Below are 576,716 nucleotides of genomic sequence, written 5' to 3' on the forward strand. Positions count from 1 at the left end.
AATTCTGAATCAATTTTCTGAGGTGCTTGGACCCGCTCTACAAATTTCCATGGGTGCTCTCAAGTACCCACAGCACCCCCCCCCCCGGCTCCAACGCCACTGCCAACATGTCTTCCATTCATCATGATCATCTGAATTTCACTTTTTCTTCCTCAATGTTACTTTCAGCCATTTCTCTGTCTCTCTCTCTATCAACAAAACACAGTTTCTTTGTCTCACTCCATTTTCATCTCTTGTGACATTGTTTTAAATATGGTGCTCATACTATTTATTTTTCAGTTTGATGCAGTTCCTTATGTGTCTATGTACAGTACCCTTTGACATACTTAGCCACAGATTATTTCTCACATTTTTTACTTTGCCCCAAGACATGTTTTGAGTTGCCATCATTCTCAGGATCAAGTTGTCTGTCCGAATACACATTGCATGTGGCCTTCCAGATCTTAGTTTTCCATGAAAAACGTTCTCTTTGGTAAAAACTTGACATATAAAATGATTTGATCAGTTAAGGACATTAGAAATTCATCTAACAGTGTTACCTATCGATTTGCACTTGAAGATTCTAAATGTCTTCTCCCTTGTGAACTGCAATGACTTCAGCATTTTGATTCACTAGTAAAAACGTGCACTCTGCTTCATTTCGCTCTAAAAACACACATCAATTCAGCTGACACAACATATCTTCTTATAAAGTGATTTCCCACCAAAGTGATTTTTGATTGAGACAGTGATTTCCCACCAAAAATATAAATATATATTATTCTAACTGATCAGTGTTATATTCAATAAAATATTTATTTTAATAGATTTGGGGATCACGCACTTCAATTATATACTTAATAGTATTATTTTGGCTTTGTGTTTGTGATTTTATTGGTATTTTCAACTTGTGCTTGGACTTTTGCGATGGACTATACATACATCATACATAGTCAGTTTCTCTCTTCTGATTCGAAAGATAAATTGCAGCACTTGAACATAAAATTCAGTCATTTGTAGAAAAATAGTTGATAGTCAATACGTTAAGACGGCACTGATATCCATTTCTCATCGCAATGCAGACATAACATCCTAATGCATTCTCCTTCTGATATTTTCGACTCATAAAAATGCCCAGTTGTCACCATTACTTCATGTTTCACATGCCAAAAGAAGAGAAAATGAATTAAAAATGGTGTTATTTCATCATTTATTTTCAGAAAACTCTCAATGCCATATGATTAAAAGAATTTTTGCAATCGTTAACTAATTCTTCTTTCTGATTCCAACCAAACTTATCAAATTATGGGACACAAATTTTAGATTTTTCAACTCGCTCTTGATTTCTGAAAATAAATTCATATAAAATGATGACCCATAACAATGAATTTTCCAATGTATGTGCTTCACACACTTACAAATAAACTTTAGTACATTTATTTCGGAACTAGTTTACATAAAAAATGCATTAAAAAAATTACCATGTCACAAATGTTATAAAACTTTTACAACTCTGTAGATTCAGTATGACATACTCATCGGATACATTAAAATAAGTGCAACAACATTCCAAAAGCTGTCACTTATCAAAATCTATCACTTACCTCAACAATGCTGTGCATAATCATTACCAGAATATCTGTACAGATAAATAGTGCAGAGCCCTCAAAACAGCCAGGGCTGTCTTAAAAGGCATCATGCCCCCCCCCCCCCCACCAGCAAAGTGATTTTTCTAAGAACCCTATCTGGCTAGAAATGCTTGTCCACCAATTTACAAGCTCATGCATGAAAATTTAAACCAGATCTCAATTTTAGGAGGCCCCTGGGCTACAACCGGAGGCTAGTGGTGATAAAAGTTCAAGCAAATGCATTAAGATGGCACTGTTAACAGCATCCATGGGCAAAGTGATATTCTTTAAACACCAACTTGGCTGGAATTACTAGCCTACCAATTAACTTACTGAAATTTTATAGTAAAGGATCACATTGTTATAGAGGGACCTGGGTAGGCCCCATATGTTATACAGCCCTGAATCATTGAGTCTAACAAGTAAATATTATTTATAATCGATTCTTGAAGCAGATCAAATTCTGTACCATATACACAGAGGTGCATTTATAGTTTTTTGCCACCCTTCTCCCATTCTAATCTAATTTTCCTGACTACTCTGTCTTTGAATTCCCTACCCTGTGCTATAGCCTACTTGCCCCCCCCCCCACTCCTGCAAGTACAGCTGCGTCTCTAAAGTCAATATTCATTGCCATGCTTGCACACTGTTTTAGTCACTCACATACCTGCACATGCTGTAGGTCACACAATTACCTGGTCCTTTGCTCTGTAGGTCACTCCTTTGGTCATCCACATGCTTGCTCAAGATCTAAGTCACTGTTTTGCTCACTCATGTGCTTGCAAATCCTCTAGGTCACTCTTTTCATCACACGCTGACCTTTTTGCATTGTTTTTTTTAATCATCTCTCCTCTTCCCCTATTTCAGCTTACCCCAAACAAGTTAAATTTTTTTCCTCATAACTTTTTTTAACTTTCTTGACATGCTGTATTCACCCAACCAGGGTTTAAGCTACGGTCGCATTTTTCACAAAATGTGAAAGAAATTCATAGAATGCGAAATTAGTAGTAGTCACTTTCTCAAAAATGTGTACAGGAGGTACGAAACGAGTAGACATCCATCTATCAATCATTATACTAGCATTGTAGCATTTTGCTAAAGCTTCCCCCCCCCCATTTTCGCTTTTTTGCGAAAAGAATGTTTTATCCAGCTTAAAACCCTGCACCCAACATGTGAGAAATTTGCTTGTAGAATGGAAACAATAGCCAGCCAGGGCAGAATGATAATTTGCATTGCACGATTTCATAATTCATGGACCCCTCACAAAAATGAAGTCATTAAACAAGCAACTACCACTTACACAACAAATGTTAAATATGCTGTCCCCTGTGTTCTGGCTTGAAGCAAGGTTAAGGTCAGATATCATGGCATCCTGTTATTGTCAAAATGGTTCTTCAGCAGCTACTTTGATGGTGTTGCAATGCACATCTTGATAAAAGTTGTGCTATCCAGACACTGATGCTGTTGAACTGTTGAAATGATGTGGTTGCACAAAATAGATTATACCACTGGCCAAGTACAGCATCATCTACTTGTACACTTTTAAGTATTCTTTCCTTTTGTCAAAGAAAATTATATCTCGTCAGAAGTATCCACGTAAATTTTCAAGTCATTCTGACCAGTGGTTCCTATTGTATTGTGTTTAGAATCAGACCTTTAATTATAACCACCCTGTACATAGCTGATTATTTTTTTCATAAATTCCTTACTACTTAGCTTACAGTAGAAGAAATAGGGGCAATGGTGAAAGTGTAAAAAACTATTGAATATTAAGCCTGATGATGATATACATTATACAGTATGAGGTGTGCTGCTTCTTATGGGAAAAAATTGAAATGTCTGTGAGGTCAGACATCACTACTTATACATTGGTCTTTGTTCTTTAAGAGCAGTTGGTGTCTTTATTGGATTAAGAACACCTGCCCTAGCATGATGATAAAATCACAACTACTGTTGCTTCCTTTGAAGGGAGAAAAAAAACCTGTGAGATAACACCACTACATTTAGATGTGTGATGCAATCCTCATTCATGAATTTGCTAAAGATAGAGAATTAGAAAGGAGTTAAAGTTTAGAAAATGAGGTAAGAATGAGAAACTTTGGTACTGTAAATATAACTAAGTACCGTACCTTATATGAAAAAATATACATATTGGGGCCACTTTTATGAGATTTTTTGAAGAAAAAAACCACTCATACCATTTAAAGATATACTCCAAGATTAGAGAATGAGGTAGGCCTAAGAATGAAAAATTTTGGCCAATAATAAACCATTATGAAATTTTTCAAGGGAAAAAAATTATATTTAGACCACTTCTAAGTGATTTTTTGAATAAAAATTCCCACTTGGTTAAAAACCAAGATTTAAACCAAACAGCCCTGTTGTGACAGTTGATCAGGGTTTTAAAATGTGTATCTTTAATCTGGTTTTTCTTCTGGAAGTTATTTTCTGGCCTAGAAGCAGGGATCCAAGATTCAAACCATACAGCCCTGTTGTAACCGTTGATCAGGGTTTCAAAATGTGCACCCTTTAGTACGGTTTTTCCTCCGGAAGTTATTTTCTGGCCTAAAAACAGGGGCGACTGTATCTGCAGGACAACGCTGTTTGAGGTGTTTCATGATATTTTTAACATTTTGTTTGATGGAACAAAAGATGAAATATTTTAGACACAAAAATTAAAAATCGAAAATATATTTTTTGACTTCTCCCTCCTCATACACAGCATTTTAAAATTTATAATACAATTCAGCCACTTACTCTGATACGTTATATAATTGGCACTAAAAAATAACCTAGGTTATTTGGAATGTATTCCCAAAACACGTGGGAGCTGACATATCAAATAGCTGGTTCACAGTTACCATTAAAAAGTATGTACAAACTGCACATTTGAATTACTGTACAAGATTTTTGGTTCCACTTTTTTTCTGCTTTTTCAGGAGGATATAAGGTAAGGACATGATCAGCATTAAGCCTTTCCTAATATGTATATTAAAATACATAAAAAATATCACACATACAAATAATACCCATATCCAGTGTGAAGTTGCTCTAAGTAAAATATAGTTTCACACAAAAAAATTCTATACTTGTACTTGATCTATCATAAGTTTGTCCAATCACATCACAAATAAGAGTATGACTAATCTGGGTGAGTTATTTCACAGAGACTGATTCATAGTGTGGCTTTTTTTCTGATGGGTATATCACAAACAAACAAAGCTGGCAACCAGAAGCAACAGCCCCAAGGAAATTTGGCACCTGGAAATTGTAAAAAACAGAAATACATTTTTCAATCAATTTATCAACTTTCCCTTACTGCATCAAGATATATCAAACGTGCATCGGAAATTGTTTTATCTGTATTCAAGTTCCACTTTTTAATATAATTTAGCTAATTTAGTCTGGTTGGGCTACTAACAATAAAGCTGTGGATTTGCACAACATGGTGGCATCTGCTATTTTAAGCATAATTATAAATGTTAATAATTATTGAAGAATGATTGGAAAATGGAATTAATATGCTTGTCATAATAACAACACATAATTGTGATCATTTTCTTATTATGATTGGTATGAAAAATCCCAAATTTTTTTGTGATTCATTCCATGTTATTTTTCGTTCAATACAGAAACCCACAAAGAACATTCAATCTAATACAACATTCATACTCAGCTCTATCCCCCCCCCCCTCTTTTGCAAAGAAATGAACGATATCGGCATTTTTAATTTCAAATGAAATTGTGTTTGAACTTAACTCTCGATTTTGGAGAATTCGGTACGTAAGTGAGATGAATGTAATTACTTATCATTGATAATTTTCATCACACCACGGTAATTAGACCAGGACCAACAATTTATCGCTGATTCCATGCTCGAATGGCAGCCTTTTTTATACTCACAGAGTGGTTGGTGCGCTAACCCCTTGATGTGGGACTTCCTCCAGTAGCAATCTTTTTCTGTGAACATGTCACCGTTTCTATTGTAATCGTATCAGGAAGATTTCTGACAAGGACGAACCAGGTATCGAACTCGTGACACCTCTACACATCCTTTGGTATTTTAGGCTAGTATCTTATCGATCTGGGCTACAGAGCCCATATAATTAATTATAATTTTATCATTTGTTTTTACCCAGATGCATTTTCACCGCAACTGCTTACACATTATAACAAAATTAGTAATGCATATAGAAACGTCCTCTCCACTTGTCAATACAAGATTCATCGAAAGACTGGTTATTTGTGGAGATGAAGATTACAAGGAAGAAAGTTCATCACTGCCCCCACGGGGACTCGAACCCCGGTCTCTCGCTTGCCGGACGAGTGCTCTACCATCTAAGCTATGTTCTATCTGCTTCCATAGCTTAGATGGTAGAGCACTCGTCCGGCAAGCGAGAGACCGGGGTTCGAGTCCCCATGGTGGCAGTGATGAATTTTCTTCCTTGTAATCTTCATCTCCACAAATAACCAGTCTTTCGATGAATCTTGTATTAAAATTAGTAATATATTATTTTTTTATTTTTTCAAATATGAATTCTCTTAGGAAGCTTTATTTTTCAAGTATTTAATATAACAACCTCCCAATGTAACATCTGTTTTCAGTGGAACGAGGGGATGAAGAGGGGGGTAAGGTCATTATAACAACTGTTGACTGTAATTACAATAGTTTCCTAAATAGTGATAAAGTTTATCCCATTTTTCAAAATGTTGCTAAACTATAAAGATGCAATATGATGGTGCATGATTAGAATTAATATTTATCATTTACTTGATTAGCTGATGGTTCCCACACGAATTATTTTTTATATGAAAATGCTGAAGCACCAAAGGATGATGCCGTGTACATACATTAAAGGCAAAACAAAATTAGTTAATAATACAGAATAATTAGCAAAGTATTTGGCTAAAAAAATATTTGTTTCGCAAAAAAATAAAAAAGAATAAAGCCACAATTGAAATGGGAAAATCAGCACCAGATATTAAATACTAATAGCTCTTTATTTGCATATGGGGACAGACCCAATTTGCAAGGATAGGATACACCAGAAACTAAATGGAATGTATCATTTTCATATATGAAATTAAAATTCTTTGAAACTAGCATAATGAAATTTCTACACAATTACAACAGAACTCTTGAAAAAGACATTAAAAATACAGATTCATTTTCAATGCTAACTTGATTACCTGGATGTATATGTCATCCACCAATGCACCATACCAAACCCATAACGATGCCATAATGAAAGAAAAGAAAATCATATAAAAAGGAAGACACTCTACACTTTTTGTCCTGAGAACTCGTGCCTGTGAAAAAAATAATAATCTGGAATAAATTAAATCAATGTCATGAATGTTAAATGTACATAATTTTTGTTTTTCTAATAAATATGAAATACTCTATCAAAAAAGCATTTCATGATTATATACTGGAAGAATAAAACCATACCACAGATGCCAGAGGAGATGCAATATATATAACACTAGCTGTACATGCAGCCATTCCAGCTATTTGCATAGCAGTTTGCTCATCAGACAACCAGACTGATGTGTAAAAGAATAGTGTGGCCAGCACAGAAATAGTACCCAGTAATTGCTTGGCATAGAGCTCCTGCATATGTGGGAGAAAAATGTATCACATTTATCAAAGAAGAAATAACATCTTGCAAGTGAAATACCTTTTTTATGCATTTTTACCTCTTTTATTTCAGGATGTATGCAAGAAAATGATGGAAGTGTTTCAATATCTGATGGGTATGAATAGGGCGGCCAGATCAAACGACTGAGAAATGGACAAATCTCAATAAAAAAACTGGGACATAATGTAAATTCCTTGATAAAAACTGAGACATCTTCAAATACAAATACAATGCCACAACAGGCAAAATGGCAAACGAGGTGGCTGAGAAAAAGATGCCCATAAAAGTATGGATGTCATATATTTCAAAAATACAGCAAACCAATTAAAAATACAATTAACAAAAATTATAAACAATATATACACATGATAAAATATTATACAATGCCCACAAAGAATACTTATGGTTGTCTTATTCTAAGAATGGATAGCTTCTCGATTTACCCCAACATGTTTATCGTATTTCTCTTTGAACGTGTCAATTGTGTTACACTTTACTACCTCCGGGGGTAAGCTATTCCATTTGTTAACAACCCTATTAGAGAAAAATTCCCTGCGACACCATAACCTTGCATTGTCCCTCATCAATCGATACTGGTGTCCCCTTGTAAAAGCAGTCGATTGGCGGTGTACTAAAAGTTCATGGTCCATCCTATCCATCCCACTGAAAATTTTGAACACTTCGATATCTCCTCGACACCTGCGTTCATCCAATGTGAACATATTCAAAAAATGAAGTCTCTCTTCATAACTCAATCCCCATGTGCCAATAAGGACACGCATAGCTCTTCTCTGCACCCCTTCAACCAAGTCTATGTCCCTCTGTAGGTATGGTCTCCAAAACCTTACAGCATGCTCCAGTCCAGGACGAACTAAGTCTCAAAAAAGTCGAAGAATGACTTTAGGAGAACGTGAAGAGACTTTTTTGAAAATGAGACTAAGCATTCTATTCGATTTTTTGACCACCGCCGAACAATGTTCAGAAAACCTAAGCCGCTCGTCAATGAGAATTCCCAAATTGGTGACCCTAGTTGCATCTGGGATAGTGACACCATTCAACTCGTAAGAGACCGTGGGTTGTTCGAACCAAAATGAGCAACCATGCACTTATCAACGTTAAAAGTCATGCTCCATTCATTTGCCCATGCTGCAATCCTGTTTAGAAAATCTGCAATCCTGTTATCTTCAAAAATATTTCCGAGAGCATTACAGTAAATTACACAGCAATGGCTAAAATTACCAGTTGGTAACAAAGTCTGGGCCTTGTCAACACCTACCATAAATAATACCTAACCCTTATTAGAGGTCTTATGTCTTGTTTAGTTGAGTGTGGGATAGCTAACTTATAATCCAATAGAAATATTATGCAATTACTTTACATAATGTTGTTGGAATATGGGCTATACTGTATATTATTGAGTTAAATCCAAAGACAGACTATTGTTAATATGTGGCAGAATTCAGGCAGATCAAATTGTAGAAATGTGCGACAGGTGCAGCTGCACTAACTACAATAGTAATTGAAAAATAACACTGTACAGCAAAATAAGATGGGCTGCTCTGAAACCATGAAAACTTTCAAGACTATTCTGAAGAATATAAATTATCAAAAATAATTTGTTCCACAAAAGAATCAGAGATAATTTTCATACTGGGCACTGCATCCAGCAAGGGCAGCCCTGAGTTTTAGTACTTAGTTGTCTATTCTGTACCTTTACATATGCATTCTGGTCGAACTTATGGGTGTGTTGATGGCATTCCACTGGATTCAAAGCTGAAAACCATCTGGGTAGTTTGAAGTTTTATAATAAAAGTTTCTACCTACTAAATATTAGAAAACAATTTTATTTCATTAATCTTTGATGACACAAATTTAAAATTGGGACAAACAAGGGTGACCCTCATTAGTGCATTTATTAGACGAAAAACTGGGACACCTGGCCAACCTTTGAAACTGTTTACTGGCTTTTACTGGCATGAACAACAAAACTGAGGTTAAAAGCAAATTAATGCTAATTCAATTCGGAGAGATACAGAATTTTAATACGACCACAAAAGACAGATGGTCATGTCTATGTATTTTCTTGGGTATTGTTGTGCTAATCATAACATTAACTCCAAAACAATTAAAGGTAAAGACTTTTTGCATTTTCACCTTGTTAGAAAGGAATGCTCCATAACACATCAGGTACAGAAGCTGAAGAATGAGTCCTACACCATTCACAGATATTAGCACAGAATCTTTTGTGAAGAGACCATATCTCAACCACAGGGAACAACTACATAAAAAAAGTTTGATAATGGTATTTGTTTTAAATAAAGCTATATAATAAAGTTTTCAGACTTTTTACAAAACTTTCATTAAAGAAATGCCGTAATCAACAAATTTTTTTTTTGATAATCAGATCTTTTTTAGTTTATTTTTTTTTACGAAACACTGTAAAAAGTCACAATAGCAGTTTCACAGCCTATCAAATTATTATGGAAGCAGTGTTAGCAAAAAAAAGAAGAAGGCATTAAATTATTTTTCGAGTGTGCTGTGTATGAGAAAAGTGTGATATGTGGGAAAGAACCTACACATATGTTGCGATGACTTCATTAGCAGAACTATCTCTAGAACTTGGAATTCAATTTTTTGGGTTTTTTGGCCGTGATGTATAGTTTTTGTCTTTCGATTTTTTGTTTGCATGGGTGGGGAACATTTTTAAGAATTATGCAACAGCGGGCAAACTACTACTACTTACGCCTCCTCCCTGTTTGAGTCGAACTGCTTCATTGGGATTGGTCCGTTGAGCCAGATTTTCCCCATTCGCTGAAGTTGTTCCAAAGGGCTCTGAATAAAGCTTGGGTTCCAATCTCAATCATTTTTAAGATGGGAAACCAAGCACTGTTGTGATTTTCACCCTATCTTCTTTTCTGTTGAAGCAGTTCTTGTGCTTTTGAATCTCGATTACATCTCTAAAAATGCGTGGAAAATATCTTGTGTCATTGGATAGCACCTGGGTATTCATAAAGAGAATTTTGTAATCCTTGGTCAGGGCATGCTTCACTACAGCTGACTTGCCAACTGTCGAAAGACAAAACTATACATCACGTCGGCCAAAAAACCAGAAAACTTTAAAATTGAATTCTAATTTACATGGTAACCATGAAAGTCTTTTTTTGTTTCATTATCTCAACATTTTTTATCTAAAGTTCATTTAACTTTCACCTTAAATAATATGATGTGATTGTTGAGATATTTGAATGTTATGAATATGTGTAATTTCTGTAAATTTAAAAATAGAAGAATATGATAATCAACGACCATTAATTTTCTTCAGCGGTAAAAAAAATGTCATTACAACAGAACTCTTGTTATAGGTAATAGAGGTAATAGGTTGTTATAGGTAATATATCTACTATCTTGTTATAGGTAATAGGTAATTTCAGCTTCTAGAGTTTTCTATCAGTAGTATTATTAGTAGTATTCTCTCCACAAACGAGGTGCTACATACAGTGATTTTAATTTTGACTTTATATTTGAGCACATTATCAACTTTTTTGATTGATTCAGGGGATGGCAGTATAGGGTGCCAAATTCAGAGTAACGGAAAAAGTATCGACAGAAAAATTTGTTTTGCCTGTAAAACTCAACTTAGAAATTTATTGGATATACAGTAAAACCTTGTTAAGTCGCACTTACGTTATTGTGACTATTTATGACTGCTTAAACAGAGTGACGACTTAAGTGAAGTGCCATCAGTTTCAATGTGCAATATTGTGAAAATTGTATAATTTTAAAGTAACATAAAATTTATTAAAATAGGAATTGAAATTATATTCACAAAACTTATAGATTACAAAAGAAAAAAACAAAATTTTTACTTTTTTTAGCTTTTGGTTAATTATTAATTATGGTAAAATATACTGGTACACTTATCAGTAATCAATGATATAAATACAAATTAAACTTGAACATGGGCCCAATTTTCACTTGGGGGTTTCTAAGTAGGGCAAAGCCGACACTAGAGGGTCTGAACAGGAAAAAAATGCCTGGTTTTTCAACAAAGATATTTTTGCTTAAATTTGAAGTCCTAAATTATTGGGGGCCCATGCAGAAATCAGGTGCAGCTTGAACAGTTTCCAAAGTTCATAGAACTTTTGTTTTTTAATCTGCATATGGAATTTTACTAGAGCTGTGCCGTTTTGGTACATAAAGCTTCTATGGTCACTTTTGAACATATGGCAATGCTGTTATCAAACTGTTTCTTAAAAGAGAGCCATAGAAATTCTCTATTTCCTCTCTCAAAATTTTCCATAGCAACAAGTCAACCGAAATCAGCGATGAGTAAAAGAGGGTTTAATAAAATTGTTATCTATGAAAGTTAGACAGTACTGAAGAAAATCAATGACTTAACCAGAGTGATGACTCATTAAAGTCATGACTTAACCAGAGTGACGACTAATTAAAGTCATGACTTAACAAGGTTTTATTGTAGATCCAAAAAAAAAAATTTTTCCCTGCATATTAATAAATTATAATGCTCAGAGAAACTAATTTTGATGCATTACATATTACTATGAATGTGTACAAGACAGAAAAACAGATATAAATACAGTAAAAGTATGTTATAACAACAGTTCACAATAAGAGGGAAAAATCTTGTTATGACAGACTTCGCGTTATAAACAAATTTTAGTTTTTTGCCTTGCGCTGTAGAAACATATGAATGAGGGAAAAACAAATTACAGTGGATCAAACAGCAAACAGAAAACAAACTACAAACAACACATATAACGTTTCACTTAGAAACTTTTCCAGTTTAGTATGTAATTATTATTTCCGTAGTCTTGCTAATATTCATCAAGATTTCCCGTTTAAAGAGTTCACCAGCTTACAGCATTTTTCATAATTGTTTTTTGAAAAATGTTATGGGATCAACTGTAAATAAATTTACTTTTCTTTTTCATTTTATTTTGAACAACTTTCTATGAAATATGCATTTTGAATCGGCTTCTTGGGTTGATTGTATAACAAAATTTTGAATTTTGTGGAATGAAGCAGTTTCTGCAATTGGACTATTCATTGAACATTGAAGGGCCGAACACAGCGTACTTCCAATCTCAAGGAGGTATCGAAGCGTTCCTGAAAGATGGGTGCATCTGGAATTTTATTGAATGAGTATATGTATATATATCTATATAAATTTGTATAACAGAATAACAAGTCCAATTACAGGAGTATAAATCAAAGAAATAATTATGAGGAATCGTGGTCTAAGAATCGAAATCTAAATTGATATTTAGCGTTCTTGGCACATCTGGACTCAATAACAGACCCGTCATTTAAGGGGGGCAATGCCCCCCCCCCCCCAGCTTTTGAAAATACACTAAAAATGGTATATATATATATATATATATTACAAATACAGGGTGATTATAAAAAAACTATCTCGACATATGGGCCCCTAACTATCATACCATTCACAGAAACTGAATGAAATTTTGGCGTAAGGTATTTTGATGTATGCGCTCAAGAATGATATGGAAAACAACAGTGTCACTCTAACAGTTACGGTTACAGTGAGAAAATTTTGAAAATATCAAATGGCAACACCAAGTTTTTTTGTATTGGAATGTGATCTCCATTGTGAAAAACCCTAAATAGCGTTCGAATGGCAAATGTAGCATGAAAATCACCGGCGGTAGATAGGCTAAAAGTGAGGACAACCAATAAGGACAGAGAAGCAGCATAAAATAAAGCATTTTATTGTGTTTCACAAATTTTCCACATGACCTTGTGGAGGACTAATCAGGCTGGGATCTCAGCCGAAGAAACGGTGTGACCAATGAAATGAACATTAATGCTCTGGTGCACGGCAAAGTCCTTTTTACTTTTTCCTTGCCTAGCTCTGGGGATTTTCGTGCTACAGGTGCCATTCCAACGCTATTTAGTGTTTTTCAGTATGGAGATCACATTCCAATACAAAAACTTGGTGTTGCCATTTGATTTTTTCGAAATTTTCTCACTGTAACCGTAACTGTTAGAGTGACACTGTTGTTTTCCATATCATTCTTGAGCGCATACCTCAAAATACCTTATGCCAAAATTTCATTCATTTTCTGTGAATGGTATGATAGTTAGGGGCCCATATGTCGGGATAGTTCTTTTTATAATCACCCCGTATATATACATACATTGAGTACATGTGCTTTGCTTCCCCCCCCCCCCCGAAAAAGTTGAAACGACGGCCCTGCTCAATAATCAAAGTTCTGTTGTTGGTGGCGGTCCGTCCGCGTTCGTTGGATGTCACAAGTTGTAGTCGTGTAAACCGTACAACGACAAATCGATGTCATGTTTGTGTCACATGGAGTCATGATCCAAGTCAGCCAGTGTTCGGTCACCCAGGTGTTTTAGCTCATTATGCACTGCACTGTGTCCAATAACATTTAAGTACAGAAAATGATTAAGACCTGTTTACCCTGTGTTGAGTTTTGGAACATTCCAAGAAAGGACAAAGAGGATTTTTCTTGAGCAATAACAACAATGTCAAAATCAAAGGTGATGCCCCAACCAACATACATACAGATATAATGTACTTTTTCACATCCTATTTCAATAAAAAAATAAGATACAGCAGGTGGCCTTCTTATCTATGAGATAGTTACTGACATGCCTCATTTATAAATACCTATGAATAGGGTGAAGATATTTTAAAAAATGCCACTCTTTCTGGTCCCTCTCTTTATGTATTACTCTTAAAGAAAGGGAAAGAAAAACATTCTTTTTGAAAATTTCCAATTGCTGTTATAATGAACGTGTTCTGATTTTCATTCATAAATAATGCTATAAGAGAATATTTTTTTGTAACTTTAACATTAGCTCTTTGATGATCACTTTTAAATTACTTGTAATAGTGAGATGCTCTTTATATAACAGTATACTTTTAGTTTACATGTCAGTATAGTATATAAAGTGGTGGGGAATATAAGGCCAGGTTAAGAGCGTCAATGATCAGAATTGTTTGTTATCCATCACAATGTTACACAGAGCATGATTTCAAATCTGTAGGTCTTCATCGGGTATTTTTAAAATTTTATTTGTGGTTTATATGCTAGAGGGTCACCAAAACGATGTCTCACACGGTCAAGAATTTTGTTTCGAGCTGTCTATGAACTGATTCCTTTCATCAAACTGATTGTTCATTGCACTTGATGAATAGACTGTCAAAGACTCGATGACTTGACTTTGATGATAAAACTAACCATGTTATTCATTAAATTTAGGAACATACGATTAATAAACATACATGTTTATTATTTCAAAACCGTGTTGTTCATATTAAGACATAAAAGTAAAATGATAAAGAGGAAAAGTAAACATTGTTTTTTTCATAATAATTACTTCAGAAATCCAAACATGAATGGTAGGGCAGATATTTCCGCAGTAGATTTCTTCATGAATATCTTACGGCATATTTGTCTACAAAACAAAACAATTTATATATTTCGAAATTATGGGCTACATTCACATAAAATACAGTGAAACCTGTACGAAACGGAACATCAATAATAATATTCTGCTGTATAAAAGTGCAAATAAAAGTACTAATCATTGAACAGTGTTTTTTTTTTCTAATTCTTTCTCATACAGTGCCACCTTAGTCAGGTTTTACTGTGTTATTAAATATTAATTTTTTGAATATCTGCTCGATCCATTTTTCAAACGTTTTTCTGAACAAAGAAAAACATTGCCAAAAGGTATAATAGCAGTCGCTGTTCGTTTTATGTGAAACGAAGAGGGTTGTTATAACGAACGTGAACTGTGGTTTCTAAGTAGGCATCAAAGATGCCACAACATAATAGAACATAATTAAAAGAATTTAAAAAAATAGGTGAAATTAAAAAAACATTCACTCCATTATCAATGGACTGGAATTTGTAATACATGGTTTAAATTACCTTTAGGTAGGATTTAGTTTGATCGAATCAATGCCAAGATCAAAAGAGCCATCATAATAGCATCATGAGGCTCCCTAGGCGGAGCAATGCACAGGGTTGAATTTACATATGACACAACAGATGTCAGTTGCTATGTGATGTCATCCAACATGGATCAGCTCATGGGTTAACACCAGGGTGTGACAAATAAACAACATATTTAGACGCCAACCCGGTTTCTTAGGAGCCATACTGGTATTTTGCTCAAGAAAAATTGTACTGTTTTCTTTTGCTTTTCCCATGTTACAGGGCATAGCGTAATGAAATCAGAAAATTCTGCCACCTTTAGACTCCAATTTAGCAGCCATATTTAAAAAACTTTTAGGCGCCAATACCAATTTTCTAGTCGTTAGAGCACCTGGGATTTGTCCAGCCCTGATTAAGACTGCCTGACTGTATAAACTCAGTTAGCGAGTTTTTCCTCCATGAAACACAGTGTAAGTATATAAGTAGAATCAACTCACATTCCCGATAGAAATACACCCACGGTGAATATCGTCGCCAAGTGTCCAACCATATCTTTCAAATCCATTGCGGCAAATGTCATTCGAAATAAAACGGATTCTGCCCCACTGATACAAGGTAACAAGCTGAAACAAAATAAAATTTTTAATTAATATATTTACAAATTATTAATAAATTCATTTATGAAAAATTGGAAAAACGAAATTACATTTCAACAAGAGCAGTACACCACGTTCAAACATTAAAATGTAAACAAATCCTGAATGACAGAGCTGGACGGCCCGAACTGTAATTTTGATCTATGAGTAGCGTTGTCATCTGGGTTGCTTTTGAAGAGAAAAAAACTTATGCTCAATAAATTGTGACTATATTTTGTCCAATCAAATATCGGAATCGTGAGGAGATAACTGTGCTGACCATATTTGCCCGAGAGAAATCACTATAGCTCAGTGAGAGAAATACAGGAAATCTGTATTCCCAATCATTTCCTCTATGATTCCAAATACGGAAAAATACGGGTGATTGCCAATTATCGCTAAAAATGATGTCAAAACCGAACATAGTTGTCAAATATTGCTGATATTACGGAAAAATCACAATGGCGGGAAATGAAGTATTACTTCAAATTGCAGTGGATTAAAATGCAATTACGAAAATGCAATTTAAAATGCTTCTACGAAAAAAAAACGTTCACCAAGACAATTGTGGGAGATTAACATTATTATTTATAGTTGTAATTATCATAATATAATTTATGAGTGTGAGTTGAAAAATAATTTCGATTTTTGACTTCAATAAAGAATAAAAATTCAAGTAGGCTTCATATAAAAAACGGGAAAAATCGGGACACATTTGCAAAAAAAGTCGGGAAGGCCAGAAAAACAAATTTACCGAGACTGTCCCGGGTAATGTAGGACGTATGGTCACCTTAAAGATACCGGAACAGTCTACCCTTCGTTTACGAACAAAGCTGCATTAAGAGTAAACTTACAAGCGGCTTTGTTTACGAACAAGAAAAAATGATTCGGTTCACGAACAAGAAAAAATTATTCTGTTCACGAACACGCAAAATGGTCTAAATCGCGGAGGAATCATATTTTATGTCTGAGATTTGAGAATTTTTTTCGACAGAATTTAGTTATTGGTCGATATAACATGAGCTCCTCCAGTGCTCTATTTGCTCCTACCCAGCCTTGTGTGAACCATGACGTTAATCGATGGCCTCATAGGTCATCGGTCAGCTATACACATATACAATGTAGTCGAAAAAAGTATACAATGCAATGAAGCATGTGGAGAAACAAATTTCCAGACGTGCCAACTTTTGAAATCCAGGCATCCCCCCCACCCCGTCACTCATAGACTCGATTAAAAAAAAGTTCATAAAAAAAAATTCGGAATTTTTTTTTTTTTTTTAATAAATTAAGAAAAAGTTACATTCTCTCCCCCCCCCCCCCAAGGCAGGTTCTGCATTGCCCCTGAGCAGAATATAATTCCATGTCAGTCTTTCCATGACTGAATAGAGAAATCACATCTACATACTGTTCATAATGTATAAGTGTTTCCTTTCATGGATGCTATCAGTGATTGATAATCTTGGGTATATGAATTTTTAAAAGCTTTATATTTTAGCTTTATTATAGCTTAAAGTTTTATATTTTCTTTCTGAAGATGTTTAATCGGAAGAAACGATTTAAAAAAATTCAAATTACAAAGCTGCGGACGAAAAAACGTGTTTACCGCACGGCTGTTAATGGAATACAATAACGATTATACAGGAATTTCGGCAACCAAGGTCATGCCCCTGATAAATGATTGCCGATAAACGCTACGAAAACGAAGTCTTTGCCAGTTGCTTAAATGCGGTCACAGAGACTTTTTTTACGGCTGCTCGATGGAAATGATTACGGCTGTCCCCTATGGGTGTTTTCCTTAACGACGACTGTAATCATTGACGCCACGACAATGTGAAAGCTCGCGTAAAATCTAACTTTCCGCCAAAATCCGGAGAAATTTTAACAAATCCGGAGAGCGGGATGAAGGGTGAAAAATCCGGAGTCTCCCGCCTAAATCGGGAGTTGGCAGGTCTGAATTTCTAATTTTCCTCTGCTTTTCTAACATGGGCTGCGTTCATCTGAAATGAAATCATTCACGTCTAACACCGTCCACCCAAAGCAAAGTTAATGCATGGCAACACCAAATACCTTATCTCAGATTACTTATTCGCATTTATGTGGGACTGAAAGATGATGGGGGCTTTCTAACACTCCGAGTTAGAAAATAAAAAAAAAAATATTTTGTTCCCATGCTCAAAATGGACCCTAGACCTTGATTAGTGACAGCCGGGGTTCCCCTGGGTAATAATAACTCAGCAAACCCCTTTCATGAAATAACTCTGCCGATTGCAGGAGCAGTAGTGCGTTTAAGCCACGATTGGAATAAGAGCGTGGGAGTGTGGCGAAACCTTATGTGCGCATTAGCCACCATCTGATGACGACAATTGGAAACTGATATGGTTTGGGGGAAAATCGTAATGTTTTCGAGGCGGTCACAGAGCGTTTCCTCTCCCATGAAGTATTTTTCGGTTCCAGTGATATTATATCTCTACTACGATGAGGGCACAATAGAGAAAGTGATAATGTATCTCCACCTACTTATTGTAACAATATGTTAAAAATTAATTCTACCGCAGCGAGTCCCCCATCGAGGGGTTAGTGCACCAACCTCGCGATGAGTATAAAAAAACAAGTCTGCCGTTCGGAAACGGCAATAAATTGTAGGTCCCGGTCTAATTAGCCCTCGTGTGCAGAAAATGACCGTGGTGCGACAAAAATGATCAATGATCAACAAATTTATTCAACTAATAATTTGGATTTTAACATCCGAAGTCATTCCCAGGGGTTCCTCTTTCTAGGAACCAAAAAGAAAGCATTTGTATTCTAAGCGGGATCTTATCAAGGCCAGTATCTAGCATCAAACTACATTAGAATTTTTTACATGTTAAAGTAACGATTTGGAAGGGAAAAATTATGTACAAGAAAATTTTATTTTCATTAAATTACAGTCCGGGACAAGCGCTGATCTATAGGGGGGGGGGGCGTGATCACCCCGTCAAGCGAAATGCGAATATGATAATATTGCATTCAATAAAGCCGTTGAAAATTACCAGTACCAACGTGAAACCAAAACTGAAAAAAACCAAGGCATTGTTTTCAGAAATATTTATTGGCATTTATGGCATTTTTCCTGAACGTCCGGGCTCTATTCATCAGAATATGATGTCCTCCCCCTCGCTCCCCCTTACTAAATACTACTCGTCTGATCCAGCCCATGGAACAGCAGGTCATTCCAAACTTTATGATGCTCAGAAGGAAATAACTTTTTTCAAAGTTGTTTTCCAATAATATCTAGTCAGATAACTATATAATAGTCAGTAAGTTCTAGAAACATTATTCTATCATCCTACATTGCATAACTCTTATTTACAAAGCTTGGCAGCAGTGACTCGGTTTAGAGAGAGAGAGAGAGAGAAAGAGAAACCAGACTTTATACCTTGGTACCGTTTTCATTACGTTTGCATTTCATCTCTAGAATTTATGGTAATTTTTCCAGTGTCGGTTTGATGGCAGTGTCGTCTTGATGCATAGGCTCATCCGGCCATGTCCGGGGAGAGCCTCACGCGGAGAGCCCCCTCCCCCCCCCCCCCCATGAAAATTAGATCTGGTAAACATTTTCGATATGCCAAATTGGTAGGCAGACATGCCTCATCAGGTGGGGGTGCCTGAGAAAAATCATTTTGCCCATGGACCCAGGATGCTCTTAAGAAGACTCTATTTGATGATAACCATTGGTCCTACACAGAAGCTGTTGTAAAAGTTCACACTAGAAATCCTCGGAGTCCCAGGATTTGAATAATTCATTTTACATTGTTGCCCATCGGAATCACTGTGAAATAAATTAATTCATTCCTGGGAACCCGAAGATGTCTAGTGTAAATTTTTACAACACTGCTTTACGCTCAAGTACAAAACATAAAACCAATTGAAATCATTTACTGATACTGACACACTTTCACCTAGAGAGAGGCAATTCCAACCTCGCAAGATAACGGAGCTTATATCTTATACCAAGGCAGAGCCGGGAGCAAGTCTAAGTTCGTTAATTTCATATGCTGTATTAATCTCAGGGTCAAAGTTCTTGAAATTTCTGCTTGCAAAGCAACCTGACCACAATACTTTCCAAACCGAATTCATCGTTCGGTACGTACATGGTTCATGACGGCTCACGTAGGGGGCGGTGGCGACGGCACGCTGATCCACCACCCCACTCAATAAGCGCATCAGAGCCCATATCCCTCCGGAGATGTCGGGACGCTAACTATCAGGTTTGAGTACAAGTGAACGTAAACTCAGCTACGTGCAAACATTAAATGTACCACATATATTTTGAATCGTATTTACGCAAGTTTGGCGGGATCGGGGTTTCAATCGGGGTTTTCAGAGCAAGGGTTTCTAATGTAGATTGTGTCACGGAACCCTTGATGATGATGAGGCTGTTCTATGGAGAACTCAAACACATTTTTGAATATTTATCAAAAAAACAAGTGTCCCTTCTGCTGTCTCAACACATCATAGCCCCAGCGCAAAATAAAAGAGGGCTTAGTCACCACCTCTTAATCAGGAGAAACGCACGCAGAATTGACTTTTGGAGAGGTACAAAAGGCTTGGGGGGGGGGGGGCACAAAATTGTCTCACCGTGAAATTTTTGAGTTATTACCCTTCAGAAATTATTAAAATTAATAGAAATTGTTTAAAATAGCATGTAAATAAATTTTCTTTCGATATTTTAATTTTTTTTTTAATTTTTGGTTGGCTTGTGAGCGTGTGGGGGGGGGGGGGGAATAAGGGCAAGTTTCCCTTATCCCCCCCCCCCGTCTCTGCCGTTAAAATATCCGACTACGTTGAAAACGCCATTTTGGAAGGAAAATATCGATTTTTTACTTATATTTTATGAATGCCTCATTCATTGTGATTCCAAAACAGGCCTTATTTTGTTCATATGGCGCTCGGAACCGAAGTTACGCCCACTTCAGTGTTGCGTTTTTACATACAAGTAATTCGCGAATAAAAATTGCAAGCGTGTTTTACGAAAAATGTTATGTTTGACATTTTACTTCAGTTTGAAACACGATTTTTAAAAATCTATTAATTGTATCATTGCGAAATTTTAATATGATATTTTGCTTTATATTGTCAAGGTTATGAACCAAAATCTAAGGTCTATGACATATATCTGTCTGATTACAGTGTTTCATGGACAAAATGTAGACTGAAATTCCAGAAAAATCACACGTACAATAACAGATTTGAGTGTAACTTGTGAGCATGCCATACAATCAGGGCTGGCGACAGGCATGAGGTGACGAGGTGGCCGCCCAGGGCGGCATTTTTTTATGGCAGATTTATTATGACGGTGTTTTCAATCTTATATAGAAATTTTTACTCATCGTTGTAATTTTGAAGGGAAACTATTTTTATTAAATTTTATATAGAATTCTTATACATTATTTATTTACTTGAAACACAAAGTATAACATGCCCCAATTATAGCTTACAGTAAAAATAAAAATTGGTACAGAATGCGATAAATTAATAAAATACATAAAATTCAAATAAATAATAATGTACACAAAATACAAGTAAATAAAGTACACGAAATACAAATAAAGCAACAAATATATATTACACAAAATACAAAACGCAATCACAACAAAAATCTTCTGAAGTCGTTAGCAGACGAATGAAAAATGTCCAGATGTCGAGGAAGCTCATTATAATATTCAGCAAATCTATTTACAGCGCAGTATTTACCAATATTAGTATTGAATGACAAAATGAGCTATGTCCTCTAAATAGCTCAATTAACCTTTTATAGTTGCTTTTTTATGCGGTGAATTAATCAAAAATCTGTCAACAAATCAATCATCACAGTTGTGACTTTTATTTGATAGATGGCAGAAGGTGTTACAGTTTAATAATTTTCTCGATAAAATACATACTGTACTGTGAAGTTATTTTCTAGATGGCGATGTTCTTGGCTGATAAAATTTTTACCCCCGTTTGTTGGTTATGGACAAAAGTTTCTAAGAAAGCACCATTTTTCATAGTGAATAAAATGACAAAACATGGACTTTAAAGTCCGAGAATAACTGAGAATCGATGGAAAAAGAGGGGTTTTCCCCTGAAAAACAGAGAAATAACTCTATTTAAAATAAATTACCTACAGTTTGATGGAGTATTTTCACTCCTGAACAAAATTTGGAGAAGTAAAATTGAATTTTGATGAATCACACACTCATCAACATACGTATTGGCGAACAAGCACTATTACTGTGAACCACACATGCACCTCGTCCACATTCCCTTGCGGAACCTCTAAGGAATTGATACATGTTGGAATGTGCATGTACGTGTTGTGGACCTAACGTGAAGTTTGTTTCTGTGTAATTCTTTCATATGTAGTGCTACCATCTGCCATCAATTTTTGTAACTATTAGTGAAGTTGTAGTGATTGAATATTGTTGTACCGTTGTAGGCCTGTTGCTTTCTGTGGCGAGAATTTTTAACGGAGAGATTGAATTTGCCTCTTGAAGTTGGGGACAACAGAAAACCAACTTCCACCGACCACCACTGTGGTGACGGTGGAGTCATTGGCAAACACTTCTGAGGATGCTTTCGTGTATACAGAGCTTTTGCTGCGCAGAAAGAAATTCCCCCATATTTCATAAGGTGGCATGATATTTTTCATTCCACACAGACATCGAAACTCTGTGAGCAGAGAAACAACAAGTCTGTACTGATGAAATCAAAGAGAATGCACGCACTATCCGGAAAATTAAAAGGATCCTTGGTAACACCAAAATAAAACTTTCAGTGGTATTCAGCTCAGCAGGATTTTTCAAGCAGGCTGATGTTTAGTATTTTTTATGTGCCATATAAAGATGACAGCAGGGTGTCCGATGTGTAACGATATTGTTTATTATTTACGTACTCAATATGCGAATGAAAGCGTTGAGGTGGGGTTACCAAAAATTCTCAAACTTCGATACGAAGACGCATGCTCACGCATTTTGGCTATGTTCGCTGTATATGTTTACAAGAGATGGCACCATATTACACCAACAATGAACAACAATTATTTTCTAAGCAAAAGAGAACCACACCTGCGGTGCTTTTGAACGGAGGGTTTTTATTAATTATCAAACACTGAGTGCTGTTTCACTCATGGACATGGTAGCCCAGATAGATAAGATACTCGCCTAAAGTTCTAAAGTATGTTTTATAGGTGTCGCGAGTTCGATATTCGGTTCGTATTGTTAGAAACTCTTCTGACGCGGGGGTATGACAGAAACGGTGGCATGACCCAGGGCCGGTTCTAAAAATCCTGCTTAATGAGGTGAATAATATTTTGCCGCTCTTAAGACACGACTATCTGAGAAGAGTTTTATTTCTTCACCTCTATTACCTGGATACAATTGTTCCCAAAGTGTTGGTTCCGACTTGCCTCTTTTTGGTTTGGGGGGGGGGGTAACGGTAATGGTTTAAGAAGTTGCGATAGATGTTCCCTATTGGAAGGACATCCTAGTCCCTTGGGGTCACAGAGTGAATGTTCCTAATCTATGTTATTTATACAGTATGTGTTTTGTTTCTATTTTTGTCTTTTGTTCCAGTTTGTACCTGTTGTGTTTTTGCAAAAAAAAAAAAAAAAAATAAATAAAGAATTTTCCTGAAGAAAATGAAAACGTCCTGAAGAGTGTAAATATATCAAATCAATATAATAAATGTAATGAGGAGGGAGTAGTCCCAAGTGGGCTCATCTGTTTAAATTTTTTCTTACAGGTTTTGGAAAAATGTCTGCCCTTCAAAAGGTTAATTGAGCTATTTAGCATATGTACAGGGCATCCATAATTAAAAGACCCTATTTTAAAGTAGCCTACAGGTGAAACCAGTCATCAGAAAAGTGTGAAATTTTGTGGAGGACTTCGTGAAGTGATGGGAATTTCTTTCATGGTAAAAAAATTAGTAGTACGTCACCACCGGAGGGCGTTTCACTCTGAATACCTACAGTAAACATGTAAATGTATGTGATGTCACGCAGCAGCTGTTATAAAACATAAACATTCGCGGAGATCTTGGTTCTCAATGTGTTTGCTGCTCACAACGATAAGTTTACGAGATCGGGCTTTCTTGGTCAAATTGTTTTACCAAAACAGCAATTCCGCAGTAACTGCTCTACGGAAATATCGGACTTGGAAGAGGATCCGAAGAGGTTCAATGAATGTTAAAAACCTTCGGAATATGATAACGAAATTAGAAACCACAGGATCTTTGGCTGTTCGTCGTCCTGGAAGAGGAAGAAAACCCGTATCTATAGACGCAGTATAGGTAGTTTCGCTTCAGGTGCATGGGCGGAGATACGAGGGGGGGGGGCATTACTTCCCAGCGTCAAAGGTGGAGCCGACTGATCTAATGTATATATGTATAATGAATTGACATCATCATCATCATCGTGCGCCCCCCAGCAATAATGACAGTGCCCCCCTAGACTTCCAAGTCTATCTCCGCCTATGGTCAGGTGGAAGAGGATAGAGCTTCAAATTCCCGTGGTAGCACTAGTGTCAGGCGTGTAGCACAGGCGTTGGACCAGCACCTCCTAGAGATAGAAGGCCTCCGCACTCTGCCTGTGACGTCAGTAAGTAGTCCGTTTTCCCTTTTAGAATATTCAGGGGAAAAAAATTTCTCTGCTCGTGCAAGTATCATCGTCGTCAGGAAAAGAAATGATCGGGCTCAGAATTGGCGATTTCTATGCCCCAAATCCAATCACTATGCGGTATTTGTGAGCCAATCAGGAAGTTTCTACTCCAAAATAAGAAGAAACGAAATAGGATGCTGTGTTTCAAAATGTGGCGAACTTGCTAGGTAGTCTGAATGACGTTTATGACAAACAGTGCAGAGGCCTTCTATCTCTAGGAGGTGTTGGTTGGACACGTTAAACTGTCCATAAGATCATGCGGAATATCCTCCGATATTATCCGTACAAACTTTCACTTGTGAAGCGATTGCTTCCACATGATTATGACGCCCGACTCCGGTTCTCACTGCAGTTTCTAGCTCACGTTGAGGTCGATTCAGAATGGCCTTGGAATATCCTCTGGACAGACGAAGCGCATTTTCTCTTGGATGGTGTATTCCAGCGGTTCTCAACCTTTTCAAACTCGCTTTTTGGCATATAATTGCTATGGCGGAGCCTTGTAGACCTATTTTTTACTTATTTAGCAAAATTGCTGATTTATTTTTATTATTCTAGAATAATTACAATTTTTTTCTTTCAAATAACTGCTTTTTTATATTTTCCTGGAGTGGCCGCGGAGCCCTTGAGGAGCGCACAAGGAGCTCCAACGGCTCCGCGGAGTACAGGTTGAGAACCGCTGCAGTAGGGTGTAAAAGTAATCCGTGGACAATTTTAAAGATGTCTGTTTGTTTGTGTTGATACTCACGCATTTTTTTTTTTTTAAACGATGACGGATAACAGAAACTGACGGTTGAGCGAGTGACGGTTAATGAGAAATAAGAATAAGTGAAGTAGTGCTGAGCAAGTGAGTGGAAAAATAAGTAGGTGAGTGAGTGAGAGTCAGTGGGTGGGTGAGCAAGTAAGTAAATAGATGAGCGTGTGAAAGAGCAGGTGAGCAAGTGAGTGGGCAGGTGAGCGAGTGAGTGAGCTGGTGAGCACATGAACACTTTAGTGACTTACAAGCTTGTTCACTGGCTGATTCACCAACTCATTCGGTCCCTCACATATTCACTCACTTGTTCAATCACTCGCTCACACACTTACTTGCTCGATCACTCGCTCACACATTCACTCACTTGCTCAATCACTCGCTCACACATTCATTCACTTGCTCACATATTCACTCACTTGCTCAATCACTCGCTCACACATTCATTCACTGGCTCACACATTCATTCACTGGCTCACATATTCATTCAATGGCTCAATCGCTCAATCACTCACTCACTCGTGACGAACTGTTTGTCCGTGAAATTTTCATATTGGTGAATTGCGTGGCGAGATGAATTGCTGTCGGCGAATTTTCCCACGAATCGAGGATATAAGAAATTCTTCAATAACGACTGATTTGCATAATTTTTCAATATTAATTCAATATTTTCGCTCAATAAAAATCAATGATGCGCTGATTGCTAATCTCTCACGTGATTAATTTTCGGCTTAGCAGTGTTGATAAGTTTCGGTTTTACTCCACGTTGGAGAGAATGTGGTTATGGTTAATATGTACAGGTCCTCTCCGTAAAATAAATGCGTAATTCTCTCCGTAAAAATTAGGTAATTAGCAGCGTTAGTGGTTAAATAGCAAGATGAATCGGATTAGCGGTCATAATGATTAGTTTTCGATGTTTTTCGTTAATGAACTGGATGAAAGAGTGATATCGTGTGCTATATATCGATACTTTAATGATGATGGTGATTGTGAGTCAACGTTTGATGAGTTGATGGTACTCTGATTCTTTTTGGTTTTTATTGTGAGCATTTGGAGCCAATGATCGATGCTTTCTCGTTAAGGTTTGGTTCCAGATTTTGTTATCCAAAGTCCGTGTTGATACGAAATTGGTATGTTTAGTGGTACCTCTGCTAACGAACGCTTCGACTTGGGAATTTTTCGGCTAACGAAGATTTTTTTCCGACATTTTTCCTACCTTGGCTAATACGCTGAAACCTCCCTTTCGAGGACGCCGATGGGACAAAAAAATTTGTCCGTAAAAGAAGGGTGATGAATCAGTGGTTTAAAAAGCATAGTTTTATTATACAAGGGGGAATTATTTGGTCGTAAAAGAGGGCTGTCCGTTATGAGGGGTTTTACTGCAAATACGGATTTGACTAACGAACATTCTATTGTAGGGGTGCACAACCTTGTATATATATGTTACTGACAAAGCCTGAACCCGACCAGTTCACGTGAAATGGCTAGAGATCCCTGGCCAAACTCCGAAAAGATAAGGTGATTCGGGGTCGTCACCGTTTAGCATATTTCTAGGTGATAATCATAGACTTAAGATATAAATAGACCGCGCACGCTATTCATGAAACTTGTCGAACGTGAAGAAAAGATGAGCAGTATTGTCGGGGAAAGAACAGGTTCTGCGCTATTACATTTGGCGCGTTTTCGCAGAAGCTAGGATGTTGCTGTAACGAAATTTGACTCAATTCGATCAAGTTGATGAAAACTTTCCTTCATTTTTTCAATGAATTTCACTCATTTTTATGTAAAAAAATAGGGAGTATCAGATTTGAAAAAATAAATTCTATAAAATAAACAAATATTGGAAAACGGAATTTATTTATTTTCCATTAAGGGATAAGTCTTAATAATTTCTTAACACATGGGTTTTTAAATTTTAATTGAATATATAATATTTGAAGGAAGTGAATATAAACAGTATAAATTTCATGAAATAAATTTTTTTGGCACAATTTTTAATAGCTTTCTAAATATCTATACACACACAGGAAACAAAATATTGTATACAACAAATATATAATGTTTATGTTACTGTAAATTTGATAAATCCGTAGTGCGCGTTATCTTCAGAAATTATGCATAATAGTTGGTAAATATATGCATAATTACCAATATTTTTAGTAAGTTTGATGAATTTCGTAGCATTTATCACTTTTTACGAATGAATCGAATAATTCTCAAAATGAAGTTAGTAAGTTTAATGAATATGGAAAAAATCCATGCTGAAATATCACTTTACTTCAACAACTTAGTTCTGTCCGTATGAGATGCGTGCACTACACATATTTCGCCATAAAAATTAAATTAATAATAAATGCGAAGATAGAGAGAGATTTTTTTTCATCGGCTTAGTTCATGTTGGCTTTTGCTGTATTTATCAGCATATGCAAACATAACCGTTACGAAGAGGGGTAAAAATACTATTATTTTTAGAGGTTGTTATGCATTTTTATGCAAAACAGCAATTGTCTAGAGGGGGGGGGGGAAGTTTTCCTCACATTCTATTTAAATAGAATATTTTTCATAAATTTCTCCTTCTGAAAAGCATATTTTCTTCCAAGTTGAGCAAAACTCGAATGAACTCACTAGCTCGCCAAATCTTGCGGAGACGTATATTTCAGTTAAAACTTCATAAAACTCACAATTTCAATCATTTATTGCCAAAAATTCTATTAAAACATTTAATAATGATTCATGACATTTGAATTTTACCAAAACTTGGAACTTTAATTGAATTAAATCCAAAATGGAGTCGTTAAAAACTGAGATTACGTCAGAAATCCATTGCATCGTCAATTTAATATTCCAATTTTTAATTTATAAGAAGGGGAATAAGCAAAAAAGTATTCCCTTGTGAAAGGATACTGGTCCCCCTTTCCTAAACCGCTCAGAACATCCGAAAGCTGCGCAAGTGTTGGCCATTCTAATCAAAAATAAGACAGCGCGTGTAGATCGTCATACGAGTAGCCATAAGGAAAGCATTGCCAGCGAGATTCCCTGACCAGCCTTTCGACTGGAGTCACGTGACTCCGGATCTTTGCTTCACATTGTAACCCCTCGCGCGCACTCTATAGTATTATTACTCTGTGGTGATAATCATGTCCACGTTCGCTAATAGCAATCCATCATATCACAGTCACAATGCGGTAATCTTTTTTTTTTCTTCAAAATTTTACAGTCAGATATGACCGCTGACAGATTACTGCTGTCAAAATTTGACAGGAACTATGTGTCTGCATAATTAAAAAAAAATAATTTTTTTCTCTCAAATTTCTTTTTTCTATCTCGTCACATGGAGCTAATCCAATACAGATACTATATACCGCCACGAATCACACGTTTGGCGTGAAAAAATATAGATTTGGCACCCGCCGGACCGTTTTTCATCAGCACATCGAGCTTTGGCCAAAACTCTCGTCCAATTCGCGAATTGGCTGCATTTCGGGCTTTGGCAGTAGCATACATAAAATTTGAACATGTGACTCATAGTTCACGGGACATTCCGTATTTTTGACCATCCGAACTTTTTGAAAAATGCCTCTTTTATTTTTCTCTATTTTCAACAAGGCTTAGTTGAAGCTTTGAAATCAATAATTAAGATTATTTGCATGACTTATAAATTATATCATTATAATTATGACTCAGTATGACTATAATTAATTATAATCACATAAATATGAAAATATATTCATCCCACATTATTGTCAATGAAAATACAACGACCCCGCGGTTATAGCGACTCGTTTTTATTTTTTCCTGTTAATCAGTGTTCTTTATAATAATTAGGATGATAATGTTTCGGTAAATGTGATAAATCCGTTTATTTTGCGTAATCACCTACCATTTTTGTAAGTTTGATAAACTTCCCTAAATTTATCACTTTTACCGTCGATTATGCATAATACCCAAGCGTCGTCCATGACATGATGAATCGCACTAAATTCATCACATTTGCCGGTTATTATGCATAATAGACATTCCGTATTGGTAAGTGGGATAAATCGGTCCCATTTCCGTGATAACATTTTATTATCCAGATGACTATCGGGATCAGATATAACGAACTCTGATTTAGCGAATTTTTCCGAACATCTTCGAAATAACACCTATAATTAGCTCATATTTGACGAATTCTGAAACCTGACCTTGATATAACAAACGCCTGTTTGACAAATTTTACGATTGTTACGATTTACATGCAATCAATCTTTTTCCCCAAGGTTAGGTATGAAAACAGACAAACATTCCCTGGATGTAATCAGCTCTGATCTCAACAATTTCTTGAGGAAACGTCATCAGCATGGAAACAAAAGTGACGCTTGCCACCTGGCAGTCGAGCAGTTAGGAAGCTAGCCTCTCACTGTGCAGGTCTGGGTTTGAATCCCGGTTCGGGCATGAATGTTTACTAACAAAGTCCCTGGACGGATCATGCTGATCCCTTGGGAATACGTGAGGATCACAAATTTAATTTAATTCGTCGTTGTATTCGAGGTGGTTGCATTTTATCGACGCTATAAGCAATGTTCATTAACATTATTCTTTATGGGAATGAGTACGAACAGTCAATAATTACAGCCGAGGTGTCGTTACAACCGAAGTCGTTATAACCGAGTTTGACTGTACGTTGGGAGTCACGCATATGCACACAACACGTTCTGCATGCACAAATTCCTTGGAAATTTCCCAGGGAAATGTTTACGAAATGCACGTGCGGTTAAGTAGTACGGTAAAACCCCTCTTAACGGGGACACTCCACTGATTGAGTCGCCCCTCTTTTACGGCCAAATAATATTTTCCCTTGGTGTAATAAAAGTATACCATTGAAATCCTTGATAAACGGTCACCCATTTTTTACGGGCGAATTTTATTTTCGTCCCACCAGTGACCGCAAAAGAGGGGTTTTACTGTACTTAATCATCTCATTAATTACACTAGTAAACACAAATGAATACTTTCTAAATCTCTTAAGCTAAGCAAATGGGTGGCTTTACTTAATGGACGGCTTTCCTTGGATCAGCGTGGAGTCACTTCGGTTATAACTGGAGAAACAGCGAAACACCCAGACTGACGCAAAAACCAACGTAAGCACTCCCCCCCCCCCCCCCCGGGGGAAACCGGGTAGTTCAGGTAAAACCAGAATTTATTGATATGTCAAAGATTAAATGTAGTGCCTCGTAATGAATATCATGTAAATCGAAGAATCAAATAAATCAAGTGAAAGTGCAACGGGCACCAATAATAAATTATAGAAAGTTGGGCAAAATCATATCACAGGAGCAATCAAAAGTTTGATCTATCAAGGATTACATGACAGAGGGGTGGAGCACCCCATTCCGCTCAGACAATTCAAACGGTACTAGTGTCCTCTTGTCGAAGCAGTCGATTGACGGTGTATTGATAACTCATGTGGTCAATCCTATCCATCCCGATGAAAATTTTACGGGAACCACAGAAAACCAACTTCAGATGAACCAACTTCACCCCCACTGTGGTGACGGTAGAGTCGAACCCGGGTTCTCGCATTCGACCACAGTGGTCTAGTGTACATACCTACGTTTGACTGCAGTAGTCTTGAATGAAACGGTTTCTGCTCAGCTCTGCGGACCCTTAGCCCACCACCTCAAAACCCGGCACCATTGGCACAGTGACTCGAAACAACGAGCCAGTGATACCATTGCCACGACGATGTTGAGTGTAAGTGGCTGAGCAACTGACCTCCAAATGCAGAGAGGACGAACGCAAAGGGTTCGCTCACTCAAACTGCCGGGGGTCACGATGCCCGGTACCTCTCTGGTCCACAGAGCTAAGCCAAACTAACAGGGGAGAAAGAACAACGAACCACAAAAACATCAAACGAAGACATTGGGAACCCTTCCCAGAGCTACCTAACCGTGTCAATGCCCACGACCAAAGCCCTAAAAACTGTGATTCTTACCTGAATCTAGATTAAGCCTCATACAGAGGCCTCTTCCTTCGAGGTTAGACGCAAGCACGTCTTACCGGAATGGAATCTTCAACACGAATGATTTTCAACAGAAGTTTCAACACGTCCAAAATGTATTTTTAAGAGATTCCGTTGCTCAATAATGAGCGAGAAAGTAATCCATTTGTTGAGACACATTGTTATTCAACTATGGTATGAGCGAATCACAGTGGTGCGCAAACCGTGGGTCGTGTCAATAAACTGAGGTGAGGTTGAGGGGGGGGGGGGTCATGAGAGATTCTCCAAAATATAAACTTACAAATAAAAAATTTATTCTTTTAATTGGACTTACCTTACTTTAAATTTACAGGTTTGGTAGTGCTCTGCAATTTGTAGGAATTGAAATGAACTATTTTTTCAAAGATGTTTTTCCCCCCTTGATTTTTGAAAATGGGGATTTTTAACATTTTGTAGTGAGATAGCCTAAGCAAGTTCTCTCGGTGCTTTTTTAACGCATGGGGGTGCCACCTGTCATTTCTTCGATGCATAGTAGAGTCTCATTATTATTTGAGATCCGGCTTTTGACATTATTCTCAAGAGAAAAATATATAAACTGGTAGGCCGCGAATTTCAACCCTGTTGGGGCACATGAACATCACTTGCCCGCATGCTCTTAAAACGGCTCTAAAGTCGATGCGTAGCCACGACGTTAGAGCCCTGTGAGCATATTGGGGAGCATACTCGCGAATTAAGAGCTTTGATTATAACCATCACCAGAAAAAGCACCCGTACAAGAACTCTGACATATGCTTTTATTTCCTCCTAACCAGCACATGTCCCGCCGCTCTGTCTCGACGGAGAGATATATGCAGAATATATATGCTTTCTACCGGCCAAATTAAGAATTGAGCTGATATCCTGTACGGAATAGTGCGAATAGTGTCACTATTCCGCAAATGTCCAATCAGGACGCTGCATTAATATCTCACGCAGGGTCACAGCTTCATTCTGACTACGACGTTTGAAGTGAACAGACGTACTTCTTCCGCTGAGCAACCGAGCGATAAGATTTGGTATTCAACCCAAGTGGGAAACTCGGTCAGCGAGACTAGTGGTTAAATTTTTCCTCTGAAGACGGCACCCATTGGTGTTGAAATGAATTAGGACTTTTATTATTTTTTGTGTATTTGCCTTTTTCGTTGGTGTCTTCTCAACAAATTGTACTAATTGATATTTTTTCAATTTCGAGGGACGGTATAAATAAATTAATTTTTTCTATTTCATTCAATTGTCATTTCAAGGAAGTGAAAAAATCAGAGCCCATTTGAATCACAACATAAATTATGGATTTTTATACCGTTTTCTTCTTTTTTTTGCTTTATTTCACAGACACTGTAAAACATATACATAATCAGTGAATACTAATTTTCCTCCATAACATTTTACTTTATTCATTGGTGTGCTTACATGATTGTTTCAGCACCTCATCTGTTCTCGTTTCAAATTGATAAAAATGCATATCGTTCGTGCTGATATGAAAGAAAAGACATTCTCTAACATCTAAAACATGTAAATTCGTAGATAAATTTTTGTTGCCCCTTGCAATAAATATGGTTTCAGTTTCTACTCATAGTTAATACATTCAAGAAACTATTCGTCATAGAAAAACACAATTATGCGACTATGTGATATTTATACTGCATAAAAAAATATATTACACGTCAAAAAGAAGAAGCATGATAAAATTTTATGAAGCATGTTTTCAACTTGGGTAGTGCTTTTTTTTTTGTGTGGATAAAATAATACGATATCATGGATATTCATACGACCAGAATATGATCACATGTACCATAAAAAATAGTTGGTCATCTGATAACTTAATAGAATAATTAACATCATTAAGAATTTAGTTGAATAATTAATATTAAGAACTTAGTTGAATAATTAACATTAGGAACTTAGTTGAACAATTAACATTAAGAACTTAGTTGAACAATTAATGCACGGAAATATTTTTAATTCATAAAATATTTAAAATGCAAGGATGTAATGTCAGCTGACGGTTTTTAGTTTAAGATTTTTGCAGTTGCTGTTTGCAATAGGATAGTCCCTTTCTTGAATGCAGTGATTCTATACTGTGTGGATCCACGAAACAAGATCATGCGCGGTTCCACAGTGATGTATCGGGAGAGCGACTTAGTAGGTTCGTTCGACTAGTAGGTTCGACTTAGTAGCGACTTGTGTAGGTTCGTAAGATCTACCCGTATTTTACGAGACAGCAGTGCCCCCTTAACGCATAGGCCCATGGCCCGGGGGCCTCCGGAAAACTAGAGAAACTGTTGAGAAACAATGTTTTATGAAATGCCGCACCTTTTTTCAAAAAAAGAACATTTTTTCTGATTTTTTGCAGGTGATAGTGCTTCTCTCCTACCCCCCCCCCTCCAACTTCGAAAAAAAATATTCGAGGAAGAGAAACACTCTATCTTTTTTCTATTATTTATGTTATAAGCACATGTTCCTATATTATCCCTTTGGGGTAAAATTCTTTTCAGCAAGTATATACATTGAAAATTATGTACTGAATTTATCTAATCAATGGGGTAATTAAGATTTTTATATTGATGGCGTATAGCGATGCAACTATTGCATTTTACAAATATTGGTTTGTGTTAATAATTATTTCTAAACAAAAATTCGATATACAACATTGAAACGCGTGTGGTGGAACAAAACAAAAACAATTATGGTTAATTAATTATTTTATAAATTCAGATGTGAAATTCTAAATGCTTAATAAATCTAATGCTAAAAGCTTAATTTGTCCTGGACTGGAGTATGTTGTAAGGTTTTGGAGACCATACCTAACAGAGGGACATAGACCTGGCTGAGTGTGTGCAGAGAATTACGCGTGCTCTTATTGGCACACAAGGCTTGAGTTATGAAGAAGACTCGATTTCTTGAATATGTTTACAATGGAGGAACGCAGGTGTCTGGGGATATCATCTAAAAATTTTCCCACAGTGTTTAAAACTTTCACCGGGATGGATAAAATGAACCGTGAGTTATCGATACATAGTCAATCGATTGCTTCGACAAGGGGACGCCAGTATCGATTGGTAAAGGGCAACTGCAGGTTGTGGTGTCGCAGGGAGTTTTTCTCTAATAGGGTTACAATAAATGGAATAGCTTACCCCCGGGGTAGTGGATTCTAACACAATTGACATGTTTAAAAAAAACCCATCATAAACATATTAGGGTAAATCTTAAAACCATCCATATTTAGATAAGACAGCCATACATATTTTTTATGGGCAGTGACAGGGCCGTAACTACGATTTTTGCCGCCCGGAACAAACATAATTCAGCCGTCCGGGGCAAACATTATTTTTCCACCCCCCACACGACTTTAAAATTCGTAATTTTGTAAAGGTGTTCTTTGTTTTCCCCTAAAACTGCCGCACCATAAATTTTGCCGTCCGGGGCAGTTGCCCCTGCCTTTCTCTATTTATGGCCCTGGGCAGTGTATTATATATTATTAAGTATTTTCGAGATATATGGTTTTATATTGTTGGTTGCTGTATGTTAGTTATATTTGTCATCCATATTTTTAATGGGTATATTTTTTCAGCCACTTCGCAATTCCCCGATTGTGGCCTTTGTATTTGTATAAATGCTTAATGTGTTTTAAGCATTATCATTTAAATGAGACTGCCCAAAATTTCGAGGAGTCCAAACTCAAATGCAGAATAAAATGGGGGGGGGGGGGTCAGGGAGCTCACTGGGAATAACTTCAGCAAAAAAATTGTTTGCATGATAAGAAATCTGATTTCATGATTTACATGAACATCAGTGGCGCAAAATAAAAATGAAAAAAAGCAAAGATTATGTGCACAATTTGTATGGTTAAAATTAAAAATCCCTTGATGCATTTAACACCTCGCTTATGAAAAATAAGTAACACTAGTGTATGAAAACTCTAGAAGCCGAGTGTCTCCGATTTTGATTAATTCATGTTGCTGATGAGCCCAAAGCCTTCAGAACGTTGAAAAATTCAAAGCATGATGTCCGAATACTTTTTCGAAAACGACGTCGACCTCTTCGCGGACGTAGCATCTCGGAACCTTAGTCTTCATCTGTAATCCGAGCTTGTCTGCTAGCAGCAGAGCATCGACGTTGCAGTCAATTATAGCCATGGTCAATCCATTCTCACGCGCCATCTCGAAAGAACTCACCAGTTTCACCATCAGAACCTCCGCCACTTCTACGTTATCCGCGTACAGCGGACCCACCATAGCAGTCCCTTGAATATTTTCCTTGATGCAGCCGTAACCGCAGACGTACCGGCCGTCGCTTTCGCTGTTCTGGTGGTACGCGATCAGATTCAGGCAATTTTTTTCCTTGAGAGTCAAAGAAACGATCTTGGACCTGTAGAAACCGTGGACGCCGCGGTCGTACTGTATGAGATCCGGTAAAGAATCGTCGTCGGCCGTTTCGACTTCCACGTCACTTATCGATTGAGTCAGGGAGCTCGTGTCGACGTTCGTGGACTCGCAAACAATGGTCTGCCATTTGGAAACGACCCGGAAACCGGCGAGATCTCTGTAAGTGCGCAAATGTTCCGGGACAGAATTGAGACCGGCGTTCCTGTTTCCAACGTGCTCGATGGCCATCTTCCAGATCCTGACGCCGATGCCCCTCTTGCGATATTTGCGGCGGACTGCGTAGAGTCCCAAGAAAGCCAAGTCGTCGTTGAGTATGACCGACGCGCAAATTCCATAAACGTCACCTAAAAAATAAGATGTAAAATATAAACATTATTTTGTACGAGTAAAGAGAGACAAAAGAAATTCAAAATTGCAAAGCTCATTTCTCTTGCAAAATATCACCTCTAATGAAAATTTACGTTAATTTGACATTGATGCATTTGATGAAATTTTTGGCAAATTTACAGGATTTCAAAAATAGTCATTAGCAGAGCCTGAAAGTTTAGGCACTAATAATGGTCAAAATATGCAGGTAAAAAGGAACTAAAAATTCCTTAAATAGGCACTAAAAAGGCATTTATAATTAATGGAAAAAATGAATAGCAACTAAAAGCTACGATATTAACGGTCCGAAAATTGGCTAACAAATTGACTACACTCACTGAATTTACTGTTTTAGTAATAACTGCATTAATAGCTAAGTTGATATTGTTAGGTCAAAAAAATGTTTGTGATCCTTCAAGGTTGGGTTGGAGTTTGATTTAATTGAATACTTAATCTTTAATTTTCTGATATGCAAAATATTGCTAGCTGAAATCGCATAGTAATTATATAAAAACTGAAACGTTTTCATATGGAATTATTTAAAAAACATTTTCATAATAATGCTATATGTTCCTCAAAATATATGAACGACACATGATTGAGCTTTGCATTCGGATTTGCATTGATTTAAAAAAAAAGATCTATCAAATTTTAGAGATGATTCTGCATTTCTAAAATAACTTGTGATTATCGTTTGCAATGCATTTATTTATGGTGTGAAAAAATCAAATCAAAACAACATGCGCTCTACAATCCTGTCAGCTCCCATCCCCTCCTTGTTGGAAATATGACGTTAACTGATGGGCTATTAGGACAGTCATCCGTCAGCTATTCATCTGCAATGTTATGCGATGTGTGAGTAAGACATGTTACGTGAAGCATATGGGGGAAACAAAATAACTGACTTATTCTCAACTTTTCTTATACGTGAGTTGCCTTCGTCTAAACAAACTTGAAGAGAACTCGCCGGTATGTTGATAGCTATCTGAAGGTTTTGTACAGCAGAAATGAAAAGTCATTGTCACATCAATTTTCCTGTCTCTCTGACACTTACGCCCATTTGTGGTTAAATGGGTGGGGGACATACTGATAAGAATTAATAATAAGAATTAAGAATTAATGCGCTCGTGCTCAATTGTTTTCCAGATAAAGTAATCGGTTGTCCTCACCTCAAGTTCACAAAGACAGGTCGTTCACCCTCACCTCCTGCTTTTTTTTAACATGGCAGGTATATAAACCCTTCTTCTAAATTATTATTAGACAAATTACCCTTACTCTGATAAAAAGCGAAAAATCTTTCTTTATGGGACCCTTTATTTTATGCGCATTGTATAGTATTTTATCATGTATATATATTATTTATAGTTTTCGTAATTGCATTTTTAATTCGGGGGGGGGGGGGGGTTTGCTGTATTTTAAACATATATGACTTCCATGTGGACATTTTGCCTGTTGTGGCCTTGTATTTGCATTTTTTAACATTATAATATGCGACTGTTGATAAAGGTGACCAAAACAAGTTACATCCGAGATATTTTTCAGTTATTCCTCAGAGTTCTACTTATACCATAGCACAGTGGTTCTCAAACTTTCGTCATCTGCGGTTCCCTTGCCAAATTAATGGTTCATCTGTGGCTTCGCAGAATTTTTTGACAGATATTTTCCCATAAGAAAAGAACCACTTCAAAGCATAAATAGGCACACAAATCAATATCTCCAGCTTGCTACGATGCCCCCAGGAGGTGCAATACACACTTTGAGAAACACTGCCAGAGAAAATACTGCGTTTTTATTAATCTTAATTTCTGTAGATATGGAGTTAGTTTCCAGTATGCCCAGGGAAAAAATTCAAAATCTGTATTAATTATAAATGTCTCAAAACGAACGAATGCATTAATTGGACCACGCCGATGAAAATGATGCGAGAAATTTCTAATACGGAATAAGTTCATAACCACGAGCCTGAAAATAATCTCAGGAGACAAGTAATCCACAATGACGCTAAAAGAAATGCCATGGAAAGTCTTTTTTCGGAAAATAATCCATGAAGAAGTCAGTGCTTCTCGTCATTCCGAATATATCATTGTTAAAGATTGAGAATATATAATAATATATGGGAAATTTCTGAACCGAAGGAAGAGAATATATATAGGCAGACCAGACCAGAATTGAACTTTGAGCCGATTCCCAGCCCGCGGGGGCCAACTGCCGGCATAAAAACTGGCCAAGAAGGCCTGTGAAGAAGAAAATGTGTACATGTTTGTAGATAGATATGTGTTTGCATGAATGTGTAGTGTATGTAAAAAGAACTGGTCAAATTGGTTAAAAGTCATGATCTGGCTATAAGCAGGCAAATGTCATCACAGTTCACAGAAGCAGGTCACACAATCTGCAGCTAGCAACATCTATTCCAAGTGGAATGGGGGAAAAAAGATCACATGGGAGTCGTGACGCAAAAAACCCCAGCAATAACATCAAAAATGCAATACAGGTAATAAAGTTCTGTTTCAACTCAGTGCATCAGAAATTAATGGGGATTTACTATTGACAAATTTTATGTAAGCAAAACAATCCAAAGTTCAAAAAGAATCTTCTCGCTCTTTTTTTTTTTACACCTTTTTCAAATGTACATCATATGCAGGTCAAGTTCAATATGCAAGTTCAATTGGGAAATATATATGTTTATACAAAATTCAATAATGAGAAGATACAAATCGAATAGATGCGAATAAATGTCAAAAGTGGATAGATACATAGTACGCAAGTAATGTGAGTATATACAATTGAATGAGAGAATTTATGTATTAAAATAGTATGTATACAATGAGATTTGTAGAAGAAAGCATCTTTACAAATTCTCCCATGTAAGGCGCCCAATTTGTTTGGGCCTCCTATATTTCCTTAAGCAGTCAGCATCATAGTCAACAATTTCCCTCAGATGTTCGAATTGGGAACTAAACATTCGCTCGAATTGATCATTGTTTAATTTCTTAATGTATGTGAATATGTGAGGTATGTCCAAGTCTTGTCTGATGTTTATTCCGCGAACAAACCAAGGGGCTCCAACAAATCTTCTGAGTATTTTGTTCTGCATAGTCTGTAGTTTTTTGATATTCGTTTTACAAGCATGCGCCCAAGCTGGCGAAGCATAGAGTAGAGTAGGTCTTATTATGGATTTAAAAAGAATAATTTTGTTCTTTAATGAAAGTTTTGCCTGTGGAAATGTGATGCGATTGAGCATACCCATAATTCTATTAGATTTGTTTATTACATGATCAATGTGTGAAGAGAAAGATAGATTTTTGTTGAGGATACAGCCCATGTATTTTATTTGTCTAACAGGGCTTAAAGATTGTGTACCAATTTGAAGTCGTCTGTCCGGTATTTTACGACGTCTAGTGAACCATAAAAATTTGCATTTGTCACTATTCAGTTGGATGGCAGATTCATCACACCAATATTCTATTTCATCCATGGTTTCTTGTAAATTGTTGAAGGCCTGATTTGCATCCCTGCTACTGCACAAAACTGCACAGTCGTCTGCAAATAAAGATATTATGCCATTTTGGGGACAAGGTATGTCATTAATGTATAGCAGGAACAGTTGTGGCCCCACCACACTGCCCTGAGGCAAGAATTTGTTTTATTGAAGAAAGTGTATTTTGAATTTTTACTTGAAAAGTTCGACCTAAAAGGTAGTGATGGAAGAATATGACCATATGCGGAGGCATATTTAAGTCAATGAATTTGGAAAGCAATGTAGCATAATCACAACGGTCAAATGCTTGTGCTATGTCTAAGAATGATGCAGCCACAAAATCAAAATTGTTAAAAGCTTCATTTATGAACTCTGAGACTCTAACCAGCTGTGTCACACAAGAGTGATCAGGCCGAAACCCGTGTTGTTCGGGTCTAATTAAATGATTTTCATTGATGAATTGTGTAAGTCTATTTACGACAATCTTTTCAAAGATTTTACTCCAGTTGCTCAGTAAACTTATTGGTCTGAAGTTTTGTGCCATAAGTGGGTCAGTCCCAGCTTTGTGAATTGTTTTTATTACAGAATATTTCCAAGGTGTTGGAAAATAATTTAATGTTAAAGCACTGTTGAAAATTTCTGTTATGTGAGTAATGATATTTTCTGGCAGGCACTTCAAGGCCTTATTGCTAATTTCATCAGCACCTGGTGCTTTCTTGACATCCAATGAGTTGATGATTGAGCTGATTTCATCATTAGTTGTTAGATCCATGTGACATGTAGAATTATTTGTGTGAAAGTGAATAAATTGTGCGACTTTTCTACGAAGCCGTAATTTAGTATTGTTAGGCTGATTCCTATTGGGTGAAAATTGCCCTTCATAAGTAGTTGCGAATGCTTCCGCAATTTCCTGATCTGTGTAAACAATTGTGTTGTCTGTCTTTTTAATTTTGTTAATTCGTGTAGTTTTGGGCTTACATATCCGCCAAGCTTTCCATAAATTGCCGTTTTCTGCTGTAGCATTACCCACAAAGTCAGAAAAACGGTCATTGATGTGAGATGCAACTTCTTTTTTGATCTCCTTTTGGAGTCTGTTTAAAATTATTCTGTCTAAGGCACCTCTGTACCTCTGCCACTTTTTCCTAACTTTGTTTTTATGCCTAATTTTATCCAAAATTTCTTTAGGCAAACCAAATTGATTCTCAGATTTGATTTTTTGAGTAGAAGAGGCTTTAATTGAGTCATTAATAAGATGGGTCAAATTATCAACAGCTTGGTCAATGTCATCACTGTTTGGGTTATTAACAGTGTTTAGTGCGGTTGAAGAAAGTCTGTCATTATAAGCATTCCAGTCAATGTGATTTACCAAAAGTCTTTTTCTGGGTATTAAAAAGTCAATGTTGAAGAACAGGGGATTCTGAGGAGAATACAAAATTGCCTTAGTATACATTTGTATATCGTACAAAAAATTTTTTGCCAGACCAAAATCAATGACATCAGGCGCTCCTCTGTTTTGGCCAGGGAAATGAGTTGGCTGAGGGGAAGAGATTACTTGAAGAAAATTGTCAATACAGAATTTCCTAAGAATTTTACCATTTCTATTTGTTGACTTCGAGAAAAACAGAGATGACTTGCAGTTCCAGTCACCTGCTACTAGAACAGGTGAGCTGGTGTTGAATATTTCTTTTAACAAATTTAAGTCCAAGCTGTTATTAGGCGGTTTATAAATTGCACAAAAGTCCATTGATACTCTATTTAAATGAATAGAGACCGCCACAGCTTCAATATCAGTAGACTCAGAAAGAATAATTTGTTGATAGGGAATACAATTTTTAATAAATATACAGACTCCTCCCCCCCCCCCCCGGTTATGTAGTCGATCCCGTCGGACGCATTGATAACCACCTATGTTGAAAACCGTGCTGGGAAGGAACCAAGTTTCATTGATAAGTGCAATATCTACTTGATAATCAAAAAGCATTTGAGTGAATAAGTGTTTAGAGCCTCTAAGGCTATTAGCATTCCAGGCCATTACAATGAGTGGCCTGGGAGGAGCATCAATTGTTTGAGCTATTGTTAGACGATACTAGAATAGTAATCAAAACTGAGAGTATTTGTTGAATCTTGTTTTTGTCAATGTTAGCCCCTTCCAACAATTTTCCAAAATTGTTGATTAAATTTTCGGTGTCCGTGCAATTTTTAGACAGGTTATCAGAGTTGGAATGATCACCATGTGTTTTTTTAGCCAGCGAGATAGCATTTTGATTAGAAAAGTCCACTTCCTCATTTGAGGTATGATAGCTATGATCATTGACCATGTCGATGTCACTCATGTCCAGCTCTTCTGTGTATATAATAAGCTGGTTCATCACATTTTTATACAACTTTTGATGCGATTCTCGGTAAATATCATCAATTGATTTAATCACTTTACCTCGTCCTAAGGGATGTTGCCCTTTCCTAACAGTATTATGCAAAAATTCTTGTTTTTTTCCTTAGTTCTGAAATTTCAGATTCCATGTTTCTGTCATGTGTTTTATCAGAATTAGGTGTAATGTTTGTGTTGTTAGTAGATCTTATGAATAATGAACTGTGCCCTATGTTAAAGTTGTCTTCATCTTGACAAGGGAGAGTTGGAAATTCTTCCATCGAAGGGCCCCTAAGTGATACAGGCAGTTTAGATTCAAAAATCCTGCCTTTTTTCCCTGGCACTTCAGGTGTAGCACTACATCCAGAATATGTAGCCGTGTGAGGCCACCACATAAAAGACACTTCAATTTAGATTTATCAGCTTTATGAGTACAATTCCGAGTCTCATGCGACCCTGAACAAAATGCACACGCAGGGAGGTCCCTAAAAAAATAACTGCTGTGCCCGTACTTCTGACAGTTCCTACACTGCAAGGGAGACTGTATTCCTCTGTATCTTTCGATACTAATGTTGATGTCCCCTATGCATGTTAGATTAGCAAAATGTTTATGTTCAATCAAAACTTCTACCAAAAAAAGTGGGAAAGGTCTCCTATTTGAATAATTTTTCATATTACAAACCTTGACCACTGGTATACCCTGCCTTTCAATGTCTGCTTTAATGTCAAGGGGGTTAACATTTGCAGGTAACCCTCTGATGACAAACTTTAAGGTTCTGTTGCTATTTGTTTGATAAGTATAATATCTGAATTTTTTGTCATCAAAAATTTTTGTTACCTTCCTATGATCAAGTTCTGAAAAAACTTGGAAGGTTATTTTGTTGTCCGTTGGCTTTGTTGTGGGGAACTCACATACAGCTTCATATAGGCACAGACAGACAGACAGACAGACAGAATTTAATTTTTCTCGTCGCTGCCCAGCCCAAAGGGGCTGCCTGGCGACTTACAGACTGCACATGCTAGCTATGAAGGGGGTTATAGACAAGTTTGTGTAGATGTGAAGTGCTTGTAAGTTAATAGAAAAAAAAAAAAACATACAGTCCGATAAATGCTACCATCAGAATAGTAAAAAAAAAAAAAAAAAAAAAAAAAAAAAAAAAAAAATATATATATATATACACACACACACACACACACACACACACACACACACACACACATATACACACATACATATACACATATACATATTATGCGATAAATGTATATTATAATGGACACAAAAATGAAATCACTTATGTACAGTTCACCAACATGTTACATAATGCATTAATGAGAGAAAAAAAAATCTGACATGCAAAAGAAGTAATAGAAAAACAAGTGTGTTAGCCGAAATTATACAAATTGGTGCAGTGCAAGATCAGTCATGTGCATCAAACCACAATGCCACTCTATGCAATAGAGTTGATCGATAATTTCGGTAGCAAATTAAAAGTACAAAAATATTATGATAGATAGACAAAGATTATACAGCTCAGTAGTTCAGACCCTAACGCACCGACCATGGCACGTGCAGCGCGTTTTTAGGCCTGAGAAATTTTAGTCTTTGACGTGGGTTGTAATCGACCAGCTCTCTCAGATGCTCGTATTCTGAGTTCCTCATCCTTTCAAAGTGATCCTCTGAGATTTGTTGGATGTAGCTGAGGATGGTTGGAATCTTCAGGTCTTTTCTAATTTCAGCCCCTCTGATGTACTTTGGGGCACGCACAAGAGTTCTCAGTATTTTATTCTGTTGACTTTGCAGACGCTGCATGTTGGTTTTTGAAACATGAGCCCATACTGGGGCGGCGTAGGTCATCATAGGTCTAATGATTGATTTAAACAATATGACTTTGTTTTTAAGAGTTAGTCTTGCACTTGGAAATGTAATGCGTGACATCATTCCCATGGTTTGGGTAGCCTTAGTTCTTACGTGATTTATTTCAGGAACGAAGGATAATGCTTGGTTTAGAATACATCCCAAATATTTCACTTCCTTCACAGGTCTTATGGCTTCTCTGCCCAGGTAGATTGGTGCTCTACTGAATTTGGTTCTTCTTGTTAGCCAGATGAACTGACACTTGGCATGATTAAGCTCAACAGCATTATCCTCACACCAGTCTTCAACCTCCTCCAGAGTTTCCTGAAGAGTTTCTCTGCATTTATCAGATTTTCTGTTATTGGTGATAATAATTGCATCATCTGCAAAGAGTCCTAGTATGCCCATTTGGGGCGGGAGGGGGGCAGGGAAGTCATTAATGTAGATAGAGAAGAGCTGAGGCCCAAGAACTGATCCTTGGGGAACCGAGGCTCTTACTGGACAAAGAGAAGAACAAGCATTTCCATTTTTCACCAGAAAATGCCTGTCTTTAAGATAGCTGTTGAAGAACAACACGTAGTGGTCAGGAAAACCGTATTCAACAAGCTTGGCCAACAGAGTTACGTGATTCGTCTTGTCAAACGCCTTGCTAATGTCAAAGCACATTGCGCAGGTGAATTCCTTGTGGTTGAAGGCTTGTATTGCGAATTCTACGACTCGATGCAGCTGTGTGACACAGGAGTGGTTCCTTCTGAATCCATGCTGCTCAGGACGAAGAAAATTAGAAGATTCGAGATAGTTATTGAATCGTACAAGAAGAATACGTTCAAACAGCTTAGATATAATGCTCAGAAGGCTGATCGGATCTTGAATCAATTCAGAAATTAGTGTCCCAAATCAACATCAGGGGACGCTAATGAAAACATTCATTCTCTGGCTATACGCATTAACAAATTTTTTTGATCTCTCTTCCAATTTCTTAACCGAATTGCGCATAACTTTTACATATGATTACTGAATAATTATATAAAATTTGATATAAAGTTGAAAATTCCCTATAGAGAGCAACATTATCACATATTATTAGAGAAATTTCGTCCTATTTTGAAATTGAAAAAGACGAAAAGCTTTAGTAAGTTTCGAGAAATCCCCCTCATCACCTACATTGACGAACATCAGACTGAGGGCAATCGACCTGTCGGTAAGACCACGAAAATTCAAACTAATTTTTTGATGGCAATCGACCGAGCATCCTGAATTCATACTAAAGGTTGAAGATTTTAAGCACAAAAATTCTTTTTTGTAGTTCCCAATACTAAAAGTATCTAAGTTCTACAGGACAAAGCCTCTAAAATTCACCCATAAATAAATATTAAAAAAAAACAATATCGAAATAGACATTTATGGCAGGTAAAATTCAAAAAAGGTACGTATTTTTGCAAAAAGAGTAAAAATGGGCTCTAGTCGTTAGTGTCTCGGTTATCTATGCTTCAAAGTTGTTCACAAATTGTGGTCATACGTGGCTTAATTTATCCCATATAATTTTGCAAAGATGACCATGAGCTCCCCCCTCCTCCCGATAAGGCTCTGGAACTGGGATCCGTAAATTTGCCTTTCTCTTTAAATTTTTATGTGCAGTCAGTAACCTTCTGATATATTTCCTGTGAGAGAAGAGAAGGGATCTATCAAAAGTTCGGGTGAGATCCCGTACCGGGATGTGGAGGATACGAAGGTGACCAAATTGAGGTGTCATAAATACCAAGGGGGAAAAAATAGGATCGATGAAACGAAATTTGAAGCATGAGAGCACAAACTCCGACAAAGCCACGAGCGAAGCATTTTCAAAAATGTATCATTAATTTCAAATACTCTTCAGGAACTGAGGTTGAATGTAATATATATTCATAAGAGATAATATTATTCAGGGTGCACTGTCCAAATACGGTGCACTGTCCAAGTCCAAATACGGCCTCTATCTCATCAACCGTTCGTCGTAGAGGTATGGTTTGGATTTAAAATAATGCTCAGAATGGTTTAAAAATCTCCCTGTTCCAGTTTTAAGAGTGAAAATACAGTGTGTCACAAAATAAAAAAAAAATCTAAATTTTTATATGATTTTCCTTTCCTCTCTAGCTTCCAATTAGAAAGGTTTTGTCCGGTCTTTCCTGGAAAAAAAATCCACGTTTCTAAGTACTATATTCACTGAGATATTAGAATTCAAAATCCGAGAAAAGTTGCGAAAGAACAGCATAAATGGGGGAAAAAAGCGTTAATCATTAGTTTATGCTGTTCTTTCCAATCTCCCCCCCCCCTCCACCGACTTTTAAATTAAAGTATCTCAGCAAATGTTCTACTTAGAAACGTGGAACTTTTTTGTTAGCCTTAAGGGCGACAGGGAAACAATTTTCTTTTTACTTGGGCGTTAGAGGAGAGGGAGCCATATAAAGATTTAAATTGTTTTTATTTTTAACACACTGTATTTTCACTCTCAAAACTGGTCGTGGGAGATTTTTGAACACATTTTGAGTGTTTTTTTTTAAACTTTGAAGTAACTACTAGAACTAACGGTTGATGAGATAACGGTCGAATTTGGACTTACAAGACACCCTGTATAATGCATTATTGGTTTTAGTTCAATTATAACCATGCAGCATCGATTGACAACCACTTCAGCACCAATCGATGATGATAAAATTAATTCTATCAGTGTTTTTCATTGATATTTAGTCTACGAAGAGAAGTAATTCAGCTCATATACTTCTCGCAAAAGTAATTCTCTACAAAAAATATGGCTCCCCGAGCCATAAAGTTTGTGCACAAATGAATTGGAGTCTCTCGGAGGCTAAACTTTTTTGTTCCCTATATAAATTGTGATACTTACTATACATAAAATTAATTAATTCAACACAACTAATCAATTCACAAATTAAATAATGTGAATAAAACAAATTTTAATTCCTCGAAATTCAAGTATAAATTTTTTCTCTTGGCCCATTTCTGACTGGCGTTGCATTTGCAAAACGCTTTGTTTAAAAAGATTTTTGAATCGATTTTCATGCAAATTTTTGTATGAAATTATTGGTTTTGGAAATTTAAAAGTCTAATGAGTGTTATAGTATTTTTTGAAAATTGTTTACAACGGGAGAGAAATTTAATTTTTTATGACTTTTCAAAAATAAAATTTTTGGAAATTTTATCCTAATTTTTAAATCTGAAATTCTTTTTCTTCCATGACCACAAACAGAAATAAATTTTTTAAAACCAAAAAAAAAATAGTTTTTTTCTTAAATTTTTTTTTATCACACGATACATGAGGTTCCCCAAAAAAAATCATGGTTACTAATTTACTTGATGATTACTTAATGATTGTAATACATATTTTGTAATGCATGTTTTTTTATAAATAAATTGCCAGAGGTATCCAGTCGTGAGGACAACGAGCCGATATTGCCATATGGCGATGTGGTCTGGGTATCTTCCGGTTTGACGGTCAATAAAAGTCTAATCTTTTTCATTCATATTATAGAATCAAACAGCGGAATAAATACTGGTGGCGTATTTTACGCACAAAATTAGCGAATTCTTCTTATTCACACACATGACCGCAGTGTTGTTTCTTCTTCTTAACCCTCCAGTGCATGGGTGAGAAAATGTTCTTTAGGTGTAAATACACAGGTTGGTGTCTCACAGACCCGTAATGAATTATATAGCATAAAATATTTCTATGCTCTCTTTTTTTAGTATTTTGATACATTTATTATTATACTATTTCAGCTATATTATGAAAATAAAATGAATGTAATTAACCATTGCTGTGCTATTTTATAGCAAATTTCAAACTATCAGTTCTGCTCATAGAATCATACTGAAGCAGAAACTCAATGGAATGAAACGAAAAATTTTTTCAACAGAACTCTAGTCGTGAAATTGATTTTCTCACAGCAAGTTGATTCTCCGAAATATTTTTGCGTAGAAATTTTGTATTATCAAATCGATTTAGTCGACCAACTGAACAATTAAAAGTCTCGAAATTCTTATATCACTGCTCACTTCCATGGCTCCATGAACTCGTCAACATTTCCCCACAAATCTGAGAGCTTTTTGGCATGACTTTTTCAGCCATTCAGAAATTACTTTGAACTGCAAGTTCTGGTCCTGTAGTAAGTTGTCACTGAGAGAGACAAAAGTCGAACAATATCATCATACAGTATGATGATTTGTGCATATTTTTAGTGGGGAAGCCCAAAAATAGGAAGAGAGAGGTGGTTAAATAAATTTGGCTTTTCTCAGTGTCTTTGTTAGAAGGACCTCAGAGAGGAGGAAAAACTATCATTTTTGAGAATCGGTTTGAAGTTGTAACGAATATTTCCTTATATTCAACTCTCTATAACCGAGTATTTTTACTGCCTTTAGCATTGGCTATTTGAAAATCACTTGCGTATCACTCGTTATAACGGACTTCTACTGTATTTAAACGTAATAATATGATTGGAAATATGTATTGTATAAAATTTAAAATTCATTTATTTTCAGTTGAAAAAATTAGAAAGGTTCATTAAAGTTGAATTTAAATTTATGCGAGATTTATATTGAATTATTTCACATGAAATCGTCAATTAAAATAGTTGAAAATCAAAGCATGTGTCTGTGCATGTTTGTTTACAATTCAATTTTTCTCACCATCGTCATTAGCAGCCACGAAGAAACCATCGGGGTCAATCTTATACCAAGTGTGCACAGTGTCCGTGCTCTCGGCGAGTCCCGTTTCTTTCCAGATATCGATCACCTGAGGGATATCCTCAGGTTTCATGAGCCGGACTTGGAATTCCAGGCTGTCGCTGCCGTCCATTATGTCGAGCGTGGTGGTGGGAACTGGATCTGCTTCTGGAAGTATTTTCCCCGCCGGTTTTCCTTACGCCTTATCTCTCTCCTTCCGTTGCATATTCTCTTCCAAAGGCAGCAAGAGAGAGAGACCTTGCCAATCTCTCTCCAAACCCTTCCCCGTCTCTTTCCTTCAGCCAGAGGTTTGCCTGTAAAAGTCCGGAAGAGGAGCTTTGGCGACGGAGTAGAAGTTGAGTTCCTCGCCAAGACAATAGACAATAATTTGAGCTTGAATAAAAAACAAAAATCAATCCAATAGAAAGTTTGCTAAACACAAAGCCATCAAAGACGTGAAAAACTGAAAATTTCAAAAAAAATACCGATTGCAAGTAGTCGTATAATAATCATGGGCGGAGATACGGGGGGGGGGGGGGCATGGAGGGCATCGTCAAAGGTGGAGTCGACTGATCTAATGTATATATATGAATTGACATCATCATCATCGTGCCCCCCCCCGCAGACTTCCAAGTCTATTTCCGCCTATGATAATAATCCCACGATCAGCCTAAGCGAAGAAATGCATAATCATCTGAATCTTTTCGTGAATGACGTGACTGTTTTTGAAATTCTTCTTCTACGCCATAAACCAGGGCTGCCTGAATAGTTGTGACAAAGGTGCCTATAAAGGGTATTTTTAGGTGGTTTCGAGGCTACGTCATATCTCTGACAGCACTGCTCTATCAGTGAAACACGTTCGCCTTGGGATAACCCTCCATACCTTCAACACGATACTTGCATGGTATGAAAAAATTCAAGCATTCACCATTTTCACTTCAAAATATGTAAGACAGGTGACAGCATCATAAAGAACACAAAACACGCACAACTCTGACAACATGAATACATTAGGGTCACACATTTACACTTACATAATAAGTTCCTGCATTTACCGATTCGTTAGAAATTCCGCAGAGTAATGTGTACAAAGTGCGTGTACGGTTAAATAGTACATGTAGAGGTGTCGGGGGCGATCAGGCTTATAAAATGTACATTGCATAACGATTTTTCATATTAAAGCTACAATTTCTAATGTAAATAAGATGGAAAAGCGTTAATAAGTGATTCAGCATTAGTTTATTCTCTTCTCACCATCTCCGACGTGTTTGTGATTTTGTATTACTGTTGTACACGTGTTTACCATTGGGGGTTGATTCAGCGTGTGGATTCACTGCACGTTCTTATATTTTTCGCAATCCCTCTGTCATTAACCTCTTTGCGATCACAGACGTAATATTGCATCCAAACGCTAGTGGAATAAATTCAAGCAACAGTTCACTTTGTGCATTTTTCTTTTCTCTCTCTTCACCCATCATGAATCGTTAACCCAGGGATTCTTAACTTATGGGGCTGGTTCTTAACCCATAACCCCTAACTTAGGGGTTCTTAAAAACTTGGGTGGCCGGGGCTCCCGTGATGGGTCGTTATCTAAATCTACTAACAACCAGGGACTCTGAGCTATGGGTTCCCTGCTCAAATGTGATTCGCAGGGGCTTCCGAGAAGCGTCGTACAAATACACTTGCACAGTCAGAGATTCTTGAGCAATGGATCACGAACCTACCTTTATTCGTTGGGGATTCCGAGTTGGGTCGTGAAAATCCATTAAGGCAGGGGCTCGAGCTATGGGTCACAATCCAGACATGATTGGCTGGGGCTTCCTACATGGAAATCCACTAACAGCCAAGGTATCCTGAGCTATGGGTCGCTAACCAGACTTGCTTACAGCAGGGGCTTCTGAAATGGGTCGTACAAATTCATTTACAGCCAGGGGCCCTTGAGATTGTGGCTCAAGACCTAGACATGATTCGCAGGGGATTTCGAGAGAAGTAGTAAAAATCCACTTACAGTCCTGTTATAAATGCACTTATTACATCGCTGAACTCACTATAATTTCGAGAAACAAAGTCATGTGGGTCGCGAAGCTGATCTTATTGCTGATTTTGGGTAGCGGCAGGAAAAGGTTAAGAACCCCTGTAGTAACCCAATCAACTGAAGTTCCTTTTTCTTTCCCTCCTTTATGGCTATACATTCCTGTTAATGATTTTTTCCCGCACATATGATGTGTCCTTCTACTGTATGCATGTAAGAGCGAAAGAGTGCACGTAGAGTGAGGGTGAAAAAAGATAAAAAAAACAACTCTTATCTATCTTACCTATTATACTCTTTTTTCTTTTATGTAATTAGGTTAGGACAGAGTTACCAGAATTATCGTCGATTCATCAAACAGAGCTAATCCAACTTTTCTGAAAAAAGCGTGTACGTGAAGTGAAACCTCCCAACAACGGCCACTAACGGAAAATGTGGCCATTATTGGGATTTTACCGTTGTTAGAGGTTCAGTATTTCTGAAGAAAAAAAAAAGATTGCACGTAAGTTTATAACAATCCATGCATAAAATGAGATGCTGTTTTGTAGCATTACGAGTATGACGTTTACTTTGCATCGAAGATGCATGAATTTTGCATGGAGGTCTTTAATTTGTGATTGGATACTTTATTTTTCCTTGTTAATTTCATCAAGATAATAAACTGTCAAGTTCTAGAGGAAAAATACAACAGTTTTTGGCAAAAATAGGAAATTTCTTGGACAGAAATGTGCATAGTACTACGACTACGCTGTAATCCTTGTATCCGCGAACATGCATTCTTCAGTAGATGGGCCCTTGTGGGAACCATGATCATCACTCACAGCAGTGGAATTAACGTGCATTTAACGAATTAAACGTGAAACATAATAAAGGGGGCGTTAATTTGGGGGTATCTTTTTTGGTTCGAACAACCCACGGTTCTCTTATGAGTTGAATGGTGTCATTATCCCGGACACTCCCGGTCACCGATTTGGAAATTCTCATTGACGAGCGACTTAAGTTTTCTGAACATTGTTCAGCGGTGGTCAAAAAAGCGAATAGAATGCTTGGTCTCATTTTCAAAAAGGTCTCTTCGCGTTCTCCTAAAGTCATTCTTCCGCTTTTTCGAGGCTTAGTTCGTCCTGGACTGAAGTATGCTGTGAGGTTTTGGAGACCATACCTACAGAGGGACATAGAATTGGTTGAAGGGGTTGCAGAGAAGAGCTACGCGTGTCCTTATTGGCACACGGGGATTGAGTTATGCAGAGAGACTTCATTTTTTGAATATGTTCACATTGGATGAACGCCGGTGTCGAGGAGATATGATCGAAGTGTTCAAAATTTTCAATGGGATGGATAGGATGGACCATGAACTTTTAGTACACCGTCAATTGACTGTTTTTACAAGGGGACACCAGTATCGATTGGTGAGGGACAATGCAAGGTTATGGTGTCGCAGGGAATTTTTCTCTAATAGGGTTGTTAATAAATGGAATAGCTTACCCCCGGAGGTAGTAAATTGTAACACAATTGACACGTTCAAAAAGAAATACGATAAACATGTTGGGGTAAATTGAGAAGCTATTCATACTTAGAATAAGACAACCATAAGTATTCTTTATTGGCATTGTATAATATTTTATCACATGTATATATTGTTTATAATTTGTGTTAATTGCATTTTTAATTGGGTTGCTGTATTTTTGAAATGTATGACATCCATATTTTTATGGGCATCTTTTTATCAGCCACCTCGTTGGGCATTTTGCCTGCTGTGGCGTTGTATTTGTATTGAAGCAGGGGTGGCTTGAGCTTACCGGCCGTCCGGGTGCTTAGGCTTTGCACCATTCATTATATAATTGTATACACTTGCACATCCTGTAAAGAACAATAGAGTATAACGATTCAACTTTTATTAAGAAATTTATTTGCCACCTCTTGAAGAACCTATTGCTTATGTTTTATGTTCGCAGGGTTCAAGGAAGAAAAAACTCCTTCAGAGTGAATTTTGAGGGATATTTTCTTATGACTTGCATCATTTTTCTTTCATTTTCATGTCCGAAATTTTTGTTTGGAGGATGACCTTAATGTTAATTCAAAGGGATGCGTTCTGTTCCAAGAAAATGTGACAGTTGTTCAGAGGTTATCGTTGTTCGAAAGTGATTATTCTTGGTATCAACATATATATTTGTACGCTCCAAGAGAGAAATATTCTACCTGTTTCCATAGCTTAGTTAGTAGAGCACTCGCTTGGAAAACTAGAAACCAGGGGTCCAGTCCCCGAGGGGGAGGGCGGGAGTTAGAGATGAATTTCTTCCTTGTAATCATCATCTCCAAAAACATAACCAGTCTTTCGAGGAATCTTGTATTAATAAGTGGAGAGGGCATTTCTAGACGCGTGTAACACTGCCTCAAATCATTACAAACGTCAATTTTGGGGCATCAAAAAGTGTCGGCATATGAACTGTACAACGGTCCGTACTTAATATGGACTTCCGGAGCCCAAGGCCCACTCGAGTGGACTTCGATGACTTCGGGGCACAAAAATATGCACCTCGCCTGGGTTCGCCAGCAGTGCCATTGACGACTGGAAACACGTTGCCTGGTCTGACGAGTATGCGTTTTCAGTGTGTCCTGATGGACGGGTATGGAGAAAACACACAAAACCCAAGGACCTCGCATGTCAACAGGAGACTGTTCAAGCTGGCAGAGGCTCTGTCATGGTATGGGACGTGTGTAGTTGGCATGATATGGGACTCCTCATAAGGCTACAGACGACTCTGCATGGTGACCAACCAATACGTAAATGCATGTCCTGTGTGCATTCCGACGGGCTTGGACAATGCCAACGGGACAATACGACACCACATACGTCGGAAGTTGATACTGAGTGGCTCCATTCCCCTGACTTCAGCATTTTACGTATAGGCCACCCAAATCCCCAGACATGAACATTATTGAGCGCATGTAGGGTACCCTGCAACGTGTTGTACAAAATCAGCTCGCACCGTTGTGGAACAGTGGACTGCCCTGAGAGAATCATGGCGTGAATTGCCTTCAGGATAACTTCACACATTAGCGGATATGCTGCAGCAGACGTGGGTGCTCGAGGGGAACCTAGTCGATGTATATTAGGTGGGTGTATCAGTTTTTCTGGCACTTCAGCATAGAACGAAATCAATGATGAAGATGGTGGTGAAGATAAACTTGAAGAACGTGATCAGCATTGTGTCACTAAGCAAGAAAGTTCTCAAAAGATCTACTACTGCAGAAGAAACACGCATCAATCTTGAAGTTCATTATCAGGAATGTTTTGGTGACACAGTGGTGGTGGTGGTTGGCTGAAGTTGGTTTTCTGCGGTTTTCCAACTTCGAGGCGCGAATGTGAGCCGGTTCCCCCATTTGAAAAAGTCTTGCCACAAAGAGCAGGCAGACTACTACGTGATTTTCTATACCATAAAAAATTGAAGCATTCGCCATCTTCACTTAAAAATATGAAAAACAGATGGCAGCACCAGCAAAATACGAAATGAAAACAAATAAAACTCCGACAACATAGATACGTTAGGGCCATATGCATACACACACACATACAACATATTCCTGCATACAAACAATTTGTTAGAATTTCCGCTGAGGAATATGTGTACGAGGAACATGTACGGTTAAATAGTTTCAGAAATATTTAGATTTTGCAGATATTTTGAAAAGAACAGGCAGAATGTTTGAATCCCATTAACACTTTAAACGACAATGACGAAATATCTCGTCTCCATAAAAGCCCCTTATTTTGGCACCGACAAGCCCAGATATTTTGTTAAAAACTATTTCTCAATGGAAAACTTTTCTTTATACCCCCCTCCGCCTCTAAAAATCGGAAGAAAGCCTACTTCCTTAAAAAAGATATGGCATTTTGAGGGAAGTGTTTAGTGACTTCTAATTGCCACTTACAGTATAAATCGTACGCTTCAACAAGATTAGGTGAATTTCTATTAGCTTGACGTTATTGTATGTATTGTGTCGAATTCGACTCAGTGTGAAAAGGTTATTAGTGGATTGATGGTGTAAAAGGAAGTAAAGGATATCCAGGATATATATCCACATACATAGTAAAGATATCGCCAAGACGGAATAAACTGCCAAGAAAAGAGTCGAGCTGCAAGAGCAGTGTGATGAACGTCTCGGCCATCTGTTGAATATGTGTGGAGCGGGCAATGGAAGTTTCTCCTCTTCCCACCCTGGAAATGCCAAGGTCACCGCGATAGTCCGTCCGTCTCTCTCTCTCTCTCTCTGCAGCAGTAAAAACAAAAATGTCCTGGAAATGAAAAATTATATCGACGGGAAAAAGAATTTCAGGAGGACTTACACAGAAATATTGAAAAAGAAGAAGAAGCATAATTAGTATTTTTCCCCTTAATTAATTATTATACCTCCTTCTATCTCCTTAATAAACACCCCCCACGATAAAAAAATAATCGCGCGAGAAATTTCCCTCAATTTTCTCCAGCTCTCACTTTCGACGGATAAATATAATTAAGATTTTCTCTATATATTTTTACGTACAAGTTGAGCTCGGTTATAACGGCAGTTATAGACCAAGAAACTCTGCCGTTAAAACCAAGGTTTTTTAGGATATTGGTATGAATATACAGAGTGAGCCAAAAGTGATGCGTTTTAAAAATTTTGTATTAAACCAACCAAGGATGCAAAGATGTTTACGAGGATCATATGCTATCTTATTTAAGTGGTGTATAATCCATCCTTTCAATCGAATTCTTGAAGGGAAACGAATTCAGAGGAGAATTTTGCTGACGTTACGGCGCAAGATTCATGATCTCCAACTAGCTCTTTACGTGTTTACGAATATTTACTAATATCTTTAACATTATTCCTTTGCTTTTACTGAATATAGCAGGGGTTCTTAACCTTTTTCAGCCGCGACCCTAATTCAACAAACAAATCAGCTTCACGACCCATGGGACTGTTTGATTTCAAAAAATTAATGAAACCAATGATGCAATAAGTACATTTATAACAGGGCTGTAAGTTGGATTCGTACGACCCATCTGAAAAACCTCCTGCGAATCAAGTTGGAGACGTGATCCATAGCTCAAGAATCACTGGCTATAAGTGGATTTTTAAGATCAATTTCGGAAGCCCCCGAGTATTAAACTTAAGTGGTGACCCGTACATCAAGAATCACTGGCTTTAAATGGATGCATACGACCCTTATCTGAAGATCCCACACATCAAGTTTGGGTCGTAACCCATAGTTCAAGAATCCCTGGCTGTAAATGGATTTCTACAGCTCATCTCGGAAGCCCCTGGGAATCGAACTTAAGTGTTGACTCATTGATCAAAAATCCCTGGCTGTAAATAGATTCATAAGACCAGGATCACAACTAGAGGCTTGGTCAGATGGGGGCAAGCACGCATTTTGGTACCCCCTTAATGTTGAAGTAGAGATAACAGGACTAAATTTGTGCCCTCTCACGTCCGGCGCACCACAGACCCGCTTGCGACCCTGCATACGACCCTTCTCGGAAGAACCTACGAATCAACTGTGGGTCGTAGTACAAGAGATTTTGATTGAAGATGTATTTGTACGACCTATCTCGGAAGCCTTTGAGAATCAAACTTGTGTAGCGACTCATGTATCAAGAATCCCCCGACTGTAAGTGGATTTGTACGACCCAGGCCGATAGCCCATGTGACCCAAGTTTGGGTCGTCACCCATAGATCAAGACTACCTGACTGTAAATGAATTCGTACTACCCTTCTCGGAAGACTGGCGAATCACGTTTTGGTCGTGACCAATCGCACACGAGACCCTAGTGTTAATGAATTTGAACGACCCATCTCTCTCTCTCTCTCTCTCGGAAGACATTCTTGCGACTCAAGTTGGGGTCGCGACCCATAGGTTAATAACCCCTGATATATTGCGTCCCCTCTCCAGAGGTGGATTTATTATTTTTACCGCCTGTGGGCTACACGGATTTTGCCGTCCTTCTCCCATTCTAGTCTGATTTTCTTGACCACTCATTCCTCGGATTCGCCTCCCTGTACTACAACCCACTTGTTCTCCGTCCTAGACACGTCTCTGTCTCTAAGTCACTCTTTTGGTCATTCACATGCCTGTAAGTTGTTTTTTGCCCTCACGTGCTTGTATGCGGTTTTGGGCACGCTCACATGTTTGTATATACAAGGTCACTCTGTTGGTCACTCACTGATCTGGTTCCTCACTGTCTAGGTGAATCTTTCCGCCATGCATATGTTCTAGGTCAGTGTTTCTTAACTTTTTTCAGCTCATGGCCCCCTATGGATCACATTTTTTTCTCATGCCCCCCCCCCCATGTCCTATCCAGGGCCCCTCTACCCTCATCCAAGAGTGAGATACTTTCTATTTTTTTTTATTATGATGGAATTTAAGTAAATCAGATCAATCTCTGAAATCCTGGCTAAGCACGAATTCAAATGGTGGATTATCATCTCTCCCAGGAGTCAAATTATACTGTAAAAAACGGTCTGTGTAAAATACGGGACGATCCAACCAACATGCACGATAAATCGACCCTCCCAACACATCAACCGTTGCTCTGGCAGCCCTCCATACTTAGCTGGAAGTAACAGCTTACATATGAAAATCATGGTACCAGATCCCATATATGGCAGTCCCCCCCCCTCCCTCCATTATAGATATGAAGACCCGGGTCATGCCCACATAGACCCAAGGGTTAAGATGCCCCTGGTTTCATGGACGGATCTGATGAATTCTGAAAGTAGAAATATTTTTTAACCATGTTTCACTTTCAATGCTTTTCTCTTCACAGCTCTCCGACTCCCTTCACCACTTGTCGTGAATAATCTTTCTTCTGATTTTCTCCTTGCCCCCCCCCCCAGAATATCCCCAGGACTGCAAGGGGGCCATATGGCCCCAGACTGAGAACCACTGTTCTAGATTATTTTTTTTTGTCGCCCACTGACCTGTTCCCTCCCTCTTCAGGACACTCTTTAAGTCATTCACATGCTCACGCACTCTTTTGGTCACTCACATCCTCACCCACTCTTTTGGTCACTCACATGCTTGCACATGTGAACTCTTCTGTTCCTTCATAAGCTTGCAAACTCTCTAGGTCACGGGTTTCCAACTGGATTTCCGTGGAAGTGTTTTTTGGGATCCTACGAACGAAAATACTACGCAACGAAAATTCCGGAACCAAAACAGCTCTCAAAGAAGAAAACTTTCTTGTTACTAACACTCGCAAAGCTGTTGTTCTTTTATTAACGAGATGCTTTAAAAAAAATCAGACCGCCCTTGGATGACTCAACAACTCAAGAAACAGTAAAATACATTTATAACAAAAATACCAACGTCGGTATATCAGGGATCCTTTTTTTCAGATAGGGGGACACATTGTCTTTTATTTCACCTATACTGACCTGTTGTTTCTCTGCGCACAGAATCTGTGCATATAATCACAAAGTAACACAATACTAAGATTTTTTTTTTCCCCGAGCAGCAAAAAAAAAAAAATAATAATAATAATAATAATAAATCTCTGTACACACCACAGAGTAATAATACTATAGAGTGCGCGCGAGGGGTTACAATGTGAAGCAAAGATCCGGAGTCACGTGATTCCGGTCGAAAGGCTGGTCAGGGAATCTCGCTGGCAATGCTTTCCTTATGGCTGTTCGTATGACGATCTCCAAGTGCTGTCTTATTTTTCATTAGAATGGTCACCACGTGTGCAGCTTTCGGATGTTCTGAACGGTTTAGGAAAGGAGGAACATTATCCTTTCACAAAGGAATACTTTTTTGCTTATTCCCCTTCTTATAAATTAAAAATTGGAATATTAAATTGACGATGCAATGGATTTCTGACGTAATCTCAGTTTCTAACGACTCCATTTTGGATTTAATTCAATTAAAGTTCCAAGTTTTGGTAAAATTCAAATGTCATGAATCATTATTAAATGTTTTAATAGAATTTTTGGCAATAAGTGATTGAAATTGTGAGTTTTATGAAGTTTTAACTGAAATATACGTCTCCGCAAGATTTGGCGAGATTTGGCGAGCTAGTGAGTTCATTCGAGTTTTGCTCAACTTGGAAGAAAATATGCTTTTCAGATGGAGAAATTTATGAAAAATATTCTATTTAAATAGAATGTGAGGAAAACTTCCCCCCCCCCTCTAGACAATTGCAGTTTTGCATAAAAATGCATAACAACCTCTAAAAATAATAGTATTTTTACCCCTCTTCGTAACGGTTATGTTTGCATATGCTGATAAATACAGCAAAAGCCAACATGAACTAAGCCGATGAAAAAAAATCTCTCTCTATCTTCGCATTTATTATTAATTTAATTTTTATGGCGAAATATGTGTAGTGCACGCATCTCATACGGACAGAACTAAGTTGTTGAAATAAAGTGATATTTCAGCATGGATTTTTTCCATATTCATTAAACTTACTAACTTCATTTTGAGAATTATTCGATTCATTCGTAAAAAGTGATAAATGCTACGAAATTCATCAAACTTACTAAAAATATTGGTAATTATGCATATATTTACCAACTATTATGCATAATTTCTGAAGATAACGCGCACTACGGATTTATCAAATTTACAGTAACATAAACATTATATATTTGTTGTATACAATATTTTGTTTCCTGTGTGTGTATAGATATTTAGAAAGCTATTAAAAACTGTGCCAAAAAAATTTATTTCATGAAATTTATACTGTTTATATTCACTTCCTTCAAATATTATATATTCAATTAAAATTTAAAAACCCATGTGTTAAGAAATTATTAAGAATTATCACTTAATGGAAAATAAATAAATTCCGTTTTCCAATATTTGTTTATTTTATAGAATTTATTTTTTCAAATCTGATACTCCCTAAATATTTCACATAAAAATGAGTGAAATTCATTGAAAAAATGAAGGAAAGTTTTCATCAACTTGATCGAATTGAGTCAAATTTCGTTACAGCAACATCCTAGCTTCTGCGAAAACGCGCCAAATGTAATAGCGCAGAACCTGTTCTTTCCCCGACAATACTGCTCATCTTTTCTTCACGTTCGACAAGTTTTATGAATAGCGTGCGCGGTCTATTTATATCTTAAGTCTATGGTACACACACACACAAGCATTATTCTTATTATCAGACCTCAAACGTTCATATTGAGAATCATCATGAAAAAACGGTGCCTTTGTTTGTTATTTTTGTCCGTAACCAATATACGGGTAAAAATAAAATTTTATCAGTAAGAATGTGACTTCTCTAGGAAATATTGCAAATAAGTGTACAGTACAGTATTATATTGCATGTGATAAACATCAATGAATTGGAACCCCTTCTGTCACTTGTCAAATAAAATTGTTACAATTCTTCAATTGAAATTGATGACCAGTTTCTAATAAATGCGTTGCATGTAAAAAATAAATACAATATACAAATACAACAGGCAAATTGCCCAACGAGGTGGCTGACTTAAGAACATCATGGATCCCCGAGCCATTTTTTGGATGCCATACCTACTACTGCTACACCACACATGCACCCCGCCCACACAACCCCCCCCCCCCGCGGAACCCCCAACGAATCGGTACATGCGGGAATGTGCGTGTACATATGATATTAATAAATATGTTGTAAGTAACAATATATTAATTGAATTGTCAAACTTGCTTCAAAACTTTAACAGTTGTTTTCCGTGCAAGGTATATTAACGTTAGTACAACACGTAAAACTCACCTAGTTGAAGTCAATATGGTTATTTTTTCCGCATTCTAGATTTTTATTGTTATAATTTCATTATTTTTTTTTCCTTATTATTATTTTTTTTTTTATATGAACAAGTAATGCATCAAATTTATGTGATATTGCAATTGATGTGATTACAATACAGAAATGGTGTGTATCATGTCTTCATTATAACTTTTTCTTTGACGTTCTTGATTATGGTTATATGACTGATGTCGGTTCTACAGTGCCTGTACTGCTGATTGAGCTTGTTTACACAAAAATCTTGGCATGAACTAATCTTTTATTGATTTGAACATCTCTGATTGGTGTCTCTCGATTATGTAAAATTTTATAATGGTTGGAGTTTTTGGGTAGCATATCATCAGCTACTTATGACATTTCTCCCTTGTTCTTCGATTGTGTTGCGTTTTATCTCGATGAGCATTAATTTCGCAAAGATTTGTGAATTATATATTCTCCTGGCTCTTTCATTCCCTACACACACATACCACCCCTGGTGATCTGTAAGTCGGCAGACAGCCTGCAAAGGCTGGGCAGCGACGGAAACGATCAATTCTAGTCTGACCTAGATGAAGTAATTAAGATTGAATGAAATTATGTGCGTTTTAGTCATTGTTATTTACCGGGTACAAAAATCAACCGTTAAAATTTTAAAGCAAACTCTTGAAAATTTAATTAATATTATTATTTATAAAGTATCTCTATCAATATACCATACCACATTGATTTTTTTATACACAGCACATAAATCAGAAACTGGTCATCAATTTCAATCGAAGCATTGTAATAGTTTTATTTGATAGATGTCAGAAGAAGTTCATTGACGTTTCACTCATGTAATATAATACTGAACTCTGTGTACTTGTTTTCAATATTTTCTATAAGGTACATTTTTACTGATAAAATTTCATTTCTACATGTTTGTTGGTTATGGACAGAAGTAACAGAGAAAGACAATTTTTTTTCATGGCGAATACGTTCACAAAGGATGGAAATTTGGGGGCCTGAGAAATCTTCCGTGAGATTTTTTTTTTTGCTACGCCGAAAAAATCCCATTAATGTAATAAGGTAGCGTGTGTGTTATTTTGTGATTATGCGCAGATTCTGTGAGCAGAGAAACAACAGGTCTGTGCAGGTTAAATAAAAGAGAATGTGCCCACTATATATGGGAAAAAAAAGTTAAACATATTTCATGTAGGAATAAAATTTTTCCTTTTTGCGAGCATCTCTGTGCTTACAATGAGTAGTAGTGAAATGTGTGTTTCTGGGCCGTAGAAGTTCTATGGGGGATGTCGCATTTCTCTCTACTATTGTCACAACTACTCTCCCTTAGAAGCTTCTACGGCCCAGAAACGCACATATCATACACCGCGAGGCAATTACTCGGTCTTCTAAAAGTGCGGGTAATCTAAACATTATTTACTTTTTTTCATAGCTTTCCAAAAGATGCCAACTTGTCTCCCTGCTTTTATAAGAATCATTCTATCGCACTAACTGGATTATGAAAAAGACCGAGAAAAGGAAACGTGATCGGAGAATATCAGACACACGCAGTTGTTCTATTCAAATAAAAAAAAGCAACCGGGAGTGTCACGCTTGTTGATTACACTAACGTAATGGGGAGTTGCCTCTCACTCTCGCGGTGTATATGTGCGTTTCTGGGCCGTAGAAGCGTCTATGGGAGAGTAGTAGTAAAATATGACAGTAGTAGAGAAATGAGACGTCTCCCATAGAAGCTTCAACGGCCCAGAAACGCACATTTCACTGCTACTACCATGGCCTCCACAACTTGGGTACTACTACCATGGCCTCCACAACTTGGGCCCAGACTCCCTAGACCAGCGTTTCTCAACTATATTATTCACTAGCTATAGTACCCGGCACTGCCCGGGTTTTCTTCAATGAGGCTTTTTGGATCACGTGATATCATCCTCTCTCTTTCTTTGAGGGACATACAAACCGTGTCCAAGTTAACCAATATGGCGACTTCCTGCGGAACTCATGAAAGAAACAAATCTAGATTAAAGAAACATATCAATGAATAGTTTTTTTTCTTTTTAAGGGGCACTGTAGGTATTTCGATCCCCCCCCCCCCCCGCTTGAACTTCAAGTTATCTATTTCTGCCTGTTTCTGCTTCCAAAAATGCTTGGTTAAAGTTGCGGAATTTCTTCGATGTACTTTACGGGCCCATAATTGATTTTATTATTTATTAGTTAATTATATGTATTTATGCAGTTGAATATTAAAAGACAATACGAAGACATTATTTTTCATGCTTGAGAAGATATGAATAAAAAGTTGAAATCAATATTATTGCCTGGATATCTCCAACTCAGAAGTAGGTCCAGCTAATTACTTCATATTTAATTTTCTGGGCTTCGTATATCTCTAAGCGAATTCAATGTTTCAGAAATCGAGAATTCAATGCATTTTTAAAATTATTGATGTGGCGGAAAACCCCACTGAATTTCCACATTTCAGCAGTAAAATCGGCAATTTTACCCCCAAAGTGATGCTGATGATGATTCTGACGTCTATTCAGAAAACTCTCATTACTTGGAAGATTGAAAAAGTGGCAAACCATTGTAACACGTCTGAAACGCATCGCTAGGGAACCACGGTAACCAAGTAAACGTTCCGAAAGTGATTGTAGAGGCCCAAAAAACATTGTCGCCCGACAGTTTTTTTGCCATTTGGGGCACTTGCCCTGCTCTGACGAATTTTTAAAGTAGCCTACGGTTCATTCCCGGTCTTGTTCGGTACATATGCAAAATCTGGCAACGATCGGCCTAAAACTGCAGATTGGTGTAAAAAGAACAGACATACATACTTTCACATTTATATATAAGATACTGGGCCGCGAGTGATTAGTCGTTTCATTAGTCCTCATTCCTTTTCCGTTGGTAGTGTGTTTGACGGGCCTTAGTTCGACTCACAAAAATGAATGAAACGGGGCCGCGGGCCTGAAAAGGTTGAGAACTACTGCCCTAGACTGATATCTTTGGCCTCCTCTATATAGTGAATTTTTAGCATAAATACTAACAGTAAGATTTTCCCCGAGGCCCCGTGCTAGAGCTCTCCCAGCCCTACCCTTGTGGGGGTCAAGGTGTTCACTTAAACCATTGAGGATGGATGCTTGATTTCGTACTCAGGATTTGTTCTACGACAACTGAGATGAATACACTATGATTCAATGATTTGAATTATAATTATTTCAGTTAAAGCCATGTGTCAGTTCTTGTAAGAGTGCTTTTCTTCTGGTGATGGTTACAATCAATGCTCTCGATTCGTGAATATACCTCCCAATAAGGTCACAATGCTCCAACGTCGTGGCTACGCATTAACTTAAAGCCGGTTTTTCCTAGGAGTAGAATTTCTGCGTCATGTGTGCAGCGTGAAAACGTTGATTGGTTTAAAAACCTGAAATTCAGGTTTTTTGACCAATCAGTGTTTTCACGCTGCACGCGCTGTAGAAACCTGCTCCTAGGAAAACCTGGCTTTAGGACCATCTTAAGTGCATCATGGGGTATCCCAGGCAAGTGATATTCAGGTGCCCCCCTATCTGGATGAAATTCACGCCTACAAATTTACATATTTTCTCCTGAAAATCATATGGCCGGATCTCAAATAATCACAAGACCCTCGTATGCATCCGAGGCGCCCGTGTGAGGCCCAAGCGTTAAAAAATCACCGAGTCTTCTCTTATCACTCTACAAAATATTGAAAATTCCCATTTGCAAAGACAAAAGGTGGAGGGAAGGAATCTTAGAAGTTCATTGAGTTCTGTAAAACAGCTCCATTATCAACAAGGGTTCTACGGAACAGCCTTATAACTATCAAGGGTTCTGCGAGAAGTTTTATGTTAGAAATCCCTGCTCTAGGTCGCTCACTGACCAAGGCCTTTGCTTTCTAGGCAGAGGTGGATTTAGGGTTTCACCGGTTATGTGCAAAACATGTATTGCCGTCATTCTAAAATTGTACTTATTAATGGTGAATATGAGTTTTTTGTCGGGTGGGGGTCTCCATCAGAAGGGAGGACTTGAAGTTGAACTTGCTGTTGTTTTTTTTTTTTTTGAGATGGCTTCCAGGAGAAGAAGGCCTCCGGAAAAAGATGTACAGTCGATTCCCGTTTTAACGAACACCGTTATAGAGAAATTCTCTTTTCAAATTTTGTAATCCCCCAGATAAATTTACATAGGCTCGTGTAAAAAAAACCAGTTTGGAATACACATAGTGATGTGTGGGCTGTATGAAATAAAATGGTACTTGCAGAAAAGGGGCCAATTTCAATTTTTGGCATTGGGTTCTTGTGGATGACCTCAAATTTGCAAGGGGTAGTACAAGGACAAGCTGTAAGAGGAAGGACAAGGACGAGGTCCTAAAAATGCACCATGTATCTCATTAACCGTTCGTCGTAGAGGTATGGTTTCAATTTAAAAAACTGTGTGCTCGAAATTCGTTCAGAAATCACCCTGTACCAGTTTTTTTTTTGGGGGGGGGGTGAATACAGTGTATCACAAAATAAAAATCTGAAGTTTTATATGTAGACCCTGTCCTTAAAAATCCAACTGCAAAGTTGCTGCCCTGTCTCTTCTGAAGCCAAAAAAAAAAAAAAATAATCACATTCCAAACGTAATATTCGTAGAGATATTTTAATTCAAAAAATCGGTGAAAAATTGGGAAAGAACAACACAAATGAGGGGAAAGGAGCGTTAGTTTTTGCTGTTATTTTCCACCTCCTAGCCGATTTTCGAACTAAAATATCTCAGCGAACACTTGGAAGCATCAAAGTTTTTTCTTGTTTTCAGGAGAGACAGAGCAGCAACTTTCCAATTGGGTTTTTTTAAAACAGGGTGTCCGTATAACAATTTAGATTTTCTTTTTACTTTGTACACTATATTTTCACTATATTTACACACTATATTTTCACTCTCAAAACTGGTACAGTGTGATTTCTGAACGCATTTTGAGTATTTTTCAGTTCAAAACGAATTCATCTACGACAAACGGCTGATGAAATAAAAAGGCCGCATTAAGACCTACAGGAAACCCTGTATATTTATGCCTAAGCAAAAGAATCAAACTACTTTTATCAATATCACATCATGTAACTTTTCACAAGTAGAAACCTATTCTACACATTAGTGCAAGTCCGGTGTTTTCGATAAAATTTTAAAAATAAAAATAATTAAAGATTTGCTTAAATTTATGTTTTCCTCATTGTATTTTTTTGAATATCAATAATGCAAAAACATATTAAAAATTCCAAAAAAAAAATTAATTTTTGGGTCCGAAATGGATAAAACCTTGGAAATTCTGTTCCACAAAACTTTCCCTGTTTCACCAATTGCATCGCCATTATCCAATATTGTAATCGTTTACTGCTGTGTTTTTTCTCCATTCGCGTGTTGCACACATTACACAAAGGAATGCAAAGAGCTTCGAGTTGAAGAGCGAATGAAATTAGCAGAGGAAAGATCCCAGAAGTTTGGCTCCTATTCCTGATCCAAACAGGAGTTTGGGATAGAGAGTCAATGGAGTGTGTATTCGGGAAGTGAAGTAAGATGACAGAGGACGGTGTTGGAGAGAGAGAGGGTGTAGGCAAGAATTCCTAGATTCTCGGCCGGAATTTTCATATCACCGCTGATAAGAGCCCCTTTCAAACAACCCGGCTCTCCTCTGAATGTTCTCCAGAATAAAACGCGAGAAGGGAAAGAGAGGAATTTAATATTTAGGGTTGCCGCAACTGGGCTTGTCCAAGATATTAAAAGCTATCGCACGAGGACTTTTCCCCTCTTCATAGCGGAAAACTTTCCGAGTTAAATTTTTTTTTAAATTGAAGAATTAATTAATCGGGATAAGCAGACAGTAAAAAGAAACTATGTGAAATTTATGATAAACATTTTTTTTATTATCGTAAATTAGGGGTCCACGGACCCCTTTGGGGTTCTTGGATAGGTTTAATTTGTTCCGTGGCCTTGGATGATGAAGAAATTTACTTGGTTTTGCATTATTTTATACTGAATATTATACCGTAAAGGAGGTCCATGGCATCGCCCCACAAGGGTGAGAGATCCAGATCGGGGGCACGAGATAATTCTAACCATTTCTTGTTGTTTTTTGTAATTATGCAAGTTCGTAACATGTTTCCTCCCGCATTTTTTGTATTTAAAAAGTTCGAAAAACATGTGTTTACTCTCCCATTTTTGTAATTACGCAAGCTAACAACATGTTTTCTCTCCCACATTTTTGTAATTATGCAATTTCGCAACATGATTTCTCTCCTATTTTTGTATCCGAGCAACACCGGGTATTTTTGTTCAAATTAAATAGTCATTAATTAGAAAAATATTAATTTTATTTTCATATTTAAATTATTTTTCGAAATTCGGATTCATATTGTACCTACATGTTTGATACCAAACCGAACAATGATAACTTAAAAATTGGTAAAATTCCACAGCGTTAAAAATTATAATTAAGATCACTTTTATCTGTGACTTTCGCAGTCCACAGGCCGAGTTTCCAGACTCCAAAAAGTGGGAAATGACTACTCGAAAGGTATGAAGTCGTATTTTTTCGACAAACAAACGAAAAAAAGAAGAAAAAAATGAAACGAAGAATTGTTGAAACATAAGAGAGAAATGGGAAAATTTATGAACCGGCCAATCCACACAGGCAATTTCAAAAAATTAGTTGTGATATCACAATGAGAATCGTAGTCAATTTTAGTGGGATTAGCTATCTTGTGTCGAGTTGAAGAGGTTTCTCCCCATTGAATTTAGTATTATGCCAACCATGTGAATAACAAATGTCGAGCTATCCACATATGTCGAGTTATCAAGACTCTACTGTATTATTATCCTTACTTGGACAGCGTAAGCGAAAAAAATGTCGTTCATTCATGGTTTTTATATTATAATATACGACAGTTGATAAAAAGGTACAAAGTCACCGGAACAAGTTTAATCAGAAATATATTTCAGTTTTTTCTTGGAGTACTACTTATACTACAGAAAATACTGAATGAATGAACGAACGCCAGGGTCTCTGCCACTGGACTTATCCCGTTGCCGAGATCTCTTCCAGCCCAGCTTCGTGGCAGAGTCTGGAACAAAGTGAGTGTGTACACCTAACAGTCTGAGTGTGTAGCTAGTGTTGTGTATGATATTTCAGTGCTGTCATCTATACTTCAAATTGTGAGTGAAGAGTAATGATTGAATATTTATAACGTTGTAGGCCTGTTGCTCTCTGTGGCGAGACTTTTTAACGGGGAGATCGGCTCGCATTCGCGCCTTGAAGTTGGGAACCACAGAAAACCAACTTCAGCCGACCACTACAGAAAATACTGCGTTTTTATTAATCTTTATTTCTGTGGATATGAAATTCATCTCCAATAAGCACGGGGAAAAAAACTGATGGTCTATATCAATTATAAATTTATAAATGTCTCAAAACGAACGAATGCATCATTTGGACCACGCCTATGAAAATGATGCAAGAAATTTCTAGTTCATTACCACTAGCCGGAAAATAATATCAGGAGACAAATAATCCACAATGACGCTAAGAGAAATGTGGTAGGAAGTCTTTTTTAGGAAAATCATATCCAAGAAGAAATCAGTGCTTCTCGTTCGTCATTCCGAAAATATCGTCGTTAAAGATTGGGAATATACAATATATGGAAAATTTATGTAGCGGACGAAAATAGACACAAAAAATATATTCCCGGTTTTACATAAACTTACAAAATTTTACAAGGTAGATGAAACATCGTGTTAACCGATATTTCACTGAATCTGAATATTTTATAATTGAGAGAATAACTTAACAAAATAATAAATTATTTTGTAAATTATTGAGAAATTCATTTCTCTGCTAAAAAAGTGACAAAAAGTGAAAAAATACGGCCGAAACTTATACAATATTTTCTTATATTTTCAAGACGATGTCGCTAAAACCAAAACGAATTTATTTTGACGCGCACAAAATCGAAACTTTCTCGAAATGTTATAAAATTTGTCCACCGCAATAAAAAAAAAATGAAGATGTATTAGCCGAGATATCTGATTGTTCCAAATTTCTCTATAATTGGGCTCAAGTACAATAAATTTCATCAAAATAATAACTTTCAGCATAAATTTCTCCAAAAAAATATTTCTATAATATGCACCAATTCAGAAATTAATGTTTTTACATCAACAGCAGAAGACGCTAGTAGAAACATTTATTATCTTTCCACATTCATCAACAAATTTTTTGATCACTCCTTCAATTTATTAACCGAATTGCACATAACTTTTACATACGATTACTGAATACTTAAACAAAATTTGAGAAGTATCGGAAGTTACCCCCCTTCCCGCCTCCATCACCTTTCTTTCTTTCTTTTAAACCGAGCACAACTCAGGCCTATCGGCATCTATGGGCAATTTACTACCTAGTGAATTGTGCCGGAAGTGTAAGTGTGTGTACCTAACAGTCTGAGTGAGTATCTAGTGTTGTATCTGATTTTTCAGTGCTGCCATCTATATTTCAGCAGTGAGTGAAGTGCAATGATTGAATCACATTTGTACCGTTTGTAGGTCTGTTCTCTCTCTGGACCGAGACTTTTTCAAAAGGGAGACCAGCTCGCATTCGCGCCTCACCCACCCACCTCCATCGCCCGCAATGACGAAATCGACTTGCTTAAGAACATGAAAATTCAAACCCTCCCTTTTTTTTTATGGCAATCGACCGAGCACCCTTAATTCGTACCAAGGTTGAAAATTTTAAGCATAAATATTCTGTAGTTCCCAATGCTAGAAGTTTCTAAGTTCTACAGGATAAGGCCCCTAAAATTTACGAGTAAACATAAAACTATATCGGAATAGACATTTACGGCAGGAAAAATTAAAAAAGGTATTTTTACAAAAAACAGTTTGAAAATAGGCAAAAAAAAAAAGGCATTTTTATGACATTTTTCCTGTACGTCCGGGCTCTTCTTATGATAATGGTATCTCGTGCAGTAACTATTCAAAAATTATTAATGTATGTAAATTGCTAGACTGGTGCTTCCATCCTGGAAGGGGGTCCTCAGAACATCATTGACTCCCGAGAAAAACGCCGTTCTGAGGTGACCCTTATTTCTAAAGCAATGGCTCTCAATGTTTGGAAGCCCGCGGCCCGACTTTATTTATTTTCGTAAGTGGAAGGTCGGTCTAACACAAGACTAACGGAAAATGGGGAAAAGGGAGACGACAAATCACTAGCGGCACGGTATGAACGAAGTTAAGGCCCAATACCGGGCCGCGGTTTTCTTCCGGCCCCAAACTGCCAGCTAGAGTTTTTTCGGCATGACCGCGCCTTCCAAAGGCACTGAGCTTATATTGCTGGTGCGACAGAGCCTGGTCGTGATTAGTTTGTTCAGTTTAGTTCAGTACCGATACTGGTTGAAAAACACTGGTCTGGAGCATAGATTCATAATTGGTGTTCCGCGGAACCCTTTCCACGAGAGCATGTCTAGGGTTTCCATGGAATGAACCCTTTGAAATCCCGGAACCCAGAGATCTTATGAAAAAAAATTCATGTTACTGATGTGTAACCGTTTTTTATTTTGAATTTTGATGAATAGTGTCATTTATGTGCATTAAAGTTTTCAACCAGAAGCTGGTCCCAACTCCATGTGACGGCAAGATGCCATGTATAGTATTTCCCTGTTTTTTTTATCTGTAACTCATTGGAGTGACCATATGACCCATACTTTACGGGACATTCAATTAAATTAAATTTATTGTTTCAATTTGTTACATAAATACAAAATGAGACATTTCCCGCCCTATCTCGTAAAAACAATTGTTTTCCTCTTTTTTTTTGGAAAATTTCTGTATTCGCTAGGAGTGAGGTTTTTTGAACCACAAAACATACGTGAACTTTTCAGGACACCCTGTACATTAGAGAAATATTCAAAATTTGTTTGGATGAGTGGAATAGCCTCATCACTATCAAGAGTTCTGCGAAAGCTTTTACATTGGAAACCTCTCGTCTAGAGCAGTGTTTCTTAACCCTTTTTCACCCGTGGCCCCCTTTGGAGCATTTTTTTTTTCTCATGGCACCATTTTCTTACTCAGACCATCCTTTCCCCATCAAGGCTCCAATCTGTGTCCCGAGCGAGTTAAGACTGCCCTGCCACTAATGGGCAGTTCTGCTACATTCTGAGTGTATATATAGTCACACTTTTTTCCTCCACCATATTTCAATCTTGAAGCTTCATTTCTTTACATCTGAATTTTTCTTTTACAGTGCTTTGCGGCCCCCTTAGAAGCCTGTCATGGCTTCCCTTCAACTTCATTTTCACCCATGGACCCCCTTTAAAGTATCTCAGCACCGCAAGGCACCGCCATATGGCTCCAGGTTGAGAAGAACTGGTCTAGACTCTAGAGCATATTCTTTTCCCCTTCACTTCAAATTCTGACTGAAAGCTAGAAATTACTAGTCATGTCAATTTAAATGCTAAAGACTTCGGTACCTGATGTCACGCAATATTTATGCATTAGTGCCACAGTTGAACTCATACTCATTTTATTTTACTAGGCATTATTCATCCTTTCAAAAATGCATCAAATATTTTCTTTATTTGCGTAACTTTTTCCACATGCTCGTAACTCTCTGGGATAAGACACACCTGTGAACAGTATAAACCCGTTCAAGGATCAAAAAGGAAGGACATATAAATACGAGGCTAATTAATGCTCATGAAACGAATTCGAGATTTTTCCCTGATGATGTGGGCACGTATATAAATCGAAACATTAGATAACAGCCATTGGTTGTTGTTGTTGTTTGCCAGAGTAGGGACGGGGTATTACTTCCAAAGAAAAATAAAATTCACTTTTTCCGCCAACAATTGTCCCACTTTCCCTTAATCGTTTACTTCCCTTATTATTATTATTATTATTTTAAATTATAGCCGTAAGGGCGATAACCCGAGAGAAATGGGTCACCTGAATCTCAAGGTTACTGCCACTTTTATAACAACTTTCCCGACTCTTTTTATTATTCAAATATCTATTCTCATCCAACAGGCGCCATTATTAACCGATACCTTAACACCTGTTGCACATGAGATATCGATATCACGGATGTAGATTAGGGCTAGGGCTTAGAGATTAAAGCAAAAATAATCTCAAATGTCAGCGTATTTTTTTTTTATGATAAGAAATTATTATTATTTTTTTTTAACTATTATTGTTTTTATTAATTCATCATGACCTTCCTGTTGTTTTCCCGAGAGTTTATTTGTAAAGAGAAAAGTTTACCGAGCTTTACAGGTGAGCCCATTCTGTATAATGATGAAGCGACCCTATATAACATTTGATCACGCGTTTGCAAGTTCAATGTTTTCATTTGTGTGACCCCCTTTTTTTCCTCTCTTTTCTATTTTCGTGATCGCCGAGTTTCGGTTATTATATAGTATTACGGAATGATATTGATATAATTTAGCTATAACATTTATTACTAATCTTAGAGGGTCATCGACTGAGAATGTACAATTAACGATCGGGTCGCATCAAGGCTCGTGTTTGTGCATATCTTTACTTTTTCTTTCGGTGGAAAACTATCAAGTTGTTGGAGCGAATATGAAAATACGAATTGAATTTCTATCAATAGGTGAGAAATGCACAGAGTGTGCATAATTGAAGCTCCTCCGTTATGAGTAGAAGGTATTTACCGGGGATTGGGAGGGGTGGGGCTTAGCGGACTATAGCCAAGGGCGGAAAATTTGAGGAATGAGTGGTCAAGAAAAATTGGTGAAATGGGAGGCAAAATTTTTATAGCTCACAGGTGGTAAAAACCAAAAATCCGCCTTTACCGAGAGAGCGACGGACTAGGCCAGTTAGTGACCAAACGAGTGACCTAAAGAGGGGGTTTCCCATGTAAAACGTCTCGCGGAACCCTAGACAGTTATAAGGCTGTTTGGTGGAACTCAAACAAATTTTGTATATTTATCCAAAAAAAGTGTGTCCCTTCCGCCGTCTCAAAAGCATCATGGTCCTAAGGCAAAATGAAAGAGGGCTTAGACAACACCTCTTAATTTATATATTAATTTTCATAAATCATTGTGCCAGATCCTATCGTGGATTCCCGTATGCAAGTGAGATTCGCATGCCGTGCCTGGGGTGGGACTAATCTGTTAAGATATGGCCCTCGGTGTCCCGTAAAGTACACGTAAATTCTGCAATTTAAGAATTCTCCCTCCCAGTGGATACGAAATTTCCAAAAAAAAAACCATCGTTTTTGCAACTTTTAATTTCCTTGATGGAACGAAAAATGACATTCATAATCTAGCTTCTGGTTTGAAAATTTGAATGTTATATAGAATCGAGTGTTTTTTGTAATTGAACGTTTGCCTATATTCACGTTCTTACGTGAATATAGGTAAAGACCGTTAAAAATTTTTTTTTAATAAATGAAAAGTATTTTCACATCTGGTCTTTATTTTCATCAGATCAAGCCTGACGAGTGAGAATTTTTTATATACTTATTGTACTAAATAATGATGGAAAAGAAATTTATGGGTTTTTGCTAGTGTTCAGCAAGTTGTAGAAATTCATATAACTATTCTATATAAGAGTGTTTTCCCCCTTGATCTTTGAAAACGGTGATTTTCAACATAATATAAAGTCTTTAGCCAGGACTCTCGATTCTTTTTAATGCATGGGTCCCACTCGGGATCCTCGGAGGCATTGGAGGGTCTCATGATTGTTTGAGATCCGGCTGCATGATCCTCAAGAGAAAGTATGTAAACTGGTAGACGGTGAATTTCAACTATACAGGGACCTCTGAACATCACTTTGCCCGGGATGTCTATGATGCTCTTCAGACGGCCCTAAAGTCGATGCGTTGGCACAATGTTGGACTCCTGTCAGCCTATTAAGACGCATATTCATGAATCAAGGAACACTGTTTATAACCATTACCAGAAGTACTAAAACACTCTGACATATGCTTTAACTAAAAAAAAAGCATGATGTGAATCATTGAATCATAGGGTGTCAAACTGAGTTGTCGGTGAATATCTCTTGAGTACGAAAGCAAGCATTCGTCCTCAATAGTGAGCAGCAGGATGTTCTCCACAATGGTAGAGCTAGCAGAGTGTTCTAAGCCCAGGGCAAATCTTATTAGTTTTTTTTACACGATAAATTAACTATAGATAACGGGCCCGGAGAATATCTTAGTCTAGGGGGCCTGGCTGCATAATGTGCGTGTCTTGGTAAGTACCGAGATGTTCGCGGGGAAAGGAAGATTTTTATTCCTACATGAAAAACATGCCTTCTAACTTTTTTCTCTGGATGGGTGGGGGGGGGGGGCACCTTCTCCTTCTTTTTTACCTGCAGAAAGCTGTTGTTTCTATGCCCACAGAAGTTTGATATCTGTGCACATTGACAAAATAAATATGCTACCTAACACAATATATTGAGGGATTTTTTTTTTCTCTGCTCAGATAAAACTCTACACAGAAGCACTCTCAATCATTCTCAGACTTTAAGCGTCCATATTTTGTAAACTTATTCACCATGAAAAAATGGTGCCTTTCTTGAATCAATAAAAGAGCAAAAATAAAATTTTATCTGCAAAAATATGCCTTCTAGAAAATATTGAAAATAAACATGCGGTGTGACACAGTATTATATTAACATATAAAAAAACATCATAGAATGAAATCTCTGCTGCCACCTATCAAATAAGACTGTCATAACCTTTCCATTGAAATCGGCGACCGGTTTATGATTAATATACCTAATGTTAAAAAGAAAATAGCGTAATATTAGTGAATATATTTTATAAAAAAACAATAATATTTAATCTTAAGTTTATTCCGAAATTTCAACAATTGTTTTTTGTGTAATGTAAAATAATATTAGTACCCTCACAAATTATAAGCATTCATGGTGACATTTTTTACTGATAAAATTTTCTTTCCGCCTGATTATTGGTTATGGGCAAAAGTAACTAAGACAAGCACCATTTTTTTTTAATTTAGAGAAAGTTGACAGGATATGGACCTTTAGAGAGAATGCGTCAACGTACACAAAACTTTTTACTGCTCAGAAAAAAAATTTCCCCCATTACATAAGGTAGCATGTCATTCCACGAAGATACTGAAATTCTATACGCAAATAAAATACAGGTCTGTGCAGGTGAAATAAAAGATTCTTCATACAACCGAAACAAAACATTTTATTCAGCTAAGTGGGGTTTTTTAAGCAGGCTTACATAGATGTGACAAGAGGGGTTTCCAATGTAACGGTATCATTTATTGTTTACGTGCGAGAGAAAGCGTTGAAGTAGGAGTGCCAGGAATTCTTAAACTTAGACACATGAGAACGCATGCGCGTGCATCTTTGGCTTTTTGGTTAAATATATTTACAATAGATGGCGCCACTACATCAACCGCGAATAACGATTGTTTTCCAACTAAAGCAGAACCGCTTTCAATATGTACACCTTTTCTAACGGTGTTTTGCAACTAACAACATTTATTTACTAACAGGCATTGAATGTTATTTCGGAAATTTTTTTTCCTTTTTTTTTGTTTTGTTTCTGAATTGAAAATGGAAGATATTGCATATATGATCCTCCAAATAAACTACCCCAGGGCCATCTTAACGCATGGTCTCACCAAACACAGCACGGGGGACTTTCCCGGATACGAAGGGCACCCCACGATAATGGGATCAGGTGCTATGATAAACAGATGGTTTCGCTTGGGCAAATGCCTCATTTTTCCAAGCCGAAATACGAACAATTGACAAGGATCACGTAATTTTAGGACCCTCCGATGAGGGATTTGCCTTGATTCCTCTCCTGAGGCGGATTTATAATTTTGTTGCCTATAGGCTGTACAAATTTTGCCGACCTTCAACAACTTCACACAATTTTTATAATGTGCAAAAATCACAGCCCCTGGGATGAATCATATTTGTTTTTTTACACATGAATGCCCTGTAGAGAGGCCAGTGAAAAACCCTGGCATGAAGCCCGCCAAAGTTCAGCCAAGGGGCCCAGCTCCAGGATGTGGGGAGGCATGGTATGCCTGCCCCCCCCCCCCACCAAGACGATAAAAAATATATTTGTAAAACCCTAAAAAATTTCGAAATAAAATACCTTTATATGCACGAATTTCTGTTAATTTACAATGCTTCTTGAAGGTCAGTAACTCAAAATTACTCTGGCAAAAAATTCCTTGTGCCTTTTTCACATCAATTCTGAAATAATTTCTTTCACTAATTCTGAATTTTCATGAATTCTGGGTTTCTTTCTTACAAAAATTCTGAATGTTCATTGGTGATAGAGAATGAATAACTCCTTGAATTATTTCTCATGTTTAATTCATCAAAATTCGAAATTTTCAGATCATTAAGCCCTAATTTTCATTATTTTTTTCATCAATTCAAAATTTTCTTCAGTTCTGAATTTTATCGACTTAAACTTCCCATTTATAAATTTTTGCCTTAATTTACATTTAATAGCTTCAATAATTTTTGAGAGGCTATTTTTCAGCATTCGTGTACATTCTGTGAGAAAATGCATGAATCGCAAGATTCGATTTCCTCTTCCCCCTTCCACAAAAAATGTACGTCAAATCGGGCCAAAAAATGTAGCCGCGAAATTATTTTCTCACCGGGCCCGGCGTCTGATAAGGGCGGCCCTGCTCTGGAAAGGCATACTTTTCTAGAAAAAATAAATAAATATATAAAAATTAGATTTTCATGTGATTTTTTTGAAAAATCAATTTGCTTACGAAAAAGTATCATAACATCAATATTTACCTCATTTAAGGTGGTAAATATTAATTTAACATGTTGAAAAACGATTTTATAGTAAAAATATATCATTAAAAATACTATTTAATCATTGACTTATTTCAATGTTTTACACATATTTTGGTTTGTTTATGCTATCCTATGTATGTATGTCATAAATAGGTTTACATATCTCTAATACTTACTGTTTTGCAAATTTTCAAATAATGTATTATTAACACTTTGCATGCATGATTGAAAAGTATGACATCCATGTAATTGAATAAAGATTGATTAAAAATAAAGGAAACTGTTCAGTTCATGAAATGAAGCAAAATATCGAGATTTCATTGGTTCAATCTTATTTAAATGTTGAATTTTAAATTTTGAAATTCAAAAATTATAAACTGTTTTTAATGCTTTTTTTTGGAAAATTTGCAATAACTTAAAAGTGTCAGAGATATGTAAAACTTTATGATGGCATAGGATAGCATATACTAGTGATAGAAGAACTACGTACCGCGGGCCAGATGGGGCCCGCTTAGAAGTTCTATCCGGCCCGCTGCATGTTCAAAATAATAATATAGAAATTTTCAATTTCAGTGTTAAAAAAATCATTTAAGATGTTCCTTTATTTGTATATTTAAAATATAGTTGGGGGAATTCAAATAAAAACTGATTTAAAAACTTCTACGTATGCAAAAAAAAATTGCAACTCGCAACCTCCCTCCGGGAACCATCCAGGGAATGAAAACAGCGTTGCTGAACGAGTGGGACCAATTGCCACAGGAAATGATAAACTGCCTTATTTCAAGTATGAAATCACGCTGCGAGACCTGTATATCTGTAAGAAGAGACCATACCCCCTATTAACCCATTTTTTTGTTTATTCTGCAACCGCTGTTTCATACCTTTCGACTCCAACGAGTGTTACGCACGATCATGCTTGTGTATTACAATTATTGAATGGTTATTTGTTTTTTATTGTATCAATGTATGTACATATCAAATTTCATTAAAATCGGTACAGTAGTTCTAGAGATAATCGACCAAGTCTGCAAATTCTCTTAATTTCTTACACCAGTGTATTTACAATGAAATATATGTGAAAAAAAATTGAAATAAACCAATCTTTTTTAAATAGCATTTTTAATGATATTTCTACTAGAACATAGTATTTACTATGTTAAAAGGTATAAGGCTCCCTTAAAATTTGTTTGCTGTTGAAAGTTTTTGTCTACGATCAACGGCCGGGTAAGGACTTCCTGGACACGCAGTATAAACCAGCTGGAGCATTTCTATTTATATAACAATGCCATTCATTTCTATAGCTGAGGCAAATTAGACGCGTCTCGAACAAATTAGGTACGATTCCGAGTCTTAGATCTCGAATCGTCAACTCCCGATGCACGTAATTGGATAGAAAATATTAGAAAATAATATTTTTCTTTTCGCACATACCACAATGTGCTCGACCTGGAAACAAATTAATAATATATAAAGAAAACATGATTCTACTGATAATGAAAATAGAAAAAATTGACACATGCACAAAATTTCTCTACGCAGCGATGATGATGATGATTACAGGTAATGGCAACAAGCGGCTTGATCTCGTGACCTCTAGTGCAGGCAGGCAGGCAGGCCTTGTCTGCACTGCCTTTGAAGAGAGTCGGTCAAATGTCCAAAATAAGGTTTGTAGTGGTTTGGAAAAACGAGGAAGAGAGAGCCTTTATATAATAACGGGAGGAATCGGTAACAAGTGCTTACTTAGGTCATTCACAGATTTTTTTTATATATATCGTAAACTTGTTACCTTACTTGCCCTGGGCAACCATCAGGCTTTTCTTTCTTTTTATTTATTTATTTACCTTGGCACAGGTCCGCGAAGATGAACTGAACAAGCATTAGCTTCGAACGGGAACGACCAGCAACAACAACACACACACACACTAATAATAAGCCATTCCTAAAAAAATGTAATCCGTAAACACAAAAGAGTGTTTGCTGGTCATTTTTTCGAAACAGAAATTAACAATTGTTTCTTCAAACTTTGTGATGCATTTCGAATATTGGGATTGCAATGGTAAATATACATTTTTTTGATTACTATAGTAATTATTAATAGTAAATATATATATACTTTATAATAATTTTATCATTATACCATAAGGTTTTCAAACTTTTCTTAAACTTAAGACTGGTCGTAACGATTGTTATGAGCGTTTTTTTAGCTGCTTGATTTGCTTCTTTTTTTTTTGTCATACTGAAATAAATATTTTATGGCTACATGATGAAATTGAAAGTTTATTAATAGAGCTCGGAAATTCAGTAAAAATACGTATTTTTTCCTATTTTCCATTTTTTTGGTTAAAAACACCTTTTCAGAATTCTTCCTGCTATAAATGCCTATTTTAACATTGTTTCAAGTTAATTCATGAATTTCAGAGGTCATATTCCGTACAACTCCGATATTTTGAGCACGAAGAGCTTCAAAAGACTTGCTCTTTTTAAAATCTCAAACTCTTAGTATCGATTATTATCAGAAAGAATTATTATCAGAGATTGAAAACTCGATGTTGTCCTGAATTAACCCTTCAAGCGGATATGACGAGATATCTCACCTTCATAAAAGTCTCTTATTTTAGCATTAACAAGCCCAGATACTTTGTAAAAAAAGTTGATTTTTCTCAATAGAAAATTTTTCCCTTTCTTCCATTAATTATAAATGCTTTTTTTAGTGCCTATTTTAATCATTTTTTTGCCTACCTATTTTGACTATTTTCAGTGCCTAAAATTCCGGGCTTTAATACGCTCATTCTTTTGCTGTTACCTTAATCAATCCATTTCGCATATTTTTTTTACAGGGTGGCCAGTAAAGATGATCAAAATTTTTGGCAATTGATGTCGTTACTTTTTTTATAATGAAATGAAATGAAGCTCAATCTTTCAGAAACGTTTGGGATACCTACGAGGATAACGCTTCACGTGAATTACAGTTTAACGAGGTCCTATATATATATATAAATCTGGGGATTTCAGTTTAAAGCAGGAGCGCTTAGCCTTATAATAAACTCGGGCCACTGGAGTAATTTTTTTTTCAACTGTAAATTAGATGGGAAAAATTTTCAAAATTGTGAAATTTACTGTGGAAATTTCAAATAATAATAAAGATCATTGGTGTCTTAATCTTTCAAGCGGCATTGACGAGATATCTCGCTTCCTCAAAAGCCTCTTATTTTAGCGTTGACAATTTTCCCAATACCCTTTAGTTTGCACCTGCTGAAAATCAGAAGAAAGACTTCTTAATTAAAAAAATTAATATAATTTATTCTGAAAGGACTCAATTTTTAAAATGCTCGGAAAATAAATTAAAATTGTAAGACAAATAAAAAATGAATGATCGAATTTTAGAGGCAAAAAGAACTTCTTAGGGGGGGGGGGGATGTTTATTTTTCACTCGAAAAATTTAAAATTCTCGGGAGTATTGAGAACATTCGATGTTTGACTAGTACTTATTTTAATAGTCGTGTCGTCAAGTCGTCGTATTCCAGCTGTATTAATATGTTCTTGGAAATATCTGGCCATTTTTCTTATATAAAAATCCCACCTATATAATCCTACCATTTCTACTATAGAGTTAGTTCATCGTAAGTTTTACTTACGGCAAAAATACTGCTGTAGTTACATTGTGGCTAGTATACCTAAGATGATTTTCAAGTCCCGCAAAAATAAATCAATTAATATAACCGAATAAATGGTTGAATTGACTGATAAATTTCCTAATTCACGGTATATCTAGGCCAACATCGAGTTTAAATGGATATTTATAACTCTAGTAGGGAGCTAGGCCTCTCGTCCTAGTACTTAAAGACGGCCAAGTATGTACTTATTCATGACACGGATTTCCAAAGAATCGACATGAAACCATTTTCTTCGTGACGAACTTTTCTTTTAATGGACTTTGTTTTGTGTTTGTATGGTTCATAATTTGTGCTTGTTGTTATTTTAATTTTTGTGTTGTGTGTGCTACAGATCGGGATCCGGCAGGATGAGTGTTATCCACTGGGTGTCCCGCGCAGTGGTCCTGAACCTCTTTTGTTTGATGATAATCGTCGAATGCCGCGTGACTCCTCAGAAATTCGGTAAGTGCTAGCTTTTCATTTACAATAGTGATAATATTTCCGTCTTTAATTCATGTTGAATATGTCAGTTATGTACTGAGAATTTTCAATATCACCAAAAAAGCAGTCGAACGTACGGTGTACTGACAAGTCTCCGGACACATGATGTTGAAATATTATTGCTTATTCTTCTGGAGCAGTGGTTCTCGACCTTTTCCAGCCCGCGGCTCGGTTTCATTCATTTTTGTGAGTTGAAGGCCTGGTCAAACACACGACCAAAGGAAAATGAATGAGGAAAAATGAAACGGCTAATCACTCGCGACCCGGTATAAATAATATCAGGGCCAGGTACCGGGCCGCGGCCTAGCGGTTGAGAAACACTGTTCTGGAGAGATCACAATCATACTTTTTCATCAAGTTTGTTCTGCCAGGCCTCTCACCATTCTCGACCAACTTTGTAGCGCGATATGATTGAAAGTGAAAGCTCTAGGCTTGTTTTCATACCGTTATCATCTACTACTACTACTTAACCGCACATGCACCACGTAAACATTCCTCTGCGGAATTACTAACGAATCAGTACATGCCAGAATGTGTGCTGTAAGTCTATGTGTGGCCCCTGGTGTATTTACGTTGTTAGAGGTGTTCTTGTTTCGTGTTCTGCTGGTGCTGGCATCCTTCTTTCATATTTTGAAAAAAAAACAACGTCAGATGCCTGAATTTTTGTGTTAAACATAACCACCCCTCCAATATATAGAGTGTTATAAAAGTATCGTGTTGAAGATCTGCCCGCTATCTGCGGAGGCCGAACAAAAAAAAAAAATAAAAAACACGCACACAGTTATAACAAACAGAATGGTGAAAGCCAGAAGTTCAAAAAACTAATCTTACAAGGGAGGGAAAAAAAATTCTTAGGCCGGAATTATACACTATAAAGAGGTTTTATAAAAGTTATTTTATAAAACTTGATAAACGCTACAAATAAGTTTATCGGTTACATTCGAGCGAACGCAACCGATAAGCTTATATCGGCTGCATTTTTCAAATTTTATGAAAGAACATTTATAAAAACTGAATTTGTGTATTACACGTTTGTATTTGTGAAGTAAATTTAAAAAAAAAACCTTTTATATTGTAATCCTCCTCGCACGCACACACACATATGAATGGAGCGAGCTCAATGAAAGCTATTTTGGTTGTAATCCTTGATATATTTAAGAAATACTAATATATGTATACTTTTTTGGCCTAATACGGTATGCTTCCTCAGGACCACAACTAAGAACAAAAATTTACTCCATTCGCCTGGGGCGAATATTCATTTTGGCACCCCAACTCGAAATTTCGAACAAACAAAGTGTAAACTTGGTGCCCTTCCTGGTCTAGCACCCGTTCACCAGACTCTCCTGCCTTCTCATAATTGCGGCATCGCTCTTCTTGACGTTGATAAAACACGCAAGTCTAAATTTCACGTGAAATACTGAAAAACGAAAAAATTCTTTTGGCTCTCAAATATAGAATTTAAGAGTTTCTTGTGGGGAAAAACTACGCTATCTGATCATAGGTAACCAGGCACCCATATCATCGACCCATACAGCAGAAATTAACCTTTTAAGCGGTATTGACAAGATATCTTGCCGAATTAAAAGCCTCTTGTTTCGGCATTGACAAGCCCATATATTTTTGTAAAGTGGGTTTCCCAACGGAGCTCTTTTCTCTATACCCCTTAGTTTGCATCTGCTGAAAATCGGAAGAAAGACTACTTAAAAAAAATAATGGAATTTTATAGGGGGGTTTTTTAGTGAGACTTATGCTATGCCGTTTAAAGGGTTAATAACAGGTAGGTGCACCTTTTATTGTGAGCACAGTTGATACTTTTCCAGGAAAGCTATCAACCGATTTCTGGAATGTTTGGATTGGAATAGCACGCCATTCTCGCAAAAGAGCTGACTAGTTCTGTGGCACAGATCTTGTCCGTTGTGGTCTGGCGCCAAGAATCAACTAACCTGTTCATCCGAAAGTGTTTCAATACAAGCTTTTGTCGGGGTTTTGAGCAAGCTAGTTCGATTCTTGAACACTTATTTCAAGAAACCAGTTAGGCACACACGAGCAGTATGGCTTGGTGCACGATCATGGTAATACAGAAACGCGCCTTCCCTCCGGGAGAGCAGCTCCAGCGCTGTGTGGCCCCGCGTGGCAACACACGTTTGATTAGAATGATTCGCGGAGAAAACTAATTTTATATAGATGCATTTAATCTAGCTGGGAACAAAGCTGCGAACTTCGGAGTAATTTTACTGGTGCCGTTTTTATACCACGAAGGCTGGGTGAGAATTTTATCTCGGGCCGCCCCTGGCTCCCACCAAACTACTTTCACAGTGCGAGCAGAGTAGAGTTATCTGTTACTACACAAAATGAAAGGGCAGAGCTCATACAAGAAGCAACAGCCGCATAGTCATGGATCACAGATCCACTAAATTTCGGATACTCTAGGCCAGGATGACAGAACGCAGAAAAGACGTTTCGAAAGTACGAACCCGAGTATGCTTCAATTAGACACCCCGTAAAAAATGCATTCAGAAATTACGATTATGTGGATCTCGGGCATAAGTATGTCAACGTCACCGTAAAGGTGCCCTTTTCATTTGATAATAAGCATAAGGCAGGGCTCGCAACTCGAGAAAAGTTGAACAACCCCCCTGCCCTAAGGCCGGAATTACACTATAAAAGTTTGATAATAGCTCTTGTATAAAACTTAAAAAATCCGGCCAATAAGCATATTTGTCACATTCGAGCAAATGCAACCAATGATCTTATTGGCTGCATTTTTCAAGTATTATAAAAGAACTTTTCTTAAACTTTTATAGTGTAATGCAGGCCTACGGTTTCATAATTTTCTGATGAATATTTACAACCGTGAACAGCCTTTGCTTACAATTTTTTTCCACGTGTTTTCAGATAATGAAGAGAAAGGCGACGGACCAAAAGTTCTGCTCACGGTGTCGTCGCTTGCGTCCCACACTTCCGACAGCGTCATAACAGAACGTCAACTAGAACTGAACTGGTTTGACGCGCCCAAGGGTATGAACGAAGATCCAACATCGTGGGTCGGCTTGTTCGATCACGACCCGAAAGACGGTATCGGCGACCCTCTCGAGATCGCCTCGACCAGGAGCAATCCGGACGGATATCACAGGACGAAAGTCTCTTTCCCCAGAATCAAGTTCACCGCGAACGACCTCAGCGACAAGTGCCTGGGGTTCTGGATAGGCTACGTCAACCTAAACAGGCTCGTGGCCAAATCCTGCATAAAGGCCAGACCGAACTGGATGTACGACATGAGGAACGTCATCGGCAATCGTACATTGCAGGATCTCATGATACCGGGCACACACAACGCGGGGAGTTACGAGCCGTACAAGCCAGAGAGGAACACTCCTAAAATCCGCTACCAGATATGCCACGACGAGAACATTTGGAACCAACTGGTTTACGGGAACAGGTTCCTGGACCTCCGAGTCATATACCAGCACGTGGCGGGAACTAAAGAAAAATTCTGGATAACTCACGGAGTGCTAAGAACGAACAACTCGCTGAAAGAGGTGCTCTTACAGGTGAAGCAGTTCATGGACCGCACCAACGAGATTGTCATCGTGGACTTTCACTTGTTCTACATGGGTTTCTTCGACATATGGGTCGAAGAACGTCATAAAGAACTCATGAACATGATCATCAGGATCCTCGGTAGTTACATGATGCCAAGATCGTTCGAATACTCGACGAACTTGAACCACATCTGGAAGATGAACAAGAGGCTACTTGTTGGATATGCTGCGAAACAGGGTCTCGAAAGCAACGTGTTGTTTCCCGGGGTATTTCACCTTTGGGGAAATAAAGAGACTAAGGACGAACTCGAGGAGTTTCTGGACAGGAACATGTGCCACTTCAGGCACTCGGGTTTGTGGTCATCCATGGCGGAACTCACCCCGACGACGACGGGAGTCATCATCGACAAGTACGGCAGCCTACGGGTCTTGGCACAGGATATAAACCGTCACATCACGCGATGGTTCAAGGACAGGTGGTGGAAATGTGCCAATATCGTGGCGACGGATTATTTCCTCGGCAATAACATCGTTGATGTCGCGATCGAAGCCAACAAAAAGAAATGGATGAGGAACTACATCTGGTGAACTGAACCCAAGTTGAAAGTTAAATTTAGAAAATTAAAAATTAATTTAGGGAAGGATCCACGAGTTCGTTTATTGTCAGTTTTTGAATATACGGGGGGTTATCCCCTTAATTCATGGCATGGCAAAATGTAAGGGGAGATGAGACACTGATATCATAGAATGATGGAACTACTTTAGCAGTTGGTAAGCATAATTACCAGATGAAGTTGGAAAGTTTGATAAATATGGGAAAAAATTATCACACTTCGCTTCCTGACCAGATTTGGCCATGATTACATATATTTAAGGTGCCTCGATAACCGGGCAGAGTCATCGTCCTCCATTTTACACACCTGCCAACCTTCAAAAGGTAAAAATCCGGCAAGCGTACTTTTGCATGTCACATATTTGTCATTTTATTACCATAAGAGCCCGCACTGTGTATTTTGAAATAAGAATCTAAGAGCAGCAAAATCAGTTTTTGTTCAAATGACGTCGAATCGTTAAAAAAAAAATAGGGAACAGCATTATAATACTGATGTCACAATTCGCCGCAAAAATGGCGGATAAATCATCCCGGGGTGCAAAGGAGCCCTAGGAAGAGCGATTTATAATACTGACGTCACACTTCACAAAAAAGACGGCGAATTAAGTCAGCCTAGGTTTCCAGGCGCCCTCAATGAGGCTTTTCGAATAGACGTCATAATCACCATCACTTCTGAAGGACATACAGTGGATGATCCCCATAGAGAGCAATGTTAAAATTGACGATTTTAGCGTAGAAATGCGGAAATTTAGTGGGGTTTTCCGCCACATCAATAATTTTAAAAATTGAATTGAATCTTTGGTTTTCGAAATATTGAGCTCGCTTAGAGATATACGAAGCCTAGAAAATTAAATATAAAATAACGAGCCAGACCCACTTTTCAGGTGGATATTCATGCCATAACACGTTTTTCAAATTTCTATTTATATCTTCTCAAGCGGGAAAATGAGAATGTCTCCGTGCTGTCTTATATTATCTTCAATTGCATCAATCCACATATAGTTTAGGATATTTTTAAATTAATTATAGGCCCATATAAATTACATCGAAGAACCGCAGCTTTAATCAAGCAATTTTTGAAGGAAAAACAGCCAGATTGATAACTTCAAGTTAAAAATAATTTAAAAATTTCTGTAGCTCCCATATATATATTATATATAAAAAGAAAAAACGATTTGTTTCTTTTAGATGTGTTTCATGAATCGCACAGGAAGTCGCCACATTTTGGTTATCTTGTATGTCCCTCAAAATATCACGTGATCCAAAAAGCCTCTTTAGAATTAAATGTGGAAAAGATAGAAACAAAAACTTGTATATCAGCCTTGTAATGTTGGTTTTTTTCACAACAACATGTGCAAAGATAACCCCCATTACTGATCAACACAGAATTAAAGTTTGGGCATTAAAACTATCTGGTAAATAGTTAAAACTTGGTTAATTTGAACATCCTTAATTCAAATTTTTAGATAATTTGAATTTTCACGAATACCCCTCCAGTTTTCTATTTAATTTTGTTTAAAAAAAAAAAATTGCTTCTGCAATTCAAACTTTTTGAACATTTTAGGTTAAAAAAAAATTTCTTTACGAGCACATGCAAACAGTTCAGGAAAAAATTCTACTAGCAGACTACTATTTAACAGCTTGGTTGAGAAAAGCAGACATAAAAGTTTGAAAAGTCTGTAATTTCAACATACAATAGATGTCATTAAAATGATAAAAGTGTTACTCCCGATAAATTAAATAAAAAGTGAAAGTTTGACAGTGGGTTAACAAATAGGTAAAAAAAACTTGTGGCTCAAGGTGAATCATTCGAAAATATTTTTATCACTAAAAGTATATTTCCACAATACTATAAGATAGCTAAGCAAATTTGTGAGAAGCGGTTTCAAAACCGATGATCATGTTTTTGTGTGCGAGCTGTTTCTGTAAATCAGGATGAAAAATTCCAGTGATATCGATTCCAGAACACTGGAATGTGTGTGTAGTAGCTGAAATCAATTAATAATCTTGTAAATATTGATTATTTATAACAATCCCAGAAGGCATGAAATGCACTTACACTGAGAAAGTAATAAATAGATTAAAAAAAAAGTCAGTAGGGAAAGCACTTCATATATAGGGTGAGGTTTACACCTTCGATGGCAGAAGCAAATCTTGTGTAGCAGGCGCATACAATTTCTGATGGCAGACTGCTCCATATTCTCGCAACACTACTTTTTACGTGTGTGCAGATGCCATCTTTTTTTCTGGGCGGTGGTATTCTTATTTGGGAAGTAATGCAAGTAGGTTAGCTCTTGTGTCTGTCCTGATCTCGAAGAAAGGTTCTCCCGATGGCAGATAAACCATTTGGTGGACTAGTTTGCAGTACATCTTCAAATCTGCAGTGATTTTAAGCCATTCCAGAAAGTGCAAACTATGAAATTCAAGCGTTGCAATAAGACTAGGCACTCATGCTAGCTATTTGTTTAATAAAGGAATTCCTGTGGCTTTTTGAGGAGCTTTGTGTCCTTAATTTTGTAAGGGCTTCATACTTGAGAACAGGACTCCAGAGTGAAGCAAACGTACACACAGAATGTATATGACAACATATAAGCATCACATTTACGGTATGCTATACATAAAATGTATGAAATTCTATTAGCTTTCCAAACTATATGATAATGTTCAGTAAAATTCATGATGCGGCTCATTGCAATATCCAAATCCAATTAAAGTTGTAATTGAATGTCATTTTATGGATCTGGTACAGACAAATTGAACAATTCAAATTTTTTGCACACTTTGGACTTCGAATTAACCAAGTGTTTCACTGTATAAGTAATTCATTGGAAATTTATCATATATCCCATACACCAATACGAGCTGAGGATTATATATAATAGCCAGTAAATGTGATAAATTCACAATATATGAACAAAATTTATTAAACTTACCAAAATGGTCTGTGATTGTGCATATATAATCACTGGATTTATCACTTTTACATAAATATATCTATACTAAGGACATATTTAAACATATATCTATACCTTGACAAGGTTTCAGGAATTTGTATCGTTACACAAAACATTGCATAACCCTAAACAGGTAAAATTGATTTACATCTGTCATTGGCCATTATCTAGTTTTTAATTCACAAATGGAAAATCAAAAATCGAGAGAAATTTAGAAATACGCAAGAACTTACAGAAAAAATCTTTATTAAAGACATTGTGCCGGACGATGACAAGTCTAAGAATATGCAGCATATTATCACGGATATTTCTTCTACGTAACAAAAATCATAATTAAATTTGAAACAGCTAGTCCCACTGCAGCAAGTTCCATCGGTAAATGAAAGATGAAAGTAACCTATAGTACTTATAATTTAAGCTTCCTCCGCTAATTTTTCTGCTTTCTGCTTAACTTCTTCGATTGGACCAACCATATAAAACGCTACTTCGGGTAAATGATCGAATTCACCTGAAAAACAAAGTAGAAACCCATGAGAATTTCATTGAAAAAGAAAACTTGTTTAGTTTTATATTCAGGATCCCGAGAGAACATTAACTCTGCTAAATATCTAATACATCTGCTCCGTGATAAAAAGTTACATAAGGGTGAATATCTAGGATTTTGAAAACATGGAACTGAAAATAGAATCCCCTGCAATAAAGTGGAAGTGAATATGAATTATACACAAGTTCACTAACTGAAGAATGTACCTAGATATATATTGAGCTATTTGAATGATACAAAGAACAGCTAAAGAAATATAAGTGATAAAAATTGATTGACACATTGCTAGTTAAGTAAATAATGGTTGGCGTTTTCTTAATTAGATGTAAAATTGGTAACAAGCATTGTGTGAAAAAAAAATTATTCTATAAGTAATATTAAAATACAATATACCATAGTTAAATTTTATATTGTCAGTATATAATAAAAATCTTTCAATTACCAGTTTTTTTAATATTTAAATAATAAATTGCATAATCAAAATTCAATATTACTCATTTGAAATTATCAATTATTTTATTTTCAATAAAAAACAATTTTATTTATAGTTGTGATTTGAGTTTTAAAATTGGTATTCGCCTAAAACATCAGCCAAATCACTATTTCTGGATTCCAAAAGTTGGCACGTCTGAGATTCTCCCGAGGGGGGTACCCCCTGCACTCATAGGCTCGATCAAAAAAAAATTCACAATTTTTTTTTTGAAATTTTGAAATTCTTTTTCAAAAAAATTCACAAAAAAAAATTGTTTTCAAAAAACAATTTTTTTTCAATCAATTAAGAAAAAGTTCCATTCCTCCCCCCCCCCCCAAAGCAGGTTCTGCATTGCCCCTGAGCAAAATATAATTCCATGTCAGTCTTTCCATGCAGAATAGAGAAATCACATCTACACACTGTTCATAAAACAAGTGTTTCCTTTCGTGGATGCTATCAGTGATAACCTTGGGTATATGAACTCTTAAAAGCTATATATAGCTTAAACGATTATACAGGAATTTCAGCAACCAAGGTCATGCCCCTGATAAATGATTGCAGATAAACGCTATGTAAACAAAGTCACGTCTTTGCCAGTTGCTTAAATGCGGTCACCAATACTTTTTTTTTACGGCTGCTCGATGGAAATAACCACGGCTGTCCTCTATGGGTGTTTCCCTAATGACGACGACAGTCATTGACGTCACGACAATGTGAAAGCTCGCGTAAAATGTAATTTTTCGCCAAACTGCGGAGAAATTTTAACAAATCCGGAGAGCAGGAGGAAGGATGAAAACTCCGGAGTCTCCCGCCTAAATCTGGAGAGTTGGCAGATCTGCCATTTGTTCAATCCCTAATGTATACTCAAGTAAAATGTATCATGGATTGGATCGATTTATATAGTCTGCAAGAGGATTATTTCGAACTCTGTGATACGAGACTTACCATTCACAGATTATCTCTCATTGATGTAAAGTGGTTAGCATTCAACAAAATTCACAAAATGTAAAATAGAGGGTGTTTTTTTTTTCTTTTGCTTCTTGTGATCACAACATTTCCAGAACTTTTAACAAAATATTTATAATGCATGGCAGAACATATCAAATACATACCATTGAGGATGCTTTTGAAACCACTGATGGTGTCTTCCAATGGTACAAATTTCCCTGCTTGACCTGTAAAGACCTCTGCCACTTGGAAAGGCTGTGACAAAAACCTCTGGATTTTACGAGCTCGTGAGACTGTCAACTTATCTTCCTCAGACAATTCATCCATACCCAAAATAGCGATAATATCTTGAAGGGATTTGTAGTCCTACAAACATATAGTGAAAAATAATTCAAAATACTTATTTCGTAACATTTTCTACAAATTGTGTTGCGAGGATCTGCAGTTTAACATATTAAACAATGCATCTTTTAACTACATACAATCAGCACCATCCTGATCATTTCCTTGATATAACAGTGACTTAATGCTGCTGCATCAAAGAATTAATCAGATGAATGCAACAGTGACTTAATACAGATACCTCCCAAATGCAGAATTTTTGTACAGAAACGATGTTATAACAGCTGCTGTGATGACTTGTATAGACACTATGTAATATCAAGCGCAGTCATCCCCAGACTTGTGAACATTCAATTTGAATACTTTACAAGTTAAAAATCAAAATATTTACAGCCTTGATTGCAGAATTTAAAGAATTCCTTGTATAATATAAACTTATTCATGAACCATGTATACTACAGCTTGACAAATCCCAAGAGCCAGGTTGCAATGGCACTGAAAAGTTAGAACTGACAGCTAAAATAATCTATATGTGATTATTAAACTGAAATTTGAGGACATCACAATTTTGCAGTAACATAAAAAATACTGAAAAGTAAAACAAATAAAAAATACAAAATTGGCTCCTAAGAAAATTCTACGGGATCTATTCCCCCCCCCCCCACCACATACTGAGGAGTACATAAGTATGTACTTGGGACTAAGTATTGCAATTTCCTGCGGCAGCCATGATATATACAATTTTAGAAATTAAGCCACAAAAAATTTTACTATTTTGTTAAATGGGGGTAACAAAATATATGCTTGGGGAGGGGGACAATACATTAAGTTCCTAGTTATGATACCGTTCAGTGTGTGAATTTTTCTTTCCTAAATTCACTAAAATGAACACAACTTGCATCATTTATCTGAATTTTTTTTCTTGTAACCATTTAGACTGTACCGACTGTTTAGACTGAAACCGCCTTAGACTGTTCATTCATTCAGTTTTGAATACACTGCACTATTGCTACTGATGCGAACAGTGATTAGAACGAAGATTTGCATTCCCCCCCCCCCCAAATTAATCAAATTGATGCAACTACGAAAACTGACAGCATACCATTTATATAAGAGTAGAGTGATACTCTGACATATCAGTAATTTGTGTCAAGACCAATAACGCAAGTTGTAAATTTTTCTAACTCACTCCCTTCCCCAGAAGAGGAAAAGGGAGGTGAATAAAGTAAATATAAAGATTTTCTTCATTTTATTATCTATTCATCTTTTCCAATGGAGTTCTCATGGGTAAGAACATTAAGAATGATATCAATTTGATATAATTTGTAATTAGAATGCATGCAAAATTATTTTTTATAAGGAATTTAAAGCTCATCTACATTAACTAATAATAATAAATTAACACAAAAGAATGACCCAATATACCTGCAGTATTTTCTGAACACCACGAGCCACATCATAATGTTCTTGACCCACAACATTAGGGTCCATGATACGAGATGTTGAATCGAGGGGATCCACAGCAGGATAGATGCCCAACTCGGCAATACCTCTAGACAACACAGTCGTGGCGTCCAAGTGAGCAAAAGTGGTGGCAGGTGCAGGATCAGTCAAGTCATCAGCTGGCACATAGATAGCCTGTGATAGAAAATAGTGGAAAAACATTTGAAAGCTACAATAAATGACTAAGTAAAACCTATCTAACTGATATATAATTAACCAGGAAAAAAAACAAAACTCTGAATTCAACGTCAAAAACTCAAATGCAATAAACCTGACACCATGTAATTCATAGAAGAAAATTTCAGCAGTTTTCACTTAGGTGGCTGTTACAGCTCAGAACAAAATAATTATACTTTTAAACTAATTAGTTATAACAAAAGCTGTGCAAAATACCTGTACTGATGTGATAGACCCTTTCCTAGTAGTGGTGATTCTCTCCTGCATGGTACCCATATCAGTTGCCAAAGTAGGTTGATAACCTACAGCTGACGGAATTCTTCCTAGCAAAGCAGACACCTGGAGGAAAAATTTAAATATGTCAGTGACAGCAACAAGATTGACCCGATAGATCTCAATTATGTGTAAAAAATAATTTTGCATATTCATTTGCTTGCTGACACGTCTGATCATAGTACAATAGTTTTTCTATAGCATAAATCAATACTGTATAGAAATACAGTATCAATACTGGGGGACAAAAGATACTAATTTGTGATATGTTACCGCCAAAGCCTGAAATAAGTCAGTACAGGCCCAGTTGAACCGGACAATGTCTGAATTTCTGGCTTTTAACCAGCCCCTAAATATTCGAATTCCGTTGATTGTTAGGAATGCCATAGCTAATTATAAATGGTCATAGTTATAACAAAAAAAACCTGCTAATGTGGCAATGACCACTATTCATAGGGACATATCTAGGGAGCTGGTGAAAGCCTGAAATTCAGACATCAACTGGGCTGGCCAGTTTGCGAAATGGTTGATTTCAGGCTTTGGCAGTAACACATACAACTACAAATGCCACAACAGGCAAAAAATACCACACGAGGTAGCTAAAAAGTGATGCCCATAAAAAATATGGATGTTGAATATATATCCTAACTATATCAAGAACACAACCACCCAAAAAAAAAACAAGAGCAATAAAAAAACCAATAATTATATAACCAATAATTATAAACCAATAATAAATATAATACACTCCCCATAGAAAAAAAATTATGGTTGCCTTATCTAAGTATAGATGGCTTCTTGATTTATGCCACTATGGAGGAAACATTTTATTTTCTGGATATTATGCTGAGGTGAACTCGGAAAGAAAAGTCATCTTGTCTCTGCCGGGACTCGAACCCAGGCCCTCTTGCATACTGGGCAAGCATGCTACCATCTACACCACTGGAGACACGGCACTGCCTTCCTTATTTCATGCACTGTGGCATGAGGCACTGAAGTAGAAACATTAGGAGCCTCTCTTAACATCAGGAATTGGCCCCCCCAGGTGGGACGGTTTGTGCCCAAGTGCAATGGTGGGAAGAGCTCGTCTACCATCGTGAAGGTCGTTGTCAGGGTCCCGGGTTCGAACCCAAGGGAGGATATAGATAAGATATTTTCCCTAACGAACTCGAGGCGACCACCGATGGACAGCGCCTTCACTTCCAACCCACCTCACTAATGGCAATAAATTGCAATATAGCGATATGGCCAGAGTTGGTGTTTGGTGAAGTAGTAGGTGGGACGGTTTGGAGAGATAGATGGCTTTTTTCTCAGCCCAATATATCCCGCTATGTTTATAAAGTGTAAATTTTTGAAACGAACCAATTCAGTTCAAATTCACTACCCCCGATTAACACAACTTGATGCATATTATCTAACAGATTTAATAATTTCACAGGAAAAATTTTTATTCAAAGTATTATATGTTAAGATTAGGAAAAAGAAAAAAATTCAATGAATCATTCAACCATCACCACCAGAATTAATACAGATAGATGCATACCTCTGAACCAGCTTGAGTGAATCTGAAAATGTTGTCAATGAAGAGCAGCACATCTTGACCTTCTTGATCTCGGAAATATTCAGCAACAGTCAACCCGGTAAGAGCAACCCTAGCCCTGGCACCAGGAGGCTCATTCATCTGACCATATACTAGAGATACCTACAGCACATGAGAAATTTTAATTTCTTTACAACTGTTTTAAATAGTTTTTAAAGACAGATGAAGTTGAAAGAATACATTTTTTTTTATAAAAATAAACTAAAGAAAAGAGACATAAATAACAGCAATACAAATACCAGAAAAAAATCTACATTCTCTGTATGCAAAATGTATACAAAGCTGCCAAGCAGAAAGTGCCAAAATCTGCGACGTACATTGTAGAACAATCAGTGCTGCTGCAAAACAATCTAGAAGAAAAGTGTAGGAATTTTTATCGCAGAACATTTCCAGTCAGTCGAGGTCTTGGAGAATATAAAACATTCTGCTTTCGAGAGTGAGTAGTAATACACACACAAAGAGCATATGACACATATTCCTACATTTTTCTTTTATTTACCATGCAACTACTATGTTCTCTTCCCCCCCCCCCCCCGGGATTACCCAAATTTTTCATCATGCAGGGAAACTGCAGGAGTCACAAATTCGGGACAATTCCGAAAAATCTGAACTCTAAAACCAGATTACATTGTGAAAGTTTGTAAAAAGATCTTTCACAAAACTTGAAAAAATACAACCAATAAACATATTGGTTACATTTGAGCAATTGAATTAGCTGAATTGAACATTGTATGTTCAGTGCCGTTTAAGACCCTTTTTTTTACAAACTATGTTCGAACATTTCAAGCTTCATGTTTGAACTATACAAAAACAGCAAACACTTCACTACAAATGAATTTAAAAAACCCACTGTATGAACAACACTGATGCTTATGTTTGCTTTGACTACAACCTACTACAACTACTTTGACAAAATGCCAGATACAAAACGTTTATTTGCATAGATCAGAGGAGTTGAATAGAAACATGAATGTAGACCGCAAAGTATTTTTGTAATTCTCGATTATGTATGCACCATCTGAATAATCGAAGTAAAAAAATTAAGGAATCAAACAGCAAAACAAGATGCTCTAATACCAAGGCAACAGCATATTTCTTTATTCTTTGAACATGAAAAACCTATAGAAGACACTACCTGTATTACTACTGTTAGTTTCGCAGAGAAATATGGACGAGATGCATGTGTGGTTTGCTTGTACCTGTATTGCATATTAAATTAAATTAGAGTAATAAGTGAATGCTTAATTCCCATAATCATAGGAGCCAATTCACAGACTTGGAAAAATCAAGTTTATCACATGATGGCACACTCCGCATCAAAGAAAACACATCACATAAATAAAAGGGAAAAACTCCAAGGGACTTTTACATTTCAACGGGTGAACCATATATAAATCCTGTTTTTCCGGGACGATTTTTTTGCTGTCGATTTTTTTAACAATAATTGGCCACTTTGCATGCTTTTGGCATTATATTTACCGATTTTTTGTACTTGAAATCCTCATTCCCCATATTTTTCCTGAGAAATCGGGGTCAGTCTGAAATTGTAAAGACTGGAAAAGTATTTTCTTTCGGGATTTTCTATTCAAACAAAGCAAAATTTGAGGACTTTTAGGGATTTTTCTATGAAGATATAAAAAATAAGAAGAATCTGATTTCTGACTGGAAGATTTTAATAAAGCTTAAAAATCGGAAGCATTGACACCTATGCATAATCCAGACTTTTGTAGGTCCTGTTTTGTGAAAAATTTGCTTATTTTTATGAAAAGAGTCATTAGTTTTGTGAAAAATAAGTAACATTGTGGGGAAACAAAATAATCTAGTTAATTAATGGCAAAAGAAATGAAATGCTAAATTTATGGTTTCTCTAATTTGTGTGTTCTGAGGAGTATTTTTCAGATCCAGAATTTTTTGAAAGGTCCGGAAAACAGATCAAATTTTGACCGGACAGATCTCTGTAATCGTTAAACTCCTGGTTAAAAACATGTTTGTTACAATGAAAAACTTATTTTACTTTTATTCCCTTATTTTTATTCTGTACTTAATATAAATTGATAACTAGTAGATGTGTTAGAAATGTATTCACTGATCTTTACTTAACCTCTCTCCAGAAACGGACTAGACTCCTACATTTAAAAAGCTTGAGTCCCTAATTTTTTTTCATGCCATGCTAGATAATAAAGTACTAAAAAAAAGTAACTCAAAGAAATAGCCAATGTTCTGGTGAGAAGAAAGAAAATCACTAACGTGTAAAATTTAGAGGCACATTTCTATTTGAAGACATGGAATATTAAAACACATCACAGAGCAAGCGATAACATACCTTTGATGTCTTATCCTTCAGGCTGATCACACCACCTTCAATCATTTCATGGTACAGATCATTACCCTCTCTGGTCCTTTCTCCAACTCCAGCGAACACTGAATACCCACCATGAGCTTTAGCTACATTGTTGATCAGCTCCATAATCAACACAGTTTTGCCTACTCCAGCTCCACCAAACAGACCTTTAAACAAACCATAATTATCATACAATTCTTTATTTTAAAAAAAACAGCCAAAAATCAAACTAGGTTTTTAACAACACTGCGTCCCTACTAACAAACACTCGATTTCAGCTTTACCTATTATGTGTGAAACTGATCTCCAGTAAATGCAAACCCTAATACTAAATTTTGAAATGCTTAGTTTTTAAACTAGGCCAGTGATTTTTAACACCTGAAGGTAAGTGGAAGGCTATCCAGAGCATCAAAAGTTTGACAAATCCCAGTCACCAAATCCTCATACTGACTAAAAAATTGGTATAGGCGTGAGAAATATTTTATGGATATAATTAGGGATAGTCCAATTAATCGGGTCAGTTAATTGATCAATTGTTAACCATAGTTAAAAATTTAAGTTGAATTAATTGAGTCAATCAATCCGATTAAAATTTGAGTGAAAAGTTAGTAATTTGACTTGATTTATTTAACGAAAAACATTAAATGTCCTTTATATTATTGTACCAATATATAACATTTTTGATAAGTGGTCATATTTAAGAACATCTGAATCAATATTTTCGGCATTGGGAAATACAAGTCCATTCAACGAAAAATTACAATCATTTCAGTTTCAAATTGAGTATTAGAAGGCAAGACAGAAATTTATTGTCTCCACTATGGAAAGCAGTTGTTTGTATTCTTGGAAGTATCAGTTCTCCCCACAAGCACCATTTGGGAAGGAAAACAAGCAACAGCATGATCAAAAGTAATTTCGAAATCAATGACTAAGCTAAAATAATTGATTTAAAACAAAAATAAAACTAGCTAGTAAAATTTTCTCAGTAAATCATACCATTCATTCAAAGTTTGAATTTTACAGAAAATAAGAAAGTTATTAGATTAACTTCATATAAAATGCACGAAGCAAACAAAAATTTACCAATTTTGCCTCCTTTGGAATACGGAGCTAATAAATCGACAACTTTGATTCCAGTTACCAAGATCTCTTGCTCAACACTCATTTCAACGAATTCTGGAGCTTCTGCATGAATGGCTGCATACTTGTCAGTCACAACGGGACCCCTTTCATCAATGGGTTCACCGATTACATTAATAATCCTTCCTAGTGTTTCGGGCCCCACGGGTATCTTGATAGGAGAGTTTGTGTCGAGCACTTCATTTCCTCTGACAAGACCTTCCGTACCATCCATAGCAATTGTCCTGACAGTACTTTCACCTGTACACAAAATAAATATTTTACATGCTATTCAAGACTTGAAACATTTCTATAATTGAATAATTGGGGAAAAACCCAAAGTAACAAACTTACCAAGATGTTGAGCTACCTCGAGGATAAGCCTAGGTTTGCGACCAACAACCTCCAATGCATTTAAAATAGGTGGAAGATCATCGTCAAACTGCACATCTACCACAGCACCAATCACAGCTACGATTCTTCCTTTCGCTTGAGTTTTTGCCTGTGCTGCTGCATACCTCCGCCCAGCTACGAAACAAGCATATATCAATTACCGCAGATTATTAGATAAAAGTAAAAATCAAAAGTAGGTTTAATAAAAGTTTAAAGTATGATTCAACAACAATTCAACCCCGCCCCCATATAACACTGTCAGCGTTATATTACACATTTTATTTCTCAAGGTGATTTTGTTAATGGCAGCCCTCGCTATTCACTTGCTTCAATTGCAATGTAACTGCATTTTCTTTCTAAACGCTATCTTTTCGAACAAGTCAACCCCTTATAATAAAATTTGCTTTTCTGGCGTTAACGGAAGACTTCACCTTTAAGTGAGATTTTCACCTCTTGCAGTGGGTGAAATACATATCAACACACACCCTGATCACATGGAAATAGAAAAAGGGGATTTAAAACCCACTTCAAGAATTTTTACCAGTGACTAATCTCAATTTCTTTCCTAATGAAGAAAAAAGTCATCAAGCAGTTGCTAGAACTCCCAACGCTACCGCAATATCTGCCCATGTGAATGGGACTAATTTACTAAACAATACTCTTTTCAGTGAATTTTTATTTACACCTGCTGAAAAAATATTTAAAAAAAAACCCAAGAAAATACCGCAAAAAATAACCCAACAAGCAATATTTGTTGTTCAATACAATAAAACAGCTATAAGAGTTGTGACATCAAAATTTTGCTGACAACCACTTCGGTTTAGGCTATTCTACTACTTCACACCAGTGCTATGGCAAAGTGCGACTAAAGCGTTCAATTATACTTTATGGACTACTACAAAGCTAGGTGAAAGATCAAGCTTATAATTTTTTTGGGAAGCCTGGCACTATTTGGACCATGACATGACGAATTGAAAAATTTAGGCACCAGCTAAACTTCTTAGGAGCAAAGCATGGTATTTTACTCAAAAAAAGCAGTCCTCAATGTTTTCTTTTACTTCTCCCATGTCAAAAACGTGGCAGTCCTAACGCCCCAGATGTCTCATGGGGGAACCTAATGAGATCTGGTACCACTATAGTAGAGGCGCCACAGAACATCACATGGACCTATGATGCTGTTAGGAGGACACTGGACTTAGCCTACTCATCCTATATGCTGGAGGGCGTGCCGTGCATTGTATATTCATAAATTACATGCCCCCCTAAATAGCCTCGCTACAGTCTTAATACATGAGACTACCCGGGCATGGCCCCATGGATCTCAAGGGACCTTATAGCCCTGTTTACATGCACACAATATTGCGGTAGCATTGGGAGTGCTAGCATCCGCTTGACGAATTTTTTTCTTCGAAGAAAAAAAAATGGAGGGCAGTCATTGGTGAATATTCTGGAAGCGGGTTTTAAACCCACTTTTTTTTATTTCCCATGTAAGCAGGGCTAGTCACAATTTTTGAGAATATGTATTCGAATCAGGTATTTCTAGCCTCGGGGAAATCACATTTCCCAGGGAAGACCTATGATGCTCCTATGACGCCCAGGATCCGGCACCTATAATTCTTGCTCCCCTTTTTCACATTCAATAACATCAACAAATTTTTGTTACCTGATGAAAACTCAAGATGTTTTAAAGGAGCGCTAAACATTTCCCCGCAATGATAGCGTAACCGAATCGAACTAGGGTTACCTCTGGTTTTCGAGCCATTGCAAGGCCCCCCCAATTGTTTGCACCCACTGGGAAACTGCTTTGAATCGTGCAATTTGCAATCCTAGAGAAACGACTAATCCGATACACAACAACCGATAACCACAGAAAACAAACTGAGAGGACTTACATAGGTTGGACCACAGACATGGTAAAAATTGCTGGTTGTTGAACTTTATTACAGACGTTGCGGGTTTGGCGCATTTAACCAGCGACGATGACGCTCTCGCAAATGTCCCCAACATTTTTGGAAACGATGGCTATTCAAACTATCACGGGGAAAAAGATGTAGGATTATGAATAATCGCTCTACGATGGTTATTAAAAGACGACCGGAACGACCTACAGTAGAGGAGGTTCGCCGATGGCCACGCTCTTGGGTGCCCGGATGACGACTCTTGTTGCCACACACACTTTATTCAATTCTATTTGGCTGATCGGAGATAAAAATGCTTGTAGGTGTCGCTAGTTGCAGTAAGTCGTAATTACTTGCGGAATTAAAACGAATAGTTTTGTTTCCGTTTGATAGGTAGCAGCAGGTGTATCATCTCAGTGATGCTTTTCAATAGAGTTACTATATTTGAATACTCAGAAAGGAGGATGCGTGCACGCGCTCGCTCAGTAATGTAACTTAACCCGATTTCCACAACAGATGGCACTACTATTCCAACCTAAAACAGAACTGCTAAAGAAACAGAAACGAAAAATTCTGGGAATTTCGATGGCGATTGGTGAATGCGTGTGAGAAAAAACACATATCAATGAAGAAATATATGTTTAAAGTGGAGGAAAAAAAATTTCCCCTGGGGAATACTTTAATGAAGTAAATCCCCATTTACTTCTCTCCATGAATGAAAACTTCTCTATGAATGAAATTTCTCTCACGTGAATGCACAATTGAAAGTTTTCTAAAATTTTAACAATTTTTAAAACTGTGAAGAAAGCACAAGAAATTAAGAACTTTGTGATGAGACAAATCGGTCATGTTTGGCTTTTCGAAATCTTTGTGTTGAAAACAGGACTATATTAAAATTGTCACAGCCCATGGGAGGAGATACGGGGAGAGTGGCAATTGTTCCCCCCCCCCTCGCTCCCCAGAGTCAAAGGTGGAGTCGACTGATCTAATGTATATATGAATTCACATCATCGTGCCCCCCCCCCCCAGACTTCCAAGTCTATCTCCGCCTCTGTCACAGACCAACAGGAAAAGTGATTCTCTGGACCCTCTCTCCTCCCTACCTAAATTAAATAACTATAACTACTTGCTATCCAGTTTACATACCCACTATGTCGATAATTTGACCAGATCTCATTTTCATGAGGTTCTTTCTACCCTTGAGGTCCCCTGGCGGTGCGTTAATACGGCACTGGTTGGAAGCCTTGAGCAATTCGTACCCTTTTAATTGCCCAAAATAATCACCTCTTCAGAAAAAAATTTTCATACTTTTCTGTAGATAAAAGTATATTCAAATCATGTGTATATGATAGTTGTTTGATCTCTTTTTTTGAGATGAGAAACAAAATTCAGTCGAACCCAAATGTAACAAAGTCGCAAGCAAAACGTGAAAAACATTAGCAATATCCGATTTTTGTAAAAACCGATACACGATAAATACTTGAGTTTAATCCATACGTGCCGAAACATAGGGCTGAGGCCATTGGAGCTCTCCCCCCCCCCCCCCAATAAATTTTGTAAGGAGCTGAGCCCTCCCAATAGTTTCTAAAAAAATAATGCAATGCACCTTCTTCATCCTGCGTGCACGCTTGAGTCCCGTATATACGGGACGATCGGCAATTTTCAGCCCCTCCAATGTTTTCCTCATGTCATCTCCTCTGGTTTAATTGTTTGAGCGGTTTTTAAAACTTCCCGATCCCCATTATGACTGCCGCAGTAGAAATCACTGAACCTTCTAGAAAGTGCCACCTAATTTCAAGAACAATATTTTTATTCTGGTTGCATGAGCTTATAAATGCTTCCCCTCCCCCAACACCGAAATTAATAATAATAATAAAAACAAAGAAGAGGAAAAACTCTCTATAGTTTTCTGTCATCTATGCTGTGTATGCACGTGATCCTATACTACCTCCAAGGGAAAGGAAAAACGCATTTTAAAACTGCAAGTCTCTTTCCTTCCGTTATCAGATTTTGAACAAAAGGTGGCTCCGCCCACAGACAGTAGATCGACAGGTTGGAGGGGGGGATGGAAAACATGTTTGACTGCGAAAGCAACTTCAACGCAGTAGCTGGATTCGTCACTGCCGAAATGTAAGGATATTAAGGAGGCGGGATATTTTGGGATCGCCGAAATGAGAGTAGTTACCGCTGAAAGAGTTAATGTGAGGAATCCACTTGAAGCAGCGTTTTTCAACCTACGGTCCGTGGACTAGAGGTTGTCCGCTAAAATGGGGGCATGTAGTCCCCTCAAACAGACTTTAAAATTTGATTACAGCCAAAACAAATCGTCCACGCATGTTACAAATATTAATTATATTCACAAAGGTTTCGAAGAAAATACCGTGAAACCCCTCTTAACGAATACACATCCGATGCGATCACCCCTCTTTTACGGCCAAATAATTACATCCGCGTATGAGAAAAGAATGCCTCTTAAACCCCTGACGAACGGTCAGCCCTCTTTTAATGACGAACTGTTTTGTCCCGCCGGTGTCCGCAAGAGAGGTTTTAGTGTATTAGACTTATGATCCTAAGTTCAGCGGTTCTTCAAGTCGTCGTCGCCGAGACAAGTCAGAGGCAAGCTGTCGATATTGATGCGTGCGCCTATTCAGTGCTTTGAAGTGGTGCTTTATTTTATTTTCTGGAAGCGTTGAATTAGGCAAGGAAGCCCGAGTGGGGTGCAAGTTTGTGAATCTCTGCTGTAAGTGCTCCATAGAACTGTTAGGCTAACCGCGAATGGAGACGCTTGCAACGTTCGTCACACGACGCAGGGCAGCAGTGCGTTTTGCGGCCAACGGAAATCAAAAGGACAGCGCAAACTGAGACACGAGGCGACACTACGCTATAATCGCGTGTACGCGCTCACTCGTTGGCGCTGCTGTTGAGCCGCTGATTTTCGTGTCCCGCGTGCACGATTCTTCGTATCCGGTAGGGGTTTGATAGAGTTCGCATTCTCTTATGAAAAATTTTGTTTAATATCAACGTTATTTGCATAAACACGGTATTTATCAATTATTTCTTTAATTAGTTCCTGAATTATTCTATTTCTTTCTGAATTTTTATTAAATATTATTGTTCTTTCCAAGGTTTTGACTTTTCATTAGCTCTAAATTTTCATTCATTATGGGATTCATTAATTTCGAGATTCTCATTGATACACCGAATTTTCACTAATTTTGTGATTGTTTCCAAATTTTAAATCGTAATTAATTCTGAATTTTCATTAATTTTTATGCATCCATAATTTTTTATTAATTTTTAGAGGAACAAAAAATCCAGTTTTATTTTTTTTAATAGCCTACGAAATAATTTCCATTCAATTTCTGAATTTGGCTTTAATTCCGAGTATTCATTAATTATGATATTTCATCGATCGATAGAGGAATAATTTTTCATTAAATCTGAAATTTAATTATTAATTTCACTAATTATGGTGTTTCATTAATATAGTTGTTTTTCATTAAATATGAATTTTCAACAGTTTTGGAATTATTTATTAATATTTTAAATTGTTATCAATCCTTTCATTTGTTTTAACTTTTCACAAGTTCCAAATTTTCATTCATTATGGGATTAATATCGGAAATTAATTTCGGAAAAATTCCATTAATTAAATTCCATTATTTTCGGAATTTTCATTCATTCCAATTTCTCTTAATTATATAATAATCTTTATTTAATTTTATTAATTTTGTGATTCATTCGAAAATTTTGAATTTTCTTAAATTCTATATTTACATTCATTTTCATAAATCCTGAATTTTTATTAATTTTCATCCATCCTAAATTTGCGTTAATTTTTATCCATTTTCAATTTTGATTAATTTATGTAAATAGTTTTCATTAATTTATGTATCTTTAGCGTTTTTTAAAGAATAATTCATCAGAAACATCTGAATTTTTCCAATAGTTTTTAATTATTCACTAATTTCGAATTGCCATTTTAATCCTGATATTTTATTATTTTTTAGTGTTGACGTTTTTATGTATTGCATTTTAAATTTTAATATATATTTTTCAGCATTCTCTCGTAGTTTATATTTTAATTAATGTTATGTCTTCATTAATGTCAACTTTAATAACCAATATATAACATACAGGGAGCCTGGATATTATGTATCCCAAATGCCAAGGTTCCCCCCCCCCCCCGGGCCTCCGAAAACGCTCGTGCACTGGGGAACGCGTTCCAATATGCGCATCCCCTCGGCTACGCTTAGGGAGTGTTAAACGTTATCGCACTTGGGTCCCGCCCACTCGCGAACGCTGCACGGGACTCAATTCGTGCTTTGCCTGAGAAATGCTGACATAAACGAACTTATGGTTATGCCGATCCCACTCTTTGATCCTTTAAGCGGCATTGACGAGATATCTCGCCCCCTTAAAAGTCTCTAGTTTTAGCATTGACTATAATTATAGTCGAGGTTCTTTGATTTCTCTATGAAACACCTATTACTCTATACCTGCTGAAAAATAGGGAGAAAAAGCCTACTTCAGTGATTTCCGCTGTATCGCTGGAAGGGTCAATAGAACGGTTCTGGTAAATGACAGAACCAGTGCTATATCCATAGCTAGAGATTACCATTTAGCTTTATATAGCGTTGACAGAATGCACCCAAAACTCTATTCGTTGTGTTTGATGTTTTTAACATTATTTTGGTATTGCGGATTCGCTGGGATGGGAAAGATATCTGTTATAACACATACGCCGTAGTATCAGACTTCGTTATAAGCGGGCTTGAATGTATGAAAAAAAAAATCTTTACCCTAGCTCTAAAATAATTTTGTTTTTTCTTCTCTCGGGGAAAAAAATACGATCGATTTTGACTTGAAAATAACGAATTGAATTGGAGCAAAAACCCCTTTCATCGAGATAAGATAACAATTGGGAACAAGGCCGCAATTAGGGGGCGGCAGTGCCGTCTTAACGCATGGGCACGGCCCGGGGGCCTCAGGAGAGGAGGGGCCTCACAAAAATGAGATCCGGTTGAAATTTTCTAGGATTTACCGGGTAGGGCCTCCGAAAAAGCACTTGGCCCGGGAGCCCATGGTACTCTTAAGACGGCCGTGGGTGGGGGCTGGCGGAATATTCCCGTATTGGAGTCATGCTCTGTGGAATGGTGAGAAAAACACCAGTGGCCGAATGAAGAATTTTAGATTTCCATTTTTAAATGTTTGAGGGGGAGGGGGGTGCTTAAACAGAAGTGACTACTCTTTAGTCCAGTTTAAAGGCGCATTATATCAGGAGTTTGATAACAGTAGAGGGACAATCGAATTTCTGAAAAAGTGACCCGCTAAGCGGAGTAGCGCATTATCCGGGAGACCCGTAACGAGGTTTGATTGTAAAAGTATTGACATCATCATAATCGTGCACCCCAGAACCATTAAATGCACAGGCGGCCGGAGAAGCCCGTATATCCCATTCTGCCTTCAAGTCTAGCTCAGCCTATGGGGTGGGGCGATATTGCCCTCTCGATGAAATACTGCGCTAAAGTCATCATTCAATGTGCGTTGGCGCGACAAAAACAGTAAAATGAGCGGCCCCCTCCCCGATGAATCCCAAAACCCGTAATTTTTTGTTTTCGCACATAGTGCGCAGATCGGCATTGAGCCCTGTGAGAGCTCGGCTAGAACGCGACAGAGAGAACCCAGGTTGCTGACGTAGCAACAGAAACCTCCCGCTGCAAAGGTTGACGAGTGTCGCTATTTGCGACGAATCTATGCAGGTGAAGGCTGATGGGCTCTAGCGTCGGGCGTCCTAGAGCGCCGCATGTTATCGTGGCCGTTTTGGAAATTGCCGCAGAGCTGGCGGACTACACATTTTGCCAATAGGATCGCTCAGACATCCACATGGCATAGTTCCGGGTTGTGCACATAGGAAACATCTAGGAAGGGGCGCTCGCAATCAATTTGACATAGTTGATTTATATACTATTCAGAAGTTACTTGAAACGTACATCAACCATTAATTTAGATCGCTCATAAGGTAATTATTTTTTTATAATCAGTTTAAAAAATTATTAAATGTCCGAAATTCAATCCAAAGCTGCGCTCGAGAATATTTTCTTTTCATGCATGTATGTGGTTTACTTAAATTTTCGTAGTTAGATTTTTCTGTTTCGCTTTGTATATACTAGATGGCAGCACTAAAACTTGTTTTTCATGTTTGTAAAAATTAAAATTTTAATAATTGATTTTATATATAACCAGGCCCGTAGAAAGAAATTTCATTCGGGGGGGGGGGGAGAAAGTAATAGAACAATAAATTTGGCCATCTTTTTCCCTTTTTTCGGTCATTTTCCTCACATTTCTGGGGGTAACGGACCCATAAGTCCGCTCGAGCCCCCGCTACTGCCCTGATTATAACACATGTGCATTTTGAGTCATTAGTTTCCAAAAGCAAAGAAAACAGAAGTTTATAGTTTCATTGTGAAATTTTATTAGAATATGGATAGGGTTACCAGATATCGTACTTCTTGATGGGTTCAAGCGTCCCATGGGCGGATATACGGGGGGGGCGTGGAGTCGACTGACATCATCACCGTCCCTCCCAGCAATAATGACCGTGCCCCCCCCCCCCAGATTTCCAAGTCTATCTCCGCCTATGAAGCGTCCTCTTACGATTATGAAATTTCTCCCTTAGGGTATGATCCCCCCAAGGGACCTATGTCCGTCCAGAGCAGATCCATCAAAATACACGGAAATGTTTTCTCGTGGCAACACATCGTTTTATATATACACGTATGTGTGTACACGTGCACACACATATATTGGTTTACTCCCACGGTTTTTGAAGTATGTGTGTTTATATTGGTTTCTCTTTATATAAACTTTATATATATGATGATATTCGTATTTTCCACATGTTTCAATCAGAGTTTTATATTTTTTCAGGCACTTATCATTTTTTTTATGTGTGAATCCAAGGTATTGCAAATTTTTGGTCCTAAATAGATAAATTGTTTTTTTATTATAGCTTTACGAGGAAGAAGTTGAAAATTGGGTTTCGTTATTTCTGATATTCTTTGAATTTGTCTTATTTTAAACCAATCTGTATTTCTTAATAAGAAAGAGTAGTAATCTGTAAACAGAAGTTTTACGGGCATTTGATCTGTAATCATTTATTTGGATATTTGATGGATGATGAGTATTAAGCCTGATTATATTTAACCTTTTTGTTATTGTTTTATTTAATAATTGGATATTACAGTCATAATCTCCCCCCATACACAAATGCCATAATAAATAGTGGACAGGATGTTTAATAACGTTGTAAATTTTCTGTTACAATATTTCGGAGTTACAATTCTGTTACAATTATTCATTCTTATATTATAATATTTTATTCCAATGTAGATAATTCCTATATGCGCGTTTTCCATTTCAAATCTCTACTTGAATGTTATTCCTAAATACTTGAAGGTTTCAGTCTTTTCTATTTGAGGGCAATCGCAGAGCTCATCCATACGATTTAGAGAGTGATATCTTATCTGAAATGAAATGTCAACGTCATTTCTTCGAAGCTGGAATTTCATGTATTTTGTTTTCGTGACGTTTAACTGGAGTTTATTTGTATGAGTGATATCAAAGTGTTGTCAACATGGGGTGGACCTTTGACCTCCAATGCTTATAGGCTAGTCGTCGCTAGCCTGCCCATATCACACTTTTGGCAGAACCATCTGGGCACCGGGAATTAGCGCAGCACACTATCAGATAGCTACGTGTCCCAAGCGGCCATCGAGTTTATTTCTATAGAGCCAATATTGAATTCGATTCGAGGCTTCTACTGTATACTGCTTTAATACTTGATCGTTTGAAGCTGATATGTTCAATGCAGCATCATCGGCAAATGTAACTAATTTCCCATGCAGTTGCAAAGAATGAATATCATTTATTTATACTAAAAATGCCAGTGGCCCTAAAATTGATCCCTGAGGGGAATTCCTTTTCGTATTATCTAATAATCACTTATTGTATTATTTATTTTAACAGCTTTGCTTTCTATTTTCAGGATAACTCGTTAGCCAGTTAAAAATTTTCTCCTTTAAATAAACCAACCTGCATTGTAGAATTTTTTCATTTAATATATCATGATCGATATTTTTTCAAACTCTTTATTTATATCTAAGAAAAGGGCTAGGTTTTTATCATTTATATTATTTTCGGTGTAGATATATTTAGAGAATTTCAAAATTTCTGATTATTATTATAATTATTCGTCTTTAAGGATAATTTTTTTTTTACTTTAAAACACTTTCCAAACTTTTTGTTTCATTGCCCCCTTCTTCAGAATTTTTTTTCTCTCATCGCCCCCAACTAAAGTAAACTCATAGGCTCCTATGTTATGACCGTAGCTTTCATCGCCCACCAGGGGAGGAATATCGCCCACTTTTGGAAACACTGTTTTAAACATCATTTCTTCGTTTTATAATGGGTTTGTGTTTTTTCTCTCACACATTTTCTACGCTTTGACTGATCACCGTCAAAATTCCCAGAATGCAAGAACGCCTCCAAGCTGGGCAGACGGTATTCTAAACACGGCCCAATTTACTCCAGTATAAAGTGAAACCAGCATAGGTAACAGCGCGCAAGGCATTTTACTGACTAACCGTTGATTCTAGAGGCATACTTCCAATTAGGAAAAGTATCCAAATAACCTGTAGAACTCAGATATATCATTCATGTTGCAAGGGGTTGTATGTATAGTTATTAAAATGGAAAAATTAACTTCTTATACGAACACCCTGGGCCCAAAAACCCAATTAAAAAGTTCTTGCCCTGTGTTTCCTGATGCTAAACATAAAAAAAAATAATAAATTCCACATTTCTCAATGCAATATTCGAATGAGAATATTCGGAGGAAAGCTCGGAAAAAACAGCAACAAAATGCGGGCGAAACGGTTTATCATAATTTAATGCTGTTTTTTCCTCCCAGCTTTCTTCCGATTTTCGAATTCGAATATCTCGGCGAATATTACACTTACAAACGTGGAATTGTTTTTTTTTTTTTTTTTTGTTGGCATCAGGGCAAACAGGGAACAACTTTCTAATTGTTATTTTTTTGGGTACAGGGTATCGTGTATAAAAAGTACTTTTTTATTTCAATTTTAGTAACTATACAATCACTTGAAAGATTGAATGACGTATCTGAGAGTACTACACGTTATTGACAGGGCTCCAGCCGATTCTTATTATTTTTCGTTTTTCAAATTTTACTGTAAAACAGCACCCCGTGAGAAATAGGGCCTTGGGGCTCACCAAAAATCACGGCCTAGAGGCCCTGCAGCAGCAGGATGTGGGGCCGTTGGGATCATGGGTGGAGATACAAGGGGGGAGCATGGGGGCAGTGCCCATGGCCCCCACATGGGAGGGGCTAACAGGGCTCTAGCCCTGGGGCCCGGGACAATTCTAATCATTTTTTGACTTTCTCACTCTATAAATTAACTATAGAAGGGCCAAGGACCCTTGAAAAGTCGGTCCGGGGGCTCCGCAAAAGGATCCCAGCCTAGGGGTCCTGCTCTAAGATGTGGGGGCCATGGCATTGTCCCACAGTGTCAAAGATGGAGTCCACCGATCTAACGTATATGTGAATTGACATCAGCATCATCATGCCCCCCCCAGACTTTCACGTCCATCACCGCCTATGATTGGGACTCGAGAGCATTGCTGCCCTCACCAGACTCGGGCCCGGTGCGAAAACAATAGCGGGGACAAGTGCGTCTTAACAATTTCGGGGTACCAAAAATCTTTTTTCCCTTTTGCCCGATTTTCCATATTTTGTGGGGAAGAGGAAAATCAGCATCCGCAATATTCAGGGGGGGGGGGGGATGCTGAGAAATATCCATACAAAAAATTTTAAGCTCACATGTAATTTAACACAAAAATTGATCGAAATTCGGCACTGGAAGTAATTTCAAAATAATGAGAGAAACAATTTCAGAAACTAATGGAAGTTTCCGAATAGATGATTTGAAAATAATTTCGAAAAGGATGAAAGAAATAATTTCGAAAAGGATGAAAGAATACAGTAGTTCCAAACATAAATTCAAAATTAACCGAAAAAGTGATTTCAGAATATATATTAATGGAAATTCAAAACCAATCAGCTGAAATAATTCCAGAATTGACGAAAATTTAGACTTAATGGAATTAATAACCATGCAATTGATGGAGGTTCACAATTAAGGAGAAATAATTCCAGAATTGATGAAAATTAATACAAATACAACACCACAACAGGCAAAATGCCCAGTGAGGTGGCTGAGAAAATTAACGAAGGATATTTAACGAAATTAATAATTCAGCAATCGAGAAAAATTAATAATTAATGAAATCAATGCAATTGATAAAAATTCAGAACTAACGGTATAAAAAATTCCAGAATTGATGAAAATTCAGAATGTAAGAAATAATTCAGACAGCTGAGTATAGTTGAATCATCCATAAATTTCACTATGAAAAAGCATCCGATGAAGAGAGTTTGTTGGAGCGAAATAATTCTACTAGATGGCAGTAGCAGTTCTTTTTGTGAAATCCTTCCGCCCACCCTTAACACATATATTCACGCACACACATGGCTTGGTAAATGGACCCACAAGCAAGTATATATTCTTCGGGTTTCAGTAACAAATAATAATCTTTTAATTATTATGTGTTATTAAAAAATTGGAGGAATTGCAAAGTTAATTTTCCTCCTTTTAAGAAATACCGCGATTAAATAGCAATAACAAAGAGGAGAGAAGATATTCCAAAAAAATCACAGCGAAGAGTAGAAAACTTTCAGCTGTTAATAGAGCGATGCCGCCGCAACGTGTGATCAAATCATTCTCTCGAAAAAAAATGGACTGACAAGAAAAGGTAATTCTTATAATTATAATAATTATAATTCATCTCATTCTGTAGTTGTTTTTCTTTCTTCTTTTTTCCAATCCATGTCGGTGGCGAATTACTTCATAGCATAGTTATTATGGATACGATACAACTCTGCACGTCATTTTATAAAACTTACTCTTCTTATTCTTGTGGTTTTTGTCAACAATATTATTTGTTGAATGTGTGACTTTTAAAAGAATTTTATTATTCATGCCTTAGCACTACATTACATTTGTCATCCGAATTTATGTTAAAAAATGTAAAAAAAAAAAAGACCGGTCCCGACAATCGTGTATGGAGGTATCAGTGAGAAATGAGGGTGCTCCAGTTTTATATTTACTGTATATCGATTTTAGGTTTATTTGGTGGATCTGGAATTTAGTTATATTCATGTTCACCAAAATTTATAACAATGGGAAATAATTATTTATTATTTTCAAGTGTTTATTTTGAGAGTTATTTGACGGAAATTATTATTTTTTTTAATTAAAACGTTTTTTCTACTTCCCTACAAACTTCCGCCTTTCAATGTTTTATTTTTGCTGTTAAAATTATAAATAAATGCGATTTATAATATTAACATAAGTTGCATCAGTAATGTACATAATCATAAATAATAAGAAGTGTAAATAATTTTTTAAAAATATTCAGGTGTCAGATATGCATATAAATATTATTGTACTTGGCATTCACATACATTTATTCTTAGTCAGCTGAATCAATTTCTTGTACTAAAACGATTTTGGAAGTGTAACAAAGGCTGTAGTTTATTCCTGGATTAGTTTCTATTTTCTATTCTTTTACCAGGTATTTATTTTATTTTGGGTGGGATCTAATTAGAATGCATACAAATATTTTTGACTCACGTTAAATATTTTTCCTTTGTATAACAATGTAGTTATTACAATTATTTTTTTAAAAAGAGCTTTATTATTTTTTTCAAAAATGCATATTTGTATTTGCATTTATGAAATTAATTGTCATTTTGAAAAATGTTTATTACATACCTGATGCATTCTATTACACAGTCACACTAAGTTACATCTTGAACTATGCTATATATGCACTGTGAAAAATGTTATAACCATGGATTTATATATTTCTATACCTATATAAATTTGTGTGTAGAAATACACACAAATCATACACAGCATTGGGTTACTGGTGGTTGATGTTAGTTATGCCAAACTTGAAACAAGTTTGTGTTTAGTCGAATCTGTCTATCTGTGAATTGACCACCCCAGACACTCTGCTTTACTGGTCACCTTACAGAAATGCATGCAGAACAAAAGTTTGACATTTGCCGGGAGTTGGGGGGGGGGGGCTGCAAATTTAAACAACATGTTGTATATTCATTGACTTACCAAACACCTCTGATCCAAGTTGCAGTGACCCCCCTTCCTCTAATTCTTGCTTTGCCCAAAGCCTCTTCATGCTAAAGTCCATTTCTGAATGAGTATTACATATACAAAAAAAGATATATCTTAAGATATTGCAGACCCTTTAGCTTATAGGTTGTCATATTGGTCATTTTACCAGGTTTTACCATATTTGTGTATGATTTATTGATATCAGATATTCCAAATTTTTTCTAAATTTCAACTATTCTTGTCTGATTTTGTTTCAACAATAAAAAAATAAAATAATTTTATACAAAATGTAAATTTTCAGAAATGTAAGTAATTATTGAAATTTTGATTAAGCTTCATGAGAAGCTTTTCAGGTATGTATTATATCAAAGTCAAACCTGGAACCCATTATGAATTAATATTGTGCATATGAATAATAAAGTGATATTCCAATTTTTCACACAGTTTTGTCATTATCCATCATTATGAGACTTTTATATGGAAATCAAGGTTCTCTCTCTCTCTCAGCAGAATGTAATAATGGTGTTATTCTTATGCAATAACCTAACATGCCACATCTGAAATTATAATTTCTCATCATCTTCACGTTTCTTAGCACATCTTTTTAATTTGAATCAGATAAACTGAGGACTAAATATAACAAATGTCTGACAGGGCTTGACAAATCAAAAAAAAAAGAAGAAAAGTTAGGCACCAGCCAAATCCCTGTAGGAGTCAAAAAATGTTTTTCTACAAAAAAGTTCCAAAATAATCACTCTCTCTTGTCTCCAATATTCCTGGATTTATGAGACCCTTTCCATGTTGGTAGATATGAATTCAAAAAAGTTTCTGCTATTCTTAGAGTCCAATTTAGTAATTATACATTTAACGTTTTTGATGTCAATAATGATTTCTAGTTGATATGACGATCTGAAATCTGAGATTTTCCATACCATGGTCGGCATACAGAATTTTTTATCAATGTGTTTTGATTTTCCCCCATGAAATAGAGCAATTGCATAGCTTACTTTACTTTTAAAAAAAAATTATTAAAATTATTTGATTCGCAGTCAAAAATATTAGAATTATGCAGTTCCTACTTCAACCCACAGCCTTTCGAGCTTTTTTGCTGTGGCTCACTGACAATTTTTAGAAAATAGCTACTTCACATGGAAAAACGATCAAATTCCCCAAAAAACAAAAAATTCATTAAAGAGCTCTGGCTACTGAAAGTCGTAGTGCTATACTTAGAGAACTGTGACATTCTTTCCAGATCCAATAGTAATGCTGTGCATTCGATACATTGAAAGGACCGTAATTGATGAAAAAGAAAAAATAGTTACAGAATTACTAAAAGAAATAATTGCAGAACTACCAATAGAAATACAGTGAAATTCCGTCATAACGAGTATGGCTTATAACGGCAGTCTGGATATAACGAGTGATTTGCAAGTGATTGTCAAAGAGTTAATGTTACAAAAAGCATTCGCTTTTAACGAGAGGTCCGTTATAGCGACAACTTTTATCCTGATTGCGAGCAGTCGTCATAACGGACTTCCACTGCAGTTTCAGAATTGTCAAGAGTAATTTCAGGATTCTTAAAAATAATAAGAATTTTTCAAAAAAATAATTTTATTTTTTCTGAAAATTTAAAATTAATGAAAAAATAGTTTCAGAATTATCGCGGTACATTTCAGATTTAATAAAACAAGTAATTAAAAACATAATTAAAAATAATTAAAAAAATCAATTAAAAAATGCAAAGGAAGGTATTTGAAAATAAGTAAAAATTCAAATTTATAAAAGGAATAATTTCAGAGAAATTATTTTCAAATTTAATAAAAGAGCTGAATAAATTTGGCTAACCCTGCTTAATAACAAGAATACGACGGTATGACTTGGTGGCCCGCGAACTTCGTGGGAAGTTTAATTTGGCCCGCTATATCAGAAAAGGTTGAAGACCTCTTTCTTAAACACTTATCTTTTTCCCTCACATATTTTCATGCAAGTTGTACTGAATAAAGATGAACTAAATATTCAAAATAAACACGTCCTTGTTTATATTCATCATATTCATTCTTCTTTGTTTTTCGAATTCAGTCGCAATTAATGACGATATAAGAAGAAACAAAGAGAGAGAGCGAGAAAGAATAAAATAATGCTTACATGAGTTGGAACTCATTCAAAAATTTTCATTCTTTTATTCTATGATTAATTTTTTTTTTAAAATAATTTCTCTGTGTAACTAATATATGAGAATAAGAAATTACTTTAAATTGAACTTTTTTCTTAATTGGAATTTTATTTATTGAGATAACTTCATTATTTTGCAGCATCGAATATAATTTACGAGGGTTCACATTTTTTTTTTGCTACATCTTAATGAGGCAGAGCGACGTTGTTCTATTATGATTTTCAAAATGTCTGAAATGATGGAGATTAAATTTCAGATATTCGTGCTTTCAACCCGATTGAAGATCGGGATCGATTGTTTTCTATAAATGAACTGCTATAAATAGTTTCTCTCCATAGTTTCTCGACCTTCGTTAATCAATCTTATTGATTTTTTTTTACATTATTTAAGTTCAGATTTCGATCATTCAAAATTAGATTCCCGAGTGATTTTAAATATTCATGAAAATAATGTATTAATAAAATCTCTACTCTTTTTTGGTTCTTCCATAGATTTTTTTTTAGGCAGATATCATGTAAAAGTATAAAATTGGATTTCAGGCATGCGCTTATAGGTAATGTCTTTCCTCAAGTAGAGAAAGTGTAAAAATATTTATACCGTCTTTAAGAAAACATTTTGTTTTCAACATTTTTTTTTTCACGTAATTAGAAGTATTCTTTTATAAGATATTTTTTTTTTGTAAGAACGAATGGGAATAATTCGGAATTTCCAAAGTCATTAACTATGATAAAAAGGAATTTGTTTTTTTAGTAAATTGAAAGGAAAATTGAGAGAGAGAGAGAGAGGAGGCTGTGTTAACCATTTGGGATTTTGTTATGTTTAATAAAGCAGCGTGAACAGGACGTACCTAATAATTTCATAGGCACGTTTTAACTGGAATTAGCAAGTAAATTTTTTTTTATTTATTTTGCTTATCTACGTGATGTGGGAGACATACGTTAATTCAATTCATAAAACTGGGCACAACACGAGTTTTCTTCAATTTAAATCATTCTTGCAAATATGAGAGAGATAAAATTAACGCGTGTAGAGGATTTATAGAAATTTCACCGAGGGAAATTCAACGCCACGAAATTCACCGATAGAAAAAAAAAATTCACCGAAAAATTCACCACATCTCTCACCAACAAGCAATTATCCGTCGACAGAAAATTCACGGACAAAAGTTCGTCAACAGTGAGTGACCGAGTGATTGAAAAAGTTTGTGACCTAGTGATTCAAAAAGTGAGTGACTGACTTGGTGAGTGAGTGCGTGCCCGACTGAGCATGTGAGTGAGCGAATGATTGAATAAGTAGCCGAATGAGTGAGTGACTGAGCCGGTGAATGGGTGACCGACTGAGTAAGTGGGTAGTGACCGGCCCTTCAATGTTCAATGAGTAAGCGCGTGAGCAAGGCATTGAATGAGTGAGTGAGTAAGCGAGGAAGTGATTTGGTGAATTAAATGAGCGAGGAAGTGACCAAGTGAGTGAGTAAGTGAGGAAGTGACCGAGCGAGCAAGTGCGCAATTAAGCGACCAAATGAGAGAGTAAATGACCAAGTGAGTGGGTGACCGACTGATAAATCGAATGAGTGGCCAACTGATCAAGTCAAGTGGGTGACTGACTGAATGAATGATCGAGTGAGTGATCGAATGGGTAAGTGAATAAGGGAGAGAATGAGTGAGTGGGAGCAACTACATCTGGCGGAAAAATTTAGGGGTAGCAGTTTTCGGTGTGAACAAATTTATAAAATTATCGAATTTTAAAGTTGTGGGGGGCGGGGGAGCGGCAAAATCGTTTCGGCAAAAATTCTAGTCGCGGCCCTGCGAATGAGTGTGTGTGAGTGCGCAAGTGAGAAAATGAATGTATGAATGAGCAAGTGAGCAAGCACGTGAATAAAGACTGAGTTGCTGCTCACTCACTCTGTTATTAACTTGCCGATGATTTTTCCTGTATGTGAACTGCCTGGCGGTGAGTTGTTGGTGAATTCGCCGGCGGTAAATTGTTGTTGGTGGATATTTCTCGGATACGCGTTTAGACACCCGGCTACAAGGTGTGTGTGTGTGTGCGTAACTGTCCCGGTCTGATAAACATTCGAAGAGAAATGGAAAAGAAAAAGAATTGTGAAAACACAAACGTCCTTCCCCTAAATAAAAAATTATGGTAATGATGATACTTATTGAAGGACATTTTCTCTGAGCGTTGAAAATATGTTAAGAAAATAAATCCGAATGCAGTTAAAGGAAACGTCCGACCTTCATCCGCTGTTTACTAGAACACACGTTCATTTTCTTAATATTTTATTTCGACCTTAGAGCAGATATTTTTTTTTTTCCTTTTCCCTCTCTTCACACTCAAACACAACATCTCTCTTCCCATTACTTTAGATTTTTATTACGAGCCCGTTTTATGCAGCGAATAAACGCTTTTTTAGTTGAAATGTGGCGCCGACGCCGAATGCCGTACAATACGCATAACGCCAAAAAAGACGTTATATAACAAATGGATTTTAAGCTTTTTTGAGTCTCGTCTCCTCATAAAAATGGGGTATTTTTCTGTTTTCCTCTCTGTTGTTGGTGTAATTATTTCTACAGCTCATAGCCATGACCTTCTCCACGAATATTTATTCAATATCCAGTTAGATTAAAATAGAGTTTTGTTTTTCTTCTGAGTGTGGATGTTGTTCGACGGATGGTGTGTGCTTTGAGCTTTTTGGGAAAATAATATTTACCCGCTGAGTGGTATTTTTCCTTCTTTCTTATGTATTGAATGTAATGGGAATTGAAAGGAAATCGAATGTACACATTGGGATTTTTTTCCCAGTCCTCTATGACAGTGGTATCTGAAGACTTCGCGACTTCGAAAATGGAAACGAACTCCGATATTATTGGACCGGATCTCGGTGAAGCCTGAAACACTTGTGGCGCTACTTGTCTTGTACAATTTTTATATTTTTATTATATTTTTTATGCCACTTACTAGCTAGGCATTATCTAGTGTGTTCTTGTATTGGAGTTCAGTCTGGCTCCAACTGTCGACCGAATTTGAAATGGTACCAACAATAAGGTTTACGTTTGGGTGTACCATCACCACTAGACCTCTCTCTAGACCGAGAATTTGAACGAACTCTTCCCTTTTTGTTAAAATTGTTCTCTCTATAGCGGGATAAGTGGTCAACAGCAACGGTCAAAGTCGAAATTTGACTTTGAAGTGATTGCAAGCTGATGATTATATTCAGGCATTTGTGACATTTTTCAATGTAGAGTTTACAAAGTGCCACAAGAGGACATGCTACTAATTCAAATTTGACTCGATAGGTGTTGAAATATTGCATGACCTTATAAAGTTAATTGCACGATGATTGCGCGCGTGTGTATAATTTTTGTTAGAGGGCGATATTGTTCCCACTTTGAAACAATGGTCTAAAATAATATTATTTCGAATCTTAACGGGACTTAAACAAACATGGATATTTCTAAAAGAAAAAACAGGGTGTAATATTGATTCTTTGTATATACACCCTTTTGTCTTTTGAGCTGTTGGTTATATTAAGTAAATATTTTCAATTTAGAAAAAGAACCCAAATAACGTGATTTTTTTTGATACCACAAGATATAATTTTATTTGACACAATATCTAAAATGGGCACGTTATTTGAATACTTTCTCTAATTAAAAATATGTTTCTCTGCCGAATGTGTGCGGAATGGAAAAGTTTCAAGTCCAGGACTTTTTCCACGGCTTCTAAACGGGCCCCTGGGGGAAGGGGAGGGGGGCTGTCTAACTTGAGAAAAATCTCGAAGTTGTGAATTTCGATGTCGGCTTCTGGAAAAACGGATCAAATATTATATGAATATGGAAAAATACCATCACAACCTCATGTGTTAGTACTGTTACTGATTTCATGTTTCTCTGTCATCAATCGTTCAAAAGATAAAGGGCGTATAAGGATTTGACTTACATCCGATACTATATTTCTATTTTAAGACCAATGTAATATTTGAGGGTCCTTTTGTTTGATGCCACTATACTGCTTGATATGCACCGATGCCCTTTTGTTTGATTCACTATACTCCTAAAAAGCTCTTACAGAACCCAGAGCCGCCTTTAGGGATGTGCAACAGGCGCTGTCGCACCGGGTAACGCACTTACAGTAATGATAATTTTTTGTAATATATTTTGAATTTTCATCCATTCTGGAATTCTGAATTTTCATGAGTGCTGGAATTATTTCTTTCATTTATTATAAATTTTCTGCGGTGCTGGAATTATCTTTATGAGTTACTTTTATAATTTTCAATGCATGAATTTTTGGGTGCTGACTCCCCTCTCCCACAGAATACATGAAATCGGGGCACCGAAATTACTGAGACGCCTCTGGGCTCCACAATTATTTTCGCATCGAGCCCCGCTTTTAGGGAGGACGGCCTGACAAAATCCCTAAAAAGCTCTTGCCGAACCCCGAGGTTCAGCAGAACATCAGTTGGAAACCTACGTGTTAGATATTTCAGTGCCACAAATATACAGGGTGTCCTGTAAGTGCTAATGTTGCCTTTATCTCATCAACCCTCCGTCGTAGAGGTATGATTTCAATTTAAAAATTGCTCAAAAGGTGTTCAAAAATTACCCTGTTGTAGTTTTGAGAGTGAAAATACAGTGTGTTACAAAATAAAAAAATCTAAATTTTTATACGTTCAAGGAGACAAAGACTTGCCCTGTCTTTCCTGATGTAGTAATAAATCATGTTTCTAAATGCAGTATTCACCGAGATAGTTGAATTCAGAAATTAGAGAAAAGTTATGAAAGAACAGCAAAGATTAACGGACGCTTCTTTCTCCTCCTTTATGTTGTCCTTTAACGACTTTTCTCTGGTTTTTGAATTGGAATATCTCAGCGAATATTGCACTTAGAAACTTGGAATTTTTCTGTTGGCCCCAGGAGAGACAGGGCAACAACTTTCTTATTGGAATTTAGAATACGGGGCGGGGGGGGGGACCAACTTAGATTTTTTATTTTGTTACACACTGCATTTTTACTCTCAAAACTGGTAAAGGGTAATTTTTGAACACTTTTTGAGCATTTTTTAAATTGAAACTATACTCTACAACGGACGGTTGATGAAATAAAGGCCGCATTAGCACTTACAGGACACCCTGTATAAACGTGTTTTAGAATTTTTTTCTCTATTGCCCCTAAAATACCGACTTTGTAAACAGGGCTATAACCTTAGTTTTCCGTAGAGATGTATCGGTGATAAAAGAGGTCCTTGGATTTAAAAAAGATTGAGAAACGTCGGTTATAATATACAAAGGATGGTTCGGATGCGCGAATAAAACGGAATGGCCTCTTCTGAGATGTCCAGCTTCTCTGTTATAAGCTTTATTTATGTAGTGAGAAGTGAGGAAATTGATATTCTTTATTCCCTCCCCTAGATTCGACATGGAAATTCTTCAAGTAAATCCAACAATGTATTTTTATGTGTTTGTTTGTCCGGATTTTCTTCGGGAATCCATTTACTTCGAAGGCGTTTTCCAGTGTGACTCCGCCTCACTTACCATAATGATAAAATAGAAGCGAAGTGTCGGCCCGATAATGCATGCTTAAGTGAAATAGATTGCTACTGCGCAACTCTCATCTCGCAAAAGCTAGCATTTTTTTTTTTTTGTTTCATTTCTGTGGGGAATTGTTGTTATTATTATTGTAGCAGCAGCTGTCTTAGCTCTTCTTCCGCTGCTGCTTCTGCTCACAAGGACAAGGTCATCCATCATCATCATCATCATAGGCATTTTTTTTTTCTTTTCTTATTCGGCTTATAATAAAATCGTGGCACGAATGCTATGCGTGATCTTCGGAACATAATTTATTCTTCCCTTCTCCGATGGAAGTTTTTTTGTTCGAATATCTTTTTATTGTTTATCTTCTTATTCCTGCTTTATCCCTCCTATTATTGTTTTATTATTATTGCCATTTCCGCAACGCCAAGAGTACGAGCCGGAAGCTGTACGTAGCTGTTTGTTGGGATAAAAGGAGGGAGATGTACGTACTTCATGTACGCGGAATACACTTCGAGATAGCTTATTACAATATATATATATATGATATTGTAAAAGTTCCATATTTTAAATCAAATATTGCAAACCAATTAATTACGTGAACTGGAAAGAGATAGCAAAAATATGAAAATTCAAATAGGAATTCAAAAATGAAAAAGTCATAGCCAATGTCTAGGTCTCTCATTGGGGGGAACACCCTGACATTGGCTTAACACAGAACGTATCGGAGAGCATTTCTTGGCCTCCACAGCCTAAATAGATGCCGCTGCCGCTGTGGTGGTCGAGTATTCATAGTGACGGACTCGCATCGCGAGGACCCGGGTTCGAGCCCCACCGTCGCCACAGTGGTGGTCGGCTGAAGTTGGTTTTCTGTGGTTCCCAACTTCGAGGCGCAAATGCGAGTCTATCTCCCCGTTAAAAAGTCTCGCCGCATAGAGCAACAGGCCTACAAACAGTACAAATATACAGTCACTACACATCACTCACTTCCCTTCTGAGATATAGATGGCAGCACTGAAAAATCATACACAACACTATAGTCTGTTTCAGGTTAACTTTGCAGTGAAGAGAAAGGTAGAGAGTGTATTCCTTCGCCGCAAAATATAGTTCTCATATATCGGAGGTTTAAGATGAACCTTTATACAGAATATTTCAATTTTTTCTATGATTTTGAAGAAAATACTGAAAAAAAATCGTTTTGAACCGATGTTTACTTGTTTAAAATTTTTAAATTGTAAAAAAATATTGGTTATTTATTAAAAATCCATAGCAACGGCAACGACACTCTGGCGCGATATCCTAGAAATTTTCCCCGCCAATATCACTGTCGTGTTTTTTTTCGTTACACAATTATATACTGTATATATACATTTTTTTTTTTTTTTCGTTATTTGGTTGAATTTTTCATAACGATACAATTTTTCATTCAGTTTTACATGCAGTTGTAGGCTTACATAAAAACGAATATTCAATCAGTTTTATTTTCGCCTAAAAATAGGCTTCAGTGAGTTCAGATATTCACTCATAGATTACAAGAAGTGTTTCTCTTCCACGAGAGTGCCGATACTATTGTGACTTGTGAGAGGCCCTCTATGGGTGCAGAAGTTTTGGTTATAGGTCCTCCTTTTTTTAATTATTTATTTTTTGCCATGTTTATGGGATAGTTTTAGTTTCCGATCACGGAGAGTGTTGACAGAGTCGCGACTTCCACTCACACGAACGGACGACATCTTCCACCCGCCTGTTTCTCCTCATGCCCCTTGCCTTCAGCGTCTCTTGAGATACAATAAATGAGTGTGGGGGGGGGGGGGTCCACAGTGGTTTGGGCTTTCATCTGTTATGTGACAGTTGTGTCTTAATTTTCCCCAGAGATAGCCACGCTAAAGTTCTCTGCTCTTCCATTCCTGAATACTGTATTTTTGGTTTTTGAATATTCGTTGTACACAAAACTCCATAAGAATAATCCGTAATAACCATGAGCACCGCATCAACCGTAACAAAAGACTAAAGCTGTCGGGAAAACAAGTGTCATCGACGTATACCGTTCGGGGAAGGGGGGAGGTCGAGTGACGGAAATTTCGGCAAGAAAAGTGAGTAAAAAATTCTAAACTTCTCCGTATCATTATTATTATTTGGTGCTATTCCTGCATTTACACGTGAAAACAGAGTTAATCTGCTTCTTCTTAATTTTATTTAACATTAATTTTTTCCATATAAATTGAAGAAAAAATTAAAAATCCCCAAGTTTTTGAGAGCCATGGTTAATATACAGTATTTTAAAATTACACGTTGCTTTCATAATATTGTTTTGATTTTTATTTTGTAAATAAATTTCAGCTGAGGGAAGGGAAATATTGCAGAAAAATATGACTTTTTTTGAAATTTTTAGTGTTACTTATGGCACATCAATGAAGAGTAAGTGACACGCTGATAGAAGATAATTATTTTTTTCTAAATTTTAAAACATTTTCTAATCAAAAAACAAAACAAATGATTTCAAAAACCTCACTTTAGTTTCTGAAAGTATCGGCAGTGATTTTCTTTTAATTCTATAATTATTACTAATTTAACTGTGCAATTACGTTACACGTAAAAAATATTTTTCTCAGTGAGATTGGCGAGAATCGTTCAAACCTTACCGAGGCCGCGCATCGATACATTGGTTAAGAGGCTTTCGTTCCCATAGCAACGAGTGATGCGGTTTCCTCGTAGCTTCCCCTTCACTGCAAAGTTAACCTGAAACGGACTATAGATACTCACTCAGACTGTTAGGTACACACACTTACAATTCCGGCTTCCGGCACAATTCGCTAGGTAGTAAATTGCCTATGGTGATAGACCTGAGTTGTACTCGGTATAAAAAAAAAAAGCCTAAATAGATGCTCGATCCCCCCGACGTTCTGCTGTAGTACCACTGAATTCAAAAATCAAAATAGAAGCCAAAACAAATGTTTTTTGGTCAAGTTGAAGGAAAAAAAAAGCAAAGTAGCAGTCAATATAAAAATATATAAAATAGATGCAGAAGGATCAAGTACATACCACACACACACACACACACACACACACACACACATACATGTGCTAGTCCTAGGTATGGCGGGTTGTGTTCAAAGTGAACAGTTATAGTTATTGGTGTAAGGAGGAAGTAAGTCCAATATATATATATATATATATATATATTATTATTACTCGCCGAGGTACGTGAGGGCTGCTCACAGGTCAGAGGAAAAAAAATATATATATATATAATCAGTAGTAGTAACTAAACCGCCCATGCGCATTGTGAACATTCCTCCTTATTGTCCCTGAAGGAAATTCGAACGATTTGGTGCATGCCATGTGTGACGTGTGTTGTGTACCCAAATATATACAGGGTGCATAGTAAACCGGGGGGGGGGGTATGGCATTCTAGAGGTATACCCCCAATTAGAAAAAGTTTCCGAATAACGTGTAGTACTCAGATATGTCATTCATGTTGCAAGGGGTTGTCTGGTTATTAAAATGGAAAAATTAACTTTTTATAGGTACCCTGTCCTATATATAAAAATTCCAATTAGAAAGTTGTTGCCCTGTCTTCTCTGAGGTAAAAAAAATATTCCATGTTTCTAAGTGAAATATTCACTAAGATATTGGAATTAGGAAAAACAGAATAAATTTGGGAAAAAAACAGCGTTAAATGCGGATAAACGGTTTTCCAGCATTTTTAGAGCCGTTTTTTCCCCATCTTTCCCCCGTTTTTTGATTTAGAATATCCCCGTGCACTTAGAAACATGGAATTTTTTTTTGTTGGCATCAGGAGAGACAGGGCAACAACTTCCTAATTGGGTTTTTGGCACATGGGGACTGTATGAAAAGTTAACTATTTTTTTTATTTTAATAACTATACAACCTCTTGAAACATGAATGACATATCTGAGTGAACATATCTATACACATACATATATATATATAGGCCTACAGTATATAATTCAGGGCTGGACAAAGCGAAAAGAAAAACCCTAGGCGCTAGAAAAAAGTCCTTAGGCCCCCAAAAAATTTTTTACCCGAAGAAAAAGGTCCCAAGTAACGCTTCTTTTGACATAAGGCATAGATGCGTTACTTTCTCAGGACATAGTGACTGTCTTTCACAGGGCCGCCCTTAGGGTGTGGCAACACTTCCGGTAATAAAAAAAAAAAAATAGAAAAAGATATTGTAATTTTTGTAAAAATTTCAATAATGAAACAAGGTTGCTGTATTTTGACGAAGAAAATGTTAGAAAAACCTAAATAATGTAATGAATAAGTGAAAATTATTCGTCACACACACACACTAATTATATGCAGTAATGATAAAATAAAAATAATCTTTATTTATGGTGGAGACAACCACTGAGACTGACGTGTAAGCACATTCTGTTTAGCACACGTTGCTTATATATATATAAGCCAACATAAACACATATTAACAAGTATAACATACAAACGGTCACGTCGGTCGAATATTATTAGCAAAAGGTTCCTCATATTGAAGCTCCTTCCAGGAAGAAAAATAGCTTGCTTATTAAGTGTGTGGGGAAGTTTATTTACTCTATACGGTGTTAACATCAGGGCTAAACGACAATTTTTTTTAATGTCCCAACTGCCTTCTTACGAAACGCAACACTGTGATACGGTAAAATTTCTGACTATTTTCGAGACGCATGGCATTTTGCGTGTGTATGCAGTGCGATATTTCAATAATCTAACGTACTTGCAGAGTTTCTGTGAGAGTTTTTGTTCTGCGTAAGTGTGATCGCGTAAGATTCAAGTTTTGAATGCGATTTCAAGTCGAACCGAATTGGACCATTTCGCGTCGGCAGAAACGTGCTACATAATCACGTTACGCGTTTTTTTCTTCCCTAGCTTGACGCATCAGCTCAGTTCGGCTATACAGTATAGGGCCCTGCCATCAACTATTCTGTCCTCTGCCTGCTCCTGTTTGAAGGGAAGGGAAAGAGAACGCAACAAAAAAAATCAAGTGAAGACCGGCGAAGCACGCGGCGCACGAAGCATTTGACTCTTCCAGAAGCAATCGGCCAATCACGCCCCGACCTAAAGCGCTGGCGTGAGGCTTGTTGCGCTCTGTAGGGAAACAGTCATACCTCTTTTCTTATTGGTGAGTGGACGGCGTGCCGCACTGGGCGATTCACGTTGCACGGCACAGAAAATCTGTTCCTAGGAAAACCCGGCGTAAGGGCTATCTTCGTAGTAATAATACCATCAAGAGAGCTTGACAAATTTCAGAAATATGAATCTTGTTGTGAAAAGGCTGAAAAAAAAAAAAAAATAGAAAAGCGAAATATCTTAACACACAACGTGGTGTGTTTGAAAAATTTTTGCAGCCGGAATTCAGCCTTCTGGTAAAGATAAAAGAGAAGTATGTAGGAGATATTTCACCAAGAAATGGAGCCTCAGCCATTTTGAATAGCCTAAGTGTTGCCGAAGAAGTGGCTTCCGAATTCGTAAGCAACATCATAGAAGATTATTTCGCTGATTATTCCTGATTGCTTGCTCTCTACAGGAGAGACTTTTTTTAATTGAGGTATTGACTCGCCCCCCTGAAATTTGACAACCAACTTCAGCCGACCACCATAGTGGCGCTTTTTAGGGTCAAACCCGGGTTCTTCGAGATGTCTGGCCATTACTTACGATGCCCACACGACTGCACCATAGAGTCACCTCTTCACTGCAAACATGGTAGATGGCACGCAGAACCTAATCTATATATATAAACATGCACAGTTATCTTTTTAAATGCACAGTTAGGTTGTGCAATAAAGAATTCCGACACACTCGACCTGACTGCTGCATGGAAAAGAGAGGCATTTGCCGCCCCCCCCCCCTAATCTGGAGGCTCAAATTCGCAAATTCGGGCAATTTATGTCTTACCCAATCCATAGTTAACTTAGTTGGGGGTGGGGGGGGGGTGCGTTCCTCTGTAACGCCTACTGAGATCCAGAAGTTTCACCTCCGACATTTCATTCCTGGTTAGTTTCGTCCCGTTACTTTCGTCGGAAATTTCGCCCCAGTCATTTCGTCTGTCCTAACCGTATGAGTGACCGAGTGAGTGACCAGGTTATTGGGTGAGTAACCGTATGAATGACCTTATAAGTGGCGAGTGACCGTATGAGTGACCAGGTTATTGGGTGAGTAACCGTATGAATGACCTTATAAGTGGCGAGTGACCGTATGAGTGACCAGGTTATTGGGTGAGTAACCGTATGAATGACCTTATAAGTGGCGAGTGACCGTATGAATGGGTGAGTGACCGTATGAGTGACCAAGTGAATGTACGATTGGCTGTATGAATGAGTGACCGTATGAATGGGTGAGTGACCGTATGAGTGACCAAGTGAATGTACGATTGGCTGTATGAATGAGTGACCGTATGAGTATGTGAATGTGCGATTGGCTGTATAAGTGAATGAGTGAGTGACCGTATGAGTATGTGAGTGACCGTATGAGTATGTGAGTGACCGTATGAGTATGTGAGTGACTGTATGGGTGAGTGAATGACAAAATGTGTGATCACGTGAGTGACCGTTTTCGTGATCAAGTTACTGACCGTATAAATGTATAAGTGACCAAGGGAGTGATCGTATGAGTGATCAAGTTACTGACCGTATAAATGTATAAGTGACCAAGGGAGTGATCGTATGAGTGATCAAGTTCATTACCGTTAGAGAGTGACCACACTTACTTGGTCGCACACGGTCACACACGCTGTCACTCACTCATACACTCACTCGGCCTTTCATATGGTCACTTGGCTACTCAGTTGGCCATTCATATGGTCACTTGGCTACTCAGTTGGCCATTCATGTGGTCACTTGGCTACTCAGTTGGCCATTCATATGGTCACTCAGCCACTCAGTTTGTTACTGACATTGTCAGGGCAGACGAAATGTCGGGGGATGAAACGTGCAGGGGTGAAATGCCGGAGGCGAAATTTCCGTAAACCTGCCCGCTTCGCCCCCATGGTCCCTTCAAGTTAAAGCCGGGTCCTGCCGACACAGCCGCCACTTCGAAAGTAAGAAGTTAATAATAGAATGCTTCTATGGCGACAGATCAGAGTTGTGCACGTTTCAGTAAAGATAACCGATTTAAGTTAGAAGATAACGAAAGAGATTTAACGCCACACCGGCCAGAAAATTCAATTATATAAGCACGGAATTCTTATTTCTTACATGAAAGAGCTTTTGTATGTAATGGACATTTTCTCTTTCGAATTCTCTTATAAATGGAGGTTTCTTCATATTTTATTTTGTCCCGTCTGTATCCACCAGCTTTCACTACGTATTCGGAGTATTGTCTCGTTCGACAGAAAAACAGTTTCCGGAACATCGAACCAAACAATGGGCTTCTTTCTAAATTTACTGTTATGACATTATTACACAACAAAAGCCTTCCCTCCTCATCGTAAAGGACGGAGAGTGAGAGAGAGGAAAATATTTCTTTGTGCGTTTTATACGAGTGGGCTAATCCCTTATCTCCTTTCGCTACATTGTTATAAAATTAGCGTCGGTAATGATAATTAGCGATACGCTGATTCATTATGCTCTTTTCAATCCCGGGTCTGAAATTTTTTTTTGGCCCGGGAGAAAATGATTCAGCGAGTTTATATATATTTTTTTTGTAAAAACAAAAACCTCGTTATATATTAAAAGCCTACGAATAGCCCGTCACTCTATTCAGCCACTTACAAGCTGGTATAATGTGCGTAGCGATAGAAAAGCGTTAGAGAAGCGGCCCACTTGTGTCCCGTATTACGGGACACTCCAGTATTTTCAGTTCTTCCGAATTTTTTTATACATTTGTCCAGTTTTTTCGACGGTGCTTATTTTAATTTGCAATGTTTACAAAAATCGCGACTAAACAGTGTTTTTATAATTATTATGGTAATTATGGCTACAAATACAAATCTTAATTTTACATATTTGTTAGGTTCAACGCTTTCTCTCCTGAATTTTTCAGCGATTTTAACCACAATTATGGATTTTGATGACTTATGACAACGTTTTTGATTACAACTGGAGGCGCTCCGTATTTTACCGCATTTAAGATCCCGACCCCTTATTTTTCTCAATTGAATATGATCATCCAGTCATTTGAATGCATTTTCGTCAAGAACATTTTTTTTTACTGCAATTTGTAGCAGCCCTTTATTTTCTCATTCTCCATCCATTTTTGCTGTAATCAACGAATTTGTCATAAATTACATTTCATGGCTACAATCAGTGATATCCCTTATTAAGGACCATAATTTTTCCCGCATTCTTCTTCAAGCGGTATGGTGAACCATTATGAAGTTACAATTTTTACTTGAACTTTTATGGATATCAGTAACATAAATTGCTACAACTGAATAATTTTTCATTCAGTAAGAATCGAATTATCACGTCTACCTGTGGAACACCTATGTCATTGTCGCGGACCGTAGGTTGAGAAACGCTGCATTAGAGGTCATCGTATGCACTGGCTGTTCAAGGGGGAAAGGGTTGGGGCTTATCCCGCTTGCTAACCGAGATATAGATTGGAGTAGTTCAGTAATTTTGGAATAATTTTTTTTTTTCTGCTGTGTGTGACTAAATTTTCATCTCAATTCTGATATTATTTCTTTCTTTATACTCTGTATATAATTCTTGAATTATTTTTCTCTAATATTTGAAATTATTTCTTTTAAAATTCCCTAAATTCTTTTCTTTTTCTAATTTTCGAAATTTTTTTCTTTCTCTAATCACGAAATTTTTAAAATTGATTCAGGATTTTTCTTTTCGTTGATTCTAAATTTATTTCTTTCATCGATTTTGAAATTATTGCTTCATTAATCTTGAAATTATTTTCTCATTAATTCTCAAATTATTTTTTCATTATTTCTCAAATTATTTTTTCATTATTTCTAAAATTATTTTTTCATTATTTCTAAAATTATTTTTTCGTTAATTCTGAAATAATTTCTTTCAGTAATTTTGTAATATTTGTTTCCGCTAATTATAAGTTTTCATCAATCATAAAATTACGAGTATTCCTTTCTCTAATTCTTGAAATAATTCCTTTCTCTAATTCTTGAAATAATTCTTTTCTCTAATTCTTGAAATAATTCCTTTCTCTAATTCTTGAAATAATTCCTTTCTCTAATTCTTGAAATAATTCCTTTCCCTAATTCTTGAAATAATTCCTTTCTCTAATTCTTGAAATAATTCTTTTCTCTAATTCTTGAAATAATTCCTTTCTCTAATTTTTGAAATAATTCCTTTCTCTAATTCTTGAAATAATTCCTTTCTCTAATTCTTGAAATAATTCCTTTCCATAATTCTTGAAATAATTCCTTTCTCTAATTGTTGAAATAATTTCTTTCTCTAATTCTTGAAATAATTCCTTTCTCTAATTCTTGAAATAATTTATTTTTCTAATTCTGTGTGTGTGTGTGTGTGTGTGTGTGTGTGGAAATGTTTTCATTTATTCTGAAATTATTTTCTTCATTAGTGTGTTTTCCAGGACGTAAATTCTGTAATTATGTTTGCCTTTAGAGACCGATCCTCTTGAAATACAAAATCAGGAACCCCCGAAAAGTTGAAGAACCCCCTGCTTAAAAAAAATCCCTTGAGAAGACTTCTATTATTGAAGTTGGAGAAACGTCGGAAAAACGTTCGTACGAATTACATTCTTTCTATTTGGAAAATATAAACACATATCTCTTCCGTTTATGATGAAAAGTAAACATTATGGTCTGATTTTTTTTTTTTTTTCAAATTTGTACCGACCTCATAATTCTTTCTATAACGATTCCCAATTATAGACTATTTTAATGGTATCTTATCAATCGTAAATGTCTCACAAAAGCAAACATTACATAAACATTTATGGTAATATAAGTCCGAAATTGATGACATACCAATCTCGGAAAGAGTTTCATGGAAAAAACGTCTCCAGAAAAGAATAAAGACCACACTGGGCTCTCTCTATGGTCCATTAACTAAGAGAGATCATGGTTTGTGAGACACTTGACATCCATATCTTATAGAGTATTTTAGTCACTGTACTGGATGTATATGTTGGTATTGGTTTAGTCGATATCGTATTTTTATGTATGTAGGCAGGGTATTAGTAACGTGAGGAACACTAGAGAAAGAGTAATAAAGTAAGCAGAAGAATAGTAAATAGAGTATATAAATGATTCCTGATTTAGAACAGTCAACCAGAGTTCCGAGGAACCTTTGGAGGTCCCTGTGACGTAGGCAGGGGTTAGAAAATTCGCGTATCAATCTTTCAGAAAAAATATTTCCATGAAGCTTGAAGTTGTATACTGCTGTATCTAGATTCACACAGTGTCATACTAACGAATGGCCCAACAGGGCCCAGGGCACCGAGTCAAACAAGGGGTATCTATATTTTTGGACAATTTTATTTATTGTGAAGTTATGTTCTTATTATAAATTTTGCCATTAATTCTGAAAATTCTGTCATTAATTCTGAGAAATAATTTTACCCATTGAATATGAATTTAATTGATTCTGAAATTATTTTTTCATTGAATATGAATTTCCCTGAACCCTGAAATATTTTTTTTAATATTAAATATGAATTTCCACACACACACATCAATTGCAAAATACTTTATTTCCCGAATTCTGAAATTCTTCCTTTCAATATTTAAGAAATTATTCCTTTCAATATTTAAGAAATTATTCCTTTCAATATATTCCTTTCAATACTTAAAAAATTATTTCATTAATTCTAAAATTTTCTCCATTTCTGAATGGAAGAGGCAACATCCCTCTGCCTCCCCATTTCAGTGAAAAGGCATTAGATGTTGGTAAGCACAGAATGGCATTCTTTTGAAATGTGTATGTTATGATTTTTTTCTTCCAAAGCGGTTTCTCGGACTGTCTTTTTCATATTATCCTAGATCAAACTGAGCCATGGTTAAAATAGCATCTGCCCTGCTTGGGAGCAACGTGGGTTCTTGTATTCTGGGAGTTTCGAGGGTTACCAATCATCGTCGAAAGCATGTAAAAATGGGTGGGGGAAAAAACAAGAGATATACTGTATGTTTCAGCGTGAAAAAAAATTCTTCAGAAAAAAAAAATAATAATTCCGGAAACCTGAAAAGGAGGAGAAAAGGGTGAATTTTCTAAAACATAAGGAAGACGCTTGAAATGACATAAAAAAAAAAAAGGAAGACGTTTGGTGACCCTATCCCTGGGGGTAATTTGTTAAAGAGTCAAGCAATCTCTTCCTTCTGCAATTTGGAAACAAACAAAATTATCAAAAAATTATCAAACAACATCGGTGCGCAGAATACAGAATTCAGATATCTGTGGAATGACAAACTAAAATGCTATCTTATACAATACAGGGAATTTTTTTGAGCGCAACAAAAAACTCTATGAAGGGCAGCTCCGGAAGCATTCTAATACTCTAGTCTAAAGTGTCCTTATTTTTTAAACTTATTCACCATGAAAAAATGGTGCCTTACTTTTGGCCATTACCAATAAACGGGTAAAATATAACTTTATCAGCAAAATTACGCTTTCTGGAAAATAGATACAGATCAGAAAATACAGTTTACATGCATATGAGAAACGTAATTTAAACTAAAATCTCTGCGGCCACCTATCAAATAAAAAAAAACACAACTGTTATAATTCTTCTCTTGAAATTGGTGACCGGTTTTTGATTAATGCGCCGAATTAAAGAAAAGCACTATGGTATGATATTAATAAATAATTTATAAGAAATAATATTTTTAAATTATTACGTTTTTACTACAAGAACTACTTAGACTTTGCAAATTTTTACTATTGTTATTTTATCTAAACAACAACTGTTAAAACTTCGAGACAGACATAATAATTTAACAAATATTATTTCTTAGGCCGGTATTACACTATAAAAGTTTGATAAAATATCTTTTATAAAATTTGAAAAATTCCACCAATAAGATGACCGGTTGCATTTGCTCGAATGTAACCGATGCGCTTATTGGTTGCATTTTCGAGTTTGATAAAAGAACTTTTATCAAAATTTTACAGCGTAATGCCAGCCTTATAAGCTATTTATTAATATCATACCACATTGCTTTTTTTATGCGGCACATTAATCAAAAACCGGCCACCAATTTCAAGAGAAGAATTAATAACAGCTGTGTTTGTGGAGAGATTTCTTGACTTCCTTCGGACTTTGCCTAGCTCTCCAACTTCCAATTTTTTCTATGATGAGTAAGCTCCAACTTATCAAATTTGTATTGTCTTAATTGATTTAATTTATCCTGACTCTCTGAGTACAGCTCGGGCTGCATATTTTAATCTTTTATTGACACATATCTTATACACGTACACTCACACACCCAACTATCACATACAAACTATTTCTAATCTTCATCCAGCTCGTACGGAGCAGGATCAAACAGGGTAGCTTATGAGAATCAATAGACTTGGTACGCCCTGAGATAATGCATCTACCTCATTCAGGCAGTAAGTCCTTCTTGGCTTTATAATCTTTTTAATTACACTTACTGGAAGCCGAGGGAGGACGCGGATTTAACAAATTTTTACAAATACTACTTTACGAAACGTAAAAAACAACTGTTTAAACGCAAACGAAATAATTTAAAAAATATTATTTTTTATCAACCATTTAACAAATCATGCCATATAGGTTTTGTAATGCGACAAATCGATCAAGAACCGGTCACCAATTTCAAGAGAATAATTATAACAGTTTTGTTTTTTATTCGATAGGTGGCAGCAGAGATTCTAGTTTAAATGACGTTTCTTATACGTATGTCAACTATGTGTATTTTCTGGTCTGTCTCTATTTTATAGAACGCATAATTTTGCTGATAAAATTTTATTTTATCCGTTTATTGGTTATAGACAAAAGTGAATAAGAAAGGTACCCTGTTTTCATGGTGAATAAGTTTAAAAAATATGGACATTCATAGGCTGAAAATGACAGAATGCTTCCGTGTACACAGAATTTTTTGCTGCTCAAAAAAAGGAAAAACTTCCCATATTGTATTAGATAGCATGTTACTTTGTCATTCCACACAGAGACTAAAATTCTGTGCGCAGAGAAACAACAGTTCTGTGCAGGTGAAAAAAAATAGAATGTGCCCATATTTTAGAAAAAAAATTAGACTCAAAAGAAAGGGCATGAAATACACAATTGACATGTATATTTCAATCTACGGGGTGTCTATAATAAAAGTTGATGCTTTTTTTTGAACTGTCAACAATCTTAACTATTAACCAGAAAGCTATGAAGAGATGAAAAAGAAATTGAGAGCAAAAATCATAATCTTGTCAGGCACCACTGGAGGGTGTTTCTATCCAAATTTAAGTGCATATGCAAATTTTTCTGCGAAAATGTGACCAAACTGCTCAAGTTTAACGACAGTGTATCTAACCATCTCCAACACTTAACTATTTCTACATTCTCTTTTCTTTTGTAAAGATTATGGCATTGAGTTTACAAGAACGTGCTTCGATTGTAGAACTCTTTTACGAACACTGTGATAAAGCACCAAAAGCTATGCGGAGCGTTTTCTGCTTTCACAGAGGCTTCAAAAATTCTCCCTTATTCCTTCATTAAGACATTCCTGAAGTTTTATATTTTTCTGATATGTTTTAAAGCTGCAGATAGCTCTAGATCAGAAAATTCCAACTTTAAGACAACCTGTGTAAAATCAGATTGAAACTCGATTGCGAAGAAAATTCTTACACACACACATATATATATATATTCGAATTATTTGTGTAATTCTTTCAGTAGGATTATAAATAATTTTCATTATATATGATAAGGTTCACATATTTCATAAATTTGTGGTGGGTAGTTAAGGCTGCATAGAGCCCAAAACACGTTATCTTTAATTAAAGATACTTTGCATTTTTATGGTGCATAATATTATCAGGCAACACCAAAAAATGCTACACCTTTTAAATTCTAGCTCTGGAAATATGCAACCAATAGCGTAGCGCTTTAACAGGTGGGTCTATGAGACATATGGTCAGAGTCCTACTTCAAACTGGAGCCTCTGAATTACTGATGACTTTCATTCATTGTGAATTTTGATTATTTCTGAAATTATTCCTTTCATTAATTTTGAATTTTCGTTGATCCTGTACATTCCGTAATTCTGTAAACACTTTTTGGATGCCGAATTCCATCTCTAAATATATTGTATAAAATCTCGGGCTGAAAGAGGGCTCCAAGAAAATGTTTAGTCCTCAGGTCCCCCGAACTCGGACAGCCCTAACTGCAATGCGTTTATCAACAATGCACACGAACATGGTTATCCCTTTACGATAATCTTTTAATGCTTCATCATGCTTTATGATGAAAGTTAGAAATATTAATTTCGGTGTAAAAGAGAAAGTATTTAATTCTTTAATATCATGAGAATGATCGAATTTTTTTGTTCAACAAAAAAAAAAAAAAATCATTAAACAGCGGAGCCAAATCTGGAATAACTCGCCGATCTGTTGCGAGGCATTCGCCAAACATTTGTCCTTGGCCTTGAATTATCCTCCCGTGGTGAGTGATCGTATGTATGAGTGTGCTCTGGAGGATACCAACATTGATCAAAGATGGGGTGGTCGAGAGTGCGACCCTCATTTATAATGGTACTACGTATGTATATGATACTCTTATATGCAATGGCGGAATAAGAGATGAGGGAAGTTGGTTTTGCAGGACGAGTTTGCAGGTGGTGGACGACGAAAAAACAAAACAAAATAATAATGAAAACGTGTGGCGTCTCTTTTTTTTCCCCGTTTACTAGAGGTCACGTGATTCCGTGAGCCAAACAGAAAACAAAAGTGGTGGCGTGATTTCCGGCCCCCCCCTCTTCTTATACTCATAAATTTGCATACTCGGCAGGGGGTCAGGGTTCCGTGTGTGAGCTGGAACGGAACGAAACCATCTCATTACACGAGAAACGATTTTTCGTCGTGGAAAAATCCGTTGATTTCCTGGCACCACAACAGGATATTCACTAGGAAAATTTTTCAATTTTAATGATGGTTATTCAAAGGCTGTTTCATGCCTTCTAACATGGTAAAAGAAAGCCTCAAAACCCTGCTCTAGTACAGGGGGGTCTTCAATCGATCCGTGGCCCTCCGACCTTTTTGCTGGGGCCCGCCGAGCATTTTTAGGGAAATAGCTTCTTTACATAGAAAAACAATTAAATTAAAAGAAAAATCGATAAAGAGCTCTGGCCACTGTGGAATCTGTACTACTGTATTTAGATACTGTGAGATACTTTCCAGATTCAATAGTAATGTGATGCGTTAAAAGGGCCGTCGTTACGAATTCGAGGGACGATGATTTGGCTCACCTATGATTTCTTATAGGCTACATATTTCGAGAGGCCAAATTCGGCCTCTAAAATATGGTATACATGACTACGGAATTTACAGAACTGTTAAAAATACCGTAATGAAAGAGATAATTTTTGGAATGATTGGAAAAAAAAAATCATAATTGACGAAAATTTATAATTAATGAAAAAAATAATTACAGAATTTACTGGAAGAAATAACTACGGAACTACTGATAGAAATAATTTCAGAATCGACAAGAGTAATTTCAGAATTGTTAAAAGTAATCATTTTCAGGAAAAGATTAACAATTTTTGAAGAAATAATTCCGTAATTAATGAAAATTCAAAATTAGGGAAAAATAATTCCAGAATCAGCGGGGACGGATTTCAGATTTAATAAAGAAATAATTGGTGAAAAAGAATTTATTTATTTATTAAAGAAATTTATTTGAAAATAAATAAAAATTTAAATTTAATGAAAAAAATAATTTCAGAGTAAATAAAAAAAAGTGTTCAATAAATCTGGGGAACCCGGTTTAATTACCGAGAATACCCGGTATGACCGGGTGGCCGCGGGCTTCGTGGATAATTTAATTTGGCCCGCAATTTTTTTCTGAAAGGTTGAAGACCACTGCTCTTGTAGAAATATTGAAAATAATATTCAAATCAATGATTTTTGTTTAGAATATTATATGTTTACTACAAAAATTTTCGATAAGCGTGTGCAAATGTAACATTCACCATGATCACATGACTCAATGAATTGAGCAAAGGTGTGACGTCAGTAACATCGCGATATCCAATCACATTGCCCTATCCTGTTCTTTTTCTCACCAATTAGACGTCACATGGAGCGGCAATCAGTTTTATGTCCAAAGATGGAGGACAATAAGTCCAATCTTTATTGGCGCCCTAACTGGAATTACCTTGACATTCGTGTATCAGTGTTTACTGTCCCAGAAAAACTGAGAATATATTAGATCATCGTTACACATATGATAAAAATAAAATAGAATATAAACATGTTTCTATACGAATATTTCTCTGAATGAAATAACAATAAGTTTCACAACATGTGTTTTTTTTCCCCTGCCTTGATACTTTTCTCAAGAGACTTTTCTCGTCACATTTCCAAATTGGCTCCCGTTCTCCCTGTGACCTCATCATTCTTGGCTTTACTCTCCAGTGAGTAGGCCTACTGATGGGCCACTACCGTGGCTAAATATGTATTTGCTCTAAGATTAGGTTTTATTTCTTTCGACATGCGAACGATAAGATTTCGATCCACGATGCGAGAAGGAAGAAGTTCATTTTTTTTTGTACGATTCATTCAGTTGCAATTGTTGCGGATCCGATTGAATACATATTGAACGAATATTTACTAGCTTCTTATTTGGAGTGAATTCATCGCAATTGAATTGTGCGGTATGAATTACGTACTAGTATGAATAACTATTGCACCGATATAGTGGAAGAATTTACATTATTTACCCCCTTCTCATAACTTCATTTAAACGATCTTAATTTGATGTATCGGTGTTAAAACTCAAAAACTGGTTTCTCTGTTCACATGCTAGAAATATTAGAGAAAAACAAGATGAGTGCAGTAGATTTCTCTTATGTGATCAACAGGTCTTGGCAAATCGAAAAAACATTTAGGCACCAGCCCAATTCTTTAAGAGCCAAGCATAGTACTCTGCTCAAGAAATAACGGTTCTAAATAATGTTCCCATTTACTTTTCCCATGTTAAAAGACTTAGCATAATGAAATTAGAAAATTTTGTCAGCTCAAAGTGGCAAAATTTAGTGACCACATTTAGAAAATTGTAGGCGCCAATACCGATTTTCTAGTCACCATGGTGACCTGGTGTTTGGGATTTGTTCATCCCAATGTTTTGGGATGAATGCTTGTTCATCATGATATGTGGTGATCAACCACATATCATTCACCCTCTCCTATGTGTTCTCTTTCTTATTCGTATGTATATACAGTATAATAGAAATATACATTATAAACAGACGGGGGAAGGGGGCGGCAGAATCACTAAACGGAGTATAGAATGATAGGGGGGAAATCTCCGTTCATAGGGATGCATAAAGCTTCGTGACAATGAGAAAAGAGATAAAAAAAACAAAAGAAAAACAGGGAGAGCTAGAATGTATTGCTTCCATTTGCATTGGGCCGAGATATTTCGTCTCTGATCGTCCAGGGCTTAATGATCTCACTAAAGCGGAGTAAAAATGAATTAACCGAACCTCAATACTTTGCTCTAGGCTCCAATTCAAAAGTTAACATAATTTTAGTCACGGATTTATAAACACCCTCTCTCTGACTTAAGAACTTTCAGAGTTTACGGACATAAATACTAAATTTTTTGTCGTACTTGACAATAATTGTTTAATCAATGAAAAATATTTCGGAATGAATAAATAAATTTATGGTAAATCAATTATGGTAATATCAATGGTAAAAATTATTTCAGAATCCATGAAAAAAATTATTTTAGAATCGATGAAAACTAAGAATCTATGAAGGAAATAATTTCAGAATTCAAAAGAAAAATATGAACACAAAAAACCAAAATAATTGAAAATTGAGAATCAATGAAACAAATAATTTTAAAATGAATGAAACTATTTTTCAGAATAAATAAATAAAATATTTTAAATAGCATCAATGAAAGAAACTATTGCAGAATCAATAAAAAAAAAATTACTTCGGAATCAATAAGAAATTAATTTATCATTTCATTAATAAATTCATCTCGTGAAATCATTTTTCTATTAATGAGTTCATTAATTATTTGCAAAATTATGTGATTAATGATTTCATTAATTCTATGTCAGTCTTAATGAAAGTAAAGCACCTATGGGGGAAATAATTTCAGAATTGATGAAAATGCAGAAAACAAGTGATGTTGGAGTCAATGTAAAAAAAAAGTATTTCAACCTCAATGGAAGAAGAAATATTTCAGAATTAATGAAAGTTTAGTTAGTTCTAATGAAAGTTAAAACCTATGAAACTATAGAGTTTGTGTTATACACACAGTATGTACATGGGGAATTAAAGTTATTACAGATTATAAACTGTTAAAATTATTTCCTTATCCAAGACGTTCATAAATACGTAACAACTTCTAGAGAATCAAATCTTAATTACGTAATTTAAAACAGCAAGATCTCTTTTATGCTATCTCACGAGATATTTCTACCATATATATATATTTTTTTTATTGCTGATGATCTGATCTCAGGTTTAGCTCTTCTATCTGCCACAAATTTTAATACCACGTCTGTCTGAGATGAGAAAAGAAAACCCGTTCACACCGGTTTGAACCGAATTTTTCGTCATGTTTGTTTGCTATCATATAACAATAAAACATAAAAGAGGAAGTATGTTTGAATGATGCGAAATAAGAGCGGTATATATCTGTGTTCAGCCTCGATGCTTCGTAGGGTAGTCAATCGCTCTTTACCCCTTTCAGAACCGAGTAGAACCTCTCGATAACTCCTCTGACTTCTAATTAAAAAGTTGTTGCCTTTCCTGATTTCTCCTGAGCCGAACAAAAGAATAAAAGTCTCGTGTTTCTTTGATATTTGAATTCAAAAATCACTGAAAATGGGGGAAGAACCGCATAAACTAGGGGTCTTTACCGTATGGCATACGGGCCACATTTGTCCCACAACAAAAAATTCCGAGGGACAAATGTGGCCCGCGGGCCATACGGTAAAGACCCCTATTTTATGCGGTTCATCTAAAATAAATGAAAGAAATAATTACAGAATCATTTAAAGTGATTTCAGATTGAAACTAATCTCAGAAATAAATTAATTTAATTAGTAATTAACCAAAAACTTTTTTTCAGAAGAAGTGAAAAAAGTTATTTTAGAACTAAACGAAATTAATAATTAGTAAAAAGAAAATAATTATTCATAAAAAATAAAAGTCTTTATTTGTATATTTGTATCGCTCTTTAATTTCTCCCATTGGTTCCCTTCTGTTAAGATATCACTAAATTACATTTGTTGGTGGCCCGCGGGCTTTGTGGGAAGTTTCAATTTAGCCCTCCGCGTCTGAAAGGTTGAAGACCCCTGGCATAGGCTAACGGACAAGCTCATTCGGCACTCAATGTGCTGTTCTTTCAGCTTCATTCTTCAAATATGTCAGTGAGAATATTGCATTTAAACACATTGTCTTCTTTTTATTGGGCTCAAGAGAGACAGGGCACCAACTTTTTAACCGGAATTGGAGGACAGAGGGAACTGGATAAGATATCGAATTCTGTATCTCGGTACACACATACGGCCCTTAGGTTACCCCGTAAATACAAATACAACGCCACAACAGACAAAATGCCCAACGAGGTGGCTGATAAAAAGATGCCCATAAAAATATGGTTGTCATATATTTCAAAAATACATGAAATATGCAAATGAAACATCTGACACGGACAAAATATTCAAGGACTATATCTAATTGAAAGTATGTTTCTATATCATTGGCGTACGCACCAAGATTATAGTGCCCTCGAGAAAATTCTGCCTACGCCTATGCTCTATATCATATTTATATCATACGATGCAAGAATTATTTGAGTTGAAACGGGGGGACTTGAGTTTTCACCCTGTATACACGGCGATTCAGAAAAGATGGGAAAAACTTTAACAGGTGGTAGTACACACCCATACAAACAATTGGCACCAAAGAATACGTGGTCGCGTTTCGAAACAGCCGCTCCGCAATCGTTAAAACGGCATTCCTGTTTAAATTTATGAGGAGAAAAAGAACACACACCATGCAAATGTGTCCTGAGGAAAAAGAAACCGTATGAAAATCTGTGTCACAGTGAATAAAAGGCGCGGGCGCCATCTCTGTGAAGTTATTCCATCGTGCAACCGTTCTAACAGTTATAACGTACGGGATAATAACGGACTTCAGTAATACTGTGAGACAAATAAAAGTATTAAAATTCTATTTTTCTCTACTCTTCTTTTTTAATGCCCATTTTAACAGTGTTCAGCGGGAGAGTATCGAGATTGCGTACCACTTAATGCTGATTATTTCGTTCTACCAATTGGACCAAGGTGTATCATTCAAAATCCGAATCTTTTATCGTCATTAAAAGTATAGAAAGTATGGGAAATTAGAAATTATAATACGTTTTTGAAAATATATTTCCTTGACATTGTTAGAATGAGAGGCAATATTTGGAAAACAGTTTCGTAGCGGATGATCATGAACTGTTTCCTTAAATCAGGTAATGAACCAAGAAATTCTGCAGTGATGCTAATTCCAGACCAGAGGAATCATTTAACAGCTAAGGTCAATTATTATAATTATAAATTATTAAAATTTTTTGGAATTTTCGTGACTGATGAAGTTTTAATAATTGATAATTATTATCCCAAGTGAATGTTGATGATTAAATTGCAATTTGTACTTCAGACTTCGAACTAACCATGTTCAATTGCATTTCAAATTTCACAATAAAAAACCTTTCTTGTTCAGTCCGAAATTCCGAACAATTCGGAGGATACCGTAGATGAAATTTTCGAACAAATATTTTGAATTTTAATCCAATGAAGGCAACCGCAATTTACTAGTAGGGAAACTGTACTGGAAACCCGTAGAACTTTTTCAGTTTGCTTAGCTGGATTTTGTCTTCCATTACAGATGATCTCCACGGCCTTGCAACTCGATGCTTTTTAGAACATCTGCGTAATAAAATTGTTTTTCCTCTGCTTAAAACCACTACTACGGATGTTATTGTTACGTATAATACGTAGAGTATTGCATAAGACTATTTATTACAACCGAATTTTTTTGTCACTAACTCCAGTTCGAGGCGTTACGATCTTTCCAGATGAATTATGGGAAGAAGCGTAAAAATGAATATACGTTTCACGTCGTTGGATATGACATAAAAAGACACTTTTTAGTTTTTTATAAATAAATGTCAGCGAATGTGGTGACAAGAAATCTTGGGAAGCTCAGTAAAATGCATAAAAAACGAATGAAAAATTCGTCTCGGGGGTAACCAGAGATTTTAATACAATTATCCGCGAATCTGTACAACAAAAAAATTGTATCACGTAATTGAAGCCTCATTGCTGAGAAATTGTGCCTTATAGCCTTATACTTTTTTTAAATACAAATAATTACAAAATTATACGAATTCAACAATTTAATTATTCATTATCGAAAATTTTCAATTCAAATTCGAAGTGAAAAATTTCCCCTTTCTTATGTTCAGACTAACGCGGGGCGTATACATCTTCACGACTTTTCCGTTGATTTTTCCCGCTAGTGAATATTCATAACATTGACATTTCTGAAATGTACATAATCAGGGATTTTATCAATCATTTGTTATGAAGAGAACCAAGTCAAAAATGTGCGAGGCCTTACATAAAAATCGAGATGCAAAGATTTTGTAATATTTGGAGTATTTCTTTGTTATAATGTAAATATTTTCTAAACCCATTTTTGCATTCTTCCTCTAAATTCTCTACCTATCTATCCCGTATCATCGCGTAAAACCGATAACGTCATCACCGATAAGGAAACGTTATTTTCACCTAAGCTATTGTACAAGCGGGTTATTCCGTCGGTCAGAAAAGGACACTTATCAGTGGATGCAAATTTACAATTACGGATGCAAATGGATTGAATAACAAATACTATTGAATATATGTACAGGTTGGAATTTTTCTAGAGACTCATCAGAAAAAATCAGTAACAAAATAAATAAAACGAAAACTGATCAGTTTTGATGTTTCTCTCTTTTATTTTTGCGTTGGTAATTAATATAAAATTTATGGTTATATATATATATACCATAAGAACAGCTGTGAAACGTTCTGTTTCTCATGTTTTACTCACGTATTTCCTATCGCCTTGCGCACATCTATAAATATACAGCATATGTGTATGTACTTCCTGTTTCTGATCTCAATGCTGTTAATGATTTACAACGAAATACTCTAAATGCAAAGGCAGCTGTAGGACGGAGAGAGCAACAACACCTGGCATGCGTGTAATTATGCAGACATTGAAGAAAGCTTATCAGTATTTTTAGATTGAGATGACTTCCTTATTTTGTGTGTGTGTGCGTATATATTAGAGAGATTATTGTATTTTTCTGTATTGTTGCTTCTGGGGAATTAGAAGGGTAGTGTATTGAGATGAGAAAAATTAAGTACTCGCACAGTACTCGGGGTTAATCCTGGGCTCCATGGGCAGAGAAAAATCATTTAACCCCGTTCTCTACAAGACTAAAATCTATATTGCTGATAAGTGTCTGTAATTTTATACAGGTATGTCATTTTTACTGCAGTCGAACTTGCTTATTAAGAAGCTCAAGGGCGACAGCAAAGAAGCTTGAATCATTCAAAGTTCCAGTTAACCAATCCATCAATTTGGGATAACCGTGGATACTATTACTTCAGGATAACTTCCACTAAAAAATCACAAAAATCTTGGTAACTTCTAAAATATACAAATATACTGAACACTATCACTTAGTATACTAGTTTCCTTCTCGTTACAACTAGTGTTGGCTTAAACGATCGCGAAAACTATTTCATTTGTGAATTTGCAATATTTTTTTTTTGAATGCTCTTAAACATTATAAAAAAGTCTCTGGTGAAAGATATTGCTAAGCTTTGACATTTAAAAATAAACGAATAATAATAATTAGAGAATCATGATTCCCAACACATAACTATCCCACACTAAACACGAATCCCAACCACATTCTAATAGGCAAGTGACTGAGCTCGGCTCTCCCGCTTTTGAACTGTGGATAGTTAATTACCAACAAATTAGTTACATACACACTTCCGTATTTCCTGATTAGCAGGATTTGCTATTGGCAGATGCTAATGGAGTCATTCAAGATATCGTAAAACACCAGCTTGACAAAAGCCAGTGAGTGAGTGTGACTGATAACGAAAGCATTGCTTTTTACTTACAGCCATTACAAAAAGTTCAGATTGTGTTGATTGCAATTTTTTTCCGTGATATATTTTAGAAAGACAATTTTTTGTAATATGTGATTTTTGTTTTGGTATAATTTTCAAAAAAAGTGTGAAGTTTTGGATTTGGCCGTTTCTCTCGAGGTGCGCCAGAAGGAATAAATACATACAACTTCAGTTAATCACGGAATAAAGAAAAAGGTGACCAAAAATTACCTATAAATTCAGAGAAAAGAGACATTTTGTAAATGACATACCCAAATGAAACTTTACCCAAAACTTTAGAGGGAAAATTGAATTAAACAGGTCATTCTAGCATTAAGTTGAATAAGAAACTAAAGGAGAATTCAAAACACGTATCTATTTGGATCCCTTCAAGTTGTTGGGACCCTTGAAAAAAATTCCTCACTCTACAACGTGGAAATCAGACCGAAAATATGGTAGATTCTCAAAAGTACGAGATTCCGGACAAGAGGAGTAGTGGCGAATCCAGGGCGTGGTTTCGTGGGAATGTCCTATATTTTACAGGAAAAAGACTAATGTTTATCACATTTTATCTCTCCATTGGGAGGAGTGATCACCCCCCTCCCCTGTATCCTCACCTGAATCAGGAGAGTGCTGAATTTTTTTTTTTAATCCTTATTAGACCGGGTCAACCATTATAAAAGGTTGATAAAAGATCTTTTACAAAACTTGAAAAAAAAGCAACCAATAAGCCTATTGGTTACATTTGCTCAAATGTAACCGATACGCTTATTGGTTGCATTTTTCAAGTTTCATAAAAGAACTTTCTAAAACTTTTATAGTGCGATTCCTGCCTCAAAGCCTTTATCTGTGTTTTCGCCAAGAGCTTGTTCGTCTACGGAAGCCGAACCAGGTCAAAATTTTTCTTTGGCCTTCATATGTTAAATTTATAGCATACAAATACTTTATGAATTAGATCAATTCCCGACCCCTGGGTTGGAGTTCAGGGAGCTTCACTCATGTAGGAGTTCTGTGCAATTCCGTGTCGCAAGATCCGCAAGATCATGGGCACCCAGGAAAAGTGATGTTTCGAAGTCCCGTGCTTTACTACTTAATTGCACATGCACCTCGTACACACATTCCTCTGTGGAATTCATAACGAATCGGTGAATGCAGGAACGTGTTGCGTATATATGCGTGGCCCTAGCATATTAATGTCGTCAGATTTGTGATTGTTTCCACGTTCTTGTATTGCCATCTGTTTTTTTTTTTCACATTTCGAAGTAAGGATGGCAAACACTTCAATTTTCATGTTATGTAAGTATCATATTGTGGATCCGCAGATTCTCGGTCGCGCCTCGCATTCGCGTCTAGAAGTTGGAAAACTGCAGAATACTAACTTCAGCAGAGAGACCACCACTGTGCCGCCAACGGGGTTTAAATCTGGGTCCTCACGGCGAGAGTTACAATACCTACATGACCGCATAGCGGCCAATGGCACCCGTACTTAGCTGGGCTTAGCTTATGTGTTTGCATACTCTCGAAAATCATTGTACCAGATTCAATCATGTAGGCTTCCCGACCGAACCGAGATTGGACGTCACGTTACGAAGACCAGGACTGCTGCATTCTGAAGGTAGTCACACTTTCTCCCACCATATCTCAATTAAAAGCTTTATTTCTTTACATATTAATTTTTTTTCACAGCTCAAACTCACCCGTATAGCCTCCTAAGAATATCCCAGAACTACTAGAGTGGGGGGGGGGGGGGGAAGGAACACAAGTCCAAGGTTGAGGACCACTTCCTCAATGTTTTATCGGGGGGGGGGGGGTCCTTGAATAGCTGTGCGTAAACTTCAGAAATTGGAGAATTCGTGACCTTCAAAATACACCCGGGTCGTACGAGCTCTTGATTTATGTCAAAATATTATTTTTAAGGATGTAACTAAATCGTGTTGTCTTATTTCGTTACTCGTCCCTATTTCTGTCTCCTAGAACAAGCTCTTTCTCTCTCGAAGATGGCGTTTATGATTGACCTTGAAAATAACAGAAAAATCCCGAAGATAACATAAATATTCTAAAACAAACTTCGTTCAAATATTTGAGAGTCGGAAAAAAGAATAAATCCCATCCTTTTCTACGCATCTGAAAAAAGCGTTTCTTGTTCTTCTTCTTCCCGAAAATGTCTTGTCCATCGCCCTTCCAAGCGCTCGTAGGGGACACACCAGAAGTTCACGGTGTCCTTGAAAAACTGGGTTTGCCTTTCGTTTCTTGAATATTAAAAAAAAAATAAAATGAAAGTCTCCCTCGTTGTGTGTTGATGTCTGTTCTCACGTTCACAACAAAAAAACCTCTTTCCTCTCATTTTTTTTCTCAGGCTCTGAAATAAAAACACAATAAAAGCTGCAAATCACGTTTCTACGATGCCTTGTTGTAGTTGAAGCGCAACCAAGCGTTTTGATAATAACAATAATAATGAAAGTTTGGCCGAGTTTTTTTCTTATATATTTGTAGTGAACCCACCCCTTTTCTAACTACGGGGGTATTTTGAAATTACTTGAAGTTTGAAAATGTCTATGAAGAACCGGTACTCCCTTCTCGTCGGCATCAACAAGTTGTCGGTATGTAACGAGACGACCTTGAAAATTGGAAAGTTTCTAAAAAAATTCACTTTTTGTTTTGGTTCTTAGCGTGACCGCATGCAACATATGTGTACGATTTTCTGCCATACTTCGGCTCATGTTGGCGACAGGACCCATGGAACGTATCAATGCGAACCCATAACGGACCCATGCACTATCGTAGCTTTTAACATTGATGAAATTCTTTACTAAATGTTATTCACGATGACGCGACTTTTTCGCAGTTTTTAACGAGTCCATCGAGATTAATGCGAGTTGTTAAAAAAGGCTTTTTTTTTTTCATAGTCATGGTGAGAGACATTCATTAGCAAACGAAGTCATTAGCATTTTCACTTGAGCTGCTTAATTAATCATCACTTAGTTGATGTGGGACTTTTAGTACATTAATTCTGGGAGAAATTTAAAATTTTTGTACAGTAAATGCATGAAGGATTTCCCAGCACCCTGGACGGTCAGGGAAAAACTATTCGGCAAAAGTCACAGCTTAATATGCATATATTTGATTCGAGTCAGAGGAAAAATTCTGTTGAAGGAAAAGAACTGAAACGTGAAAAACATTTGGAAAAAGTCAAGATTTTAAATTATATTTTGTTCCATCAACAGTTTTGCTGAGAGAAAGCAGGGAAATGATCAAGCAGATTTCGCCGGGAGCCCTGCAGAGAAATCATAAGCCTATTTGCCTGTTTGTCACGATACTTTGTGTCGTATAAAGAAATATAATTTCATGTATCTGTAGTGTAATGGTTAGTCACTTGCCCGGATTACTATAGGACTGTGATTCGATTCACGGCGGAAATCAGTGTCCGAGTTCGTCTGGGCATTGATATCTAGAAAGTTTTTTTTCCCCTCAACTGCTCGAAAAACTGCCCAGCATCAATGGTTTCTTGGCTTCAAAAAAGCAATTGGACCTTTTAAGGGGGTGGCTTCTTCTGAGAGGTTTCGCTGTAACATGGAAGAAAAACCGAAAACATTTCTGTTATAGATAATTTGAGGGAAAAAAAGAAATCTTTCTTTGTTCGTATCTTAAAGCAGGGCTGGACTAGTCGCAAAAATCTAGGCGCCAGAAAAAAAATATTTAGGCACCAAAAATTTTTTACCAGAAGAACGATGTCCAAAATAATGCTTCTTTTAACTTTTTAAGGACGTAGTGACCTTCTTTCATGTTAACAGATAAGTTACTATAAATACCAAACATTTTGTGCTGCTCTCAGCCTGCAATTTATTAGTTACACAAAAAAAAAATTTTAGGTTGCCAATGCCAATTTCTCAGTCACCATGGCGACTTGGTACCTGGGATTTGTCCAGTCCTGTCTTAAAGTAAGAGTTTCTCAATTTTATTTGTATTATTACCATTCTTCTCCGAATACTTTTTCTCAGTGCCCCACCTTGAACAAACATATAGGACCCTATATTGTATTATTGTATCTATAGCTTCTATCAACCCTCAGTCAGCTTCAGAACCTCTCGTGGGGCAGTATCATCCAATTTAGTAAAACACTGATTCAGAGCAAAGTATCCAAATTAATTCGACCCATCGCCTCATTTCTGGGGAGATAAAATTATCTTAGCGTTCTCCCGTAGAATATCTAATGCTGCGTCTTCTATCGTCTTTACGATCAATTTACGTACCCCATCAAGGGTGATAACACCAATTTTAGGGAACACTAACCTAGCGAACAGAGAGAGATGCACGCATTTATTAGCCCTATCGCCTCCCTTCTCGGAGACAATTTTCTCAGCGTGGCCTCTTTTCTTAAAAGAACCCGTAGTGTATCCAGCTCCAAGTACCCATAACTGCTCTCTACCGTCCCGCCACCTTTCTCCCGCAGTGTTCCTTCAGTGATTCAAGTGTTCCTTCGAGGGTGATACCACCCATTTTAGAAAACACTGATCTAGAACAGAGCCGTCCAAATTTGTAAGCAATATCGCCTGCCTGCTTGAAAATTAAATTTTCTCCTCCGCCCTTCTCATCGTTGATCATTTTTGTCACACCACGGTCATTTTCTGCGCACGAGGGCACCGGGACCTGTAATTTATTGCTGATTCCGAACGGCAGCCTTATTTTTATACTCACCGAGAGTTTGGTGCGCTAACCCCTCGGTGTTGGACTCCCTGCGGTAGCCGGTAGCAATCTTTTTCTGTGGTGATGTCGTCGTATCTGTTGTACCTCTGTGTCAGGAAAGTTTCTGACAAGGATGAACCGGGTATCGAACTCGCGCGCGACACCACTAAACATCCTTTGGTACTTCAGGAGAATATGTTATTGACCTGGGCTAACGCGCCTTACCCATTTAAAAAACCCATAAGGCATCCAATGTTGCACCTTCTATCGGTTCCTTTACAACCCATCAAGTGCTCGTTGGAGGGATATATGATCCACTTTAGGAAACACTGATCTATATAGAACAGGGCTATCCAAATCTATAATCCCTTTCGCCTCCCTCCTTGAAGATGAAATTTTCTCAGTGCTCCCCTTTTCTACCCATAATATCCAATGCTGTAACCAAAGAGATTCTATCCCCTCCCCATCTTCTTGGTCAGTTTAAATAACCCTTCGAGGGCTAGATTACCCATTTTCGGAAACACTGATCTAGAGCAGTGTTTCTTAACCTTTTTTTGCCCGTGGCCCCCTTTGAACCATATTTTTTTCTCGTGGTTCCCCTGTCTTACCCAGACTTTTCAACTCTCATCTAGAAGCAAGACACTTTATACGTATTGAAATGATTTTTTTCAGTGAATATATACTGAACGAAAATTTTGCAAAGACAATTGGCCTCCAGACCACTAGCCTAGAATTTATTGATCTCCCTGCTAGTCCGAGTTCTATCAGGACCATCTCAATATCATGGGCCCCCCCCCTCCTTAGGCAAAGTGATGCTATGGTAGTCCCATTCTTTATCTGGAAATAAACAGCCTACATATTTCCTACCTATTTTCAAAATTAATTGTACTATACAAAATATCATAAGGTGGGGTCATTTATGGGCATGAGGCCCCTCACAAGAGTGGGACTGACAGAGCTACAGCCCGGGGCTTAATATGGTTTTCATCTTTTTTTTTTGTTTTTCATACAATAATTTTCATATAGGGAAGGGGGTCTGAAAAATTTAGCCGGGGACTTGAGAAAAACCCCATCCTATGGAACTTGTTGCAAAATGTAGGCAGTGAGGCCTGGGTGGGCCCATGCCCTAAAGAAGGCCCTGGTTTTATGGGTGGTTTTGTCGGATTCTCTCTCTCTCACTGTAAGTGTTAGTCACTAATATAAAATCTTTATTTCTTCACACCTTAATTTTTCTTCTCAGCTCTCCAAACCACCTGTCATGGCCACTTTCTCCATTTTCTTCCGTGGCCCCCCTTGAAGTATCCCAGTACCACAAGGGGACCATACGGCCCCCGGTTGAGAACCACTGATCTAGAGCACAGTGGTTCTCAACCTTTTCAAGCCCGCGGCCCGGTTTCATTCATTTTTGTGAGTCGAAGGCCCGATCAAACACACGAGCAACAGAAAATGAATGGGCCGCTGCCCGGCGGTTGAGAAGCACCGTGATCTAGAGCGATAGCAAACATCTCACGTTCAGAGGGCGTGCTTTTCACAATCAAACCATCGGAAAAAGCTCTTTTATTCGTGTTTCTTATCAAACGCTTTCCATCGAACGTCCAAATGGCTAAACGTTTCAATACAATTAATCAAGGAACCTCACGTCCTGTGTTCTTCACATGTTAGAAAACACCTTTGAACTGTTTCTTAATCTCTTAATGCATTTTGTGTCTGAGACCGAGAAGTCAATCAAGTCGATGATATGAGTCTATTGTTCGCCGATGTGTAATCATAAAATTTCAATCACAGCGCAATACAATCTTTTCTCTCTTTTTTCATATCTTTCTCGGGGCTGCATATCATTTACCCCTTTTCAGTTTTGCCTGTCGAAAATATTATTCCCACTGGCAGATGCCATTCTCGCATCGTGAAGCTTTGACGTCATTGAAACACTGTTTAAGCATTTAAATTCAATCTGATTGTTTCCTATAACACAACGAAATAACGCGTGTCACAAAACTTGACTCTTTTTTACGGAGGAATTTCTTTTTATTTTGTACGTGATCAACGTCATTAGAAACCCACGAGGAAACTTCTATTTACGCTAAAATCAATGTTTTCGACTAAAAATTTTTTTTCCTTTCTGTTTCCTTTTAAAAATTTCATGAATTTCACCCGCGATGACATTTAAAGAAACTTCGATGCTAAATTTGGACTTATTTATTCACTGGAAATTCAATGTTGTGATTACAGACACGTAATGAAATTACGAAATTTCTCATCCAATGGGAAAGTAAAACGGGAAACAGAATATTACAGTGGTTTCTGCTTATAACTTTTTTTAAAAAAACGTTGTGAGCGAGAAAACGCTTTAAACGGGAAATCTTAATGAGAATTTGATAGAGTTAGGCCATTTGATCACACCACGGTCATTTTCTGCACACGAGGGCTAATTAGACCGGGACCTACAATTTATTGCCGATTCCGAACGGCAGGCTTGTTTTTTATACTCGTCGAGAGGTTGGTGCGCTAACCCCTCGATGGGGGACTCCCTGCGGTAGCAATTTTTTGCTGCGGTCAAGTCGCCGTTTTTTTTTTTTGTTGTACCCCTGTGTCAGGAAAGTTTTCTGACAAAGACGAACCGGGTATCGAACTCGCGACACCTCTAAACATCCTTTGGTACTTTAGGCGAATATCTTATCGACCGGGCTACCGCACCCGGATAGATAGGATAGAGTTAGGGCCAGGAAAATAAGTCGTACTAAGCGGGAAAACATTGCAAGTGGGAACATTATAAGCGGGACCGACTGTATAGCCACGTTATTAAAAAAATAAAATAAAAAGTTGGCCCACGGTGTGTCAACGGTTTGAAACCTCAGAATTTGTGAAACACTCCGTGATCGCCATGCCATACTCATGGCACCTACTAGACCGTGCTTCAGACATACCCTGAAGTTCCATGACTTCCCTGTTATCGCTGTGCTATTGATCATAATCGAAATAATGTTCCCAAAATATCGGCATCCCTAGTCGATCCTGTAGCAGTGCATCCTTGGATTTCGCGGCACACCATTCCGAAATCACTGCAATACACACTGTATTTGCCAGAGTGAATAAGTACGTATATTTCTCTCGTAAAGTCGACAAACGTTTTCCTAACCTCTATCGTAAAAATTAACACATTTCTCGTACGATAAACGGTTAATTGAAGGTTTTTCTTTTCTCGCATACGTTAATAAATGCCATTTCATCTGGACCGCGACTAATCTGACAAATTAGTCCGGGCAAGTGAGCTTAACGCGTTTCTCTGAGGAAAACCACTCACGCAACTTGTATCATTTCTCAAAATTACCGCTGATTGCTCATAATCTCGTTTACAAGCTATTTATTCATCGTATTATTTGAAATTTCATCACAACCTGACTAGAAATCCTCATCAAATTCACTTTATATTCGTAATTAAAAAGATGAAAATTTGTGATTAATCGGTTATTATGCATACTTGCCAATCGTTTCATAAATGTATCACTTTTACCGGCGAATATGCATGATGGGTTCAAATCTGCATTCGGTTCCCTAGTGATAATGAAATGAATGCTAATAGTAATAATTGATTTTTTTTCTGATCCGCCCGTTGGGCCTGTGTGTTGTGGCCTTGTATTTTTTTGTGTATATATACCCAACGTCGTTTGTAAATTTGATGAATACTAAAAAAAATTAACACTTTTACCGGTGATTATTCATAATAACCAAGTGTCGTTAATAAATTTGAACACTTGAAATTTATCGCTTTTATCTGTGATTCTGATTATGCATATTACCCTAGTGCAGGGGTTGCCAACGTAAAAGTTTTCGCTGAACCCTTGATGGTTATAAGGCTGTTCAGAGGAACCCTTGGTTATTGAGGCTATTTCACGGAACTTAAACAAATTTTTGAATATTTATCCAAAAAAGAATTAGTCTCTACTGCCGTCTCAACAGCATCATAGCCCTAGGGCAAAAGGAAAGAGGGCTTAGGAACCATCTCTTAATCAGGAGGGAGCATGGTATATCAACTATTAAAATTTTGGGGCAAACTTGATAATTAAATTCTTATTATTATTTAAAAAATAATTTCTATATCATGCTGCATTGATTTTTACGCGGCACATTATTTTTTTACTCATTTTAGTTGAAAGATGTTGAAACAGTTGTGTTTTTTATTTGATAGATGGCAGAAGGGATTCCAGTTTAATGATGTTTCTCAATATAATACATCCTGTGCTGTATAGTTGTTTTCTGAAAAAGAATATTTCGCGGCTGATAATTTTTCCCCCCGTTTGTGTCGGTTATGGACAAAAGTAACTAAGTAAGAAAGACATCATTTTTTCATGGTTAATACGTTTACAAAATATGGACATGTAGAGCCTGAGTAGGCATAGACATTAAGAGTCTAGAACACGAGTGAAATCATGGAAAGATCATGATGAGAATGACTGAGAATGAGAGTACGTTCGCGTATACTGAGTTTCTACACTGCGCAGGAAAAAGATCCCTTACATTCTTTGAGGTAGTGTGATATTTCTTTCATTGCGCACAGAAATCGAAACTCTGTGAGCAAGGGAAGCAACGGGCCTGTGCAAGTGAAATTAAAGAGAATGTGCCCACTGTCTGCAAAATAAAAAGGATCCTTGGTACCACCGAAATAAAAAAAAATGTATTCAACTAAGTAGCATTTTTTTTCCTCATTCACACCTGATTTTTCCACGAAATTCGAGGAATCGACAAGGAAAACATAATTTTAGGCCTCCATTGAGGGCTTCGCTCCCCTCTTCCGGATGCGGATTATTATTTTGTGGCTATACAAATTATTTTGCCGCAATTCATTCATCCATTCTAGTCTAGTTTGCTTGACTACTCATCCCCCCAAATTAGCCTCTCCCCCCCCCATACCGTAAGTATGTCTGTGTGTCACTATATTTCGTTCGTTCACATATTTTCACACGCTCTAGGTCACTGTTTTCGTCCTTGTCTCACCAGGTCACTCTTTTGGTCACTCACACGCTTCCGCATTCTCTAGGTTTGTCATCCAAGTGGTCTGGATTTTTTTTTTAAACTATCTCGTTAAAATTCAAAACAAATAACAGCTTTGCGAACAGCAGCAGCGACAAGAAAGTTTTCTTCTTTGAAATCTCTCCGGGATTTTTAAGGGCTTCGTGGCGTTTGATTATGCGGAAACCATAAAAAAACTGTTGCGGAACCCCAGGGTTTCGCAAAACACCAGTTAGAAATTCGTGCCCTAGTGTAATCAGTGACTTAATATGAAAAAAAAAATACAAATGTGTTATGAATATAGTCGGACCCCGATATAATGATAACAAATTTTACGATCATACCCCTATATAATGATACCATACATGTAGAATTGTCATGTATAATATCATATAATATGATTTATCATGTTTACTAACGACACTTGGGTACTATGCATAATCACCAGTAAAAGGGATAAATTTAGGATAATTTATCGAGTTTATCAAAATGCTTGGTTTGCAAGCATTATCAGGAACATATCAAGCATTTATCAAGCATGCATAATACAAATACAACGCCACAACAGGCAAATTGCCCAACGAGGTGGCTGACTTAAGAACATAATGGATCCCCGAGCCATTTTGTGGAGGCCCTACCTACTACACCACACGTGCACCCCGCCCACACCCCCCCCCCGCGGACCCCCCCCCCCCCCAACGAATCGGTACATGCGGCAATGTGCGTGTACGTGTAGTGAAACCTGACGTGAAGTTTTGTTGTTTCTCTGTAATGCTTGTTATGTGTAGTGCTGCCATCTGCCACTAGTTTTTCTAACTATGAGTGAAGTGTTATGATTGAATGATTTATCGTTGTAGGACTGTTGCTCTCTGTGGCGAGACTTTTTAACTGGGAGATCGGCTCGCATTTGCGCCCTAGTGCCTGTTATTATGTGACCTGTTATTATGCATAATAACTACATTTATCACATTTACCGTAACATACATATGATTTTTCTCAAGTCCCCCCCAAGCTTAGCCTTACAGTAAAATGTTTTCCCGCCATTCACAACTTGATGTCATCGTTACTTGTTATAACTTTGCGTTTACCCGCACCCCCCCCCCCCCGTTTGAAGTACTAATTTTTGGATCGATTTCCTGTTATATAAATAGGTTTCTGCGCATTTCTGTTCTTAGATGGCAGTGATGAATGATGTGGTGTAATTTCAGAAGCACGTGAAATGATGCAGAATTTCTGTTACGAAATTCAAACACGCGATATTAGCCTTTGATTGGCGGTAAGTGACTTGTGGCGGATAAGTGACATGGGGGCGGGGGGAAAGACAGAAAGTTTATTTCGATAAATTAAATCCTGTCGATTCCTCAACACATTCTAGAAACACGTGTGGAATAATCGAAAGATCATGATGCTTTTGAACGTGATAATAATAAACAGGGCACACATTGAACTTCATACAAATCTGTATGGATGTGTCACTATTTGTCACTAGGATGTGTCAAAACACTGTCTACAACAGTGCTTTCCAACCTTTCTGAAAACAAGGACCAGTAAAATGTCTGAAACAATTTGACGGACCACTTTTGTCCCGCATTACGGGACATTCCTGCAATTTTCTTTTGTGAGATTTTTTTTTATACATTTGTCCCGTTTTTTCAACGATAGTTATTTGAATTTGTAATAAGTATTTACTAAAGTCGTGAATACATAGTGTTTCCATAATACAGTCAACGCTCGTTATAACGACATCCCCCGTTTCGCAGAAAATAGACGTTATATTGGGAGGTCGTAATATCGAACTTTTTTTTTTTTTTAAAAGAAACTCATTACGTTTAGCTTTTCCGGAAAATTTTGTATTGTATTGATTGAATTTGAAAAAAAAAATTCTTTCATTCCCTTGCAATATTTTGCAAAATGTGACAATGAAACACAATTTAAATGCATTACAAGTATACATTACAGTATGTACATTACTCTTACGAAAAATATATTATGGCCAAAACCTACACTTATTTTTGTACAGCATGCACTCACCAAAATTAATTTACTTGCCTTTATATTCCCCCATGGGGAAATCGAGTAAAATCATGCAATGAAATTTAGAATGAGATGAAAAAAGAGAAATCAATCATGAGGGGAAGTGGAAGTGAACCACCATATGAGGGAAGAAAACAGAATGGAAAGAAAAGTTTCCAATGATGACTCCGGTTAACCATCGGGTTTTCCTTATCTTCATACCATTTACGCTGGATGTCATTTCTTCTCCAAAGCATGAAATGTCAATGTCAAACCCACATTTAACGACGTATTTTGTCCATTTCTTTAAAAAAAACGGGGAGGAGGAGGGCAAGCCGAGTTCGGTCGTTGTAATGGACTGAATGATTTTTCCGGTCGTTATATTGGATGAAATATAACATGGCGGAAATATGAAAATATTTGGTACCTGTTTCACCGGTCTTTATAATAGAATAGTCGTTATAACGAGCGTCGACTGTATAAATTATATTGCGAGGCACAATCAGCCGGGGGGCGGGCTTCCGAAGGTTGAGAGCCACTGCCCTAGAACATATATTCCTGCATCTACTATTTTCACTTCAAAATAGGAAAACAGACGGCAGCACCAGTAAAACACGAAACAAACACAACAGAGACGACATGAATACGTTAGGGTCACGTATATACACACACAACACGTTCCTGCATGTAACCAATTCATTAGAAACATAGGCGTCGGAACCTAAGGACTGAGGCTATTTGATCCCCCCGCCCCCAATAATTTTTGGAAAAAAAAAAAGAAACAATGCAATGCACCTTCCCTCTCCTGAGTTTTAATCCCGTATATATGAGACGACCAGCAGTTTTCAGCCCTATCCAATATTTTCTTCGTGTAGGTGCCTCTGGTTGTAAATTCTCCAGAGGATTGTGTATATCAAGTACATGTACGGTCAAGTAGTAGTGGTCTCCTAGAACATTGGTTCTCGTCCAAGGGCCCTATGGTACTGGGAAATTTTAAATTGCGAAGGGGGCATGGCATGTGGTAAGTGGGGGGGGGGGGCATAGAGAGCTGTGCAAAAAAATCAGATGTGACGAATGCAGCAGAACTGCCGAACTGCCCATAGAACTAAGGTTATCTAAACGCGTGACCAAATCTGCGTTCGGTTCGGCGACCCATAAGATGAGATTTCGCACTTTGATTTTCGAGAGTATGTAAATGCATGGAGAGAGAGAGAGAGAGAGAGAGAAAAACAGTTACTTCTCTCTTTCTCTCTCCAGCTAAGTAAACGGTCCCAAAACATCATTTTGGACGGCAGGGTACCATGATGTTGAGGCGGCCCTGCATATCAATCCCCCGCAAAAGGGAAATTCCCTGAATTCCAGCCGCGGGGTCTGACGATCCGCCTAATTAATAAAATTTTTGTTCATTATAAATTTACTATAGAAATTCTGGCCCCTCAGCTGGCCTGGAAGTTTGCCGACGACCTCAGCCTAGAGATCAAGAAGTTCCCGTCAATACCCTTTTCAAACTGAAGTTACGATGGGGAACGAACGAGCCCTCGAAGAAATTTCGAAAAATTCCAGTGCTTCAGATTCATTGCGAATCCAGAGGGCGGGGGAAGACGACGTGTATCAACTGCAGAAGTAAATTGAATATTTTAGGAGATAAATAAAGGAAAAGTTTTCGGAAAACACGAGTTTTATTTGTCCTTGGTACTATACAGTCTGAATTTTCGGATAATCTGAGCCATAACAGATGAGATAGCATGTGGCCCCCTCCATTTGCTTTTAAAATATACCTCCATCCTAATATGCGTACATTCATTCATCCATCTTAACGAAACCCCGAGATCCAGCGACGGGAGGTGCGTTGAGCCAATACCTTCTAGAGCTTGCTCGCTCTAGAACAGTGGTTCTCAACCTTTGAAGGACCGCGGCCCGGTAGGATTTTTTTTTTCTGAGTGGAAGTCCCCCGTTCATAAGCACGACCAATGGAAAACGAACAGGGATATATATGAAATGATGAATCACTGACGGCCCGGTTTGACTCTTGCCAGGGCCCGGTACCGGGTCGCGGCCCTGTGGTTGAGAAACACTGCTGTAGAAAGTATTGGTTGAGCGGACGCATTTTTTACACGCTCCGTTAGTTGCTTTTTTTTTCACTGAATTGTGTGTGAAATCGCCGAAAAATTTTTTTAATTGTGAAAATGTGCTTTTCGGGAATCTCTGTGTTTATGTGTACTGATTTTCATGTGAATGTTCAAACTGAAACATTGGGAAATAACCGATCTCCCGAACGTCGCCGTACTCATAGGATAATAAATAAAAACCAGGTATTGTGTCTCCACTTTTGTTGCGGTTTTGCGCGGAAATTTGTGAGATGATGTATCAGTTTCTCGTGTATATTTTGACGGCTAAACTTTGAACTTTAAAATAACATATCTTTTGTAAAAGTCCGACAAATATCGAATCGTTGATGGCATGTTAAAGCTTCGAAAAATGTTCCGATCTTTTAAGGTGGCTATGATAATCTAATGTAAATTCCAACATTATATAATTGCACTACCACTAATAGTATAAAAATTATAATTTTTGTGAAAAAGGGAAAAAGAGAAAACTAGTCTATGAGTGCGCTATATAATAAGGTATAGGTTTTTTAATGATTTTTTCATGAAAAGGAGTTGAAAAATTCCGAAACTTTTCTCCAACACCTAACCCCATCTCGTCTGTAAGTCTGTAATCACCACATTTGTTAATTCGACACGTACCCAATTTTCCTGATGCTGTAAAAATTTTGTATGTTTTTCTTTTGTTTTTTGTTTTTGTACGCCACGAAGCTGGGCTGGAAGAGATCTCGGCAACGGGAAAGTCCAGCGGCAAAGTTCTGGCGTTCATTCATTCAGTCTCGATCCCATACGTGTCTCGGATTATCGAGACTCCACTGATCGAAAATCGGAAAAAAAACCGTACTTCATAAAAAAAAAAAATTGATATTTTACAGGGAGTTTTTAGTGGTTTCTACACAGTGCAGGTTAAAAGGGTTAAAAACATTTTTTTTCTTCTTTACAAATTAACTCAAATTTCTTATTCATTATGCGTAAAGAGTAACGATTATGGGGGGCTACGGGCGAAAAATGTGAGAAACACTGCCCTAAAAAACAATTAAAATATTTTTTATTTTAAATTTTACAGTATTTATCAATATTTAAATCATTTCTATCTACTACGGAAATAATGAATAGGTAATTGAATACGCGATTGTCGGGGAATTTCGCAATTGCAAAAACCGTTTCTCGATCCAAATGCTGTTTGTTTCTTTGTTACGGGTTTATAACAAGTGTTTATTTTGCTTTTGAATATAAACAAGCTGGGGTTTTTTTTTTTTGGCGCGAAAAAATATCTCGAGCGAACATCAAGGCGGAAAATGAAATAAAAATAAAGCAGATAAAAAAAGAATAAAAAAAATTGTAGCAGCGCCTCCGAGAAAACATGTGGAAATGCGCATGCGTTGCCCGCGGTCCCGGGATTGTGGTAGGTGTGTCGCCCGCTTTGGCTTTGCTTTGCGAGTCCTTCTCTTTGAAAGAAACAGTCGTGTGTGCGCATGAAGCCGCACGTGCGTGCTTTATTACGTTCCTTTTGAATGTGTGCTGCTGCTGCTGCTGTTGTGCGTGTGTCCGCAAATATCTCTAGATACCCACTCGCGGCATAGGTTTCTTTTTCTCCCTGCCGTTTTGGTGGAAATTGATCATCGCTATCATCTATGTGTATACTGTTTTCATACACATTTTTTTCCCATAAGTAGGATTTTGGGGGAAATTTTTTTTTCTCCCTGTTTTACGTGTAAAAAAATGTGACTTTTCTTCGATTTTGATTCTCTTTTTTTCCTTTTCCCCCACATCACTGTTCCTAAATTTTGTATTTTCTTCTCTCTCGTGCCTACGTGGTACACGTCCATTCCGAGTGGATATTTAAAACAAGGGTTGCCCTGTTGGAATTAGAACATTATAGCAGCCCTTTTGTTTCTTTCTGTGTTCACCCCCCCCCCCTTTTCTTTTGCTTCCCGTTTCTATCTCTTTTCTGTGTAGTATTTTGGTGTTTGTTGTTGCACGTTGGGAAATTACCTTGGCGAACGTGGCGACTTTAGCGGAGCCGTCCAGCGCGAAGTTGCTCTGGGGCAGGAAGTGAGTTCAATTATTTCGTATTACGTACTAATATCAACGCCGATTGGTGTTAATATTCGTGTGGTATTAAAAGAACATTTTTTTAATGTTTTTTTTAAGGGGTTTTAAAACTGATTTTTTCAAAAATAACTGAAAAATTCTCCACTTTAATGCAAATCAGATGCGAAAAATATCGTGTTAATCCGTCAATTGTTTCACATAAAATGAAGGAAAAATAAATGAATGACTTTGTACATTGTAAAAGCATACAAGAGATGTATAAAAAAAATTGAACGTGATTTCTTCAGATAGCAGTTTTTGGAGATTGTCCGAAAAATTAACGGTTAATTTTATAGACGATCTCCATATGACAATATATGCCCGTTGAAGGGTGAATTAATCCTTTAACCGGCATAGAGAAATCACTAAACCGCCTGTAAAATGCCATAATCCGGTTTTCAGCAGGTACAAAGTAAGAAAATGTGTTCGATTGAAAAAACAACTATGCTTATCATTGGCTAATATAAAAAGTTTCCAAGAAGACGATATATCTCGTCGATGCAAGTGAAAGGGTTAAAAAAATGGAACTGCACGGAAATTGTTAAAAATTTCAGAAATATTCATAGGACACGTGTCGTTGAATGAACCTCGAATGTGGATATCTTATTATTTGTTAAAACTTTATGAATTTTAAAATTTGAAAAAAAAGTGTCAAAAATTTGAATATTCAACATAGAAAAAAAAGATACTTTTTATTGGTAAATTGCTAAATTTGAGATTCATTTTGTTTAAACATGTCAAATAAACATTCCTTCAAAATTTCAACATTTTTCGTTGAGAGAGAAAAGTGAGGATCGGGAAAAACGATGTCCAAACAGGAGAAATAATTTCTGGCAAAAATTCATAACTGAAATGACTGGCAAAAATTCATAAATGGGGGAAATAATTTGAGAACATGCTATGTAATAAGAAAATACATGTAAATAAGAAAAATAATTCGAATGATTTCGAGAGAATAGTTTTCTTTCTAATCTTATGCAAGAACTTCAAAAATTCTGTCCGAGAGGAAAGACGTCCAAATTTGTTTCTTAGGCCGGTATTACACTATAAAAATTTGATAAAATCCCTTGTATAAAACTCAAAAAATTCAACCAATAAAGTTCATAGGTTACATTCGAGCAAATGAAACTGATAATCTTATTGGTGGCATTTTTCAAGTTTTATAAAATTACTTTTATCAAACTTTTATAGTGTAATCCCGGCCTTAGATACTTTTTACGCTGTTTTCATTTATTTCTTTTTCTATTTTATTTTGAAATAAGAAATCTACCGATTGACGTGAAATTTTTTACATTTGATTTGTATTTAAGTGAAACTTTTTTTGTCTTCCAAAATTACGTTTCTGAATCTTGAGAGGTTGTCCCCACAATCATCAATGTATCACGGAAAGTGGATTTTCAAGAATGATTTTATAAAAAATACTTCTGTTATTGTAAGTCGAATGCAGAAATTTGCGTATCGATTGCTTGTAATTTTTTTTTTTTGTTTGAAATTAACCCTTTAAGTTGCAATACGAAATCATTAGACCCCATTTCAAAAATTCCATACCTTTTTTAATGAAGTAGGCTTTCCTCCGATTTTCAGCAGGTGCAAACAGGGTATAGGGAAACGTTTTCCATTGAGAAATATACTTTACAAAATATCCAAGCTAGTCAATGCTGAAATAAGAGGCTTTTATGGACGCTAATATCTCGTCATTGCCGCTTAAAGGCAGGGCCGTCATTTCAACTTTTTCCAGGGGGGGGGGGGGGGCAAAGCACATGAACTTGACGGGCCTGCTTAAAGGGTTAGAAAAATAATAAAAGAAATGAACGTGGCAGTGTAAAAAGCGTAAATTTGAAGGGGAAAAACCACGTTAAACATGCATTTCTCAGATCGAATATGAAAAAAAAAAACTCATAGAATTTCGTAGTAATGTTTGTACTGCACAATTTTTGAATAAAATGAATCAATTGACCAAAGCGAAATATATATATATGTATATGTTTAATGCTGAATCTAAATTTTTAAATTTCATCACTTTTTAAATTCGTTAAAATTCTATTAGTAATCCACAATTGAGGTTCATATTAATTAATGCGCGTTGCTTAGACATTCCTGCAAAATTTCAGCTATTTTATACAACTACTAATACAAGGCCACAATAGGCAAAATGCCCAACGAGGTGGCTGTGGCTGTATTTCGTAGTTTTTTTTTTTTTGTTACAATCTACGAAAACCGCATTCGAAGTTTTTTCTTCGACACGTCGTTTTTCACGCATTTTCTTTTACACCGACATCAAATATTATTTCTGTTTCTAACTTGATGATGATGATGATGATGTTTTTAACTTTAAGAAAAAAATATTGAGTGATTGACACACACGCTATTCTTTGCATTTTATTTTGAATAAAGGAAACTATTCAAAAAAAAAAAAAAAAATAAATTTCTTCAAGACCCCTTAAAGAAATTCAAATTATTTTTTGACACGATTCAATGAAAAATATTTTGATTTGAATTGATGGTTTATAGTTTTGTTTTTGATGTTTTCATCATAACTTCAAAAATCGCTGAAAATGAGGGAAAGAAGCCATAAATTAGGGAAAGGAGTGTTGTCCGTTAGTTTATGCTGTTCTTTCCTAATTTTTTTTTTTCCGAGAGAGTGAGGTATTTGAAAATTCAAATATCACATCTCATAAACATTGCATATAGAAACATGAACTTTTTTTTGTTGGCCTCAGGAGAGACGGGACAACAACTTTTCAATTAGAAGGTAGAGCACGAGAGACCACCTAGAAATTTAGATTTTTTTTTTATCTTATTACACACTGCATTTTCACTGTTGAAACTGGTACAGACCGATTCATGAACGTATTCTGAGCAATTTTTAAATTAGAACCATACCTATACGACAGTGGTCCTCAAACTTTTGCCACCCGCGGATCCCTTACCCAATCGCAATGACGCGCACTTTGAGAAACATTGCTTTACGACGAACAGAACACCCGGTAGAATTATGTATATAGAAAAGTTCTGTTATCTTCCTATAGAACTTTTTTAAATGACAAGGGCTGTCAAAAACGTGGATTATTTCAGGGTTCGGTGATTTGTAAAGTTAAGTTGTGAAACGCACGGCGGAAGAGTGCAGTTATATATATCAAAGTTGGTTTTCCGCGTATACGAATGTTCCATGAGTTCCTTTTCTTAGGTTTCGCAGTACCAAAATATTTAAAATTGCTTATTCTCCCGAATTCCTTGAAACAGTCTCGTAACCTTCAAGACTTCCATGTGAACTAAAATGAAATCTCTGTACCTAGTATAGTGTATCGACATAAACTCTTTTATTAAAAAAAACAACGCAGACTCTACTGTGTAAGTATTACGCGATTATCATAAAATATTTGACAGGTAAAGATGAATACCAAGATAAAAAAGAGAAAAAATTTGAAGAGAGAAGAATCCTTCTACTTCCGTAACTCAAATGAAAATGATGAATTTGTGATGTGTTTGAATGAATTACGATGAAATTCAGTCGAATTTAGTCAGCTGTCAAACGCAGTTAGTGAATTTATGGTCTGAAGTATGTAGCACTTGAACTTCCAGACTGCTTTCTAAAAACAGTCGAATTTGGAAACTATAGAATGCCAGGAAGAGTAGAAATTGCGTTATTTATTTGAAAACGTGACGTTATTCAAACTTCACGTGTTCTTGAATTGATTCGAGAAGCTGCAAAAATCAAAATTTCTAGATGAATATATTTTTTCCACTTAATATTTTGTTCTGCTTGTTGCTTCCGAAAGATAATACATACCCTTTTTTTTTTAGTTGTGAAATTTTTATTCTATTTCGAGATGGCGCCATAATACGTGAGGCAATAATTCATGAGAAAGGAATGCGTAATTTATCAAGATTTGTTGAGAAACGTCGAATGGAATTAAGTGTCGTGAGAAATATTTCGAGGGATCATGCTAGAAAAATTTAGGATTTCTTCCCTTTGTCGATATTTTCATTGCAGTTGAAGAATTTGCTACGAAAAAAGCACCATAAATCACCATTTCCATAAAGCACCATATCTATTTAAATTGGAAAATTTTCAAATTAATTTACTTCAATAATTTTTTTTCCATTTGATATTTTGAGCTAATTCAATATATCTATATATATTTTTTTCAGGCTACACCAGTGGCCCACTGGACAAATGTGGCCCTCCTAGTTTTTCTCTGTGGCCCGCCGACTATTTTTAGAAAATAGTTACTTCGCATGGAAAACGAATAAATTCGTAAAGAAAATTCGTTAGTAAGAGCTCTGGCTACTGAAATCTGTACTGCTATATTTATAACTGTGAGATACTCCCCAGATTATATCATAGGTGCAAGCAGAATTTTCTCCTTAGATAAAATATTTTCCCTTCTGGGGGAAGGGGGGCTTAATTTTTTTTTCTTCAAAATAACATTATTATCCCGACTTAAGGGGTTGGGAGGGTAAGAACCCCCCCCCCCCGAAGCTGAGATAATGATGTTAGAACCCCCCAACCCTTTTGCGTATGCCAATGGTTATATTAAAAGGACCGCCGTAACGAATTAGGGGGTGATCTGGAGCCAAAACAGTTTTGTAAAGCCCTATGTTTTGGCTACATATTTCGAGAGGCTAAATTCGGCGTCCAAAATGCCATATATAGTTACAGAATTTAAAAAAATGCTAAAAAACGCCTTAATGGGAGAAATAATTTCAGAATTATTGAGTGTAATTTCAGAATTGTTAAATTAATATCGTAATTGTTAATAAAGACTAATTGTTAACGATAATATTTCCTGGAAAAATTGGGAATTTTTTGAAGTAAAAATTTTATAATTAATAAAAAAATAATTTCAGATATAGTAAAAGAAATCAATTGAAAAGAATTAATTAAATAATAAAAGGAAATTATTTTAAAATAAATAAAAATTCATATTTAATGAAAGAAATAAAGTCGGAAAATAAGAGTGTGTTCTCTCACGCAATAGATTTGGGTATGAACCCTGTTAGAATAGCCGAGAATGACTTAGTGCAGTGTTTCTCAACCTTTCTGAATCCAAGGACCAGTAAAATGTCTGAAACAAATTGACAGACCACATGTGTCCCGTATTACGGGACATTCCTGTAATTTTGATTGTACATCGGTTTTTCTATACATTTGTCTCGTTTTCGCGTTTATTTGAATTTGGAATATTTATCAAAGTCATACACACACGTCGTTTTCATAATAATTATATTGTGATAATTATGTCAAAAAATATAAATATGCATCTCACATATTTGTCAGTCTCAACGTTTTTTCCGCAATTTTAATAACAATAAGTGATTGTGCCTACTTCTGGCAAAGTTTATGATGACAATTGGAAATATCCTGTATTTTACCCTATTTAAAATCCTAGCTTTTTTTCTCAATGAAATATGGTCATCTCATCATTTATGTGAATAGTTTTTTCGTGCAATACATTTTTTAACTGATTTTAGCACCGTTTATTTCCCCTCACTTCAGCAATTTTAGCAAATGGCATTTAAGGTAATGAACTGCATTTTTCGGCAAACATAAGTGATTTCCCGGATTTAAGATTGGATATTCCTCGATGATTGTGAACATGCATGCGTTACTACATGTTATTTTGTTACATATTATACGTTACTACATGTTTTTAACGTATGAAGATATAATTTTTGTACAACTCCATATCGTTATTACTAATAGGCTTGCCAGTCATAACGGTTGAATAATTTTTCCTTCAGTTAGAATTAAAACTATGAAGTCAACCTTCGGACCACCGGTACCATCGCCACGAACCACCAAGGTGAAGCTTTACAAATTTTTCGGACACAGATATTGAAGAAAGGTTCAAGTCCAATCACCAGAGATTTGCTTCTGTACAGCATCCTCTCTATCACCAAAAATATTTGAACCAATTTTTTTTTCTTTACAAAAAATATTCCCTTTCGTGAAAATAACGTTTTCTCGCAAACACCTCATTCAAATATCCAATTTCTTCCATTTTCATGAATTTTTGGACTGTTTACGAATTTATGGGGCACCCTGTGCATCTGAAGAGGCATGAAAACTGGATATACTTACTTTTTTTCGCGCAGCATTCGCTTTAATTGCTTTATCGAACAGAAAATGATAAATTTTGTCATTTCATGTTGTTTTAAAGCATTTACTGATACAGCGAAGAAAAGTAATAGCGACGAAACACTGAATTTAATTAATGATATCTGTGATCACACACACAGTTACACAATTACGCTGACATCATGGTAAAAATATCCATAATTCATTATGGATATAATATTATCTCTTACGTGCACGGCCATTTTTTTTCATCATTTCTTTCCACAATTTAGTATTCTATGCTGCAGTCTAATACGAGTCACTGTAATGAGTCTATTTTTCATGTTTTAGGAAAAAAAGAAAATATTTTTTATTGAAATGAATATAAATGCGTGTTTTAAATAAAATAAAGTTTTTTATACGTCTGTATTCTTCAAACAAAATACGACTGAAATTTGCGAATATTGATTTTGTACGGAATGAATTTTGTTTTTAAACTCGAAATCTGTTTTTTCTTGAAGGAATTTTGAAAAGTGTTGTTGCTTTGATCGTTATATGAAGTCATTCTTGTTCTGATAATTGTTTGAAAGGTCATTGCTGTCTGATCATTGTTCAAACATTCATTTTTGTTCTGATCATTGTTTGAAAGATTGATTGTTGCTCTATTAATTGTTTGGAATGCCATTGTCGCTCTCTGATCATTGTTTGGAATGCCATTGTCGCTCTCTGATCATTGTTTGAAAGATTGCTGCTCTGATGAATGTTTGAAAAGTCACCGATGCTCTAATCATTGTTTGATAGGTTTTTGTTGCTCTGATCATTGTTTGAAAGGTCGTTGTTGTCTGGTCATTGTTTGAAAAGTGATTGTTGCTCTGATCATTGTACAAACATTCATTTTCGTTCTGATCATTGTTCAAACATTCATTTTTGTTCTGATCATTGTTTGAAAGATTGATTATGCTCTGTTAATTGTTTGGAATGGCATTGTTGCACTCTGATCATTGTTTGATAGGTTTTTGTTGCTCTGATCATTGTTTGATAGGTTTTTGTTGCTCTGATCATTGTTTGATAGGTTTTTGTTGCTCTGATCATTGTTTGATAGGTTTTTGTTGCTCTGATCATTGTTTGATAGGTTTTTGTTGCTCTGATCATTGTTTTGAAAGATCGTTGTCTGATCATTGTTCGAAAACTAATTTTTGTTCGGATCAATGTTTTAAAGATTGGTTGTTGCTTTGATAATTGTCTGGAAAGTTATTGTTTGAAAGGTTACTGTGTTTTGCTCTGATGATTGTTTGAAAGGTCGTTGTTGTCTGATCATTGTTTGAAAGGTCGTTGTTGTCTGATCAGTGTTTGAAAAGTGATTGTTTCTGATCATTGTTTGAAAAGTGATTGTTTCTGATCATCGTTCGAAAGTTGTGGTTGCTCTGATCATTTTTTGAAAAATCGTTGTTCTGATCATCGTTTGGAAAATCGTTGTTGCTCTGATCATTGTTTGAAAAATCGTTGTTCTGATCATCGTTTAAAAAATCGTTGTTGCTCTGATCATTGTTTGAAAGGTCGTTGTTGTTTTTATAATATTTAGAGTCATTGCTCAATTTCGATTGATTTTTGAAAAGAAATTGCGTTCTATGGGCATTGCCTAAAAATTGATAAAGGTATAAAGGGTATTGAAATATCGCGTTGTTTGTGGGTGTAAAAACCATTGTTGATGTTATGACATTTACGGCCGTATTCACCAACACAGTTTCAACTGAAATCGCAGGTGGAAGGATTGAAGATCGAAACGGATTGGTTAAATTAAGGATTTTAACCAATCCGTGTCGATCGCTGATCGTTTAACCTGCGATTGCAGTTGAAACTGTGTTGGTGAATACGGCCCTTAGAGAATTTCAAGAACTCATTGTTGCTCTAAGCTAGAGGTTCGTAACCTTTTTTAGTCTCGACCCAAATCATCTACACGATGATCTTTGCGACCCATGGGTCCATTTTGAATTAAAAACTACTGATTAGAAATAAGTAAATCCAGTGACGTCTGAGCCGGGGGTGCTGTGGGTGCTCAAGCACTCACGGTAATTTGTGACAGGGATCCGAGCACTCCCAGAATTGATCCAGAAATTAAATTTCCGATATAAAACTAAAGACGAGCACCCACAGTTTCGAAATACTTCCGACGCCCTTGAATAAATCCGAACTTAGTGGAACCTTAAATGGATTTATAAGAGGATTGTGACTTGTATTGAGTGATTTGTATGACCCATCTCAGAAGTACCTGCTACCCAAGATTGGAACGCGACCCATAGGTTCAGAACCCCTGCTCTAAGCATTGCTTGAAAAACCATTGAGAGACCGATTCTCTTCTTACTGGGTGGAAGAGAAACATCAAATCACTTGAACCCGCCAGCCTATTTCACAAGACGGCACAGTAAGAAATATAAAACTTATTTACATTTATACTGAACGAACATCAAAACATAACCTTCGGGTTGAACTATATCCCAACTCTCGTGTAACTAAATATTCTTAACTATATTCGCAGAAACTTTATTCCAACTCTCTCTCTCTCTCACTCTTCTTTTGCTAAAGATTAGTTTTTACTCTTATCTTCTTTCATAAAAGAATAAATAATGTTATACCGCGTGTCAAGTGGCAACAGACCACAGACATTTATTTATATATCCATAAGATGATACATTGAATTAAAATATTTCTTTTATTTGGACAGCGTACCACACTTTAAATCAGCTGGATTTGATTTTTTACATATATCTAAATCTGGATTTAATTCTCTCTCACATGAGGTGTTTTAATCTCCGATATAAATAAGATGCATTGGATTTTTTTTCTCTCCAATACAAACATGTAACACACACACACACACACACACAGACCCATATATGATACAGACACTTTTTGTGATCTCGAAGGACTGTAAAGTCCTTCTACAACTTTGACGGACATGATTTTGTATTTAGACATGACGGACATGATTTTAATTATTTACACATTAATTAATAACGTTATGAAAGTATTTGTTTTTGGGTGAAGAGAGTCAGGTTGGTAGAATTCAGTTTTTCTCAGAAAATTGAGATTTTAGGGATAGAGGTTCTTCTAAAATCGACATAGTTTTCGTGTGCATATATATCAACCACTATGCATATAATATTTTTATTGGATGAAAATTTGAAATTAATATCTATTTATGTTGCCAAGTTAAGACTGAAAATACCTATAGACTTGAGAGTAGGTGTTAGTACTATGTATCTATGTTAGTACTATCCACGAAGTATCTGAGTTGTCTTCAGTATATATATTTAATTATTTTATTTTTGTTCTCAGAGTCCATAGAGGACGCTATAACTTTCGCAATTAAAATAAAAATCTTAGGTATCGTAATAGTTGTAATTCGATTAGGATTTTTATTTCATTTCGATGTCTGATTTATTCCAGAAGATTTATTAATATCGATCCTTCATCAATTTTCAGTATACAAACTAAACGGTGTTAAACAGCAATTGGGTTGTTTCCCGTATAATCGAATACCCCGCTTAATCGGATATTATGTGCTGGAAACGTTATTACCCGTTTGAGCGGGGCCGACTGCATCTTAAAAATTTTCAGGGCTTTCAATAAATACCAAAAATCAAGAATTTCAATCATCTAAGCCAGTGTTTCTCATTCTCTACCTATGGTCCGCAGACCAGAAGTGGTTCATGGCGATGGTACAGGTGGTCCGCAGGAAGACTCGATCATTTTATTTCTAATGAAGTGGAAAATTGTTTTTACTGATATTAGTAGTATTCTTATGGGTTCCAAATAAAAATTAGACACTCATACTTAGAGTAACCTTATCTAATCGAAGAAAATTCTGTAAATTACAATACAATGGGGCAAATTGTAACCAAAAAATTCAATTTACGGCAAATTTGTTGATTACTGCTGAAATTGTTGAAGAGTAGAGGAAATTAAGGACTGCGCGTGTGTGTGTGTGCAGCAAACGCAGTTAACTAAAATTTATTTCATGAAATTTCATGAAAAAACATTCATCACATGATTGGGGGACCATTTTCATTGAGAAAAATACGGGAAACTGATCTGAAGTACGGCAAAATATACGGGATATTGCCAATCGAATCCTTAAACATTGCCACAAGTCGGAAAAATCACCAATTGCTGCTGAAATGACGTAAAATTTATGAATGAGTGGAAAATGAAGGACTGCTGGAACTCGCAGTGAATTAAATGTAGTTCGTTGGTCATGGCAAATATGTGACATAAGTATTCATATACAGTCATAATTATATATCATAATGTAATTTATAAGTTGTGACAGTTATCTTCATTCACCATTTCAAGTAAAAGATTACAAATTCATATGAGCTTCGTTGAAAAAAAAAACCGAACAATTTTGTATATAAAGGTGGAACGAAAACAATACAGAAATGTTCCGTGAAATACGGGATACATGGACACGCAACTCATGCTGCAAGTTGGCGGTTTATCGAATATCTCAGATAATTTACTAGTCTTTGGATTTAGAAAGGTTGAGAAACGCTGATCAAAAGCAAATTTTCATTCAACGGGGGAAATTTTCATTAATTTGTTTATTTCTTAGGTGTGATAGAGTGAAGGCCAAAAAATTTTTAATTGCAAAATTTTTCGATTGAGAGGAGTGAGAGAGAACGAGTCATATGAAAAAAATTAATTTTTATATTTCCTTCAATAATGATTTTTCTGAGGCCCAACAACCATAAAAAAAAATTTCTTCTTTTTGCCGATAATTTTTCACATTTTACTCGAATTTTTAAATGTATCACTCCTTCCGGACACTTATGGTGAAACAGCCCGTATGTGTATATATACTGTATTCCCCTTTCGGGGGATGACCAGGTTTTTTTTCTTTCTTTCCACTGGATTACATCTCAATTGGAGTAATGCACGGCACGTAATAAAACGATCGTGACCGAAAGAGGCAACAGCCATTTTACTAATTCCCTGGCTGTTAGAGAACTCACGTACATACTCAACACGAGTTCTCTGTGCTGTTACTCTGTAAATACTCGAGCGGCATTGCATGGATCGAACGGGTTAATCAATTCATGTCATTTTTCTGTCTTTCATAACTCCTTTTGAATTTTAACACAAGTTATATCCTTTATATTAATTAACTAATGTTAACCGCCCCACGAACCTGTCTTACTGGTTACGGCTTTTTTTTTTCTCCTCCTCTTTGCTACTTTTAAATTTGCTTGCTTGAGCATTGCTTTCGCCCTTAAGTGACCTTAATTTGTTGCAAATTTGTTGCAGCATCGTAAACCGAGCACTTGGCTATATTCCTTAGCCTAGATTTGCTTCGGGTAAGAGAGAGAGAGAGAGAGAATTCATTAAGCGTTGTGTCCGCCTTACTACTTACCCATGTGTTATTAGCTCGTTTTGGGGCAGTGGCCCGCATTCCGGCGGGCGTCTCGGCTGTCTGTGTCTGGCCCTACTTTCTTCGGAAGTCTTGTTCCGAGTTGTGGCGTTTCATGTCTCGTTGGTGTCCGTTACTTCTTGGATAATATGTCTACGTTTTCTTTGTTTTTAATTCTGATTAATTTTTAGTGTTCGTGAGATAAACCTTACCGTTTGTGTATTAGACGTGAGCTATTGGTGGAGTGTTACAGAGAAATCACGCATGGGTTGTGTCTAGGGACACACCCGCAAGTTTTTTACGTTAATACGGCTGTTTCGAATTTGCTCAGTGTCTAAATGTTGTTAAGAAGAATTTTTTTAATGTTTAATCAGTATGTAGACATTCGATTCAGCTTATAAGCATTCTTTGAAATTTTTAGAAGCTTTCTAATATTTTCAATGTAGGATTTCGCAATCTGTGTGTGTGTGTGTGTGCGTGCGTGCGTGCGTGAGAGAGAGAGATTTTTCAATTTTTTCTAACAAGAGCTATATCCGTAGGTATACATTTTGCGTATTTTCACTTGCAACTTTTCCCAAAATACAGCACTTCAAAATTATTATTATTTATTTATGTTTCCTTAGAATAAATAGTTTTTTAACGAGTGGGCTAACAGGACTCTAGGACAGGGGCAAGGGTTGTTCGGGAAAAAATATTTAAACGTGCGGGACTTATTTTTGTCACCCCTTGACCAAGTTTTTTTTTTAAATCGCAAAGTTTTTTTTCTATTCTTTCAACTCGAATTTGGCGTCCCTCCTAGAGTTGCGTCCCGTGCGGCCACGTGATCCAAGAGCCGCCCCCGAACAGGAAGCCCAAAATGTCGGAAATTTTCATAATACATAAGATGTTTTCCATCAGTTGGTCTTAGGTGCCCCAAAGTATGGCTTAGTATTCAGACCCTGAACTTGTTAAGACGACCCAAGTTATCCATTTTACGACTATGTATAGTTAGAAGACCCTATACGCTATCTTTTAAAAACATGTTTAATTTTAATCTGACTCAGAGTTCACGAGCTACCTTGTTTCACACAATGTCGGCAGAAAATTCCTATTTCCTATTCTGATAATGCTTATTTGCTGTAATTATTCTAGGAAATATATTGGAAGGACAAAAGTCGCCTCCTTTTTACGTCACTCGAGGGCCCCCACGTGCTATTCTGGAGTTAAAGACGAATTCGCGTCAAATTTCTCTCTCATATCCTTGGATATTAATATTAGGTGCGTATTCCCAGCTATAAAGCATCATAATCTTTGATATGTAGGTAGAAATAAATAATCAAATACGCACCTGTTGTGATAAGATTGACCATCGTTGAACCTTACAAAAGAGAAAAAAAAACGCTCTACATGAGAGATAAACGATATCTACGTACCGTTATACGTTTGTATTCTGCAGGAAATAAAAAAAATTACTACAAGTTTTATTTTTCTTTTCTCAGTTTTTTTGGTGAAGGTCTCGAGCGTGATATCTCCTGATATGTTCTTTATACCCGTGTATCTTTATTACCGTTTTTCTGGACATTTCTCGCAACGCATTTGTGTTAGGCTACAATTAATGTTCTTTCGATCCTCATAAAACATTTTTCAAGCAGCCTAATGGAAAGAACCCGATATTTATATCAATGAACATTTGTAGTGTATAGTACAGCAAAGGCAGTGTTTCCTCAACCTTTCTTAGAAGGGCCAGTAAAATGTCTGAAACAATTTCAAGGACCACTTGTGTCCCGCATTACGGGACATAATACGTTAATTTTTTTGTACGTTTGTCCCGTTTTATTCAACGGTAGTTATTTGAATTGGTAATATTTACCGAAGTCGTGAATACACAGTGTATCAATGAAATCATGATAATTATGGCAAAACTCACATCTCACATATTTTTCAGGTTTAACGTTTTGTCCGCAATTTTTTTGGAATTTTAATTACAATTGATGATTGTGCCTGCTTCTGACAGTGTTTTTGATGATAATTGGCCATGTCCCGTATTTTACGGATCGCTGTTTAAGATCCCAGTTTACTGTATTTTTCACAATGAAATGTCATCAGATCATTTGAATATTTTTTTCGAGATATACATTTCTGCCACTGCGATTTGTAGCAACAATTTATTTCCACACTCTTCTGCAATTTTAGTAATGGTTAGCAAATTGCATTTAAAGCAATAAATTGAAATTTTTTGCAAAATTTAGTGATATCCCGTATTCAAGATCGCAATTTCCTGTATTCTTCCCGATGTTGTATGTTGCACATTATGAAGTTTTTATTTTATTTGAACCCATATGGATGTTGTAAATATCAATTGCAACGGATGGATAATTTATCAAGTCTGCCTGCGAACCACCTATGACATCGTCGTGGACCATATAGTCATACATCGTCATAGGTTGAGAAGCGCTGAGTTAAGGCATCATGCTCAACCAATGGCTCTGGAAGTCAACTGATGTGGCCCACGACAGATAAAAAAATCATTCAAGTGGCCCGCTGCACATTTCCAGGCTACTTCAGTGGCTCGCGATGCATGTTCAGATCACTTGAGGGGGAGGCTCCAGACACATTCCACTTAAGCGACTCCAAGCGCATGCCAAAATCACTTGAAAAATGCGCGCGGCGTACCTCCAATTCCCTCAAGTAGCACGTGGTGCTACATCTGATGCCACCACAGTGGTGCATTTTCAGATTATTTATTTGGCTCGCCGGTACATTTCCAGATCACTTCAGTGGCTAGCAGCAAACTTAGCGACTTGCGACTCGTTTTCAGTTCTTTTAAGTGGCCGCTGCATTTTTATAGATCAATTTAGTGGCTCTTGGCACATTTCTAGATCATTTAAGCGACTCGAAGCACATTACCAAATCCCTTAAATTGCCTGCGACACGGCACACTTTCAGATCAATTGAGTGAATCGTGGCACATTTCCAAATTACTCAAAAGTGACCCGCGCACTCTAAAATTTTGAGCACCTTTGAATAAAGGCAATTATAATACCGGCAGGCTCATCGTCCTCCATATTAGCGCAGCAAAACCATTTTTTCTTTAATGTGACGTCTAATCGTTAAAAATAAAGTGCCATATAGGGGCACAGCCTTTCTCTTTCAAACCGAACACAACTCAGGTCTATGGGTGATTTACTACCTAGTGAGTTGTGCCGGAGGTGTAACTGTGTGTGTGCCTAACAGTTTGGGTGCGTATGTAGTGTTGTGTTTGGTTTTTCAGTGCTGCCATCTATATTTCAGAAGCGAAGTGAGTGATGTGTCATGATTGAATTACATTTGTACTGTTTGTAAGTCTGTTGAGACTTTTAGAGACTTTTAACGGGGATATAGGGGACAGCCATTGGTTATAGTGATAACACAGATGTCGCACTTTGCATAAAGATGGCGAATAAATCAGCCTGGGTTTCCAGGAGCACTAATTACAGCCGCTGTGTGGTCATGCGGACACCGTACGAGGAGGATCCAAGTTCGAACCCTGTTGAACGGCACTGTGGTTATCGGCCAACTTTCAGGTGTGGATGATAGCCAAATTTCGAACATCTGCCATTTTAACTTCTAGATGTGGAAGACAGCTGGCAGCAAACATAAGTCCAAAAACATATACGTTAGGAGGATCAAACATATTAAGAACACACATTCCAGCGCGTTCACCAATTCCTTACAAAACTCTCCAGAGGAACGCTCACAAGCGTGTGTGCGGGTGAGTAGTAGTGGTGAAAGCAACGCTGAATAATGTTCAGATTCCAATCAGCGTGATGCTAATTCTTGAACGCAACTTGAATGAGTTCGGGACATTACCATCGCGAACTTTCACCCTTTTTTTACATGGGAAATAGAAAAAGAGGGTTTAAAACCCGCTTCAAGAGAGAATTTTCACATTTCTTCCCTTACGAAGGAAAAAAGTCGTCAAGCCGGGTGCTAGAACTCAACTACTGCTACCCCAATATTACACATGTGAACTGGACTTTCGAATGCTCTGATGAGTACCGTTGTACTCCTGAGCAGCAGAAAAGAGGTTTCTAGGTTAGTGTTTCTCAACGCAGGGGCATTAAGGTCCCTTTGCGGTCCTGGGATACTCCGGGGAGGGGGGGCACAGGTGAAAATCAAGTTGAAGGGGGGACCCGTGACAGGCTGCTAAGGAGGCTACAAAGTGCTGTTAAAAAAAAATTAGATGTAAAGAACTGAAGCTTGAAGTGAAATATGGTGGGGGAAGAGGTGCGAGACTACTTTCAGAATGAAGAGAACTGCCCATAGAGCCAGGGACGCTTAACACATGAGCCCACCTGAACACAGCCTGGGACCCAAGTTTTTCTTGAAAAAATGAAAACTTTTGAAGAAAAAGCAACTCCCCCCCCCCCCCTATTTTTCTTCTCTCTTTTGTAGTTTTCACCAGGAAAAATGAAAGATGAAAAATTTTACACAAGATTTTATTCTTTTTAATTTTTTTTTCTATGTTGTTTTCTATGTAATCGTTTTTATTCTATGTTGAGTTATTTTCCGTTTTGTTGATCGCATGCAATACTATTTTTGCCATTGACGGAAAGCATCGACAAATTCGAAAATTGCAGAATTTCGTGGATACGGAAAAAAGATATCGAAAACAATAACCCTCGGGATGATAATTTCATTAATTTTTCCTGTGTTTTTTACTGTAAGCTTATCTCTGAGTTTTATCTGTTGTAGCAAAAATTGTGTGATGACGATGTTCTTTTTTTTTAAACCTCTGAATTTTTCTCCTCGTAAACAAAAAACAGTTACAAAATACAGGGTTATTATAGTTAAAGCTCCAGTACTCTGAGTAGTTTTTCTCAAAAACTGCTTATCCGAATACAGTCAAATTTTTAGGGTATCTTAATGAGACCATGGGAGAGAGAAATTTGTGAAAAAATAGTTCAATTTTCTTCCACCAGGTGGAAAAATGGCACTTTTTATTGAATTTTTTTTTGTCCCATCGCCTCCTTCTTCAGAAATTTTTTTGTACCATCGCCCCCCAACTCAATCTAACCCATAGCATCCCATGTTATACCCGTAGCTTCCACCGCCCCCCTGGAACTTTCCAACGCCCACGTTGGGAATCACTGATATAGAGTATATGCCAAGTTTCAATGAAATACGTCTAACAGAACGACGCTATATAGGTTTGAGTAGTTTCGGTGTACTGACACTACTGTAGCGTCCGTTCTGGTAGACGTATTCTACTGAAACTTGTGCCATATACACTATATGGGTCATGGGAAAAGGTAAAACGCAATAAAAAGCACTACTTTTTCACCTGGTGGTCGAAATTTTAACTTCTTTTTTTTTTTAATTTGACAATTTTAACAATAATTGACGATGTCCCGTATGGATTCCGATTCCATATATTTTTATGAAGGAAATATGGCCAGCCTACTACTACTAAACTACACATGCACCACGTCCATATTCCATAATGGAATTTCTAACGAATAGGTACACGTTGGAATAGGCGTGTATGTGTTGCGAATCTAACGTGAGGTTTGTTTCTGTGTAATGCTTGTTATAATGCTGCCATCTGCTTATTAGTACCGATAACACAGTTTCAACTGTTTTAGAGTAAATATCAAAACTGGAGTTACTTTTTGCTGGATTGGCTCTAGTTTTTGGGAGAGAAATAATGCATATTCTTTACTATTTCAAGGTAGTTTGTGTTATTACATGTAATGAAATTTAATTTACATTTTATCTCAAAACTGGAGCCAATCTGACGAAACCAATGGTAGATTCGGAATCAGTGCCCTAAAATCACTGAATCACTGAAATATCTTTGAGAACCAAATCAGTGTTGAGCAGTGTAGTTTTTTTTTTACTTGAACAACCTTCGTGGGCTGGATGGAACCCCTTGGAGCGCCGCACCATCACAGCTTGCGTTGTATTTGTATTGATGCGATGATTTTGTATTTCTTGTGTTTCTGAATTGCGATCTCGTGAAATGTTTTGATTTTGAATTCAGTTAGAAATGTTGCAATGAAAAGGTGTTTCCTCTGAGATTTGATTTTTATTACTTGTTTGAAACTCTTGTTCAAGAGGTTTTTTTCCCCTTTTTTTCGAAAGGGACCCTGTCCATGTTGGGGCCGCCATAATGAAGGAGATTCAGATGTTTCCACAGATAACCGAGGAAACCGAAGAGAACCTCCTGACACTCGATGAAGCCGAGTGCGGTGGCCAACCGACTTCCAAGCAGCCATTGAAGGAAGTGGACAAGAGTCCGAACTCCTCTCCATTATCGTCCGAGTATTCATCGGCTGTCACTTCGTTTGTCGATGGTGTACTGCCCGAAGATGAGGTGAGTGAATACATTTTAATCCCAAGAATAGATGCTGTCGATAATTTCCATGATGTTTGAATGAGGAAGGAAAAAAGTTGACATTTTCTCCTACAGATGAACCCCGTTATCCACTTTGCGATCAAGGACGTAAAATTGCGTCCAAAACGCGAGTGGAGTATATTCAAACAAGTCTCTCTGTTTTCTTTCCTCTCTCCTCATCACAACGAAACTTTGTTGCAACCCTATGAAAAACAAAGTAGTTCTTTTCACCTCCATGATGAGGAAGTAAAAAGCTTCTACTATACAAGATTCCTCGAAAGACTAGTTATTTTTTATTCTACTCTAAGGTTAAATGACTTCTACTATATACATATACGTAAGAGGGGAAAGAGAACAGGTAGGTGAGGGTGAAATGAGAAATATACTTGTGATACTTACAGATGAGAGAGAGTAAACAAATATAACTGTTTTTCCTTTCATTTTTTTTCTCTTACTTTTCCACTTTTTTCCTTCCTTTTTCTACCATGTAATTACGTTAGAACAAGATTGTCATATTTATCGCCGATTCATCAAACAGACATCAACCGAATTTCTTACCAATCGCTTGTAAACGAAAATACTCCTCGAAGTACTAGTCCAAGTCATCCGCCATCTTTGAGCAAAATTGTAATGCCAGAATTATTGCTATATTCAATTGCTGTTCCTTATTCTGCTTTTTTAACGCTTTCTCAGACATCACTTAGAGCAGCAAACCTGTTTTTTTTTTAAAGATGGACGATGAGTCTGATCTCCTTTATAGGCTCCTCACCCAGGGTTTATCGTCACCGTTTTTTTAATATGCACCTATAACTAGGCGCCTTAGTTGAGGCTACCGACACACAATTCCGGTACGTACCAATGCGTTAGAAATTTCCTAGAGGAATGTCTACGAGGTGCATGTATAATTCAGTAGTAGTATCCCTTGAAGTTCTTTATAACCGGATTTCACTGCATTGGCAATATAGCGTTTTTTAAATCTACTCTATAATATAAAATCACAAACTCGAAAAGGGCCTGTTTCTAAGCAACCGAAATTAGTGACGATTTTATGTTACTGAAATGGGTGACGAAAATCTGTTACGTTTTTGTGTTACGGAAGTCGGTTACGATTTTGGGTCAAGTATTCATTTAAATCTAGCATATATCGGGACCCATTTGACCCATCGGGACCATGTTATGTGCATGTACCGAGGGGCTCTTACATTCTACGGCAGAGCCCTTAGGCTGGAATTTAGATGGCGAGCCCCCAAACCAGCTTTTCAGGGGTCCCTCTGTGGTTAATTTATAGTGTGAAAAATCAAAAAGTGACAAGAATCGTTCCGGCCCCTGTCAGCCCTGACCTTGTGGGGGAGTCATGCCGAGAGGTATGTATATGTATAATATACATATAACACTAGTGCTCCCAACACACAGGGTCCGGGTACCCGTGGGGGGATTGCACGTATACCTTCATGGGGAAGTTAAAAGTTTTCATTTCCAGGGGCCCTTGATATGGATCTCATTGTTTTCTTGCTGCTTTACGTCGAAAAATTTGCGATAGCGAGAGCCAAAGATATATCCAGCCTGTGGGACTCCCATCAAATTTGCGAATTTGGTCACGGGTAATTGGTTGGGGGGCCCTGGATTTTATTCGTTGGTAAAACGAATACAAATGAAAATTTTTCATGGCACTCGCAGTGGGGGATGACCGACCAACTTCCAAGTCGGGGGCCCCATGTTTACAGGTTTCATTTTGGGGCCCTGGATGAATATCATCCTTTTCTGTTGTAGAATTTACAACAGCGGTAGCCTGAGATAAATCCTGTCAGGGGTCCCACTAAAATTCAGCGAATTGAAGTCTGGGGACCCCATGGGCAAGTTTTCTGGGGGTACTTGATAAAGCGCATTTGTTTTTTGTTGCTTTGTTATTGCAAAATTCGCTTCTTCAGTATAAACTGGTGCTTTCACATGCCCCTTTCCATAGCGCGCTGATGAAGTGGGACGAAATAAACAAGATATGTTGTGAAGAGAAGTTGGGGGGGGGGGGGAGTTGGCCGCCAACGGCGGCGGGGGGGGGGCAGAGCCCCCCTAGTATTCTATAATTATCTGGTTGATTACTGAAAGACGCTAGAGTGTATGTTCATGTGCGATCGCGACCCAAAATTAAACGTAGAAATAATTTCCCAGTTAAAAAACTGTTTCTTCATAGTATGGGTATCAGGTCCAATACGGCTCATTCGGAAATTGTATTTGGCCCACAAAGAAATTCAAAAGAAAATTATTTCATTATTTAAAAAAAACCGAAATAGTGAAATTGAATGTAAAATTCAACCCCGCTATATAAACTCGGCTTAAGGCAATTTATTATAATTTTTTCACACGTATAAATACAATACAAAGACATTACACAAAAACAACACACAACTGAATACCAGGTTATGATTTCCCAAGGGAAGTCAATGTCCGTCCAGGGCAGATCCACGAAAATCATACCAATATTATAATGTTAATTTTGAATCGCTTTTCGTCCCGCCTCTTAGCAGATCGGATCTGAACCAGTTTCTGTCCTTAAAAGTTCGCAAAAACGGGGCCTGGCTGTAATATACGAATCTTATGATAAATTATGCAGAAAATATTTTTTTTCAATTTGAGTGGACGTAGGTTTAACTCCATTTAATCAGTTTTTTCATGTATAATTGACCTTCAAAGAAATACAATGAAAGTCCGTTATATCGAGTACGACTTATAGCGAGAATCTTGTTACAACGAATGATTTGCAAGTAATTGTCAAATACCTAATATTAAAGTATTATAAAGGTAAAGTATAAAGGTTATATAGAGAGTTGGAAATTAAGAAGCATTCGCTTTAAGGTAAAAAAAATCTTAAAAAATGGTAGTTTTTCCTTCTCTTTCTTCAAGAATTGACTCGTATCGTGGCACATGTTCTTCGTAAAAATTACTCCGAGGTATTTCGAACAAAGAATGGACACAGAAAATTCAAATTGCTTAACCCCTTCTTCCTATTGGGCTTCTCCCACTATACATCGGAAAACGGGAACAGAACTTGCTGTCATTTCCGAATGACGGGAAAAAATCGTGCCCAAAAACTTTCCGATTCACGGGAAAATTTTGACGAGTCCATACACCTATGAAAGTGAACAGTGATTTAATAATTGAAACTTTCAAATGTTCAGTTGGTTGATTAAATCGATTTGATGCTACGAAATTCTATGCAAAAAATATCTCAGAGAGAATTAACTGCTGGGGAGACCGAAAAAAAAAATCCGATGTCTTGACCAGCGCTCTGTTCGTAAGGTAATATTAAAACGAAACGATCTAAAAAGCGTTTTAACGCAGATAAAGTAGCAATTCTCTATAGTTTTATAACCTGAGAAAGCAAAAAATGGAAATTCGCTCGCAACGAGAAGTCCGTTATAACGACAATTTTCCTCGTGATAGCGAACTGTCATTATAATTGACTTTTACTACAATTGCTCTCTTATGCGACCAGCAAAAATAATCTCCGTGACGATGAATTTGCGCGCCCATTCTTTCAAGATCCAACTAAAAAAAAGTGATTTAAAGAATTTAGAAAACAATTGATAGTTACAAAACAATTAATAATATCATTCATATAAAGATGGAAAATGAATTGCATCACCACCGCTTTAAGCTCCTCTCGCCAAATAATTTGGCGACATTTATTCGCGGCTAATTACCCGTAATTATTCGAGTTTCGAAATTGATATGATTAGAAATCTTACGCAAGGAGTTAATTACACCAATGAAAAAAGAACACCACTTGAGTAATTTCGACGTATAAATAACTTTGCGATTTTTTTTTTTTAGTGTCTTTCTCACGGATCTCGTATTTTTACGAGAAATTAAAAATCATATCTTTGAATCAAAATGGTAATTAAGTAGCGAATCTTTTTCACTGCAAGACACACATGCTTTTAATCGTCAAGAACAATCAGGAAAGAATCAACCACACGTGTTCCATACGCCCACTGTGATCTTAATTATTATTACTCAAACTAAGATTGAGTATGTGTTACATTCATGGATGGAGAAAAGGAGAAAGAAAAAGAAAAAATAGTCACATGAGATGTATGCACAAGATTTATTCTTTTATTTTTAAACTGGAAAACAAAAAGAAGCCTTATATTTGCTAATTCAAAGGTTGGATGTGAACGACCTCCGAAGGAGTGTGAATTGCGTGTTGAAACTTTGCCAGTTTTTATCCTTTACTTTTTCTGTCTTTAGTGTCAGCCCTGACACCGTTTGATTCTTAAGCGCGACCGGCATTTTACCGGTGCTTAATTATTACTTAGCTGCTAGCTAGACATGACAAGTAAAGAAAAATAATAATTGTGAAAGGATCGTTATTGAATCAATCGGCTGTGGTTGAAAGTGAGATGAAGCCCAAAAATCCGTTAAAAAGAAAATGTCTTGTTTTTTGCGGTTTTTAAGTGGTTCTAGTGGTATAAGAAAGCACTTTTACATGGAAGAGTTTTCATTTTTAAGAATAAATATTTCCATTTTTTGTCTTGATCTTATTTTTTTTTCATAGCTGTTCTCAGGAAATTCGATATTACAGGTTGTAACGGCATCAAAGAATCCGTGCAATTTTGTTAAACTGAGGTGTTATTATGGCTAAGAGGCCCACGATCTTCACCCCCCCCCTCCTCCCCACCAGGGGTGATATCGTTCACTTTGGGAAACACTGGTCTAGGGTCTTTCATGCCCTGGGCTTCTTAGAATGAACACACTAGTGTTTCTTCTTTTCCGAAAATTTGATATTTTTCAAACTTTTGTATTTTATATCGTAACCAGTAAGTTAATGCTTAAGAATAAATCATAATTTATTAAATAATATTATATTTTTTTAATATTATATTATTTAATAAATTATGAATTTATGATTGAATAAATCATAATATTCTATTTTTACTAATATCTCATATACTGTACGTATACAAGTAAACCGATCCTTAAATGTTTGGATGTAGGTCGATTGCCCTCATGCTGAATCGTTTTTCAGAAAAAAAAATGCGTCGATTGCCCTTACTTTTCAATTTTAAAAAAGGCAGGTCGTTTGCAGCAAGTTTTTTAACGTTATTTTAATGGGTCAGGCTCATGAAGGCAGAAGAAACATTGTACTATAACCGGCATTTCACTGCATGCGATTATTTTATGTGTGCACAACTTATCAAAATAGCCTATTATTCTGTGAATTATTGAGAAATTGATTACTCGGATGGAAAAAAAAGTGAAAAATATTAAATCTATGTGTTTAAATAAGGGGGCCATTCAAGTATTACGTCAGCATCGATGGGGGTTTCCGATTTGCTGACTTTTAATGACCAGGGTTTAGATAATGCTTACGTCATCAACCACCCTTTATGAAAATATGAAATATTTTTGATGGCATCTTACCCGGTGCGCCAAAAACAAGAACAACCTTTCAATAGTTTGTGGGCACTTGAAGTAACACCCCCCCCCCCATTGATAAGTGCCCCACAGAGCCACTTTAGTGATCTCTAAATGTTTCACGGATCCAAGTGATCTGGAAATGTGTCTCCGGGCCGCTTAAGTGCTCTGGAACTGTGCCACGCATCACTCATGTGATCCGTAATTATATGCCGCGGATCACTTGAATAATCTGAGAATGTGCCGCGGGTAACTTGAGTGATGTAGAACCACACTGGGGGCAACTTAAGTGCTCATGTTAGAGAGACATGTCACTCAAGGGATCTCTAAATGCGTCACGGATCGCTTAAATGCTCTGGGATTGTACCACTGGACACTTAAGCGATCTGTAAATGTACCGCTTAGTTCATTTTTACAAAATTAGGTTTGAGGAGGGCAGGCCGCATCAGATAACCCCCAGGGCCATATTTGGTCCGCGAACCAAGGGCCTTTATGCGATTCATCATTATATGGCTTAGATCAGTGTTTCTCAACCGCCGGGCCGCGACCCGGTACCGGACCCTGACATCAGTCAAACCGGGCCGTGAGTGGTTCACCGTTTCATTTTCACCCATTTATTTCCCATTAGTGGTGTGTATGACAGGGCCTTCGACCAGCAAAAAATAAATCAACTGGGTCGTGGGCGTCCAAAGGTTGAGAACCACAGGCTTAGAGGGTGGGTCGCAATGAATTTATTAAAGATAAATTTTGAGTTCAAATAACATTAAAATTAACAGAAATTGATTATAATAAGATATAAAGGTATTTTCTTCCGAAATTTCAATTTAAAAAAAAATTATTTTTTTTGATCGTCGGGGGGGGGGGCATGAGCCCCACCTGTGTACGTCTCTGATCCCACCAATATGCGTTAGGATTCAGAGAGGCAGAGCTGATGACGAAATTTTGCTCACAAGGGGGGGGGGGGATGTCGGAGTTTTGCTGACCGGGAGGAGGGGGGTCAAAAATGGCGAAAAATGTGCTTACGTAATACTTGAACGGCCCCTAAGAAAGTAATATTCAAAGTCAAAGATAGATGACGCTACAAAACGAAACTAATTTATTTCGGTACGCGAAAAAAACTGAAACTGAAACTGACATAAAACGGAATAAAATTTGCACGTCACAAAAAAAACACTTACTAACCGATATTTCACTGGAACGCATTTCTCCATGATTGAGCTCGATTTCAATAAACTTTAATAAAATAGTAACTTAAAACATAAATTTGTCCAAAAAAAGCTATAAACTGTAATATGCATCAATTCGGAAATCAACGTCTCAAGTCAACAGCAGAGGGCGCCAACAAAAATGTTTTTCTGTCAATACACATTTTGATTGCTCTTTTCCAATTCCTTAATCAAAGTGAGCATAAATTTTTACATATGATAACTAGTTACTTTAATAAATGTTTTAAAGTTTGAAACCCTCCCCATCCTACAATGATGAATATCAGAATGAGGGTAATCGACTCGTTACGGGATCGCGTTGAAAAAATTCAAATCCTTCCATTATAACCCATTCAGACCCTGGTGATACAAATGTGTGAGTTGTTTTCTTTTTTTCACTGCAGAATTTTTTCTTTTGACCTCAGGAAGTTAAGCCCTGACTTGAAGGATTCCGTAAGTTTTGAGTTAGAAATATGATGATTATGAACTTTGGGGGCTTCGATCACATGGCAGCACTTGAAGTTGAATTTTCAGAAGGTTTTTATAAAATGGCTTCCAGGAGAAAGTGTCTCTGAAAAAACTGTGGTTTATTACATGAAATTCAGTTATAAAATTCTGAAGAAAATTGTATGTAAAGATGTATGTACCTTGTATCATCTTGGCTGAAAAAATTCGAATAAATTTAGTTATTTCTTCACAAAAAATAAAATTAATGAAGTAAAACACATTTTATGAAAAATAATAAAAATTTAAGCCATGTATGCAAAACCCATTTCCCGCGGATCAAGCGTGGCCCGCCACTTTGAACCTAATTTAGTAGAAATGAACTAAGCGGCACATTCACAGAACGTTCAAGTGACTGTGGCACAATTCCAGAGCTTTCAAGCGGCCTGTGGCTCATTTTAAGATCACTCAAGTAGGCCGGCCCATGGCACATTCACACATCACTTAAATGAGCCGCGATACAGTTCCAGAACACTTAAGCGGTCTGTGGCACATTCGGAGATTTCTTGAGTGGCATGTGGCACAGTTTTAGAGCACTTAAGCAGCCCCCAGTGCAGTTCTACATCACTCTTACCCGCGGTACATTCCCAGATTACTCAAGTAATCCGCGGCATAATCACGGATCACTTGTGTTACGCGCGGCACAGGTCCAGAGTACTTAAGTGGCCCGCGACACATTTCTAGAGTGCTTGAGCGGCACGGACACATTTACAGATCACTTGAAGTATCCGCGGAATATATATAGATCACTAAAGTAGCTCTGTAGAGGACTTAATCAATAGGGAGAATGTAAGTTCAGGTGCGCACAAACTAGTGAAAGGTTTTTCTCATTTTTAGAACACTGAGTAAGATGCCATTAAGAATATTTCATATTGTTAAAAAAAAGGTGGTTGATGACGTAAGCGTCATTCAAACCCCTCCTCCTTTATCATCAAAAGTCAGCAAACCCGAAACCCCACCATCGATGCCGACGTAATACTTGAATGACCCCTTAAGGGCAATCGACCGAGCCCCGTTATGCCGTCCTTCCTTTAATTTGTATCTTTTTTTCCTCTTAACGTAATAATTTCAAACGGTTTTTTTTTTTTTTAAACTTGTTTTCCTTGATCTTGAAAATTAGTTAATTGCATTTATAGTTGAGTTGTTATGTGTGTTATTTTCAGCTTATACGTCATCTTGGTGACGTCTTCACAAAGAAAAACAAATTTCTTCTCTTTCCTTGTTTTCTTTTTTCTCTCGAGAATCACGTGCATAGAGTTTTTTTCTTAAACATCTGAGATTTTTTCAGTTTTTGTGTTTGATAAGGTTTTTTTTTTTCATACACACATAGTGTTTATAAATTAAGAGACAGGTTTTTAAAGAGGAAGGAAAGTTTCTGGAAAGATATGCAGAGAGAAAATTTAGTATACATAGTCGGTCAAATAAAAATTAACATGCAAAAGATATAGGACTAAATGAGTAATACAGAGAATGACCATATGACCCGTATTTCACAATACATTTTGGCAAATTTTTCATACATTTTCACCGTGACTGAAAAATTTTCTCATTTATAGCAGCTATTTTTTTGTGACGATATATATCCCGTATCTTTCTTCATGAAATATGATCAGCTTTTTGGTCAGCAATCAAAGCATTCCGTTTTTGGGTCTTCGGCGAGATTAAAGGAAAACGTTCAGGGCATATTCGGAATTCTGTGCTTGTCAGATTTCTGCGGAATATACAGGGTGGTTCAAAAGTCAGGAAACATAAAAAAAATTTCTGTTTCAGCAAATAATTCACACATGACAAAGAAATGAGTATTGACATGTATGAAATGACACGTAGGTCTTTTTATAATTTGAAAAAAAAATTTCAATTTTATGTACCAGATGGTTCCACGCTTGCAATGGCGTTATAAGTGAGTGCAAGTTCACATCAGTTGGGCATTCGAGAATTCCGGCAGCTCTACATATGAGTACAGTGAAGCTATATGTCTTCAAGAGAAGTATGGTGATTGTTTACCTCAATACTGTAGATTGTTAAGGAATAAACATGATATTTTTGTCGTGAATACGAAAAAATGGGTCGTTGCCAATTATCACTACTACTAGGCCTACTTAACGCCAAAGTTATAACCGTTCATGCATCTCTTAAACATTCCACTGAGGAATATCTAACGATTCGGTTCATGCCGGAACAAGTTGTAGGTATGGATATATACGAGGCCCTAACGCACTCACTGTTTTCATAATTATTCTTGTTTCGTGTTGCACTGGTGCTTGCTACCAGCTATCTTTCGATATTTCTAAGGGAAAATATAAAATGCCGAAGTTTTCATGTTATATGAGTACTCTCCGAGACCGTCCATCCCTTTGGAAAAGAGCGCAAACCATCCCAAGATGGTCTCTCTGGGCGGTCAGCGGTCATGTCTGTCTGTCTGTTATATGAGTATTGTGTTGGAGGGCTGCCTGCTCTCTGTGGAGAGACTTTTTCCAAATGGAAGACCGGCTCACGTTCGCACCTCCAAAAGTTAGAAAACCTCAGAAAAGCTACAAGCTGCTGCAAGTCTATTATTTGGATGCGTATGAATAATATCTAGTAGCTACATTTTTTGCACACACACAACTTATATAAGTAGGGTAAGATCTTCAAAAGAAATACTCTGATAAGACTAACCAGATGATGAATATATCCTAAAAAAGCCCTATTTGCAAGTACGGTGACCATACACCCAGTTTGTTTGAACGAAACGTATGGTAAATAGGTATTGCTAAAACGGGACAACTCACTTTTTCTTTCCTACAAATTGATTACAAAATGCCCTAAATTCCAAAACGGGACTTCCTCCTACTTCATTTAAGCTTTTTATAGAGCCATTGTGAGGCATTAGAATAAAACTGTCCAATGTTTATCGCCAATTACAATATTTTTTAATGTACAAAATACGTTTCATAGATCTTTCGAGACAGTCTCTCGAAAAAAAAAAAGGAATTTGAATCTGGTCAACTGAAAGAAACTGATCAAGAACTGAAGGGAAGTGTTTTTTTTCCCCGTCATATTTTAACCTTTACTACAATAAGTCCATTGCAAAAACAGCTCCACACGTATATGGATCCCAGCGAATACGCTATGGACTGATTACGAATTACGACATTAAGTATGGAAATGTTTCTCAACAAGGGAGGGGGAGAGAACGCTTCTCTCTTCTAGCCTTCTACATAATCTTGGCCGGGAAGAGTTCATGAACATAACTTACGGGGCAAAAAATAAGTTTCGTTAAACCGTAGCTTCACAATGCGCAAAAAAAACTTTCCACTGAATAAAATTGATAACATTATCTGAGAGAAGTCACGATAACCAAAAACAAGTTTTTCACACGTTATGATATTGGCCGGTTCCTTGCAAAAGTGATAATAATAAGCAAAGATTACATTATCAATGATTCTAATAAGCAGCGTCGACTGTACATTAAACTCCCGGTAGATTGTTAACTTGAATACGGAAAGGTACGGGGACATGATATCGTCAATTACCACCAAAAGTTGCCAATCGTCTTCCAAATTACTAATTAAATTGCTAAAATTGCCAATTAGCAGGTAATGCATGGCTATTGCAGCTCTACAGTCACTTGAAATGTATTTTTCGAAAAACAACCTTTGAACACACAACTACTGTTTGTGAGATCAATATTTATAGCATAATTATGATAATAATTTATGAGTAAATACTATAATTTATAATTCATGAAAATCACCTTCCTCTTCGATTTCAGCCTCTATTATGAATTGAAATGGGCTTAATTGAGGAAAAATAAGACATTTTCATGAAAAAGTCGGAGTGCCAAAAAAAACCGGCTATGTGTGTGTGTACTGTACACGCAATGCCGTCTAAAGAGGACTATAAAACAACCCCCCCCCCGGGCAAAGTGATTTTTCTGAGGTCCCTAACTGGATAGAAATATACGCCTAACAATTTACATACTTACTCCCAAAAAATCGAAATCACAGATCTCATTACGAGCCGCTGTGGTGATCAAGTGGTCGTTGTGACAGACTCGCGTCGCGAGGTCCCGGGTTCGAATCCCACCGTCGTCACAGCGGTGATCGGCTGAAGTTTGTTTTCTGTGGTTCCCAACTTCAAGACGCGAATGCGAGCCTACCTCCCCCTTTAAAAAGTCTGGCCACAGAGAGCAACAGACCTACAAACAGTACAAATGTAATTCAATCATAACAAATCACTCACTTCACTTCTGAAATATAGATGGCGGCACTTAAAAATCAAACACAACACTACATACGCACTCAGACTGTTAGGTACAGTTACACTTCCGGCACAACTCACTAGGTGGTAAATCGCTCATAGATCGTGATAGACCTGAGTTGTGCTCGGTTTGAAAAAAAGAAATATCTGATTATGATCGATGCTCGCCCAATGTGCCCAAGAGACAAGGCAGCAATGAGTACACTTTACTCTATTCACGAGGAGCATTTCTCTGAAAATTCGGTTTTTATATACGGGAATAGTGCTATCTGGTGAGCTTGATTGCAACATTTTACTTCCAAGGGGGAAAAAAGGCTTTATATCAGGGCTTGACGAATTCCATGTGTTAGGTCGCAACCATTAATTCGATATTAGATCCTCAAATTTTCTGCATGTGATTACTTTACTGGAGTCCATGAATGTCACAAAATTTTCTGATTTTATTACAGTGTGTTTTTTTTAATATTAGAAAAGGATAAAAAATGTCCCGGAACAATAAAGAAAAACATTATTCAGAACTGTTTTTCTGTATATTGAAATCACCCTTGGCTTCTAAAAAAGTTGGCTGGTGCCTAAATTTTTTTCCGATTTGTCACGTTCTCCTTGGAATCATGCATGTCGGGTCCGTGATTATTTCGTTTCCACATCTGTCTATCACTTATTGAACTGTGGCTTGTTTAAAAATGTTTCCTCTGAATTTAGGATCACCCTGTATGTATCCCTTCATCCTAATCTAAATGGTATGGTACCATGCTTCTTAAATGATTATCCATCTGATCTTCAGTGAGCTGATTGATCCATTCTGTTTATTTTTCCGCTCTCCAGTGCATCATTAACACAGGCTACACATAATCTGATGTTGAAACATGCGGAACAAAGTTTATCTGATGTGTCCCCACACTCCCGGCATTTATCATCATTCCAGAAATCTCTCGATGCCATTCGATTCTAAATATTTACGTTAATTCCAACTAATTAGTTTTCATCTTTCTGATGGGTATGTCGCTGCTGTCAGTTGATTCGGACTTGTCTCGGTCAAATTACTCAGATTTTGAATGTGCCCCTTAATTAACTGATATCAATGTAGTGGTAGTTCCTATTCCAAGGCATATGCTTTTCAACTAAATACAGTCGAACTTGGTTAATTGGAAGTCTAAAGCCAGAAGAAAGTTCGAAATATCCAAAATTCAAATTCCCGGTTAATCTATCCTGGATCTATAAAATGACTACAAATCGTAACTTAATCATCAAAATTCACATAGGATGATAATTATTAATTATTAAAATTTCATCATCAGTTATGAAACTGTTTCCCGAATTTTAATAATTTATAATTACAATAATTGATGTTAGCTACTTACACCACTCCACTGTTCTGGAATCAGCATCACTGCAGAATTTCTTGACCGTGTTCAAAGCCGGATTTACGGAAATAGTGTCTTTGCATTTTTTTTTTTTTTTTTTGCATATTTTTACGTGATGAAGCATATTTTCAAAATTTCAAGGGTGCATGTGTGGTGTAGCAGTAGTAGGTAGGGCCTCCAACAAATGGCTCGGGGATCCATGATGTTCTTAAGTCAGCCACCTCGTTGGGCAATTTGCCTGTTGTGGCGTTGTATTTGTATTTGTATACTGCTAACTAATGACGATAAAAAAAAGATTCCGATTTTAAATGGTACACTTTGATCTATAGGTAGAAAAGCATAATCAGTATTAAGTGGTACACAGTCTCGATGCATTCCAGTTAAACAATGTTAAAATGGGCATTAAATTATCAACAAGAAAAAAAGAGTAGAGAGAAAAACAGACTTTTTTCAAACTTTTATTAGTCTGTAAAAACTTGTTTAACAACTCGATCGAGAAAGGCAAAGTCTGGCTTCTTGTGGAATTTTTCCAAACTAAATTTACTCACACACAAAAATCATGTTTTTTTTCCTCTCCAACTTAGAATTATCCAAAAGAATTCGAAGAAAGTTCGAGTTAAACAAGAAATTTTAACATTAAATTAGGTAGAAAACTCAAAGGGAGCTCGTAAAAGTTCAAATTATTCAAAATTCGAATTAACCAAGTTCCACTGCGTTTCTTCCTTGTTTTCGAATTGGCAATTGACATTGGCGTTCGCAAAGGGGGGGGGGGGGTTTCGGGGTTCTAACCCCCGCCCCCAAGCCAAGTGTTATTTTGCAGGAACAAAAAGTAAAACACCCCCTCAGAAGGAAAAATATATAAAAAACCTCGAGAAAATTCTGATTGCCAAAGAGTTGATGTTAAAGATACAAAAATACTCGCTTATAGCGAGTTATTTATGAATAAAAATCAGAACACATTCGCTATAACGGCAATGGAAATTCTCGAAAAAGCATGTTTTCATTTCGTTTACTTTAAGAATTATATATTAAATGGATACTGGAAAGAGAGTGGCATTTTTTTAAAGCTCATCACCCTATTTATCTAATCTATTCATAGGTGTTTATAAACGGGGAATATCAGTTCCGCCCCATAAGACCCCATGCTATATCTTGTTATCTATATAGGAGATGAAAAAAACATATTTTATTCGTAGGTGTTCGCACAGGTGATGCACGACTTCTGGTTTTGACATCGTTGTAATTTCCCTTGAAAAAATACTCCCTTCCTGCTTTTTTGGAATCTTCCACAAATGGACACTGGGCAAACAGGTCTCTCATTTTCTCGGCTTAAATGCTATTCGACATTTTTATTTTGCATTTTAATACTCCAGTTGCAGAAACTGTTGCATTCCACAAAGTGCAAAATTCTGTAATAAAATCAATATTGTGTATGCACGAACAGTTAATTATAGATGGATATTTCATCAAAAACAGTCCAAAATAAAAGGGGGAAAAAAATTTAAATTTATCTAGTTTGTTTCTTTCCCCTCCTCCTATATGTTTCTATTCTGCGAAAAACTGAAATTCTTTTACAATGAGAAGTCCGTTATAACGATAATTTTCTCTGATTGTGAAGTGTCGTTATAACGTACTTTCACTGTATTACGCCAATTAATAATGTAAAAATTTTGTCGAGATATTCTCAATCTCGGACAGAGATATTCTCTAACGGACATTCCCCGTTAGCGGAAACCTCCCGTTAACTGGCACTTTTCTGATCTCCGGTCCCGTAGAATAGGGCTTTAATGTATTACACTCCCCGTTAGCGGACAGTAAAATCAGGCAAATACTAATTTTTTTCCAAATTCTAATTTGTGAATTTTTGTTCATAAATCGGGAATTTATCATACTCAACGGTGATTATGTATAATCCCAAGCTCGTATTGGTAAATATGATAATCCGTCAATTAATTACTTGATTAAATGAACGTAATTATGATCCAGGATACCGATTACGAATGGTAAGGTTGGGTTTTGTTTGGCCATGTTGATACATGTGAAGAAAGCCAACATAACTAACTGATAATGCTGTTATGAACGTTTATTTCTTCTTCACACTTATGTCAATTTAATTTTCATTGCATAATACGTGTAGTGCACGCATCATGTACGGGAAAAAATAATTGATTGTTTTAATGAAGAGACAAGAGTAAGGTTATAAATTTTTCTATATTCATCACACTTTCCAACTTATTTGGGAATTATGCATAATCGCCGGTAAAAGTGATAAATGTAGTGAAATTCAGTGACACTTTCTTTATTGAGACAATTGATGATTAAGCATAACCACCGGTGTATCATTTTTACACAAAGTAACGTGTAGGAACCAATTGCGACCGAAGTCAGACGTCGTATAAATGTGAAAGTCGTATAAACGAGGTTCTACTTTGCATCGTACCTTTCCAATAGAGGACACGCTTCGTTAGCGAACGAAAGTTTTGGTCCCGTGGGTGTCCGTTATCGAGAGGTTCTACTGTATAAATGGGTTAAATATTTACATAGTACACGGTGTTTCAAAAAGAATCGTCCGATTTAAAAAAATCGTAACTATTCAGCATTTAATCCGTTTTGATCGAATAATGTATAAATAGAAAGAGGGAAATCTCGAGTTTCACGCAGTTGCCGACAGGTGGCACTAATGCTATTCCTTCGGCCGCCACTTCAGTGTTTGTCAAGATGGCGACTGCACAACAGAAATCGTTTTGTGTTCTATGCTTCGCGAAGTGTGAGTCCGTAACAATTGTTCATCGTGCTTTTCGTCAACAATACCCTGGTGTTGAACTTCCTACCGCTCAGAGCATTAGGCGGTGGTATATACAATTCCGAGACACGGGTTGTATGTATAAAGGGAAATCCCCTGGCTGTTCCCCCATGTCAGACGAAAATGTGGAGCGCATCCTACAGAGTTTCGCACGTAATCCACAGAAATCCACTCGCAGTGAATGCAAACATGCTCGCAAAAGATCGGGACAAATTTGACTACCGTATAGACATTTGCCGTGCATCCCAAGGTGGGGGCATATTGAGCACCTTTAATTTGATTTGTAAAAAAAACTTTATGATTAGCCATGTAATATACAATTAATCTTAAGTGTCTATGTGTGTTCAATATTTTTCGTAATATACGCATTTCAAATCGGGTGATTCTTTTTGATACACCCTGTATTTCAAGCTCCATTTCATTGAAAACACGCGACGAAACAATACATTTTTATTAAAATGGCAGGACGGTCAAAAAAAACAAAAAATTAGAAAGTGTATTCCAGATAAATATAGGACGTACATTACAAAACTTCAATTACGCGTGTGGCATTTACTAGTAATTATTATCCCCATACAAAAAACTTGTACAGAGCATGTCAAAGTACTCTTTGCTGGAACACTGTTGGTATTTATTACCTAATTTCCGAACGCGACAACAGTTTTTTTTTCCCCTTCTGAGGTATGTGCGTGTTCTTAACCCGATTCAATTATAAAAGGTCAAATCACCTCCTGGCGAGTGGCCAAATGTATTAGTGACCTCTTTTTATGGGTCTCATATGGCGTCCGAAGTAAACTCGAGTTAGCGGTCAAGAGCTAAAAAATGATAATCCTGCTTGAACTCAATCAATCTCTCTCTCTCTCTCTCTTTTTGCTAATCTCTTCCGATCTGATCATTTTAAACGATAACCTTCTGTACAATTTTTTTTAAAGTTGATAGAAAAATTCCTGAATCTGAATTTATTTATTTTTTTATTTTTATTTTTTTATAAATATCAAAAAATAGGACTATAAGTATATAAATATTCAGCAAATTGTGCTATTTCTTGCGAAGAATCACGAGCACGTTTGAACTTGCGCTGAAGGGAACTTTGCTCGTGTTGATTTCGATTGATTTTTTTTACAAATATATATTCTTTATCTCTTTATGGGAGTGGCGAGTTAAATCTTGAATGTTTCAAATACAGTCCACGCCGTTTAATGTGATTATGTCGGGACTTGGCATTTCTGATAACAATAACCAAATGATTTCTATATCCGAAAAAGTCCCGTTTGCAAGTACGGTGACCATACATGCCGTTTGGTTGAAGGGAACGTATGGTAAACAGGTATTTTAAAACGGGACTTCCCCCCCCCCCCCACATTGAGCTAGAATCCTGCAATTTTGCAATTTTTTTTCAGCCATTGTGAGAGTGAACGAAACTGTTTAATGTGCAGTGTGATTATAATGAAAGTTCCCATACTCTGAGTAGTTTTTTCTCAAAAACTGCTCACCTGAATACAACCAAATTTTCAGGATATCTTGATGAGAATACGATGGAGAGATTTTATGCAATAAATAAAATAGTTCAAATTTTTTTTCCACTAGGTGAAAAAGTGTCACTTGTTAAATGTATTTTCTTTTTTTCCATGGTCCATACAGCTCACAAACCAAGTTTCAATGGAATTCGTCCACCAAAACGGACTCTAGATAGTTCTGAGTAGTTTCAGTATACTGATGTGCCATGGGAAAAAGAAGCACACATTAAAGAAAGTGCCACGTTTTCACCTGGTGGAAAAAAATTTAACTGCTTTTTTATTGCATAAATCTCTTCCCGTGTTTTCATCAAGATATCCTGAAAATTTGGTTGTATTCGGATGAGTAGTTTTTGAGAAACACTACTCACACACACACAGAGTATGGGACCTTTAATTGTAATCACCCTGTACGTCACGAATTATAATATATATATATATTTTTTTAAATGTACAATGCGTTTCACGGGTCCCTTCAAAAAGTCTCTCGAAAAAAGAAATTTGAATTTGATCGAGAACTTGAAAAAAAGTTTTTTTTGTCATAAATTTGTTTCTTCACTATAGAAAGGCCATTACAAAAGCATCGCCGCAAAACATAGACCACAACGAATACTACGGACTGATAACGACATTAAGTACCGAAATATTTGTCAACAAGGTAAGGAGGAGAGAACACCCACAAACCTCCCACATACAGTAGTCTTGCAGCCTGATAACGATAACTTACAAAGAAAAAATTAAGTTTGATTAAACCTTAGCTTCACAATGCGCACAATATAAAAACTTTCAAAGAAAAAAAAATATCCGATGTGTCCGGATAACAAAAAACGAATTTTTTTCTCATGTTATGGCATTGGTCTGGTCCGTTCTTTGCAAAAGTGATAACAATGCCCGAATGGTAACATTATTCGTAATTCTATTAAGCGGCGTCGACTGTAGTTTTTTTTATATAACAAAATTAAAATTCAAGTTATCCCTTTTTACAGAAACTGAAAACACATATCATTAAGAATTATCCTAGTTTTTACATGATGATATAATTTTAAAGGAATCTCCAAATGTTTCCAAATAAATTCATTTAAATTTAAAAAAAAAATTTAACTCTTTTTTTTTTCTTCTTCTATTTCCTCCAAAAAATATTGGAAGCATACGAATGACTATTAGGCCAGGCTTGACACGAGTGAAGCCCTGGGCTTTAACCAATGGTTCTTGGAACGTTGACATAATTGTAACAAATCGTTCACAAAAAATTTCGTGTTGTTCTCAGACGTTCAAAATCTCACGCTTCGGTTTCTAAAGTTCCCACTGCTCCGGTAGCTGGGATTTGTCAAGCTCTGTCCTATACAGGGTGATTGAGAACTCATGGACAAAATTTTAAAGAGTTATAAAACACATCTAAGCAAGCAGTTTTCGTCGTACGATGCGTATTCGTAACGCAACCGGCGAATCGATAGACGGCGCTGTTGTTGGACGCAGAAGGCGTTGGTTTTGCCACTTATTTTGATTTATTTTCTATCGTGGATTGCAGAATAATAGAGAGACGTGCATGCATTTCCTATATGGTGCTGTAGACTGGAACTCTATGGAAGCCCAAAGGCTTTGGAGCCCAAATCTACTGAGAGCGTTTTCCGACAAGACGCATGCCAGACTGAAAACCTTTTGAGGGATTTCACCGGTTTCTGTGCGAAACGGGTCCTTCTGTCTGAGGCATGCAAGATAGAGAGAATGCCAGGAGTGTGAGGACGCCACAAGAAGCCATTTCACGCGGACACCATTGCAATCCCTCAAAGGTTTTTCGTTATGGCACCCATCTTGTCGGAAAACACTCCCAGTACAGTCTTTGGGTTCCCAGAAAGCTCCAGTGCACAGCACCATGCATGAAATGCATGTTCTCCTCAGGGCCGTCTTAAAAGCATAATGGGGCCCCTGGGCCAAGTGATTTTTCTGAGACCCTTCCTAGTAAATATACACGCGTACTCTCGAAAATGTCAACAAGATCTCATGTTTGTGTGGTCCTTTGCTTTTGAGGCTCCCGGGTCATGCCCGGGTGAGCCTATGCGTTAACACGGCGCAGGTCCGCCTTTCTATCCCTTCTTCAATCCACGACAGAGAAGAAGGTGAGTGGAAAAACCAACTCCTATTGTCCAATGACAGCACCGTCTAGTGGTTCGCCGCTTGCGTTACGGCCATGCATTGTGCGACAAAACGTATTTGTTTAGATGCGTTTTGTCACTCCTTAAACCTTTGCCCGTGAGTTCTGAACCACCCTGTATAACATAAAAATACATATTTTATTGTGTTTTAATTCAAAGCTCATGAACCCCTGGTATAGTGTGTAAGGCTTTTTGTGTTTGGGAATTTGATTAAATCCCTTTTTTTAATTTCATAGGATAGATGCGCTGTGTCTATCGGATTGATTTAAGCTACATTTTTTGGGGTATATATATGGCATTTTTTTATACACTGGTGTAAGAAATTAAGAGAATTTGCAGACTTGGTCGATTATCTATAGAACTACTGTACCGATTTTAATGAAATTTGATATGTACATACATTGATACAATACAAAACAAATAACCATTCAATAATTGTAATACACACGCATGATCGTGCGTAACACTCGTTGGAGTCGGAAGGTATGAAACAGCGGTTGCAGAATAAACAAAAAAATGGGTTAATAGATGGGTTAATAGGGGCTATGGTCCCCTCTTACAGATATACAGGTCTCGCAGCGTGATTTCATACTTGAAATAAGGCAGTTTATCATTTCCTGTGGCAATTGGTCCCACTCGTTCAGCAACGCTGTTTTCATTCCCTGGATGGTTCCCGGAGGGGGGGGGGGTTGCGAGTTGCAATTTCCCTCCCCAGAGCGCCCCAGACATGCTCTATAGGGTTAAGGTCTGCAGATCTAGCTGGCCAATCCATCCGGCGAATATCCTCACTCTCTAGAAAATCGTTGAGCAGAAGAGCTCTATGTGGCCTCGCGTTATCGTTCATTAAAATGAACTCAGGGCCAACTGCACCCCTGAAACGGCGAACATTGGGCTCCAAGACCTCGGAGAGGTGTGCGGCCATCCAACATGATGCCTGCCCAGACCATTAAACCTCCTCCGCCATAATGGTCGATTTCGGGGACATTGGAGGGTAGGTAGCGGGTCTCTGGTTCTCTCCATATGAACGTACGGCGAGAATCGGTGCTTAGGCTGAACCGGGACTCATCAGTGAAGAGAACGGTCGCCCATTGATCTTCCAATCTCTATGCTCTCTGCACCATGATAAATGGATTCTCCTGTCCCTGGAAGTGAGCGGGACGCAAACAGCAGGTCTTCTTGCAAACAACCCTCTCTCATGAAGTCTTTTGGAAACAGTCACCCTTGATACACGGGTTCCTGTGGCTTGAATGGCTGCATACAAGTCACGAGAGAGCTGAGAAGCTGTAGCACTCCTGTTACGCCTCGCTGTAATCGACAAATGGCGATCTTCTCTGGCCGTCGTGGCTCTTGGACGACCTTGCCCAGGCTTTCTCTCGATGGATCCGGTATCCTGGAACTGTTTCCATAAGTTACACACGACGCTGGCCGTTAAATTGAACTCTCTACAAATCTGGACTTGAGATTAGCCTGCTTCTAGCCTCCCAACAATTCGCCACCTCATTCCATCATCTAAACGTTGGTGGTTACTCATTTTTACTGTTACAATTTGAAATTAACCGATTGCTGCAAAATAACACCAAGAAATTCACCGAGGTGTGCTAGCGAACGAAATTCGTCTTAACCTACGCCAAAGCGCTTGCGCCTCTTCAAGCGCTTTGACCTACGCGCGCTTATAAAGCCGGTTTCTCTACTGGCTCCGCCTACACACACGTGTACGCTTACGTATTTGACGTACAAGATTTGCATTTTTGTCTAGAAGCAGTGGTTTTACATTCAGTTCAGTTCTTTTCATGAAATTCGATACAATATGCAAATTCTCTTAATTTATTTCACCATTGTATGTGGTTCAATGACTTTCAGAAGACTTTTGTCACCATCACCATGTTGACAGGGTTGGAATCTCATACTTGATTGGTTTTTGGGGATTTTTTCTTTCTTACAACCATTTCGAAAAGAAGAAAAGAAATTCTCAAGTGTGTTTCTAAAAATTATTAGAAGCACCAGGAGTATTATGATACCTTGTCTTTCATTTATGTTTTTCGAGAATTATATTGGAAACCCCTCTCTTCAAGCATGTGTTTCTTTTATGGTGATTCGGAGAAGGGTGTGTATTTCGGTCATGCACCAGTCGTAAAATTTTGTTTTCTTCTCATCCCCCCGATCACTGAATATATATATATATCCAGCTCAGCCAAGGGCAGCTTATGCTATAGCGTTAGTTGGAAAGCGTTTTTCGTGAACAAAATGAGCAAACATGACACCAACGAAAGTCGGCGCAGAAAATGATACTTTCTACCCTTAGGTCGTTATTGGGCAAGTTTGTGGTGATTCATTCGAGTCATTCGCTCAACCAACCGAGACCTCAACGACCCATTAAGGAAACATGTTTGCATGCTTCGCTAAATTGGCTATTTAATTTATCTAAGCCAAACTGATGCTCGTGCTTTTGTGTATTCGATGTTATTGACGCAGCTTTGACGATGAAACAGAAAACAAATAAATAATACATACGGGGGATGAAGACGCTTGAAACGTTTTGAATACAGTAATATCCTGAAATTACGCCATAGATGGGATTGACAATAACAGCGTTAGTCGGGGTATGATTTTTGTATGCAAATACATATAAATATTTGTTAATTGGGACCAAAATTTAGGAAAAGTACTTTTTAAGTGCCCTTTTTCCTTCTTACTATCGGTGTACCACTATGGTACTTTCCTATGACTTCATAAAATTCAACCCGCATTATGATTCAGTCCTCTCTAGTAAAAAAGATTGTATTCGCTATGATCTATACAAATGAAAGTCACGTGTTAAACGTTTTGAATGTTTTGACAATACGTACCTTGGTCCGTAGAAAGAAACGAGCTGCTCGTGTTGGGAGGCAAGAAAGCAACATTCATCCATGGGGTGAAATTGATTAAGAGTTGAATTTATCCATTAATGAGCATTAAAATCAACGAACTTTTTTTTTTTTAAGATTGGCAATACTGTTTGTTTTTCTGGTATGAAAGTGTAACCCCCCACCCCCCCTCCCCGTGTAAAAATTGAAGATATCAATATGAACCTTGGGATTCCATTTCTAAATAGAATTTTATTTTCATTGCAAAGTTTTCATCTTTACATACTTTAGCCTATCAAAAATCAGTACAATTTCATTACATATAATGTTCTCATCAAATAAAACAATTTGGAAATTATCAAATTGATTTGACTTCATAATTTCTATTATTAAGTGGTATTTTAAACTTATAATGTGAAGGAATAATTTATTAAATTAACATTTTTTTTACGGTAAACGTATTACTTCTGGACGGAATGAAATTTTTTTTTTTGGGGGGGGGGCAATGGTTTTAAAACAATGAAAAGCATATGAAAACACTAATGGCAAGTGACCAAACGGAAATGAGAATTCTGCCAGTGAGTATGAAATATGACCAGTTAGAGCGGGAAAATGAGTTGATACTTTCAGACCCTGAAAACTCATGAGTGGAAGAATTATAAAAATTTAAATTTTTATATGAAACCCCTAATGTTAAAAAAAAAATCCATTGTGAAAATCGGTATTCCCCTATTTCACTGAAAGAAATTTACCCCGTATCCATTTAAAGGACTTTCCACTTAGATATCGTAGACTGAAATTCTTGATTTTTGCCATTTCTTTCATTTGCTTGAACAACTAAGTTTGAAAAAATTTGTGTAGATTATCGTAAAAAAATGAACAAAAATCATGCATTTTGATCTTCGATGTCTCAAAGTATATCAACGAATTGTTCTTCAAATGACAAGTTAATTCTTTTTTCCGATATAATACAGAAAGGCTCAGATTTTAGTACATCAGTGAAGTCACTGACACAGTCAAACGCATTAAAAAAATGTAACTTATGCATACCTCGGTACAATTTTACTCGGTAAGAACCATTGTGTTTTAACAGCTTAGGATCCACGGACCCAGATGGGTTAACAGTAGAGTGGCCTAATTGACACAATTGTAACCCAATCTGACGAATCACATGTCTAATTTTTATGTCAGATTGAAGTTCTACTGTATTTGTTTTTGTGCCAGTAGCATGAGTAAATTGATTTGACTGGATAATGAAATCAAATCTGGATAGCATTCAAACCAAGTCTCAGTGTTGGCCTATCTTATAAAAATACAAATACAACGCCACAACAGGCAAAATGCCCAACGAGGTGGCTGAGAAAAAGATGCCCATAACAAATATGGATGCCATATATTTCAAAAATACAGCAACCCAATTAAAAACACAATCAAAAATTATAAACAATATATACACATGATAAAATATTATACAATGCCCATAAAGAATACTTATGGTTATCTTATTCTAAGTATCGATAGCTTTTCGATTTACCCCAACATGTTTATCATATTTCTTTTTAAACGTGTCAATTGTGTTACTATTAAAAAAAAAGTGTTACAATTAAAAAATGTTACAATTATAAATGCAATTGAAAAAAAGTCAAATTTCAGTTCAAATTTTTTTTAAGTGAATCGAAAGATTGTACTACCACTGCTTAACCATACATACATCTTGTATAAACATTGGGGAATTTCTAACGAATTAGTTACAAGCAGGAAAAAACGCGTGTTGTTTGTGTGCGCGTGCACTTGGCCCTAACGTATTTATGTTGTCTGAGATGAGATAATTTTATTTAATCAGTAAAAACACTGACAGAAAACATTTTGGGGCTAAGCCAGCTTGTCAGCCCCGGAAAATAATAATGGTTACACGTGTTTCTCAGTACAAATATCAACGAGAGGGGGGAAGAAAAGAGAAAAAAGAAATCCACGCGTATGTTATAATAAAGAATTGAGTGGCAACAGGTATGGAGTTGATAGATTTTAAAAAAAAAATCAGCATTTAGCGGCGACGTTGCGAGATGAAAGAACATTACAATATCAAATAAATAATTTATGAGTTATGCTTATTTTCTGTTATATTGGTGCTGCCATCTGCCTTCCGTATTTTGAAATGAAGAGGAAAATTACTTGAATTTTTCATTTTATGTAAGTACTGTTTTGAAAGTCTGTCTACTTTTTTAAATAGGAGATCGAGTTTGTAACATAAATTGCTTACATAAAGCTCGGTCCGGTCCGAATTGAAGAGATTGTCTGATTCTTTAATAAATTACCTCTGGGCCGTCTTAATACATGGGACCGCCAGGCACTGCCGTGTGGGCCTTCTCGGGTGCATAGGGTCACTTCACTATAATGAAATCGGGTGTTATATGATAATTAGCAGATACCGCTCAAGCAAATGCCTCATTTGTCCACGCGGAAATCTGAGCGATTGACAAGGGCCACGTAATTTTAGTGCCCCTCCGGAGGTTGATATATCGTTTCTGGGCTACAAAAAATTTTGCCGCCACATTCACCCATTCTAGTCAAGTTTTCTTGACTACTCATTTCTCAAATTAGTTCGTAAATATGCCGCTGTATCTGAGTCACTCTTTTGGTCGTTCACATGCTTTCACACCCTCTAGTCCCCACTATTTTCGTTCCTCGCTCACTTTTTATTCCCTCACAGACTTGCACACTGTTTTGTTCACTCACATGATTGCACACTATCTAGGTCGGGGGTTCCCAACGTAAAACTTCATGGAACTCTTGATAGTTATGAGACTATTCCGCGGAACCCTCGATGATAAAGTTTGTTAGGAACTCAGATAAATTTTTTAATATTTATCAAAAAAAGTGTGTTTTTACTGCCGTCTCAACAGCATCTCAACTGCAGGGCAAAATCAAAAAGAGGATTTATAGTCACCATCTCAATATCATCACCATTGTTATTAATCACATTGTACCAGATCTTTTCGTGGAAGCCGCTATGCAAATGAGATCTCCGTGCCGTGCCCGGGTGGGACTCACGTGTTAGGATGGCTGTGGGTGTCCCGCGTAAAATACTCGTAAATTCTGCAATTCAAAAATCCTCATTTCTAGCGGATGAAAAATTTCCAAAAAAAAAATCTTTTTTTACAACTTGCAATTTCCTGGTGAAACGAAAAATGACATATTCATGAACTTCTGGAGCTTCTGGTTCAAAAATTCGTTGTGAAAAAATGTAATGTTACTGTTTCTTAGTTGTTTAATTACCCAAGATGGTGGTCTGGATTTTTTTAAATCCGGCACACTCTATCTCGTTAATATTCAAAATAAAGAACAGCTTTGCCAGTATTAATAACAAGAAAGTTTTCTTCTTTGAAATCCATCTTCCGGAAAGGGTTCTGGGATTTTTAAGGGTTCCGCGGAGTTTGATCATGTGGAACCCCAAAAAAAATGCTGCCATGGAACCTCTGTTGGATTCGTCTAGAACCGACATTAAACGAAAACATTCCGTTAAATCTATTGCTTTGTTGATATTTTTATAAACATGTTTTTCCTTCGCCCTTCATATTCTTTCTTTCCCTCAGCACCGGAACCGGAAGCTACATTAATCGTTACTTTGTATTTTGCTTCATTGGTATGCATCACTGTTGAAGCTGATATAAATGACTGTCCGATGGCCCTTGAAAATCCTTGAATCAACTTCCAAAATGTTTAGACTTTCGGAAACACCAGATTTCTTTTATGTCTCATCTAGAGCCTCATGAGCCGTTGTTCCTACCAATTCGAGTAATCTGGAAATGTGCCGCGAGCCGCTTGAGTGATCTGGACTTGCACCGGGGATAACTTTGGAGATGTGGACCTACAGCCCGGTCCATTTAAGGGGGTTGGTGCACGCAAATTTTCCAAAAAAAAACCACATTTTCCAATTTTTCAATACTATGAAATTTCCTGCGTCTAACTGTGTTAAAGTTTTTGTTCTACCTGTACTAAAAACGTGTTTAAAATATTTTAATATAAACTGCTGGCAGGCATTATATATATGGTAATGTTTTTCTCTCACTGAAATGGTTTTTTCTCAAAACTAAGGTTTTTGTTAGATAAGGAACATTTTTTTGAACACCACTCATTCAAATGTCTTGAAACTTTGTGTATCTCTCAACATTTTAGTGTTACATACTTTAACGCGAGGATTTATTAATAAAATCATTTTAAAAAATTTTATGGCACAAAATATGGGTAAATTTTTTTAGTTTTTTTGAAAAAGTTGCATGTTGTTAAAGTTAAAATTCAAGAAAAAAATAACCAACAATTAAAATCATAAAAGCTCATGTTAAAGTATGTAACTCTATAGTGTCGAGACACACAAAGTTTCAAGACATTTGAATGAGTGGTGTTCGAAAAAATGTTCCTTATCTAACAAAAACCTTAGTTTTGAGAAAAAAGCATTTTAGTGAGAGAAAAACATTAACATATATATAATGCCTGCCAGCAGTTTATATTAAAATATTTTCAGTACAAGTAGAACAAAAAATTTAACTCAGCAGACGCAAAAAATTTCATAATATTGAAAAATTGGGAAATGTGTTTTTCGGAAAATTTGCGTGCACCAACCACCTTAAGTGATCTGTGAGTGTTTTGCGGGCCACTTAGGTTATCTGGGGCTGCGCTGCGGGTCACTTCAGTGGTTTATCAATGTGCCACTTGGATCATTTTTACAAATTTAGGTTTGAGGTCGCGGGTCACTCCTGATGACTCCGAGAGCCGCAGATGGACAGTTGCCGGAAATTGAGCATGTGTGACTTAAGTGATCCGTGGCACGTTATCAAATCTGATAAAGTGGTCCCTCAATCTCCAAAAGGTTGAGCATCCCTGTCCTACACACTTTTAGGGAAAGGCAAGTCTCCGACGTGTTTCTAACAGCACGCAAGCCACCTACGCTTTTTCTACTAGTTTTCTGACTCGGGGGGGGGGGGGGGATACTTGAAGCACGAAAGTTTTTGGTATAAAAGTACTTAGAGGTGATCAGTCGGTCGTTTAATGATTACATACGCCCTATAGTTTGACATGCCATTATATTCTGACACATTACGTCACTTCTCATGAAACCGGTGCCTCTAGATGATTTGTGCTTAATTTGAAGATCTCTAGTTATGGTGAAGCTTTCTTTGAAGAACTACTTCTCTTGAGGATGGGGAAGTACTTGTGCAGTGATTCATGTTTGTTATGGTCTGAAAGAAGCCGTGGATTGATGGGAAGTCAAGAAGGAAATAAATATAAAAATAAAGGCTTCTTTCTACTAAGTTAAAATGAAAAAAAAAAATGTCAGTCGATTTTATGGACACCATTAAACAGAACTTGAACTTGAGAAGGAAAGAGAAGAAACGGCCTTGACTATGAGCCAGGTTTAAGCTATTTGTTTTCTTACAGAAGTTTTTTTTGGGACGTGCCTCGCGTTTACGAGATGGTACAGAAGAAGTAGTGGCTCCATGAGTAGTTCGTCATTACTTTTTCCTTATCTTTATGTACTTGAAATTATTGCTACTGTCTATTTATTCGTCTTCGAGTAAATTGGGACTAAGGAAATTGATTTAAATCAATGGCAGCGCAGTCAATTAAGAGATCTTTATTGAGGTCCTTTTTTTCATTTCTTTCTTTCTTGATGACGCCTTTTTTTTAGAAGACACGGAAATCTATAATTGGGGAGACGATAAACAATTTTGGGAAAAGTCATTGGGAATTTGATGGGATTTGCTCATTTTGTGCTCTCGTGGAAATACGGTATTAAATATGTCATTAGGGCTGTGTCTCTTCCATCACATATTAGTAAATTTGCATCTTGTTCGGTTTTAACCCCCCTTAACTGTGGAATATGTTTTGGAAAAAGTGCATTAAAAAAAATTGAAGTCTTTTTTCACAGTTTAATTTATCGTGCGTTATATCAATTAAAAAAATCAATTTGGCCTCTGAGGTGAGAAGCAAAATCAATTCTTCTTATCATAAAAAAAGTTAAATAAATCGTCTAATGACAAATATTCTACTTATCAGTTAGTTACCCGAACCCAGTTCGAGTGACACGGGTAAGACTCAAAGAATGTGGAAAAAAAATTCAATTCAAGTAAAACCGCTCTAAATCCCAAATCATTAATTGCAATGAATACATAAAAGTATTTTCCTTCATAGGGCCCGTTGCGGGAAAAGGCTGAACTGAACAAACCGAGCACGACCAGGCTCTGTCGCATTAGCAATGTAAGCTCAGTGCCGCGGAGGGCGTGGTCGTGCCGGAAAAAAGTCTAGTCGGTAGTCCGGCCGGTTAATCAAGGGAACAAGAGAAGAGAAAAGTGAGAAAATTTTTTAAAAAAGTAACAGAAAATGATGACAATTAAATCACATTCACATAAACATCACAGAGCCCTGCAAGGCTTAGCCCAAAATGATATCATCAGTGGAGGCGGCCCCACCGGGCACACATTATGGGGGAAGAAGTTGCAGCAGAGTGAACATCACTTTTATATGGCGCCCCCTGCGATTGATCACATGTCGGGGTCAGTATCAATTGTATACTGGAATCCAGCCACATCGAGTTCACGAGTGTTCAGAGTCTGTTGTTTATAGAGACTTATATGACTAATTTCTTTCTTTCTTTCAAACCGAGCACAACTCAGGTCTATCACCATTTTATAGGTGATTTACTACATAGCGAGTTGTGCCGGAGGTGTAACTGTGTGTGTACCTAACATTCTGAATGCGTATGTAGTGTTGTTTGATTTTTCAGTGCCGCCATCTACATTTCAGAAGTGAAGTGAGTGATGTGTTATGATTGAATTACATTTGTGCTATTTGTAGGTCTGTTGCTCTCTGTGGCGAGACTTTTTAACGGGGAGATCGGCTCGCATTCGCGCCTTGAAGTTGGGAACCACAGAAAACCAACTTCAGCCGACCACCACTATGGCGACATATGGCTAAGCTCACAAGATACCGGCCGGCATCCCATATCGGTTCACATACAGGGCCCCTCGCTGGGGCTGCATGGGTGTTGTCTTTAATCGGCCTGGTCCCATCCTATCCTTCTGCTCACATGCAGGGCCTCCTGGCCCTTATTCCCATGATGAGTCTTAGTCTGTTTATAGAGCCCTTGGCCTCTTTTCTGTTAGGTGGGCCTTGTGTCTCTTTTTATTCCCACCAGGAGTTCTGTAGGCTCCATCGGAATATATGTGCATGATATTCATAGTTAAGTGTTGTATATGTTGCATCAAAATAGAAAATATTCAATGGGAACCAGTGACCAGTGGGTATTACAATACAATTGGAGGGAGGGAGAATGCCTTGCAGGCCACAAGAAGGCAAATAGACAGCACAAAATACAGAATATGGCATACATGTTGCGTCAAGTGTTCAAAATTCCAAAATACCCGCGGTTACTGCTGCATAAAGTAGGGACATGATGCGAAACGGCCGTAACTGGGGGGCGGGGGGGGGCAACTGCGCCGGGCGGCAGTTTTAGGTGGGAACAAAGAACGCCATTACAAAATTATCGAATTTTAAAGCTGTGGGCGTGGCAAAAATCCTAGTTACGGCCCTGGACGTGAAGCAGTACGGAGATTATTTGCGACACTCGTTAGCGTATGCGACAGTTGACTAAATGATGTAGAAAAAAAGAGATCTGTACAACGTGTAGGACTCAAACCCTAGGGCACTTTTGGAGCCTTTCTCTGTGAGTGACAGAACTTTTTACAAGAGCATATTCCGGCCAAGTACAATATATTCGAGGGTTTGTAGGAAAAGGCATCTGATAGGTTTCATCTCGAAATGAATCTCTTATATGATTTCATTTGTTGTTTTTCTTGCAACGTTTGCTGTCAATTTACCAGATAGCGAAAAATTCTGGTGTCACGGTCTACCAAATGTCCAGACCTAAATGCTCCCACTCCAGTATACAGAAGTCCTGGCTTTTTTACACGAGGGAAGATTTTTTATTTTCATTTTTTAGTGAATATCTTCACCGTGGTGCCCCCTAGTTTAATATAAAATCACAAATAAAATGTTCGAAACGAATATATTGCCACGCCGCTGTGGTGGTCGAGTGGTTATAGTGCCGGACTCGTGATGCGAGGATCCGGGTTCGAACCCCACAGTGGTGGTCGGCTGAAGTTGGTTTTCTGTGGTTCCCAACTTCAAGGCGCAAATGCGAGCCGATCTCCCCGTTAAAAAGTCTCGCCACAGAGAGCAACAGTCCTACAACGGTAACTCATTCAACCATAACACTTCACTCATAGTTAGTAAAACTGGGGGCAGATGACAGCACTACACATAACAAACATTACACAGAAACAAAACTTTACGTCAGGTTGCACTACACGTACACGCACATTCACGCATGTACCGATTCGTTGGGGGGTTCCGCGGGGGGCGGGGTGGATGTGTGGTGTAGCAGTAGTAGGTAGGGGCTCGGGGATCCATGATGTTCTTAAGTCAGCCACCTCGTTGGGCAATTTGCCTGTTGTGGCGTTGTATTTGTATTTGTATTTTCCGCTTCTAAATTTAGATGTCTATCTTTATTGTTTTTCGAAAATTACGTTTATGTGCAAATTAAATTTAAATAACCATGTTGTACATACATGTACTACATGACCGCACATGCACCTCGTAAAGTGATACAGCTTATAGCTCATAGTTACTCAAACTTTTTGTTCCATCGCTCCCTTCTTCAGAAATTTTTTTTTTCTCTCAACTCAAGCGAACCCATAGGATCCTATGTTATACCCGTAGCTTCTATCGCCCCCCACCCCCAGACAATTCCATCGCCCACCAGGGGGCGATATTTCCCACTTTGGGACACACTGTCATAGCTAATTGAATATAGTGATACGTCCAGCTGCTAATTTACCCGCATCTTAACAAACAATTATTGTAATTTAAGGTATCCGACTACTTTTCTTGCCACTTTTATATAAAATAGTACTGGAGTGAATTTTATTATTTTTACATAGAAAGTGTCCCTAAAATGGTGTAAACACTAATAAATTTTGGATAACCTGTATAATTTTATATGGAAATGCCATTTTTATGTCAAATTTTAAGCAATATTCATGCAATATTACAAACAGGATTGCAAAAAATTCTATGAATGGAAGGTTTTGTTCTTTTCACAATATATTCAACTAGTAATGGTACAGGTTATGAACCAAAATTTAAAGGACAGTATGCAGGATCAGTGCAAGAAATTTAGCCTCCTGAGGCGAATAATATTTTGCAGCCCTTAAGATACGACTATGTGCACATGTTTTCTTTCTTCACCTTTAATTATCTTGTTACAGTGATTTCCAAATTGTTGTTTACGGACCCCCCCCCCCCCTGTGGATGGGGGGGGGGTAATGTTGATGATTTAAGATATCGCGAGAGAATTTCATAAATAAAAACGTCCTGATGAGAGTAAATATATCAAATCAATTTAATAACTCTTCTTTGAAGCGAGAGGGTGGCACTCACAGTAGTAAATGCACGTGTTTTGGAAAAAAGCCCGGCACTTCAAAGGACTAGTTAAGCTCTAGCACGTATTTATCATATAACGCATTAAAACTCTACGTAATATTTACTAAAACCAATTTGAAAAAAAAAAATCTTATTCAATCAAGTATCGCAAATGCACTTTTGCGAGTGATGAATGCGAACATGAAAATTTTAAATGAATTAATATTTATTCTGAATCCAAAGACAAAATTTAATTTATTTATTAAAAATACAAGACACTACGAACATCAGAGTAAGAATAATATCATATCTTTAGTCTATGCCCAGGACTGAGATCTTTGGTGGGTCCTCTTCTATAGTGAATTTATACTGTAAAAAAACAATGAGGTTTGTCCCGGGGCCCTGCGCTAGAGCCAGCCCTACCCTTGTAGGGCTCATAGTGCTCCCTTAAACCATTGAGGATAGATGTTTGATTTCATACTCATATAATTATATATATTTATATGTAAATTAAAAGGTGCTGCCTAGGCCCTTTTATTTAGCCCTAGGGCTATATGGTGTTGTTGGGACGGAAGTAAGGACACAGTTTTTTTTGGATTAATCATGCAAAAATTTGTTTGAGTTCTGTAGAACAGCCTCATTATCATTAAGAGCTCCGCGGGTCAGCCTTATAACTATCAACGGTTTCGCGAGAAACTTTACCCTGGTATAGAGAAGAGATGTAGGTATACAGAAATGGGCAGTCATAGAACATTCTGGAGCCAAACAGTAGAGATTCTTGTATTATGGTGTCGGCTGAAATAGGCATTTGTCGGAAGATGAACAAGGAATCCAAACTGGGGCTATTCGAGACTATAAAAAGAAAGGAAACGCAATTAGAAAAATGTTGGTAAAGAGCGAAAAGATTCTTATAACAAAAAGAGAAGGAACCTGATTTTTTTTAGGAACCAGCTTCTCTAGAGATAGGTGACCCTTTATGGAAGTGCAAGCAAGGAAGTGTGTTGAGATTAATTAAGCATTGAATAGCATTTCAACACTGGAAGTATATTTACCTGAGCTTATCCATTCCCGCTTTATCTTTAAAATGATTTTGATGTGTAAAAAACTCTGAAAATTAAAACACAATCATAATAAATGCCACCCAAGATAGTCGCCTCGTTGCCTAATGCCTCCTGCCAGCCCTGGTTGATACAATCAGGGCTGGCAGGAGGCATTAATGTTAGATATGCTCATGAGTTACACTCAATTTTTGGAAATTTCTTCCTACATTATCGTCTATATAAAACCTGTAGTTAAACAAATACATACGACAGACCTTAGTTCATAACGTAGGCAATATAGAGTAGATTAGGCAATTAGTATTATTATATATTAACATTTCGTAATGATATAACGAATAGATTTTTATAAATCGTTTTTCAAACTCAAATAAAATGCCAAAAAAATAGCATTCTTCGTAAGACGCGGTTAAAGTTTTTATTCACTGCTTTACTTGTATGTAAAAACGCAACACTAGCTGTGCGTAACTTCATTTCTAAGCATTATATAAACAAAACAAGGCCTCAAGGAAACAGGTATTTTCTGGATATTATGCTGAGGTGAACTCGGAAAGAAAAGTCATCTTGTCTCCGCCGGGACCTTTTTTCAAGATGACTTGAAAAATATAGCTTTGATAAAAAAAATTGAAATCGATATTTTCTTCCAAAATGACATTTTCAACGTAATCGGGTACCTTAAGTTGGATTATTCGCAAATCAGTCGTAACTCGAATTGACCGTACTGTATATTGATGGATGAATCAAGGTGTCATTCATCATTTCAACAAATTTTGTAGAATAGAGACGGTTGATCTTTTTTTTAAAGAAAGAAAAATTTTGTGTAGTTTCTGTAAAAACATATTTCTTAATGCATTGCGATTCGAGCCAATTTAAAGCTGGCTGCATGCCTTGGGATAGCGGACGCCATGACTTGAAAGAATTCGTGATGAGTACATGTATTGCTAAACGTTATCTCATAAAAAGATCTTAACTACAACATCTTGTAACTTTAAGCATCTTGTAGATGTTTTCACCTACTCACGCCATCTCATATTTATATTTCATGATTCAAGTGCATTAAAATAGGAAATTTACACCAATTTTAGAAGAAAAAAATTGTAATTAAAAAAAAAATCCGCATTCTTTCTTAAATTGTGGTCTATTTAAAAGAACTGGGGTATTTTTCTCTTCACTAACTAACCGTTTGCTTTAACTTCCTGCTTGTATGTTAGAAATATATATATACAGTGATACCTCGGCTAACGAATGCATCGGCTTACGAAGTTTTCGGCTAACGAAGACTTTTTTCGTGTTTTTTTTGCCTCGGCTAACGAATACAGATGTGGCTAACGAAAATTTTCGTTAATATAGATGCACTCGCAAATATAAAACAGCTGCATTGTGAGCTGAAAGAGAGAGAAAAAATTGTAAAATGATAATGGGATGTATATGGCTTTGTTTGTGCATATAAGTGTAGATGGGTAGAGATACATGTATATGTATGGTTTGTAATGTACTAACTGATATGCGCAATAAGTAATTTAATTATATAACCGTGATTATGACTCTCACAATGAGTAATCTAACATATTAACATATATCGTAATCGTAAATATATAAATGAAAATACAATATAACATGTCTAATCATTATAATAAGGCTGTTTCTTCAACCTCTTTTTTTTCCTCATCGTGAAGCTTATTGTAATCCTATGAAGTTACGTGTGTGTTTCGCACCCCCCCCCCTTCTGTTCTCCTCAGCGTTTTTCCCCTCCTCGTTCTCCATGGCATTCAACCGCCTCCCACATATATATAATAGGTGTATCTTTCTCAGAACTAATCCTTCTATTATATACTGTACATGGAAGTGATAAAAAGAACACGTAAGTGAAGGCGAAAAGAAAGGTACTGTACATCTCTTATCTCTTTCTGTAAAGCTCTTATCTAATTATGTACTGTCTGTAGTGTTCCTCTCCACCCTTATTGCTTTTTTTTCTTTCTTTCCCTTTTTCTTTTTTTTTTAACGTGCGAATAAGGCTACCATATTTATCACCTATAAGCGTAATACAGATCAATCAAATTTATCGCCAACAGCTTGTACACGAAGGGGTTAATGTACTGCATTGTGGACACACTGTGATATAGGATTAATGGAACCGATTATGGTCGGTTCCATTCAAAACAGTCTAATGTAGAGAGACGTCCAGGATACAAAGGTGTCTAAACTAGCAGGTTTTACTGTTTCAAATACAGGGATGAGCCGACCAAATCACAAATAGATGAGGACGCCTACTTACTCGATTGGGTTGTATCAACACCAGCTTTAGTAGACTGAGTTAGCAGACTAAAGCGTTTAGTAGACTAAAGCTGGTGTTGGTTGTGTACATAGTGTAAAATAAAACGATCTTCCTGTCAATTTTTATTTATCCAATTTTGAATCTGTTCATTTCAGCCTTCGGTTAGTTTTTATCTTTTTGCAGCGTTCCTTCGCTTCGGGTTTTACAAATGTTATCTCTAAATTTTGGGCAGTACCTGGAACGAATTAAACGATTTTCCATAGAAATCTATGGGAAGTCGCGTTTCGGCTAGCGAAGATTTCGGCTTACGAACGCGATTCCGGAACGAATTATCTTCGTTAGCTGAGGTATCACTTTATTTTGTAAATGCTGGGTGTGTGTGTATATATACTTGTATGTATATAATTATATACTACATACAAATCTATTTCTCTGGAGTAAAACTTTATTTATAGAGGCAAAGTTTAGTTTTTGGCAGCATTCTCTGAATGAAGTTGAGAGAAATATTTGTATGTGTGCGAGTTTGTGTGTTATAACGGAAACGTAGTGTTGCTTCAAAGTTTTTCTCTCTGAAGAACTTTAAGGAAAGAAAATCTTAAATGAGGGATGGGTTTATTTTAGGGAGCCCGTGTGGCAACACACACTTACACACTGATGAGGTGTGATGCTCCAGAAACTGGCTGCAACCTTTGTATCTCCCGGTGGCCTCCAATGTTGTGAAAATTATGGTGAAAAATAACTCGAAAATTTGTGAATAGCAGCATTGAATGTTGATTTTTTTTTCCTATGAATCACTCACAGTGAATAGAAAAAGTGCTATTTTAAAATATATTTGTGTGTTTGGATCAGTCCAAACTGATTTACTGATTCTTAACTGGGACAATGCCCGTCGGAGCGAAGGTTAGTTTTGGTTCTTCTATTTGGTTCTTTCTGAATAAATTTCTATGATTTAGTCAAATTCCGGAATGAAAAATCTGGAAAATTCATGTTGTAGTTATTTTAAGGGGTCCGTTACCGTCTAACATGGTAAAAAAACTTTCTTATGTAGAAATATTATTAAAAATAATATTCGTCCATTGATTTATACATATCTGTATTTCGCATTTTTGCCACTTATATTTGATTGTGTATGTTATTCTATGTGACAGTACAAAATTTTACTTATATGCAATATTTAATTTTTTACAAATTTTCAATTAAAAAGAAACGCATTAAAAACAGCTTGCGCGCATGCGGAAGCATGAAATAAATGTAATTGAATAAAAAAATGAATCAAAATAAAGGAAACCATTCAGTTCATAAAATGACAAAAAAGATTTGAAATCCATTCATAAATACTTGCAAAACTTTTTGAACTTTTTTTAAATTTAAAGTTTAATTTTAAGTAAGATTGAGTGGATAAAATCTATCTTTTTCATCATTTTATGAACACTGAACAGTTTTCTTTATTTTGAATCATTTTTTATTCAATTGTATTGATTCCATGCATTTTATCATGCATGCAAGCTGTTTTTAATGTATTTTTTGAAAATTTGTAAACAATCAAGTATTGGAGGTATGTAAAATTTTGTACTGGCACATAGGATAGGATATACAATCAAATATAACTGGTAAAAATTTTAAATAAATCAATGGATAAATAATATTTTTAATAAAAAATATTTCCACATAAGAAAATTTTTTTACCATGTTGAAAAAAGGCAGGAGATTGCCTCTTAAACCTCTATAGTTCGCCCCCGTAAAGACGTATTGAATTTTTTCTTACAAAAACGGATGTAAATTGGTGCTGTTAACATGGCCCTTTTTTCGATGCCCCAGGCCAAACTTTTCAAGGGCCCTCTATAGTTAATTTATAGCGTGAAAAAACAAAAGATAATGGCAATCGTCTCGGGCCCTGTCAGTCCCACCCTTGTGAGGACCATGGCCAGAATCGTCTTAAGAGTATCATGGGGCCCCGGGCCAAGTGGTTTTGCAGAGGCCCTACCTGGTAAATCCTAGAAAATTTCAACCGGATCTCATTTTTGTGAGGCACCTCTTCTCTTGAGGCCCCCGGGCCGTGCCCGGGGGGGCACATGAGTTAAGACGGCACTGACCATGGCTGGTAGCATATTTTTAACTGAAACAATCCATCAACATCGCAATTTAATTAGTTAGAGTGGATTTTTTTTAATCAGCAAAAATAGTCAATTAAGGGTAAAATATACAGTTTGACTTGGTTGTCAAATTTTAGCAGTTCTCAAAAAATGACATGGAATCAATTCTTTCTAGATAAAAAATATTGTATTCATATATAGCCGCGTATTTTGTGTTGAAGTAACAGTAAAAGACACATTTTTAAAAATACCGAAAAAAATTAATACAAAAAATTGGCGTAATCGGTGTTTCTTTTGACCATGTATTTGCTGTATAGGCAATATTCAAATAATATACATGTGATCATGGAGGTTTAAATTTTTCTATGTATTTTGAGCACGATATATCCTTTTACATTTATTTTAATGTAAACTGTTCTAGGGTGTGCTCGACTGTATAAAATATACAATCGAGGTAAGAATAAAATTATGCACCGAGAATATCTATAATAAGTGTTTAGAGGAGATGTATATAATTGTGTAATTCTCATAATCGCATTATGAGAAGGATACGTACAATCGCATATAAATGAACCATGTAAAAATGATAATAAAAAGTTTTATCATGTTTGGAAAATTTCACGTGTGTTAATTTTTATATATCCTTTTCCGTTTGTGAAAAGAGTTTCTTTCTTCTTTTTATGTCCTTTGTGGGTTATTTGTTTTCTATAAATGACAGATAAACTTTTATTATATCCTTGTAGCTTTATGTGCGCGGCGTCTGATTAGTAATCTTTTTCGGGTTGCTGTGTGATAATAAAAAGAAAAAACCCTGTGAAATTAATTTACTTAAATGGTTGAATTCCAAACCATTTTTTAAATTGAGCTCTTGAGAATTTTTCTTTTCTTGGAAGGCTTTTTGCTTATCTCAGCATTTGTTTTTGATCGAATTCGGATGTAATAGAACATTTGAAAGTTTCACGAAATGTCCTGATTAATTCTGTAATTACGGTCAAACCCGGTTGTAACAATACCTTAGTTATAACGTCAATGATTGGCTGTCCGGACTGATTCCCTGCGAATGAACCTCGCTTTTAACGTCGATGAGAAGCAATCATCTCGGATATAAACAACAAATTTTTCTTTATTTTTGTTTTCATTTCAATGACGTATTCGAAATAAATTGCTGAGATTTATCCATTTTTGGCAGCTTTTCAAATAATTTAAGGAATTATTCTTGACCAAATAGCACAATTTTCATGTTTTTGATGACTGTTTACTTAAATAACATATTTGAGAAATTTCAAGAAACTGAGCAGCAATTCTACGTGTTTTCCTTTTTAATTAATGTATCTTTCCAATTAATTAAATTTTGATATAAATTAATTAACCCATTATTGACTGACGTTCCATTTGCGCAACGCTTTGTTTCAAAAAATTTCAATTAATTTTCATTTAGTTGTTTGTATAAAATGAACATTTTTGAAAACTAGAGGCTCTAATGAGTGTCAGAGTATTTTTTAAAATTTGTTTAATAAAAAATTTGGTTCTTCATGACTTTCCAAAAATGAAATTTTTCGAAATTTTATCCTGATTTTTTATCTGCAATTTTTTCCCCATGATTTCCTCAACAGAAATAAATTTTTTAAAAATAAATTTCTATATATAACTTACTTAACTAATATTTTACTTACTATACTTACTTACTTACCTTATACCTAATCTCTACTAAAATCAGAGAATGAATGTAATTAGCATTATTTATAAATTGTGTTATAATGAATATGGCTATAAATATTCATCTCACATATTTATGAAAAGCATTTTTTCCCCCTTAGATACATTTTAGCAAACTTGCTGTATCATTGTATTTCTCTCTCTTCAAGGATTTTTTATAAGCAATATTCGGCAGTTTCACCGCTGTTTGGTCACATATTTGACGAGAGTCGGCGATGTGTCCGGTATTAATTATCTTAATTTCCCGTATTTTTCTCGATCAAAATATGGTCATCCTAATCACAAAGAAATAACGAGTTCATATGCCCAGTATTCTCTGCTTATGTTTTTCATCAAACAAGTATTTAACAAACGTCAACGTCGATTGCAACGATGAAATTTCGTGGAATTTTCAATGCCGTTATAACCGAGTTTTACTGTATGGTGTACGTATTGTAACATACGCGCTCAACCTATGACCAGCGGGACAAATATGGCCCTCGGAGTCATCTGATGTGGCCTGTTACCTCAAACCTAATTTTACAGAAATGAACTAAACGGCTCATTACCAGATCACTCAAGTGACCCACGCCACAGTTCCAAATCATTCAAGCGGCCGCGGCACATTTATAGATCACTTAATGACTCAGGGCACATTTCCAGATCACACCTATGGCCCAGTTCGAGATCATTCAAGTGGCCCGTGGTGCATTTCCGCATCACATAAGTAACCAGCGGCACATTTCCAGATTACACCCGCGGCACAGTTCGAAATTGTTCAAGTGACCCGTGGCATAATTCCATGTCACTTAAGTTACCAGATCCCTGAAGTGACCGGTGATGTAGTGCCGTATCAATTTAGTGACCCGCGGCACATTTCTAGACATCTCAAGCAGACCGCGGCACGTTTTACTGAAGTGGCCAGTGGTGCAGTTCCACTTCACTTACGTGGTCCGCAGCACATTCCTAGATAACTTGAGTGACCCACCGCTCATTTACAAATCACTAAAGTGAGAACGGCGGAACATTTCCATATCATTTAAGTGACCCGGGATGGCGCTGTTTCAGATCGCTCAAATGGCCCCTGGCTCATTTTCGAACCAATGAAGTTCCCCCCCCCCCCCGTAGAAAGTGGGGGTACCCTTGTCTTATAATTTAAGTTCGTCTTTTTTTGTTTCTGTCAAAATCTGCTGTTATGCCTTGCAACTGCTTTTCCCGAATGATTGCGACAGCTAATTACTTCCGAAAGAGACCGAAATTGAGTCAAACATACTTGAAGAGAATGACGCGTATCAAATTATGTGAGCATTATTCATATACCCCTCCCCCCGTTTCATAATGACATGGCCACGGCTATTTCTCTTGTTGTAATTAAAGAAATAATGATCTGAAGCTTCCAGAGTATTTTTTCTGATAGAAGACAGATCAGGTCGCAAATAACGATGGCAAAAACTAATTTCAAAAAATTTCCGCAATTTTTCAAATTAAAAATATATTTAACCAGAAAAAAAACTTTTATACACTATTATGTAAAAGTTTATTTATGAGGTGAATTAAAGCGTAATTTCGATAGGGTGTGGGGTTTTTGAACACGCTCATTGGAATCAAGTAACTACTACTACTTAACGTACACGCACCTCGTAAAAATTCCTCTGGGGAATTTCGGACGAATCGATGCATGCTGGAATGTGTTGTGTGTGTGTTCATATGCGCGGCTCTTATTCATGATGTCAATGTTATGCTTGTTTTGTAATTTGCTTGTGCTGTCATCAACTTTCACATTTTGAAGTGAAAATGGCAAATGTCTGAATTTCCTTGCTGCTCCTGATCAACAAAACCACACACACACACACAATTAATAAATCGCGATGGAGTCTTTGGTGACCTCCGAAAAAAGGTGTCTTTTTCCGGGGCCTTTTCCTCAAGTTCAAGCCCTGGGAAAATATGACTTATTGTGCCCCCCCCCATATATATATAGAGTTCTTTAAAGCAGAGGCGTATACTGGAGAAGACGGGAGAATGGGCGCAGAGCACCCATGCTCCCCCCCCCCCCAAAAAAAAAACAAAGTGCTATTATTATGATATATTAACAATAATTAAAAATATTTTTAATATTTTTGTAAAAAACTAAAATATATATTGAAAGAAATGCCACTTTTGGGGCCCCGAAAACTACTTGTGGGGGCCCATTCGGCCACGCGAGAAACAGGCACGGGCCTTCTCAGCTTTTGTTACAGAGTGATATGCATCTTAAAATGAGTTTTAAAGATGTTTCAAGTGCCATCACACAGACTAATTTTGCCTGGTCTTGCATTGTTTTCAGAACCTTCTGGTTCCGAAGATCGTTGCCGAGTATGTGGAAACCAATGTCCAGCAACAACAAAAATCCAATAACATCAACAGCAATGGTGGAAGCAAATTCATCGCCTCTCAAGATCGGAACGGGATAGAAACAGTCAATGTCAACGAAGAGTTCAGTTCACCTCCCCCGAGGGTCCGCATGAGGTCCTTATCGGGTGGAACCTCTCGCCTGAGTCCAGCACCCTTGGTATCGGGTAGAATGCGCCGGCAGTCGGGCGACGACGTGTTGTCAAGTAAATACATAATTTTTTATGTTCAATTATTTTTGCGTATTCACCCCCCCCCCCCGTGTTCATCTATGCCTAATTTATACCATTCTGTATTTTAATTGTTCGCTCAGGCACTAGTTCTCCACGTCGAGCCGCGTTCTTGGATAATTTCCGTCCCCGATCTAAATCGGACAGCAAGGGTAAAAAGCCCACTTTACTGAGCACATTAAAGAACTCATTCTTCAACAGCAGCCACCACGATGTCACCTCGGACTCAAAGACCAGCTCCTCGTCCTCAGATAACTGGTCTCGCTCCAGATCCGGCTCCGAATCCAAAAGTGGTCCCATGTCCAAGATGATGGATATCTTCCGAAATAGGTCCAATTCCATTTCCATCGATCAGAGAACCAAGGTAAGTGCAAATATGAAGTATTTCTTCCCCATCTTAATATATTTTACGGTACTGAGCCCGTCACGTAACCGTGTATTTACATGTTTTTAATTCATATTTCATACACAGAATTTTGTACTTGCTCCCAAGTTGGAAAAAAATGGGAAATTTATGATTGGAATGGGTATGAAGTCACTTCTTAGACCTCTTAAGGGACTATTCTCTTCTATTCACACTTCTATTACACTACATTTCTATTTGCTAAATAGAAATAGGATTTTGTTGAGATTTTATTTGAGGATACATAATATTAGGTGTGGAACACCACCCTGTCAGAAATTTATTGTATAGAAGAAAGGATACAGGAAGAAAGAAGAACAATCAGGAATTATCTTTTCGGAAGAAAGTCATAGAAGATTATTACACAGTGATTACACCAGATAGACAATATGACCTTCTTGACCTCAGTGTGCGTCTGGCGAACTTTTTTGCCCTCGCAACTGGCAATTTCCTTCAGTTTCATTCAGTAAAAAATTATTTTACTGCTGGAAGAGTTGGTTATTATTTTTTTTTTTTTCTGAATTTCCTATCTTACCCGCGTTAGGCCGGGATTAGCCTATAAGAATTTGATAAAAGATGTTTTACAAAATTTGAAAACACAACCAATAAGCCTATTGGCTAAATTCGCTCGAATATAATCGATACGTTTATCGGTTGCATTTTTCAAGTTTTATAAAAGAACTTTCCAAAAACTTTTATAGTGCAATTACACTATAAAAGTTTGCCAATTTTTTTTTTAAACTTGAAACATGCAACCAATAAGCGTAAATATGCTTTCACGTTTTGTAGAAGATATTTTATTAATTTTTAAGTGTAATCCTGGCCTAAATAAACATAATTTATAGGAACCGTATGAAAATTAAAATTTCGTAAATTCGTCAGAAATTACCTTCTCCATTTAAATAGCGTCTGAGGTGATGTCTTGACATCATTAGAAACATATCTCTATAATTGCAAGCTTTGATATATATTATATTGATATATACTATATTGACTTATAAATGATTATTATTCACGGCAAATTGATTTAATCCCTTTTCTTCTTTTTCAGAAAACTAGTTCTACTCCAGGGAGTAAGTTTACCTTTTTTTGTCATCATTATCTATCTCTAATTGATTACTCGACCGTTCATGGTCTCATTTTTTCACACATAAATTTTAACTGTATTGAATCAATCCAATGATATCAGAAATTTCTATCAATTTTTTTATGACTAGCATCAACTAAAGAAAACGTGAATCGTGTAAACATACATGAAAATCATAGTCAGACGTTGATCGTTGATTCGAATGATGACACGACACATTGTTGCAAAAATAGTTCGGACCATTATTTCCAAGAAAATCGTTCAACAAACATGTAGCAGGAAAATTGTTTGAATACTATTGCTGCCTGCAAAATCGTTCACAGAAACATTGTTGCCTGAAAAATCTTTGAAACTACTATAATTGTCATGAGAATCATTCAAACAATCATTGTTGTGATAAAATTGTTCAAACAACCATTGTTGTGATGGAATTATTCTAACACCCATTGTTATGATAGAATTATTCTAACAACCATTGTTGTGGTAAAATTGTTCAAACAACCATTGTTGTGATGGAATTATTCTAACAACTATTGTTATGATAGAATTATTCTAACAACCATAGTTGTGATAGAATTATTCAAACAACCATTGTTGTGATAAAATTATTAAAACCATTGTTTGGATAAAATCCTTCGAACAACCAATGTTAGGAAAATCGTTTCAACAACCATTTTCGCCAGGGAAATCGTTAAAACAACTACGTATCATTGTTCGGCGAGATGAATGAATATGTACCTATGACTGATCTCAAACATTAATTTTTTTCAACTGAATTATGTTAACTTGCTTCATTAGTAGAAATTCAATATCGGATGCAACAAAATTAAGCTAAGAAAATTTAAATACATTTTGTAATGAATTTTTTGGTTTTCATTTCGACCTTGTGCCCATTGCAGCCTATGTAGGAATAATACAGTGTTACCCGAGAAAATAATTTTGAAGAGTAATTGCACTCCTCTCCAAAATTTTAAGGGAACATTTCTGTAAAAAGAGATGTACTTTTTTTTATGAAAAACAAAGAAATAACTGTTTAACCACTTAGCAGTTTTTTGTTTTTGGTTTTTATGCCACATATCGTGTCCAAAAAATAAACACATTTTTGATAAACAAATTTTGTATTCAAAAACAGCCCGAAACACTACGACTTACTTTTAACCGAACATATACCTCGTACGAATTCCTCTGGGGAATTTCTAGCGAATCGGTAGATGTAAAAACGTGTTGTGTGAGTGTATGTACAGTGAAATCTCGATAAGTCGAATGTGCAGCAGCCGACAAAAACTTCGAGAGAGTTATCGGAAATTATTCTTTCAGAGAGGAAAAAAGAAAAATTTATTAAAATAACAGCGCTTTTTATGAATATCGTATTAGTAAAACATGTCAAACCACTGGAGATGAAGAAATTGGGAAAGATAAGTTATTCTAATTTAATCATGTTTTATTGTTGAATGAAAATATTTTTAGAAATAAACTAGACGTACATATTGCATTATGGAAACGGACGCATACATGATATTCGTATTAATGAAACGAATCATAAATAAAGTGTACGCAAGATTATTTTTTGTCAAAATATGAACAGTGATTTTTGACTATTTTCCTCTTCTTTTGTGAGAAAATCATTCACATTTTGCAAGCAGACAAATGAATCTGCTAAATAAATTCTATTGCTAAATGCTACTTTTTAAATTTTTCTGATTCTCAAAAAAAGGAAGAAAATTTCGAGTTAAGGGGAAATTTCAACACTTGACTGAAATGCGGAAAAAGGTCCTGGAGCTGAGTGAAAACTTCGACTTAAAACAGATATTTGAGCTATCGGAGTTTGAATTACCGCGCGAATTGACTGTATATGCATGGCTCTAACGTATTTTGTTGTTAGAGTTATGCTTGTTTCGTGTTGCCATCCGTGCTCCATATTTTGAAGTGAAGATGGCAAATGCTTGAATTTTCATGCTATGTCAGTAGGTATCATAATATAGGTCTACTACTAAACCAGACATGCCCCTCGTTCATATTCCTCTGCGGAACTTCTAACGAATTGGTACATGCTGGAATGTATATGTGTGCGTGTAGTTAACCTATCGTGGAGTTTGTTTCTGTGTAATGTTTGTTATGTGTAGTGCTGCCATCTGCCACCAATTTTCCTAACTATGCACGAAGTGTAATGATTGAATAGTATACCATTGTATATATACATATGCCTGTTGCTCTCTGCGTCGAGACTTTTTAACAGGGAGATCGGCTCACATTTGTGCCTCGAAGTTGGGAACCACGGAAAACACAGATGGTGGGGTTCAAACCCGGGTCCGTCACAGTCACTATGAGCACTCGACCACCACAGAGGCTCATAATGTAGGTCTGCGTGCTCAGATCATTGATCATTTTCGTCGCACCACGGTCATTTTCTGCATACGGCGGCTAATTTTAGACCGGGACCTACAATTTAATGCCGATTCCGAACGGAAGGCTTGTTTTTTTTTATTCTCATCGAGCGGTTGGTGCGCTAACCCCTCGATGGGGGACTCCCTGCAGTAGCAATTTTTTGCTGCGGTCAAGTCGCCATTTCACCCCTGTGTCAGGAAAGTTTTTTGACACGGACGAACCGGGTATCGAACTCGCGACACCTCTAACCATCCTTTGGTACTTTAGGCGAGTATTTTATCGACCGGGCTACCGTGCCCTGCGTGTTCAGATACTTTATTCCAATGGGGGGGGGGGGGAGAGACAGCTCGAAACTGCAAACTAAAGCTTGAAAAAAAAATTGCCGGGAAATCAGTAGATTGGCGTAGAAAAACAGTCTAAATAAAAAATAATAAGGAAATCGGGGAATTCCCATTTCGTAGAACCCTAGCGGTGTTCGGGCAAAACTGTTAAGCGGTTAAATATTCTTTAAATTTACATAGGTGATTTTATAATTAAATTAATTACTTACAATTTGCAGGAGTATTTTCACTCCTCAACGAAATTTGGAGGAGTGTCAAATTCAATTGAAATTGAATTTTGACGCGTGAATCACGCATCTAGATAGCGTATGTGCGGACATTGGTGGAATAGTTAAATTGCGGAAAAAATCTGGCGCTACTGATTCATTGCTCGGGATGGATATAATTTTTGATTACGATATTACCGCCATCATCATAATGATTTAGTGGTTTGGGATGTTGTTTTCAAACCATCACTAAAGTGAATACATCGTCTTTTTATTTATTTATTTATTTTTATTGCTTGACCTTAAATGGTGTGTGTTGGAGAGAGAGATATTTGTTATCTATTTATTATCTGCGCATCACTTCCGTTAGTCGTTGTTATCATCAGCGAGATGCGCGCTTTACGGTCGTGTTTAGAGAAACACTTGGCGTTCTAAAAACTATCACTGATATTTTTTATAATAACCTTGATCATTTTTTTCAAGGGTATTATTAGGGTTTCGTTAGTGGCCTAAATAATAATTATTTTTTTCTGAATGATTTTTATAAATTAAATCATTTTGAATAATTTTTTTTTAATATTTCAGAATGAATCGAATAATTATGCATTTTTGCAGTGAAATAGAGTTGACAGGTTATCCTGGTAGAGTAGAAAGATTTGCATCCGGCCGTGTGAAACCTTTCATTCCTCAAAGTGGGCGATATCGCCCCTTAATGGATTGGGGGAAGAGGTCGATAAAATTGTTTTGATATAACACGGGATTCTGGAGTTGTTATTGGTTCAGGGGAGCAAATTTTTTTCTCAAAAAGATTGAGGGTGATGAGCCAGAAAAATTTGGAAGACTGCTGTGATATATACAGGATGACCTATACATTCGTAAATCATTTTTAAATTCATAAAAATTGAAGGAATTGGTATATTTGATTTAGTTTTATTCTCACGAAGAGAGGGATTTTTTTGGAACAAATAGATAATTTTTTTTGTTCAAATTTTTGTCGATAGGCAGGGGTTTACGAAAATAAATCTATGGGAATACGCAAATCAGAGTCCTATAAAATGCAGGTATACGACTAACAGCTCATTTCCGAATTTTCCTGTTACTGGCGCTTACACAAGGTTTTCATTGTGATGTCGACATTGGTGGATAAATCACTATTGGTGAAGTGGTTTTTACCTCAGTCACGAATTGCCGACTGAAGTTTTACCAACGTTTCGAAACACAGAATAGATTGGAGAAATGTTCAGGTCCGGTCACTAATTTTCTACGCCCACTATCGACAAAAATTTGAACTTTTTTTTCTGTACCAAAAAAAAACCTTCATGACGATAAAACCTTTTTACAAACCGCATTCAAATAAATATGGCAATTCCTTCAATTTTTATGAGGGGCGTGGTAGCCCAGGTCGATAAGATGCTCACCTAAAGTACCAAAGGATGTTTAGAGGTGTCGCGAGTTCGATACCCGGTTCGTCTTCCTGACATAGGCGTACAACAGAAACGGCGACATGACCACAGCAAAGATTGCTATACCGCAGGGAGTCCCACATCGAGGGGTTAGCGCATCAACCTCTCGGTGAATATAAAAACAAGCCTGCCGGTTCGGAATCGGCAATAAATTGTAGGTCCCGGTCTAAAATTAGCCCTCGTTTGCAGAAAATGACCGTGGTGCGACAATGATGTTCAAATTTTTATTATAATAGTATTTACGACTTTACGAGACACCCTGTATTTAATGTTACGTTTATCTATTATTTATCCGCTCCCGATTTCTTTTGCAGGTGCCTTCAAGCGCCGATATTCGGTAGACCCGTCCGATAGGCGCCGTCACCCGATGATTACGACCCATCGGTCCCTGGAATTGCCCCTTGACCATCTGCATCCGCTCCACCACAGCCTGAGGAAAAGGTCTGAGGTACGACACCGAAATTTTTGTTTGAAATAATATCAATTTTTTTTGAAAGCGTGTTAATTTTTAGAGAAAACTCACTATTATTATCTCAGCCTGGTGTTATTACCACTACTATGACCACACATACACGTCGTAAATATTCCCTGATGAAGCCTCATCATGGAGGGTTCTGAACCTTTTGTGTTCCATGAACCCTTTGTCCCAATACGCCAATAAGATGAGGGCCAGAGGTTTCACCTGTGCCAGTAAGATGAAAGTCACACGAACCTCTTTACACAATAATATTCAACATATAACAATGTAAAAACAACAAGCTAAGTAAACAACAAGCTTCTAACAAGGTTAAGAACCACTGCCCCAATGAGTTGTTTAATACGTGGAAGATTTATGTTGGCGATCTCTGACAGTATACGTGCACGTTTGAGACATGTGCATGTTGCGTGATCAGGAAGTGCTGCCATTTGTCCTCCAAACTGGAAGTGGGAAATTGAGAAAATTTTGATGCCTGAATGAGCATATATATCTCTGTTATTTGGTCTGATTGCTCCTGACAGCCTTCCACCATCTTAATTCGTCGCTTCCAAACTGATGTAGTTGCTGTTCGACCATTCGAACATCACATTTTAAAAATTATGAGGTGGCCGTGGCCCTTCGCAAGAGTGGGGTTGAGGGTTGACAGGGCTCTAGCGTATCTGGGAGGGGGCCTTCCACCAAAGATCTCAGCCTGGGGGGGGGGGAGTCTTGCTACAAGATGGGGGGAATCATGTTGGTGGTCACGCATTGAGCCAACTTTTCTGATGTAAGGTGTGTGTGTGCTAAAAAGCTTTTAGTTCTTCAAATCCTAAGTTATTGTTCTTTTAAAGCAAGAGGTTCTTAACCTTTTGTGTCCACGGACCGCTTCAGATACGTATAGCAAACTAAGAAAATGAGTTAACTGCCTTCTTATCCAAAGCTCACGTAACCACTGAAATCTCTCTGAGGACCCCAGGTCAAAAACCTCTATGCTAAGAAGGGCATTTATAGCTGTTTTTCGAAATATTCTTAAAATAGGAATCGGGGCTAATCCATATTTTGAAGGATAAGAAAATTATGTTGGTTAAATAATCGTATGCACATGCAAACCGTGGTTGATGTCTCGAGTATCTCGTCGTAATGATAGTAACGTTCCAGGAGGCCATCGACTCACCAATAGTTTTCTGTTGCGGGCTTAACTATCAACTTTGAAGCATTTTCAACGAATTATGATTTTGAAAAATCATCAGATATTTATTTTCCATAAAGGGAACCCCAGATTTGGTGTCGGTTTTGATTTCAAGAGATTTGTGTTTTTTTTATTATTATTATTTGCTTTGAACAAGCTCTTAATGTTACAAAAGCTGTAGTGACAAGATCTATCGTATATTATATCAAATGTAAACACTGAACTCTTGTAAACACAATTTTTTTTTATCAGTTTGTTTCTCGTACCTAAATTAGTGCAAATTTCTCCACCCTCCTCCTTGTCTTACTCGTAGATAGTGATAAGAGAAAACAGAAAAAAATTTCGCGATTTTTCGTCTTGCTCCAGAATTTGTCGCAATCCTCGATCTGAGGTGGAGAAGAGCTTCCAAATCGTAATTTCGATCGGATTCGTAAAGCGTGAAATTTAAAAATGGGGTGAAAAAAAAGTCACGTGTATGACGTAACATCGTGTGTGTATAGAGTCATTTGCATATCTGTGCGGATATTTCCGGCGATGTTCCTGTTTTATCAGATTATACGCTGCTGAAAAGCTGGGATAACGATAGCTGATGAGTGAATGTGGATGACTCGTGTGTCGTTATTACTTTACTAATCCACCTGGTGTGCTTGGACTACACGGAATCTTATTTGTGCGGGAATTTTTTATTTAGTCATTCACCATGAAGAAATTTATGCCTTGTGTTTCCGGTCAACATTCGGATAGTCCCGGTTCTGACGATTCGCACGAGACTCCCGAAGAAAAATCCGTTTCACCCAGAGCAGCAGCAGGCAGGTCAGTAAGCAGTCCACCACAACCATCATCGAATCGTTCGCCGGATGAGGCCGGTCCTTCGAATGAGGCTGGTCCTTCGAACGAACCTCCGCAGAGATCTCCATCTCGAGCCTCTTCGGCCGCCGCCGGACCATCCGTGAGACCCAAGACTCGTCACCGCAGCAATCCTCTTAGAGCTAGCATCGTGAATTTCGTGAATCGCTTCAAAACGAGCCCACCGTCAGGACAAGGTGCTTCGTCTCCTGAGGGAGAGGATGGCATGCGGAGATCCCCGGAACGTGTTGGTGGTGGTCATCGCAGTGCCCCAACGTCGCCGCCTTCGGCCATTCTCGTCCCTCACCAGAGGAAACACTCGTCTTCTGTTAGTATTCCGTACAATGCCAGTGCGAGGGCTCAATCTGCCACCGGAGGAGTACGCAAAGCCACGATCAGCGAAAGCTCCCCGACCTCCCCTGGTGCTTATAAGAATGTCAGCGGAGGATTGTCTCCGGGTGAGTCGGGAAAATCGCCCGATGCCTACGTGAAATGTCCGCAGTACAAGTACAACGAGAGTCCGTGCGGGGAGTTCCAAAGAGCCATGATCGATTTGCTTGTTAGTATGCTATTCTGTTTTTGTTTTTTCTTCTGTCCACACTAGTCTATGATCTCCATGGCACTCATCTAATCAAGCGAAGAGCGATCGCCGCCCCTGTAGCTAGGCTGGGGCAACCGGGGTCCACGAAATGTACTTATTTTTGCATAATACCAATAACTTTCGGGGGGGGGCGAGAAGACACGATACGGGCCCCCTCTTAAGAGCCAGATAATATGAAAAAACACCTAGTTTTCCCCAGATTCATGTGTGCATCCACTAGTCCACTGTTTTTCAATTAGAATTTTCCCCCGAGGAGTTTTTGGTCAAGCACCGAAGGAATCAAAGACTACTTCGCTCTGGAACTCGTCTCGCTGCCCCTTAGTATCATCTTGTAAACCCAGAGAGGTCCGAAGACCACCTTTTTTTTTGAAAAAGCCACAATATATTCCAACTAGGTTATACTGTTTACTATAATTATGTTCAGTCTAACTTCTGCTTTGTTCTGGAACGCGTTATGCGACCCCTTCATAAGAGGTAGCTGACCCTGTAAGGTCCGCGAACCACCTTTTTTTCATTAAACCATGGATCTTGCATCCTGCAGCGAAGCCCTCAAGGCTAAGATCATTGTTGAGACCTGAAATTTTTTCCCAACAACCTTCCCCCTTCTCTGGGGCCTTACACAGGATCGACCTTTGTTACATTTAAATTAACGAAAATTGGTTAAAATTACACATAAAAAGTATTTTCGATGTTTTCAGTTTTTTTGGAGAAATATAATTTTTTTTTTTTTACCTCCATTTTATTTGACATCCCTGCGTATGTCTCTGCCCCCCCTCCCCATTGTTAATTTACTGTGTAATGGCCAAAAAATAAGATTGCCCCACCCAACTAGAACAATGCCAGCCCCCACCCATGTTGGAAACCACTGACCTACATCTGAATGTGTGGTATTTCCTTACATCAAGTACTTGTGGCCGTGGTTCTCAAAGTGTGCATCATGGCTAATGGGAGCTAATAATATCCATATGGTTAAAAGTTGGGACCCTTGAGTTGAAGAATTTTCAATTTTATTTAAATGCAAAAACTAACTGAATAAAATAATTGCACATATATGAAATTGTTCTGGGCACTTTGTTTCTTTGATGTTTTAGCTTGTATAATTGTCAGTTGTCTCCAATGCATGTACCTTTTTAAGAATCTAACATAAGATGGACAGACTGATTTACAGGGTTACAGGCTATGGCCCAGGGCAGCAAGTTTGAAGAGGCACCAAATTTGTGGAATGAGTGTTTAGAAAAATTAGAATGGGAGAATGGCACAAAAATTTCTATAGTTGCATACGATAAAACCATAGATCTGCCTTGAGAGTAAGGGACCAGGTAAGGCGCAACCAAAAGACAGTCAATGTGTTTATAATTGTTTTTGTGCATAATATTCACGAGAAAAAATATCGCAAAGGGTGTCCTCCCCCCCCCCCCCCCCCATGGGTGGAAAAATATTAAATTGTTCTTTGTCAACTAAAACAATTTACCTTTTTTAGTCCCCACAAGGGTGGGGCTGATAGGGCGATTCTTACCATTTTTGTTTTTTCATCCAATAAATTCCCTACTTTGGGATGTTTGAAACATCTGACAGGGTGACCCACCAAAGATCCCAGCCTAGAGGCCATGCTGTAGGATGTGGGGGGCCATGTTGGTGGTAGCATAAATTTCTTTAATTTTGTGACATGTAATCAAGCTATTTTCAAAACCAAATTTTAATTCTATATTGATCTTGTTCCAGACTTTCCAAGAAGGAGAATTCGAAGGTGAGAGCATATTTTGAATCCATACTTTGTGAATTAGTTTTCTTAATTCATTTTCAACTTTTCATTTAACTTTGCCATGAAAGTTTATAAATTGATGTAAAGCTGTGTATGACTTTAAAGAAAATTATACATTCAATATACAGGGTGATTACTTAATTCCTCTTGTGGCATTTTGGGGCACGGTAGCCCAAGTTGATAAGATACTCAAATGAAATACCAAAGGATGTTTACAGGTGTCACAAGTTCGATAACTGGTTCATCCTTGTCTGTAACTTTCCTGACACGGGTACAACAGAAACGGCAACATAAAAAAATTTCCAGCATGGACTCCCATACTGATGGGTTAGCATACCAACGTCCGAGTATAAAAAAGGGTTTCCGTTGGGAATCGTAATAAATTGTAGGTCCCAGTTGAATTAATCCTCGTGTGCAGAAAATAGGTGTTGCAGCAAAAATGGTCAAATGAAATCGTACAATGAACTGATCAAAGTGATCAAATGACAATGTCATCGCTGGCGAACCTTTGATCCAAGAGGTGCACTCCCAATTAGAAAAATTATCCAAATAATGTGTAGAATACAGATACATCTCATTTATGTTACAAAAGGATGTGTAGTTATTAAAACAAAAATTAACTTTTTACAAGGTCATCTTTCCTTAAAAAATCGATTAGAAATTTGTCCCTGTTTCTCCTGACGCCAACAAAGAGGCATCCACATTATAAAGTGCAAATTTGCTGAGATATTTAAATTGAAAAAAGGGAGAAAAATTGTGGAACAGCAAAAAGTAACAGGCAATACTTTCTCTCATTTATGCTGTTTTCAAGTAAAATACCGCTGTAAATATTGTTCTCAGAAACCTGAAATTTTTTTTGGTTGTCTCAGGAGAGGCAGGGCAACACCTTTCTCTTTGGATTTTTGATCACCAGGTGTTTGCATAAAAGCTAATTTCTATATTTTGATAACTATAAAACCCTTTGTAACACATGAATGACTTATCTGAGTTCTAAACGTTATTTGGATGTATATTTTTTTTTTTATAATTGGAAGTATGCCTTTAATATTAACGGTTCACCAGTAAAAAATGTTCTGGGGAAATTAAGTAATCACTAAGTACGTCCAAGTTTTAAAGCTATGTTGAATTCTTTTCTGATATATTAATTATAGAATTTCTTTTTTAGAAAGTCCATTGATAGTTCCGTTGTTCTTTGATTCGGGTAGATGTGATCAAGTCATGCCTCTGAGTGGGAAAGTTGTCATACTGGAAACTAATCTCAAGGTAAGCATAATTCTTTTATTTGTGCAAATGTTTTGCTAATACATTATGTGCCAGATTAGCGAGTGTATCGGATTAGGGCATGCTGGATTACCAGAATCGTGTAATAGTGGAAGTTGATCGAAAAAGCCCATTTAAGTAATATAAACTTCTGCACACCGACATGCAGTGACATGTTTTTCTCTTCTATCTTTAAAGGAAACCCTTTAAAGGAAAATGCTGCATTACTGAATGGCTAGACTAGGGCACAGCTGGATTGAGTCTATTGTAATTTACATCCCCAAATAAAATTGTTTTTAAATTCCAAGTAATTGATACCATACAGAGGGAAGCATTTGCAAGGTGGGCATTCTTTAAAATTGTACAAAATCCCACCTGAGTCTAACATCTTGTGGACAGATGAAGCTCATTTTTCCTTTCGTGGCTCATTAATACCCATAACTGGCGCATCTGGGCGACATTTAATCCACATGAGTATATACAGAAACCATTGCATTCCCCAAAAGTGACAGTGTGGTGTGGGTTCACAGGTTTGTTTATCATGGGACCCTTTTTCTTTGAAACGGCGTGCCCAGTAAATGAGTAGAAAACGACTGCAGTGAATGCGCAGTGTTATTTAACACTTCTGAGCAAGAAGGTCATGCCATGTTTGCATGAAAGAGATGTGCTTTCTACCATCACGTTTATGCAAGATGAAGCAACTAGTCACATTGCTATTCCTGATACAGATATTCAGGGAAGAGAAAATCGTTAGCAGGCATTGCAGGTTCCTATGGCCTCCTGTCTCCAGATTTGACACCGGCAGACTTCTGGTTATGGGGATTTCAATATCTCTGGTATATCAATCCTGTCCATCCAATCTGTCGAAAATGAAAGATGCTATCTACCAAGAGGTGTCATGTATACATCTGGACCTGCTGCACTCTGCCCTTGCTGGATTTGCGACTCGCCTGCAATGTGTTATTCCCTGTGGTGATGGTCATGTGGAACACACTGGTGTAATAAACTATTTGAAGTCATTCTGTTCATTATTTGTATATCTTTTCTTTGACTTGTGTACGTCAGCTCCATCTACCGGCTGTTCTGTTCCCCCCATCTTGAAAAAATTCCTGTGACCTAGCAATGCTAACCCTGCAAACTGTGTTATTTTTCTGGTTTTTATGGATTTCTAAATTTTCTACAGACTTTTTAGCTACCCTGTATATTGTGGCATGGAACAAATTTATAAGAAACTTGATTAGTTTCATGGCCATTGTTGGTTTGGGGTTTTTCTTAGACTAAATAGGCAGTTGTAAGTCAAACTTATGTTTCTCCAATGTTATTGGTCAGCATGATTAGGAAGTTTTTAAGTTGCATTGCTGGATATTTAAGATTTGCTGCCCTATCATTGGTAAAGCAGTAGGCTGTATTTGTAACTTGTACAAAATCTAATATGGTATCCATGGTGATGTAATTTGTTTCCAGATGATACCATGTCGTGTATTATAGCTGGAATGGGCCATAATCCTATATTAAAGCATGTCTATGATACGCTATCTTGGATACCTGGGTTGACATTAGACACCTTCTGGGTTCTTTCCTTGGACAGGTATAGTTCGTTATCTGCTGATTATCAGTTTAAGTGGTGAATACTTGAAAGTATATGAAGTTGTTGGGAGAGTAGGTTTCCCAAGCTCTTGGGCAGTTTTAGAAAACCGGTGTATTGTTAACCTGTAAAATAGGATGTAACCGTAACAAATTGTATTTTTCTTACAACTGTGCATCCCTTTTTATTTAAAAAATATTTCTGCATTTCAAACTTTTATTCAATCTTCAATGACCTGAAAGGCTTCCAGTCTGAGAGGGGGGGAACCAATTCTTATAAATTTTTTTTGTTTTTTCACATTATAAAATCGCTATAGAAGGCAAAGATTTTCACAGCCCGTGAAAATCTGGAATGAAGGCCCACCAAAGATCCCAGCTCTATGGTCCTGCTGCAGTATGTAGATGCTCGTAAACAAAAGGTTGTAGAGTTAGTTGACCATCAAAAAAGAAAAATGAAGTTATTGACTGTGTGGTGACTAGGCAGAATAATGAAACTTTGTTTGAACTGTGACTTGAAATTCAAAGTGAATGGGCATTTTTAACCATAAATAGAATGGAGCAATGCCTTTTTAACAGATTTTTTCCATAAGCATTAATTTTATTTAAGTGAGAAAAAATGAAATGGTTATTACTTAAAAATACATATTCAATTAATGTGTTTTTCAATTTCTTCATTGTAAAATACTGTTAGTAATTAGATATCTTGTACACAATTATTTTCCAATACCTATTCAAAAGGTTAGTATAAGTGTGCGTACAGTAAAAACCAGTCTATAACGATACTGTAAAGGACCTAGAAAAAAATAGTTATAGACAGGTTATCGGAGTATACAGTACAAGCATTTATGCTATTTCTTGAATAGGAGCTCCGCTGGTCCAAAGAATCTTGTTACAGAGAGGTCTATCGTTATACACAGGTTTCATTATAGTTCTTTTTTTTTGTCATTATACAAGTTGAAGCTTTTTAATGGCACCGTAAAAATATTTCTTTGTACCTCTATATCTTAAACGTCTCTAACGGACAGATTTTAATGGAGCCATAGGTGTCTAACTTATGTTTTACTACATTTTTTTTATTCAAATACTTCTACACTACTAAAATAGTTTTTCAATGTTGACGTTTTGTAAAACATAATTTAAGATGTGCGTACAATTATTTTCTTTTATATATATTTCAGGTTGATAAAGCTTTCTTTTGTTTAGTAGAGAATGGTAAGTTTATTTCATTTGTGATAATTTCATCGTTTAGTTCAGCTGTTGAATTAAATAAGTAAAAGGCAGTACAAATACCTAAGGCTTCCATCCTTTCTAATCATCTATTTTTATTGCATTTTTGAATAACCAGTTTCCAATAATCTTGTCTTGGTCCTGTTCACCTTGGTTGCAAGATTATGTAAATTTGGATCCCTATATCTTTCAGCATTCTCTTTTGTATACAGTGTTTATCTTAAAAATGGCTATCGTAAAAAAGTGTGTATATCTTTTTATGACTTTTTTTTTTTTTTAATTTATGAAATTATGAAAGGAATATAGAAGACCAAAAAATGTGATAAGGACAAATTAGCCTTTTATAGTTCAGACGTCAGATAACCCCAGGGCCACGGGCCATCGTACATGGTGGGTCACAATGAATTTCTTAAAAAGAAATTTTGAATTCTTCAAATAGCATTGAAATTAACAAATTGATTATAATGACATATAAAGGTATTTTCTTCCGAAATTTTAATTTAAAATAATTTTGCATTAAAAGAATACATTTTGATGTTGGGGGGGGGGGGGGAGCGCAATATTTTCTCGGGTACATATCTTATCCCACCAATATGCGTTAGGAGGCAAGAGGTAGAGCTGATGAAATTTTGCTGGAGGGGGGGGGGGGAGGAAGATTAAAAATAGTTAAAAATTTGCTGATGTAATACTTTAGTGTAAAACACCTCTTTAGTGATGTCATATGACAAACTTGCCACCTTTTGAATATCATTCTAATGTATTTTTAAAATGAAAATGTAATAGGGCAATGGAATGGAGAACGTTGATTTAGTGTCGGTTACTGACTATTTATGAAAAGCCTTTATGTAAGTGCCCTCAAAGAAATCTAAAATAAATGGGGATCAAACTTTTTAAATCGCCTTAGCCTCTGAAAAATAAAATATTTTAATCTTAATAAAGTTTGATATTTTATGTTTGGAAAGAAATGTTTATCAACTGCTTCATTTATTTTATAGCAATGCGAGCAGCACCAGTTTGGGACAGTTCGAAAATGGAGTTTATTGGTGCGTATATACAGTTAATCACTAATCCTCACAAGTTGTTAGAACATATGAAATGAGTGAAATACAAATTGATTACATGCATGAAAGAAATTTTAACGGTGATAAAAATCAATAAGTTGATAAATTTTATTAAATAAAACACGGGAAATTCAGTATCTAATTGCTGCTCATTATTTTGCACCAACAGATATGATAGTTGGCTGGAATATGCAAGGTGATGTTGCCAGCTGCTGAAAAAGGTTTATAGAAATAAGTATGGGTGCAGTTCGTGGCTCTCATCTTGCCCCTGTGTATCTGTCCTAGGTCTGTAATAGTCATTCTGTGTAATTTGTAGATGAAAACACATTGGCCGTTGTGCACTGTTCTGTAATATGGGTTTCTTTTTAATTTTTGAGATAGATGAATTAAGGTCAAGATCTGTGTCAAACTAAACTTTCTTTTGGTAGTTCCATTATTTTGATTAGGGATTTTTGGCATAAAATACTTTGATCAAAGCAATCCCAGTGTGCAAAGATCTTTCATTTGGCACTTGACGTAGTGATGGATATTTGGAGTTGGTTACACATGCTTGGCACTTTGAACATCAGCTTATTGCAATGTTCTCTTTTATTTGCAGTTTCCTTTACGAACAGCTTTATTTTGATGTTCGATGTTTTTGGTTAATGTTATGCGAGTGGTTATTTCTGTTTTCAGGTATGCTTACTATAACAGATTTTATAGATGTGCTTCTATATTATAACTCACGGGTGAGTGGCTTTCCTTTATAATTCCTTTATTTATTCCTTACAAATCAAAGGTAACTTTATGCCTCCATTTATCTTTTTTTAAGGCAATTTCTAAAAGCTGTAAAATCTAGTAATGTAAAAAAAAGGTAAATACAGGGTGATTCAGAAAAAATGTTAAAAACTTTAAGGAGGTGATAGTACACCCAAATAAAAACAATTGTCATCAAAGAATGCATGGTCTAATATGAAATGTAAACAAGCTAGTGCGTTTCGAAACAACCACTCTGCAAATGTTAAAACAGCCTTCCTATTGAAGTTTATTGAGAGAAAAAAAAACACCATGTATGCAATTGTAACCTGGGGAAGGGAAAACTGTATGAAAATCTGCGTCACTGAATAAAAGGTGCAGACGCCAGCCATGTGAATTTATTCCAGTGTGTGCAACCATTCTAACAGTTGTAACATATGGGATACGTCAGTGCCTTTTTATTCACTGTGACACAGATTTGCATACGGTTTTTTCTTCCCCAGGTTACATTTGCATCCATGGTGTTCTTTTTCTCCCAATAAACTTCAATAGGAATGCTGTTTTAACATTTGGGGAGTGGCCATTTCGAAACATGCTAGCCTGTTTGCTTTTCATATGAGACCTGCATTCTTTGACGTTTGTATTGGTGTGTACTATCACCTCCTTAAAGTTTTCTCTATCTTTTCTGAATCACCCTGTGTAGTGATATAACTGTAACCGAATGTTTTAAAATCGTACAAAAATTCAGTATATCTAGTTATACAACTGACTTAGCTTCTGTGAAGTTTATTTTGGGTATCGTGATAGTTTGTACTTATAAAGCCTAGGTTCTATCGCACTGTGGTGTTAAGCTCACATATTAACCATATAGATATAGCTTTGGTCTATCACCACAGAGGCAGTTTACTACCACTTTATTTTCAAATAGGTGACTGTGTCAGAATTATTGTGGTACCTGTGTTTATGCAAGTTTCATGTGCGTGTTCAGGTGGTGTTCTGCTGAAGTCGTTATGTTGTCACAACTCCGACAGCATGAATACATTAGGGGCCACACATATAAGCACGCATGTACATATTCATTCATAGGCAGAGATAGACTTGAAAGGCTGAGGTATATTTATGATAATTCATATACATGCATATACCAGCTCCAACATTGGGGAGGGAGCAATCCAGTCTTTACATTTTAAGTCCCCACAGAGAGCAAAGGCCTAAAATGATACAATTATTCAATTGTCACACTTCTGTCATAATTAGAAAAATCAATGCTAAATTTCAGCACACTGCATAGCAAGCATTACACAGAAACAAACTTCATGTTAGGTTCACAACATGTACGCACACACTCCAACATGTATCAATTTATGGCAGGAAAAATTCAAAAAAGGCATTTTCACAATGTTTGAAAATGGGCAAATTTTGCCAGAGCTTCCAGGCTGTAGTCATATTTTTATTTGCACATATTATCATTTTCTTATTTTACTTTTCATAATGTGGGAGATGAGAGATTTTAAAATTTTGTTTATAATCCTTTATCTTTGTTTTAAGGGATTTTAAATTTTTTAATCCAAAATTTAGTTTGACAAAAATAATTGCTCAAAAAAAAAAATTGTATCAACAAAATTTTAATGGTTTTAGAGAATACAAGGGTTGCTGGTTTCAAAACTGGTGTTGGGTTTTTGTGCCAAATGGGCTCTACTTTTTGAGATGATGTATGATCTCAACATTTCAATGTAGTCTACAGCCACTAGTTTTGGCGTCAATTTTTACTTTAGTATTATCAGACATCAGTGGTCTGGTTTGTATTGACCTCAAGTTTATTTATTTACATTTTACATAGTTTGAATGCTGCTTATGTATTGCTATTGTCATTTAATTTTCACTTTATCTGAAAAACTAGTCAGTCTGACAAAACCAATGCCAGATTTGGTTTCGGCTGTCCAAAGTCACACATATTCAGCAATGAAATCAGTGTTAAGCAGTATAATTAGTTTTGCGAAATTGTGCATAAAAATAGAAACAAGGGCATAAAATCTTTTTAAATGGGAGCATGTGATTAAATACTAATTAATGAAATTATATTTATAATAAAATGGATTCTAGCTGGATTAATTCATTATATTAATTGATGAAAAACAAATTTCTGCTTCACAAAAATCTTAGAATTATATTTATCAGAAGTGATTCACACATAATAAAACAACTTATTTAATGCATTTTTTTATTTTTTTACAAGCTATAGAAAACACTAAATATTCATCTTTCAGCAAGAAGAAATTGATGATTTTGCAAGTCAGACGATCTCTAAATGGCGAAGTTAGTATAGTGTTTTTAATATATTTTCTAGAGAAAAGAGAAAAATGGTTTTATTTATAAAAATGTTCTCTGAAAGCTTTTGTAATTTTCTTTTGCATCAAAAAATATGTTAAGTTTTTCCTTCTGAAGATTGTATGTCGGCCTGTACAGGATCAAGTTAATACATACAAATAAAAGGCCACAACATGCAAAATGCCCATATATTACTTATATATTAAAATACAGCAACCCAATTAAAAATGCAATCACAAAAATTACAAACAATATATACATGATAAAATATGCAATGCCCATAAAATATATATTTTGTCTTATTTCCTCGGACAATGGATAGCTTCTCGATTTTACCCCAACGTGTTTATCATGTTACGTAGTTTATTGATTTGAATGTGTCTATCCCATCAACCCATTTCTTTCAGTTAGGAAACAGAGCAACGTAAAATGATAAAATAGGTATCTACACTTTGTAGCTTTTTTATAGCTCTTTTTGAGACAAATCTGGCTATGTAGTCAATAATTGTCCGATATTCATTATAGTAACAAAGCCTGCAGTAAGAATTGAAAAGCATTTGCTTATCTATTTGACTGTGTAAATGCATAGTTTAATTTATCTTTCCGCATGCGCAAAAAAAAATCCTTTTGTTTTCCTGGTATTGCCAATAATCCGAAGGGAATGAGCAGGCTATTAGGCTCAACCATATATAATGAGAGCAGGTTAAGTTAAAAATTTTGAATTTTGAGGTATTTCTTGAACAATGGCAGATTTCAGATGGAATAGATATCTATGGATATGTTTTTATTGATGAATATATCCGTTTTTCAATGATATATTGTTTATTGTTATAGAAAGACCCAGAGCAGTCTTAACAGCATTATAGATTCTCCCGGGCAAAGTGGGTTTTTCCCCCTTCTTAGGCCTCCCACTAAGCTAAAAGTACCTGCTTAATAATTCACGTGCTTACTCTTGAAAATTGTAACCAGATCTAAATGTCACGAGGCCCATCTCTTCATTTATGGGCTTGTCTGGGCATAGCTCAGAGCCCTCGCTTTAATACAGCATTGCTGTGAGTTTATGAACAAAGATACCCATAAGGGTAGACCAGTGGTTTCCAACCTTTATGTGTCTGAGGGACATATAATTGAAACAAACGTGCAATTTTTCACAAGGGGATGGCAGGTTAAAGCGTCCAAATGTATTGTGAAAAATGGCTATATTTCATTAACCCCAATGTTTATCATTATTGGTACATAGCAGCTTGTTAGTCATTCTCTTTTGCAACCATGCCCTGAGGGCAATGAGCTTACACTGCAGTGGCACCAGAGCCTGGTAGTATTTAATTTATACTGCACTGTTAGTTATTTCCAGGGAAGGCTTGTGGGTGCAGTGTTAGAGGGACCACTGGCTGGGGGTTCCTTGATTTCTTCTATGCTGATCCGAAGGGTTATCCTCAGATTTGTGTTAATTGAAAACACTTATTTTGGTGATTTGGCGATACTTGTGCTGGATGCTTCTGTAAAAGCCAAAGATGTAGTGAAATAATTTTGTTGCACGCCTGATTTTGTTTCATTGGGGCAGTTCCTAATAGTTTTTTGACATTTCTCAATATCTAAATTCAAATTTATCTACATCATAGAATCATGCAGACCATGTACGGAAAAAGGTAAAAACCAACATACACAAATGGTTATTGCAGAAAAAGTAATTACGAAATTTGAAAGCTGTATATTGGACGGGAGGAAAGAACATAATAATCGGATGAACTCCCCTGCACTAGGGAAAAAAAACACTGCCAATAGCATATAACCTGGAACAAATTTGTATATATAATGGTTTAGTAACACGTAATACATAAAAATAAGTCGGTGAAAAAACAAATTTTTTTGACAGGTTTTTTTTGTATGATTTGAGTATATACCAATATTTACAGTTAGTAACAAATGACATTTCAACTTTTTCTAACATAGGCAGACTATAAGTGTTAATCTTGGAAGTGTGGCAGAATATATTCCATAATCTATATATGCCCAGAGACTATTATTGTAAAAACATTTGGGTCTGGCGTATGGTGTAATGAGTATGAGATTTTGTATTATAAAAATAGTGTGATTGGTAACTTAAGGTTATAATATATTTTTTAGTATGGTAAGGGAATTAATTGGTTCAAACATAAAAACTGAGATGAAATAATTATATGAAAGTTGGAACAGGTAGTATTTTATGAAGAATGCGAGTTTGATCAATAGGAATATCAGATAATGTTATGTGCATAAATGTCCCCTTTAAAACAAAGTTATTTTTGGTAGTTCTACCCGAAATCAAATCACGATAAATGAGACTGAAGAATTGTGGTAATATATACAAGCCGTTTAATTTTTAAAGGAAGGGAGAAAAAGATTTTTGTAGTTATTCTGATTCTTTGGCTCATCACTCTCCTAACATGGTTTATGTGCTCATCCCCCTTGAGATGGCTTAGAATGTATGATCTAGTACTCTTAAAATGACTGTTAAAATTTAAAAAAAAAGCTTTACATCAGCTGTAATTAGGGAAATTTAAAGAATAAATGCGGCATTGGCAGGCTTGTCATTTAAACTTTTTTCCAGAGTGGGGCAAAGAACATTGAGTGTATGTATATACATTTCTATACAGCATTTTCTAAAGCCAGTCCCCTTCCCAAATGATGGGCCTGAGCATTGGCATGATTTTAATTCCAGACAAAGCCAGTAAATAGATTTTAAAATCATGAGTACAGAAATCATGATCTTGTTCATCAATCATTTTCAATGCACTGTTGGATGAAGGTCTCCTAAATTTTTCACATTTGGCTCTGTCTGATGTTTTAGCCTTCCAGTTCGTTGTATCGAACCACTGGCAGAATATGAATACACACTCTTATCTAGATTTAACCCAGGTTCCTAGTGGTCCAATAGACATTTAAAATAAAAAATGACTCGTGAAAGAAGGAATCGTGTTACTGTTAAATTTCAATAATATTTATAATCAAACAAAAATCGTAAAAACAGTCCCCATTTCAAACACAAATATCGAATTATTTAAATAATTATCAAGGTAAAAATTCAAGTGGCACAGGAAGAAACAATATATTGTATAAATTTAAAATTCGGGTATAATAAATCTGAATTTGATAAAATTTTTTGACATTAAAGAGGGGAGAAATCTCATTAAATGTTAAATTACCTTATTGGCCTAAATAGTTTCTTAATTTTGTTTCCCTTTATCTCTATATTACAATTTAAAATGTGGTATTAACTTCTTTCCTACCTTTTTCTCCATCCTCTTTTTCGCAGATGCTCCTAACGTCTGATGGAAATTACCATGTCTAAAACAAATTCTAAGTGTTGCATCTTTTTCCCCAATTTGATTCTTAGCTTCCACTTATCAATCTGCCTTAAATTTTTCAAAAATTCCGAAAAGTAAAGTTTTGAGTGGCAAAAACCCCCTTTTCCCATTAGTAGTCCGGTTTCAAAAAAGATCCTTCTATTGGGTGATGAGGATTATGTAGATACAAATTAGTATTAAAATTAACATCATTGGTCAGGTTCAGCCCCTACGATCTTCGATGCATAAAGGAGGAAACATTTTACACCATAGCAAGTTGACTCCAGCTACTTTTCTGATCTTTTTGATCCATCTTGTTAATAACTGTTAAGTTGTAATAAGATGGCTTTTCTCCAATACCATTGAAGATATGTGCAAATGTTAATTTTATTAATGCAGATGTTTATTGAGTTGCTAAATCGAATCTTCATATTTTAGGTATTACTGGGAAGGTTGACAAGTTTATTTGCATCGATCCTAATGCAAGGTAAGATTTTTACTTCTATCAGTGTGTGTGTGTGTGTGTGTGTGTGTGTGTGGTTTTTTTTTTTTTAGTTCCAAACAATTGTCATGTACTGATACTCATTGAAATACTTGCTCCTAGTCTCACTGATGCTGTAAGACTTCTTGTTCAAGAAAAAGTCCATAGGCTTCCGATATTTGATGAAAAAACTCAATCTGTGTTATACACATTGACCTACAAGCGGATATTACGGCATTTTCTAGTTTGGGTAAGTGTTAGAGAGATATTAAAGTTTTTTTTTTTTTATGGTATATTTCGGATATTTTTGTCTTTTTTTTTTAAAAATTTTAAATATACTATATAACAGAACATTGTATGTTTTTATTTTTTATGCTCTATGATAAATTTTGATTAATTACAATAAATTTTGATTTTAATTGTATATATTCAAATTTACTTGTAGAATATTATTAGAGCAATTTAGTAAAACTTTAGAAAGTAAGTCTGATATAATGAGTGGCTGAAAACAAGAATCTTGCTATAACGAGTGATTGGCAAGTTGTCAAATAGCTAATGTAAAAATATTTTAAAAAATATTCGGCTATATAGAGTTGAAAATTAGGAAGCATTTACTATACTATAACATCAAACAAGTTCTCAAATGCCAGTTTTTCTATCTTCAAAAACTAAACATGACTCACCGTAGCACATGCTCTTCATAAAAAAAATTTAATGAGCTACTTGCAAAGAATTGATGCTGAAAGGTAAAATTTTTCAACCCTCTTATTTATGGGCTCCCCCAATTCACACATGTGGGGGGGGGGGGTTATGTGATTTTGTTAGAATCTTATTTCTTGTGACTATCTAGTAGTGACTAAGAACTAGTTTAAAGTTTTTGAATGACAAACATTATGTTAAAAAATTTTCAGATTATCGGAAAGATGTTGACTAGTCCATACAACCATCAAAGTGGGCAATGATGCAATAATTGAAAACTTTTATTCTTCAGTTGGTCCACTAAATTACTTTAATTGATTTTTGCATCAAATTTTATATTAAAGTTCTATTCATTTATATTAGAATGAAATGATGTAAAGCAGTAATTTTCTACAATTTTGCAACCTGACAGACCAAAAATATAAGTTGGCTTATTGCAAGAATTCTGTTAAAGACAGTTTTCCTCATGATTGTAAACTGCCGTTATAACAGACTTTTACTGTATTGTACAGTTATACTCTAATTTCATCTACACTGATTATGTAAAGTTTAATTGTTCGAAGTGCATGCAATACTTGCTCTACTTATATAATTTACATTCAAGCCCTAAGGGCTTATCACTAAGGATTTTTTATGGTAAAGGCTAAATAAAAAGATTGTTGCTCATATGCATATTTAATTTTTGGCATATTCTATCTATTAAATCCTATTAGTGATGGTCTAAAACAGTTTCTTATGCTTCTGTATGTTGGACATGTTTCTGAGGCTGGGATTACACTACAAAAGTTTGATAAAGACCTTTTATAAAACTTGCATTCAATGATCTTATTGGATGCATTTTCTAGAATGTAACCAATAATCTTATTGGTGGCCCTTTTCAAGTTTTATAAAATTTTGATAAAAGTATTTTTATAGTGTAATCTCAGCATAAGACAAGTTTTAATGGAACCATAAGTTTCTAACTTGGGTTTCACTGTATATGATTTTTAGATTAGCTTGTACTATTAGAGCCTGTTCCTCAAGTTTGGACCCTCTGCAAACTCAATTTTTTTGGCACCTTTTTATAGTATAACATTATTTTGAGGCAGGCGTAGAGTGGCATGGAGGACTTGTGCCTCCGCTGTATGATCAAAAATTAAATATTTATTAGTATTTTTAGTTTAAAAAATTGAAATCAAAATATTTCAGTATGGCATCCAAATGGGGCTGAAAATTTATAGGCTTGGGCATATGTCCCATGTGAAAAACATTGTGTACTTTACTTTCCAGGTATATATCCAAAAGAATAATAGGGGTGGGGAGAAATTCATAGAAACGCTGTAGTTTTTTATACCCACAACTTCATGTAATTGATACATACTTTTAATAAAGAATTGAGAATCAAAATTAAGTTTTATTCTAATTTTTTATAAGTTTGTCAAATTCTCAAATGAAGTTAATTTTATGATTAAACATTGGCCAGGGTTCTGGAGTTAGTTTTATATTTAACTTGTGTATTTCTTTTTAATAAAAATTCATTGAAAGAATTTAAAGTCGGAATGTATGGAAAAAAATTCATTTAATAGGCTGCAGCTTTGAATTAGCTACAAGAGCTGACAATCACCTTTTTTTTAAATGCTGTATAAGCCATGACATCAATCATGATTTCCTGTGATAAATTATGAATGATGCATCTCTACATGGGCGGAGATATGGGGGGGGGGGTAGCATCAAAGGTAAAGCTGACTGATTTAATGTATTTGTGTATGTATGTATGAATTGATATCGTGTCCCCTTCCCCCAGACTTTCAAGTCTATCTCCGCCTATGCATCTCTAGTGTAATTAAGATTTCTGGGAAGTAACTCATTTTCTCTATTGATTTCTATTTTATTTTATAAATTCCTTTTGTGTCTAAAATTTTTAATTGTATATATTTATTCAAGGGTCTGGGTACAGAGCGTCAGATAGCATCCATATTTCCAAAACCTAGGTTCTTTGCAAGGTCCATTAGGGAACTTCAGCTCGGAACATTTGAAAACATAGCTGTGGTAAGATTCACTATTATTGTATTTTACGAAAACTTCATTCTATTGTGCCTAAAATTCCATTTACACTTATCAAGTACTTTAAAATGTATGCAGATGTTAAGGGCTGTTTACATTGGTTCACTTGTTAAGTTCGCAAATGATTCAGTGTGTCAAGTAGACAAGTAGAAAAGAATCTGGTTTATTTTTTGTTAGGTAGGTTCTATGGCCATGTGCCACTGTTCATGGCCTTGTATTATCCAAGGAGCATTCACTACTTGATTACTTATGTTGGAACAGATTTTAGTTTAGTACTTAATGACTACATCACTTGACCATATTAAATTGCTTGACACATGAAACAGGCTTTATCACAATAGTTGTCTATGTATGAGATAGAAAAATAATCCTTTGCCTGATACTTTTATAATCACCAATTGAGAAACAATGAAAGAAGAAAATACATAGAAATTATGAAATTCCCAATGTATTTTGGCTCGCTGTGGGTGTAGTCTTTTAAAGAGAAAGAATATCATACTGACCAAGGATCTGCCTTGGGTTGGTTACCAAATCTTTTTACTCTCATCAATCAGAGGAAAGAAAATGCACCTGTTCAAGTAAATGTTATGGCTTGGACAGACATATTTTCTTTCCACTGAGTTAAATTGAGTAACCAACCCAAGTGGGATCCTCAGTCAGTGATATTTCAAAACAAAGTGAACCCCTGCTCTGTATCATTCTAGAAATATTTGAACCTTCAATATCAAACAATAAAAATACAACAATTTGAAATAAATCAATCCGTACTTTTCCTTTTGAAGTGAATATAACATTAAATTTTGTAACATCGAAAGAAAGTGTGGCTAAATCAGGTTTTCGGTGACAAGCTATCTCTAATTTATTCAAGTGTAGGGCTTGACAAATCCTAGGTTGCCATGGTGACTGAAACAATAGAATTGGTGCCTAAAATTTCTTTTTTCATTAAATTTATACCTGAGGGCAACACAAGTTTCTGAATTTATGCATCTACTAACAGTGAAAAAAGATCACCAAAATCTTAAAAATTCTCCCAACTTTTAGAAATTTTGGGAAAAAAATTCTTTTGGCTCCTAAAAGAATCTGGTTGGTTGGCAGTTTTTTTTTGTCAAGCTTTGTTCACTTCCTTTAAAAATGCACTTTTGCCGATCCTTTTAAATAAAATGGGAGTAAAAAATACATACTTTAGAGTGTAAAAAGCAGAGTGAAAAGGATTTAGCTTATATAACAAAAAGTTGTCAAAAGCTGAATCTTAAGTTTTTGAATTTGTTTTATCAGCATTGATATTGGGTTCTTACATGTAAAGAAAGGATTATACTTGTTCATCCAAAGAACAATTTAGATAATTCTTTTGCTTGGTTCTGGAACTTTTACGTTAGCAGAAAAAAGTAGAAGGGGGGGGGGGGAAATGTCAATTTTTCTATTTTTGCACTAGGAGTGAAGTATTTTTAACAAATGAACTAACATTCACTATTTTTATCAAATTTCATAGCATGGAGATCATTACATATATAATCAAGATTTCACTTTATTTCAGGCTCATTATGACATGACTGTGATCGAAGCTCTGGAAATCTTCCATGCAAGGAGAGTTTCATCATTGCCGGTAGTTGAAAACAACCTCCTTGTTGATATATATGCCAAATTTGATGCATTTGTAAGTCAAATTATTTTTTTTAATCGTTCAGTTTGAGTTGAAGTTTTTTGAGTAAAATTCGGAGTGTGTGTGATTTTTAAATTATTAACTGAAAAATAAAAAAACAATTAAATCAAAATTTATATTGAAAATTATTTAAAATGAGGACCATTTCTTTGATCTGAATTGACAAATATTTGGAATAATTGAAATGTGTATAGTTTGTATGTCCAAATTATGTGTTTTCAGCTTCCATTTCTGAAAATTCCCTAAAGTATGCTGGGTATATTTCATTTTTGGTGAATAGGTTTTGTTACAAGAAATTCTTAATGAAAGGCAGCCTAATTCTGTCACTGTAATAGGGCTCTCTTATACATATATAGACTACTTATTGCGCATGTTTGTAATAACACATACATATAAATCAATTAATTGGGACCAAAATTTTGGGAAATTATTTGTGTAGCTATCGTAATAAAGAAAAGACTATTATATGCCCTCGTGTATGGCTTCATAAAATTTAATGTCTTACCACTTCAACCTGGTCCTTCAAAACATTCAAGTTTAACACTAGTCTCATTTGCAGATTTTTTGAACCAATCTTTTGAACACCTGCATTCTTCCAATGCGAGTAGAATTTCAATTTTAACATTTTAATTAAGATTTGCTCTTATCTTATAATTATATATATATATATATATATATATATATATATATATATATATATATATATATATATTACACACACACACAAAATTTCTCAAGTTTTGCATGAATGAATTGGTATTTCTTTGTTCTTATGAAGATTGAATTTTGGAATCTCTTTCTAGGCATTAGCAAAAGATAACGCATACAATAATCTGAACATAACTATAAGACAAGCTCTCAGGGAAAGGAATGATGTAAGTTTGTTAATAATTTTCTATTAGCTTTACTTGAAATGGTTAGAATTAAATGAGTTTGGTTAGTAACATCAAAATTTTGTTTTTATACCTACTCGCGATTGACACACTAGAAATAGTTGGGTTAACCACTTGGCTGTTTGATAGTGATTACTTAAACAGTAAATGATACCATGATTTTTTTTTTTACTGCTATTTAATTGACTGCAGTTTTTAAAAGTTTGAGGACGTGAATCTGAGTCTGTCTCGGTGCAGTATGCAGAAATATCAGCATTACAAAAATTGTTTCATTTCAACTTTATTTTTACATGCTACTACAACTTTACTGTACATGTACCTCGTACACATTCCTCTATGGAATTTCTAACAAATTGGTACATGGCGGAATGTGTGTACGTGTTGGGAACCTAACGTGAAGTTTTTTCTGTGTAATGCTCATTATGTTTAGTTCTGCCATCAATCTTTCTAATAAAGTAGTGTAATGATTGAAGATTTTACCATTCTAGGCCTGTTGCTCTCTGTGGCAAGACTTAACGGAGAGATCGGCTCGCATTCACATCTCAAAGTAGGGAACAACAGTAAATAAATTTCAGCTGACCCCACCACTGTTGGTTACATACTACTACAAACATTCTTTGCTTTACATGATTAATTGGTTTCACAAAATAATCACTTAGGAAGAAATCTATCGGAGTAAAATTTAACATGGGTAAGATAAAGGGATTTTTTCAGAAATATAAGAAAAAGTAAATGCAGCTTCTCTCTCTAGCAGCAAAGTTTTTTTATTGAATTAATTAGCCAAACCAGCTTAAATTTACAAGATTTATTTGTATATGAATAAATTTTATTAATACTTCTGTCTTCTCTACTGCATATTGACTCTAGTATGAATGTGGATGTTTTCTTTCCTGAAGAGCCTGATATGATAGGCCGATAACATTTTTAATGAAAGCAGTCTAGATTCAGCTGGCAAACAGCATTCTTCGTCTCTTTATAAAAACTTTAGAAACGAAGCGCCAGTGAATTGATTTCAATTAAAATCTTAATAGTATTGTCAATGTGTTACCAAAAACTATTCATTGGCGAGATTGATTTGACTGTTTCTTTTTTCATATTTGTCTCGTTTACATCAAGTCCAATTTTATTTTGTGTCATATTCCTACTTTGCAAGTCCATTTTCAGGATTGAAATCAAACTACAGACCAAATTTTATTTGTCACAATTTCAAAAATTAACTTTTCAAAATCATGTTATGGCAAAATCGTAAGCAAGATACACCTGTAATTTAGATTGTATTTATAAGCTATAGTCTTCTACTAACTGCACTCAGGGATGTATGCAAGATCTACCTTTTGGAATAAGGATGGGGTACCAGGTTAGGATGGGGTAGAAGGATCTCTACCAGAGAAATTTTTAGTGACTAACTTTCAAAACACATTTCAACACTTTGCAGTCCAGAAGTTTTTGGTGCAGTTCGTAATTTTTTGTTCTCCCCTCCCTGCAATAAGGAAGGTTCCCCCTGGATGATTTTGCATTTTTTGAATGACTTACAAGGTTTGCTAACAGTTCAAATTCACTAGGGCCACTTACTGTAATTGTAACACTTTTATAACAATGAAGCAGTGCCATCTTAAGGCATGGGCCTATCCGGGCACCTCAAGCGAATAGGAGCCTTACAATAATGAGATCTGGTTGAAATTTTCGAGAATTTATTTGGTTGGGCCTCAGAAAAATCAGTTGGCCAGGGGGGCCCATGATACTCTTAGGACGGTCATTCAATGAAGTACTGTTTTTTCCCAATTCCATCTCAACATGGGAACTCAAATTGTTAAATCAACAGAAATTGATCAAGTTAGCGTATAAAAGGTATTTTCTTTCAATGAATTGAAAAATATATATATTGGAATATTTTTCATTTTTGATAGGGCCCGTGTCCCCCAAGACTTGGGCCCTTTCCTGTGTATCCCTTTGACTGCACCTGCAATACTAGATAAGTACAATTTTATAATTTTGGTACATTTAGAGTGTTTTTCATCTATTTATTCCTTCATCTGATAGGAAATCTCTTTCCAATACTGGGCGTGTTAGATTCAGGAACCCTGTATTTGTGAACCAGGGTCATAGGCTGGGATGTTTGAATCTCCTATGCCATGATTTTTCTTGGATCCTGTAATAGTAAATTTGATTTAAAAAAATCTGGTCTCCAGGTAGCAAATCCTGTTAAATTCCCTTATGTGAAGGCCATGGTTATAGGTCTTTTGATTATAACAGTTTGATCAGTTGTTTCAGTATCATAAAATAGTAAAGATTACGGTGCCAAAGGACAAAATTCTCATTTTAATTGTTCTCAGCTGCTAGGAACTATATTTTCACTTGGTAAAATGCTCAGGTTATGCTCTAGTCATATTTTTTAATAGCTAAAATTTTGAATACTGATTTTTTTTATAAATTTAACATTTGTAAAAACGTTGAAATATTTTTCTTTAGTTTGTAACATCTATAGCAGTATCTTTAAAATTTAAGTGCAACAATCAAAACTAAATTCTGCTGCAAAATTAGAAATAAAAACAATTGTCCCAAGAAAGGGATAATGGTAAATAATTGGTTAAGTAAAGATTTTAATTATGAATAGAGGATCAATATATATTTATTTGTATGCAATTTCTTTTTCAGTACCAGGAACCTTTATTGACCTGTACACTTGATGATACTTTGCAGTGCATCCTAGACAGAATCGTGGAGTCTGAGGTAACTATTTTTTTAATGTACAGTTGATCGCTATTTTATAAAACAATAGTGATACCTCAGCTTATAAATTTTTTGGCCAACAGGGATTTTTCAGCCTCTTCTAAAGATGACAGATTTAGTTAACGTACATTTTAGTTGGTATGGTTTAGTGCACTGATGCGAAAGAGGTGCATCATGAGCTAAATTTTTGTGCCAATCAAAATGAATCCAATGATTAACTGTCACTTTAGCAAGATTAATTTTCCTCTACCTTAGAATTGCTTTCCAGATATTTTCTCTTGAAAGATTTTGATGCATTTCATATAAAATCAATTACAAGCGAAGAGGGGGAAAAAATAGATTTTATTCTATTTAAAAAAAAAAAATAGAAATTTCAATTCATGCGAAATGACATTAATCTAAACAGTCTTTACATTTTAGGAACTTTTTCATCTGCATGTTTGTGAGAAAGAAATGAGCTGACTATCCACATAGCACTGAGCACACCAACTTTTTTTTTTCACTATGGCTCATGAACCCAAATGCATAGCATATGAGGTATAAAATGAAAATGTTCCATCACATAGTGAAGTTGTTTGGCTCTCTTCCTTCAATCAGTTTATATTTTTTCATAATGTTTTATGGAACTTACTTTGTAATTTTGGATAGCACCTGGAGCAAATTAAGTGATTTTCCATAGAAATAATTCATCAAAACTAAGGGAAATCATGTTACGGCTAAAAAATTTAATAAAAGAATGAATTATTTTTAGCCAAGGTATCTCTGTATTACTTTTCTCAGAAAAATCTTAGTGGAAAATTTTTTTTAGCCTCTACCCATTTGAACATTTGTTTTAACTTCTGATGAAACCACAAAACTTATCAATGGCTTTAGAAACAAATCTGCTGTACCATCAAAGTTGCATTTCTTTGTATAAAAAAAAATAGCCTTAGATTACCATTTTATAATAGAAGTATGATATAACAACCAATTTTTCTTAATGATTTATGTATCATTTCCCCCAAGTGCTACAGTTGCTCAGTTATGTGAAACCATGTCCATACACTTTTGATCCAGCCACAAAGTCCCTTGGATTTTTGTCACAAAAGTTTTGATCAATAGTTCTGTCCTTTCAGACAATGGTGAAAGGAAGCTCCTCTATTCCATTATTTAATGCAGTTCTTCAACCACTGGTGCATGAGTGGGTGTTACTTGGAATTTCCTGCCAGTCCACAAAACATTCTGCCGATTTCAGGTAACTGTTATGGCAGTCAAGGAAACATTTTATTTTCTGGATATTATGCTGAGGTGAACTCAGAAAGAAAAGTCATCTTGTCTCTGCCGAGACTGTCGAACCCAGGCCCTCTTGCATACTGGGCAAGCATGCTACCATCTACACCACTGGAGACATTACCCTGCCTTCCTTATTTCACGCACTGTAGCGTGAGGCACTAAAGAGCGGCTACTAATGTCTCTACTTAACTTCAGGAATTGGCTTCCAGGTGGGATGGTTAAGAGAGATAGATGGCTTTGTTTTCTCAGCCCAAGATGTCAAGGAAACATTTTATTTTCTGGATATTATGCTGAGTTGAACTCGGAAAGAAAAGTCACCTTGTCTCTGCCGAGACTCGAACCCAGGCATTGTTTTTCAAAATGTGTCTTGGGGTATCGCCATGCTCTGTGGGGCGAGTTATCAGTATTAAGGCATCTATTTGAGTCTTGATTTATTCTTTTCTAGTTTTCTAGCCTATTCTGGGGAGTCAAGGATAAACGATGATTAAGGCGGGGGAACCGTGGGTATCAAAAGTGTGAGAACCACTGTGTCATGTCATTGGGAAGCTGCATTGTTATAGGGTGAAAGCATGGTGCTTTTCAACATTTTCTTTTTAAGACATTTTTAGCCCTGTTGGTGAGAGAAACCAATCAGAAATCAAATGGAAGCTTGTGCAGTGCTCTGTATCTCAAGCAATGTTGCAGCCACAAATGTATCATTTTTCACCAAAGACATAGGGGGGATGTCAAACAACTGGGAAATAAAATCTGAAATTAAAATTGCTGTTGTGTGTTGATCTGTGTTTTTCAATTTTGTCTATTTCTTTTTTAAATTTTATATTTAAAAAAATAAAATACTAGATTGTATTTTATAAAAAATCTTCTATATCAATTTTTATTTGTCTTGGCCATCAGCAGATCTGATAATTATTTCCACCATTTTCATTACTATATATATACAAAATTGTTTAACCAATCCACTATTTTCACTATTCCATAGATGTGTATTCCATTCTATAAACATGTTTTTGAGAATTTATAGCTTTTTTGTTTTTTTTAACGTGATCTTCACCCATCTGAGAAAAGCCAATACAATTTATTGAATTAGCTGTATTTCATTTCTGTTGAGCTTATCACGACCCCTCAACATCTTGTTACGATATTCAAATGAAGAAAAATGTGTGCTGTCCCACTAAAAACACTGTATTTAATCACGTATAGGATGAGGTGTTTAATTCCTTTCACAGCTTTAAAAATCTAAGCTGTGTGAGTGAAGGATTTAGTGATGAATGCGTTCAAGAGAAATCTCATATGACATGAAAAACGTTTCACAGGAAAACAAACACTTGTGTGATGATCTCTAGTGGAATGACATCACAATTATAGCCCTTGAACATCAATAAGTGGTTTACAGATCACTTTAGAAAACTGTACAGACTAGCTTACTGCGGAATACCAAGAAGTGAACCTAACCAGGCCATAAAACTGACTAATGCTTCATAGCTTGTTACTTGGGTGTCAGTTGAGCGGAAGAGTATATCGTGTTAGCCAGTATCAGTCATCAGGGAATGTTGTACTGTAAAACCACTTTTGCATTCACTCTAAAATCATACTTTGGTACATATGTGAATAATTACTGTATTTACTTGTATGTCTCTGGCTGAAAGGGGGAAAAATAAGAAATCTCAATGTGTCATAATTTTGTTGCTGATCAATTTTTCTACTTTTTGTTGACTTTGTTACAAATGCATGCATGTCTTGTCTTTTTGAATATACAGTGGAACTTCAATTAACTAGCAAAAATTTTGAATAAATTTTGGCTCGTTTAATGAGCAATTGTTCGCATTACGAGCAAAAACTTCACTTTTTTCATTTATTTTCACATTCACAACTGATTCGCTCATGCGTTATGAAATTTTTGGGTAATATTCCCCCCTACGTTCTCCGGTACGTGTGCCTATCAGAAAATTAACATACGTGTGATAGTGAATATTTACGATACGAAACTAGATGTAGCATAGCAGTGATATGTATGTGCACTTGAAGTTTTTTTTCCAAGCAGAATTTAGAAACAAACTGCAGACTGATCGCATTATTGAACGTGATTTTGAAGGGGCTAGCTCATGAACAAGAGTCACTACTTGTCAGATTTTGTGCTTGGGTAAGACCATGGATTGGAGGTGCACGAGGATGGCATTCAAGAACTAGTGATGAAAAATGTCTAGGAGTTGGCTGTAGATAAGGTGATGGATTTCTTTTGCACTCACCAGCAACAGTTTATGGACAATATCTTGTCTGAGGAAGAGAGAAGTAAGGAGGAGTCTCTCGCATATAAAATGAGGTTAGATGTGTAGAATGAGGGAATCTGTAAAACTCTGTAGAAAACCACTCAAAGTTGTATCAATGTGCAAGCAATGAATCTCTTCAATTAATACTGTAATTTCCCAGAAATTCTAAAAAAAGAGGCAAAAGCAAGTATCATTGGATAAGGTTCTTTTTGAAAGTCACGCAAAAAGAAAGTTTGCAAACAACCGTGAATCTGTAAATCTTTCTAAACGATAGTGTCTCTCTCTCTCTCTCTCTTCGTTTAGAGTAAGTTAATTTGTAAAAATTATCATATTGTATGTTTATATATATATTTATGGCATTATCTATATAGTTTATTGCATTGTGCATAATTGTTTAATTATTGATTGAATGCCATTTTTATTAGACATTTTTATGCTAATGAATAATTATGGAACAAATCATCAGTTTCCATTATTTCCTATTGGGAAGTTTGATTCGAACAACGAGCTATTCAGATAACAAGCATGTTGGCAGAACAAATTAAGCTTGTTAACTGAAGTTCCACTGTATATAAAAATATGAAGAAATATTTTTTGATTTAAATACAAAAGTATAAAATGAAAACTAGGATGCCTTTGAAATTTTACTGTATTTGATTTTAATGCACTATTGATGATAAATTTCTATATTCTTTGCAGGTGCACAGAGTTATCATTGTGAAACCAAAGCGAATTTTTGTCGGAATAATATCTTTGTCTGACATCATTAAATTCCTTGTATTAAGAAATGAAGGTAATCAATTCACTTTATCTTGTGTAATGAACTTTGTTTCCACTAAATTTTTTTTATCCAGTTTCCGCATTAATCAATGTAAATTCTTGTCAGCAAATACAGGAAAAGAAATTGGTTCTGCTAAATTTTACAAACTTCTCTTCTGATCCCAAAACAATATCCAGTGGTATCTTGTTACGATGATACTTGATACAGCAATAAATCCCTCTACAATGATATCTTTTCAAATCTCATTTGGAATCTCTCCTATAATCTAACGTTAAATCCTCCTATATACAACAATATCCTTCAGTACGATACCCCTTCCTTTCTATATCAATATTTTTTATATTGCTTTGGAAAAATATTCCTCCAATATATTTTTGAAAACACTTCACATAGTTCTTCTGAGGACATCTAATACTATTTGTGTTAGGCACATGTGATCACCCTTTTCAGTAATGGTACTTTTTATGTGATACACTAAAGTGCTTTGTGATGAATCTTGTCTTTACAGGGGCAATACACGCAACATAAATGAATTTTGTTTATCAACTGATCAATTAAACTTTTTTGCTCTACATAAATACTCGAAGCCTTTTTTTTTTTTTTTTGGTAATATTAACAAGACAGATTTAGAAAAGATGCCAACAGCATTATAAATTGGATTCCTCGTGATAATGCTGCCTCTTATTATGATAATCTCTACAAAAAAATTTTCCCTCTGAATATTGTTATATTGAGGTTTAATTGTGTCATTCCTTAAAATGTCTTTCCCATTTACTTTCCAAACTTTTGATATTACAAACTGCCAAAGAGAAGTGTTTAGCTTGTACAGTGTTGTCTGATTTTTCAATGCTACCATTTATATTTCAGAAGTGAAGTGTAATATGGAGAGGCAGTTGTATTGAAATGCCCATATAAACATGAGTTTTACCATTTGCTGTGAAAGCCGATTATACGAAGGGAGGGGGGAAGAGGAAAGCTGAAATTATTTCAGGAAATAAATTTTTTGTACGAGTAAATATATAGGTAGAAATAAAATTGTTAAAATAAGTATCTTTTTTGAAGGTTTAAAAGGACTGAAAATATAGATACTTGCTTTTGTGTGTTTTATAGAATTTTAATCATAATCATTTATTTGTGCATGCATTTTCCTCGTTGTAGTCTACTTGTATTATGTATTCAAAATTAAGACCTGATTCTGGAAAAATAATTGGTTCATATAAGGTGTTGTATATTGTAAGTACTGCGCCTCACGCTGACATAATTCAAATTGGCCATCTGGTCACAGAATGCATGAAAGTATGTCTTCATTTATTTGTTAGGAGTTATGTAATTAGCAAAAGATATAGGCTAGTGTAGACAAGGATGGTATGAATTTTTTTTTTTCAATTTAAAGGGGTTTTACTATGGTGTCATTTGCATGTATAGGATTATTGGTCTGGATTTTCCCTAGAAAGTTTAGTCAATAACTGTGGATGCCTGCAGCTAATATAAAATTCTGTAGAATTTTTCTCATTCCAGAATTGTAGTGTAATGTTTGATATCATTGGGATCCGATCAAGCAACCACTTTGATGTACTCATCTTAATCTCGTCTCCTGCAGACAATATTTTTTTTTATATTGAAACTGGAAGAAAATTTTTATAATTTTTTTTCTCTTGTAAACTTATAGCGAATGACTTTGCTTTGAAAGAAATGGTTAAATCACCCTTATTTCATTAGATTCTCGTCTCTCAGTAGGTGTTTTTCAAATTCTGCATTCTTCCTCGTACATACAAGGTGTATGTACATGTCAGTAACAGTAGGTATTTTCTCTCCAGTGAGATGTCTTACTGGAGAGAATTCATTCAACCATTTGGGCTATACACTGGAATTTACTGTAGCTATTCTGTTTTCCCAGAATTAAATCCTCGGACTACTTCCTGTAGTTTTACCTAGACAGAGGTGAGTGTTGTGGTACATGGTTGACAAATTTGATGCTGCTGTCGAAGCTTTAAATTGTGAGCTATTTTACAAGATATGCTGTGTCATGGGGATCTTTCTGCATCACCTCTAACAGGTCACCCTTTTCTTGTTAGGATGTAATTTGACACTTTCAAGGTGCACAGATATCTGTATTCACTACAGTGTGTCACAAAAGTTTAGGCACACAGTATATTCTTTAATAAAATTAAAACCAATGTATTTTGTTCCCAAAGCAGAATATGCCAAAATCTGTGATGTAGATCACAGAACAATCTGGAGAAATTTTAAGAAGTGTTGTGAAGAAACACTATTATAGGAGTTTTTACTACAGAAAATTTTCAGTCAGCTGAGGGCTCCTTGCAGAACAATGCAAAAAATTCTGCTTTGGGAGATTTTGTTAATAATTTTATTTAAGATCAGGAATCGAGTGTTCTAGAATATATGAGATAATGATTTCATAAAAGCTTTATCAACTTTATCCCAACTCTGCAATGTTGCGATTGCTAGTATGAGCAAGTGGGCTTCTTGGCTTTTTTTCCTTGTTTTTTGTATAATTGTTTTCTTAAAGAATAAAAAATACTTGGTTTTTCATCAAAACTACAAGGTTTATTCGATGTATAAAAAGCAATGGCACTCGCATTAATTACTGAAATTTTTTTCACGATTTCTAGAAAAAAGTACTGAAAATTTGCCTTAACTTTTGTGGCATGCATTTTCATTGTTTTTGCTATAATGTAGCAAATATTCAAGATTTCTGTATAGTTTAAGTGTTACACATTTTTTACAGAATTCATGACAAACGAATAACACCTCACAATTTACATTAAATAACTTAAGGCACAACACTAATTTTGAGTTTTAACTTTTGTGGCACACTGTATATACAATGAATTCTGGCTATAACCAAAACATCTATAGAAGGCCTCCGCACGAAGCTCGTGATGTCGCTTTCTTTTCTTTCAAACCTAGTAGAACTTTGGTCTATTATCTAGTGAGGCATACTAGAAGTGTAAAGGTGTGTACCTAAACAGGCAGAGTGCTTATCTAGTGTTGTCCGATTTTTCAGTGCTACCATCTATATTTCAGAAGTGAGTATAATGACTGAATTATATTTATACCATTTGTAGGTCTGTTGTGTGGAGACTTTTTAAAGGGGGAGATCGGCTCGTTCATGCCTCAAAGTTGGGAACCACAGAAAACCAACTTCAGCTGACCACCACTGGTGATGGTGGGGGTTTTTGGAACCCGGGACCTCCCGATTAATCTGTCACTAAAACACTGGACCATCAGTGGTTCATGACATTATTAAAGGAGGCTATTTCACCTATATTGCTATTGGCTATAGCAGACCGACACATGCGCTATCTTTACCCTTTTTTGTAATACAGTCGAAACCTGTTTTAGTGAATACCATTATACAAGGGCGTAGCAAGGGCTGGGGTCTGGTCCCCCCCCCCCCCCCAAAATGTGAGAAAATGACCAAAAAAAGGGAAAAAGAAGGCCAAATCACTTTGGTCCCCCCCCCCCCCAATGAAATCTCTGGCTACGCCCCTCCCATTGTAACAAAAAAAATCTCTTTTTAACGAACACTTTTCTAATTTCCAAGAGAATTTTACATAGGAACAATATACAAAAACCTGAAATTCCTTTTTTATAAAGAAATTTCATAAGAACAGTGATTTCTCTAGTCTCTTGGAGTTCATTCATTACAATGGGATTTGACTGTACATACAATAGCTATAGGAGAGAAAGCCTTCAGTGATGTCACAAGTTTCATGTGGAGACCTTCTGTTGCTATAACTCAAGAATGAATTGTTTCTTTTGGGAAAGAAAAGAATTCCAGACATTGCAATAGATTAAATGGTCTTTACGTGCCTTCATATTGGGGGAAAAATATCCCATCATAAATAAGAAAATATTTGGAGACTTATTGTACCAGTCCTTGTAATGAAAAGGTTGGTATAATGCAGAGTCATTGTAAACAGGTGTGACTGTATAATGCATATCATTAAATGCCTGTACATGTTAATTTTCATTATGTAGCAATACAAGATGTTACTAAGTTTTCACTAATAGTAAGTGAAATTTAACTTGCTATTGGCTCGTATTTAGTTTAAAGAAAAAAGTTTTTTTAGCAAGCAGTTAATTTTTATTTTTTTACTTGTACTTTCTGAATAATTGTTATTCAAAAGGGTCACATTGCAGTTATAAATTTCTGTGTGAACTAGTAATATACAGTATCTTCCAAAAACTGAAGAATTAAATACACAAACTAAAAAAATTTCAAAATTATAATTCAGAAATGGATGAACCACACTGCAGAAAATGTAAAGACAGTGTAATCAATGTGAACAAATTTTTCTTGTGGGTTGCTATATTTTAGAAATGACATCCATATTTGTTATGGGCAGTTTTTTCTCAGCCACCTCATTGGGCATTTTGCCTGTTGTGGCCTTGTATTTGTTATATTAAGCTTTTGCTGCTTTTCTGTACAAAGTTTGTATTATGTCTTTTAGTTCAGTCTTCATACTTGCTCCAGAATTCTTATGTATATTTTTCTCCCTTAGTTGACAATGGGGCTGCTGCAGACGGAGCTGTTGGTGGTGTAGCAGGGGCTGTTGGTGGTGCAGCTGAGGCTTTCCCATTAAGGGATGAAAGTCGAGAAACTTTACAGCAAGTGGATAAACCTTTCGGATTGGGTGAAAATTCATCAGCATGTGGCTCCAAATCACCATCAGATGTTCAGCAAAGTTCACAACAAGCTTTACAAGCTGAAATTGAAAGCATTCCCTTTGTTGAATCTGCAGACGAAGATGAAGTATTTAAGCCCCTTGATGCTTCCTCTAATAATCCGGTTACAGAAGGTACCAGCGAGAGTTCTGCAGCTGATGAAAAAACTCTTGAAGCTCTCGACAAACTTGTGATATCTTGAACTTTTAATTATTTTTTTAATTTTTAACAAACTTCAATTTGCAAAATGAAAAAATACATCAACATTGTGTACCTGAACTGATTATCTAGTCCTTATTATAAACAACTTTTATACAAAAATACTTAACATATAGTTTACAAAGTAATTAGCATTGGCGTTTGGAAAATACTTCAGTACTTTACTGTCCCTGCCAGTATCGGTTCTCTATATATACCGTGACTGCCTTTTTTACCCCTCTCCCTGATGTTCTTATGCAGGGTTTAGATGGAAATAATTGGCTAATTTGCAGATTTTTGTTTGCCTTTTGATGTCTGAACCTTATTAGTATTTAGATAATGATTGTATTTTTGTTTTTTACACATGAAAATTCGATTGTAAATTAAAGTACTTTGAACTTTTGGTATTGTGGGGAAAAATATTTTTTTAAACTCTGCTCTCATGGGTATTTTACGTTTTCATTTTTTAGTTTGGTGCCATTACTATAAATGTACGTTCTGTGAAATATTGTACAGCTTTAGATACAGAATTGTTGATAACAGTTGTGGAATTGATGTGATTGTTAATATATTCCATTAATCTGTTGGAAAAAATATTTCTTAAAAGAAAATTGCTTTTAAGCAGTTTTTTTTTTCTGATCCTGTGCACATTTCAATGTGTATAGGCAGCAATAATTTACTGTGTAAATACCTTTTTTCTCATAACTTTCGCGTTTTTTAAAAATTATTTTGGTTTGTAATCATCGCAAAGATATTAGTCCGTTTGATTATGTGATTAAATGTATTACTTTGTAATGTTTTTCTCCCAAAACTTTTTTATGGTATCTCTTGTAAAAAATGCAAACTGAAGTTTTTGAATGTCTTCATACACACGAGTGTTTCCATTAGCATAAGTAGTACCTTACCTTCTTAACTGTATAGCAGGGTACCTTTTTACTTTAATTTTGATTATCTTTTACATATCTTTTTCATATTTCAGTTTTTAAGACTAAAAGCATTGATTTATTTCTTTGAATACATAACTTAGTTCTTGGTTTATTATAGGTCAGTTAACAGTATGGGAAATGTTTCTCCATTTCGTAGGTCAATTCTTTTCTGTGTTCCCTCTTGAGTAAGAAAGAATAAATTGGATTAAAGCAGTTTCATTTACAATTAAATAGTACAGATTGAGGTGGCTATTTTTTTTTTTAACATTTTCGAGAAGCATCTATTACAATTATGGATTTTAATATGCAGACCATTATATATATCTCTGGGCATAACTAGATTGTGCAAAACTTGTATTTGATTACGGTTTTTTAAATAGGTCTATATTTGCTCATCTAAAGTTACCTCTTTGCATTTAAAATACTATAGTAACTATGGATAATAACCCTGTGATATCTGAAATGATGCTCATTGAAGAAAAAAATAGCTTAATTGTTCAGCACAATGCACCTGGTTTTTCATACATCAAAAGGAAAGCAAATGAAAATAGTTAACATGTTTAATCATCTACAATTGAGAATAATCTGATGCTAGAGTACTAATGCTTAATTTTTTACAAATTTAAAAAAAAAAACATTGAAAACAGCTTGTGCATGATAATTACATTAATTTTAATTAATTGAATGAAAAATATGAAAAAACTGCTTAATTTTCATAAAATGATGAAAAAAATAGATTTTTTTTAATATGGACTTTTTTTATTTCCAAATTTTTTTTATAACGAGTATATGAAATGAGTTCAGAACCCTTTTTTTTTTTGTCAATTTATGAACTGAATAAGTTTCTTTTATTTTGGATCAATTTTTATTCAATATTTTGTTATTTTATTGTGGGTACAAGCTGTTTTTAATGAGATTTTTTTTGTAAATTTTTTGGGTAAAAAGTATGAGAGATGTGTAATTTTTTTTTTCTCTGGCACACACACGTAGTGGTGGGATAGCATACACAATCAAATATATGCGGTAAAAATTTGAAGTAAATTAATGGATAAATAATACTCTTGCATATATATAATATTTTTCATAAAGTTTTTACCATAAGGTAGACCTCTCTTTGATGAGCTAAATTCTCTTCCCCCACTTGCTATACATACAGTCTTGTCAACATTAATTTTTGAGTTTCTCCTGAAATTTGTGGGTTTGTGACAGATTTCATCCCTCCAGATTTTCAGATCAATATATCACTGACTCTTGAATAACACTTGAATTAAAAAAATATTTCTCATATAAATGCATACCTACTTTTAAAAGAGTCGTTAAACTATTCATCTTGAATGTTATTGGATTTACACTAGCTGGCGCGTTTTTTTTAAACGATCGACAATTTCAATGTTAGTTGCACTTGAAAATGATTTTTCAGAATAACACTACTATAATCTTTCATTATGGTGAACTCGTCTCTAATTATCACATACTTTCAAAAGGTGTACGTTGATGTATTTTAATATGCATTGCCTCTCGACCTGGTGTTTAATACCAACTAATTTTTTTTTTTTTAAAGATGAGTGTGAAATATCGAAATTTTTCATACTTGTAAATCTATAGGATTGCATTAAACATTTACTTCCAAAGCTGAAAGCTCAATGTATGGGGTGTTCTAAAAACTTCATAAATAGTTTAAGTTCATAAAGATTGAAGGAATTGGTTTTTCTTAATATGGTTCTGAAAACATTCTTATGTGAAGAGGATTTCTTTCTTTTAGTACAGAAAAAAAAATCTCTAGTGTGTCAGAAACCTCCAGCTTTGTGGCTGAGGTAATCCACCAGTGTCAACATCGCAATAAAAACCTTACGAGTGCCAGTAACAGAAAAATTCAGAAATGAGCTGTTAGCCATATACCTTGCATTTTATAGAACTGATTTGCTTTCTTGTAGCGTCGTCTGTCGCCAAAAATTCAAGCTATTTTTTTTCTAACTTTCGTGAGAATAACTTTTTTGAAAACGCATTTAAATAATACTGATTCTTCCAATTTTTATGAATTGTTTTATTTACGAATTTATGGGACACCCTGTATTTTACATATTCCTAATTCAATTTTTACCCCCCCCCCCCACCACTTATTCTTGAAATAGCTCGTGTTTATTATTTGTAAAATATTTTGTATAGTGGTGCTTATATTCTACTTTTCTTAGGCTCCTTGAGGCACGATTGTAAATATTTCAAACGCTGCATATTTTTTGAGGATTGTAACTTTTTCTAGTAAAAGAAAAGAAAAAAACAAGGAGATATGGAGCCTTTTGTTAATTGTTTTTCTTCCTTCTTTTGTGAATACATTGTTATGAAGTTTTTTTTTGGCAGTTATGTGTTTTCGTTTTTTCCCCCCCACGGAGGATGTAATTTTTCTCTCAAAATATGAATTTGTACAATTGAGATACCATTTTTTCGGACTTGGTACTTGCCTTTTTTTCAAAGTTGAATGCGAATTAAAACTTGTTTTACTTGTTTTTTCTGGAGGTGGTATTTTTGTCACACTACAAACATATTGATCAGCGGATCCCAATTGGGGGGCGAGTGGATCCCTCAGGGGTTCGCTGCTCGAATTATAAAAAAAAAAATAATGCTAAGTTCAGACAAAATAATATGAATAATTTACTTAGAAATATTAATTATATATATAATTGAAAAACATTATAATCATATATATGTGTGTATAAATTAACGTGCAAAAAAAGCACCGCTGCAATGTTGGTATACTGCAGAAGTAATATTGTTATGCAGTGCTGGACTAATCCAATGCACCATGGCAACTAAAAAAATTGTATTGGTGCCTAAAATTTTATTTGTGTAGTTACTGAATGGGCTGAGGGCAGCCCAAAATGTTTGGAATTTTGGCACATCTGCCAACATGAAAAATGGTCCCCAGGGGCGTAGTCAGAAATTTCGTTCGGGGGGGGGGGGGACCAAAGTGACAGAACAATGGATTTGGCCATCTTTTTCCCTTTTTTCGGTCATTTTCTCACATTTCGGGGGGGGGGACCAGACCCCCCAAGTCCCCCCCCCCCCCCTCGCTACGCCCTTGCCATGGCCTGAAAAACTCAAAAAGAAGCATTATTTTGGACCTCTTTCTTTGAGTAAAGAAGTTTTTGGCTTCTAAAAATTTTTTCTGGTGCCTAGATTCGGGTAAAAAATTTCCTAGATTTTTTTTGCGATTTGTCCAGCCCTGTTGTTTTGATTTTGCAAAAACTGTACTTGTGGCGACAGCTGTCAATAGGAGTACGAAACGTTGTTTTTGTTCTTCTGCACTCCAGTAGATGGTATTGCTATCGGATCGCATTTACTAGCACTGGATAGAATGTCCTCTATTGTTCCGGTACATTCTCAGCGTTAGATTGCTGTAGTTACTGCTGCGATAAATGAGGGTCTGTGGCAGACACAAAGATTTCCAGGGATCCATAACTAAAAATATGAGTACATTTCAGACACGAAGATATCCGGGGGATCCACGACCAAAAAGTATTTGGGAGCCGCTGATGTTGATTGTTCAGATAGGTATAATGAATGTATACATGCTCAGTGCATGACCCGCAGCCAATTGTGCCCTCGGAGTCGTCTGATGCTCCCCGCGACTCCAGACCCTTATTTTGTAAAAATGAACTAAGCGACACATTCCCAATTCCACAGCACATAAGGAACTCTGCACATTTTCAGATAACTGATTGTTGTTCCCCGTCACATTGCTATACCACTTAATTGGCCTACGGCATATTTACAGATTCCTGCTGCACAGTTCCCAAACACTAAAGCGACCCCCGGCACATTTGCAGAAATTAAATAACCCGCGGATAGAGTTCCAAATCGTTCAAGCGGCTCACGACACTTTTCTTAGATACGCGTTCCGCGACACATGTCCAGATCCCTCAAATGATATTTACATATCACCAAGTGATCTGTGGCACAGTTCCAATTTTTTAAAGCAGCCCGCGAAAACTTAGATAACTTAAGTGACTCGCGGCACAGTTCCGGATCATTCAAAGGGAGCATGCCACATTCCCAGATCCGTTAAGTGACCGCGGCATGTTTACAAACCACTGAGTGAGTAATCCGCAGCACAGTTCCAGATCATTCCATCTACCCGCGGAACTTTACACGTCACTTTAAAGACCCACGGAACATTTGCAGATCACTTACTTGAGTTTCCCCGCGACACGTTTTCAAATCAGTGAAATGGCCCACACTCTCCTAAACGTTGAACACCCTTGATGCAGGGTAATAAGCTAGGTCCACATTCATGTCCAGCCTGGTCCAATAGTACATATATTTGCTCCCACCCCTGCTGCAATGAAGTATCAGCGGAATAGGCTGGCTGCACATTGGCTCAGCCCGGCCCAGTGGTGAATATTTGTTTCCAGAACACTCCAATACACCAACGCGTGTTGTGACAATTGGCATTCTTAGGTTCATGTCCAGCCTGGTCCAATAGTCATTCCATTCGCAAATACCGTAAAACCCCTCTTAAGGGACACCCCTCAGATGCGGTTGCCCCTCTTTTACGGCCAAATAATAATTTCCCCTTGTATAATAAAAGAATGTATTTCAAACCCCTGACCCGACGGATTGAAAGCTCGGGAAGGGAGGCGGCACCACTGACTTGGGTTGGAAACTGGAAGGTATTGGCAAAGCCTCCTAGAAGTATCTAGGAGGTCTGAAGTGACCCCCGTGGCAGATTTACAGATCACTCAAGTGACCTGTGGAGCTGTTCCAGATTACTAAAGTGTTCTACGTCACATTTACAGATTCCTTAATTGACCCACGGTGCAGTTCCAGATCACTCAAAAGGCCCGCTGCACATTTTTGGATAGCTCAAGTGACCCTCGGTGCAATTCCACATCACTTAAGTGGCCCCCGGCGCATTCCTCGATCACCAAACTGAGCGACATATTTACAGACAACGGCGGCGCTCGTGCCGTGCGCCCAATTGCGGCCAGGGGCGCCGCTCTAAGATGAGCCACCAAATCTCAATTGATAGGGCAAAAAAGGGAAGGGGTACCAAAAAGTAGGTCCTGCACGAGTATAAATTTCTTTTGAGCTGCTCCTGTTTACAGATCAGTTACCGATCGATACTATTGTCTTCTTGTCAAAGCAGTCGATTGGCGGCGTATTAATAATTCATGGTCCATCCCGTTGAAAATTTTGAACACTTCGATCATATCCCCCAGACACCCGCGTTCTTCCATTGTAAACATATTCAAGAAATCGGTTCTTTCTTCATCGCTCAAGCGTTGTGTGCCAACAAGAGCACACGTAGCTCTTCGTTGCACCCCCTCAACCAAGTCTTTGTTTTTCTGTAGGTATGGTCTTCAAAACCTTACAGCACATACTCAGAGGTGGATTTAACTGTGGGCGCACGGGGCCCCGACTTCTACAGTGCCCCATTAAACACAAACTTCACAATTTTCTCAAATTTAGGGGGCCCAATATTTTCTTTTGTGACTGAAGCCCCCGCAGGGCCGTCTTAAGACATCGTGGGCCCCAGGGCCAAGTGATTTTTCTGAGGCCCCACCTGGAGAATTCTAGAAGAATTCAACAACTTCTCATTTTTCCGCGGCCCCTCTTGTCTTGAGGTCACCGGGCCGTGCCCGGGTGAGCCCATGCGTTGAGAACTGGAACCCCAACCGACTTTAATCCGCCACTGAGCAATACTCTTGTCCAGGACGAACTAAGCCTCAGAAAAATGGAAGAATGACATTAGGGGAACGCGAAGAGACATTGCTGAAAGTGAAATATGGTGCTTCATTTCTCATAACACACTGACTATTTTTTCACAATTTTATCAACAATACAGTAATGAGCAACTTTGCTCACCCTTCGATAGGGTTACCAGCTTCGAAAACTTAGAAAAGAAAACTGCACACGCACCCTTAGTGAGACGTGGAAGAAAACAGCCAAAGTGTCTCCCCTAAAAAAGCAAAAATGTGACGCGTAAAGCCACTTAGCTATAAGTAAACCTTCCTTATAGATGAGTGCGTAAAGCATTGGTAATATGGTCAGCATCAAATTTCTTGCATTTTTTTTTTGTAAAAGATATGGTCATCTGATTTTTGATGAAGCTAATTCAACCGTGTGAGAGACGTATGCCGCCGCCATCATCATCACTATCAACGAGGATCGGTGAGGGATGGTCGCCCGCCTTGCCACTCAGCAGGTGCGAGTGTGTGTTGTCAACTTATTAAATGTCGACGTTACTCGAGTGTTTAGAGGTGGACGCCAATTAATCCGGTCCTTGTAATCGTAATTACACAGCGCTTCGCTGAAGGTATTTCGCATAATATTCATTTGCGTATAAATTCGTTTACAAACCAAGATTTCTCTCGCTGTCCCGTTGGTGTGAAAACGACTTGGATCTAAAAAGAAGTAGATGTTAAATAACTAGCTACTTACATTAACTCCCATTGCGACTATTAACTATAAATAGTCATGTAGTCACTATTAATTGTATCTGTGATAATTATATTAAATTATCGTGGTTTTAATGAGTAGAGCTTAATTTGAATATGAGAAATGATGTGTTTAATAATTTGTGTATTTTGATGGTTGGGTATGTAAGTCTATTTAATATAACCCATGGTTCCTGTAAAGTGAGATGGAGGGAAGCAAGAGTATTTACAGGGAATGGGGGGGGGGGGGCTAAGCGAGCCAGGGCAGCAAATTCGGCAAAATTTTTAGAAATAAGTATTCGAGAAAATTACAGTAGAATAGTGCAAAACCCATACTACTACTTCCTCTGCCTTGAGATCGAGAGACCAGGCCATTGGGCGAGCAAAAGAGTGTCACAGTGAATGTACAAGCATGTGAGTAACTAAACGAGTGACATAGTGAGTGAAAGACTAGGCCATTGAGTTTGCCCAAATGGTGCAGTGGTAAGATGCTCGTCTTTCACTATGAAGTTTACTGTCAAGATCTGTGGGTTCAAATTCTGGCAAGAACATAAGAAACAAGTTCTTTGCCTATTGAGCGTGGGGTTACCATTTATAGATGTCGCCTTCATTTCCCACCCAATTCCACTGGTAGGGAATTGCCACGTGGCGCTAAATGACCAGAGTTGGTGTGCAGTAAAGTAGATAATTTAGTCACCTAGAGAATGTGCAGATCAAAACGGTGTGTAATCTTGTGACTTAAAATGTGACCTAGAGAGCAGAGTATCAGGTGAGTGAGAAACTGAAAGAATGTGCAAGCATTTCAGTGGCCAAAAGCAATGTGTAAGCATGGGAGTGACCTAGAGAGAGAGAGAGGAACCTGGTCAGTCAACAACTAAAAGAGTGACCTAGACAGAGGTGTTGATATGATAAAACTTTAGGGGGAGCTGAAACTTGCCAGTTATCCTGTGTGTATAGGACTCAAGCCCCCAGTGCCTATGAACCTAAATAGAGTGTAAGAATGGGAGTGACATCTAGTGAACAAGGGATGAAAAGAATGACTTACTTTCTTTAAAACAAAGCACAACTCTAGTCTATCGCCACTGCAATTTACTATTACTACACCACATGCACCTCGCCCATATTCCTCTGTGGAACCTCTAACGAATTCGTAAATTCGGGAATGTGCGTGTACGTGTAGTGAAAACTTATGTGAAGTTTGTGTCTGTGTTCTGCCATCTACTACCAGTTTTTCTAACTGAGTGAAGTGTAATGAGCAATTTACTACTGAATGAGCTGTGCCAAAAGTGTGAATGTTTGTAATAGTCTGCTTGTGTATGCAAGGGGGCGTAGCGAGGGGGGGGGGGGCAGAAGGCGGTATGGTCCCCTTGAAACGTGAGAAAATAGTTAAAAAAAGGGAAAAAGATGGCGAAATCTATTGTTCTATCGCTTTGGTTCCCCCTCTGAACAAAATTTCTGGCTGTGCCCCTGTGTGTATGTATAGGCTTACCTCATCCAAAGACTGAGAAAGGGGGACGTCTGGGGACTCGCCCTTAGTCCCAATATCCCCGATAGGTGGCGCCACTATTCTGACCAACATAATTTATATAAACACGGGTGTTCCTCAAGGATCAGTTCTTTGCCTCGTATTGTTTTCAATTTTTGTTAATGATTTGAAGTATCTTCAACTAAATGGACGTTTAATCAGCTACCCAGATGACACCGCTATAACCATAGCAGCAGAAAATTGTTTTGAAAAACCATGTAGGGGAGCAGATCTGTATAAAATAAATATGGGGCTAACTAGTAATAAACTGGTTTTGAATCTAAATAAAACTACATATATCGATTTTCAACTGTACAAGGAAAACTGCCATTACAGTGTCACAATTTAATCTGCTCTTTTCATCATTTTATATTCCCACGATCTGTGAGGTTAGATGAAATGCCTGGGGAACTAGATTTTGCCATCTCCATACGGTTTTTTTTGCTTTTCAATATAGTATATACATCTGGGGTGGTGACAACAGATCTAATTTAGAGCTTATAACGAATAATTTAAGGAAAACCATCAATATAATATCTAGTCAATATTCTTATTCTTCAAATATTGATTATAATGTTGATTACAGATTTGGCATACATAAACCTCATTTATATCGAATTTTACTGTTTCTACATTAAAAAACCCTACGTGGTTCACTTTGTGACACACTTTCATAAGATAATATGGAATTCAATATGAGGTCATAAAACATAAAATGACCCTCATTCAGAAACAATTTTTATATTTATCACCAAGATCTTATAACACATTAAATAATGATATAAAATTCGAAAGAAACATAAACCGCTTTAAAAAACTGCTTATAGATTATATTAACTCCTTATAATTCTCAATTATAAAAAAAAATTTTTGACCTAAATTCAAAATTCTAAAGAACCGTCATTATATGCCTGTTTTGTCTTTTTTACACTTCTACTCTACACTTAGATGTGTGTGTGTAAAAAAAGTAAGAAACACCATTGGATAAAATGCTAACCATACCTTGTACTGTACCTATTGTTTGATCAACTTGTATCATTTATGTATATTTATAATGCTGAGTATAGTGTTTCAATAGCATGTGTTTGCCAACGTTTTAAATTATTTGTAGTTCGATCCTCAGATCATATATAGATACTATATATACTCTTGAGATTCTATATTGAGAGAGAGATATCTATGAGATATCTAAATAGTAGGTATATAATAGTATATCTAATAGGAAGTTCCCGGTAACAGGGATTTTCGCTACAACCTGTCATTTAGTTTATGCCTGTATTCCCCCCCCCCCCATTTTGGAAGTCATCACTGTTCACGTGTGTTGAACGGGTGGTTGGCTCAAGATAGCCGACGAAGGAGCTAACAGCAATTTTCGCAGCACAAAAATAATTATGGGGGAGTAGGTCGAAGTCATCCACCATTATTCTGCAACAAAGATGGGGACTCTTTTGATGGATCTCCGTCCCACCTTTTTTTCCCCCATGAGGAAAGAAAAGTTTAGCACAACGCTATCTTCAGCAGTGGTCTGATGGGGATCAGAAAATCGAATAAAGAATGATTGCTCTGGGTTTTTTTTAATGAATTTTGAGGGGATGCCAATTCATTGCCTCTGCTGAAAACAAATAAAATCGAATTCAGTTATAACGAACTCCAAGATACCAAATCATGCATGAGAAAAAATACCCACAAAATTTAATTTTTTGAAACTACATTGCTGTATAACTCAAGAAACTGTAATTGCATAAAATTACTGTTGTTTCAATCGCAAGTAATTTAATGAATTATCACATTTCGCTTGGGGGGGAGTAATTGCCCCTTCCCCCATAGATCTGTCCCTGCGGAGGAATAGTAAATAAATACCACACAAAGCAGTCGCTGTCACAGCTTTCCATCATACAAGAAAATTGTTTTCACAAGTAGTAGTTTCTTGGCTTGTCCAGCAGCTTGTTTTTTTGTCCACATCATACAGGAGCATAAACGGTATAGAGGTGCGGGGTAGAGGCAATCCAATCCACCATTCATGAAAAATTCTATCATTGGCATAGGTGGCAGGGTGAAAGTAGATATCCAACAAATTACTTAAGGACAAAGCATATGACAAGCAGAGTGGACATAAAACTGTTTAGCTGATTTCTTCCCTCTATAATAAGTGGGACAGACCGTGGGAGGGGTCTTTAGAGATCCGAAAGAGGTACTGGAGAAAGGTGTATAAAGGACTTATCAATGGGGGGGGGGGGGTGTTAGTTCATTTGTCGACAAAGTAGGGGAAGGTTTTTCCTTGTTTTTGGCATTACTAGTGGAGATGCAATTAAGAATATTTCATTTTTTTTCCATAAGGGTAGTTGATGATGTAAACATCACATTCAAATCCCTCTTGTCATGGAAAGTCAGCAAACTCAACCCAACTCCAACTCCCGCCCCCATTGATACTAGCGTAGTACTTGCATGGCCCATAGGCAGAGATAGACTTGGAAGTCTGGGGGGGGGGGGGGGCACGATGCACGATAATGATGTCAATTCACATATGCATATATACATTAGATCAGTCAATTTCACCTTTGACGCTGGGTTCCCCCCCCCCCCCACCTGTATCTCCGCCCATGGCATCCAGTGATACCGTGGCTAACGAACACCTCAGCTTACAATTTTTTTTATTAACAAAGGTTTTTTGCAATATTTCTACGTATGCGAACAAACATTTTGGTTGACATGGATGCACACACTCGAATAACCTAGCAGCATTGTGAGCTGAACTTTCACCCAATCATCATCAGAATTTTGGTCATTCATGCCTGGCTAATTTATGACTGTCTCAGAATCACTTTCCAGATAGCACCTCTATTTCTCTTCTAAAAATCTTTGGAGCTATGTTCTGCAAAATTGGTGATTAAGACAAGTGCAAAAAGCATTAAAAAAAAGAACTGATGTTTTTCAATTCTAGACTTATCAAACTCAACACCCGGACATTGTAAGAGATTATATTTTCCATCTACATGGATGAATCACAGAAATGAGCTGGCCGCACAACATAAGAAGGCAACTATGAATCCGAGTTGTGCCGATAGTCATGGCTTCCACCTCTTGGAACAGGGCCTGTGGGCTGGGATGTTTACCTTGCCTCCAGACTAGACTTTTCACAGCCCCTCTACATTGAATTTATAGCGTGAGAAAAAAATGATGAGGATTGCCCCAGGACTGAAGTTCTGTTAGTAGAAATGCAAACAATCAATAAAGACACTAAATGAATTGAATAACATACAATGACGAGTATCTTCAAAGGTGTACCTTTTGAATGGGTATAAAATGGGTACTTTTGCTAAAAGCAAACACCATGATAGAACATATATTCTCCCAATATTAATGTTCGTGTTTGAAGATTGTTCATTTCACTGTGTTTTGCAACCATATCAGTAAAAATACATCTATAGCAGTCATCGTGGCTGCTACCGTCGTTTTAGGTAGAGATGTGAGGTGAGAATATTTTCCTAGATGTAAAAATTGGAGAATAATCGAGAATATTCATTTTTCTTTTAAATAATTTAAATTTTTTTACTAATTTTGTTTATATTGTGAAATATAAATCAGTTTTCATTGCCTGAAACATTTACAACAAAACAATTTTTGATGTAATTACTCCCCAATTACAACTTTTAGTTCGAGAATATTCTTCAGGTCATGATGAGAGGTTTTAAAAGTTTGGTTATAAAGATTTTATAAACCTTTAGATTAAAACCTTAAAAAATTATTTTAAAATTAGGTAAATTTTCAGAAGTAAGTTCACTACAAAGTAAATTGATAATATATATATTTCCTTTATTTAAGATTTTTAAAACAGTTACAAAACATTTAGGGGCTAAGCAAGCTTGTGAGCCCACAAAACAATATCAGTACATATCTGTCGACATAATTAATAACGAGAGAAAAAAAAGGGAAAAAACCTATATATAACACCACCAAAAAATAAGTGGCAACAGGAATGGAGTTGGTAGACAGAAAAATTTGGCATTTAGCAGCAAGATAGATTACATTACAATATCAAACAGATAATTTAAATCTTCTTGAGTTAACAACCAAGATTTTAAATTGATAAAAAAAGATGTGCATGAAGATTGTTCACTTATTAACTGAGGAATAAATTAAATATTTTGGGAGCTAAAAATAAAGGAAAAAATTTTTAAGGAAGAATTTTTAATTTTAAAAAATAAAGGAAGCTATTCTTATATAATCAAGTTCATTCTAAGATACAGAACTGTTGTTTTCTTCAATTCACATACTTAAATTCTGTATCACTCACATTCTTTTAAAAGTTGTGCAATTCAACCCTTTTGGTTTAATTTTCTTGCTTTCAAACTTTAATATTGTAGTCTACAAACTTCAATATGCCCATCTTCTTAACGGGGACAGAGAATATTCTCTCAAAGGACTATGATTATAAATTACTTGAGAATATTCTTATCAAAAATAATTATTCTCAAGTTATTTATCAAGATTATTTATTATAATACATGTTATTACATATATTCTTGATAATATTCTCTGGAAAGATTTCGGTAACTGAAGAATATTCTCTGGAAGGACTATTATTAATAACTTCAGAATAATTATTTTCTATAAAAATATTCCCCTGTAATTTATGAAAGTAGTCTTCCAGAGAATATTTTCAAGGATATAATATGTAACTATATATTATAAATAACAAGAGAATATTCTCAAGTTATTTATAATAGTAGTCCTACCAAAGATTATTCTCAAGAATTTTACATCTCTAGTTCTAGGCAGAACTTCATTTTAACACTAAACTAGTGTTAACCTCTCCTTCAGCATTACAAGGAAGCCTCAAAATGCATGCTTGCTCCGGCTGACCAAGCATCTAGCTGCGGCCCTGTAATCTAAAGTCCCAGTCATTTTGGATTGACATAAGTGTTTTGATCTGAGTGGCATTGCTGTTACTTGCATAAAAATCAATTAGCATGTACTGTACACAGGGCCACAATTAGGGGGGAGAAGGCAAGTCTAGTGCCCACTGTTGCCACAGTGGGGATGATCGGCTGAAGTTGGGTTTCTGTGGTTCCCAACTTCAAGATGCATTGTAAGCTGATTTTCCCATTAAAAAGTCTCACCACAGACAGAAACAAGCATACAACAGTACAATTATTCAGTCATTGCACTTCACTCATAGTTGGAAAAATTGATGTCAGGTGGCACCACTACACATAATAAGCATTACACAGAAACAAACTTCACATTAGGTTCACAACACATACATGCACATTCCGGCATATACCAATTTGTTAGAAATTCCGTATAGGAGTGTGTACGAGGTACACGTATGGTCAAGTAGTAGTATGTCGAGTGCCCGTGGCACTGGACTAGATTAGGCCAGGTGACGAATTCACCCTTTCACTGCTGCTTCTACATTACAGCACCCAAGTGGTGTGATGGTAAGATGCTCATCTACCATCGTGAAAATTGCCATGAGGTCCCAGGTTTGAACTGGGGGAGGAATGTTGATAACAAATTTTGCCCTAGGAGCTTGAGGAACCACTTTCTTTCAAACCGAGCACAATTCAGGTCTATTACCATCTATGGACGATTTACTACCTAGTGAGTTGTGCCATTTCGCGATTGGTCAAGCCGTGGATTAGTGGTAGGTCTGTTGTGACTATTAAATTCTTTCACTGGTTATTAGTTTATTGTTCTCTGACTGACAGGAGAGGCTTCTATAGTCTCTCCTTCCGACTCGTAGTGTCCGTCTTAGACAGGTTTCACTGTAATACATATTGTGAAGTCTAATTTTTTCGATGCGGTGTTTGATCAGCGATCTACTGGTTCAACATCCGTCGCATTGCTTCATCATGGATTTATTTTTCCTCCCTGTACATCATTCTGATTTTACCCAAAGCTAATTTGCATTCATGTGCGATGACCTCTTCCGCTAATTCGGAGGAATTTTTCATTTCGATTATGATGAATTATCCGCGTAATTCTGTTCACGCTTCGTGATTCTTTTAATCGTTATTTTTTCCCCCGAGATGAATTTCTGGTCGATTTGTCGCTATGTGATATTTTTTTGGAGAGAGGAATTTCTCTCTCTCGGATGCTTTTTTTTTTTTTCTACCGGTGATGCCTGGTGATAACACGCTCTGTTTTTGTGAGGGCTCCTCCAAGCATTTGGAAATAAAAAAAAAAAGAGAAGGAAAGAGAAAAATATCTTGAGTTGTTTTATCTTTCCTCCTTTGATTATTCTGTAAGTAGTTTCACGGTTCAAAGAAGTTTCGGAATGTACGGTTTATTTCCTTTCAAGTTGGGGAAAATTCTCCCGTTTTTGTCAATCAGCTGATTTGACTCATCCTTATTATTTAAACATAGTCAAAGTTTTGCGGAGTTTTGGTCATTTACAAGGTGCGTGCGTTCCATGGGAACTTAAAATTGTAAAATATGCAGAAAGATAGTTACAGCAAAAATACATTTATTCTTTTCAGAGTTCAGTAGCCACCGTTTCTTACAAGAATCACTGATATAAATCACTGGTTATAAGAATTAACCGCTTATAAAAATCAAATCGGCGAAACGAAAACCAAACGTTATTTTAGTGTAGTCAGATTTTCGCTTAATTATGGTTTCAATTAGCATCAGGATCGTTGATTAATAAATGTCAAGTTTTAAAATTTATGAAAATTAGAAAATTCGTATTTTTACTAATTTTCATGAAAGTTCGTAAATGCGTAAATGTCAGAATTTATCGAAGTGCTTGAAGTCCGAAATGTATACGTTTACAATCGTTTTGCGGGCTTTTACCATTCTTCGGGTTTTACCGTAACATATATAAGAATCAAAAAAAGTTTTTCTCCCCAAAACTGCCACCGTCTAATCTCGTAGTGGGAACTTGTAAAATAATTCTCTTATTCGCAAGATTATTTTTGAGGGCCACTTATTGTCCTCTTATTTTTATAATAATCGTCCTATATTGACTGTTTCTCTCTTCCCCCCCCCCCCAGGGCCGTCTTAAGAGCATCGTGGGGTCCCCAGGCCAAGCGAGTTCCCTGAAACACTACCTGGCTAAAAATGTTTGCCTACAAATTTACATGCTTTCGAAAATTTCAATCAGATCTCATTTTTTTGGGATACCCCTTGAGGTTTCCGGTGGGCCCATGCGTTAAGACGGCACTGCCCCCCCCCCCCCCACACACACACACACAAATAGTAAGGATTACAGCTTTGCAATAAAATTATCTTCCATGAATGACAGGGTGTATAGCCAGTTCCGCACATGGGGAATTTAGGGACAAATCCGCACTTCCGAAAACAAAAGCCGTTGTCTTTTTTTTTTTCTTCCTGTCTCTCCCATCTTTTCTTCTCTACCATAAATGGACTGAAATTATAATGCGGCTGTATCCACATGAAATTGTGCCACTGAAATTATCTTTCATGCATTTCATAATGGGTAAACCGAATCCAAAGATCAGAATGCTTACCCTGGGTTTGAAAGAGGAATTTAAATGGTGACTTCCTCATTAGTAGAGCAGAGGTGGATTTAGAGGGAGAAAAAAAGAAATGCAAAAGTTACGCCAAACTGTACAAACGCATTTCAATCATTCTTAATTATGAGAGCACGGAAGAATATTAAAACATTTTCGGTATCCTTAGCTTATATTGAAAAATTGGAACTTTTCATCAGAATTTTACTATGTATTTGAGCATGTATAACCGGGAAATAAAAATATTCAACGAAAAAATTATGGCAATACTTCATAAACTGAAGAGCCAAAAAAAACTGGTTCGGGCATGTGTATGCAAATAAAGAGATATGGAACCAATCAGAGTACGGCGCTGCGGTCGGCAACACCTATATAACACAAGTGTCTGGCAAGTTGTTAGATCGGTTACTGCTGCTACAATGGCAGGTTATCGCAATTTAAGTCAGTTTGAACGGGGTGTTATAGTCGGCGCACGAGAGATGGGACATAGCATCTCCGAGGTAGCGATGAAATTTGGATTTTCACGTACGACCATTTCACGAGTGTACCGTGAATATCGGGAATCCGGTAAAAAATTAAATCTACGACATCGCTGCGGCCGGAAAAAGATCATGCAAGAACGGGACTGGCGAGAATCATTAAACGTGACAGACGTGCAACCCTTCCGCAAATTGCTGCAGATTTCAATGCTGGGCCATCAACAAGTGTCAGCGTGCGAACCATTCAACGAAACATCATCGATATGGGCTTTCGGAGCCGAAGGCCCATTCGTGTACCCTTGATGACTGCACGACACAAAGCTTTACGCCTCGCCTGTGCCTGACAACACCGACATTGGACTGTTGAGGACTGGAAACACGTTGGCTGGTCTGACGAGTCTCGGTTCCAATTGCTTCGAGCTGATGGATGTGTACGGGTATGGAGACCACCTCATGAATCCATGGACCCTACATGTCAACAGGGGACTGTTCAAGCTGGTGGAGGCTCTGTGATGGTATGGGGCGTGTGCAGTTGGCGTGATATGGGACCCCTGATACGTCTCTGACAGGTGACAGGTACGGAAGCATCCTGTCTGATCACCTGCACCCATTCATGTCCATTGTGCATTGCGACGGACTTGGACAATTTCAGCAGGACAATGCGACGCCCCACACGTCCAGAATTGCTACAAAGTGGCTCCAGGAACACTCTTCTGACTTTAGACACTTCCGCAGGCCACCAAAATCCCCAGACATGAAAATTATTGAACATATCTGGGATGCCTTGCAACGTGCTGTTCAGAAGAGATCTCCACCCCCTCTTACTCCTACGGATTTATGGATGGCCCTGCAGGATTCATGGTGTCAATTACCTCCAGCACTACTTCAGACATTAATCGAGTCCATGCCACGTCGTGTTGCGGCACTTCTGCGTGCTCGCGGGGCCCTTACACGATATTAGGCAGGTGTACCAGTTTTTTTGGCTCTTCAGTGTAATTAATTAGATTTTATTAACCATGTGTATCTTTTTCAACCGAAATATTCTTTATGCTTCTTCATTACAGCACCGAATTAATAAACTAAATATTTTACAGGCAAATTTTCGGTTAAAATTTAACCGCTATTTCTTATTTGAAGCTCTGGTCATTCCCCCCCCCCCCCCCCCTCCGTATCATATAATTGTGCTTTTGAAAATTTTAAAGCAGGTGTTTTTTTTTTTCAGACTGGAAAGTTACAATTTTGAACTTCATACTATTTTCAATTACAATATTTATGTTGAAGTTTCAAATTCACGTTACACGCTAATCAATAAGTGTGATAAATTTTAGGACGTAAACCTTCAAACGATTTATTCCAGAGAAAATCATAGGCGGAGTGACAAAAATGTTCATTTGAAGAAGAAAAAAAAATTTTTTTTTTAAATATTTTGTAAACAAGTGATGACTCTTTATCAGCATAAATATTCAGATTTCAAATCGGTAAATTATTGATTTATTTCATGAGTTAATTTTGATGCGCAAAAATGTGCATTCAACATGGCTGACACTTATTTTAAATTAATTTTTTAGCAAAATACGTGTCGTGGACGTATCGCAAACTAATAAATGTGAACAGGAGTGATAATTTTTTTATTACATTTATCAAATAGACTTCAATTAGGAATTATGTAATTTATGTAATCACCGATGCAAATGATAAAAACATTAAAATTCATCGAATTTACCGTGGCGAACATTGATTATACATAATCACAACTTTAGCAACTTCCCGTAACATTTAAGGGTAAAAAATAGTTTGGAGTGAAATATTCCAAAAAAAATACATTTTTTTTTTCTAATGATGAAAAATAGTTGAACTTTAACTATGTAATGTGGATACGCAACCCTATACAACTCCTATCCATTTCAGGAAGGGAATAAAAGAAAGCAGGGGTAGAGAAAGGAACAAAAAGAAGATATTTAAGAAGGGGGCTTGATTGTACAGAAATGTACCCAAATTCTCCCTATGCGGAAATGCACCGTGCGGATCTGTCGCCAAACCGTCGGAAGATAACTACATGCTATGGGTATTCAAACTGATTTAAAATTTTAAGAATCAAAATTTTATATTTAATAAGAAAATAATAAGGGTTTTGAATTTAACTCAAAAACATAATCTTAGCTTGACCCCCCCCCCCTCTTCCGCCCAGCTTACTCCAGCGGTAACCAGTGCCGTCTTAACGCATGGGCCCACCCGGACACCTCAAGAGAAGAGGGGCCTCACAAAAATGAGATGCGGTTGAAATTTTCTAGAATTTACCAGGTACGGCCTCAGAAAAACCATGGGCCCGGGGGGCCCATGATGCTCTCAAGAAGGCCCTGGCGGTAACTATATAAGAGCAACAGAAAAAAAAAATCTGGAAATAAGAACTCTTATACAAATCAGAATGATTGAACCAAATGTAATTCTTGTAAGTAGCGGTTACTGTATCTTTCTCGGATTATATCCAATGGTCCCATTGTTCAGTTCACTTTTCGAAACAAGTGGAAAAGCCTTTTTTATGGAAAAACTGCCTCAGTGAACACTGCACATCTGAATTTTTCTAGCTGATCACGACGCTTTCACGTTATGTGGTGTCGAACTTTTCAAACTGAGACAATTTGCAAATGCAATATTTAGATCATGCCACAATGGGAACAGTTACAGTCCGGATCTTGCACCATGTAATTTCTGGCTGCTTCCGACATTGAAGAAGAAACTCTGTGGGAGAAAGTTCAATGAAAATGTTAACGTTATGTTAGCTGGTGCAGGATTCACTGAGATAACTTCCAGAAAAAGCCTTTTCTATTTTATGCTTGCTATGTAAAGTAGATTAAACTATGAGACCATTGCATATCCTCTGAGGAAAGGTACTTTGAAAAAGAATAAACTACTTTCATCTGTACGGGCATCTTGCACTTTACGCAATTTTGAGAAATTGATTTTAGAAATCGCGACCTGTGAAAATTGGCCTGGAGTTTGATGTTAATCTTGAAAATGGGCTTGTAAATTAAAGATGTGACGTAATTAAAATGAGAAAATCCGTTTGATTTCATGATCTGGATGTGGGCCACAAATGTGGGCCATACATTCAAATCCAATTCACCAGAGCTCACTAATCAAGATCTTTTGATAACATTGATAACAACCAAAAAAAAAAAAAATCTTAATGAAACTAGAATTTTCGTTATTTTGCAAAGTAATATTTAGAATTCTCTGGCAATTCTCTTGGAACTGAAATTTTCATAGAGACAAAGAATGTTACTTGTCACTTGAATCTCGACTGTTTCATTAAAAAAATTTTATTAGCCAGTTATCATACCAGGCTCTTCCGGAAAGAAACCATCCGCACTCACGCACGTACACACACACCCTATAGAATCAATCAGAAGTAAAATATTATAATAATTAAATTCTTGATACGTAAATTCAAATATTGAGCGTAAATTTACGAAATTTATTTAGTAGTTCGAATAATCAATTTTATTCAGTGAAGAATTATTTCGCTGCTGGAAGTTGGTTATTTTTTGAATTTCTATTTTACCCGTGAAAAGTTTGATAAAAGATGTTTTACAAAAATTGAAAAAAAAACCCCAACCAATAAGCCTATTGGCTAAATTTGCTCGAATGTAATCGATACTCTTATCGGTTGCATTTTTCGTTTTATACATATAAGAGCTTTTACAAAACTTCTATAGTGCAATGCTGGCCTAAGTTATTATGGAATGCACCTTGTACTTCACTCGTATTCGTTGAGATGCCAAGCTCGCTCATTAATATCCGAATGCTAATATTCGGATCGACTCGAGGCCTCGGAATAAACTATGTGACCTTGTTTGATCGTTCTTGCTACCTGAGCAAAAGTTCTTCAAACTATTCCACACTTGCAGTTCCACTTTCTGCAAGACGCGTATTTCGGATTGCTTCTGCTGCGTTATGTCCCGATTCGACTTTTGGAAACACTTTCAAATCTGGATGGTGTTGCTCGTTCATCTTATCGCCTATCAGACCTCTCAATACGCTATTTATCAACGCGGCATCTACGAAAATATGCGCAGCATATCCTTTATAGGACATAAACGCCGCAAACTGTGCCCATAGGTTTGTACATCAAATCTTTTGACTTGCCTCAATAGATCTTAGATAGACGGTATGTATGAATAATTAAAAGCTATATATATTCAGTGTTTAATGCCGTAACTATTAGTCAGAAAGTGATGGAGAACACTTTGATGAAGGGATGAGCAAAAAAAAAAGTTTCGATATTCATCACTAGTATTTTCTGTGCAAATTGTAATACGCATACTAGTTTTTTATAAACACGGAACCAAAACAGCTCAAGTTTCATGGCAGAGGGTAGCTGAATATCTTCATCTCAGAACCATTTCTATTCTTATTTCTTCACGAAAGAGTTATGACGTCGAATTTACGAGAACGTTATGAAACTTTTTTACGAACACTGATTCCGCACCAAAAGCTATGTGGAGAGCTTTGCTTTTAAAGGGGCTTCATTCTTTTTATATTTTTTCTCATTAAGAAATTCCTTAAGTTTCATAATTTTCTAATGGGTAATTAAGACCATATTTCGGTATAATTACTAATTTAATATAAAAAAAATATCTATTTTTAGACAGCTCAGAGCACCAGGAGTTTGCCCAGCCGAAATTTTTTGGACCGTTTTCCGGATCCTTAACCAAAATTCCGAATCTGCAAAACAGACCTTCCACAAAATACAAACTAACGAAACCATAAATTTGTAATTCCATTTCCATATTGATTGAGGATTTCGTAAAAAATTAACTGGACTGTTTCACTTCTCACGAAATTTCATAAAATTATGGGTGATTTTCACAAAAATAGGACCCTATCAAAAAAATATCTGGACAGACCCGTGAACATGCTAACTTTAATGAAAGACACCTTGTACTTGAAATCGGTCGGTAAGAAAAAAACAAGAATTGCAGTGACTAGGAAATCAATTTTTTCTTTAAAAACTTAATTTTACTAAACTGATTTTCATAAAACTCAACTTTCAATCGAAATTTCGATTGACTGTAAAACTCGGACACAGATGATAACTAAAATAGAATAATTGATTCATTTGAATTTTGAAACTTTTTTTGATCCCTTGCAAAAAAAAAAAAATCTTTTTCGCTCTCACAAGATTCTGCAATAGGAAGAGTAACTGCTCGTTTGTGTCGCCTTGCTGTCCTTCGCCTTGGCTATCTTTTTGTGGCACTCCACCGTGAGGTCCGGAAACATCGTGCAGAAAGTCGGGTTTTGCAGATTGAACGCCCAGCTTTTCGTCGCGAGCTGCCGCTTCGTGTAGGTGGTGGTGAGGGTGCTGCCCGTCGTCGGTATGTTCTCCAGCATAAAGCTCAGCAGCCCTGCGAGAATCGTGGATACGGACCAGGACGGGTTCCACGTGTCCGGATGGTAATCGCTGATGCTCAGGCACAGCCTCTTGTTCACCGCGAACCGGCCGTTCGGCGTGATCATGAAGATGCTCGGCGGTTTGAAAGGATATTGTGCCGGAAAGACGAGCTTGCCGTGGTATATGCCTCCGTCGTACGGGCTGCTGGGAGGCCCCGTGACAGCGTAATGCCACTCCAGTATATTCGACTGCGAAGGGTGAGCTTTCACATATGGAACAGGATCCCTCAGCACTTGTTGATAGTCTTTCATCAACCTCGCCGCCGCCGTATTCGGGAACTTGCTCATCTCCTCACGCAATGAAAGAGCCTGAATTCGTGTTGAATTTAGGAACGTCGGCCTCCCACTATTGTACGACAACAGCCTTCATTCTGCCTGCGAATAATTTTTAGAACTTGTGACAGTGTTAGATTCCGAATTTTAATCTCGCAGAATTTCGTATCTCATCCAGGTCGTCTGATCAGGTATGCCTGTGTAAGGGCTTGACTAGGTATTTAACTGTCTTCCGCAATAATTGTGGGCCTCAAGATAATATCGTTCATGGGCTGCAATAGTGGCACAACTAAAAAAAAGTTGAGATAAATGAGCCAAGTTTTCCTGATGAAATGACAAACCAAAGAATGCAACTGTGATACTTCTGCCTGCTGACGGTAAAATATTGAACTATTTGACGTGCTAATTTTGCTGCCGGGACGAAGACTTTTTAAAATGTTGAAATGTGTGCAAATATGTTGAAATCTGTTGTGCCGCTATCGCAGCCAATGAGCGACATGATTGGAGCCCGGACGTTCAGTCAAAATTTCATTTTTTGCCTATTTGGAACTTTTTCTCGTAATTTTGCATTTTTTCTTTTTTTTGCATTTTTCCAATGTAAATGCTTATTTTAACGTCATTTAATGTTAATCCATGAATCTTAGAGGTCATATTCATTAGTAATGAGGACTTTAAATAAATCGTTTTTTTTTTTTAAATATTCAACTTTAAGTATGAATTCTCACCCGAAAGCCCATAGAAACTCTAATAAGCGTAAATGCCGGAAACATAAGGAACTTAGTGCTTTCAGGCATTGAAATGGCAAAGACTTTTAATGTTTGCTATGTATATTTTTCATATAGCAATCAACATACGGTTCAACACTCGCTTCTAGATTGTATGAGTTCTTTATTTAATCAAACACAACCACAATTTCTCAAATATTCATAAATTCAGGGGTTCTTGACGCTTTTCAACCGTGACCCAAAATCAAGGTGAGCTTCTCGACCCAAGAATTTTATTTTTTCGAAATTTGTGAAACCAGTGACGCAATAAGTGCATTTATAACAGGACTAAGTGGATTTGTACGACCCGTCCCTGTGAATCGAATTTTGGGTCGTGACACACAGCTCAAGAATCCGTTTTTCCCTTCTTTTCTACATTTTTTTTCTTTTTCAAATTGCCTGTTTTAAGCATTTTTAATGCCCTTTTACCTGCCTATTTTCATTATTTCTAGTGCCAAAATTTCCGGGCTAAGAATATTATACTAAAAAAATTTTTGTTTTTGCTATCTGAACTCATTTTCTTTATCAAAATATTTGAAGGGTTCCGAGATCCATTGGCACTAATGAAAACTTTGTGATGCTCGTAAAAAAACTTTTCCTCTCAGATTTTTCAATTAGTCTCGGAAAGAATTCACTGTTTTCCTATATCATAGCTATCTTCCTAATTTTTCTATTTTTGTTTTGTTTTTTTTCAACGAGAGTACAATGATCTTTTTGAAATAAACCAGTTTTTTTTTGTTTTTTTTGGTTTTTGGCGCCGTTGGCGGGAATTTTTATTTTTTGGTTGTGCAAGGAATCGAAACTTGTCCACCATGTCTTCATAGAAACAGCTGATATATACCTTGTGGGTGGACGGCGGCGTCACTCATGTCGAGGATTCAGTGTGTATTGGACGAAATCTCCCTTTTTCAAGCCGTGTGTGTGTGTGTATTTTCTCATCAGTGTTATCGCCTTCACCACTGGATTTCGTAACTGACAGGAATATGTGAAGGACGTTCCGGTATCTTGTGCCACCGCTTTTCATTTCGATTTGTGGAAATTCGCTTAAAATTATCGGTGTTGTCTCAGAACTTTGTTTTGGTCAGTTCTTGAGTCAAAATTTGGGAATTTTTCTTCTGAGAGAAAAGAGCATTCTTCTCCGTCATCCGTATATTTTTCTTCATTTTTTTTTGTTCTGTAACCACGCTGTGATGTCAGTCTTTTTGTTTTAGTCGCCGGAAGTCACCGTATCTTTCTTTGAGTATGACTCACTACGGAATTACTAAGCGCTATAAATTGGGGGAGTTTCACAAACACTCTTAGTTCCGTTTACGTAAAGAAAACAAAAACGAATAATAAAAGAGCTTCTCGGCAGTCATTCTATCTCTTGCGAATAACATCGCAGTCGATGGTCATTCTGGCAGTTCTATAATATCCTGCTTTCTTCCTGTTTGTGCCAAGGTATTTTATGTCTCCTTTTATTTTGGAAATTTCTTAATTTTATGGTTTATTTCCTCTTCCTTTAAATTACGTTTCCACTATCCAGCTTTTGGGTTTTATGGAATTCTATCCAAGATCCACGAGTTTTTCCCTCTCCTTTGGTGTATCACGTGCTGCCAACGTTGAAGACGCCGGTCTCCCGCCCATTTATTGATTTGTATGGGGAGTTGGTGAGTCATTCTGATGTCCGTGTGGGTTTTCCACGCGTGTCTCGGTCTGATCGTGATTATTCAAACATCGTAGCTTCGTTTCTTTAAAAGTTCCTCCAAGTTCCCAGTGTTTGGAATTTCAGTTATTTAGTGGCGGTGTAAATTTAAAATTGCTCGTTTCAAAAAAGTTCCACGTGTTTCGAGTCTAGAGCGAGAGAGAAACGCTGTATCATCTATCCCATTTCGTAATCGTTGTGACTTGCCATTGTTTCTTCGTGTATGTGTGTTTCCGTAGACAAGATTGCTTTTGAATGACTTAAAATAAAAAAATGCCCAACGAAATGACGGACCGTTTCCGATCTTTCCTGGACAGCTCTCGCCGCCTGTGCCTGCCTATTTGCGGTTGGGTTCGACCCGGAGGTTCTGGACCTGCTGCTGCGGCTACTACTGCCATGTCCAAGCCCAAGACTGCCCCACCCGCCTTGCACAAGGTGATCATGGTAGGAAGCGGCGGCGTCGGAAAGTCTGCCCTCACGCTGCAATTCATGTACGACGAGGTGAGTACCCGAATCTTTCTCTGATACCTATTAATATCATTGGAATAATTACTGTGATGATTCATTGAAATAACTTCATAGTTTTTGATGCTATTATTAATGTTTCACTTCTCATGACTTCATTGTGATTACTCGATATGAAAAATATTCATTTAGAAAGTTTTAAATAGCCTCTTTTTAACGAATTATTCTGTACAGGGGCGGCTCAAGACAATATTCTCACCCGTGCTGGACAGTGTTTTGGCGTACAAGCCATTACCTTTAAAACAACCCTGAAAACTCGCAGTTGTATTCTCAACTGGATGAAATGCAAAAGAATATATCAGTTTTCTCTGCGAAATCACTCGATCCAATTTCATGGTTTGGATTAAAAAATTCGAGATAAAACATTTTTTTTCTTCAATTTTTTACAATTATTTTTCCCTTTCCCCTGATTTGGTGCTCCTGAAGTGGCGGCCGCGGGAGTGGCACATCTCTAGAGCCTCCTGATTCCGTATAACGGTATAACTGCCATATGACGCTCACATTTTTCTCTAACCCTCTCAGCGGCATTCATGAGATATCTTGCCTCCTTAAAAGCCTTTTTTTAGCATCAACATGCCCAGATATTTTGTAAAGTCTCTATACCCCGTATTTTGCACCTACTGAAAATCGGGAGAAAGCTCACTTCATTAAAAAGATATGGCATTTTAAATTTCTACTATGCCGAGGAAGGTTAACGCTTAAAAGCGTGGATTTGCATTTGTGTCAAGGGTTCTTCAAAGTTAAGTCTTTTTCTCCAAACTGGCTTCAAAATGTTTTCACCTTCTAACTGGTTGCAGTAATGAACGTTTAAACTTTAAATGTTCATTACTGCAGCCAGTTTGATAACAATTCTGAATCGCTTTTGCAAGTAAAGTGAGGTCATATTCTTTTCATTTTGCTGGTAGATGTCCAACGACAACTCTTTGTTGCAGAGCATGTGTGGCTATGATTTCGCTAATTTGTTAAAATTTTTGTTTCTATTTGTTTGCATTTCGTATTCTTTTTTTATTTTGAAGTTTGCCATCCGATTTTTTTCTTATTATAGTTTGAATCACAAAAAAGGTAGTAATATTACTATTGTATTTGGGAAGTAATATTTACTTCAATACATTTATTTTATGTGCGTTTGTTGAGGCTTTGCACATCTTCAGTAAGGCCCTGCATAAGCAGTACAATTAGAAATATGTATATTTTTTTAATGATTTTTCCTGCTTTTTTCAATAGGTGTCATTAACTATAAAAAAAATTATCAGCTCGGAAAAAATTGAACATTCAAGGGTTAATTTACTTCCCACATTAAAAAAATTACTTTTCCATAACTAATTTTGTGACGGAGCAAAGGGATTTCGTGGTATAGGAACTTATATGCACACAATTCTTCTGAGAACCACAGAAAACTTAGATTGATTCTCATACATTCCGTGTTTTGTTATTTTTCCGCTTATTCTACAAGGCACGAAATCCCCGTTAGTGATCCATTGAAAGAAGTCAATGCTCTCGTTGTATTGCTGTTTTATCTAATCTAACGCTGTATTGACCTACCCTACTGCCAACCATTATTCGCATTGTGCTATTCTGGAATCTGTTGTTCTTGTCAATTCGACTGTGCCAAATTAATGGATAGTTTCTGCTTTTCTTCTCTGTGTATCTCTCTCTAAAATTCATTCTAGCTAGTTCTTACACCCTTGTATATTTTTTTACTGGGCCTATATTGTTTCTTATGGCTCAGTAAAAAAGGCTACATCAGATGCAGTCTTTAAGACTCGTCGATCCAGTTCGTCGTCGTACGGCAATTCTGATTATATTTTAATGCTGGTGGTGTGCATAAAACCAGATTTTTTCCCTGTATGTACTCTTCCCCCCCAACTCCCTGTTGAATCTTGATTAGTGAGATAGAAAAAGAAAATCCGTGGGAATAAAGTAGAAACAAACAAGTATATACATTTCACTGAACCTTGTTATTTTCTGCCTTGTTGTTGCACGTGAGCCACGAGCTTTAATTGCATTCACTGATGCGTACCTGGATACCGAGCACGAACCCATTTGTGAGGTGGAAGGAAGACCTAGGAACGAAAATCAATTCCGATTTTTGCTCTGTTCTGAAGATCTTGATACCGAATTACGAGTTCTCGGCACATCGTGTGCAGAAATCTGTTGAATTTCTAGGAAGTGTGTGCATTTCTCTCTCTACTACACTTTTCTTTTTTTCTATCAAAATCTAAGTTGTTTGAACAGGATCTTATTTTGTGAAACCAAAACTGAAATTGTACGCGTGATTGTTGAGAGTCATGTAATTTCATGTTTATTTTGTGAGACATGTGCTTATCTCTATGCAGGCTGAACTTCGAATGATTGAAGCGGTTTCGTGATTTTTTTTTTTCTTCATGGCTTAACATTGTAGATACAGTAAAATCCCTCTTCACGGTCATTCCTTAGATACTCTCATCTCTTTTTTTTTTTTTTACGTCCAAATAATTGTATGATAAACCCTTGTATGATAAAGTTATACATTTTAAACCACTGATTAACGGTTACCCATTTTTTACGGACGTATTTTTTTGTACCGTCGGTATCCGCAAAAGAGGGGCTCTGTTGTATAATTATCGAGTTAGATGTTATATACAAGAGAGGTATCTCTTGATAATAAGTTTTCTTTAGCTTTCGATTGCCAAGGCTTTGTGAATCCCTGGCTCTAGGTCTCAAAGCTGACTAGAAAATCGGTATCAGCGTCTAAAGTGTTCTAATTTTATGGTGTGCGCAAATGGGAAGGGGTTCTCAACTCCCGGAAAAGTCGAATAAACATTATTTAAAACCGTTTTTCTGAAAGGGTAAAAACTATTCTTGGGTTCTCAGTAATTTGGCTCATGCCCTGGCCAGAGCATACGGTAAGCTAACAGGGAACAGAGAGTAGGCGTTTGCTATTTTTATTCTGGGAATAGACCGCTAAAAAATTCTTATATCTGGACACGTTCGAAAATTGAAGCATTGAATTGCTGAAAAAAGAAGTTAGCTCACTTTTATCAATTTTGAATACACCGGAAATGTTTTTTATTTCCATTTTTTCAAGTTTTTTTCAAATTTGATTTTTTTTTTCACATTTGAAAAAATATCGCCTGGTAATTGGTTGCAGAAAGCTTTTTTTGAATTCGTTAGATCTTAATTACGGTGACATCTAGCTCATTGGGTACCTTGTCTACTCTCTGTTCTTCGAAAACATACTTTTCATTCTGCCTGACGTATTTTCGGGCCAATTCCATTACATCCTCATACTTATCACAGTGCTATCAAAAAAAGAGCAGCTTTCGCGTGCCCACAATAAAATTGTGAAACCGCTCACATCTCATTTAAGCATACGCGAAAACAATTTATGTTCAATCTCAGTATTATAAACTAAGCTTAAGGGATTGCACTTCGTAAGAGAACATGATTCGTTAATTTTCGCAAGCATTTTTCTAATTCTCAGCCGAGTAGAGGTTTTTTCTGCGTGCAAATTTCTGTGACTATCAGATAATGCTGTGACAGCAGCTAAGTTACGACGGCAGTTATCACTTATCTTCGGTGGTGAAGCCTTACAAAATAAATTATTTTTGAGCGATTCGTAAGAAATTAGTGTAGAAAAAAAAGGTAAAGCTTTTTAAATCGATCTACTCCGATCAATAAAATCTTTCTTAGTATGTAATGACAACTATATTTTTGAAATGATTTTTGTGACTGCAAAATACAATATTTTTTGTCCGTTTTCAACGTAAGAATCTATAGTATTCATCTTTAAGTGAAAAACGTAATGATCACATGTCACGAATCTCTTCAAAACGGATGAATATTATTATATTCTTCACGTTGAGCTGGAACGTGGTGGGTCAGGAGGTACTTAAGCCCCCCCCCCCCCTCCACACACACACCTCCTTGTATCCCGTATATACGGAATGTCTGGCAATTCTAGAATCCCCTTTCCTATTCCCAGTGTTTCCTTCATGTCGCTGCCCCTGCATATTATTATGTACGTGTACCCAAGAAAGGAAGGCTGGAGAGACCACAGCATTTGAAGGCGTCATCTCCCATGTGCATATTACCTGGGTGTGTTTTGCATCTCCGGAATGGAATTTTCAAGGACGTCTGACTTAGCGACAGCTGGCCTAGATTTGTGTCGCTGATGACCTGTCGTCGATTGGTTACTATTTTTAGCGGTCAAATGTAAAGGTCATCGTAGCTATAAGAATTTTCGTTAGCGAGATCACGGAAATGAATGGCGTAGTATGTTCATTGAGCGAAGCAAATGCCTCTCCGCTTCAGTTGTATAGTACTTCGTGATTTGATCTCATAGTAATTCTCTTCTTCCCCATAATTCGATTATTTACGGTCAGAGCACATAAGTATCGACGTTTATTACCACCTATGAGCTGCATATTTTTAAATTCATTTTGTTTTGAGTGAACGAACGTGAATCTAAAAATAAATCGCTCGATATTTCGGAGCAAAATTAAATAAGCTTATAAATCACAGTAAAATGATCCAATTTACTGCCACCTAGTGTGAAATGAGTGTTTTATTGTCACGAACGGAAGTTAGGTTCCCCCCACCCATAAATCCAGACTTAAATGAGAAAACGCTATCTGTTTTTATTCGCTATGGCCCCAATGCAGAATATGCAGAAATCTACGACTTATGTTGTAGAACTATCTGTGGTGGTGCTGCAGGACAATCTGAAAGAATTTTAAGGAAGATGTAGAAAACACCTTTATGTGGGAATTTTGGCCGCAGAACATTTTTCCAGTCAGCTAAGGGCTTGTATCAGAACAGTGCAAAACATTCTGCTTTGGGGGCGCAATGGTTTAAAGTAGGGGTTCTTCAATGCATGGCCGGACAATCATTTTTGAGAATATAGCTGCGGAGCTACTGAAAGATGATTAAATAAGAAAATAAAACCAGATCAAGTCCGCAGACCACTATATATATATATGAGTTATGTTACGGCATTTAGAGCTATGAAATGCTTTCCATCTTCACCAGTAACGCTGTACATTTAACGTATTACTAGGGCCGCGTCAAAAAGTTTGTTTTTTTTGGGGGGGGGGGGGAACTTGGGCCTAAAATATTTTTGGAGCTTGACTTCATTTATTTCAATAGGAAGAAAGTCGTCTTCCGAACAGGTTTTAAAGAAATGGTGAAAAACGTTTTGATGAAAGAAATAATTTCAAGAAATAGGGAAAAAATATTTCATAATTGATGTAGATTCGTGGAATAATGGAAAAATAATTCCCTCAGAGTTATGGAAAGAAACAATTTCAAATACAATGGCCACAACAAGGAAATTGCCCTACGGGGTGTCTGATGAAAATATACTGTGTATATACGCCCATTTTATAGAGTATAGCGTCTTTTTCCCTGGAACCTCTGAAAGCATTAATTTCAAAATCATTCAAAATAATTTAAATTTTTTTTTGAGAAATAATGAAAAACATTTTCAGAGTTTCTGGTTGAAAAAATGGTTTCAGAATTTAAATTTTTACAAATAAAGTCTCCAATTATTTGGGATTGATTAACTCCTGATACCGTTGGCTTATCGATTAAGATTTCACTGTCCTTATGAATCTGGATTTTAGTTTACAATTCTAAATACGAACCACAGTATAACTTGGTGGCCCAAGGGCTACATGGGAATTTCTAATTTGGCCCACCGGTCTGAGAGGTCCAATAATCCGGCATTTTTAGGCGGGTTTTCTTCGCAAGCACCCCCCCCCCCTTTCCCACAGAAGAGAAAAACATGTCACTGCATGTCTTTGTGCAGCATTTTATATTATTTAAATTAGACTTTTTCAATTGACTTTTATTCAGTAATCCGGCGTTTTTGGTAATCTGGCGTAGCTTACGATCAGTGGCGTCGGAGCTGTCGGTGCTGTGGGTACTCGAGCACTTACAGTTGATGGTACGCGTCCGAGCACCACAGAATTGATTCAGAAGTCGCAATTTTTCCTTCATAAAGCGCAAGAGGAGCTCCCAACCACAAGTTCGAAACACTTCCGATGCTGCTGTATACGATTTATACCCAGGTGCGTGTTTTGTCGGTGCTTTTGTGGGGATTTAGAAAATAAATCCCCTTTCTAGAATATGAGAAAATCGTTGTGTTTCTCGTGATTTTTCCGAAATCCCACTGGACGCGTGCGCTGATTTCCACGATTATCGGCATCCAATTTTAAAATTCCGAGCCGCATTTCGTATGTGACAAACACTGGCATTAAAAAAGCTAACGCAGTCGCTCGAGGGCCGTATTACGCTATTGTTTGATGATAACGGAACGATGTTTTGTTTGTGCGTATGCAAATTTATTGCGCGTTTATGCCCGAGATTTCCTAGCTTATCGCGTTGTTCCATATCGTTATGAAACCCGATGCACGTTATTCTACGATACATTTTGTAGCCTCATGCATAATAATCTTGTTCTGCTTGTTATTATTCTGTTCTTGCTGATTTAATCTTTTCCCGTTCCGAGATCTTCATGGTTCGGTAGCTTCCGTAAAGAGTCCGAAGCATGATTAGCTCGTGATCGAATTATACGACCGAATAATTTCTTGTATTATTTTCGCGTTTCCATTGATCCGCGTTCTCGGCAAATTGATCGGCATTCCACCCTTTTCGTTTGCTTGTGTATGTTTGCGTACATTTCCAGCGCTGTCACACAAATTGCTGCTAAAAAAAAACCGCTTTTAAATGAAAACAATGCATAATGACCCAAAAATAATGTGCTTCTTCCCCCCCCCCCCCTGTATGAGTGATTTGATACGTCAAATTGTCATTCACATAAATCGAAGTTTTTCGGCCCATTTCTAACTGCAAAATTGTTTTCAGTGATTATCTGAAAAATCGCCCGAGATTAATGCTCTAAAAAATTTTTGCTCCCTTAAAGCAAACTTTGGGCATGCTTTGTGAAAACTAGAAAATCAGTAGGAAAACTGTCCGTTTAAACGTGATACCGTATTTACATTATAGCTGAAGATTTCAGGCTAAAACTTCATACATAGTTGAAGATTTTTATCTACTAAAACGTTATCCAATTATCTGATTTTTCATTTAAAGTTTAAAAAAAATGATATATTTAGTTAATTAATTATAACTTCACTTAATTAATATTAACTTCACTGGTTTATCCCCTTCTGGTTTGCGAGGAAGTAACTAGGGAAGGGAGTGGGCGCTGAGTTTACTGTTTTTACAGTAATATGTACTATAATACCCCCCCCCTCCCCGTAATTTTTAAAATTACTGAGATTAGAGGTGCCAAAAAATGAACACTGACCCTGAGCGAGAAAGTAAATTTTCGTTTGTGGTTGCTATCCTGCTTGTATGCAGTTAAAAAGAGATCCAATTGTAGTTTTTGATCAGCAATCGACTTTGTTTCCAATCCACTATCTCACTAAAAACCTCTAAGATACTTTGATTTTTTACCTATAACAGTGGTTAACCTATTGTGTTCTGTGGACTGTTTGTGGCAATAAACGAAGTCCTGAGACCCCCCCTTTAGAGAATAATCTATATATATAAAATTGATTTTCTGTCTGTGTGTGTATGTTCTCTATACAAATCTACAATTTTAGATCGATCGTCGCCAAATTTTGCACATATACCAAATGGGACCCGACTTGAACGATAGGCTACTTTAAAATTTCGTCAGAGCAGGACAAATGCCCCAAACGGGCAAAAAACTGTCGGGCAACAATGGTTTTTGGGCCTCAACAATCACTTTCGGAACGTTTACTTTGGTTACCGTGGTTCCCTAGCAATGAGTTTCAGACGTGTTATGCCTTTACAATGGTTTGTTACTTCTCTAATCCTGTTACTATATGAATAATAATTTATGTCTTTATAATGGTTTGCCATTTTTTTCAATCCTCCCAGTAATGAGAGCTTTTTGAATAGACGCCATTATCAGCATCACTTTGAGGGTAAGGCAAAGGATGATCCCCATAGAAATCAGTGTTAACATTGCCGATTTTTTTGTAGAAATGCGGAAATTTAGTGTGGTTTCCGCCACATCAATAATTTTAAAAATTGTATTGAATTCTCGATTTTTGAAATATATTGAGTTCGCTTAGGCATACGAAGCCCAGGAGATTAAATATGAAGTAATTATCCGGACCTTTTTTCTTTTGAGTTGGATATCCAGGCAATAACATTGATTTCAACTTTTTATTTGCATTTTCTGTAGCATGAAAATTAATGTGTCCGTATTGTCTTTTAATATTCAACTGCATAAATTCATATGGTTTATGATGTTTATAAAAAGTACATTTTTGAAAGCTGAAACAGGCAGATAGGTAACTTGAAGTTCAAGTGGGGGAGGGGGGGATCAAAATACTTGGCACTCCTTAAAAAAGAAAAAGAAAAATTATTCATTTCTACGTTTCTTTAAATCTAGATTTTTGTTTCTTTCATGAGTCGCTGAGGAAGTCACCATATTGGTTAACTTAGACACGGTGTGCATGTCCCTCAAAGAAAAAGGGAGATATCAAATGATCTAAAAAAAGCGTCATTCAAAAAAACTCGGGCAGCGCCGGGTATTATAGCTAGGCATTTGGCCAAAATAGACCAAAATCCTTAATATTTAGATTACAGGGTATAATCTATATCTATCATCCAGATTTATCTCCCGCATTTTTTTAATTATACAAATCCGCATTCCTCTACCATTTCGGCAATTGTGCAAGTTCGAAACATGTTCCCTTATTTATTTTTGTAATTATGCAAGTTGCAAAATGTTTTTCTTTCATTTTTGTCATTATACAAGTTCATATATAGCATGTTTTTCTCTCATTTTTTATATTGTGCAAGTTCACAACATGTTTTCTTTCATATTTTTGTACCCGGGCAACGCCGGGTATTATAGCTAGTTGATATATATAATAATGTAAAAACAGTGAGTTTATTAAAAAAAGTTTCTCTGCATCTTTATGAGTTTATTTGAAATATCAGGCTGAAGACAGAAAGCTGGAGGGGGGGGGGGTGCAATGAAGATGCAAAGAAATAAAGCATTCAAGTGAAATATGGTGGGAAAAGGTGAGATTATTTTCAGAATCCAGTGGAAGTGTCACTTCATACCAAGGCCATCGCATTATCTCATCTAAGTATGGTCTGAAGGGGGAAGGAACTCCACCAGCACTGGCTCCTAGGGCGGGATGGAGACGTGCAGTGCACCCAAATCCCCCCATCTTTAGCTCTCTTCGAGCCCCGCCCACGAGAGGGAGATCTTGAGTGTCCTCCCTAAGGGAGGGCACCCAGACCCCTCTCGACTCTCGTCGAGCCCCTCCAGCAAAACAGACATACCTTCATAAAATTGACAAAAAAGTAGAGGGAGAAACACAAATAAAAACTTGAAAATACAACTGACAAAAAAATTGTTCAGAGTAATTTTCAACTTTTTGAAGTTGAAAAACCCCAAATTACCCCAAAATAGATGGAACACATTGCGATTTCCAAACATAAATATCAAGTTGAGTCCTGAAACAGGCAAAATACTTTGTCGAATTTGCTTATATCTTAACATGGTTAAATTTAAATTAATTTTTTTCACCACAAATTTTTAACAAGTTTCATCGCTGACTACATTTAGTTTATTAGGAGGTAAAGAAGTGCCCTTAACAATTTTTTAAGATTTTTTGGTTGACATTTTGTTTTATAACTTTTTTTTCTTTTTTTTTTGTCTCGTTTTGTGAGAATGACCCTCATATGTAAGCTGTTACTTTTTCACTTTAGTATGGGGCCGGAGAACAACATTTTTCCTTGGAGGCCACAATATTTAGACAGTCTGCCATAGAAAGAGAAGAGGGAAGCTCACTGAACTTCAACCCAGCCAGAGATCAACCTTATGAAAAAAAGTGCTATACAGTATACTGTATTTACTCAGAAATTAACTTAATGGATAAAAAGCGGTTTTATACTTGTGGATGTTGAATAAAACGAGATGAGGAGAAACAAATGTTTCAAAGGGTTCGATGGGAACCCAAGAAGGATTGAGAAATAATGGTCCTACTGAAGCTATTCCCCCTCCCCATATGTTTTTGATTATTTATCTTTTGGTTGTTCATTCAGTGAATTAATTTTTTCCTTACATTACCATTATTGCAGTTTGTGGAAGATTATGAGCCCACCAAAGCTGATTCATATCGTAAGAAAGTCATGCTGGATGGGGAAGAGGTTCAAATTGATGTATTGGATACTGCTGGTCAGGAAGATTATGCCGCAATCAGAGACAATTACTTCAGATCAGGCGAAGGCTTTCTCTGCGTCTTCTCTATAACGGAGCACGAAAGCTTCTCAGCAACAGGAGAGTTTAGGTATGTATGTATATAAACACACGCGCACACACACACACAGTATTTAAGTACTTGTCAGTGATTTCTTTCAGAGCTTGTGATTATATATATTGCTGGAATGGGCGAGTACCAAACAAAGTTTTTGTATGAAAAATGATAGAAATGCATAAAATTCCTCAAAATTTACATGTTCTTTGTATAACGATGGACTAAGGATGAGTATGGTCTTAAATCTTTTTCATGAGAAATTGTGCACTGATGTGTTTTTTATGGTATCCATACTTTTTGGTCTGTTATGCCATGCTTGAAGCTTTTTTTATAAGCAGATATTTCATCCACACTACTGTGGTGGACATCATCGTGCCGGTTGCATAATAGTGGACGAAACATTTGCTTATAAAAATAACTTTGAACGTGATATAACAACCTGAAAAGTACTGATGCCATTATAAGCTTCATCTACGAAAGATGTGTGTTTTTTGTTTCGGAATGGCAGAAGATTTCAAACCAAATAGACTACTTCACCAAACACCAACTCTGGCCATATCGCTATATTGTAATTTACTGCCATTAGTGAGATGGGTTGGAAGTGAAGGCGCTGTCTATCGGTGGTCGCCTCGAGTTCGTTAGGGAAAATATCTTATCTATATCCTCCCTTGGGTTCGAACCGGGACCCAGACAACAACCTTCACGATGGTAGACGAGTATCTTACCACCATGCCATTCAGGCACAAACCAAATAGACTGGCATCAAAGGCAATGATCAGATAAATCATTAGAATTTTATTTTCATTTTAACAAAATTCGAAGCCTCACTTTATGTTCTAATGAATGGTGGCGAGAAATTGGAATTTTTAGAAAATCTTTACTTGAAAACCTATGAAGAGACAAACTTTTTTTCAACGATGTTTCAAAATGTTTCTAAAATTATTTGATCTTTTGACATTGAAAAAGTCCACATTTTGACTTGGCGGAGCATGTGCAGAGCTTAAAATTAGAAATTGCTTACTAGTCCATTTGTTGGACCTGGAGTATTGTGCCGAGTGGGAGGGGATGGACAAATATCTAAGTTATAAAGGCTGAACTGATCTCTTAAGGGGTCATTCAAGTATTACGTCAGCATCGGGGGGGGGTTTCGGATTTGCTGACTTTTGATGACAAGGGGGAAGGGGGTTTGAAGGTTGCTTACGTCATCAACCACCCTTTTTGAAGATATGAAATATTCTAAGCTGCTGACAAAGAGGGAAGGGGGGTCAGTGTTTTGCTGACGGGGGGGGGGATCAAAAATGGCTAAAAATGTGCTTTGCTTACGTAATACTTGTATGGCGCCTAATTGTTTATGTTGGGATGATATAACCACTTCATTTGGTTATATACGAGGTGGATGCAAAATAGTTGGACAATTTCTCGTAATGGAATAATTTGTGAAATATTGACTGTAAGGTACCATATTAATGACAGATGAGTAGTAGTGTGTCCTAAATTTGTGAAGAAATGATTTTTAGTGAATGGTAAAAGGAGTTTTTCATTTGAGTGCCAACGTGAAAAGATAATGTCAGGATTCTAAGATAAGCAAATCCCATGCTGCCTAGATCAGGGGCCTTCAACCATTAGCACAGTGCAGACCATATTTGACCCTTTTGAGACTTACAAGTCACTAAGCTATACAGGGCCTTCATTTCAACTTTTTCCAGGCAAGACAGGCAAAGAACATGTACTCAATGTATGTATATATTTGTATATATATATATGCAATATTTCAAAAGCCGGGGGGGGGGGGGTGACGTTTTCCCAAATGACATGCCTGAAGCTATAGTATTATTTACCGTACATACACCTCGTACACATTCCTCTGCTGAGTTTCTAATGAATCTGCACATGCTGTAATGTGTTTTGTGTGTGTATGCATGACCCCTAAAGTTAGTTATATTGACAGAGTTGTGCTTGTTTTGTGTTTTTGCGGTGCTCCCATTCTTCTCGCATGTTTTTGAAATGAAGGTGGTAAATATGCTTGTATTTTCATTTTGTGTAAGTATCAAGTTGAAGGTTTGCTTGCTCTATACAGAGAGACTTTTTACAAATGGGAGACACTAAGCTATACTATACACACATTACTAAAGAGCTTGGCAAGCCATAGATTAAACCCCTCTTGATCTAGGCCTGACAAAGATTTTTCCGAAGAGACTTTGTTAAATTGCTCTGGAGAGCTGTGAATGAGCATTGATTAGGGAAAAGAGCACAGTGAGTGGAAAAAGTTTGAGAGCCCCTAGTGTAAATCGTACATGCTCAACCCATGGCTCGGAATCATCTGATGTGGATGTCACCTCGAACCCAATTTTGTAAAAATTAACTGAGCTGCATATTTATAGATCGCATGTGACCCACAGAAAATTTATAGATCACTTGAGTGATCCACAGCACATTCCCAGATCATTTGACTGACCCACAGCATGTTTACAGATTACTTAAGTGACTTGCAGGACAGTTCCAGATCACTTCAGTGAACTGTGAATCCAGTTGCACATCACTTGAGCCAGGGCTAGACAAATCCCAGGCTGCCACGGCGACTAAAAAAGATATTGGCACCTAAAATGTTCTTTGTGTAGTTACGAAATTGCAGGCTTAGAGGCACGCAAAATGTTTGGAATTAATAGCAGTATATCTTCCAACATGAAAGAGGGTCACTATTCCCTAAAAACAAGTAAAAAAAACCACATTATTTTGCACCCTTGTCTTTGCCTAGATTTTTTGAGATTTTTCCTGAAGTGGTCCGCGCCTCATTTTCAGGTCACTTAAGGGACCTGCTGTGGAATATCTACAGATGACTTGACAGACTTGCGCCAGAGTCTCAGATCACTCTTGAATGAGCTGTGGCACATTTCCAGATCACGTCACTGAACCTGCAGCGCTGTTCCAGATCATTTAAGTTACCTGCGACACATTTTCAAACCAGTGAAGTGGCCCATACTCTTTTAAAGGTTGAGCACCCTTGCTCTAGGCGGTATGAGGATTTGGTAATCCTGGAATCCTGACACTAGGAGTGTCAAATCCTCAAGAGTCTATTCAAATGCAATGTTGTCCAGCCACTAAAAATTGCCATCTGTTTGCAAATTTACGATACTCATCTCCCATAGAATTGGTAATTTACAATTAATATTTCATGTAATGTTCAGTAATGAAATTGCCAAACTAATTTTTGGCAACCCTGTGTAATCGAATACTGGTTTGAACTGGTATCTGCCCATTAACCTCAGTTTTAATGACAAAAATGTTTTGTTTCCTTCTGTTATAGTACTTAGTTTACCTTAAGTCGGAAATTCGCTTGTGTGGATTTCAACAGGAAATTACAGTAAATATTCTCTCGATTTCTCTTCTGTTCAGAAGCCATATTTTTGTTTTACATGCTTAATTTTTCATTTTATCCGTTAGGGAACAAATTCTTCGGGTGAAAGGTGATGACAATATTCCATTCCTTCTAGTTGGTAACAAATGCGACTTGGAAGATAAACGTCAAGTAACCGTCGAGGAAGCTAAAAATCGTGCGAGTCAGTGGAACGTGCCCTATGTTGAAACTTCTGCCAAAACGAGAATAAATGTCGACAAAGTAAGGGTTTTTTTCTTTTGAGTTTTGTTTGATTATGCTTCAACTTTTTCTTTTTTTTTAAATTAAAACTGAAGCAACATTGCCATGAAACAGGAGTCTTCAACAGTGGCGTAGGAATGGCTCATCAGGTAAAACTATTTTCTTGCGTTTAATACTGTTTTTTTCCTCAACTTTCCTCCGTTTTTTCAAATATCTTGGTGAATATTGTGCGTAAAAATTCAGAATTTTTTTCATTGGCATTAAGAGAAACGCGGCAACAACGTTCTAAGTGGGTTTTTAAGCACGCAGAGACTATAGAAAGGTACTTTTTTTTATTTTAATAACTATACAACCCCTTGAAATATGAATGATGTATCTGAGTACTATGGGTTATTTGAATACTTTTTCCTAATTGAAAGTATACCTCTAGGATCAATGGTTCGCCAGTAAAATGTCATACGCCTTCTAGCCTATACATCCTGTATAAAACAATAAAAATTGAAACCCCCTCTGATACGGTCACCTGTCTTTTACAGACAATTTTTTATTGTCTTGCAAGTGTCCGTAACAGAGGGTTTTTACTGTATTTGATTAGATAAAAAAGCTCAGTGTACTTCTTGGAATCCTGTAGGTTTTGACAATTTCTGTCTTAGAGAGTTTGCACATTAATTTCTTTAATTGACTGTCAAGCGTTTTCTGTTGTGTTGCTATTACAAAGAGGAAAGTATACAAACAGCAGTTAGTCGAATCAGTTATTTTGATCAACTCCCAACTCAGAAATTGCCTTATCAATGAGCTAATGCAGAGGTTCTCAACCAGTGCTCCGCTTGGGGCTCCTTGTGCACTCTCCAGGGGCTCCGCGGCTGCTCAAGGAAAATAAAAAAAACAGTAAAATTAATATATATATAAATATTTTTAAATAGTAAAAATAAATCGGCTTCTGTCGTGGTGTGGCAACACGACAGCAGGGAGGACGCACGCATGTTGCTAATGCTCCGGAAATTTATTAAATTTCCCATTTATTTATTAATCATTTTTTAAAAATATTTAATTTGTTTGCGTCTGATAGAAAGGTATTTATTTCGAAGTATGTCGATGAAGTAAAATTAATCCATAGACATATATGATCTCTTTGCGAATGACGTCCACCGCGTTCTTGGTATTTATGTTGATATATCTGCTTTGATCAATCATAACAATGGTGGATACATGTTCAATTTGTGAAGGCGAAGTACTGAAAGGGAAGGAGGTATTTTCATGTTCTGGTTGTGAATCACTTATTCATCCGATATGTGTTGGAACCACAGACACAAATTTCAAAAAAATGTCTACTGAAATGAAACAAAAATGGCGATGTACTGACTGCATAATATCAGCAAAGATTGAAAAACGGGAAAAATTGGAGCTTGAAAAAATACATGATATCATTCGTGAAGAATGTCGAATTATGACTAAACAGATGGAAAAAAAATTCTCTGAAGAATGCAGTGTGTTGAAATCCGAAATGATCGAATTGAGAAAATCAATCGAGTTCAATGATGAAACACTCAGGGACATGAAAGCTGAACTATCGGAGGTAAAGAAAGAATTACAGATAATGAAGAGATCGAATGAGGGGTTGCGAAGTGAAAATAATGTTTTGAAGGAAAAAATCAAGAACATATACGATGAACTGGATAAAATAGAGTTACGATCGAAATCAACCAATATAGAGATACAAGGAATGCCGGAGGAAAAGGGGGAGGATGTGATGGAAATAGTGACTGAAATTGGTAAAACTTTGAATGTGTATAAACCGAATGATATAATGAAGCTACATAGGGTAAATTCGGTAAACAAAAATAGGATCAGACCAATTATTGTCCGATTTAGAGACTCCGCGGTGCGAGATGAATGGATCGAAGCTAGCCGAAGCAAGAAGGGACTAAATGCAAGTGAAATTGATGAACGTTATGGTGATTCAAGGCTATTCATAAATGAACATCTTACTAAGACTCTCAAAGACCTTTTTTATCACGTCCGGAAGTTCAAGAAGGATAACGACTTTGACTTTGCGTGGGTGAGGGACGGCAAGGTCTTACTGAGAAAAAGGCAGGGTGAAAAACTTCATTATATTCGTAACATAAATGACTTGGATAAAATTAATCAACAGCAGAATTCCCAGGAATTAATAATGTAAGTATCAACTCATCTTGCCTTGAAACATTCGATGATTTGGTGAGTTTTTCAAATAGTCCTGAAACTTTCAATATATTGCATGTAAATATTAGAAGCGCTCGTGAAAATTTTAATAATTTATTATTGCATTTAGAAAAATTAGTGGTTCCATTTGATGTTGTATTACTGTCTGAAATTTGGATCAAAGATCATGAAACTGATCTGTACAATATTTATGGCTATAATAGTTTTTGTGAATGTCGAAATAGAAATAGATCAGGCGGCGTTATTGCATATGTAAATAAAAAATATTCATTTTTAAGTACTGCCTTGAATATGAATACAGCTGAAGGCTTATATTTGTACAGTGAAATGTTAGATCTATGCATAATTTTAATTTACAGATCCCATGATTTTTCTCGAATGGATTATATTATTGAGTTCAGATCAATTATTAGCAATTTAGGGTATAAAAATATTATCTATACTGGAGATATTAATATGGATATATTGAAGTCTGACACGGACAGTGATGAATACATGAGTCTCATGTCTGAATTTGGTTTTTTATCATACATAAATACACCAACAAGAAAGTCAGCGTGTTTAGATCACGTTTTCATTCGAAACGCGAGGTTAAATTATCGATTTGAAACAGCAGTATCAAAATTAGAGATAACGGATCATTTACCACTGGTTATTAAATGTAATCTTGGAACTGATACAAAACTTTTAAATAATAATCAAAATAATAAAAATCGGTTTTGTCAAAATGTGGATTATGATAAGTTTGAAATATGTGTAAAAAATTATGAATTTGATGAAAACATTTTCAATGAGACTGATGCAAATGTATTATATGACAAATTTCTTGATATTGTGTTTAGGCATCGTAATTTCTGGACAAAACAGTCTAAATGCAAAACAGGAAATAATTTGAAAAGTGAATGGATTACATATGAATTGAAATGTATGGTCGATACTAAAGAAAGACTTTATAAAGTTTTTAAACGAAATCCTTCAGATCGTGATAAGGAAAATAATTACAAAAACTATAACAAACAGTTAAAAAAGAAGCTAAAAGCTGCAAAGGATGCTTTTTACTATAATAAATTTATAAAATGTGGTAACGACGTCAAGAAACAATGGAAAGTTACTAATGATATCATAAATCGAAAAATAAATAAAATAGTACTTCCAGTAAATACTAATCCTGAAACAGTGAATGAAATGAATGAATTTTTTATCAATTCTGCAATAACTGAAGATTCTGAGTTAATAGATGAAATAGAGCTTCTAGTACCAAACCAGTATAATTCTATAGTTGTTACTGAGATAGAGGAAAGGAATGTAAAGAATTTAATAAACATACTTGAGAATAATAAAGCAGTTGGTTATGATGGAATCACTCCAAAAATGCTAAAAATTGTCAGTAAATACCATTTGAAGTTTATAACCCACATTATAAACTCTTCAATTCTCAATGGAGTTTTTATTGATAAATTAAAATGTGCTCTTGTTATACCCATTCATAAATCAGGTAATGTCAATGATTTCAAAAACTATCGTCCGATCTCTATTTTGCCCGTCTTTTCGAAAATTTTGGAAAAGATAATGAAACACAAAATTATAAATTTTCTAAATCAATTTAATTTTTTTTCGAGCAATCAGTTCGGTTTTCTTGGAAATAAGAATACTGAGATGGCAATTTTGAAATTTTCAGCAAAAGTATATGAAAGTATTAACGAGAGCAAAAGAACCCTTGCTATGTTTTTAGATTTAAAAAAAGCCTTTGATAGTGTCGATCATCCAATTCTTATGCATAAGTTATATTGTTCAGGTCTGAGAGGCAACACTTATCACTGGTTTAAAACTTATCTGTCAAATAGAATGCAAGCAGTTAAAATAAATGATACAATAGGTACATACAGGATTATTAAAACTGGCGTCCCACAGGGTTCTGTTCTTGGACCGATTTTATTTCTAATCTTTGTTAATGATATCAATAACCTGGATCTACATGGTGATTTGATTAGCTATGCCGATGACACAGCTATTGTTTTGTCAGAACAAACGTATACCATGCTGAAATCTGATACTGAAGAAGATTTAACAAAAATTAACACTTGGTTGAGGCATAATAAGTTAACCTTGAATCTCAACAAAACTAAATACATAAATTTTCAATTATACAATAGAAATATTGAAACACTTATAATTCGATGCCATGAGTTGGGATGTTCTGATGACCAATGTTTTTGTCCGATTGTCTCGGAAACTGAAGAGTATAAATATTTAGGAGTCACTATAAACAAAAATTTGAAATGGAACTCTCATGCAACTGCACTTAGTAACAAAATAAAATACATGAATGTTCGTTTATATTGCTTAAAAAATATTATATCTCCTCAATTTATTCATACACTTTATTTTGCTTGGTTCTACTCACTTATCCAGTATGCTATATGTGTTTGGGGAGGTGATTATGAGTCCAATTTAAATGTTTTAATAAGTGCTCTGAAAAAAACTATAAATATTATTTCCTCTCGTAACCCTACACCATCTGCCTATAATTATAAATCAGACTATAGATTTAATATTGAAAAATTGTATATATACCGAAGTCTAATGTTTATTTATAAAAATCCTACTTGGTTTGAAATCAAGCAATGCCCAACAAACACACGTCTCCGTCGAGGTTTTCAATATAATATTATACAACCTAAAAAAACATTAACCCAAAAGCAATTTATATATTTGGCTCCATTATATTTTAATAACCTGCCAAATGAAATAAAATATGAAAATAAATTAAGAGCTTTCAAACAATTAATTATCAATTATATTAATATTTTACTACAATAGGAAGGTACTTCTCGGCCCCCGGTATACAGTGTTGTGTCACCTAGGCCTTTGAAATATTTGTCTATTTCTATACTTGTATTTTGCTTAGTACTTGTTAGTAGCCTATATGAAAGTGTTTGCCACCACAGAAAAATTTATGTTTGTATACTCTGGACGGATCAAGCGATCCCTTGAGTAGAATACTGTATTTATATATTTATATATATTGTTTTATTTTTTTCTTCTCTTAATAAACTATTTCTATTTCTAAAAAAAAAAAAAATCAGTGACTTCGATGAATAATTAAAAAAAATTTCCTAATGGGCTCCGCCACAGAATTTTTTTATTTAAAAAAATGAGTGAGTCAAAAAAGGTTGAGAACCGCTGAGCTAATGTATCATACCACATCTCAAACCACCAGTTTTTTATCCACCACCCATCCAATCGTAATGCACAAAGGGTGAATTACATTGTTATTACGTGCATCTTCACTGCATGGTCAACCCTACCAACAATTGTCTACCCCTCCCCCTTTCTCTCGACTTGTAGAACATCTGAATTGAAGTTTACTTTTGGTTACAATGAACTTGGAGACGGCTTGGAAGAATAAAAAATTACAGAAAAAAATAGTGAAAGGAAAACGAATTCGTAAAATAGAGTTAATGGAAATGGGAGTTCATAAAATGGAGCAGATTTCAACATTAGCTGGTTCATAAAATCGAGTGTCAATTGTATATCGCTTGTTTGTAATAGTCGAATGCCGTTATAACGAATTCCAAGAGACTGAAGAAATCACTTTGTTATAAAGGAATTCCAGGTTTTTGCATTGTTATGCCCCCACATTGAAATCTATGTTATCCACAGTGTCATAATGATTTTTTTCTTCCTTCGTTCTTTGCAGGTCTTCTTTGACCTGATGAGAGAAATCAGAAACCTGAAGCTAGCAGAGAGTAAGACTAACAACGGACCAAAGAAAACGAAAAGGCGAAAGAGGAAATGCGTGATTTTGTAGCATTTCATCTCATTATTTAGTGTTATTGCATTTTTTTTCATGCTAATTAATCAGTGCCACCCATACACATATAATATCAAACAACATTTTTTTTAAAGATGCCTGGTGCAGAAAGAAGAAAAAGTTTCAGTGTATTCCAAGTCTGTGTTTTTAAAACTACTTTCGTGGGAAGTACATCTAGTGTTGCTTGTTTCTTTGTTAAGATTCAGCGATGTGACCATATATTATAAATAATATATATATTTTTTCATTTTATTTTATGGAATATGCATTTATCATTTGTTTAAGTGGTTTATATAGTTCTGTGTGGAAGTTTACGTTAGTTTACAAACATACGTACCAGGTTCCTCTCTTGTTTTCTGTTTTTTTAATCGTTAACGAGAAAGAAAAAAGTAATACGAGTGGTTGGATCTGAAATACACCTTTGTATGATATTCAAATTTAACAATTGATCAACGATTAAAATGAAACGTGATGATGCAATTTTTTTACAAGGCAATATTTTAAAGACTGCATTTGCTTGTGTACATTTATGGTTGAGCTTCTGGTGTCCTCGTGAATCCGGCATGTGTCAGCATTTGAATAAAGAAATAACTTTTTTTTTAAACAAAGCTGCTTGTTCTTTATTGCGGGCAGTTTGATGCTGTGTGTTTTTATTATTATTATTTTTATCTCTCTATGCAGCCGCACATGTAACTGCAAGCATGTTCAATCTTTTTGTACAGGCATACACAGTGTTGCCAACACTCAAAAAGTTCTCCAACTAGATTCTTCATGATAAACAACCAGAATTAATTTTAGCCATTATTTAAATGACTACTTTCCTCCCCCCTTCCTTTTTTTCCCCCCGGGAAATTCCCGTATTTTTATTGATAGACTACTGAAAAAGGCCAGAAATATAACTAGTAACTTGATGGGTGTTTTTTCCAACTGAATCGCCAAAAAAAAAAAAGACCAGAGGTAGTTGGAAAATAAGTTTGCAACACTGCATACACAATTTTAATTTCGACACAACGGCATAGGCAAGGTACGAGCTCCCTCCTCAGCGTCAGAGGCGAAGCCGACTGATCCAATTTATATGCGTATACAGGGTGTCCCATCAAGATCGCCCAAATTCTGCACGGCCAGATTCCTCGCTTGGAATAAATAAAAAATGCCCAAAAAAACTACCTGTACGACCCATAGTTTTCAAAACAAATGCGAAAAAAAAGTATGACGTCATATCCGGTGCTACATCAAACGACATCTTGATGTCATTCCACAGCGCATGCATGCATGCCTCGATATGCACAGTGGACATTTTGAACATATTCCTATGTGAACATGCAAATATTGATGTTCTAAGTTTTTAACCCCTTGCACTGGATATAACGTCATACTTTTATTTTGCATACCTTTCTTTTCCAAGCAAGAGAAAATCTGGCTGTGCAGAGTTTAGGCGTTCTTGATGGGACACCCTGTATATGAATTCACATCATCATGCCCCAGACTTTCAAGTCTGTCTCCGCCTATGCTACACGGTACAAGTATTGTATGTCCAAGAACCAGTTAGTACTTGGAATATATCGAGCTTTTGGGTGAGGATGTTTTTTTATGGATAGAAAAACTACCAACTCCAACCAGAGGTCACCAAGGCCAGTCGCCCACTGGCAAAACGATAAACGAGCGGCTCATAGTTCTCTGTATTTGCAAGACTCGTCCTTTTTATTGCATAGAAAGTAGGGAAACGTCTAACAGTAGAAACGATTTTTAGCGACGACCGGCAGTTCCGAAAAATTCGGGATCTTCGCGACTCGCCGGCTCAGCGCACACGCAGTGCTGTTGTTTACTTTTTTCGCGTGCCTCACTGTTTTTTGCTTTTCCCTCGTGAACTTGGAAGCTGTTCATTTGATAATTGCCGTTCATGAATTGGAAAAAATATAGATATTATTTACATCGCAACACACGAACGCCTACGAGTTTGTGTCAAATGCCTCGTTGAGTATTGACTCAAATGCAGGTTTTCTCTGGGGATCCATCTCTCAAAAATTTTATCAAGATTATATTAGCGATTGCACTCAGTAGCGCGTAAAGGTCGCTCTCAGTGGACGACGTCAGACACCTTTACTCGACATTGAGTGTATGTGACGACAAATGTTGCTTTCTGGGCGTTGTGTTGCTTCCAATGGACGAGAGACCTGCGTGGTAAACACCCAGCGCCGGATCTTGAAAGCTACAAACTACGCGGCCGCAGAAGGCGCTAACTGAAGGGGATGGATGATTTTTTTATCACCAAAATATTATTCACTTGAACAATGTCCAAAACCGGCCATGTAAGCACCTTCAGTTTCGCTTGCACAAGCATGCAGAATCGAAATTCATTTAATTTTCAAGTCGCCTGTACAATCAAAATTCTCTTACAAAGCCGGTCGTTCACTGGCAGCGGCAACAGCCGCCGACCGAGAGCTACTTCTACACGCTTAGTTCGCGACTGCACCCCATGCGGACGAGTATGTTCGCTAAATAAATAATCTTGAGAAAATATTAAAAAACTAGAATGTGTTTGATACGATTTATATATATTAGTAAATTTATTAATTTAATTTATCAAAGTCCATATTTAATGAAACATCTGACACAAACTCGGAGAAGGCGTCCTTGTTGTAAACATTGGCAAAAACGTAAGCAATTTTTTAAGAACGGGACGTTTCTTCCTCCCTTTCGCAGAGTGCCTTATAAATAGTTGAATTATTGAATCTTCAAAGCCTGGACAGCCTGTGAAATGCGACTCAATTTAAGCTTATATTACTCCGTATAATGGATTGGCGCAGTTGTGGCTGTCAGTTTTGCCGAATGCCAACTACCTGTACAACCTTCTTGACATGTGTCAAACTTGTTGCTGAGACAGTGTCGGAGAACTGGATACAAAGTAAGGGTTTTCTTTCTTTCTTTTGAGTTTTGTTTGATTATGCTGCTTCAACTTTTTCTTTTTTTAAAATTAAAACTGAAGCAACATTGCCATGAAACAGGAGTCTTCAACAGTGGCGTAGCAATGGCTCTCATCGGGTAAAACTATTTTCCTGCGTTTAATGCTGTTTTTTCCCAAATTTCCTCCGGTTTTTCAAATATCTCGGTGAATATTGTGCGTAAAAATTCAGAATTTTTTTCATTGGCATTAAGAGAAACGCGGCAACAATGTTCGAAGTGGGTTTTTAAGCACGCAGAGACTATAGAAAGGTAATTTTTTTTATTTTAATAACTATACAACCCCTTGAAACATGAATGATGTATCTGAGTACTACAGGTTATTTGAATACTTTTTCCTAATTGAAATTATACCTCTAGGATCAATGGTTCTCCAGTAAAATACGCCTTCTAGCCTATGCACCCTGTATAATACAATTAAAACTGGAACCCCCTCTGATACGGTCACCTCTCTTTTACAGACAATTTTTTATTGTCTTGCAAGTGACCGTAACAGGGTTTTTACTGTATTTGATTAGATAAAAAAAGCTCAATGTACTTCTTGGAATCCTGTAGGTTTTGACAATTTCTGTCTTAGTACAAAGGAGGGAACTAACCAGAATCGGCTTGTTTCTGGTCTATATTTTTGTCCATTTCAATTTCTAAAAGCCAAGGAGGGATACGTTTTGCATTACTAACGATACATTACATTACTAACACACAACAACACCTGTTAAAATTTCGAAGCAAACTTTTAAATTAAACTAATATTATTGTTTCTAAAATGTTTAGAAATATCCCACTATGTCTTTTTTTTTTTTTTTTTTTGTGGGGCACATCGATCGAAAACCGGTCACTAATTTTAATCGAGGAACGAATTAAAACAGTTGTGTTTTTATATGGTAGGTGGCAGCAGGAGCTCCAGTTCAATGATGTTTCTCACATGTTACATAATACTATACAGTGATACCTCGGCTAACGAAGATAATTTCCAAGATACAACTTTGGTGTTGTAAAGAATTGGAAAATTTTTCTCATTTCAGTTTTCCTGATTGATGAGTAACCATGTTATTATCCCCCACGACCTCAAAGAACGCGAAGCTCTGAATACATACTTTTTTTTAAATGCATTTTTTATTAGCTGAATCTTTCATTTTGTTTGAAATGGTTTAAAACATTTAGAAAGAGATGAGGTACACCTGAAAAAACCTTTCTAACAACACTAGACATGAGTTCTGTGCTTAGATGGCAAAATTTTGTCACTTTTTAAAAATTTCACGATGGCAAATTTGTAAACAATATTTTGCCAAAATGTGATGCTGTGGCTGTTTGAATTATTACAATTTACATACATCCGTTGTTTCCTCATAAACTGAAAGGAGAAAGACAAATTTTTACCACCTTCCAAAATTTTGACTCAATTTTTTATGAAAAGCGATTTATGACATTTCGCCATCTGACCACCTTAATCAGGCTCGAGTGACAGTAATTCTGATGAGGATTAACTCTAAAACTCAGTGGGCGACGCGTCTGTTTTATGTTAGCGCTTGCAAGCATCTGTCAACGAAAACGTTCGTCAGCCGAGGCAGAAAAATGACGGGGATAAACCCTAGTTAGCCAAGGTATCACTGTGCTGCAGTAATACCTCGGCTAAAGAAAATAACAGAGCTAATAGCACCCGCTAAAAGTTTAAGATTATTTCCATTGGTTAACAAGTTTATCAAACCAATTTTTCGAGTCGATCTCCGTTAAAAAGTCTCGCCATAGAGTAACAGGCCTATAACGGTACAATTATCTAATCATTACATTTCACTCATAGTTAGAATTGATGGCAACACTATACAGAAGCAATCCTCATGTTAGGTTCACAACACGTACATTCCGGCAAGTACCAGTTCGTTAGAAATTCTGTAGAGGAAGGTGTACGAGGTGCATGTACAGTAAAGTAGTAGTGTTATCCGATAAAAAATTTTGAAGAGTAATTTCACTCCACTCTAAAATCTTAAGGAGTAGTTTTGTTAAAAGAGGGGCATTTTTTTTTAAAGAAAAATCTAAAATTTCAAGGAGCATTTTCACTCTCCAAATGAAATTTGGGTGCAAAATTGAATTATGCATCTATATGCATAGTGATGAACACTAACTCACTGTCAAACTTTACTTTTATGATAAGGACATTTGTGAATTTGTTATTTTTCAGGCAGATTGGGCGATATGAAGCGTGTAATTGTGGAGAAAAAAAAGTTTCTACATCAAAAATAACTTTTTGAATATTTAACTGCTTTGCATATACTCGAATTTTAAATTCAAAAATGATATTTTTCGAGTTTTACACCTTTCTGTACTCGACACCCCAAAAAAATTCGCTCTCCTCACTAGGGATAATAATGATTTGGCCGAATATCAATTTTCTTAAGATTTAATAAAATTGCTGTTAATTGGAAATAAAATTTGTAATTTTCCAAATGATTAATACTGAATTGCAATTATGCAATTTATTATTTAAATGAATATTGAAAAACTGGCAATTGAAAGATTTTCATTGCCATGAAACTGGCAATCTAATTTAACGATGGCATAGGCTATTGTACTTTTTTATAACACTTACAGAATTAATTTTTTTCAACACTTGTTACAATTTTATATCTAATTAAGAAAATAGCAACCATTATTCACTCTCAACTAGTAATGTGCACCATATAAAATTTACGACTTATTTTATTTTTCCTCTTCAGATGCTCTCTTTCAGTAGCTCAATACGTATCTTATCTAGGTGCATCCTTCAATTAATGGACTTCCAACTTATATATATTGCAGTAGGCTTCTTTCTTCAGTTTAACGTTTTCCTTATATTAGAAAAAAATTTATCCTTCCCCAACATAACCTCTTCCACAGGAAGGGGAGATGCACCACACAAAATATAAATGGCAATTTTCAATTTATGTGAAAAATTCATTAAATTCATTTTTAATGAGAGAAAAATTAATATAATTTTTTTAAAATTAGTTTGTTGCGCTTAGATTTACACAGATATTCAACTGAACTGAATATTCAGCAGAAAGAATACCGAATAGCAGCCGAATATTAATCCCATCTTTACTCCACTACAAAACTGAAGTTTAAAGCATAAAATTGCTGCATTGTTTCAAGCCATTGGGAAATGTGGCGAGCTAACCAAAGACAAAAAATCATGTTACGGTGTAATAGTTCTCCCATAATTAGAGATTGTCTTCAGTGGAACCTCAAGCTGGATTTTTTTTTTGCAGGTTTCTCTATTGTAAATTCAGTCTAAAAAATAAAATAGATTTTCATATCGGGTTCTCAGGACTGGAGCCCCTGTAACAAAAAGTACATGGATCTTTGCAGCCCTAATCTAATGAATTAAGCCTGTGAATCAAGAATTAAAAAACGGTAAGAGTAAGTTCGAATACATAAGCCCAAAGAAAACACAAGTTGGAACATATTCATCAAGAAGTTCTAACGAGACCATATATATATATGGCATATTTACCATAACATAAATGTAGGGTCCTTCCCCACAAAGTTGTTTTCTATTGTTTTTGGACAATCAGAGGTAGTTTGTCTCATTCACCTCGGTTTATTGAGACTACTGTATTGATAGATAAGTAAATATTCACATAAACATCAAATCAAACGAACAACATGAGAAGAGCATGCAAATTTTATTACAGAAAAACAGATCAGCTTTTGATGTTGACAATAATTCATTTTTTTTGTTTCATCTCGCACACACACAACTGTAGGATCTATTACAAGTAATATGCATAATAATTGAGAAAAAAAAGCTTCGACTTAGTTTTCTACATATAAGAGGGAAAAATACATAAGTATTCACACCAGGACGAGTCTCGATTGAATCAAACAACAAGTTACAAGCTACTCCATTCCAATTATTGTACCCAATAAATGCCCAATTGAAACTGATCGATTATAAGATTACAGATCCCTAGCAAAAAAAAAAAAAAACCAACAAATTTTATTTTTTAAAGCTCCGAATATACAACCATAAGTAATCCGCAATTGTGCCCAGATATTTTATATAAAGCAAACAAAATTCTTTTCTAAGAAACAATACTTCTACGCGCACTACTTGATGTTTTTACTTCGATTTATAGGAAAAAAATGACGACCCAATTAATTGAAAAAAAAAACCCTACGATTTCGGAATATATTGAGCATTTGGCACTTCTTTTAATACTCTATCGTTACTTTTCACACGATTTTCTTTGGAAGAAAAAAATAAATAAAACAAATTAAAAAAATATACCCATAAAAAATAAAAACTATAAATAATTAACAAATTAACTTAAAAAAATTGCACAGCGCAGATTCCCCTCCAAATATCGATAAAAAAAATATAATAAATTAATAGAAGGAACTCGTTTCATTTCTGGCCATATTGATGTGTACAAATATATATATATAAATATTTAAAAAAATCTATTTAAATGACTGTAAAATCACGCGCCTACACATCAGAGTTGCTCAATCGATTGATATCTTAAATAAATATTAACAAATACCCAAAAAAAAAAACCACATCAATATTAAACCAACATTTAGAGGACTATAATTAAAGAATTTCATTATCGCGCACACACACATATAAATAATACATTAAAAAAAAAATAATTAAAGTGTGATTTCTACTATTTTCGGGTATATAAGTGAAAGAGAATCGCAAATTATGAGAGTGTAATCCATTCATAAATACTGCACATGCTTCACAATAATTTGTTTATAACCTAAATTTCTCACGACACATTTTCCAAATGTAGATCATTCCTCTATATTGCAGGGCTCTGCAAATTACAGGTGACAAGCGACAATGGCGACCAAAAAAAATTTTAGTACAGTGATACACCCCGATTTATGCAAATAATTTGTTTCAAGACTAACAGTGTAAGTGAAGGTAAAATTTTCCCAATGATAATGCCCGTTCTCAGGAAAGGGGAGGTGAATTCACAGATTTTCTTCATTCTTACCAATCGATTATTTTTTTTATAAATATGACACAGTGAACATATCTATCTTAAAATATGACCTAAAAAGCCTTAGAGCTTTGCTCCAAATGCATCCAATTGAAAAAAAAATGAGATGATGCAAATATGGGCTGATATAAGTAGGGTGTTACTGTACTTGAATATCGAGTCAAACTCAGTTGCAACAACATTCAAGGGATTGCTGAATATAGTTATAACTAAGGAGTAATTAAAATCAAGGTTGAGGTTTTCAACTCTTTTTACTCTCATGCCAAACAAGAGAAAGCAGAATCTCGAGTATCAAACGGTTAAGATGCTGTTGCAAAACACATAACATAACCTGGTGCTACCATGATAGTGAATTTTACCAAAAAAACCATCCAAATAAAAAATTAATATGAAATCAATGAATGCACAGATTAAACAGAGCAAAGGATTGAGATCCCTGGAGAGATAACATATTACAAGTATCTATATTGAAAAAAAAAAAATTATATACATCGACCATTGTGCAACAAATCTTGCTTTTTTTGTCACAGTTACCAATGAAAAAACAACAGATAAACATTTCATCATCAGACTGAGCTCATATTCCATTAATTTGTTGGAAAGCACTGCAAAAGCGTCACAAAAAAAGCTGGTAAATGTGCTATATCGAAGGTAGTTAAATTTTAAATTCATTGGAATGGTTCGGGCTTTATCAATATAAACTGCATGAAAAACCAATGATAGCTGATCTATATGAAGCCCATTATTTCAACTTGAACACTATCACTAGAATCAGTTACAACAGTAAAACACTCAGTACCTTCACAAGTAGTAATTATTCAGAAATTCAAAAAAAAAAAAAAAAAAAAAAAAAAATCAATTTCTGAAGATTTTGGTGTGTTCTAGTTCTGACGTTGGACAAGAACAAGATTTTACGACTTAGGTGCTTTATACACTGAAGCGATATGACCAGAACATTGACACAGATTGATTAAAAACATGAAACCATATGTATTAATTTCATGTTTTTAACCAATCCAAGTTGATATCATGGTCATACTGGCACAGTGCATCCCGCCTTAAGGGGACTGCAAAGACATCCGAGCGATAGACACGAGACAAAATCGATTACATAAGAACAGGCTAAATGTTTTTATTGTGAACAAACAAGTAGAGGAATAAATTATCAAAAAAATTTGCATCACTGCAAAATATTTAGGAACAGATAATTCAGTACTTCCGCCGAATTTTATGGGCAAGGAAATAAAAGTCACCATTTTTCCAACATTAACTTTTTAAAAATTGTGTACACAAATTTAAACTTTTTTCCTTCAAAAATTGCAGAACAATAACAGGGGAAAAGAAAAAAATATCACAATCATATCTTTAGGGGCACATGACTATATATATACATAATCAATATTTACTAACGATTTGCATGTGGAATGAAGAGATGGAATGTTGATCACTTCGAAAATTAAATGATTAATCGAAAAAATTTCATACATAAAAAAAATACTTTTATCCCATAAGAACTACCAGAAAATAAAATAGAAGCAAAATTTTCATATAAGTTTCCAGGATGGCAACAACATTGCGATTCTCTTTCACTTATTATAAAAATTACCCCCTACCCAAAAAGTCAGTGATGATTGCTATTGTATTGATAATTACCCTACTTACAAAAAAAAACCAAAAAAAAAAAAAACATGCACCGAAGGCATGAACTGAATGTGACTATGAGCAAAACATTAACAATATTTAAACATATCACAATTACACGCCCACTCACGCGATAAAATAAAACTCCATACATTTACTTCGCGAGGGTTGTTGCAGTGTGATTTGCCGAACACCCCCCTCCCACTTACTCATAAAAAAATAAAAATAAAAAGAAACGCGAACGCGACTGTTAATTACAATTATTATACACGATGAAATGACGCGAAAAAGTTATCACTCTCAATATGGAAATGTCATTAACACTTATGGACACGATTTTTTTTGTCTTATTTTATAATTTATTATTATATTCAACCCACAATAGCTACTCTTATAATTACAATATACCTACAAGTGAGCTGCCGCGGCCCTATCAAAATATGTATAACTTGGCATTTTTAAATGACTTATGAAAGACTTATATCACCCATGTTTCCTTTGTAGTAAATTACAATGTTAAACACTGCAACAACATTTTTTATGAGTAAATAACATGTTTGTTTGTGAAGTTAAACTCCTAATGATCTGCCCCACCAACCCACTGTCGCGAAAAATTCTGTTCCTCTAAATCTGTGGGGGAGCTTACGTTTTAAGGCACTTGTGTTTTCTAAATAAACAGAAAGACAGTTTCCTCATAACAGTGCTATACTCTAATCCCTCCAAGTGCATATAATATATCAAGGAATATAATAAATGGAGTTTCTCTACTGTGAAATCAGATGTCACCCGTATCAACAAATAAGATATATCTCAACGCAATTTTTCTAACATATCTTCATGAAGATTATTTCATACAACACTTGCTGCATCAAAAGCAACTTTACGATAAACTATTATCATTCTTAAAACCAACTTTCCTCCCCCCCCCTATCAAAAAAGAAAGTCAAAAGCATTTGGTTTTGGAAGATGAGTCAGGAGATACAAGTACAGCACTGTTTTGAACAGAGAAAAATTATGAAATTGGAGAAAATTGAAAAGTACTGGCATACAACCGTTTTTTCTCTCTTACTTTAAAATGCTATTAAAGTGGCCACACGCGATGTCCAACATAATTTCAGTTCATACAAGAATTGCCTGATGAAAACTGATCCTCTTGTACGATTAAGAAATTCTTTTCTACATCAAACATAACCCCACCTGTGTGCACACACACAAACAGGAAAAAATAGAATGAAGAAAACAGTGTTGTGATATTGATGTAGCACCATACATAGTAAGACGAGAAAATGAAACTAGCTTATCTATCTAGTTATGAATTCTGACAGGATTTTGGATTGCTACAGTAACGGGAAGGCAGTTTACACCTCACATTCCAGGTTGAATATTACACACAAGCACAAAGCAGTCTTCTTTTCCAGTCAACACTTCACTCCATGAATATAAGTAACGACAAGCCTCAACATAATTCCTCATACCTCTAATCTAAGTACACAAGACATCATTATCTCAATTGCATCTAGATATGATAAGCTCGTTGAAAGGGCTAAACAAAAACTTATCATATTTGAAATGTTTAAAAATCACAAAAGTCTCTTCAACAGCATGCAAAAAACATTCAAACCGTAACAAGAAATTACATTTAAAAAGATTACATGATAGTCTGACAATTCTGCTGAAAATCACCAACGTCCTGTGTCTCAATCCGAATCCCACAAAGTTCTGAAAATTGAAAAGAAAATATAGCCTTGAAACAAATTAATTTCAATGAATCAAAATCATATGCATGGGTTCAGAGAAAAACTGATTTCATTACTCAATGAGACTCCCACATAACGGCAGTCAAGGAACTGGAAAAACCTGGTTATAAAGGGTTTATCTTTCTCATTATAGATCATATATTAACACTATGGAAAATGCATAGGGACCAAAGAGTGATATTGTTATCACTTAATTGCAGATGACTATAGAAGCTACCGGTATAACATAGGATCCTGTGGGTTTGATTTAGGCGATGAGAGAAAAAAATTGTTTGAAGAAGGGGAAGATGGAACAAAAAGTTCGGGAAACTGGTCTAAAGGTAGGTTCACACTACAAATTGTCCTTGAGTGGTTTGTTGAGAATACTGTGGACAGGATGACAAATTACAATGATTTAAAGCAGTGTTTTCCAAAGTGGGCGATGGAACAGTACAGCAGGGGACCCTATGGGTTTTCATGGGAGGGGGGGGGGGGGTTAGGCGATGAGCAAAAAAAAAAAAAAAATTTATAAAGGGGGCAATAGAACAAAAGAGTTTGAAAAACTGATTTAAAGCAAGGGTTATTAACCTATATGCATTCATGCCAACCTTGAGATCAAACATCTCTGTCGCGGAAATGTTCATCAATGGAAGGGGGGATTTCCCCATAAACTTTTTCCCCTCATGGCTATTTTAAAAACTCAAATCAGTTGTCTTATTTTCTTCAATTTGACTGTATCAAGCATTTACCCAGCTCTAATGAACATTTTAAAAAGTAGCCTTTTCTTAAATTTTTTTGCCTGTTTGCTGTGAAGATTCCTCACCAAATCAACGCAAGTTCTTTGATATTATGGAACAAGGCACTGTCACTGCTTCATCACCATCAACATCCATCTTTATCTTTCTTTGCACAAAATTATCCATTAAAAATGCTATGAAGAAACTTAATTATTAAACTTCTGCTCATTAGTTTATTTTTCCCCCTCCCCCAATTCAACAACAATTAAATTGTATGAGGGCCCACCTGGGGATTCAACTTGCAAATAGCTAAAGTAAACCTTTACAACGACTATTGACAAAAACAAGGTTACTTCACCTCATTTCAAATTCATTCCATGGAGGGTGGAATGAAATTGCTGGCTTTGCTTCTCATCATTTTGTATTCGATAGAATAATAGAATTCAGAGAAATCTCCGATAAAAAAAAATACTTTTGAAAAATAAAAAATATACAGACTTCTGTAAGTTGTTTTATCATAATTCTGTATTTTATGGTAGAAATCTATATAAACACCAGACACTATGTAATTCAGTAGTAGTTGAGAAGTATGCCAAAAAGTCACAACCCTAAACTTGGGCTGCAGGGGCTTGAGATAAGTTATACAAAACCTCTCAGTTTCGTTATAAATACGAATTGTTATAGAGTCAATCACACTAATTTTGAAAACCAAACAGATCCATGGGTAATAAAGTTGACAATTTATTTATTTAGACTAAAAAAAAGATTAAGAAGCCTGGGTTTAAAGAAACGAAACAACTACTCATGAAGAGGGTACCTAGAATTAGATTTAAATCAGCTTGTAAATCACATGATTTTTCAAAAAAAAAAAAAAAAAAAAAAAAAAAAAAAAAAAAAAATCTTTGATTTAAATCAGATACTTTTGATATATGAAGCAATTTTGAATAATATGATTTTCTTTTAAACTTGTGTGATGCAACATAAGTGAACAGGAGATAGTAAGGTTAATATTTCAAATATCAATCAATATATAAGTAATTAAACAAACGTGGTGAGATTTATTTGGTTTTTGGGTGAAAAAAAAATCAGGTTAGTAAAATTCGGTTTTTCTTCAGAAGCAACTAGAAGATTTCAGAAAAAGAGTTTAGTCTATTCCAAGAACTTTCCCATGGAGGAAAAATACAACTGTTGAAATAAAAAAAAAAAAAATGCTTATTTATATTCATAATTACTTTTTATAATTATAACTAACCTTCTTAAACACCATAGTTACTGGAAAGACGTTCTTTTAAAGGTGGTGGAAACTGATCCGAGAAGTTTTTCCAATTCTCTTCACCTACTTGATTCTTGAAGCCATGCAATATCTACAAAAAGATGAGTAAAATAGATTAGCACTACCTCAGCAGAACAATGGTCTAAAAACTTAAGCTTCTTATCAATAAGAATACCTGAATCAATAAAGCGGATTCGATAAAGGGTATAAATGTGTGCATTCTAGTAATATGTAAAACCTAAATTAGCAATGATAATACACTTATCCATATTGAAATTCTGATTGTGACATGGGCAGAAAAGTAAAAACAAATGATTTAACTTGGTCTGAAGCAAACCCCCTTTATCACTAGCAATATAAAAAAAAAATCTGAAAACTTTTCTTTTAATCGCATTCTGGCTTTCCTCAAGTTTGAAAAATACACTATCCAGTAATATGGCTCATACACATTCAAGATGGAAAAAAGAAAACCATTTGAAGATTTCTGTGGACAAACTTCTATAATTTAAAAGATGCTCATACACAGTAAAATCCTGAGTTCCAGGTTATCAGAGGCCTTTTGCATGAACTGGGTACAATAAAGCAATGTGATAAACACCTTGTATTCTGACAAGTGTTTGGACAGTATTGGTAAAAACCATTGTATTCACTGTGGTTTTTTTACCACACTGTCTAAAACCTGTCTCAAAAACCATACATGAAAAATTAAAATCAAAGTTGATAATATCTATAACCAAATAAACAATTGTGAAAGTGGAAGTTAACCTTGTGCAGTACAATATCGAGTTCACTTTGCCATATGACAAAATCAGGAAACAATGGTGCTTTGTTGTTACAGCGCCCCCCACCAACAATAATAGGAAGGCTACTGCGAATTCTGCTTCTCTTAACAGAACTTGCAAGCTATACAAAAACTGCAAAGGGACAAACATTTAGGGGCCATCCTAGTTGCAGGGAAGGCCTTATAAAGTACGAACTGTACCAATGAAGTTCTGAAAAAAAAAACCCCTTCTGGAAAAGCAAAACTTTGTTTTTTATCAAACCACCAAATTGACAATAAGGGCAAAGAAAACGCCAAAGACAAAAATCAAATGAACTTTTAGATTTTTTTGACATATTTTACAGTTGGGCTGGGATTACAATATAAAAGTTCTTTGATAAAACTTGAAAAATACAGCCAATAAGCTTATTGGTTGCATTTACCAAGTTTCATATAAGAATTTTTATAAAACTTTTATAGTGTAATACAGGCCTTATACTTACTTTATTTATTTGTGTTTTTTTGCAAGTATTAGCATTAAAAAGTGAAAAGCTACAATGTTTTCATATCATGTCACTGAAAATTTGAACACTTTAAAGATCTATCATTGATGACCTTTCAGATATATTTTTTTAGTTTTTTTTTAAACCGCGAATGGATTTATTTTAGTATGACAGTAATCTATATAATTAAAAGAAAAACTATTGCTTTTTATGCCATACTTTGCTGATTTAAGCAGAGTTGAGATTTTTGACATAATATTTGCAGATTTTACTGTTCAAAACCTCTAAAAAGTATGTGATGGAAACAAATAGATTTCCTACTGATGAAAGTAACATTATAAAAATTTGATCCTATCAAAACTGTATACATCCAAGAAAGAAACTTTCTTTCTTGGATGTATTAGTGACTAAACAGAAATCACATTTCAAAACCTCTGTATATCACAAACCTTTCTCGGTCTCACTACCACCTCATTCTAGAGCGTGGCATCTCATGCAACAGAAACCCTCAGCATTTCACACTTATGTAACAAGAGCATTTAGCATCTGCTCAGATCGGAACACACACCATGAACTAGAAACCATTGGAGTGATTGCTAAAGATAGAGGGTTCAACACCAAAATCGTTGACGAAATGAGTAGAAAATTCATGAAACCTACAAGAGGAACTACTTTGGAAAATACCACAAAGACCACTTAAAGAAAGTGTAGTTGTACCATACGATCTAAGTCTCACTCAAGATCAAACTGATTCTCAAAAAGTTTTACCTATTTACCATAGATGTGCCTACTAAAAACTTTAGTTTCAAACCCCCCAAAATGCGGTGCTATTTCAAATTGAAACAATGAAATGAGTTTTTCACAAAGTGAAATCCATGCTCAATATAGATATAAGGTACATATATTCGGGCCTTTAAAAAATATATTGGTAAAACAATAAATCAACACCCCCCAATCACATAGATCAAAATTTTAAATGGAAGTCCCATGTAAAACATATCCAATCAAAACTTTGTTTTATAGTTTATAAATTTTATTATCTAAAACATTATCTAAATACCCATTTTTTGCTGTCATATTATCATTCCCCTTTTCATTCTCATCTATTATATGGATTAACTGTTTGAGGCAGTGACATCAATACATTGCGACCCATCATCCAGACCCAAAAGAAAATAATCCAATCACTAGCTGGCAATTACTCAACTCCATCATTTGATCTCTACGGGCAACTTAACATACTCCCTTTGTGGTATTTATACTTTTATAAATTGATTTTCCTACTTACTAAAAAACAACTTAGTCTCCCTCTTAATTTATCAAGGACATCAAATAGATACAATAACATTCTAAATATTCCCTTGATACATAAAACAGTGAAGAAAAACCATTTTACATATCTTATTCCAAAATCTTATAACAAACTGCTACATGATATCTTTTTCCCCCTTTAGATACCATTACTGAAAAAACGTTTAAAAAATTATCTTTTCTCAATAGCTAACATCAACGATCATTTTTGAAAAACAATAAGAAAAAACCAAAACAGAGCTCTATCAGTCAGTGCTAAATTGAATTTTATAAATGTCTAAGTACACTTCCTGCTATTTGCCTCCACATATCGAAGTTGCTAAACAATTCTCGTATCACTCTAGCATTCCATAATCTTCATTTATAATGTATATGAAAGCATACTGCACATCTGAAATGCTGTATTGTATTTTAAAATTGTGTACTTGCTCATAGATGCACAGTTATTTCGATATATTTATCAACTTCCCCCCCTTTTTTTGTGTTTGTTTGTTCTGTCCTTGAAATTGCATTGTAATTACTCATCGATACTTCGTGTTCATCCGTACAGATCCACGGGATCTCTTGATGAATTTGTTCCATTATTATGTGCTATTTCCTCATGTTAAATAAAGTTTCAAATAAAAAAAAGTAAATCACGCCATGGATAAGTTCATTAGGAGCAGGAATTGTAAGAAAATTGAAATAGACCAATCAGATAGTTCCATTTCACAAGCAATCAATCAGGACGGTAAAGACCTACATGCAGGCGCTCAGCTTCATTTTGATCATGGCGCTTGACGTGAGCAGACATATATTTTTTGTTCCGCGGAGCAACCAAGAGTTAAGGTTTGGTATTCAATCTAAGCGGAATCCTTGGTCATTTTGTGAGTTGGTCACTGAGTTTATCCTCTGAACATGATACCCATAGCATGTCAAAATGCATAAGGAGTTTTTGTAATTTCCTATATTTGCCTTTTTCATTGGTGAATTTCTGAGTGTTATTAGAGAGAGAGGCTAAGTTTATCTATTCTTCCATAGAACTGAGAGCCAAATTGATCTTGAATATTCAATATAATAGATACAAAAATGATTGGATAATGTGGTGAGCCTATAATAGTAGCAACATGAATTTTTAATGCTTACAAGATGCAACATTCACTTTTTTTGTTGGATATTATGAGGAAAATAATATTAAAGTATAGTCCCCTGAAACCACGAGATGAGACTTCACTATGTTATGTCTTGTCACATCGGGCGATTTTATCAAAGTCTTTTAGGTAAAACCATTGTGCATCAAGAATAGCTTATCAGCGACTAAAGCTTCCACAATTTACTTGTCCTTCTAGAAAAGAATAGACTTGTCCGATGTGACATGATGTGCCATAGCCAAGTCTCATCTTGGGGTAGGAGGACTACACTTCATGTAACTTCATGGTATATTCATTTGACTTTTTTATTGCATTATACAGGATTTAAAACCGTTGTGTAAATGTAAGGTTAACAATAAATAATGCTTAGTATATAATAAATATTGCAAAATGCTTTTTATATTTCATTTAACCTTAAAATTCTGTAAGGTCCTTTATTAACAGCAGTGAGTCGGGTCCACATCAGCTCAAAAAATCAGGATCCTACCATATTTTTTAAATTAGTGGCACATACATTACAAAAATTATGAAATATTTGGTAAAATTAAAATGGAACCAATACTCAATCTTGAAGGCAAAGTGAGTTGAGGAGTTTAAATATGACACAAATAGATTAAAGCTGACACTAGATGGTTAGAAACTAGAATGTATATCTATGAGAAAACTGAGATTGGAACCTAAAATTGATTTACAAGAATTCGCAAATCTGAACTAATACATAACAAGAATAGTGTGAATGAAAAAGGAAAAAAGGAAAATTCTGATACAAACCTCATGGAACATATGCTTCAAATCTGGTTTTGGACTCATCCAAGACGCTACAGCATCACAAAAGAATATGAAATCTTGAACAACACCACCAGGATTCACACTGATCATGCTACAGATTCCTCTGAAAGCAGAGTCTTTCTCTTCATTATCACGGATGTTACGCAATGAATTGCACCTATGTGAATGTTAAAATTACTTATGTGATTCATATACTGCATTAAAAAGATTCAGTTTAGAAGAATGTTCTTATGAATGTCCCTAAAAAAAAACCATTGTGTTTGCAAATTCAATAGGAAACTATGGATCAGAAAATCATAACACAATGAAGGCAAAACCAACAACAAAAAATAACATGGGGGGGGAAAAACCATGAATTTTGTACTAGTCTAATCCTTTTTACGATTATTGTTATAGTTGAAAAAAAATCTCATTTTAATGAACACTTTTCTAATCCCCTCAAAAGTTTAAATACGAACAATGCATAAACCTGGAATTCCTTTATAACAAAATTTTGTTATAATGATATTCGACTGTATGCTTCAACACATTTCTGACTACATCATCTGACTTGTAAGTATGCAATATTCCCATTGAACTGGAAATTATCATTTGGTAACATTTCATATTAATTTTATTTATTATAATTTTGGTAACATAACATTTCGCAAGAAGCAGCCTGTAGCTTGTCAAATGAGAAATTAGGAAATCCATGGTTTTCCTTCATTATTGGTTTTTTCTTTATTGTGTTAGTATCAGAAAAAGGGGATTACCATCTTTCCACCATAGCATGCATTAAGTGAGCTTTTCATTAGACACACCTACCTACGCAGCTTGAAAACTGCTAAAGAGAAGAGTCTTCATACTGTTTAAACATATGTAATCCCAAGAAAATAACCTCTATCTTTATAAAATTAAAATTTCAAACATTGGGCAGCAGGGAAAGTTCTATGGGACATAATTAAATCATCACAGAAAATGCAACTTCTCTCTTGACTGCAACAGATCTCTTATCCTCTGTAAAGAAAAACTCACCCAACTTCAATAAAAGTTATATGTTTGACATGCTCTCCAGAGGACAATTCACACAGGAACAATAATTCCTCACTTCAGATTTTATTGGCAATGCTGCTTGGCATCCATGCACAAACATTATGATATATGGCTGTGAGCATGGTCATACAAATTAACGTTCGACTATGAGAGCAGAGACAGTATAAAGTTTATAGCATGTGTACCTAGTTCTGATGGAATAACCCTTGCTTGCATTGTTTAATAAGTTGCATTAATGATGCCCACCACACATATAGGTCCTTGCTATGCAACCCTTTGGGTACAAAATACTTATCTCTGATTTATGTTATAAAGTTAAAAGATTTTTTAAAAATATCCATAAGACTATTTTATCCAACATGTTTGTATTCTGAGGTATTTTCTTGTTGTTTGGCTTTTACACTGATACCTTACGATATCTGTAAAATCAAAGGTTTTACCACGTGATATATAATTTAATACAGTAGGGTGATAGAAGTGTGTATATATATATATATATATATATGCACATTCTATTTATAGAGATTATTCATATAAAATTATGTTTATATATTATATCATAATTTATATTCATACAAATGTTTCTACACTCACTAATTCTTCTAGTTCTACAACTACCATGGCATAATGCAATAAACAGTTGTGTAACTGAACATATCGTCGCAAAAAAAGTCACCAAGCTCACCAGTTTATATCAGGGTTGTTTGGTGAAAACCAAGGTGGTTTTTTTCAAAAATTAAATAAAAGTGGCCTAAATATAATTTTTCCCCTTGAAAAATATCATATTGGTTCATTATTACCCAAAATTCTTGGTTCTTACATTTTATATTCTTGGGGTACATTTTGATGGTATGGCTTTAAATGTTATAAGATAATATATAAGTGGGGTTTTTCCAAAAAAGTCTCATAAAAATGGCCTGAAAAAATATATATTTTCCTATGAAGTATCTTAAGTTATTTAAAGTTACATACAGAAGCCAAAAAATTTCTCATTCCTACCATATTTTTTGAATTTTGGCTACATTCCAATGCTCTATATCTCTAGCAAATTCATGAATAAGGATTGTATCACCCATCTAAATGTAGTGTGGTGTATTATCTCCTTATTTTTTTCCCTTTGCAAAAAAGCAGCTACAGTAGTGACACCATCATGCCAGGAGCACAGGTGGTCTTATAATCCAATAAAACACCAGCTGTCCCAAAAGGACAAAGACCAATGTACTAGTTATTTTTACCTCACAGACATCTTCATTTTCTTTCACATAAGAAGTAACCGGTCTTGTATTTCTTAATATATATTCAATATTTTTTTTTTATACCTTTCACCATTAAGTCCAGTTAATTAAAGTTCCACTGTATAGTAGTAACAGATTTATGAAAAATGATCAGCTATATACAGCGTGATTATAATTAAAGTTTTGATTTTGAAACTATACAATAAGAACTACTGATCAGAATGACTTCTGATCTTCATAAAATGCAAGTAGTGCAAAACGTAAGTAGATGATGCTGTACTTGGCCAGCAGTATAATTTGTTTTGTGTAACAGCATCAATATGTGGATAGCACAACTTTTATCAAGATGCACACTGCAATACCAGCAAAGCACCTGCTGAAGAACCAATTTGACAATAAAAGGATGACATGACACCTGGTTCGCCGTCAGTTCACCTGACAATAAACCTTGCAACTTTTGGTTGTGGGGATACCTCGCAAAGCTATGAAGAATGGTCGGATTGCAAACTTTGGTGAATTGCAAGCACATCCACATCACATGACCATTGCATAGGCTATGCTGATCTGTTGTTGAACAAGGATTTTTGTGCTTTCATCTCATAGTCAGAACACAGTGAATAATATAACATTTCTTGAGTAAGTTAGTTATTTGTTCGATTACTTGATTTTTGTGAGGCTCCCATAAATTATGAAATCGTGCAATGCTAGTTAAATTATCATTTTGCCCTGACTGGTTATCATTTCTATTCTGCATTAAAATTGTAAAATTAAATTTTTAAGTATTTTTTCCCGTTTACCATATAAAATCTCATTGCTTTAGGTTTCGTCATTCAGACAATGGTTTTTTCAAACACTTTTTTGATCAGAACTTTAGTTATAATCCCCCTGCATATCATGAATCATTGCTAATTAGTCAGCATTAATTATGCTTCATTAAACAAATTGTATTTACCTAGTTCTTATCAGTTTTTGCTAAAGCGCTTCCTAATTTAACATATTGAAAGTAACTGGAGAAAAAAATCATATATAGTTAATATTAAAAATTTTCAGAGACAAAAATAATGAGTTAAGATATAAAATAACTAAATTGCAAAATTTGGTTTTTGTTGAAATTAATATTCATTGATCAATTAATATGGGAATAGTGTTAATTACATTGATAAATATTTTATTTTAATTATTAGATGTTTGAATAATTTTTCTGAAATTTTATTGTTTTTAATGCAATTGCTATTTAAAAACTGGTTTAAACCAAAAAAACCTGGTTTTTAGTTCTTCAGAAAAAGGTTTTTTTTACCAACCCTGGTTTCTATTAATGTCACAAAACATTTTACTCTTTCAGGTATATTGAATATAAAACACTCGTTTGATTTATGGAATATAAGCAATGTAGAACCTAAAATACAAATTTAATAAGATAACTAGTCACACATTATTGAAGTTCCTTCCCCAGTAGCAAAGGTAAATGAAAGAAAATAAAGAGGCTTACAAATACAAATCCACAACAGGCAAAATGCCCAACGAGGTGGCTGATAAAAAGATGCCCATAAATTTTTTAATAAATTTATGGGCATAAGGATTTTTAAAAAATGAAATTTTGCTTGATGAAAAATTGTAACAATGAAAATACTACAAAACTTACATTTCTAATATATTTTATTTCACTACTACAGGAAGGAACTTCTCAAAGCAGAGGGTTCTTCAACCTTTCAGACATTGTGGGCCAAAAAAATGTTTTCCTGAAGCCTGAGGGCCAAGAAGTCATACTGCAGTCTATATCCCGATTCATTTAATGGTGTAATTAACAAGTGGGCCCAATAGGGGTGCAGGGTTTAGAGTTACACAAAGGGCTCTATATAATCTGAGAAAATGTTATTTTTATTCTTAGATTTTTTTCATCAAAATGAATCTTCATTAATTCTGAAAACATTTCTTTCAATAGTATTCTGAAAATATTTTTCATCAATCATGAACTTTCAAGAGAGAAAAGAGAGTTGTAAAATACCTTTTTCCCCACTAATTCTAATTTTTTTTTTTTTAAAATACAAGGCCACAACAGGAAAAATGCCCAACGAGGTGGCTGAGAAAAAGGTGCCCATAACAAATACAGATGCCATTTCTAAAATACAGCAACCCAATTAAAAATGCAATTATAAAAACTACAAACCAGGGTTGGCAGGTTTTTGACACATGGCAGTTTTTGATGGTTTAAACCGAAGTTTAAACTGTCACGTCAAAAACCTCAAATATTGCTTTTCAATATAAAAATTCCCATTGGAAATACACACATTAATTGCATGTAATGTTTAAAGTGACTATGCTACACAAAGAATAAATATTTAATATGATTCTATGATTCTAAAAAAATTTTCTAGTCTCTACAGAATTATTTTGGACAAAATATATTTTATATATATATATAGTTTTTTTTTTCTTATAAAATATACAATTTGAATAAAAGCAGCATAAACACTGAAGGTAAAACTGGAATGATTTGTCATTTTCTCTGATTCAAGATGATTCTTGATCTTCTAAAATTTCTTCAACTGCTTACATATATGTGCATTGATATAAACCATCTGGTGTACTCTTTACAACATATAAGTGTTTAAAAAAGTTTATTACATCATACATGTAATGTTGATTTCTGTTATTATTAAATTATCTAAATAATCACTGAGATAATCTTATTATGCATAACATTGAAATATATCTAGCGATCGAAATACTAAATTGTAGAACAAAAATATAATTTAATTAGGCAATGCTAGCTTGTACATGAAGCTTAAGAAACTCCTGTAGTCAAACTTGGTTATTCTTACTTCTGATATGGTATATTTACTATCATTTACAATGCAATAGTTTTCCAGTTGAAGCTGTATTTAAACATGCTTTGGGTATCAAGTCCTGCCAGCTCTGCTTCGGTTGAAAATACACTTTAAAACTCTGAATTTATACACCTGAGCTCTAAGAAATTTTTAGATGAAAATAAATTAGTTTAATTAGTGTATTAACTGATTCTGTGTGAGAATTTTTACGTGAAATAAAATTTTGAGCAGATCAGGAAATTTAAAATAAGTAATTCTTTTTTTATTTAACATATCCATCAGGTTAAAAAAACTATTTGACAACATTGACTAAGTTTTTTACTGTTTTAATACTGATTTATAGTTTCTGAAGTCTAAAACCTAACTCTGTGATGCCCCTATCATACATATTTTGAATAAGAGGCTCTATTCCACTTAGCAAATTAAACACAGGTAATAAGTAGCTTAGATAAAATGAACCACAAAACTATATTTTATATGTTCTAAATTCTTATTTTGAAAAATTAAAAATTGCAAATTATAATTAATATTTTGTTTTAATTATAGCAATAAATTAATGTTTAAAAATAAAACATTGTAATATATAAAAAAGGTAAGTTTTTCATCATGTTATGTGATCTATATCTATCGTGTTCAAAACATTATCAAAAAGCCTTAAACTATATATACATAAGATATAATACAATGTCCATAAAAAATATTTATGGTTGTCTTATCTAAGTATGGATAGCTTCTTGATTTACCCCAACATGTTTATCATATTTCTTTTTAAATGTGTCAATTGTGTTAGAATTTACTACCCCCCGGGAGGGGGAGGGGATAAGCTATTCTATTTATTAGCAACCCTTTCAATAATCATAACATTATTTTTAGTTCTGAATTTTTTTCTAAAAGTAAGTTTGAAATTACTTGTTTCAACACTTCAAAATAATTTTTTTAAGCATTCTATAAATTCTGTAACTATGTGAACCTTTTTGCCTTCAGTCTGAAACAGATATTCATAGAAATAGTTATCTTGTTTTGTTTTTATTTTAGGCTCACCTTAGCCATCTTCAAGAAATTCCATCACCCAAAAGGTAATTATCAATTTGAAGCTTTATGGGCACTATTATTTTGCAAAACAATTTTTTTAAACTATAAGTGAAATTCAACAATTACACTTTTCTCTCATTTATTCTTAAAATATACAGGGCTCAACAAATTCCCGATGTCAGGTTGCCATGGTGATTAAAAAATTGGAACTGATGCCTAATCGTTTATATGTGTGATTACTAAATATGTGAGACTCTAAGTACAACACAAAGTTTTCAGATTTCCATGGTGGAAAACATGCAGACAAGTCACCAAGTCCTGTAAAAATTGGGGGGGGGGGGAATGTTTTGGACAATTTTAGTCTCAGCAAAGAATATGCTTGGCTTTTATCTTTGGCTGGCACCTAAATCCCCTTCCCCCAGCCTTGCTGAAAGGTATCCAATGATACAAAAGAAAAAAATTTACACTTAAATTTGAAATTTGTAGAGCTAATAGAAATTTTCAAAGGTTCATCTTATTCTCAAATCTAGGTTCATATATAACTGGATTATTCTGCTTCTGGATGAAATGGGGAAATTGTGAATACCTCTTATCACCAAGAGCAGAAAATCCACCTGCGAGCAAAATGTAGAAACTAATTTCCTTCTAAATTAATTCCAGAATGACCAGGTATCCATTTTTTAAGAGAAGTCCTGTTCTATGAAAAACAGCATGCATGGTTTTTGCATGAAAATTTAAAGTGTCATTCACATAGCATACAGCCTTAATAGCAGCATGGCTTGGGAAAAGATTGGCCGACTCGTATTAAAATTAAATATCTGGACAATGTTGAATTTCAATCAATCCTCCTTTGGACCATTTTTTAAAAATTGTTTATACCACACATACACATAACTACATGGTTGAACTGTTTATCCCATCTACACAGGCAGATTATCCATGTGGTATGAAGATACATTCCAATTAAACTGTTGAAATTTCATTAATTTTGTTGGCTATCATGATCAAGACATTGACTTATTAAAAATGTAAGATGCTTTGAAAACAACAGTCTTGAAAATTTATCATTTAAAAAGTTTTTGTTACAAGAAAAAATGGGGGGGGGGGAACCTCCACTCTATCAAACACTAAATTGAATATCTCTGAGTTCAAGTAATAAGGCGTAATGCCACAAAAAAAATTTCAAGAGAAAGTATTTTGCATCTCTCAAGTGCGGTGGGATCTTTTTTAGAGATTTCTTAAAACAATGGTACAGAATTGTAGATGTGGGTTGTCTTTAACTTCTAATAAGGCCTCTGATAAAAAATGAGTGCATCAAGAAACTTTATATGCACTTACTTAAACAATTAACACAAATAAGGAAAATGTTTGCCACCACTGCTTAATCACATCAAAAAACTACCACAAAGAAAATACAACACAAATGACGATAATAGTACATCCAGAGTCCGCCAGTAGTTAGACAGTGAATACAAATTTTTGTCAAAGCATGAAACATGTTGCCTATCAGCATAAAAAAAACCTATTTTCTTCAAAGGGAAGCTGACATTCCCATTGTAAACTACATGCAAAATGAAATGGTTCTGTGCAACGGAACTATGTGGTTCCCGCACAGTAGTTGATAAATTGACATTATTAAAAAGAAATGTGTATTCAAAGTACCTTAATAATTTAAGTGGGATATAATTCCCCCCTAAAATAAATATAAAAAGTAAATGGATTCAACAAATGCCTACACAGATATGCATTATTCCCTTTGATCTTGGAAGCAAATACAGCACAAATCGGGGGGATTACAAGCAAAATAAAAAAAAAGTTTGGAACATTTATAAGCAAGCAAAATCAAGTACAATTAATTCAACAAAAATGTTACCATTATGTCAGCAGCATATTAGTCGCAATAAAACTACAACATACAAATAAGGAAGCCAAACAAATAAATCAAAAATACAAGGGAAAAGAAACGCTAAGTCAGTGATAAATGATAAAGATTAAGATGAAAACATGTTAACTGACTACAGAGAAAAATTAAATTAAAATAAAAAAACTTTCATAATACGAGTAAAAAAAGTGAATAAATAAAATACATTTACACACCAGGGACGGATAAAGTGCTGTAACATGGGGGCCACTTCCTCTGGACATACGTAACCGAGTCGACCAATAGTTATGGCTAAATACCGATGTCATACAAGACACAGGGTGGCAAAAAATGGGAGAAAAAAAGCGAAGACAACTCATAAACAAACATACAAAGGCAAAAAATTTTGGACCATAAAAACATTATAATAACAAATAATAAAGGTTAATGCATTTTATTAGACAAAACCATGCACCCAAAGAAACTTGTTAGTTTTGCCACAAGAGCGATTGAATGGTTTGGAGAAATAAATTCATGCAAACGTATGACGTTGCCAAACAGTTAAAATAGTTTGATCAGACTGATTCATATGCCAAAATAAGGCAGAGAAATTTTTGGCCTGCAAAAAAATGGCCTTCTAAAAGAATAGGCTAAAAGTTCAGATGTAGTAAGGTTCAAAAAATTTTCATCATTGGGAATGCATAGCTCAATGATGCCATGAAAAAAAAGTTGAGAATATTTTTTAGATGAAATCTGAACAGGCCAATGATTATACCCGACTAATCAAACAAATATGCTGATAACTAGTCAAAAAGAATGCATTTACTCATTTTCAACAAAGTTTCATATTTATTTATACTCATAAGATTGACATTGGATGCAATTAGATAGCTAGGGGAAACTACCCACATTGTATGAACAAAGATAAAAAGAATAAACAAATTATATTAATTAAAAGCATATGTATGCTATTAATCAAACTGGTGGAAATGGAAATATTCTATAAAATTGCTTATATATTATAATTGCACACTTCACCCAAGAAGTGAAAACTGTTTTGGAAAAGCTTATAGTTTAAGGACATCCATTGATAACATACTGGCACTGGGTGCATAGTTTTTATAAGCACATCAACTTGAAAAAAATGAAATTAAATCACACGATAATGATAAAAAAAACAAAGCAAAGCAACTTATAATAGCAACTGTAAAAGAAATCTATGGTAATAGGTTGTTAAAAACATATGAAACACAGGAATGAAAAAATATTTTTTTGCATCTAAATAAGTTACCAACAACCGATAAATAATGGAAATGACAAGTCAAAATTAATAACATTTAATGGCCAAGCAAAATAACTCACCATAAAAACTAAAAAAGATAAAAAATTAGAAAAAAATAATAATAAAAGAACACAATATGTTAAGAAAGCTCCACCAAACCCATTATATACATGGTAACCAGTATATTAGACATAGGTTACTCCTGACAAATTGGGATAACAAAAAAGTGCAGATCCACACATCCTAACACTCCTGAAAGAAAGTTTTCTATTCCATATTAAGAAAAGGGAAAGCAGGTATTAAATTATGAAGTTAGTTGCTGATCTTTAAAGTTTGATGAAATTCTCTTTGCATAAACTTATAAAATTTTTAAAAGTTCAATGAAAAAGCTAATCGCTTGAGTAAATCAGTTATTCTATGCATATACAGAAAAAAATCAATTTTTTTTAAACTTCTGATAAAACACAAATATGAGAGCTATTTCTGTTACTTTGAAGAAACAAAGAAAATTTTATCAATAAAATATCAGTATTTATATGTCCAACCTGAATTCTGAGTAATACAAACAGCATCAGAAATGCACCTTTCAATACCTCTTTCTAGGACGTAGAATGCTGAACATAAAATATATGAAACTACAGAATTTTTTTTTTAATCTTTAGATCTTTAAGAAGCATCTTGATATTAATTTTTCTTTCATATTATATACAGGGTCTTTCTAATTAAACTTCCACTTTGAAATAGCCACAAAAGGAAAACTACTGGACAAAATGTGGGTGGTGCTGCATGCAATATTGTTAAAAGAAGTAAGACATTGGTTTAACATGTTGTTTCTACAAAGTGTGTTACAAAGCATGTTCACTGTGGCATTCACTTTTCTGAAAGCAAGTTAAATCGCATTACTGCATTCTCAACAGTAGCTCTTAGCATATCGGGAGAACTGCTACGGACATGTCAGTGTATCACATTTTTTGATTCTGTCAAAACCCCACAAAGTTTTGTTTTAGAAATGATTAAAAACACTTTAAACTGATGTCTACATGTCTTATTTCATTTTAACAATATTGCATACAGTGCCATTCCCCGCTGGTTGTGAGTTTTTGAACCCTTTTCTTTTGTGAAAAATTGAATCTTGTGTGCGACCTTCTATAAACTATTACCAAGTTTGATAACATTTTGTCCAGTAGTTTTCCTTTTATGGCCATTTCAAAGTGGAACTTTAATTATAAAGACCCTGTACAACAAGAAAAGCTAAGATGGTTCAACTACTTCACAGTATAGATTCCTGATTATCCACAGGAACCTACAGATTTTCATTTCAAATTTTAATATACCTAAAGCATTAACAAATTTTGCATAAACAACTTGTTAAAGAACTGTATACGAGCACATTAGGGCCATTCGAGTATTATGTCAGCATTGGAAGGTGGGTGTTTCAGGTTTGCTGACTTCGATGACAAAGGAAAGGGGTTTGAATGATGATCTCATTATCCATCACCCTTTATGAAAGTACGAAATATTTTTTTAATGGCATCTTACTTTCCATCTTCACTAAGGATCCAAAATTGAGTCAATGAAAAAAGCTTTCTCTAGTTTGTGGGTACTTAAAAATTACACTAATTAATGCTTAAAACATTAATTAATGAACTTAAAACACAAGCCAAAATTAGTGTATTCTGCCTAAAATCATGTGAGGAAATGATCCCTGCGAATACATAAAGTTCACTACAGCAGTCAGACGGTGGTAGTCACACACAGATTCATGCAGGATCGATCTTTGGAGGGAGCACATAAAGCTTAGGGGGCGTGGGGTACACTGAATATCTTAAATAGAAATTGTTACCAGCCTGAAATGAACAGAAATTGATTATAACACAAAGGTATTTAATATTTTTTGCATCAAAAAAATATTTTTATATTGATCATCTTGTGTGTGCGTGGGGGAGGGGGAAACGAGCCGCCCCCCCCGTATATGCCTCTGTTCCAAATATGCTGTAGGAGGAGTGGGGCAGAGCTGACCAAATTTTGCTGACAAGGAGTAAGGAGGGTGTCAAAAATGGCCAAAAGGCTGCTGACGTAATATTTGAACAATCTGTACTGTGTTTGAAAACAATATTATACACAGAATAGAGAAAGAACAATTTTCCCTAACAAGTAAAATACCAATTTCGTTCTGGCTTTTCTTTTCTTTATAAAATCTGGATAATTATTCCATAGCAGAGTTCAATGTCAAGCACATGTTGTTTAGCCGTGAGTGATACAAACGTTGCTTCATTGATACTCATGTTGTCAGTCTACTAATAACCAACAATATTTTGCTGGCTTATATTTTATTTTTTTGTGTTGTACTTCTATTTAAAATTTTCAATAGAAGCTAGAGTTGATAGAAAGTTTAAGAATTGTACGATTAAAAGAAATATGTATTTATGTACCTTTGAATTGACAAGAATAAATTTTATTTTTAATTTCCTGTTCATGGATATTTTTCACCTTTGAAATGTTTGAATCCAATTCTGTGTAAAATATATAATTTTTATTACAATTGAATTGCTGTTGATTATTACCTTTTAAATCAATTCACTGATTATCTGCAACCAATTGCACAGGTAACCAAATGGCTGAATGATTAGTTTTGTAATAAGTGAAAAAAGGGATGATAATCCATCGTGTGGAATGTACCAAAACGATACCCCCCCCCCCCCAACTATATGCTAATAATCCCAAATGCCTAATTAGAATGATCAGTTAACACATATTGCAAGCCAACTCATATTTGAACACTATAAAAGAACTGAATACTGAAAGTTAAGCTGAGATTACACTATGAAGTTTGATAAAAGTTCTTTTATAAAACTTGAAAAATGTAACCAATAAGCGTATTGGTTACATTCGAGCGAATGTATCCAATAGGTTTATTGGTTACTTTTTCTTTTATCAAATTTTTATAGGGCAATCCCAGCCTTAAAAATGAAGGGCAAACTTTGAGAAATTTTTTTATTCAGAATTTTGAAAAGATGTAACCTCAATTCACACCCAAATCAAATTTTTACTCAATTTAAAATATTGGTCATTATTCCACATATTGTCACTTCAATTATGTATGTATATATACATATATATACGATATATATATATCGTGACAAAAGCAAATGAACGTAGTGTAGCAATAAAAACCATATAGTAAAAGATGAACACACATCTTCAACATTCTTTTTAAGTTAAATTCTTGTAAAACTGTTCTTTTTTCAATATGATAGGTCTACCCATTTTCCTCCCACGATCCTAGTTTTGTTAAAATGACCCATAATTACAATACATAATTTTGTCTAATTTTAAGCAGAATAATTGAAATTTCAGATTTTTTATTACTTACTGAAGGGTCCAGAAAGCGGACCCATATTTCAGCTATACAGACTACTTATTATGGTTGCATAGAACTTAAGATTAAGATAAGAGATGTGTAAGAGATAACAGCCAGGCGAGGTGTTTATACTTCATGATATATACTACCATGCTCAAAAAGTCCCAAGACTTATTTTATTATGGAAGAATGAATACAGATAGAATCTGTTTATTTGACGTTTCCTTCAAAGTAACTACCCTGTGCAATTATGCGTTTTTGCCATTGTTCATACAAAGATATAAATGTGGATTGCAAGCCCCTTTTGCCACTCTCCAGTGCCTTTTTTGTCACACTCTCCGATGCCTTCGTTGTTGCTCACTGCACTTCTTCAGAACCTGAGAATCACTAAAAAGTCACATAGGGCAAGATCAGGAAAATAAGATGGTTGGGTATACGAATGTGATGTTTTGACAGGTAATCTGACACCGGGGGAACCCGCGAGTCCTTAAGATTTGGTGAGATGCAAGCCACAACCAGCTTTTTTCCCAGATTCGGTTGCCCCATGTGGCTTTTTCCTCAGATAAAGACTTTGCTTGGGGCAACGATTCTAATCAAGATCCAAAGTGCCACTAGCAGTGACGAAGGCATTGAAGGGCATGACAAAAAAAACCACAAGAAGCTTGCAATTCGCATTTACATCTTTGTATGAACAATGACAAAAATGCATAATTGCAAAGGGAGAAACACCAAACAAACAGGTTCTATCTGTATTCATTCTTCCCTAATAAAATGTCTCGCAAATTTTTTAACGCAGTGGTATTTAAATTATTAACAAATGGTTAAAACATAACACATGCAAAAGTTCTGTTAAGGGGATGTTTCAAAATTGAATATTCATATTTCTATTTAAAAAAAACCAATAGAAAAACTGATGGATGTGGCTTATATTTTTGTCTCTCGCAGACAATTAAAATAAAATAACAAAAAGTAATTTAAGCTGTACTTGTCAATGAAATTAATTTTAATGATTGCTAACACTTGATCACGCACAGCGAATATTTAATTTCTATAAAACACAAAGTCTTGTCACTAATCTATAAAACATACCTGTATTTTCCAACAATGTTTTTGGTGTATTTGGACGATTAATGATATTTATCAACTGATTTAGAACCATTGCTACATATGGCTTCATGTCGGGGCCTAATGATAAATAGAATAACCAATGTTAAACAACGTGAAGCATTGAACAGGAACCAGCGAAAGAAAAAGTAACAAACAAAATCAAATATTATGAAAATTACCCAATTTCACGGATATTTCTCCAATGGCCCATGTGGCATTATTACACACAGAGATGAATTCCGGATTTAAATTCTGTCCTAAGATTGGTAAAAAATCCTCTGAAAATAAATAAGATAAAAATTAGCATTTGAACATCCACTTAAGGTTTCCAGAAACCAATAACAAAGAACTGTTTTACAGCAAACATACCTGCAATCCAACATTATAAATTTTTCCCATGATGCAAGTACAAAAGAAATAAAAAGTATTTCACAAAAAGATAACAAAATGAATGTTGGTCAATGGTTTACCCATTAGGCTAGTCATTTTGTTAAAAATATTATAATCAACTTGAGGCACACAATTTTTAAACTTTTCACGATAAGCTACTTTTCATTCAGGTTCACTGTAAATATGATTATATGAACTTAAGCATGAAATTTAAAAAAATCTTAAAGCACAAAATTCTATAATGATAAGCAACCAATATAGAATCTGCAAATTTAGAATCAATTTATATGCCTCATGATGAAACAAGTGAAATCTCAGCAATTTCAAAAGAATCAAAAATATTACCACTTACGTGTACATGGGCTAACATGCTGGAAACAAGCTTTAGTTAGATCACCGAGCAAAGCAAAAGAACTCTGTCGAACTTCAGGCATGGGATCCTACAATGATAGGAGGGAAAACTTTCATTTCTAAAAAAAATATGAGCCAATAATTCTATTATTGTCTATCACTGCTAAACACTGATTTTGTTTTCAAAGGTATTTTAGTGATTGTAATTTTAGGATGACTTTGGGGAGCTGATTGCAAATCTGGCATTGGTCTTGTCAGATTGGCACTAGTTGTGAGATAATGCACATTCTCAATAATGTGATTTGTACGCTGCTTATGTATTATCATTGAAACTTAATTTTCATTTTATCTCAAAAACTAGAGCCAATCTAACAAAACCAATGCCAGATTCGGAATCAGCAGCCCCAGTAAACCCTAAAACCATTAAAATTTTCTTAAGAAAATTGTTTTTTTTTTGGAGCAGTGTAACTAAACAATTAACTGTGTAATTCAATTAACTATTAACTGTGTTAATTCAATGTTTTTGACAGTGTTTCTCACATATTAAGTTCAGCCTTACAGAGATTAAAAGTTAATAAATTACTTTATGAGTATAGAACAGGATTGTGCACAAACCCCATGCATTTATTTAGCGCAAGCTAGCATCATTAAAAAAAACTTACCACAGGAAAAAAATGTTTTTATACATTCACTAATTTAAAAAAAAAAAAGATCCACAGCAGCACCTATTATCACACATATTATACAGTAAAGATGAAAAGTGGTTTCTTTTTGTAGGAAAGAAGAGGGGAATTATATACTTCAGGCTGCTCTCATTAGATACATATGCTATCCTCAACACCACTCTGAAGGATGCTCATTATCCAGGGCTTCACAAATTCAATTCCCCCCTGGCGACTACAGGGCTCAGCACGGATCATGGCCTCAAAACTAGTGAAAATAGTGACCAAAATATTTAAAAAAGTGACCAAATAGTGACCAAAATGTTTGAAAAGTGACCCAATAGTGACCAAAATAATTTTAGAAAGAGACCAAATGGGCAATGAATTTTGATTATTACCAAATTGAATGAATTTAGTTTTCACTAAACTTTGTATTTCAATGGAGCTCATCGAAATTGCTTTTTTTACATATAGCAGTGTGAAATAAATCAAACTCGAATGCATTCTGCTAACCAGAAAAGTTTTGAATAACTTATCAAATTTATCAACAACTATGTGTGAGAGAGTAACATTACATCCTTTCTAAGTAACAGTAGTAATGCCTTTCCCCCCCCCCATAGGGGCCGTTCAAGTATTACGTCATCACATAGATGGGGGGAGGGGGTTTCCGATTTGCTGACGGGGGGGGGGGGGGGTCGAAAATGACTAAAAATTTGCTTATGTAATACTTGAATGGCCCCATATTGCTATCCACAACCCATCTTAAAATCAATTTAAGCAGGAAAAACTTCAAAACGGGAAAAAATTTTCACATTCAAAGAAGGAAAAAAAAATGAAATAACACAAAATTTGATGAGAGAATTTGTCCCATCTACATTCTAGTGGATTTTTCATTATGTTATGCTATGAATGACAGTATACAAAATGTACTCAAACTCTTTTTTTTAACTAAGTACAAATTGATTTACATAATTAGGTTTGTATAACATCTTCCAACAAATTTTAAGAAATTTACTATAATGATTGATTTAAAAAAAAAAACTAAAATTACATTTTTAACAATATTATTTTAAATTATTAAATTAAAATATTACTTAAACTACTGAATTAAATAAATTATTTAAATTAACTAAATTATTTTAATTGTTAGGGGCCGTTCAAGTATTACGTCATCATCGATGGAGGGGGGTGTTTCTGACTTGCTGACTTTTGATGACAAGGGGGGTTTCGATAATGCTTACGTCATCAACCACCCTTTATGAAAATATGAGTTAGGATTCAGAGGGGCAGAGCTGATGACGAAATTTTGCTGACAAGGGGGGGGGGGGGTCAAAAATGGCTAAAAATTTGCTTACGTAATACTTGAACGGCCCCTTATACGTTGAGGGAGGGCAATCCATCCCCCCCCCCCAACGTCAATGGCAGAGCCTAATGATGTATATCAATTGTCATCTGCCGCATCTCTAAGACCTTCAAGTCTATCTGCACCTATGGCTGGAGGACTGGGAAGGGTGGGTGGGTCTACTCTTTTACAGGCGGAGGAGGCTCCATAATAATACTGCCATTGGGTGAGGGAGAAAACAAATCAGTTTTGAAATTGTTTGGTTTTTGAGAGAAAAATTTTTAAATATATATTTTCCTTTTTTTTTACACACAACATACACCCTTGCAAAAAAAACATTTACTACTTTACCCAGAAACAATATAATTTTGCCCCCCCCCCCCGTAATTTTTAACAGAAAAAGACTCCGCGGTCTTCCCCGGTAAATTTCCCATGAACCTTGTAAGCACCAACGTGGCGACTTTTTTCCTCGCCAACCAATCGCCGTTTTGCGGCGATCAATTCAAGATGGCTGACAAAGGGCACATAAAATTACAAAAAAATATATAATTTATAACATGAATCAACCAAATATGCGGCAATATGCGAAAATCGATAGAAATATATCGGGAAATACGGAAAATTAGGATAAAATGAACACAAAAATCGAATCAACGACATACGGGGTTTATAAATGCGGTTGATAGTTTATGGATGCTGCTGTCAGGGCTACTTATTTTAGCGCGAAAAAAAGTCGCCACGTTAGCTCGGACTCCTCCCGTAATTTTCAAAGAACAAAAGCAGTGAATTCGCCCCCACCCGGGGCACCCGATTTACCATGGCCGTAATACGATATTTTTTCTGGAGAGGAAATGTAATTTTACTGCCCCTTGACTGTGAAATTCGATAATTTTGCAAAGGAATTTATTTCCTTTTCTTAAATATACCATTCCATCAAAAATTCCATTCGAGGCATTGCCCCCCCCCCCTAGTTTTGGATTTGATCACGGTATGTAGCAACCCGGGCCGCAAGTACGAACGAAAATTTACTATCGCCCGGGGCCGGTATCCATTTTTAATAACGGAAAAAAGAGTAAACTCGGCACCCTTCCTCGTTCAACACCCGTGGAACCAGACCCCGCCCTTTCCTATTGCGGTCATAACAGCGACTCGAGACAAAAACGTTGTAATAACTTCCGAGGTCTGAAAAGGGGATTTTTTTTACACAACACCGAGAATGGAGCGCAATATGTCGATATTAAGTCAACAATCAGCATCGTGAAGATGCTCTAAATTAAGTTACGGCCAGAAGCGGATAAAGGTCAGTTGTTGACGGCCCCGGGCATAAAAAAAAATTAATATTACGCCCCTTAAATTATGAAAAAAGTATAAAGTAGGGGCCAAAGGCGCGGTCGCTGTGCCCACCGTTAAATCCACCTCTATGTACGGCTCGCATGCACGTTAACTGAGTTTTCATCAGCCTGATGACCAATTTTCATCTGATTTGGTTAAATAAACGTTGAATCCGAAGGTTTTTAACAACTGGCTGTTGCGAAGATATATTTTGGAAAGAGAGAAAATTCAACTGCCCCTGCGGGGAATCGAACCCACGTCCTTTCACTTTCCGGGTGAACGCACTAGACTACAGAGGCAACGAATCTCTCAATCTTTCCTTGGAGCTCGTGTACACTGAAAAGGACCGTACATGGACGGCCAGACCAGACTCAGGCCAAGCTCACAACTGCTGACGCTGCCACTAGATGGAGACTTATGGAAGGATGACGTCACTCTCCGCTACCACACGAAGGTTTTTAATAACTGGCTGTTGCGAAGATATATTTTGGAAAGAGAAAATTCAACCGGAAAGTGAAAGGACGTGGGTTCGATTCCCAGCAGGGGCAGTTGAATTTTCTCTCTTTCCAAAATATATCTTCGCAACAGCCAGTTGTTAAAAACCATCGTATGGTAGCAGAGAGTGACGTCATCCTTCCATAAACGTTGAATTGCAGGATTCTGTGATCTTATAAACAGTTCTCCTTTCGATCATATCTGGGGCTACGGTTTCTTGCTGAGATTTAAATCCAGTTAGAAAAATAGTACGAATTTTATTTCTAGATAGATCGCGATTTTCAGTCGGATGATTTTTTTTTTTATTCTAAGTAAATTCAAAATACTTGCGAGCTTCTTTAACGTTGGCCAGCTACAAGAGTATTCTCCAAAGCGTACTAATAATACGCTTAATACGTATTAATAGTATGCATCTTTAATATGCGCGCTTTGGTATTCTCCCGCTGCGCGTAAGTTAATTTCTGCACGGGCTCTCTTTATAAACTCGCTCAATGTAAATGAGCCTTTAAATCGTCATTTCAAATGTTTAAAAAAATTAATAAAAGTAACGATAGAACAAACAAACAACAAATGTAACTTGCTCGATGCTCCAAGAAAGGAATTCGGCCCTTAGGACAAACTTTTTAAAACTAATAAAATAAAGGATCAATTTTAAAATAAGATGAAAATGAAAGAACGAGTGGGGAAATAAGAAAGAATGGTAGTAGAGGAGGGGAAAAAATTCTTTGTTGTAAATACGCTATTTTTTTCCGATCGGCTTTTCCATAAAATGACGACTCTTAACTATAAGGAGCTTTCTTTCCAAGCGCCTTGAAATCAAGTTATGCTGACGTCACACGGTATGCTCCCGGGAAGATAAAGACGCCTTCATATATATATATATATATATATATATATATGGGTTCCTTGTACGATCGTAGTTCAATGAAGGGAGGGAGAAAATTAGCGACCTTGAACCGGTAAAGTTCGTCCTTGAAGAAAAGAAAAACACTGACACCCGAAAAGCGCGCGAGACCGAGGTTTTTTTGCTAAAAAAAGTGGAAAAAGTGACCTGGGCCCGAAAATAGGTAATAAAAGTGACCAGCTTCTAAAAAAGTGACTTTTAGGGGAAAAAGTGACCCGTGCCGAGCCCTGCGACTATAAAATTGGCATCAGCGCCTACGAGATTGGCATGGCATTACTGAACAAGGAAAACACAAAATGTTTGGAAATTATATCAATAGGTTTTTCAACATGAAAAGGGCTCACAAAATCTTCAAAAAAATCAGAAAAACTATTTCACAGTTTTTTCTGAAAAAAATATGCTTGGCTCCTAAGAAATTTAGCTCCAGCCTAAATTATTTTTCTATGTCAAGCCATGACCATATCTATGATATGTGAACAAAGGCAGAGTTTAGTGCAAAATTCAAAACAAGAATGTTTGAAAGCAAGAAAACTGTTGCCAAACAAGAAAGTAGTAAAAAAAAAAAGTGATCAAATCCAAATTCAAAAAGGCTGAAATGGATAAATAGATTTTGGGTTTCCAATTACAAAAGAAAAAAAAACAAAACAGAAATTGTTCAGATTATAGTTTCTATTGTACTCTTATTTTAACCCCCCCCCCTTACTCTGAAATACACCTAGCCGACCCCTTAACAATTCTGGGCAAAGGGATTGGCCTTTCACAAACCACAATTCTACATAATACAACTGATGATGCACTTTCGTAAAATCGATAAAATCTGCAGGGGATTGTATAACTAATTTTCTTGATTCTTAAGTGTACATTTCTAATACTTTTTTAGAATATATTTACAAATATTTATGCATATATTAAAGTTTTTGCATCTGAAATTTTATACTTCATCTTACCTGCATGCATTGGTACAGCAAAGACATTATGTTACTAGACATGACCAGAGTTTCCATGTGGCCATTGAGACCCTCTGCTAATCCGCTGAGAAGATCTAATGCAACGATCATGAAATCTTTATCAGGTGCTTCAAACTGGTCTGGATGAGTTGCGTTAGCCTGAATGATAAACAATAAACCATTGTAATACATTTTTAATGAAAATCATGCATTTTTCAAAACTAATGCTATAAATTCATTAACCATAGGTGCCAATTCAGACTTGAAAAATCTGTAGTTTATCATGTGATGGCACATTCTACATCAAAGAGAACAAATCACACAAATAAAAGGGAAACCCAGGGACTTTTTTTTTTTTTTATAAATTTCAATGGGTGACCATATGTAAATCCTGCTTTTCCGGGACAAATCTTTTGCTGTCCTGACTTTTTAGCAGTAATTTGCCACTTTGCATGCTTTTGGCATCATATTTGCCAACAATTATAGATTTTTCGTACTTGAAATCCTAATTCCCTATATTTTTCCTGAAAAACCGGGGTCAGCTTCAAATTGTAAGGACTGGAAGAGTATTTTCTTTCGGGATTTCATAGTTGCCAACTTTTGAAAATGAAAATTCGGGAGATTTTCGCGCACACCCGTATTTTATGCTAAAACCACTCCCTAATAAATACAATAGGGATTTTTCAAAATAAAATAGGGATTTTCCAAACATAAAAGTTGAAGCGTAGGGAATAAAATCCCTACTCAAAAACTGAAGTCAAATTAAAATAGGGATTTTACACACATGGAAGTTAAACCCTTGGGAATAAAATTCCTACGCAAAAAACAAGTGAAATTGGAGGTCAAAACTTCAATGATGTAAAAATAAATATTGTGTTCAATCAGAAACGCTGTGAACAAACATTCTCCGCGAATGACCCCAAAATCATCGGAAGATGAAGGAAAACACCGTCAATTTTTGAAGAACACTGACTTTTTGTGACACTTGCTTGATGTTTTTTTTTCACTTCACGACTGATGATGGCAGTCTTTCCATGACCGATGTTTATGTCCGTAACACAACTTATACAAAAAGGAAAAGTCAGCCCTCTTCTGGAATGTTTGATGAAAGGAAATTCATCGGAATAAGTATCTTTAAAATTGATTAAATATGTTTTTGCTTATCAGTATTCATGCTTTGTTATATCACACGTACGTAACTTCAACAAAAGAAATTTTGACCACATGTGCATCACCATAATCTTCAATTATTATCCAGGACTATTGGCTGCTAAGCCATTTCCCTGCACGATAAGACAAACAACTTTCTTGTTACCATCAGAGGGTTTGTAAAACTTCCTTAAAAAGGGAATTTCCCCATTTACGACGTGTGACGTCATTCCGAAAGGGGAAAAAAAGAGGCTTCATGCCCCACAAGAAATTCCTTAGAAATTGTTTTCATAAGTGGGGATTTTTTAATGAAATAGGGAATTTTTAGGGACAATTAGGGATTTTTGTAAAAATTTGGGAGAGTTAAGAACTTTTAGGGAGATTGAGCGATGAAGATAAAATTCGGGAGACTTGGCAGCTATGTGATTTTTCTATGAAGATACGAAAAATCGGAAGAATCTGATTTCTGACTGGAAGATATTAATAAGGCTGAAAAATCAAAAGGCTTCCTGGTAAATCGGAAGCATTGGCACCTATGCATTAACCCAGATGAATTCATACAAAAATTTAAAGACAAGACCCACCATGTTCTGATTGAGTGTCTGTTCTACCAAAGAAACACACCGTCTGAACACAGGTTCACAATAGGGCAGGAAACCAGACTGCAATGCAGTTGCCACACTTGATAGACACTAAGTAGAAGGAAAAACAAATATCAGTGTGAATTGATTATTTTAAATATATAATAGGTATAAATATATGCATGAAATGTTAGATATTCCCAGACCTGCCAACCTTCAAAAGGTAAAAATCCTGTAGCTTTCTAACAAAAATTCTACAATGTCTTTAAAAATCCAGCAAACATTTTTATGGTTAAAAATTTTTTTAAGGGCAAAACAAGAACCAACATAAGGTGTAACCAAGTACAAGGTGATCATAAGACCCATATTTTATGGGACTTTCCATTATTTATGATTTGCTGTCTGGCTATTCTAAGAAATTATTTTTTCAATGATTCTTCCTTGAATTTGTGATAGTAACTGGACAATCATCATGTCAAACTTTTTTTTCATAAATTTATTAAAATCAACTGTGATTTCAAGAAGCCCTGAATTTTTACACCCAGTAAAATTTGTCAAAACCGGCATTGCACCAGGCTGAATTCAGAAAGCTGGCAGCTTCGTTATTCATATATTATACATTATAAGATAATACGCAAGAAAAATGTGTAGGCTATATGTCGGAATACAAGACATTTAAATATTCAAGGTATTTCAAACAAATGTTCAGAAACAATATTGAATGTTTTGGATATCAATAATATAAATTGAGAATGATTAGTTTCTGGGGTCAAAAACCTAACCCTGATCCCTCATATCACATATTTTGGATAAACAGCTCTATTTCCTTAGTAAATTGAACACGGGTTCAATCTAGATTTCTCTGTTCTAGATTTTGTACGTTTAAAAATTCACAATTTTAAATTAACAAAAATTGAATTAACATTATTTTAATTATTGTTATAAATAAGTGTTTAAAAATAAAACATTGTAATATGCAAAAAAGTAAGTTCCCCCATCATGTTATACACCTATTGTGTTCAAAGCATTACCCAAAAGCATTCACATACAGTACGAGACTTAATTATAAGACACTACGAATATTCGCAAAAAAAATGGGAAGAATATTTCCACAATAATGAAACTTAAGTACATGTACTGGTCATGTTATTTACAATTGTGAGTGAAATTACAAGGACAACCGAGAAATAGTTTTTGATATTTTAATATTTTTGTGAATTCCAGTAAGAAATTAGTGGGACAGAAATATAAGACATTTTCATTTCCACCATTTTAAAGTAGTGTAGCACTGAGTTACTTTATGCAAATAATTTTTTTTATGTCATTGGATAACAAACAAATAAAAATATTCCCTCTTCGCCAAAAATGCCACGGGATACAGTGATGCAAAAAAAAAAAAAAAAAAAAAAAAAAAAAAAAAATGAAATTTAGCTATTGCACGGCACTGGTGTTTCTAAAACGTATATAGCAAGTAAAATTGGATGTTTTCGATGTGCCATCACAAACTTTTTAAACCGTGGAATGTGATTTTGTAGAAAAACAATCTGAGCACACCCCGTGCTCGTCTGTCCTATCAAAGTGCAATGTTTACGGTCTAGCATTAAGGAGCAAAATGTCATCCAAAAATATAAAATCTGCCTTACAACTTTGGTGCTCGCAGCAAACAATTTCTAGAGTTTCAAGTTCTACAAGTAACATCAAATTCATGAAAATCAAGAAAAAAAACCTCCATTAGCTTTGAAACACAAACAGGATTATTTGACTCTCGCAAAATGTACCATGCCTTGAACTCATCAGTGGTATTCTGCTCTGTTCTCTGATGAATAAAAAAATTGATCTTGATAGTCCAGATGGTTTCCATTCATATTGGCATGGTTTGAGGTCTGCAACGCCTCAGTTAAGGAGCCGTCATATAGGTAGTGGTTTGGGGAGCATTTTCTGTCCAAGGAAAGACTGATGTAGTTTTTCTATCCTCAAGGATGAATTCAAAAAGTTAAGTAGAACTTTTGCAGGAGCAATTTGGTATATATAAAGAAGTTCTTTGTGGTGAATATTGCATATTATAACATAATTCAGTGGTTCAAGCAAGAAAACATTAATGTTCTCTCATGACTGGCTCGCTCCCTTGACCTCAACCCCATGGAAAACTTGTGAAGCATCCTTTGCAGATCAATATACGCAGGTAGGAGGCAATTTTCTTCCATCAAACATCTAAAAGCCGCCATATCACAGGCTTGGAATGATGTCTCTTGTGACACTCTAATTGATTTGGTTAAATCCATGCCAAATCACATTTTTGCTTTGATTAGCAACTGAGGGGGTTGTGCAAAATATTGATTTTGGTAAATTTATGTGATTTGTTTGAATTTTATCTTACTTCCCCGTCAAGAATCAGTAAATGTCTTATAATTTGGTCCATACTACATTTTATTTTTCCAAAAAATAATGTGAAAATATTTTTTTAAATTTCCAATATTTGGTATAAAGTTATTTTTTTGCCGTCAGAAAACAGCTTGAAATTTTTGATTTTTTCTTGCTGCTCCTTGTGATTTCACTAAAAATTAAGAGTCTTATAATTATGTCTCGCACTGTAGGTTTTTGACGTTAAAAACCCAACCCTGATTTAAACCAGTGATAAAAACAAGCGATTTCAATCAGCATATCCTGATTATTACATTACCTCAAGTAGAGGGAAAAGATCTTTATCATCATCTTTCAGTACATTCCACTTTTCTATCAGTGGAGGCATTAACATATTAATGTATTCCTAGAAGAGAAATATCAAAATACAATTGATTTAGTTCCGATACCATGTTTTTATTATAACACGTCACGTTAACACTTCATAAATGATATTGTGAATAAAATCTTCTGATTTCAGAATATAATAATGAAGACATCAACTTGAGACTTTTCTACAGATAAAAATCATGAGAGAACATATTTTTTGTACCAGAAATTTTTTGTATTAGAAAACCGGTTCTTGAAATAATAGAATAAAATTGCAAATTAAAAACTATTTTGATTATAAACTATTATAAATTAAAACTATCTTGAAAGCACTATTTAAACCAGACTCTCACACACAAATAATATAATATCAATACCTGTTTATTCAAGTGATGGCCAACAGAGTCTGCTAATGTTCCAATAGCATCATACAGGATCAACAGGTTTTTATGCTATATGAAAATATATATTGCAGATATCAATGTTATTACAATTTAAAGGAAAGTATACATAATTTTTTTTTCAATTAATATCACTGGTGTACTCAATACATGTGCAGGGGTCTGTCCTGGTCTTTTTCAGAGTCCTGTGTTTGCAAAAATTATTCTTAAATCTAGTGGAAGATGAATATAACAGTGTACAATATAGAGTGGAATCTCAAAAACTTACGGTTTTGTTTATGTAAACTCATATAAATGACTTAATCCAATTTGACTGAGAAAAGTTCTGTTAGGAAATCAATAAATTCCACCATAAAAATAATGGGGGGGGGGAGGAAGGAAACAAATGGAAATTATATTAGGTCTCTTGAGGTCATTAGCGTATGGCATATTTATATGTATAGATCAGGATTGGTCAACTTCTCACTATTCAAGGACCAACATAACAGTCAGTTGCAGCATCATGGGCAGCACCAGGGACAACACTGTGTATAAGCAGTATCAGCAAAATGACCAAGAAAACAGATGTGTCTGTCATAAATATGGTGAAAAACTAGCAAGATTCAGTCATTAAAATTTTCCGTAACACCACTTCATAAACTGATGCATATCCATTGTTTTTCTGGTTCCCAGATAGTAGATGCATTTCATTAAAAATTGTTTCTTTTGCAAATTATAGTCCATTCAATTGCATCCAGTTTGAATTTTATAGGCAAAACACTTTTTCTAAACAATCTTTATCTTTTAACATCTTTTATCTATTAATCTTTTTTAAACAATCCAGAGCTTATTTTTGTTTATACCATTTGTTTTTATTGTTTTTTACTGGTTTCTATGCTGGTGATTTTTTTTTTCTGGTGCACAGAGTGTCTGGCGGCTTTTTCTCGGGCCGTAGGACATATTTGACGTAGGAAAAAAAAGTCTCCAACCTGTCCCTTATACCAAAGCTGTACCTGATGGCCCTGGTTGTGCTCAGTTTGAAAGAAAGGCTACCTGTAGATGCAAAAGGATGCACATACACATTATTACCCGGTGCCCCTGTATGCCTAAGATTGCACAGAACCAGACTGGCGATACATATATTCTTATGAGTTACCTTTTTGAAACAGAATATCATTATTTTGGTTTGAGAAAGTGTTAATCTGCTTGAACATGGAATGCCACAATCCTGCTATGTTGAAATTTAGAGATGACTGCTTATCTGTTTTCAACACAAAAAATCAAAACTGGGTGTGGAACACTGTTGTTCAACTGCACAGTATAAACTCAACCATCTCATATGACACATTTTTGTTCTTTGGAATTATTGGGGGAGAGGTTCATGTAAAATAGAGCATTACATGTGAAAAGGCAGTGTGATGAGAACATAGCTAATTACTATCGTCACTAGAAATAATGAATGTAAATAATCTTTTAATCAGTTCTGCTGTTGAAAATGATAGCTCAACTAATGATCAGAACATCAATTTAATACACAGTATTTTCAACCGAGTTGCAGGCCAGCTGTTGGCTAGCCTGGTAGAAATGTTTGTACATGCACATATCTTTGTACTTGTGTAATTAAAAAAAGGAACCCTAAAATAGTTTTTAGGTTCTGAAAGTGTAAAATGCAGTCTTTCACACACACTGCTTTGTGAAATGTCTGTTTTACTAATCCATAATTTTGTAAATCATCCAGACAACAAAATCACATTCTGTCTGAACACAAACCCGATTCAATTTCATTAATTCTTTTTCCACCGAAATTATCATCAGATCCTTCAAAAAGTGTTGCATCAGCAATGCGATGGACGGAAAACTGAAGATGATATCCTCTTTGAAAATGACAATGGCGATGACAGCCCAGATGAAGATAAAAACGAAGATGCCGCACCCAGTGCCGTCTTAAGGCATGGACCCACCCGGGCATGGCCTGGGGGCCTCACAAAAATGGGATCTGGTTGAGATTTTCGAAAATTTCCTGTTAGGGCCTCAGAAAAATCATTTGGCCTGGGGGCCTATTATGCTCTAAAGATGGCCCTGGCCGCACCCCCTATGATGATCTGATAGATTACGATGAGCTTGGAGACTCCGAAGAAACAGATTAAAAAGTTTGAATCATTTTCTATTGTAAATTTTCGTAAACTATTCATTTTGCATAAAAATACAGTAAAACCTCGATAAGTCGTCACCTCAAGTTACCCAAAAATTATGACGGCTTAAGCGGAGTGACGACTTAACCGGAGTTCTGTCAGTTTTAATGTGCGATGTTATGAAAATCGTATAAATTTAAAGTAATATGACATTTATTAAAGTATGAATCAAAATAACAATATTAATAAAATTTATAGATTGCAAAAGAAAAAAAAAAGGTAAAAAGTGCTATTATTTTATCTCTTATTACTTATTGAGGTAAAATGTACTGGTACACTTTGATTCATACTAGTAATTTTTAATTTAGACTAACAGAGCAACTGTTTGAATAGGTAGCTTTTCTTCATAACAGAACTCTCTATTGCACATTAATTTTACATATACATCAAATTTAATTTTAGTGTTTGAAATTCTTCATCAGCAGTTCATGATGCAACTACAAAGTAATCTCGAATACTTTTGACTTTGTGGAGGGGGCCCTGGGCAGGGAAAAGTAAACAGAAGACCTCAACTTGGGAAATGAACAATGGAAATGAAACAGAAGACCTCAACTTGGAATGTCTAATTTGTTTCAACGAAGATATTTTGTTTAAATTTCAAGCCCTCAATTAGTAGAGCCCATGCTTTCTATGATTATTTATTATCTGTGCCCGTTGCACTTTGACTTTAACTTTATTAATTTGATTTTTCGATTTACATAATTTTTGATTTCCTTGCACTATGTAATCTTTGACATATCAATAAATTTTGGTTTTGCCGGAGATGCCCTGGTCCCGACCCTTGGGGGGGGGGGGGAAGGAAGCGAAGTGCTTGCGTTGCTTCTTGTGACAGAGCTTGGGTGTCTCACAGTTTATCCAGTTTCTCCAATGGAGCCCATGCAGAAATGAGATCTAGCTTGAACAGTCCCCAACGTTCCAAAAACCTTAGTCAGCAAATGAACTTCCCAAGCGTAACTTTCACTGCTTAAACTGTTCCGTTTGGGTTTATAGGATTTTATGGTGACTTTTAAGCATATGGCAATGCTGTTAACAAGCTCTTTTTTTAATGGGAACCATAAAAATAGTCTGTTCCTCTTTCTCAAACTTTTTCATAGTGACGACTTAACCGAAATTAGCAACGAGTAAACAAGGGTTTAATAACATTGTGGTCTATGAGAGCTGGAAAGATCTGAAGAAAAATGACTTATCAGAGTGACGACTTAATGAGGTTTTACTGTATAAGAATTATTTTCCTCTGAAACGCAAGAATTTTTGGGGGTCGGCTTATACACAGGTTTTCAATTTATTGCGGTTTTGGTTGTCCTGAAGTGGGGAGTCGGTTTATACACGAGTATATACGGTAGGTACAATAAATATAAAGGGCAAAAATGGAGAGATTCTGATACTTTTTGATGTCAGAGTGGTTTTCTTTTCCCCAAGAGCTCAATTGAGGTGGAAAAAAAATATTGAATATTAAAAATAGCATTCAATGTCTTTTATCTCGTGGCATACTCTGTGGAACACGGGGAGTTGTTTCTGAAGGACCCAAATAAAAAAAAAAAATGTCTTTTATGGAGAGCAAATAATTATTTAAATTTTTTAAATAAAAATAATTAGGCTAGTTAAGAATGTCTGATGGCAGATTGTTATAAAATTTTAGAATAAGAGATGTTAGGGCGAGAAAGAAATTATTTATCTTTACTGTTTTATGAGTAAGTTGTATACAAAAAATGTAGGTAAAGTTCAGTTTATTTAGAAGAATAATGGATCTGTGAAAATATAAATAGGGAAGCGGTCACAAATTTAGGTGGTAAAAAAGTTAATACGTGGGGATGCGAGTTCTTATTCTAAACATACACTATATTTTGTTTAGACCTGTCAAAAATATTACATAAATGGATACCATATACTATAAAAAAATGATGTAGAAAAATTGAAAATATATGTCAACTGTACGAACAGAGGAGGATATTGTCAGCTACTAGTTTCAAATGTCAGTTTTTAGTCACCTTTTCAAAACTATAATATGAAAATGACATATCCAATGTCATTTTCTGGTATTAAAAATATAATTTCATAGTTTTCAATTGATGCCATACTTGGAATGAATACTTTCATGATCAATCAAAAATTTAAAAATCCAATTACATACCTGATATTTACTAAAAGCAAAAACCAAGGTCTCCAAAATGAACGTAAGGTAAGGTACAAGCTCAGTGCAAGCTTCTTCTTCCAGAGTAGCAAATGCACTGCAAGCTGCCTCTTGAACTTGTTTGTTAGAATCCAGTACCCTTTTCAAAAGCTGTAAATACAGAAAATATACTTAATTAAATATTTTTTTAATTGCTTATTTTCCACCCTATAATCAATAAATTTTTTTTTCCATTCTCAAACGCATTTGCACACATTATTAATCCTAGTTAATATACAACTAGAGCAACACAATTTTCTGTTCAAATTTATTACAAATGATTAAAATTACATACTGATGCTGAAAATCTTGTATATATATCTAGACATCTACTTAAAGATTGCATTTATTGTTGTAACCAAAATTCATGAATTGCTTCAATTTCTTATTTTCTCAATGAAAGTTTAAAAAAATGTATAAACATATATATAATGACCATACCTCTGTCATCAATGGTTTTAGATAAAGTTCATGAGGTTGCCCAACAACCCAATGAGCATATCGACTAAGTGTCCAGCAAGTAATCGAACGAACTAACGCTTTCTTGTCAGAAAGACATGAAATCAAATATGGAATAAGTTCGGGCAAATGAGGTACCATCACATTCATACAACCTGCAAGTGACAGCAAAAAAAAACAAAAAACATCCAGTTATGAATTTAATTCATCACAAATAAATTCAACACTACCACTCATAAACAAGCACTTATGCAGCTCACACAACCATACAAATTTAGCTGTAATTAAATCAGTATAGTAATTCCACATAGTTTTAATTGTGTAATACCTTCAGCAATTGCGCCAAGAACAAGGATACCAGATTCTTTGATCACCCAATCTTGATGAAACAGGGTCTCTTTTAAAATGGGCAACAAAACTGGAAGTAACTCTTCTCTAAATACACTTGCTAGAACATCTAGGGCAGCTGCTGAACACTTTCCTATGAGGAAAAACATGGAGAAAAAAAAACATTCAATGCTTCTAATCAATTACTTTAACATAAATAGCTACAGTTGAACTTGGTTAATTCGACGCCCAAAGTCACTGGGGAAAAAAAGCTAAAATTCGATAAAAATTCCAAATATCCAATTAATCTATCTTGGATCTGTAAAATGACTATAAATTGCAACTTAATCATCTCCATTCATATAGGATAATAATTATAAATTATTAAAATTTTATCAGTTGCGAAAATGCTTCCAAAAATTTTAATTTATCTCAGCTGCTGCATCATTCAATGCTTTGAAATCTGCATCACTGCAGAATTTCTTGACCATGCTCAAAGCCTAATTTACAGAAAGATTAAGATCATTCGTTAGGAAACCAATTTTGTTTATCATTCTAACGCTATTAATGTATTTTCATTTAATGTATAACAAAAGTTTTACTTCCCGATACTTTCAATACTCTTAATGACGATAAAAAGATTCAGATTTTTAATGTTATACCTTGGTCTATAGATTGAACATCATAATCAGTATTAAGTGATACATATTCTCAATGCACTCCAGCTGAACAATGTAAAAATGGGCATTAACTTATCAAAGAAAGAGTAGAAAAAAAACAGAATTTTCAAAACTTTTATATGCTTTTGAAAAATTACAGTTCAACAAGTTGATTGAAAAAAACAGTCTTCCTTTTAGAATTTTTCAAAACTAAATTTGCTTATATAAAAACCATAATTCTTTCCCTCCAACTTGGAATTATCCAAACCATTGGAAAAAAAATTGAATTAAACAATAAATTTTAACATTAAATAGATAGAAAACACAAGAGAAGTTTAAAAAAAGTTTGAATTAACCAAGTAGTACTGTATATGAAAGATCAAAATCAATTCAGCAGCAAATACAGGGTTCATACAAAATTTTCAAAATGAAAAGTAAGGACTTTTTAAGGACTTTTTAAGGAGTTTCAAGCAGTTTTTAAGGAGTTATGGCAAACTTCATAACTTACAAGTTTTACAGCAAAAAAAGGGGCGGGGCACATATGCAAATTTATTTTTAATTTGCAAACAAACTTTCCCTCTTCTCAAAAATATAGATGTAGAAGTGGTTCAAAAATTACAAGTTTTGATTTGTTGCCCAGCATCATAAGAATTCATAAAATAATCAATCCACATACATGCTTTCTGTTGTCACCAAAGTGTTCTAAAACCTTCAAGTATTAGTCAAAAATATAACTCATAACAGCATCACATAAATTATAAAAATTCTAAAAGTAATATTCATTCCAATTATTCAAAATAAAAACCACAGCCGACAAAGATTTTTCTTACAAAATTATTAATATTTGCAGCAACTCTAGGCACACACACACACTTCCAGCACAACTTCCTAGATAGTAAATTGCCCATAGATGGTAATAGACCTGAGTTGTGCTTGGTTTGAAAGAAAGAAAGCCTTCCCCCCGGAAATCACTCACTCAAACAATCTGGGAATGTGCCGCGGGCTGCTCAATTGAAGTAAGAATTTGCCACGAGGGTCATTCCATTTCAAATCACCCGGCAAAATGCCAAAATGACACCCATAGTCCCAGATTTCAATGATTTTTTTTTATTTGTTGCATTTACCATCCTTATTAACCGTGTGAAATATTATTTGCATATCTCTAAAACTTTTTGAGAAAAAAAATGTTGAAATTTATCAAAAACTGATGCAGATGACTTTTCCGAGGATCAATTTTTAAGCGGCATTGTTTGAGAAAATAAATCATAACTTTTTCAATTTTCAGTATATTCAAGTGAAATTTTCACTAAAGTGTTCACAAAAACATACAAAATATGAATAAAAATAATTCATACACTTACATTTGAAATTTACATGCAAAAAAATTATGTAAACTTTGTTTTTGTGGAATTTTTTCGTTAGAAAAAATACAATTTTTCAAACGTATTTTTAGACCAGAGGCACAGCAGTTACCAAAACAACTTTTATTTTAAATTTCTCCTAAATATATGAAGTAAAATACTGGAGAAAAAAAATAATGGTTTTTTGACCGTTAATATGTTTACTCTGGCTCGCAACACAAAATTCATCGAAATAAGACTGGATCGTTCCGATTTCAAATCATTCAACTAGATACTGAAATGCAACCCATCATCCCGGATTCCAATCATTATTTTTTGTTTATTGCTTCTACCATGCTTGTTGACCATGCAAAGTTTCATGTACATATCTTAAAAACTTTTTGAGAAAAAAAATGTTTTCTAATCTCACACGAATGACGTCTCTTAGGCTAACCCCATTCAAGCAATATTATTTGTGAAAATATATCATAACTTTGCAGATTTTCAATACATTCAAATGAAATTTCCACTAAAATGCTCACAAAAAAATGTAGATTATCACTAGGAAAGAAAATTTAAACCTTTGCATTAAAAAATTAGATTGCAAAAAAATTGTTGAAATTTAATTTGATTCTTTTTATAATAAAAACGCAATGGCTCACCTTTGCTTTTTCATTTACAAAAGCTCTCCTGCTTTTCGCACAGCATATTCAGTGACATTGAACTCTTCAGATTTTTTTCCTTGTTCCCCTTTCTTAAAGCAGGGGCCAGAGTTAAAATTTGAGTTTTCCCCTTGTTGTGATGGTTAAATTGTCTTATTTCTAATTAACTTTATCAAAATAATCATATTTGCTTTTTTGTTTAATACCTTCATTAAGTGTGCTTTGAGATTTTCTGGTAATTCTTCAAAAACTTTACAAACATTTGATTTTAAAGTGTTGCAAGCAGATTCAACTTTTCTTTTGGCATTGTTTGACTTGCACTGTGGAGCTACCCTATGAAGTTTAATTGGTGACTCTTCTATGCTCTGTAGAGATGAATTTATTTCTTCAATTGCTTCTTGTTTAATAATTGACATTTTTCCAAGTTACTTCTCTACATTACTATCACTGTTCATCTCTTCACAGTATTCAGTTTCTTCACCTAATTTATTGTTGTTTATATTCACTGTCCCTACAGGCATGGCATATTTTTGGAATTGATTTTGTACAACCATTTATTTCCTTTATACATGAAAAATACAAGTTTACTATCCTTAAACCTTTTGTTATTTTTTTCTTATGACATTTTAAAGGATTAAAGCATACTTTCAGATATATTTCATACTTTGAGAAAAAAGCTCTATGATGCTTAAACACACAGTAGATAAATGTTCAGAACTTGCTCCACTCTTCAATATTGATGTCCGATAGGTCCAATGATGTAATGGGTAACAGATTTTACACTTTTGCATAACACTTTTTATGACAGTCAGATCCAGTTTCTTTTCCAACACTCACACTTTTCCAACAAATTTCAAGTGTTTTTTCTGACATTTTACTTTGAATTCCAAAATGATGATATAAAATATTTAGCTCAAATGGGAATTGTGTTATCATAAGAAAAATTTGCTAACCCTGGAGTAGGCTACTTTATGGAGCACATTCTGTCTTCAGCAAGATCATAATTGAGACTTGCATCATTTGATGGGGGGGGGGGGGGGGAGCAGTTTAGTGCTAACACTTTTGTTTTAGTTTTCCCAATGAAGCAGCAGCTGTCCTCTGAAGGACAAAGACCAGTGTGCCATAGTTTATATCTTCACAGAAGCTATTATTATTTTTTACAATCATCATCACAGCAAGAAACATCACATCTAATATATCACCTCCAGGCATTATATACATTATGTTTTCAATTCTACTCTCTTCCATCTGCCTCATTATTTCATTCTTTGTTATTTAATGCCTCATATTCTGGCTTTTTATCAGCAATTTTAAATTATTTCTTGGGAAAAATATATAGAGGCTTGTGTTAAATATTATAATGTAGATTTTTTTTCACACAAGTATAACCATTTCATATTTATCATATACATTAAATATATGTTTATTAAAATATATACTGTAAAAGTTGAAGTAATTAAAAAAAAATTTAACACTGTTGTGGTAAAATAACTTTATAATTAAGCATGTTAAAAAACTTAAAAAATTAATCTATATATATGATTAATATTATCTGGATTTATCAAATACAAAATAATTCTTTATGCAAAAATATATCAGATTGCAAAAGTTTGTCTTTGTTGCATCATAAGAAATATTTATAGATAAACTAAAAGTGAAATTAATTATTTGGAATTTGAACACTTCTAAGAATCTGAACATGAATGTTTAATTTAAAAAATTATTTCATTCACTGAAAACCTTTTTTTCACCAACTCCCATTTGGCACATTACATTAACATTTCTAATTATTTCATGAATTCTTTTAATCCTAGCATTTTAAAATTTATTAATTGTTTTGAATTATTGCATTAACTACTCATGAAACATAATTTAGTGAATACTGTAATAAATGTATAAGCGTATATGAAAAATAAAATTTAAATTTCTTTTTACTAAGCATGAATCATTATATTAAGTCAAAATGTACAAATATAATTAATGTAGTCATATAAGTACAATTGTGTTTTGTTACTCAAATGTATTAACTGTCAAAGTAATGTTTACTTTTCTACAGTCTTCTTAATATATTAATAGGATTAAATTAAAAAAAAATATATGAAAATTCATGCTGTGCATCCAAAAAAAAGTGTTTAAAAAATTGTGTTAAAAAAAAAAAATTAATAAAAGAATTAAATTTAAATGACTTTTTTCCTCTAAGGTTTACATTTTTTCTATTCATAATCTGCATTTTCTTGTGAGCATTTTAGTAGAAATTTCATTTGAATGTATTGAAAATCTGCAAAGTTATGATATATTTTCACAAATAATATTGCTTGAATGGGGTTAGCCTAAGAGACGTCATTCGTGTGAGATTAGAAAACATTTTTTTTCTCAAAAAGTTTTTAAGATATGTACATGAAACTTTGCATGGTCAACAAGCATGGTAGAAGCAATAAACAAAAAATAATGATTGGAATCCGGGATGATGGGTTGCATTTCAGTATCTAGTTGAATGATTTGAAATCGGAACGATCCAGTCTTATTTCAATGAATTTTGTGTTGTGAGCCAGAATAAACATATTAACGGTCAAAAAACCATTATTTTTTTTCTCCAGTATTTTACTTCATATATTTAGGAGAAATTTAAAATAAAAGTTGTTTTGGTAACTGCTGTGCCTCTGGTCTAAAAATACGTTTGAAAAATTGTATTTTTTCTAACGAAAAATTCCACAAAAACAAAGTTTACATAATTTTTTTGTGTGTAAATTTCAAATGTAAGTGTATGAATTATTTTTATTCATATTTTGTATGTTTTTGTGAACACTTTAGTGAAAATTTCACTTGAATATACTGAAAATTGAAAAAGTTATGATTTATTTTCTCAAACAATGCAGCTTAAAAATTGAGCCTCGGAAAAGTCATCTGCATCAGTTTTTGATAAATTTCAACATTTTTTTTCTCAAAAAGTTTTAGAGATATGCAAATAATATTTCACACGGTTAATAAGGATGGTAAATGCAACAAATAAAAAAAAAATCATTGAAATCTGAGACTATGGGTGTCATGGCTGGGTGATTTGACATGGAATGACCCACGAGCCACTTGAGGCAGGCCACATTTAGGCCATGTGTTGAGCACATGTATCCTTTAAAATAAGGGGCTGTTCAAATATTACGTCAGCAAATATTCAGCAATTTTTGACTCACCCCTCTTGTCCGAAAAAGTCAGCAAAACTCTCACCCTCCCCCCTGTCAGCGCTCTGCCCCCTTCCTCCTAACGCTTATTGGTGGAATCTGAATTGGGGGCTTCCCCCCCAGATGATCAATAATTTATTTTTTTAATCCACAAAATATTTTTTAAAAGAATTGTAAAAATATTTTTTACAATTTCGAAACAAAATATCTTTATATGTTATTATAATCAATTTTCGTTAATTTCAATGCTATTTGAAGGCTAAGAACCCGAAATTGCTCAAGAAATTCATTGCGACCCTACCTATCTAAGTTGGTAGTAACACCTTGGTAACCCTTGACCCGCGGTAAACATTCGGCATGTGCGGACCAAATGTGGCCCTGGCATTATGATGTGAACTGTCCCTAAATCTATTTTTGTAACAATGAACCAAGTGACACATTTACAGATCGCTTAAGTGACTCGTGGCACAATTCCAGACCATTTAAGAGATCTGTGGCACATTAAGCGATCCCTTGAGTGGCATGTGACAAAGTTTTAGAACACATTCCCAGATTACTTAAGTGATCTGCGGCATAATCACGGATCAATTATATGATGAGCGGCACAGCTCCAGAGCATTTGGATCCATGTTAGTTCAGGTGCCCACAAACTAGTGGAAAGTTTTACTCGTTTTTTCGCGCACCGAGTAAGACACCATTAAGAATATTTCATATTTTTTATAAAGGGTGGTTGATGATGTAAGAAACATCATCCACCCCCCCCCCTCCACGTCATCAAGTCGAAAATCCCCCATCCCTGCTGATGTAATATTTGAATGACCCCTAACATAAAGATACCCGAAAGTTATTTTCTGAAGGTTAAAAAAAGTGGGTTCAGCTATAGCGGCTGATTGGCTCGTCCCCCCCCCCCCCGTAAAACCAGATGTGGCTCGGGCTGTCACTTTTAAAAGCCAGGTTTTACTAGCAGGTTTTCTATGTCGCGCGCAACGTGAATCACCCAGCACAACACGCCGTCTATTCATCAATATAAAAAGCAGTACGACTGTTTTCCCGCAGAGCGCAATATGGCTCACAACATCGCTTTACGTCGGGCGTGATTGGCAGACTGCTTCTGGAGGAGTTAAGCGTAGTGTGCAGCGCGTTTCAGCAATTCCTTCATTTTCGTGTTGTGTCTCTTCCGTTTAAACCGGAGCATGCAGCCGATAGAGTATATGACGCCAGGGTCATATACTATATAGCCGTCCTGAGCCGATGCGCCACGCTTGGAAAACGCAAATGTGTAACGTCATTATGTAACTCATTTCTGCCAACACGAAATGATCCAGTTAGGTTCACACGGCGCAAAAAGCCTACTCCTAGGAAAACCTGGCTTCAGGGATGAACGCTCGTTACGGGATCCCAGGAGAGATAAACCCATTCTCTCTCATAGAATCTCTTGTGTGTGGATTGAGCCTGTTCCTTTTTATTTACGGCAACCAATCTGCGAAACAGATTTGCTTTCCCCACTGGACTTCAGTTTTTAGCACTTTAAGGCGCGGCGGCGAAAAGATACGCTTGTCGTCATCCCTTACTCCAGTGGAACTGAATTTTTTCCCCCTTTTTCAGTAGCGAGTTGTAATGTGAACAAAACACGTCAAAAAAACTGCAGAAAGCAGTGACATTTTGCGGTTTCTCGGAATTTTCATATTGGCTGTAAGCAAATGGGAAGGAGGGATAAAATAGGAATAGTAGGAGAGAATTGCAGTAAAAAAAAAGATGATATCGGCGAAAATAGGAAAATAGTAGGAAAAATAGGAAAGCTGCGAGGTCTGCACTCAGTATACTGCGTAATATAGGAGGTTCGAGACATCGTTTCGCCGCATAAGTAAAAACTTAAAAAAACTTTCTCACTACTGGGCATGGGGGAATTTTCGGCTACTGGTTCAGCGGAGTGATGTCGTTCTACGGACCATCGATTTCCAACGCTGACCAGTTTGCGGCATAGGCAGGAAAACACGTCAAAACTAGCGATTCGGTAAAAAATCATATTTTTAGAAGCAAAAGCGTATAATCGTATTAATTTACTAAATACGACAAAATTGTAATGGTTGGCAGGTATGCACAACCATTTGATGTTCCAATCCCACCCCCTGCTTTCACATTTCCTATTACAAAGGGAGAGAGTGTTTTTTCCCCTCTTTTCTTCCTCTTTATATTCAGGGGAAGCTTCCTCTTATTTTTCTACGCAATGCTATTCATCACCATAGGGAATGCCTATTCTAAGAAAGATCATCCCTTCAGAGAAAAAAAAAAGGACTTTTTCAGGCGTGCAAAAAGTAAAGAGTTACAAGGGCCCTTCCAGAGGGAAATGAAAAGTTAGGAGTTTGTAAGGATGTGCGAACCCTCAAATAGTTTTATTTGCACAAATATATCGAGATGGCAATCTGATTATATTAAAAAAAAAAAAATCAAAATTACAAGGTATGTTCCATAAGAACTTACCATAAGAGTAAAATCATAGAAATCAAGAAATATAGGAAGTAGGAAGAGAAAAAAAAATAATTTATTCTTTTTCAAAGTATCTTCTCGCAGATACACAATGATCCCATCGTTCAATACACTTGCAAAGCAAGTAAAGGCAACTTTATCCTGGAAGCTGCCTCAGTTGACCTTATACAGCTAAAATAACTAATAATTCTCCCATGGAACTTCTTAAACATCAGAAATAGTTATAAATCATGTGGCGCAAGATCCGGACTGTAAGGGGATAGTTACAGGATTTTAATACTACATTTACATATTACGTTTCAGTCTTGAAAAGTTTCGTACGAAGCATATCGAGAAAGCTTCCTGATCTGGTCAAAATTTCAGCCGTGTAGGGTCAACCAAGGCAGCTTCCAGAAAAGTCTTCTTTACGTGCTTTAGAAATTGGATTGAGCAATGGGAACCATTGCCAGGGGTGGGAAGTGACCAAGTCCATTTCGGAGCAGCAAAATTCAGGATTTGGAGCAGTTTTGGAGTAGCAGATTCAGGATTTGGAGCAGAAAATTCGGGATTTTGGAGCAGCAAAATATGGGATTCGGAGCAGATATTTATAAATTGGAGCAGTGAAATTAACAAGAATATTTTCGTTAACCCTCAACCCTTTTCAAAATAAAACTGCACTGTCTTTTGTTATCAAACATCTTTTCGTCAGCTTGATTTTTGTTTTTGGTGTTTTAGGCTTTTGACACCTTGTTTGAAAGAGCGGCTGTCATAAAATTTTTTGCACCTGTCTATTTAAGATGATTTTTGCTTACTGAGGGCACTATTTGCTGCCTTGAACAGCAGCACTTCAAATGAGCTAAAAATTTTTTTATAAGTTTCCAATTTTTTTTATACTTGGAAAGAAATTGTTGCAAAATGGGAGAGAATTTCGGAGGAAACAACTCAATGTTTGGCGATTCAGCACTCATTATCTGGCGAGATTGGCGATCTGATACTCGATATTTGGCGAGATTGACGATTTACCACTCGTTATTTGGCGATATTGACGATTTACCACCCGTTATTCGGCACATTGGCGATTTAACGCTCGTTATTCTGCAACATTGGTGATTTAACGCTCGTTATTCGGCAAAGTTCCTAAACTAACATTCATAATTCGGCGAACATGTGCTTTTTACTCCCGGAATGAAAATTTTTTTTTCATGAAACATCAGGATTTAACACAATGACAATCGACTACAGTAATTTCTGCTGCTTCCAGTGACGACTTTTTTTTTAAACGGAAACACTCGAATTTGCACTTTAAAGCTGAAAGGCATTGCAAACCGTCTTCAGTTCCACGATCACGGACAATATCGGGGTTTCGTGATGGAAAGCCCGATCAGGGGCCGATAGTTTAAGTATAGTGGAATAAAACACGCCCTTCTCGTAAAGAAATGTTTCGTGGCTAGCAGGAACAAAAATTTTTTGGCGTCCTTTCCGAAATTCCGGGCATACTGAAGCAAAATTCGCTATTTGGCGCAGAAAAATGCAAAAATACGCTATTGGAGCAGGATGGTGCAAGATATTAGTTTTGGCGCAGTGCGGCACAATTGGCGCAGAGTTCCCACCCCTGCATTGCATATCATCTGAGGAAAGATACTTCAAAAAATAAATTATTTTTTGCTGTACCTATATTTCTTAATTTTTTTATGATTTTATCTGAGTTCTGATGAAATGCACCTTATATCAATAATGATCTAATGCTTGCACAAAGTTATGTCGAGAACAAGACTATGCAGCAACCAACAATAGAGAAAATTGAAAATTAAAAAATTATTTACAATCACAGGAGGAACCTGCTGTGCATTTTATTTACAATAAAGTAATTACAAACTGATAATTTTATACACAAATATTGAAAACCTACATTAAGCGAACAAAAAAAGGATTAAAATAATTACTAAAAAAGGTAATTTTTCAGGAAGAGCTAGAATTAAAATACATGGGTGATTCCTACAGCATCTTCAGGCTAAAATTAAATACTAATTTAAAGATAGGAACATACAAGTTGAAAACTAATTTCTCAGGCATAAAGCCTTCAAGACTTGCAGGAGTGAGATAATCTCATATTTCAAGAAAAATATAGAATATTTTCCTCCAAAAGATTTGATAACAATTTGAGCATTTATTTAATCAATTGTAATTTAATCTTTACTAGGGTTGCTATTTCTGTTTAAGCAACAGAATTGATATATGACATATGAAAGCCTCAGACAATTTTTTATTGCCCACGAATCAATCTTAGATGTCGTAATCTTTTTTATGTTCCTCCATACCGTTCTGATATTTTGAAAAATTCTCCATTGTACCGATTTCTGAGATGCAGTAATACTGATGATGTATATTTTTAAACTTTGATTTTTGTATATATATATATGTTTTTCTTGTATTCATATATGCAAACTGTAACTGGGCTTTTGCCTGTAGTTTGTATTTAAATAAATAAATATTTCAGAATTGTTATATATTGTGTTATTTTCTGCTACATAACGAACATGACACTCAGTGTAATAAAAACTAAAAGCAAGTTGGAATAAAGTAAAATCTCTTTTGCTGGCACCGTCAGAACAGAAAAAAAAGTCCCTAAAAGAGGGATGACCATAACTTAGAAGGGTTGTTATTGAAATGTTTTAAATAAACATGTAATCATTTTTTGGCCATAAAAAAAGGTCACCATCAAGAGGAATTCCACTGTGTACACCTAAACATCATACTAATAAAATAATTTGATAAAATGATAAAAATTCAAATAGATCATGAAACAATAGTCAATGCCAACAGGCAAAAAAAAGAAAAAAAACCCCATCAAGATGGTTGATAGAATATCTGCTACAATCAGGGGCGTAGCCAGAAATTTCGTTCGGGGGGGGGGGGGGGACCAAAGTGACAGAACAACGGATTTGGCCATCTTTTTCCCTTTTTTCGGTCATTTTCTCACATTTTGGGGGGGGGGGGACCAGACCCCCAAGTCAAGGGCAACTTTGATATCAAGCAGGTCTTGGTATTCCTGAAGCTGCTTATCAACATCGGCTCGTAAAGCCTTGATCTCTTCCTCCTTTGATTGAAGTGCCATATGGTGCCAATCCCTCTCCTGCGCTAAGAGTGTTTCTAAATCTTTGACACGACTCTTTAGGGAATCATTCTGAGACTGTAACTCCTTTATCTTTGTGGTCAAGGACTCAACTTTTGATTTTACAGTGCGCAATTCATCTTTGGTGGAACTGCCACTGTTTCGACACTGATCATATAATTTCTGGAGGTCACTTAGCTTAGACTCATACAGGCTTTTATATCCATGAAATTCATTTTTTATCCATGAAATTCAATGGCATTATTTTCTTTTTGGGCCATAAGGCTCTAGGTTGAAAGCTACCGTTAGACCCCCAAGTCCCCCCCCCCCCCCGGCTACAATCCACATGAATATCTTTTACCAAAGTTAAAACAAAATAAAACAAATATAAATGAAATCCATGGACTGAATTCAGGATGCATATTAATGCAAATGTGGCCATCAGCTTTTTTTTACATTTGTTATTTCTTCATTTTAACCACCTTGTTAATCAATTTACAGGGTTTTGTTTAAGAATTTTAGATTCATCATTTACTCACTCAAATTCCAATCCGAGAGAGATGAATCATCATCAAGCCCATCATCAGATTCAGTATCGTCCTGTCAAAAAAATTGTCAAAAATTATTTAATAAACAGAAATAAAAACCCACAAAAAAAATCTTAGTGAAAGTAGTAGCAGCTTGTTCTATTTTATAAAAAATATTTCCAAACAAATTTAAAACAAAACTTCCTATTTCTTTTTTTTCAAAACCTTTTGTCTCAACTATACATTTAATTTTAAAAATGAAAATGTGAAATTTCAAGGTAAGATTTTAAACATAAATATTCATATCTGAACAAAACAAATTTCATTTAACCCTTAAAGCGGCATTTACATGGTTCGTACTCTTCCAACGGAAAAAAAATTCAAGGACTATTCAAGCACTTTTCAAGGTAAAACATAAAAATTCAAGGACTTTTTTTACAAACGCATATTTTTCACATGAATAGGCACATATTTAATTTTGATTAAAACTTTCAGAGATTACATTTCAACCTACTTTATTTCACATCATCCGTAATGAATAAAGGAGGCCACATACACATATATATCATATAAAACATATGACACATTAAATAACAGTTCGCGCCTGTCAATTTCCTCATTGAAACATAGTTTAGTCTCTAAATATTGCAATTAATTTTCTTTTAAAGACTAAAAAAAAGAACTCTTCTAAAGATAGAAAAAGATTAAATTATTTCTTTCATTAATTTTATTTCTTTCTTACTCAAGGAATAATTGCTTTTATCAATTCTGGATTTGTTTCTTTCACTAATGCTGAAATTCTTTCTTTCATTAATGCTGAATTCTTTTATTGATTCTAAAATTATTTCATTCTGGAATTATTGCTTTATTAATTTTGGAATTATCTCTTTTATCAATGCTGAAATTGTCTCTCATTAATTCTGGAATTATCTCTCATTAATTTTGTAATTCTCTCATTAACATTGGAATTCTCTCATTAACATTGTAATTCTCTCATTAACATTGGAATTCTCTCATTAATGTTGGAATTATCTTTCATTAATTCTGTAGTTTTTTTCTTTAATTCTGGAATTCTCTCATTAATTTTGGAATCATATCATCGATACTGAAATTATTTCTTTCATTTATTGGGGTGGGAAGTGACTAAGTCCACTTTGGAGCAGCAAGATTCAGGATTTGGAGCAGCAGGATTCGGAGCAGTTTTGGAGCAGCAAATATGGGATTTGGAGCAGCAAATATGGGATTCGGAGCAGATATTTATAAATTGGAACAGTGAAATTAACAAGAATATTTTCGTTAACCCTCAACCCTTTTCAAAATAAAACTGCACTGTCTTTTGATATCAAACATCTTTTCGTCAGCTTGATTTTTGTTTTTGGTGTTTTAGGCTTTTGACACCTTGTTTGAAAGAGCAGCGGTCATAAAATTTTTTGCACCCGTTTATTTAAGATGATTTTTGCTTACTGAGGGCACTATTCGCTGCCTTGAACAGCAGCACTTCAAATGAGCTAAAACATTTTTATAAGTTTTCAATTTTTTTATACTTGAAAAGATTTTGTTGCAAAATGGGAGAGAATTTCGGAAGAATAAACACGATGTTTGGCGATTCAGCACTCATTATCTGGCGAGATTGGCGATCTGACACTCGTTATTTGGCGATCTGACACCCGTTATTTGGCGATATTGACGATTTAACGCTCGTTATTCTGCAAAGTTTCTAAACTAACATTCGTAATTCGGCGGACATGCGCTTTTTACTCCCGGAATGAAATTTTTTTTCACAAAACATTGGAATTTAACACAATGACGATCGACTGCAGTAATTTCTGTTGCTTCCAGTGGCGACTTTTTTTTTTAAACGGAAACACTCGCATTTGCACTTTGACGCTGAAAGACATTGCAAACCATCTTCAGTTCGACGATCGCGGATAATATCGGGGTTTCACAATGGAAAGCCCGATGAGGGGCCGATAATTTAAGGCGGTAGTTTAGATATAGTGGAATAAAACACGCTCTTCTAGGAAAGAATCGTTTCGTAGCTAGCTGGAGCAAAAAAATTTTTTCGTCCTTTCCGAAATTCCGGGCATACTGAAGCAAAATTCGCTATTTGGCGCAGAAAAATACGAAAATACGCTATTGGAGCAGGATGGCGCAAGATATTAGTTTTGGCGCAGTGCGGCACAATTGGCATAGAGTTCCCACCCCTGATTGTTTTAAACTCCTTTAAACAACTATGGATGCCATTAGAAAATAACGGAGATGCGCCGACATTCAACGCATCACATGATTTTCAAAGGAATGATGTAGACCACTGACGTCATACCAGCGCTGGTACTAGAGGGCCCGGGGGGTAACTGCTCCGGGTGGCAATTTTTAGGTGAACACCGTTATAAAATTATCGAATTCCGAATTGGTGGGGGCAGCAAGACAATACAAAAATCCTAGTTATGGCCCTGCATCATACTCCCTCCAGTAATATAATAAGCTCAATGGATTTCAGCGCCGATTCACCCATTGAAGCACAGCTTGCATTTGGCGGCATTTTTGCCTGGCACACTCAGCAACCAATCTTGATAGAAGGGATTTTTCAGCCACAAGTAATTAAAAGTACACACACTTGCTACTCATCTTTTGATTTCTTTCTTTAAAGAATCTTGTACAAGCGCTTCACATCACTCCTAAATAAATATTTTGTTGACAGCATGGGCGGAGATACGATGGGGGGGGGGGGGCAGCGTGAAAGGTGAAGTTGACTGATCTAATGTATATATGAATTGACATCATCATCGTGCCCCCCCCAGAAATAATGACCTTGCCCCCCCCCCCCCCAGACTTCCAAGTCTATCTCTGCATATGGTTGACAGTAAGCTTCGCTCACTTACGGACCAAAAGGCTGAAATTATTTTGGCAAAAATTATGAAACTTTAATAATAGATATTTATTTCTCAAGTCCTCCAGAAAAAATACCTAGTACAAAAATTTAATGACTTCCAATGACTCGAAATACGTCTACATACGATCACAGGATACATGCTACCATAAAGCCGGGTTTTCCTAGAAATGGGTTGTTGCAATACCTTCTAGAGCAGAAGGACTTCTACTCTAGAAGGAGATATTGGTTGTTGGGGGTCAGAGCATGCCGACTGAGCTGAAGAACAAAAACAACGATCGGAAGTTCATTTTGTACTCTAGCTTTTACTCCATAAAAGTTGCAAGGAAAAAAAACAAGATAATTTACGATCATAAAAAAATAAATAAATAAAACGGCAGACAAATAACAACCCGCAATCTCGGAGAAAAAAAACAATCCCGACATACACGCGGAAAAAAACTAGCCTACAGTACAAAGCCGAGCTCCCGTGAGGGTGGGAGCATGCTGCCGGCGATTTACATATTGCGTCGGGCCGAGCGGTTCCACATGCACAGAGAATAAAAAACATCCCAACATAAGTTTTTGGCACTGCATGAACCGAGCTGGATCATTTCGCGTAGAAAGAAACGTGTTACATAATCACACTACGCGTTTGTGTATTCCTACCGTGGCGCATGAGCTCACGGCCCTGGCATCAGCTACTCTGTCATCTGCATGCTCAAGTTTGAAGGGAAGCACCGAGCTCGATGAAGGGAAGCGAAAGAAAACAAAAATGAAGAGAAGATCGGTAAAACGAGTGGCACACAACGCATTTGACTCCTCCAGAAGCAGTCGGCCAATCACGCCCGACGTAAAACACTGCCGTGAGGCTTGTTGCGCTCTATAGGAAAATAGTCTAGCTTGCTTTCTAATTACTGGTAAGTGGACGGCGTGTCACGCTGGGCGATTCACTTTGCACGCGGCACAGAAAACCTGCTCCTACGAAAACCCGGCTTAAGAATAATGGGGGAAAAACGTGCTTTAAATCCAATTATCCAGGGTTATTGGCTGCTAAGGCTTTTTCCCTGTGCTTTGCACTTTTTTTTTATGGACGTCACTTACGGAGTAAAAAAAAAAGTGGCGAAAACTATTTCGGAAAACACAAATTTTTCTAGGACTCTCACAGAATTCTTAAAAAATTTTTTTTTCAAGGACTTTTCAAGGTTTTCAAGGACCGTACGAACCATGATTTAGAAATCTTTTGATTTCAGAACATAATAATGAAGACATCAACTTGAGACTTTTTTACAGATAACAGTCATGAGAGAACATATTTTTTTTGTACCAGAAAATTTTTGTATTAGATCCCAAGATATCTCGTCAAACTTTATCAGCTTTATTTTGGTAACACAGAAATATCTCGGATCATATCACACTTTTATTTCCAATGTGGCAGTTATAATGCGGATCAGGAAATTTTTAAAAACCATTTAAAGGATCAAGATACTTTTATTACCACATAACTTTAATTTTTAATCTCGTGTATATTTTTCTGCAGAAAAAAGCTATTCAAAAGAATTTTATAGTGCAAAACTTCAAAGGACAAGAAAATCTGACCAGAGTAATCAACTTTCTTACTTCAGCATTATCGTCCATGTGCTTTTGGCTATGGGTCCTTGACTTATGAAACCTTGGACGTATATCTTCCTCTCTGTCAGGTATCATGTCATCTCTTTCAACATCTCCCTAAAACAAAATATGGTACTGCATAAAATTAAATATTCAAGCGAATTCTCCTTGGAAGGTTTAGTTTGATAGTTTAATTAAGAGATAAAAAATTCAATAAACTAAAAAATGTCAGACCATTCTATAAAATGAAAGATACTTGAGAGAATATGGTAAAAAATCAAGCTAATCAAATAAAATCTCATCAACATTGAAAAATATTCAAAATGTTTTTTTTTTCTTAATCACACAACAAAATGAAAAAATCCCGACTTCAATAATAACAATAAAAACAGTCCTTTATGTTACTGATGAACTTTTATCAATGTTATACTTTGAGTAGAAAAAATTCACTAACTTTTAAAAGAATGATGTCTATATCTGAATATTTCATTCCTCGAACAAGAATTGGAATAAGACGAGGCAAGTGTGGAGAAAGAGCTTCTTTACAAATGGGTTGGTCTGCTAAAGAGAGCCAGAACTCGCAACCTTCCAAAGCAACACCTTCATCTTGATCTTGTGTTCGCATCAACATATACTAAAATATATATATATATACACATATATAATAATTTAAGAACATTCATTTTACAAGAGAAACAATAAATAAGAAATTCCCAAAGCAATATACACAAGTAACATAAAGTAATCTTAAAAAATTTTTGTTTCTGACGAAGGTCCCTGTCAGATTTGAGATATATATTCAAAGATTCGACTGTACATGTTTTTGGGATAAAAGCAAAAAATAAAATTGAAAAAGGTGAATTTCATCCTATAAAGGTGAGGAGTTTACACCAATGGGCACTTATTTTGAGCTCAAATATTTCATCACAAAAACATTCCTTCAAAGTTTGGTTTAAGCCTGTCTCATTTTTTTTATAATGAAATCAGAAAGATGTTTACATTTGAACAAAAAAATGTATTTTCAAATATATTTCACATTGACTGAAAAAAAAACATCCATGCATACAAATTCAACTTTTCATATCTTAGAGATCAGAGGTTTCCCCCCCTCCCAATTTTTGCTGTAGAGTTTGCCAAGCTTTTGAAAAATTCCCACAAGCCTACACAAGGGTAAATTTTTTTCTTTTAAATTCATGATTCAGAAAAGGTAAATCACAAGTAGTTTTCAAAAATTTCAAAAAGTTAAAAGTTGAAAAAAAACCCTTACTTCTATTATACTGTGCATGTGAGGTATTAGACGATCCATTCGAACCTCCAGCAACATGACCAGAGCACGACATACATTTTTACGAACCTCAGAGTCTTCATCTGATGCCAAATGGAAAAGGTTCTACAAAAAAATTTTTAATTTTAAAAACAATATCAGATATATAAAACTATTGAGCAATATTTACCAGCAATCTACAAAAAACTAACGTTTGGTCATTTTTTGATGTGAAGTGAAAATCCTATAAAACTATTTTTAAGGGACTGGAGAAATGTATAGTTATGGATGGAATATATTAACAAGAGATGTAAAATTTTCGAGAATAATCTTTCGCACAATATTCTTGAGAATATTTTCATCAAGGAGGTAGAACTACTATTATAAATAACTTGAGAATATTCTTGTAAGTTCTTGATGAGAATATTCTCCTGTTATTTATAATATATAGTTGCACATAATATCCTTGAGAATATTCTCTGGAAGGACTACTTTCATAAATTACAGGGGAATATTTTTATAGAAAATAAGAATTATTCTGAAGTTATTAATAATAGTCCTTCCAAAGAATATTCTTCAATTACCAAAATCTTTCCAGAGAGTATTATCAAGAATATATGTAATAACATGTATTATAATAAATAAACTCGATAGATAACTTGAGAATAATTATTTTAGATAAGAACATTCTCTAGTAATTTATAATAGCAGTCTTTTGAGAGAATACTCTGTCCCCGTCTTTCTTGCCATCACAAGATGATGGGAATATTGAAGTATGTAGACACTGGAATATTGAAGTTTGAAAGCAAGAAAATTAAACCAACAGGACTGATTTTTGCACAACTTTTAAAGAAATGTGATACAGAATTTAAGTGTATGTGCATTGAAGAAAACAACAGTTCTGTATCTTAGAATGAAGGTGAATATAATGAAGGTAGAATGAAGGTGATTGTATAATAATTGCTTCCTTTATCAATCAACTTTAATTTAATTTCTTTTGTTGTGAACTTATTTCTGAAAATTCATCTAATTTTAAAATAATTTTTTCAAGGTTTTAATCTAAAGGTTTCTAAAATATTTATAACCAAACACTAAAAACCTCTCATCCTGACCTGGAGAATATTCTCGAACGAGAAGTTGTCATTGGGGTAAATATGTCAAAAATTGTTTTGTTGTAAATGTTTCAGGCAATGAAAACTGATTTATATTTCACGATATAAACAAAATTAGTAAAATTTGAATTATTTAAAAGAAAAATGAATATTCTCATCTCACATCTCTAATATTAACACTATCAAAAGCCCATTGGAGCCAGCGATTGATAGAGTGTAATTATATAGAATTTTTACTATATTTTGACAGCACAAATTGTTAATGGAATACCACAAAACTCTTTAAATGACCCTTAGTTTTTTTATATTTTCTACAAATAGTATAACTTTGACACCCAATGGATCTGATGCACGTATCGCATTCAGCTTCTTTCTCCAATAGTTTTATCAAACAAGGTGTTAAAATAAAAATCTTACAAAATTTCCAATTACCCAATTTATTTTCAAGCATATGGAGAAATGGTTTTTTAAACTATGATATATATGTAATAGTAAAACTCACTTCTAAAAATGTATCAATATGCAGCATCAATACTTGAGTTCTGTTAATGATGAATTGATTTACACATGCTATAGCATGTAAACGAATCTTTGGGCTTGTATGTCTGAAGAACTGTAAGAATTTTGGTATTAAAACATTGAGAGGTCGGTTGAGAGCATCAGTATCTAAAAACTCTGACGAATCCTCACATATTTTTTGTAAAGCACCAAAAGCACCCTGGAAAAAAGGTGAAAAAATGCAGTTGAATAGCACACAAAACACTACATAATTGCATCATGAAAATTTGTCTATGATATATTTTTGAAATCACATACACCCACATCGTCGAAGTTAACTTGTCTTTAAATGTTATAAAAGTATCTTTGGGACAACTTAACAAAAACCCAACTCTCAAATTCACAATTCGTAGCTATCTGTCTCTTGGAACCATGAATGTTTCCCACACTGCATCATGTAGCCTGCCACATGTAAGACCCTATTCTTAACCCTTAGAGCGGCAATTAGAAATCACTAACCCCCCCCCCCCCAAAATGCTATAATTTTCTTAATTAAGTTGGCTTTATTTAGATTTTAAGCAGGTGCAAACTAAGGGTATTGGAAAATGTTTTCCATTGAGAAATGAACTTCACAAAACATTTGGGCTTGCCAATGCTAAAATAAAAGGCTTTTATGGAGGCAAAACATCTCGTGATTGCCACTTAAAGGGTTAATAACTATCTTTTACACTCCCCCCCCCCCCAACAATTTCTCAAATAGTTGTGAGTAAATGAAATCGTTTACCTTTCGAGGGCAGGGGGTTGTACATTATGATACAATTGACACGTTAAAAAAAAAATACCATAAACATAATGGGGTAAATCAAGAAGTCACCCATACTTAGATAATACACTGCCCATAAAAACTTATGGTTGTATCTTATTTTATACTAATCATTTGTTTGTATTCATTTTAATTTAGATGTATTTGTTTTCTCGTAATAATAACTCTTATTTCGGGTTACTGCATTTAAGCTATACTTGGCATCCATATCTTTTATGGGTATCTATTTTCAGCTACATTGTTGGGGTTTTTTACCTGTTGTGACCTTTGCATTTTTATTTTAACAGTAAGCTTCTTCCATTCCAAATATTTAACATTTTTGCACCAGCCTTGCATTTTTGAGGGAGAAAAATAATTGAAAAGACTTACACAAATGTTTTATGCTTTACCTTTCACTCACATACATATTTTGAGCATCCACTTTGTATGCTATTTTGTTTTCAAGACCTTCAACCAATTTAAGCAGCTGTGTAAAGTTCACTGATATATATATTTTTAATTTTTATTGACGCAAGTTATTGGGTCTCAGTCTGTTGGATCCGAAATTTCCGGCAGCATATCAAATAAGATTTTCCAATCAACAAATATATAATGACATATGTTTTAGTATAAGCAATGAGAGGAAAACAGAACTTACTTCACAGACATTGTAGTCTTCCGAATCCAGCAGCTGACACAAGCGAGGTAACAGCTCCATCCAGTTTGTAAGCTCTCCTTTGGATGCAATGGTTGTGATTAGTATACCAACTGTTGCTCTTATTAGAGGAGATGGATCCCCAACGCTGTTCAAGCATTCTGCTTTGATAAATTCTGTGACCTCTGGAGGAAATTTATGGAAATGTGCCTTTACATTGTTCTTGAGAATTAATCCACTCAGGGATCGAGTTGGCTCATCTAAAAAAATTATAAAAATATATTAGACTTCGTACATTGCTAAGAATAGACACATCAAATTCTCTAGAATAATCTTTAGGGAGAATATTAGGACTAGTATTATAAATAACTTTAAGGATATTCCAGAGAATATTCTCCATTAATTTATAATAGTAGTCATTCTAGAGAATATTCCCCCCCCCCCCGTCAAAGAGACGAAAAATTGAAGTTGTATCCTACAACATTAAACTTTAGAAGTAGGAAAATAAACCCAACATGGCTAAGGGTAGTATTCACTGGCATGGTTTAAACTTTTGTCACAATTTTTGGATAGGAGATCAACACGACACGGATTGGTTAAAAAAGGAATTTAACCAATCCCTGTTGATCGCCCATCCAAAAAGTGTTGACTATAGTTCAAACCCTGTCAGTGAATACCACCCTGAATTGCACAACTTGTAAAAAAGAAAAAAAAAAAAAATATAGGACTGATAAAAAATTTAAGTGTATTTACATTGAAGAAAACAAGTTCTACTCTTCTTAATGAATAGCTTTCATTGTCAATCAACTTTGGTTTAGTTTTTTGCTTTAAACTTATTTTTAAAAATTTATTCTAATTTTAAACAGAAACTTTAATTTTTAAAAGGTTTTAAAAATCTTAACAAAATCTTTTGAAACCTTGCATACCGAGAATATTCTCAAACTAAAAGTTGTCATTATGAGTTGATTATGCCAAAAATTTAGTTTAAAATGTTTCTGGCAATGAAAACTGAATATTTCAGAATGTAAACAAAATTAGTAAAATTTTCTTAATTATTTAAAATAAATATTCTCGATTACTCTTCAATTTTCACATGCAGGAGAAAATTCTCAGAACATTCTTTTTCTCTGAAAATATTCTCACCTCGAATCTCTAGCTAAGACGATTTCTTTTCCAATTATTCCTGCTAAATATTTCAAATGAAATTATAATAGCCAAAGAAAATATATGAACCACTCAACGCAGACATTCATTTGTATGGACCAGAATGATTTTCCCTCAAATAACTTTGGACATGAACAAATCAAAAAGATATTAACTACATAAACTCCACAAAAAAAATATGTATATATTTTAATTTTATACAGGGTGATTCAAAACTCAATGTACAAACATTTAGTGGAGGTACAAAACACAAAAATAAAACAATCATATAGGAATGTATGAGCGGAAACCCAAACCTGATCAGCTGGAGGATAAACAAAGATGCAGAAATGACAATCCAAGAATGGGTGGAAAAACTCTATTTAGTGATACTTTGCATGAGGACAGTGTATGTACATGTTAAGTTTCACAACAAGTGCTCAAAGTTTCCAAAAATGTCTAAATGCTAAAAATACCTGACACATAAGAATCTCCGCCGAAAATGCAAACATCCGCGAAATGCTGGGTATTTTTGAAAGGGTTCAACAATCAATGGGTCCCAATTGTGAAGCATGCATAACTGTACACAGTATTTATACATAGTAAGAACTTTGAACACTTGTTATAAAACTTAACGTTTATACGTAGTGTCCTAGTGCAAAGTATCGCTAAATAAAGGGTTTTCCCATCCATTATTAGATTGTCATTTCTGCATCTTTGTTTATCGTCCAGCTGATCAGGTTGGGGTTTCCGGGGGGGGGGGGGGGGGGACATATATTCCTACGCAAGATTGTTTTGTTTTTGTTTTCTACCTTCCCCTAAAAGTTTGTACATTAAGTTTTGAATCACCTTGTATAACATACTTCAATATTTTATTCATACAAATGCCCATCAGCTAAAGATATGTAACGATATGCCTCAGCATATGCATAGTTCATGTTGGTGTCACTGAGCTATAGTGACGATAGGCTATGCAAATTGCAATACGAACTTATGGAATTTGTGTAGTTGGGAAATGCTAATATAAATATCATTATCTTCACCAAGTGATGTTCTATACTGTTTCCTAATCAATCCAGAGAAAAATGATACAAAAGCACTTTTTGTTTTTGAAAAAAATCCTAATGAAAGTTATTCACCTTCACTTGTCAACTTTGTAAGCACAAATATAAGGTAGTTATTGAAATCTGGATACTTGTTAAGTTCCTCTAATTGCTGAAAAGAAAAGAAAAAACTTAAATAAAATATTTTTATAATGACAGAAGAAATGTATTCGAATTTACAAAATGCTTCATAAATTACACCTTCGCACGGAATCCAACATCAAAACAATACAATGATATGCATAGATGTAAAATTCTTGAGAATAATCTTTCTTAATAATATTCTTGAGAATATTGTCATCAAGGAGAATATTCTCTGCTAGGACTACTATTATAAATAACTTCACAATATTCTTATAAGTTCTTGATGAGAATATTCTCCTGTTATAATATAGTTACATATAATATCCTTGACAATATTCTCTGGAAGGACTACTTTCATAAATTACTGGGGAATATTCTTACAGAAAATAATAAGAATTATTCTGAAGTTATAAATAATAGTCCTTCCAGAGAATATTCTCCTCGATGAGAATATTCTTCAGTTACCGAAATCTTTCCAGAGAAGAATTATATTATCAAGAATATATGTAATAACATGTATTATAATAATCTTGATAAATAACTTGAGAATAATAATTATTATTTTTGTATAATAATTATTTTTGATAAGAATATTCTCTAGTAATTCATAATAATAGTCCTTTGAGAGAATATTCTCCGGAGAATGTTACTGTCTCTCTTCCTGTCAAGAAGATGGGTATATTGAAGTTTGTAGACCACAATATTAAAGTTTGAAAGCAAGAAAATTAAACCAACAGGGCTGAATTGCACAACTTCTAAAGAAATGTGAGTGATACAGAATTTAAACGTATGTGCATTGAAAAAAACGACAGTTCTGTATCTTCTTAGAATGAAGGTGATTGTATAATAATTGCTTCCTTTATCAATCAACTTTGATTTGCTGTGAACTTACTTCTGAAAATTTATCTAATTTTAAAATAATTTTTTAAAGGTTTAGTGTAATGGCTTCTAAAATCTTCGTAACCAAACTTTTAAAACCTCTCATCATGACCTGGAGAATATTTTCGAACTAAAAGTTGTCATTGGGGAGTGATTATAACAAAAACTGTTTTGTTGTAAATGTTTCAGACAATGAAAACTGATTTATATTTCACAATATAGACAAAATTAGTAAAAAAATTTAAATTATTTAAAAGAAAAATGAATATTCTCGATTATTCTCCAATTTTTACATCCAGGAGAATATTCTCGTTCTCCAAGAATATTTCTCACCTCACATCTCTAGATATGCATCAGATTAAAGATTATTAAAATTATTAACAAATATTATTATTACAAAATTATTAAAGCACCACATTTCTTGCATCTATTTTTTGAAGGAATTTCAAAGCTTCTAGTGCACATGGTTTTAAAGAATATTGATGACCATAAAAGACTCGTCTAAATAAGAGTACCCGCTTTTCTTCTGGGGAGGGGCTTAAATAAAAAGTAGCCTTCTTTCATACAAGATCAGGGAGGCACGGCACAAGTCTATTTGATATGCAGACTGAAAACAGGTGATTGTGAATGGAACCTTGCCCCAACAAAGCAGAACAAATTCAGAAAGAATTTTAACACTAGAAGCATGGAGTGGGTCAATTTGACCCAAATCAAACTTCATTTTCTTTTATCTCGTAAACTTAAGCTCAGATAAAAAAAATTCATGACTTTTCATATCATATGAGTATTAATTCCCGAAAATTTGATTATCTTCACATTTCGTGTTTCAGAGCTATAAGCGCTTATACCTAGAACCACGCGGTTTGGGTAATATTTTCCCAGTATACTATTCTATAAGAAAAAGAGGTGTAATTTTCATGGAATTGGTTACCCTTTCTAAAAACGTATTTGTAAATGAAGATAGTGAAGAATAAAGATCTGTCAAGGTCAATTTATATTGTCTGGGGAGATTATCTTTTTTTAAATGAAGAAATGGCAAGTTGAGCTAAATATTTTTTCCTTTATAAACTTGAATACCTGAAATTCTGACGGAACTCACGAAAGGTTTTAGGAAAGTAAAAGCTTAACTCTAGATAAAAATCTGTAGCTGAAATTTCTGTAGACAAACGATGTCACAGAAAAAAATTATGGCTTGCACCGAATGTTTTGAGCGGATTTCCAAGCCTTGGGAAAAAAGGATCAGCGTCAGGGTTTAAACTACGGTCGCATTTTTCGCAAAATGCGAAAGAAAATCGTAGAATGCGAAAAAAATAGTAGCCACTTTTGCAAAAATACATACAGGAGGTAAGCAACGAGTAGACATCTAACCATCAATTATTACATTAGGGGTCATTCAAGTATTACGTCAGAATCTAGGGGGGGGGGGTTTGAAGGTTGCTTACGTCATCAACCACCCTTTTTGAAGATATGAAATATTCTAAGCTGCTGACAAGGGGGGGGGGGGAGGGGGGTCAAAAATGGCTAAAAATCTGCTGACTTGAATGGCCCCTCAGCATTTTGTTAAAGCTTTTCGCCCCCATTTTCGCTTTTTTGCGAAAGAAATTTTTTATCCAGCTTAAACCCTGATCAGCGTACAACGAATCCCTCATCCCTCTCTTTCAGAGCATATAGTGATGCAACTGATCAAGCCATTTGAGAACAAGGGAAAAAAATATGCCTCAACTGACACCTTTTTTTCACTACACTGAAGCTGGCTCAACAAAAAATATGAGCTTAGTAGGGACGGAAGTATAGACGAAATCGAAGAGCAATATTATCTGATGCAATATAGTGACACTACAGTTTCATGAAACACCACTAGGGAAAACAGTGATGCCACTATGAGAATTTATGAAGGAAAAAAATGTTTTATTACTGAGCACGCTTCATCTGACAGTCAATATCGACAGTAGTAGTAGCTCCAAAAAAGTTTCCAGAAACTATTTAACACCACAATTCGACAAAGTTTGCTGCAGTGGTAGCTGATCAAACAGCCAGAAAATATTCGGTTAAGCCTGTCCAGCGGCCTGTTCACATTTTCTATATCTTAGATTTCAGTGTAAAAAAATCCTGGATTTTGTATAGAATAGGATTTTTTGTATAGAGCAGTACAGAAGGCCAGAACTATTTTTTGAACGCAGTTTCTCTAAAATCTTATTGAAGTGCTGGGTTCATCATACTTGTTGCCCCTGCACAAGAGGAAATGTCCATGCACTCTTGATCATGTAACTGTCCGTTAGCCATCAAAAAAATAAAAACAAATAAACGAGTCTGATGTCAGGTAACATCAAAATGTGGAAACAAATCTGCCAATTTTTACATAGGTTGTGCAACTTCAACATGACGTGAATGTGCAATAATAAATTTTCTCCATTGCTCATCATAAATTTCCCTTATCAGTAAGAAATCAATACTTATTTGACAATCATATTATAGACACACTCATACTTAATTTCATAAGCTTATTTCAAATCTTTGTCATATTATGGGATTACTGAAAACTTTTTGTGATGAACAGTGTAAATAATGTATGAAGTCTTATTTTTACAGTATTACATCAATTTTTAACTAATTTCGATACAAATTTTACAAATGCAGTTTTTGTAAACAGTTTTCGTTGTGAATACACAATTAAACATTGAATAAAAGTATGGGAAAAAAACCCAGGAAAACCGAAAATAAATTCCTAATTTCTTCACAGTTTCGGTCAGTTAGACCCAGTCCACAGTTCTAGGTATACTGAAAGTGCAGTGGTTCTAGTGTTAAAAGCATTATCACAGCATAGAAAGCACTATCATGGGAAACTTTTATAATAGAAAATTCCCAGTCAGCTGAGGGTTCGTTGTAGAACAATGTAAAACATTCTACATTGGCAGTTCAAGTTTTGCTGCTCATCTCATTATCATAACCTATCATGTTGCTATTGTACAGGAGCTCAACAGATCACTCAAGGGCAATGCATTGTACGAGCATGTAAGTACCTTGAGGGTCAATCATTCTCTTCTGTTAGCTGTTTTTTTTATACACTCACTTACAAAAGTTAAGCACGCAACGGCTCATATAACATAACGTCACAACTTTTTAACTGTGTCCTTCTGGATCGAACGGTTAATGGAACACAAATGTGTGGTATTTGGACGCATAGTCCCGTCACATGGAGCTTTCAGCACACAGTACTGGTAAGTATTGTCTTACTAAGTGATACAGCAACAATGGATGTAACTGGTGAAAGCCACTGGTGGATTCCGCTTGGGAATTATAGCAATATACCGATCATCAGATGCAGGTGGTGACCCTGGTTGACTGGACCCATGTTTCCGGTCAGCTGTTTGATTTGCTTGGGAACTGTTTCTTTAATTGGTATATTGCTATAATAGCTAAGTGGAATTGACGAGCGACCTCCACAACTGTTACTTCCAAGGTTGCAATATCACTTGGTAAGACACTATCTGCTGGTATTGAGTGCCGATGGCTCCACGTGAAGGGACTGTATGCACGAGTACCACATGTTTGTGTTCCACGAACCATGCAATCTAGAGGGACAAGGTTAAAGTAGCATAGAAACGTTATAAGCTGTCACTTGCATAACTTTCGGAAGTGAGTGTTTTACTCCACTCCAGAGTGAATCCAGGTTCATGTACAAAAAAATAATTTTTATATTCCAGAGAACATTTATCAGGAGGGGAGCAGTTGCCTACGAGTCCTAGTTTATATTATTTTCAATCCATTGTCTGGTCTTTAGGACGTTATAGTTTTAATCTCAATCCCTATTCAGTCAGAGTTATGTTATTATTTCTGTTGTTCATTTTTTTATCATAATTTTTCCGTTTAAACAGCTATAGGCCTAGTGTTAAGTGTTATCTCTTTTGGCAATGACTTGGAGATTTCTTTCTTGAGCAAAAAAAATCCAAAAGCATGACTGTTTCACTCTTGGCGACTTCTCGTCCTGCCTCAGAACATTTTCCTCGCCAAAAAAAAGGAATCACCAACACATCGCCATAAGGCAGAAGTCTTCAAACTTTTTCTAGTCCCAAGCACTGCCTGTACCTATCATCAAAAAAGGAGCACACTTATGGCAAGTTTGATGCACCAATGTATGAAATGAGTGATTTTTGCTGAGCATTCATACAAGTTGTTTACTTGAGACATTGATTAAGTGCTCATGAGCAACGGGTTGAAGATGCCTGCCATCAGGGATTACACTATAGAGGTTCGGAAAACATTATAGAATTGTAGACAAGATCCACTGTGTGTGCCTCAGTCGTAGTCAATGTAGGGATAAATAAGACCAGGACTTGACAAATCAGAAAAAATTAGGTGCCAGGCATGTTTTTATCAACAAAATAGGGTATTTTTTTACTTGCCTGGGACTTAGGGTAAGGCTGGACGAATTACACAATAATGTAGGTGCCAAAAAATGTTCAAACAAAGAAAAAGGATCCAAAATATCGCTTTTTTTTACTCTTTCAGGACGCAGTGATCCTCTTTCATGTTTCCAGATATACCGCTACATATTCTGAACATTTCATACTGCTCTCAGCCTGCAATTTAATATCTACACCCCCAAAGCAGAATATGCCGAAATCTGTGACGTACATCACAGAACAATCAGTTCTACTGCAGAACTATATGGAAGAATTTTAAGAAAACACTATTATGTAACAGTATGGGAACATTTACTGCAGAACATTTCCAGTTAGCTGAGGGCTCGCTGCAGAACAATTCAAAACATTTTGCTTTGGGGAACAAAGAAAATTTTAGGCACCAATACTAATTTTTTAGCCACCATGGTGACCTATGATTTGCCCAGCCCTGGACGTACATATGTCGGTCAATGGTAGGATGCTCCTCTCTCTGGGACATTCATCTACCCATGGCCCCCCCATACCCTAGAGCGAGCCCCTTTATAGTTAATTTACAGCGTGAAAAACCAAAGAATGATGAGAATTGTCCTGGGCCCCCAGCGCCACCCTTGTGGGGGGCATGTATGTAACCATCAGCAGTCAGAATGTTAAAAAGTGAATTCCACTGCCCACCAGCCAGCATCTGAGGCACTAGGAACCCCCCCCCCCCCCCCCCCAACTGCCCTGTCTGTGAGCTTTTACCTGGATGGAAGTACTTACTCTAAAAAAATAGCAGCACCAGGTCTCTTCATCATGGTGGGGCCCCACATGCCGTGCCAGCCCGTGTTAAGACAGGGCCCCCCAAATACATTGAATCTATTGACTATCCGATCAGCTGATAGGAAAAGGTGCAAGGTACAAAAGTAGGAGAAATTCCAGTAGGAGAAATGTTTTTGTAGGAGGCCATATCAATACTAGACAAATCCAGTCCCAAATATAATAAAATATTCGGAAATTATACGTTATCGGACACGCACGCATTTTTCCGAGTATAGACCATCGAAAACGAGGTAAAAATGGCGGATTATCAACTTTCAACGAATTATAACATTTTTAGTATAAATGAAGAGGGAGGGGGAGGTCACCTGTTGGACTTCGCGTTGAGTGGCGGTGTCCGGGGACTGGGACTCCTTCAACAATTTCAAAATTTGTCTAAGTCCTTCTTCTTGTGGTTGCCATGTCAAGGCCATGTTCTCTTTCATCTTCAAATGAGTCCACCCGGCTAGATTGAGTTAACTGTCTCTCTCTTCTTTTCAGCACGAACGATTCCTGAGACACATTTAGACACCGGAAATAATCGGCGAATGTCTTTTCCGCTCCATTTGTGTGGGAGAAAAATTCAGATTTCGATTTATAAATTCAAATTGAAGAGTTTTTGTTTTTCCTTCAAATGAAAATTATCACTAATATCACACAACGTGAAATGGACAGGTCCACTTTTCCTACTGCAATGCGCATGCGCAAAATCATATTTATCGATTATGGATCCCAAGAAATTTATTGTACATTTATATTTTTTGTGGAAACAGCGCCGTCTACCTTTACGATTTGGAAATTCAAAAAAGCTGAAGCCTTGTTTTTCCTAGGACAAGGGTACTCAACTTTGAGGAGAGAGAGAGGGCCACTCCGTTGATTTGAAAACGTGTCGCGGGCCACTTAATTAAGTAATCGGGTAAAGCATCGGGTCAATGTAATGCAATGTCGAGCAGAGGTCAATGTAAATGTGACGGCCCCCGGGCTGTGCCCATGCGCCGTCCACCCACTGACTAAAATGCGTACAAGTCCTCCGCGGAATTCTGGAAATATGCCGCGTGCCCCTTAAGTAATCCGTAAATGTACCGCGGGCCGATTGAGTGCCATGAAACTGTCCCGCGGGCCACGTGAGTGCTCTGGAACCGTGATCTGTCACCACCATCTATATCAGAAGTCCTTCGCGCAGGACTCGTGGAGTCACTGAAGAAGGTCATCCTGTAGTCATTGGATATAGCAGACCGACCGAATGCGCCATCTTCACCCTTTTTTTTAGTATGTATATCCAATGGCTATAGGTGAGATTACTTTCTTCAGTGACGTCACGTGCTTCGTGTGGAGGCCTTCTGCTGTTAGATGATGTAGGCTCTTTAAAAATGCTGTGGACAGGGCCGCAACTAGATGTTTGGTTGGTCGAGAGAAGCCCGCATTTCGGTGTCCCCTTGTAATGTTGAAGGAGAGATTAAAGGGTGAAATTTTTTGGCCCCCTCTGTTCCAGTGCTCCGGGCACCAGACCCACCTCTTCCGCTCTAGTTTCAGCCCTGACTGCGGGTCACTTAAGTGATATGGTAAGTGATACGCGACACAAGTGATCTGAAGATGTGCCGTGGGCCACCACTAAATAATCAGTAAATAAAACAAATTATGAATAAATTGTCAGAGGTATCCAGTCCGTGAGGACAATGAGCCGATATTGCCATATGGCGATGTGGCCTGGGTATCTTTCGGTTTGACGGTCACTTCAGTGATCTGGTAAGTACCGTGTGGTACCCAAGTGATCTGAGAATGTGCCGCGGGGCACTAAAGTTTTCTGGAACTGTGCCGCAGAACACTCAAGTGATCAGTAAATGTGGTGCGACATATTTCAATGATATGGAACTGCACAGCGGGTACTTAGATGATCTGTAAATGTGCCGTAGGCTACGTGAATGCTATGAACTGTGCCATGGGCCAATCAAGCGATGTGGAACTGTGCTACGAGTCACTTGATTGTGCTAATGAAAATGTGGCACTTATAGCTCATTAAAAAAAATTAAGTATTATGTCACGGGCCACAAAGGTAACTCCGAGGGTAGAAATTAGGCCCTCAAGCCATGGTTAAGCATACCTGTTCTCTAAGAGCAGGTTTAGTAACAGGAGAGTAAACTCCGCGTATAACGTGAATAGAGCCTGATCAACACCACACTAGAAATACCACACATATATATTTAGTGTGGTGTTGCTCAGTGTCACAAGCAGAATATCCCGCTTCACTTCGGCCAACATACCGTGACGTCACACAACCCATCGTTGCCAGTGATGAGGCATTATATTTAGTGTGATGTTGGCCTGATACGCTGTCTACTCATCAATAGGAAAAGCAGTGTAATATAACTGTTTTCCTACAGAAATGAACCAACACCCCCTAAAAATAGAAGGTCTCCGCACGCAAGGGCGTAGTGGGGGTGGGGGGTGGACTTAGGGGTCAGGTCCCTTCCGAAATGTGAGAAAATGACCGAAAAAAGGGAAAAAGATGACCAAATCTATTGTTCTATCACTTTGCCCTCCACCCCCCCCCCGAACTAAATTTCTGGCTACACCCCTGTCCGCACCAAGTTTACCTGTAACATCATTAAGACTACCTAGCAAGTTTGCCACATTTTGAACCACAGCATCTACTTCGTTTCTTCTTATTGGTAGGTTGTCTCGCAAATACCGCATGGTGATTGGATGTGGGGCATAGAAATCACCAATTCTGAGCCAAATCATTTCTTTTCCGCACAATGATGACACAAGCACAAACAGGGATATTTTTTTTTGCCTGAATATTCTGAGGGAAAATGAACTACTTGATGACGTCACGAGCAGCGTACGGAGGCCTTCTATCTCTAGTAGGTGTTCGATCAACACGCCTCACGCCAGCGCTTTGCGTTATTTCCTAAAAGTAGGGTTTTTGCGAAGCGTGTAGCCAGCACCTTCTAGAGATAGCAGTAGTCCATTTTCCCGCAAAATATTCAGGGGAAAATTTTCCCTGCTCGTGCCAGTATCACCGTTGTGCGGAAAAGAAATGATTGGGCTTAGAATTGGCGATTTCTATGCCCCACATGCAATCACTATGCGGTATTTGTGAGCCAATCAGGAAGATTCAACGAAAAAATAAGAAGAAACGAAATAGGATGCTGTGTTTCAAAATGTGACAAACTTGCTAGGTAGTCTGAATGACGTTTATGGCAACCCGTGCGGAAGCCTTCTATCTCTAGGAGGTGCTGGTGTAGCGTGAAAACGCCGTTTGCTTTATCAAGTGTTGCACATGGAACAGAAATCCTACTTCCAGGAAAATCCGGCTTTAGTGTGTTTTTCATGGCCTCCACATGCAGCTCCCCCCCCCTCCCCCAGGCTCCAAGACGGACTTTTTATGGGCTCTTCAATAGTGTATCTCCTGACGACGTTTTTATGGTGAAAAATACGAAAAATTGTTATCTTAATATTAATACGGGATAGATTTTCGCCAAAAAGCCCCAACGGTACGGAACCAGCGAACTTATGGCTAAAATTGCTAAAAGATTGGTGTAAATAAAGTGCTACTCATGGGCAGAGATACGATCTCTAACCAGTGCCGTCTTAATTCATGGGCCCACCCGGTCACTGCCAACACTCACTATAGACAAAGACTAATCCATAGTCCCCGGAACCTGGGGCACAAAATTTATTTCAGCCCCCCTTCCCAACAAATTTTGTGAGGGGGTTGAGCCAACACCCCCTATAGATAAAAATAATCTTATCTATAGGGGGTGTTGGTTGCGCCCCCCAATAATTAAGGAATATACAATGCAGCGCACCTCCCCCCCCCCTCTCTACTTACGGGCTTGAGTTCCGTTTATACAGGACGACTGGCAACTTTCAATCCCCTAATGTTTCCTGTTAAAAAAAAAAAAAAAGAAGTGCCAAGTTTACATTTTTTATTCATTCAAAATTTCGAGGAGGGGAAGCCCCAAAATGTATACAGTAGAACCTCTCGATAATAGACACCACTTGGGACTGAAGATTCTGTCTGCTAAGGTTCTCTTCTTATTATTTTTTCCTCTATGGGAGTTTCCATCTGTCTCCCCTCTTGTGGGGTCATACCCTCCTCCCCCACATCCTGCAGCAGTGGCACTAGGCTGTTACTTTCGGCGGGCCGTTGGGCTAGGCTTTTCATGGCCCTCCAGGTAATTTATAATTTAAACAAAAAAAGAATGATTAGAATGGTTCCGGAATGGTCCGAGCTGGGGCTTTGCTAGCCTCATCCTTGTGATGGGGGGGGGGGCTCCTGTCGGATAGGTGGCAGCAGGTGGGGGGGGGAATCCAATGCAACTAGGCTTGTATAATCGAGTTATTAATGATCCCTTCCGAAAGCCGGATAATATGGGGAGAATTTGTCTTATCTGGAAAACTTCGGGATGATCCTACGAACCTATAAAATAAGCCACCTCTCCCGACACGCCGTTCTGGATCAGGGCCTACTGAGCAGGTTATAACCCAGGGCAGCAAGTTTGGATTCGCGGAAAATTTGGGGAATGAGTAGCCGAGAAAATTAGACTCAATGGCAGAAGGCCGGCAAAATATATTCAATTATAGGCCACAGGTGACAAAATCATGTCAAGATTTTTGTCAAAATATGCTTATGTTAAACCCTTTCCGCGCACAGTAGATCTGTAAAACATTTTTTAATGAAGTGGACATTCGTCCGATTTCTAGCAGATGAAAAGTGAGGGGTATTGAGTGTTTCACGCTGTCTTAAAATTAACTTTACAAAATACGTGTATCTTGGCTTGCCAATGGTAAATAAGAGGCTTTTGTAAAGGAGTCGAGGAATCTCGTCATTGCGGCTGAGACAGTTAAATATTGATTTTTATTGTTTCATTTTCAAAAAACAAACACAAAAATACATTGAAAAGTCGAACCAAAAACCATATAGAAAAGGCAAGACATGAGCACATATGTGACGCCCCCCCCCCCATTGGGCCCAAAGGGTCACAACGTTCTTCCAGGCAGTCCTAATCCGATGCTTGTAGTGACGACATAAAACGTAATGAAAACTTAACGATTTAATATACGAAAGAAACATAACGAGGAGGATGACACGTGTATACAAATCGGTGGTATAATTCCAACTGGCATTTTTCTTTTTTTTTACAATCACCAGGAGCGTGAGGAGGGCGCGCCATCTATACAGATAAGAACGCACTACAGCACTCCCCCTCCAGTCGAAGACGAAACATTTATCGTTACGTTGTTTGAAGGCATACGTGAGAGGACGATGATCACTGAAAATTATGAAGTTGCGTCCCTCCAAAATGTGCTTGAAATGCTTAACAGCCGAATATATTGCTAAGAGCTCTCTGTCATATGTACTGTACTTTTTTTCAGTCGAACTGAGCTTGCGTGAAAAAAATGACAATGGTTGGGTTTTGTTTCCTATTTGCTGTTGAAGGACTGCACCCAATGAAGTGTCGGAAGCATCAGCAGTCAAAAACAATTTTGCATTCGGAACAGGATGGGCGAGAAGTGCAGCGTTGGCAATTGATTGCTTGCATGACAAAAAAGCGGACTTGGCCTCCTCAGACCAAACTATTTCAGTTTTATCTTTTTTTATCTTGCTTTTTGCTAATTCATGCAAAGGAGCTTGCACCCTGGCGGCATCTTTAAGGAATCTGTGATAGAAATTTACAATTGCCAAAAAACGCTTCAATTCAGTCACTGTTGATGGCAATGGATAATCGAGCAATGTTTGTACTCGATCTGGTAAAGGTGCAATCCCATCGGGAGAAACAAGAAAACCCAGAAAATTAATTTGACGTTGACCGAATACACATTTAGATGGATTGATCACGATACCATAGTCATTTAGTCTTTGAAAAACACGGTTTAAGTCAGCTTCATGAGATTTTTCGTCAATGGAAGCGATTAACAAATCATCGAGATATGCGTAACAACAATCTAAGTCACGAAATGCTTCGTCAATAAAACGCTGAAACGTTTGAGCTGCATTTTTCAGGCCGAAGCACATATAAACATATTCGTATAGCCCAATGGGCGTAATTATGGCGGTTTTGGGAATGTCTTTAGGATTGATTGGTATTTGGTGATATGCTTTTATTAAATCGATTTTTGAAAAAATCTTTTTACCACTCAAGTTGATGGAAAAATCCTGTATATTTGGAAGCGGGTATCTATCTGGGATGGTTATTGCATTGAGTCCGCGGAAGTCCCCACAAATTCTCCATTCGTTGCTTTTTTTGGGTACAAGATGGATGGGACTCGACCAAGGGCTTTTTGAGGGCCGAATTATACCTTGTTGCAACAGTTCATTGAATTGTTTTTTAACAGCTGCAAGTTTTTCAGAAGACAATCTTCTAGCTTTTGCGAAAACCGGTGGTCCCGTAGTCTCGATGAAGTGCATGACAGAGTGTTTCTTTGGAACTGCATTTAGAACTGAGCTGGTAAGCTGAGGAAATTTGGCTAATATGCGGTGGTATGGAGAATCACCAGAGATCGGCGTTAAACCAAAAGAGCCGTTTTGGGATTCTAAACCATTCACTGATAGCGATGTTTCATTATCGATCAAACGAGAATTTTTAACATCTATAAGCAAACCAAATCTTTCCAAAAAGTCGGCTCCAATAATGGGATGTGAAACATCTGCCACAGTGAAAACGAAAGGAAAGTCCCTCCTTAGTCCAAGATTCAGAACTAGATTTTTGTTGCCAAACGTTTGGATTTCGGATCCATTTGCAGCATACAGTGAGAGTTTGTGAGGTTTTGTCAAGTTAGTCAGGCGTTTCGGAAAACAACTGATTGATGCGCCAGTGTCAATTAGAAATCGGAAACCCGTATTAACGTCGATGACAAATAGGCGACTATGGAGAAGGCTTTCGTCAGCTGTCGCCGAAACAGACGAGCCCACTAGTTTTCCTGAAACTGACATGGAGGAATACATTTATGAGCTTTTTCTCCAAACTGCTCATGGTACCAGCAAAGCCTTCCGTTTTTCAAAGCATCGCCGAATTTATTTCGGCTACGAGATTGAGATCGTTTGCGATAACCGCGAGATGGTCTAGGAGATCGCGAAAGCCTTTCAAATGATTGCCGTAGCGAAGCAATTTCGTTTTTCAAATCATCAAACTCTGAAGTGTGAGACACAGCTGAAGTATTAGATGACACATTAGAAACCTCACATATTTTGTCGGCTATTTTCGCTAACCCAATTAACGGTTCACTAGAAGCTTGTAATATTTGTTGGGAGTGCAAAGGTAATCTCTGCATCCAGAGATTTCTCAAAATGTCACTTTCCATTTTACCCTCAGCTAACGTTTGCATTTCGTGCAAAAGCTGGGACGGGCGTTTGTCGCCTAGTTGAAGCTCCTGGAGTAACATTCGCAATTTGGAAGATTCTGATTGTTGAAACTGCTCCAGCACGCGAGTTTTGAGAGTCTCGTACATGTGCTGTTGGGGAGGATTGCGAACGATATTAGAAACATAGTTCAAAACTTTGCAATCAAGAGCTCCTACAACGGCGTGAAATTTAGTTTCATCGGCGGTTATGCCTGCCGTTTTGAATTGTGACTCAATTTGAAGAAACCAAATCTCTGGATTTGCTTCCCAGAACGGAGGGGCTCGAAAGGCAACACGTGAAACTTCAGCTGATGCAATAGGTTGAGCCATGACAAATGCAAGTATGGAGACCGGCAAATCAAGAGTAGAAAGTTTATTCCTCACCTTGAATTTCCAGGAACGTCTCTATATTGGGTAGAAACGAGTAGACTTGGCTTGAAAAAAAAAAAATATATAGTATATCCAAAAGACTAGGAGATTAGACAAGTTTCATCTTTGAAGAGCGTACGAACGGAAAGCACAAGGCGCGAAAACGAAATTTAAACGATGGAGAAATTAACTTCAATGTCCAAAATCAGATGCGTCCTATAGGTCACCAGTAATCCGATGCTTGTAGTGACGACATAAAACGTAATGAAAACTTAACGATTTAATATACGAAAGAAACATAACGAGGAGGATGACACGTGTATACAAATCGGTGGTATAATTCCAACTGGCATTTTTCTTTTTTTTTACAATCACCAGGAGCGTGAGGAGGGCGCGCCATCTATACAGATAAGAACGCACTACAGTCCTATGCATTAAATTTTGCCACCATATTGCGATCTTTTAACATCGGTACATTATTACGCAAGGCCATAGCGAGGGGGGGGGGACTTAGATGTTTGGTGCCCGTTCCCCCCCGTAATGTGAAAAAATGAATGAAGAAGATGGCCAAATCTTTTGTTTTTATCACTTTGCTTCTCCGCCCCTCTCGAAATGCAAGTGGTACCCCCCGAACGAAATTTCTGGCAACGGGCCTGTTATTACACTATACGGGGATGGACTTAAGTACTCTATCTCTTCTTAAAATGATTTTTCCCAGTCGTGCAATGTCCTCAGCACCTTGGCGCACGTCATGTTTGCATTAGCACCAGAGAACGACTATCGAACTATGCACGTCGTGCAATTTTTATGTTAAAAAAAAGCCACTTGCTAATTAATTTGGGCTCATCGCTCAACGAGAAGAATTGCCCCCCGGGAACTTGAAGGTTGAGAACCACTACTCTATAATCATGATCGCCCTCAAAAAGTTATGGCTGACAGGGCTAAAGCCTCGGGGGAATGAAACGAACGAACCTTATGAATTCTGTTTCATCAATTCACTACGAAGGGATCTGTGAAAAATATCTGTTCTAGTGACCGTCAAAGATCCCAGCCTAGGGACTACTGTATGTATTGTTAAGTAGTAGTAGTAGTAGCAGCCCAGGGACCCTACTACAAGATGTGTGTGGGGGGGGGGGGGGCATGCCTATAGCGCACCGCAATGGAAAGTCTGCCAGGGCTAGACAAAAAATTATCTACCCAGAGTTGCAACTTAATACTCTTCAGCTGGGCAACCACGCACTTTGCCCTCCCTACCCGCGCGTAGTTTTAAATACTTCGGTGAGGAAGAAATTTAGCAAACTTTCTGGTCCAGCGCCCGGGGCACTTAACCCTCGTGCACTTTTTTGTTTCTCGCATAAGCAAACGGGGGAGGGGCACAAAGTTTCAGGGTGTCGAAATTGGCTGCCTTTCGCATTATAGGTCTAGCCCCCCCCCCCCCGCATCTGCCTAAAAGAACAATATGTGGAAGGCCTCCCCCAAAAATTAATATTTTTCTAGGGCCTGAACAAATGAGATTCAGGCCCACCCTAGCTTGTGGTGGAAGGAGGGGGGGGGGGTTGGACAAAACCCAAGACCTGTGGGTTCTCTGTCTCGAATAGAATTTTAAGCTATTGCTTTCTTAATATAAATGTGGCTAAATGAAATCAAAGTATTTTTAATCCGTTTTGCGGCCCATAGAATTTAGCGGCCCGATTCGGCTGCACCCTTCGCACCTGCTTGAAACCGGCCTAGACACTATACTGTATCTACTATTCTTCGGTAGAATCAGAATGAAATTTTGTGTCTGAAATTATAGATCATTTTCTGGTTGGCGAAAAGAATAGGAAAAAAAAAAAAAAATGCATGATTTCTATAGACCTACTACAGAGGTGTCTTCAACATTTCTTCAGTCGGGAGCACTGTGCCTATGCTTATCTTCAAACGAAGAGCACCCTTACGGCAACGTTGACATACGTACATTATTTGTAATTCTTGAATGCAATTTTGACAGGTGTTTAATTGAAGCGTTGATCAAGTGCTCACGAGCGCGAAATCGGACAAGAGTATTGAGTACTATTAGTGCTTTAGGGGAGGTGCTTGCGAGTAACATATTGAAGATGGCTGACCTACTAAAGGGCACCTTAGTCCCTTGGAGTCACAAATTACATGTATCTTATTTATTTATTTTTTAACTTTTTTTGGGTTGCTGTTTTTTGTTTCTATTGTTTTTGTCTTCTGTACAGTTTGTTGCACCATTTTCCACACCACCCAAGAGGTATGGTGCCAGGCGCGTTAACCCCTTTCCGTACGGCGGGTTTCCCACGTAGGCCTATTTCCGTCTTCATCCTGCGCAACCGATCGAAGCTCTTCTCTCGACGGGCACCAAAGCAACAGCAACCGCAATGTTGGTTGCGTGCTCTGGTAGAGGGCCTCATCCGTACACCACGTTTCGGCCGAGCCCCAGATCCGGTTAAGATCCTACGGCTCGGCCCAACGATGGAAAGAAGCCTTTCGACATGGGCTGCTTCCTCTGCCTCGGCTTCCTTGCTTGTCGACCATCCCGCCCGAGAGTGACATGTCAACCAGCTACTCTATTGCAAGGGGGCCGGTTCGACCAATCTCTACGTGGCAAGGATGGGACAGGAAAAAGCCGTGGGCGCTCTACAGAGGGGATGGATAAGAATGAAGAAGCAAACTGAAAACATCGTGTTTCCAGTTGAAAAAGCAACAATGGCAACTTTACATTGTTTAAAAAAGTTCAGCGCCAGTTAGCTTCAACATTGAAACTTGAAGCTCATTGTTCAATTACACAACACAGGAAAATCAGAGACGGGCTTTAACATGTTATGCATATCGGGAAAGATTGATTTCCTAAATTGAATACCATTTACTCGTCGTTCTTCCGAAACACCGGATATAGAACCAGATCTCATTATTATGGAGTCCTCCTATTCAAAGCAACCGACACAAAGAAAACATTGGGGGACGAAAGTTGCTGCTTGTCCCGTATATACGTGACTCAAGCGCGTTCGCGGCAGAGGGAAGGTGCATTCATTGCTCTTTCAGAAATTATTGAAAGAACAAATTATTGCCCCCTTACAAAATTTATTGGGGGAGGGCGCTCAAAGTGCTTCACCCTCTATGTTCCGGCTTTCGTGCTCCTGTTTAAACGAGCAGAGGTAAACAAACAGACTGTTTGGCGCACATTAACACACTTCCGGCACAACTCATTCAGTGGCAAATTGCACATGCCCCTTCCCATAGGGTGTGGCCGACAGGGCCCAAGATGATTCGCATAATTTTTGTTTTTCGCGACTTAATTTTCACTTTAGAAGGGGGGGGGGGGTCCTTCAAAAGTCTTTCCAGGGACGCGCCAAAGAATCCAGCCTAGGACCTTTTTCCAGAAAGCGGGGAGGGATAAAATTGAATATGACGGTAGACCGGAGTTGCGCTCGGTTTGAATGAAAGAAATGCTCCCCTTTCCACACCATGTCCTGGTTAGCATGGCCCCCACATCCTGGAGTGAGCCCCTAGGCAGTCGATATTTGTGTGCGGTAAACTAACATTAGTAAGATGCGCAGAAATTTAATGTAATTACTAATTGTAATCGAAAGATTTTTTTTTTTCTTTAGCACATTTTACTAATATTAATTTACCATACGCAAACAGTAACTGTTGAAATTTCTAATCAAACTTGGCAAGTGAACAGGTATTATTACTCAAAACATATTCGCAAATATCATGCTGCATTAATTTTTTCTATGCGGTGCAATAATCAAAAACCAGTTAGCTCAATTTCAATCGAAAAATCGCAACACTCTTGTATTTTTTATTTGATAGGTGACAGCAGTAGTTCCAGTTCAATGATGTTTTGCATGTAATATAATATATTACTACATACTATACATACATTCTTTCTTTCAAACCGAGCACAACTCAGGTCTCTCTCCATGGGTAATTTACGACCGAGTGAGTTGTGCCGGAAGTGTAAGTGTGTGTGCCAACAGTCTGAGTACGTAATTAGAGTTGTGTCTGATGTTTGAGTGCCATCTGTATTTCAGAAGTGAAGTGTAATGATTGAATATTTGTACCGTTTGTAAGCCTGTTCCTCTTTATGGCGAGACTTTTTAAGGGGGGGGGATCGTCTCGCATTCGCACCCCAAGTTGGGTACCACAGAAATCCAATTTCAGTTGGCCACCACTGTACGGATTGTGGGGTTCGATGCCGGGTCCTCGTGATGCGAGTCTGTTACTATGACCACTTGACCACCACAGCACAGTATATAAATATATTCCAGAATAGTAGTCACACTCTCTTTTATTTCACGTTCACAATGCTACCTTATACAATATAGGGAATTTTTCACTGCTCGGTAAAAAACTCTGTCTACAGGGAAGCATTCTCAGTCATTCTCGGACTCTAAACGTCCATATTTTGCAAACTTTTTCATCATAAAAAAATAATGCCTTTCTTTGTTACTTTTGTCCATAACCGATAAATAGGTAAAAATAAAATTTTATCAGTAAAAAATGTGTCTCCTGAAAGATATTGAAAATTAGTGTGCCGTGAGCAGCATAGGCGAAGGGAGAAATAATAGAGAACGCGCCCAAAACCTGGGGAAAAAAGTTAGTGGGCATTTTTATTGCAGGAATAAAGTTTTTCCTTTCCCCGCGGGAATCTTGAAGAAAGTAGGGACTCTCTATAAGCGGGCTTCCAGGTCAGCCTATTAACGGACCCATCTATTATGCATTTATAGTGGTAAAAAAAAAGATGAGAGAGAATCATCCGAAACCTTCGGGCTAGAGCCCTGTCAGACTCCCCGGTGTGGGCCATGCGGGGAGCCTCATTGTATAGGGGCTTCCACTATAAGATCTGGCACAATGATTTATGACAATAAATACGTTTTATTGGAGGTGGTGCCTAAGCGCTCTTTCATTTTGCCTTTTTGAGACGGCAGTAGAGACATTATTGTTATTTGTTTGGATAAATATTCAAACATTTGTTAGAGTTACGTAGAACAAGATTACTCTAGATTACATTTTGTGTGTGTGTGTGTGGTGTGTGTGTCATTCACTTGATTTCACACGTTCTAGGTCACTCTTTTGATGAATCACATGCTTGCACACGCTTTAGGTTACTCACAATGCTTAAAAACATTCTAGGCCAGGGGTTCTTAAGCCTTTTTCACCCGTGGAGCCCATTTCTCCTATTCAATGGTTATCCACTGGCTCCGCCAGTTCCCCAGAGCTGTTTAACAAAGAATATTTTCGAAAATATTTTGTCATGGTCACCACTCCACGGCACCCCTGATAAAGGTTATAAGTGCACCAGGGCACCGCTGCGCACAGTTTGAGAACCCCTTATTCTAGGCCAGTGTTTCTCAACCGCCGAGCCGCAGCCCAGTATCGCGCCCCTACACTAGTCATACTGGGCCGTGAGTGATTCGCAGTTTTATTTTTGCCATTAATTTCTCGTTAGTTGTGTATATGCCCGGGACTTCCACTTTCACAAAAGAGATTCACCGGGCCGCGGGCTTCTAAAGGTTGAGAACCACCACTGTAGGCCGTAAGTCTTTGTTTGGGAAGAGGTTATGGTGGTCCTTGAAGATTTTGCGACCCTTCTCCCATAATGAAAATTTTCTTTTCTTTTCTCAAATTTGCAGCCTCTCCGAACTTAACGCCCTGGGCTATAGCCCGTTAAGCTGCTCCCCGTAAATACGACACTGATTGGAAATTTTGTTGTTATTTGGTAACTGTTTGGCGACAGTTACGGCCGTATTCACCAACACAGTTTCAACTGCAATCGCAGGTGGAAGGATTGAAGATCGAAACGGATTGGTTAAATTAAGGATTTTAACCAATCCGTGTCGATCGCTGATCGTTTAACCTGCGATCGCAGTTGAAACTATGTTGGTGAATACGGCCGTTAGCGGTGTCCCGTATTCTCCATTATTTGGAAACCAAATGTATTGTATTATTCTCGAGAACATATGGTCAATACATTGATGAGTAATTTTAGATTCCAACGCGATGAAGTAAACAACTCGAAGGTAAGAGCAGCTGCATTAAAAACCAACATGTCTGCCAAAAAAAAGTAAAAGTTTGTAAATAAAAGGGATTTTTTTACTGTGTGTGCAGGTACTGAGTATTAGCGATTATGTTTTTCCTTGTGATTATTTTATAATCAATAAATTTCCCAATTTATTCTATTTTTATTCACATTGTTTTGATTTTTATTCCCTCTCGAATTGCTTTAATTTTAATTATGGCTAGCGGTAAAAGGTGAATTGTTTGATTTTGAAATGTACGGATTTGATGGCGCCTCCCTCTAATTGTTAACAAGGAGCATTGTTGCGTAGGAGTTTATTTATTTCGTACCATTGAAGGTACGATTGTTGTTTTATTATTATTATTGGGTTCCTTGGATAATCTCAGTGCTTATACCTTCAAATCAATTGTCAATTTGTTTGTCCACAATGACGTAAATCAAGGTGAACCAATCATACAAATTTACACCTTTACTTCCTCCTTTTTTTGAAAACAACAAAAAATATATCTTATACAGGATGGTCGTGAATTAACTTTGTCGATACACTAGCCCTCTAGCGGCCGAAAAATTCACCTAATGCTAATGACATTTGAGATATAGGTGTTCAGAGTTTTCGCCCCAGAATGAGATGAAAAAACCTATCTCCGACAGTTGTAGTTACGGCAAGAAGATTTAGGAAAATTTGAATAGCAACACACTTTTATGCAATGCGTAATGATCAGCGCAGTAAGAAACCATGAATGGCATTGAAACGGTACCTGTATCACCCTAAATGGTGTAGGATGCAGACGAAGAAAGATCTTACCAAGGGGTTGGTGTGTTAACCACTGGATCGGGCATCTCAGTCAGATCTGCTGGAAGTCCCCGACTGAGCATTTAGCGCACCAACCCCTTGGTGTGATTCCCCCTTTCTTTGTCCGCATTCTGCGCTGGAATTTATGGTGGTACAGGTACCGTTTCGACGCTGTTCATGGTTTTTCACTGTGCTGATCACTGTTTCAATTTTTTTAAATTTCAATGCTGTAACCATAACAGCGAGAGCGATGTTTTTGTTTCTAATTTCATTCTTGAGCACATACTCTGTAACACCTGTGTGTGAAATTTCATTAGGATTATTTTATTTTTGCAGATATCTGCAAAGTTATTTTATGACCACTCTGTATATGACAAAAATTAGAACTAAATGATTTTTATTTAACCATAACCATGTACTGAATTTCAAAGGTTTGCATATAAAGCAGGGGGTTTTCAACACATGATCAGAAATGTATTTGTTGGGGGGGGGGGAGGAAAGGAAAGGAGGGCCAAATTGGGCTATGACACAGCGGCAGATTTGGAAGGACGGCAGTGGTAAGTTTGAGGATTGAGTGGTTAATAAAGTTAGAGTATACTGGGAGGCGAGCAAGTTGGTAAAGGGTGGCGAGGTAAACAGATTTGTAGTTCTGGTGGAGTGTGAAGGTAAAGGTGGTTCATATCACTCCTGCTTGGGTTTCTCAGGATCTCTTATTATTATGTTAAAATAATTTTTTAAGGTTTAAAAAAATATATATACATATATAGTATCTTCGTAACCAAACTTTTTTAAAACTTCTCGTCATGACCAAGAGAATATTCTCGAACTAAAACTTGTCATTGGGGGGGGGGGGGTGATTATACCAAGATTTGTTTTGTTTTAAATGTTTCAGGCAATGAAAACTGATTTATATTTCATAATATAAACAAAACTACTGAAAAAATTTATTATTTAAAAGAAAAATGAATATTCTCGATTATTCTTAAATTTTTACATCCAGGAGAACATTCTCAGAGAACGATAATATTCTCACCCTCACATATCTGTGTTGAAATAATAGATGCCGATTCTCCTCTCCAATGAAATATATAAAATATGGGTAAAGAATGGAGGGGGGGGGGGGTCCTAAACATTTTTGGTCCCCCAAAATTGTTGAGCCTCACATCGGTGAGAGGCGGTCCTGCAAATCTGGCACGGGGAGGTAGTGACGTAAAATAACTATACGGGACTCTCGAGACCCCGTAATCGGAATGAGAGGGGTGGATGGTCCTGAGCTTGAAGCAATGTTAATGGCTACATGCAAGAGATCAAGAGAGGTCATATAGCGATGTCATTGAACATAAAGAGGAGATGTAAAAATATTAAGGAGAAAAGACTGAAATTCAAATTTTATTCAAAGCAGTGGGAGTCTGGAGCTTTATGAACACGATCAATTAAATTTACAGATATTTGGACCAGTTGCAAATCTGTGTTCAGATGCAAAATGTAATAAGTCACTTACTTTTCAAAATTTAACTAGGGCAGATTTGTAAACAATATTTTACAAAAATGTGACACTGGTTTTTTGACATATTACAATTTGCCTCCATTGGTTCTTCATAAACCGAAAGAGATGGACAAAACTTTGTCACCTTCCAAAATTTTGACGAACGAGACACCAGAATGTGAACTCAAATTCTTGGGAAAAGTGACTTTTTGCATTTTGCCATCTGACCACAGAAATATTGATAAACTTAGAAATAAGATTCCCCCATCAAATGAACTGTATCAGTATTATAGAACAGTATGTATTCTATGAATAGAATTGTAAGAAGAGTGTATAGAATTAAGGCATGACAATGGAATTCAGTTTTCAAAAATGATAAAATGCTGCAAAGCAGAATATGCTGAAATCTGCAACATACATCACAGGACAATCTGGAAGAATTCTAAGAAATGTGTAGAAAACGTAATGGGAATTTTTACCACAGAACATTTCTAGTCAGCTGAGCAAAGCATTCTGCTTTGGGGATAAAATGTTGAACTGAATTGTGACCATGTATTAGATGTGTCTCTGTATGCAGTATAGCCCCACGAAAATACAAAAACTCCTAATGAAATTTCAACACTTCATTTTGACCAGGACATTTGAAGTGAACAGACATATTTTTTCCAGCTGAGCAACCGAAAGTTAAGATTTGGTATCCAAACCAAGTGGGATTCTCGGTCAGAATGATTAATGGTTAGGATGCCACTATATATTTATCCTCTAAAGATGATACCCACAGTGTATTGAAATGCATTAGGAGTTTTTGTATTTTCTGTATACAGTTAAACTTGCGTATAATGATACACTGTCTATAACAAGAAACCTGTCTAATGATATTTTGTTTGGTCCCGCCAGAATTCTCCTATTCAATCAGAAATATCACAAATACTCAAACTGCCAACAAAGGTAACCTGTCTTTTACAATATTTTTCTAGGTCCCTACAATATCATTAGACAGGCTTCACTGGAAGAAGCTAAATGGGAAATCTCAGTTGTTTGTGAAGGATTCTCAATGTGCAATTGCTTTATCTAAAATAAGAGAATGGAATTATCAGACATGACGTAGCTACGTCTTATCTCTTGCTGAGAGGTCTGTACGTGATAGGTCAAAGCAGAATTTTTGGCTACGTTGCCAAAAGCCTAGTCTAATGTATGCTTACAGGCCTACCCTGTAAAAATAACTGTGGAGACAAATAAATGTTACTCATGATAATGAATTGCAGGGTCATTTGCTTCTGGACTCTTGCCCTTAAAAAACCTCTTTTGACATTTGTCTATAAAATTTTTCTGAATGAAAAAATTCTGAACCTCCTGCATGAGAAGAAATTTGAAATGCCATTCCACCATTACATTAGACTTTATACTTTCTTCACAAGTCAAATATTGGTGAGAATTGACAGCTTACCTATAAAAAATATTCATGCCCTATTCCAATTTTTTTTGTGCACTCAGTCACATAATGCATAAGTTTGGCCGTTGAGACCAGTCTCTTTAAAATTCTCTTATTATTTGAGTTTTTTTATACTTTGTATTTGGGATTTTTGCTGCAATATTTTTCACAGACCTATTCACCTTATACAAGTTATACCAAGTTGATATACATTTATGTTTCATTATCATAAAACTATTTCAACTTCTGTCTAGACTGAAACTCAACAAAGGGAAAAGAAATGGAGCCTGCACCGATGCCCAGTGAAAATTTGCATTATTTAAGTAACATGAGGCCCGATCTCCAACATAAACCAGTGGACATGGGCACTGAAAGAGTGGATGTGGAAACTCATTCATATGAAGGTTATTTTTACTAATAACAGTTCCTCTATCAGTTAATTTTTAATATTGTGTATTAATTTAGGTTTAAAAATATGAAAATTCTATGTAACATTCAGTGGGCCTATATTGTTGTCTATAAAGATTACGGTTATACTTGGTGTGTTGGTTTTGAACTTGTCACATTTTGTGAAGAATAAAATGTCTTGGCACTTGTTCATGATTGAAACTCATCACCCAATTACAAGGAAACAACTAGTCTTTGCATATATCGCTAGTTACGACAGCATTGTTTTTGTTCACCCTTGGTGGTCTGCATGATGACTTACTTCACTAGTTTCACACTAGTCATGAGTTTCAGAACAAAATACAAGTTCTGAGTTACCATCGTTCATTGTATTTATACATTATTTTCAGGATTCAGTTTTCACGGCAAAAGAAAATTTTTTTAGAGATATTTCTTACAGTTAGTATTTTGACCTGATTGCCTCTTTTGCCAAATATTCGGTCGGACCAAATGCTAGTTAGCAGGGCTGGACAAATTGCAAAAAAAAAAAAAAAAATATTTAGGTGCCAAAAATATTTTTATCTGAATGAAAAAGGTCCAAAACATTGTTTCTTTTGACTTTTTCAGGGCATAGTGATATGCCCTCTTTCATGTTGGCATATATACTGATGTAAATTCCAAATATTTTGTTTGGAATTTACAGCCTGCGATTTAGTAACTACACAAAGAAAATTTTAGTAGCCAATACCAATTTTTAGTTGCCATGGTGACCTGGCACCTGGGATTTGTCCCACCCTCATAGTTAACTATTTTGCCAAATGTTTAATGTTTTTTACAAATCCAAGACATTAGACATAGAGAGAGAGAGAAAAAAAAAATTAAGGTAGAGAAAAATTGTATTAATTGAATTTTTTTAAATAAATGGCAACGTTATAGTGAATTTAATTTATTGTGTGGTGGTTGGGACCTGCTTTTCGCATCGCATGAGTAAACAAGAAATTTTATGTGACCAGGGTCCACAAAATATTGGGGCTCATTTGGATGCGAAAATTGGCATCATCTTTTGATATTTTAATTTTCTCAAAAATGTAAAGAAATATTTTAAATTTTTGAGTGTACGGGGGGGGGGGGGCGGTTATGGGTGCTCCATGCCCTTCTGCCCCCTGAGTTCGCATCTGCCTCAAAGAATGCTATGTATGATTGGCCCCAAAAAGTTGTGTTTTCACAGGTCCTAAACTTAGGAATAGGCTTTAGCGATATTATAATTATTTTAGGCATCTGTGTACTGTGAAACCTTGCTCCAATGATACTTGATACAACTATAAATCTCTCCTAGAACAATATTTTAAAAAATTCTATTTGGAATTGCCTATAGTTTAATGTTAAACTCCTATCGATACGACGATAGCCATTACTATGATAAATCCCTCTATAAAAATATTTTTTGAGGAGTTCTTGAAATTGCTACAACGATACTTTTTATATTTCATCCAAAATCACCTTCAATATATTTTTAAATTCCTCACTAGTTTTTGTTCTTTCGAGGGTCTAATACCATTGGTAATGCACACTGTCTACCCTTTAAAAGTGTTAATGAAGTTGCTGTGAAGCTGCTTTCCATGTAGTACATAAAAGTGTTGTGCAGTAAACTATTTTACAGGGTGAAACAAGTTACTCAGTTTTATTCCTCAACTAACCAATTACAATTTTTTGCCGTAAATGAATGCTCATAAATACATTTTATGGGGGTACTATCATCTCCAGTTCAGAGGAGATGCTAACAACAGCATAAATTTGGCAAGTCCTGGTGATAAAATGCTACCTCTTTATATAACAACAACCTCACTACAAAAATATTTTTATTAGTTTGCAGAGTATTGTTATATCAAGATTTCACTGTATATAATAATGAAATCTTTGCTTTGCAGCAAACTAAAATTGTCCTTATATTGTGTACTGTGTGCAACACCATGATTGTTTCAGTACCATTATATCTACATCAACCTTATTTGATTGATGTATGTTTTGCTTCCAGAACACTCCGAAGATTTCAAATGGCGTCATGAAGCTGTCATGCTGCTGTGTTCACTTTACAGAGCGAAAAAGGGTCAGTTTGTTTCCGGTTTTGTAAAGAAAAGAGATTTGTGGGCAGAAGTTGCAGCTGAAATGTCATCTAGAGGCTTTCCTGTAAATTATATTGCTTGTGAGAAGAAATGGCATAACTTATGTGCCACATTTCGCAAACTTAAAGAGTACAACAGGTATAGTGCGAAGAAGAGAAAATGCTGGGCTTATTATGAGACCATGGAAGAAATTCTAGCCCCAGACATGCATCATGAAGGCAATCCCATGGGTCATGTCAGGTGTCAATCTCCAGAGAACTCTTGCCACACTGTGAGTATAATTTTTTTAGTCCTCTCACTCTATCTGATTTCAGTCAGTACAAACTGTTCCAGACTCTGCCACGAAGCTGGGCTGGAAGAGATCTCGGCAATGGGATTAAGTCCAGTGGCAAAGTTTTGGTGTTCATTCATAATTTTTTTTTCAGTTTTCATGGCTGTAACTGTGCAGAGGGGAAACTGGGGCCCCAAGTTCGAGGGTACGCTAGTATAAACTAGTAGTAGATGATTCAATGGCAATGTGTTTGGCTGCCCTTGTGTGGGCACGGTTTAGGATGGTCAGATCCATAGGTTTAATCCTGCAGATTGATGAAAAGAATAATTTTTCCCTCTTGAATTTTGAGGTGGCCAACAATAGATGACACTCCTCTGTTTCATAAAAAAAGAATCAGACTATAAGGATCTCTTATTTATACGCTTCAGTTATAAGACAATTTTCTGCACTCCCAATCATAGATATTGCATATTAATGTGATTCACTTATAAGCCTCTCTCACTTATGCATCTTTTTTCCTTGTTCTCTTGCATCAACATATATGCGAGAGATCACTGTATCCTCTTCACACCTGAGCCAAAACTAACTATTAAAATTTTATTTCTTGATTGATTTTTGTATTTATTGTATGTTAAAATGACTTATGAAATGAATTAAAAAATTAATATTGATATCTTTTTTTGCTAGGATTATTGGAGTTAGGTACATATAGCCTATATGTACTTCAGGTCTTAACTTGAAAAACAAAAACATTAAAAACTATCCAAAATTATTAAAAATGGGGTGTACACCTCGTGCACCTCTGGAGCGAAGAAGATACGTGACATATGAACATGTGTCACCTCAGTCTGAATTGAAAAGAGTAAAAAAATTAACATAATACAAGAGTTCCTATACCCTCTCAAAATCTTTTCTCTGAAAGAATTCTGACCCAATTCAATCTTTAATAAATTGACTTTGCTGATACAGCCAGAGTTTGTGTGGAGTAAAGAAAGCCAACCTATGGTAGGGCTTTCTTCTGTTACCAAAAAGAAGTGTCCATTCCTTGGCTATCGATATACCTCTGTATCATATTTTGTTTATAAAGTTTCAATCAAACTATTTTTGCAATTTCGAAACATGATATTATTCAGACTGATGCAATAAATGATTTTTATTTTAAACCCAATTTGTTTTCAAATCCTGCAGCCATCAGCGGTTTCAATGAGCCAGCCGCCTATGCCTATGTATGGGAAGCCTTTGTGGCCAGTAGTACCTTATAGACAGCAGGTAAGTTAGTTCATAATCTTAGTTAATTATTAGTTCATAATCTTTTTTTTCGGGAGTGAAAAACTTAATATAGTTTCAGAAGGTTAATCAGAGCAATTATATTCGATTACTGAATTTTGAAATTCAATACTTTTTCTTACTGGGCATGGAAATTTTCTTGATTTATTGATTTGCAAAAGTAAAAATTAATTCATCTAAACTTCTTATTATATGAGCTAATCTCAGAAGTCTGTCCAGTTGAAATTTGAGCTCTTTTTCTGGACCTTTCACAAAATATTGAATCTGAAAAATGGACCTTCCAGAAAATACAAACCATAAATTTGGCAAAACAAGCATTATCCAGAGCCCTTAGAAACAACAACGGAGAAAATCTGGCTCAACAGACCAATCCCAACAAAGCAGTGCACGACTCAAGCAGGGAGAAGGCATAAGTAGTAGCCTTTTCCCTCCCTTGCGTAATTCTTGAAAATGTTCACCACCCGTGCGAATGAAATGTCGAAAGATGAAACTATACATCACGTTGGCCAAAAAACTAGAAACTTTAAAATTGAATTCTAATTTACATAAATTTGGCATTCCATTTCTTTTGTGATAAATTAATCATATTATTTTCCTTCCCATAAAATTACTTATTTTACACAAAATTAATGACCCTTTCATAAAATCAGGGTTGGTAAAAACTGGTTTTTTGGTTTTAATAGCATTTACATTAAAAAAATAAAACTTCTGAAAAATCATTAAAACTTCTAATAGTTATTAAAAATAAAATATTTATTATTGTAATTAACACAATTCCCATATTAATTGTGGGATAATTAATATGGGAAGGGTTGTTAGTATGGGAATATGGGTTATAAGGGTTGAAGTGATGCAGAGAAGAGCTGCGCGTGTCCTTATTAGCACATGGGGCTTGAGTTATGAAGAGAGGCTTCATTTTTTGAATATATTTACATTGGATGAATGCAGGTGTCGAGGAGATATGATAGAAGTGTTCATAATTTTCAATGGGATGGATAGGATGGACCATGAACTTTTAGTACACCACCAATCGACTGCTTTTACAAGGAGACACCAGTATCGATTGGTGAGGGACAATGCAAAGTTATGGTGTTGCAGGGAATTTTTCTCTAATAGGGTTGTTAATAAATTGCTTAACCCTGGTGGTAGTAAATTGTAACACAATTGACACGTTTGAAAAGAAATACGATAAACATGTTGGGGTAAATCGAGAAGCTATCCATACTTAGAATAAGACAACCATAAGTATTCTTTATGGGCATTGTATAATATTTTATCACATGTATATATTGTTTATAATTTTTATTAATTTCATTTTTAATCAGGTTGCTGTATTTTTGAAATATATGACATCCATATTTTTATTGCCATCTTTTTCTCAGCCACCTCGTTGGGTATTTTGTCTGTTGTGGCTTGTATTTGTATTAATCTATAAATATTTCTTACATTTTAATAAAAATTTTGCAATTTAGTTATTTTATAACTCAAGGAAATATTTTGTGTTTGAGAATTCTTAATATTATTAACCCTATAATAAGGATGTGCTTCCCCTAGTTACTTTCAATAAGCTTAATTAGGACACTGTTTTGCAAAAACTATGATAAAACTAGGCAAATACAATGTGTTTAATGGAGCATGATTAATGTAGATTAATTAGCAATGATTTGCGATATACGAGGGTTAATATAACTAAAGTTCCGATTTCAAATCACTATAAAATAAAAACCACTGGTCAGAATGACATGAAAATTTTGCATTGACATTCTTGAGGCAATGGAATTTTGTATGGGGAAGGGGAAGAAATACTTAAAAATATAAAATAAACAATGCTGTACTCATCCAGCACATGGGAAACTTGCTCGCAGAGTGGATATGATAGTCAATCAAGGCAAAATGATAATGGAATTAGCATGGCACAATTTCATAATTCATGGAATATCACAAAAATGAAGTCATTTAAACAAACAACTAACACAAGAAATATTAAATATGTTATCCACAGTGTTCTGGCTGTGAGGTGGAAGAACAAAAATGCTTGTTCAACAACAGATCAGAGTAGGCCTATTCTATGGTAATGATGTGGATGTGCTTTCAATTCATCAAAGTTTGCAATCTAACCACTGCACATAACATTTTGGGGTATCCCCATAGTCAAAGATAGCAAGTAGTGTTCACCTGACATGTGAACATGGCGGCCAAATGTTGTGTCATCTTGTTATTGTTGAAATGGTTCGCTGATGTTGCAATGTGCATCTTGATAAAAGTTGTACTATTCACCAGGCCCAGACAAATCGAAAAAATATTTAGGCCCCAGCCAAATTCATTATGAGCAAAGCATGTTTTTTCCCAAGAAAAACAGTCCTGAGTAGTGTTTTTTTTACTTTTCTGGGACTTTATGACCCATTCTCATGTTGGAAAATACATTGAGATAATTTTTTTTTGATTTCGTAACATACTTACACTTCATTTTAGCAATGATGCATATAAAATTTTAGGTGCCAAAACCAATTTCTAGTTGCCCTGGCATCTGGGATTTATCCAGTCTTGCTATTCACATACTGATGCTGTTGAAGTGCTAAAATGATGTGATTGTGCAAAATAGATTATACCGCTGGCCAAATGCAACATCATCTGCTTATACATTTTAAAGTATTTTTTCTTTCGCCGAAGAAAATTCCATTGCTTCATGCAGTGAATTCATACAAATTTTCAAGCCATTCTAGCCAGCAATTCTTATTCATGTTTTGGAATCAGAACTTTAATTATAATCACCCTGTGTATAGTTGATTATTTTCCATAAATCACTCACTATTGTAAATCCTAACCAAACTGTAACCCAGTCCATATATTCCAAGGATATATGGACAAGGATAATAAATTATTTGCACAGAAATCACCGGCCATTGCACGAACTGGCCAATTTTGGGCTTTTACTACTGTACAGCAGAACCTTGATTAACTGGGGGTAATGTTGAAAATATGTAAAAAAAATTCAATATTAAGCCTAGTGGTGATATACAGTACGAGATGTGCTATTTCCTATGGAAAGAAAATGAAAATAACAGGTAATGTAACTACTAGTACACTTGTCTTTGTCCTTTAGGAACAGCTGGTGTCTTTTTGGATTACAAGACCATTTGCCCTTAGCATGATAGTGAAGTCACTACTGTTGCTGTTTCTTTGTGGAGGGGGAAAAAGCCTTTGAGATAATACACCTCCACATATGTGTGATGCAATCCTCATTCATGAATTTGCTTAAGATAGAGCATCAGAATGTAGCGCAAAGTTAGAAAATACAGTAAGAATGAGAAAGTTTGATACTGTATATATTTTTCAGCAACTTAATATGAAAGAAAATTTATATTTAAGCTACTTTTATGAGATTTTTTTGAAGAAAACCACTTATATCATCTTACACCATTTAAAGATATACCATCAAAATGTACCCCAAGAATAGAAAATTTGGTAAGAATAAAACATTTTGACTAATAATGAACCAATACATTTTTCAGGGGGAAAAATTATATTTAGGCCACTTTTATATTTTTTGAAGAACAATATTGTTTAAACATATGTTTAACAATATGAAACAATATGTTTTTTCAAACAAACAACTCTGCATGAAAGTAATGAAAATTTTCTCAAAAAAAAATCTGGACAGATCCCGTGAATCTGGCTGTTGATGGTGCTGTCTTACTGCTCTTTCACGGCAGCAAAATTACTCAGAAGCTTTATATCAGGGATGGGTCAACCTTTTTCCAAGCCGTGCCTTTTTAAAGAACAATTTTGATGTGCGTTCCACCTCTTAAACAATTATCACTCATATCGTTCCTCCCTCATGCCAGAAGCATAAATGTAAAAATTTTCACTTTTTTCAGTTTATCAGCTTGTTGAATCCCTTATTTTGCTATCTGAGTTTTGTCAGAAACGTGAATGCTTAACCCCTATTGAAACACATATTACAAAACATTTTAGCAAAATGACACTCCTGGAGTAACGTGGGTAGAGTAAACATTCACACATCATTCCCATGTTTTAGAAATTTGTACATTCATGCTTTTGTCATGACAATATGTTTTCTTCTTACAGGGACTTAGCTGGGGAAGGGGAGACTTTCGCTGTAATATTTCGGATCTATTCTTATTTTCATATATTTTGCTCGTTTTGTCATCTGAGCAAAAATTTTTTTGGTTTTTGAATCAAATTCGATTCTCATAATGCAAATCGTTTACATACATCGATAGAAGTTCTTACGTATTTCACTATGTTGCACATAAGCATCAGAATCTGGAGGCTCTGGGTACTGCTTCCCCCAATAATTCATGAATATACAATGCAATCCATGGGGGGCACAATTGAATCTGATACATATAAGACATCCAGATACCCTTACCCCCCAATATTTTCTTCATATCTCTGTTTTTAAATGAAAAAAGAAACTAAAATGCATTGGGTAAATGTTATCCCCAGCATTTATGTGTGGGATCAAGAAACTCAAGTGCAGTGGGAGTCTCGTGATGATAAGATTGGTAATATTTTTGAGGATAAGTACAGAGTAATCTGCGCTTACAGGCAGGTACTTTGAGCTATGTATAGGGACCTATAGAATATATCACTGCCTTAGGAGCTATAATATGGTCCTGCTTATTTCATAACTATTCTTTAATGTGCTTTCTGCTTAAATTATATGAAATTGAATAAAAGTTATCTTATGATTATTGTTAATACAAGTGTCCCTCACTTTAAAGGAGCAATTGGGTTCCATGAAATGATCACATGAGACGAAATTGTGAAATGAATTGAATCTAACATGGGTAAAATGAGGATAAGGATTTTCTTGAGTAGGATAAGAAAAAAATAAATTCACCTTCCAGCAGCAAAATCATTTTTTTAATGAAATTAATGATCCAAATGTATAAATAAATGTCGTTAATTTGAAGGCTTTTATGAAATTTTAAATTTAATTAATACTTTTTACTTCTTTTTTCACTACCTCTGATTGATTCTAATGAATGTGGATTTTTATTTCCTGAAGAGTCTGATACGATAGGCTGATAACTTTAATGAAGACAGTCGAATTTAGCTGACAAGCAGCATTATTTGTCTCTTTGTGAAAAGTTTAGAAATAAGGCTAGAGAATTCTGATTATCCATTGGAAATATGAAATTCTAAATTCATTAGGATCGTTTTCTTTGTCTGATGGCATTGTTGATTTGTTACCAAAAAATGCCCATTAGTAAGATATGGTGAGATGAATTTGAACATTTTTCCCCATATTTGTCACATCTGCATCAACAAATCCAATGGATTTTGCCATTTTATTTGTCTTGCATCTAATTTGCTAGCCTATTTTCAGGATTATAATCAAATTTTGTGGGTCACAATTTCAATCATTACACTTCACTCACAGTTTGAAATATAGATGGTAACACTGAAAAACCAGACACAATATTACATATACACAGACTTTATTACAGACTCTGCCATTAAGCTGGGCTGGAAGGGATCTTGTTCAAGGGATAAGTTGAGTGGTAAAGCCCTGGCCTTCATTCATGTGGGTAGCAATTTCTAAAATGAACTTCTCACAATCGTATTATAGCAAAACAGTGTAAAGTGATTGCTACCTGTCGGGACTACCATATCGAAACAGAAATTAGAGAGAATTTATTTGATCAAATAGTTAAATGGAGTTTGTTAATTTTTTAGAAAAAGGTTTTGTGATACTTTAGTGTGCCACAGGTCGACCAACCCTGCTTTATATCATAGTGCAAACTATGGCCCCAAAACCTTGATATATTTTAGTTATTAATTTTAATTAGATATTTTTTTGACATTGGTCAGACAGTAGATGACACATCACTGCTAGAATAAATACATAGTCGAACCTATCTTTCTTGAAACCTATTTCTTGAAAAATTATATCTCAAAGAAGAAAGAAATTATTACATTTGCTCTACTAAATCATTTTTACCTCTCCGTTTCAAAGTAATTTTCAAAAAAACTCTTTATCTTGAAGGCCAAGCCATGATGATAGTATGATAGTGAAAAGAAACACTGACATTCTTTTCCACATAAATCTGGTTTTTTTTTCCAAATGTGAAAGAAACTGATAAGAAAGGATTATTCATATTATAACCCATTGTGTTGATAGATCTTGTAAATCATAGGCAAATACTATTATTGACTGGGGGGTGGATACTATGTGGATGGCTTGTTCAGCATGGCGAAAAGTCAGCCAACAGAAAATTCAGAATTATATCAAGAAAGCTTTATTTGGAACCAGTCATCTCTGGACATGAAGGATCAGCTCTTCAGATTCACTTGAATTTCAATGATTCTCAGAGCAATGCTGAAGATGGAATTTCAGAACATTGGGACATTACCAAGAACCACTTGAATCTAAAAATTCCAATTTTGGATTTTTGTGGAAACTGGTAGTGTTTACTACATAAACTTTCTGCACCTTAACTGATACAGAAATTATTGTTAAATGTATGGCAGACTCGGTTGATGAAAGTACAGATGATTCAGGAGGAACTAGAGAGAGTAACAGTGAAAAATGCTGAACATCCTGTAAAAACACTGCACCATTTTGTGGAGCAAACTGAGAAGGCAGGACCTGAAATATTTGCAGCTCTTGCTAGTACAGATGACATTGTGAAGGCTCAAAGAGCAAAAAATATGCATCAATCTAGCTTATGGGTTATTTTAAATAAGGGGTGTAAATAAAATTGAATTGAGCAAAAAAAAAATTTGAATGTATTTTAGTGTATTTACATATAGTGTGATGATTGTGTAGCTTAAACCAATAATTTCATTAGTATGTAGTAAAATATAGTAGCCTATGGTATTTTTAGTTTTTATCAATCAAAGTTCTTGCTATTTTTGGCATATTTTTTCTTCCTTACGAAAAAAAAAACTATCTCAAATTTTTTTTAGGCCTGTCAGTTTTGAGATAGAGAGGTTTGACTGTATATGATGAGTCATTTGCTTGCAGACATATTGAAAAGTTGACTACTGTATACAATATTTTCATACCTCAAATCAATTCTTCCTTTAAATTGATATTTTTTCCCTTAAAATTCCTCTTTAACGTAGAAAACACACGATCATTATTTTTACATTTTTTAAACACATGCTCAGTATAATTATTCATGATTCAAATATAATAACTCAAAATTTTTGTTGGAATGTTCAATGAAAGGTTGAAGTTGCTCATGCTGATAACAGACCTCGTAGTTGTGACCAAGATATTACAAGCATGCTTTCAGTTACTCTGGAGGAAAACCATTCTCAAGGAGCCATGAGTGGTGGCAGTGTTCACAGCAACATGACAATGCCTTCATCTGTGTGTGAGTTTTATTCACTTTTATGTTCAATGCTCTTCTGGAAGTCATTTTGATATTTGACCAGTTCCAATGGTAACTTATTTTTTATATGATGCATCATAGTGAGGTTGAGTGTTGAGTCATAGGTAGATGCATGGGGAGGGCTAGCTCCCTTCTTTCAGTGAAAAATTTGTATTATTGGCATAGACAAAGAGGGTGGGAATGTGCATCCTCTCCGTTCACTGTACACACCCTCAGTGATTCACCCCTCCTGTTCCAGGAGCCTGTACCCGCTTATGGGTTGAGTAAAGGATGAATTAATTCTTTTCTTGGTTTCACTGATCAGTGCTATAAATGGTTCAGTGAAAATAACCAAACCTCATGTAAACTGCCACATCTTTTTTCAAGAAGAAGACCTTTTCTTTGATTTTGTGCAGGTGATAGTGCTGGCCCCCAACTATGAAAATAATAAACTGAGGAGGAGAAAAATAGTCTATATAATTTTTTTTTCCTATGGTGCTCAAAGGAAAGGGGGAAAAAAGTATTTTAAACACTGCCTTTTTCTGTTATAAAAATAAAACCATAAGTCCACAGGCTGTTTATGGACAAGTTGGGGGGGGGGAAGACATGCTTGGGTAGAAAAGAAACACAACATAGTCTCTGGGCTCATCCTTGCTGAAAAAAAGAGTTTTTTTAGAGGCAAGATATCTCTGCATTACTGGAATATAAAGTATCAAGTTACGTGAAATATCTTGTAATTGCAGAATAGACAGTTGAATTATATTTATCTAATAGTAACTACATGTATGCATTATGCAAAATTTTGTTATCACATGTCTTTATCAGGTATCCCATTGATATAGCTTTTAGTGATGTTAAATTTTGGTTATTTTAGGTATAGATGATTTCAAGTGGACCCACGGTTCTGTTATGCTGTTGTGTTCAATGTATATTGCTCGTAAAGATCAATTCCAATCTGGTACAGTAAAAAAAAGGGATCTGTGGTCAGATATTGCTCAGCAAATGAATCAGGAAGGTTATCCAGTTACATTCACTGGTTGTGAAAAGAAATGGCATAACTTGATAGCAACATATAAAAAAGTTGTCTTGTATAACAAGAAAAAAACCTGGCCTTATTTGAGAATATTTCAGAAAATTCTTGAAGAACAGGGTAATAGAATGTATCAGAGTTCTTATGATCCATCTATACCTGGAAGTAGTTACAATAAGGTAAGTGAATCCACTGATAATTATATTGCCATAAGCAATGAGTTATTGAATCTGCATACTTGTTTTTCCAGTCGTATCTCAAAACCACACCTATTTATTGTTTAATCAATTTTTTCTCCCCCATATTGAATATCCTCTCATATCATAATCTAAGTTCTGTATCTTTAGGCTGGGATAACACTATAAAATTTTGATAAAACATCTTTTACAAAACTTGAAAAAAAACCCAATGAGCAGACCTGCCAACTCTCCGGTCTCATTTTCTTTGCTCTCCGGAAATTATAGAAATTTTTCCTAATTTTAGCAGAAAAACTACAAACATAAATTTTACTTGCGTCATTTTTGGCATATGCTTTAGGATGAGGAATAAACTAGAGTTGTTATATATGTATATATATGATGATCACAGGCGGCAATAATTGAGCAGCACTTGACGGACAGGCAGTTTTTTCAACAAAGAAATGTTAAAACTTGTTTCCATGTTTCCTCTGTTAAAACAGCACATGACTGATAATTTGTTGTGCATTCCTTTATTTCAGTGCACATGCTAATTATGCTCATCTGGCATCAGCCTAAAAACTGATTTAATTTTTTTTCTATTTTATGCCTGATGTTTTGGCAAACCAGTTCATCGGCTCATGCAAATTTTTCGCTCAAGAACAGTAGATTCTGCTTATATGTAGACTGCCTGCCCTGTTTCATTAGTTCTGTCATGCTGTCAAAATCGTCTGCAGTGACCTCAGCCACTTTTCTAGATAGGTTATTATTTAGTTTGGTGTGGCACATCACGGCCGGTCTGGATTCTGCTTTACATTAGCGACTGCGATTGCTGAAGGTTACAGCATGTACAGTGATCTATAGGGGCTCTGTGCAGCCACTATCGTGTGCCAACCACATGATATAAAGCTTGAGCAATATGGCTGTATTGAAAATAAAACTTACGGACATTCCAGATAGCATAAAAATTGCACGGCAAATGTTTTGCATTATTATATTCTGCTCAGGGAAGTACACAGGACCTACTTGGGGGAAGGGAATACTTTTCTTTAAATAATTGATGAAAAAAAATTATTCTCCCACAAAAATGAATAATTTTTTTTTTTTTGATCAGGGCTATGGTGGCAGTGAGGGCGGCTCCTGGTTGAATCTCCAGATTTCTGAATTCCAAAAGTTGGCACGTCTGCAATTACCCTATTGATTACATTCATTCGAATGTAATGCTTATTGGTTGCATTTTTGCACAAGTTTTGTAAAAGATCTTTGATCAAACTTTCATAGTATAGTCCCGACCATATTGAATATGCCGAAAAAAGACAGAATAGTTATTCATAAAGTCAAGTTTCAAGTTTTATGCAGTTTTGTAGTAGAATAAATTTGTTGGAAAAATTTCATTTAAAGCATTTTCATAACTTAGCATCTGTGTTTGTGAACAGGGATTGATTTGAACACCTTTTTAACAATTTGATTTTGTAAGTTTATAATATTATGCCAGATTTTATTAACCAGTTATTTTATTAATAACAGGTTCCATATGAAAAACTCCCACAAGTTTTCTATGTATTGTACATTTTTTATTCCATATTCATTTTTTATATTTTTTAATGTAAATTTCAGTTAATCTTTTTTTTTTAATTTTTAAGGCCTGTCCAGATAATTCTATGTGCAGAAAATTACCGGTTAAGCAAGATATGAGCTTGATGTCACCAGAGGAACAAGCCTTATATGGAGACAATTTGAACAACAGCAATGATTCAAGTAAGTAATTCATTTATCATTTCATTAGTCCAAAACTTCAAAAACTTTTCTGAATGCATTTAATATCCATAATGTATTATAATTGATATCATTTGATAATTTTATTCACATGAGGGCTAATTAGACCAAGACCCTGAAGTTCCTTACTGATTCTGGATTGCTGTGTTCAACAATTTCTGTTTTCATGTCTTCTCAAGAGGGTTGGTGGTGGTGGAGGGAAGACTTCCTACTGTAGCAATGTGCTGTAATGCTTTGGTTTCCCCTTTCAATATAATCAAGCCCTCGAAAAATTGAATGAAAAATGGATATTTCAGGCAGTGATGCATCAGATGAAATATCTTGTGTATGAAGTCAAAATATGCTTGAAAGTTTTAAAATTGCTTGTCTTGCTGGACATTGCTTGTAAGGGTAGCTGTATTTAAGCTATATTTGGCATCCATCTTTTTAATGGACATCTTTTTTCAGCCAACTTGTTGGGTTTTGGTGGTTGTTGCTTTGTTGTGGCCTTTGCATTTGTATATAGAGTCAAAATTTGTTAAAAAGTTTCTGTTCATCTTGTGAATCACTCATAAACCGAAGTTCCACTGTACCATCGATTTCCTCATTCTCTTAGTGCCATTGATTTTTCATCCTTTTAATTTATCACATATTGAGCTTTATTGTCTATGTTGTCATTTTACTTTTATTTTAAGTGTGCCCGGCAGATCCCTCCCATTTTATTGTGCTTTTGAATTTTTTTCTGTATTTAACTATTTTTTTGGTATTTAATACTGTTTTGGTATTTTATGTAATAGGAAGCACTTCTAGAACAATATCATGTGTTTTCTTCCATATAACAACTGATTTTATTGTATTTTTTCTCACCTCTTTCTTCCTCACCCTCATCTATCTCATTCTAAAATTTTTGTCATTTTATATTCATACATTTTTCCTCCTCTTTGCTTTGGTTTTACATTTTGGATGAATCAATTTTATCATTTGTATTTTAGCATTGTTTCAGTTTGTACTTGATTCTTGTTTGCATTGATTTGTACCTAGTGTGAAATTGGTCTGCTGGCTTCTCATAGGTCTGGTTCATAAATAAATAATTATGATAATGACTGAACAGATATATTAAACTTTTGATGCATCTGAACATTCTTTATTACTGTAGGCAAGTATCTTATAGGCCTGGGCTGCAGTGTCCTTAATTAAATTTCAATTTAAAAGAATAATTATTATAGATAATTACTTAAGATTAACAGATAATTACACACTAAAAATTAATAATTTTAATTAGTAATTATTAAGTTGCCTGTCTTCCCCACACATCATAAACTATAAAATTTGTATTTGAAAATATCACTGCGTATTTAGTTATTTGAGGTTGTCCTCCTAAAACACTAAACCTCAATCTTGAATTGGAGCAATGTGAAGTACTTTTATGTTACATTCAGAAAGCATATCAAAAGAGGGGAAAACAGAAAATTGACAAGATTAACAGTTAGAAAATGGATTCTGAACATAATCAGATTTATATGGGAAGATACCCATCAAATTTGAAATTATTTGAGTTATGCTAGGTTCATTCTGAAAGAAAGTAGTCTAAAAAAAAACCATTGATCTCAATTAGATAGTTAATTTAAATAGATTGGTTAATTTTGATTTTTTTCATATATTTTCAAATATTGATTTCAAAAATAATTTTATATTCTTTTTACATGGTGATTATTGGTTTTTTTGCTCTTCTTTACATAGTGGACGACTTCAAGTGGACCCATGATTCTGTGATCTTACTTTGTACCTTATACAAAGAGAGGCGTGATGACTTTCTTTCAAATACCGTCCGGAAGCGAGACCTTTGGACAGAAGTAGCAAATGAAATGAATGTTCAAGGATACTGTGTCACGTGGGTACATTGTGAGAAGAAATGGTATAACTTGTATGCTACCTACAAAAAAGTGACAGACCACAACAGAAAGCGTGTGCGCATCTGGTCTACTTGGCCTTACCTGCAGCTTTTCCAGGACATTTTTTGCAAGGAGGGCACCCTGAGAGAACTTCCTCCACCCACACCAATGATGAACAATACCTATGAAAATGAAGGTGGTGCTCAACACGAAGTGTGCAGCCCATCTCCATCGAACTCGGATCGAACTTGTGATCTCTCTCAAGAACACATGGTGAATCATCGACCTCCAGACAAGCGCCAGCGAATGGATTCTCCTCCAGTGTGGTTTTTGGAATACTGTGACAGACAAAGGGAGCAGGAGGAAAGGCGCCACATGGAAACCGAACAAAGGCATAGGGAATTGATGGATGCTATAATGAGAGGCAACGAAGCTGTTAAAGAATTATCAGATAATCTAAAAATGTTTTTAAATAAGTGTTTGTGACTGAATTTTTTTGTTAAAGAATTTGAAAAGCCTTATATTCTTGGCACTATAAGTAGATTGTAAAAAGAGCACGTTGTTTGATGAGTGATTTACATTGTGATGATGCAAATTTATTTTTCATCTGGATGTAGCAGCTGGACTGTTCCAAAACACACATAACATTTAAAAATGATGAAAAATTCACATCAATCAATATTCCAAGTTTATTGAAATGTGAGATTTTTTTTTTTACACAAAGGACTATAATGGAAAAACTTAGCTCCCAGTGAAATAACCTCAAATTTTTAGTCACAAACATCTAAAAATTTTATAAATTTTCCGCAGTATTTGCTGCAAAAATATTTTTCTCTTCCTTATTGTATATGTTACTGCCAAAGTCTGAAAATTCGGCCCAGTTGACCTGGCCTATGTTCGAATTTCAAACTTTTGCCGGGCTTTGGCCAGTCCCTATACATCTATCTTTAAGACATCGATATTCTGATTCCTTTGACCTTTAGGAGTTTCTAACCATAATTATCACAAAAAATATGGCAACATATGTGATAACCCAAAATTATGGGGATCGATATATAGGGCTAGCCAAACCTGCAAAAGCCCAAAATTTTGACATTGGCCGAGTAAATTGGGCTGGCCAGTTCAGGAACTAGCCAATTTCAGGCTTTAGCAGTAATTCATATACTGATTACATTGCAGATCAAGAACTTGCTATCGTTCCATTAAATAGAAAAAATATAAATCAGATGAGCATTATAATTTTATTTCTGAGAGAATGTATTTCATAGTCCAAAAAAAGTTATGTTGTTGTCTGATAGTCAGAAAAACAATTGAAATTTAGTTGATTTTTGTATGAATCTTTTTTTTTTTTTTTATTACAAAGAGGATGGAAAAGTGATCAGGAGAAATCAAGTCTTACATATATATTTTTCTTATCAAGTGATTTCAAATGATCATTTTTCAATAATGTGTTACATTGGGTCAAATCATATTTTGTTTTAATTTCTCAATACCTTCTCATCCGTGATATTACTACAGCATGCAAAATCAAAACAAAGAGAAATAGTTATGTTAATGAATCAGAATTTGTGTATTTGGGGAAATTTTCTAAAAAAAAAACCACAATTAAATATAGATTTTATCTCAAATTTTTATTGGAAGATGTGGAATTACTGTCTCACACGATTTGAAATTATGAAGTATCAACAAGTGTGATATCGTATAATTTTTTTTTCTAAAATTCATGTTGAACTGTTGCAACTAATGTTCTGCTGCAGTGATTTTATATGAATCTTACTGTTTTTAAACCATAATTGCTCTAGTTAAAGTGCAACTTGTTATCTACCATATATACTCGTTTATAAGTCAAGTTTTTTGTGTTGCAAAATTTGGTTCTTAATTGGGGGGGGGGGGGGGGGCAATGGGCTTGCACACGGGTCAGGTTTTGCGGAGAAAATATAGACCCCCCCCCCCCACTTCAAATCATATAGGTACATGGCTTCCACACTTCTAGCTTGTTGGACTACTTTAGATGGCGTTACTTATCATTAAAGTGATTTTCGTAGCTATAGATGACATTACTGACCAGTAGAGTGATTTTTGCAGCTATAGACAGGTCTGCAACGAGATGCTTGGTCAGCTGGGGCCAGCACACATTTTGGTGCCTCCCTTTTAATGTTGAAGGAGAGATTAACTGGTGAAATTTGTGCCCCTTTTTTTTCTTGTTCAGTGCCTGGTTAACCAGATCAACTCGAGTTGCAGCCCTTTCGGTAGATGGCATTGGTTCCACCTTCCAGGTTAAACCAAGTGATGAATTTTTCACGAGTTGGTAAAAGTGATCACCCAAGCGGTAACCATAGATTCATTCAAAACATTTCCATCTTTATGCAGTATATGCTGGCAAAAATAGAAAGAGGAAAAATAATGTGCATGTAATGTCTCTTTCAAACTAATATAAAGTTTGAATCACTTTCCATTGTAACTTTTATTGCATGAAAATATATACAAATTTTTCCCCTTTAAAATGCTCTGATTTTCTGGGGTTGGCATAAACACGAGTATGTACGGCACATTTTTTTCTGCTTGATATGAATTATTTTAACGTTCATATTTAGATTTTGTTCAGTAAAGAGATATCTTGGCTAACAAGTATGTTCTAGAGTCATGCTTATTAGCTCAAATGTGATTTCTCATAGTTTTCCAAGGAAAATCTTTCGATTTATTTCAAATCTTTTAAAACACTATAAAGCACTATGCAAAAAATTAAATAAAATCTAACCAAAGGCTTGGTTAGTTTAACCAGAATTGAATAAATGAGAATTTACTGGGAATTAGGTACTGAAGATCTTTTTATTTTCCACTATGTGAACAACCCATTTGAGTCTATAGGTGTCCCTATCTACGGTATAAGTGGTTTGGTCAGCTCATTTCTGTGTGCATGCAAGGGCATAAGCTCCTAGAAAGTCCAGACCGTTGAGTTTGATGCTAAGAATCTTTCACTGAAAAAATTCAAGTTTATGCTCTTTTGTAATGCATGTTCTCTTACCTTAATCTTTCATTTTACACGAAATGGTTCAAAAACTTTCTGAAAGATTAGTGGTGATGCATCTGGAAGAAAATTTTAGAGGATGGACATTAATTTGGAACTCAAGTGACAGTGATTCTGGTGTTGATTGGCACAAATTTCAGCTCGCAATGTGGCTGTGCTAAGTTAGCTTGTGCATGCATATCAATGAAAACATTCACTAGTAAACTCTGTATTCATTAACCAGAGTAGGCTTACCATTACAAAAAATATTTGCTAGCTAAAATATTCATAAGCCAAGCCTTTCATTAGTTGAGGTATCACTGTATTTATTTGAAAATTATGTTTTTTGATGTTCAAGTTCCTCACTCTATTAAGATAAATCTGAATTGAAAATAAATGAAATCTAAGAATGTTTATTTTGAAAACTTGGCGAGATGAAATTAATTTCTAACTCCTGGTTTATATACATTTGACCCTTGATTTTACAAACCTATAACTTATGAACTGGTCTTTTTTCTGTCCCAAACAGCTTGAAGTAGAGCTAAATGTAAAATCTGTTCTATTTTACAAACTCTCATTTCTATAAACTCTATATCTTACGAAGTTCATTTTTCTTATATTTTTCCCCCTGTTATTTTATTCTTTGTTTTGGCCCTCTGAGTTTTTTGTGATCAAAAGTGAAATTTAATTTGGATTGTTCTACGTGTCGTAAGAGTCAATCATCATCTTACAGGTGTTTTACGAACACTTGCCAGGAAGGAGGGTTCGATTGCTGCAGGAGTGACGTAATTCACTTTGGCATTATGACTGAAGAAATGGTATTATATATTAGGTTATTGATAGGCCATTTCTAAGTCAAGAGTCAATTAAACTCTATTTCAGTTAATTGCTGTTCGTCTACTTTCCTCTTTGCAATGTCAACAAAATGGAAAAGATTGTGCTTGACAGTGGGTGAAAACAAAATATTTTGAAAGATATTAATATGCGATCACACACACACTTATACAAAGACAGAAATTTCTAAAAACTACAGGATTCAAATAATTACATTGAGTCTAGGCGGAGATAGACTTGGTCTATCTAAGTCTGGGGGGGGGGGGACACGGTCATTATTACTGGGGGGGGGGGCATGATGATGATGTCAATTCATATACACATTTATACATCAGATCAGTCGACTCCACCTTTGATGCTGCCCCCCCCCCCGTATCTCCGCATTGAGTCCTCTAATTGAAGATCAGCAAAAGATAATTTCTTTGGCAAGTGATTCCAGCTGCATTCCACCATCCTGAAGATAAATATTTTAGAAAGTGAGATTCTCTTTCATGAAATGTTATCATACATCAGTTCTATGGAATCTTATATTTACCTAATTGTGTTGCGATGCAGCAAACAAAAACAATTGATTTTTATTAAAATTATCAATAAAGGTGAATGACCAACTCATTTTTTATTTGTTCCATTTTTTTCATCGTCTCTCCCATTTACAAACTTAAGATTTTTCAACTAATTATTAAGTCTGTGCAGGTTTGCATAAATGAGCGTCGGCTGTAAAAAGTTTTAAAGATTGAATTATTAAGCTTGACTTTAGTTTCTTTAATTAACTCTGCAGAAAAAGGAGGGTTATTTTTATTGATTGGTTTTAAATAATCGAGGATAAAGCCATTTTTATATATTTTTGAATGTATCTTGTCTTTTTAAATTTTTTCATCACCTTGTTGGGCAATTTGCCTGTCATGGCTGGCTTTAGATTCCGTATTTGTATTAAAATTGCATAACACTGTCAAAAAATTTTCAGTTAATACATTGGATAGATTGATGTGAACTGGAAATTGGCAAAAGTATTGATACATACAATTTTAAGAATTTGAGAGGTTTAGATGAAAAATCAGCACTTGTGTGTAGGATTTAACAAACGTTAACAAACTGAAGCTTCACTGAATATTAGAACAAATGTTATTTTATTCTTAGCTAATTTGCAACTGAGAAGGTTTTTTCATACTCAAGTCTAGGCTGACTTCATTCAACTGATTTGTGTAAATATAAATAAATTTCTATATAATGCACAGTATGCAGGAATTGTTTTCCCTTCAAACTTCCACATGCACATATAAAGCATAATGAATAAAAAATAATAGTTTTTAATAAATCACATTGGTGACAACAAAAACAGGGTGGCATAGTTCACAAAATATATCTTGCATATAATGTGAATAGTTATGTAATTGAAACCATACAAAAGAAAATATAATTTTGAAGTATAATTATTTATGAGTCTGTTTGTGGTCATTAAACTTCAATAGTTTTCCCCGTGTTTTACTTTTGTTTTGGTGATTTTTTGTTTCAGAATATTCTTTTCTATGCTCTTTCCGATGATATAAATGTATTATTGAACTGATCATAATGGTTTTATCAAATATTTTTTTATAATTATAAGTTCATATTAATGTTGTGTATAGATTGTGAATCTTTGTTAAGCTTTGTATATGTCTTTAAATATGTTTATGTTTGTCTATGATGCACTTTAGTAATGATTATATGCATATAATTTGTAGCTTTATGTTTCCATATGATTTTTTAAGAAGAAAATTACATAAAACTATTTTGTGTTTGTTCGAACCTGTCTTGTTTTAGTTTCCCCTATTTTTTTAATGAATTATTCCATGAAAATTGTTATGTGGACTGCTTAATAAGTATGATACCTAGGGTTATTGTAGGTCTCTATTGTTTGTGATCTACCAGAGAAAGCTTTTTGAAGCAGCCGCAGACCTGTATGGCCATTAGATGGTATGCCAAATTTACCTTGTGAAGCAATTTACATCCTGACAATATTCTTTTATTAAATTTAGGATTCCTTAACATAATATTATCAAATTTCCAGAACCAACACTATTCAATGCTTTTAACTGAGTTTTATTTCTCTTGCGTTATGTATCTCCCTTAAAATACCATAAACACAGACTACTTTTGGCCCAAATTGATAAAAAAATAAAACTTACTTTAATTACTGTAGAAATTTTTTTGGAACTAGTTATTGTAGTTTTTGCTAAGTAGTAGCACTAAGCAAGGCAATGGAGTGCTTTGAATAGTTCACAAATACCCGACTAGGCAGCAACAGTGGTGGGTTTGGTATACTATGATTGCACATGTTTTTTTTCATCTCAAAATTTTCAACTGTATGGGGTTGTACTCCAGCTTTCTGAAGTTAAAGGTAGGTGCCTAATTAGAAACACAATTCAATGCTTTTATTTTTTCCAAAACATTAATTGAAAATTCAAGCTCTGGTAAAAAAAATTTCAAAAATACATTGTATTTTGAGAAGATCATATTTTTGCAAACCTTGGTAATTTGAGTACACTTGGTAATATAATTATGCATTGAATAATTTTATTTATTTTTTAAATGTCTATCCTATTTTTCATGTTTTTGTTTCCAGACTGGAAAGATGGCATATAAATATAATTTTCAGCCTGGAAGTCAAAATTATGCAGACTATTTCATTCTGTGGTTCCCAACTTCGCAGGAATGCGAGCCGATATCCCCATTAAAAAGTCTTGCAACAGAGAGCAACAGACCTACAATGATACAATTATTCAATCATTGCACTTCACTCACAGTTAGAAAAATTGATGGTTAGATGGCAGCACTACGCATAATAAGCATTGCATAGCAACAAACTTCATGTTAGGTTCACAACACGCACATTCCGACACGTACCAATTCGTTAGAAATTTCGCAGAGGAATGTGAAAAAGGTGCATGTATTGTTTAGTAGTAGAATATTTTATGCAAATGACCACCTTCAGAACTGTTAGATGCTGTAACTAAATCTGTTGAAATAAACCAAAGGCAAGCTGCAAATAATTTTAAAATATCTCGAAGCACCATTTAAAAACTTCAAAATGCATTCTTTAGCAAACCACGTCACCTCAAGGTTTTCAGTGCCGAGGAAGAACTATAGAAATAACTTCAGATATCACACTTCCTCCGGAGGTTTGCTTGCCGAGTAGGTGCAATAAAATAAGTTAAGACTTGGCCAGAGACAAACAGTGTACATAACATCATATACACTTTACCTAAACTTGTAAAATTTTCAGGAGTCGATCTTACTTCAGTCTGCTAACGAAGATAATCGATAATTCAAATGAAAAGCACATGATCCAAATAATAAAAATCTTTTAGTAATTAACCTAATAATTAATTATGGTTTATGAACAATTTTTTTCCCATCCATCACGGAACACGGATTATACTTCAGTTCACTGATATCAGGTCAAAAATAGATAAGTTATCGGAGAAAATAAAAGGGGAAAAATATTCTTCTATATATTTATTTAAAAAGAAGAAAAAAAGTGAATTTTCTGGATTTACTGTCGTCTCTCAATTGCAGTTATTTTTTTCTCTCTCATTTTCTTCTAGTTAAAGTCCTTCATTACTTGAACCATGACAAATGTTGAAGCTCCTCGTGCTCCCGTGAAAATAATGAGCCATTATCGGTGTTCATGGACGCCGCCATTCCTTTTTTTGCTCCTATGTATCTTATTTTTTTCCTATCCACTTTTCTGAATCCATTCCAATCTATTCTTTATTTTTTCTTACTATTATTGTATTTTTCTGCTCACCATGTGCAGAAAGGATCATTATCTTAATTGGTAATGGTGATGAGCGACGACAATTGAGTAGCAAGCGACGAGACATTCGGGCTATTATCGAAAAATATGTAAGGCTATCGGCAAAAGTTGATGCTCGTTTTCGTTCATGCGAGAATTACCGTCATTTCACTCGCACTCCGCCATCGCTCCTTTTCTGATTACACATACTGCTCGGCATATTTGTGAAATATCGGAGCTCATATATTCGTTAAATTAGCTTCCTAGAAGTAGTATAAGAAGTGGAAGAAGCTGCTTCTCTCTTTTCCAATCCGTACTAACGATCTGGTGGCGTGACTGAGTTCTTGTTAACGGCACCAGTGTTTCGTCGAACAAGCCACAGCCGTTGATTGGCATGCGATTAAGAGCGATCAAAGCTTTAATGACCCCCGAAGAAGAACGCGTCTATACGCGAGTGCATTCAATAAATTGCCTTCACTCAATTATTACTATCTCTCGCATGGAGTTTTTTTCCTCCCTTTCAATATCCTTGGTTTTACATATAAATGTCTGGAATGACTCCAAGACACGCTAGTTGTATCTATTAAATGTGAGAATCATTCCTTTATTAACTAACCAGAGATGATTCTTGAGAATTTGTTCTGTAGAACGATACATTCGCTAATTACATGACGTTTTCTTCTTTGTCACTAAGACACTTGATAATGATTGAAGAGGATCCAAATATGTTAGCAAGCTATAAGCAGGTACAGTATAATCTTGAACGTGTCATATTCTGAATGTGTCACCGCTTGGATTTCGATATTCTGACTGTTTTCTCTGGTTTCAATTAGAAACTTCATCAATGAAATATCTTTTATTTCATAGCACAGTGATACCTCGGCTAACAAAGGTGATTCATTCCGGAATCACGTTCGCTAGCCGAAAAACGATTTCCATGGGTAATCATTTAATTCGTCCCAGATATGGCTCAAAATTTACAGATAAGTATTTTTGAAACACCAATACTGGCCCAAGCTAAAAATGGCCAGCTCCAAAACTGGATGAATGAGAATTTATAGGAAGGTGAAAAAACACTGGAGATGTTTTTATTTTTCACTATGAACACACAACCAACACCGGCTTTAATCCACTAAAGCTGGTGTTGACATAATCCAATCGAGTTCGTAGGTGTCCCCATCCATTTGTGATTTGGTCAACTCATATCTGCGTCTGATAGATGCAGATAGAAAAGTTCCTAAAATGTTCAGTTTGATGCTGAGTCTTGCGCTGAAAGAATACGTGCTCTGGAAACGGCTGCCTTTTTTTCAATGCATTTTCTATCAGTCCGGGATTGCACTATAAAAGTTGGATAAACGATCTTTTACAAAACTTGAAAAAAAAACAATAAGACTATTGGATACATTCACTCGAATGTAACCAATGTGCAAGATGTAAAGTGTAGCGAGGTGTATGGTAATTGACTTTCACATACAGGGTGATTAAGAAAGAATCATTCGATTTGGAAATGATTCTATACTTGAAATCGACCATTAACAAAAATTGTTCTTAAAAACGAGACACATTTTCACCCTCATATTCTAATATATCACTAGAGCTCGAAAATTTAGGCATTAAAAACGGTCAAAATAGGCAGGCTAAAAGACACTAAAAATGTTTAAAATAGGCATTTAAAAAAAGTACGATTAATGGAAAAAAGGAAAAATAACTAAAAGCTGTGTGATATTAAGATAAAAAATTGACTGCACCGATTGGATCTGCTTTTCAATGATAGATTATAATAGCTGGTGCGGCAATAGGAAAAAAATGTATACAGAAAAATTATAATCACAAATAGGAAGTCCATGCCGATGAAAATGTTAAAATAAATTTACAATTCAGAATTAGTTTATAATTACAAACCGGAAGATAATCTCGAGACAAATGTAGTCGATCCTGCTTGGGATGTTTTTTTTAAAAAAAAGAGAAAAATAATAATGAAAAAACGTTGAAAGCGAGAAAACGGGAAATTTCGATGAATATTAGTGAAAGTAGGAACAACAAAAATAAGTCGTACTAAGCGGGGATAACGTACTGTGGAAACTTTATAAGCAGGATCCACTGTATACAAATGACGCCAAAAGAAAAGCGTGGGAAATCTTTGTCGAAAATTATCCAGTAGAAATCAATGCCTCTCGTCATTGCAGAAATATCAGCGTTAAAGGTTTCGGAATACATAGTGTTTTTGGAAAATTTATGTATCAAACGAAGGGAATGTGTTAGCCATAGCCCCCACATCCTGAGGCAGGGCCCCTAGGCTGGGATCTTTTACGGGCCCCCCGGCCAGACTTTTATGAGGCCCCCTTTATGATGAATTTATAGCGTGAAAAAACAAAAAAATGATTAAAATCCTCCCGGGCCCCAGGGCTGGAGCCTTGTCAGCCCACCCCTTGTGGGGGCCATGGTGTTAGCATATAAAAAAGTGTATTCTTGGTCGAAATTTTTACATGTGTGTATGTGCCCTGGGCATGCTAGGCAATTTTCCCACAGTCTCATTTCCTACAACTCTACAAATAAATTACAATAGGCATCAAGTTTTTTAATGTTATTTTATATCGTGGTGAACTGAACTAACTTTAACTGACTTCAACCATAACCGCGAAATATACGTCATCGCCGACTAAATACTACCGAATTTTATTGTGCGCAAGAGTGTGATTATAGTGCACGCGTGTTTCCGATTCTGGAAACCCGCGTCGTTCCCGATTGGTTAAAAACCCGAATTTCAAGCACAAAAAAGTTGAAATTCGGGTTTTTAACCAATCGGAGACGACGTTGGGTTTTCAGAATCTGAAACGCGTGCACTGTAATTGCACCCTTACGCATTGCATTAGTTCATCTGTCTAACCATCATTCGGTAGTTAATTAATCATGTAATTGAGTTCTGAATATTTAATCTTCTGATAAGTTAAAAGTAATAATTCCGAAATTGATTTCTCTGATGAAAAAACTATAGGATATTAAAAAATAAGAACCAGAATTTGTACGTGCAAAACTAGAAAGTAATATTCAAAGACAAAGATAGATGACGCTAAAAACGAAATTAAGTTATACAGGCGTGCACAAAACCGAAACTTTTAAAGAAAATTTGTCAAGCGACAAAAATAAAATTAAAAATTATATTAACCGATATTTCACGGCCTCTCAAATTTCCCTGCGATTGAGTTCAACTGTAATAAATTTTATTCAGAAAGCAACCTAAAAACACAATCTTTTTCCAAAAAACCCCCGCAAGAAAAACAGATAACTGTATTTTTATATTATGTATTTGTTGATTCAAAAATTAATGTCTTAAGTCGAAAGCAGATGACGCTAGTAACAACTTTTCTTTGGTATCCGAACCAACAAATTTTCGTGAAAGCTCTTTGAATTTCTAAACCAAATTGCACATAATTTTTATATACGATTACTGGTTACTTAAATGACATGCTTGCAAAGTTTCAAAATCCCTCCCCCCCCCCCCCATTCTACCACTGACAATGAAGAAAATCAGACTGGGGGCAATCGACTTGTTGCGGGAAAACACGTTTAAAATTCAAGCCCTTCTATATGGAGGGAAATCGGCCGAGTCCCTTAATACTAAGGGTTGAGAATTAAAAAAAAAAAAATTCTGTTGAAGTTCTCAATGCTAAAACATTCAAGTTATACAGAATATAGCCTCTAAAAAATTCATGAATAAACAAACATACAACAATACCGAAATAGGAATATGCGACAGGAAAAATTAAAATAAAGCATTTGTACAAAAAAGTTTGAAAATAGGCCAAAAACAACAACCCCAAAAAGAAAAGAAAAACAAACATTTATGGCATTTTGCTTGAACTTCCATTCCCTATACTTATCATATTGTTTTAAATTTTTTAGAAATGTACAATTTTGAAATCGGTTGATTCTGAGTCACACTGTATAAGTATTGACTTGATATATTGATTATTGTACAAGTAGAATTTGATAAAATTATACTGCATGATACACGGCAATTGCCTCAGTTGAGTAAAGGCATTTTTTAGTTTTGACATATTTTAAAAATCAGAAGAAATTACTTATTTAGACGTTTTTATTTTGGACCTACACTTTGGGAACCACTGGCATATAATCGGAAACACGTGTACGTAATTTCAAATAAATCAATGGTTAATTCATATTTTTTATATTTTTTACTAGAGCACAGTTTTTGAGGTTTTCTGAGCATTTTAGAAGGTATGAGACCCCTAATAATTTAGTACATGTAAAGTAAAAGCCCAGAGAATGGTACCTTATTTCCCTGCGGAAAGATATCAAGGGGGGAAAAAGTAGCATAAAACATCAAATTTCTTATTGTGGATTATACAGGGTAAATGCTCAAGTCTCTTTCCCGTAAATTACTGCCGAACCGTTGATACTAGAGGCATACTTCCAATTAGAAAAAGTATCCAAATAACGTGTAAACTTCAGAAGCGTGATTCATATTGAAAGGGGATTTACGGTTATGTATTAAAAAATTAGTTTTTTATTTCAAGTTCAAATCAAGTCTTGTTTGTCACCCTGTCTTAAAAAACCCAATTAAAAAGATGGCACCCCATCTTTACTGAGCTCATCAAAAATTCAATGTTTATTTGCTTTATTCAATATTTGCTGTTATATTTGAATTCAGAAATCACTAAAAATGAGGGAAAAGAACCGCAAAAACGAATTGACAAGATCATTCTATGCTTCTTTCCCCTCATTTTCAGCTATATTTCTGAATTCAAATATCTTACCTGTTAACGCGAATTTTTTAGTTTGGCTCAGAAAAGACTAGGTGACATTTTTCTCTAATTTGGTTTTTAAGAACAGAGTGACCAAATGAAAAGTTTTGCTTTCAATAACTATACAACCTCTTGGAAGATGTATCTGAGGTCTACACCTAATTGGAAGTATGCATCTAGGGCAGTGTTTCTCAGCCTTTTTTTTCCACCATGCCCCACCAAAGAATGTTGTAAAATCCTTATGCCACCCCTCCCCCCACTATAAAAGACACACCAGGTGGTTGGAACATACTGCCCAAGATGATCGAAAATCGGAAAAAAGTAGTAAAAAAAAAAAAAATTTTTTTTAATTTAAAAATTTTTTTTTTAAAAAAACGCTGTTACAATCTATTTTTTGTAGATTTGAAACTCTTTTTGAAGGTTAAAAACTCCAATTTTTTTTTCCTTTGAAGAGATTCTCTCTGTGCTCTTCTGAAACTTTAAATTAGCCTCTCTGTGCGCTACCTCCCCCGCCCGCCCGTAATCCATGTGGCGGAAGCCCAAAACCTGGAAAGTCCTATAACTTGAAGACCAAAGCCTTATAACCTGGTCTGAAAAAAACATCAGTTTTCAACCTTTAACACAGTGCGGGCCAAAAACAAATTTCCATCAAGCCCAATGGCCAATAAATCATGCTGTGATATCTTGATTTTCGCAGTAGCGTCTTAATGGGAAAACCGAACAGAATTATTTTTTCATCCAATATATGAATTTTCATAAATCATCAGTGCTCTCTTAAAAAATCAAATTGCCCCTGAAAAATCATATTTCCCCCCTGTGGGGCGTGGGCCCCACGTTGGGAATCCAGGATCTAGGGTCAATGGTTAGCGAGTAAAATACGGCAAGGGGAGTTAACTATCTACCCTGTATAGTGCTCCGTATTACCTCTGCAGCTTTTTTTCCCTTCCAGATATTAGAATGGAGATGAATGTTTAAAAAATTAGTTTAAAATACATTTTTTCAACGACTAATATACAACGTATAAACAACGTTTAGTGCTGTAGTGGTGGGTTGGTAAGATACGGGGTTAGAGATGGGAAGAGTTCAGGTGAGAATGGGTTCAAACCCACCCACCTCCAAATAATTACACTTTGCCGCTGTGGTGGTCGAGTGGTTATAGTGCCGGACTCGTGATGCGAGGATCCGGGTTCGAACCCCACAGTGGTGGTCGGCTGAAGTTGGTTTTCTGTGGTTCCCAACTTCAAGGCGCAAATGCGAGCCGATCTCCCCGTTAAAAAGTCTCGCCACAGAGAGCAACAGTCCTACAACGGTAAATCATTCAACCATAACACTTCACTCATAGTTAGTAAAACTGGGGGCAGATGACAGCACTACACATAACAAGCATTACACAGAAACAAACTATACGTCAGGTTGCACTACACGTACACGCACATTCCCGCATTTACTGATTCGTTGGGGGGTGCCGCGGGGGGGGTGCATGTGGGGTGTAGCAGTAGTAGGTAGGGGCTCGGGGATCCATGATGTTCTTAAGTCAGCCACCTCGTTGGGCGGTTTGCCTGTTGTGGCGTTGTATTTGTATTTGTATTTAAATGAGAGCAGAAAATCGATTTCCCCCCTTTTAAAAAACGTGACAAATAACCCCATTCATTTCTTATGATTTCATTATTGATGAATGAAATTTTCACTTGCGGATTCTATACCACTGAGAACAAATATTCTACGTTGTTTTAAATTGTCTATAGATGTATTTTTAATATTGTACCCTTAATAAAATTACTGCAAGCATTCACCATTTTCGTATTTCAGATCGAATTCGATAGATATGTGACGGCAAATGTAATAAATCGGTTATAATTCATAACAGGTAATTATGCATACTTACGAATCGTCTTAATAAGTTTGATAAATTTATCACTTTTTCACTGGTGAATATGCATAATACCCAAGTGTCGTTTATAATTTTGTTAAATACTAAAAGAATTGTCACTTTTAGCGGAGATTATGCATAATAACCAAGTTTCGTTGGCAAATTTAATAAATATCTGAAATTTATCACTTTTACTTGTGATTATGCATAATACCCTAGTGCAATTGGCGAATTTCATAAATATGAAAAAAATTCGGAGTCTAGTATATTTGATGAATATGGTGGGACCCCGATATATCGATAACAAATTTTGCCGTCGTACCCAGATAGAATGATGCAATACATTCATGAATTATTATGTATAGTATGTCATACGATTACTAACGACGCGACTCTTTTACTGAGCAAGGTAAAAGATAATTTTCACCTGTGAAAACTAAATTTAATAAGTATCTTAGTACTTATTAAATTTACCAATGATGTTTGGGTAACTATGCATAATCGCCGGTAAAAGTAATTAATTTAGGGAAATTTATCAAACTTAGCAAAATGATTGGTAAGTATGCATAATAATAGGCTATTATGTATAATAAACGCGTTTATCACATTTACCATAACAGATACAATCCGTAGCACCTAGTAGATGACAATTAACACTTAGATATTTATTATCTTCAACTCCATTATAGGTCCGTTCCATTGCATTGCGGACAGATTTTATTAATGATAATCGTAAGCTTGGAATCCCTAGAATCCCTACGATTTTCCCTTGAAATCTAATCAAAAACATATTAGAATCATTGAGCGACAGTTTTGAATTGGCTTAATTTCAAGTGAGATTAATAATAAATGGATGACTTGCGAGCGGTACTACAGATGATATGAGAAACATTCAGATGAAGTTTCTGATTCTTCGTAATGTTAATCTGTCAAGATTACATAGCGTAAGCGAGGGATGATGGCAATAATGATGCAATAACAATGCCCAAGTTTAAGTGATGTCTTCATTAACAAATCACGTCTCTGCTCGTTGATTTCTTGACTTGAGATGGAAGAAAATAACGAGAGTGAACAAACAACTCTAGCTCTACGAGATGTTGATTAGAGAAGCGTGCTCCAATATATCAATTATTCTGTAGAGTTTTCTCGAATGACGGTGATCTCAGAATTTATCGAGATTCAGGGAACTCATTCGAGCAAGGTCGTACGCAGGGGTGTGATGTACACCATTATTTTGTGCACAAGAAATTTTTTCTAGAGAAATTTTGAGTTACAAATCTTCAAAAAGAATTTGAATCGACAAAAATAGATTAAAATAGTATATAAAAAGTACAGTGAAACCTCAATATAACGATATTCTGCGGATCAAGAAAAAATATCGTTGTAGATAGAGTACCGTTATATCAAGAGACAGCATTATCATCAGTCATTATCAAATTTATGCTTTTAGCATCTTACTGAATTGGCGTTGTTGATACCACCATAAAATGCACTTATAAGAGCGTTTATTTGCAAAAAAAATTTTATGTGATTAATTAATTATTAAAATTCAGTTTGCTGGACAAACTGCAAAGTGGTTTACTTAACAACACTTCTGTGCACAACACAAAAATACCTTCAAAGCAGCTTCATTTACTTTTCAGGACGGTAGATACTGCAAAATACCGATGTTATTTGGGTCCAAGTAAACACTCTCGGAAGAACAAAAACTGATGAAGAATTTAAAAATATATCGGAGGTGTTTTGAGTGAAACATAGATAATATCGTTATGGGGGGGGGGGGGGTTATCGTAGTCGTTGTATCGAGAGGAGTTTAACATTAGACTATAGGTAATCCTTAACAAGATTTCTTGTTAAGAATTACTTATCTTCTCTTCATTAAACCAATTATTTATTTGTCTCGTACATGATCGCGCACTACACATATTTTGTAATAATTAAATTAAATTAAAATAAGTGTGAAGAAAGGATTAAAAAAAAAATCATTATCAGTCTTGTAATGTTTGGCTTTCTTAACACGTATCAACATGTGCAAACAAAACCAACATTACGATTCGAATTCACCATCCTGGACCATAGTTCAGTTAATCAAGTAATTAATTGACGGATTATCATATTTACCAATACGAACTTGGGATTATACATGATCACAGTTGAATATGATTAATTCCCTATTTATGAACAAAAACGCGCAAAAAAATCGAGAGTGTCCGCTATTTCACGGGACCGGGGATCAGAAAAGTGTCCGTTAACGGGAGTTGTCCGCTAACGGGGAGTGTCCGTTAAAGAAGGTTTCACTGTATTCTGAAAACTCCTGGATTTTATGTATTTATATATGCATCAATGATAAAAAAAGGCCAAAATATGTAAATGCACATACACATTTGCATATAACCTGGGCTTTAATAATGACTATTAAAAGTCATATTTGAATTATTATTTCATGGATTATTATATGAATGATAATCAAATGCTTTATTCACAAATAACTATAATATTCACTAGTTGAAAAAAAATGATAAACTTTAAAATATAAACCTTATTTTTGTATTACATGGGAGCTGCAGTCAGAATTCCAGAGACCTTCTGTCAGCTAAGATTCGACACCAAAGAAAACACAACATTATTTTCTTTGTAAAACCATGACTTCGGAAGAGAGAACATACATACTTCGATAACCATATATTTTCTAGAAATTTCTTTCCACAAAAAGAAAATAAGTAAATAAAATATGCAAAATTGAAGTGAAAGTGAAGAAGTACGACACTGGATCGGTGAGAAAAAAAACAATTGTTATTGGAAAAAAGAAATATAAGAAATAAATAAAGAAGCTGTAGACAGGATGGAGAAAAGATTAGAGACTTTTTCCGGAAAGGAAACAGCACTTTGCTGTCAAACTTAGTATGATTTAGTGCCGTTTATAGAGAAGCTATCATTTTTTTCTTCTTCTGGCAAGTATATGTGTTGAGCGGAAGCCCAAGATGAAATGAAAGCCCAGACATTGGCGACGTAAACTAAAAAGAAACGCTACCAGACATGATGGTTATTTTCCTCGAAAAGAATAATATCTAGTCAAGACAGTTCAGTTCCCTTAAGTTGAAAATAAGGAAGACCCAGAAAAACAAGACTTTTATTTTTTTGTCAGATGTATTTTCAATAACATTTTTGGAATGAAATAGAATTGATGAATACAGTTTTTGGGATTTAAAGTTATAGTAAGTTATTATTCAAGATACCGGAACAGTTATTATTCAAAGTATCATAAAATCCTCGTGAACGCATAAATGTCAGTAATTGAAAATGAGTTTTCCGTAGATCGAAAAATTAAGAGCACCAGTTATGTATATGCTATACAGCCGAATGAATGAATGGACGCCAGAACTTTGCCACTGGACTTATCCCGTTGCCGAGATCTCTTCCAGCCCAGCTTCGTGGCAGAGTCTGTAACACTTTATTTAGTGTCAAAAAAAACAAAAAAAAAACATACAAACTTTTTTACAACATATTTTCCCCGGACAATTGGGTACTGCCGCGATTAACAAATTTTGTGGTGATTACAGACGAGATGGGATTAGGAGTTGGAGAAGTTTCGGTGTTTAGTTAAGATGAATGTACACATATTAGAATGGAGGTATGTTTTAAAAGCAATTGAGCCCCCCCCCCTCCCCCAGCCATCTCATCTGTTATCTTACACTTGCCATATTATATACACAGGATACAAAAAGAAAGAGAAATGAGAATCTTATTGTGAAATAATATATATCCATCGGAGCGAGTCATCTCGCTTAACACCTTATTGGTGAGCAAATGGGTTTGATAACTTGCCTTGACTAGAAGCCAGCATCAGTTTTATTGGGTTGAGTTCACTCGCTCCGGTGGATTTAATGAAAATATACAAAATAGAAGTATTGTGTGGGGGAATATATACAATTAGGGAGCACCCGTGGCATCTCGCTTAGCACCTTATTCGGTGAGCAACATGAATCCGACAATATGAGTACGCACGTGTGTTGTGGACATGCAATGCATGGACAACTTGAATGGAGGAAAGAGAAATACACACATTCATATATATGTTACAGCCAAAGCCCAAAATTGGCCATTTCGCGAAGTGGTCGGCGAGATCGTGAATTGGCCAGTTTTATTGTAAATTGACGTGACGTATGTCCGAATTTCGGACTTTGGACAACCATTTCGCGAAGTGGCCAGAGCTCCCTGGCTAAAGTCTGATAACAAGGGAGGGATCAAATGAGGGATCAAATCAGGTCGGCTGAAGTTGGTTTTCTGTGGTTCCCAACTTCAAGGCGCAAATGCAAGCCGATCTCCCCGTTAAAAAGTCTCGCCACAGAGAGCAACAGTCCTACAACGATAAATCATTCAATCATAACACTTCACTCATAGTTTGAAAAACTGGTGGCAGATGGCAGCACTACACATAACAAGCATTACAAAGAAACACAAAAAACACTTCACATCAGGTTTCACTACACGTACACGCACATTCCCGCATGTACCGATTCGTTGGGGGGTTCCACGGGGGGTGGGGGGTGGGTGGGCGGGGTGCATGTGTGGTGTAGCAGTAGTAGGTAGGGCCTCCAAAAAATGGCTCGGGGATCCCTGATGTAATGTCTTAAGTCAGCCACCTCGTTGGGCAATTTGCCTGTTGTGGCGTTGTATTTGTAAATTCAAGTTGGCGTATTTTTCCGTGATAATTATGTTCACGTTAGTTATGGTGACCCATCAAACCACAGTCGTGTTGCAATAATCATTTTTTCCCTCCAAAATTTGGCAGAAAAAGCTTGTGTGTAGTCTACATAATTATTTTTATAGTTTTTTCTCTCGAATTAAATTTTTTCTCTCTCGTCACATGGAGTTAATCCAATACAGCTGCTATATGTATCCATGCATTTCACGTTGGCGGGGAAAAAAAATGGATTTGGCGCCTACCGGACCGTTCTTACATCCGCACATCAAACTTTGGCCAGGGGCCTCCGGCCGCATTGGCTGGCCAAATCCCAAATAATTTCTAAGGATCGGACTTTCTTCAGAACACTTGGCCAATTCGCGCCTTTGGAAATTTCGCGATTTGGTCACACTTCGGGCTTTGACAGTAACATATATAATTGGGCTATTATGTATATAACCAGTCATGCATATAACTGTGAGTCTACACATACATATAACTGGCCCTTTGAGTTTTAACACTAGAATGTCCAGAAAGTAGAGCTGAAACTCTAGTCCTAAAACTAAAATAAATTGCAAATCTAGCTGAGTTAGGTTTGCTAGTTTTTTTTGTCAATCGACGATCCGATATCAATTTATATCATGTATCAATGTATTAGGAATGCATCGTTTTGAATTTGAATTCACCTATTTCGAAATACCGTGATTTCCTTTGCGTATTATCCTTAAATAAAAATTTCACTACTCTGAAAAAAAATGTTACCGTATAGGCTGCAGTGGCAGACAATCTGTAATCACCGTAATCTTATGGAATGGAAAGGGTTGTTTGCCATGTTTTTCTATAGAAAAAACTACAAACTTTTTTACTACATCAATATATGGTATCTACAAGTTTGATATACCGGGGTAATAAAAAAGTTGCACTTGATATGATTTGGGAAGTTCATCTTTTATCTTCTGGGACAGGGTACGTCGATTTAAATCAGCTTGATATGAATCACGATTTAAATCACCTGATTTTTTTCTAAAATTATTGATTTAAATCAAGAAATTTAAATTTCATTTTCTTTTGCGTAACGTCAATGTTATTGATATGAAAGTAACCTGGCATGGTATGCATGTTATTGATATGTGGTAAAGTTGCCTTTCATTAAAAGAAGTATAGAAGATAGATCTCTTTGGTAAATACGACTCGAACGTAATCCCTAAATACAGTGCAGAAAGAAAGCTCTTCTATTTTTAGCACTTCTGAATGGTAAAAGTAGCAGAAAAATATAGGAAAGCTAAACTTAGATATGATTGTACTGAATGAATGAATGAACGCCAGAACTTTGCCACTGGACCTATCCCGTTGCCGAGATCTCTTCCAGCCCAGCTTCGTGGCAGAGTCTGGAACACTTTATTTAGTGTAAAAAAAAAAAAAAACAAAAAAAAACATACAAACTTTTTTACAACATATTTTCCCCGGACAATTGGGTACTGTCGCCATTAACAAATTTTGCGGTGATTACAGACGAGATGGGACTAGGAGTTGGAGAAGTTTCTGGGTTTAGTTAAGATGAATGTACACATATTAGGATGTTTTAAAAGCAATTGAGCGCCCCCCCCTCCCCATGCCATCTCATCTGTTATCTTACACTTGCCATATTATATACACAGGATACAAAAGAAAGGGAAATGAGAATCTTATTGTGAAATAATATTTATATATATCCATCGGAGCGAGTCATCTCGCTTAACACCTTATTGGTGAGCAAATGGGTTTGATAACTTGCCTTGACTAGAAGCCAGCATCAGTTTTATTGGGTTGAGTTCACTCGCTCCGGTGGATTTAATGAAAATATACAAAATAGAAGTATTGTGTGGGGGAATATATACAATTAGGGAGCACCCGTGGCATCTCGCTTAGCACCTTATTCGGTGAGCAACATGAATCCGACAATATGAGTACGCACGTGTGTTGTGGACATGAAATGCATGGACAACTTGAATGGAGGAAAGAGAAATACACACATATATATAACTGCCAGGTCGAGTCGTCTCGCCCTAAACCTATTTTGGTGAGCAATGTGGGCTTGATTTAAATAGGGGATTGTCTGGAGAGAGCCTTAGCTAAGGATCAGCTTCGGTCTTGGTGTTTTGGTTGACTCGATCTGGCTGGTTATATTTATATTTAAAAAAAAAATAATGAATATATATATATATAATGTAAACTACATGTGTAATGGTTATTATGAAACCTTATGGCATATGAAGGACACTTCATATGTAAGATATGATTGTACTGAATATTTACAATGCATTACAATGGAGCAGTATGGTTCCCCTGAAAAAAAAAAACAACAGAAAAATTAGTTTTTATATAAGGCCTTGAATTTTATGCCGTTATTGCTAATTCAAAATGCTGTGATATTAGATATTTTACCAACATAAATATTATTGGACTTTAGACTTTTTCACTTTTTGTATTAAAAAACCAAAAATCATTAAATCTGTGAAAGAAAAAATGTAAATTAGTAATCATATGCAAGTTTGAAACGCATCACAATAAATGCATCCGCCAGTTGCACAAGGAGCAATCTGGTAAACAGAATATGTTTTTCATTTAGTTGATGCTGAATGAATCTTTCGTTGTAAATCTAGTAAATCGAGTGTATAAAAACTCTGCACAATACATGACACTGAGTTGCTACCAGGCATTTACTTTAAAGGCAGGGGGGGGGGAAGCCCTCATGAAAAGAAATAATTTTCTCTACAAGAAAAATATTAATTCATAAAGTTAATTTGATCTCAACGACCTTTTATGTTATATAAACACAGATTTTTGGTGTTAATATTTTTTGCTAGCCGCGCGCGCGTTAGTTTGTAGTTTATTTATTAATGATGAATTAAATTTGAGAGATTAAGTGAGTTGAGATATACGAGAATATGTATTCATAATGTTTAACAAGGTTTGTTTTAATTAATAAGCAGCTCTGATTTAAATAAAAAAAATACAATTTAACCAAAAAAAAAAAAAATTTGATTTGAATCAAAAAATCTCATTTAAATAAAAAAAATCTGATTTTTTTAACTTTTTTAAAATTTTTTCTGGGAATTTTTCCTTCTCTTTTGTAGTTTCTCTATTTTTCAGGAAAAATGCGCTTGGTGAGCTAGAGCTGCTCTCATAAGGTTATAAGACTTCATAGTGACAAGTTATATTTGTGATCACGCTGCTTCTTCTGTTGTGTTCTTTCCACTTCAACTATTTCTGAAAAAGGCAAATTTGCTTAATATCGATATTTTGGAGTCAAGTTCTTATTTTCTCATTATTCAGTTTGTCGTCTTAATATAATTATAATATTTCTTTAGGGAAATTAGGAATTAAAATAGGACTACGCTTTAACCGCGTTTCTCCTATGCTCAACTGCGATGCAAAGCTGAAGAAAGGGATAAATATTTCCAATCAACGCTAGTATTTTCTGTGGCCATATATTAGTTTCGAGAAATGGAGGAAGAACGAAACTTCATAGAGATGATGTCAAAAAACATTTCAGAAGAAAAGGCTGGTGACTGGGTTCTTGTCAAACTCATAAATAAAAAGTTAGTAAAGGTGTTTGTTGGACGTCTAAAAATGAATTTAAGACTTGTCTGGAAGTAAAATTTAGAATGAGAAGCACTCACCTACATCTACCTTTAAATAGCACAACATTCGAAACAAAACGTATGATTAGTAGAGAAAAGTGATGAAGTTCTGACATTTTCCCATCACCTCTCGTGTTTGACAGACTGCGGAAATTCGTATTTGCCTCATATAATGGGCTGTTAATTAGTTTTGCATATAAGAATAAAATTTTTGGGCAGTTTATAGTTCAAATGAGTTTTTATCCTTTGTTTTTATATTTCTTTCATTTATGAATTATTTGCATTCACTCTTTTATGAATGATTTCAACGCAAAGAATTGTTCCACTTGCCTCGGTGAGTTGAGCAAGTGAAACCCATGGCCAACTAGTATAGAAAATATATCTTGAGAAAGAGGACAATGCAGAAAATAACTTTAAAGCATTCACTCTAAAAAAAAAAATACTTTAACAAACCTCCTAACATATTTTCAAAAATGTTCGTTGACTCCTCCAAGAATGTGCTAGGTTGAATTTGCACTAATGAAATTAGTGGTACCACTCACCCCAGGGTGCACTTTATTTTAAAAATAGTTTTTTTGCAAACTGATTTATATATACGATTTCTATTCCATCCTCTCAAGAAAAATAAAAGCTGCAAGATCCCGCTAAGAAACTCCCATGTAATTAAGAGTGTAATTCACAGATTATAAGCAGAAAAATACAATACTACAACTACTTTATAGGTAAACATATGAGAAATATATGTATGGAATCATCGGATCAGGTTGACAAGACATTGAGAAACGTGTATTTTACTTTGAATAAAACTGTACATTTTGAACATGTTTGTCCATATTCGCCCTCACATGACGATTAGAGAGCAAAAACTTGCAGTACTGAACCTAAATGGAGTTTAAAATGAAGGAAAGAATCAAATTGCAATAAAATTTGCAATAATCATCTACAATCAAAACCTTCAAAGACATAAAAATTTCAATTCGATATATTCCCGAGCAATGAGCTTTAGATAAAACGGAAAAATTGAAGTTTTACATCACTCAAATCTCTCTAGTTTTAAAACATGTTTTATTTCACGCGCTATTAATTCAAACAATGCTCATTCAATATCTTTTCCGATACATTTCCGTTCTACCTCTCACGGTAAATTAGGCATAAGGGATGATCATGCCTAAAGTAGCTTGTGGTGCACATGTTCTTATATGTATCTATCTGTATGAGAATTGAACGAAATTGAAAATAATGGTTGCACTGAAATGATTAATGAGAATTGTACGAACGGCTCTAAGGAAATTTATGTAGGCTTTTTTGATTCGAACAATATATTTCTAAGGAAATATTGACAGATAGTACCAGCGTAAGTTTATTGATCTAGACTCGTCTCAAGTGCGATTTAGAACATTTAAATCATTGTATATGAATATCGCTGGAAGAAACTGAGTGATAAATGCACCATAAAATTTTCAAGTGTATGGGAAAACAAAAAGGAACCACGTATTTCCTAAAATATATCGCACATAGAATCATTTCTCACACGTTTTCTTTTCTGAAATACCAGAATCAATTTGATACTATTGGTCAATGAATAACCAGTCACCTTCAATTATTCCGTAACATTTTATCACCGTAACTACAAGTTTTTTGCTTCCGGAAACTGAAAACATTTCAATGTTTTCATTTCTAAAACAAATCTTGATGAATTCTCTTAAGACCAGAATCTGAAGGTTCCGGGATGTTTGTTTTTTTAGCAATATGTGTATAACTGTAGTGAAAACAACATTCCGTGCATCTCAAGTTCTTCAAAATCGATGAAACAATCATGACTGCAGTTTGTCTGATAATATCATAACCATATGGCCTCCTTGCTGTTTTGAGACATTCAAAGGAGTCCATGAGTGATAATCATGTGGAAGGGAAGTTTTGTCAAGAAAAAATTGAATTTTGCTATCAAAAAACGAATTAATTAGAAAGTAAACACTTCCTATTTATACCTAGAAACGAATTGACTTTTAAATCAGCGGTTTGAAACTGTGGATCTCGAATATGGGGGGCACATAAATAAATAAGAGGGGTCACAAAAATTTTTTCATAATTAAAACACCTTGAAATGAATTTATTTTCTGCGTTAGCAATCTAAATAAATGTGTACTGTATGTCAAATCTAAAGCACACAACACTCTGAGCTGCTTATTATCCATGTACGCTCTCACTTGTCAGAAGTGAAGCAGACACAAGTAATAAATTGAAAACTATAGGATGTCTAAAAACAGAACTACGGCATTAAAATTGAAAATATTAAAAACTTTAAATGAAAAAAAAAAGTCCTTTTTCATTCTTGCAGACAGCCCTGTAAAATTTTAATTATCAGGTTTGACGAAATCATATAAAAGAAAAAGTAACTTGTAAATATAAGTTGGAAATTTTCAATGATTTTTAACGTTTGACAAAATTTATAAACTTCAAAAATCTGAATAAATTTAATTTTTAAATAAATTAAACAAATATATTTCCCATAAGATGATATATATATATATATAATTTTTCTAAAAAAAATCTGAATTTCATTTCACTAACACACATGGTGAGTAAACATTTCTGCAAAATTTTTAGAATTTCCGGGACAGTCTATTTTTAAATCTAATGGATGAACTCAAAAACTGCAAGCTTAGAAAATCCTAATAATTATTTGATTTTTTAGGCTTATATCATTGTACAGTTAAAAAAAAAACGCCAAGTTATACGTTTGGTGTACGTTCGGTGAATTTGGCAAGATTCTGAAGTGACGTCATCAATTTTTTAAGGCATTAATTGATTAACTCATTGTAATTTCATTTAAGCATTAACTGATTTGTAATTGAATTTTGAATTGGGTTGTTGTATTTTTAAAATGTATGACATCCCTATTTGCTATAAGCATTTTTTTCTCAGCCACCTCGTTGGGCATTTTGCCTGTTGTAGCCTTGTATTTGTACTTGTATTAATTCTGGGTCAAGTCAGAAAACTGAAAACGCTTTTTCACATTGAATCACGTGTATAATTATTGGGTGATCGATAGTTACATCCTGTATATTGTTGCTCTATTGGATTAGCTGCATGTGAGGAGATAAAAAAAAAATAAATTTGTAAGAGAGAAAAACTATTTATGTAATAATATATAGACATATATAGCTTTTTCTGTCAAATTTTGAAGGAAAAAATGATTACCGCATCGTGACTGGGTTATGATGGGTTGCCATATATAATGTCGACATAGTTATCACAAAAAAGTACGCCAAATGTGGCGATGGACCGGGTTCATGCCTTTTCTTTCCGGACATTGATCAGGAATTACGTCACTTTGCGAGCTGGCTGGCCAAAAGCCCAAAATTAGGAAATTGGCCGGGCCAGTTTACAACGAAATTGACCAATTTCATGAACTGGCCAATTTCGGGCTTTGGCGAGAACATACAGTGAAACCTCGCTACAAAATCCCTCTAGAACGATATTTTTTCAAATCTTTGGAATTGCCTATAGTCTAACGTTAAACTGCTCCCCATACAACGATATCCTTTACTACGATGAAAATCCCTTCTATAACGATACTTGTAGGAGATTTTTGAAAAACAGCAACACAACGATATATTTTTATATTTTGCTGAAATTCACTTTGCATTTTATTGTAACTTCCGTCACTTATTTTCGTTTTTCTGAAGGCATCTAATAAAGTCGGTAGTTTAAAACACGGGATAACCGAAAACACACTAAAGAAGTTATTGCTATTTTTTGTGTAAGATGCAAAAGTGCAATGTAGTAAACAACAACTTTACAGGGAACAATGCATCTAACTGAATTTTATTAATCAAACAATCAATTAAAATATTTCGCGGCGAATAAATGCATAAAAGCACATTTTCTGGTGGTACTGACGATGCTGATTTGGTGAGGCAACAGTGGTGTAAATTTGATGGCACGTGATGATAATGTTGCTTCTCGATATAACGGTAATTATATTTTTATCTCTACAACAATATTTTTTCTAGGTCTGCCGTATAGCGTTATATCGAGGTTTCACAAATGATCCATCTTTCTCACACATTACAAGTATTTAAGATCAACTCACACACACACACACACTCAAAATCACGGAAATAAAACAAAGCGTCTAAGGGGTCGTTCAAGTACTGCGTAAGCAAATTTTTAGCCATTTTTGACCCCCTCCCACCCTTGTCAGCAAAAGTCAGCAAAACTCTGACCCCCCCTCCCCCCCTTGTCAACAAAATTTCGTCATCAGCTCTGCACCTCTGAATTCTAACGCATATTGGTGGGATCAGAGACGTACACGGGGTGGAGGGAATGGGGGGGGGGGGGGCTCGTGCCCCTTCCCACGATCAAAAATTAATTTTTTTAATGCAAAAATAATATATTTTTTTGTAAATTTGAAATTTCGGAAGAAAATATTATTAATTTTATAAGGAGACTTCATAGTGACAAGTTATATTTGTGATCACAGCTGCTTCTTCTGTTGTGTTCTTTCCATTTCAACTATTTCTGAAAAAGGCAAATTTGCCTAATATCGATATTTTGGAGTCAAGTTCTTATTTTCTCATTATTCAGTTTGTCGTCTTAATATAATTATAATATTTTTATAATAATAACGTGATCCTCACGTATTCCCAAGGGATCAGCATGATCCGTCCAGGGAATTTGTTAGTGTTAGTGAACATTCAAAAATAAATATAATAATACATTATAATATTTAAATATTATAATGTTAGTATAATCGATTTCTGTTAACTTCAACATTATTTGAAGGCTGTGAATTAAAAATTTGTATCTTTAATAAATTCATTGCGACCCTCTAAGAAATATAATGATAAATCGCATATAGGCCCTTGGCCCGCGAACCAAATATGGCCCTGGGGGTTGTCTGATGCGGCCTGCCCTCCTCAAACCTAATTTTGTAAAAATGAACTAAGCGACACATTTACAGATCGCTTAAGTGTCCGCTAGCACAATTCCAGAGCATTTACGCGGCCCGTGGCACATCTTCAGATCACTTAAATAACCCGGGACACAGTTCCAGAACACTTAAGAGCCACTGTGGTGGTTGAGTGGTTATAGTGACGGACTCGCGATGCGAGGATCCGGGTTCGAACCCCACAGTGGTGGTCGGCTGAAGTTGGTTTTCTGTGGTTCCCAACTTCAAGGCGCAAATGCGAGCCGATCTCCCCGTTAAAAAGTCTCGCCACGGAGAGCAACAGTCCTACAACGAAAAATCATTCAATCATAACACTTCACTCATCGTTTGAAAAACTGGTGGCAGATGGCAGCACTACACATAACAAGCATTACAGAGAAACAAAAAAAAATTCACGTCAGGTTTCACTACACGTACACGCACATTCAAGCATGTAGCGATTCGTTGGGGGTTCCGCGGGGGTTTGTGGGCGGGGTGCATGTGTGGTGTAGCAGTAGTAGGTAGGGTAAAAAAGGGGCTCGGGGATCCATGATGTTCTTAAGTCAGCCACCTCGTTGGGCAATTTGCCTGTTGTGGTGTTGTATTTGTAAGCATTTGTAAGATCCGTGACACATTCAGAGATCCCTTGAGTGACATGTGACGTAGTTTTAGAGCACTTAAGTGGCCCCCAGTGTGGTTCTACATCACTCAAGTTACCCGCGGCACATTCTCAAATTATTTAAGTGATCCTCGGCATAATGGGGGGGGGGGAGAATGTTACTTCAAGTGCCCACAAACTATTAAACTAAAACAACTAAAAGGTTTTTCTCGTTTTTGGCGCACCGAGTAAGATGCCATTAAAAATATTTAACATTTTCATAAACGGTGGTTGATTACGTAAGCATTATCCAAACCCTCCCCTCCCCCCTTGTCATCAAAAGTAAGCAAATTGGAAACCCCCTCTCCCCCCCCATCGATGATGACGTAATACTTGAACGGCCCCTAACGGAGAATAAAGTTCACCAAAAGGAGACAATTTTCCAACACAGACATCAACTGACGTTCAAGGAGACGGGCGGACCATCTCCAGTCTTAATTACGTCTTCGGTTAACGAGCTTAATGAGATAAACATTTTACACAAGCTCATAGCGGAGGAGAAGATGATGAATGAATGACTCCGTAATAAACCACGATAACTTCATGACCGTCCGCCATTATTCTCAATTACATTTCATTTACAAGCTCCTTTTGTTTTTCTTCTCTCTATCGCCATCTTCGGCTGCATTCTCATGAAATGTAAAAAGATGGCGGGGGCAGAAAAGGATGGGTTCAACTCTCAGCGGCACAGTCCAGACATTTCCCACATTTAATTCTATGATAAATGAGATTGAAAAGCTCGGATAGGAATAAAATAAAGTAAAATAAATATATGGTGCCCATTATACGAAGTCTTCAACCGTTAAGCGACTTTGAAAGATTTTCTTTTTTTTTCTGGAATTTTTATTCTTATCTTTTATTCTGTGGGTTTCTATTGCGGGAAGTGCTTTCAGTTTAATCGCGTTGAGTGGGTCCAAAGTTCTCTGGAAGTTGAACTTAAAGTAATAGGCAAATACGTTTTTACTGTATATATATACACTTTCCCTTTTTTTTTTCAAATAGGTTGCTTTTTATTCACCCTTTATTTCGTTTTTTTAGGAGCAACTCGTCAAGTTACTAACTTCAAGTTTAAGAGATAATTTAAGGGTTGACTAGAGAAAATATAACAATAAAAAAACAGAATTGAATTGTTTAAATAAAGAAAAAAATATTTATATACGCTATATACTTGATAGTTTTATGGATAAAAATTGCTTTTATCTCAGTATTTTTTTCTTAATTTTTGGGATGCCAAAAAGCCTTTAAAAAACTATGCTCCAGCAGAAATATCATTAAAATTTTGCCATTGATTTACTTCAGTTTTTCTTCACGTAATTTAGATTTTATATGATATTATATGCAAATATACAACGTTTCAAATATCTCTTACATTTTTTTTTTTTGCAAATTTTCAGAAGTAAGAAAAAATATATTGTGTATTAATATTTTGCGTGATTGTTTGATAAATTAGCATTACATAATGCTGCTATTTGAATAAAAATTGATTCAAAATATAGAAAACCGTTCAAAAAAAAAAAAATGCAAAAGATTGAAACTTCACTGGCTCAATCATATTTAAAATACAAATTTTAAAAATTACAGTGGAATCTTGATAATCAAAGATGAACGGGACCAAGAATACCTCGGATTACTAAAAATTCGGATGATCCGAAAAGTACAGAAAACGGTTTATCTGATGACAGAAAACGGCTTTCTCTAAGTGTTAGGGGAAGGTTCTTATTCCTGTTTCGCCCTTAATTTGACAACTGAATTTATTACACGACTGCCATAAGATCCATAGACTTGTTAAAGGAAGATGACGGGGGAAGGCTACAGTGCCTAGTGGGCCCCTGAAATTAATTTATTTGCACTATAAATACAATACAGAGAGGCCTGGGGTCCTCAGTCACCCAAGTCTAGGGACCAAGACTTCCTTTAAACTGAAATTATCCGAATCTTTGGGGCAAAATAAGAAGAAATGAAACAAAGTTTTGCAAACAACAGATAGGTTTGGAAAATAAATTTTGAAAAAATTGCATCGCATTGGATTATTCAGAAGCTCGAAAATTCGAGACTGTAATTGTTTTATTTATAAATAAAGCACTTATGTGAAGAGATCGCAGATATTTTGCCTCATTTTATGAATCGAACATAAATGAGTCGACGAAGGCGATGATGGATCCCACACCAATTGCCCCTCCAGTATCCACCTGTGGTACTAAAGATGTATGATAGCTATAGGTGATTATGAATGAGTGAACTCACAAGTGAATCCTTTCATGAAGAACCCTCGTTGTGATGATTTAGTCGTTCACCTAGAGAGAGTAATTTATTATTACCTGTATGAGATCTGACACACGCAGTCGCGTTGATCAACCAGGATTGATCAATTAATCAATCAATCAACTCTAATATCAGATGTTATCAAGAAATAACTCTTAATTACACGTCACACATGTAATTGATCTCTCTCTGACAATTCCTACTAAGGGACATAGACTTGGTTGAAGAGGTGCAGAGAAGAGCTACGTTTGTTCTTGTTGGCACACTGTTTTTTATGTGGCAGTGCATTATATTTTATCATGCATACAGAATTTTCAGTTTATATAACTGCAATTTTAATTGAGTTGTCGTGTTTTAGAAATATATTTTTCCGGATAACTACTCTCACAAGCACTGGAGATGGCAAAGCAGGAAGCAATTTCACGGACAACACAAATTTATTTTACAGAGCAGCTATGCACACGTATTCACAATCAGCGATTTCGCTAAACAAAGAGTGAACTACAAATCAATTCCCAACAAAATTCTGTTGTTGTAGTTCTCTCGTGGCGTCGCTTATATACGGTCGAAGAAAGCTTTCAGAAAATTCTACCCTATTCTCGTTAAGGTGACTGTAAAAGGATCCTATATAGTGGCTATAATCTACAAGGGTATCCTTATAAAGTCGCCTTAATTCTCGCGAGTTCCCAGCCTTGACGTCATGACGTCTCCCACTTATCGGCGCATCGACGCTGATGCCAAGAGTGCTAACTTGGCGATATTTACAGAGAATTACGCTAATGATTATTTACAGGCTAAAATGACATAATGAATAATACATAAAGACCATTTACATAATTTTCGTAACAATATGAAGTTCATATTTGTTATGGGCATTTTTTCTCAGCCACCTCGCTGGGCATTTTGCCTGTTACGGACCTTGTATTTGAGTGTATTTGCATTTTATATCCACACTACTCGTTAAAAGTCTCTGTACGTATGCGTCACGGAGCGTCTGCGAAAAGATAAAAATTCTACTGTAAGTTCTAAAATATTGAAGCAAAATATGTAAAATTGTTACCAAAAAAGAAGGACATTGATCTGTGATAGTTCCAGAAATGTAACTAAACTCTCTTAACTCTTGTGAAATGAAAATTAAAAATTTCACTCAACACCAATTAAAAAAGAACGTCAATTAGTGAAAATGGTGGTTTTTATTTCTATTGTACCACAAGAAATTTACAATTTCACAGTTGAAGGAAAATTCTTCGAGGTATGGATCATAGAAATTCTTCATTTCTGTTCTTTTTACATGTACTGCGGACTGTATGATGATATTTCCTCTTAAAGTAGTGAAATTGCCATCTGCGGATACGTCGCCATGGCTTATACACAGGAAATTACAGTATCCCAAGTGGGAAAAGTGTTTTTCTTTCAAGATAGTATATACTGTTACTATAGCTTTGAAAAAGCAATATCCTCTTTTCTACTCGATTCCTTGCGACAATCCTTACGAAACACACAATATAGATCATCTGTGAGTAGTTTTGTCTCTCAAAATTAGCTCTTTCGTACATGTACAACAATGGTAAAAACCCTTTTTTTCCTTCCGAGACTGGTGTTAGGAAACGACACAGAGAAGAACGCGACGGAACCGGTTGGATACCCAAATTAGAATTGACGCTTGAGATTCACACAAAGCCGTATTTAATATGTACGAGTATTGTACGTTCGAAGTCGAGAAACAATTGGTGAAAGACTCACCCTTTACGGCTGAGAGGCAGACAGACGTCCATAAACAAACAGAGAAAACGTCTTTCGAGCTCGAGTGATCATTAAACCTTATTCAGCACGATCTTGCGCGTCCACGCTCGAATTAACACACATTGCAGTCTCATCGCATCCGTCCATACTTTTACGAGGGAGAGAATGCCATGGCTCCTTATAATAGATATTCTCCAATCCAACCTCCGGGACCCATCCTGGTTGAAGAAAGAGAAGACGTGTTTGTTTGTAATGCTTGTTCGATCGTTTCCAAACTCCTCCGTCTCCACTCACGTTGGCGGAAGACACGTTTCCCGAACGGGTTGACTTTGCTCAAAGATGATGGTGCAAATGGCGAAGAGGTCATGTATGATGGGGGGGGGGGGAGGAATGGCAAGATGCATTACAGGACCAGAGAGGGAGTAAAAGCGATGGATGAGTGCGGCTATCCAGAGTTTCGTAAATGCTTCGGTTAATGATATCTCAATTCGATGTTTGGTCGGCTCGCCCTCTGATTTATGCCATACGTATACGGGTGAATTCACAGAAGAATTAAAGGCTGAATAAGACATTGAAGAAGGTTAATGCTGGTATACGAAGTCTTTTTGAACACAGAAAGGAACATTGAATGCAGGGCCGCTACTAGATGCTCGGTCACCCGGGCCAAGCGCGCATTTTGACACTTCCTTGTAATGTTGAAGGAGAGGTTTCAGAACGAAATTTGCACTCCCTCGGGTACAGCGCTCGGGACACGAGACCCGCCTGCTCCACCCTAGTTGCGGCCCTAATTGAATATATGTGAGTGCAGGAACAGCTCAAGAGATATCCAGGTTAAAAAAAAAAATTCAGCTTCCATGAGATACTTCTTTTAGTAAAATTTCGGATGTTCACACATGCTCTAGATTAGTAACAGGCAAACTGCGTCTCGCCAAGGGCTTTTACCCGACCCTATGTATTCCTAGGTGTTCTGGTAAATAAGTGTAAATACGTCATCGAGAGAAGGCAGGAAATTGCGATCTTAAATACGAGATATCACTAAATTTTGTCAAAAATCACAATTTATTTCTTCAAATGCAAATTGCTGATTGATACTGACATTGTTGAAGGACGGCTACAAAACGTAGTTGTCTACAAATCTTATCTACAAAAATGTACAGAGTTGGCTACCTCACGAAAAAAAAAAAATTTCAATGATCTGATGATCATATTTGATTGAGAAAAATACGGTAAACTGGGATCTTAAATAATAATCCGTAAAATGCGGGACATTGCAAAATGTCATCAAAAAGTATTGCCAAAAGTAGACAAGATCAATGATCGTGATTAAAATTGCGGAAAAAACGTTAAATCTGACGATTATGGGAGATGAATATTTATAATTTTTTTTCCATAATTATCATAATATAATTTATAATACGAAAACGATGTGTGTGTTTGTTCAAGACTAGTAAAAATTACAAATTCAAATAAACATCGTTGAAAAAACGGGGCAAATGCACAAATAAAATCAGAACAAAACGGAAATTGTATGTCCCGTAATATGGGACAGAAGTAATGCGTCAATTTTTCTCAGGCATTTTACTGGTCCTTGTTTTCAGAAACGCTACTCTAGACCATGGATTTCCAACTTGTATTTTGCGGAACCCCGGAGTTCCATGACAGCTTTTTTAGGGGTTCCTCATGATCAAATGCTAAGGAACCCTCAAAAATCTCGGAGCCCCGAAAGCTTTCATGGAAGAAAACTTCCTTGTTACTGATACTATTAGCAAAGCTGTTTTCTATTTTGAATTTTAAGGAGATAGTGCCGTTTAAAAAAAATCCAGGCCACTTGGACGACTAACCAACTTAGAAACAGTGACATTACATTTCTTCCACATCGATTTTTCAAACCAAAAGCTCCAGAAGTTGAAAAATATCATTATTCGTTTCATTAGGAAATTATAAGTAGTAAGAACAATGTTTTTTTTGTTTATCCACTTGTGACATTCTTGAGAGAGTGCACTTTCTCTTTTATTCTGCTTCTTGCATGTGAACTGACCTGTTGCTTGCTTCTCTGCGCACAGAATTTCAATATCTGTGCGGAATGACAAAATAAAATGCTACCTTACACAATATATACGGAATTTTTCTCTTCGCATAAAAAAACGTACTGGGAAGCATCCACAGACTCTAAACATTCAAACTGGTTACATTTAAAAAGTTTGGACGTTTAGAGTCTGAGAATGCATCCTGGTACGAAATTTTTTTTTGCTGAGCAGAGAGAAATTCCGTATTATATAAGGTAATAAATTTTATTTTGTCATTTCGCACAGATATTGGAATTTTGTGTGTAGAAAACAACAGATCAGTGGAGTTGAAATAAAAGAGAAAGGGGTGGATACTATGGACCACCCAATAATTACACACGTGATTCCTTGTGAAAAAACGAATATCGAAAAGTTTTGTTTGTTTCTGGATCGGATAAAAATACTAATGGAGTTATAAACTAAAAAAATTAGAGTTTGCATGATTTTACTGTCCTGTATCGGGAGTATCCGCTTCCGGGGGAATGGAATTCATTAAATCCCTATTTCACGGGACCGGGAACCTGAAAAGAGTTTGTTAACGAGAGGTGTGTGTCCGTCAACGGGTAGTGTCCGTTAGCGGAGGTTCCACTGTATTAGTTTTTCACAAGGAATCACGTGTTTAATTATTTGCGCAGTCGGTTTGTATCCACCCTGCAAGTCTGAGTAGTGCAGTTTATTTATAACCACCCTGTATTAACGTGTCATAACTACGTATATCAACAGAAAAAAGAAAGAAAATGAAGTAAAGTCGTTTCGAGAGAGTTAGTTGTTGCCTTCCTATAACATTATATTGCTATGTGACTTCGGGGTGTGTCACATTGTTACGCTTTGGAGTTTTTTTCTCAACGACGGTATCGTTAAACGAGCCATGAACCAAAACACTGAAGGTTGTAATTCACGAAACGAAAACACATGTTGTTCACATCCCGTTCCCGTTTTCAATGGAATCTATGACACGTGAACGGGGGGAAAAAATACGTTTTTTCCCTGAAACGGGATTTTTTTTTTATTTGTTTATTTCATTTTGGCTCGTGATTTTGTGAACCATATGCTGCGAATATCAAGCATGAATGACCAGAATTACAAGCTGCAAAACGAATGACCAATAGCCCTTTTTTTTCATTTCTTTTCTCTCGCTGTTTGTGATTTGTTATGTTCTTATTTTCACGGCCTTTTCTTTCGATTCCAGAAGTAATTTCTTACATTTTTTTTACACACACACACACACCCACACACATACTGTTCGTATAGTTTTCTCTAGGAAAATAAAGTCCATGCATGAAATTACTAATAACTTTCCGCAATTTTAAGGAATTAATTTAAATTTATTATACAGGGTGTCCCATAAATTTGGACGGATTTTGAGAAAAGTCCCAAAAAATATTAACAAATTGATTTTCCGTGTTGCGATTTGCACCATAAAGCCGTGTTTTCCCAAGAGTAAGTTTTCTTTTTGCTCCGCGTGAATCGAATTTCTTCGCAACGGCAGAAACGTGTAACTTTTTCACGCTAAGCGTTTGAGTTTTTCAAGCGTGGCACATCCAGTAGCGTATTTACAAGGGGATGGTGGGGCTGTGAACATGCTACCCAAACATATATATATAATCCAGGGTGGCAAGTTCAGAGGGGCAGCAAATTTGAGGAATGAGTGGCCAAGAAAACTAGCAGAATTGAAGAAGGGTGGCGAAATTTGTACAAGGCCGGGAATACACGATAAAAGTTTGATGAAAGTTCTTTTATAAAACTTAAAAATACCACCAATAAGCGCATCAGTTGCATACGAGTGAATGAAAATGATACGATTATTGGTTGTTTTTTTCGAAATTTTACAAAATGCTTTAAAATTTCTTTTTTTATCAAACTTTCATTATGTAATCTCGGCCTAACCCTCAACAAACCGCCTCTGCCGAGACAGAAAGAGACCAGGTTAGTAAATGAGCAGAAGAGTGACCTAGCAAGTTTGCAACCCCGTGAGTGAGAAAAAGAGTGACTTTGAGCGTGAGCAAGCATGTGGATGACCAAAAGAGTGACCTACAGAGCGAAGTACTAGGCCAGTCACTGACCTAGAGTGTGTTCAAATATGTGAATGCCCTAGAACACACGTAAACGTGCAAATGAGCTAAAAAAATTCCCCCATGGGCCAATTTTAATCATTTTTTTTCTCACGAGTTACCATCACCAATTCAGATGATTAATCTATTTACAGCCATTCACCAGTGTCTTTGAAAGAGCTAGCATTCTTGTGCTCTAAAAATTCTTTGTCGTTGCAAATTGATTGAGAAACCTGAATTTCAGGATTTTTTACCAATCAGCAACGACGTTACATTTTCAATGCATAAAAAACCTAGCCCTATAAACACGGTACTCTCTAATAAACATTCACTGCGCTTGAGCGTAATTTTTAAAAAGGGGTGCCAAGATTAACAGTTGGCGCACATATTTCTGGTGTTTGGCTGGAATTTGGCCCAGATTGGGAGGGGGGGGGGAAGAAGATGGGTACGTTTTGGAGTTTTTTTTGAATAACAGCGAAGAAAAAGAGCTTTCTCGTCAGAGGCGTGAACCGAAAAAACCAGCCTGAAGCGGAATTGAAATAGCGGGGAAAATGCTACTTTCTATCGAAAACTATGAAATATGCAAAATATGTCTTAAAAGTTTGAAAATATGTTCTATCACTTAAAAATAGCGAAATATGCAAAAAAATATGCAAAGGCTTGGAAATCCGAGTCCTAATAATCACCCTGTAAGAATGAAAGTGCTCAAAGATGTACATTACTGATTTGAATATGAAAATTTTATTTGGGAAACAAACAAAAAATTGGATCCACATAATCCGGGATCATCTACGTCCCGAAGATTCCGGGTTTGAGAGGAGTCCTAATGTATTCATTTTCGTTTCCGCGACGGAGTCACTAATTAAGAAACAGGGTGTATGCGAGAAATAGTAATAAATAAAATCGCATGGAACCTAAACTAAATCATATTCATTCGTGAGGAAAACTAGAATAAGCAGTTTTTAAGAATTAAAAAACAGAAAAAAAAAAAGTAAAAAAAAATATCTAAATACTCGGGAAAAACTGGAACACGAAACGTGAATCACTAAGAATGGATGCCGCCGCGAAAAAGGATCGTTCATGTGGAAAGGTTCGAATCAGACAAAAGCTGGAGAAAAATTCCTTTCTTTCTCTCTCTCGGGAGAGTTTTGTATGTTTCATAAATTATTCATCACTCGGATTTTTAGACAGTGATTTCTATGAAATCCGAAACTAGCTAAAATTGGAAGCTACGGGGACACAGAGAGAGACATTTTATGGACGCATCCAGTCCACAGTTAGACTCACTCCTCAGCGCGTAGGAGAACAAAAAATAGGATCGTTCCTTTGGAAGTCAACCGACCAAAACATCTTCCTTTTCGTTTTCTTTATATATTTCCACGTTTCCTATGAGGAAAAATAAAATATAAAATATATTCCTATGTATAGGAGAACTATAAAACCGGAAGAACGGAGAGAATGAATGAATTATTTTGTCCGTGGCAGCGCGGAAAAAAGAACGAGAAGAATTCAAAGAAAGGCCTTTTTTTTTCTGTGAACTGGAAGTTGGCAACACTAACGATGTATTTTTAAATTTTCGTCGAGATGTATATGCGCGTGTGTTATTATTATGTATGGCTGCCCAAACTTGCCAAGAAGAAAATTTTGACGGTCCAATGAACGGGACGGAAACTATTCATCTCCACATTGTAGTGTCCGATTTATTGTAACAGCTCTGCTGTAGTTTGAATGGATCCGATTTGATAGTACAGCGTATTTCAACCTTTCTGAACCCGAGGACCAGTAAAATGTCTGAAACAATTCGATGGATCACTTGTGTCCCGTATTACGGGGCATTCCTGTATTATTAGTTATTCCGGATTTCTTTTTATTAATTTGTCCCGTTTTTCGACGAAGCTTACTTGAATTTGTAATGTTTACTAAAATAAACGGCTTGTCCAAAATATATTATGATGATAATGATGCAAATCATATTTATACACCATCTTACATGTTTGTCGGGGATTCAACGCTTTTCCTGAATTTTTCGGCCAATTTCAACTACAATAGGGGATTTTGTCGACTTGTAGAGCAACGCTTATGATGGCAATTGGCGACGTCCCATATTATACCCTAGTTAGCATCCTAGTTGCCCTTACTTTTCTCAATGAATATGGTCATCCATTCATTTGAATGATTTCATCGTCAAATACATTTTTTATTTTTCTGCGATTTGTAGCAGCAATTTATTTCCTCCACCAGTGAACCCTTTTTGCAATAATTAGCCAACTTGTAGTAAATCGCATCCTTTGACCACAATTAATGATATCCCGTATTTATTAGGATCGCAATTTCCACTGTATTATTTAATGATGTATGCTGAACCTAAATATGAAGGTACAATTTTTATTTGATCCCATATGGATGTTTTTAATATCAATTACAACAAATGAAAAAAATTTTCATTCAGTTGGAATCGAATCATCGAGTCTGCCTTTGGACTACCCACGGCATCGTTGTGGACCAGAGATGGTCCGCGGACCATAGGTTGGGAAACGCTGTGAAGAAAAAAAAAATCGCTCATCAATCGGAGAGAAGAAGTTTTTGAATTTACCACTAGGTGTTGTAAATATATAAAATTCCTCAGGTAAAAATATTATATATATGGTGTACGTAATCTATGAGTCTGGTTTCCGTTTGGGAAAGCGGGGTACTTGCCCAGTGACCTCCGTAATTTGAGAGCCTCATATTTAAGCAACATACAGGGTATCCTGTAATGCGGTCTTTACCTCATCAACCGTTCGTCGTAGAGGTATGGTTTCAATTTAAAAAATGCTAAAAAAAGGTGGGTGGTTGGGGGGGGGAATGAAGGAAATGTGTTCAGCCGGGAGCCCATGATGCTCTTAAGATGGCCATGCATTGAACCCTTCAGCTGCAGCTCAGTCACAAAGATGGGGATCCTGGGAAATGTGTTGGGAGGAGCGACTGATTGTGTAGGTTCGTTGGTTTATTCCCGTATTTTACGGGACAGAATTTTTTTTCCCATTCGCGGCTCTCGAGGTGATCATCCCTATCGTCCCTCTCTGGATCCGCGTCTGCAGTCACCTCCCTTTTTTGAGAATGTTAAATGTGTTCATTAATCACCCTGTACCAGTTTTTGAGAGAAAAATACAGCGTGTCATTAAAAATAAAAGAATCTGAATTTTTATGCAGTCCCTCCTTCCTCTAACTCAATTACAAAGTTGCTGTCCTGTCTCCGCTGAGGCCAGCAAAGGTTTTCATGTTCCTATGCGGAATATTCGCTGAGATATTTGAATTGAAAAATCGGAGACAAATTGTGAAAGAACAGCACAAACTAACGGATAACGATTGTTTCCCTCGTTCATGCTGTTCTCCCAACTTTCTCCGTTTTTGAATTCAAATATCTCAATCATTATTACACTTAGAAGTTTTATTCAGCTTATGATAAACTTTCTTTCACACCGAGCACAACTCCGGTCTATCGCCATGGGCAATTTACTACCGATTGAGTTGTGCCGGAAGTGTGAGTGTGTACCTATCAGTATAAGTAGGTACATAGTGTTGCGTCGAATTTTCAGTGCTGCCATCTATATTTCAAAAGTGCCAAAATTGTACCAAGTTTATGACTGTATTTTCCTCAAAACTGGTAGAGGGTTATTCATGAACACATTTTAAGCATTTTTTGAATCAGAGCCATACTTCTGCGACAAATTATTGATGAGATGAAGCAACACCACCTACAGAAGAACCGCACGAAGCTGATGACGTCACTGAAGAAGGCCATTTTACCTGTTGCCATTGGATATACCCGGGTAGAGCCCGGACGTGCATGGCATTTCCTGTCATTGAATATAGCAGGCCGACGCATGCGATATCTTTACCTTTTTTTTTGCAGTATATCCAATGCTATAGGTGAAATGGCCTTCTTCAGTGACGCCACAAGCTTCGTGAGGGGGCCTTCTTCTATAGGTGGTGTTGGATGAAGGCCGCATTAAGACTTACAAGACACCGTGTATATTCAGTGACTAACCGAAATATATTTTGCGGCGCTCATATCGAAGTGCGATAGTATTATTTAAGACAAATTGTCACGAACATTAATTATACACTGTGTTCGCATTTCATGTTATGACGAGTTTTTTTTTCCGTTTTTACAGCGCCACCTGGGAGTGAAGTTCGATTTCTGTAAAGAATGAAAATTCAAGTAAACATTTTTGTTGGTGGTGGGGGGAGTGTGTGTGTGTGTTATGTGTGATTATATACTCAAGTAGACGTTGCCATCCAACTTCCATAAAATCCAAAGTTTTCAACGACGTTGTGAACAAAGGAGTCCGTATCTCTAGAATGGGTGAAATGTCTATTCACTGTAGTTGGAGGAAACAAAAAAAAGCTGGTGATTATTTACTGGAAGCAAACATATTTTTTTTTCTATTTAACTCAAGACAGGAATAGAAATAAATATACGAACTTGAGAGACAAGGAGAAATAATGATGTTTCCTCGTTGTGTCACTAGAAGGCGCACATGACTTTGCGGAAATGGCGCGTGACTCGACTCTCGTCTTCTGCTTCGTTGATTCGTCGCGTGACCGGGTTCGAGAATAAGGGATTAGCAGCACTTTTAAGGTTAGGAAAAAAAAAAAATCTTCATTCCCTTCTTTCCGCCAACTGATTCTGAAGTAAAAAAAAAACAAACACAAGAAGAAGAGAACAAAAGAGGGAAGGAGGAGAGAAAAATGCAACATTTTCTGCGTTGGAATCTGAGGTTGTGCAATTTATGAAGCTGACGGAAGCGGAGCCTGGAAGAAATAAAAGAAAAGAAAAGAGAGTTTTAGAGATGATGAAATGTGAAAAATACGATTGGTCGAGAACACCCTTACACAAAGAGAATTCTGATGCCTGAGTTGTTAAAGCCAGAGACTTTGGCGATTCTGAGTACACTTTGTAGAATTGGAACACTTCGTTTTTTAAGCTTAATCCTCCCCCCCCCCCTCCTCAGATCATATTTTCTACACGTGGCCTCTCCTTATTGTACCCAAGGTATAAGCAGATACAGTTATAGCCGCCCAGATCATGGGTTTCCAACTAGGGTTCCGCATGATCAAACGCCACAGAACCCTTAAAAATCCCACCTACCGGAGAGCTTTCAAGCAAGAAAACTTTCTTGTTACTTACACTCTCAAAGCTGTTCATTATTTTCAGTTTTAACGATGTAGTGTCTTTTAGAAAAGATCAGCAGATAGAAAGAACAGCATAAATCAGGGAGAGAAGCGTTGTCCGTTAGTTATTATGTTGTTCCCCCCCCCCACAAACTTTGCCTCGATTTTTGAATTCAAATATCTCTGCAAATATTGCACTTAGAAACGTGTTTTTTTTGTTATCTTCAGGAGAGACAGGATGTTCGCATTAAAGAGGTTATTTTTTTTATTTTGATAAGTATACAATCCTTTGCAACGTGAATGACATCTGAGTTCTACACGTTATTTCTTACTGGAAGTATGCCTCCAAAATAAACGGTTTACCAGTAAAATACGGCAAGGGGGAATTAAGTAATCATTCTGAACATATGCGTAAGAAACCATCATTGAACGACTGCTGTCACCTATCAAATAAAATACCCTGGCAGCTGGAAAAAGTTAAGAACCTCTGATCTTCTACAGTCCGAAATATTCAAGTCCGAAAATGAATGGTTGTACTTCGCATCAGGTGCGACACCCTGCGGTTCTGATTCATTTGTGAATGTTATTTATGAAAGCAAGCTCGCTGAGGGGGAGGTGCTCAATCTCGAGCGACCGCGTACTGGCAAACTGACTCACGAGGAATGAATGGTGCAGTGCAGAGTGCATTGCAGCGTAGAAATGTCGGGATTTCTATTGTGAGCATTAAGCGAAGCTATTACTATGTGGGGTGTGTAATGATGTGCGATGTACTGGGTTAGGGTTGAAGAACAAGAAGAGACGAGGGGGGAATCGAACCTTCTTCGTGGCTGTAGGGGAATGGCGATGGTGGTGGTGGTTACACACAGCATTGGAGACGGAATAGTCAGGACACGGGTCAGTCTTGAAGAAAAAATCATATTACCGTTGGACGTGCCTAATGACCTGAGAGAGAGAGAGAGTAAAAGAGGGTGTCGCGAAAGTGAGTCATGGAGTTTTGCGTGACATGAGTCCATGTCTCGATGCCGCCGTGGAGGGAATTCTGCCTACATTCTGAGGGGGATTCTCCAATGTTTAACGTTTAACGAACAGATGCTTTCATGAAAGTTATGAAACATATGTGAAAAAAGAATTGATTGTAGGGCTGAAGAATGGCAATTCAACCCCCACCCCCAATATTTTCACATATCCATAATTTTTTCAACTTATACATTACCACTGAGATGAAAAAATCCGCGTTAATAAATTGAAATTTTATTTGACAGGAATGCTTTTTCATTTTTATGGGCCGTGTCTTCCTATTCCCCTCCCCCAAATATTTTTGGGCCCACATCGATAAAAGCTGTTGGGCTTAATGGGTCCAAGTTAGAAGTATCTACATACAATTTAGTCTATGAAAATGTTTTGAAATAAAACTCCGAAATTAACCACAAGAGGGTTAAACTGCACTCGGAAAGCACTGAGTCATGCAGATGATACATTTCGTAAGTCTTGAAAAGTAAAACCCATTGAACCAGGTTTGTACGCGTATTGATAAAATCTATCACATCACCTGCAATCTTCTTCCAAGCCCTGAGCACCGTAACGGTGCCGAGTCGAAGAATTGGACACCAGTATAAATTATGTTCGTACCCTAAGAAAAAGAGCACTCATACAGTACTTCTAACATATGTCTTGAAGACCATTAAATATGAAACGTTTTAGCGAAATTGAAAAGGGTAGTATAACCCGGGAGCACGGGATTCGAAATTTGGACTTGAGGACTCGCGTAAGGTCTTTCAGACCCTAATGTCGATCTTGGGGGTATTAGATAAGTACAGGTAATGATTTGATTTTTCCAGTGAAATAGTCCCTACTTTTATAATTATCCGGAGTTTTCATTCAAATTACGTTCTTCACTCTCTGCAGCTTCTCTCCCATTCTGAATCGTGATTCAAAGTCATTGCTGCTGAAACTTACTTCATTACTTACTTTGTCTCGTTGTCTTCGAGAATTTCTTCGTCTGCACCATTTTTGCAGTGTTGACAACAGAGAAAGAAAAAAAGTTCTCAAACTAGATTATTCATAAAAAACAACTAGAAGCGGCTTAAACAACCAGAATTAATTTTAGCCATTAATTTAATGACTACATGTTCCGTTTTTTCCTTGGGAAATTCCCGTGTATATTCACGTAATTCACTAATAGATTACTGAAAAAGACTGACACGGAAAATTGTTTTGTAAAAGGAGGAAAACAACTAGCAACTAGATGGGTATTTTTTCCAATTAAATGGACGAAAAAGAAAGACCAGATCTAATTGTAAAATAACTAAGCTGGCAACGCTGCATTTTTGGCAGATAATATCACCTTTCACCCTAGTATTTATTTGGTTTTCACAGGGACCAGTAATTGGTTTTGAGCCTAGGATGAAACCAGGCCGAATTACGACATCCGTGCAGCCAGACCAAATGGCCCTGTACGTAGGCCGCGCGGGACGATGTGTTGCGAGCTCTCATGAACAACGAACTCTGAACACTCGTGAACTCGATGTGGCTGGAATATAGTACACAATTCATGCTGACCCTTTGACATGTGATCCCCCGCAAGGGGTGCCCTACAAAAGTAACACATTGGCTTTGCTACATCTTCTTCTCTCATATTGTGCGATCGTGTGGGTCCTCCTCCGCGTTGCGCTGATATCATTTTGGATAAGCCTCACGAGGCTCTGTGATGTTTTATGTATATATTCATAGTTTAACTGTTATCAGTGTGGTGTGTGGTTTCTGTTTTTTTTTTTTTTTAATTTTTAATCACTTGTCTGTTCTATCTTTTCTTTTCTCCTGCTTTGATTAATCTACCGGATTGCCGATTGGAGAGTTTGGCTGAGTTGCGCTCGGTTTGTTCAGTTCAGTTCAATTGGTTTTGAATTGAATTTTGGCCAATCACTGGGGTTGCTAGACACAAAATCGTTTCCCTTGTAAAAAAAGAAGACCAAAATGTGACACGTGTTTTTCACTATCACAATAAAGAAAACACCCATAAACTCAAGCAAATGAAGTAGCTCACATGCATGGATGGAGAAAACGAGTCCACTTTATTAGAAATGGGGAGAGTTCGACCTTACGCTTGCATCTGGAGGTGGGGTGTGGGGGGGGGAATCTATTACGATTTCGATCGCGACATAGAGAGCTGGAAGTGATACACAAGTATCGATGATCACATTTTTGGTGCTTCAGTGAGCACCGTGGTGAGATGCTCGTCTTCCACTATGAAGGTCGCTATCAAGGTCCATGGGTTCGAATCCGGGAATAGAACGTTAGGCGCAAGTTCTTTACCTACCGCACCTGGGGGCGACCACCGATGGATGGAGCCTTCATTTCCCACCCAACTCCTATGGTTGAAAATTGCCGTATGGCGATATATGACCGGAGCTTGTATGCTGTAAAGTAGGGAGCACCGTGGTACTCACAAACAACAGGTTGAATATTCATTGTGAATCATTTAAATACCACGAAATTTGTATTAGCGAAATGCCAAGTGATGTACGTGTTATTCGTAAATATGCAGTATCCGCTATAATTTGTCCTCCATGTCCTTAAGGTACAGTCATTTCTCATCAAGTAGTGATGGTCACACAAGATCGAAACTAATTTTGTTCATCGTTTCCATTTCACACGGTGGTGATCATCGGCTATCAGTTTCAAACCACGATGTCGACAGCGATAAGAAAGACCTCTATTTCCCAATTATTACTGCTCTCAGCAACACATACTCGCACAAACAAAGTAATATCTCTGAGGAAATATCGATCTACTCTATAGATGGTTGTTATATGGCCCCGTAGAAATTTTCCCATTCCCTTCACAGCCATCATCTCATCCCCACCATGCGCCGAACCGTTAACGATTCCACCCTGGAGGCGATTCCACCATGATTGAGGTAGAATCCCCCAAGAGATAGTTTGCTTGTATATGTGCGTGTGTTACTTTATATGGGCGTGGAAGATAGTGCGTGGGGGGGGGGGGGGTTCTATATAGAACACAGAAGATTTGAGGTTTTAGCTTTTGATGGAATTATTCCCTCCTTTCCCTTTATATATGTATAGACCGCCTCCGCCTAGGTCTTCAAGTGGCAGGAGAGAAAGAGAGTGAGTGAACTACACACTGAGAAAAGCAATTCAAACACACACAAACGATGCTGGAGGCACGTCTATTACAGACGGTGGTACTGTACCGATGCTATAAGAGAGAGAAAAGGTCCATGGAGAGGAATTTCAAGGACGAGTGAACCTTTAAGTTCATTTTCAAAGCAAGGGAAGAGTACAAGAGGGTATTTGCACTAAACTAACAACGATCTCCAACGAAGGTTCAGGGGGGGGGGGTAGGCAAGTAAGTAAGTAAGTAAGCCCTTGCACATCTTTGAGAACGTCGTTTTCAACTGCAATCAGAATCCGTGAAACACAATTTAGAATTCTCAACCCCGGTAAGTAACTAGACTCAACATCACCACCACCACTGTCTTCCCCCCAGCCTCGCGAAATGCTAAAAGACGGAATATTGTCCGTCGTTGTTATGATAAACGAATGTTGGAATTGCGATGCCGTCCCCGTGAGTTTAAAACTGAAAACCCCACCACTTGTTATGTATTTAAAATCCTTCCTCACTCTTGTTCGTACTTGAATTCCTTACCACCCCGAGGGTTGAATCTTTAAGACTGTAGGAATCTTAATACACATTCAAGTGCGAGACTCGCTTTGTGCTTCTACGAGAGAGGAGAGAAAGAGACGCGGAAAGAGGATTTAATTGCTGGCGTTTTGAGAAAAGGATTATGATCCTGGATCCTCAACCGAACAACTATAATGCATTAACAGAATAAAGAATTCATGTTGGGAGAGAAAAGGAGAAATCTTTTCTCCTCACTCTGAGGGCGTGTCTTTGTCTGTTATAGCTTCCATCGAGGTTATAAGGATTCGTTACGTGGTAGAGATGAATAAATTCCGTAAGAAGAAACTCAACAAACTAAGAGAATTTATTCAGATTCAAGAAAAGAGTCTTTTTGGATATTAATGCTGAAACGAAATTTGTAAAGAAAAGTTTTTAGTTTCCCGGCCGTGTTGCATTCCGGGCAAGTGCTCTTACAAATACACCACCGACACACAACTGTTTTCGTCCTTGTAACATGAACAGTAGCGTGATACACTGATATACACTGCTAAACCACACATGAACCTCGTCCATATTCGTCTGAGGAACGTCTAACGAATTAGTACATGGTGAAATGCGCGTGTCCGTGTTGTGGAGCTAACGTCAAGTTGTTTCTGCTTGTTATGTGTAGTGTGCTTCCATCTGTCATAAATTTTTCTAACTGTGAGTTAAGTGTAGTGATTGAAGATTTTATCGTTGTAGGCCTGTTGGTTTCTGTGGCGAGACGTTTTAACGAGGAGATCAGTTCGCATTCGCGTCTTTAAGTTGGGAACCACAGAAAACCAACTTCAGCGACCGTCGCGACAGTGATGGTCGCTGAAGTTGGAGTTCGAATTCGGATCCTCGCGATGGGAGTCCGTCACTACGGCGCCACTCGATCACCACAGCGGCGCACTGACATACACTAATGCTCAAAAGTTAAGCAACAAAACTAAAAATGCTTATAAAAGCAATTTTTTTTTCTTTTTTGTTGGAGTTTGCACAGATCATAGGGGGAAGCAAAGGACACTCAATCTCTGGGGAAATTACAAAGGGAATAGAAAATCCTAAATCAAATAACTGGCGTGGAAAAGCCAGTGCGTCCAGAGCTATGCTGGACGCACTGGCTCTGCAACGTCGATCCTTACCAATGATAATAAGATCACCAATGTCGTTTTGCGGTATCAAAATTCATTCAAGTGAAAGATTTGTTCCCAATCTTGGCGCAGCGATTGCAACCGGTTTGTGCATTGGGGGGGGGGGGGGAAGCAGAAGTCCGGTGTGTTTAATTCATCATTCAGCGATGAAGCATATGTGGACCGTACTTTTAGAAATTTTTGGTGATTAGTTTGATCAATAAATTCTGAATTAAATTCAGACATTATTTCAGTTTTACATGTTTTTATATACAAAGAGTATCAGTATTTTTTTTCAATATTTATTGCATAATTATTTCACACATATGTTAAGTTAAATGTGATAAATTTGTTATTATGCATACTCAAATACAGATACAAATACAACGCCACAACAGGCAAATTGCCCAACGAGGTGGCTGACTTAAGAACATCATGGATCCCCGAGCCCCTACCTACTACTGCTACACCACACATGCATGCACCCCCCCCCCCCCGCGGAACCCTCCAACGAATCGGTACATGCGGGAATGTGCGTGTACGTGTAGTGCAAACTGACGTAAAGTTTGTTTCTGTGTAATGTTTGTTATGTGTAGTGCTGTCATCTGCCCCCAGTTTTACAAACTATGAGTGAAGTGTTATGGTTGAATGATTTACCGTTGTAGGACTGTTGCTCTCTGTGGCGAGACTTTTTAACGGGGAGATCGGCTCGCATTTGCGCCTTGAAGTTGGGAACCACAGAAAACCAACTTCAGCCGACCACCACTGTGGGGTTCGAACCCGGATCCTCGCATCACGAGTCCGGCACTATAACCACTCAACCACCACAGCGGCAAACCAATGATCTTGGTAAGTGTGACAAATTTATTACTTTTACTGGAGGCTATAAATAATAATCAAGTGTCGTTGATAAATTTGATAAATACTTGGAATTTATCGCTTTTATCTGTGATTATGCATAATACCGTAGTGTAAATGGTGAATATGATAAATATGAGAAATATTACAAATGAGTTCGGTATACGTAATAAATATAGTCAGACCATAATGTAATGATAACAAATTTTATCATCGTACCCGATTATAATGATCGCAAATTTTACGATCGTATCTCGATATAATGAGATGATATACATGTACAAATTATCATGTATAGTATATTCTATAGTACGATTTATCACGTGTACCAATGACGCGACCTTTCGGTATTATGCATAATCACCAGCAAAAGTGCTAATTTTTAGTACTATGCATAATCGCCAGTAAAAGTGATAAATTTAGGAAAATTTATCAAGTTTACTACAATGCTCGGTAAGTTCTGCATAATGACCGCATTTATCACATTTACCGTAACATGTATATGACACAATTTGTGACTTACACTTTTGTCGTTCCTCATCTTTAATGGATGCAAAATATCTTTAGAAAAATTTTACCGAATGCATACCTTTTACAAAACATACGTCATTAAATGCTGGAAAAAACAACTTTTCTTCCGGAATAAGAACGAGAAGGTACGAGGTTCGATTTCCGGATCCAGGGAATAAATCAGCACATACACACGTCACAAAATTAACATTATATATTGGCAAACATGCAAAACAAGAACGCGGGCAAGGCCGTAATTAATAATAGAAGAGGAAAAAAAAACACTATTCCTTTATTTTTCCATTAATAGCCAAAATATTGGTTTTCGATTAATAGAATTGATAAACCGAGGCTATTAATCAAATCTTTTCAGACGCACTTAATTAACACAGAGCAAAGAAATTGAAAATTTTTTTTTTGAGGATATACGATCAAAATATTAAAAAGTGAAAATTATAGAAATATAATATATTCAAATGTTTAAAAGAATATTTGTTTCCATATTAAAAAAATTGGGACTTTAAATACTTTTTTTCTATAGCCGATTTTTTTTACTATCGTGTAACAATATGCTGCGGATTATAGAATTTTTAGTTATGCGTAAATTTAATTTATTAGAAATGTAGAAATGTGAGATTTCATATTATGGAAGTCTGAACTTTAATTTTATTTCCTAAATTGATTTTTTTGAATTTTTTACAAATGCTGCTAGACAATCATTTTTTTAAATGAACATCACAATAAAATTTCAAACTGTTTATAAATTTTGATGTACAGTAGAATCCGGACTATCCGGTCTAATGTGACGGCAGTGGGGGGGGGGCGGATAACAGAAAAGCCGGATAAACCGGAGTTCTACAGGGTGTTCTGTTAATGGACCGACAAACTCAGAGGGTTATTAGTAGACATTAAGAGGAACAAAAATTGCAATGGAACATGGTGTCGCAAACCACGTTGAGACGGTGAAAATCGCGAAAAACGCATGCAGGCTCTGAGTCCAGAGGAGACGAAAAGTGGATGTCAGTTGATCGCTTAATGCGATCGTGGGTTCGCTCACCATATCTGACGTAAGAAGTGTCGTGAAACGCATGCGCTGGTGTGGGATCGCGCTTTGCGGACGACGTAAATTAGCACTATTGTGGTGGTAAGCGCGCGTAGCAGTAAGTTGTCTGTTTCAATGAGCATCGTGATGGCTGACTACACTAACGAGGAATACGCTGATATGCATTTGATATACGGTTGAGCAGATGGAAATGTCATTTATGCGATGCCTGTGGACACACCGGAGGATCTCATAGCGCGGATTGTCGTCGCTGCTGCAGACATCAAAAGCATATCTGGTATCTTCGAGCGCGCCCGGGAATTGTTTTTACGTCGTTGTAGACTGTGCGATGCCGTCAGCGGCTGCCACTTTCAGCAACTCTTGTAATTATTAATCAAATAAATCTTTTTGTAGTTGTTATTGTATTTTTTGTCGTTCCAGCGTGACGTCGAAATCTGCATGCGTTTTTCGCGATTCTCACGCTCTCAACGTGGTTTGCGACACCATGTTTCATTGCAATTTTTGTTCCTCTTAATGTCTACTAACAACCCTCTGAGTTTTGTCGGTCAATGAGAAAAAACCGTAAAGGGGGACATAACTCCGAAAAGTCATCTGGTCTCCACGGGGACCCGAACCCAGGCCTTCTTGCAAACCAATCAAGCATGTGCTACCATCTACGCCATTCGACACTGCATTCATTATCACGCGCACGGCGCCGGGAGTCGCTGAAATAGAGGTACTAGTAGCCTCGCTTAACCTCAGCTAATAAGGAAAGCAGGGTCGTGTCTCCAGTGGTGTAGATTGTAGCATCATGTGCTTGACTTGCTCGGTTCGCAAGTGGGCCTGGGTTCGAGTTCCGGCGGAGACCAGATAACTTTTTTTTTCTTCCCGAGTCCACCTCGGCATAATATATCTAGAAAGTATCCGTTTCCTTTATATATTGGACTGAGAAAAGGCCGTCTATCTCTTTATATTATATTGTTTTCGTTTTGTCTAGGTCTTGCTTTGTTTTGAAGGAAGCCGATGTTTATGATTCGTCCTTTTATTCGTTCTAAGTTTTTTCGGTAAAAGCAGTAGATAATAATAATAATAATAATAAAAAATAGTTTCTTCGAAACTCTTGGAGGAAAACAGAGAGGAAATGAAGCACATCTTGCCTTTAGGGGGTTTCCCAACTGAGGAAACGGATTGAAACACTACGAAAAAAAGGAAATGTTTGCACTTCCTGAAAAAGTCTATTTCTAAAGGGACTGGAGATAAATTCTAAATGACCATTTATTGATCGAATTCCTTTTGTTTTCATCAAAGATTACTGATTTTTTACGGTTCTGAGAATGTGATCAAATTAATACCGGGTACCCGGGCTGAAAGTATCCAAAAAATAATGGCTCATAGTGATATTGAAGGACCAGACACACCCAACACCACCTATAGAACAAGGCCTCCGCGCGATGCTTGTGACGTCAACGAAGGAGGCCATTTCTCCTATAGACATTGGATATACTGCAAAAAAAAAAGATAAAGATATCGTACGCTTTGGCCTGCATTATCAAATGGCAATAGGTGAAATGGCCTTCTTCAGTGACGTGACGAGCTTCGTGTGGAGGCCTTGTTCTATAGGTGGTGTTGACACACCCCGCTTCCCCATCTCGGAGAGGAGTCGAAGCGTTCCCGGAGGATGGGTGTATCCGGAAATTGCTTTATTTATGTGAAAATAACAAACAACGGTATTTCATATATACGATAAGGAATCGGGAATAACAATTGTGATCATAACATCGTCCACAGTCAACGAGCCCGTAATCGTACCACTGTCATTACCTGAAGACTGAATTATAAGAAGTAGCTGTAGTGACAGAACCACACCTGCTTAGTTACGAAAGTGCTGCACCATCGATAGGGAATAGCTTTTTCCATCGACGTCGCGCATGCGCAATGAAGACAGTTGCTTTAAGGTACTTCTCGCAGCAGTTGCGCTGTCAGCATGGGGATGCAGTGGTCGGTTGAAGTTTGTCTTCTGGGGTTTTATAACTTTAAGGTTCAAATATGAACAACGATTATATTGGAAGAAATTAGGTGTCGGGGGGGGGGAATATGATTAAAGTGTTTAAAATTTTCAACAGGATGAATAGGATGGACCATGAGTTAGAACATGATACACCGTCAATTGAGTGTTTCAATCATTCACTCAATCGCTCACTCAGCCTACCACTTGATCACTCATACGGCCATTTGCTCAATCACTCATACGGTCATTCGCTCAATCACTCACTTAGCCAATCATTTGATCACTCATACGGCCAATCACCCACTCACTTGATCGCTCATTCATACGATCAATCGTACGGCTTCTCACTTGTTTACTCACTCGGTCATTATGCGGTTACTCACCCACTCACTCGATCACTCTCATGCGACTACTCACTCACGGTGTTACTCAGTCGGTCACTCACCCGTTATTTATTTAATGAATGTTGGTGAAACTCTATTGCATAATGTGTTTCAAGTCACTGAAAAGGCTTTTATTGAATATCATCATAACACGTTCGCCCGTGGTCACGAGCATTCAAGATTCGAAAAGTTCCAGCGCGGAAATAGAAGGATATTACAGTTCCGTGAAACGAAAAGGGCTTGAGAGATTGACTTATTCGACGAATCATCGCTTTAATGGATATCGATGGGAATAACAATCTGCAACCGGGTTCGAATAACGGGCAAAGCCCCGGAATACTGCCAAGAAATCTCGAACTGCTGGACAGCGTGGATGGCACTTTCACGTGCACCTGGAACCTCAAGAACTTCAGCAAGGTAGATCCGACTCCGGGCAAATCGTGCCGTAGCAAGGTCTTCAAGAGCGTCGAAGGGCGACCGTGTCTCGACTTGACGATCCTTTTCTATCCTGGAGGTCAAGATGAAGAGCATCAGGAGTCCAGATGCTACCTGCAGTTCCGGAAGAACCACTACGGGATGTTCGTGAAAACGGTTATCTCGTTCCAGGCAACGAACGGACAGTTGATTGCCCAACGCAGCCATCGGTGGGTAGTTCTCGGCCATAAGCGCATCTGCAAAGGCCCGGAAGGCGTCAGCAGGCAAGAACTATTGCAGAGTTTGGCTGGCGACGACGTTCTCCTGCTGAAGGCCGAAGTGCGCTATTCCAGCAGTAACTTCAAGAATGCCGACACCGAGAGGAACTTCATGATGACGACCCAGAGCGGTCTTTTTGCGGAAGCCTTCACGAACATGTTGACGCGGATGAGTCCCGACTTCCTGATTGTGTCCCACGGGCAGTATCATCCGGTCCATAAGGTCGTTCTTATAGCAAACTCTAAAGTCTTTGCCGACTTGTTGCTCCAAAACGACGGCCTCGGCAGACTTGATGTGGATGACTTCGAGACCGACGCCGTGGATGCGATGGTCTTCTTTCTATACAACGGACGGCTGTCGGACCTCAGCATGAAACTCTTGCTGAATGTGATTCGCATCGCTCACGCGTATGGCTTGGATGCGCTGAAGCTGTACTGCTACAGGTTTATGGTCGCTGTGACGCCGAATCACAGAGACAGCTTCAATCTTCGCGACACTGTATATTGGTTCAATTATGACCGGGGAATGGAACTCTGCCCCGAAGCGATTAACCAGATTGTCAATTGCTTGCAAGGCATTCCTCTTTGAAAGTGGTAATGCAAAGAGTCCCGTATTTTTGTTCATTGTTTAGGTTACTTGTCATTGAATGCTCATATATACCGACCATTTATTATTGATAATTTATCGTTGCATATGTTGCAGGGTGGGTCAAAATTGTTTCGGAATTCATTTTGTCTCAGTTCGAAAAAAAATCTTATATATTAAAGCAAAGCATTTCAATGTGATTAATTAAAATTATCTGATCATTCAAAATTGAACATTAAATTTGTTGTATATATTATTGCTTATGTCAATCCTTCGGGTTTAGTCGTGAAATTCGGATGTACAGATATCGGAAAATATTTTTCATTACTCATATATCTTTGCTGTACCAGACAGGACAGAAAATTATGATCATGTGTGAATTCAAAGGTTTCGAACCCGTATTTTTTTACAAGTAATCTATATTTAGTCATGCTCATGAACTGCGCACCGCTTCCATTTTGAATAGTAATGTTTCTGTTATGTCATTGTACTTGATCATTTGATCATTTACTCGCACAAGAGCAGGTGTGGATCCAGGATGACGTGATGAGAGGGGGGTGGGGGTGAATTGTTCAAGTTCGTTCGGGTCGCCCCAATTTCTATAAGGGACAAAAATATTTTCCTATATTATTCTGCTGTTGGGAGAGGCGGTAGTTCCTATCGTCCCCCCTCTGGATCCGCACCGTAGTCAAGACAGACAGACAGACACTTCAGCTGCGAATGGAGAGAAAGCAGAAATTTTCAGCTGCGAATGGAGAGAAAGCAGGTGGATCCAGGCGATATGTCGGAGATGCGACTATTTGTGTAGGTGCGTCGGATCATCCCATATTTTACGGGACGGGCAAATTTTCCCTATATTATTCGAAGCTTGGGAGAGAGAGAGAGAGAGAGAGAGAGAGAGAGAGAGAGAGAGGGCGATTCCCCCTCCACGTCTGGGTTCACGCTTACACCAGAGTGACCCGGAAAGTGTGCAAGCACGTGAGTGACCAGAAGAGGGAGCTAGAGAACGAGGTGCCAGGTCAGTGATTGATAGAGTGACCTGGGGGAAGGAACCACATAAATGAGAGACTAAAAGACTTACCTGGAGTCTAGAGAGATACTCGGAGTCTAGAGTGATCATGGGAGTGATCTAAAGAGCGGAGAACCCTTTCAGTGAGCATCTAAAAGGGTGACTTAGAGCAGAAATTCCCAACTTTTTTTTTACTCATGTATCTTTATACTACCTATTTTTGGTAGTATATAGTTTGTATGGTGGAGCCCCACGGGCCTCTTCTCTTCAAAAATTTATCGAATTTATACTGCTTTTATTTTCCTCGAGTGTCCGCGGAATCCCTGGGAAGCTTGTCCGGAAAATTCACCGACAAGAATTCACCGCCATGGAATTCTTCGCTAGGAAATTTCACCGACCAACAATTCACCGAATGGAAAAATTTTCCAACAAATAATTCACCGACAAGAGTTCGACACGATTGAATGAACTAGGGAATGAATGATCGAGTGAGCAAGTGAACGAGTGAGTGAATGAATGAGCGAGTGAATGACTGAACGAGTGAATGAATGATAGAGTGAGCAAGTGAACGAGTGAGTGAATGAATGATTGAATGAGTGAATGAACGATTGAATGAGTGAATGAATGATTGAATGAGTGAGTGAATGAGCGAGTGAGTGAATGAGCGAGTGAGTGATCTTACTGGCTCATTGACTCGTGTTGAATTGTTGTCGGTGAATTTTCCAAGCTGTGAATATTTTCCGTCGATGTGGTCGGTGAATTTTCCCAGCTGTCAATTTTCCGTCGATGAATTGTTGGTTGGTGAATTTTCCCAGCGATGAATTGCTTGTCGGTGAATTGTTGTCCGGTGGTGAATTTGTGGCAGTGAATTTTCCGTAAATCCCTGGGAAGTGAACATGGAGCCCCAAGAGTTCCACGGAGCACCAGTTGAGAACTGTTGATCTAGAGAATGTGAAAACATGTAAGTGATCGAAAGCACGACTTAGAGACGGAGCATATTTACAGGCGGGGGGGGGGAAGTAAGCATGCTCTTTAGCCCTAGGCAGACTATTTAAGGAATGACTGGGCAACAAGAAAATTGGACAAGAACAGGTGAAGGGTGGCAAAAACATAAATCCGCCTCTGCTTCCAATATACTATGCGAGCCGCTGTGCGGTCGTGTGGTCATAGTGGCGGACTCGCATCGCGATTACGAGCCGATTTGCCTGCTAAAAAGTCTCGCTATAGAGATCAACAGTCTCACAACTGTATAAATATTCGGACATTACGCTCCACTCATAAATCGAAAAATAGATGGCAGCACTAAAAAATTCACGCACTGGAGGGAGTATGACGTCAGCGGTCATCGCCTTGGCAGTGCTGAGAACGGTGCGGCAGCATCATTGGCCGGAAGATCACGTGACTCGGTGAATGTCGGCTCAATCCCAGTTATTTTCTTATGGCATCCGTACTACTTTAAAGGACTTTAAGGGTTTGATTTTATAAGGAAATGAAAGCGATTATTCCAGAATTAAAGAAAGTGATAATTCCAAAATTAACGGAAAAGCGATAATTTTAGAATTAACGAAAAAGCGATAATTCCAGAATTAAGGAAAGAGATAATTCCCGAATCAATGAAAAAGATAATTCCCGAATCAATGAAAAAGATAATTCCAAAATCAATGAAAGAGATAACTCCAGCATTAATGAACGCGATAATTCCAAAATCAATGAAAGAGATAACTCCATCATTAATGAAAGAGATAACTCCATCATTAATGAAAGAGATAACTCCATCATTAATGAAAGAGATAACTCCATCATTAATGAAAGAGATAACTCCATCATTAATGAAAGATAGTTCCAGATGAATGAAAGATAGTTCCAGATGAATGAAAGATAGTTCCAGATGAATGAAAGTGATAATTCCAAAATCAATGAAAGAAATAATTCCAAAATCAATGAAAGAAATAATTCCAAAATCAATGAAAGAAATAATTCCAAAATCAATGAAAGAAATAATTCCAAAATCAATGAAAGAGATAATTTCAGTATTAATGAAAAATGATTCCAGAATTAATGAAAGATAATTCTAGAATTAAGAAAAGAGATAATTCCAGCATTAATGAAAGGTAATTCCAGCATTAATGAAAGGTAATTCCAGCATTAATGAAAGGTAATTCCAGCATTAATGAAAGGTAATTCCAGATTGATGAAAATGATAATTCAAAGTTAATGAAAAAGGTAATTCCAAAAATTATGGACGAGATAATTCCAGAATTGATGAAAGAAATAATTTCAGCATTAATGAAAGAAACAAATCCAGAATTAATGAAAGAAATAATTTCAGCATTAATGAAAGAAACAAATCCAGAATTAATGAAAGAAATAATTTCAGCATTAATGAAAGAAATAATTTCAGCATTAATGAAAGAAACAAATCCAGACTTAATGAAAGAAACAAATCCAGATTTAATGAAAGAAACAAATCCAGATTTAATAAAAGAAATTATTCTACAAGTAATGAAAGAAATAATAATTAATAAAGGAAATAATTCCAGAATTAATGAAATAAAATGCAGAATTAATGAAGGAAAATTCCAGAATTAATGAAAGGAATTTTTTAGCGTAAACAAAAGAAGTTATTCCAACATTAATGAAAGAAATTATTCCAGTATTAATGAAATAAATAATTAAATCTTTTTTTTATCTTTAGATGAGTTCTCTATCCTTTTTTTTTAAATCTTCAAAACGCAATATTTAGAGAATGTACTGTACATTCCAATGGGCAAAGGTACATTTTAATGCTAGGCACGAACGGTGTTATTCACCGAGTCACGTGATTTTCTTGCATGCGATGTCGCTGCCGTCGCGGCGGCTGGATGCTTCTTCCAGTAATACAGGGCGATGCAGAAAAAGATGGGAAAAACTTCAAGAGGTGATAGTACACACCAATACAAGCAATTGTCGTCAAAGAATTCATGGTCTAATATGAATGGCGTAGATGGTAGCATGCTTGCCCGTTTTGCAAGAGGGCCTGGGTTCGAGTCCCGATGGAGACCAGCTGCCTTTTTTTCCCCAGTCACCTCTGCATAATATCCAGAAAAATATCTATTTTCTTGATATATTGGGCTGAGAAAAAGCTGTTCTTAATCTCTCAATCGGTAAATCCTTTTTCTCATCCAAGCTCGTGGACTCCCTGAGTTGTATCTGAGGAACCGCAAAGGGTCCGTGGAGCCTTGCTTTTGCCTAGAAAATTACCTGACCCGATCGTACGCAGTTTTACGCGATAAACACTTCTCTCCATAAACAGAAAGCATTTCTTTGTGAATATTTTTTTTACATACAATCCTATTGCCCACGAAAATCGGACAACAGCACGCTGCTCCTTCATTGTACAATCACCATAGCCATTTTGAAACTGAATTGCGCATGCGTGCGAATTCTACGAGTTGATATGAAATGAACATCATAAAGATGGTGATGCTGTCATTTATTAACATTCTTCGAGAATATTTGATACTACTCTAAGATATATAATATCCATTTGTGATTTACTTAATGGCTCCTCCTACTATTGACATCCATATTTTTTATGGACATAGTTTTTTAGCTACCTCGTTGGGCATTTTGTCTGTTGTGGTCTTTGTATTTGCATTTGGGCTGATCCGATTAATCGATTAATCGGGTCGGTGAATCGATCATTTGTTAATCACAGTTTAAAAATTTTAGTTGAGTTAATCGACTCGATCAATCCGATCAAAATTCAATTAAAATTTTTATCAACAGTTTGTAATTTTACTTGATTTATTTAACCAAACCGATTAAATGCCTTATACAATGTTCTAATACAAAACATTTCATATACGTAACCGTATTTGAAAATATTTGAATCAATATTTTGATCAAATTTTTTGACATGAGAGAACACAAGTAGATTAAACGAAAACTATTGACGATTTATAAAATTACTGAATTTTTTGAAAAAACGACAAGATCGAAGTTGTAAGAAATTTTAGGACATGACGAGCATGTTCAGCATATCGTTCCCTTATGCCAGGGACACGAATGTGTGAATTTTCACTTTTGGGTTTATCAAGTGGTTGTGTGTGTGTGTGGATCACTTACTTTCTAAGTTTTGCCAGAAACGCACAAATGTGTATCCTCTCTATTGAAACATATTTTACAAAACATTTTAGGAGAAAAACTTTCATAGAGTAACGTGGATAGAGTAGACATTAAAAAGTCGTTTTCCAAGTTCTCGAAATTATTCACATTTCATATGTTTCGACCCGATAATAAATAACTTCAAGCGGGCGCGGCTTCTATTTCTTAAACTATTCTTGTATTTGTTTACATCCATTCAGTGGATAAGTGTGTGAAATAGATGAAATATATTTTTATATACTGTAGCATCAATTAATATTATATAATTACCAACCATACGTTTGCTATGAAAAAATAGCATTTGCAAATATTCGATTAAAATTTAATTAACCGATTAAATTTTTTTTGATTAGACAGCTAAATTTTAATCGATTCCAACCCTAATTTATATGTTAATTAGTGGTACTTTAACCAGTACTGTCGATGGTCAAAGGATTAAAGTTTGTCCCATGAATTTAGAATCACCCTGTATTTATGATATTTAGATTTCGAGAGATAGATGTCATCATCTATTACAACCGGACTATCGGAAAATCAGTTATTCTGGTGATAATGGATTCTGGTCTTCGAATCAAGTTGATATATTCGGCCGGAAACATGGTCCATGTTAAAAAAAAGAAGGGGAAAAAAACCAGGGGGAAAATGAGTTCGTCGTGTGTTTTCATGAAAAAAGCATGCATTATGCAAGGTATGTGTATAGAAAGTAAAGGTCAGAGACTGGACATAACACATTCCCTCTCTCTATTCCATCACGTTGACAACAAGGAAAAGCTTCCATACAGTTACTGACAAATCCGTGCGTCTCCCCCCCGAATCTCCTACACGAAAAATCATTGATATTTTATGGTGTCGCTGAAGCAAAATAAAAAGAAAGGTAATATTTGCGAAAGCGGGACGATATAAGGGACAACGTGGACCGTAACAGGTTTACTTACGCAAGTGCTGACAGGATCCATAATGAACCCCGTTTGGAATTCTAGGCTCGAATGTTCCGAAGATGGGGAGAATACCTTACATGGACTGTATACACATTCGTGTATAAATACATATATAGGTCCATATGTACATGTACTTACTTATTTTTATTTTCGCCGCTCCTACTTTAGTGAACTTACGTTGAACTTACCCTCCAGATATTCACACAGGGCAGTAGGAAAAAGGGAAATATAAACTATTGAAGTAGCGAGTGAAATAAAAGTAAGATTCCCGTAGGGATTTCTCGGGTCGAAAAAATGCTATTTGCGTTTGGAAAGAGGACCAATATTTCTAGGAGTAAAAGTATAAGACAAGAAAGATATCATTTAAGACTTGATATAGAAAATAGAGAAATTTTCAAAACAGTAATGTTAAAAGCAAAATTGTTCTGTGATAGTTCAAACTCTAAATAATGGTTATTGGGGGAAAATACAACAATTAAAATTTTTATGCGCCCTCCTCCTCCCTTTTTCAATAAAAATAATAAAATGAAAATTTTGTACCTTTTTCTCTACGGTGTAACACAAGTTGCTAAAAAGTTCAGAAATTCATAAAATAATTGAAGGAATCGGTATATTTCGATGCGTTTTCTACGAGAAAGTTATTCTCACGGAGGGTGATTTTTCTTTGATGCAGAAAATATAAATTAGTTTAATCTTTTGCCGACCCTGCAAACGAGAAGATCACTGGAAATATACAAATCAGAGTCCTATGAAATGCAAGGGTATATGATTAGAAGATCATAGAAGATATTTTATGAAGAGGAAGGGTATATGATTTCTGAATTTCCCTGTTACTAGCACTTACATAACGTTTGTGATGTTGACATGAGGGATAAAGCAGTATTGGTGAAGTTGTTTCACCTCAGCCATGAATCGCCGGCTAAAGCTTTACAAACCTATTGGAAACAGAAGAGATTGAAGGAAAGTTCAAGTACAAAATTATGTGTTTTTCTAACATGCAGCGTCCTCTACCGACAAAAATATAACAATTTTTTTTCTGCACGCCAAAAAGAAAAAAAAATTTTTGCAAATCGAATTCGAATATGCTGATTCCTCCAATACTTTCTTTGCTTCAATTCAAACTATTTAAAAATTCATGAAAGACCCTGTATATACGATAATATACACGTACAATAGATGGTACATAGCAAACAGGGAGGGAGGGGTATGACATTTTACTGGCAAACCGTTGATCCTGGAGGCATACTTCGAAATAGAAAAATTTTCCAAATAACGTGCAGTACCCAGATATGTCATTCATGTTTCAAGGGGCGTATAGTAATTAAAGTTAAATAAAAAATAACTATTTATACGGACACCCTGAAGAAGGGACCTTCTGTGACCAACAAAAAAAAATTTCACGTTTCTAAGAAGTGCGATATTCACTGCGATATCCAAGTTCAAAAAACGGTTGTTAAAAAACAGCATAAATAAAAAAAGAAGCGTTGCCCGTTAGTTAATACTGTTCTTGCAAAACTTTTCTCCGATTTTTGAATTCACATTTCTCAGCGAATGTTCTGAAATTAACTTTTATACAGTCCCTGTGTGTCCCAAGTTGTTGCCCTGTCTCTCGATGCAAAAAAAATCCATGTTTCTATGTGCAATATTCACTGAGATATTAGAATTAAAAAAGCGGAGGAAAGGTGGGGAAAAAAAAGCTGTCAATGCGGAAAAACCGTTTCACCCGCATTTAGGGCTGTTTTTTTTCCCCCTTAAATTTCCTCCGTTTTTCAAATTTGAGTAAATTATTGAATTGCACTTAGAAGCAAGACATTTTTTTGTTGGTATCAGAAGACACAGGATAACTACTTTCTTATTTGGTTTTGTGTGAAATTGTGTAAAAGTTAATTTTGTTATTTTAATAACCATACAACCCCTTGAAACATGAATGACATATCTGGGTACTACACGTTATTTGGAAACTTTTCCGAATCGGAAGTATACCTCTAGGATCGAAGGTTTACCTTTAAAATTCCATACCCCCGTGTTCTATGCACCCTGTATTACACATATAATGCTGTGTGTAGCACGCATATTATACTAAAAATTACAGTAAATTTTCTATAGCAAGATACTGATTGGTTTTAATAAAACTACTTATAAAAATTGAGTAGAAATTATTTCAAGTCAAGCAATATTGGCTTTTTTTTACATTAAAAAAGGATTTGGAAAAACCAATAAAACAACTTATTGCCTACAAATAATTTTCAACGGTTCTATGTAAAAACGAGCTGAGTTCGTTTTTACATAGAACTGTTAATAATAACTGTTAATGATAACCGAAAAACATACATTAAGTGCACAGTAGGCCTACTCAAAATTTTATAATTTTTTTATCTTTATTCTTTTATTAGGGGGAAAAAAATTCACAGCACTAAAAATATGAGGTAGCTTCAATTCACGTAAATATCTTACAGATGCCAGGCCGCTATATTTTGAGAAAGTAGAAAAGATATAGATATAAAAAATATATATGAGCTGCTTCATAGAAAATGAAATTCACTACATGGGGCTCAGAATGATTGAAAAAAATTGAAAAAAAGGAGAGAAAGTAACGCAATCCAAAGTCTGTTCCTAGCATCATATCCAGGACCGGAGAACAATTCTGTAACAGTATTTCATAAATCAATTCTATCGAACGCGGACATATTATGCCACCTTCCAACTCCCATCACGACACTCCCTAGACTATTGTGACACCAAGTCCGGGTTCACCAAGAACCCCCCTCTCGCCCGACACGGCTCCACCCCCGCCCCTTATATACAGTATGGGAACTGGAACAATACTCGCACATACGACCTTTTCCTTCTCTCTCTACCACCATCTAAAACAGCTCCCAATGCCCAAAGAACAATAAAATTTTGTCCTGGAAAAAAAAGAGAGGATTTTTTTTGGTCGCTCCAGGACAAGCTCCCCACTTCTCCAGTTTTTCCTTCTCTGCGCCGGATCCGTTTTTATAGACTTTTCGTTTTATTGAGGCATGAAAGGGATTCCAGAGAACCATGTTCTTCAGAATAAACCGGCTGATGCAATGTGGGTCCTGGAGATGAAAAAAAAAAAACAAATCAGAGAAAGAAATGCTTTATTTTTTTGAAAAAAAAGGACGAAAACATCAAAATCTTTCCCGGTTTTTTTTGGTCCTGGATAAGGAAGAGCCGAACACATACATACACAGACGGGAAATAGCGGATATTCGGGATTGGGAGGAAAGACATTGAAATCCGGGACGGTGGTGGGTGGTGGTAGAAAGGAAATGCTCGTAAACTGCGTTTTATAGTGAACTGTCGGACATTTTCCACACAAGTTGACTGATCTATAAGACCGATTCCTGCTGAAGTATACGAAGCGTGTGTACACGGTCCTGGACAGAAAAAAAAATGTACTGAGAAGATGGTGGGAAAACGCCTAAGATTTCGTGGACAGACATTATACACAGTAGGACATACGTACCCCCCTCTTTGACCGTAAATCTCGGACATTACTCCCAGAAAATGCAATGGAGCTTATTTATATGCGTGGAATCGTATGAAAGATTTTGCGGTTTCGCCTTATTTTGTGTAGTAAGATCGGATCAGAGAGAGAAACTGTTTCTACATCGTGCTGAAATACAATATAATACTTTTCTTTTATTATGTCAACAATAGCCATCAGGTATTAGTGAAGAATGTCATTGACCTTCGTGGGTTTTGATGTTTGCGGAATGTGTTTGGGGATATAGAAGTAAACGAAGAAATACAGCCTAACACGGTAATAATGATATCAAAGAATTCACGAAATTTCCTCGTTATAACCGAAGCTGACCTTTCCCAGACCTTTTTCGGCGAAAAATATAATCAGTTGAAATCGAATACTGTGCATGAAGTTCCGCTTCAATACGATTATGATGAGCTTATTTGAACGAGAAAACTATGAGAAATTCCGGTAATTACTACGTAACATCTCCGTTTCTCACCAAATATTTCGCCTATTGTCGGTGAAGTCGCCAAATATTACTTATAAATAACCCTTGGCGAGAAATACAGTGCTACAACTAGTCTGCTAAAATGTATTTCACGCGAAACAAGTGGAACATGACAAATACGTGAGATGAATATCTATATTCTTACTCATTATAGGGGCCCAATTTATAGATTATGCAAATTATCATTATCCCCAATTTTAGTAAAAGGAAATAAAGTAAATTTCGCTGAAAAAAATGGGCACTTTTCTGCAAATTCAAAAACAAAGGCCACGAAATTGTCAAACGAGGTTGTTGAAAAAGGATTCCTGTAAAAAACATGGATGTCAAATATAACCAAAGTAAGCAACCCAATATAAATCATACATCACGAAAGAAAAAAAATTAATGATAAATGCTATACATAATAGAATGCCCGTAAAAAATACTTCTGTCTTATTGTAAGTATGGGTAGCTTCTAGATTACCATCGTACTTCATTTAAATGTGTCATTTGCGTTAGAATTCCCGAACATCGGGAGTAGGCTATTCCATTTATTAACAACCCTATAAGAGAGCAACTCTCTGCAACACCACAATCTGAAATTGCCCCTCACTAATCAATACTGCTGTCTCTTTGTCGAAGCACTTGATTGATGTGTATTAATAACTCATGGTCCATCCAGTTGAAAATTTTAAATTCTTCGATCATATGCCCCCGGCACTTGAGTTACTCCAATGAAAACATATTCAAGTCTTTCTTCATAGCCTAAGCCTCGTGTGCAAAAAAAAGAGGACGAGTAGCTCTTCTGTGCACCCCTCGATCAAGTCTATGTCTCTATATACGTATGGTCTCCAAAACCTTACGGCGTACTCGAGTGCAGGACGAACTAAGTCTCTGAAAAGGGGAGGAATGACTTCGGGAGAACGCGAAGAGGCTTTTTTAAGAATGAATCCGAGCATTCCATTCACCTTTTTTGTCCACTGCTGAACAATGTTCATGAATCCTAAGCCGCTCGCCAATGGGAATTCCCAAATCGGTGATCCTAGTTGTATCCGTAATGACCCCGCCATTCAATTCGTAACTGAAACGTAGGTTGCTTGAACCAAAATGAGTGACCATGCATTTATCTGTAATGTAATATTATTAATCGAATAATACTACATTACAAGATACATTACAAGATACATGAAATCAATAGGCTTTCTGGATATTATGCCTATGTGAACAAGAAAAATGTTGTGTTGTTTTCCCGGTGGAGAGAAACAACGCTTTTTTTCCTGTTCACCTCGTCATAATATCCAGAAAGCCTATTGATTTCATCATGCTCCATTTGTTAGCCCATGCTGCAATCATATTCAAGTTCGTTCGTTGAATGTTTTTTTTTTAATATAAAGAAAATAGTCGGGAAGGGCAAAATATTGAATGTTTTGTATATCGGTTGTGTCAGTCGGGGTGTCAAACATGTGTAATATGTAATAAATGGTTTTTTTTTCAACGTTAGGTATAAAAGAACGACAGAAGAATATTCGCTGAATGTGATTAGCTCTATAAGCTTAATAATTTCTTGAGAAACGTCGTCGAAACGGTAAGAGAGGTATCGAAAAATTTGTTGAGGAATTCTATACATCCCAGGTGGTTCCTTTTCGTCGACGTTATAAGCAAGGTTCATTAACATTATTCTCTATGGGAATCGGCCCGGACGGCCAATTGCTGACGGTCGTCGTTACAACAGAGTTTCACTGTATAACGATTGGAGTAAGATTTCGTGGACAGACATCATATGCAAATACAAATACAAGTCCACAACAGGGAAAATGCTCAACGAGGTGGCTGAGAAAAAAAAAATGCTCATAACAAAATATGAATGTCATATATTTCTATTCTATATACACAGTGAGACATGCATTGCCCTCTTTGACCGTAAATCTCGGACAGAACTCCTAGAAAATGCAATGAAGCTTATTTATATGCGTGGCATCGTATTGGAGATTTTGCGGTTTCGCCTGACTTTGTCTTGTTGGGGAGATGGGATCAGAGAGAAAAACTATTTCTCTACATCGTGCTGAAGTACAATATAACTCTTATCTTTTATTTGGTCAACAATAGGCATTAGATATTAGTGATGAATGTCATTGGCTTTTCCGAAACGTGTTCGGGGGAATCTACAGTAGTACTCAAAAGACTTTTGAGAAATTCAATAGTCAACTCATCTGCATGCAGTGCCCTAACTTTGACACATTTGAAGCAATAGGAAGACATTTTTTATCGACACCTGTAGCTGAAATTTGTATGTTTGGGGTTTGTGAGCTTTTATTGTCTAATTTTTGTTTTTGGACGGATCAAAAGTATTTTGACAAATATAGTTCAATAAAATGTAAAAGTAATTAATTTTTATTTTCCATACATTCATGGTAAGGGATATGAAGAACACACACTAAACATTGTAAAACGTAAGGAATGTTCGATGCATTTTTTTCAAGATTTTTCCGTAATTAAGGCCTTGAGAAAGGGGTGAAGTAACAAGTGATTTCGGGGGTATTTCACCAAAGGTGGGGGGGGGGGGAAGGGACTGTCGTTACGACCCTTGGAGCCCAATTTTCAAAAATGACTTCAAAAATATTTCATTCAACTGAAAATAAAATGCTAAATATTTCGTGTCAATCGGTTAATTTGTTCCTTCAAAATAAAAGAAAGAGATAATGAATTATAGTGTAAATGTGTATAAGTGAAAACACTTTTTGAAGGCTATTTTCTCAGATTGTAGATTTTAAGTTCATCCGAAGGTTTAAAACAAAACACTACTGCACCAAAAATTTTGTTTGCAGAAATTTTTATTCGACATGCGTTAATAAATGGATCTGGAACTTGGATATCTGACTATTCGTTAGAATTTCATAAATTTTGAAAAAAAAAATATCAATTTCGGGAATCCAAAAATTCGACATTGTTTTTTTTAAAAAGTACTTCTAACTCAATTACAATTTTTATTAAAAGTTTATAATTTAACTTGATGAAACGATTAGATGTCTTGAATTATGTGCTAATAACATAATATTTCAGGTATGTGACCATACATAAAAATATTTTAATTAATATTTTGGTGAAAGTTTTTAACACTGGGGGGACGGACACAAGTAGATTCAAAGGAAACTGGTGATGATTTTCAAATTGTGTCTCATTGGAGTATTAGAAGAAAAGATAACCGAAATTTATTATTTATTGTCCCCACTGTGAACAGCAGTTTTTGTATTCGGGAAATGTCAGCTCTTTGTCTCCCAGTATAATACCATTATTTTATTCCACTTGGGTGCGATTTCTAGGGGAACGAGTAACAATATAAAGATCGGAAAAGTTTTTAAATCACTGAAAAAAACTAAAGAACTGATTTTCTAAAAAACGACAAACATCCAAGTGAAGAAACTTCAGGATTTGACAAATATTTTCAGCATATTAAATTGCTTCAAGCTCTCTCTCTCTCTCTGGCATCCTTAATTCCATAAATCTATTGGTATATTTGCTTACATCCAGCAAACAGGTGCATGAAATGAATAAAAATATTTTTATAGCATCAGTTAATATTATCCAGTTATAAATACCACATTTTTTGTAAATTGTGAGAATTTGAAAAAAAAATTCTATTATAATTCGATTAAAAAAATGTTTTGAATAACTAGTTAAAAACTTGAATCGATTCCCAGTCCTAATTTTTTCGGCATTTTTGTTTGTGTCAAAAGAATTTTGAAAAAACATAGAAGTTAATTAATTGATTCCAAAAAAACTTAGATACGCAAATTTTTGTTCATAATAGTTTGTAACGAGACTAGATGTTTGTTTCATGGAATATGTTTCATTAAAAAATTCAAATATGATTTTTTTTGACAAATTTATTGTTGTCAAAAGACTTAAAGCATTGCAGTGCATCGGCTGGTGAAATAACGAGATCTCTGCCTTGAGAGGCAAAAGGCAGCCTCTTTTGCTGGTAAAGAGCTTATATTTCAATATCTGTGACTCCGTCACTATTTCCATTTGATCAGCCCTATATTCAGCTCTTTTTTTACAAAGCTAGACGAATCTATTATTCATAATGGGAGGAAAAAGCCAAGCCATCAACCACCACATGTATCTCATGTTTTTGATCTTCATAAACTATTTGAGAAATGAATCCATTTTTGTCCATGCATTATTTAGAACTGCATTTATTATTTTTTATTTTAAGTAGGAACGTTTTGAAAGATTTCCATCGTCTCTGACGTAGGAGTCTGTGCTTGTCAACATTACTCTAGGAATGTTTGCGATGAATTCGAGTTGAGGTAAGAGAGCTGCTGTCTCTCTCCCCCCCCCCGGATTGCAATCAATACACGAGATACGTAGGAATACATGCTTTTAAATAAGCCAAATCTAGAGAAGATTCTGCCCGGAAGATGGCGCCTTTTATACCGATAAGTGGATTCATTTTGGTTTCATTCAAATCTTCAGTATGATATATATATAATCACATTTCGCCAATGGAATTTCTCAACAAATCTTGATGCTTTTGGTTTTGGAATCGTTTTTTTATCATTCAATTGATACAGTTAAATCTCTATGTTGCGGACATGAGCGGGACAAAAAAAAAGACGCCCGGTTAATCAGGGGTTCGAAATGCATACCTTTATCGTACAAGGGAAATTATCATTTGGCCGTAAGAGAGAGGGGTTGACCGTTAAGAGGGGCTTCACTGTATAGTCAAACCTCGTTGACGGGTCACTCTTGGGAGAGTAATATTAATATGACCTCGTAAGTGGAGTGACCAGATAAACGGAGTATAAGCCAGGATTTTTTATATACATGGCATCCTGTAAGTGCTAATGTGGCATTTACCTCATCAACCATTCGTCCTAAAGGAATAATTTATTTGAAAAAATGTTCACAATGTGTTTAGAAATTCCACTGTACCAGTGTTGAGAGTGAAAATGCTGTGTATCACAAAAAATGGAAAATCTAAACTTTTATGTGGTCCTCTATAACTTCCAATTAGAAAAATATTGGCTACAAAAAATATGCAAAATGCAAAAAGTCCGATATTTTCACAAAATTTATTGACCGAGATACGGGAGGTCAAAGTCCTGTACATTCTTCACACACTTTCCACCACCTATAAACTTCATCACTTTTTCTTTACGGGGCCGTCTTTAGAAAAATCAAGAAAATATGAGGTGTGACACGTTTTTCAAAAAAGGGTTTATAAGGTGATTACTAATCTCGGAGAGTCTGATATAATAATTTCCAAACGCAAAAATTAAGCAATATTAATTTTTAGTTAATTAATTAGCTCGTGTGTTTTGAGTTTTTTTTCTTCCACTTCTCCTTAAAACGCATCTTTTTGTTCTGGATGTCAGCAAGCATGTGACTTAGAGTGTCAGCAAGCATGTGAATCACCGAAAGGAATGACATGACCTGCAGAGTGAGGGACCAGGTCAGTGAGTGACGTAGAGTGCATACGAGCATGTAAATTACCAAAAGAGTGACTTAGAGAGCATGAAAGCATGTGAATGACGAAAGAGTGATCTAGAGCATGTGCAAGCATGCGAATAGCCAAAAAGAATGACCTAAAGCATGTGTAAAGGTACAAATGATCAAAAGAATGAACTAGCATGGAACCACGCCAGTGAGCAATCAAAAGAATGACCTAGCATGGAACTACGCCAGTGAGCAATCAAAAGAACGACCTAGAGCATGTGCAAGCACGTGAGTAACCAAAACAATGTATAAGCATGTGAATGACCAAAAGGGTGTCTTGAAGAGTGTGTGAGCATGGGCGTAGCCAAAAATAGTGGCTCAGAAACACAAATGCACCCAGGAGTAGGTAGGGGATGCCAAGCGGGCCATAGCACAGAGTGGCGAATTCGCGGAAAGAGTAGTCAAGAAAATTAGACTAGAACGGACGAAGGGCAGCAAAATTCGTGTAGCCCGCAGACGGCAAAACCATAAATGCTCCTTTGCCTACGGGGGGAGAGAAAAAGGCAATAAAAAGTTCACTCGTCAAATTATGGTAATTTTTTTATTGAAATCAGCGTGAATCAAAATTGTACTACAGGGAATAAAACCGAGATTTTAAGGGACTTGAGATGAAAATCTTCAAAAAATTCTTTGAAAATATTGACATTTTCAAATTTTTAATTTTCCAATACTATGAAATTTTTTGCGTCTAAGTGTTCAAGTTTTTGTTCTACTTACATTAGAGAAATATTTTCAAAATATTTTAGTATATACTGCTGGCAGGCATTATATATATGATAATGTTTTCCAATAAAATGCCCTTATCCCAAAACTAAGTTTTTGTTAGATAAGGAACATATTTTTGAGAACACCACTCATTCAAGGAAACAGTTATTTTCCGGATATTATGCTGAGGTGAGCTCGGAAAGAAAAGTCATCACGTCTCCACCGGGACTCGAACCCAGGCCCTCTTGCTGGTTCGAGTCCCGGCGGAGACGTGATGACTTTTCTTTCCGAGCTCACCTCAGCATAATATCCGGAAAATAACTGTTTCCTTGATATCTCTGGCTGAGAAAAAAGCCATCTATATCTCTCTACACCACTCATTCAACTATCTTGAAACTTTGTGTGCCTCTTAAAACTATAGTGTTACATACTTTAAAAAGGTGGGGATTTTTTAATTAAAATTATTTAAAAAATTTTATGGCGCAAAACACGGGTAAATTTGGTGATTTTTGTTGTTGAAGTTGAAATTCGGGAAAAGAATGACCAACAATTAAAATCTAAAATGCGTGTTTTAAATTGTATAAAAATATCCATAGTATTTGAAAAAAAATTGAGTGCCTAAAGTGAATAGAAAATTTGAAAATGTTCCTTAAAAGGAGATTTTTCGCATAGAAAAGCACGGGAAGCCAAGATCGTGCACCAAGCCCTTAAAATCTGCGTATTGTTTAAGTTCAATCTGTCTGTAAGCAACAACAGATAAATTTAACCTTTCATTTTCATTATGATGCAGACTGCACCTTTAGCTGTTGACAATGTAAGATCGACATGTGTACCCTATGTATTCGTTTTGTGTCCACCCCCGAAAAAACTTCGATCTCTTATATCTCAGTCAATAAATTTTGTAAAAATATCGGGCCTTCACATTATCATTATTTTTTTTTCAAAGACAACATTTCTCTAACTGGAAGTTGGAGGATAGTGGGAACGTGTGAAAATTTTGAGCTTTTTATTTTATGACACACTGCATTTTCACTCTCAGAACTGGTACAGGGTGATTTTTGAGCACATTTCGAACAATTTTCACATTGAAGCTATCTCTAGGATGAACGGTTCATGAGATAAAGGCTGCATTAGCACTTAGAGGACATAAGAACATGACAGGAACTTGACAGCACCAAGTTCGCGTTATTCCGATGAGTATAGTGTTGGAAATTTATTTACTTAGTCATTAATTTGTATTATTAACCTTAATTTTTTAATTCCATCACAAGATCGTGGAATTTCGCCAAACTAAGATAGGGCAATTTTCACTGTGGTAGACATTTTATAGTTTTGCACCAATAACTACTTCAGTTATGGTAATAAAACAAAATGGTCAGGTAATCAAAATATATTGAAGGGGATAAAAATTACATTTATTTGACTAGTAATTATTAATTAAAATAACTATTGAAACAATTATTCACGTTTACTTTGAAAAACAAAATGTTTAAAAACTAATTTTATTCATTTTTCAGGGAATTCGAATTAATACACGTTTGTGTGTGTGTATAATAATTTGTAAATGATGAAAGCAATGATGAAACGTAAGGCTGTAATACCTACCGAAATATTACAAATACAAATACAACGCCACAACAGGCAAATTGCCCAACGAGGTGGCTGATCATGGATCCCCGAGCCATTTTTGGAGGCCCTACCTACTACTGCTACACCACACATGTAGCAGGACACATTTAATATTTATACAACCCCTTGCAACATGAATGATGTCAGTCGATCTCCCCGTTAAAAAGTCTCGCCACACAGAGCAACAGGATTACAAACGGTAGAAATATTTAACAATTACGCTTCTCTCACTTCGGAAGTATAGATGGCAGCACTGAAAAATCAGACACAACACTAGATACAGACTCAGACTGTTAGGTACACACACTCACACTTCCGGCTCCAGTCACTAGGTAGTAAATTGCCTTCCTGAGTTGTGCTCGGTTTGGAAAAAAAGAACATGCATGACGTATCTGAGTTCTCTTATCAGATATTTGAATCCGAAAATCAAAAAATTTATGAAAGAACAGCAAAAAAAAACTAGCGGACAACGCTCCTTTCCTTCATTTATGCTATCCTTTCCCAATTTTTCTCCGATTTCTGAATTCAAATATCTCAGTGAATATTGCACTTAAAAACTTAGATTTTTTTTGTTGGCCTCAAGAAAGACAGGGGAACAACTTTCTTATTGGAAGTTGAAGGATTGTGTTTTCACTCTCTCAAAACTGGTACATTGTAATTTTTGAACACCCCCTCTTTTGAGCATTTTTTAAACTATTCCTCTAGAACGAACGGTTGATGAGAGAAAGGCGGCATTAGCCCTTACAGGATACCCTGCATAGGAGGGGATGCCATGCATACACTGCATAAAGAATTTCTCTATATATCTACTGAAATTGTTGAAGGCGTACATTCACAAAAGTGTCCTCTTAAGCGGAGAGTGCAGACGCATTATCAGGAATTTAATAACATAAGAACGAATGGAGGACAAACGGTATTCCATAAAACTGACATGGTAAGCGGACTAACGAGTTATCTGTGCTATTCGCTAACGAGGTTTGACTGTATTCTATGTATGAAGTTGGTTTCACTGTATTATTATACTTATTGCGGTGTAAACAACGACACGAGATTGGCATTTTCTCTTACAAATCATGTTTGGAAAATAAGACAAAAAAGTCGAATTGATTCATATATTGTTGATTTTTTGATTTTGATAATTTTTAGATATTTGTACTCATACACATTTCAGAACTTCAGTGTACGAATGAAATTTATCGTATGCACCGTATAAATTGACATTAATTGAAGAAGATGATTTCATACTGAACGGTCGTACTCGGCATGAGTTCGTCCTGAACTTTTTTCCATTGTTAGTGGTTAGCATCATCGTCACCATCACATGACATCACCTAATGATTACTCCCATTAATTTAAAACTTTTATCACTTTTGGAATTATTTCTTCCACTAATTTAAAACTTTCATCACTTCTAGAATTATTTAATAATTCTAAAAGTGATGGAAATTTTAAATTAGTGAAAGAAATAATTCCAGAATTGATGAAAATTCAGAAGTCATTAAATAAATAACTTTAGGAATTAGTGAAAGCCTTCATAACTATAATTTAGTTTGATCAAAGGCACTACGTTGTCTTTGACCAGCTTTTAAGGCCATGGTCACCACTGGAAACATAAACGCATACAGTCAATTGGGGCAAACATAAATTTTAGTGATATTAAGTCAACAGAGGGTGAATTTTGCACCCAAGCACGGCTCTCCAATATTTCAATATTTCACTCCTATTTCAATAACTGTGCGGAAACCCTTGCAACATGAGTGACGTATCTGTGTTCTACACGTCATTTGGATACTTTTTCTAATTGGAAGTATTCCTCAATGGTTCGCCAATAAAATGCTGCAAGGAAATTACACCCAGTATATCGACAATTGCGGAAATAGTGTGATCTGCTCTTTGATAGATTTTGCTATTTCTCACCATGATAAATCACCAAAATTCTCCATAGGAGGTAAAAACTAATTTAAATTGCTGTAGGAGTATTGCGTTGACGCAAAAATTTTATAATTTGTTAGCTAGATGTTCTTATTTCAGACCTTGAAATAGAAACATGAATTATAATCACACCTGTAGATTTAATTTTACTTTATAGTTACTTTGAGTAAGACTAATGACTACATCCCTTTCAGACTCTGGTGCCACACATGTGTGAGTCGCTTTTACTCACTGTAGAATTTTTTCTTTTGATCACAGGGAGTTGAAGGATTGTGTGTGTTTTGGGTGAGAAATATGGTGAATGTAAATTTCGGGAGTTTCATCAGAGGGCAGCACTTAAAGATGAGCTTTGGGGGGGGGGGGTGGTATTAAGATGGCTTCAGGAGATAAAGCTTCCGGGAAAAGTGGGATTTATTACATAAAATTTGTGAAAAACATTTATGTGAAGACAAATATAAATTGCATGATGTCGGTTGAAAAAATTCGAAAGAATTTAGTTATTTCTTCGCAAAAAATAAATAAATAAGGAACGGTAATTCGAAAAAAATTGAAAAATAAAGATTTGCGGTCATTCATGTTTTCAATGCATTTTTTTGAATATAAAAAATGCTGTCATCTTTCACTGCATGAAAAATCAAATTTTGGTCACAGTCATCTTTCATTATGTGACATTTTATCTGACCATTGTGATGCATCTCGTATTGTTAGATTGATCATAGCCATTGGTTTTTACGACAAATTATAGGTGCTTACAATCTATATCATTGTTTTACGTTTCACGCAACATTGTTTTATTCACATACACACTTTTACTTCCTTGGCATGACGCGAGAACAAATTTTATCTTATTTTTATACAGTCATTTGTTTTGGCGAAGCTTAACCTCATTGGTCTGTCCTTGTGCCATTAAACTAAAATCTAATCTAAATCCCAAAAATATTTTGAAAATTCCACAACCTGAATGTTCAGGTCTGAGAAGGTTATGGCTTCATCTTCTAACAAGTCTGATTATCATGGAGAGGCCAATAAAAGTCTTTATACATCCACACTCGGTCTGAATGACCAGATGTATTTTTTCGAAATGAATGGGGACCATTGAACGTACACAATTTAGTAGTAGGACAGTACCTCTTTCTCTCTCTCGATGACGCGGATATATACGTTAAATCCGATTGGATCCTGGTCTTAATCACTTCTATTAAGAGATATCCCCGAAGTTCTCCGTGGATCGAGATGATACCGCTACCCAATTCTCTCACTGAAGCTCGATCGAATTTATAGATCGCATAACAGTGCTAGTCTCTGAAATAGAATGGAGGATCTCTGAGCCAAAATCATTTTCTTCTCTTTTCAGTACTGCAGAGATCTGTGTAATACTGTTAACCCACCCTAAACTATCCCACTCCACCATTTCGATGGCAGTGCAATGCCCAGTCGGTCGTCTAGCCGGAGAGCGAGGAAAATGGACTTTTAAAGTTAGGGAAGAAGTAGCCCTATAACAAGTGGATCTAGGTCTTAAAGTTAATGAGAAAACGTAATTTGAAAGATTTGATAGTGCGCACCATTTCAGAAGTGAATGAGTGAGTGTGAGAGAGATTGTAGAAAAGGACGAATCGGTTCGATTTTGTAAATTGGGCAACAAATTTAATTGCTTCGTTGCACTTGGATCAATTCTGTGCAAGTGGGAAGTGACTAGACGTTGTTTTGGGCCATCGACCTCAAGTCCAAACTGCTGTGATTAGGATGCCCATCAACTAAGATGACAGTTGGTAGGTATTTGCTATAACACATAGAGCTCTAGGGAAATTAATCGAGCTGTCGCTTGTAAATTATTTCGCCTCAATTACGTAGATTTTGATTCTTTATAATTTTTGATATTTTTTTTTCATTCTAAAATCATCGCCATACGTATTGTATTTTACTGGACGTAACCATTTCATTCACATTATTCTCTTTCGTTTTGTTAAAAATGATCATTTCGAAGTTCTTTCGGGAAATCTAATTTCAATAGTTTAAGAATTTTTGCATCACGACTCGTGTATACATCAGAAATTAAATAAATCAACCAGTGTAACTGTCAAGAAATAAATAGTGTCTGAATATGATTATCTGAACATATATATATATATATATGTATATATATACAATCATGTTGTATTATTATACAAGATGATTTAAAACGGACATTACATTGCGAGAAAGTAATTGAAGAAATACAAACTTTTACTGCTGTTATACTTACATAAACTTTGATGTATTAAAAGATGGTACTTTTTCGGCCCGGAAATATACTGAGAAACTGAATTTTCTGGATGTTATGCCGAAACTAATATTTATAAAGAGAAATGATTTGTTTCCTCCGGGTATCGCATCCGTGTCCCCTTGCATGCCGGGCAAGTGCGCTAACCAATACACCAGAGATAAACTTTTAAATTCCTTATAATACGCATTAGTAGCGTGAAGCGCTGAGTGGAGACATAACAGCTTCCCTTTACTACAGCAAATTTCGCCCCAGTTGGCGTTTTTGTAGATGATGATTTTTTTTTCGGCAGGAAATATACTAATGCGTGTTATAAGGAATTGAAAATCGTGTCTCTGGTGCATTGGTGAGCGCACTTGCCCAGTATGCAAGGGGACACAAATCACTTTTCTTTCCAAATATTAGTTTCGGCGTAACATCCAGAAAATTCAATTTCTCAGTAAACTTTGATGCATTGTCGATAAAAAATTCCTCAAAGATGTATTTGATGCATGGACGTTATTCAATGTGAATTATACAGAATTAGTGCTTGGGGGAGAGAGAATACGAAGTCGCACGAACAGTCTAACCTAGTCGTGCATGCGCATTGTCAGCAGCTACTTTGAGACTCTTTTCGCAACACTTGCGCTGATCACCGGTATAAAGACACCGTGGTTGTCTGGTGATGGTTGACTGTGGTGTTTAAGCTGAATGCGAGTCGATCTCTCATTCAGAAGAAAAAAACATTCCCGCAGAGAGCAATCAGGCTAAAAAAAATTTTAAAAAAATTAACGCGTATCACGTGACACGGGTAAAATAAATTGCTGAGGTCGGGAAAGAGATGGCAGCACTTCTGGAACATACAAGTTATTCTACAGAAACAAGTTTACGATGGTTCAATGGCACATTCCGACACGGTTCAAAGTTCATTGACGAAAAAGGAAAACATTTTTTATTGAATCAGTAAATGTGTGTGTGTGTGTGTGATAGCTGAGCCCAGCTTCGCGAGCCGTTATTATTGTCTTCTCGATTCACGTGAACCGCATTTTATTAAATAAGAAACAAAAGTAGAAACATTTTTTAGTAAATCAATAAATGACAGCAAAAATGGAAGGATGGGAAAAGAAATTTTGATGGAGTTTAGACCGACTTGAAAACACAACCTTCGGCAAATGAGTCGCTTACAACCACTATTACCGGAATCCAACGTCCACCGTTGGAGTACAACGGTGGACGTTGGATTCCGGGGCAATTAAATGTATATGTTGTTAAACGTGGCCAGCAGAAATTTCACCAAGAGTGACGTAATGGTTCATCAATCATTTCGGCCAACACGATGCGCTAAATTTCTACAATGTAGCTAGAAATGTAGGGATTTTTCATAAGCAGCCCGGACACCCTGTTTTTGTAAGATACTTTTCGCTTAAGGGGTCTGCTACCTTTTTGTCATGGTAAAAAATATTCTTATGTAGAAATATTACTAAAAATATTCTTATGTAGAAATATTACTAAAAATATTCTTATGTAGAAATATTATTAAAAATATTCTTTATCCATTGAATTATTTTAAATGCTTATCGTATATATTTGATTGCATATGCCAGTGCAAAATTTTATATACCTCCAATACTTTTTTTTTTTACAAATTTCCAAAAAAAAATTAAAAACAGCTTCCGCGCATGATAAAATGGCATGAAATCAATGTAAATGAATAAAAAATAATTCGAAGTAAAGAAAAGTATTAGAATAAAAATTAAATTTTTAAAATTTAAATTTTTTCATAACCCAACTGAACGGATCTCAAATCTTTTTCGTCATTTTTGAACTGAACAGTTTTAATCAATTTTTATTTAGTTTCATTGAGATGTCATGTTATTTTAACATGCGCGAAAGGTATTTTTAATGTGTCTTTTTAAAAATTTATGAAAAAAAAATGGTAGCATACGCAATCAAATATATTAAGGGGGAAAGAAAGCTCTTGTGTGCCAGAAATTTAATGTTTGGAAAAAAGGTACAGAAAAAATAAGCAAGAAATTCATTTTCTTTAAGGGTTTTTTTGTCTGGAAGAAAGTCATAGAAGACTATTCCACGGTGATCCCACCAACCAGACAATACGACGTTCTTGTGTGCCATTGTGCGTCTGGATTGTCGAAGGGAATGTCCATAGTAGAAACAGTATCCTGTTCTGGCACATACAGTGAACTCTCCTGAGACGGAATTCACCGTGCTTGCAGCCCTGAAAGCACTAAGTTTGGATTTTCAGTGAACCAAATGATGTCACTAATTTTAAATATTTCAGCAGACATTTTACACGTTCCGTATTACACCTAGAAGTTACAAACAACGAACAAAATTACGTACTACTAGAACATACTTTAACGTTTCCAAAACAATCGCGATTATGCAAATTAGACTGTAAACACGACTACTAGCATGACTCTGGTGCTACATATCACTTCTGGCAAGAACTTTGTTCCCCACCTAATATGTATGGTAAAAATTTGAAATAAACCAATAGAATATTTTTAATAATATTCCCGCCTGAATGTTTTCACCATTTTAAAAGGTAGACTTCCTAAAGAAAATAAAAACTTAATTTTTTTCAATTGGGATGGTACATTCAAGATTTATCTATTAAATAATTTCTATAATAATTTACTAATTTTGATTTAGTGTCGTTTACCACTTTTTTAAAAAGGGAAAAACTACATTACGACCGAAATGTATGAGATTGATCTCGGATAATTCGATTTCATCGAATTGCGTTTTAATTTCACTAAAACCTCGCAAAATAAATTATTTAAATGCATCTTCACGCGTAGTGAATATTTTATTATTTTCCACCTCATATAAATGAATAATTGATGAACAAATCGGCTTAGTACGAGAAATTTTATTATTCATTCAAATAGCGTGTTTATCAGAATTCTAAAATGCTAGACCTTGAACCAGAGCGTCGTTTGTGATCAATTCGATATCCGATATTTTACCGAATCCGAGTATCGCGTTAACGACGACACATCGGAAAGAATTAAGACGAATAATAATAACAAGAAACAGAGAATCTTTTTCATATTACTTCTTGGATGGATAGAGTGGGAAGAAACCGTCAATTATCAGTCCTAAAATGCCCTTGAACAAGAGTCCTACTTCTTGCTTCCACGTTATATCGATCTAACACTGATCGTTCTAGCTGGAAATGGAGATGAAAAACGTATGAAGTATTCATATAAAAGACGTTGGTGAAACGGAATTATAACGAAGGGTTATTCTCCCTCTTTCGTTGGCAATGAAAGAAAATTGGCAATTCGATCGCTTTTCAATTTTACTCAAGTTTTAATTGAGGAAGAAGTTCTAGAAGTTTTTTTTATTAGAGATGATGAGCTCGTAAATTGGATGTTCTACATCCGGGTATTTCTGTAAAATATGACATTGAATTTTTATTTTCTCGTACGGAACCATTGATTGCAATTAAAAATTTTTTGGGTATGGACCATGTTTGAATTAATGCCGATCTATGTGTTCTAATAGCATTTGCAATTTCATTCGTATGAAAATCGAAAAAGTGAATTGCTAAATGGTTTTAGGTATCCTTATAAAAAGTAAGTGAAAATTCTACTAGGATTTTTATTCTGAATTTAACAATAGCATAATTTGCATTTTTAATGGTTCTCTCGCAATTGATATAATAAATAATTGGTGAAAATACTTGAAATATTCTATTAGGTTGGAATTTTGATATCAAAGTTGCTTAGTTTTATACTAGAGGTTATATGAATTTATTTTTATATTGAAATTTTATTAGGAACTTCTATATCACAATTATTTGTAGTTTTATGTCAAAATTATTTTGAAGGTATCATCAATTGAAAACAATTCAACTTAGTACCAGAATTATTTTCAATTTAGTACTAGAGAATTATTTTACATTTCAAATTAGTATTGCGTGCAGTTTTATATTAGAACTATTGAAATTATTTGGAATTTTATACTGAACTATTTAGAATGAAAAATAATTTCTAAGTATATAACATTAAAAAAATTTTGAGCTTTTATACTCTCTCTCTAGAAATGCTTGTAATTTTATATTACAGCATAACTATTTACAACTTTATCTTTCTCTCGTAAATATTTAGAAGGAGAAACAGCAGTTCATAATAAACGTGCGAATTTATGCGATGGTGCTTCTCTGAAACACTATTCCGACCATGATCCGATATAGCACCAAACTCGTTATAGCGCCAAAATTCATTGGGACGGATGGCGGCGTTAAATCGGGGTTTACCTGTCCCTTCTTAATTCTTCTTTTTAAAAATGTAGTGTACTAGCATTATCTCCGATTCACGCCATTGGTGATAAACACACACAGCGAAGAGTAAAAATTTCGGAAAAAAAAAAATAAATACAGCAATGTATATTTTTCCCTTGACTTACACGTAAACGGCAAAAAAATATATACAGTACTGTGTATATAGACAGAAGAGTAGGTAACTCAAGGCGAATAAAATGGCGTTAACTTGATCATTCGAGGACTTTATAGACTGGAAAGTGCTATTTATGCCATAAACATCTGTTGTGAGAGGACATGAGACGTTTTTGTGCCATTTATATTAAAGTTCTGATATTTCTCTTTCCATCTCTCTATATTATTTATTCCACTTCATATTTCAAAGTAATATTTACTACAACGTTAGTTCGCGTGACATCTGCGAAGTTCCGCAAAACTAATGCTGTGAAGAGAAGGCTAAAGAAAAAAAAAACTTTTACGAAGAGTTTTCTTTTTAGTTTGAAGTTCTCCAAAAGAAAATGATTCATTTCGTTTCCTCTTGTGGAGAAAACTGAATTTTCATTTGAATAAACTCACCATTAAGAATATTCAAATTCAAATCACATTCATTTTGCATTTGCATTAATATTGAATCTTTTTCCTCTTTTTTTTTTTGTTTGAAAGTGAGGAAATGGGAGGCACAGGCTTAACTAAGGTTTTTACAATTTTTAACACTATTCTATGGAAGGTACTCGAAGGCGAAACGAAATTAAGTTTTTCAACTGAATTAAGTCGTGATGCTGTATATTCAAACTCGTGTATGTGCTTCTTTTAATATCCATTTTTTTTGTGCAGAAAGGGAATAAATTAAATTAAATAATTAATTCTGTTTTTTAGTTTTGCTAAGCGTTACATGTATATTTCATTCTCATTATTCATTAACGCGTCTACATTTAAGATGAGGTTCTGCTCCTATGAATTCCTGCTTTACGGAGGCTTCAATACAATATTCACTATGAAAATAATCATTTTTAATTTTTCTAATTTTTTTATTTGTTAGTTGACACATGAAAATTGCAAGTTTTTGAACTTAAAACATTCAACTCATTGCCATAATTATTATACAAGGTGTCTTGTAAGTCCTTATTCGGCCTTCATATCATCAACCATTTGACGTAGAGGTATGGTTCTAATTTGAAACATTGCTCAAAATGTGTTCAAAAATCACTCGGTACCAGTTTTTAGAGTGAAAATACAGGGTGTCAAAAAATAAAATATCTATTTATACGGCCAATAAATTATAAAATATATTTTTATACGGCCCTCTTTGTTCTGTAACGTTTAGTTGGAAAGTAGTTACTTAGAAAAAAGTTACACGTTTCAAATTGCTATATTTGTTGGGATATTTGAATTCAAAAACCTGTTAAAAATTGGGGGAGAACAGCATAAGTGAGAGAAAAAAAACGTTTTCTTTGGTTTATACTGTTCTTCCCTAACTTTTTCCGATTTTGCAATTCAAATATCACAGCAGATATTGCACTTTAAAACGTGGAACCTTTTTGGTTAACCTCAGGCGAGATAGAGCAACAGCTTTTTAATTAAAAGTTACAGAACAAAGGGGGACTGTATCGAAATTTAGATATCTTATTTTATGACACCCTACATTTGCACTCACTCTCAGAACTGGTACCGAGTACCAGTACTGGTACTGTGATGAAAGTCAAATTAGCCCTGTACATTATGCTGCAACAGTATTATCTCAACCAATGATTTTTTTTTTAGCAAAAACACAATATTATAAGTTTCTTTTTTGACTTCCTAAATTGAAAGAATAATCGATGTAAAAAAAACGCGTATTCAATGGTTATATACCGTAAAAATATAATAAAATCACTAATCTCCCAGTGCAATGTATTCGACCTTTCAATTTTTTTAATGGATGGAATAAAATGTTCACTTTGGCTTCATTTATACATTTTTTATTTCATTCATTTTATAAATTTAGTTCTTAGGGGAAAGATGTTTTTCCCTCTTGAATTAGAAGCTTCGAATTCAGAAAATTTAGAAGATTTTATCAGCTTTCCGACGTGAATCAGACTTCAAGCTAAACCTGGACTCGTCGGAAAACATCACATGCACTGTGACGATGTCCACATTGCATGTTCTCTACTCCAGGCTAATCGCTGCCGACAGTCAGTTGCCGTGAGCGGAACACATCTGACAGGCCTGCGAGCATATAGACCAATATCTCCCAAACGTCTGTCCACGGTTTGCCTTGAAACTGTGGTACCCGTGGCTGCAGATAGCTGACGAGACAAGTCGGATGCTGTGCTCCGTCTGCTTCTTTTGGCAGTTACTGCCAAATACCGGTCTTCATTCGGCGTTGTAACTCGGGGGCGACCTGTACTGTAACGTCTACTGACATTTCCGTTATCTTGGAATCGTTGCCAAAGCCTAGAGATGACACTTTGGGAAATTCCAAGTTCCTCGGATACTTCCATCTGAGTACGCCCACATTCCAGGCGGCCGATAATTCTACCACGTAAAAAATCATCCACATGCGTCTTCCGTGTCATCACTATACGCTTATGGCACTGAGCGCCTTACAGAACTCTTGTGAACAATTTCACTTCTTTGCCACCATTCCTTATATACCCCCCTCTTACACTCTCGTCATTGTGACGTACTATCGGCATCATCTGGTGGCTTCCTGAAATTTGCATATCATTCTTGCAGATGTGCGTGATAATTCTACAAGTGAAATTTTTACTTTAGATTTCGATTTCCGTGTGATTCTGAATTATCCTTAACTTATGGACATGAGTGTATATTACTTATTATATATATATTACTTGGAACATTAATACGAATTTTTAATTTTTGCTATTTTAATATGAATTGAATTTTTGCAATTTTAATATGAATTGAATTTTTGCAATTTTAATATGAATTGAATTTTTGCAATTTTAATATGAATTGAATTTTTGCAATTTTAATATGAATTGAATTTTTGCAATTTTAATATGAATTGAAATTTTGCAATTTTAATATGAATTGAATTTTCGCAATTTTAATATGAATTGAATTTTTGCAATTTTAATATGAATTGAATTTTTGCAATTTTAATATGAATTGAATTTTTGCAATTTTAATATGAATTGAATTTTTGCAATTTATTATGAATTGAATTTTTGCAATTTATTACGAATTTAATTTTTGCAATTTATTATGAATTGAATTTTTGCAATTTATTACGAATTTAATTTTTGCAATTTAATGAAGCAGCTTTAGTCTTTTTAATATTAGCAGCTTTATCAAGCAATTTTTTGAAATTTTAATGTCGAAATTATTTGGAATTTTGATATAAAAAATATTTGGAATTCTATTATCGAAATTATTTAAAATTTCATAGAAGAAATAGTACTTCAAATTTTTTCATAGAAATATTTCGAATTTTACATCGTCTCCAAGATGTGCTGAAACAGGCCTGAATCATATTTTTCTTTGATTATTTGTATTAAATATAGTTTTTAATTTGTGATTTCATTTATTCAATGTTACACAAAAAATACAAAATTTTTATTCGATAGAAAGACATTAGCTGTAATTTCTAATGCCGTAATTTGACATGAAGCCAAATATCTCAAGTAGTTCTTTATATAAATTTATCTCAAATATGAGATTTAGGCTAAATGATCTGTCGTTACTTTGTTAGGTTCAATCACATCTGAATCGCGGCAAGCAAACGGTTTCCAAGCTGGTAAAAACACAACAAAAAACAGGACTCAAACTGAACAACAAAAGGGGATACCTATGGTCATTAATTTTCACATTCGGTAAGTGTGTTGCGCAATAATACTTTCACTACAACAAACAAGGTTTTCGTGGCTATTATGTAATCTAAAATTCGTAGTTTTCGGGTTTATAGGCCGACGTTATAGAAAGTTTTTAGCTTTCGACGTTTCAATCGTAACGTAAGACTTGTAAACCATTCGTGCGAACGAATCGTCGAAAGGTATATATAAAAATTTTCTACCACGTCCGGCCTAAAACCCGAAAAATATGAATTTTGCAATACAGTGATACCTGGGCTGATGAAGATTTTTTTTCGACGTTTTACTGCCTCGGATACCCTACGTACCGCCCGAGTAGCGTAGTGGTTTCACCTAACGAGCTTGAGACGACGACCGATACATGACACTTCCAACTCAACTCGTTAACATCAGTAAATTGCGTATAATAATATGGTAGGAGTTGGTCTATGGCAAGTAGCATTCATCTCATTTGAAATAAATAATTAAACTAAGAGCAAATATAAATAAAAAACTACATCTTAATTTAATTACATTTTATTAATTAATTTTAGTAATTAATTAATTAATTAAGTTTAATAGAGCAAATGCATTAAAAAACTACAACTTGAATGGTTTTAGTGTATATACAGTAAAATTCTCAATTTCAAACTGGATATTCCAGGAATTTACCTTTTCTATCTATATTTTTGGAAAAGAGAAATAATCTAACTATATTGCATAGCATACCGCCTCACACACTTCTTTCACTATGGCTTTTGAATCCAACTGCATAGCGTTACATAGTGTGAAATGAAAGATATGTATATAGCATCGTTGGAGTATTAGTTGGAATGTAAATAAATAAATGTTCAGTTTTCTCACATTCCTTAAAATTTTTCATGCACTGGTGAAGTTGTTTATCTCAGCCTTGTGTTAGTATTTGCGTTTTTTACAGTCCTTCTTAGTGTTTTATGAAACATCTACAAATTCCGAACCGTTCCTGGAACACATCAAACGATTTTCACTACAAACTTATGAGGAATACCGTTTTTACTAACGAGGATTTCGGCTAAAGAATGTGATTCTGAAACGAATTATTTTCGTTAGTTGAGGTATCACAGCGCTTTCATTGTTAGAAGATGGTACCATTAATACTGATACTCGTTTTAAAAAGTTTTCAATTCGAAGAAACCTGTTCCTTTCTTCAGTATCTTTATTTCGCTAAAAAATTAAACACTGTAAATATAAGAGTAAATTCATCAAAAATTTCGCATGTGCTGTACAGATTAAGAACACAGTGAAATCCAGAAAAAGAGTTGTAATTGCCACTGCGGAAAATCACACACTAAAAAAAAAAAAAAAACAACTAAAACAAAATATGCAAATACAGAGCAAAATACTAGATATCTTCTTCATTTCCCATGGGATTTTTTCCCCCTTTTAAACATAATTGTCGCATAAGATATAGAGTATCAACATTTCCCCCGAAGTTTTGCGTTTAATGGATGCAAAATGCTCGACTATCCGGCACAGATTTGCACAACTTCGGTACGAGAAATTAAAAAATACCAAAAAAAAAAGTGATTCCTTCCGGGTATAGAATAAAATAGTACCTTAGATAATAGCACTAATAATAAAAGTAAGAAGAAAAAAAAAAAACTATTAAGCCTAGAAAAAATATTTTCAGGAATATTTTAAAGCCTTCATTTCCAACGCATAAGAGAGAGAAATTTATATATATATTTTAAAATCTCCCCCTAAAGGCAAAAGTGGATGGTGGAGAGAGAATCCACAGTTCGTACGCGCACACTATTATTATTAGACTCATTTGGAAAGATGGGCGGGGATGGAACCATTCAACTGATAATTCCTAATTGTCTGACGAAGATAAGGAAAGAGGAAGTATTTAAAATTATTTTTTGAAATAAAAAGAAAAAATACTATTCTCATATTTCTTGTCTCTTTTCGCGAGTAAATCTCTCCTAACCCTCCGGGCAGCAGCAGCAGCGAGTAATCCCTTTGAGATAAGACCCTCTTTTTGCTGCAGTGGTATCATTACTCTGCAAGAATTCAACTGTGGATTGGACGATTCCTTCTTCCGTTGGTTTCCGAGAAATGCCATCTAAGAAGGGGGGAGGGGGGGGGGGAGATCGATACGTTTTCATTTATTAAAATTAATTGAGATTAAAAATCACGAAGATATCTGCGAGAATGAATTCTTCATTAATAACTGGTTTATAACCCGGAAGTGAAAGATTTTCTATGTGATTGCCGTTTTTTAAGGAGTTTTTAGGAAATTTTTAATTTGATCCGTATTATATAGAGTAACTATAACCAAAATTGTATTGTTTTAAGCCGTACATGCTCAACCAATGGCTCTCAGTGATTCTGATGTGGTCCCACGACCTCAAATCTTATGTTGTGAAAATACACTAACGCACATTTCAAGATTAATTAAATGATCCGAGATGCAGTTCTTCATAACTTGCGTGGAACGTGGTGAATTCACAGATGATTCAAGTGTCTCGCGCGACACATTTATAAATCACTCTAGTGACCTGCCGCACAGCTCCGGATCCTACAAGTCACCCGCTGCATTTTTTCAGATCACTTAAGTGACCCATGGCTCATTCCCAGATCACTTAGGGCGGTATTCAACGACACGATTTAAACTATAGCCAAAATGTTTTGATAAGAGATCGACACGGATTTGTTAAATGCAGGTTTTTAACCAATCTATATTGATCTTTTACGGTTGTATTCACCGACAGAGTTTAAACTGCAATCGCAGGTGAAAGGATTGAAGATCGAAACGGATTGGTTAAATTGAGGATTTTAACCAATTCGTGTCGATCGCTAATCCTTTAACATGCGATTGTAGTTCAAACTTTGTCGGTGAATACGGCCATTATCCAAAAATTGTGACTACAGTTTAAACCATGTTGATGAATACGGCCCTTAAGTGACCCGCGGCACAGATTCAGAGCACTTAAGCTACCTGCAGCACAGTTACACATCACTCAAGTGATCCGCGGCATATTTACAGATTACTTGAGTGAAGTGTGGTACAGTTATATAGCACTTAAGTGACCTCTAACAAATTATAGATCACCTAAGTGATTTACAGAAAGTTACAGAGCTTTTAAACGATTTAAAAAAATTCGATTCTCTTTTTTGATAATACGATTTTCTTGTCTCTCGGTTGCGAGTAAATTTCTTCTAACCCTCGAGGAAGCAGCATCAAGCATCATTGAGTAATTCCTTTGCGAAGACTCACTTTGAAGCGGTATCTAGACTTAACTGAATGAATACCAGAACTTTGCCACTGGACTGGATCCCGTTGCCGAGATCTTTTCCAGCACAGCTTCGTGGCCGAGTCCGGAAAGTCTAGAGTTCAACTGTGCATAAGACGATTCCTTCTTCTTTGATTTCCGAGAAAATGCCATCTAAGAAAGGATCTCTCGATAAGTTTTCCTTTATTAAAATGAATTGAGACTGAAAATCACTAAGTCACTGAATTCACTACGGAAATGAATTCTTCATTAACTGATTATATATAATTTATAAGCCAGAAGCTAGAGATTTTATATTTAATTGACGTTTTTAGATTTTAGGAAAGGATTATTACACTATAAAAGTTTGATAAATGATCGTTTATTAAACTTGGAAAAATATTCAATGATAATATTGGTTACATTCGCTCAAATGTAACTGATTACCTTATTGGTTATATTTATCAAATTTTATAAATGAACTTTTATAAAACTTTTATAGTGTAATCCCAGCCTTAGTGAGAACGCAATTTTTAATTTGATCCTTGGTTCAGAGCGTCTGCATTTAAAATTGTATTGTTTAAGCCGCACATTACAACACGTTACCCGCGGGTCGAATGTGGCACTCGGAATCATCTGATATGGTCCGCGACCTTAACACTGATTTTGAGAAAATAAACTAAATGGAAAATTTGTAGAGCACTCAAGTGATCCGCGGCACATTTACAGATAACATGAGTGAATCGCGGCACAGACTGCTGATCCTTCAAGTGGCCCACAGCATGTTTACAGATCATAGCAGCAAAGTTCCAGAGCACTTGGGCAACAAGAGGCACACGTACAGATAACTTAAGCGACGTGTTGCACATGCAAAGTATGATTACTTAAGTGATTCGCGGCACATTCTTAGACCCCTCAAGTGGCTTGTGTCACACTTTCAGATCACTTAAGTAACCCACGGCTGATTTCCAAATCACTTTAGTGACCCGCGCACAGTTTCAGAGCAATATTAAGCTGCCTGCAGTATAGTGAAAGAACACTTAAGTGACCCACGGCACATTTCCATATAATTTAATTGACCAGTGGTGTAGTTCCAAATTACTTGTAGTAGTCCGTTATATATTCCCAAAGGACTCAAGCGACCCGCAGCTTATTTGCAGATTACTCAAGTGACCTGCGGAATAAATACAAATCACTTGAACGAGCCAGATATCGAAAATTAGGCATGTCATAAAACACTGGTGTAACTATGATTCAATTTCGATACATAAGACATTCAGAATAGCCCTCTTTATGAAGCAAGACGCAATTTATTGAAAAGTTATTGAAATCTCATCACAACATAAGATGAAAATCAAATAGAAATTATATATATATATCGTAATACATCATGGATATTTTGAGTCGAGTCAAAAACTGATATAAATATCGGGGAGACTGAAAAAAAAAGAACTTATATCTCCATTTTAATTGAATTCTATTCACGCAAACTTTTTCTCATGAAATATCCAAAGCTCTTTAGGAACTAATTTTTCAGTTTTAGGAGCAAAGATAATATTCATTCGAAGTTATATCATCTATTGAATAATTATTCCGAAGATCACCGGATAACGTTACTCTTAGCGAAATGAAATCTTAAATGAATCGAAATAATAATAATTTGAAATTAAACTGGAGTTTTTAGCGCTCGACTGAAACTTTCACTCGAGAAAAGAAATTATTCGCGGAATGAAATCGTATAGAATATGAAGTGAAGCTCTCTCTCTCGAGAGAGAGGTTTTTTTGCCTTTAACTCGACGTGAGGAGTTTTCAAAAAGGTTTCTGACATTTCAGTCGTCCGAGTGATTAAGTCGATGGGTAAGCAATTATATGTTATTATTAAGTTAATTAATATAAATTATTAAGTCGATGTTTAAACGTTTCCTTCCTGTTCTGTTTCCTTCCGGAAATAAAACGGAAAAAAAGAAAGTATGTATACGGATGTGCGTACCGTAATTTCACACAAATATGGTCCGAAATAACAGCATTTTCTAGATTAATCATTATTGAAAAAAATTTTTTTTGCTGATATTTGTATGTAGAAAGATCAAGCATTAATATTAAATTTTTTTTCCTTATGTAGCTCAAATATTGATTCTTTAAAAATTAAATTTTGGACCATAGTTGTGTTATGAAGCCCCAACTATAGTCCATCATATATTTCGTGTTATAAATCGTTTACGAACCATAGTTGAGAGAATCTACCTCAACTATATCATATGTGAGTCGCCCAGTTGCAGAACTCGTTAAGTGCCAATCAAATTTTTTTTTACAGAAAATGAAAAAGAAACTTTTGTAGAGTGTATTTTTTGAGCTGACTGCTTGAAATTTAAAATTTTAACACTCGTCAGCACAAAAAAGTACTCTACAAAATTTTTTTTTCACATTCTGTAAAAAATCTGACTGGTGCTTAATGAGTTTTGCAACTGGACGACTCATATCCATCTTTATCTTCTTTGCTAGACGAAGATGAAGAGGAGCTTTTCTAAATTCAACCCCTAAGGGGGTCAAAAAAGGGGTTCGTAGAGAAATAGCGTTGAGCCAAAACCGCTGAAGGTCATCATGGAATTTGGTTAGAAGTTCCGTTTCTTGACTATGAGAGATTTTTCGTAATTCTACAGCTAAGAGGGTCATAAGGGGGGTTCAATGGGAGGAAGGGGGTGCCGTATTTGCATCAGTGTTTGTGTATTGTAATGTAGAAATTCACTGAGAAGGGATTTTCAAAAATTCAGCCCCCTTAGGGGGGGGGGGTTCAAAGATTAATATGAAACTTAGTCAATATTGTATTTTATAATGTAAATACCCACTAAAATGAGATTTCTGAAAATTAATTCTCGGGGGGTCCTGAGGGGTTCAAATGTTACATTGGGGGGGGGGGGGAAATCATCGACGAGAAATTTTCAGATTACCAGTGAGTGATCCAGTGTATAGCTCCAAATCCTTCAAGTAGCCCACGGCATATTTTCAGATTACATAATTACGTGACCGGCAGTACTTTCCCAGATCACTTAAGTAGCTCGCCCAAACTTTCAGATTATTTAAGTGACCCACAGCACAGTTTAAGAGCGCTTAAGTGACCGCAGCACATTTTCAGATCATTTCAGTGACCGCGGTACAATTCCACACCATTTGAGTTAACCGTTGAATATTTCCAATCACTCCAGCGTCCCGCAGCACTTTCCAGATTACTCAAGTGACTCGCGGCACATTTACAGATCACCTCCGTGGCCAGCGGCATAGTTACGGCATAGTTTAGTCATTATAATTGACCTTCAGCATATATAAAGATATTTCGTAATAAACAATTCATTCCGTAATGATTTCCAGGAAACCGAAATAGAAAAATATTTCTTTAGAAAACTACACGAATATTCCAAGTCAAATACTATAATAGAAATCGAGAAAACTGTGGGAAAAAATTGAATTAAAACATATTTTAATTAAATTCCATTCATGTAAAATTTTTCTCATGAAATATCCAAGGCTGTTGAGGAAATAATTTTTTTCAGTTTTACGAACAAAAAGATAATATTCATTCGAAGTTGTATCATGTATTGGATAATTGTTCCGAAGATCACCGGATAACGTTACTCCCTTTTTTAGCATTATGAAATATTCTTAGATGAATCGAAATAATAATAATTTGAAGTTGAACTGGAATTTTTAACACTCCACTGAAACTTTCACTCGAGAGAAAGAAATTATTCACCGAATGAAATCGTATAGAAAATGAAGCTCTCGAGAGATTTTTTTTTTTGCCTCGATGTGAGGAGTTTTCAAAAAGGTTTCTGACAATTCAGTCGTTCGAGTGATTAAGTCGATGGAACTGTGTTTAAACGTTTCCTTCCTGTTCTGTTTTCTCCCGGAAATAAAACGGGAAAAGAAAAAAAAAAAAAACTATAAGAAAGTATATATACGGAAGTAAGAGCGGAATTAAGTAAAAGTCGTACTCGCGGCAGCCTTCTTTTTCGGGGCTTTATTTTGTTACTTCTCCGGCACAAACGTCTTGTAATAATCTTCTCTGTTGCGGGAGGTTTTCCGAACGAAGCGTCGTGTCCCGTGTGGCCAGTAACAGTCGTGGAATCAGATGGACGTTTTCTACGATTTCGAGAAAAACTTCGGCACTTACGAGTTTCGCGTGTAAAGGTTTCTTCTCTTTGCTCTTATTATTATTTTTTTTTTTGGCCCTCCTTTAAGTGTGGAACTAAAATTTCCCCAGGGCTAAGAGAGAGAGAGAGACAGACAGACGTTCTGTGGACCGGCCGTGTGGTCAATGGGAGAAGCGACTTCTCTGTTGGATAATATCGTTACTGGCCGAAGGGTCTGATGGGCATTGGGAATTGCCCCGAATAGGTCAGTAGACTGTAGATGAGGTCGATGTTAGGTCCGTGATTCTGTTCATTGTAAGTGTATGTGTGTGAGTGTGTGTGTGTCCGAGGTGGTTCAATTCTCTTTGTGAGAGTGAGAGCTGTAGAGAAGTCGAGTTCTCAGAGTGTTCGCCATTTGCTTTACTACTGTTCCTTTTTATCGTAAATTAAGGAGATAAAAAAAAGATTTGTCCGAAAAAACTTGAAGGAATTTAAAATATTAAAAAAAAAATAGCTGAATTTTCTATGATTTATTCTAAGGAAAAAACATCCATATCTGTATATACAAAAGAAAGGGACCATTTTATAATCTTCGCTGTATTTCGAATATACATCGCAAATTGGCAAATATCCAGTTTTTTCTCCCCAATGTCCTCCGAGGCCATGATGGAAGATGTAGTGTATGATGTAGACTGTCGTCGGAGAGATAAAAACTCCAGCCATTATTCAGAATGATAACATGAGTCATATTCAAACGACCTCCTATGCATATGGGAATTATTTCCATACCAGAAAGGCAAAGTGATGACCCTTTTAATTTAGGTGTTCGAAAAGCATTCGATGGCATGACTCATGAGGTTTTGTTTCAATTACATGAAATAAAGATAGGAGTTAATAAATTGGTTAGATTCGAGGAAAACGGGTAGGTCATAGTTACTATGAGAATAGTCTTCGGATTAGGTGAAATCTCAGAAGCGGATTCTCTTTAAGCAAGTGTTTAAAATGTGTTAACCATAACATTCTGCGCATAATACTTAAATACTAATCTTGATATATAATTTGGAAAAAAGAATGTCATTGTATAACCCATTCACTGGTAATGAAATCTTGGGGAATGGAAGAGGTTGTTGGTCATTTTAGATGACAAAAAAATGTCGATTTTTTTGTACTTGCATCTATGCTTTATACGCCATTTACAAATCTTTGAAAAAATCCTCATTTTCCAATGAGGGATTTTCAAACAAAGTCTCTCATTTTGTCTGGTCTGATCATAAATTTGCTTTCTCAAATATTTATTTTTATTACATAATATGACAATAAATACTTTGCCGAGATAATACGGAGCGATTTAAAATCTACATTAAGAAATTGCTATGTTTTTTTTAACGCATGTATATGCAAGGAATGTATATGTCCCCTGTATGCGTAAATTGTATGAAAATTTATAGAATTGAAGAAACTGATACAGTGTTGTGCTCTAGAAGGGGGGGGGGGGAGTCAATAGAGGGTGCTACTTGGAAGCAAATCACTGGAAATATCCAAATCAAAGTCGTAAATGGAAGGTGCCGACTAACAGCTCATTTCTACATTTTCCTGTTGCTGGAGCTTAGATAAGGTTTTCATAGAGATTTTGGCATTGGGGTGGATCAAGCACTATTGGGTTTCATGGGTTTCCAACTCGTGTTCCGTGGCAGCTTCTTTTGGGGTTCAGCATGATATTTGCGGTGTTGGACGGGAGGGGGAGACTAAGCCAGTTATTGTCCAGGGTAGCTAATTTGGAGGAATGAGTAGTCAAGAAAACAAGACTAGAATGGGTGAAGGGTGACAAAATTTGTACAGCCCACAGCCACTTTTGTGTCACCTTCAGGGCCGCAACTAGAAAGGAAAATTTATTCTGTCACTTGGGGGGGGGGGAGGGGATGTCTGTATCCAGTTTGGCATCCCCTCCCCGTAATTTGTAACGGGGAAAAAAAGTAAACTCAGCGCTTTTCCTGGTCCAGCGCCCGTTGTACCAGAGTCCCCCTCCTCTTCCATGCCCTCCCTTAGTTGCAGCCCTTGTCAACCTTTCGATATTGTCGTCAACCATCCTTATGGTTGCAAGACATCCAGCGTATACACTATAGATGTCTTACAGCCATGGATCTTTCCATAAATGTTTCTTTGTATTAATGCCACTGGTCACGATAGTTTCATGTTGCTATTGCACATGCTCACGGAATGGATCGTTCATCTGTTCTGAAACAAGGTAGTTATAGAACTTGCCAGTTGCATAGATATCACTGCCCCATTGAATTTTCTATTGACCGGATGCTAAGAAAAAAACAGAATACATGAAAAAAAAAACTACTATTTGACCATTATTTTGTGGTGCGCTAAGCACGTGCTTATTTGGTTAATCCGGCCCTGTGTGCGTCTGGGTTGTTTCTAAATATTTTCATTCGATAATTAAATATGATTAAATTAGAAAATAACTCATCTTTTCGAATTTCTTCATCTCCCGTAGTTGTTTTATCAAAATGATGTTCGTAAATAGCGCTGCTTTCTTATTAAAAAAAAACAAACTTATCGAGATTTGACTGCATATGTCAATTTTTTAGCTCTTCAAATTCAGAACTAAAACATTATTTCCGTACATCTTCCAATGCAAATCTGAAAAATGGGTCTCGGTCACTTCCAGATGTGAAACATCATGGATCTACAGGTAAATGAAGGGCGTAGCATTTTTGTATATGAATAAACACAGTGATATATACGATCAAACAATTCATGCAGAAAGTTGTATAAGGAGGTCAGCTAAAGATGAGGCCAAAGACAGAACAATAGCAGCGAATCACAGAGTAAAGATTACGGGGAATCTTTGCTTCTGTGCAGATAAAAGCATCCAGAGGAAAGAAAGAACAACAACAATAAGAAATAGAAGGGCGGTCAGCTAGAAATGGAGAAGTTTCCTCTCTTCTTAGCCCGAAGTAGTACATTGTACTATCATGTGTCTTGTATGTCTCTCTTACATGTACATCTATATATACAGCTTTTGCCTATGACAGCGAACAGCAGTTTCCTTTAGATGGAAGATCTCTGTCCCTTATCTGGAGACCATCAAAGACTTGGAGAAGGAAATGATCCCAATACGTGGCTCGAAGATGTTGTTGTTCTTCGTATCTATGATTGTTGTTTCTCTCGGGTGGATATCTTTTTATTCTCTCTCAAATCGATCCCCTTCTCCTCGTGCGAACACTGTTTCATAATTATACTTTTTGTATGTTCAAACGAAATTATTTTTGGTTTGTTGGCTAATGAGCAATGTCACGGTCGTTTAGGTCTCTTAGGGATGTACTGGATTAATTTTTACCAAAGTCTTCATTAACGTTAATAACACAAGCTTGCACCTTCTTTCTTTAATTTTTTGCTTTTCTATTGTATACGAGGTGGTGATTCTGAGCTCTTGACACTCATCTTGAGAGATGATAGCGTAGAGAGAGAGAGAGAGAGAGAGAGAGAGAGAGAGACAGAGATAGTTAGAGAGAGAAACTGAACTGTGTACATTTATTTTATCACAGAAATTTTGGGTGAAAGTGACGCGTCTTGAATCTATCTAATTATAGATAGATCCTAACTTGAAAATTAGAGTGACTATTCAAGTTTACACAAAAATCTTAGTAAGCTATGCAGCAACGTGTGTTTGGTTACGTAGCCCTAACGTATGTATATGTTGTTTGGCTCTTTACTTCTACTTTACCGCACCACAACTCCGATCATATTGCCATATAGCAATTTACTGCAGATCGGGTTGGGTCGGAAATGAAGACGCCATCTGTCGGCGGTAGTCTCAGGTTCGGTGAGGAAAGAACTTTTGTTATGAATGCCGTTCCCCATCACCGAGCTCGTGAACATGATGACAATCTTTACGGTGGTAGACGATATCTTACCACTGCTACACTCGAGTTTTTCTTTACTACTTTACCGCACACCAACTCCGGTCATATATCGCCATACGGCAATTTTCAACCATATGGGTTAGGTGGGAAATGAAGGCTCCAGGTTCGGTAGGTAAAGAATTTGCTCCTAACGTTCTATGCCCGGATTCGAACCCAAGGACCTTGATGGTAACCTTCGTAGTGGCAGACGAGCATCTTACCACGGCGCCACTCGGGCAGTTTTTCTGTACTGGTGCTGCCATCTGGCTTTCCAATTTTTAAGTGTAAATGGCAAATGCGTGAGTTTTCGTGTTACGCGTTGAGTATCGCGTTGAAGGTCTGCATACTCTTTGATGAGAAACTTTTTCAAATGAAAGACCGATTGCATTAGTGCGTCGGAGTTGAAAAAACCACAGCAAAAACTCATTAGCCTATCAAATCAACTTCAAACAACCACAACTGTGTCACCAACGGGGTTCGAACTTAGACCATCACCATGAGAGTCCAGCACGATGCCCACACGACCGCACAGCAGTAAACTACATTTACTAAAGTGCATTGCGTCACAATGTCGTATTTATAATGCGTTTTTATCATTTTTATAGGGCACCCTGTGTATTGAAATATTCAAAATCTGTCCTGCTGATGGAACATTCAGCCTAGGTGAGTGCTTCTGAACCTTTCTAAAAACAAGGATCAGTAAAATATCTGAAACAATTTGACGGAACACTTGTTTCTCGTATTCCGGGATATTCCTGTAATTTTCGTTGTTCCGATTTTTTTTACACTTTTGTCCCGTTTTTCAACGCACTTGAATTGGCAATATTTACTTAAGTCGAATATAAACTTCATAGATCTTCATAATATAATTTTTTTTATGATAATTATCGCAAAAAATTGTAAATATTCTTCTCATATTTTGTTAGGCTCAACGTTTTTTCCTCGATTGTTTTGGAATTTTAATTACGACTGGTGATGTGGCCTGCTTTGACAATGCTTTTGATGGCAACAGGGGATGTCCCGTATTTTACGTGATTACTATTTAAGTTCCCAGTTTGAACCGAATTTCGTTTTTCTACCGTTTTTCTACCGGTTTGAACCGAATTTAAAGCAATAAATTGCAATTTTTAGTCATCGTAAAATTTAGTGATATCCCATATTTAGGATTGAAATTTTCTGCATTCTCCTCGATGGTATATGGTTAACCTAAGTATGGCAATACAATTTCATTTGGACCCAAATGGATATTACTTATATTAATAACAACGGGTCAATAACTTTATCAAGCCTGCCTTGCGAACCATAGGACGAGAAACGTTATCCTAGGGTGATCAGGCATATAGAATGATCAACTGCTAGTATAAATTTTGCACATGATGATACGATTTACGAATATTGAAGAGTCAGATATTTTCGAAACATGTAAAACCATATCTTCGATAATGATATACCTCGTGTCATGAAAAGTACTAATGCAGCCTTTATCTCATTAACCGTCTGTTATAGAGGTATGATTTTAGTTAAAAATTGTCAAAAGGCATTCAAAAATTACCCTGCACCAGTTTTGAGAGTGAAAATACTGTATGTCACAAAATAAAAAAAAAATCTAAATTCGTATACGGTACCCTTGTCCTTTAACTTCCAATAAGGAAGTTGCTATCCTGAGGCTAGCAAAAAAAATGTTCAAGTTTCCAAGTGCAATATTGGCTGAGATATTCGAGTTCAAAAAACAAAGAAAAATTGCCAAAGGACAGCATAAATGAAGGGAAGGAGCGTTGTCCATTAGGTTTTGCTATTTCTAAATTTTTCTCCGATTTAGTGAATATTGCACAGAAAAAAATGGAATTTTTTCTGTTGGCCTCAGGAGATATTGGGCAACAACTTTCTAATTGGATATTAGAGTGGAAGTGGACCGTATAAAAATTAAATTTTTTTTTTGTGAAAAACTATTTTTCACTCCCAAAATTGGAACAGGGTAATTTTTGAGTACTTTTTTAACTGAAACTACATCCCTACGGCGGACGATTGATCAGATAGAGGCCGCATTAGCACTTTTACAGGACATCCTGTATATAAGTCCCATCTATCTTCCTAAAAAAGCAGTTAGCAATCGAATCAATCTCTTAGTGTATTTTTGATGACCAAAGTTTTCAGTAAGAGCTACAGATTCAAATGGTTACCAGATTTAACGTACGAAAACCAGATATCAACCCCCTTTCTCTCGAAACATCGCATATTTACGCGAACATACAGAAAAACAATCGTATTCTTCCGGGAAATTTCAGAAATCTGCCATTACACAGGGACACCAAAGCACAAGTTTTCATTTTAATGTGACTCAATTTCTACTAGGAAAATCCCAGACGTGTTAATCATCCTAACAAGCGAGGGGGAAAAACCGAAACTTAAGCATTGCAACACCGACATAAATAATAAATAAATATACACACAACAAATACTTTCTTTCCCAGAAAAATACTCATTAATCATGTAATAAAGGAAAAACGTAAAAAATAAATAACTACACTGTATTTTTCGCATTTTCACACAACGCTGACTTCACACGTCATAAAACATGTATTTTTATACTTACATGTCATTTGTTAGAATCATGCATCAAGTATATCATCATTTAAAGACTTTTGAATGAGATACGGAGGGGGAAAAAAATGTGAATTTCATGGGTGTGATTCCGGATTATCGTTTTTTTTTTCTGGAAAAAAATTTTATTCCAAGTAAAAATTTTTTTTCCCTTATAAGAATCATTCTAAGAAATTAGAAAAACCAAAGAATGAAAGGAAATCTTTTATCCAAATTAAAAGACTGGGGGGGGGGGAAATTTTACAGAAATTTTCCTTTTTTTTTTTGGTGTATCTCATTTCAAAGTTTCCAAGGCAGAAAATGCTGTTTTTTTACGTTTTTTTTCCAGTTTTTTTTAAAGAAATGGGACATTATTTTCGCTTCGTCACACGCAACCCTCACAGTTAATTTTCCCGTCTAAAAAAGCATTTTTTTTTTTTTGTAGATGTTTCGGTTCTCGATTTCGGAAAAGAAGCAGATCTTTTACGCTGCAATGAACTGCATTTTTTATTTTATATATTTTATATGAATTCTTTTTTTCTATTCCTAAACGTTCTGGATTTCTCATTTTCTCAAGAATTCCTTTAAAAATGTCTCCAGAATATGTCTCGCTTTCTGTTCTTGTTAGTTATATGTTGTGTGGTGAGAGAAGATGATTCTCTCTCTCTCTATCTTCTCTCTCTCATAACATCTTTCTCATTTGTGCAACATCCGATGAATGCTTTTGGCACATACTCCTTTCCTCCTCTCAAGAACATCCCAACATTGCAAATGGGAAAGTTACCGAGCAATGTTATGCTCCAAAGACAGTTTGACAGGCGTCACCATTTACTTCTCTTAAGATTTTTACATACATTTTTCTCTCTGTTCGTATCTCTCATGTATGTTTTTTTTTTATAATGAACGTGTATGTTTCGAATATTCTTTTCGGGAAAAAAAGAATGTCTTTGAAATGTCTTCTTGGCATGGGTATTTTATTTTTTTATGTAAATATGTATATATTTAAAATATAACCCGTGCAGTTTTTTAAAAGAGATTTGGTAGCGATTTGATTTTTGTATGGTCTTATTTTTTCGAATTAGCTCAATTAAGAGTGTTAATGTTATTCCGCATGGCGAATGTACGAAAGACTTATACATATTGTGTGTAACACGGAAAAAATATATTTCAGCAAATGTTTTGAAATTTGCATTATTCAGTGCAGCGTTTTTCAACTTTCTGAGTTCAGGGACCAGGGAAGTGTCTAAAACGATTCGATGGACCCACTCACTTAACAGCACGAGTGATGTAACCATATGACTCTTATTTTATGGGGACATTTCTGCATTTTTTGGCCGAAGCGACATTTTCCTTCAATAAAGTTGATTTGAATTTCTAATCTTCTCTAAAATAGTTAATGCAGATAATTTTCATAAATATTCATATAGATTTTTTCTCATATTTTTATTCAAGATGTGACATCTCCATAAGCTACTTTGACTTAAGAAAAAGATAGACGGATTTTGTATAGCAGCCCAAGATATCAGGAAACATTAGTTTTCTGCATATTATGCAGAGGTGAACTCGGAAAGAAAAGTCACTTGTTCACTGGGACTCGAACCCAGACCCTCTTGCAAGCATGCTATCATCTGCATCACTGCAGACACGACCCTACCTTCCTTATTTCACGCACTGCGGCATGAGGCGCTGAAGTAAAGGCATTAATAGCATCGCCTAACTTCCGCGAATGGCCCCTAGATGCGACGGTAGAGAGTTCAGAGTTCACCTCTGCATCCAGAAAACATCCGTTTCCTTGATATATTGGGCTGAGAGAAAGCCTTCTATCTCTAATAACTCTACCGTTCCAGCTGGGGGGGGGGGGGGGGCGGTCATTTGCAGCACCTCACACCGCAATGCATGAAATAAGGGAGGCCATCGTGTTTCCAGTGGTGTAAATGGTAGCATGCTTGCCGGTACGCCAGAGGGCTGAGGTTCTGAGGGCGGAGGACACCAGATGACTTTTTTCTTTGCGAGTTCACCTCGGCATAAAATCTAGGCAATATTTGTTTCCTTAATATATTGGGCTGAAAAAAAACGTCTTCTAAATTTCATGCTAAAATCCCCGCCTTTCCGAAATTTTCCCCTATTTTGAAATCAAATATCTCAATGACTATTGCACTTGGAAAAGTGGAAGTTCTTTTTGTTAGACTCAGGGAAGACAGGGCAACGACTTTCCATTTGGGTTTTTGAGGACGGGGTGTCTGTATAATAAAATAATTTTTTTTATTTTAATAACTGCACAACTTGTTTCAACATGAATGATGTATCTGAGTTCTATACGTTATGTATAATTTATATAATTGGAAGTATGTCTCTAGGAGACAAGGATTTTCAACCTTTAGGAGCGTGTTGGTCACTTCATTGGTTTGAAAACGTGTCGTGGATCACTTAATTAAGTGATATGGAACTGTGCCGCACGTTTGTCAAGTGATATGTAAATGTGCCGCAGGTCACTTAAATGATCTGTAAATGTGCAACGGGTCATTCAAGTGCTCCGGAACTGCACTGGGGGAGGGGGGGGGAAGAGGGTCTCTAAATTGATCTGTGAATATTCTGCAAGTCACTTAAATGATTTGTATATGTACCGCTGTCCGTCCAAGTCCTCTGGGACTGCGTGTCACTCGCATGATTTTTAAATATGCCGAGGGTCATTTAAGTGATCTGGAAATGGAAATGTGCAGCGGGCTGCTTGAGTGATCTGGAATGCTTTCTCGGATCATGTAAGTATGTCTGTAGATGAGCCGCGAGTCACTAAAGTGATCCGTAACTATATCGCTGGTCATTTAGGTGATGTCGATCACTTAAATCACTTAACTGCAGATCACTTAAATGATCTGTAAATGCACCAAGGTACACTCAGACCTGCAACTGCGCCACAAAATACTCAAGAATATGTCACACTCAAATTATATCTGGAAATATGCCACGGGTTACTCAAGTGATGTGGATCCGCAAAACGGATCGCTCGAGAGTTCTGTTTACGTGCCACTCAGTTCACTTTCACAAAATTAGATAACAGGTCGCGGGTCACATCAGATTTCTCCGAGAACCGCATTTGTCCCGCGGGATATAGGTTGATCATGTGTGCTCTACGACAAGCAAATTTCGCCAGTAAAATGCGGCAAAGGGAATTAAGTAATCACCTCTTGCATTCAAGAAATTAAAATATTTCTCCACAAACTGTAAGATCATCCCCCCTCATGTGTATTCTGAGAAATACGTTTACGAATACACGAGCAGAAACATTTCGAATCGAATACATTTCACGAATAAAAGACTCTTTTCATTATCCTTTGTATTGACGGCATCGGAAAATGAATGGGTAAGAGATTGAAATCGGAGTCTCTTTCTTTGCACAGGCAAATGTAGTCTCTTTCTTGTTCGATGCTGAATGATGTGTGTGTGTTTGTTGTTTGCATCATCGTCGCTTGAGGTGAGTTCAATATCCCAAAAAATAGAATAATAATAATAATAATAATAAGAAGAAGAAAAACACTCTAAGAAAGCATCTTTTCGCCCATGTAACTAGAACTCAATTAGTGGAACTCGATATCAGCTTTTGATGTCTTTCGTTTGTGATAAGTCAAGCGACTGCCGCGAATCTTTAACGGATTCGGTTTCTATCCTCATCCTCCGTTTTCTTCAAGGCCTCTTTCCTCTCTCCTCCCTATAATCTTAAGACCTAAGTAGTATTATAAGTCTCGTGTATGTGTGTGTGTGTATATCCCCTTTTCTTATTCAAGACTGGTAGGTTGTAGGTAGAGCCTTATACGTGTGTGTGAGAGAGAGTGTGTGTCCTTCTTTTGATATCCGATTTGGCCATTGCTTGCGGAGGTTTTGACTAAGGCTCGCGGGTCTTCTCGAGTAGAGATTCTGCGACGAAATAAGAAATAAATAAAAAAAAAAAAACCCGATACGGGGACTTTCTTCTAAATTAAAGGGCGATTTTTTATCGGTCTTTTTGTCAAGAAGTCTGAGAATAATGTACCATATTTCTTTGAACTATACTGTCGAACCCTTGGGCTTCGTGCTGGACTCTCATCGTGAGGAACCAGGTTTAATAGAGTTAGCGGCACAGTTGTTGTCGGGTGAAGTTGGTTTTCTGCGGAAGGCGACATTTCAGAGAAAGCGCCCTCTCACGGCTCGCCACTTGCTTTCCGACCCCACATTGTATGGTGTAAGTTGTTTGTTTTGGCGAGTTCTATCACCCCTTATAGCTCTGACAATAAGTTTAGTTACACCCTGTATACAGGGTGCATATTTAATAGCACCCTGTATAGTTTAATAGCACCCCTATGTCTAATAGCACGCACGAAATTTTACTGGCAAACCGTTGATCCTAAAGGCGTACTTTCAGTTAGAAGAAGTATCCAAATAACGCGTAAAACTCCTATACGTCATTCATGTTGCAAGGGGTAAATAATTATTAAGTAATCACCTTTTGCATTCAAGAAATTAAAATATTTCTCCACAAACTGTAAGATCATCCCCCCCCCTCATGTGTATTCTGAGAAATACGTTTACGAATACACGAGCAGAAACATTTCGAATCGAATACATTTCACGAATTAAGGGGTTTTATAATTATTAAAATAAAAAAGTTAACTTTGTTAAATTAACGGACACCCTGTGTCCAAAAACCCAATTAAAAAGTTATTGGCTTGTCTCACCCGATGCCAACAAAATAAAATTTCGCATTTCTAACTGCAATATTCACTGAGATATTCTCGAATTGGAAAGACGGAGGAAAGTTGTTTAAAAACATCATTAAGTGCGGGTAAACCCATATTACGATCTATTTGGACACTTTTTCTAATTAGATGCATGTCTCTAGGATCAACGGTTCGCCAGTAAAATGCCATGCGCTCGTATACCTATTCACCTTGCACTCGTATAATGAAGGATTGTGGCACGACCTATTTGCAACTTTTGCAAATAGGTCGTAACTGTAACTAATTTCACAAACCGGCGTATTTAAAATTCAAGGGCTGCACATTAAACGAACTGCTTGTTTATCTCTCTGTCTGTTACTACTTCCAAATTATGTAATTCCAAAGTTAGAGAGTCTTTTCTGAAATACCCTGAGAGTACATATTAGCATTTTTATCTAGAAAATAGTTTCAGCTTTTTTTTCCCATCTGGAAGGTGCGTTTGTCAGAACCAGAAAATATTTTCCACGAGGATAATCTGAAAACAAGAATTCCCAACCTGAAACAGAAAACATGTATTGGACAGAAATGAATTCGTAAGTGTTATTTGTAAAATATTTGAGCGCTATAGGCTTGAAATATGAAATTCGAGCGCTAACGAAATCTCATATATGGGGTTACTCCCCCTTAAAAGAACACACGGTCTACCAGAAAATATATAAAAGTAGAAAATAACAATCTCATTCTCTTCTCGCCTTTCGGACCGATTATAATGCGTGACATACCCTCGAAAGTTCGATCTTCCCAATGGATGTAGCCAGATGTAATTGAAATGCTGGGGGAGTACCGCTCTGGGAGGTTGGTCCATCCTATCTCTCATGGGGTCATGTGGGAAAGAAGAGGACACACAAAGTCCTCTTTTCTTCCTTAAACTTATTGGCTTTTTTTTTATTTCTTTCCCAATTCCCCCACTAGTGTGTCCTGGATTTCTTTTATCCTTTATTTTTTTTTGTTGGCCCTGGAAGAGACTGTCGTTGAACAGAGGATAGATGGTTGGTAGGCATATAGTAGGTTGAGTGATGTGAGTTGAATGCTTTCTAATGGAAGCTCAAGTGGGTCAGAGACTGTGACTCATTGCTCGGTTCGGAATTTTTCCTTTTTCCCGGACGAAACTCGCGAACTGGCCCCCCTTTAAGTCCATGAATACATCAGGGATATTAATGGTCATTGTGGTGATGTGACGAAAAATCGAAGTCCCGAAAGGGGACAAAAAAGCCCAGGAAGGAAAACAGTAAGTGATTGATACATCGTCCGAGCCGCAGACGAAGGTTTGTCTAAAGAGGGACGATTTGTAGACAATAATAACTATATTTGTCCATATTTTATGGAAGAATTATTATCCTAATACAATTACATACGTTAATGGACGGCTACGCGGAAGTAATGAGCTATTTCAGTTTTATTTTGTGTGTATACAGAGATTTCCATACATGCATAACAAATAATGATGTACGACACTTATTCTCGACCAATGGCTTGCGGACTAAATGTGACCTTCGGAGTCATATAACGTGGCCCGCGACAAATAACCGAACTTCTTAAGTGGCTCATGGAAAGATTTGAAAAACACTCAAGTGGCAGGTGGAACATTTCCAGATCGTTTAAGATGCCAACAGTGAATATATCGAGAACACTAAAGTGACCCCAAGCACATTTCCAAATCACGTGAGTGACCTGCGGCACATCTCTAGTTCACTTAAGTGGCACGTGGTACTTTTGCGGATTACCCAAGCGGCACATTTGATCATAAATCATTTGAGTGGGGGTTTAGCAAATACAAATAAATACAAATACAAATACAACGTCACAACAGGCAAAATTCCCAACGAGGTAGCTGAGAAAAAGATGCCCATAACAATGAGCAGATACAAACAGCAGATGACTCAATTGGCGGCATAAACTTTCAGATCTACTGAGTGGCTTTTAGCACATTTACAGGTCATTAAAATTGCCTGCGACACATTTACAGATGGCTGATGTGACCCGTGAAAACTTTCAGATCAAACGAGTGACTTGCGGCACATTTCCAAATGCTTCGAGCTGCCCATGCACATTTTCAGATTACCTGATTGGCTCAACGCCCATTTTCAGATCACTTAACTAGTTCTAACCGATTATGTGGCCCGTAGGGGAAGTGGCAAAAGGTTGAGCATCCTTGATGTACAGGATGTACAGAAAGGTCCTTATTTTTGAGTGACTTTAGTAAGGGACATGTCCATATTTTCCGTCATTTTTTTACCAAGTGCCACGCTTTTTTCGGGTTTTTCAAATAAACTTGCTCGAAGTTTTTAATCATTATAGAAATTAAGGATGAAAATGATTTTGATCACTATGTGCTCAGATGGTGAAATATCATAAGTCACTTTTATAAAAAAATTGAAAAGTTCGCATTCCAGAATTTCGTTCGCCAAAATTTTGGAAATTGGCAAAATTTTGTTTTTCTATTTCAGTCTACGAGGAAACAACGGAGGCAAATTATAATAAGTTAAAAAAAAGCCACATTATCGCATTTTGGCAAAATATTGTTTGCAAATTTGCCACCGTGAAATTTTAAAAAAGTGACATAACATTTGGCCATCTGAGCATAGAAATATTCATCTTACATAATATATGTGAGTCCTGCTTTTTCAAGTTTATTTATTTACTTATTGAAATGCATATTATAGAACTCACTGCGATTTTCAGTAGCCTTTGAAACCCTTAGTACTAGAATTTAGCAGTTTCAGTGATAGCTGTAAATTTTTGGAACTTTTGGTGAGAGTTTTTAATTTAGGATCCCTATTATCTGTATTTTTCTCTATGAAATATGGAATATTTCGCGTAATCACATACTTTTCCAGTTTTAAGACCAATTGGCGGAGATTTTGTTGACAATTGACTACTAAATTGGCATACAGTGAAACCTCGCTACAATGATACTCCATATAGCGATAAGTCCCTCGACAAAGATATTTTTTTGTTTTGTTTGAAATGTCTATACTCTAATGTTAAACTGCTGCCTCTTGATATAACGATAATTCCTCTACAATGACATTTTTTCTTGGTCCGCACAATATCTTTATATTGAGGTTTCACTGTATTTTATTAGTATTTATTATGCTGATTTGCCTCCATTTTCTATAATACACCATATTTCACCATAATCGTATTTTACGGGACACATTCCGTATTTGCCTGTAAATTTTGGCCGTACTGACTCACTAATCGATTTTTTTTAACACGGCGAATTTATAATCTTTATTGAAATCATAAATGAAAAGATAATTTTCATTACATTTAAACCAAAATGAAATAATTATGACCGTATAAATGTACAATTTATCTCACATGTTTGTCATTTTCGTGTAAAACATTGAAACTCACGATGATTTGCCAGGGCCCTTTACTTCGTGCCACCGGCTATGCAGTATTTCTGCGATTTTGGCGGTAGTTGGAAACTTTTTTGGCGATAATTGGTGACGTCACTCCTTTTCCCTAATCCAGGAGAATAAATTTTTAAAATTCATACATTATTAACTATAAAAATGTAAATTTAAAAATTTCTTAAAAGATATTTTTTACAGAATTAGAATTTTTTGAATAAAAAATGCTTTCATTTTGGATATAAATACTGTTATTTGAAATAATAAAAATAAATTTACATCTAACAATTTAGATAAAACATATCAATTCCTTTAAATTATAAATTTAAATTTTGGAAAAATTTCAAAAAATAATTCTATAATTAATCAATTTCACCTATCAATATCATATCACCTATCAATATCAATTCAATATCATATCACCTATCAATATCAATTCAATATCATATCACCTATCAATATCAATTCAATATCATATCACCTATCAATATCAATTCAATATCATATCACCTATCAATATCAATTCAATATCATATCACCTATCAATATCATATCAATTTCACCTATCAATATCATATCAATTTCACCTATTTTTCCCGAAAATATATCGTCAGCCTATATAATCTGAATACGAATACCTTTTCTAATTTAAATTTCAAAAATAACCAACAGTAAAAACTAAAGGGGTGTATACCATGCGTGTACTTGGGAAAAAAAAGTATGATCACTAAAATCAGAAGACTACTTTTATAAATTGAATATCCATTAAATCATCCGTCGATATAATTTAAAATACTCGAGACAAATAAAAATGGCATATTTAATGGATATGGATTTTATCCGAAATGTGCATTATCATTGCAAAAAAATAAAGGTGCAAATAGAAAAATGGGAACTTACATGTCTCTCGTGTTCATAACACCCTGGGGAAATAGAAATTGTTGAACAAATATGTAAATGGATATTTAATTGAAATGCCGATTATTATTTTGTTTCTTCTTCTATGGATATGTTTAATATTCTGGAAAACATCAGAGAGATAAATGAAAAAAAAAATGTTTCTTAATATAATATTCGAACTCATGAATAATTGAAATTTTTACAAACACTCGGCCCCATTCTCTTCTTTTTTTTTCCTGCTAAATTCTTTGGAAGGAAAAATTTTGAATTTAATTCGATTTATTTGTTGGAATTTATTTCGGATGAGGATGATTTTTGAGTAGTTTTCTTTAGAATTATTATTGATGTTAGCATAATTTTCTGTAAGATATCAGAAAACGTAAGTCAAAATTGTAGTTTTATGGAAGAAGACGTGTAATATATGTATACGAGTTTTGAATGTTATTTGACGTGTAAACATTTGTTTGTACATATGTAATAATTAGATGTACGTTGACTTCTTTTTTGATGTTTATGTGTTTCATCTTGATCTTTATTATTAGTTAATTAACGAGAGTGAATGTATTTTTGATGTTTTATGCAGTAGGATTTTCTTTTCGATGGGGCGAGGAGGGGAGTTTCGTAATTTAACAGGCTGTAGGGAAATGTGCTTCGACTTACCATTACTATACAGTGGCTGGGATAGAAGATTCCGGCCCTACGGTTCGTCCAGTATAGCTCTATCTAGTAGATATACAGAGTGCATAGCTAACAGCGAGCACCGCAAATAACTGGTGAACCGTTGATCCGAGAGGCATATTTCCAGTTAGAAAAAATATCCAAATAACGTGTAGTGCTCAAATACGTCATTCATATCGGAAGGGGTTGTGTAGTTATCGAAATTAAAAAAAAAACTTTTCATACGGACACCCTGTGCTCTAAAACGCATTTAGAAAGTTGTTGCCCTGTCTCTCCCGAGGCCAACAAAAAATTCTACTTTTCTAAGTGTAATATTCGCTAAGATATTTAAATTCAAAAAACGTATAAAGTTGGGAAAAAACAGCCAGCATAAACGCTGGTGAAGCACGTTTTACCCTCATTTATCCTGCATTTTTCCCAAATTTGAGGAAACGCCTGTGAGTGAATTGAAAGCCCTTTTTTTTCTAAACATTAGAAAACCTTTGCCAGGCCTCTCTGCGAATATATTACTTCAGCTATATATTTGGGGTCTCGGACTTCAGGGCCATATTAATGCATGGGTTGATCTGGGTACTAAGTTTCGACGGACTCGTTGTGTCCAGTATTGCGGAAGGTTCCTGTATTTTTGGTCAGAATTTTTGTTGTACATTTGTCCCGTTTTTTTCAAAGATGCTTTTTTGAATTTGTAATGTTTACTAAAATCTTGGATAAACAGCGTTTTCATGCCTGTTATAATAAGTATGAAAAAACGCTGTTTAATAAAGCTATAAATACAAATATTCATCTCACATATTTTTCAGGTTCATCGTTTATTTCTGAATTTTTCAGCGACTTTGACTACAATTTGGGATTTTGAAGACCTATTACAACTTCTGGATGGCAATCGGCGATGTCCCATATTTTACTTACTTTAAGTACGTTTCATTCAATTCCTCTTATTTTTCTTAATGAAATTTCATCCTGTCGTTTTAATTTTTTTTGTCAAATACCTGTTTGTTTACTGAAATTTATAGCAGCCCTTATATTTCCCACCGTCATCTATTTTAGTTTTAATGATCACATTTTTTGGCTACAATTAGGGATATCCCGCATTAAGGATCGCAATGTCCCGCATTTTCCTTGATGAGGTACGGTGAACTTAAGTGTGAATATACAATTTTTATTTGAACCCATATGGATATCATTAATGTCAATTGAAAACAATTGAATAAATTTATCAATTCAGTTAGAATTGAATTATCTATCTGCGGACCACCACAGACAGAATTTAATTTACTTCGTCGTTTCCCAGCCCAATGAGGCTGTCTGACGACTTACAAATAGCCTTTCTGGGGCGTTGTAAAGAAGAAAGACAAGTTTGCTCATGTATATGTGAAGCATGAGTGTGTGCTTGTGTAAAGATAAATCAAGTTCAACGTCATGCCCAAAGTACAAATGCAGTATGCGCTCCGAAAGATCACAATTAGGGGCGAAAATTAAAATATTAAATTTTTAAAAAATAGTTGGTAGACAAAAACCATATAACACATACAACACATATAAGTTACAGAGATAAGCCAGCGAACCCCCCTCTGGTTGAGAAACGCTGATACATAGAATTTTTTTAAAATTAATTTTTCATTACTACAGTCGAATCCCGTTACAACGAACTCCAAGAGACCGGAGAAATTATTTCGTTATACTTAAATTTCGTTGTAAAGGAATTCCAGATCTTTGCATTTTTCCTAAGTAAACTTATCTGGAGGATTAGAAAAGTGTTCGTTAAAACGAGATTTTCGCTATAACGGTATTCGTTAAAACGGGATTCGACTGTATACTAACAGCACCAATTTACATCCGTTTTGTAAAAAAAAAAAAAAAAGAAGTAAAACACATTCCAATCCATTTTTATGAGGTGAACCATAGACGACTCCTAAAGGAAAATTGCATTGTAAAAATACCATTTTTTCCCAACACAAACAATAAACATTTAGGAAAGGAAAACAAACAAAATTTTCGATAAAGTGAATTTCCGTGTATTAAATAAAAACGAAAAATTTAAAACTTTCAAATTTGTTAGCGGAATAAAAATTTCAGCATCACTGACAAGAGAGAATGAAAAATGGCAAGAAATTTTTATCCATACTCTTCATAATTCCAACAACTTTTTACGGCGAGAATAAAAACTGTCACGTTTAATATAAGCTGTGTCAAACATTTAATAAGAAAATAGAGTTTTTAAAGCCAGATGCTATGAAACTCCAGAAAATTTTTTAAAATTGATATACCGAGTGCTTTACACTTAGATAGGACTTGCTCTCGCAAATTCATGCAACGTAAGCCTTTCTTTTTCAAGCCCCCGAAAATTGCTAAATTTCTCATACCAGATATAAAAATACCCTTATATTACATACACCTTCAATCGGGTTTTAAGCTTTATATATTTTGGGAGGTGCTTCCATTATTTATTAAATAGCACAAAGGCATTTTTTGGCTTCGAGTTTCAAAGAGTATATCACGTTTCATTCAGCTCCATATTGAAATGAATTCCGTTCAATGTGATTTAATCTCCTCAGACCCTTTCTATTTTATTGAAGGAATTGATTATATTACACTGTTTGGGAATTCGGTAAATTCGGGATTTAGTAAAATCTAATATGCTTTGAAAAAAATTCAAATAACTCTGATATTAAAGGAGGGGGTTCTTCTGAATTTATCAATTTCGAATTTTATTAGGATTTATTAAGTGATTTTTCATGTAAAGTGCATTGAATTTTTGTGCTCGAGGTAAGCATTTTCCTCCAGTATTGTAGGTATATTATTTACACGCTTAGATACGCGTTCGGCAAGAACGTTTGCCAGACATATATCAATAGCATACGGTATATTGTTATTATGAATAGCAATTGCTGAAATAAATTGAAATTATAAATCTCATGGAAAAAGGGAACTTAAGTGACTTATAAAAAGTTTTAGTGGCGAATATGACTGATTATACCGTCGAATCCCGTTGTAACGAACTCCAAGAGAGCGGAGAAATCATTTCGTTATAACGAAATTTCGTTGCAAAGGAATTCCAGGTCTTTGCATTTCTTCTATGTAAACATATCTGAAGGATTAGAAAAGTGTTCGTTAAAACGAAATTTTAGATATAACGCTATTCGTTGAAATGGGAAACGACTGTATTGTAATTAATTAAAATCATATAAATATATTTATTTCGCATTTAAATCTTTGTTAAACATACAAGTTTTTTTTACATTTTAATTCATTGCAACCCGCAGAAATCGTTTATTTCAGGAGCGAAAACCTCAGGCACATGGGCCGAATGCGGCTCGCAAAGGGCTGACTTGACTACTTATTTCGATTATGACATAAGAGTTTCAGGCCAACTTAAATGTAGGGTAGGGACGTAACGTAGGTCGGGGTGCTATTTTACGCGGGGGGGGGGGGGGGGTTCTGAATAAATTCTAGGGCAAGTACAGTATAAGTCCGTTATAACGAGAACGAACGTTCGTTATAACTTTCAGTCATCCCCATCACGAGTAATTTGCAAGTGGTTGCCGAAGAGCTGATGTTAAAGATACAAAAGAATATTCGCTCACAGCGAGTTATTTATGAATGGAAATCGGAACACATTCACTATAACGACAACGGAAATTCCTGAAAAGCATGTTTTTATTTTCCTTTATTTAAGAAATGTGCATAAAATGAAGACTAAACAGCGTCATTTTTTCTAAATCTTTTCACCTTATTCATAGATGCTTATAAACGAGGCAGTACCTCTCCATAGATAAGAAGACACACAACATGCTGTATCTAATAATCTTTTTAAATGTCTATATAGGAGCTCGAAATATACACACCATCTTATCTATAGGTGTGTTGCTTGGGTAGGTGGGCACGACCTCTGGTTTTGACATCATTGTTTTTTCGCTTGAAAAATATTTCCCCCTCCCTCTCCCCTCCTTCTCTACCATTTTTTAAAAATCTTCCTAAACTGGACACAGGGCAAAAGGCTTTAATCATTTTCTATGCCTTAAATGTTATTGGACAGTTTTATTGTGCAACAGTAATAGTGAAATGTACGAAATAGTAAAACGATTTCACCACTACTTGCAACTCCAGTTGCAGAAACTGCTTTCTTCCACAAAGTCTATAATTTCGCTATACAATCAATGTTGTGCATACATAAGCAGCAAATTCTAGATTCGTATTCAAGTACAACTAGTTCAAAATAGAAGAAAAAAATTTCTGTTGTTTTTTGTTTCCCCCCCCCCCCTTATATGTTTCTACAGTGCAAAAACCGAAAATTAGCTTTTAACGAGAAATCCGTTATAACGACAATTTTCCCTCTGATTGCGAATTGTCGTTATAACAGACTTTTGCTGCATTGAAAATTTACAAATGTGTTCACAAATTCTGAAATTATGAATTTCGAATCATTTCTGAATTTTTATATTATTTCCGGAACTACTTCTCTCATTAGTTTTCATTCATCAATTTTCTATTATATAATTAATTAATTTTCAATTAAATTACTCCCAAATTTTGACTTTAATTTTTTATTAGTATTGCATTTTTAACAAATCCCAAGTTATCATTTTCAATGATATATCATTGAAATTATCATTGAAATTATCATTTCATGACAGATAATGACACTCTGATTGAAAATTTTTGAAGAAGTTAAAAATATGTTAAATGTCATTATTTTAGATGAAAAACAGTGTAGATAAGAAATTTATACAAATGTGGCAAAAACTTAAATATAAAATTTAGCAATTATAGACGAATTATTCATATATATATATATATATATATATATATACAAATACAAATGCAAATACAACGCCACAACAGGCAAATTGCCCAACGAGGTGGCTGACTTAAGAACATCATGGATCCCCGAGCCATTTTTTGGAAGCCCTACCCACTACTGCTACACCACATACCATGCACCCCGCCCACACCCACACACCCCCCCCCCCCGCGGAACCCCCCAACGAATCGGTACATGCGGGAATGTGCGTGTACGTGTAGTGATACCTGACGTGAAGTTTGTTTCTGTGCAATGCTTGTTATGTGTAGTGCTGCCATCTGCCACCAGTTTTTCAAACTATGAGTGAAGTGTTATGATTGAATGATTTATCGTTGTAGGACTGTTGCTCTCTGTGGCGAGACTTTTTAACGGGGAGATCGGCTCGCATTTGCGCCTTGAAGTTGGGAACCACAGAAAACCACCTTCAGCCGACCACCACTGTGGGGTTCGAACCCGGATCCTCGCATCGCGAGTCAGTCACTATAATTATATATATATATAATTATTTTAAATATAATTAATTTTATCTCCATTTTAAAATTATTTAATTTATCTTCAATTAATTTATTTGTATATGCTATTTCAATTACCTACGAGATCGTTACCTAATTTTACATATTGTATCAATTCAACCTTTATCAAGCTGAAACCTGTGTTCAACGGAGAAAAATTCCGGTCCCTCGTGATTCCGCTGAAGACAGGTTTTACTGTAACATGTAGCATTCATTCACTGAAACATTAAAAAAGTTACAATCGACAAAAAAACCTGAATTTTGTTTTTTTTGCTTCATGTTAAAAAGCAATGATATCATTATCAGTTCCATCACCCTGGCTTTTGTCTTTTGTTGGCAGCTAGAGTCTTACTGGATCTCACATGAAAGCCATTACTTTACTTGCCAATGGCATATGCAATGATGGAACACCGTGTACTCACGAAATACAAATGCTTATGTGCGCGTGTGATAATTAGCTCCTCCACGTGCGGAATGTTTTGAAAGCTGGAGCGGTGAAATCCTAGTTTATTGCCTGGTCAAATATGTGGAAGATTCATGTCTCTCTCCAGCATTATTGTTCCTTTATTTTGGAATGTCAATGTAGCCTAGTAATATTTCTCAATGTCCAAGCAAGGTTTATGGGCTTGTTCACCTCTAGAAGAAAAAAAATTACTGTTGACATACACATGCAGAAATTTGTGAAGAAGAAGTCACACTGAATCTCTTCTCATTCTCAAAACGTATCTAAGAGAGCAATAGAGGTCCATCATGGGCCCCCACAAGGGGTATGCTGACAAGGCTCCAGCCATGGGGCCCGAGACGATTTTCACCATTTTTTGTTTTTTTACGCTATAAATTCATCATAAAAGGGGCCCGTGGATATCTCGTCGGGGGCCCCCGCAAAAGATCCTAGCCTGGGGGCCATGAGGTCCCTATACTACTTGCAGATTCTATGAATGTACAAAAAAATTAGGACTGTGTGGCCAAAGTAAGGCCAAATGTGAACCTCGGCCTCATCTGATGTGGCCCGCAACCTCAATCCAAATTTTCTAAAAATGAGCCAAGTGAGACATTTACAGATCACTTAAATGACCCGTGGCACATTTGCACAATACTTGAGCGACGGCCGGCACAGTTCCAGAGCATTTGAGTAGACTGCGATGCATTTAGAGATCACTTCTGTGATCCGTGGTACAGTTCCACATCAAGTGGCTCGTTACACATTGGAAGATCACTTAACTTACCCGCGGCACATTTACAAATCACCCAAGTGACCTGAGATATATTTACAGATCAAGTAAATGACGTGTGGAACAGTTCCACAGCACCTGAATGGTTTGCGGCTCAGTTCAACGTCACTCAAGTGACACACGGCACATGGCCTGATCACCCAAGTGGTCCATGGCACATTTCAACATGACGTAAGTGCCCCCAGCACATTCCCAGATTACGTCATTAATTCGTGGCATATTTACAGATCATTTTAGTGACCGCGACACATTTCTAGATAACTTTTTCAAGTGATCCGTGGCACGATTACAGATCACTTAAGTGCCCGCGACATGTAGTAATAAATGAAAATAATGATATTACAAATGAAGTTGTTTTTGTGATTAATTACGTTTTATACAAACAGTAATCAAGCAGAATCAGCTTAAGAGCATCACGGGCTCCCTGGCCAAATGATTTTTCTGTGGCCCTACCAGACAAATTCAGACAAAATTTCAACCAGATGCCATTTTTCCTGAGGCCTACTTTTTGGTGAATCTACCAATTTTGTGGAGGACTTCATGATGGGAATTTGTTTCGGAAGGAAAAATTAGATTCACATGTCCCCACCAGAGGGCGTTTTATTAAGAAATGACACATTTAGGCAAAAACGTTTACAATTTTGACAATTGTTAAACACTTTTAGAATTGTTACTGCAACAATACCAGACGTTTCAAATGCCCCCAGAGCCAAAACTTGCATGGATTAAGGTCCGGGGATCGGGGAGGCCATTTATTAGGAAAGTACCGGCTGATGACACGTTCTTCTGTAAAATGTGTTAAAAGAACATTCTTAACACACACTGCAATGTGTAGAAGAGCTCCGTCTTGCATAAAGATTGTGTCTGCAAGGCAGTGACGTGCTTTCAGAGCCTGAACAATTTCGTTCTGTAACAACAATTCATATCGCTTCCCGGTGATCGAACAAGTCACTGGCCCTGCAGAACGTAACTCCTCGTAGTAGTAGGGACCGATAATAACTGATGCAGTAAATCCACACCATACCGTCACTTTTAGTGAATGCAACGGAACCTCTAAGATAGCGTGCGGATTTTCTATCCAATGCCTGCTACCACGAGAATTTGATCTGTCCTCTTCCACCTGAAGCGAAACCTCCTGTACTGCGTCTATAGATACGGGTTTTCTTCCTCTTCCAGGACGAACAGGCGAAAATCCTGTGGTTTCAAATTTCGTTATTATGCTCCGAAGGTTTTTTAACATCCATTGAACCTTTTCGAATCCTCTTCCAAATCCGATATTTCCGTAGAGCAGTTACTGCGGAATTGCTGTTTTAGTAAAACAATTTGACCAAGAAAGCGCGATCTCGTAAACTTATCGTCATAGTGAGCAGCAAACACATTGAGAAACAAGATTTCCGCGAATGTTTCTAGGTTTTATAACAGCTGCTGCGTGAAATCACACAAATTTACATGTTTACTATAGGTATTCAAAGTGAAACGCTCTCTGGTGGAGACATGCGCAACTAATTTTTTTCCCCTGGAACAAATTCCCATCACATCATGAAGTCCTCCACAAAATTTCACACTTTTCTGATAAATAGTTTCGCCAGTAGGCTACTTTACAAGGTCTTTTAATTATGGACGTCCTGCATTTATTATTATTCTATTAAATTGCCCAGAGCCGCCCTCAGGGCTATGTGACAGGTCCCGCGCTTGAATGAGTCTTGTATATGTGATAATATAAATGAAATAAATAAAGAGTTAATTTTTTTTTACAATAAAAACAAGGTAGCTGTGTTTGAAATATAAAAATCATTATGAATATTCCAGATACTGCAACAAACAAACGAGAATCATCAGCTTCTGGATAGAGTCCATGATCATTTCCTTTACGGGCTACGTGACTAGCTACGGCAGTAGCATGAAATCATTTAACTTGGATAATAATGCAGTTATTATCAGCTACAATTGAACCTGTAGATGGAGAAAGTGAAATCAAGTTTTTGACCAATTTTTGGGCTTATTATCTTAGCTTTCAGTTATTTTACCTTTCTGTCATTAAATATAAATGCTTTTTTTAGTGCTTATTTTAAGAACTTTTAGTGCTTTTTTCGCCTGCTATTTAGACCATTTTTAGTGCCTAAACTTCCGGGCTCTATTGATAACTAATGGCATAGAAAATAAGTTGTTTTGAAATTATTATTATTCAAATTTTACGAAATAGCTTTTTTTTTTTAATTTCCCTCTTTTATATTCTAAAAACGAAATTTCGATGGTCTTCAAAAGAGGGAGGTGACAATTTTAATCTAATTCTGATAATAAATTAATCGCGTGAATACGAGTTTTGTCGTAAGTTTCTCCAGAGAAAAATAGAGAACCAACCATTTTTATGAGAAAAATTTCAGTTCATTAACTAGGCTTTACTGCTTGGAAAAGTTGATGATGATAATAATAAGAAAAAAAAAATTAGTTAACGAGTTCCGTTTGGGTTAGCTTCCCCTTCAAAATGCTTGACAAAGTGTCAAAAAGCACAGAATGGCTTAATTTTGAAAAGGGTGTTGAAAAGCCTGTTCTCATTGTGAAAACGAGGTGGCTTTCCGAAAAAAAGATTTTTCTTTGGAATAATCAAAGCGCCTAGATTATTATCTTGACAAGCCTCAGTCAAAAATGTCAAAGCCTCGAAAGAGTTCGACGATAAGAAATCGGAATTAACTCTTAGCTGCAAAAATTTTTCCATTGGAGAAGCAAATATATTTTTCCATTTTTCAAAAACTTCATGAAGTCGGTAATACATTTTTAGGGAGATAAATTTTTATCTCGTTTTCAGAGATTACACATAATGAACGGTGGACAATAACTGCTGACGGACACGCGATGATCCTTCAGGAACCCACTGTATATATATTTTTAACAAAAAAAAAAGTTAAAGAACGTGAGAGAGATAATTTGTTACCATCATTTGTGACATAAACAATTGCTAAATGTCACGAAACTTTGATAATGCTGTGACAAGAACGACACTCACATATGCTGATACTGGCATGACAAAGCGCCATTGTCAAGAATAAGAATCAATGTGCCATTTAATAATAATATATCTGAATTGAAATCAAATTTTTCATTGATATCTTGGACATTAATCATGTTTTAACAAATAGCATTGAGTCGATTGAAAACATAAAGCGAACAACACGGGAAATGTTAGTTTGTAATTACAGATAGATAGATAGATAGAACCGCTCACAGCCCCGGACCGATGCAAAGCACCCTACTTCCGTTACCTCAAAAGAGGCAGAGTTGTGTCGGAAAAGTTAGCAAAGATTTATAGTGGTGGCTCCCCTTGCCCCGTGCTCGCAAGTTTCGAATTACTCGCGTCGTTCTCCCCATGAAGACAGCCATCAACTCGATGCAACGTACAAGACATTTGACTGAAATGGACAGCTGAACCAGGGAGAAAAATTGCACGTTCGCCCAGTGGCACATAAAGGCCGGAGACTGCAGCCTAGGATCTCGAAAGAAGTGGTGTAGAAAAGACTTGTGGGCAAGAAAGAAAAAGAGCTGGCATGTTGAAGTGAGAGAGATTTGAGAATGGTCTAAATACACAATGTATACAAAATATATATATATACAGCGCCTCGACTGTGACGGGAAGCGAAGAAACAAAGCCTCCGTCCACAGCGCTGAGCACTTCTGCTAACCCTTCCCCCTGCAGAACATGCAATATACAGAATATACACACACAGAGAATACACATAGAGCCCACATTGCGACGGGAACAATCAAGCAGAGCCTCCGTTGACAGTGCTGGGCATTCACATTTGGATTAGCATACATTATTTTCTTTACAAAAATTTCCCTTTTTTATACTATTGGGAATGCACTTAAACATTGCTATGAAGGTAGTATTGGGTACAAATATCACCATGAGCTCATACAAATATTCAAGGTTACAAAATTACTATCATACTATAAAAGTGCGGCGGAAACAATCAAACATAGCCCCCGTTCACAGTGCTGGGTGGCCGGCCCGCCAAAGGTTCTCCCCAGGCCCGTAGAAAGTGTCCCGGGAGAAACAGTGCCACTACACTGAACACTATAAATGCTTAGACTGACCATATTTTCTTCATAAATATATAGGAAATCGGGATCCATAAGGGACACCGCCAATTATGGCAAAAAATATCAAACGCAAGCAAAGCTGCCCATTATCGTAAAATAAAATGTCAAACGAAGGTAAATTTGCAAATTGCTGTTAAAAGAAATAGTCAAAGGCAAGTAAAGTTGTTATCTATCATCCCTAAAATTGCTGAAAAACCACTAATGAAAAAAATAATAATAAAGGACTACTCCAAGTCGCCGTGGGTAAATTTGGAATACACCAAAAAAAAAGTAAGTTTGCCAAATATGCGAGATGAATATATTTATATGACTATAACCAATCACGATAGAAATTATATTATGATAATTATGACTCTCTAAGCTATAGCCATCTTCAACCTGTTGCTCGCGAGCAGTGTTAAGCTCCTTGAAACAGCAAGAGCTTTCGTGATCGCGAGCATTCGATCAACACTTCAATTAAACATTCTGCAAAAATTGCATGCAAGAATTACAATTATGCATATATTTTAGTCATACGAATGGCAGCTTTGCCGTAAGGGTACTTCGTTTGATGATAAGCACAGGCAGAGCTGGTGACTCAAGGAAGGTTGAAGACTCCTGCTCTAAAAAGCCATGGAAATAATCTTTATTCTTTATTTTAGAAACTCAAGTAAGCTTGTTGAAAATAAGGGAAAAAATGGGACATTCTCTATAAGAAAGTAGGAACTCAAAATTACGGGAATATCCTGTATATACAGGTCATATGGTCATTCCCCTATATTTATTACATAACCATATACAGGGTGATTATAAAAAAACTATCCCGGCATATGGGCCCCTAACTATCATACCATTCACAGAAATTTAATGAAATTTTGGCATAAGGTATTTTGATGTATGCGCTCAAGAATGATATGAAAAAGAAAACAGTGTCACTCTAACAGTTACGGTTACAGTGAGAAAATATCAAATGGCAACACCAATTTTTTTGTATTGGAATGTGATCTCCATTGTGAAAAACCCTAAATAGCGTTCAAACGGCAACTGTAGCATGAAAATCGCCGGCGGTAGATAGGCTAAAAGTGAGGACAACCAATAAGGACAGAGAAGCAGCATAAAATAAAGCATTTTATTGTGTTTTCCACATGACCTTGTGGAGGACTAATCAGGCTGGGATCTCAGCCGAAGAAACGGTGTGACGAATGAAACGAACATTAATGCTCTGGTGCACGGCAAAGTCCTTTTTCCTTGCCTAGCTCCGGGGATTTTCGTGCTACAGGTGCCATTCCAACGCTATTTAGTGTTTTTCAGTATGGAGATCGCATTCCAATACAAAAAACTTGGTGTTGCCATTTGATATTTTCTCACTGTAACCGTAACTGTTAGAATGACACTGTTGTTTTCCATATCATTCTTGAGCGCATACCTCAAAATATCTTATGGCAAAATTTCATTCAGTTTCTGTGAATGGTATGATAGTTAGGGGCCCATATGTCGGGATAGTTTTTTTATAATCACCCCGTACATATATATAATATAACATTTAGTCTTATGTATATATACATAAAAAACAGATGTTTCTATGCCACGAGCTGCAGAAATACGGCAGATCTGGCCGGAGGGCTGAAACGTTGTGCATCTTTGGGTTATAACGATTTTTTTCTCCCGTCCCACGTGAACCTGAAATACCAAAATAATGTTGAAAATATCGATTATAACGAATTTCCATCGCATATAACGAAGTTTTCGACCAGAATGCAGTTTTTACATGGGATGAAGTTTTATAAAATCAGAAATGATCAGAAACAAAGTCTGAATGTGAGGTGACTACTGTACTACTCCGAGAATAGCTGTGGGTGTATTCTGTCGGCGTTATCTAAGCTACACGTCGATCTCTAACAACAGACAGCTCCCGGTTTGTTTATTATCAAAACCATAAAGAGCAATGGCAAAATCGTTTTTGAGATCGAGCTTTAACGAACACTTTTCTAATCCATCGGATAAGTTTACATGGGAACAGTGTGGAAAACCTTGGAATTTCTCCATAACGAAATTTCGTTGTAACGAAGTGATTTCTCCGGTCTCTTGGAATTTGCTATAGCGGGATTCGACTGTAGTATATGAGTACTTGCAAAATATGGAAGACAGATGACAGCACTAGGTAGAACATGAAACAAGCACAACTCCAACAACATAAATAAGTTATGGGCCACATACACTCAGAAAAGTCATTCCGACATGTACCGATTCGTTAGAAATTCCCGAGGGGAATGTGCACGAGGTGCATGTACAGTTAAGTAATAGTAATTATATGGGTCCGAAAGATGCAGATTCAATATACAGGGGCGCACTTAGGCTCCTAAACAATAATATTTAAGTAATACACCCTGTATATAATTTATGAATATTTTTGTATATACAATTTCATAGTATGATGGTGGTTTAGTAACCTTGAATATTTGTATGAGCTCATTATGGCATTTGTTTCCAATATATGTGTTTTTTTTTTTTTTTTTTTGGTGTATTCCAAATTTACCCACGGCGACTTGGAGTAGTCCTTTATTTTATTTTTTTTCATTAGTGATTTTTCAGCAATTTTTGGGATGATAGATAACAACTTTACTTGCCTTTGACTATTTCTTTTAACAGCAATTTGCAAATTTACCTTCGTTTGACATTTTATTTTACGATAATGGGCAGCTTTGCTTGCGTTTGATATTTTTTGCCATAATTGGCGGTGTCCCTTATGGATCCCGATTTCCCATATATTTATGAAGAAAATATGGTCAGTCTAAGCATTTATAGTGTTCAGTGTAGTGGCACTGTTTCTCCCGGGACACTTTCTACGGGCCTGGGGAGAACCTTCATAGCAATGTTTATGTGCATTCCCAATAGTATAAAAAAGGGAAATTTTTGTAAAGAAAATAATGTATGCATGTAATTCAAATGTGAATGCCCAGCACTGTCAACGGAGGCTCTGCTTGATTGTTCCCGTCGCAATGCGGGCTGTGTGTGTATATATTGCATGTTCTGCAAGCGGAAGGGTTAGCAGAACTGCTCAGCGCTGTGGACGGAGGCTTTGTTTCTTCGTTTCCCGTCACAGTCGAGGTGCTGTATACATATATTTTGTATACATTGTGCATTTAGACCATTCTCAAATCTCTCTCACTTCAACATGCCAGCTTCTTTTTCTTTCTTGCCCACAAGTCTTTTCTACACCACTTCTTTCGAGATCCTAGGCTGCAGTCTCCGGCCTTTATGTGCCACTGGGCGAACGTGCAATTTTTCTCCCTGGTTCAGCTGTCCATTTCAGTCAAATGTCTTGTACGTTGCATCGAGTTGATGGCTGTCTTCATGGGGAGAACGACGCGAGTAATTCGAAACTTGCGAGCACGGAGCAAGGGGAGCCACCACTATAAATCTTTGCTAACTTTTCCGACCCAACTCTGCCTTTTTTGAGGTAACGGAAGTAAGGTGCTTTGCATCAGTCCGGGGTTGTGAGCGGTTCAATCTATCTATCTATGGGTCCCAAATTTAATTCAAATCTATATGAATATCGTTAGTATTTATCATATACTTAAATAATGTATGTCACGGATTCTGAAAAAACCATGTTTCTAGAATCCATCCAAATTTATGGGACAGCTTTATTTGTCCACCAAGTTGTCACGGCTCCTTTTTTACTCTCGATTTCCATCTGTGGCCACCTTAGAATACAGTAAAACCTCGATTAGTCATCACTCAAGTTATGAAGAAATTATGACGGCTTAAACGGAATGACGACTTAAGCGAATGCTGTTAGTTCTAATGTGCAATACTGTAGAAAAATCGTGGAAGTCCAAAATAATGTAACATTTATCAAATTATGAATAAAAATTTCATTACAGTCGAATCCCGTTATTACGAAAATTTCGTTTTATAATGAACCCTTTTCTAATCCTCCAGTTTACATAGGAACAATGCAAAAAAACCTGGAATTCCTTTATAACGGAATTTCGTTATAACGCAGTGATTTCTCCGGTATCTTGGAGTTCGTTATAGCGGGATTCGACTGTGTTAACAAAATTTATAGATGAAAAAAAGAAAAAGAAATATTATACCCTCTTTTAAGCTTTTCATATTCAGCTTTTATTATGGTAAAATGCACTGGCACACACTTGCGACTTATTCCAGTGTTCTTATAATTTAGTCTAAATTAAAAAAAATACTGGAATATATCCGAAAAATTATAAAAAGTGTCCAAATTTTAAAATAAACAGAGCAGCAACTGTAAGAATAGTTAGCGTTTCTCTACAACGCAATTAATATACATCAGTTTTAAATATACATATACGACACATTTAATTTCTGTGCTTAGAATAAGTAGTTGATGAGATAATCTCAAACACAGGGCAAAATTTTGACTTGAGGTGGGGGGGGGGGGTCCTTTGCAGAGCCTCAACTTGGGAAAAAATGTCTGGTTTCTCCACAAAGATATTTTCTTCGAATTTGAAGCCCTAAATTATAGTGGAAGAGCCCATACAGAAATCAAGACCAACTCGAACAGTCCTTAATGTTTCAAGAACTGGTTTCTTTTTCAGACGGCAGATGAATCTCCCCAGTGTCACTTATCCCAGTGTCATTATTTCAGTTACAGTGGAACCTCCCTTAACGGACACGTTCTGATCTCGGGTCCCGTGGAATAGGGCTTTAATGTATTTCACTCCCCGTTTGCGGACACTCTTGATAGCAGACAGTAAAATCAGGAAAATTCTAATTTGTGAATTTATGTTCATAAATCGGGAATTTATGACATTCAACGACGATTATGCTTAATACCAAGCTCGTAATGGTAATATGATAATTCGCCAATTAATTACTTGATTAACTGAACGTAACTGTGGTCCAGGGTGCTGATTCCGGATGGTTATGTTGGTTTTGTTTACACATGTTGATACGTGTGAGGAAAGCTAACAACTGATAATGTTGTTATGAACGTTCATTTCTTCTTCACACTTATTTTAATTTAATTTAATTTTTATTGCAAAACATGTGGAGTGCACGTATCGTGTACGGGAAAAATAATTAATTGCTTTAATATATGAAGAGTTATAAATTTTTAAAAGTTATAAAGTGTTTTTTTTATATTTATCAGACTGTTCAACTTTATTTGGGAATTATGCATAATCGCCGGTAAAAGTGATAAATGTAATGGAATTTAATGAAACGTCCTTTATATCGAGACGTTTTTTTATCGATTGATTTTTAAGCATAGTAACATATAGGAACCAATTACGATCGGAGCCAAACGTCGTATAAACGAGGTTCTACTGTTTGTCCTACCTCCCTAATAGTAGGCACTCCCCGTTAGCGGAGAAAACTTTTGGTCCCATGGGTGTCCGTTATAGAGAGGTTCTACTGTATTCTGTTTTGGTGGTGCATAAGGCTTTCATGGTCACTTTTGAACACATAGCAGTGCTGTTATTGAGCACTTTCTTTAAAGAAGATAATGTCGAAATCAACTGACAAAAACTCTCCTCTCCCCTAATTTTTTTTTCAGAGTGACGAGTTAACCGAAATTAGCGACGAGTAAACGAGGAAGGATTTATGAACATTATTATCTACAAAAGATGGACGGACGGGACCGAATAAAAATGACGCTTAACCGGAGCGACGAGTTATTAGGGTGATGACTTACCGAGGTTTTACTGCATACCACGACCAGCGTAGAGCCACCGGTACAGAACATATATCGAGAGGGAATTCCAAATTCCACGAACCTATTGACTAAAACAAAAATTTCTAAGACGAATGGAAACAACAACGAGAGCAAACCTAGTTCGAGTAAAAAGCTCGTCCATTGTGCGTTCGTAAAAGCGTTTCTCTTCCATTTTTTTCTTTTCTCTTCTGTACTTAGCCAACCATATGTCTCTACTGCCCTGTAGTTTCCTGAAACAAATAAACACAAAAAAAACACACAGGAATATATATATATAAACTGTACCCTTGGAAAAAGCCACTCTTTCAATTTGCGAGCCAAGGAGGTTGTACAAATAGGTGCAAAAAGAAGGCTGAAAGAGAGAGAAGAAAAAAGTGATATAAAACGTAAAAAAAATAAAGCCTTGGTGTTATCCTCGGGAAAAAAAAACACATATAAAGTATAACTAGGAGAGAAAAACCTGCAAAAAATACACCTTAAAAAAAATCAAAAGTTTTTTTTTTTTTGGGGTGTCTTGAAAGGTTTTACGTGTTTACGGTTTTTCGTTCGCTGGGGCTCTTAAAATTGTTTTCTTAGCGAGTTTTTTTTTTTTTTTCCTTTTTCAAGTAAATACGGAAACTTGTTTTTATCCGAATTGTTACTCGTAAATATTGTGTTTACTTCATTTTATGTTGTTATTTTTCTGTGTGATGTCCAGCCTCGTCGGAAATCTCAATGTTGACGAAAGTTAATATTGTGACGGAATTTCTGTAAATATATAATGTTCTGTTCATTATTAATTACAGTAAAAAGTCCGTTATAACGTCAGTTCACAATCAGAGGGAGAATTGTCGTTATCACGGACTTCTCGTTATCGGCGAATTGTAGTTTTTTTATACAAATACAAATACAACGCCACAACAGACAAAATGCCCAACGAGGTGGCTGCTAAAAAGATGCCCATAAAAATATGGATGTCATACATTTAAAAAATACAGCAACCCAATTAAAAATGCAATTAACACAAATTATAAACAACATATACACATGATAAAATGTTATACAACGCCCATAAAAAATACTTATGGTTGCCTTATTCTAAGAATGGATAGCTTCTCGATTTACCCCAACATGTTTATCGTATTTCTTTTTAAACGTGTCAATTGTGTTACAATTTACTACCTCCGGGGGTAAGCTATTCCAGTTATTAACAACCCTATTAGAGAAAAATTCCCTGCGACACCATAACCTCGCATTGTCCCTCACCAATCGATACTGGTGTCCCCTTGTAAAAGCAGTCGATTGGCGGTGTACTAAAAGTTCATGGTCCATCCTAACCATCCCATTGAAAATTTTGAACACTTCGATCATATCTCCTCGACACCTGCGTTCATCCAATGTAAACATATTCAAAAAATGAAGTCTCTCTTCATAACTCAATCCCCGTGTGCCAATAAGGACACGCGTAGCTCTTCTCTGCACCCCTTCAACCAAGTCTATGTCCCTCTGTAGGTATGGTCTCCAAAACCTTACAGCATACTCCAGTCCAGGACGAACTAAGCCTCGAAAAAGCGGAAGAATAACTTTAGGAGAACGCGAAGAGACATTTTTGAAAATGAGAATTCCTAAATCAGTGACCCTAGTTGCACCGATTTGGGAATTCTCATTGACGAGCGGCTTAGGTTTTCTGAACATTGTTCAGCGGTGGTCAAAAAAGCGAATAGAATGCTTGGTCTCATTTTCAAAAAAGTCTGTTCGCGTTCTCCTAAACTCATTCTTCCGCTTTTTCGACTTTTTTTGCACTGTAAAAGCATATTAATGATGAAAAACAAACTATAAATAAATTTGTCTTTCTTTTTATTTTGCACTACTTTTGCCGGAATATGCATCTTTCGTTAGCTGCTTATGTGTACACAATATTGATTGTGTATAACAAAATTTTGCACTTTATGGAATGCAGCCGTTTCTGCAACTGGAGTATTTGTTGTACTATAATAATGTCTAGTAACACTTAAGACAGAGAAAATGATTAAGACCTGTTTGTCTTATTTCTAGTGAATTCAGTAAATGGCTGCCAATACTGGGGTTATAATCATAAAAAGAATGAAAAAACTGATACAAACTTCTCATGGGGAAAAATATATATTTACAAATTCAAACACGCAAATAATCATAAATACAACATCGAGTTAATTAATAGTACAAGTATCCTGAAATTAAATAGTAAATATATATAATGTATTCATTATGTTGTAGTAAAAAAAAAAGAGGGGGGGGGATATATATATACGCATGTACATATTGTGGCTGGCTTTCGGAGTGCTACTTCAATTAGACATTAATGTAGCGATTTCTTGGGAATACGTGTGATCACGTTATTATTATTATTAAAAAAACGTAGATTAATAAGTTTTGCAGTTATGGAAGTATATGTGAAAATAAATTTCAATATCATTTATTGAGAGAAGATATTTTTTAAGCTTTCTTTTGAAATGAGGCAGATTAGTAATTGTTTGCATTTCATATGATATTGAAAAAACTTGGCGCTATGAAAATGAAGTATTTTTGTAAAATATCTTTGTGTACATGTGGCATAGATAAAATTCTCAGTTTATTTTATGTACAATTCTTAAAAAGAAAGGAAAACATGCTTTTCGAGAATTTCTATGTCGTTATAGCGAATGTGCTCTGATTTTCATGCATAAATAATTCGATATAATCGAATATGTTTTGTATCTAGAATATTAATTCTAAAATCACGCAATCACTTGCCAATTACTAGCAACAGGGATATTCCCATTACGTATAAGCCGTCGTCATAATCATTCGTTGGTGTCCCAAAAGGGAAATGCCTAGGTATCTTTGCCCATTGTTCTGACACCAAATAGTAAAACACGAAATATGGGCCGTGTATATGTGAAGAGATATTATTATATGAGGAGATTTCCCAAAAGTTTTTAACAGCGTTGGGAACGATATTCATGATGCCATTTGTTGCCAAATATTCCATTTCAAGGCCATTCATGGTGCCAATAGAAATCCCTGTAAGTGTGCATATTACTTAATATACTAATAATATAATATATAGTACTTAATATACCTGCTAACAAACAGCCCATATCTAAATAAATGAGGAGACTGTTCCCGATACCCTCTCTCTTTAAGGGTAACTGTGATGCCCTTTTAAGGAAAAGAAGCAGTGGTGATCTCCTAGGGATATGGCCAAAAACCTCAACATGAAGTTATTGAAAAATAACAGTTCAGGTGTTTAGTATAATTAAACAAATTTACCAAGTTGTAAATGCTAGCTCGTTATTAGCCGTACTCTCGTTATAACGGACTTTTACATTATGTCATTTTTTTTATTTTGTGTGTTTTATAAATAACCTTTGTTCCATGTAAAAATGATGATTAGAGAAAAAGTTTTGTAGCGACAGTAAATCACACAACAAGGCGACAGGTGACGAAGTTTGATGTTCACGGAGCACTTTATGTGAGATAATTCAATCACGGAGCACTTTATATGAGATAATTTAATCACGGAGCACTAATATTGAAAACATTCAAACGACTTTAATAAGAGCACAGAATTGGGATAGAAAAAATATGAATATCTTGTAGCACTACTCACCTACATCAGTAAATGCGTACAGTCCTTTACATACAGCTTTTTGTAAGGAATTCGAACGAATTTCCTCGACTACAAATGACTGATGAATCGGTGATCCTAGAGCAGGCACGTATCCAGTACTATATGTCGGGAGGGGGCAAATTGTGTAAGTTCGTTTGATCGTCCCATATTTTATGGGACAAATAAACCTTCCCATATTATTCGGCTCTTGGGAGAAGAGATCCTTACCCTATTGCCCTTTTCTGGATCCGCAGCCTGAGCGAAGGCAGACATCTTTAGCTGTGGTTCCCAACTACGAGGCGCGAATGCGAGCCCATCTCCTCTTTCATTAACATTTTTAACGCGATAGCTAATCCAGTTCTCTGCTATGAGGCAATTTTCAAATTTCATTGGATATTTGTGTACATGGATCACAATGACAACATTAATTGCTTGTATATCATGTTGAATATGGGTAGTTAATACGAAACAAACATTTTAATAGATTGTTATCAACGAATGTAGTAAAAAATAGTTAGTAATTTAATGAAAAATATTACCACACAAAGTACGAATGACTAAATCGTGCTTCTAGAACATTCGATCAGCACCTCCTAGAAATAGAAGGCCTCCGCAGTGTACTTGTGACGTCAGTAAGTAGTTCATTTTCCCTCAAAATATTCAGGGAAAAAAATTCCCTGCTCGTGCCAATATCATCGTTGTGAGGAAAAGAAATGATTGGGCTCAGAATTGGCGATTTATATGCCCCACATCCAATAACTATGCGGTATTTGTGAACCAATCAGGAAGATTCCGCGCCAAAATAAGAAGAAACGTAATAGGATGCGAAGTTTCAAAATGTGGCAAACTTGCCAGACAGTCTGAATGACGTTTATGGCAAACAGTGCAGAGGCCTTCCATCTCTAGGAGGTGCTGATTCGATCCGCAAATTATATAATACAGTCAAACACGATTATAACGACATCGAAGATTCCATGAAACTTTTCCGTTATAACAGAGGTTGCCGTTTTCTGGACCTTTTTAAACATGAAAATTTTTATCAGATGCAATCAAAAGCCTCCTTTGCGTGAGCAAGATTGGGGGGGGGGGGTGGCTTTGGTGATTATTACCTACACGGCAACTTTTTTCCTCATGGGGAAAAATGGAGAGGGTGGAGATCAGTCAAAAGAGTCCCAAGTGACCAGTGAAGAAAGGCATAAACTAAACGCCATGTAAACGGGTTGTAGCGAAAATCCCTGTTACCAGTAACTTTCCGGGATATTTTATTTCCCATATAAACGGGTCTAGACATTACGTAAGAAATTGTTTAATTATGATTCCGGGTGACCATTTTTTTTCGAGAAAATGTGGGAATTATAATTATTTACACTAGCCATCGCCAATTCTCACCAAAAATGTTAGCAAATGCCTGCGAAATCGCTTTAATCAACCCTTAGTGGGAAATAAAGTGCTAAAGTGAGTCTAGAATAAATTAAAATATACTCACCAAAAAAAATAATAATAATAAAAAAATAATAATAATAATGTTGAACGGGGCACATGTGTGTGATAAATATTTTTATTTATCCGTTATTATACAAATAATTTTCGTTCCCGATTTTAGTGAAGATCAAGAATTAAAATAATGGGAAAACTGAACATTTTCATGAAAATGTTGGGAAGGGCAAGATAATGAGAAGAAATGGGATTGTGTGTCCTGTTCCTATTTAAGGTTCCCATCAGTTGCGCAAGTCGGAGCGTCGAACATGCAAAAAATATTATTTCAAGATTGGGTATTAATAAAATAACAGACACGAATCATCTCTAAACGTGATCAAGGCAAATTCTGGAAAAGTCATGAAAACAGAATCTGAATCGACAAAAAATGTGACTTTGTATATCCGAGGTAATTTCATTGTTATCGATGGCGTAAGCAAGATTCATCCACCTCATTCTCTATGGGAATAAGGCCAAAAATTACTGACATTATAGCGAAGATGTCGTTACAACCGAATTTGTTATAGAAGAATTCAATGATACTGTATATTGTAAACACCGAATAATGATTTTATCTCATGTTGAGCTTAATGCATTTATGTTCCAATAAAGCTAACACGCATCATGTTGTGTCAATGGTTACCTGGTGTGTAAGAAGCTGACATGCTTAGCGTATGGCTGAAATTTCAGATACTTGCTTTGCCATCTAGTTCCGTCGGACAGGTCACGATCATAATCGCGGCTTATAATTAATTGCGATTACAAATGCCACTGGAATCACGTATCATCGAATTCAGCTTGTCGAGCATTCTGTGTACATCAGGGGCGTTTGAATTGCATGGAGCGCAGGCAGCACCGACGTGTTTCCGACGTTATGAAGTGTGAATAGACAGCCACACCCCGACATGAAAACACGTTCTTTTCCGACGAACTGTCCAAAAATTGATTTGTTTGTAAGTTGAAACAGTGTTTTGTTTATAAGTTACTTATTTTTTTTAGCATAATCGATGAAAAATTCCATCACCAATCCGATTAAAGGAGAATTCCCCAACAACAGTTTACACCGAAAAGAAAATTCACCGATGGAAAAATCACCGACTGAAAAATCCCTGCTGGGAAAACTCACCGACAATGGTTAGTCATCAAAGTGATTGTAACCGTAACTGTTAGAGTGACACTGTTGTTTTCCATATCATTCTTGAGCACATACATCAAAATACCTTATGCCAAAATTTCATTCAGTTTCTGTGAATGGTATGATAGTTAGGGGCCCATATGTCGGGATAGTTTTTTTATAATCACCCCGTATATATATATATATTGGCAAGTGAGTGAGGGAGGTGAGTGATTCCGTATCATCAATCACTCACTCACCCATTCACCCACTTGCTCCCGGATGCCTGTTGAAACTCCTCGTGGATGAGGGCCATCGGTTGGGTGCGGTTCTTCCGAATTTCTCTGGACAGCAACCGTCTTTCTCTATCTCCCAGTTTCAATGCCAAAATTTCATTCAGTTTCTGTGAATGGTATGATAGTTAGGGGCCCATATGTCGGGATAGTTTTTTTATAATCACCCCGTATATATATATATATTGGCAAGTGAGTGAGGGAGGTGAGTGATTCCGTATCATCAATCACTCACTCACCCATTCACCCACTTGCTCCCGGATGCCTGTTGAAACTCCTCGTGGATGAGGGCCATCGGTTGGGTGCGGTTCTTCCGAATTTCTCTGGACAGCAACCGTCTTTCTCTATCTCCCAGTTTCGTTGGTCTGCCGACTCGGGGCAAATTCCGACAATCACAGCTCACCTTCCACTTCTTAATCACATAGGCCACTGTCGATTTTGGGTACTTCAGCTCGCTAGATATGTCCCTTAAGGATCGGTCATTTTTGTGATACCCGATAATTATACCTTTCTCGAAATCAGAGAGCTCCAAACTGCGCGGCATCTTGCATGCGACTAATGCCGATGTTGTTTCCTACACGATATATACCGGCGGAGGGCGTGACGTATCTCAGGACCGCAGATATCGTCATTTGCATAGGTGTCCAAATACTTATTGGTAGATAGTGTATATGTATATATATAAATATATATATATATATACAGGGTGATTATAAAAAAAACTATCACGACATATGGGCCCCCTAACTATCATACCATTCACAGAAACTGAATGAAATTTTGGCATAAGGTATTTTGAGGTATGCGCTCAAGAATGATATGGAAAACAAGTGTCACTCTAACAGTTACGGTTACAGTGAGAAAATTTCGAAAATATCAAATGGCAACACCAAGTTTTTTGTATTGGAATGCGATCTCCATACTGAAAAACACTAAATAGCGTTCGAACGGCAACTGTAGCATGAAAATCACCGGTGGTAGATAGGCTAAAAGTGAGGGCAACCAATAAGGACAGAGAAGCAGCATGAAATAAAGCATTTTATTGTGTTTCACAAATTTTCCACATGACCTTGTGGAGGACTAATCAGGCTGGGATCTCAGCCGAAGAAACGGTGTGACGAATAAAACGAACATTAATGCTCTGGTGCACGGCAAAGTCCTTTTTACTTTTTCCTTGCCTAGCTCCGGGAATTTTCGTGCTGCAGGTGCCAATCCAACGCTATTTAGTGTTTTTTAGTATGGAGATCGCATTCCAATACAAAAAACTTGGTGTTGCCATTTACTATTTTCAAAATTTTCTCACTGTTGCTGTCCAGAGAAATTCGGAAGAACCGCACCCAACCGATGGCCCTCATCCAACCGTCATGTTTCAATGAATACCATCCGTAAGGAAGCACATCTGATTGGTTTTCATGGTCGTGCTGCTGCCCATAAGCCTTTGATCACAAAGTCCAACCGCGTTGCTCGGTTAATGTGGTGCAAAGCACATCAAAATTGGACCGTCGATCAGTGGAAACGGGTTCTTTGGAGCGACGAATCAAGGTTCACCCTCTACCGTTCGGATGGCAGGGTCTGGGTCTGGCGTCTGCCTGGAGAATGTCTCCTGCCAGAATGCATTGCGCCAACAGTCAAGTTCGGCGGAGGTGGAATTATGGTCTGGGGGGGGGGGGGTGTTTCTCCTGGTATGGACTGGGACCCTTGCTCCCCATTCATGGTAAGCTCAACGCCGATGCACTATTTTGGATGACAATGTGCTTCCTACGTTGTGGCAGTTTTACGGGGTGGACCCCTGTTACTTCCAGGACGACAATGCCAGCTGTCATACTGCGAGGTTAACCAAGGCTTGGTATGGTGCCAATGGGGTTCATCGAATGGACTGGCCTGCCCAGAGCCCAGACCTGAACCCTATCGAGAACCTCTGGGACGAGTTGGATCGCCGAATTAAGGGGTGCCCTACCCGTCCAAAATCGGTGAAGGAACTGACATGTCTTCTCCAAGGAAAATACCACTAGCCGTCACACAAGGACTTGTGGAAAGTATGCCCCGGAGAGTTCACGCTGTAACTGCCTCTCGTGGAGGCTCTACCAACTATTGATTTTGAATAAAGTTAGTTTTTCTTTTCTATCACAGGTGTCCAAATACTTATTGGTAGATAGTGTATACATATATACACGTACATATATATATATATATATATAGACACTCACTCATATTTGATCACCTGTTATTCACTAACTTCCTCACTTACTTGATCAATCATGTACCCATTTGCTTACACACTCATCGCTCATACCCTCACTAATTATGCCACTTAGTCGATGAATTGCTTGTCGATACATTTTCAAGCGATGAGTTTTCCGCATACACCTTAGTCCAGTCTAACATTTGGACACCCACGATTAAAGTGATCATGTGTACAGGTGTGTAGAAATTATGGTTCTAGAAGGCAAATCGCGTACTGTACACCATACTGTACATATTAGGTGATGAGCTCAGCATTTATTGAATAACAATACAGAAAATTAGTTTAAAAAATCGCTTACAATACAGATTCGACAGACTCGACAAATACAGTACAATACAGATTCTATCGCTATTCCATTGGTAACATGTTTTTTTCCCCGCAAGTTCTTGACCTGAAACACTATATGAAAGGACACTATTCCTCAATGAACACTGTTCTTTGTAAGAAGTCATGTTCTGGTTTGGCGATGATGGTGGTGCGATAAATCGCAAGAAAATGCAATAGCATATTTCAGAAACTAGTTTGAAGACACATACAGTATTACGGATAGCTGTTACATAATAGTATAGCGTAACAATTCCTCAAAGAACAATGTTCTTTTGAAAAAAAAAAATTTTTTTTTTTTTTTTTTTTTTTTTTTTTATGTACTTAATGGTTAATATATATTAACAGTAATTATATATAGATAAAGCAAAAATAACACTTTAGTGTTACTGAAAAGAATCACTGCTAAATATATCGTTCGAGAAACATTTGCGATAACCGCAGCATGTTTCTGTGCTTGTGAAAGAGATTCCGCGACGTTTTCGCAAATTTCGGTGATATTGTGTATGGTCTGTAATTTCCGGAGGATGAAAAGTCCATTCTCTTGAAGTGTGGACTTGATGAGAGGGGCCAATGGAAAGAAAAGTTAGGAAAACTATTTTCTAGGCCTAGTCTATCGCAACTACTGGAAATTTACGCCATTTTTCTTTTCAGAAATAAGTGAGTTGCTCTGGAAGGGTGCGTATCTAGTATTGTGTGAAACTTGTGACGCTGCTATCTACATTTAAAATCAAAGCATTATTTATATATTTTCATAACTTATAAATTATATTATGATTATTATGACTACAATTATCATAATTAATAAAAATTATGCAAATATTCATCTCACATATTTATAAAACGAAACATTCATTTTCGAGAATAAAATTTGAATCCACGGCAATTTGCAGTAGAGCTTGATTTTCAGCCATTGGCAATTTTTCAGTGATAAGTGGCAATTTCCCCCCTGTACAGCTATTTTTGTTTTGGCGATAGTGTGTGTCATCTCGTGCTTTCCCGTGGAAATCCCAATTATCCATATTTTTCTCGAAGAAACGGGATCAGCCTGGCACAGGCTGCCTGGATTTTTTTTGAGGAAGGGGGATGAAATTTATATGTATTTATATGTATATGTATTTCAAACTTTACGAATATCATAACCCAAATAACGTAAAAATCAGAATGATAATAATTCCTAGCACATTATTTTGGAAACGTCATCATATAACAAAGTCATTCAGATCCCATATTCTTCAATTCTGTAATAGAAAAATAATCTGTGAACTCCTTAAAGCTAATTGGTATAATATAAAAGCAAGGATTTTTCCAATTATTCGACGTAATAGTAATTATACTCCAATTTAAAACTTCCACACACTCTCACTTTTCATCCATTTTCCCTCTTTAAATAAATCAGCTTTTTTTCGGAGCGAGAATAATATTATAATAGACGTTGGATTTTCGCAAATATCTACAGAAAGTTCCGAATGGACAGAAGAATGAAAAATCTCCCCTCTCGCACTTGTTTTATCTCTGATTATCTTAGTTTCTTGACATTTGTACCTATAGAGCCTCGGGGAAAGTTTAATTTCGATAGTCAAGGGCCATTGAATACTTTTCGGGAAATTCAACGGGATTTTTCAAGAGAAGACCAAATCTCAAACTTTACGAATATCACTTCTCGATCAAAACGTCAAAACCACAACGATAATCATTTTTAGCACGTTATTTCAGAAACGTAAACGTTACAAAGTTACATCACTATTTTCTCATATTCCTAATTTTCACTTCTCTAATAAAAAAAAGAATAAGATATGCGTTTATAATTCCCTTAGCTTTAATTGGAACATTACGAAAGCAAGCTTTATCTTGAATATCCACGACGTGATCGTAATTATGCTCCAATTAAAAGCTTCTACACACGGCGGGGGAGGGGGGAGGGTGTTATTCACTCAGTCCTCACGCATTCTATCTTTACCTAAATCAGCTTTTTTGAAGAGAGAGAGAGAGAGAGAGAGAGAGAAGAATATTATCCTAGACGTTGATCGGTTGAAGTCTAGAGAAATTTCCAAATGGCCAGAAGAATGGAAAGTGATCTATCTTGTGTTTTTATCTCTTAGGAGAATATTCACCCACCCTGGAGGATGAAAGAGTGAGATTTCAGTGGGAGGAAATGAATATAGCCGTTGGGTTCATTAGCTCTTTAGATCGAGATAGTATTCAGCGCTTCCGACGTAAAATACGCCTTAACTTTCGAAACATGGCAGGAAGGGGGAGTAAAGCATTGAATTTTTGAGTGTCACTAAAAAGTGTGTTGGTCAGGAAAAACTTAATACCCCAAAAACTATGGATGGTGCAGGAATAAATGATATGTCATTCGAAAGAACATTAAATAAATCATATAGTAAACACTCATTTGCATTCAGCTGATGTTCTCAACTACTGCAATAGCGCTGTCAACTTGAGGCATTAAAATTAACGATCCACGTGACTAAAAATTATTGTAGCTATCATGATACCAATGAAAATTTCTCCAACTCCTGATTCCGTGGAACCCCTAAAAGGCCCTTGCGGAATTCTAGGGTTCCACAGTTCACAAATTAGAAATCTATACTATACAGAGCCTTCTGGAGCCCTGTGAGATATAATATAATAACCATAGCGATTACCAAAGATCAATATCTTCAATTACCATGAATATTTTCAGATATTTCAACGGAAATTTTCCTTAAAACCATAAAAACTTAAAACTTACGAATATCACATCTCAATAAAAACGTCAAAACCACAAATGGCCATAATTTCTATTACGTTTTTTTGGATCATTATTTCGTTCTGAGAATCTGAGGAATTATTTGAGCTCTATTAATTAATATCAGATTCCTCTCTATTCTCTAATAAAACAAATAAAATATCCATCCATAAAATTTTTGGTGCTGATTGGTACAGCATAAAAGCAAAGCTTTTCTGGAATATCCCCACTACGCGATGGCGTAATTATACTCCAGTTAAAAACCTTCAGAAAAGAGGGTTCGTTCACTCAGTCATCATGCATCCCATCTTTACCTAAATCAGCTTTTTTTGGAGAGAAAGAAGAATATGTATTGCTGACGTTCATTGGTAGAAATCTAGAGGTATTTCCAAATAGACGAAACCATCTCTCTCTCTCTCTTGTGTTTTTATCTCTTGGGGGTAATGTTAACCCACCCTTGGAGGATGGAAAGTGTGAGATTTCAGTGGGAGAAAAGAAATATTTTGCCATCGGGTTCATTATCTCCTGAGATAGAGACAATATTCGGTGCTTTTGACGTAAAATACGCCAAACTTTGGAAACGGTGAGGGATGGGAAGGTGGTGGTAACGTGCAGAATTTTTGAGTGTCACTAAAAAGTACGAATGTTTTTAACAACTGGCTGTTGCGAAGATATATTTTGGAAAAAGAGAAAACTCAACTGCCCCTGCGGGGAATCGAACCCACGTCTTTTCACCTTCCGGGTGAACGCCCTAGACCACTAGACTACAGAGGCACCGAATCTCTCAATCTTTCCTTGGAGCTCGTGTACACTGAAAGGGACCGTACATGGACGGCCGGACCAGACCAGGTCAAGCTCACAACAGCTGACGCTGCCACCAGATGGCGACTTATACAAGCTGAGAGTGACGTCATCCTTGTATCACTAAAAAGTGTTTGTCGATCAGAAAAAACTTCATACCTCAAAATCTAAAAAATAATGAAGAAAAGAATAATGTCTCATTCAAAAGAACATTAAGCAAAGCGTGTAATAAACATTCATTGACCTTGAACTGACCTTTCAATAGGCATGCCAACGAGAGGCACTAAAATTGAGGATCTGCGTGACTATAGATTAGTGTAGGATCATGATATCAATGCAAATTTTTCCAGCTCTTGATTCCCCGGAACCCCTGAATGGCTATTCTGGGCAGTCGGATTGCACAGAACAACATTTGGAAACCTACGCTGTAGAGACCTTTCTAGAGTCCGCTGAGAGAGAAAAGTTCCTTATAACCAAGCAACAATTTCTCCAATTATCATGAGTATTTTCACATTATTCAGACGGAACTTTTCGTTAAACCAAAAGACGCATACCTTACCTTACGAATATCACATCTTGATAAAAACATCAAAACCGCAAGTGATCATGATTTCTAGCACGTTTTTCAGAAATGAAATAACGTATGGAGAATCCGAGGAGTAATTTGAGAGAATTCTATAACAATCCCACGGATTCATAAATCTTCCAATAAGATAAATGAAATACCCATCTATAAATTCCTTAGCGCTAATTGGTACAATATAAAACCCAATGCTTTTCTCAAATATCCACGACGTGATCGCAATTATACTCCAATTAGAAACTTCCGCACAAAGGGGTCTGTTCACTCAGTCCTCACGCATTCCATCTTTACCTAAATCATCTTTTTTGGGAGAGAAAGAGAGAGAGAGAAGAAAGAATATTATTCCTAGACGTTGATTGGTAGAAGAAATTCCCAAATAGGGACAGAGGAATAGAAAGTCATCTCTCTCTTCTGTTTTTATCTCTTAGGAGAATATTCATCCACCCTGGAGGATGAAGGAGTGAGATTTCAGTGGGAGAAAATGAATATTTTGCCGTCGGGTTCATTATCTCCTGAGATCAAGATAATATTCAGCGCTTTTCCCTCCTTTTTCCCTTCTTTTTTAGAATTTTTGCTTATTTATTTTAAGGAATTCCCGTCATTTATTTTAGTTAAGAGGGGGAGAGAGAGTGTGAGGGGAAGAGTTTATAATTTTTGTTTTATTTTTATATTTTTCTTCGCCTTTTCTCTCCTGCTAATATGTCCCGTGTTTCGTAATGAATTGTTTATAATTCCTGTCTGCTAGGCGATTTGTCTAAGGCTAATTTTTCTTAGGCTAAGTAAGGAGAAGGGGGAGATGATAATCAAGGGATGGGAAAAATCTTTTCTTAATTTTTGCTTCATTTTTCTTTTAAAAGCATCTCTTCTTCCCACTCTCCCTTCCTCAATTTTCTTTTATTCTTTTTTGGTTTTAGCTGCCTCATTAGTGAGATGAGCTGTTATGATGACGGCGATGATGTTTTCATCAAGTTTTTAAATCAATAAATTTTTATTTTCAGGGAATTTTATAATTTGGTTTTATGTTGATAATTTGGAATTTTTGTTGTAGGTAATGATCTAGAGGTGTTCTTAAGCATGTGTTAAAGGATGCTCTAATTTTTATTTGTTCGTTCATCATGTGAGAATAAGGAATATTCGAATTTATGATGTGAACACTCTCACAATGGACATTCGTGTGTTCGGCGTGTGCTGCTAAATGAATGTCCAATATGTGAATGTTCACATCTCAAATTGGGTATTCATTTATCCTCTTATTACGAACAAGCAAATAAATGGATGTTCACTTTGTTTCTCACGTGAGGACAAATGAATTTTCACATCACAAATTGGACATTCATTCATCCTCAAATGACGAAAATTTGTTCGTCATGTGAGAATAAATAAATACCTAATTGACGTGTGTACTTATAATATTGTTCATGATCTTGTTGGTTTGAAACGCATTGTTTAGGAAACACTGTAAATAAATTAAACATCGCAAAAATAATTTTTGAAGCCCAGGAACAGTTGTTGCTGAACAGTTTCCACCATTAGCATGCATGCGCGCCACTAGAGGCGTGTGGCAGGTGCATAGGCGGAGACGAACATAAAATGCTTGAGGGGGGTATGATAATAAAATCTTGGGGGCATTATGATGATATCACCCCCCTCCCCAATGCTCACTGTATCTCCACGCATGGGCGGGTATGCGTATTTCTAGTAATGATTAGGAGGCTTGCATACCCGTAGACTGGGCCGATCCTAGAAATTCTGCCACCGGAAGCGAATATCTTAAGGCAGCCCTTAAGATATGACTATCTGAAAAGAATTTTCTTTCTTCACCTCTATTATCTTGATGCAGTGATTCCCAAAGTGTTGGTCACGACCCCCTTGGGAGGGAGGGGTAACGTTAATGATTTAAGATGTCACGAGAGAATTTCCCAAATAAAAATGTCTTGATGAGAGTAAATACATCAAATTAATTTCATAACTCTTCTTTGAAGGGGGAAGGGGTCCTATAACGTGTGAACCTGTTTACATTTTTCCCTAAAGGTTTTGGAAAAATGACTGCTCTTCTCTCTTAAAGGAGCTATTTAGCCCACATATATAATGTAACGCATTAAAATTCTATGTGATATTTACTAAAAATAATTTTAAGAAAAATCTTATTCAATCAAGTATCACAAATGCACTTTTGCTCAATTTTGTGAGAAAACGTGAAAATTAACAAATTAATATTTATTCTGAATCCAAAAACAATTTTTTTTTAAAATTGAAAATCAAAGAATTCAAAGAATTTTGAAACCGTAATTCTTCGCGTTATGTGTGTTGCGTAGCATAAAGATAATTTTTTCCAACATTTTTATTCATACGTTGCTGCGAAATTTTCTAGAGAAATAACAGCCCCGAGTTCATACGTTTGTGACTAGAGGCGTGCGCAGGAGAAAAAAACATAGGGCGCGCCTGTGCCCGCCGCAAGATAATCAAAAATTTAAAATATTTTCAAATATTTTAGTAAAAAAAATTCCTTTATATACTGTATGTTATCTTCATCCATCTCTATTAATTTAAAATGCTGTTTCGGAGGTTAGTAGCTCAAAATTTCTCTGGGAGAGATTCCTTGTGCTCCCCCAAACTCAATGTACCCTACTCCTCCTAAACGTCGATCTTGCGTACACCAATGCTCGTGACCAGGGTGCAGGGTATTGTAATGTGCTAAGTCTTTTTTCTCAGGGTCCAACTTGGTTGACGAAAAATTCTGCCACAAGTCATTGCACCGCCTAGTCATAGGTTGGCGCATCCTAACCTTGATCTAATAAAAAACAACTCCAATCCAAAATGCAAAGGTGCACATGCTCCTTCGAATTGTTGACAGAACATATCACAGCAAATCCATCGGGAAAAAATGATTGTTTTTGGTGAAATGCTGTTGTGCACTTTCTGAAAATACCCTCTAGCACCTTTGCTATTGCGATTCGACAGATGACTATCAAAAATCCATATTTTTTTAGCTGTCTTATATCACCTCTTAAAGTTCGTCCAGAGAATTTAGAATCACCCTCTATTGCATGTGAGAAACATCAATGATTTGGAACTTCTTGCGCCGCCTATCGAATAAAACTATTAAAATTCTTCGATTAAAATCAGTGAACGGATTTCGATTAATGTACTGCATGAAAAAAAGCAACACGATACGATATTAATTAATATATCTAAATAACAATATTAAAGTAATTATCAAGTTTTCCATTCCTTTTAACAGTTGTTATATGTGTATGGTAAAATATTATCACTAAAATACTCGTAAGTATAAAAAGATTGACAAAATATGACATGAATGTCGCTCTCCACTTGTTAATACAAGATATACGGAAGACTGGATGTTGTGAAGATATTTATTATCGCAATCGAGGGACCCGGGTTCGACTCCCGGTGGAGGCAGAGATGAGTTTTTTCCTTCCTTAAAAAATAAACATCTGAAATAATAAATATCTTCACAACATCCAGTCTTCCGTATATCTTGGATTGACAAAATGTAGAACTCAGAAAAATTGACGACGAACTGTATTGAAAATGCAGTAGTTGATGTGACTGAACAAATTAAAACAGCTATTCAAGCCTCTACCAGGAAGATTAAGAGATTCACCCACTTCATTGAGGAGGCCACGGCATCCGATGGCTCACTTTGGAAGGCGTGGAAAATCTGTAAACGAAAATGTCCAGCGGTGGACAAAATTACAAACGAACAAGGTCAACTGTTGTATACAAATGAAGAGATTGTTGAAACGTTTGCTGATAACTATGAAAAGCAATTCATGCCAAACAGTCTGCAATCTCGAAGTATTGCTTCAGCTCATCATGGAAAAGTTCAAGAATTCCTGGATAGAGTTCGCTCGGATGCCTTGCGCGGAATGGGTGCTGCCGGTTTGACCAATGTTGACGAAATCAGGGGCATGATTAACAAACTCAAAACTAAAAAAGCTTCTGGTCATGATGAAATTTCAAATCTCGCTTTTAAAAATCTTCCTCTTTCTATCCTCAAATCATTCACTAATATATTTAATAGCATGCTTCAGACAAGCTATTTTCCTAATGTCTGGAAACTTTCTATTGTCAAACCTCTTCATAAATCTGGAACTGACCCACTTTTCTCTCAAAACTTCAGACCTATCAGCTTACTCAGTAACATTTCTAAAGTCTTTGAACGTATCTATATTTCACATCTTGACGCTTTCCTGTCCTTCAACAGCATTCTTCGAAGTGAGCAGCACGGATTCAGGCGGGGGCATTCTTGCGTTACTCAGCTGCACAGAGTTACCGAGTTTGTGATGACTGCGTTCAACTACAAGGAACATGTCTGTGCTCTCTGTCTGGATATATGTAAGGCCTTCGACAAAACGAATCACACGACCTTATTATCCAAACTAATTGACCTGGGTTTGCCTGACTATTTCATCACCTTTTTAAACAGTTACCTTTCCAATCGAAGATTCCAAGTCAAAAATGGCAACTGTCTCTCAACTGTTAGACCAATGAGAGCGTCTGTCCCGCAGGGTTCTTGTTTGGGACCACTGCTCTTTGCGCTATACATCAATGACTTCCCAGCTCCTCAGCGCGGAATGCTTGGTCTATTTGCTGACGATGCCATCCTGTTGACCAATCACAAAAAAGGGAAAAAATGTATTGAAAATTTACAAGAATCAACTGAAGACGTTGAGGACTGGTGCCAAGACAACGATATAAAGTTGAATCATCAAAAATGCCAATATATTCTCTTCACAAGACGGTACAAGTTTCCAAGAACTCCCATATGCATCGGCAATACGGTGTTGACAAGAAAACTCCAAGTCAAATATCTAGGTTGTATACTAGATAAGTCGCTCTCATTTTCTCCTCAGGTGATGTACGTAAGAAATAAGGACTCGCAAACAGTTGGGATGCTATCCAGAATCACATTCCCACAGGTCAGGCTAACGTTGAGGAATAAAGTAATTCTTTTTAAAACTATTATTCGTCCTATTCTGACATATGCTGCCCCAGTGGGGGCTCATGCCAGTCTTGCAAATATGAAACGCTTACAGACACAGCAGAACATCATGCTTCGTCAGTTTACCAGAGCCCCCTGGTATGTGAGAGGAAAAAACATCCGTAAAGATCTTGACTTACCACTAATCTTGGACTATATCAAGGAGCTTGCAAATGCTCATTTTGACAGGCTACGATCTTCTGAACACCCGCATCTTAGAGAAATTGTCTGTTATGACCCTAGAATACCCACAGTACACTCTAGGCCAATGGACTTGCTGAGCGTGGATTGGGTGACGAATTGATGTAATTTTCAGAACATTTTCACGATTTTGATTTTTTTTTTCCAAACAATTTATCAATTTAATATCAGTTTTGTTTGATATTGCGGATGCTGTGATCGCAATTCAGAGGCATTTATATGTTGTTGTTTTTTTCGCAATTAATAATTTTTCTCATTTATTCATAATTTGCGCTTGCATAAAATGGTGCATTGGGTTCGTGTCGTGTTGAAACTGATGTTATTACAATACAGAGATGGTATGTGTCATGTCTTCATTATAACTTTTTCTTTGACGTTCTTGATTATGGTTATATGACTGATGACGGTTCAACAGTACCTCAAACATCTCTGGTTAGTGTCTCTCGATTATGTAAATATTTATAATGTTGGGGTTTTTGGGTAGCATATCATCAGCTACTTCCCTTAAGACATTTCCCCCTTGTTCTTCGATTGTGTTGTGTTTTATCTCGATGAGCATTCATTTCGCGAAGATTTGTAAACAATACTCTCCTGGCTCATTCATTCTATACACACACACATACACTACATACCTTACATACATGCACAAACTTGTCTTTTTCCTTCTCATACCACTCCTGGTGATCTGTAAGTCGCCAGACAGCCTGCAAAGGCCGGGCAGTGACGGAAACGTTCAATTCTGGTCTGGTCTGGTAAAGGATTGACAATCTTCATCGATAACTTTCTTGCCCCCCCCCCCCCCCCTCAAATGGGCATATTGGGACTCTTTGCTGCTGATGCAATTAATATCACCAAAAACAGGCGCCGCCCCAGTATGGCTCATGCTTCAAAAACCAACATGCAGCGTCTGCAAAGTGAACAGAATAAAATACTGAGAACTCTTGAGCGCGCCCCAAAGTACATCAGGGGGGGGCGGCCGACATTCGAAATGATCTGAATATTCCAACCATCCTCAGCTACATCCAACAAATCTCAGAGGATCACTTTGAAAGGATGAGGAACTCAGAATACGAGAATCTGAGAGAGCTGGTCGATTACAACCCACATCGAAGACTAAAATTTCTCAGGCCTCAAAACGTGCTGCACGTGCCATGATCGGTGCGTTAGGGTCTGAATTACTGAGCTGTATAATCTTTATCTGTCTATCATAATATTTTTGTACTTTTATTTTGCTATCGAAATTATCGATCAACTCTATTGTATAGAGTAACAGTGTGGTTAAATGCACATGACTGATCTTGCACTGCACCAATTTGTATAATTTTGGCTTACACACTTGTTTTTCTATTACTTCTTTTGTATGTTAGATTTATTTTTTATTATTATTTTCTCATTAGTGCATTATGTAGCATTTTGGTGAATTGTACATAAGGCCGGTATTACACTAAAAAAGTTTGATAAAATCCCTTTGTACTCGAAAAATCCAACCAATAAGATTATCGGTTGCATTTGCTCGAATGTAACCTATAAACTTTATTGGTTGGATTTTTCGAGTTTTATAAAAGGGATTTTATCAAACTTTTATAGTGTAATACCGGCCTAAGTGACTTCATTTTGGTGTCCATTATAATACTTGTATATTTATCGCATAATATATATATTTTTTACTACTATTGATTTTGCTGATCAACTCTATTGCATAGAGTAATATTTTGATGAAGTTTGGCTGATCTTTGTGTATTTTACTATTCTGATGGTAGCATTTATCGGACTGTACGTGTTTGTGTTTTTTCTTCTTCTATTAACTTACAACCACTTCACATCTACACAAACACGCACAAACTTGTCTATAACCCCCTTCATAGCTAGCAAGAGCAGTCTGTAGGTCGCCAGGCAGCCCCTTTGGGCTGAGCAGCGACGAGAAAAATTTAATTCTGTCTGTCTGTTATTAATTTCAGAGGATTGTCATCGTTAGGTAGAGGATTTTACACTTGTCAATTATTAGCTCAGATGATTGAACGCTTCTGTAATTGCATATGAAATGCGTTCTTGAATTTTGATACCTTTTCGGACTTCATTTAGCTCTGCAAATTCCAAATTTCTGTGATAAGTAAGCTACAGCTTATTGAATTCATATTTTCTGAAATTATTTCAGTCGATTCGATACATATATATATATATATATATATACTGACTCTCTGAGTCTTAACTCGCACAGTCTGTAAATTTTATTATCTTTTATTGACACACCTATTATACACATACAAACAATTTATTATTTTCATCCAGTTTGTACGGAGCAGCATAGAACAGGGAAGCTTATGGGAGTCTATAGACTTGGTACGAGAAAATGCATCTATCTCAGTCAGTGATCCTAGTCTTCTCGTGACTGTAATGGAAAAAATATATATACAAAAGTGAAAGATGTCTACGGTTTGCGAGTTTTACTAATGTTACTATACCATTTACAAAATACAACTGTTATAATTTTGAGGCATACTTGATATAATTTAACTAATATTATTACCTATAAAATATCAGCTAATATCATATCATATCATTTTTTTTTCATACGGCACATTAATCAAAATACCATCGCTAGTTTTTATCGAAGAATTGTAACAGTTTCATTTGATAGGTAGCGTAAGGGCTTCTAGTCAATTATGTTTTTCTCACATGCCATACTGTACTGTATAACTGTTTTCAATATTTTCTAGAAGGCATATTTTTGCTGATGAAAGTATATTTTTACCCATTTATCAGTTATGGACAAAAATGCTTCAGAAAGGAACATTTTTTTCATGGTGGATAAGTGTACAAGATATAGACGTTTAGAGTCTGAGAATTATTGAGAATGCTCTGTGTTGACGGATTTTTTAATGCGCGGAAAAAATTTCTCATCATGGTTCCCCCCTTCATCCGGAAATTAGCCCCGACGCTGAGGATAATCGCCACCATCGTTATCCCAGTTGCTCGTGATAGCTCAACGATTATCGCACTCACACACACAACTTTGTTTCATTGGGTTACAACGTACCTTCTGATGAGGAAAAAAGGGGTTGAGGAAACGGGACTAAATTTATTCCACTGGCGTTTGGACGCAATATTACTTCCCTGATCGTAAAGGGATAGATGCTTTGAGGATAAATGCTTGATTTCATACTCAGGAGATATTCACCGATAATTCAGATGAACACCCCATGATTCAGTGATTAGCATCATGATTATTTGCGTTAAATCCATATGCAATAGATCTTGTAAAGGTGCTTTTTCCCTAGCGATGGTTACAATCAAAGCTCTTGATTCTTGAATATGCCTCCTTGGGCTTACAGGGCTCCAAACGCGTGCGTCTCAATCATGAATTTAACGGGGCAGGGCAAGGAGACCCGTGGTTCCACATCCTGCAGGAGGGCCTTACGCTGAGATTTTTGGTAAGCCTCCAAGTCAGGCTCTTCGATCGAGAGAGAGAGAAAAGAGAATCACATCTGATGAAAAGCATTTCGGGTCCCCAGACAGGAGCCCTGCTGGACACTTTTTCTTCTTGGGGGGCCATGCAGGGATCTCAGTTGAATAGGAACTTCCAGGATAAGACCTTGCATAATGATTTATGACAATAAATATGTAAACTAAGATATGCCGCGTAGGCTCTCTTTAATTTTGCCTTGGGGTTATGATGTTGTTGGGACGGCAGTGGAGACACACTTTTTTTGAATAAATATTCAAAAATCTATTTGATTTCTGTAGAACAGCCTCATTATCATCAAAGGTTCCAGAGAAACTTTACGTTGAAAATCCCCTGATATATAAAAGAGATATTTGATCATTTTGTCCCACCACGGTTATTTTCTGCGCATGAGGGCTAATTAAACCGGAACCTACAATTTATTCCGAACGGTAATATGGGCAGTCAGATCATTATGGAGACAAACAGCACCACACTAAAGATTCTTCTAGCATGGTGTTGTCTTCTTCTTAACCGAACATGCACCTCGTTCACATTCCTCTACGGAATATAATTTTTTTTTTGGCTGTGGCTGTCGGAAGATAAACAAGGAATCCAAACTTGTGCTGAGAGATTCCTTAACTAAAAAGTGAAGGATCCCTTTTTTTCAGAAACTATCTTCTCTAAAAAATAGGTGACACTTTTTGGAAGTACAAGAAATGAGGTGTAATGAGATGAATTGAGCATTGAATAGCAGAGTTGAATTTTAACACTGAAAAGTATTGTATTTACGTGCGCTTATCCACTCGATCTTTCCCTTGAAATTTATTTCGGTATGTAAAAATTTTCAAGAGTGAAAGCACCGTCTTAATAAATATGTACATAAAAAATGCCGCCCCTGTAATTATGCCGCCTTAGATGACCACCTAGTTATCTCATGCCTGGTGCCCTGCACTCTTAGACATGCAGACACGGTGTGCATAGCTCTTGAAAAGCGTAAGCGGCTTCTGTATTTTCAGAAATGAAGGGGAAGGCTTACTTTTACCCCTAAATATGCTTACGGGTGGTGCGTATCTGTTGAAATGCTGGGAGCCTTGGTATTTATAGAAATGTGTAGGTGGCTTGTGTAGTTTTGATAATGCGTACGGGAGGTTTGTGTATTTTTACAAATGCTGGGAAGGATTGTTCAACCCTAAACATGCGTATGGAGTGTGCATACTCAATAAAATGTGTAGGAGGCTTGGCGTTTCTAGAAACATGTAGAAGACTTTGTATTTCTAGAAACATGTAGAAGACTTTGCATTTCTAGAAACATGTAGAAGACTTTGTATTTCTAGAAACATGTAAAAGACTTTGCATTTCTAGAAACATGTAGAAGACTTTGTATTTCTAGAACCCTAAACATGCGTATGGAGTGTGCATACTCAATAAAATGTGTAGGAGGCTTGGCATTTCTAGAAACATGTAGAAGACTTTGTATTTCTAGAAACATGTAGAAGACTTTGCATTTCTAGAAATATGTAGAAGACTTTGCATTTCTAGAAACATGTAGAAGACTCTGGATTTTTTTATTTCGGCCAAAGAGAATGTTGTGCAAAGGATGGAAAGTGCGATTCACGAGTACGGTGGTTACATTACAGGTGGCCGATGTCGCCGCCGACAAAGTGAATACAAATATAAAGAAGTGACGAATAAAACGTGGCTTCCTACATTTCGTCTTGCGCTTATTCGTTTCTCAGTTCTTTGTAACTTCTTTTCACACTGCACAGCATCATATTTTAACCACACGGCGACATTTGAAACTAATTTTTTTTTTCGCGGAATCCTTATTTCGGGACACTGGAACTAAGTTTCATACGGCTCTGAGTAATATCGCTTTATAAGATCGATTGCGGACTCCAGGGCTAGGGCCTTGATAGAGTAAATCATTTGAGAACCATGGAAATGATTTTAATCACAACGATAGAGATTTAATCCATCGACTCTCACATCCTGATGAAAGATTTGGGAGAAAGAACAGGAAGCATATCTTGTGTAAATACGTGATACAAAACATTGCGGGATGTATACCGACATTTTCAATATTAGTGTGCATTTCTTTCCTCGAGGGATATACACAAGTAGACAAAAGACTTCTCACTCATCTGTTGACAACACAAAACCATGCGGATTGACATCACGTAATTATTCAATTAAGATCCGTATCGTATAATGACATTATCTTTAATTAATACGTCAACGATAACGTGAACATTTCGTTCGTGTTTACGAGTCTTCATTTTGTTTTAGGTTCCCAATTTATCTCATAAACGACCGATACTCTTATAAATTTGTTTCCTGTACGGAATTGAATGTCATTTGTTGATGTCGTTTAATTCAACAGGTAATTAATTACGATTATTACGATTCTGGTGATGGGTCTATTCACCCTGGACTCGTGATGTGACACATTTTATCTTGGTATCTATCAGGATTCAATATAAGGTTCGTTTTCAATGTGATACTCGTAATCTATGAACATAAAACTTTGATGATTAATTATTTTCATGATGAACACAAAAGGAGTAATAAAATGCAATTAAAAAATATCGTGATAACAATGTGGAAAAAATATCAGTGCATGTTAAGATTAATGGAGGTATCTATTTTCACACCGAGAGCAAAAATTATATACGTAAGTGATCCTTTTGTATTAAACTATGAAAAGAATTAATCATCGACGAGATCTGCGTTATCATGATACTACCCACCATGATGAATCTAGAACAACGATGAGGTTTTTATTATCATAATTCTCTAAAACTTCGTAATCAAAGAAAAATATCAGCATTCATTATTCTCGCTTGAAACTATAGCCTCGAAAAATAATGAGGAAAAATAAATACGGAAATTCGTGAAAGTTCTCAATGACATGTAATTAAATCCCCTCTTTTAATAACGATAATTCTCTCGGAAAATGATGTTACGTTACCTTCCGGAAAAATGAGGGGAAAAAAAAAACCAACTCTAATAATTACTCAAAGCAGATTATTATCATTATTATTATGAAATGCTTTTAGCAGTGATTTTGCGTCAACTAATAATTATTGCTTACCAAGATAAATCTGGAGAAATTATTTTATTTTCCAGTTTTTCCTTGAAAACCATCTATATTTCTCTATCGTATATATATATATAATCTCCTATTTTTCTCCTTTTTTGAGGTTAAAGCTTTGGAGGGGAAAAACAAAAATTAGCTGACTGAGCTTTTTGAAGTCAAGTGAAACAGCAACTGACCATCGGTCGCAGTTCATTTTTTGTTTTGGTTTTTTTTGTGATGAAAGCTCGGATCAAATGATGTCAATGATGTCACTGAGAAGGAACGGGAATTTACGGTGAGTGGATTAGATGTATATAACTTTTCCGTTTCTTTTCCATTTGAAGTATCATAACATACTGCCTTATGAATGAATAAAATCGATTTTCGCGGACTTTTTGAACTGAAGTTAAATCTCAATATAACGATATTCTCCGGAATAAGAAAAAATATCGTTCTAGAGGGATTATCCTTACATCAAGGTAACATTTTCATCACGTGCCATCAAATCAGTGCAAGTTGTTGACACTTTTTCTAAATCTGGGTTGCTAGTACTATTAGAAAATGCGCTTCAAAGTTAGTTGAAACCTCGACAACCCGACATTCCCTAAAGTATTGATGAGCATGTCGACTTGAGCAGATGTCAAGTCAGCGAAGTTTCATTTGATCTCTCCCTCCCAATTTTTTTAACTTAATATATGCCTCTTATCGCTTATATATATACAGGGTGTCCTGTAAGTGCCAGCACGGCCTTTATCTCATCACCGGTCCATCGCAGAGGTATGATTCCGATTTAAAAAACGCTCAACAGGCATTCAAAAATTACACTGCACCAGATTTGATAGTGAAAATACCGTGTATAACAAAGTAAAAAATTAAAATTTTTACACGGCCTCCTTATGCTTCAACTTCCAATTAGAAAGTTGTTTCTCTGTCTCTCCCTATCCCAATGAAAATAATTCCATGTTTCTAAGTGAAAGAGTCATCAACTTTCATACTTTTAATACAACGAACCATATAAGTCAAAAGAAAATAACAAAACAAAAAATTAAGAAGTTTTGGTCTAAAATGTAGCAAAGGCAAATAACAGAATTAAAAATCCCCGCCTGACAAACGACAAACAAATTAATTTTTCTTTTGTTCCCACATGTCGAGCACGTTACATGACTATTGGAAAAAAATATTTAAAATATTTTTATCTATTTGTATAAGATGAATAGCCAAAAATATTTCCTATGGAACGAAAAATTTTAGGAAAAATTGAACTGATTCTGAAAAAGGAAAAAAACTGAAATGACAGCAGTTGATAACGAGGAAAAATTTCTTATTTTGTTTCAGTGAGAAAAAGATGATGTTTGATATTGAAAAACTAAAAATGTTTTTTGCACAAGTTTTTGCATTAGATTCAAAATATTAGGAAATATCTTAACGTGTGATCATCAAAACAGATCTTTAAAGCAAGAAGTGGAAAAAAAAGGAAATGTTGGTTTTTATCCAACACGATCTCAAAGTCAAGACTTCCATCGTAGAGACCATAGTTTTTCTGAACATTCATGTGTTTTGGTTCACTTGGTAAAGTCAGAAAAACTTATATGCTTTAAAAGAAAAAAAACAAAAGTAGAAAGAATTTGTGTGTGAGGATAAAGAAGAGCGACAATATCTTGGAGAGCATGCATATCCAAAGTACAAAAATTTTTATATATAAAGAATAAAAGCAAAAGATAGTTCAGTAAAACATGGTGAAAGATAGGCGAGTAATGAAGGAGTTTATATTTTAATAAAGTGGTGATTAGAAGTCGATATATAACTGATAAAAGAAAATTTAATAAGGCAAGAAATTAACAGACTGCCAATCAATTCACAAGACTGAGAACCAAGTAAATTGACTTGAATTAAATAAATTAATTCGGAAAAATGAACAAAAATGATCCCCAAGAGAAGAAAAAGGAGCAGTTGCTTGTGGTCCGTCAAAAAAACCACATAAAACATCACCAAAATTCAAAACTTTAATGAAAATCTGAAGAGAATAAAAACGATCTAATCTGAAATTTATTCAAATGCATATAAAGAAATTAAAAATTTATCTAAAGGAAGAAAAAACTATTAAATATCTACGACTGACAAACAATTTAATTCTTTATGTGCATCAACTAAGTTACATCACTATCTATTGGAAAATGAAAATCAATGAAGTATTTGATATCGATTTACATAAGACGAATATCCAAAATATTTTCTATAGAATGAAAAACTTTGAAGAAACATCGAACCGATGCTTAAAAATTTTTTAATGACAACAGTTCATAAGGAGGAAAAATGTCTTATTTTGTTTTAGCTGAAGAAAGATTATGAAGTATATTGTTAATAAACTTAAATATACTAGCATTAATCAATTAATATCATCAAAATACACAATAACATTAAGATTAATTAATGAACTCATTTTTTCATACGTGGTTTGAAGGTATTAGGAAATTTTTTAACGTATGCAGATCATGAAAAACGATCTTTCAAGAAGCTGCGGGAAAAAAAGAGATAGGTTTGTGCGAAACAGTCCATTGTAGAGACCATATTTACTCCCAAGATTTGTGCGTTTCGGTTCTCTTGGTAACTGAGCAAAAGTTTCATATATTAAAAAAAAGGAGACATGAAAGTAGGAGGAATTTGTTAGGATAAGAATATGTGTGAGCACCAACCATAAACGCAAAAACTTATTCAGTAAAACATGATGAGTGATAGGCTAACGACGTAAGAATTCAAACCGTAATAAAGTGCCGAATGAAAGCCAATGAAACTCAAAAGAAAATGAAATAACAACACAAGAAATTAGTGAATTGTCAATCAATTCACAAAACACAAAGAATTAAGTAAGCTGACTAGAATTTAATTAATTAATTTCGAAAAATGAGCCAAAATTATTAGAAAGGGGGAGGAAATGACGCAGTTTCTTATTATTCGTCTAAAAACCTCATGAAAAATCGGAAAAATTTATGGTGCAAAAATTAGGTTAGATAAAACAGTTCCAATATCTAAAATTCACCCAAATGCAGAAAAAAACCAATTAAAAAATCTACGACTAACAATTTATTTTTTGTGTACGCGCATGTCGACAAAGTTACATCGCTATCTATTAGAAAATGAAAATCAGTAAAATATTTGAATCGATTTCCATAAGACGTATGGCCAGAAATATATTCTATAGAATGAAAAACTTTTAAGAAACATCAAACTGACGCTGGAAAAAAAATTGAAATGACAGCAGTTGGTAACGAGAAAAATTTGTTATTTTGTTTTAGTTGGAAAAGAAGATGCTAAAGTTTGATATAAAAAAAATAAAAAAAATTTGAAAAAATATTTATTTCACGCGTGTAGTTTCTCAACGTGTGCAGCTCATAAAAAACAAAAACAGCTTAAAAGTAAGAAGCGGCGAAAAAAAAATGAAAATATTGGTTTTGTACGACGCAATCTCGGAGTTAAGACATCGTTCCATCGTAGAGATCATCGTTTTTTCCGAAGATCAGTGCGTCTTGGCTCACTTGGTAAAGCCAACTCAGCCCAACTTTTATACTTCAAAAGAAAAAGATAACATAAAAGTAAAAAGAACTTGTGAGGATAAGAAAGAGCGCCAACACATCTTCGAAAAGTATATATCCGAAGTATTTTTGTGTATAACAGAAGAACCAAACGCAAAAAATTATTCAGTAAAACACGATGAGTGATATGCTGGTAATATAGGGATTTAAAGCTGAATAAAATAGTGATTGAAAGCTAATAAATAACAAAACAAGAATTTAGCAGATTGCTAATCAATCCACAGTACATTGAACCAAGTGAATTGACTAAAAATAATTCTATAGAATAGCCAACATAGCCAAAAAAAAAAAAATTCTGTAGAATGAAAAACTTTTAAGAAACATCGCACCGATGGTTAGAGAAATTGAAATGACAGCAGTTGATAACGAGGTAAAATTTCCTATTTCCTTTTAGCGAGAAATTCATACAGAAGTTTGATACTAAAAAAAAAAATTAAAAAAAAGTTTTTGCACATTTTTTTATGAATTTTTTTGCATTAGTTTTTCAAGATATTAGAAAGTTTCTTAACGTGTGCAGATCATCAAAAAAAGGTCTTTAAAGTAAGAAGCGGCGAAAAAAATGGAAATATTGGTTTTGCGCGACACAATCTCAAAGTCAAGACTTTCATCGTAGAGACCATAGTTTTTCCGAATATTCGTGCGTTTTGGTTCACTTGGTAAAGCCAACTCAGCCAAACTTTCATACTTTGAAGGAAAAAAAATAACGTAAAAGTAGAAAGAATTTGCGAGGATAAGAAAGAGAGCGCCAACATCTTCGAAAAGTACATATATCCCAAGTATATTTTTATATATAACAAAAGAATAAACGCTCCAGTGAAGCAAAAGACGAAAACTTCAAGTTCTCCTATTCCTTTTTTTTCCCGAAAATTTTCTATAGCCATCCGTATTGGCGAAGTAGCTGTATTTTAGGATTTTGTCAAGAGAAACAAGTATTGAAAGTGTATCGTTCCAATGTCCTTATCATATACACTTGTACTATTTTTTTTTTATCGTATAATGTGTCGCAAGATACATCGCTGACAACGTATTCTTCTCGAAAGAGTTCATTTTAGAATCTAAAGAGAGATTATTGGTTCCCATCTCCGAGTGATATTGGTCTACGACATCAATTTTACTGTACATACAATTTTTTTTACCCGTATTCTACTTTCAGTAGGAAAAAAAATATTTCGATCGATTTACGTATATTTTCTCTTCTTTTTAAAGGAAATCCTCGTAATGATAATCGATTTGATACGAGAACGCAATTCTGAGTAAATTTTTATTCAAAAAGTTCGAGGAAAAATCGTAACAAAAAACTTAATTTCTTTTAAGGAATGGCTATATATATTGTTTTTTTCCCCCGATATTTATGATTATTTTAGGACATATGTTCAAGTTTTTTGTTGGAAGTTTAGATATTTCGAAATGTTTGGATTGTTATTTGATATTTTTGTTTTTGAGAAATGTGTTTTTTTTTTGTGTATCAGCACGACATATTCTATATTAGTTAATGAAAAAGTATTAATTTATTATGTGATCTCTCTTTTTATTTTTAATGTTACTTGAAACTATAAAAATAATTTTCAAAATGAAATTGTTAAAAAACGGATTGTTTTCAAAACATTTGAAAGGTAATGTTTCCAAAAACGCATTGATGAAATTATTGTATTCAAAAATTTTGAGGACGAGTGATATTTTTTTTTTATAAAATGATTCTTTTTAAATTTAAGAAAAAGTTTTCTTCTTAGAAACTTTTGAATAGCAACAATTTTTCCCCAACGCATATTCAAATGGAATCTAACGCAATGTAATTTCATTAGATAATTTTTCCGTAAAATTCTTTTTTGGTGAAAACCTTTTTCCAACAATTTCTGTTGACAGTGTTATTTTAACATTTTGTTTAATCAATTTTACCAATAATTCTTTCCGAAAAATTGTATTTTTACAATGATTTTTAACAATAAAAATGAGTCAACGTTTTATCAAACAATTTTTTTTTCTACAATGGTCTTTGAAACAAGATTCATATTAACCAATTTCACGTTGCTTGAAAAAACGATTTGTCCAATAATAATTTTTCTTGAAAGACGATTTATTCCATAACTTTGTTTGAAAAATATGTGTAATAATTTCGTTTGAAGAAAAGTTTATTCACCAATTTTCCTTCACAAAACAAGTTATTCAAATATTTTATAGAAAATTTTTTTTTATTCAAAAGCTTTATTTGAAAAAAAATTCCTGAAAAAAAAATTATTTAAAAAAAAATTTTTGGAAAAAAAAATTCATCACAAAAAAAAAAATTTGAAAAAAATTTCTTTTTAAATGCTATTTTTAAAATTTCCTTTCACACAAATACCGTTTTTAACAAAAAATTTTTTATAATTTTCAACATTTTTCTTTTCCCATTGTTTTGTAAATGATTTTTCAAAAATTGTCTTTATGGAAATAGTGTTTACTTTAAAAATAATCATAGTGATTCATAAAATAATGTTTATTTGACGATGATTTTCGAACAATATTTTATGACGTCAGACGTCACTCCCCCTTGTTAATACGACAGATACAGAAAACTTGCTGAGGGACTAGATATCGGTGTTTTCAGGAAAGGAAAATTCATCTCTGCCCTCGTGAGGTCCCCGTGAGGTCAGAGATCAATTCCAAGAAATAATATCGTAATTGTCAATATAAATTTAATGCCATAACCTGTAACTTCATTATCTTCAAATACTTCTGTATTAAAAAATCAAAAAAAAGGTTTTCATACAATATTCAGGCAAAAGATATATTTATATATATATTTCCAAACGTTTTTTAAATTTAAAACATCTTTCACATGGATTACAAAATTACCGACTCCATGTGTGTGAACGCAAGATAATATTGAGCGAATGATGAACGAATGAGTTCCAAGGTAGCCTGCTTTTTCCTGATGGTGCATTTTTTTTTAAGTTAACACAACAAATTTTTAACACAACAAATATTTTTTTCCAGGGGTGTTCTAAACACTGTCACGAAGCCAGGCTGCAAAAGATCTTAGCAACAGGATGAATCCGAAAGCACACATCCTGGTATTCATGTGATGATGTGATGATCTATGTATTATTTCTAGGAATTCATAAGGTACTTTAAAACAATGTGCATTTTCAATAAATTACTTCACTTCCTGGGTGGCCAACAGCTGGTCCGTGAGGTGCTTTGGTGCTGCCCGTGACTTGGCAAAATTATTGTGTATCAAGTTGACTTTCTTATCATTGTTTAAGCCATCATTCTCCACACCAGACCTGATTAACAGACTGTTTACATTCATTACTTCTAGTGTCAATAGTAATTAGCTATGTTCTCATCATACTGCCTTTTCGTGCACACGTATTGCTCTTAAAGTTTTTAATGGGCATTTTCAACCAATTTCTTTCCCCCACTTCGTAGTTATCTTTTTGTAGCCACTGTATTTGTAGTAGAATGCATATTTGGTGTTCTGCTCATAGTGATGGATGGCTCATAGCTGGATGCCAAATCACGATGGCACCACGAAATTACGACCGACTAGCACGTAATAATTAAACCCTAATAATTTCAAAGAAAAAAATGTGTCATATGGGATGGTCAAGTTGATATAGTGCCGTTGAACAAGAAAGTTCTAGACACTATGGTTTTTTGTGTCGAAAACAGAGAAGCAGTCATTTCTAAATTTCTACATAGCAAGATAGTGGCATTTAACGTTGAAGCAAACTAACATTTTCTGAAATCAAAATATCGATATTCTGTTCCAAGAATGTAACTGAAGTAATAAGAATACATGTATCACAAACCTGGTTCCGTGTAATCTCATGGACATACAGGACTACCAGGTAATGGTGCGTGTGAGCATTCTATGACATCTACAGGTAGTCTGCCTGGCCCATGCGAAGCTAATACATTTTATGGTACCATCTTGGTACAATGCCAACTAATTCCATCTTGGTACCATTATGGGTTTATCCATTCTGAAGGGTCAATACAGTCCTTACGACTAGGGTGACCATATGTCCATATGTCCCGTATATCCCAGGGCAGTCCCGGTATTTTCTGTTTTTCTGGCCGTCCCGACTTTTTGGCAAAAGTGCCACGTTTCTTCCCGTATTTTACACGAAGCCTACTTGAATTTTTATTCTTCATTGAAAAGTAAAAGATTGAAACTATTTTTCAACTCATAAATTATATTATGATAATTACAACTATAAATAAGAATATTAATCTCCCCCATTTGTCTTGGTGAACGCTTTTTTTATCGTAAAATTCATTTTAATCCACTGCAATTTGCAGTAGTTCTTCATTTCCCGCCGTTGTGATTTTCGGTAATTTCAGTAATATTTGGAAACTTCGTTCGGTTTCGGCATCATTTTTGACGATAATTGGCGATGTCCCGTGCTTTTCCGTATTTGGAGTCCCAATTTTCCGTATTTCTCTCGAGGAAATATGGTCAGCCTACTTACGACTGACATTGGGCACGCTCTCCATCCCAACGATAAAACTCCTCTCATAGTCTACTGGAGCGTGAATTAATTCCTTGACGGTCAATTCGACCAGTGCAGCCCCACCGGTTGCCAAATCAGGAGTAAGGGATAAAATAATTTAATAAGCAGAAAAATGTGAAAAAAATGTTTTATATCTGTAATTTAATGAAATAATTTGCAAAAGAAACAATAATTTTTGATACATTGCATCTAATAACTGGGAGCCAGGAAAAGAAAGATACGTATCAGTTTATGAAAAATTAAAATTTTAATACAAATACAAATACAACGCCACAACAGGCAAAATGCCCAATGAGGTGGCACAAATCTGCAAGTTTTCTGGGTCATTTTACTGTTGTGGGGCCAAGTGTTATCCCTGGTGCTGCCTGTGACGTTGCAGCTGACCATCATGTTGACCTTTGAACAGTGAGAGATTGGCCACCCTGAATTACTAGAATAATTACAACTCATTACCTCATTTGAAAGATTAGTTTGTTTGGTTCTAGAACATCGGTGAAAGAGGTAGCTTATGGAGTTTTCTTAAAACATTAGTGCGATTTTTCTTAGAAAACTGATTCACGAAACAAATTCACTGCAGTATGTTTTGCAGTACCTATACTTGAGTTTAATGAATAGCTGTGTGTTGCATTCTGAAGACTAGATATAATAAAAAAAAATTAAACACCAAGTTTGTCTGAAAAGTTTCGATAAATTATCTCACGTTGTCTCGACGGCGGCACTTCTTGTTCACAGCAACTTCGGAAACAACACCTACATGGATAGCATGAGAACAAACCTTATGTCTGGAACGCCTACTCCATGGCCATCGCACAGAAAATCTTTTTGTAGTGAGGCAAGAGATGTGTGAAAAATGAACAGGTACAACACCGGGTGAAAATGAAAAGCTTTTTCCATTTACTATACCTTCGACGTTGGAACGGCTTGTACTTTTTTCATCGCGAACCTTTCAATCATGTCCTTGTTTAGGGTAGAACCTGAAATTCTTTGTACTTTATGTAAGATGAAGCTCTCATGAAAGAATACACACATGTTGTGGAAAACTGAAAAGAGAAGAAGATTATATCAATGCAATTCTTGCAGTAGGTACTTCGTTTATATGTTTCGTGATAATACGTAATACTCTTTTTCCAACCCGTAAATAGTATATCAACTTTGTACGGTGAGGAACTCAAATTCAAAAAAAGATGTAAAAAAATTACGTGAAAGCCACTTTTTCAATTTGTAAGCTTAAAAGAAAAAAACACAGAAATATAAGGGCGTGAATCTACGGATTTTCCAGGTACAGAAATTTTTAGCATTTTTTTTCGAGCTCCAAGGAACTTTTCTTCACCTTCTGAAAGGCTTTACATGTTTATGCCATTTTATTTTCTCCTTTTCCCTGTTGTGCTTTTAAGATTTTGTGTTTTTTAAGTTTTTTTCCCCATCTCAAAATATAAGATGAAACTTATTTTTTTCCTCGATAAAGTGGAAAAAATATAGCAGAAAAATACAATTTTGATGGCACTTATTATTATTATTTTCTTGATATAAAGTCTTCACCTGAAATTGTTTGATACCTAAAAGAGATCTGTTATTTCTCTCTATGAAATATCCGAGAAAAAAAATTTTGTTGGAAGAAAAGTATATATATAAGTCGATTTTAAGCAACTGTTGATTTTCTCTTCTCTTCTTAATGCCAAAAGATTTGACGATTAAGACCATCGTATACAATAATATCTATCGAAGAATTAAGGAAGAAATAAATGTGTTGTGAAACATTAAAAATAAATTGTCGAGGGATAAGATTAAAAAGAAATCAATTTGATTCATGTAGTTTTTTAATTGCACTCATAAAGACTGATTTATTAAATAATGCTATAAATGATTGGGCTTAAGTAATCACGCATTATATAAGTTTTAAAACGCTTCAATGATTAATAAACGTTAACATTAAGTTGGTGGAATTATAATCATTAAAAAGTGAATTTATTATTATTCATTTGCCACCAATAAAATTTTCGTATTGTATAGTTTTAGAACATGGATAATAAAACGAAATGACACTGATATTGTTAATAAAAAAATGGAAATTAGTATTAATAGCATTATGTTAGCCAAAACTTATGTTCCCAAAACTATATCAGGAAGAAACAAGTGTCACAAAGCACAAATATAGAATTTACACCGTTTACATATTATTTACATTACAAATATTGTATCGCAACATTAGGAAATTTTAGATTATCAGGAATGAATGTTTCCAATCAATTTTGAAACTACCTTATGTTGCGTTAGTAAGTTATTATGATCTGAGATTAAATTATGGTATTATACGTTGGGCGAGACATATTTCCGCAATATTTACACACTTTTCGTCACACAGAATTCATTTATTCGTATCATTCTGAATAAAAATAGACTCAAACATACATTTACGTTTCAGACAATTAAAGATACTATATTCCAATATAACATTTGTATGCTTAAAAATGTTTTATGAAAGAAGTATCCATCTCAATATAAAGTTACATTAAGTCTGAAGTGAAATTTACACATCATACTATATAAGTACCGAAACCAACCATTAAATTTTTTTTTGTATTTATCTCCTGACATACTTAAATTACTTCTATAATTTACAGTTGAACAATCTTCATACGTATCGTGTTTTTCTTTCTTTGTAAATTTAAAATCATTTCTGTTGCGCAAGAAACTTTTTAAATTATATATTTTATACTCTAATATAATTGTTCTTTCCATGAAATAATTTTATTATTTATTGTGAAACTTTTATGCAGTCATTATATCGCAGATGTACTGAAAAGGCAGTTGGAAATTTATAAAGTAATAGTTAACATTAGCATAGTATTGAAAATTTATTGGTTTATTTTTCTCCATGTATTAAGCAAAATTCTATAAATAATGGCGCAAACACTGAAATTTCTTATATAAACAGATGAATGGGAACTAAAATCTTCATTGTTTTTTTAAATTATACCCGAGCTTTTATGAAACAAATTATAACATTGAAATTTTGAAAGCGAAAAATTAAGAAACATTAACATGTAGGCCTATATTATTGCATTAATTATTTCCTTAAGGCATGTTATTTAAATTCGAAGATAAAAATTCACAAATTCTAACGCCACAACAGGCAAAATGCTCTCTTAGAAGGCTGTTAAATATAATTAATAACAATAACTTAAGGTAATTTTAAGAAAATAAAACCGGAAAGTTGAATTTTTTCAGTAAAATTTAAATACTTTAAATCCTGAAACAGGTTAATGAAAAAAAACAACAAATTATTGTCATTCATCAAAAGATAAAAACAAATCAATAAGATAAATAAAATTTAATTATTCAAATTGTTTTTGATGAAGTTTGATGCATTAATTATTCTGTCACAAAATCATCAATTATTATAATTAATAGACCTCCTGATAAATTACAGATTTTTTTTCTAGTACGTATAATTTACTTCTCAGAGGATAACAAGCCGTATGACAGAAACCAATGTAAGAAACATCGAAAATTAACGACAGAAAGTTGAAAGTTAATGGATATAAAAATTTAAAATATCGGAAAAAATAGGTAATGTAATTTGCTTGAGAAATTCATGTATAATATCCTATGTATACCTTTAAAAACTTTTTTTTTAGTTCTTTAAATGTAGTTTAAAAGAGAGAGGTCTAACATTTCTCAAAAAATAAAATAAAAAAACGTTAATTGAAGTAAATTCTGTCCGAAATACGGGAAAAAAATTAAGGAGACATCTTTACTTTCAAAACAAATTTAAGGCGTGTCTTAACCTTATAACACATTTATATACGTCTTATTTTGATACTGCAATGCCCACGAAATGACAAGGATGTAGTAATTAAAACTAATTAACATGTTAATTGATGTTACTCTTGAATTGCTTGAATTCCTTCTTCAATTTTTTTATAATTCCGTTAAAGAAGCTTGAAAAAAGAAAAAAAAAATTCGCCAAAAAAGTTAAATTCCGGATTTCTTCTTCTTTTTTCCCCCGAAACAAAAATTATTTTTATTTCGAAAATTTTTATTTTTCTTAAACTAATTAAGAGTAAAAGTGCTACTTTCGCTCTACACATCGGTGAAGAAGAGTAAAAATTTAGAGGATTGTGTAAAAGAAGAGGGAAATGAAAATTAAAAAAAAAAAAGTTATATAAAAGAAAGATAGAGGAAAGTAGATTAAAGGTTGTTAGAGGAGTTTCTTAGAACGGGAAAAAGAAATTAAATTTTCTTTCCCAAAAAGTCGAAAATCTCTGTCACGAATTCAAAGAAAGAGAGAAGGAGAGAGAGAGAGAGAGAGAGAGAGAGAAATAACAAAGTTTAATATTCTTAGAAGATTCTTATATTTAATTTAAATGAATCTTCTCATGGAATACTTCGTAATGAAATTCGGATTTGTTCAGAATGGAAATATCTTCATCTACGTATATCCCATCTCCAAACAATAGCCCCTATTTCGTATGTTTTAAAGTCTTTTTTTCTACCGATTGTTTGTTAGTTTGTCGAATAAATTAATGGCGGTTTCTCACCTTTAATTTTAAATATTTTTCAAATACAAATAAAAATACAATGGCTGCAACCGGTAAAATTACGACAGAGGTGGTTGAAAAAAAGACGCCCATATAAACAATATAAATACAAATACAAAGGCTACAACAGACAAAACGCCCATCGAGGTGTCTGAGAAAAAGATGCCCATAAAAATATGAATGTCGAATATATATCTGAACTATATAAAAAATACAGCAACCAAATAAAAGCAGTAAAAAACCAATACAGTGCAACCTCCTTTAACGGACGCTCCCCGTTGGCGGACACTTTTATGATCCCCGCTCCCGTGGAATAAGGACTTTGATGTATTTCAGTCCCGGTTAGCGGATACTCTCGATAGCGGACAGTAAAGTAATCCAAACTCTAATTTGGGAATTTTGGTTCATAAATCGGGAATTTACTATATTCCACGGTGATCATGTATAATTCCAAGCTCGTATTGGCAAATATGATAATTCGTTAGTTATTTACTTTTGATTAATTACTTGATTTGGGCCTATACATAACTATGGCCTAGGATGGTGATTCCGAATGGTAATGTTGGTTTTGTTTGCACATGTTGAAACGTGTGAAGAAAGCTAAAGTAATTGATAATCTGATAATGTTGTTTTATAAACCTTCATTTTTTCTTCACACTTATTTTTATTTAATTTTATTGCAAAATATGTGGAGTGCACGTAGCATGTGTGGGTAAAAATAATTAATTGATTTCACGAAGAGAAGAAAGGTTATACATTTTCCATATTTATCAGACTTTCCAACTTTATTTGGCAGTTATGCAGTATGTAGTGAAATTTCATGAAAATTTCTTCCACGATTGATGATTATGCATAACCCCGGTTTATCATTTTTACGCACAGTAACAAACATGAACTAATTGCGACCGAAGCCGCAAACGTCGTATAAACGGCAAAGCCGTGCAAACACGGTTCTGTTGTATATCGTACCTCCCCAATAGCGGACACTCCCCGTTAGCGGACAAAAGTTTTGGTCCCATTGGGTGTCCGTTATCGAGAGGTTCTACTGTAAGTATGATAAAATATAAATATACTGCCCATAAAAAAAATACGGGTGTGGAATAGTTTTCGATTTTTCATAACATATTTATCTCATATATCTTTTTAAACGTACGAATTGTGTTAGAATTCACGATCCCGGAGATAAGCTATTCCATTTATTCACAACCCTATTAGAGAAAAACTATTTGCGATACCACAATCTGGAATTGTCTGTTACTAAACAATACTGGTCTCTCCTTGTCGAGGCAGTTGATTGACGAACTTGTGGTCCATTTTATCAATCACGTTGAAATTTCTAAACACTTCAATTTGCGCGCTCTTCCAATGTAAGAATTTTCAAAAAAAGTCTCTTTTCATAGCTTAAGCCTCATTTGCCATCAAGAGCACGCGTGGCTCTTTTTTTGAACCCCCTCGACCAAATCAATGTCCTTCTTAAATATAGTCTCCAAAACTTGACGGCATACAACAATCCAGGACGAGCAAAGCGCGAAAAAGTGGAATGATCACTTTGGGAGAACGCGCAGACAGAGACCTTTTTGAGAATGAAACCAAGCATTTTCTATTCAATTTTTTGAGCGTTCTATTCGATTTTGATACGTTCAGGTAAATGTGATAATTGGGTATTATGCGTAATCAGAAATCGTCTCGGTAAGCTTGATAAATTTATCACCTGTACCGGCAATTACGCATAACACCCAAGCCCTCTATTTAAATTTGATAGATACAAAAAAGTAATCACTTTTTCCGGTGGTTATTTACCCAAGCATATCTCGTTAATTTGATAAATACTTGAAATTTATTACTTATACCGGTGATTATGCATAATACCCAAGTGTAACTTATAATGTAAACCTAGTATATCGAAAATTCCCAAGTTTACATTAAGAGCAAAAAAAAAAAAAAAAAGAGGATGGGAATGGACCATATAAGGTTACAATTAAATGTTAAATTTTTTTCTTTATTAGCTTCTTGTTTTTCAAATATCTTCAATACTTTCTTGAGATTACACTTTTCACATGCTGCTCCACTGCGTAACTGGTGTCCAACACCATTAGATGGACACCATTGCAACGTATTATTATGTTATTTTTCCCCTTGGTTTAAAATAAAATCCAAAGCATTTCATGCGTGTCCGAGCTAGTTTCTATATATTGTACGTTCATCATTCCATGAAACGTATTTTTAAATGTAAACTGTGACTTATAGGTCACCAGTAGATATCTGACAAAACGTACGGGAACATGCGGATTAGATCTTCAGATTTTGGAGGAAAAAAGTTCTTTGTTTGAAATCAGTAAGAAACATGAAAAGAAATAAAAC

The 576,716-nt window shown here is 36.0% G+C and overlaps 11 protein-coding genes and 1 non-coding gene across 20 annotated transcripts; 5 read left to right on the forward strand and 7 right to left on the reverse strand.

Moving 5' to 3' along the window:
• Nucleotides 1-1,047: 1,047 nt before the first annotated feature.
• LOC149078445 (sugar transporter SWEET1-like) lies at nucleotides 1,048-15,999 on the reverse strand. Of its 3 annotated transcripts, XR_016193837.1 has the most exons (8): nucleotides 15,905-15,993; nucleotides 15,696-15,821; nucleotides 14,636-14,713; nucleotides 9,404-9,527; nucleotides 7,060-7,221; nucleotides 6,798-6,917; nucleotides 4,703-4,868; nucleotides 1,048-1,129 (listed from the first exon to the last, which is right to left on the reverse strand). XR_016193837.1 is itself a non-coding variant. In XM_089240546.1 (7 exons), the coding sequence occupies exons 2-7, from the start codon at nucleotides 15,776-15,778 to the stop codon at nucleotides 4,764-4,766; spliced, it is 672 nt and encodes a 223-aa protein (XP_089096672.1). In that variant the 5' UTR covers nucleotides 15,779-15,821; nucleotides 15,905-15,999; the 3' UTR covers nucleotides 2,698-4,763. The 3 variants fall into 3 exon arrangements, 2 of the variants coding, with proteins under 2 accessions (XP_089096672.1, XP_089096673.1); XM_089240546.1 differs by lacking the exon at nucleotides 1,048-1,129 and having other exon boundaries at nucleotides 2,698-4,868; nucleotides 15,905-15,999; XM_089240547.1 differs by lacking the exons at nucleotides 1,048-1,129; nucleotides 14,636-14,713 and having other exon boundaries at nucleotides 2,698-4,868.
• A 17,006-nt stretch (nucleotides 16,000-33,005) lies between these two features.
• LOC149078446 (uncharacterized) lies at nucleotides 33,006-48,723 on the reverse strand. The gene is made up of 2 exons (XM_089240548.1): nucleotides 48,410-48,723; nucleotides 33,006-36,003 (listed from the first exon to the last, which is right to left on the reverse strand). The coding sequence occupies exons 1-2, from the start codon at nucleotides 48,576-48,578 to the stop codon at nucleotides 35,252-35,254; spliced, it is 921 nt and encodes a 306-aa protein (XP_089096674.1). The 5' UTR covers nucleotides 48,579-48,723; the 3' UTR covers nucleotides 33,006-35,251.
• A 28,947-nt stretch (nucleotides 48,724-77,670) lies between these two features.
• On the forward strand, nucleotides 77,671-84,394 carry LOC149078447 (PI-PLC X domain-containing protein 1-like). The gene is made up of 3 exons (XM_089240550.1): nucleotides 77,671-78,107; nucleotides 80,057-80,166; nucleotides 83,104-84,394. The coding sequence occupies exons 2-3, from the start codon at nucleotides 80,073-80,075 to the stop codon at nucleotides 84,336-84,338; spliced, it is 1,329 nt and encodes a 442-aa protein (XP_089096676.1). The 5' UTR covers nucleotides 77,671-78,107; nucleotides 80,057-80,072; the 3' UTR covers nucleotides 84,339-84,394.
• A 3,152-nt stretch (nucleotides 84,395-87,546) lies between these two features.
• Nucleotides 87,547-99,199, reverse strand: ATPsynbeta (ATP synthase, beta subunit). The gene is made up of 9 exons (XM_089240549.1): nucleotides 98,922-99,199; nucleotides 96,991-97,164; nucleotides 96,601-96,897; nucleotides 95,500-95,684; nucleotides 93,120-93,278; nucleotides 91,520-91,642; nucleotides 91,049-91,261; nucleotides 89,446-89,647; nucleotides 87,547-87,825 (listed from the first exon to the last, which is right to left on the reverse strand). Exons 1-9 carry the CDS (start codon nucleotides 99,034-99,036, stop codon nucleotides 87,731-87,733), a joined length of 1,563 nt encoding a protein of 520 aa, XP_089096675.1. The 5' UTR covers nucleotides 99,037-99,199; the 3' UTR covers nucleotides 87,547-87,730.
• On the reverse strand, nucleotides 92,453-92,526 carry TRNAT-AGU (transfer RNA threonine (anticodon AGU)). The gene has a single exon. It is a non-coding gene; the product is annotated as a tRNA-Thr (tRNA).
• Nucleotides 99,200-109,528: 10,329 nt separating the features above from the next.
• Nucleotides 109,529-260,606, forward strand: LOC149078450 (uncharacterized). 5 transcript variants are annotated; one of them, XM_089240553.1, is made up of 20 exons: nucleotides 109,529-109,820; nucleotides 175,689-175,920; nucleotides 216,903-217,173; nucleotides 217,281-217,561; nucleotides 218,652-218,673; nucleotides 223,397-223,530; nucleotides 227,898-227,922; nucleotides 229,103-229,200; nucleotides 231,960-231,993; nucleotides 233,004-233,051; nucleotides 233,745-233,797; nucleotides 236,072-236,120; nucleotides 239,897-239,945; nucleotides 240,063-240,189; nucleotides 242,562-242,666; nucleotides 244,216-244,335; nucleotides 245,145-245,216; nucleotides 247,890-247,964; nucleotides 252,203-252,296; nucleotides 256,814-260,606. In XM_089240553.1, the coding sequence occupies exons 2-20, from the start codon at nucleotides 175,717-175,719 to the stop codon at nucleotides 257,176-257,178; spliced, it is 2,226 nt and encodes a 741-aa protein (XP_089096679.1). In that variant the 5' UTR covers nucleotides 109,529-109,820; nucleotides 175,689-175,716; the 3' UTR covers nucleotides 257,179-260,606. The 5 variants fall into 5 exon arrangements, with proteins under 5 accessions (XP_089096679.1, XP_089096678.1, XP_089096677.1 ...); XM_089240552.1 differs by lacking the exon at nucleotides 109,529-109,820 and adding an exon at nucleotides 157,456-158,079; XM_089240551.1 differs by lacking the exon at nucleotides 109,529-109,820 and adding an exon at nucleotides 170,677-170,843 and having other exon boundaries at nucleotides 256,814-257,577.
• A 3,652-nt stretch (nucleotides 260,607-264,258) lies between these two features.
• On the forward strand, nucleotides 264,259-303,220 carry Rala (Ras-like protein A). The gene is made up of 5 exons (XM_089240556.1): nucleotides 264,259-264,413; nucleotides 282,506-282,689; nucleotides 292,830-293,038; nucleotides 296,447-296,621; nucleotides 302,503-303,220. The coding sequence occupies exons 2-5, from the start codon at nucleotides 282,585-282,587 to the stop codon at nucleotides 302,611-302,613; spliced, it is 600 nt and encodes a 199-aa protein (XP_089096682.1). The 5' UTR covers nucleotides 264,259-264,413; nucleotides 282,506-282,584; the 3' UTR covers nucleotides 302,614-303,220.
• LOC149078452 (ubiquitin-conjugating enzyme E2 J2-like) lies at nucleotides 278,834-280,641 on the reverse strand. Its single transcript, XM_089240488.1, has one exon. The coding sequence runs from the start codon at nucleotides 279,753-279,755 to the stop codon at nucleotides 279,192-279,194; it is 564 nt and encodes a 187-aa protein (XP_089096614.1). The 5' UTR covers nucleotides 279,756-280,641; the 3' UTR covers nucleotides 278,834-279,191.
• Nucleotides 303,221-311,674: 8,454 nt separating the features above from the next.
• Nucleotides 311,675-380,459, reverse strand: Tnpo (transportin 1). Of its 3 annotated transcripts, none has more exons than XM_089240557.1 (22): nucleotides 380,084-380,459; nucleotides 373,630-373,705; nucleotides 371,351-371,607; nucleotides 369,895-370,110; nucleotides 368,284-368,406; nucleotides 367,471-367,650; nucleotides 367,026-367,133; nucleotides 362,549-362,609; nucleotides 350,596-350,748; nucleotides 350,250-350,422; nucleotides 349,770-349,919; nucleotides 345,444-345,518; nucleotides 345,017-345,103; nucleotides 342,340-342,447; nucleotides 340,607-340,765; nucleotides 334,926-335,013; nucleotides 334,363-334,461; nucleotides 334,166-334,261; nucleotides 328,670-328,745; nucleotides 320,428-320,602; nucleotides 315,932-316,043; nucleotides 311,675-313,925 (listed from the first exon to the last, which is right to left on the reverse strand). In XM_089240557.1, exons 1-21 carry the CDS (start codon nucleotides 380,198-380,200, stop codon nucleotides 315,936-315,938), a joined length of 2,685 nt encoding a protein of 894 aa, XP_089096683.1. In that variant the 5' UTR covers nucleotides 380,201-380,459; the 3' UTR covers nucleotides 311,675-313,925; nucleotides 315,932-315,935. The 3 variants fall into 3 exon arrangements, 2 of the variants coding, with proteins under 2 accessions (XP_089096683.1, XP_089096684.1); XM_089240558.1 differs by having other exon boundaries at nucleotides 313,806-313,925; nucleotides 334,363-334,440; nucleotides 380,084-380,322; XR_016193838.1 differs by lacking the exons at nucleotides 311,675-313,925; nucleotides 328,670-328,745 and having other exon boundaries at nucleotides 380,084-380,322.
• A 6,213-nt stretch (nucleotides 380,460-386,672) lies between these two features.
• On the reverse strand, nucleotides 386,673-387,431 carry LOC149078454 (uncharacterized). Its single transcript, XM_089240902.1, has one exon. It carries the CDS (start codon nucleotides 387,429-387,431, stop codon nucleotides 386,673-386,675), a length of 759 nt encoding a protein of 252 aa, XP_089097028.1.
• Nucleotides 387,432-393,503: 6,072 nt separating this feature from the next.
• On the forward strand, nucleotides 393,504-415,305 carry LOC149078455 (uncharacterized). The gene is made up of 8 exons (XM_089240559.1): nucleotides 393,504-393,587; nucleotides 397,464-397,613; nucleotides 399,632-399,990; nucleotides 401,179-401,259; nucleotides 408,482-408,629; nucleotides 409,501-409,835; nucleotides 411,476-411,590; nucleotides 413,328-415,305. The coding sequence occupies exons 2-8, from the start codon at nucleotides 397,490-397,492 to the stop codon at nucleotides 413,963-413,965; spliced, it is 1,800 nt and encodes a 599-aa protein (XP_089096685.1). The 5' UTR covers nucleotides 393,504-393,587; nucleotides 397,464-397,489; the 3' UTR covers nucleotides 413,966-415,305.
• A 50,475-nt stretch (nucleotides 415,306-465,780) lies between these two features.
• On the forward strand, nucleotides 465,781-466,785 carry LOC149078456 (speckle-type POZ protein B-like). The gene has a single exon (XM_089240905.1). The coding sequence runs from the start codon at nucleotides 465,781-465,783 to the stop codon at nucleotides 466,783-466,785; it is 1,005 nt and encodes a 334-aa protein (XP_089097031.1).
• Nucleotides 466,786-576,716: the final 109,931 nt, after the last annotated feature.

This window comes from Pholcus phalangioides, unplaced genomic scaffold (genome assembly GCF_987345545.1).
Source record: "Pholcus phalangioides strain wild (caught in Gottingen) unplaced genomic scaffold, Ppha-v1.0 ptg000013l_1, whole genome shotgun sequence".
Taxonomy (NCBI): Eukaryota; Metazoa; Arthropoda; class Arachnida; order Araneae; family Pholcidae; genus Pholcus; species Pholcus phalangioides.

Excerpts from the sequence above, each read along its gene's own strand:
- LOC149078450 (XM_089240551.1), top strand. The coding sequence starts at position 170,692 with ATGCTTATTTGCTGTAATTATTCTAGGAAATATATTGGAAGGACAAAA. Across the intron at positions 170,844-175,688 it reads TCCTTGGATATTAATATTAG|GGACCCTGTCCATGTTGGGG; the intron begins GTGCGTATTCCC and ends TTTTTTCGAAAG. Across the intron at positions 245,217-247,889 it reads CTCTCAGGGAAAGGAATGAT|TACCAGGAACCTTTATTGAC; the intron begins GTAAGTTTGTTA and ends TTTCTTTTTCAG.
- LOC149078447 (XM_089240550.1), top strand. The coding sequence starts at position 80,073 with ATGAGTGTTATCCACTGGGTGTCCCGCGCAGTGGTCCTGAACCTCTTT. Across the intron at positions 80,167-83,103 it reads CGTGACTCCTCAGAAATTCG|ATAATGAAGAGAAAGGCGAC; the intron begins GTAAGTGCTAGC and ends ACGTGTTTTCAG.
- LOC149078456 (XM_089240905.1), top strand. The coding sequence starts at position 465,781 with ATGGATATCGATGGGAATAACAATCTGCAACCGGGTTCGAATAACGGG.
- LOC149078454 (XM_089240902.1), bottom strand. The coding sequence starts at position 387,431 with ATGGCTCAACCTATTGCATCAGCTGAAGTTTCACGTGTTGCCTTTCGA.
- LOC149078446 (XM_089240548.1), bottom strand. The coding sequence starts at position 48,578 with ATGGACGGCAGCGACAGCCTGGAATTCCAAGTCCGGCTCATGAAACCT. Across the intron at positions 36,004-48,409 it reads CGTGGCTGCTAATGACGATG|GTGACGTTTATGGAATTTGC; the intron begins GTGAGAAAAATT and ends CTTATTTTTTAG.
- LOC149078455 (XM_089240559.1), top strand. The coding sequence starts at position 397,490 with ATGGAGCCTGCACCGATGCCCAGTGAAAATTTGCATTATTTAAGTAAC. Across the intron at positions 409,836-411,475 it reads CTGGAAGTAGTTACAATAAG|GCCTGTCCAGATAATTCTAT; the intron begins GTAAGTGAATCC and ends TTAATTTTTAAG. Across the intron at positions 411,591-413,327 it reads GAACAACAGCAATGATTCAA|TGGACGACTTCAAGTGGACC; the intron begins GTAAGTAATTCA and ends TTCTTTACATAG.
- LOC149078452 (XM_089240488.1), bottom strand. The coding sequence starts at position 279,755 with ATGAGCAAGTTCCCGAATACGGCGGCGGCGAGGTTGATGAAAGACTAT.
- LOC149078445 (XM_089240546.1), bottom strand. The coding sequence starts at position 15,778 with ATGACATTTGCCGCAATGGATTTGAAAGATATGGTTGGACACTTGGCG. Across the intron at positions 7,222-9,403 it reads GAGCATTCCTTTCTAACAAG|GAGCTCTATGCCAAGCAATT; the intron begins GTGAAAATGCAA and ends CCACATATGCAG. Across the intron at positions 4,869-6,797 it reads TGGATGACATATACATCCAG|GTGCCAAATTTCCTTGGGGC; the intron begins GTAATCAAGTTA and ends TACAATTTCCAG.
- Tnpo (XM_089240557.1), bottom strand. The coding sequence starts at position 380,200 with ATGAAAGAGAACATGGCCTTGACATGGCAACCACAAGAAGAAGGACTT. Across the intron at positions 371,608-373,629 it reads TACAAAGTTGACAAGTGAAG|ATGAGCCAACTCGATCCCTG; the intron begins GTGAATAACTTT and ends TAATTTTTTTAG. Across the intron at positions 367,651-368,283 it reads ACATGCACAGTATAATAGAA|TATATGTTGATGCGAACACA; the intron begins GTAAGGGTTTTT and ends TATATATTTTAG.
- ATPsynbeta (XM_089240549.1), bottom strand. The coding sequence starts at position 99,036 with ATGTTGGGGACATTTGCGAGAGCGTCATCGTCGCTGGTTAAATGCGCC. Across the intron at positions 95,685-96,600 it reads TTCCAAAGGAGGCAAAATTG|GTCTGTTTGGTGGAGCTGGA; the intron begins GTAAATTTTTGT and ends GTTTGTTTAAAG. Across the intron at positions 91,262-91,519 it reads GGTCTATCACATCAGTACAG|GCTATCTATGTGCCAGCTGA; the intron begins GTATTTTGCACA and ends TTTCTATCACAG.
- Rala (XM_089240556.1), top strand. The coding sequence starts at position 282,585 with ATGTCCAAGCCCAAGACTGCCCCACCCGCCTTGCACAAGGTGATCATG. Across the intron at positions 282,690-292,829 it reads TGCAATTCATGTACGACGAG|TTTGTGGAAGATTATGAGCC; the intron begins GTGAGTACCCGA and ends CCATTATTGCAG. Across the intron at positions 293,039-296,446 it reads TCAGCAACAGGAGAGTTTAG|GGAACAAATTCTTCGGGTGA; the intron begins GTATGTATGTAT and ends TTTATCCGTTAG.